A 514,384-nucleotide genomic window follows, 5' to 3' on the forward strand; every position below is an offset into this window, starting at 1 on the left:
CATCATTTCTTTAAAATACTTCTTTTGAGATGTCTTTAATAAAAATGATTGTAATCATAGCTTATGCTCGCATACTACTTTAGTGTTCTCAAAGCATCTACCCCCCACCAGACTGCTGTAAGGATCAGATGAGATAATGTATGTTATGTACTTTGCAAATCTTAAAAGTGCTGAATTGGTATCAATTGTCAGCATTCTTGTGGCCTTCATTACTAAAGCTCAGACACTACCTCCTCTAGGAAGTCTTTCTTGATTCCTACGATGGAAAGCTATCTCCTTCCACCTCTAGTTTGCTATAGCTCCCAATTCCTTTGTTCTTAACACATACTAGCTTGGTGTGGTTGATAGGGTATTGATTGGAGTTGGAGTCAGGAAGATCTGGGTTCTAATTTCATTTATGGTTTGTGTCACCTCTGGCAAGTAGAGGTGCTGTTGTTCCTCACATGTTCTGGAAGAGGACCGATGACATCCTGAGGACGATGGATGTCTTGACTTGCTCATGAGTTGGATTTGAGGGAGGCAAAGCTGTGCAAAGTCTTCAGCCTCACTTTCTACTCCAGAATCATCAGAGTCCAGTGGCAAGACAAGGTTCAAGATGTCTAGTGATGAAATAAGAGAGTGAGGGGATAGGATAAGGGAAGGACTTTTGGGAGGGTATGAAGATTAAAAATGAGGAGGAGGGAAGATAAGGGAGGTATTCTTACAAGGGTGGGTAGATTAAGAAATAGGAGGACAAAGTAGTGGTTAAAAGTAAATTAGACACAGGAGGAGGGATAGGGTAAATAGGTCAAGAAGGATGGGTAGTGAGGAAAATAGGATGGAAGCAGGGAAATATGCAACTAGTAATTATAACTTTGAATATGAATGGGATGAATTTACCCATAAACCAAATAGCAGAATGTATTGAAAATCAAAATCCTACAATATGTTGTTTATAAGAAACGCAATTAAAAATGAGCGATACACACAGTTAAAATAAAGGGCTGGAGTAAAATTTATTATGCTTCAGCTAATGAAAAAAGCAAGGGTAGGAATCATGATCTCATCCAAAGTTAAAGCTAAAATAGATTTAATTAAAGGAGATAAACAGGGAAATTATACTACTGATGGAACCCTAACAAATAAAGCTTCCCCCAGCTCTGATATTCTAACTTCCTTATGGGCCCCGTTGAACAGTAGGCATGTCGTGATTTAACCACACAATCTGGCTTTAACAACATCACAGGTCCCCAGACTCAATATAGCCACTGACCATAGTGAGCCATTGCCCTGAGATCCAATTCACGTATTTGAACAGGTGTGCCCTTGCACTCAACCATGATCACGTCATCCATTTTAGCCCTAGGCAGGACCACCATAGCTAGTTAATCAGAAAGCCGGGTGACCAGGATGTTTGACCATGGAACCATAGAAGGCATCTCTCCCCGTTCCCTAATCCTTTAATAAACCCCTCTTGCCTTTTCAATATTCATAATTTCTATTGTGTAATCAGCATCATTACACTATAAATCTGCCTGGCATACTAAGTGACTGGTTCCTTTTGGAAGTCAGTCTGTTCCAATCATCATTCCAAGAAATTCCCTTGTTGGATTAAAGGTCATCTGACTGAATTCATTTGAAATGACCCCCACAACAAACCATGAAGCCACAACACTATGGGTCACCAATATTACTCAATATCGCTTTAGAAATTCTAGCAAGAGTAATAAAAGAAGAAAAAGAAATTGAAGGAATAAGAATCGGAAAGCAAGTAATAAACTATCTTCTTTTGAAGATGATATGATGATATACTTGGAAAATCCTAAAGATTCAACTAAAAATTAGTTGAAACAATAGTTTTAGCAAAATAGTAGGATGTAAAATAACCCCATGTAAATCATCAGCATTTTTATGTCACCAACAAAACTCTGCAAGAAGAGATAGCAAGAGATACCCCATTCAAAATAACTGTAGACAGTATAAAATATCTGTGAGTATACCTGCCAACACACACCCAGGAACTATGTAAACATAATTATAAAACACTCTTTATACAAATATAGTCAGATTTAAGTAATTGAAGAAATATTCATTGTTCGCGGGTAAGCAAAGTCAATATAATAAAAATGACAATTTTACTTAACTAATCTATTTACTCAATGCCATTCCAATTGAATTACTAAAAAATTATTTACTGAGTTAAAAAATAACAAAATTCATTTGGAAGAACAAAAGCTCAAGAAGTTCAAAGAAACTAATGAAAAAAATGTAAAGGAAGGAGGTTCAGCAGTACTAGACCTCAAACTTTATCATAAGGCAGTAGATATCAAGACTATGTGGCACTGGCTAAGAAATAGAAAGGGAGATCAATGGAACAGAATAGATATACAATACAAGTAGTAAAAGATTGTAGTAATCTTGTGTCTGACAAATATAAAGATTTAAGTTTTGGGGATAAGAATTCATCATTTGGTAAAAATTGTTGGGGAAGATGGAAAGCAGTATGGCAAAAATTGGACATAGACCAATATCTTTAAACCATACGCTAAGATAAGGTCAAAATGGATACTTGACCTACTGACCTAGATATAAAGGTAGATATCACAAGAAAATTAGAAGAATATGAAACATATTACCTCTCACACTCATGGATAGAAGAATAATTTTCAAATAAACAAGAGACAGAGAGCATTGTGAGGTATAAAACAGATAATTTTGATTATATTAAATGAAAAAGTCCTTGTATAAATAAAACCAATGTAGCCAAGATTAGAGAGAAAGCAGAAAATTGGGGGAAAAGTTTTCATAGACAGCCTCTCAGATAAAGATCTTATTACTCAAATACAAAATGAACTTTGTCAAATTTATAAGAATATGAGCCATTCCCCCCAACTGACAAATGGTCAAAGGATATGAACAGGCAGTTTTTTGATGAAGCAATCTAAACAACATTTAGTCATATAAAAAATGCTCTAAATCGTTATTGATTAGAGAAATGTAAATTAAAACAACTTTGAGATATCATCTTAAATCTATCAGACTGGCTAAAATGATGGATGCTCTTCAATTAGGAAATGGCTAAACAGGTTGTGGTACAATTGCAATGGAATACTACTAGGCTGTAAGACATGATGAACTGGTTGATTTTAGAAAAGCATGGAAAGATTTGAACCTATGAAGGATGATGCTATCCACCTCCAGAGGAAGAACTGATAAATAGAAACATATGTAACATTGTTTTACATGTGTGTGTATTTGTGTTTACTTGTAGACTTCTCTAGGGTAAAGAGAGGAGAGGAGAAAAACAAAGTGCACAGCAGAGAACAAAAGAAAATTTAGAAGGAAGCACAGAAAATCTGGATAGTTTTAAAAACAATGTAGTAGTTTTTCCATCATTTTTCCAAAAAAGGAAACAGTGTGAAATGGAAATTCATGATTTTATTTTGAATCATTTCTTTATGTTCTGCTGTGTACATTGAAATGTTCTTTTTTTCCCCTCATTTTTGTATTAGAGTTTAAAATGAATTTTAAAAAAAGAGACTGAAGATGGCCCAATATGCAGTGGGTGACCTTGGTCTTTCTAAATTAAGGTCTTTCCCAGGTCTCAATTTGTCTGAGGCCACACCCTTTAAGTGAAAAAGAGTGAGTTAAGAACTGAGAGTACTGATGGCCCAATTTACCATCAGTCTGGGAGGGGAAGACCCTCAGAGTTTCTGGCAGAACAGAAAACTATTGCTAGTCATCAAAACTAAACAATGAGCTATGGAAGCTTGAGTTGGGGCTATGATTAAAATCATGGTTGTTGTTCTTTACTCTCTAAGAGGACCAAAATGACATCATTATGTTAGAGTCAAGTTACAATGGTTCTGACTGTTGCTGATCACACTAATATGAGTTCTTTCACAGATTGGGCACAAATTGTCCATGTGAACATTTGGGGTGAATTCTCAAAATTTGCTTATCGCACGTTTCTTTTGAGCTACTGCAATTATTTTGCTCATAGAGCACAGCACTTTCTCTGAGGAGGGCACACCATGCTGGGCAGTCCTGTGCCAGTGTCCCCCATGTCAGACAATCAGTTCCGAAGTTCTTAAGAGAGATCTTGAGAGTGTCCTTGTATCGCTTCTTCTGAGCACTATGTGAACACTTTCCCTGAGTGAGTTCTTCATAATACAGTATTTTAGACAAGTGTACGTTAGGCATTTGAACAATATGGCCAGCCCATCATAGTTTCACTCTCTAGGAGACCATTATCATCAATGTACCAAAAGAGGACAAGATTATTATTCTGGGTGATTTTAATGCTAGAGTAGGCTCAGACTATCAGACATGGCAGGGAGTCCTTAGAAAGAGTGGAGTCAGAAACAACAATAGCAAGGACCACTTACTACTGCAGATGTGTGCATCTCATGGCCTTCTCATCACCAACACTGTCTTCTGTTTACCTAAAAGCAATAAAACTTCATGGATGCACCCTCGAAACAAACGTGTTTAATAGACTATGTGGTTGGAAGAAGAGATAGACAAGATGTGAAAGTAAGGAAGGTAATGTGGTGCAGAGTGCTGGACTGATCATAGACTTATCTTCTCTAAAATAATATTCACATTCAACCAAAGGAGCAGCCCCAAGGCAAAATGGCTCTTGGAAGAATTAATGCCAGATTAGAGCACTTCTCTGAGCTGAACAGTTTGTTTCTAATTTGGAGGGAAAGTTGAGCCAACACACGCTTGGCAACAGTGGAACAGAAGAGGACTGGCCAGCTTTCAGAAATTTGGAGTACAGCACTGTTCTTTTGTTCATCTGGGTCAGAACACTCACAAATATCAAAACTGGTTTGACAAAAATGATAGGGAAATTCAGAAGCTGCTAAATGAAAAAACGAGAACTCCACAGAGTTTACCAGCAGGATAGTTCATCCATCTCTAGGAAGGCAGCTTTAATTTAATTTTGATTAAAACCATAGACCATTCAATGAAAACCAGACCTCTGGACCTTCCTTGTGAAAGGGTTGGTGTAGGTGGTCTCTAAGATCCTTTCTGGTTCTAAACCTGTGATTCCCACTTGTTTGTGCCCTCTATGCCTGGAATGCTTTCCTTCATTTCTCTCTCCTGGCTGCCTTAAAGACTCAATTCAAACCCCAATTTCTATTAGGGGTAGGAAAGGGGTAGTCTTTCCAGCCATATTCCCTCCCTCCAATGGCTAATGCCCTTCCCTTTGAGATTATCTTCCACAGTGATTTGTATGGTATCTCCCCAGTCAGAATGTGAGCAACTTGTTTTTGCCTTTCTTTGAATCCATTTTACTTGTCATAGTGTCTGTTACATAGAAAATATTTAATTAATGCATGTTGACTGACTGGCTGTTATCTTATGCTTTCTATTAGATGGTGGGCTACATGAAGGCAGGAAACCTCTTTGCCATGGTCCTTTCTTAAAATTTTATTTTATTTCTAGTACCCAGCATAGTGCTTAAACGGAGTAGTTGCTTAATATTTTCTTTGCTGGATTGAACTGGATACTGAGAAGCAGGTAGTACCCATATTATTGATACATTCTAAGATAGGACAGCTAGGTGGCACAGTGGATAGACTGTAGGGTCCAGAGTCAGGATGACTGATCTTTATGAGTTCAAATCTAGCCTCAGACACTTACTAGCAATGTGATCTTAAGTCACTTAACCCTGTTTGCCTTAGCTTCCTCATGTGTGAAGTGTGTGGGAGAAGGAAATGCCAAACCATTCCAGCATCTTTGCCAAGAAGATCCTAAATGGGGTCACAAAGAGTCAGACATGACTGAAATGACTGAACAATGATGAAGATGTGATAGCTGAGTTGAGAAAGAAGCGATTGGTCATCCTGTTGGAGCAGGGACCAAAACTCAGGTTTTCTGATTACAGGTCCTGTGATTTTTTCACTATACTATATCACCCCTAATCCATAGTCCTATGATATTCCTGTTGCAAATTATGTTGATTCAACACCCTGTAGTTCTCAGCCTTGCTTATCAACCAGTGTTGGCAGAGGCTCAGATGTAGGAGACGCTGAGATTGCAGCTTTTTGTATTACCTGCTCTCTGTCATGTACCCCCACCTGTGTTCTTGTTACCTTGCTACCATGGGAGCTCACATTCTTGGCTGTACTACCTTGAACTGAGATTCAAGAGTCCCACCTCTTTTGCTAAGGTGGATTTATCTGAATTGGTCTTAAAGTTGCCTGTAAAAGTTGTCCCCACTTTGATCAGCCAGTCAACCTCTTAATCCTCTGTCCTGAGTTTTGTCTCATTAATCAGAGTGAAAGCCCAAATGAAGAATTTTCCTTTCAACATTCCCTGTCTTGTTTGTGCCAGTGATGCTGCTGCTATTAGGGTCCAATAATGGAGGACCTGTCTCCTAACTTTCATATAACCAATAACATCCATAATGTAATACACTTTGAATCTCAATGGGGCCAGCCTCCTGAAAGCTCAACACCGATGAGAAAATCCCTCGTTGCAAAAGAACCCCAAGGGAATCAGTGGTGTCAGATGCCAAGAGACTGGAAGAGAAAAGAGTTACAAATGGCTCATTTCTTATGATACTGGCTAGTGAGGGGAAAACAGAGACTCAGTTCTTGAAAAAATATTATTGGAGTATCCCTTACAAAGAAGATGAGGTCTTTGCCTTCGGAGGTGGCAAATACAAGATACAGTCATGAGACTGTGAAACAAACGAACTGAAAAAGGCAGGAAAGAACTCGTTATAACCACATGGATAAAAACCTAATTGCTGAGGGGATGTTGCTGAGGGTTTAGAGAGAGCAGAGCTGGACAAGATTAGTCAGGGAATGCTTTGTGTGGGGAGGGGTGAGGCGATGAGCTTCTCTGCACTCTGATGGCACTTGACTACACTTCTTATCTATTTACAGTCTATTTGTGGCTTAGGTTTTTGTCTTTTTTTGTTTGTTTGATTGTTTTTTGTTTTTGTTTTTGCACTTCATCTCCCTGCTGTAGTTCCCATGAGGGCAGGAACCTCATGGACCATAAGATCATTTATCTCTGTATCCCCCCTGAGGCCCAAGGACATCATACACTAAGTAAATGATTGCTGAAGCATCCAAAGCAGGGGGAGGGGGGGCGAGCTGGGGGACCAGGTTTGTTCAGATAGAACAAAGATTAGTCCTGCTCAGCGAAGAAGAATGGAGGGAGACGAGAATTAAGGTGGGAGTAGGAGGAAGGGTCAAGAGTGGAGGGGATTAACAGTTTCCTTTGGAATTTTCCTGAATATCTGTGAGTTCTTTGTTGAAGTGGTCACCTATATGTAAAGAAAAGGCACTGCTGCTCCCCAATTCAACTCCACCCCCTCATCCCCCACCAGGTGAATCAGACACAGGGTTTTCAGCCACTGTCCTGCTCCACTTCTGCCCTCTTGGTTACCTGATTGCCTGGGCCAGAGAAAAACCATGGTTCTGTTCATGGAAGAACAGTTCAGACATTTTGAGAGGTGAGGATGATAAGAAAATCACAGATCTTGGTCAGGAGTGAATGAAGGAGGACCCATTTCCCATTGATGGACATGTGGGTAGGAGAGTTGGTGACTGGGGTGAAGACAGAATTTCATGGCTCCTTCTGGCCACACTGGAGGGTATGTCCCTGCACCCAGAAGAGGGTGGGAGTGAGGGAAATAAGCCTTTAGATGTGAGCTCTTAGCCCTTTCCTCTCAGCTTTATTTTTTCTATTCTGATTCCTATTCCTTCTGATACAATTTGAGTTGCTGGAAACTTGGAAATGTCCAGATACAGGGTGGCATCTGTCTGGAATGAATTCATGCACTCAAACTTTCTTCCAGTCAAATGACAAGGTAAGTTCCTAGGGAAGAACCTAATGGGAGATGAGACTGATGCTTATATACAAAAAGTACTGTGAAAGGATCTGGGTGGGATTGAGGAGTGGTCATTATGTGCAAGTAGTCTGGGGTGGGACAAGAGCACAGTGAAAGGACTGTCAAGTCTATTTAAGTGATCTAGGTGGGCTGAGGTGGGCTAGTTGCCTCTGGTGGAGGCCTAGTGATCTGGTTTACTGAACTGTATGGGAAAATCCAAGGACTGGGATTTTTCTAGAGACATTCTTTCCCTTTTAGGGGTCCAGCCTCCATAACCCCCATCACTTCCTCCCTTACTCCTTTCTCTCCAATTTCTCTCTCCCTTTTCCCTCTTAGTTCTGTGAGTCTTCTCGTGCTTCCTCTTTCTATCTGCATCTACAAGACCTAGGCACAGTTGAAGGGAAAGAGGATGTTGATCTCTGTGGGGCCAGGGTGGACTCCCTCTGAGAACTTGCTTTGGTCAAGGACACAAAGAAACTGTTTCCATCTCAGAACCTGGTCAGAATATCTTGGCCTTACCCTGGGGGCTGTATGTGGCAAGGAGGTAGAGGAGCATCAGAGGAGCGGAGATCCCACTATGGAGAGATCAACGATATATCTAGGGCTCATCAAGTAGCACACCACCCTGCCAATCCCTTCCCCAATAGAAACTTTTAATTTTTTTTTTAAATGCTATTTAATATCACAAACAGTTGAAAGCTGAACCCTTTTTTCTTCTCCCCCAAGCCTTTCCAAATCCTTAGATGGGGATGGGGCCAACCTGGAAAAACAAATAATTGGATGGAGTTTTTGGGTTCTGGGACTCTATTCATAGTAGATACCTTCTTGATAGATGGGCAACAGAGACAGTGAGGGGGTGGGGAAATGACTGAAGCTGAGGAAGCCAGCCTAGACTATATGCATGTGTTTGTATGTGGGGGTGGGAGAGGAGGAGAAAGATGACCCAATCTGTGCTTTCCCCAAGGGGCTGAGCAGGAGTGGGAATGTATTATAGTGCTGAGTCACCTGGTTCAGCTTGGACCAACTTCTGAATCCTTCCATTGCCCCCTTCCTGCTCCAACACTTCCTCCCAAGGGCTAGTGGGTAGCAGGGACAGGGGCTCTTCCTCCTCTTGCATTTATTTCCTCCCACCTACATACTTCCATCTCACCTATCCATTTCCTATTCCTTAGTCCTTTACCTCACCTGAATGTGGTCTGCAAAGGACTTCTGAGGTCACCTAGGGGCAGCTAGGTGGAGCAATGGTGCTGGAGTCAGGAAGACCTGAGTTCAAATTTGACTCAGACACTTGCGTGACCCTGGACAAGTCACTTAATCCTGATTGCCTAAAAAAATCACCACCACCACCAACAACATAAATCCCCAAACAAACCCCCAAAACAACCAGAGATCACTTAGTCCAATTGTGCACCTCGTCCATGTAGAATTACCCTTTCCAATGTCCTTAAAGGATAGTGATCCACTTTCTGACCATTTCTAAGGCAGCTCTCATGAGACAGACTGGTCCACAGTTAACTCTAAATCAGTTATTAAAAAAAAAAAATTTACTGAACATCCCTTAGGAGCTATTTCCCCATCCCCAGCACACCCCCAGAATTTAACTGGTACTACTCGAAATCTAAAATATATTAAATTGAGTAAGCTGTTGCACTGTTCTTTCTCTCCTTCCCCCTACACCTCCCCTCCCCCCATCTCTACTTGATGCCTGTTCATGAGCAGCCACCCTGGTCATACCCTGAGTACAGCTTCTGATCTCAAATAATGCCCCACCCACACCCTTCCCTACCAGACCTTCCCCTTCCCCTCAACAGATGCAGACAGATAATTACAGCCTTCTTCCCAAAGACTTTTCCTCTGATTTCATCTGTCTTCATAATATCCTCAGCAGGGAAGGCAGAGGATGGGAAGCAGGAGTGGAGAGTTAGGGAAAGGAAGGTTGCATAGAAATCCTGACTTAGCTATGCTCACATGGCCCTAGCTAGAGCATGATAGCCTGGTGTCTGGACCTAGCTAAAGATGAGAGCCTAGGTGGGTGGACTTCTTTCTGGACTAGTGATCCATAGGAAAGATTATTTCTATTATTCCAAAGGACCTCCAGAGAAAGAGGTCCCTTAGACACCCCCAGCTCTTACATATTCATATCTTTAGTTAGAAAACACATCTTGATTTCTAATCTCAACACTTCTTGCTGTAATGGAAGACAACATTCTTTTATTTTGTTCTCTTTGGAGCAGATGGGATAAAGAACAATGAAGAACAGTCCCCACCTACATCAGCTGTTCCAACATATCCTAGAGGTCTTTCCTCCTTATTCCTTGAATCCTTTCCACACAAACCTTGAATTTTGGGGGAATCTCCTTACAGGAATAATTCTTCCACTCATCCTGACTTGGGCAGATTAAAATAGAAGCCAGAGTTGGCAAAGTGCCAGGCTGCTTGGGGTCAGAGGCACCTTGGTGTTAAGACCCAGCGCTTGCTTCTGCTGCAAGATTGCTTATGTGACTGGGCTGGCTTCCCTGCTTTATCCTCTCCCCCCAACCAAGTGTCCCACCCCCAGATTTGGCTTTCATCTCCTCTCAAGTCACTACAATTTCTCTCCAGTTTTCTGTTATACAAGCCCCAGGGCCTGGGCATTGAGCCAGTCCAACAGTTGTGAGGGAGCAGTTTGTGGTAGGATGGGCTCTGATCCTCAAATCTTTCCCACATGGGTTCTGGGAGGGTGAGGGAGCATAGATATCCCTGACTGTTCTCTTCTACCCTCCAATCACCTGTAAGATTTAAAGCTGAAAAGGACTTTGGAGATCATCTAGTCCAATCCCTTCTTTTTCAGAGGGGAAAAATAAGGCAACCAGTAATCAAAAGAGGCAGATTTTGAACCTTGTTTCTCTGACTTCCAATTTCATGTTTTATTCATTAGAACAGAGATAATAAGATGAAGTTAATCACAAAGCAATCAGTACTACAGTGTCTTTTTCTTTTTGTCATTTTTATTTTGTTAAATATTTCCCAATCAGACATACAAAAATTTAACAATCATTTTAAAAAATGTTAAGTTCCAAATCCTCTCTCCCTTACGTTCTCCCTCCAGAAGGCAAGCAATTTGATGTCAATTACACATGTGAAGTCATACAAGACATATTTCCATATTAGTCATTGGAAAACAAAATAAAACAATAAAATTATGCTTCAATCTGCATTCACAATTCATCATTTCTCTAGAGGTGGACAGCATTTTTCATCATTGGACCTTTGGTATTGTCTTAGGTCATTGCCTTGATCAGAATAGCTAATCATTCACAATTGATCATCTTACAATATTGTTGGTACTGCGTATAAGTTTTCCTGGTTTTGTTCATTTCGTTTTGTATCAGTTCGGATCTTCCCAGGTTTTTCTGAAATCATTCTGTCCATTATTTCTTATAGCACAAGAGTATTCCATCACAATCACAGACCACAACTTGTTCAGCCATTTCCCAGTTGATGGGCATCCCCTCAATTTCCAATTCTCTGTCACTAGAAAAAGAGCTGCTATATTTTAGTACAAATAGGCCCTTCCCCCACCCCACCCCCCACCCCCCCCTTTTTGTAAATCTCTCTGAGATACAGACAATAGTGGTAGATGATAGTAGATAATAGTGGTTTTGCTGGGTCAAAGGATATGCAGTTTTATAGCCTTGAGGACATATCTCCAAATTTTTCTCCAGTGATTGGACTAGTTCAAACTTCACCAAACAGTGCATTAGTGTCCCAATTATTTTATCTGCCAGATGTGAGGTGGTACCTCAGAATTATTTTAATTTGCATTTCTCAGATCAGTAGGGATTTAGAGCAGTTTTTCACGTGACTATGGATAGCTTTGATTTCTTCTTCTGAAAGCTGGTAAAGGTCTTTCCTTAATTGGTGTCAGGATCTTTGCCTTCCTCTCCTCTCTTCCTTCACCTTCCTGTGAAAATTGCTAAAGGGTTTTCCTTAATTGATGTTAGGATCTTTGCTTTCCTCTCCTCTGAAACCTTCCTGTGAAACCCAACCAGGAGCCAGTCTGCTCCTCAGAAGGCCTGAGTGTCTGTCTCTAAATGACACCTTCGCTGTTTGTGACGGTCAGTCAGGAGGGTGGAGTTGGGGGAAGAGAACAGGACAGCTAGTGGGGGATATTTTAGGAGTGCTGTTTGAGCCAAGGGAAAGGGTTCTGTTTAGAGTTTCTTCCCCCTCCCCCGCTCCCCCATGCTATGGATAGCTCCTTTTAGCTCAACCTCACATTACAGCAGAGAGTGGACACTTCCTGGAGCTTTGTAAAGGGTTTGGACTGGAGGATGTCTGCCCCTCCTGCTCTTCAGCTCTGTGGTCAGATTAACCTCTCCTTTCCATTCACACCCAAAAACCATCCCCTTTTCTAAGAGGAAGAAAGACAGAAAATGAACAAGGATAGCATGAAGAATGATTGTTCTAAGTGCTTAGCTGCACAAGAAGACTTTATAAAAGCCTGCAAAAATATTGTGCTAGGGGCAGAAAGACCTTTTGAGGAGGGTCTGGCTTTGGGCCACTACCTACTATTGTTTCCAGGAAAAGTCTAGGACTCTCATTTTCTCCTCACCACTTCTACAGGCCTCTGGAGGTCTAAAGGTGCCCCAAGGGTTAATATTGAGGACTGCCTTTTCAGTACCTTGTGAGACATCTCCTGATCCTGAGGGCATCCTAAAGTTTCTTCTCCTTATCTTGGAATACCATAAAACTTCCCCCTTATCTTGGACCACAAAATTCCTTGTCTCCCTCATCCTGGGTCATATTTTCCCTCGTCTCCCCTATCCTGTCCTTATAAAAACAAAATCCAGTCCTTCTGAAAATTGCTAGTCCTTCTTTAATGGCTAGCCCACTGCTTTTGCCTCAATAAAGTTCCCCTTGGTTAGGACAAAATCAAGTGTCTAAGTGAATTCTTTCACATCCGAACTTGCTCTCCCAACCCTGACCTCAAAAGTTAAACTCTAAGGACTGACTGCCAGGCACTTCCACCTATCCTGCTGCACCTTTCTAAGTTTCTTCTCAAATTAGAATGTGAGAGCCCAGAATGTTTGACTTTTCTCTGTATTACCTGTGCTTATCACAGTGCTAGGTACATAGGGAACGGGTAAAACACAGCTTTGCATAACATTGCACTATGACCCTTCTGGCATGGTATAGTGAAAAGAGCAGTAAATATGGAATCAGAAGGCCTGGATTCAAATCCTCCCAGTACTACTTATTGCTTGTATTGTGGCAGACTATGGGTGCTAGGAACCCCAAAATTCAAATGACGCAGGGTCTTGCCTCAAATGAATTTGACCCAAGTCTTCCTTCAGTCAGAGACAGGGTTTATTAGAACACTGGATGGGGTGGAGGAGAGTTTAAGAATCTGCCCTGCTGGCCAGACTCTGAAGGAATCTGAGCATTTGTGCCGCTTGTATGGACAAGTGAGTCAGATTGTAACCGAACACTTTTAATAGAGGTAAGATGGATCTTATATACAGTGGTCAAGCAGCGGGTATAGATGCAATCAAGTGGCCAAGAGCGATCTGGAGGTAACATAATGAAGGGCTGGGCTAGCTTAGAGGTGACAGTTGGAGGTTTGGGTGTGGGGGCACAAAGAGAGGGCATAGAAAGGATTACTGGGAGGACTCGGTGCTAGAGACTTGGCCTCATGGGAAAGTTGAGGGGGAGGGAGAGGTTGCATACCCTGCCAGTATGACCTTGGGCAAGTCAACGGGATCTGTCAGGGTCTTACTTTTCTCTTATGAGAAAACTAAATGAGTAGGTTGTATTAGCCTTTACTGCCCCTTCAGCTCTGAATCTATGATTCTCTGGTCGCCAACATCTGTGAGTTCTGATCTAGTAGCAGCCACCGTATGTGGGGAAGCTGATTATACAGTTGGAACTAATCCCCAGAGGAGAGCAGGCCTAACAAATAAGCCTTCAGCACTAAGCCCTGGATCTAGCGACGTCAGAATACCTTCCAGGAGCTCCAGGCCTGCTCTATTTAGAAATTCTTCCGTTTCCCTATCATTTCTTGCCTCTTTTTTTTTTAAAGTCCTATGACCTGACCCATGAGTCAAGCATCAAAGAATCTCAGAGCTGGAAGTGACTAGCCTCGGCAGCTAGACAGTTAAGACCAGCTTCCTTGGAAAGCCCAGGCAACTCGGTGCTTATCACTGTGGACAATCTTTTAAGTACCGGCTCTTACGGAATGCAGGAATCTCATCTATTCCGACCCAGGGGACGGGCCAATCTTCAGTCCTTTTAAACACTTTCTACGAAGAGGAGGTTGTTATTTTTCCAGAAGGCCAATCCTCTTTCCTTTTTTTTCTGCATCTGTATTGGTAGGGAGATTAGAAGGGGGATTTAGCCAGCAGTTTTCTCTTCCACCAAGGAGAGGGAGATTGTCCTTAAAACACTGACGAAGCTGGAATAACGACTAATGACAGGCTTCACTAACTACCAAAAAGGTCTTACCCCAGAAGCAGGGTGGAGACCAGGTTAGTGGGATTCTAGCTTTTGGCACTGGAATCTACACCTTTCTAATTATCTAAATCCAGAAAGTACAGGTAGGCCAGTGTCTGAATTATGTGCCTGAAAAAACTTTCTCCCTAAAAACTGAACAGCTCCTCCATGAAGTCACTGGTCATAATAACCTGGTTTCTTGAAGTAAAATCAATAACCATCTTACCATAGTAGTAAGTACCTAATATGTGCCAGGCCCAGTGCTAAGGCTGAGGAGACAAAGAAATACAAGGAGCTCAGTCTCTTAGGTGGAAATAAGGTTCAAAGAACTACGTACAAACAAGACAGTTGGAATGGCTTGAAATCCATCTCAAATCAGATGTGTTATTTGTTCATGAGTACATTTAGAACGCATGTGCTTTTAGTAATGAACCCAGAGGTCCCATGAGACCACTTGCTGGGGAGGAACAGACCCCAAGACTCTTATATAGCACACTCCTGCTCCTGCACTAGGCCTGCCTGATGCTCCTAATTGGGAATTTGTAAAATGGGACTACATATCCTCTCAGTTTCCTTTCAACTTCTAACTTTATGATTCTGCCAATTCACAATATTCTTATCCTCCATATTCTGAATGTCACCACTATATTTAGTCCAGCATCTCATTTCTAGACCACTATCGCATTCCATTTCTAGCCTTGACTGTCCCTGAGTCAATATAGCCTGCATCCTCATTCATTCTCTATAGCAGTTCTGATCACCACTCAAAATTCATGGGAGCTAGTTGGCCTGACATCCAAAATTTCCCACAATTGAGTCATACAAGCCAAAATTGACTTTTATTCTCAAACAGTCATAGCTTCTGCTTAGAATGTCCTCTTCAATACCGCCCCCCCCCCCCCCATCCTTAAATCTTTCTGGACCACCTCAGCTCAAGGTGATTATTCCTTCTTTTGAATGATCATACATCTTACCAGTACTGACATTATTTTAACTCTGTATTCTGTCTCTGTATTTAGACTGTAAATGCCTCAAAGGCAGCAGCTGATTTTCTCTATTCAGTAGCTAGCATGGGGCCTTACAAATATTGGGTTTTTAGTGCTTGAGACTGTTACTTCCTATTTTTGACAGAGGTATGAAGGACACTTACAGACTGGTCCCTACCTGGGAAAGAGAATTTGGGATTTATGGGGATGCTATAAAGCAGGGATGTCAAACATCGTACCGCCGCTCCCCTAGATTAAAATACAACTGGGAAATGTTTGACAAATTAAAAATACAATCATAGTTGATGTTAATATGTGGCTTTCTAAGTCACTATGGGGACCTGCTAGGATGCTCATGTTGGTTTTAGTGGCCTCTAGTTCTATTTGAGTTTGACATTATTCTAAAGGATGAAAGCCCAGACATGCCACTGAGGCCAAATTTCCAAGAGCCCAAGAGAGAGTGTTTCTGCCTCCCCTATCAGAAGCAGACTTATGATCAGAAAAATACAGCTGCAGGGGATCAGGTTCACTTTTCCCATTTCATAGATGAGGAAGCCAAGGTCTAGAAGAATTAAGTGATTCCCTCAAAGAAATCCAGTTAATGGCAGAGGAAGGATTCAAACCCACATCCTTTGATTCCACATTCACCACTCTTTTCAATGGCACCTTACTCCATATGGGAATATGCATCCCACGGGATGTGTGTCTCAGCTGTCAGTGAGCCAAGTGATGGGCCAGGAGATGGCCCTGTCACTTTGATTGGCACCAATTACACCTTGACTTCACAAGTTCCTCACATTTGGGGTAGTCACAGAGACACCTAGTGGCAGAAGGAAGTACTGGCCACAAGTGCTCACCATCTTGCATCCCCAAAGCCAACTGCACCCTACTCTTCCTTAGTTTTCAGAGAAATGACAGAATCTTAGTGATGGAAAGGATCTAAGCCTACCTAATCCAACCTCTTCTATTCCCCAAAGCTTTGGCAGCAGTTGCAAGACGGGTAGCAATTACCTAGGCAAGAGCATAAGCCCTGAACTCTTCTGATTTACCTGTCTTGCCCAGGTCCCCACTGCAGACACCAGAACAAATCCTTTACTTTCAATCTTGCAGGGCCAAAAAAGAAAAAAAAAGAATGAGAATCCCAATTAAACTGACCCCATCTGTAATGATTCCATGCCAACCAACTGCTTCCCTGAGCCAGCCCAGGAAGCTGTGGGTCCTCTCAAAAGCATAGAGCTGAAGATTAGCCACCACACACAAGGGTTGTTAGGGCCACAGCTAAAAATCCTTTGGGCATGGAAGTGGCAGTGGTGAAAAGGATAGTGGGGTGGTGAAGGGAAAGAAAGTAATAGGGAGAGCAGTAAGAAAGTCTAAGTAGAGAAGACAGTACCATAGGGGTCAGGGTGGCTACCCTCCTTCCCACCAACCCTGTGCTTGTGCCTACAAGGGCTGGGCACCATGGCAATGAGTCTGGCCTGGGGTGGAAGCCATAGTGGTGATGAGGCCCCATGTGGCTTTACTCTTACAGCTCTTATCAGACTGGATTCCACCTAAGTCCTTTTTTATCTCTTTATTTTTACTTTCCCCCCAAAGGGAATTAAAGGCAAAGAGGTGCTTGGGGAGGCACCTTATACCATATGGAGTAAATTCATTTGTAAAGGTTACTGTCCTAGAAAAATACACATCGCTAATTTGTGGGCTACAACTCAACCATTTCTGAGGACACTGGGGGTGGGGTGGGTGAGGGTGGAGAGGAAGAAGGGAAATTCATGTCAGACTGGCTCATACAGATGTGTGTGTGTGTGTGTGTGTGTATATGGGAAACAAATTAAATACACTTTCAGGGTGGTGGGTCAAAAAAATCCTTGTGTATTTTTCTTAAAAATGAAACCTAAACTGCCTTCTGTCATGTTTACTGTGTGCGTTATGTGTGAGAAGGCAGTCTGAGGGTTTTGTTGTTTCATGCAGTACAGCAAAAATGTGAGGATGATTTTTCTCAACTGATAAGTTTTAGTGAAAAGACTTTGGAGGCTGCTGGGGGTAAAAGGCAGAGGAGGAAGGGTCACTGGAGACAACCAGGAATCCACTTGCTCTTCATATCCAACCAGAACCTAGGGAGTCAGGGGTACAAGGCTGGTGACAAAATGGAATTCTTATCCAAACATGCCTGTTGTCCTATGAAAGTCAGGGTAGTAAGAAGGTCAGTTTGTGGGACATGAATGACCATGCCTTTTGATTCTCCAGAGAAGGAGAAAAATAATCCATCAACACAGAAACCCTTGACTCTTCTGGCCAATGATGTTTCAGGGCTGTCCTGCCAAGAGCTCTGAAAATAGCCCTGCGTCTGTCTGGGGCAGAGGCAGGTGGCGGATGGTTTCTTGTGTGCTAGAATGTCCTCAGGAGGGAATGCCCCAAATCCTTCGATCCAACATCCCTCTGATGACAGCTTTGGTGAGCCCAGTCTGTGCTTCAGTCAGTGTGTGTTGCTCAGGGAGGGGCCAGAGGCCAGGAGGCAGCTCCAGAATAGGAGAAAGGTGCAAGTTGACATCAGTGAGAGCTACAGGACAGTGTGAGGCTGGACTGGCAGAAGCTTAGATGCCGATCGCCTGGAGCACCCTCCTTTCGTTGTCGTTAAGGTGGCCTGAGAACATCACGTAGCAGGGTTGTTGGGCAAACTGGCACAGGAAGTCAGTCAGATAGGCCTGGGTGGGGAAAAAGCAGAGGGGCTATGTAAAGAACAGTCAATGTTGTGAGGGTGGGTCTGCCAGGAGGGCAGTGAGCTGAGAGAAGGGCATGCAGTAGGGCAATGGGAAGGGTGGGTGGCTACTGGGGGCCCTGCTACTGGGGGGAAATAGGCAGGCACTTGGCATGCTCGAGTTCCAAAGGACACCAGCTCACTCAGGGCCCTCCCAGGGAGGTGGCTTTCACATGCAGCCTGTTTCTTATCAGCTTCAAGGAGTTGAATGAACTGGGCTGGGGCAGAGCAGGGATGCTGCAGAGCTGCTATTTTAGGATCTAGGCCAAGTCAGAGCTCTCCTGAGAAGGAGATGGTGGATCTGGTCTCACCAGCCTTGGGGCAGTACTCTGCTCCTAGACAATCTCACCTGTAAATCAACCTGATAGAGGGGGTCCTTCAGGGCATCGGGATCGTCCTCTTCATCGTCTTCATAGTAATCCTCATCTGTCAGACAAGAGCCAAGGTGGGATCAAGAAGAGGGAGGTATGCAGAGACACGTGACCAACAGGACCCAAGAACCCAGGACTCTGCTGGAGCTCGAGATACGGAGTGAATAATGGAGGGATGACTTAGGAACTTGACTTTCACACGCCAATTTCTTCTGGGATAAGCAGGGTTTGGTTAGATGTGGCAAGAGTACAAGGGTTTTCAGGGTTAAACCCCACTCCCCCAACCCCCCATCCTAATTCATGTTGAAAGAAAATGTTTTCTGATCCAAGTCCCTTATTTGCTCCCTTCCTCAGCAGCCTACCGTATTTGTTTGTGGCAAGAATGTCAGACAGGAGTTGCCCAGCTAAGCCTTCATCTTCCTCTTCCTCTTCCTCCTGGTCTTCCCACATATCATTAGAATCATCTGTTTGGAACAGAAAGGCAGATGGGAAATTGTCATCAGTCTAAATCTTGAGCAGGTGGCGCAGAGGAAAATGCCCAGCAGGCCTGGAACTTGGATCCTGAGCCTAGAAACCAGCTCTTGCTAAGCCTGGTAGGATGCTCAATTTTCTAATCCTTTCCCTCATTAGAGGAAAAAGCCAGGCCTGATGCTCCTTCCCCACCGCCACCCAACAGAAGCAAGAGAAAAACATAGGAAAAGATCTTAGGAAGACACAGACAGACACACAGACACAGACACCCCCCACCCCCGAAGGGTCTACTTCTTATCACCCCAAATTTGTTCAAGGATTTAGAAGTGAGATCACAAAAGTGTTTTAATGATTGGGGCAGAGTAAATTTAAGAGTACTTCTTAAAGTTCTCAATTGCCTTCACTATTCAAAGCCCCTGGACTTTAACTTCTTTGATAAACCATGAATCATGGAAAACATGCTGTTGCAATTAATAGTAACATGTGCATAGTGTTCTAAGGTATTCAGGACACTTTACAAATATCTCATCTGAGCCTCATTGTAGTTCTCCTCATTTTTGGATGAGGAGACCAAGGCAAACAGAGGTCAAGTGACTTGCCAGGGTTACAGAGCTAGTAACTGCCTAAGGCCATTTCTAAGCTCCAGGTCCAGTGCAGTGGGCCACCTACGTGCAGTGGCAGGCAAATACAAGCTCGGTATAACTGGATAAGGTTCATCACCTTGACTCCATTCCGCTGGTGTCTGGCGAGAGGCATTTGCTTCCATGACGTTGGAGAGCTCATTGATGATCAGCTTTAAGATCTTGACTAGTAAAGGAATGTTTGTCCAGCGTTCAGGGTCTGAGAAGGAAGAAGAAAGATACAGAAGTGTGATCCTTGTTGGTATTTGAAACAAGTCTAGAAAAAACAGAAGACTGCCATAGTGAGTGCATGTGGGTGGGAGCAGTCCCCTCTTTCCATCTGGAGATATCTGCACGGAGCACTGGTTATCCCATAGCTGCTGCCCATGCCTTCTGTAGTCTTAACACCCACAGTCCAAGAGAACAGCCGAGTACTCACAGTCATCCAGAAGGAGCTGTGGAGGGCACCTCAGCACCGAGCTTAAGGGGAGCTCTAGATACCTCGTTTATTGTCACCCCCAAACAACTATGTAGAGGACTTGGGTTCTGGTTTCTAGGATCCAGATCTGAGAAATACTGAAATCATTCTGACTCTAAGGTCAAAGAGCATGAAAATGATCTTTAGACCTTGGACTTAGAGACTGATGGCTCTGAAGACTTAGGCTGGACACAAGTCAGAATTCTAGCCCAAAGTGAAGACAGACTTCCAAAGCACAAAACAGCTTCAGGAAATGGTGCAGACAGATTCCCAGGTCAAGTACGCTAAAAAGGGTGAGCAGGAAGGCTAGGGATATCACAGAGCAGCCAATGTTATTCATCCTCTTTTACAGAGAAATTATGGCCCCAAAAGGTGAAGAGACTGGCTCAAGATTACACCCTGCATCCTAACTTTCACACACCTACATTAGTAAAGAGGGACCTGCGTTCCAAAGGGGAAGTCTTATTCATTGGGGTTCATCATGATCCACTCACTTTTGGCTGCCTTAGAACGAGTACGGATGCCTTCATCCATGTTGAAGATCTCCTCTCCCTTTACCCTGATGTCCTGCAGGCGCTTGTCATCTGCATTGATGCCGTGCTGCAGCAGCTTGCATAGGGCCACAGAGCTGGGAGGACAGAGGAAAACCCATTTACAGTCACCTAGCCAATAGTTCCACTCCAAGAGACAAGTAGTTTCTATTGATTCTCTTCTGAGTCAATGATATCCTGTACCATGAATTTTAGAAGTATTGACTCCCTTTGTCAGAGCTGAAAATGGGATCTAGATTTCTAGAAGTTGGCTTAATGAGAACCTTTTCTTCTGCAGAGAGGTAGGCAAAGGTAGAGAGTTAAAATGGTTGGAGGTGGAGGTAAAAACAATAAGGAAGAAAATATTTGCTGACTTGGCCAGAGGAAATCTGGCGCCTCCTTGAAAAGCCACCTTAAGACAGTCTCCCTGGCATAACATAAGCCAGGAATTGTCCTGAGGTATCTGAAGATGGCAGCTGTTCAGAAGAATACAGAATAATAGGAAATAAGAGGTGAAATGAGAGAGTACAGGAGTATTGTGATGTATTTAATTGGAATAAAGAGAGTTAGAGTAGGAATGTGGGGGTAGAGTGACATGTTGAGAAAGAGAAGATGAAATATATAAGCAGGGGTCCCACCTGACTTTGCTTTCATATTGTCCATAGAACAAGTGCTGCCGGCTTGTCCACTCAGCCATAACAAACTCTAGGGCAGGTTTACCAGTTGGTCCTGGGAGACTGCACAGAAATTCCAAGAGGGGCTCCAGCTGAGTGTGTACCAGGTGAGCAAAGACCATGATCAGAGACTAAAGAAAACACAGGACAAATACTTGCTTAAGGTCCTCAAAAGCATCAAGGATAATGTCGACTAAGATAAAACAGGTATTTGGTTATATGGACTAAAGGTTCAATCCCTGAGGCATGGAAAAAAGGAGGTGGTATCAATATATTGGGATGGCAGGGGAGGGAGGCAATGGGAAAACTCAAGTCAACACACGAAATCCTATCTCTTCAAACCCAGTGGGTGAATGTCCCATCACTTTTCCACCCTAAGTTTTATCCAGTTGAGGTTCCCCACTGTCCTCTCACCTGCATGACACTGAGTGTTTCTGCCTGTTGCATCTTGCTGAGGATGGCACGAAGGATCTGGTCCAGATTCTCACCCAGCTCCCTCCCTGCCTTGGAAATGAGGGTGGAGACTAGGCGGCCAACAAAGGCAGCAGTGAACTCAGAGGTTCGGGGGTCAAGGAGCTGGCTCACCACTTGCATCACATACCACAGACCATTGTGACCCTGCTCATCATGCCACTGTGCAATTTGCTCCAAGGCCACCGACACGTAGGCCCGAAGGCACTCACCACCATTCTGGGCAGAGGACAAAACACAAGTGAGAAGCTAAGGAAGATGCCTGGGGTTCATGGGGTGCATGAACAGAAATGCCACTCTCTTGAACTTTGCTACCAACTTCATGAAGCATTATTATTTTGAGGCAGATAAGCTCAAATAGGATTTGGTCTATATTAGGGGTGCTATCTGGGGCTGGTTAGTTCAGTAGTTGAGAACATGATCTAAATGTAAACAAGGGTTTTTCCATCTTGAAGTGCTAAAATACATCCAATTCTCTGAAATAACCCTTGGGATCACATGGGATTAAGGGTGGGGATGGGGCAGTGGTAGAAGAGACAGGCAAAGGTGCAAATGGTTCGATGGAAATTCATCATCATTCCTAGAAAAACAATAGAGACCACATGTCCCATTGATGGGTCATATGCCAGAAAAAGCAATAACCAGGGGCTGCTACAGTGTCTGAAACCCTATGGAATTGTGCGTTGTTTTTTCTCATGGCACTTCTGCTCAGTGATTTTTAAGTTAACCAAAGTGCACTAGCCAGAGGGTTAGAGGTTGAGGCAAGAAAAGACTCCAGGCATTTTACTTCCTTCTCTAGAGATCTATCAGCCAGACCTTGCAGATTTTCATTCTAGAGACTTTCCCAAGTGTCCTGAGACACTTCTAGCTGGCAGCAGAAACCCACCATCCTCAAATGATGTAACATCCACAAGTGTTGAGCCCTGGCATCTTCTATTACTGAGCAACTCCCATGACATCAGGACCCCAAAATGGAACCCCTCCAGGATTCTTAGCCCACTACAAGGATGTAGGCCAGGGAAGCTGTTCACCTCCCCCTTTTCCAACCAGTGTTCTGATACCTGCATGGTGGCATTATCGTCTGTGTTTAGGGTACACTGTGCAACAGCAGGGAACGCCTGGCAGATGAGTAACTGGGAGAGAGGAGGCTTTGTATTTCGAACCACTGTGGTCAGAATATCAATGGCTGTCTGAGGAGAAGAAAAGAAAGGCAGTCAAAGCTACTTCTTCTTGGGAGATTCACAGACCGGGGTTCTTTCCAGATGGTAGTGAAGCAGATAGCAGAGTAGGCAGAATAATCCTGCTCTTGCAGAAAAAGCTACATAGAGAGTATGGAGGCTCCCACTCCACATCCAAACAACAAGCACTTTTCTGAACGCTGAGATGGATGAAACAGCCTGGTGGCAAGCTAAGTGACCCCGATACATGGGCAGCTTTATGTGCAATTAAGGGAGGGCACCTCTGTAAGATGAGAGTCTAAAAAAGCTATCAAGTGCTGTTTACTGTCCTCGTGGGGCCTGTGTCCAGGAAGTTGTATTTTCATTCCACGAACATCTCTCAGGTCAGAAAATCTTCTCTTTGTTGACATCTTATAGGTTAGGACAGAAGACTATGGTAAGATTTTCAGATTCTCATGGGTTCCTGTTACTTACCGCACACAGTCCAGCAGGGATCTTGTCAGCAGGTGCCTGCATAATGCTGACCAGAGTTGGGATCAATCTCATCTGCATGGGACCCTGACAAGCCTCTATCTGGGCCAGTTCCTTGAAGATATCCTGAGCCAATGAGGCAACAACGGGATCTGGAGTGAAAAAACCAATATGTCTCCCTAGAGGTCTAGGCCTACCTGTTTCAGTCATGTAATGCCTGTCTCTATCCCCCATGGTACTGGATTCTATTTATCACTATGAGCCCCAATGAGGCCAAAGGAATAACTTAAAAGTATGAGTGCTGTTTCCCAAAACCACACTATAATCTGTTTAGAGTATAGACTAATAGTCATACTAAAATTAAATTCTGCACTTTTCCACAAGGCAACCCTTGCCCCTTTCTTCTTATGAAGTCTAGACCGGATTACTGTGTGTTTGACAGGAAGAATGGCCAAAGCTAGATCTTAAAACTAAATGCTCCACACCAAGTAAGAGAACAAGAAGGTATTAAAAGCTTGAGACATAAGATATTCCCCTAAATGCTTATGTTTGAGGAAGAGACGTACACAATGATGAAGAACAGAAAAACAGCCCAGGTACTATTCCCAGGATAATAAGCAAAGCCTACTGAAAGAAAAGACTTCTATGGAGTTGAATTTCATCTTAAATTGTTTCACCCAGACACAAAGAATATTCTCACAGGTGATATTGCAATCCATTCCTCTAAAACAAATCTGAAGGCTACATTTTAAAAGAAGCTTTTACTGAATTACAAAAATTCATTGATCAGAAAAATGTCAGAGATTTATGTATCTATGTTCTAACAAGGATATTTAACAAACTTCCAATGATGTCACCAGGGTCAAGGTGTAGACATGTGATTAGTCACTAGTAGAGTTAGAATTTGCAGTTTGTTGAATAAATGAATCCCCAAAGCACTAGACTGCTGTTAACCTTTGGCAATGGTTGGAGTCTGCCTTTAGCCCTGGTCTACTAAGCATTTAAAATAAAGGCTTACTTACTGAATTTGTGGAAGGACCCCTAATAGGTCGGATGACAAATTTGGGATACCAAAAAGACTCTTAAAGCTAGGATGATGCACTGAGTTGAAGATAAAATTTTGTAAGGATATATTTAAACTCCTGAACCTGGTTAAATGGTTAAAAAAAAAAAAGCACAGGAGGGTTGGTCCAGTAGAAGTTCATTCAAAAAGACTGAGGAATTTTAGTTGAACACAAGCTCTATGTATTTAGCAGAAGAACGTGGCTGCCAGGAGAGGGCAAAGGAAAAAACAATTCAACACCTACTATGTGCCAGGCACCATGCTGAGCGCTTTGCAAATATTATCTCACTGATCTTTACAACTGCCCTGGGAGGTAGGTGCTGTTATTATCTCCACTTGACAGTTGAGGAAACCAACGCAGACAGGTGAAGTACCTTGCTCAAAGTCACATAGGTTGTAAGCGTCTGAGGCCACATTTGAACTCAAGTCTTCTGGAATGCAGGCCCAGTGCTCTACCTCCTGAGCAACATCACTAACAAATAAAAAAGAAGCTACTGTGATGCCCAGAAGAAAGGCGATTGCCCCAATGACTCTGTGCTGGTTGGGCCGTAACAGGAGTACCGGGGTGAGCTCTGGCCATGAACAAGTGGAAGCCCTTCAGATGATGGAGACCAAAAAGGTGAAGAGACTCCAAAGCCCGTCACATGAGGAAGCTGAAGGAAAGCAGGCATATTTAGCCCAGAGGAGTCTCAAGAGGACGAGAGGAAGAGCTGGCGAGGGTCCTGGACTGATTCTTAAGAGTTTTAGAAGAGACCCAGGACAAGGAGGCAGCTGTGAATCAGGTCCAAGTTGCACACAAATGGGGCCAGTGATCTTGTGAAGGAGGCAGCTCTTCCTCACTCACTGTGTCATTTACACACTAGTGAACCTCTAATGGCTCAGGTTGGCCTCTATGATTCAATCCTGGTACCTGTCCAGCACCATCAGAGTTCCTCAGGCCAGGGACACTGGACAGCTGGTGCAAGGCTTGGCTTTATCATTTTTTGAAATGTTTACTCTGAAGACAGATGGGGTATGGCCCTCACCTCATATAAAATGTACTTATTTATAATGGCTGGTCCTTCAACTCCCAAAGGGATGAAATGAAATCTGCCCTGGAGTTTACTTGTTCCTAACCTTTTCTCCTTTCAAACACATTTGGTACCCCCCCAGTCAACTCATCTTTCTGCCTCCTGTAGGTGTAGGTAGAAACCTACCATTGCTGTATTTTAGAAAAATGGCGATGGTGAATGGACAGATTTTGTTTTCCACACTGGCTGTGAAGTCTGGGTCTACTGTGCATACGATGCACAGTGTCTCCATCACCAAATTGAGGACTTCTGAGCTGAACTGTGCTGCCAGATGAATCAAACCATCCAGAACGCTGGGAAGAAAGGGTCTCAACACGTGGGTGCTCTCTGAGACCTTCAGCTGGTCACAATAACTAAACAGAGAGACAGATGAGTTAGGGTCAACCACAAGCCAATTCAGTGAACACTCCTTACTCCCATGATTCCATCACTCAGAGGAGTAGCTTGTAATCACTAAGACAGCTGTGAACTTGTTTGTGCTTTGTTTTTCTTGTGCATCTCATCTACTATGAAAAACACTGAGGTAAAACTGGGACAAAGAAGCATCCTCTTATTGCTTTAAGCATCTCAGGCTGTGTGGGAGATTCCAAGGGAATGAAAGATGAAGGGAGAAGGATCTTTTAGATTCAACCACCAGAACTGCCTGTTCACCTATCTTGCTAAAAGCAACTAATAGTCCTTTCCTTCTTGATCTTGTCAGTTTTTTCTTAAGATCTTCCAGCACCTATAAGTGGTTCTGTTTCCAGCTAAAACAAATCAAAGGATGCTTTGCTTTGGCACTATTTCCCCAAATCACACCCCTCACTCACAGATTGGAAGTGTTCAGGTCACTCACCCCCAGATGGCTCTGACGGCAGAAATCCGCACTGATGGGGGCTGGGTCTCATGCAAACCACTCACAGTTGCCTGTAGGAACTGTTGGATCAGCTCAGGGGACATGGCAACAGTGAATCGACTTGCAGCCCAGAGAGCCCGGCCCAACAGAAAAGGAGAGACTAAGGGAGAGACAAAGACAAAGCAGTGAGGCCTCTTACTTCCTGCCATGAGCCCAATTTGAAGTCAACTTGAATTGGATTCTATAAGACACATGCAAACTAACTAAAAAAAGAAGAAAGATCTTAGAGATGAAAGAAAAGAAATCTCACCCTGTACAACAAATGACAGAAAGTTCCTTCTCCACACCTTACTTGTTACCATCTACATACTGGCTCATGGCTGTTCTTATTTTACTAATGGACCACCATCTCATGGTTATAATCAAAGTACTGAAGTCAGGCAGCTGATTAGCACTGATTAAGTGCCTGTACTGTGCTTAGTGCTGGGCACATGAAAAGAGCCAAAAGACAGTCTCTGCCCTCAAGGAGCTCACAATCCAATGAAAAGACACACAATGTGGAAAAACTAATTCTGGAAAGGCTCTACTTTTTCAGGGGGAACAGGTAAAACTCTAGTACCCATCTTCTCAGATCCCTCAAAATGTTCAAGTTTGCTTGTTAGACAAAGGCTTTATATAAGGCATAGGTTGATTTGGAAATATGTTTCAAAATGTATATTCATACATCCAATCATACTTTTTGACCATCTACTGCAAGGCTCTGTGCTAGGAACTATGGGAAATACAAATATGTCAGGATACATAAGACATGCATACAAATAACTAGCTCACATATTGTCTTAGATAAATGCCATAACTGGTAGATGGTATTCTCTATGAAACTGATATTAGGGTTTGCCAGAGAAGAGTGAAGAGCAGGGATAGTCTTAATTGGTTGAAGTTACTACAAATACCAGGGAGAAACTGGATTGACGTTCAAAATTAGAATGAAAAGTAACATAGGAACATCTAGGTCTGAATGTTAGTCAAACGTATGGGTTGAAAATGGGATAAAAGAAAATCACCCTACTCCATGAGAGGAAGGGATGAAAACAAAACAGAATGGAAGCAGGGCATATAGCACAGAAAAAGGAATAAAGTACGGCAAAAACAATGAATCATAGAGTGCGACTGAGAATTCATACAAACAGAACAGGGGCTATTTTTATAGGCAAGAAATTTCCAAGGTGAGAACTGAAAATTATATTCACTTGGCTACTTGATTGAGAATAAAAGCTTGAAAAAATGCAGTAGAGGGAGAATGAGCCTGACACGGAATCCCTGGGGGTGTTCTGAATCTAATCAGATGAGGAGCAAAGATGAGGTTGGTAACAAGCAGAATCAAAGTCCATTCAGATGCCAAGGACAACTGGGACCAAAAGAACATTGATGTGGCTACCTCAGGAGAAAATAAGAACAGTTGGGTGGAAATTTGAATGTAGCAACACTATTTTCTTGGCAGATAAAGCCAGAGCAAAATTTTCAGGGCCAATGTTTGGGAGGTCCTGACTCAGGTTCAGAGTGGAAGGATAAGACCTGCTCTAACTACTCCAAAAAAAATGTAAACAAGTTCAGCAGACTGGGCATTATGCTAGAACACACCTGAGAGATTGAGGTCTGCAAGGATGACGCTGGTTAGGAACCCGTGCATGTCGAAGTGGACCCTGCCATTTTTCACGCTGTCCGTAATGATAGACTTCACAGAGCCCAGAGCCAGCATACAAGCTTCATGGATCTTCCACCTGCAAAGGATAATACAGTAGGGCCCATATAGCCAAACAAACATGATCATCTCAAGCTGACCACTAAGAACTGCAGATCTGTCTGGCAAGACAGCCCAAACAGAACTCAACTGGCTAGGGGGTCTTCCTTGTTAGTCTTCACTACCTCTATCTTTACCCAGGACAGGCTTTATATCCAAAATGACTCAAGGAAAAACAATGCAAGCAAGATGTAGATTGGGTTCCTTAAGCCAATGAAGTGAGAGAGTTAAAAGAGTAGCTTAATCCATTGGTCTGGGAAGAGAAGATTTAGAATGGATGACCAAAGACAGCATCTGTCTGACTGGGTACTGGCACCACTAGTTGTGGCTGCTGCCACAGTCCTCACTCAAGACCCAGCCTCTGTCATGTCTTCCTTACCAGTGCTCAGTGCCACTGCTCTGGGTTTGCTCAGCTTCTTGTAAATGCCGAGTGGCAGCAGCAGCTAGGGCCGTTGCACTCTCATTCTGGAAATCAGTGGCCACAGCCTAGGAAGGAGGAATAGGCTCTTAAAAAATCTGCTTGTATACATGAATCCTAGTCTGATGGTTCATTGCATGAGTAAGAATGTTGTCCTCCAGTCTCGAGGTCAGTGATTATCATTGGAAAATGCTATATTACCAAACTCCCGTAAGGATAAGGCCATGTTATTTTATCCTTATTTTCACATATCTTACTTGTTAAGGAGCTGGTCCCTTTAAGCTAAATGGAGTGGAACACCTGCCAATGATGACTGGCTAGAAGGCTCCAGATCAGACCCTGAACTTTTGGAGCCCTGACACTAAACTTCGAACTGAAAACTAAGCTACTTCTTGAGTGTGCTGTGAGATGTCATTCCTCCATAGAAGGTGCCTCAGGAAGGCTACATGATGCTGAGAACAGATGGACCACTTTCACTCTGCCACCCCCATCTCTCCCCCAGCAACAGGCAGTACGTGTTAGCACTACCCCTGTAGCAAGGAGAACTGAGACAAGTGTTTGGATGGCATCACTCAGCTTCCCAAGGGAGCTCCTTCCTCATTAAGTTCACCAACAAATGATTACTACTGTAAATACTTGCAGAAAAATGGATAAAAAAGCCCTGTTTCTGTCACAATAGCCTCTGCTCATTTGAGGCCCTCTTCTTCGACACAGTATTTTCTCATAAGGCTGAAATTCTTTTTCCCTTTTTGATAGCCAAAATGCCAGTTACTGACTAATCAAGATAACTACAATAATGTTGATATAGCATTTATTTCTTCTAATACCTAGCTGCCTCAAACCTACACTAAAAGGAATTATGAAAGAAGTACCTCATAGATTTAGAGCCCAGAGACTTGGAGTTAGAAAAGAGCCTTCGATAAGACTAAAATTCTTAAAGCAGGTCACCTGCCCACAGAGAAACAGCAGCATTCTGGTTTTTACCACTGTAATAAATGCACCTAACAATAGGGCTTCAAGTGGGATCGTGTTAGGAAAGACAAACAGAAGCTCAAAGAGATGACAGTTTCATTAATGGTGGGTGGGCACCCGGTATCCCTTGGATCTTTTACCAGCAACAGGTCTTGGGCTGCAATTCTGACAGTGTAGGAAAAAGTATCATCGTCTTCATCTTCCACAAACTGCTGGGGGTTGGCTGTCCACACTTTAATCTGGAAAAAAGTGTGAAATTTCATTTTCTACTGGGGTGACCTGGATCAAATGCTCCCTCAGCAGTGACTGGAGGAAAAAGGTATGGAAGGGAAAAAAAAAACCACCCATTTTTCCTTATATGAATGCTTTAAGCCTGAAGAGTTTTTTGTTTGATCCCTATCAAAGATGTTTGTCATTCAAAACTACTGCTTTTTGGGAATACACCAGTTTACCAGGAAGGTAAACAGCTACTACCACTTGCTGCTCTTTGACAAATTCCCCTAATGAATCTACTAGTCTGATTTATCAGTTCACTGTAAACAGGTAGGGTGCCACACTCACTGTATACCAACAGGAGATGGGAGAGGTGATTGTTTTATTCTGGCATCATCTTTCTTGCTTGCAATGGTCTTCTAATCAAGATAACAATCTCTTCTTATCATCTGGCTCCTTAGCAAGGACTCTGCTATTAGGCAAATGCACACAGAGAGGATGGCATTTTCTTTCACCTTTGATGAAAATGCTCTCTAAGTCTGAAGAAGCTCACAAAACCGCCTTAGGGCAGCTACACAACATAGGAACTGATGTGTTTTTATTTCTTTAGGACAAATCTAATGCCAACAATTACTTAGGACTTAGCATGATTCTATCCTCCTGGTATGCTCCTATTCCCTAAAATCTGTCTCTCTCTTCTAAACTTGAGACTTCAAATGGACATATTTGGGGTTGTTACCTGCTCCTCAGTTATCTGCATGTACAAAATAATGTAATAAATCAGCTCAGGCAATGCCTTCTTCACAGTGCTTTTGAATTTGCTGTTCTCCAGTAGGGCATGTACAAATTCAAAAATGCTGAAGACAAGATTTTCAAATCCCAGCACTTCGCCTAGAGGAAGGGCACACAAGGAAAGGGATCAATGACCACAAGGCAAAATGACGAACAAAAATCCCAGAAATGTTCAAAAGTAACTTGTTATCTTTGGATATCAATGAAAGCATGTTTGCTGATTTCTATTCTGTTGGGAGTAATGATAACAATAAGTAACATCTATATGACATTTTAGGGTTTACAAAGCATTTTACAAATATGATCTCATTTGACAACAATTCTGGGAGATGCGACTATTATCCTCATTTTAAAAAGGAGGAAACTGATGGGAGAGCTGAAGTGACTTGCCTAGGGTCACACAGCTGGTGTCCAAAGCAGGATTCAAATGCATATCTTCCTGTCTACCAGTTAGGTGCACTTCGCAGTTAGATTAAGTGACCACATCCAAAGGTTAGGGGAGTTGTACTGCAGCAAAACCCACACGCAGGAGCTCCTATTCCCTTTGGACTGAATCAAACTTTTTTCTGGATTGTCTTTTTGTATCTGTTTTTGGTCTAGATACTTCCAACTCACTCACAATTCATTAAGTGGCTATTATGTGCAATGAGTTGGGGATACAAAGATGAAACACAACACTGTCTTTACCCTTAAGAGCTTGCAGTCAGACAGCAGGATACAGGGTACAGACATTTGCGTAAAAGGTACCAAAAGGGCAAAGGAGGGAAATAAATGCTAAGAGAATTGGAGGTTTCAGGGAAGTATCACCTGAGCTGAGCACTGAAGGAAAAGGATTTCAATATTGCAGAGATGTGTTAGGAAAGAATGTGTTAAGAATGGAGGAGGGCCAGCAGGGACAGCAGAACAGCAAATGATAAGATGAGGGGAAGAGTTAGCTCCAGTGTGGCTGTAACAACAACTATAATGACAATGATGATGACAGGAAAAAAAACAAGAGCATTTACGCAGCATCTACTACGGGTCAGGCATGGTGCTAAGCTCTTTACAAACACTGACTCATTTTACCCTCATAGGAACCCTGGGAGCTAGGTGCTATTACTATTCTCATTTTACAGATAAGGAAACTGAAGCAGACAAAGGTGAAGTGACTGATCCAGGGCTATACAGCTAGTAAGATTCTGAGATGACATTTGACTCTAGGTCCAGTGCTCTATCCACTGAGCTCCCCCCATCTATCCCTGCAGAATATTTAAATTAGTGGAGGGGGAAATAAGGATGGAATGCTGATTATGGAGGACTTCAACAGTCTTGCCACATAATGTTGTTTACCTTATAGGTAGTAGGAGGCATGCGAAGCTTTTTGAGCAGACCCGTGGCATGCACTAGGGAGATGGCAGCCTCTATTCTATGAGGGATGTTCTGGAGATCAAGAGAGTAGATAGTCAAGTATTTCCCAGTCCAAGAAAGAGACAGTGAGGGTTTGAAATAGATTGGTGGCATTGTGAATACAGAAGATGAGATGGAGGTGAAACATAGTGCGAATCCAGAACTGACAGGCTTTGACAACTGCTTGGATGTAGGTGTTGAGGGAAGAAAGTCAAGGGTTTTGAAGCCTAGATGAGTGGGAGAAAGGTAATGCTATCAACAGAATAAGGAAGGTCAAGAATGGCAGATTTTCAGGGTTCTGGATGGATGTTTTGGATGTTTTTTCAGGGTTTCAGCTTGAGGTATGAGGGTGACATCTGGGTGTCTATACAGTAGGCAAGGGCAATGTAGGACTAGAACTTGGGGAAGTGACCACACTAGGTACAGAGATTTGGGACTCACAGGCATAGCTCAATCCACACAAGTGAAGACAACTACCAAGAACATATCCTTGTGAGACACCTACACCTTGGTAGGGTGATAAAGATGCTCAAGAGGAAGTTGTCAGAGAAGTGGGAGAAAACCAGGAGAAGCTCAACATACCAAAAAGATGGCCAACCACCAAGAATGTGACAGAAGGGTGAGAAAAGACCCCAACACTGAAGGAGAGTCCCTGATAGAAAGAACATTTGAAATGAGATTCTACTGCACATGTTTCTGTGGGGCCTTGGCCAGGCGGGCTTTCCACTTTTTAGTTCTCCAAATGTGCAAAGACAACACCTTGTCTTAGCTGGAAGAACTCCTACTTCTATTTAGAAAACTTAAATGCCACCTAAGTCTGATCTGAAAATTCTCAAAAGAGAAGTTAACCATGAAGTTCCTTGCTTTTTCTTCCTTGTAATTCCCTTCTCCTATGAGTTGGTATCCTTAAGTAGAGAACATAAACCAATACTCACCATCAGAATCCACAGGATCTTCTACTTCCTCAGTATAATTCACTTCTGTCCTCACATAAGTATGGAACAAAGTTAAGAGGCACAAATTGGGACTTTTAAAGATCTAAGTAGTGGAAAAAAATATATTCTAGGTAGCAGCTTTCTCTTTTTCTCATATAACTGTCTACTAGTACACCTTAAACTCGAAGTGTAACAGACTTCCCAATGCAAGATAAAAACTCATTTCAGAAAGGATAACCACTCCAATGCTCTTGATTTATAAATACAGGTGTAGTTAAGGCACTTCTAGGTTTCCAAAAAAAAAAAAAAAGGATATAAAGCTGCACTTTCAGTCAAGGTGTTCCACACAATTGGCAGGATCTGCTGCATGGAGGAAACCATGTGTTTGGGGAAGTTTTTCACTAAAGCTGTCACTGCCTAAAAATCAAAAAGAAAGACCAAAAATTGGAAAACCATGTGGAATAACTACTTAATTCAGGCTTTCCCCCAAGCCCAAGCTGGATAATTTCTTAAATGTATTGGTGAATTTTTACCTTTAGGACTTCCATCTTAAACCCGCTGTCAGATGTGGGGCCATCTGGCATCTGGAGAGCCTGAACAAAGGCCTCAGTGAACTGCTGAACCACAGGAAAGATCAGCACTTTGGCTGCACCCTGTAAAAGAAGTTAAAACCAATGGACAGAGTCTCTAGACATGTCTTTCTTTTTTTTGGGAGTCTCTTATAGAGGATCAGAGACACACACACACACAGACACACACACAGACACACACACAGACACACAGACACACAGACACACAGACACACACACACACACACACACACACACACACACACACACACACACACACGTCTCTCAGATATCAGTCCCCAACTAGGGGGCCTAACATTTCCACGATTCTAATTTAAAACCTGGACTCCTGGATCAAATCTCCTCATGCCTTCTGACTTCCATCCTCACCCCACGAGTATTCCAAGATCTGATATATCAATTAATCAATCAGTTGCATTTAAGTGATTACTCTGTGCCAGACACTATGATTATTGCTGGGAATACAAAGACCAAATGAAACAGTCCCTGACCTCAGGAAGCTTACATTATTCTACTGAGGGAGACAAGCAGCTATCTGAGTATATAAAGAATATATGTAACATAGAAACTAGGTGACTTTGATGGAGAGGCCATAACCTGGAGAATGAAGAAGCAGGAAATGCCTAGGCAGAAGGTGGGGTCTACTCTGAGCTCTAAAGGAAATCAGGGAGTCAAGGGAGGTAGAGAGAGGGAAGGACTACACTCCAGGACCAGGGACAGCCTGTGCAAAGATACAGAAATGCACATGAGAATAAGAGGGGATCCCAAAGGGACTTCTAAAACACAGGGAGAAGTGCACTCAGGTATTCTTGCTTCAGGCAGATGCCACAAGGAACTCATAACACAATGAAGGGAGGCAAGAAGACAACAGGACAGCAGGCTAGGTGAGTGAAAACTGGATGAAAGTAAAGAAAATTTAACTGGAAGCAAATACAAATTTTGACTAAAATGGAAAACTTTTGATGTTACTGTCATCAAATAAGTTTCAGAAGGATTAGTTAAAAAAACCCATTAACTTTGCAAATGATAAGGGTTTGTGTGACCTTGTCACCCCAAAGTCTCACCCACCTTTTCCAGCTCTTCCATGTTACAGATCATATGAGCACAGGTGGTAAAAATCTCCACAGCACGAGAACGGGTTCGAATACCATAAACCTAAAAGAAAGATTATACACTATAAGCAACCCACAATGAGGTTGTCTATCTTCATGTGTGCATGCATAAATGGTAGTGGAAGCACTATGAATTATTTTGAATATTAAACTCATTTTAGATTCAGGACTAGGTAACCTACAGATATGACAATGATCATACAGAGGAAAAAAAAAGTTCTGGGAGAGAAAAAATAGGAGCATCTTCCCGATGTCCAGATATCTACATCTTATGGTTTAGAATATAGGAAAAGATAACACTGAGAAAGCAATAGTAACTATCCAAATTGGCATTACACATATATCAAGTAGGCATATTTGTGCTGTGGGGAGCACCAAGAAGACACAACTATTATAAAATATCACTATGTTGTCTCAGTGCCTTAAGTCCTGCCATTAAAGATTTATGCTTTTGGGTTTAAAAGGTCATCTTTTTCAATGCAAAGACTCACGGGAAGACTCATACCAATTTTCTATTAAGATATTTCAGTGTGAATTAATTTAATTAGATTGATTTCCTTTTAAGAGCTAGCTGAGATCAAAGCACTAAGAAACTATGAAAATCTCAGCATCCTCTGGGAAAGATGGAGGATGGGATGCCAGGAGTTAGAAATGAGAATGAAGGCAAACTTTCTCTATTTGTTAATTTTGTCTAGGGCAAATCCTGGAAGTTATAGTGAAACTATCATTCAGGTTCAGCTCTGGCAGGTGCCACCCCATTCAGTGGTACTCTATAATAAAATAATTGATCTGTAATTGTGATCTGGAGACTGGCTACTGGCTTAACAGTATCTGGCAATGACTCCACAGCCTCCAATGTCAGCTGTCTTTCTGCTAACCAGAGGAAGGGACTAAGTAGCTTCCATACCTCTGCCATGGTGAAGATCTTATACATCTCTGGGAGAATAACAGGAGCAACAAGCGGCATTTGTGTATCTGTTACTTCCCGGGTAAATTCTAGAATGAAAAGAGTGTTATTGTTGCCCCAACTATTGTCCCCAAAGCCATAAAATACCAGAAAAAACATTGGTGTGGTTTTTGGAAGGGAGAACTAGGGACCAGTGGCTTATTCGAGAGGTAGGGAAGAAGTAGGAGACTGCAGATTCTTTATAAGAAGGGAAAAGATGACAGTGAGGAAGTAAAAGAACACTTCTGTGAGATTAAGAAGAAAAAAAAAATCTTTCCCGTAAATACTACAAAGAAAGCCATAATAGACGTCACAGAAGTCTTTGTTGGAAATATATGGGGCATCACTGCACTTTCTGAGACATATCCTTTACTATCAGAATCTTAATTAATAGTTGCCCCTCTGATAACCAAATCCACTTTTTGATCTCATTTTCTTTTAACATTTCCTCTAGGCAGGATGTTTTGGTCCATTTGGTTCAGTCTATGCTGATTTGCTTGGCCTTGAACTCTACCAAGTCCATTACACTCATAATGGATGACATTTGTATGCCTGGAAGGCAAAAGTTGCTGCTACCTGGAGCAGAAAGGGAATTCTGACATGGGTGTTATTTAAATAAGCCACTGGGGAAAACAGGTCACCTCATCTCCATTAAAAAGAAGAAAAGGCAACCAAAGTACATGAAAATAACACAAAGGACTATGGATTCCACATTATTAAGGGTGGAATCAACGAAAAATGGAGTTTCTAAGACAGGTTTTCTCACTTTACTGGACCTTGATTATCTCCTGTTTCTATTATGTTATCAACAAGAAGGGAAGAGGAAGGAGGGGTGGGGCATTAAGTCACTTGAATGTTTCTCAAATAAGTTGTAGGATTTAGAAATAAAAGGTGGGATTTTCAAAGTTATCCCAGTTTACTAATGCTGGGCAAGTACCAAAGTCCACAGTATTTGTGTCAAAGATGGAGGACAGAGTTTCTTCATTACCTCAGGTAGACCTACGATTTGCACTTCAAGAGTTCAGTACTTATGCTATGATCTCTAAAGGAAGGGACAAATGAAACTGATGTCTTACATAAACAGTATAAGAAGTTACAAAGTTATAGTAGAGCAAAGCACAATCTAGTTTGAGAATATTTTCTGGTTTTATGGAGTGTTTTGCTATCATATTTACTCTTCTACAACTAATTCTGAAAGTTAGTATTTTACTGTACTTTTTACAGAGCCTGAAGCTCAGAAAGATACCTTGCCTAAATCACCTAGACTAACCTGATACAGTAAATCAGTAGGATGGAATATCTGCAACAACCCCATCTTCTAACTTTTTTGGAAATTAAAGCAATTAAGAGTTCCAATTGTCCTCTGGTATAAGCAAATTTCCACTGGTCCTAAAACTCAATTCTTCTATATGTAGAGAAAATTGTTAACTGGCCCCACAGGGTGCATGGGACATTACACAAAGTCTTTTAGAAAATGATAATGTTCAAAGACTCATGATGGAAAATGCTATCAACATCCAGAGAAAGAACTATAGTGTCTGAATGCAGATTGAAGCATATTATTTTCACTTTTTTGGGTTTTGTTTTTTTTTTTTGTGGCTTTTCTTTTTTGTTCTGTTTCTTCTTTCACAACATGAGTAATGTGGAAAAAAGAGAAAATGATAATGTTCTTATTTCCATAGTCTCTTCTTTTCTACATTAGTGCTCCGCTGTGTACATGCATGCCTGAGTCTCTTATATTACTGAAGTACCGTTTCCATGCATTTCCATGCTTGGGGCATGGAAGCTGTTGCATAATAACAGCAGCAATAACTTATACTCCTAGGTCACATTATAATTTACAAAGCATTTTCACATGTATTATCTCACTTATTCCTTAGCCAACCTGCCAAGGAAGTAATGTAAATAGTTTAATCCATATTTTACAGGAAAGGAAACTAAGTATAACAGAGTCAGGAGTTCCAAATGTCACAGCTGCTAAACAGTGGGCCTTCTAACTTCAAGTTCTTTCCATATGACCACACTGGTTAGTTTCACTATTACAACTAGACACAGTGTTCTAAGGCAGTTTTCTCTGGATTGCTGAGAACAAAATGACATTATGGAAGACATCCATATTGAAGATATGGAAGATATTATTCTCAGTTAACAGTAATGGGGGTTCTTCAAACTCACCTGCAGCTCAAGTACACAACTTCCTTTCTCTTCTCTTGGGTTAATGGGGTTGGGAGTAGGCTTGGTGTTGGGAAGCCATGAGGAATTAACGCTGTTCCTTAGTTAGGGAACAGCCTCGCCTGTTGTTGTTATGTTTAAGATACTTAAGTAAAACTGTAGATAGTATTCTGAAAGGGAATCTACGTTAACAGAAAGAACAGATAACCTGAGCTGGGAAAGGCTCAGGGTCTATCAGTTATCTTGATTCTGCAAATGAGAAGGGAGAACCTCAGACAAGAAATAAGAATTCAGGGGCAGCTAGGTGGCTCAGTAGATAGAGCACTGGCCCTACGGTCAGGAGGACCTGAGTTCAAATCTAGTCTCAGATACTTCCTAGTTGTATGACCCTGGGCAAATTACTTAACCCTGACTGCCTCGTTTAAAAAAAAAAAAGAAAGAAAGAAAAAGGAAAAAAAATACTAAATTCAGTATTCAATTCAAAACGGAGATTGAATTTTGAAATAGGTAGGAAATATCTGCTTCTGGATATCAAGGCTCTCACTCACATGAGACATATAGAGTTCAGGGGAAAATGGTAACCATCACTGAGGCCACATGGTCATTAGTGAGACTAGACCTAGATGTTAATTTAGACAAGAGTTTAAAGAGGCTCTGCTCTATGAAAGGTCAGTATAAGTAACTAAATGCCTAGTAGCTAATGGCAAGCAAACCACAGGCAACCAAAACTCAGTTGAACCAATGAGGTCAAGAGTGAGGTTAGCTCTTCCAAGGGCCTACTGTTTGAGAGAGGGGCTAAAGAAACATCTTCTGTGTTGATGCAAGATGGCATGAACTCAGGGGAAAAATTCCTGGGGCCAGATAAGGAAGTTTTTTTCTCTTTCAGCTGATGAAAGTGGGACCCAAGCAGGTGAGGGTACCTCCGGAGGAGATGACCAGTCAGAAGTAAGTCTCTTTTTCTTAGAAACAATACCTGACAAAAGGTTCTAGAAGAAAGGGAAGTCTATCATTCTGAAAGCATGGCATTTTCAGCTGAAAGAACTTGAGAGTTTGTGGAATCTAACTCTTTCTCATATTGATGATAAAATAGAGACTCAGAGGATAAGTCCAAGGTTACACAGTTTAAATCCACCTTGGTTTAACAGTTTGAGCATCTTTCTTAGATGTCTATTGTAGACAGAGTTGAAGTGATAAAAATGGACCAAAGGAAGAGTGATCCCAAAGTTAGGATGAAAAATCTGTATCTGTAAATCTGATTGTTTCTATATATACTTGCCTTGATTTCTCTTACTTTGCTATTAAGAGTTCCTCTGCAAAAATTCCAAACTTATCTTGGTCAAAATAAGGGGAAAAAGGATACTGCTCTATCTCAGTTATGATAGGAAGGGATGAATGTGTCCCTAGTGAGCAGGTACAGCAGCAGCATCAGGAGCCTGATAACCCAGAAAGAGTGGATAGATCTGGGGCAGATACACAGAGGGGATCTTAGAGAAATGGAGTCAGGGTCAACCATGGTTGTTGATCCCTTCCACAGGCCTCTGGGCAAATACTTCTGTCTGATTTTGAAAACGTGAGCAAGTCCTTGCTTAGGCAGAAGCATTTAGTACCTGTCAGCACTCGCATGGCTCCATGAACAGCATTCAGATCTCCGCTCACCAACATCTCCATCAGCAGGTTAAAGAGTTGGGGCCAGGCCTCTGGCCAGTCCCAATGCGCAATGGCTGACACTGCATAGGCCACACTGGAACGGACCTTGCTAATTGATTCCCTCAGCCCATTGGGCAGCAGCTCCCGGATAACAATTTTTGCCTGCAGGAAATACCCTCCCTTTAGACCTAGCCCTATGTGATTTATCCAAGTTATGTTGAGCATATCTTGAACTATAAAGAATGTACTTTATATGTTATATGGCATATAATATGCCTGAGAGAAAGATCTAGATGAGTTTGTCAAACTACTTATTCAGATATTTGATACTTATGTCACAACAATATTCTTCCCAATGAAACAAGCCCTCCCCCAAGTCCCCTGTGGGTCAGTTTTCAGAGCTTTGCAGGGTATAAAAGAATTTTCACACCTTGATCTCTCAAAATAGAAAGTCCCACATACCTCCCCAGGTGGACAAATGTAATAAATCTACTGACCCTTTCTGTGGTTTCAGGAGGCCTGAACTTCTCTGACTGTGCACACCAGTGGGTTTCCACATACTGTTTCAAGATGACTGATGCCAACTGGAAAAGAAACAAGCTAAGTCACTTCACGGGAACAGGGTATGGATAAGATACAAAGGGAGCATACCCTTCTTCTTATTTCATACACATTAACCACCTGTCTATCCAGAACATCTGAAGCACACATTGGATATAAATTTCCCCAGGTGTTAGTACAGACTGCCTTATGGTTTCTCTTTTTCCATGAGAAGGCTCAGTCATTGAGAAAAGGAAAACCACTCTAGGCTTACCTGACGAATAGCTAATGCTCCCTGTGGATCCACAGTCAGCTCTGCTAAGTGAACTCCAAATTCTGAAAAGAAAAAAGTTCATCATTAGTCTAAGAGTATACAAGAAATGACAGGGCAACTTACTGAGTATTAACTGAAATGATGACAAAAAGGATTTTAGTAAATAGTCTAGCCACTCCTTTTTTGGGGAGGGAGGGGGGAGGAAAGTTTGCTACTCAGACACAGTCTTTGGGCTGAGAAAAGCAGGGGGGTGGAAATCACCTTTGAGCGGTGCCAGTAAGTTCTTCTGCCACTGTACACCTAGCCTTACCTCTCCTAAGGTAATCAATATTTCTAACTATAAGATCACCCTAATAAGAATCTAGGATGTGTATATCACCAGAGATCAGATGATTATCCATCAGGAAGAAACTCTGGGCATCCAGCTCTGGTTTAGAACTGAGGGATAAGGTTTAACAAGCTTGGTCATAAAAACAGAAGTGCTATAAGAAATTCAACCACTGTCAGTTCATGTTTGTGCACGGTCCAATGGTGCTATCCCCAAACTCAAACAAAGAATTGGTTCACGTTGGCAAAGAGACAATGATCAAATATTTAATTGTCTGCAGGGCAGAGACAGAGGAGGAAAATCCCAAAAAAGCACCACATTTTCAAGATGATTTACTCAGAACTAAGGGCAGGCAGAGGTCCTTAGTAGAAAGCCTGAGGACTGATTTACTTGCAACTAGGCCCTTGAAATCCCTTGACCAGTTTCTGTCCACATAGCTAAAATGAGTCATTAAGCACAAAAAACAACACTGATTACACTGGCATATGTAGTCAAAATGAACTACGCACTAGAGAAATGTCTATATTGAAAAGATTGTGTCTCTTCTTGTTGTAACATTTGGTATTTAAGTATCTCAAGTAACTAGATTACTACAAAGACTAGCCAGTGCTGAGATCTATGGTTACAAACTGAATGGCTACAATTGCATTCCTATGGTACCAATCATCTCACTCTGGCAGGAAGAAGGCATTTTTCTTTTCTTTTTTTTAAGCAAGAATACCACAAGAGAAAGAAATCTGAGTTGTTAAAGAAGCCAGCCTCCTTTTCCAGTATTTACTAGAAATGAGATCACAAAAAGAAAAAAAATTGGAAGAATTATTCCTGAAGCTTCTGAAATTCATTATATTTCCTAGAGATAATCTGATCAACGTAGTCTACACATTTACATGTCCAGTTGAGGGTTGTCATCTGCATGTCATCCATAAGCAAACTTACCTGAGGAGGATCTCAGGCCAAAAGATCTCAAGACATCTTTGAAAGTTTATCTTTGATAGACATTTGGAAAATGATTTTAATTTTTAATAATTTAATTTTAATAATTTAATCTGCTAAATTTAAATACAATTTAGGAAGAGTCCTCAGGTATCAAATGTTCAAGTCAATTTGAGCAAGAGAATAATGGGACATCTAAGCAACAACTGTGAAATCTGTCCAAAAGAAAAGGTATTTTCAATGACCTCTTCACTATTTTTTATGCTAAATATTGAAATAGAAACTAACTTCATGCATTCATTGATTTAAAAAAAAAATCATTTTGGACTAGGTTTGGTACTAAAATGTGCAGCTAGGTACATCTGTACGTTTCTGTCATGCCTTGATGTGCTCTCTTGCAAAATGAAATGGTTCACGAGATCATTCATCTAGATCTAAGCCATTTTGGCAAGGACCAACTTCACTCAAGTTTTAATGACTCTAGAATTAGCACAATTTCTTGGGACCATTATTGTAAGCATTAGGCTTGTGTTTGAGAAAGTGAGAACTACAGTCAGTATAAAAATATTTGCCCAAAAGAAATTTGAGGACGAAACAAATACATGAACATTTAGGAAAAACAAAACCTTCAGTGGTAAGGAAGGAGGGGAGAGATACAGATGAGCATTGTCAGGAAACTGTACTACTTGAGACTTGTTTGGTTGGAAATGGATCTCCCTGAGCTGAGTGAGGGTCAGGACTGTACTCTCAGTGACACTATTTAGAGGATAACAAGGAGGCCTTGTGGGAAGAAGAGCAAACCATGCGCTTATATCCCATTGCACTGCAACTAAACAGAGGAAAGCAGCACAGGACAGAGGACAGGTGACCGCCATAGATTTTCTGAGTACTTCCTACACCTACCAGTCCAGAAATACTTCTTGAGCTACCTAAGCATATCCAGGGTTTTAATCAAGTCCTTTTTCCCCTTGAATTCAGTTACTACAAAAGGCAGACAAATCAGGCTTTTCGCTCCTCTACCCCTTTCTCCCAAAGGTCAAGTCCAGTTGATTATGGAAATACTTTACCTCAAAAATAGCTGTATCCAGGGGTACAAGAATTATCTTAGGGCTGTAGAAAAGCACCCAGAGTCTTATGTTTGGATTTCAACTTCTGGGAGCCACATTGCTTCCTGTGTCACGAAAAACGAGTCACTAATAGTCAGCAAGAGTTACAACAGTAACAAAAAGCCTGCCATGGAAAATAGTAATAATATATACCTCCAAAACTAAGGCATCCATTAGGTTTTCCTTGTATTTGCTTTAAAATATCAATGGATTTTTAATGAAAGGAAGGCCATTATACACAGGAAACAAGAATGCTAAAAGGGATAATATTAATCTCTATTTTGAATTCTAGGAGAAGAATATTTGGAAAAGACGAAAAAAAATCACTGTTAGCTTTCTAAGACACATAACTAGAAAAGGAGTGGAGGGTGGGAAACAGTACTGACTACATAGAGGCTTCAACACCCCAAGAAAGAATTAAAATGATTTGGAAATCTAAGACAATTAAATGATATAAACTCTTGTCAGATGGGTGAGCAGGAGAGTTGGTCAGTATAAACTAGAGCAAATGTCAATTTTCCCATTACTCTTTCCTTCACCCCACATCATAAATTAACTCTCTCTCCCGCAATAGATTACAACTATCAGACTATCAGTTGGCACTGAATAATAAATGTAAATATATTTAATGGGTCTCTAATCTTAAGGATTTAGGAGTCCCCCCCCCCGCCCCATGCAGACTGTATTACATTCATGCCTGCCCAACTTGTGCTACTCTTGTCCATGTCCCCCAACAAGTCTGCCACACAGGGCTGGTCCAAACAACAGGCTGGAGGCCTCCCTGGCTTTTGGCTGAGGTTGTTCTGGTGCAGCACTCTGGCCACCTATCTATGATCTCTTGTTCCTGCCCTCTGACCACCCCATTGTCTCTTATTACACTGCTCCTCAAAGAGGTTTCTTACATCTGTTCTTCAGAGTTCCTCATTGGCTCAATGTTAAGTCTCTTCTTTGCCCTCTGTGAGACACTCATTTTGAAGTCTCTGGGGACAGTTGTGCTGTACATCTTATGCTGGTACAATGTTAATATTTTAAAAAATGAGCTATTGTTTTTATGGGTAGGTTGGGATCAGTAAGAAAATAAAAATTTTTCTCATGATAATCCTGCCCACACTCCTCCAGTTTATTTTCTTTCTTTGCTGATGGAGAAATTTGATAGGATGGTTATCCAGATGCATGCTGAAATACATCTTCATGTGTTTCAGGGTAATGGGTATTCTTCATTCACTAAGTGTTTCCTATATGGATGGAAAACCCAATCTGAGTGATTACAGATCTCTCCTAGAAGGCCTTGTAAGATTCTGGGGCTTGATGCAATTAGGACCATGTCATCACTAAAAAGGAACAGAGGACCCCATCATTTACTGGGAATCTTCTCTTTGATCTGGATTCTGTGATGAATCTTTTATTTTCTCTGGAAAAACACCTTCAGCAAGCATATGTCTCTCCCTGTTTTAAATCTGTCTTGATGTCTATCAGAGAACTTTCTAAACAAAAATAAGTTATTTCTACTACATCTTCCAAGGTATCTTGAATGATTTTGATATAGGGATGGGAGACACTTTGCTGAAAAAGTGCCTATATGGCAACATTCTATTCTATCAAATCAAATGCTTTTTTGTAATTAACAAACAGTATATACAATGGGATCTTAAATTCTCTACATCTTTCAGTTCATTGTGAAATAGTAAAGATGTCATCCATCATTGAATTATTTCTGAAAGTTTGCTTATTCCCTGATACCAATGACTTCTATAGAAATCACTCCCATAAAGATTTTGTATAGATGGGAAAGCAGGTGTACTGATAGGAAGCTAGTGATAGTTTTTTGGATACCGTTTTTTTGGTGATAGTTTTTTGGATACCGTTTTTTTGGTATTAATTAAAATATACGTTTTTTTTCCCCCTTTCTTTGCTGTTATTATCTTTTTCCTCCAAATACCATATATATCAGTCCTTTAATGCTTTCACAACTGTCACTTCCAGCATGGAGCTCCTCCTCTCTCTCCATCATTTTCATGTAGTCCTCTTTTCATTCTCAGACTGGAATGCTCTGTGATGAATTTGCTTAGCTGGGTACCTTGCTAGGCTTTCTTTAAAATAATTTTGCCTTCTACTCTTTCTCCCTATTTTAAGAGATAATACAGCTCATAATCACTCATCACCCCTCCTTATAAGATTTTGTCAATGAGCTTATATTCTAACCTGGTGTTGCCTTTGGCAGTCATCTCACGCCATCTGGTAAGTAAGTCTGGGCTCTTTTGTTCTCACTGTGGCCATTAATTTACATCCATTAAAATGGACAAAATTGTTATCATCAGGGTTGATGCGATTAATTTCTGTTGTCCATTTCCCATTTTTTAATGTCAATTACTTGTTTAAAAAATTCAGTATTGTTGTTTCATTTGTATGCCATATTTTTTCTAATTAATCTTTCTTCTTTAAAAAAACTAATTATGATCTTAATTCTGATAAGACGATGGGCTGACTGTACAGACAGCTGATTCAAGGATAACTCCCATCTCAATATCAAACCCTTTCCTCTCTGTTAAAATATATTTAGTTTTCAATAATAAAAATGCATAACATATGTATATACATACATATATACATGAAACACCATCTTAAGATTTGCAAAATATTTTACATACATGATATCATTTGATCCTCCCAACGATCTTCTGAGGTAAAGTGTTACAGGTATAATTATGCCCATTTTATAGAGGAGGAAAATAACAGGTAACCTGCACAGGTTCACACAACTTGGAACGTGTCAGGCAGGATATAAACTTAGGTTTTCCTGAGTTTTCAGTGAGTGAACACTCCACCACAAAACTTCTAAAGTAACTGAATGAATCCTAGTAGCTAGTTTTGCAGACACAGGGCTCTAAGGAACAAGTATTTCCTGCAGCATTATGGCCTTGTGTGTTAAAAAAGCAAACTGGAATTTAAAGTCTGATGCCCTGAGTTTGAGTCCTTGGCTTTCCTACTCCAATTCAATTCAACAAACACTTATTAAACACCTATTGTGTTCATGGCATTTTACATCTATGTGCTTGAGATGGTTTATCAATACAATAAGAATAAGCCAGATAACCTCACAGGGTTATCACAAGTAGAATGCTTGGAAATTACAAAGTATTCTCTATTTGCTATCATTATTGTTACAGTTCTCTTTTTGGTGCCTTCTCAGCTCTGCACAACAAAACTTAGGCCTGGAACTTTAAAGCATTAGTTTAAAAACTTCAAATTCTCTTCATGATGAAACCAGGAATAAATCCAACATTTTAAGCTACTTTGCCACGCTATTTTAAAATTGACCAATATATATGTTCCTGCTCACTGGTGACTCCTGTTAAAGAGATAAAATACAACTTACAGGTGCTGACTAAAAAGAGACTGAGATAGTGTTTCCTAAAGGTACTGATACAACTAAAGTTAACTGTAGAAAGCAGTGTACTAGACTGTATTCAACCCAATGGAACTACGTGAAGGCAGGAGAAGGACACCAGTGTCTCTCTTATCCCTGGGCAAGGGAGCCATAGCCAGAACTGGTATACAGGGCTGTCTGGTGTTTTGGCAATAGAAATTACAACGTGGTTTGAACTGTATCAAGTTACTGAATTAAAAGAGAACATTCCCAATTGGGTTGCAATGAATTATCCTTTTAGGGTATATAGACTCCAACAAATTATGAAGGAACTTAATTATTTTGAGTAAATTCTGCCAGGGTGAAACAAGGCTAGCACCAATCTGTTAGTTTTGGTTTTAACGCTGACCCTAAGTTCCATGTACAGGCTTCATCAGCGCACTGACTTACAGTTCTTTCAATACCATTTCTGGTCCCTCTTTTAAAATTGTCCTTTTTCATCTTTCAAACCCTTTGTCTCTTTAACCTCTCTCTAGCCAGTATTGTCATCCACATTCCCACTTCTCTCCTTTCTCCTCTACTTGGCAAACACATTCCATTAAAATGTTTCTTTAGAAGGGAAAGGGCAAAGGAGAGAATGGAAGAGGACAGGGTGGAGGACAAGTTAAGAAATGCATTGGCCTGGAGAGTCTGCCTGTCAGATTCCCAGGACTAGGAAGCACCTCGACAGTCAGGGTTTGGTAGGCTACTGGTGGGGGAAATCGCATGGGGGTTTGGAGAAGGGAAGAAGGGCTGGGGGAGTTCTAAGCAGAGTTCTCGAGTGGCTCCATCTTTCCCACGGGGGCCAGGAAGCAGGGGCACCACAAAACCACAGCTGAAAGGAAAAAGAAAACTCCACCACTGGCCTTTCTCCGAGCGCGGCCGCCTTCCGCTCGGCTCAGTGCCCGCCACATGCCCAGGAGTGCGTCTGGATCCTTGAGGGCTCCCTTCGCAGGAGGACAATGCTTACGCTACACTGCAAGAGAGCCAGAAAAGTGCCCATGAAAACCAGAAAGCAAATGCTCAAGCGGCAGGATCGTCTCTCTAGGCAGCTAGGATGGGGAAATCAGTACTCCATATCTTGGGCACCAAATAAGAGCCAGGAGAAGGGAGGGAGAGCTCTTTCCACCCCCTCCCTAGCCCCCAATATTATAGTGGTAGATATTACAGGGGGAGGAAAGAGAGAATTTACCCTTGTGAAGCACAGGGATGAATGACTGATAGGGAATCAAGAGGGAAATGACCAACAGATCATGAGAAAAATGCTACAACATTTCCGATGGAATAACCAAAAGAAATAAGGGAGAGACGATAAATCTATACAATGAAGGCTATGGTCTTCTGGTCTAGAGGATCAATGACTGTTGTGACAAGAAAGGCTTCCTATTTTTTTCTGTTGGGATGCTAGCCTTGGAGGAAGGATGGAGAAAATTGGAGAAGAATAAATTAAAATCTAAGAGGAATCAGCTGACACAGACCCAAAACAATGGAGATGGTATCTTCCCAACCTTGCCAACAAAGCAGAAGAATCTAGTGGAGAACCTCAGACTTAAGAGTACAGTTAAGAAACCTTGGGAGTTCACAAACTCTCAGTATCCACAGTTATCACGTCATTAAGAGAAATGCAATCATGGTTGTGAAAGTGTTCTGTGTTTTCTGAGAAACTCCTAATTGCCATTAAGCTTTGTTGCTCTTAGGAAAGCTGCCTGTGCCAGAAGTATCTGTTCAGTTACTATGCAGCACAGGGCCTAATGAACTCTTAGGTCAAAGTGAAGAGAATGAGGCTGCCGGCAGGATTTCCTTCTCTGATTCTTTCTGGTAAATAGGCTTTAAGTGAAATACTTAAACTGATCTGGTAGGCCTTCCTAAACTCAAGGAAATAAAGGAACAAAGAAGTATATCTCCCAGCTCTGCAAAACCCTCCCAGGACACCAGACTGATGGAGCAAACTCCCTGAATGTTTTGTGGGTTTTGAGGTAATGTAGGCCACAGCAGCTGTCTTCCATACATGAACCATTTCAGCTTGGAGGACTCTGGAACTAGCCCTACTTTTCCCACTCTAGAAAATTAGGCAACTAATTGTAGGGCAGTAGTTTTCCTGGAAACGTTAGGTGGCAGGCTAAAGGCAAGAATATGCTTTGGGCTTCAACAGTTAGTATTCCCTGAGAAGTGTTTTCACTGAAATTAACCTACAAAGCATGGCACCGAACTAGGTGCTAAGAATACAAAAAGAATGAAAAACAGTCCCCTTCCTCAAGGAGCTCACAGTGGAAGATATAACATGTGCACAAATAAATAACTACACAACAATTTGGAGAGGGAGAGAACATCAATAACTAAAGGGATCAGGAAAAGCTTCCCACAGGAAATGGCACATGAGTTAAATCTTGAAGGGAAAAAAGGGTACGGGAGGCAGCCTGTGCAAAGGAATGGAGGTGGGAAATAGGAGTGCTGAGTTAGGAAAACATTAAGCAGGCCACTATGACTAAAATGGAGAATGAATGATCATAAGTTCATAGATTTAGAGCCAGAAGTAACTTCAGAATTCAACTGCCTCATTTTATCAATGAGTAAACATGCCCAAAGATGCTAAATGACTCAAGTGTCATACTACTAAGATTTTGAATTGGTATTTGAATTCAAGTCTTCCTGCCTCCAAGTCCAATGCCCCTATCTAACATACCACATTGCCTTAGTGAAGTGCTAAAAGGTACAGAAAAGACAGGAACACTTGAAGGGGAGGGAGGGATGAAGTGAAGGAGAACAAGTCCAGAACAATGGGATGAAGTCATCTTGTGAACAGTTTTAAATGCTAAGTGGAGGAGTTTCTATTTTATTCTAGAGGCAGTAAGGAGCCACTGAAGGTTCTTGAGCAAAGTGAGTGACAATAGTTAGACTTTATGTGCTAAGATTATTTTGCCCATTATATGGAGGGTGGATTGTGAGAGGAGACTGAAAGCCAGGAATCAAAGTAGAAGGCTACTGTAATAGTCTAAGGAAGAGGTGATGAGTGCCTGAACAAGGGTGATAGCTCTGAGTGGAAAATAGGGGCAAAAGGATTGAAAATAATCAGAGAGATCTGTTCTGGGTGTTCACTTGACCTAATAAATTTGGGCGAGGGAGAAAAACATCAAAGCAACTGAACTTCAAGGGTAATTTCTAGATTATACCATAAGATCACGAAAGTTCTAAGGAAGATTGTTTTCTAATTTTTCAGGGCAGAAGACAGACACAAAGGGCTTTATGTATCATAATGACAAAAATCACAGCATTCCTAAGCATCTTCAGAGGGAAACTATCAGAGAGAACTGTTTCTTACTTCAGATCTTCAGTTGATTGATAAAAGAAACGGAGGATCTATGAATCATGCTCATCACACTCATGCCCTAAAATATTTGGCTAAATTCTAGTGTTGGGCAGTCAGGTGTTATCTGCTTGCTCAAAAAAGGGCAATGATACAAAGGTAAGAAAGTCTTGGCCTAAGTTGAGCAGATCAATGAATTACAAAACAAGTCTAGAGAGAATATTCTGAGATCTGTCTGGGCTACGTAGCAAAGCAGAACTTCCTCCAATGTTACCAGGGGTTGGGAAAGGAAAGACAGGATCATAAGTCTTAAGAAAGGGCACAGTCCTTCCTAAGAAAGGGCACAGTCCTTCCAACACCACAGTCTTCTTTCCAAGGAAGGGTACAGGAGAAACAATGACAAGAGAAAAATTAACCTTCTTGTTTCTGAATTGGAAGGATAAGTTTCTAAAGGACTTTGGAAAAAACCCCAAACAGAATCAATTTTAACAGCTGTTCCCAAAAGAATACAAGTCACTACCCTAAAGCTCCAGCAACTTATACCACTTTTCCAGGCAATCTGAATATCTAAGTCATTTACTACACTGCCACTAGACACAACAATAATAGGTCACCTCATGTAAGACCATCTCTTCATATAACACTAACTCTTTTTTCATAGCACATCCCTATCAAGTTACATAGACAATAACTTTAGGATTATAACCCACCAGTAGCATTGATCAATTATGAAGTTCTAAAGACATTTGAGTTTTGGTTCCAAGTAGCAGGAAGACAGGAAGTGGAGGCCTAATGCTTTAAAATGAACTTGGTAGCTTACCAGCAATTCTGTTCAAATAAGACCAAAGTATTTTCGCCAAAGATAGGCAGATCAGGCTACAATAGAATTTTTGGGTATTTTAACATAGTAAGCTAAGGTTTCACATTTATGGGGGAAGTTGTCAAACTCATACACAGGTCAATGCAAACAGAAATGTCGTTCATAGAGGGATCTGTTCTGATCCATAGGAACCTGGCCTTAAAATTGATGAACTTCCCTTGCTTTGCAAACACAGGATAGTAAAAACAGGAATTATGACTAGCAGGCATTTTTCCCCCTCCAGATCAATCTACATATGGCTACAACTCATAACCTCCAATCCAACAAATTTTGCAGTCCTCCCTTTGGGCATGACATTTCATGTAAGAATGGCTCTTATCTCTACTGTTAATTTTAATCGTCTTTTAAGCAGCCAGAATCCAAATCACACCACCTTCTCCAATACCACAGAGAGAAATGTCCTACAAAAAAACCAAAACCAAACAACAAAGCAATGGTATTAATGCTTAAAGCACTAGTTTCAAGCGCTAAAACCACAACTTACCATTTTCTATGTCTACTAGCAACAAACTTAAAGGCCTTCTCTTTCTCCTTGATTGATAAAGTCTACCCAGTCATGATATCAAATAGATACCGAACTAAAAAGTGTTTCAGGGAGCCCTCCCACTATAGATTTGGTCCCTAAGAAAAACTCAGGCTGAAACCTATAAAGGGCGCTACTTACCCTGATTACCATTCTAGCATAGGATCCATTATAAAGATTCCACATGTGAATGCCTAACTTCTACCCCATTTACACGTGGTGGTTCTCAGGAGACTGCTGCTAAGAACCTGGAAGGAGACTTTTCTTAGGGTCGGATCATTGGAAAGAATTCAGGGGAATCCTCTGTCCTCGATCTTCTGGAAGAGATGCTACGATAGGTGGGTTTCTCTGTGGAGTTCGGTCGACGTTATGCCTCGCAGTCTCGAGGTTAATTAAAAAAAAAAGACTCAAGAGATTTCCACCCCCTTCTCCTGAGTACTGTTTCAGGCTCGAAATGCTCCTTTGTCAAGCTGGCAAGACAGCCTGAAGCCGGCACAACGGGCAGGCGAGAGGAAAGTAACAGAAAACCTCCAAGGCTCGCCCGGAACCAGGGCTCAGTGCTGCGCCCTCCGGCCTCGGGGGAAGGGAGCCGACCAGGGGCTCCTGGCATCAGACACGAGGCAGCCACGGGCTGCCCGGCTGGACCGGGCATCGGGGCTCCGGCTCCACGAGCACACCCGGGGCGGGGGCAGCTGAACTCACTTCCTCCGCCATCGCTCGTGCCCGCGCTCCGGCTCCCGCGGCCGGCGGACCCCCAGCCCACTTCCGCAGCACGCCCGGGGGTCCCGCACGCCCCGCGCCGCGCCGGGGCCGGGCCCCTCCCGAGGCGGGCGGGCTCCGCCGGCCTCACTCACCCTCCGTCACCTCCAGCACCTTAATCTGCTCCTCGGCGGCCGCCCGCACCTCCTGCACCGGCGACAGGATCCCCGTGAGCGTCTCCACCAGAGCCTCCTTCAAGCCCTGCGCCACCGGCCCCGGCAGCCCGCAGCCCGTGCCCGCCGTCGCCGCCATCTTTCCGCCCGCCCGCCCGCTGCCTGCCTGCCAGCCAGCCAGCCAGCCAGCCCCGCGGCCGCTCCTCCCGCCGCCGGGGCCCGCCACCGGCACGACGGCTCCCGCGCGCGGCCAATCCGCGAAGTCGCACATGCGCATCGTGGCGATGAGCCGGGAAAGGGGCAGTGAGGGCGGGGCCGCAGAGAGGTCCGGCTGCGAGCCCAAGCCTCCCCAGACAGCGCCCCCTGTGGCCAGGAGACAGGTTTTTTTTTGAAAGATCCTTTTTGGTGAGGCTGTGTAATGGGAGAGAACTTGCTCAGATAGACCAATTAAAAAACCTTCCAAAAATTAGAGAGCAGTCCAAATGATAACAAGCGGTCCATCTCTCTCTTCCACCCCACAGCTAAGACATCTGTACAACGCTTGACACAGTGCCCAGCACATAGAAGGAGGCACTTACGTAAATGCTAACTTATTATTAGTATCAGTAGTAATTATTACTATGTGTGTAAAAATGCTAGCTCTTATTCCTATTATCATCAGAAGGTGATACATAAATGCTAGCTAGTTTTGAAGCGGTGACTGAGTGACCACTTTGGGGGAAGGTTGCTGTGAAAATCAAACGAGATAATATTTGGAGAGAATTTAGTAAACTTAAAGAACGATATACATGCTAGTTATCATCATCATAATTAGTATTATTATTATAGATTCTTATTCTGCTATGAGCTTCTGTGAAATCTAGCACACATATCTGATTGCCTGAGCTGAGCAAAATTTCAGCGGTACAACACTGCGTTGGGAGAGACAAAAGAAAGAAGGTTATGGTATGGTTGTAGATGCAGAAGGAGAAGGCAGGATGCTGGGGTCAGGTACCCTGCTATTCTAATCTGCTTCCTCCTCTCCTCACTGAAGAGACAAAGACTGGAGTTGTGTGCCCAGCTCTCAAAGGAATTCAAATGTGAAAGATGAAGAGTCTACAGCTGAATGATCCTGGATTAGCCCAATCTGTAAACTGGGATGTGACTGATCAAGAAAGCCCAAAGGGGTGACCAAAAGCCCAATGATTTTAGGCTTCAATTAACAGTAGTAGTCAACTAAAATTGCTGTTGCATTGGTGAACCAATAACAGATGCTTATTAGATTTAAGTGTTTTAAGGAATTTTTTTATATTAGTGGAATAAGAAAAAAACTATGAGAGCAAATCATAGGATTTAGAACAGGAATAAATCTCAGATTTTGTATAATACATCTCCCTCATTTTACAAATAGGTTAAATGATTGGCCAAAAAGTTACACAGTAGTTGGGTAGAAGAAACAGGATCTGAACGCAGGTCTTTAGTTCCAAATCTATTTCACTGCCTCTAACTTAATCCCATTGAATTGAAATTATGTGAATGAATAGGCTGTTAATTATCTGTTCATCTTTATGAAAGTTATCAGTGAAAATCACCAAGGTATCAGGTTTTGAAAATCCTGGTTAGGTTAGAAAATAATGAGCTAAAAGACTGTCTAAAAGACATCTTAATAAAACAAAAACTACCCTATACAGGACTCTTTAGGATGATGATGATGATGATGATGATGATGATGATGATGATGAGAGCTTTACAGATATTTCCTCTCATAACTACTCTGGAAGGTCGGTGCTTTTGGTATCTCCATTTTACAGATGAGACAACTGAAGCAGAGTGAATCTGAGGCTGGATTTGAACGGGTCTTTCTATCTCCAAGTCCAGTGCTCTCTATCCGTTGTACCACCTAAATGAGAGAGGGTTGCTAACTCTAAATAAATAAGATAAATCATCATATCACAAATAGATTTGCATAAATCCTACTTGGTCCTTTCTGTATGCATGTGGTGGGGGTTCATCTACAAAAGGTCTGGACTTTTTAGTGGACTATGAACTAAATGTGAGTTAATAGAATATAATTATAAATGTTCATGTATATATAATTATATGCAATGCATGTCTATAATATAGCATATTACATATATATAATATACATATGTGTGCATTACATATATTATGTGTATATATTATTATGTGTCATCTCTCCCAAACTTTTCTTTGGAGCCTCCCAAACACTGAGCCAGCTCTGGCAATGTGTGCATCAACCTCATTGTCAATGTGTACATCCCTGGAAAATACACTACCAAGGTAAGTGAACTTATCCACAGGATTCAAAACTTCTCCATTTGTTGTAACCAATGGTTCCATGTATGGATGGTGTGGTAACCATATTAGACTGACTACCAAACTGAAGGTCTCCAGAGCAGTTGTGCTGACATTGTTATATGTCTGTGAAACATGGACAGTCTATCAGCGCCATGCCAGGAAACTGAATTACTTCCACTTGAACTGTCTTAGGAAGATTCTGAAGATCATCTGGCAGGGTAAGGTACCAGACACTGAAGTCCTTGCTCAAGCTGAACTGCCAAGCATTCAAACTCTGCTTCAGAGAGTGCAACTCCTAGGGGCTGGTCACATTGTTAAAATGCAAAATGTATGCTTGCCAAAAAGACTATTTTATGGAGAACTCACATGGGGCAGGCGATCACATGGTGGTCAGAAGAAGCGATACAAGGACATTCTCAAGGTCTCTCTTAAGAACTTTGGATTTCACTGTGCAACGTAGGAGACACTGGCACAGGACCACTCAGCATGGCATGCCCACATCAGAAAGGGTGCTCTGCTCTATGAGCACAAAGTAAACGTAGGATGCACAAATTTGGAGTATCCACCCCAAACATTCACCCAGTCTATCTGTGCTCAACCTGTAGTAGAGCATTCCGAGCTTGTATTGGTCTGATCAGCCATAGTCAAACACGCTGAAATTTCATTTTATCATGATGATGTCATTTTGTTCCTCTTTGAGAACAAAGGACAACAACCAACCAACCATATGTCATATAATATTATATATGTATGTATAGTATATAAGTTGGAAAGGACCTTAGAAGTTTTCTAGACTAGAGATGTGGCAGCCCAAAACACTTCCTGGGGTAGCCTACTCCAGATGAAAATGGAAATATTTTTTTTTATAGTTTTATTTAATTTTAGATTTCGACATTCATTTCCACAAAATTTGAGTTCCAATTTTTCTCCCCATCTCTCCCCTCCCCCACCCCATAATACCTTGCATTTTGATTACCCCTTCCCTCAACATGTCCTCCCTTCTGTCATACCCCATTCTTCCTTTATCCCCATCTTCTCTCTTTTCTTAGAGGGCAAGATAGATTTCTATACCCCATTACCTGTATTTCTTATTTCCCAGTTATATGCAATAACAATTCTCAACATTCATGTCTAATACTTTGTATTCCAACTTCTCTCCCTTCCTCCCTTCCCACCTATCCCCACTGAGAAGACAAGCAATTCAATACAGGCTATATATGCATTGTTTTGCAAAAGACTTCCATAATAATCATGTTGTGTAAGACAAACAATATTTCCCTCCATCCTATCCTGCCCCCCATTTATTCTATTCTCTCATTTGACCTTGTCCCTTCCCAAAAGTGTTTACTTCTAATTACTCCCTTCTCCCATTTGCCCTCCCTTCTATCATCCCCCCACCCCACTTCTCCCCTTCTCCCCTACTTTCCTGTAGTGTAAGCTAGATTTTCATACCAAATTGAGTGAGCATGTTATTCCCTCCTTAAGCCATATGTGAAGAGAGTACGCTTCACTTTTCCCCTCTCACCTCCTCCCTTTTCTCCTCCATTGAAAAAGATTTTTCTTATCTTTTATGAGTGATAATTTGTCCCATTCCATTTCTCTCTTTCTCCTCCCAATATATTCCTCTCTCACCCCTTAATTTTATTTTTTATAGATATCATCCTTTCTGATTCAACTCAACCTGTGCTCTCTGTCTATATGTGTGTGTGTGTATGTAATCTCTCCACCCACGCAAATATTGAGAAAAGTCTCAAGAGTTACAAATATTATCTTTCCATGTAGGAATGTAAACAGTTCAGCTTTAGAAAGTCCTTTATGATTTCTCTTTCCTGTTTACCTTTTCATACTTCTCTTGATTCTTGTGTTTGAAAGTCAAATTTTCTCTTCAGTTCTGATCTTTTCATCAAGAACACTTGAAAATCTTATATACCATTGAATGACCATTTTTTCCCCTGAAGTATTATACTCAGTTTTTCTGGGTAGGTGATTCTTGGCTTCAATCCTAGTTCCTTTGACTTCTGGAATATCCATATTCCAAGCCCTTTGATCCCTTAATGTAGAAGCTGCCAGATCCTGTGTTATCCTGATTGTATTTCCACAATACTTGAATTGTTTCTTCCTAGCTGCTTGCAATATTCTCTCCTTGACCTAGGAACTCTGAAATTTGGCCACAATATTCCTAGGATTTTCTCTTTTTGGGTCTCTTTCAGGAGGTGACCAGTGAATTCTTTTAATATTTACTTTGCCCTCTGGTTCTAGAATATCAGGGCAGTTTTCCTTGATAATTTCATGAAAGATAATGTCTAGGTTTTTTTTTTTTGATCATGGCTTTCAGGTAGTCCCATAGTTTTTATATTGTCTCTCCTGGATCCATTTTCCAGGGCAGTTGTTTTTCCAATGAGATATTTCACATTATCTTCTATTTTTTTCATTCTTTTGGTTTTGTTTTGTTATTTCTTGGTTTATCATCTAGTCATAGCTTCCTTCAGCTCCACGCTCATTTTTAAAGAACTATTTTCTTCAATGAGCTTTTGAACCTCCTTTCCCATTTAGCTAATTCTGTTTTTTAAAGCCTTCTCCTCATTGGCTATTTGGACCTCTTTTCCAATTGAATTAGCCTACTTTTAAAGGTGTTAGTTTCTTCAGCATGTTTTTGGGTCTCCTTTAGCAAGCTGCTGACTCACTTTTCAAGCTCTTCCATGGCCTGAGCCTACTGCATATTCATTTTGAAGGTACTGGATGCAGAAGCCTTGACTTCCTCTGATAGTATGCACTGTTCTTCCTCATCCAAAAGGATGGAAGAAAATACCTGTTCACCAAAAAAGTAACCTTCTATGGTCTTATTTTTTTCCCTTTTTTGGCATTTTCCCAGCCAGTTACTTGACTTCTGAATCCTTTGTCAAGAGGAGGGCCCTAGTGTTCCTCCTCACCCCAGAACTGTGCTCAGGGCTGAGATTCAGATCAGTTGCTCAATTCCCAAAGGGGCTTTAGACCCAGTGCTTCCTAAATGGACGCCCACTGCTGCTACTACCACTGCTGCCGCCTCTGCTACTGCCACTGCAGCCTGGGGCCAGTGCAGGGGGGGACCCTGCTCCCCTCTCGCCCAGTTGGGAATGCCCTCTTACTGACCTTTGAAGCTTTCTTTTGCACTTGTGGGTTGAGGGATCTGAGACCCTTCCTGCTGGGGATTTTGCCCTGGAGGCCTGTTCCCATCCTGTTCCTCCTGGTGCCAGGGCTGGGCTCTGCTCCACTCAGCATCCCGTGTGATAGACCTTTCCTGTAGCCCTTACAGGTTACCTTTGGCTGGAAATCTCTTTCACTCTGTTATTCTGTGGCTTCTGCTGCTCTAGAATTTGTTGAGTCATTTTTTTACAGGTATTTTATGGGCTGTGGGGGAAGAGCTAAAGTCTGTGCATCTTTCTATTCCAGCATCTTGGCTCTGTCCCAGAAATATTTAATAAAATAAATAAAAATTTAATAGGACAAAGATAATATTAATATGTAGTTTTCTAAATCACTTATGTTACCTGCAAAGCTCCTTATGTACAGCTTAGTGGCCCCATATCTATTTGAGTTTAATGCCACTGAGTTAGTCCAATACTTCATCCTAATATAGAGGAAACTAAAAGAAACTGAGACTTGCCCAGGGTCACACAGATGGGATATGGCAAAGCCAAGATTTGTCCTCATATCTTCTCACTCCAAAACCCTTGTTCTTTCCTTTGAACCATGCAGCCTCAAATGTTGATGTTAACTTAGGCAGTATCTAGGAGATGGTGGCCCCACTGCACCTCGACTTGGTCAGACCATGTCTGCAATATTATATTCAGTTCTGGACCCCAGTTTTAGGAAGGAGTGTCTCAAAGAAGGCAACCAGGATGGTGAAAGGCCCCAACATGCGCATGCACAATGTTCAAAGGAACTGAAGATGTTATGTAGAGAAGCCTCAGAGAGGACATAGTAACTATTTTTAAGTATTTGCAAAGTTACCCGATAGAAGAGGGATTAGTTTCCTTCTATTCCTGTTCCAGAGAGCAGTAAATAATGTAGCAAGGTAAAGTTGCAAAGAAGCAAATTTAGGCTTCTGGAAAAATTAGACCTGTCCCAAAGTGGAGTGGGTATCCTTGGGAGGAAATGGGTTGCCCTTCCCTGGGTGTCTTCAAACAAAGGTTGAATGACCATTTGCTAGATGCACTATACAGGGGATTCCTGTTCAGGAGTGATTCCTGAGCTAGCTTCTTAGGTCCCTTCGCCTTTTGATTCCATTGAACACATAATAGAAGCTGCTGAGTAGAAAGTATTCCATTCCTTTGCTTTTCCATTAGGCTGTTAGGGTTTAACTCCCTTGTAGGAGCTTGCTACTAGTGATTCTGTGTATACAAATATCAAAAAATGAGCACATATATCTTGGGGTCTGTGGATATGCCAGGATGGATAAAACTTCTTGTTGGGCAAATAAATCTTTAAACATTAGTGATCCAAGATTGTTGATGGATTTTTCTAATTACTCCCTTCTCTGGTCTTGGGAGATTTACAATAGTAATATTGCCTAATTGGGTTGCTGTCATAGCAGCTGAGTGGAAAGTAGGAATTCTTGGCCCCAAGGTCCAGCACTGTCTATATCTAGGGAGAGATCCGATCTCCTCACCCTGAGTATGTTCTGGATCAGTTTGAGATGAAAATCCACCAAACTGGGAGTATAGGAGAAAATTTATTGAGGCAGATTGCCTCTTTAAACACAGTAGGTCAAGAGAGGTTTGATTTGGAGGTCTGTGGGCTTGGGACAAGAACAAGCAGAGACTCACAAAGAGGCCCATGGCAGAAGAGATGTGTGAACAGAGTTAAAATGCAGGGAAGGGAGGCAAAAGATGAGAAGTGTTGGAGGAATGTGATCTGGTGGCAATAAAGTGTTGGGGGGAATGGGAGGGAAGAGGAAGAGTTTCTCAGAAACTGATTAATGAAGCTAAATGCCTTGGCTAGGTGAAGAGCTTTCATTTTCTTACCCAACAGGCAAGTGAAGCCTGCTGGCAGTTCCGAGGCCATCTTTTAGAAATGTGAGCGCTGAATTGTGTGGCATGGGGGGCTGGGTCCCCTCTGAGTTCTCTTTCAAAAGAATAATCCCTTAACTCCCTGTTTCAATGACCTAGAATTCCTGTTACTGTTTCCCTCCAACCTGCTAAGCATGAATGGGTAGTGTTGCTATGGCAACTTTATAGTAGAAGGGAGAAGACCCTTTTGTCTAACAGAGTATTTAGGGGAATGGATATTTCCCTTCCATGACTGTTCATGGGGAAGTGAACTCGGTTAGGACAGGTCCTTGCTTTTACACATCAGTGTATCTATTTTAGAGGAGAAAAGGAAAGGAAAGCCAGACACTTGTGGATTTGTTGTTGTTTTTTTAAGGCAATCAGGGTTAAGTGACTTGCTCAAGGTCACACAGCTATTAAGTGTCTGAAGCCAGATTTGAAATCAGGTCCTCTTGACACCAGGGCCAGCAGTCTATCCACTGAACCGCCTAGCTGCCCAAGCTTGTGAGTCTTCTTGAGGGAGGTGGACACTATCAGATTCTCAGCCCAGATGCTCTAAGTTTCAAAGGAGGGATCACAGTGGATTCCATGTTCTCATCCCCAAACACAGAAGGGCAGGTGATCATCTTACAAGGACAATAAGAATTATCCATTTGGTCCAGGTATTTTTGGGCAGCTCAGTTCACCTTAGGAAACAATAATAGATCAAGCTAAATGACATCTTTGAATTCTTTCCTGATGACCTAAGAAATAGTTTGAAAGTTGAATAGAGAGAGAGATTAGAGAGATAAGAGAGAGATAGACACCCATTGGACAATACAGGAGATAACTTTATTGAAACTCAAATGGTATCAGACAGATGAATCTAGCTGGGAGGAGACATGCCTGGGGTAGAGGGAGGGCAGCCAGGTGAGGTTCTGGTGGTGATGGCCTCTCCAGCTGACTCTGGCATGGATTTGATTTTTAATCAATTTCTTTCTAAAAACAGGTTGCTATGGGGACAGCCCAGCTCTTTTCATGATTGTTACCGCAACTATATACATCAGTTTGCTTTCCAGGTTCAATGTTGCTTTCTCTACATCAGATATAAAAAGGAAAGTTGAAGGAAAGGAATAAAGGGAGCGCAAATGAGAGAGAAAACACACACAGAGAGACAAACAGATCTGGGGACCTGTTGATCGGGCTTTTGTTCCCAATAAATTAAAAAAAAAAATGTTACAAAAGCTCCCTGGCCCATCCCACTTGCCCTATGCTTGAGGAATACCATGCATTTGGGAAACAGATTCCATCACATAATCAGTGCCGTCGAAAACAGGACAGGGTCTAGTGGGGGGTGGATTTATTAAAAAAAGTTTTTATTTTCTTCTAGAAAAAAGCTAACATTGGGAAATGAGGGGCTACTGCGCAGCAGTAGCCCAAGAGACTGGCTGGGGATTCTGGGAACTCTCATCCAATCCCTCCCTCCCCTAGCCTCAGAGAGGTGGCAGCGAAGTAGAAAGCTCCCAAGGAAGGGAGATGGCCCAAGCGCATGTCACGTGCCTTCTGGGGAGGATAAAGGTGTTTTTAGTGCAATTTGCCAAGTTCACAATTCTTGGAGCTTCAAAGTTTTGTTTTTCCAGACTCTTATAGCACCAGTGCTCAAAACACAGGTGAGTGCCTAATAGAAGCACTAAGACTATCTCTGTCTTGTAGCCAGAAGCTCTCCATTTGGGAAAAAATCTTCTAATTTGAAGCTCAACTCAAGTTCTTTGCTCCTACTTTCCCTCATGATCCCACTAGCTAAAAATGCTAAAAATCTGGGATAAGAAGCTCTTTTTCAGATTTCAAAACAAAACAAAAAGCAACCAATAAATTCTATCAAAATATCTGAGCCATCCTCTTGGCTACCTAGCTTCACATCCTGCTTCTGGAATGAGGAGGATAAAAGATGGAGGGATCCCGACTCTATTCCCCTAGGCTGCTCTGAATGCCTTTTAAAGAAGGCTGACATGGGGAGAAGGGGACCCATTAGGTCAACCAACTGTTCTGGGTGATGAGGTTCTGGCCAAATCCTTCCTCCCATCCACTCTCTGAAACCTGCAAAGGAAAAAGGTACAAGCGAACAGGGGAGATGACTGTGTCATAGAAATGTTAGCCCTGTGGGGTTTGCTAGTCTATAGCAGTAAGACCAGAAAAAGGCTCTGAGTAGGTACAGCAGAGAGGGCCGGGCAAGAGTCAAGGGGTGATTCTGACCTAAGACCCATTTCAGCGATTCAGTGTCAGGGCTATTGTCATTCCTGTCTGGATCACTCATGTTCATCAGGGACAAATACTCTCTTGCTTTGTGGCCTCTTAAAAAAAGAATATGGGGAAAGAACCACATGGGTTAAGTGTGGCTTCAGAACCAGAATCCTGAACCTTCTCACTGCAGGTCCTTAAATCTCTCAATGTAGGATCTGTATAATACTCACAGTTCCCTTTAAAATACTAAAGAGTTGAATCCTGCATCCATGGACCTCTCCCAATCCCATGGAGAGCCTTGGGAACATTCTTCATGGCACATTGGGAAGAAAAACTCATCCAAGATAGCAGAGGGTTATAGGCAAACTCCTCAAGAAAAAACTAAGAACCCATATGTAGAAAACAGGGAAGCTAGGATCTGTCTCCCCAGGCTCAAAGGCAAACTCTTTTGTGGCTTCCCCAATCACTGAAAGCCACCTCACACTTGTGCATTTTTTTCCATTTTCCCCCAGACTGGTGATTGAACAAATTTTATAGTTGTGTCCTTCTTTCCTGGGAGCCACAGACATGCTTGGAAAATACTTGGAAGGCCTGGCACTTAGTGGGAACGCTTTCTGCAAAGGACAGGGGACATGCCCTTACAGGGAGAATTCATTTGGCAGTCTTTCGCTTAATTGGTTTAATGTGCTTCTCTTGACTGTGGATCCAGGGATATCCATGGCTGACCCACTTCTGAATGATTATTCTGGGACCTCTGCCTTCTCATTTCCTACCACTTAATTACCTACCTAAGGCTTGTTACAAGCCTTATGTTGCTTCAAGACAGAATTTGCTAGCTAGAACCCTAGCTATAATGCCTGTGTACTATATCTGACTTTTCTGACCAGGTACCTGTTTCTAACAACTCAAGATCCTCAGAAAGTAAGCATCAACAGGTATGCTTAGTCTCTTTTACTATTCAGCCTAGATGGGATTGAGGATGCCCAGAACTAGGTGGAGAGGAGAAGAATGAGGACTTGTGAAATAACTTGCAAAATCCTACTCAAGTCTCTCATGATACTCCATGTTAAATGTGTAATGGGGACAAGGAAGTTGAGAAAGCCTCTGCCATGCTAGGTACTGCCTATGTTCCTCAGGATTCAATATTCTAGCCTCCTTAGTTCCAGAACTGAGTTCTACTACCTTCCTATAAGGTGAGCAAAATCTCATGGTAGAAATGGATGGAGCTGCTGTGGAAAGAGTTTTTGGAGACTGGTGTCCTGAAGAACCTGTAGAAAATGAAATTTACCCCTTAGGCCACTGAGAAAACACCAACATTCTTCTGGAGGTGAAAGGAGGTCACAATCTTTGGAAACTCATTAACCAAAAGGGGAGAAGTCATAAGAAAATGCTTTCAGTGTCCCTGAGGATACTAGCTTGGGTTGTGGGAATTCTGACAATTTAAGAGTGAACTGTGGCACTGAACATTACTAGAAATTTCACTGTAGTGGTCACCTACAGACAGCAGCTTCCTTTTCCTTGCCAGCCTCTAATTCCATGTGTGGCTCCATGATGGTGGATGTACATGACAAAGATACATGCACACACATTTATACAAGGACAGAGAAATGAGCACCTTAGAGCTGCACAATTTGTGGTTTCTTTGAAAAGTCTCCATGATGAGGTCTCAGAATACAGGAAAGCAGCAAACAGATACATCCCATACTTGCCCCTACTAACCTATAAGTCTTTTGTAGTTTGAGAGCCCAGGCCAAAGAAAGACAGCTGGATCACATCACTTGTTGGTCATCTGCAACCACAGCAGAGGAGATGTTACCTCTCCCAGGACTGTGGTTCTCCCCCAAAGAAGGTGCTAAGAAATCATATAGGTAATTTCATACCCAACTCAAGACTTCCAGAAAAAAGGGAGAGAAAGAGCAGTAACCTTCATAAGACAGTCTGGCATCTTCTGAAGGTGCCTGAGGAACAGAGTTTACCTTTGGGACCCTGTTTTCCTCTCCTGAAGATAGGATCCCTATGGCCTGAGCAGCGGAGTAGGGACATAGCTAGAAGGGATGTTGTGGGTCTGCTCCTATCATGTACTCTTGGGCAGTGAGGGAGACATCAATTTCTCTCTGTCTCAGCAGAGTCTGGGGTGAGCATCCCAGGGGGTTATAGCACCATGAGGAGGCTCAACCTTTTGCAGCTGCCACCACGTCTGAGTTTTCTCTGCAAGATGATTGATCCCTCCCAGTGAGGGGCCCAGATGTGCAACTGTAAACAGGGTCCCAGGCTCCTGAGAGAATTCTGAGGATATCAGATCTCTCCTCTTGTAGGGGAAACACTCTCCCTTAGGTGGGACAGTGGGAGACCTGGGCTGAATGCAGCAGGAGACTGAGAGCAGAGGTGGGGCACAGATCCCAGGAATGGAACAGAGATGGAAAGTCATAGCAAGAGAGACCTTCATGACCCTATCTGCTAGGGAGTCAAAAGAAATCCAGGGCTGTATCCATCATTACCCGGGAGACTGGAATTCCCTTGGGGGATGTCAGGCAGTTGGAATCAGGAAAAAAAAGGGAAGCTTCTCATTTCTTCTTTCTCTCAATTGGCCAGTAACAATCCAGGTCAGAAGGCATTGGCTAGGCAGCACCGGAAGAGAAGGGGCTAAGTGTTCCTTCCACCAGCATTAGGCAACATTAGTTAGCTAGGCCTTGGCTGATGCTGGGCTCCAGGTAGCACTCAGAAGTGACCAGCCAGCCAGAAGTAGGCCCATCTCATATCCCCTTTCCTTCTAAGTCAGGACAACCAGCTCAAGGGCATCCCCCTCTCTGCACAGCAGAGGTCTTTAAGGCAGTGATTTCAGCACCATCCTTGGACAAAGAGCCTCTCCCCATTACAGAATTGCATAAGTTACAGCTGTGTTGGTCTGGTGTCTTCATGAATCAGGAAATAAGCAGTAGCAATAGCAATGAGGGGTCTCAGGACTGGAGGCCCTGGGGGCTGATAGGTGTGACTGTGAATATGGGGTGGGGCAGGGCAGAGGAGCCCCTTGTTAGAGCAGTGAAACATTTGGGTTGAGTGCAGAAGCCTGATGACTAGTTGGAACACCATTAGCTTTCATAGGAGGACAGGCAGCAGGAGAGAGAGGCCCAAGTTAGGATCCCTCCTGACTCACCTGAACTCTTTTACTCCGTAGGAGCCTGAAGGGTAAACACCAAGACCAGACCTAGGCCCATTGTTTAGCAGTGATGTGAGAGCAAAATATTTGTTGAATGGATAAATGTGCAAAGCCCAGAAACTCTGGTTATGCTAGGAAGCTGGAGATTGGGCACTGGTGCTCCTGGAGGCTTTTCAAGATGATAGGAAGTGAATTTGCCTATGCTAGAGAGAGTTTCCCAAGATCCCACAGTCCTTCAGGCTTTGGTCATAGGTCTTCTGACCCCAATATACTATATATCCAATTGGAAGCACCTTTTCTTGCTAACTCTCTAGGATGCAAATAAAGTGATTTTCTTAGCCCAGGTAGTGAAGAGGTACAAACTGGTTCCTCAACCTGTCAGAGCCTCTGGAGCAGCAAAGAATGGGGGCATCTTCAGCAGGGGAGAAAGATCTCCTTAGGTGACAGATGTTCTTTCTCTCCACCCCTCCCCTCCCCCTGTGAATTTTCTGCATTGATTGGATGCTGTGTCTCTACTGATGAACAATTCATTGTCTGATGTCAAGCGAGAGACACCTGGGAGATTTGGCCTTGACCAGGCACCTGAGGACCATTGTTCTTCCAGTTCTTTGGGCCAGGTTTTCTTTAGTCCAGTCCATGGTGAAGAGCAGAGCTGAATATCCAGCTTGATGAGTTTGACTCTTCTCATTGCACTCTAGGGCTAGAACTGAAGCTTCATCTAGAGCTTGTGCTTTCTTGAGAGAAGGAACAGGGTTCTCCAGGTCCCTCAGTTTGTTCTCCGACTTGGTCCTTCTCTACCACTCCAGGCTTCCCCATAAGCTGTGAGGAGACCAGAGCAGGATAGTATGGTAGGAAAGTTTAGCTGGTACCAACGGAACAGCATCCGATCCTCCAGAAGAAAGCCCTCCTTCTAAAATCCACACTGAAGCTTGGAAAGAACCCCAAGCAGCTCTTGGTCTTGGGGGAGGAGGAAAAATAAATAGATAAGTGGGAGAAAAACAAAATAAAAGGCAGGGTTTATTGGCTGTCCTCATGCATATTAAATTAGAAGGTACAAAGACAGAGCTAACAATCCTTCTTCGAGGGCTGGCCTGATGCAGGGGTGTTGTATCTGTGTCTTGGTGGGGCACATTTTGATAGTCATCTTGAGGATGTCCTGTAGGTCACCAAGGGGTTGGGAGTGGACAGCTCTCTCTCTACCTTGACAACCGTTTCCCCTCTCCAGCTTCATCTTTTCCATTTGATTTTTAACCCTCTATCAACAGAATTAAAACCTTTATTAAAAAAAAAAAATTTAAACCACATGCTTCTTTTTTCTAGGCTCCATCCAGGTCTCTGGGGGAGAGCTGTTGGCCATGGCAGTAGGGTTGGGAAGAGGCTGGGAGAGAATCTGGGGAGCTCCTGCTCCCCATGCCCCAGAGCTTCACCTCATAGGGCCATCTCCCATACAACTGTCCATAACTGGCTGGGAACTGCTGCAGGTTTCTCCTGATGCCTTGTCACCTGCCCATAAAACCTAAGAGTTTGTAGTAGAGACAGAAAACCAAGGGGAAAAAACCTCCCAGAATCCCCCTCTCCCCAAAGTCTTGAGAGGAGGCCAGTCTTTGATCCAGAGGAACAAGCTCCCCTCCCCCCACCCCACCAATCCTTGGAAGTCCTCCAAGGTGCAGCACCAGAAAGCCTGCCCCTCCCCTCCCACCAACCCCCTCCAGTTCCCTTTTCCGGGCTGTAGTTGCGTCTTCTGAAAGAAGAGGAGGAAGAGCTAGCAGAGCTGAGGCCGGCTCACTGCTCTCTGGGGCAACAGCGGTGGATAGGTCCTCAAAGGGAGGCCTGGAGGTTGGGGTCCAGGATAGTTTCTCGGTCTGGAGACTCAATATAGTTGGCAGCTTCCTGGAGTTTCAGCAGCATGGCCATCTGAAGGGGGGGGCAACAATGGGCAGTTAAAAGGTGGCAAGCTTTCACAGTCTGGACCTGGGTGGGGCAGGGAAGAAGGTAGAGAACCCTGGTCTTGAACCCAGTGCAGAGGTTTTCCAACATATCTAAGACATGGCAGCATTAGAGATGATTTAGAAGACAAGGGGCATCCCAACAGCTTCCTTACCAGCTGCTTTTCTTCCTTCCATTTCATTTACATATGTAAATACATGATATTTGCATATGTAATATTTACGTGTTTACTGATTGCTTATCATGTTCAAGTCACTAAGTTAGGCCTTTGTGGGGTATAGAAAAATAAGTAAATTTTGGTCCCCTGCCCTCAAGGACTTAAGGATAACTTACATTTCTACAGTAATGTAAGGTTTATAATGGGCTTTCTTGCCAAAAATCTTTTGAAGTAGGCAACCTGGGTATTATTATTATTATTTCTGTTTTACAAACGAAGAAATCAACTTAAAGAGGTTCAATGACTTGGCCAGGGTCACTTAGCTGATGAATACTGGAGCCAGGAAAATAACAGTAACAGCTAACATTTACGTAGGCTTTAAGGCTTGCCAAATACTTTATTTGTATTATCTCATTTTATCCTCACAACTGCCCTTGGAGGTAGCTGCTATTACTATTACCCTCATTTTACAGATGAGGAAACTGAGGTTAAATGACTTGCCCAGGGTCACACAGCTAGTAAGTGTCTGAGGCAAGATTTGAACTCAGATCTTCCTTATCCCAAGTCCCTCACTCTGTATGCACTGTGCCACCTTGATGCCTCTGAACTTAGGTCTCCTGAGTTTAAGGTGCAGTGATTTTCCACCTATACTGTCCTGCCTTCATCTATCTTCTCTTAAAGGAAATATGACATGTACACAAATCACTAGAATACAATGTAGAATGTGAGTGACTGTTTCCCCCTCCTTCCCTATCCCATCACATATGTTCTATTTCCAAAACTGAAGAATATCCTTTTAAGGTGCCTTCACTCAGAGAATCCTATAAAGATTGCTAACCAATTCTTGAATCAAGTCAAGCAACTATCCTTAAGTGCCTACTATGAACAGTGCTGTGACATTTAAAAAACTCCAGAGACATAATTTCTGGGTAATTTTATCATTTCATTAATAATGCCAGCATGTTTACTCATGAAAGGATGGTCATTTGGCTGTTTCTCTCTTAGATCAAAGACAATTATGATGGCAGGCTCACGTTTATATGCCCATTGGAAGAAGGGGGTTCCTGAGGGTGGCAATCAATCGTGATGGGTTAACAATGAAAGAATGAATATTACAGTGAGGGGTTGAAGCTATTCAAATGAACTTTGATCATGTCATTTACTTCTAAGTTACCCCCAATCTTGGGCAATCTGTTCAAAGAACTGAGCCCCACCTAAACTAGAGTAGAGTACAATGGCTTCCCCACTTAGATGGGGTCCAATCTCATGATCAGTGATGTCCTTCAAGAGACTGAACTTTTGAAATCAGGCCTTTAGGAAAGGGGGGGACCTTTGGATCTCCCCAAATCATTGGTTATTAATAATCATTTCTCTCAGTACTGTGCTAACCACTGGTCCAACTTCATTTCTACACATTTTGATAATAACTGCCCCCTTCACTGTAGTTGAGGATGGCCAAGAGTCATCCTGTTACTTTTAGTAACTTACCTACTTAGAAACTACCTCCAAGATTAGTAAAGATGATCACACAAGTGTTCTTTAACAAATTTGTTTTTAACTGGACTTGGAATAAAAGCTAACATATTGAAGATCATTAGGAAGGATTTAGGCTTAATACAGGATGAATCTCCAAATAGAAAAATGAATCAGATAACAAAATGGATGAGGAAGGGAGCCTTGGCTGTCTCTTTCCTTGGTGATGGGGTGACTGGCATAGACTTAGGCACTTAAAATGCCTATTGAATTGAAACGCTCTCCCAAAGGGGATGGACATTCCTTTGTTTCTGCTAGGGCAAACGAACTCCCATCTGCTGTTCAACCTTCAGTTATAGTTCTAGGAGATACACCTAGCTGAAGCAACCTTCAAGACTCAAATTTTTAGGGGATGTATCTGAGTAGCAAAGAGAATTAAATACTTCACACTTCTCTAATCCTAGGACCCACTTGGCTTTGTCAGAGGCTTTAAAAACTCTATCTTTCCAAGAAACATTCAAAGCTTGTCTTCCCTGTGGGTTCTGACATTACCATTCTGCCATCAGCATGTGTATGGATATCTCTTCCTCTCATTCTCCCATTAGTGTGGCCTTTACTCACCAGAGGGTCTGAATCTAGAGAACTTGGGGTACTGTCCTTGACAGTTCTCTCCTCCGGGGGTGAGGCTGTGCTGTGAGGGCCCACACTAGGCGGAGGCAGATGATACAGCTTTGATTGGTCCTGTTGGGCTGAGGGCCAAGGTAAGGTGTCTCGGACCCACTCTACTGGATCTTCCCAAGCTGCTTTCTGTCCATGGACCTGGAGGGAAAGAGGTGAGATCATCAAAACTATTGTTCACACAGATTTGTGGCTTCAAAATCTCTTGCTGGTTCCCATAAGAACCTGAACTCTTTCAGAATCTGAGCCCTGAGACCTTCCTACTCTGTACCTCCCTCCCCCTGTCCCTCCCCAGTCACTTCCTACTCCATAGGCTCTTTTTGCTTCTGCTTTGGGAAGTAGAAAAGAAGCAATGAGCTTTCTAAAGAAATAATAAAATAAACAAATAAATAATTAAATAAATCGAAATTATGGTGATGATGATGGAAACTTGCCACATCATTGAAAGATAGCTGCCTCAAAATAAATTATGTTAATGTATCCCATTTGACTAATAATGTGTACTATTTATAGATTCCTGAAATGCTGGCTATTAGAGCTGGAAAGGACCTTAGAGAGTTTAAATTCAATCCCCTCATTTTACAGAGGATGACACTGAAGCTTAGCAACAGGTTTGTCTTGCTAACTGGCTCATCCAGTGTTATAGTTATCCAACACCAAGCTTTTGGTTAGACCTTAATTTAATCCCTCCGAAATGCTTCCATTTATGTCATTTCATCTTGGAAACAATTCAGTGAGATAGGACAGGAATTGTTATTTCCATTTTGCAGATGAAGAAATTGGCCCAGAGAGGCTAAGAGACTTGACCATTGAATCATGGCAAATTAATGGCTAAACCAGGACTGAAACCCAGATCTACTGGGTCTTTCAGGTCACCTGACTTCTGACCCTCTGTTTTAAAAATTTTTTTTCACTCCCAGAGAGTACTTTAGGTCCAGCTCAGACTCAGGTAGGCTAGAATAGGTGACCTTGGTAAGCACTTGCTTAAAATTTCTGTCTCAGCACCTAGTACAATGCTCTCTAGTAGATGACAAATACTTGTTAAATTGAATTAAATTGAATTGTCAGACAAAAGCAGTAGGGGGAGCAGTTGAGCCATCTGGCTTCATCATTCCCCTTCATCTACGATTTCACAGGAAACTTAAGTTTCACGCTCTGACATTGCAGGAATTTGCTCATCGATCCAGCTGGAGAGGTCTGATCTTGTAGTAGGAGTGGAACCAGTGGGTGAGAGTAGGAGGGGTCTCACCTTGATCCCATCTTTGGCTCCTTCCTGAAGGTAAGGAATGATGGAGTTGTTCCATAGGTCAATGAACCAGGTGCGGAAGTCTTCAATGCCAATTGGACAGGACAAGAAAAAGCATGGGCCTAAGGGAAAAGGAGTTAGATTGTGGTGAGGGTGGCCAAGGACTCTATTTGTTGGCACCCTTTTATTAATTTACTGCCCGCCATGTCAGATCTAGGAAGGCTTGGTCTCCAAATGATTAATGAAAACAGAACTGGGGCAGGAGTAAGTAAAGGGAATTATCTACTAGATGTCATGATGACCAGTACTTTGCATTTTTGAGGTTTAACATACCTTAAAATACCTTAGGTTCCCATACCTCCTTCTTCCCTTTTCACCCCTCTTCCATTCTATAGATGGGAAAACTGAAGGATGGGGACTCATTGAGATGGTAGAAATGACTTGATCATGGCCAGATGTCTAGACGTTTAATGAATATTGGTTAAATAGCAGACTGGTCCTTAACCTGGCCACTAGGCCATGATGACCTGATTAAATCTGGAGATTCCAGGAAGAAAGGAAAGGCTCCTTTATAGAAGGGAGGTAAAAAAAAGAGAGCTGCCCTACCCACCCCAAGAGGGCATATGATTCCCAATACCTATGAGGAAGTCTGAAGTGCTGTGTTTCTCCAGGAAAGTATGGAGATGATACCACAGCTTGGGTACCCAGTCCAGCACTCGAAGAAGCTCTTCCTTGTTAGCATTGATATCGCTGTCTGATTCTACGAGCTTCCTTCTCAGGTAACGCACCAGGAAGCCATTGGCTGGCTCCACGTTGTTGGAAAATGTCAGCATCCTACCACCAGGAAAGGGGAGAACAGATGAAGATGGCACTGGAGGGTCATGGCTAGGACCCATCCATCCATTTTCTCCCCCTGATCACTACCCATTAAAGCCTACTTGGTCTCTTCTCAGATACTAATGGGAGAGTTCAGAAGCATGGCTGAGGCCATGAGCAGTTTGGGCGGTTATCTCATCTAGCTATCTAACAGCCCACACAGAGGGCATCTTTCCATGTGTCCTGTTGATGCCCTCATTCTGCCCACCAGAGACCAGAGACCATGAGACCAGAGACCCACTCAAATATTCAGTTTGACATGCACCTCTGGGGCTGATCTCTCTTGAGGGTAAGTGAACAATTGAAAGGGCACCTTAATCTACTTTTATCTAACTGTTCCTAGACTATGTAACACATTCCAACCAGCTCTCCACTAGGACACCAAGGTTTACTCAGCAGGGAGCATCTAGGTATGTACCTTGCATATGTGTACCTCTCCCCCTTCCACTTCTTGCTCTAAGGACAATCATCAAATCACTGTCATCACAAAAAGGGTGGTGATTGTCATATTGTCATAACAATCTTGAGTGCCCTATGGATCTACTAACAATCTTCTGAACTAAAGAACTCTGTCTGCCGGTCACCACTCCCTTAGATATATCATCTCCCTCTATTAAAATGGGAGCATCTTGAGGAAGGTGTTTGTATCACTTTTATATTTTTATCTCCAGCAACTAACACAGTATCTGGCACAGAAGATGTGCTTAACAAAGGTTTGTGATATATGAAATTCATTTCCAGTTGATCCTCCATCATCACTTTCCAGCAGCAATTCTAAAAGCTCTCTGGATTCCCCAATTCTAACTGCACCCCACTCTATTCTCTTCCAGGACATGTCCTTGCATCCTTGAGCAACATTTAATTCTTCCAACATGAACCCATCTCTGAACCTGAAAAACCCCTTTATGCTTTCACTTCTCTCCCTCTCTCTAACCTCAGAGAATAAGGTGGTCCTCCTCCTAGACAAGTCTAAACTTTCTATTTATATCTTTCATCCAGTTTCTTTCCCATTTCCTCCAAGAACCTTGGATCAATGGCCTCCCATGGATCTTCAATCCCTTCTTCTCTACTGGCTCCTTCTCAGATGCCTATAAATATGCTCAGGTCTTTTTATCTTAAAAATAATTTTTTTTATTCTAACACCTTAAACTATCATCCTATATTTTTACTTCTTTCTGATTTCTCTGGAAAGAGTTGTCTCTCCACTTGCTCTTTCTGTTTTCTCACTCTCTACTCATTTCCCCATCTCTCTGCCTAGAACATACTCCTTCTACATCTGTGCCTATGAAATGCCTTTCTTCCTTTTCTTCCTAACTCAGTGCCAGACTACTTCATAAAACCTTTCCCTTATTCCCCCAGCTAAAATGGTTTCTTTCCTTCCATAGTTTTCCTTTGTGTGCCTTGCCCAGCTCTCTTTCTAATCACAGTCTGCCTTGTGCCATACTTATTCATGTATGTCTTATCTTTTCCCCTCATCTTTTATAATGGACTTGAGGACAGGAACTGTGCTGGTTTTCATTTTTGTATCCCACGCTTAGCACAGTAACTTTCATCAATAGTAGGCTTTTAAAGTTTGTGGAAATGAATTCATTTCACTTAAATAATCCTCTTTTGGTGTTAATATCCTGTTCTCAGACCAGAACTGGTCCAGAATTCAGACAATAGGGCTAACCCTCTAACTCAGGGACTGGGCTAAATCCAACGTGCTTTTTGGAAGGTCTGTGAGCTAAGAATGGCTTTTATGTTTTAAAATAATGTTTTACTGTATTTAAAAATGTAAAAACCACTCTTAGCTTGGGCTGTAAAAAAACAGGTGATGGGATTTGGCCCTCATACCATAATTTGCTTACCCCTGCTCTAACGCATGATTTCTCTTAGTAAGAGGGTTTACTTCTCTTTCATTGGTCTCTTTCACACTGTTGAAGTGGGTATGTTTCTTCATTGCATTTTTTCCAACACCAGGAGTTCTGCTAGTTTCTTTTCTTTTGCTGCCCTGGCCTCTTTGGTTATACCCCTAGACTACAAGTTCTTTGTTGTGGGTAGTAGGCTGGGGGAGACAGAGGGAAGGAAATTGGGAGATGACAAAGGGCACTGAATATGTAGACCCAGGCCCAGAAGTGGAATCCTTACCTGAAGCTCAAGTGCAGACCATGGTTAGGGGTCATCTTCACAGGCTGATTGGTGGTACCTATGATATAGGGGCTGCGACAAAAAGGGGAAGGGGAGGGGAGACAAACAAACATGAATTTGTTTCAGATGTTGCTCCTTGCCATGCCAGTATTATAGAGAGAAAGCTGATGGACATGGAAACCTAGCTTCCCATAAGCACATGTTTGCTCCTGGCCTTGGCTCACCATTTGTGATATTTGCAGGTAAGAGCTCCATTGACTAGTTCACTGAGCGATCCCGCCTCACTCAGATCATCCAGCAGAATCACCAGGGGCACATCCCCGATGCCTGTTTCCCGATCAATCTGGTTAGCTAAGTTGGAGAGGTATAATTGCAGATCCTGGGGGGAAAAGGAGGGAGTTGGTAAGGTCCCAAGAAAGAAAGATAATCTAGATTAATCTAGAACCAAATGTTTTAAAGCCAAAGAGCCTATGATCAGAACCATTTTTGCCTGGCCACACTTTGGGGGTTGATACTTGATAGAACTAGGGTCCTTTTTCCATGATCTAAGTCACCCCTAGTCCTGAGGGCCCGCAGTAGGCCATGTTAGTTGTGAGCTTCTTTAGTGTCTCTGGGTCACTTTGATGAGGATGGAGACTTCCTAAGTAGAAACAGATTCTCTGGCTTCCTAAGTAATGACCTTCAAAGCCTCTAGGGGTGCCAGCATTAATACAATTTCCTGGAGTCCTATGGATGATAGATTTCAAGAATTGGTATGGGACCAGTACTGATGGGAATTGCTATCCCAGCTAGAGATCAAATAAGATAACAAACTCAAAGTGCTTTGCAAAGTCATAAAATGCCCTATAAATGCTAGCTATTATTATAGAAAGCCAGGTTTGAACCAGATCCAAGGGGCTCAGGGAGAACTTGACTGTCTACAGTCAGCTCTCTGTGTTGCTTTAAAGAAAACCTGAGGATAGGGATGATGTTAAAGAAGACAGAGAAGAGGAAGAAGAGGACAGGGGTTGCGGAATCATGGCAGAGGATAGGATTAAAGGAGAACCAAGTGGAAAGGATGGCAAGAGAGTAGAAGAGATAAGGTATAAGGCAGAGGAAGGAAAAATCTCTCAACAGGAAGTTAGAGGGAGGAAGAAGGGGCATGAAAGGAGGGATGGGAAGGAAGGGAAACAGAAGAGGAATGTAGATTACAGTCCAACCTCATCATTTTACAGATGTGGAAATGGAGGCCCAGAAGAGGAGATAAAGAATAAGATAGAGAAGAGGAGAGTAGAAAGAAGGCATAAAGAAAGAGATTAGGGAGAGGAAGGGAGAAGTGTTTAGGAGATGAGAATTTAGGCCAACATTGAATTTGGGATGAGTTTGGCCAACTAAGCCAACACTTATAGGGTGTCCTGGGGTAGGTACCTTGCAAGACTGCTGGTGCATGTTGAAGGTGCTAACGATGCCTTCTGTGACCTCTCGGCCTGAGCGTTCCACCAGGTACTCAGCCAACCGGTTGGTCAGGTAGGTCTTGCCTGTGCCACTGGGCCCCGAGAGAATGAGACGTCGATGCTTGAGAAGGAGGCTTATGTAGTGTTGCATCATGGGCTTAGGGATCAGTGTCTCAAATACCAGGCTGTCGACACACTTCTCCTTTAGACCTGTACCCACCACCCCAGAAAACAGAAGCCTTGGTTAGAACCCTAAAGACTAAAGTGGGCCCAGAAGGGCCTCCGCATTCTTTGTCCAGTAAGTCTCCAGAAAAACTTAAAGAAGGCTCCACAAACCCCGGATAAGAAACCTAGAGGGGCATCATGGGAAACTCCCCTTGCTGTATGTTGAGAGAAGATCTAGGACTCAGGTGTAGGTCCTCTGTAAGGGGTACCAGAAGGAAGTACTAACACTTTGTTAAGCCTCTGCTCCCATTCCGTGCTACCTATCCCCTGGTGAAAGGACTGACCTTTGAGCAAGACAGCGATGCTATTGACACCCCGACGGCATGGTGGCAGCTCTGGGGGTTCAGCATCTAGCACCCGCTTCACGTGGCTGATGCTATAGCCATAGACTGACTCGGTACTCAAGCCCAGTGTAGAAGCTGGGTCCATCTTAGTAATGTAGTCCTATGAAAAGGGTTGAAGACAAAGGTGGATACACCAAAAGACAAAGAAAAGGGAGAATAGGAAGAGATAGAGGAAAGGAGAAAGACAATATTAAAGAGGACTGAGATGGAGGTTACTGTCCCCATTCAAATGCTAACATCTCTCTTGAGTATTCTTAAAACATCTAAGCTCTCAGGTAACCCATCCATATCACAGTTCAAGACTCCATGAGTGAATGATTCACCCAGTGGGAGAAAGTTACTGGTTTCTCTTACCTTGAACACTTGGCATACAGCCTCATCCAGCATCTTCCAGTCAATTTTACCACTGACTTTGCTTGAGCCCAGGAAGAACTCCTGCTGTTTTAAGTCCTGAAAAACCAAAGTAAAGGCCAGTGAATATTCTGTCTGAGGTTCTGGGGTAGCTAGGCAAGAAATATCCCCTACAATAGGAGAAAGCTCTAGTATGGAACCCCTAGAGAGTCCCCACTCAACAAGCATTTATAAAACTCCTACTATGTGCCAGGGGTTTGAAGGATACCAAAAACAGAAATGAAATAGTTCCTGACCTCAATGATCTCGCAGTCTACTAAAGGGAAAGCAGATTCCAGGGTTTGGTTTTGTTTTGGTTTTTTTTAGACATAAACGAGTATTGTTCTGGTTTTCCAATGCCTCTCCCTAACACTGCACTCCCCCTGCCCCATTCCTTCCAATTCCTTACCCCTTTGATGATGTGCTGAGGTGGCATTCGGACTACTACTCGAAGAGTTACTTCTTCCTTTGAGCTACAGGTGCTGATGCCTTCCATGGGAGACAGGTCTAGGAGGTTGATGGGAAAGGTTCAGTGAAAATCCTGGGGACATGCTAACTGCCCGTGATCTTCCACAGCTGTTTTAATGAATCTCCTCATTTTTTCTAGTTACCCCAAAGGAAAAAATTGAGGCACAGAATAGGCGAGTAACCTGGGGTGATCAACTGTCCAGTGTGTCTAATGATTTCTAGTCCTTAAACGCAGTGGATAGAGTTCTGGACTTGGAGCCAGGAAAGCCTGAATTTTAGTCCTTACTAGCTCTGTAAACCTTTGGAACTTTTCTCAGCCTCAGTTTCCTTATCTGTAAGATGCAGACAAAAATAGCACCTACCTAGCAGGATTATTATGAGGCTCAAATAAGGTAATATAAGTACAGGATTTTTCTTTTTGTCATTGTTAGTTTGTTTTTTGCAAACCTTAAAACACTAAAACTTTAGCAAACCCCAGGAAATAAGAAAATGGATTCGAATGGGATTCAGGTGGCCTCTGGGAGAAGCGGGAGAGTAGGGACAGATGATGTGGGCCTCCCTCTCCCCACCCACGAATGCTCTCATCCTCTAGCAGATACCTGTGTCTGTGAGGCTAGGACTGAAGGAATGGGCCAGGGCGAGACCCAGGGAACGACGTGGGGATGAGGCAGCAGATGAACCGGGGGCCTGCCCCGGGGTTGTACCAGATGAGGGACCTGGGGCCACCTTCAGCCGGTCATTCTCTGCCTTTAGAAGGTCCACCTCCAGCTGGGGGGAAAGCAGGCAGTTAAAGAGTGGGCTTAGGGACTTCTGTGGTTCAGCAGGACCCAGTACCCTTCTCCCACCAACTCTCTGCCCCTGTGCTAACCTGCATGTTATGCATAGTCTCCCGGAGCTGATCCAGTTGGTGGGCAGAGTTGAGAGCTTCCAGTCGGATGTCTGTGAGCTTCATCTCCTTCTCCCACAGCTCCGAACGCAGCTCAGACACCTCTTTCTTTTCTGGTTCTTCCTCTTCCTCGTTAGCATGGAACATCCTATTTGGGTGGGGAAAAGCATTGTAATGGATAAATAAACGAGAGACAGACAAGGCTGCCTTCAGTGATACAGATGTTTCTGGGAGGACTAAGATATATAATATGTCTCTAGCACCTCCAGATTCATAAGACAACACTGGTTCTCTATCAATGATGACAGCAGTCCCTACATTACCCCCATACCAGGACAGTTCGAGAGGAATTATTATTGACAATTTCCTAATATTACATTCCCAGAGGCCTACAGTGAAGCATCAATCAAAACAATCAATCAGCAAACATTTAATCAAGTGCCCACTATGTGTCAGATACTGGAGATGTAAAGACAAAAATGAAACAGCTTCTGCTTTCAAAGGAGAGAACGTGTATCCATCAAGTGTCTATAGACACCATATATATAAAACATGTCATATGTACCATAATATATGTGTGTGTATGTATATATACACATACACACACACACACACATATATTATCATTATTGTTGTTAACTGGACCTGTGATCTCAGTGGTGTAGGGAACTCTGGGCTTGGAGTCAGAAGACCTGAGTTCAAATCTAGCATCAGATACTTACTAGCTTATTGACCTTGGCCACATATTTAACCTCTGTTTGGTAGTAACACTTACCTCTCAGGTAAGTTGTGAGGATACAGTGAGGTAATACTGGATATAGTGAAATAAAATTTGTAAAGCCCTTGGCACAGTATGCGCTGCATTAGTGCAAGTAATGATCAATTAGTATTCTTAAGCTTCCTGGGACACAGAGATTTTAAGTGACCTCCCCAGGGTTAAGCAGCCACGTGTAAGATTCGAACTCAGATTTTCCTCATTTAGAGGCCCACACTCTGTTCTTTATGCTACAAGGCCTCCCTACACGAGAGACGTACAAAATAAATACAAAGTATATTTTTTTAGGGGTATGGGATGGCACGAGTAGCTTCATGTAGAGATTTCATGTAGAAGATGGCATATGAGCCTTGAAGGACACTAGGGATTCAGAGATACCATGGTGAGAAGGAAACGCTTCCAGGTATGGGATCCTGGTTCAGGCAGGTAAGGTCACAGAATCCTGGGCTGAGGGAGGAGGCTTACTCGGTGACGTCAATGCCCACAGAGGAGGAGTTAGAGGACTTGATGGATGGTGAGGCTGTCTCAGTAGAGCCGTGCTGCAGTTTGGGTGAAGATGGAGCTGAGGAGTCAGGTGTGGCAATCTCCTCGATGTCAGAGTAAGAAGAGGCTGACTTGGGACCCTTCTTGATGCTAAAGGCTTTGTTGAAGGAACTACGCAGCTGCAAGAGAACAGAGCCAAGAGTGGAGCAAAGTAGGGGGTTGTGTATCAGGACCCTGTCTTAGACAGGCAGGCACAGGCACTGGACCCAGCTAAGGCTGGTTTGGAAACGCTGAAAAGGGGAGAGCTGAAGGTACAGATGCTTTGCCTGATGGTAGGATACCAGCCAGGTGGATTAAGTCTTTTCTTTATAAGACCCCTTTTTGCAACAGGGGGTAAGAGTAGAAGAATCTAGGAATTGGGGCAGGGATAGAAGAGGGAATCTTTGGGTCTTTTGTGTGTGTGTGTGGGGGGGGGGGGGACTTAGCTTGGGTTCAGGCCTTTTTTCTCATGTTCAGGCAAACAGTACCTCAGAGGGTAGCCTTGTAGGTATTCTCTAAAGCTTAGAAGGCAGTCAGAGCACAGTCACAGCGGGGGTCATGGATGCTGGCTGGAGCCTTGCTGCAGTGTGGGTGCCTCAAATCTATTTCTCCCAGCAGAACACCTACTAATGTTTAGACTGGGGGTTCTTAACCATTTTTTTTTGTCATGATGCCTTTGGTAATCTGGGGAAGTCTATTCTTAGAATAATGCTTTTAAATGCATAAAGTAAAATATATAGGATTAAAAAAGAAACCGATTATGTTAAGATACAGTTATGGAAATCTTAAAAAACAAACAAACCAAGTTCATGGATCCTAAGTTAAGAACCCCTGGTCTGGGACCTGGCATTATTGGGCCTCAGGAATCAATCTCTAACTAGGGCTCACCTGTCTAATACCCAGCAACCAGGATAGACTGTAAACATGAGCCCGCTCAGGCTCCTCAGGAGTGGCCTCAAGTGTGTCTCAGGTCTTCTTGTTCCCACCTGGTCACACATGAACCAACCAGCCAGACTTCGGTGCTTTCCAGTGAGTCAACTCTTAACTTCCCTCCCTTTTCCCTTCTTGAGAAAGTCCTCATTGAAATGGAACTTAAAAATGCGAGCTAAAAACGCAAACCAGGGAGCTATCCCATGTAGGCTCTGGTCATGCAGCATGCACACCCATGTGAATGCACACACACACCCAGGAACACAGACTTGGGATGGTGGCAGGAGGGGGTAGGAATGGTGCCAAATATTGCAAGGGATAGAGGTGAACCAGGGCTTTAGGATGGCAGGGGGAAGGAAGGAGAAAGTATTGGGGTTTTCTAGATATTGGAGACTTCCATTTCCAGGTAGTTGGGGGAGGGGATCTCTCTTAAGACATAGGAAGCTGCCTGGTGACACCCTCCAGCTGGTGGGTAGCTGGTGACCTTACGAATAATATATAAGCTCAAGTAGTTGGAGGCAGGGCATGGTCCAGTAATAGTGGGGACATGTATGTGTCTATTAAAGTAGGTAATGAGGTATGGTGAGTGTGTACACATGTGGGAATAAGGGAGTATGCGTATTTGTGTTTGTACATGTGTGAATTGTGTGTGTGTGAATTTTAGAACTAAAAGGGGTCTGAAAGTTGTCTTAATTCATCCTCCTCATTTAATAGATCAAGAAGCTCAGGCTCAGCGGGCATTACGAGTCAAGAGAGAGCTGGGATTAGGAACCTGGGCTATCTGATTAGTGTCACTTCCATTCCATTACTGCAGCACTGGGGAGCTGCATGTGTGCACATGCAAGATATGAGGCCTTATGTATGTAGTTGCCCAGCAAGTATTAACTCCAATTCTGTAGGATTCTAAGGACGTCCTGTTAGGATACACCTGAACCAGCATCAGCATCATCGTTGCTAGGGTCACAACCCCTCTGATCTGTTGGGAGCCCATTAAACCCGGTCTTCTCTGGCCACCCTAAGATCCCTTTTGGCTGTTTTTAAGGGCAAGCAAATAGATTACCAAAGTTCAAAGATCAGTGCTTGCACATTGTAGGAATTCAATAAATACTTGTTGAATGGGGACTGAACCAAACGTCTTCAGCTCTTCAACTAGCAAGGCAAAGTGCCAATGAGCATGGGATAGGTACCCATTAGCCTAAATATTCTAATGGTTGCCTAGCTAGTCTCCTCCTTTTCCAGTCTTCCCTTACCAATCCCTTCAACATTTTGGACAATGTGACTAGATTGATTTTAAAACACTACTTTGATAACATCACTTTTATGGTCAAAAATGTTTATTGTCTGTCGGACCTGGTCCAAACTCCTGGTCCCTTCAAGGCATTCTACAATTGTGTTCCTTTTTACTTATTCAAAGTTATCTCCCCTTAGTTCCCAACACCAAGTTCATGCTTCTTGTCACATCTTAGCTCCTCCTGCCTGGAATGTCCTCATCCCTACTCTAAGCCTATATGAATTCTAACCATTCTTTGTGGTCCAACTCCAAAGCCTTCCCAAGCTGCTTTAGCTCACATCCCATACCTCCATTTGTCATGGCATTTATCATTTCCACCACTTATTTTGGCACTCAATTATCTGCTTTCTAGTATCTGTTATTGGCTTCATTGTATAGTTATAGGTCTTGTCTTTTCAACAAGACTATAAGTTCTTTGAGGGAAAGGGCCCTGTCCTTCACTTCTTTTGTATCTTTCACAGCAATTGGTACCATGCAGAGTCCATGCCATGTCCTTAACAAATGTCTGTTTAATTGAACTGATAGAATGCAGATAGACCAGGACCATCATAGGGACATTATGATGCCTACTGTGGGAAACAATGTCCCTCCCTGGCTGTGAACCTCATACCACCACCACTTGCAGCCTTGCCTGCCTACCCAAGACTAGATTTGAATCAACATGATCAATATGAGTCTGGAATAATTAGAGGGATCCTCAGATACCAGGACCTTGAATCTGCCCTAGGCTGACCACTCCAATTTCCAAGATGGTTGTAGATATTCCCTGGGATCTCAGGAATCCTCAGATGGAGAATATTCACTACTTCTTTTGTCTTATTTTAGAATAACACCCTTTGGGCAAGACCAGAACTGGATTAGCTTCTAAAGCCTGGGGTTATAGTAACATTTATTCGGTAAGCATCATCCACACTGGGCTTTTAGTTTCATGTGACTAGAGATGGAACTGAGTAACCCCTGTGAAAGACCATTCTCTGAAGTGTTAGAGTTCTATTTGGCTACAGGTCAGCTTGTTAGGGGTGTGTGTGACTTGGAAGAGAATTGTAATGAGATGGGGCAGAATGAATGATTCAGGGCAGTGTGTAACTTTCTTTCCCATTAGTTCTCCAACCAGACCACCTCCTCTATGCTTATTTGGAGTAGCTATGGATGGACCATGCAGCAAGGTGGGTTAAAAATAATGATGTGAGTGTGATGGTTAGTTTCATCAGTGGACATGTGGTGCAGGGTAAATGAATTGCCCTGGAAATGGGGAAGTCATGGCAAAGGGAAAGGTGGAAGGGGGAAGGGGTGGAGTCTTACCTCATAGACCTGGAAAAAAATAGGGGTTTGAGGTCAGCATTTGAGAGGGAAAAAAAGCAATACTTAATCACTCATTTCATCCAGCTGGGGTCTTCCCTGAGCTGGAGGGCATATGGGTTGTTGGGGGTGGGAAGTTCTAAGCCCTGAATCAGGCTTGCCGAAGGGTTGGGAGGGATGTGATATTTCCAGTGGGGAGGGGTGTTCCTCTCTTTGCCACAAAGCATTAAGAGGAGCCAAGATTGCTCTAAAAGCTCCCTGGGGAGTTTGTGAAAGACCTTCCAGAGGCTAATCAGACCTGTCCAAAAAGATGAATGCAGAGGTGTTCTTTAGGCTAAAAGTTCTAGAAAATCTTCCTCTGGTCTGGAATGGGGAGAGGAGGGGAGCCATCTGTAAAAACTCTCTTCCTCAAAGCATTCTAGAAATGTTCCTCCAGAAGCAAGCTACAGAAGTCTACAGAAAATGAGCAATTGTCCCCCTCCTCTATAGACCCCTCTCCCACCATAGTTCTGATGGGGATGGGGGTTGATCTAAGGTCTTCTTCTGGATATTTCCTCAGCCTTCCTCCACCTGAGCCTCATGAGGCTCGGAGAGTCCCAGAGGGACAAGGGTGGGGGTGGAGGTGTTCAGATAGTTTAGGGAAAAGGAGAAGTTAGTTGACCTTGCTCTTAGGTCTGGGCAAGAATGGGTGATGGGACAAGTACTCAGCCTGGAGAGAGTGCTGCCCCAGTGAAGTTTGAACAGGGTCCTGTATGGTCCCCTCGTCCCCCTCCCTCACTTACCCAACTCTTTTTTTTTTTCTTCTTTGCATCAGCATCCTTGCTGCTACCTATGCTGGAGTGGCTGGTGATGCTGTTGAGGCTAGAAATACTGTCTGAAGAGTTCTGTCTCTTGATCCGAAGCTCTGCAAGTCCAGGGAGAATGTGAAGACAGAGAAAACTTAGAGACAAAGCCCACCTTCAGAAGGACCCAACGATGATCATATCTCAGAGAAAAAAAGATAGCCATTCTTTGACTCTCTAATGATCAGAGATGGAGCTCTGGCCTTTCTACCTGACTTTGTAGGTCATAGGGAAAATAAATAAGATGAGTTTTTGAAGCCGGTAACACTTCGTGTGTTTTCATATATCCTACAGGGTGTGGCAAAAGTTTCAAAAGAGAATTCCATTGAAGTCACTCTTAATTAAAAGGCAAAAATAATATGTTTGCCAAACAAACTTTCCAGGAACATTGCCCTGGGCATTATAAACTTTGTGGACGTTGATGGAGAAAAAGGTTGCAAAAAAATTGAAAAAATGAAAAAATAAAATCCATGAGGGCAAGACCTGGATCTTTGGCAAAAAACACCCAGTCTAGGGCAGACTCTCATTCAAAATCATTTGATGATGACAATGATAACTTTATGTAACAGACATGAAATGAGGAATACCATATTTGTTTGCATGTTGTCTTCCCAATTAGATTGTAAGGTCCTTGAAGCCAGGGACTGTTTTGCCTCTTTTTATATTTCTATCACATAGCACTGTGTGCCTGGCACATAGTAGGTGCTTAATAAAATGTTTACTGATTGACTGAATAAATCATCCTGTGATGTTGGCAGATCCTTTAGTTTCTCTAGGCTTTAGTTTACTTATCAGTAAAAACGGTGGCATTAGTACTTGCCCCTAACACAGGGTTGTGAGGTTTAAATAATTTAACATATATGAAATCCCTTTACATTAAGTTAGAAAGCACTATACAAAAGGCAAGGTATCATTTTTATAGCCCTCTGATAGATGTTTCAGTTCTTGAACTGGAGGGGGTGCAATGGGGTGGGTGGATGGGAGAGATCCTTAGCTCAAGGTCAAATTAGCAGGGATCTGTTAACTCTACAAATTCTCTCACTCAAGATGGCAAGCCCTCTTACACTTTTACTACTGATTATCAGATTATAAATCACCAAGACAGCAGGCTAACCTAGCAGTCTCAGTTTACCTTTCACTTATGGTTACTACACCATATTGGAGAGTGACTAGGAGGAAAGTAGGGACAGCCTCCCTTGGCAGTTTTGGATAGGGCCTGGCAGCTGGTTGGAGCATTCCCCCTCTCTTTGTACCCCCTCTATCTGTTTCCCAGAACCTCACCCTTGGGTGTGACATCTGTGCCATTAAGAGCTCCTTGGATGACAGCCTGAGCCTCAGAGTTCTTTTTCTTCAGGAAATCTATGGTCTCTCGCAAATCCAGCAGTTCTGTGTCCTAGGGAAAAATCAGGGTGGCATCATTATTTAGAGGTCTGGAGAATCCTATCTTGTTGGTTGAGGTGAGAAGTGGGCAGTCATCATATTTGCTTGATGGTGCTGGGCAGAAAATCCAGCAAAGTTCTCAGAGAGATAGTAGCATCCCTAATAGAAAGTTCCAGCACCTGAAGGAGATGGGAAAAAAGGTCAGCCTTTGCAGAGTGGTCTTAATCTGTCTCTGCCTTGTTCCACCATCAGGTTTTTCAAACTGGCTCCTTCCATTTCCCAACTTTCTCACCTTCTCCTCTGCTGTCTCAGCTAGGTGCCGAAGACGGGATGTCATGTTCACCAGGCTTTGTTCAAAGGCAGCCACCAGGTTAGCCTAAAACAAAGACATGTTTCTAAATGGCTTAAGATTTGGGAGTAGAGGTGGAGTAGGGGAGAATGCCATAAAACTAGCTCTGGGACTCTTCAATATCAACAAATGCCTTTAAAAATTCATCCTCACCAAATACATTTTCCTAATGTATTTGTGGACCCCTTAAACTAGGCTCTAGGGAAAGGATTCTTAATCTTTTTTTGTTTACACGGACCCGTTTGTCAGTCTAGTGAAGCCTATGGAACCCTTCTCAGAATATTATTAAATGCATGAAATTAAATACATGCGATTGTAGAGGAAACCAAAGGTTAGTGAAAATGATGTAATGTTTTTTCTTCTCCAAGTTTATGGAGCTTCTATCTATGCGTTCCTGTTTAGAACCCCAGATTTCTAGGCGTTTGATGTAATAATATGTATACTCCATCTCTGCTCTCCTGAGAAGGATCTTTCTCATGCTTCCTTGATTCTTGCTTACCCCCAATTTTTGGGTCTTTCACTTAGGGAAATAAGGGTCAAGGCCTCTTCTCCCAAGGTTTGGGAGAGAGATTGCCATTAGGAATCTGATCTAAGGGACATTACATAGTTTGACCACTAGGTGTCGGGTGTATTCTGTGAAGAGGGCTTGGAGAAGGTTTTGGATGAGCCAAGTAGCCCTGAGTAACGCTGATCCCTACATGGCCTGGCCGTAAGCCTGTGCCCTGGCTGGCTGGCAGAAGGATTCGTGGATGTGGGTGGGGACATGACACTGAGGGACAGGACCAGGGAGAAATGAGGGCAGGAGAAAGAATGAAGAATGTAGGATGGCAGACCAAACTGGGGACTTTAGGCAAGTAATAGTGAACTACCTCTAGAGGGAAATCCTCAAGATCAGACACTATGTCAGGTGACTTATAGCCAATGGCCCAAGCCCTCAATCTAGCCTTTGCCCATTCTCCTGCCCCCTAGCACCTACCCTCTTCTCATTTGTGCCTAAATACCGACAGATCTTCCTGTCTCCAATCCGGTTCCTTTCCCATTATCATTATAAATTTGCCACCGGGACTAGGATTCCCAAGTGGAGAGATGTCTTCTGTGACTCTGAGTTGTCTGTTTTCTTCCACCACCTGGAAAACTGCCATCATCCTGACCTCATCACCTGCTGTTCCCTTTTTCTTCTTTTAATGTGTCCTCTGACTCTCCTTTGTAAACAGACCACCTGTCTGCTTCCTCAGAGGATTTCCTGCCCATTACAGACAATTGCCTTTCTTTCTGCCTCCTTCATTATCCCAGTCTCTTTCTGGGTAAAGGACCTCTCTTCATCTCAGCAGGGCTTCTCTCCCAACTGCTTTCCTGTCTCTTTGGCTTCTAGGATCTTCCTACCCCCACAACCAAAGTTGTAAAATGACCTCAGAGTTGAGTAGCCATGCTGAGTGGACTGTGCTGGCATCTGACAAGGGTGTAGTAGTTTAGATTGCCTCTCTGTTTCTAGAGTATGCTCAAAGTTTCAGCAACCTAGGAGTTGTGTGGAAAATGACAAAGCCAGGGTGAGAGCCCAGGGACGCAAAGGAAGCAATAAAAGAAAACCTGACGAAGGCCCTGGAGTCATTTCTGCAGCTAGGGAGAAAGCTTCACACTTCTACAAGATCTTCCTCTTAGAGGCAGAACATGCAACTTTGGGGTATGAGGGTTTGTTCTCTTAGGCAAAGGGAACTTCCTGTTCTAAGAGAATTCTTCTCCAAATTCCTTTTCTTGGCCCTGTCCCAGTCCTGAGAACACGATGGTTTGCAGACTGTAGTGCAAATTAATCAGAAATAATAATGTTTATTGCCTTGCTGGCGCCTGCCTCTGCCTGCCTCTCTGCCTCTCTCTCTCTCTTTCTCTCTCTCTCTCTCTCTCTCTTCCTAGACAAGAATTTCCCAGGGTCTGTGGGATATGACCCAGGCCCCAACCCTGATGGGTAAGACTTGGCGGGGAATGGGGATGAAGAGGTGAACCATGGCCAGCTATGTTTCAATTCTGATGGTTCCTCAAGGTTGGGAAAGAGTGCATGAGGTGAACATTCAACATAGCTGGTGTCACTTTTAAAAAATACCACCTGATTGGGGTTTAGGGAAAAGAGTATCATCTGTATGGTGTGGTCCCCTCTGATTTTACTGGGGACATGGACAAGCTTAGTTTTGAGTGTGGGAGTTGTTGTTCTTGGTTCAAATATGGCTTCCCAGGCCCAGCAGCTGGGTCTCCCAGAGGGGAAGGAGAGAGAGAAACCGGAGCCACTGCGGAAATTGCAGACACGGTTACTTTTGTTTGAACACTTGGATGGTTCTTGCAGATCGGCTCAGCTGTTGTTTACAATTTTTGGGGAAAATAGCTGTCCCACCCTCCCCATTCACAGTAGGGCTGTTATGTTTTGTTTACTCTTTTGGAGGAAGGGCAGCGAGGAGATACTCCCACAGCCTTGTTGGATGGGGTGGCTTCTTCCCATTATACAGAAAAAGAAGTCAAGGCCTGTAGAAAGGAAATGACTCATCCTAAACCTATCAGTGAGGGCAGGTAGACAGTAGAAACCAGGAGTTCTGGCTTCCCATCCTGAAGCTCGCATCATTCTGGCTAGTTGTTTGTGGAGACTAACAGGAAATGGCAATTCTACATGAAGGAGTTGGGTTTCTGTGTGGTGATGTGGTCAGCAAAGAGAATATTGATGACCCAGATCTGGGCTGCCTCCTTCTGCCAGGATAAAAACATCACATGCCCTAGAGCAGTGGGAGTGACCCATTTCAAGGGTCTTATAAACTCTTTCTCAGGACCATGATAACCCAAGGTAAATGGCATGATTACTTCAATCTTGGCACAGATTTTATGATAAATCTCACTCCCCCTCCCCCTTTTAGGATCTCAAAGCTGTTTGCAAGCATGATTTTATCTAACCTTATAAGATATATACTAGGTAAGACAAAATGGGAGAAAGCACAAGAATGGGTCTTCCCATTTTATAGATGGGAATACTGAGGCTTAATGAGGTCACAGGGATTGACCCAAGAAGTCAGATTAGAGCACTGAGGGCAGCCCAGGTCACTGACACTGTACCACCTCCTCTCCTTCCCAGCTAAGGGTAACGTGATAAACATTGTTTGCCTCTCTTCTTCCCCCTCCAACAAAACACTTACATTTGCAGACAGCTGAGATGTCAGTGTGGCCACTTTCTCCTGTGATGATTCCAGCTCCCTTCGCAGTTTCCGGATTTGCTATAAGAAAGTGGGGAAACACAAAGCATGGGTGGGTGGGGGAAAGTGAAAGGTCTGGTAGGGAAGCGGGGTGTGGTGGTGTTAAGAAGCAGAGAAAGTGGCTTTGGACCCTACCTCAGATTGCATCCTCTCCTCAGCCTGAAGAAGGGAGCACAGAAGTGGAGAGAGGGAGAGAAAGAAAGGAAGCAGTTACAATGGAGGCGGCAGGGTCATCAGTGGCAGGGTAGACTTGAAGCATGACAGAGGTGGGGAGGAACTGTTAATGCCCCTGCCTTTCCCAAACCCCCCAACTAGACTGAAACCAGGTCTGATTTCCCGAGAGGCCACGCTACTCTTATTTCATCAGTCTGCAGAAGGGCTGAGAAAATGGCACTGGCTCACTTGGAGGAAGGCGCGGGGTGGGAAGAAGGCCAGATTCAGAACCTACATTCTGAGCTCGTCCCTGTTGCTTACTACATTGCAGATGCTTAAACCTTCTAAGGCCTCAGTTTCCTCAATTGTAAATCGAGGATTGCCAACAAAGCTACTTTGTATTACTAAATCTTTGTGTAATGACTGGCACAAAGCATTGAATAAATGCTTTTTTATTAATGATTTATAATATGGCATTCTTTTCCTTCTGTCCCCTACGTCCTAAGCACAGGCCCTCTCCCATCTGTCTTATCTGGTCAGTAGAAAACTCTCTACCTTGTTGGTCTCTCAGGAAGGAAGAGGATTTCAGGGAAGAACTCAGAATCTCGAAAGTCCTGAATTCCCTGTGCTCAGTGCACAGGCAACATGCCATGAATGTTATTGACTACTGAACCTAGGAGTCCTGGAAGGCCATTCTACCTCATTCTTTTCTTTTTATCACAATATAGGCTAGACCCTCTAAGAGATTCTCCCTCTTTTACAGAAGGGGAAACTGAGACACCAAGGGTGCCCAGGGTGGCAGAAACAAGAAAAGGATCCATGAATTCTGATCCATGATTGATTGCTATGAGTCTTAAGCCTTCTTCCCCATCCAGAAACCCATGTGGCAAGATACACGAAGAGAAAGCACTTCTCTCCTCCTCCTCTGTCACCTCTAAATTAGGGGCTTCTGGGAAGGGACAGAATAGAATGCAGGGTTGGGGGATGCAGAAGGACAACTCAACGCTCTTACTGAAGAGTAGGTCGAGGAGGCACTGGAAGCCAATGACAGCACAGAGCCATGAACTGAAAGAGAAACAGAATGCAAAGAATTAATGGGTGCTTCCAGGGGAAAGGAGCTTGGACTCTGGATGGCGGCGAGTCAACAGAGAGGGAGCAGGGCAGGGGACACGACTGGAATCACAACTGTTCAAAAGCTGGTCCCTGATCTCTGCTGAGGAGACAAGGTCCTGTGAAGAGACAACCTCTCTTTCCAAAATCCACCCTTGTTCAGCCAGGTCCAAGAGGCACTTGGCTGCAAGGGAGAGAGGGAGAGGAGGATTTCATGGGAAGGCACGAGTCTTCCCTATCTGAAAAGCTGTGGAGCTGCAGAGAAGGGTGAGTTTCTTATCAGAGCTGGTCAGAGGCAATCCTGTAGTCTGGTCTGTCCCCTCTCCCCCACTTCTGAGGGGCTTCCATAGAATCCTGGGGATTAGCCAGATGAAAGAATCTTGTGGAGAACATTCACTCTGATCCATACAGGGGAAAGAAAAAGCTCCTATTGCAAGAACCAAAGGAAAATCTCTAAGGAATATCTCTTGGAATGGAAATCCTAGAAAGGAATAATAAAGGGAGAGCCAGATCCCCCAGGAATTCTTTTGACCTTTCAGGCTCTGACACTCACAAATAAGACCATACACCCCTCTCGAAATCTAAGCCCAGCAGCATTAGTGTGAGAGGGACAAATTGGTGTCTCATTCTAGCTAAGGTAAGCTCCTGCCATGTTACTTTATAGTTGGTCTGTTTTCTGGGAGATCATTGGAAAAGGCCTTGTGTTGGTCCCACTTATCTCTTCCATGCTTCATTTCCCTCCCCCTTCCCCAATGGCTGATGCTCAGTCCCAATGTCCAGTGCTTAGAAATGATGTCCTGAGGTCTCTGGGGCCACCAGGGCTTTTCAAGGGGAGAGATCTAAATGGCCCCAACTTGATGTCTTTGGGATTGTGTATTTGGTGGTGGTGGTGGTGGAGGAGGACAGGAGGAAGAGGAGGAGAAGGAGGAGAAAATAGTCGGGGTGGAGGTGGTGGTGGAAGTGGTGGGTGAGAGAAATTCCCAGCTGGGCTGGAATGAGCGTGAACCGCGATGCATGAAGTCTCACCGTCGTCCGTGGGGTCTCGGAAGGATCCTGACCGAATCATCCCCTTGGGTCTCTCGGCCAGGGACAGGGTGCTTCCCATTTGGGAGGTGCTGTATAGCTCGAAGGCCGCCTCGTGGGTGGGGATGCTGTTGGAGCGGGTGATTCTTGGCGTAGTGGCTGCAGTGGGACTCACTGGAAGGATAGAGGGAAGGGAGGGGGAGGGCAGGGAGAAGAGGCAGGGTCATGAGCACTCCAATCCCTTGGGGGAAGGAGCAGCAGGTGTGTGGGAGACATCTGGCAAGAAGGGCCTGGGACAAGGGGAGGGAGAGGGCAAATGGGCCAGTGGGAATGTGCGTGCAGTTGGGAGTTTGGGACCGTGAGGCTGGGTCTCAGTGGAATAGGACTGCAATCTGGAGAGAAGGAGCAAAGATGGTTGCTGATTCTAAGGACCCCCACCCTGGCCCCTTTCACTCTTTTAGAGAAAGCCAGGCTAGGGAATCTGGCAGCTGTTATAGGAGTACCCCCTAGCAACATGGATTAATCCATGAAAATGGGAGTGGTGCCATTACTTTGATAGCTGGAAACATAACTAACAGCCTGGGAGGATCTAAGACCCCACTACCAGAAGTACAAAGACCAAGAAAGGGATTTGAATTACAGGGAAGGCTAGAGAAGGTGCGTGGAGCTGTGGGATGCAAGGGTTTAGTATTATCAAAGGGAGCAAAGTCTCCTCCTCAAATTGGGAACATTGTGGAATTGTGTTTCTCTACTACTGGGGTCAGCATCAGGGTTGCAAGAAATATGACCCTCCCTACCCAGAGTTCCCCTGGCCTGCAAGTAGATGATCAATCAGATTGGGTCAGTAGATTAAACGTATTGGTCAAAGCCTAATTCATATCTGGTGTGCAATCAGGCTCTGTCTAGAGTCATGATGATTGGAGAAATCCATCCCTCTATCCTCAACTTCTCATTCTCTCTTAGCCAAGTCTTATCAATTCCACAACATCTCTCACATCTTCCCTTCTCCCCACCCTAATCATTTCTCCCCCAGTCCAAGCAATAGTTTCCTAAGCATATTCCTTACCTCAGACCTCTCCCCTCTTCAATCCACTTTCCATATAGCTGCCAAAAGCGATTTTCCTAAAGCACACATCTGACTAAGTCCTCTACTCAATAGACCCCAATTACCTCTAGGTCAAATACAAACTTCTTTATTTGGCATTTAAAACTCTTCACAACCTGGCTCTAGTGTATCTTTTCAGCCTTATTGTTACACCAATCCCTTTCACACACGCTCTATAGTCCAATCAGACTGGCCTTCCTATTGTTCCTCACCCATGACACTACCTCCCATCTCTATGTCTTTGCAAAGGCTGTCTCCCATGTCTGGAAGGCCCTCACTCCTCCCTTCTGCCTTTCAGAATCCCTAGTTTCCTTCAAACACTCTGCTCAAGCTCCATCTTCTCCATGAGGTCTTTCCTGATGCCTCCCATGGCTTGCACCTTGCCCTTCCCCCCATGATATTGGATTTATTATCTATATATGCATCCATTGTCTCCCCAGATCCAACGTCACCTGGAGAAGAGGAACTGTTTCATTTTTGTCTTTGTATTTGGTACATTGCTTGGTATATAATATAATAGGTGCTTGCTAAATGATTGATGTCTAATTGAAAGATCTCTTCAGATGAAGGTTTTTCACCCTTCTTCTCTCATTCTTTGCAACCCTTTCCCCCTGGTCCTGTTTAACATGAGTACCTAAGCTTGAACTATAAATCTATTTCCTCTTGTGTGGTCCTCTGTGGTGATATGGAACAGCCGGGCCCTATCCTTTGCATAATAACCCTTATTGATCTGAAGATTGATACTTAACCACTTTCCCCTCTCAGCATTCCAGTCTTTTTTTGTGCTGCACTGTGCTGACCTCCAATTTCACACAGTTTCACTAGTGGTAGATTCTTAGTGCCACGGGGAAGTGCCATGTTACAGAGGGGAGGTGCCATGTTACAGAGCCTCGAACCCTTCGCTTGCACCTTGACTTCCTCACCAGTGGAACAGGTAATGGTTTCCAGAGAGACACCACATACAGCCCTGACAGTCTGGCCCCATGTCCTATCACACTGACAGTCTTGTTGAGCCCGGTCTTGTGGTGGTGCCCAGCTGTTTTTCCTTCCCTTCTTCCCCTACAGAAAACAAAGTCCTATCCTGGCTTCCCCTCCTCAGGGCTCTAAGGCAAGAAAAGATTGGGTGGGACTAAGGGCAGAACAAGTTCCAGGCAGCACAATGCCTGAGGGTAGGGTGGCCTTCATCCAGAGGCAGCAGCTGGTAAGGCAGGAGGAACTGGGTGTGGTGTTTTTTTGGTGCTAGGGGGCAGATCCTATCCTTTAAACTCAAAACCTTTTCTTCACTCTGCCTTCCTTTCTCCTTACCTTCATGAGGACTTCACTGCCCTACTTCTGGCCAGGCTTGGTAGGACAAAGAGATTGGGGCACTTGTTTCTTGGTTGTGATGCCGGCAGGGACAAAGGAGAAAACTCTCTTTTGTTGCTTAGTACCCCCAGCATGGTGCAGATTCCAGCACTCTCACTGTATTTGTTTTTGTCACTCAGTGCCCCCAGCATGATGGTGGTCCCAGGCAAGACTCAGAATACCAAGAGTCAATCGGGCTGCTTTCTAATTTAGGAGTCAAAAGCAATTTGCCAATATCCATTGGTTTGTGTTTGGGATAGAGAAACAGAAGTACCATAAGACACCTACTACTGTCATCCCTAATGCATAATTCAGTGAAATGAATCAGAGGTGGAAAACCAAGAGGCCAGCTTTCCTGACCTAAAGGATGGCCCCTTTCTTCTATGCAACAGTAAATTGACCAAGAAAGAAAGAAAGAAAGCAAGCAAAGCAAAGCAAAGCACTGACCTATGTTGGTGAGCTGGCCCTTTCCACTCAAAGACATGGAGAGGGCAGGTGGTGAAGGCAGATCTGATTGGTCATCTGACTCTGGCAGCCCCCCAATGGTATGGGAATGCCGCCGCTCCTTGGTCTCCTCCTGGGACTGCAGTTGGTACCTGTAGGAAGCAGCCAGGGTGTAACTGGTGCCAGGGCTTTGGATGAGACCGGGAGATGGGAGGTCTGAGCTGATTTGGCTTGGGACAGTGAGTACAAGGGTGATCACGGATCAAAGATTTAGAGCCAGAAAGGCACTCAGAGGCCATCTAGTTCCAACCCTCTTGTGCTATAGATGAGTTGGTTGGTATCTGGGGTAAGATTTAAATCTTGACCTTCCTGACTCCAAGTCTAGTTCTCCATCCCCTACAGCAGGGCATAGATGTAGACCCAGAATCTCCATCGGGCTGCACCAACAACTAGTATTTATATGATACTTAAGGTTTGTTAGGTGCTTTCCAAGTGGTAACTCATTTGATCTCACAACAACCCTGCGAGGGAGGTGCTCCTATTATCCCTATTTTACAGATGAGGAAGCTAAGAGATTATTCATTCACTCAACCAGCAAGTACCAGGCCAAGGACTTGAACTCGTCTTATGATTCTAAGACCTATTCACTATATATCACACTGTAGCCACATGGCTGCGTGTGGAAAGTACCGTTTGATTAGTGATCATAGAAACAGTATCGCTCATTTCTAAGTAGCCAGGAACACTTCGCTAGGGGCCACATATTAGGTTCTGCAGCTAAATGGCACAGTAGATAGAATGTTGGGCCTGGAGTCAGGAAGACCTGAGTTTAGGTCTAGCTTTAGAAACTTACTTGCTGTGTTACCTCAGGCAAGCCACTTTACCTGTTTGCCTCAGTTTTCTCAACTGCAAAGTGGAGACAATAAAAGCACCTACTTCCTAGTGTGGTTGTGAGGATCAAATGATTTATTTGCAAAATACATGGTGCCTAGTATAGATGGGGAACCTGCCACGCCTCAAGGTCACATGTGGCCCTCTAGGTCCTCAAGTGCAGCCTTTTGACTGAATCTAAGTTTTACAGAACAAATCTCTTCAATAAAAAGATTTGTTCTGTGAAGTCTGGATTCAGTCAAAGGGCCACATTTGAGGACCTAGAGGGCCACATGTGGCCTGGAGGCGCCGCAGGTTCCCCACCACTGGCCTTGTACATAGCAGGCACTTAACATCTATCTTCTCTCTTCCTTCCATTTTCCTTTCTTCCCTTTCTCTCTCTCCCTTTTTCCTTCCCTGCCTCCCTCCCTTCCTTCTTTCCTCGTTCCCTCTCTCTCCCTCCTTTACTTTCTCCTTCCCTTCCTTCTTTGTTTCCTCATAACAACCAATGAGGTTGGTTAGTAGAAGTGTTATTATTCCCATTTTGTGGTACAGGAAACTGAGGCTCATTTTTCTCATTTCTAGGTCCAGTATCTTTCCCCCTAAACCATGCTGCCTCAGACCAGATAACTCTGGCTATAACCACTGGCTCACCAGAAGGCCCACCATGGATTTGGCCAAGTACGATGCCCTTTTGAGGCCATCTGAATTTACCAGACAGTTGAACATTTTCCTGAGGTATGGGGTGAAAGAGATACAATTCATCCAGAGAAAAATCTGATGGTCTGGATGAAAGGGGCATGTTTATTGTCTCAATTCGGCTTAATCAACGCTTATTAGTCACCTACTATGTGCAAATCACTGTTTCTCCTGCAGAAACATGTTTTTCCTCTTACCAAGAAGGAATAACTCATATAGAGCTGACTCATAAATCATGTAGGCCAGGCGGGTCACTAAACTAGCAAATGGGGGTGGGTGAATCGAAGGAACTGTCAGGAAAGAAGGAAAAGGGGCTAAAGAAGAAGAAAGGAAAAATATGTATCTTGGGTTACCTGAGTCCCTTCTTGGGAAGTGTGTTCCGATCTCGCTGATTACTATAGGAATGAAAGAGGAGAAAGTCAACTGTATTCAAATCAGTTCCACTTCATGCAACAAACATTCATTTAGCACTTACTATGTGCATAACACTAGGCTAGATGCTCAGGGAGACTCAAATATAAGATGCTGCAATCTAAGAGGGAGAAGACATGTGCATGGATGATATATGACTAGAAAGGATGCAAAGTGTTACTTGTGTTAACTCAGAAGATAGCATCTGTGACTACTGGACTGAAAGATTCACTGGAGGTAATTTGGCAAGGCTCTGGAGGCTTGCTTATAGAGCATCCAGCTTTGATAGAACAAGGAACTACTTTATTTCCATAAACAGAAAGAGAAGAGAAAAGGCCCCAGAGAATGCCATGGATGATTTCCCAGAAGCTCTTTTTTACTCTTGGGAAGGCTAAACACTTTACCAGGATTAGGAAGCAAGGCTCAGGTTAGGAGAACTTCTTTGGAAACTAGGACAATAAAGAGAGTGGGGGATGGGTAGGTGGGTAAGGGGTAGGTAGGGGATAGTGACAGGGAGAAGGATCAGTCAGCTATATCAATTTGGCAGGTAGGAGAAAGGGGCTAGGGCCAGGAAGACAGTTCCCCTTGCCATTTTCTTACCTTTCCAATTGCCCAGCTCTTGGGCTCCCACTCCAGGTCAGCTCCCCTGCTTCTTCCTCTGAGGGTGCAGCAGGGGGTACAGGTGTGGTGGGGGCAGGGGTACTACTGGGGAAGGCACTGGGCAGGCTCATTGGCATCTGGAGCGACTCCATACTCCTGTGCAAGCCAGAGAGCTTGGGGTACATGCGGGGTTCCTTGGGGACATTGAAGCCACTCATAAGCTCCAGGCCCTGAGAGAAGCTGGCTGAGTTAATATTGAGGATGGGTGCTGGGCTGGGAGTGAAGCAAGTGGGAAGGGGACCACCCGCTGCTGAGCCTGTGGGATGCAGATCTGGGATCTTGGGGGCGTGGACTTCACTGGAGGATGGTAGGTCCAGACTGTTGGAATTGACCTTGTCCAAGTTGGCCAAAGAGGGAGGTTTAACAAAACTCTTGGATGTGGCCCTGAGGGAAATTGAGTTAAGAAAAATAATTTAGTAAAGGTCCTTTCCCTTTGGGCAGACCCTATACTGAGTGCTGCTGTGAAATACTGGAAGGAGACCTAGACCCTGATAGTTAAAGGAAAAAAAACAGCATATTCACAGAGGAAGAAATAAACTCTTTTATAAAGAAACCTGGACATTAATATAGCACAAGTCATGTATTATGGGGAACAGAGTGCTGTAAGAAAATGCTGAACTTAATACCAGGATAACTGGGTTTGATTCCTGGCTTTAACCCTAGACAAGTCACTTAATCTCTCCATGCCTCTACTTTCTCATCTGTAAATAGGGTTAATGATATTTGACTAAATTATAAAGAACAAGCTTGGTCCCAAAGATGAGAGATGAGAAGATAATTTCCCCTGTTCCTTTTCAGAGGCTGGGGTCCATGGGTATGGAGGACTGAATTTAACATTAGCTGGTTTTTTTTAATCTCTTGATTGGTTTTTAATGATTTACTCCCTTTCTTTTTTTCTTTCTTTTAAAACCAACCAGACAACCAATTAATTTCTTCATTGTGAAAGGATGGTTCTCTGGGGGAGGGTGGGGTAGAAATTGAGGAGAAAATCAAAGTAATAAAAAAATAAAATAAAAAAACAAAAAAAATAAAAATCAAATTATTTAAAAATAAAAATAATAACACTTGAGCTAACTCTCATAGAGTTGTTGTGAGAAAAGAGCTTTGTAAAAGACCTTTAGGTACATCTATGCAAATGTGCTATCACAGGGCTAAAAGGAGGAGAGCCGAGGAATGCCAGTACCTGAGTGGGGTTGGCGGCAGCTCTGCCATCTTGGTGGCTGGTGGCTGGCTTCCTTGATTCTTAGGGGTGCTCTCTGGTGAGCCGATACTCTTCAAAGAAACATTGTCTGGGTCCAAGGCCACTGCCTTGGCCTTGGCTTTCTCCTTTTCCCTGTCTGTTTGGTTGACAGGGGCTGGAGTAGTCCGACCCCCAGCAACCTTGGAAGGCTCCTTCAGCCTTGAAGTTGACAGGCTGCCTTGCTTGGTGCTAAGGAGACTAGGATCGATGCTGCTGCTCACAGGACGGGGTCCGCCCCTGCCAGTAACACTCATGGAGCTGGACTTGGCTGGTCGAGGCAGACTTCTATACTGGATGTTGGTGCGGGCCCCTGGAGCCATGAATCCAGGCTCCGTGCTGTTGGAGGCATCCAGGCTGGTCTTACGTCCATTCACTGGCTTGACAGGGATGCCCGATGACTTCTGGATCTTACTTAGGGTGGCGGAGCCACCTGCCTGCATGACAGTAGCCGTGCCTGTGGCTGGGGGAGGCTTCTTGTAGCCAAAGGAGCCTGAGGTGGGGGGTCGGGCAATACCTGAGGGGGGCTTCTTGGCATCTGCAAGGCGGTCCCGGCCAGCATCTGAGGAGGAGCGCTGCAGCCCCGTATTCTTCACGGAGAGTTTGCCTTTGTCCGAGGCCTTCCCTTCAGGCTTGCCTGTGAGAGAGTAGGGAGGAGGTCAGGTCTAGGGAATGAGAAACTAACTACCTTTCTTGAAACTCCTTACTGTCCCTTTGTGCAGGTCTAATGGACTGCAGTCAAATTGCTACAGATCTAGAATTTGGGGAACCCAGTCAAATTTGAACAGACATCAGATACGCTCAGGAAGCCTCAGCCAAAGGAGGAAAATTCCAGAAATCTCCTAGGAGCACCTAGGGGATTGTTCTGGAAAGACTTGAAGTGTCTAGGTACCCTGCTTTCATAGCAGGAGCATCTCTAGTGGCTAGGATGGATGGGGTTTCATACATCAGGGCCAAGAAGGGGCTAAACCCAATAAGAATTCTGGAAAAGCAAAATAAAAAAACAAAAAAACTACAAGGGGATTCTTATACGTGAAGAAAACAACTGGCAACCACTGACCTGAGGGAGATATTGATAAAGGCTAAGAGATATTCATAGGGCTGGCTGGGAACATTTACAGACAATAAAAAACTGTCTTGATTGAGCTGTTTGATTTATGATTTATCTCTTTGAAGTTCTCTAGGATAGAAAACAAGTGCCTTAGGGATAATCCTCTCCTTGTACATCAGCATCTCTAGGATTGTATGGACGTTGTCCCAGAGTCAAAGAGGAGTGAAGCAATTCTGGAAGAAACCACTGGGAAGCTTATGGAAGCATCCCATGGGTTGGTGTCAGGAGCAGAAGTAAAGAAGATTCCAAGCTGGAGTAGCCCTGTTTTGCACCGCCCCCTCCCCACCCCATTCCCCAGGCTTACCTGCTACTTTGAGGGCGCTCTGGGCTGTATGAGTGATGGGTGAGGTGACGGCCACTGGGGGAGTCTTGCCCTTCTTCAGGGAACCTGGGGTTCCCAGGCTGATGGGCTTCTTTAGCTCTCCACCCTTGGAAGTCTCATCGCAGCTCTCCGGCCGTTCTCGCCTCCACTTGGAGGTTCCAGGCTCCATCTTAAGGCTGCCACTGTCGTATTCTAGTTTCTTTGGACCCTTTTCCTCTGACTCACTGAACCAACTTAGCCCACTTTCCACCAGTGAGCGCTTTTCTGAGTCTGTGCGTAACTGGGGAGGGGAAGAGAGGTGGAGAGACTTAGGCCTTGCCTGAACTACTTGCCAGATTTACAGGTGAAGGGATGATTATAATCAATCAGCAAACATTTGTTAAGGATTTCATATTTGCCAGTTACTATACTAAGAACTAAGAATACAAAGAAAAGGCAAAAATAGCCTTTGCCCTAAAGTAGCTTATGATCTAATGGGAGAGCCAATATGCCTGATAAATACACATATATATCGGTATGGAAATATCTATGTATATATACATATATGTACAGGGTGTCCCCAAGAAGAGCTTTAAAATTATGCCAGGACTTTCAGAACATACTATCTCTATCTATTAATATACCTATAGATCTACATATCTATATCTATCTGTATGTGTGCATATGTGTATATATCACAGATTTGTTAGACTATAAGTTCATTTATGGCAAAGACCATTTTTACTTTTCCAAAAGTCCAGTATCTATTTACTGATATATCTATCAGGACCATGTGTGTGGCTTGTCCTTTGTTCTCGAAGAGGATCATGACATCAGAGAGATGCTCATTGATTGGACAACAGTTGGTCCCTGACCTGTCCAAGCACCATTTAATGGTTTTTTTTTGGGTCCTCCTGGTTCAGAGTGAATGTAAATGGTAACTGTTTCTCTTCTGGACAGCAACCTTGAGGGTCTTCCCCTCCCAGTTTGATCTATCTGGAATACCCTATGTGTACACATACATATCCATGCAGAATAAATGAAAGGTAACCAGAAGGGAGAAGATGCTAGTGCTGGAGGGTGAGAGGGTGAGGCTGAGAAAGGTCTCTTGCAGAAAATGCCCTTTGATTTGAGTACTGACTGAAGCCAGGGATTTTAGGAAGTGGAGGAGAGGAGGGAAGGCATTCCAGGCATGTGGGATGGCCAGGGCAAAGGCCAGAGGGAAGAGATAGAATGTTGTGTAGGAGGAGCAGCCAGGAGGTCAGTAAAGCTGGATTGTAGAGTGAGAGGAGGGGAGTAATGTGTAATAACACTGGAAAGACAGGACAGGGCCAGGTTATGCAAGGCTTTAACTCTGGAAGTGTCAGGGAATCAATAGTAGAAGGATGACATGTTACAAACTATGCTATGGGAAGTGGCTTTGCAACTGCATAGAAGGGTTTGGAATGAGAAGAGACAGAAGCAGGGAGATCAATGAAGAGGCCATAGGATTGGTCCCGGGGAGAGGTGATTAGCACCTGAACCAGGGTGGTGGCTGTGTGAGACGAGACAAGGGGATGAATACATGAGATAATACAAGAGATACTATGGAGATAGAAACAAGATTTTGCAACTAATTATATATAGAGAGTGAGGGGGGAGGAAGAGTCAAAGATGACAAGAAGGCTTCAAATTTGGGTAACTGGGAAGATGGTGGCTCCCCTGAAAGTGGGAGGAAACCGCTCAGAAAAGGGGTGGGTTTGGGCAGAAATCTGGTGAGTTCTGTTGTGGACATGTTTGAAATACTTGTGGAACACAAGAGTTAAATGAAGAGAGGTCTTGGCTGCCTCTTTCCCCACTCTAGTCCTCACTGTGTTTTTCACATTTTGTGTTTTTCACCCCTAAATTAATGGAACTCCTGAACTGCAGAGGTGGGGAGGAGATACAACTTCTAACTCTAGACACGTTGGATGGTTCAGGGGAAGGTTTAGTCAATGTGGTTGCCCTGACTCACTAAGGAATGTGGTTCAGGGCACAAGGAAATGGGTCAGTATGTATATGTCCTTGGAAGGCCTGGGTTGAGAAGATTGCCCACTTGGTCTCTTAGAGTCTCCTGTACTGTGGGTCAGAGTCACTCTGGCCTGCCATTTTTCAGACTCACTTACCACTACAGTTGAGTTCCTTCGAGAAGCAGTAGGCGTGGTGGGGAGGGAGTTGAGTGAGGAGCTGGCATTGAATTCTTCAGAACTAAGGTTGTCGGAGGCATCACTGAGGCCACTGCTGATGCTGCTGCTCTCATCCCAGCTGTAAGGCAAGAGAGAAAGGCCAGGAAGTTAAGACAGAAGCAGAGCACTAGAGGAATGGCTTGTTCTTAGAGGAAAGATTTACTGTAAAGCATCATCTGGAGGGAGAGAGCTACAGGGGTAGTCTAACCACCAATGACTGAGAGTAAAGTTTTGATCTGTTTATAATTCAGGGTTTTCCTGTAAAAAGCCCATTTCTCAGAGTGTAGCCAAGAATCTATACCTAGCTCTGGGTTGCTACAACTGACCACCAACTGATGTAATTTCCAGGGGAGGATTTCCAAGATGTCATTTTATAAGGTTAGTGTTCACCCAAACTGAAGTTGGCTGACTCTTCCTGGGTGCAAGGGAAGCCCCTCAATCTAATGGCTCAAATTAATCACTTCAGATACCAAGGCCCTTCTAGACATTATAGTCATTTCCTGTCGTCTTCACCCTATCATCCCCAGATCCAATCTCCCCTGCCCTCCCCAAAACCAAACCAAACTTTATACTATGCCCTGGGGACTTTGGGATTGAATAGGAGAGATTTCGCCACAACTTGTCTGGAACTTGCCAGGCTTCCCCAGTCACTCCCTAGACATTTCTGTGTGCTTCCCCCACCCCTTCCAGCTCCATTCTTACGTATGATCTTCCGCCATTAGAATGTACTCTCCTTGAAGGTGGGTAGATTCATGCTTTTTGACATTATTCTTCACACGTTGCCTAGTACATTTTAAGTACTTAAATTATCTATCTCTATTTGTATAAGGCCAGGGCCACATAATAGAAAACAAAAATTCAATGAACACTATGACAAGGTAAGATGTTTAGAGTTTTAAGTATAAGTAGTGGGCAATTATTCTCTTTCATATTTTTTTTCCTTTCTTTGTCCCCCAGTTTTCAGTAATTGGTTCCAAGATTAAACCTTTTTACTTCAGATTAACAGTTCTCCTTTCAACTGTCTTTCTTCCTTTAAGTCAACCTCTGCCTGCCTCAGTTTCTTCAACTGTAATTGGAGGTCATAATAACACACCTCCCAGGGTTGTTCTGAGGATCGAATGAGAAAATATTTGTAAAGACAATGCCTGGCACATAGTAGGTTCTTAATAAATGCTTATTCTCTCTACTACCACCCCTCATTTAGATTTTTTAATCAGCCTGATCACTATTGACAATAACTCATATTAGTACAATGCTCTAAAGTTTACCAATAGCATTCATTGCAATGAACTTGTGAAGTAGGTTGAGAAGATATTATCCCATTTTAGAGATAAGAAAACTGATAATGAGAGGTTCCCTTGTATGAGGTCACACAGCTAATAAAGTATGTTGCCTATTTGTATTTATAGGGATAGTCCCCTTCTGCTAATCCTAAGCAGAAGGACCATGTATTTAGAATGTGAACCACAGAAAACACTGCAGTCATAGAAATTAATCTCCTTATCTCTCCTCTGCAAATGGAGCTAACCTCTAACTTTCTGGGGGTAAGGAGGGGAGTGGGATAGGGGTGACAAAATAACCCATCTCCAAAACAGAAAGGTACATTATTTTTTTAAAGATACATTTTTGGAGTTATTAGAAGCTATATTTAAGTTTCATATAAATCATGCAACTTCTCTCGGTTTACCGTTCCCCCCATTTATCTTTTTTCTTCCCATTCCTCTTCATCTTTCTTCTTCCTCTCCCCTCAGTCCTCCAGATATGTTTTGCTTCTTGTTATGCTTTCCAATAGCAAATGATTGAAGCTGGACTTTCCACTGGACTCCCTCCTGACCTACTTCCCGCATTGCTTCCTTACCTCTCCCCCCTGCCCTATTTCCAGTCTTTAGTCATATTAAGAAAGGTCTTGCAGGGGTCACTTGATATCTCTAGACAGTCTTTATGCTCTGCTATCGTTCAAGGTTAAATGAATCAGACTCGTGGTATGGCTGAGAAGTTAACTGCTGGGGGCACATGAAGGCCAGAGAGAGGTAGGGGCTGAGAATGTACGGCATCATTTAACTTCTTGGCCAATTGCTTGGAATAACAGGCCTAGGCTGTCAAAGAGAGGCTGCTGTTATATATCTTATGTGTGTGTGAATCCATATATAATTATAAAGAGACCCTGCTTCATGTACTAATAATCTTATTTTATCTCCATGTATAGTGTTAAGACCATTAAACTTGGAGCCAATTCAATCCAACATTAAGTGTCTATTCATGCCAGGCTCTGGAGGAATAAAACCAAAAATGAGACAGAACTTCTCTAAGGAGTTTATTTTCCACTCAGGGGGAGACAGCATGTACACAGAATACCAACATAAAATATGTACAAAAGTAATATTGGGGAAAGGAGGAAATACCCTCAACTGGGAGGAATCAGGAAAGACCTCACATGAAAGCCCTGAAAGAAAATAGGAATTCCCAAAGGTAACGGTGAGGGCAGAGACCATTCCAGGAATAATTCAAAGGCATGGAGGTAGGAGATGAAATGTCATATATAAAAAATAGCAGGTAATAGTAGTTTGCTTGGGACATAGAGCTAGTGAAGGGAAATGATATGCAGGCTAGGTCTGGAAAGGTAGGCTTGAGTTAGATCCTGAAGGGCTCTAAACGTTAAATATCTAAATGTCCTAGGAGAACCAGGGAGCTACTGAAGTTTCTAGAGCAGGGATAAGGAGTAGCATGGTCAGATCTGGGCTTAGGAATATTACTCTGACAGCTGTGGGGAAGATGGAGTGGAGAGAGGAGAGACTGGAGTCAGAGAAGCCAATTAGGGAGCTATTGCAATAGTCCAGCCTAAAGGAGGTCCAAATTGCAACAATTCTACTTTAAAAATGATTGTCTTTTTTGGGGGGAAATTCATTTCTGGCTTAACATGTCATGTGGTCAGAAACTTCCACCTTCTGTCTAATCTAAAGAGTTCTCTTTATGTACCAATTTTATACCAATTTTCTCTTGTTCCATCCTCAGGAAAGCTGAAGGAAGGCTTCTTGAAAATCTTCCAGTATTCTCTCATTTCTAAGATGTTAATTTGTTCTAGGTCTCTCACCTCTTCTCATGTTTTTAAGTCTCTCAGTTCAGCCACCGTCTCTTGTTCTTAGACTTGACTCAAAAACCTTAGAATGTCAGAGCTGGAGAAGTCTGAGAGACCACAGGGCCCAAACAGACTTTCATCTGCTATTTTACAGGAAATTAGGCATGACTTGGCTAAGGTAATATGGTAACAGAACTGGAACTAGAACTTAGAACCTAGGGCTTTTCCCATCTTAGGACTTTCTAGGTCAGTGCTCTTTCCACATGATTCTACATGGTGCTCCCATTCAGTGGCATGGGACCTAAAGCTGAATACAAAACTTCAATAAGGCTATGCTATGTGCATGTATGTATGTATATGTAGTCATCTATCTATCTATCTGGAGAGAGAAGTGTAAGGAAGGGGGGAGAGAAGGGGAAAGGAGGTGGTGGGGAGGAGAGAGATCTGTTAAGGTTCTTCTGTGGGCCCTTAAGCATAGGGGCAGCAGCACTAGTGTATCTCAGCTTTTGTGAGTACTCAGGAGGTTAGAAATGTGTTTTTGTGAATTAGCTAGTGTCTGGCAAATTTTTCTTTTTTGATTTATTTTGAGTTTCATATCATGGAATAATAATCAGACACGCAAGTCATTGGAGGGGTTGGCCCAGATTTCAGCTGGTCTCATTTTAACTCAGTTGCTGGGAATAAGAGAGTGGGTGGTTTGGACATTTGGCTTGGATGCTCTGTAGTGATTTATCCAAACACTGAGAGAGAGGAGAGAGAGAGTGAAAGTGCAAAAGAAGGCATGAGGAATGGAGTGTGCTTGATTCATGTTATTTATACTTTGTCACTATGAAATATAATTATGAGGCTGCTATGACTGACCTTTCTTCTGAGCTCATATCAAAGATTAAATCTTATACTTATCCCCATCCAGGATATTACTCTCCCCATTTTACAGAATAAGGAGATTGAGGGGACCTGGGGAGGAAGCAAGATTGTTTCAATGATCCCATTATGTGTCCCAGAGCAAGAGTTGATCCTTGGCCACCAAACACAAATGAAATATATAACATCCTCTTAGGCCAAAGACAAAGAGTGCCTATGATACTGAGTCTTCCATCTGAATCTAATTATTAGAAATTAAGGCCTCAGCAGAGGGAAAGACCTTAGAACAAGCTTTTGGAGAGGGACTGTGGAAGTCTCAAGAGCACCAATGCCAGAGAACTCTTGCTTTGCTTTGCCTTCATAGTAGCCTAGGGCTGGGGCTGGGGGACCATGTTTGATAGGGGAGAATATGGACTTTCCTGGACCAGATTTACCTTTCTCCCAGGCTAGTTAGGGCCAAAACTAAAGTAGTATTCATTGGGGAAGTTTTGGAAATTGGAGGTGTCCTCAGAAGAATTTTTGAGGGTACTCAAAAAATCACTAGGCGGGAAGCATTTGGTTATCATTTAAAAGCCAAGCTGGGGTCATTTATAGATTTTACCACCAGAAAAACCCCCCTAGAAGACTCCTGACAGATCTGCCCAGAGGAGAATGTTCAAAAATAGGAATTCTCTCTGCTCTTTGAATTCCATGTTCAAACTGGGTGGAGCCTGAGGGATATGTTGATTCTCAGTGACAAATCCATCTCTGCTGTCTTTCTGGGTCCCTGCTCACACTTCTCTTTTCTTTAGTTGCTCAGGTTGTCCTTGTGGCTCAGATAAGGTCCATATTCCAAGGTCTAATTCAGCCATAGCCTGTAGATCCCCTCTCCAACTGGTTACTGCATCCTCATCTAGCAAGCTTCGGCATAGGAGAGGTAGTACAGAAGGCTAGTTTTCTGCCTCCTGGATTATCCCAGAAAACACAGGGTTAAACATGGCCAACCATGTGGAAAGTTAATCTCCAGGCCTATCAATCAGTTCCTTTCTTAGGATCAGCAGAGAAGGGAAGATCAGGGATAAAAGAGTGGGTGCCTGGGGAAAAGGGGGGTGGAGTTTGAGAAGCAGCAATGCTCTCCTTGCCCAGAGCCCATGGGGATGGATGGGCACCACATGGTTCCCTTAGGGACAAGGGGGTGAGGGAATAGGGTACTGAGTCAATTCCATAGTGGTATTAGGGTCAACATTCCCTTACAGGTCACCGACTGTGTAGGTTAGTGAAGTGCCTGAGGGGACTCTGGGCAATCTCTTGAGGACATAATAGAAGTGGGAGGGAGGGAGTGGATCAATCTAATTAAACACACACTCTTACAGCAAAGTCCTCTGGAGCAGTAGCAAAATGTATTAGACAAGCAGAGTATGCAAATGCCTTCTTAGACTGCGGGAAGGGCCTCAGTACTAGGCTCCCTTGAGAACTAGCCAGGAGGTATAGGAGATAAAAGTGTGGGAATCGGGAAGGTCTCAGTTTGAATCCTCCTTCAGACACTTACCAGTAAATCACTTAATATCTCTCAGTCTCAGTTTCCTCATCTGTAACATGGGGATAATAATAGCACCTAGCCCACAGGGCTTGTGAGGACCAACTGAGGTGATATTTGCAAACCACAAAGCACTATATACAATGTAGCCATTGGCCTTTTTATTAAAAATAATAGAGCTCTTTCCAGAGGGTGCCAAGAAAGCCAACGGTAAGACCTGACACCTGGAGCTGGGATGACCAATATCCTGCACAGACTCTAAGAAGCGAATGCTTAATCAGTGAGCTGAAGGAAGTGCTGTATCAGCCTTTCTAGGAAACTGAGGCAAAGGGACAACAGAAATGAAGTGACTTGTCCAGGGTCACACAGGTAGTTAAGTGTCTGTGGCCATATCTGAATTAATTGTACTGCTTTTAAAAAAAAATGTTAAGGATTGGGAACCCAGTCTCTGAGACATTTCAGGTTTCCAGTTATCTCCAGGTGTGTGATAAAATTCTTAGAATGGAATTAATTTTTATTCAGTTTTGTTTCAAAATGAAACCTATATGTCAATATTTTTTTGTGGGGGAGACTCTTAGTGGATTGTAGGATCATAGATTTGGAGCTAGAAGAGAACTCAGAAGCTTCTAGTCCAACTCTTTATTTTACAGATGAGGAATCTGAGCAGAGAGGGGTGAAGTGGCTTGTCTAAGGTTACATAATGAGTCAGTCAGTCAGCTAGCATTTATTAAGCAACTACTACGTGCCAGACACCGCTAAGGGCTGGAGAAACAGAGAAAGGTAGAGCAGCTCTCTTTGTGGTGGCAAAGAACTGGAAATGGAGGGCATGCCCATCAACCAGGGAGTGGCTGGACAAGTTGTGGTGTGTGATTGTGATGGAATACTACTGTGCTGTAAGAAATGACAAGCAGGATGATTTTAGAAAAATGTGGAAAGATTTGCATGAAATAACAAAGAGTGGCATGAGCAGAACCAAGAGAATGTTGTATACAGTAACAGCAATATTGTTCAAAGAATAACTGTGAATGACTAAGTTATTCTGAGTATTACAAATACTCAAATCAACCACAAAGGACCTTTGAAGGGAGATGCTATCCACCTCCATCTCCAGAGAATGAAATGATAAATAGAAGTATGTTTAGTAAGACTTAACATCCATCCATCCATCCATCCATCCATCCATCCATCCATCCATCCATCCATCCATCCATCTATCTTTATCAAATGGTGACTTTCTCTAGTGGGGAGGGAAGAAAATATTTTGGAACTTAAAATGTAACAAAAATAAATAAATAATCAGATTAAAAAATAAAAAAAGGAAACAAATAAAGGCAGTCCCTGTTATTAAGGAGCTCATGAAAACAACTACATGCAAACAAGATACATACAGGAGAAACTGAGAATAGTCTCCAAGGCACTAAGCTGAAGGACTCGGAAAGGCTTCTTTCTCACAGAAAGTAGGACTTCAGAAGAAACTTGAAGGAAGAAAGGGGACCTGAGGCAGAGATGAAGAGGAAGAGTTCCCTCTTCTGAGAGGCAACAACTGGAGAAAATGCCCAGAGCTGAGAGAGGGTTGTATTGGAGGATGAGCAAAGGAAGCCACTGGATTATCAGCATACATAGAGGGAAGTAAGGTATAAGAATCCTGGAAAGGGAGGAAGGGGTTAGTCTTTGAAAGCCAAAGATAGGATTATATTTTTGATCCTGGAGGTGATAGGAGTCACTGGAGTTGAATGAATGGGGAAGGTGGAGGAGTTACATGTTCAGACTTCAGCTTTAGGAAGATCATTTTAATAGTATCAGGTCTGAATCCACATCCTTTGAGTAAACCCAGCACTCTAGCCACCACACCACGCCGGCAGCATGTGTAGGTCACAAAACAATCAAAGCAAAAATAATAGTCTGTTGAAACTACAGCTTTTCCAATTACTTGGAAATGGATTTCCCAGATGACAAAGGGATTCTATCTGTCAGTGGCTAATTATGGTCCTTAGCATAGCACTAGGCAAAAACAGGTAGATAATATAATCATAAAATATAAGAGTTGGCAGGAAACTTAGATATCATGTGGTCCCAACACCTTCATTTCATAGATGAAGAAACTGAGGCCCAAAGAGGTTCAATAGTCCTAGGGCTTGAAATCTGGCTCAGACATTTAGTTCTATGGCCCCAGAACATCATTCAGCTGCTCTCAGGGTCAGTTTCCTCATCTGTAAAATGGGGATAATAATAGCACCTATATTACATAGCTGTGATGACAACAAACTGATGTAAATGTGTGAAGTGCTTTGCAAACCTTGAAGTGCTACATAAATTGTCCATTACTACTATTATTATTAATAAGAGTCAGTGTGGCATAGTGTACATAGAAAGGCAGTGGACAGAATACCAGGTCTAGAGTCTGGAAGAACTGAGCTCAAATCTCACCTCAGACACTTACTAGCAGCATGACCTTAGGCAAGTCACTTAACCCCTGTTTGCCTCACTTTCCTCAACTGTAAAATGAGGATAATAATAGCACCTACCTTCCAGGATTATTTTGTGAGAATAAAAACAAGATATCTGTAAGTGCTCTGTAAACCTTAAAGCCCTATGCAACTGCTAATTATTATTAGAGGACCATTCTTGAAGCCAGGAAGACCTGAGTCCAAATCCTACCTCAAGCACACATAAAGTGTGTGACCCTGGGCAAGCCTGTTAGCTTCCCAGTCCTCCAGGCAACTCACTATGATCTTAAATTGTAGAGATGGTGGTGATCTGCACTGGGAGAGGGAATTTCCTCATTTGGGAGTTCTCTACATATTAGTGAAATCACAGGTCCAGTTCCCATCTCTATAATTATTATAAGTAATAGGGTAGCAAAGGGGGCCTGTCAAGGCTATTAATAATGTCATAACATTATATAGATTTGGCCACAATAATAACTTTGCTTTTTCTACTGGTCTTCCTTACCATCAGGTTCTACACAAAAATCTTTGTCTTTTCTCTTGAACTCCTGTTTAAAACTGCCTAAGGTAGTGGAAAGAGACCAGGGCAAACAGCTTTTGGCAGATGAATGAGTTAACAAGTATTTCCTGAGCACCCACCAGGTGCTGACGTAAAAGAGAAGTTTAAAGGCACCAACATGGATAAGGTCAATCAAAGGAAGCCAGGAGGGAGAGAAGCTGAAGACATACATTGCTATTTAAGAATAAGCTCTGCTCACTTTGAACAGGATTTAGGGAGCTTTCTACACCCTGGGAGACAGGAGGGCTAAGTACTGACAAGATGAGATCCACTTCATCAGCACATGAAGCAGAGCCAAGAAGTCTAGAGAGATCCTAGTGTGTCTACAACTGCTTATGAGACCAAGGCAAGTTCTGTTTTCTAGGCTGTTCAGGGAGAGTAAAAAAAATAATTAGAAGCCAAAAAGAGCATAAGAACTGAACTGACAACTAATAATACCATAAAGAATAAGGAAAATGAGGATTATTTCACACCTATTTACATCATACCTGCATCATACACATAACCTAAAGTGAGGGGAAACTGAGGAGGAATCTAATAAAAGTCTGTATGTAGGAGGTATGGTACCCATGTGTACACATCTCTCCTTTGACGTTACCTGATCAGGTAATGTTTCCCAATATTACTTGAACAACGTTGTTTCTTACTGCCATCCTTAATATATGTTAGCCAAGTTCCTCTGTAATATCTCTAAACTCTTCTATATAATTATGACTGTCTGATGTTTATTAATGATGATAGGCCAGCCTGTAGCCACTTGTCTGTCCTTTGAGGATGAGTAGCAGTCTGAATCCTCAAATAATCCTTGATCACTATGCTGGGCATGGGACAAGAAGAGCTTCTAACACTTTGTTACCCCTGCTGGACTCATCCTGTCCCCTTCCCCTTCTTTCCACCTTCCCAGGTGCCCTTTGATTAACTGAAAGGCTCTTTAGAGTTCTTGAGCCATTGCAACCCTTCTTGTGCTGAGATTCTGAGAAGAGCAAAGGCCTCTCTCCTGCCCTGTTCCCTACTTCCCCAGCTCTGATCCATCTTCGCAGAAGCACTCTGGAGTACCCTGTCTCCTCTTTGGGATGAAAAGAGGGACTGTGAGGTGGCCAGCTCAGTTAAACACTACTCTGTTTGTGGGTGAAAACACACTAAAGCGCATGGGGCAAGGAACACTCCTTCCTACTGGGAAAAGACCCAACACCAACAAAGCTCTTGGCTCTTGGCTAGACTTCTTCCCTGTGTCCCAGGGAAAGCCACCCCAAAATGTCCAAGGGAGCCTGGATTCAGGTGAGATAATCAGAGGGCAAGGGCCAGGCCTGAAAAAGTGCGCAGTGCTTCTCCAACAGTTTGAATTGAATTAAGTCATTACTTCTCTACTCTCAAAGAGAACACACCCAAGTTGAACACACAACCTAAGCTTCCTCCATCATCTGCTTTAAGGGGTGCATGTCAGGGGTGAGCTGTCTTTGCCTGCCAGTCTTGCTTTCTGCTCTGATCCTAATGGAGATGCCAGACCAGGGACAGATCTAACATCTACATTTGGAAAGTCAAGCTATAGAAAGTGTGCTCTTGTTGCTGATTTCCTATTGGATTCCCTTTCCCCTCCTTCTGGGGCTACGGGCTAGGATGATAAATTTCCTCTTCTCAGAAACTAGGTATACCTGTATCCCCTTCTTTACCAGCCTACAAAGAGAGGACCTATCTGTGCCAACCAAGCCAGAGACAGTCTCCATGACAACAGGAGCCTCTCTGTCCAGACAGAACACACAGCTTTGGGATCTGAATCCCCAAGGCGGTCATGAAAAGGAATCAGAGACAGACTTGGAAGGTTACTCAGACCCCATGGCGTCATCGACAATGGGATCTGTGTTCTAGTGAGCATATCTAACCCACATGGGACAAAGGCAAGAAAGGTCTTCTCTCAATGCTTGGACTTCTGGCCTTGTCTCACTTGCTGGGACTGATGAGTGATGGATCAGGTGAGAAAGTAAGGAGGGCTGTGATGCCAGGGTAACCTGGCAGTATGCCCTTTAATCCTGGGAGACAAGACATCCTTACTTCAGCACCACTTTCCCTCAATTATAAGATTATGAATTTAGTGATGGAAGAGACCTCAGCAGGCATGTCATTCAGCCCTCTCATTTTACAGATGAGGTTACCTGAGAGGTTAAGTGGGTTACCTAACATCACCTAGGCAGTACGTATCACAGGCAGGATTAAAATCCAGTAGTGCTTCTGCCATCTGCCTTTAACCAGGTTGTTCCCAACCGTACCTGTAATGTTGGGCAGGTCTGAATTGGGGTAGTCCCAGGGATCCAGTTTGGTCTGGGATTTTAGAACCTGATCCATCCCAAAGAAGAATTAATCCTAGAAAAGGTCTCAAAACTAAGTTAACCTCTTGGGGAAGGGCTCCCTCTTGAATGAGAATGCTTTAACCTCAAAGTCCCAATAGAGACAAACCTGTACGTACTCTTGGGGGTTGCCCTAGTCCATGTCCAGAATATCTCTGAGACCCCACCAGTCCCTAGGGATGAAAGAGTAGAAAGCATTTTCTTTCTATAGCGTTCTCTTATTTTTGACATAAGCGTTAGGAACTAGCATGTCTATGCCTCTGACCACTCACTGATCCAGTGGCTCTTTGAGTAACAATAGTGGTGAAGTGAAAGAACCGCACCCAGAGAAGATGAGGAAGGCATTCAAGCTGGCACTGGCAGATCTATGATACTTTGTTCATTCCTGGCTGTCTCCTACCCATGCCATTCCTGAGGTCTACCATGGGGGAGGAACACACTTACTGAGTACCTATTTTCTGTGTAGTAAAGAACTGGACAGGTCAATGAATCAATCCATTAGTCAAGGTTCTACCAGAAAATCTAAGACTATCACTTAGTTCTGGTTGCTTAAGGAGTTTATAGTTTATGTTAAGATGGGAATAAGAAAAAATATGCAAATAACTTGTAATACAAGGTAAGATGTATCCTCTGTGAGTTCTAAAATGTCATGGGGGTTCAAAGGAACGGCTTTAGCTACAAACAAAGTGATTGTACCCAGAGAAGGGAATTCTTGGTCCTTGAAATGTCAACTCTGAGAAAATGGAGTTCATTAGCTGCTACAGTAGTTACACTTGGTTCCTGGCCAGGAAAAGCTGTGGTTTGCATTTTAAACTCTAGCCGACTTTTCTCTTTGATGGCACTAAGCATGGTCATATTAGGGGTGCATGCACTGAATTATTAGCCACTCACTTTACAGTAAGCTCTCAAAAAGGGCACCTGGATGATTAAGTGGCTAAGTGATAGGGAAGAGTATTTAAGTGACTTAAGGAGAGAACTCGGAGTGGAGGACATGATCCTTGGCCTTTAGAATGAACCAAAGTCATGTACAGATACTGCCATTATACTTTTGAGTACTGGATAAAGTAATGGCATAAAGTGACAAATAAAGGAGATGGGATGGTATATTGAATTTGAAGAGTGGGAGAAATTTGGGTTTGATTCCCATTTCTGACATTTACTCTTTGGGTAACCTTGCGCAAGTAAACCTCTTTGAATTTTCTTTTTGCCATCTATGCAAAGGTGAGTAACGCCTACAGTGCTTACCTCCAGATTATTCTGGAGATCAATAAAGTGCTTTGAAAACTTTGAAGTACCATATAAATGTCACTGATGGCTCCTACAGCCAGTAGTCTCCTCTGCTCCCCACCCCCCAGCTGGCCTCAGCACACTCTAGAGCAAGGGGGAGTGGAGAGTCAACTGTCTGCCTCATTACATGTCTGTGGTTTGGCCCAGTTCATAGCAAGCTGGCCTGATCTGGTCAACAAAGCCAACAGTTGGGAAGAGAGATGAACTGTTCAGAGCTGGGATTTGGAGGGAGGGCAGGGTAAGGAAGAAGCCAATTTGAAATTTTGGGGTGATTAGTTTGCCAAGACTTAATCCAGGGGAATGATCATGCAACAAAAAGAGACTCAGAAGGATGACCCAAGTTCCCTCAGTGAGGCAAGACAGACTCACAGAAAGTTTATCTGACACCTTTTGGTATATCAGCAACAGACTCTTCTTTGTACCATTTTCAGAAATGTGGTTAAACAGTGTCAGCAACTTGCTAAAGACACATCTGCTTCTCAAAGGCACCAATTTGAGTTCCAGAAATGCTGAGGGCATGGCATATGATAACTGGATAACAGGCTTCAGACCCCAAACCCAGAGTTCGGTTCTCAGGCTTGCTAGTTCTGTCACATCAGGCACCTTGCTTTCTTACCATTTTCCTTAATTTCCCTTGTCTGGGAAACAAAAACAAGTCACCTTTGAAATCAAGAGAAGGTCAGTTCTTTCTGTGCCTGCTTCTACGTTTGAGACAGTAATTCTTAGCCCTGATAGGGAAGGATTTAGAAACTAGGGCTAACAGTTATGAAATTGTTTCTCTAAAGGAAGGCCCAGAAAAAAGTGAAATCCCCCAAAATCCAGTGTTTGTGATGCTTAGAGTGTTGTATTTTAATTTTTCTGTTTATTTCTGAGGTTAAAGCATTCATTCACAGGACTTTAGGGTATCTGGTCCAGTCCTTGCCCATTTCCTGTGTCCCTTCTCCAATATCTCCTATCAATGGTTGGTCATTGCTACTTCTCTTTCATAAGTCTGACCAGAATTCCCATCCTGCTCATTCTCCTGGTCAGTACAAAAAAAGAGTTGATGCCAAGAGCAGTGGGCAGGGTAATGCCCATCAAGTACGTGGGATGATACTCTGGAATAAGACGAGAGAAATGAATGTTATCTCTTCAATATTTGAAGTTAGGTAGGAAAAGGTGGTGGGAAAACTGTCATCTACCTGACTCCAATCTGAATCCTTTTTGGCCATAGCTGGCAATCTGAATGATCTTAACATTTCACTCTCTTCTCTTCTAAAGACTGGGACTCTGTGGTGAAGGCAGACGCCTGGGCCCATACGTACTCAGGCTACTTTCTATGGTTCGGGTAGATTATGATGCAACTAGGCTGAAACCTCAGGTTTCTTCATTTACATTAATACACAATATTTGAAGTGGGTCAGTTGCCATCCTGCCAATGGGTTTGCTTCATTTGGGGAAACTGGTAGGATGTAACATGATAGGATGATGGGAATTCATTCATTCATTCATAACATATATTCCCTGATGATCACAGGAAAGCTTCAGAGCTCCTCTTCCCTCCCCATTAAAAACAGGGGCATGGGCACATTTACAGTAGTCGGAAGGCACAGATTTAAATTCCAATTCTGCTCATTACAATCTGTGACATTAACAAATTTTAGTGCCACCTTTAAATCTCTTGGACTTGGTTTTCTCATCTATAAAACAAGGGGCTGGGGTTCGGTTACCTCCAAGGTCCCTGTGGGTGCCACTCCTGATGCTTTGAGGCTGGCACCTAGCCAGTTCCTCTTACTGAGGGGCTTCATTCTCATCTGAATGCCATCACTAGCCACATCATTCATACAGGGCCAGAAGCCAGGACTGCCTAGATTCACCAGTTTCAGGCTTTGAAGTAATCTTTCAGAAATATTTGTACTACCTGGGTGAATATAAGAACAAGGCTTGAAGGATAAAGTGAAGAAAATCCAGGAATCAAACAGACAAAGGGAAGGGGATTATTCCCAAGAGGCAGTGATGTATTGATGTGGCTGCAAAATGAACCCCAGAGAGATTTCCTTCTTCTGTGATGAAATTCAGTTCTATTGGTGCTCCGCTGATGGCATGATGGCCCGACTGCTCAGTGCTGTGAGCAGCATGCATAGCACTCTGTGGAGCAGAATGGAGGCAATTGGATTAGGGGTTACATAAGGGGAATTGGTTTAACTTAATGGGGACTTGAGGTGGGGAGAAAAGGTGATTGCAAAGATGGGTAGAGGCAGATACGAGTTTTCGAGATGTGGGTTAAAGCTTTGCCATGTCAGCTGGCAGGGGCCTGAGAAAAGAATAAAAGAGCCAAAAGTTGAGCTGCTTAACGCCAGTCTCCTTAATTAGGACCAACTGTGTGTGAGGAATGCTGACTCGGCTGACCATGGTTTGTTTGAGTTTTCTCTAGTTTCAGAGAGTTCCCCTCCCACCCTGAGTCTTCCCTCTAAAGGTCCCTCCTCTCGGCTTCTTTCACAGGAACAAGAAGAAAAAACAGGACATCCTTCCCTCCTCTCGTTTTCAAAAGCTCCCAATACAAGCAATTCAATGCCCATTCAACAAGAAAACATAATGGGGATCCTTCTTGCTAGAAAGGAACGACAAATCTTCAGAGGCTCAACCTAATCCACCATCAAAAGGAGAAAGGGCTCTAGAATTCCTGAGTTATGATGTCAGATGCATTATTCTTTATAATTGAAACTGAGTTAATTCTCCTTTCCTGGTCTCAGTTTCCCAATCTGTAGAAAAAAAAAATAAACTAACTTCCTAAAAACTGTGTTTTAGGTTTCATTTAGGTTCACTTGGGTTTCCACATTTGATAGATAAAAAAGGTAAATTAGAGAATCTCTAGGATAATTTCAGCATGAAATATTACTCGGCACAACATTAGTTGGAAAATGCTTATTAATCAATCAGCAAGCCTTTTATTAAGCACCCACTAAGTACTTAATAAGGCACTGGGCTACAAATAAAAGAAATGAAACAATCCCTGCTCTCAAGGGGCTTCCATCCTGTCAGTCACTACACAGAGCAGCAGCCCGTTTATGTGCCAAGCTTTTCCATACAGGAGGCCTGAAGAGTCAGCAGTACAATGAGAGATCCATTGATTCTCTTTTGAGTTACCACTCTCCTTACTGGTGCTTTCCAGAGTGGGAAGGATAAGTTATTTGACCTAGAATCTGGGGAGGTCTTTGCCAGTCCTATTCCTGATGCTTCTCAACCCATTCTGTCCAGAGTCCCAGCATCTTCTTCAGTAGATGGTGTTGCAATCCCCAAAATGCCTCACAGATGGCTATATGTTGGTGCCATTTTTCTTAAAGGAGCCTGTGGTCATTGCAAATACTCCATCAGAAGGGCAAAGAGGTGTGTCTGGTTGAGTGCTCAGACCCAAAAGAATCTCTTGGAAAGTAGAAAGGAAAAGGAACAATGCCTTGGCTGACTGTAACCCTGGTGAAAAGAAAGAAAGACCTCCAAAATCAAAATGGCCCTTTAGCTTAAGCTTTTATATCCCTGCTTTGACCTTTCTGAACTGACCTGATCAGTTTAACTGTCAAAACAAGATTTTTTTTTCTACGCAGCAGTCCTGCAAGCTCAGATCTATCTCAGGGAAAAAGGAAAAGAAACTTTAAGGCACTACTCCTTTATGGCCCACCTCAGAAGCCATCTCCTCCATGAATACAATAATAGGTAGCATGTATATATCACTTTAAGATCTGAAAAGCACTAAGGATATCTTCTCATTTTACAGATGAGGAAATAGCCTGAGAAGAGTTTAAGAACTTGCCCAGGATCTCACAATTGGTAAGTATCCGAGGCTTGTTTTGAACTCAGTTCTCTTTCTGCCTTTAGATCCAGGGGTCTATCCCAACTGCCTTATCTGGTTGTCTTGACACACTGCCTTTCCCCTCTTCTCCCTTGTTCCCTTCATAGGAAAGTGATCTTTATCTCATCATATCACAATACTTTGCCTGGATTTTTCTGAAAAATCATAATGATTTGTATATTTAGTTTCTCCCCACCAGAAACCGTTCTGGTCAAGAAGCCTTAGTCCTTCTGTAGGCAGGCTGAAGGACAAAAAGATATGAAAGTGTATACCAATGAACAGAAGTCCTTCTGAGATAGGACATAGTGCATAGGACTATGCAATAGGGCATAGAGTGCTGGCTTCAGAGCCAGGAATCAGTGCACCAACAGGAAGCATTTAACAAACTCTATATGCTAAGCACTGTGCTAAACACTTACCTCTGACATACCGGGGAAATCACTTAACTTATTAGTGCCTCAGGTAACTTTCTAAGAGTATAATAAAATGATAAAATAATAACAGCAATAATAATAGTGAATACATACACACACACATATATAGTGCTTTAACGTATCAGTGTCTCAGGTAACTCTAAGGGTATGATAAAGTAACAATACTAATAGCTAGCATTCATATAGTGCTTTCTGCTAAACACTTCCCAGTTATTATTCCATTTGATCCTCACAAGAACCCTGGGAGGTAGGTGCTATTATTATCCCCATTTTACAGATGAGGAAACTGAGGCAAACAGACTTGCCTAGGCTCACACTGTTAGCAAGTGTCTGAGGCCAGATTTAAACTCAGTTCTGACCGACTCTAGGCAGAACAATTCCAGTGTGCATTGGTAAAGGCAGATTCCTCACTCGGAACTCATTACATTCATGAAACCACAGTTGGGCCAAAACAGCTAGGTGGAACAGGGGAAAGAATGCTGGAGCTGGAGTCAGGAAGACCTTAGTTCAAATCTAGCCTCAGAAATTTACTGGCTTGGGTGACTCTGAACTGCCTCAGTCTTCTTATTTGTAAAATGAAGATAATAGAGTTTAACTTCTAGGGTTTTGTGAAGATCAAGTGAGATATTTTAAAAGTGCTTTGCCAACCTTAAAATATCATATAAATACCAGTTATTTATAATTATTATACTTACTACTAACTTACTCCTAACAAGTTGGATTCTCTTTTCCCACATCAAAAAGCAGCCAGTCATGAACAAGTGAGTTTGACTCTTCCCCTTTTACGGATAGAGAAAACGGGGCACAAGAATTAACAGCAGGGTAGATACAGTCAAAATATGAGGCTAAGGATCTAATATGTTCAAAACACTCAACCCAGAAATGCTGAGCTGGCAATAAACACCTCTAGGCTGTCAATTTCTCCCCCTTTGCAGAATAAAGTCCTATTATTACATATCAAGTGGCCCTTTCTAACACGCCACTTCCCCTATTGTCTTGGCTTTGTTTGTATATTAAATTTAATCTTCCGTCATTATCTTATTCCCCATTTTGCTCTAATCAAGAAAGCCTATTTTCATCTTCTGCTGCTGCATTTGTCAATGCTACCGTTTTTTATGACTGTGGCAAAACCCATCTCTTCAGGAAGCTGGCTCTGAACTACAGGGGACGGCGGCCCCACCCAAACATCTTGTCCTAATGTCATCCACATTAGGTCTACTGAGTGAAAAGAAAATCAATAAAACTAGTAAAACAAAACAGAAACAACCCAAGTTGAAAACCAACCCAAGGGAAAAAAAAAGTAATGTTTAGTGTATTAAACAAGCTAGTGACAGCTAACTGGCTTGGGGACAGAATATGCCTTGTAAAACCCCTGAGACTTAGACACTGAGGAAAATCTATATTAGTACATTAGTGTGTGTGAGTGTGTGTGAGCGTGTGTGTGTGTGTGTATGTATGTGTGTGTGTGTGTGTGTGTGTGTGTGTTCACATAGCTGGCATGCTGCCTGGGAAGAATATTTAACTATTAATTCATTGTTATTGTTTAGTCATGTCCAGCTCTTTGTGACTCTGTGGATCATACTGTCCACAGGGTTACTCAGCAAACATAATGGAGTAGTTTGCCATTTCCTTCACCAGATCATTGTACAGATGAAGGAACTGAGGCAAACAGGGTTTTAAGTGACTTGCCCAAGGTCACACAGCTAGTGTGTGTCTGAGGCTGGATTTGAACTCAGGTCTTCCAGACTCCAGGCCAGGTACCCTATCCACTGAGTCACCCAGTTGCCTCCTCATTAATTCATTATAGCTGCTCAATACTGAAGTATTTGTTTCTAGTGTTAAATAAATAAAAGCCAAAGTGACTTCATTTCAAAATATGCTCACATTTCCACAAATTTAAAGCCTAAGTTTTAGAAATTCTTGCACATTGCCCAACACCACTGGGAGACCCCTTCCCAACTTGGACGTGGGGCATCTTGCTTGGGCCTGGGTTAACACCACAGAGATGGTACAAGCCCATGGTTGGAGTGGGTTGTAAATTATTTTCTTCCCTGGTCAAAGTAAAGAACACTAATGGTCAGATTGGGGCTGAAGCGGTCCCATTGCAGTGGGTTGGATGGACAAGGCTGAAAGTGTTCAGGGCTGATTTATTTGGGTAAGAATCTTTCCCACCTAGAATGGGATTGACACAAACTTCGAAGCTGGTGGGAGGGCTTCAATGTCTGCTCCTCTTACTATCTAAACAGAGAGAGGACAGCTCAGGGCCTGGTATGGCTAATAGACTGTAAACTCCTTGGGAGTTGTGCCTTATTCATCTTTGTGTCTCCTACTGTGCCTTGAATATACACTAAGAACTTAACTATCTACTACCAGCACTACAGAGTACTGGCAGAAATAGAGTATGTGCATTAGAGATATATAATTGTATGTGTTTTTTAATATGGCAGCTTATGGGTATATGCTGGCAGCAAATAGGACTTGAAGGTCCAGGTAGGAAATTTTTTGTTTTTACTGACCTAGCTTTGGTGGGTGGCTAATCCAAGCCTTTAGCCCTAAGCTATGGTAGAGTGGTTGAGGAAATACAGATTTGATTTCAGCTTCCTGGAGTCCTCATAGGCTTCTCTGGGCTAAGCAACTTTGGTCAGGACTTCATAACACTTTTTGTGCCATGGACCCCTTTGATAGTCAGCTGACACTTATGGATCCCTTCTAAGAGTAATGTTTTTAAACAGGCACCTGAGTGGTATCATGGATAGAGTGTGGGAGTCAAGAAGACCTGAGTTTAAATTAACCTTGTTCACTAGCTGTGTGACTCTGAACAAGTCACCACTGTTTATCTCAATTTCCCCAGTCCATAAAATGGAGATAATAATAGGACCTACTTTCTAGGGCCATTGTGAGAATAAGATGAGATAATGAATATAAAATGCTTCACAAACCTTAAAGCATTAAAAAAATGCTAGTTATTATTAAATTATTTAAAGGCATAAAATAAAATACATAGGACTACAAAAGAAACCGATTATACCGAAATATAGTTATCAATTTTTTTTCAAGTTCACAGACCCCAGGTTAAGAATCTCTGCCTTAACTAGTGTAAGTAGGACTCAAAGATACTTTCTTTGCATTGCTATCACTCAAAACACAAGACACAAAATGAATGTTTTGAAAAATGCTAGGGGTAATGAAAGTCATCATTCTAGGCTAGGTAGGTGTGGAAGAATTACTGGCTACAGCATTATGTTGGTCTCATAATTAATAGAAATCTGAAGCATGCTGAGAAGATGGAAGAAACAGCAGACGAGAAATCATCTTATTGCACAGTGGCCCTTCTTTCTCTCAGGAATTCATACCGCCACCTGCCCTGACCCCTGTGGTTCCCTTGGGAGAACTATGGAAACAAGGGATGAAGTACGTATCTTACTGGCCCAAGTCAATCACAGGGCAACATAACTTTGTGTGACATATTTATCTTCCACTATTTTCCTTCCTTTAAACAGGAGGAAAATAAATAGTCATACCAGTTGGAGACTGGTAAATAAGGCAGGAGGTGGACAAGGCTTTTTCTACCAGGGATCACGTAAATTGTCTTCTTGTAACTCTGTCAGTGCTGAACTTCGGTCTGGTCTTACTGAAGCCCTCAAAAGCTCAGTTCAGAGAATCCATAAAGTTTTAGCTTTAGATCCCATGGTTACATCCCTTGCTTTCATTTCTGAACTTCAGTAATTCACTTCTGATTCTTTCCAGCACTGTTCACATTCAAGGCTAAAGACAGATACCTCTAGCAGACAGCCAGTCAACCAGCCAGCGATGGATGAAGCCACCTCTATCGTTTCCCTTCCTTCTTGTGTAGGATATATAGTGGAAAGGTCAATGAACTGGTAAACTGGAGGTCTGGGTTTGAATTCTGGCTCTGCCACTGACATTGGTTAGTCACTTTTTGTGGATCTGAATTTTCCCCATCTGTGAAATGGGGACAATTTCCCTGTCCTGTTGTGAGGCTCAAATGAAATAATGTAACTCACTCTGTAACGGTAAAACTTTGTAAAAATTGGAGTGATTATTATATAAAATTGGAAGCTGGATTTCTGAAGACTAAAACTGTTATAGGAAACAGTCTCATCCAATTTGTAGCTAATCAGCACCCAATCATTATTTCAACAGTAATATTTGTGGGAAGGCAGGAGAACTTAAGGACACCATTCTTTAGTTCATATTTCTCTGTCTATGTGGATTCAACTGTAAAGATTTCCACTGTAGCAAGCAATCCATGTGACAGTCTGAGAATGTTTTATGGAAAGTTGGTGTTCACTCAATCAGGCAAGGCTGGGATCTGACCCAACATTAGCTATTACTTCTACCCACCCAGTCAAGCATAACCAACATAACAATCCCTTTATTGCTGGTCAAACGTGTTGAGATATCCTGAGTTTAACCAAGGATAAGGCTTCAGTTTGACTGAAAAGACTCATTTTCTAGATTGATATTCAGATCAACCTATAAGACCCTAGATGGCAAACACCCCAGATCTTTGCTCATTCACATGACCTGGGTTCAAGTCCTGGTTCTGATGGGCAAGTATACTACACAAAATCCATTGTGAATGATGATTCTTTTCTATAGGAAGAAGAACAGATAAGATCAGAGGTGTCAAATTCTCCCTCCCAAGAGTGAGCAAGAACCAGATAAAAATAGAATTGGGAAATATTTAACAAAATATGTAACATACAATAGAACACAAATAATGTTAATATGTGGATTTCTACGTCAATATACTGTCCACAGAAATCCTTACTTATGGTTTGGTGGCTCAGTTTCTATTTGAGGTTGACATCACTAATAGATCGTCTTTCCTGTCTTCTATCTGTAATACAGATATGTATGTAATATGTAATACCTATTTCTAATTTTTTTCCCCTTGTACTTTACATAGTACATGACGGTTGCTTAATTAACATCAAAACAAACCAGAACATCACCTAGAGAGCAGAGATCTCCTCTAGGACTAAATATATTGCCAGGATTCAAAGAACAATCTGTAATTACTCTTGGGCAGTAAAGCAGGCACTTTTCATATGCTCTCCTTTGTAAAGGGAGAGAACATAAGCCTTTGTCAGGTATGTACCATGCATTCTTTTCTCAGGAGAGGTAATAGATTTCTGCAGATTCATCTATGCTCTTTCACCTTCTCTGGTGTGTGAATGGGAGGTATTCTAATACAGCTAACTGGAGATAGGAGCAGTCATGGAAGAATGCAGCTAGATGACATATTTTACTGGCATTTGGACCACGTTATTGCTATAGGGGAAGATGAAGCCTTTTTTATAAAAAATGTGTTTTACTGGAAGTCTGGGGTTCATGGTAGATATCTGGGGATTTCTTGAACAAAAGAGTGTTCAAAGAGGACAAGTTAAATTTGGGTTTGCTCCTTTCCCTTAAGGATACCAACCCCAGTGCTGCACTAGAGTTTGGAATCATGGAGTATGAACAGGTCTCATAAAGTCCCAAAACCAATATAAACATGACCTGAAAGAAGGAATGTCTTTAACTTCTAGGAAAAAACTTAAGTTTAAAGGAGCATTTTAGCAATACTGTATCACTTAATTGTAACCATCTTGTTTTTGCTAGTGAGTTCCCTAAACTCCCAGAGTGTATGTGGGTGGGTGTCCCGGATAACTTTAAATATTAGATTCTGATCCTCTGCATACTATGGAGTAAAATGGTGGAAAGCTCCCCTAAGTATTAGCTAATTAGGGTTTACAACACACAAAAACTTGGGAGTCCTGGTTTGTTCCTAAATCTCCTTGATACCACTTGGTTTTCCCTCTAGGAAAAATCAGCTGAGCTCCCGGTTTGATTTCTAGGGCATGAGAAATAAAGACTCAGATGGCTTTTTTTTTTTTGGAGGGGAGTAAGATGGAGGAGTACTTCTTATGCAAACAAACTCTCAAGACTTTATTTTTTAAAGGGCAAGCCATCCCTTGGAGAAGAAGATGCAGACCCCACAGGACATCAACTCTGAGGAAGATGGGGCAACCCACTTTTTTGTCTTGCAGACTTAATAGGACATCTTCCCTTCCAGTTTCCTCCCTGGTCCACTTAGACTTGGAGCCCTTAGCACTAGGACAACATTGGTCAAACAGGGGGTCCAAGTCAAGGACATGCTGGAGGTTCCGCTGATAGGGCCACCCAGCTCCCAGGGACACAGCCCTCATCCCCAGCAGCTTTCAAAATCTGGACTAGCCAATGCTTCCTCCGGTTCCACCAAGTCGCCACCACTAGCCTCCATGAGGCTACCTCCTCTTCCATTCAACTGTCAATTCTGCTCCGCATCCAATCAGAGGCAGCCCCGCCCCCAGGCCCTTCTTCTCTTATTCGTCAAACTCTGGGTCCAGCTCCCAATTGGTGCTCTGGTTGGGGAGAAGCCTGACCCGCCCCCTCGAGGAAGGGGCCCGGCAGCCAGTAGGTCTGGACAGTGCTGCCGCCCCGGAGGAGGAGGGGGGTGTGGGAAGTGCAAGACCTGGGGGGCACACTGGGGAAAACTGGCCGCTGCTACAACAAGCAGTCAGCGATGGAGCAGAACCCCAGCTCAGGCCACCCCCATGACAAGAGTGACCCGGTGTCCCCCAGAAACCGATCATCCAATCAATCCAGCTTCTCTCCTTCCCGCACAGCAGCCCCACACAGGTCGACCAGCATCGGGAGGAGAGACATCGCTTCCCTCCCTCCTGTCCATATGGACACAGTGGCCACCGTCGAGGATGAACGAGAATTCATCAGGGCCTCCCAGATCAGGGGCAGATTCCAGAGGAGGAGTTCCATCCCAGCCGAAGTCTTTGGTCCCAGAGAAGAGGAAGAAGCCACAGTGGTATGGGCCATCTACCCCAAGGCAGAAGAGCAAATCAAGAAACTGAAGGAAGCCTGTAAAGATCTGCTCCCCTTCCGAGGTCTGGAGGACGAGCTGCAGCTACAGATTTTCAGTGCCATGTTTGAGAAGAAAGTCATCCCCCAAGAGACTGTGGCGGAACAGGGAGAAGACGGGGACCACTTCTTCGTCATCGAACAAGGGATATTTGACATCATCGTGCAAAAGAACCATCAGCAGAGTCGCATTGGCCAGTATAAAAACAGCGGTACTTTCGGAGAGCTAGCTTTGATGTACTCCTATCCCAGACCTGCTACTATTGTTGCCGTCACAGAAGGAAGCCTCTGGGGCCTGGATCGAGTGACTTTCCGAACGATCACTGTGACGTTCCAGTTGGAGAAGAAAAAGAGGCTGCAAATGCTCATTGCCTCTGTACCCTTTTTCAAGTCCCTGGAGGCCACAGAGTCAGTGAAAATCCTCGATGTGGCAGAGGAGAAGACTTATCAGCCTGGAGAATGCATTTTCCTAAAGGGTGAAATCGCAGACAAGTTTTACATAGTGGAATCGGGTGAAGTCAAAATTGTGCCTGAAAAGTCCTCTGGGAAGGAGGTGGGAATTGTGAGGCATCATAAAGAAGATTATTTTGGAGAAACAGCTCTCATCAGCAACAAACCTAGAACAACTTCAGCGTATGCAGAAGGAGAAGTCAAATGCATAGTTATGGATGTGCAGGCACTGGAGAGACTTCTTGGGCCTTATATGGACATTTTGAAGAGAGATATGTCACATTTCGAGGAGTTAATAAAACTTCTTGGTCCCAAAATTGACACAAAAGTCTGAAGTGTCTAGGGGCACAGGCATTTTAATATACTGAATATCTTCCTTTGCCAATACCACAAACTAGAAAGAAATGGACATGAAAGAACATAGGACAGAAGTCCTTTGTCTTTTTTTCCCTCAGAATCATTTGCTTATACCTGGGTTGCCATTGCTTCCTGTGAGTACAATAAAGCACAGGACTCCTAAGTTGCCCCAAAGCTAATATTCTGATGTGTTTTGGTGTATTTTTTTCTCCCTCATTTTTAAAAATCACTTGATATATCTTCGGCAGTTTTGAATCTTGGCAAATGCCCACATTGTAACAAGTTTTTTTAGGCACCTCATCCCCACTCACCAAGCCTGCTTCCATCCAGCACATAGACTGAGGTTCCTTTGAGTGATTTTCACCTTCTAGAGGCCCCCTGGTATAGGAATTGAGGACACACATTTCTCAGAGAGCAAATCTGGCTTTGGTCCATTGGGAGTTGGCTTAACCCATTCAATTCTCAGGCCTCTGATTTAATATATTAACATATTATATATTATGTTTGTATTATGTATATGTGTTATGTACGTTTTATATACATGTTATATTTGTATTATAGGTATATGTATTATAACTATGTATGCATTATATGTATAATTATGTATGTATTATATATATTATATTTGCATTATAGTTAATACATTCAGCCTAGAAAGGTCAGTTATTACATTTCAGGCTCAACACAGAAAATATTCCTGTGCTTCTATACAGTCTATTACTATGAATATCAGTTATTACTAATGATGCAAAATAACTCCCCTACACTAAATACTGCAATAAATAAAGCTACAGGTATAGCTCACTCCCTACCCCCAAAGAAATAACAGAAATTTCCATCTTGAGTACTATTTTTTTACATGAAAAATATAATTTTCTGAGATAAGTAGTTTTCCCATTCTCCTTTCATTTTACTCAATCAACAAGCACTTATTAAAAGTGCCAGGCACTGTACTAAGTGCTGGGGGTTCAAAGAAAGACAAAAATAGTCCCTGCCATAGAGAAACTCACAGTTTTAATCAGAGGTAGAAAACAACAGTAAATAAAAGGCACATCCTGATATTGCTGAAAAGAATCATCTCTTGCAAAATGCTAGATGCTGATATTCCAAACAATTTTTATTTCATTTTCCCCTATTATTATGAACTCATCTCTTCTCAAATGTAGTAATAGCCTAATTGGTCTTCCTGAAGTACTTCTCCTGCCATTCTAATCCATTCTCTACTCTGCTGCCAAAATAATTTTCCTAAGGCATAAGTCGGACCAAGTCCCACCCTTCCTCCACTCAATAAACTTGAGTGGCTCCCTATTATCTCCAGGATCAAGCACAAATCCTTAGGGATTTAAAACTCCTCATAATTTGCCCCTTTCCTGCTTTTATAGTCTTAAGACTTTACTTTCCTCCAATCACTCTACAATCTTTCCATACTAGCCTACGAGTTGTTATTATTCTCCAACAGGGCCAATGATATCACCAGGGTAATGTCTTGACTTGTGGGTGAATTGGATTTAAGTGAGGTAGAGCTGCATATAGTCATCAGCCTCACTATCTCCTCCAGAGTCATCAGAGACCAGCAAGACAAGAAGCAAGCTCTCACTTTGTGGCCTTTGTCCCCTATGCCTGGAATTTCTCTTACTCTCTCTCCTCACCCCCCACCCCCTCTCCTCTCCTCTCCCTTCTCTCTGCCCCCTCCTCTCCTCCCCTCCCCTCCCCTCTCCTTCCCTTCCCTCCCATCTCCTTCCTTCCCCTCCCCCTTCCTCTCCTCTCCCCTTCTCTTTTCTCTCTTCTCTTTACCACACTTGGTGCCCCTTCTTTGTTTTCCTGGCTTCCTTTAAGGCAGCTGAACTTCTGCAGGCCTATCCTACTACTCCACCTAACTGCTGATACCTTCTGTATACTGTATGGCTATGTTTTTTCCCCCAGTAGAATGTAAGCTCCTGAGGACAGGCACATAACACTTTAATTAATAAATGCTTTTTTGACCGAATGAACTTTTATTAGCTATTTAAAGACCATCATTAGGGAAGCTGGTGGCACAGTGGATTGAATGCCTGGTCTGGAGTCAGAAGGACTCCTCTTCTTAAGTTCAAATCTGACCTCACTCTCACTAGCTGTACGACCCTGGGCAAGTGACTTAATGCTGTTTGCATCAGCTGTTCATCTAGAAAATGGGCTGGAAGAAGGAAATGGCAAACCATTCCAAGATGCCAAGAAAACCCAAATGGGGTCATGAAGAATCTGGTGAGACTGAATATAAGACTGAAAAGACCATTGTTACTTCAGGATTATACTGTATGAACTGAAACTTATCTCTCATCCTCTTTTGCCCACAACAACATTTTGTTTAGAATCACACCTATTATATATTCCTTAAAAGTTTATTGTAATTCTAACTCTTTGAAGTCTTATTTTGTGGGTGGAATATACATGTTGGATGAAATAAATTGAACTCATGTCTTTGTAATTTTCAAAGCTAGTAAAAGTTAAGTTCAGTGGGACAGGATAATTTTGCATCCTGTGGTATGTATCAAATGGAATTTATGCTCTAAATGTAATCATTTGAAACAAGCTAGCAGAGAAAGAACGTAAAGGCCTAGAGGCAGCTGGCAGCATGTCATTGATCTCAGTTTAAAGTGGCTGCCTCAACATTTAGAGACTGTAGGGTTGCATTTCCTACTTCATTTGTAGGTCATCCACCAATGGGTGGTAATATATAGCCAACTATAATATACCAGCTACTAAATATATATACACATATGTGTATATACCAACAATGACAAGCCAATATACTTATACACACACATACACACACACACTAAGTATATGTTACTCCAGTGATGATATACAGCCAATTACAGGACCAGTATTCAAGGACAGCCCCTCATCTCCTAAAAAGTCTATTCTTAAAAACATAAAAGAAAGTCATAGTTTTTGGAATCACCAGTTAAAACTCTGAGATGTTTTGAGTACAGTGAAGTAGTGAATGTGGGTAGAGTCCATATTAGATTCACATAGTGAATTCATTCTAATACTGCAAAAAAAACTTTTTAAAGGTGCAATTTGAAGAACTGGCTTATGTTCTTGGTATCTTTGGAAGTATTCCATTACTGGAAAATTTCTTTTTTAGTTAAAATAAACCTTGCAGATCACTATCCTTTCAAAATACATATGTTAATAGACTACTTTTCTTCATCAAGAATTAACTTAAGGAATCCCCTTTACACACCTCAACTGGTTTTTTGATTATTCACAGTAATGGGGAACATAGCAAGAATAGTCACTGAAATCATAGATAATCAGGAAAAAATCAGTTTCAAGTCTCTCAGCTGCTACTAGAACTGCTTAACATGTCTCCAAACTGACTGGAGTGAAAAGCGCTCTTAGGTGTTTCTACCACCTTTTGCTCATAGATTCAACCAACAATGTCTGGAAATTGTGGAGGCCTTTGCTCAATGCCCAAACTTATTGTACCAATTGTGGACTGGATACTGAGGAAGGGATTCTTGAAGAAAACAGCCTTAAAAGAAACTGCGTAAGGCAGGTCCAGCTGCTATCATCGGGCAGACTGCAGGGGGAACGTTTATTTGACCATGCTGCATATAATTAGAGGCTTTAAGGTCTGTCAAAGCCGCGCTTGTATAAATTTCACTTTATTATATGATGTGCAGTAAGAGTGACTCATTTTGGAATCTAAATAGGTCTACCTCTGTACTTCTGTAACATTATTATCTTTAAAAATACTGACATGCTTATTCAGCGTATGTTCAGAAGCAACAATACCTTGTTTCAGAAATACTTCAACCAGGTAAGAGCTGTTTATCCACATGTCGAGGAAGTCCCTGACAAATGTTTCATGAAGTTTAAAAAGCAATTCCCTGTTGAATAGATCTTGGTTTCTTTAAAAGGTTTCTTTTTCTGCCTCAGTAAAGTTAAATCAAAAGTAGTTCCCCCTCACCTGATTGTTGAGATGCTTTTAATAAAAGTTTTGGTTTTTTTTTTAAAGCATTCATCTTGGGAGATGGAGAGAGTAAGCAAAGGAAACATCAGCCCAAGGGGTATGTTTTAAAGAAAACAGCAGGAAGTAAAAAAAAAAAAAACAACCCTAGGGCTAGACAAAGGTTCTTTCAACTAACTTCCTCTGTTTTTATGATACTAATGAGGACTTAATTCTGGCTAAGGAATTTGAAGCTCAGTAACTTAGCTGTATTTTGAAAAGCTTTTCTTGGAACTTTATCCCACCTGGAGTCCCTGGATTCCTCCTGTTGACTTCTCTTTTCAGGGGAATGATCCAATAAGAGATCATTCATCTCTCATACAGTTAGCTGGTCAAGACCCTTGCTTATTTCTGCTGAAGTATGGGGTGACTTTTGCTTGAGTTCCCAAGTATCTGAGAAAGTCACACGAGGGGAACTCATTAGCTCTGCCTTCTGTTGAAACAGCAAAGTCCCTTCTCCAGCCAAAAAACAAGCAGTATTTCGCACAACCTCCAATGTGTTTCTATCAAGACCTCCCATGGAAAGTTCTCATAGATCTTAGATATACTAAGTAGCTGGAAAAGGACAGCATGGAAGAATAATTTGCTCTGAAGTGCTTGTGTTCTCAAATTCTTCTTTTTGACCTTTCATGACAAGAGGTCCTTCACAGCCTCGAAGACTTGTCACTTTGGTGGGATATACTTCCTCCACTACGAAAGCATGAGCTGGTTTGAGAAGAAATATTGCTCTTTTGGAGGGAGCCCTGGAGGAGTGCTATGGAGACAAAGAATCACCCCCAACCTTTTTCCCCTTCAGAAAAATCTAAAAGATGTGATTAAATATAACTGTTCGATAACCCCAGACAGCCTTCAAACATAAAGGCACCAAGTTTTGCCTCACACAGTACTATAGAATTTAATTAAATGGGAGAGGGGGAGGTTTCTCCAATTACCCAATTATAGGTTGGAATTTAATATAGCACAATTGCTTCTACTTTTTTCATTTCTGAAATATGCTAAATCGTTCCTACAGGGCTCATCACATTTCAACAGTTACCGACTGTGGACTGAAGAGTTCTCTGTCTCTTACTCCCATGTGAACCATTTTTTCTTTAAATATTTATGTTATCAGCATATACCCCTCAAATAGGCCGTTTTCCTTAGAGAGATATATCAATGCTATTCATTTGGGGAGATGGTCAGGAAAGATGAAGGGAAGTCTCATTGATCGGGGGAAGAAAGGGGAGGGATAACTTCTTAATTCCAGACACATAGACCAATGTCTTCCCTTGTGAATGCACACCATAGTCTGAAGCGATGCTCTAATACTGAGTCTTTATTTTGATAAAATCCATATATATATATATACACGTATATATATATATATATATACGTGTATATATATATACGTATATATATATATACACACATATATACGTATACACACATACAAATATATACACACATGCAATACATTCTTTCCTAATGTAAAGATTTCCGATAACAGCATAAAACTACCAGTTAATAATAGGGCCCACCATGTAAATTACAGTGGTTTCCAAAAATAAAGCTTCATGGAGGAAAAATTTGCAAGTTACCACTGTGAGGTATACACACTGAGAGAACAGCTCCATCACACCACGGAAATCTGGATGTTCTCTCATAACTGGCACACTTTTATTCAGAATAGTTGGAAATAATTTTCCATATAAACCAAACCATGGCTTCTCCACACCTCGCCATTCTGTCTCCTTCTCCTCAACCAACCTTACAATTAGACACCCCAGGGCCTGTTCCTAAGTTTCTCCTCGCATTTCCAGGGAGCAAGGAGCCATGAAGGGAGTAAAAGAGATGACTTGTCACCCTCTCAGCCCTCTGCCTCAGTGATGTCAAGTGGTGGCCAAGGCCACATGACATCTAGAATGTGTCTTGCTTATGGAATTCACTTCTAAACAATCAGCCCACAAATGCTCAGATCCTGGGGGGCCTTAGTGCAAGGTTAGTTATTAAAGATCCCGGATCAAACTCTCCTGACGGGTCCACCAGATGCATGAATTCTGAAGAACTTTTTTTTTTTTCTGTGATTGGTTGTGCTCCGGTACAAAGGCAGGATCCTAGCTGAGGCGACCAGGAGCCACTGAAAAAATTTGTACCTGCCAATCTCTGTCTTAGTTGATATCAACAGTATAAGTATGTACAAAGAACTCTCATGACATTAAGAAATTCCATGGAATAAAGAAGAAATTCCTTGGGGTTTTGTCCTGATCTAGTTCTCTTGGGTTAAAATGGCTTTGTCATATCACCATCTTCTATCAGAAGATGATGCAAGTTCAGGCCTAGGCTATTCAGACTTGTCTGGGGTATTTCCTCCATCTAGTCCATGGATACAGCAAGGACCAGTCTTCTGGCAGGCCTTGTAATTCTACGGATCCCTTGCTTCCATCCTTCCCTCAGAATGGAACAGTTTCTTATCTGAAGTCAGAGTTCATGGATCAGTTAATGGATTGCTCATGGTTAAAACATCTTTCTTTAAGGCTCTGAACGCTTTCACTTAAGAGAACCAGAAAGCTGAATACCTCATTGTGTATGTGGGTCAAAGGTCAGCATGAGAAAGAAAATTAGTGAGGAAAGCCAACTAATAATTGACTGCGAAAGCTTTGTTTTAATGGGTACCTATTCGGAAGCCACCAGTAGAGAATGTTATTTCCCAGAGAAATATACTATCCACAGGTACACAGGCAAGGTCTAAAGCATTATAGTTGTGCGGTTCCAGCTATCACATTGTTCACTTAATGACGAAGTAGGAAGGAGGCCATAGCAGTGAATACAAAATAGCATTTAAAAAACCCTTACCTATACAAATGCCACACTTGTGCCTTTAATAGTCAATCAATAAAAACATTTGCAATGGTCTGCAAATAACAATCCCTGACCATCTTTGTTCCTGGTCTTCGCACTCAACACTATGAGATCACACTGTCATATTCATGTGGCTCCTAGGTAATACACCCTCTATTCCATTCACGCTGCATTTTTTTCCCTCTTACCACTCTCAGGTGTCTCAACCCATTTCCACCTTATGAACTGGGAAAAACTGAGATTCAGAACAACTGAATAAATTGTTTTTAGTCGTAAAGAAAAACGGTTGAGTCTGCACTGGGCTTTTTTGCTTTGCTCTTTATCTAAAAAGCAAAAACCAATTTCATCGGCTGGTTATATATGAAAGACAGGCACGTGCTTACTCGGAGTTCATTTAAAATAGAAGTCTCTGTGGCTACTTTTATTCCTCTCTTTCTTACTATAGTAGTTACTACCAGTAGTTACTACCAGACTTCCACCTCCCCAGGTTCAAAGGTAGCTGACTCTTAGGGTATGAGATAGATGGAGTTTTTATTATTGGAAGACCTATATCTAAAATTACGACTTTGAGAACACAGGAAATGACTAGATAAGGAATTTACTTTGAATATTATCATGCTTTTCTTGCATGAACTCCAGTGAAAGTCTTTTTTTAAGACTTTACAATTAGTCTGAAGCTTCCCACAAATTACTTCTTAGGGAACTTGAAAGAAAGAAAGAAAACATTTAAAATGGCAAGAATCCCAAGTTAATCAAAATTGAAATAGCATCATTCCTGAGGAAGTTGCCTGGAGGCAATAGGAAAAACAGATAGCTTTCTCTAATTGTCTCTTCTGATTGGAGGAAGGCAGACACTTCAGAGCTCAGGAAAAGGTTCTCTGTGATCCCCCCAAAGAGGCTCCCAGCAAAAGGTTCCTCCTGAGACTTCAAAAGGCCACAGCTCCCATGAAGCATCACTGACACAAACCTCTTGGGACATGAGCTTCCTATCAAGCTTGGGTAAATAGGGAAATTCAGCAATTATCACTCCAAAGGAGTTGAGAAATGAGTGGGCATGTTGTTTCACTCTGGGTAGCCAAAATTAAAACTGTTTGGTTTTACTTGCGGGGTGGGGTGGTGTTGATCACAGTTGCAAAAAAGATGCATAGAGCCCTTGGGATTGATGAGACCTTGAGGTATTGTATATTTAGTTCTTCTTACTGCATGCATGCAAAAATATTCATCTTCTTGGCTAGCTACTTTTAAAGACTGCTAGAGAAGGAATTTCTTTTATTCTTTCCATAGTCTCTCATCTCCTGTGTTTGAAAAAATCCATGGTATCAATTCAAGGAGCATGTATTCAGCACTTACTATATGCCCACAGTGTAGGGGAAAAAGAATGAGGTATACCTTAGAGTGAAGTATCTAATTTCAGGTCTAGCCTCTGCCACATTCTGGTTGGGTGACCCTGGGCAAATTATTTAACTTCTCAGTAACCCAGACAGTTCTCTAAGGTTGTAAACTGTACAATGGAAAAGGCAATGGCTTTGGACTCAGAGGATCTGGGTTCAAGTCTTGGTTTCTTACACTTACTACTTGAGTGACCTTGGGCAAGTTATTAACCTCTCGGGACCTCATTTTCCTCATCTACAAATTGAAGGAGCAAGAAACCAACAGAATCCAGATTCATTATACCCAAATGACTTTGCTGAGGTCATTGAGGTTAAGTGACTTGCCCCGGGTCACATATGTAAGTGTCAAGTCACATTCGAACTCAGGTTCTTCTGACTCCAGGACCAGTGCTCCATGCCACCTAGCTGCCCCTAGGGTATTTTTCTTATCAGGAATTTCCTACAATGGTGAAACCACAGGTTCTGAGTCCCTTTGCCCAGTTCTTTTCCACCTCTCCCCCATAAAAAGGTGTGCTAGATACTTTGCCAGGCTCTAGAAATACAAAAAGAGTCTGTTTTTGCCCTCAAGGAAGTTATATTCTACTGGAAATTCTCATATCAGGAAATTTTTCTGTCTAAAACTAAGATACGTTGTCAGAATCAAAAGGTAACAATTCTACCAGTGTCCCTCTCTTCCACTGAAAAGCCCCTCTATTTATGCCTCTCCAGAAACTCTTGTCCTTTTCACTAACATATCTTTTCCTGCATGGAGTAACCCTGCATACGCCTTCCAGCCCAGAGTGGTATTACTCAATCCTGAAGTCATTCTACCCTTGCATTTCTTCAGAGTCCAGATTCAGGCCCAAGCAGGGAATTGCTTATTCCCTAGGGCTCTGCCCTGGGCCTGAAACTCTCTTCACTGCCCCACCTCCCTCACAGACTCACATATAAACACACACACACACACACACACACACACACACACACACACACACACACACACACTTCTCCAGAGTTAGTCCTCTCTCCTGTAGAACTGTTTATCTCATAAGCAAACACCCCAGTAATGACAATGACAGATTTTATCTCTTAGAAGGCCAGAGTGCCTACATAACAAAAAGATATAAGTAATAATAACAGTAACAGCGAACATTTATATATCACCTACTGTGTGCCAATCACTGCGCTAAGCATTTTACAAATATCTCATTTTATCCACACAACAGCCCTGTGAGGTGGGTGCTCTTATTATTCCCATTTTATAGATGAGGAAGCTGAGGTAGAGAGAGGTTAAGTGACTTGTCCAAGCCAGTCAACAAATATTTAATAAGTACCTACTATAAGGAAGGTACCATGCTAAGCACCAGGGGTACAAAAAGAAGCAAAAGACTGTCCCGACCCTCAAGGGACTCACAATCAAATGGGAGAGACATCAATCCAACAAATATGTACAAGAAAGCTATGTACAGGATACATAGGGAAAAAATAAGAGAAGGCAGGCATCAGAAATAAGAGGAGTTGTGAAAGATGGGATTTTAATTGGTACTAAAAGGAAGCCCATAGGTAGAGTTAAGAAGAGACAGCATTTCAGGGACTGCTCAGAGTTGAGAGATGGAATATCTTTGTTTGTAGAACTGAAAGGAGGTTACATAGCCAGTAAGTATCTGAGGCTAGATTTGAACTCAGATCTTTTTGACTCTACTGTGCCACCAAGCTCCCTCTGCAGTATGCTTAGTGAGAGCAATATGATGTTCAAATCCATGGCCTCAAAAGGTGAGCGGGGAGTAGCTCACAGACACATCATGGAAGTACTAGATTATCTGAAGATGGTGGAGCCTTCATTATGAGTTGAAGATGATGGAGGGGGAAGACAGAGCAGTCATATTTGTGTTGCTGACTCTTGGAAACTTTTCATCCTTCCCAATGCCTCCTGATTCTCTGATTTCTGTGTTAGCTGCTAAAGAGAAGTTGGGGTGAGAGCATGATTCCAAGAGATGCATGTTGACTTTGAACTCTAGAATTTAACTTACTTGCCCAGTATTATTTCACTCATGTTCACATAGCCCAGGAGGCTAGTGTGGGGCAAAGGTCTTTAGTTCCATCTTATAGAATGGACAATTGATGAGACTGAGTGACTCAACTTGCCTGAGTGGATTGCTGCACAAAAAACCACAATCTAGTCCAACTTTCATTTTGATTCTTTTGGCTAGTACAGTATTTTCTAAGGACCTTTGGAACTTTCGAATTTGTGATGGGAGAATTGACGGGACGGTACTTTGGAAATTTCTAGAATCAGTTTCTCACCTAGCATAGAAGCTCTGGAACCAGGCCCTCATGAGTAAGCAACTGTTTCCCTGTCCTGTGATAGGTTCATCATATGTTTTTCAGACCGGGAATACCCAGTTATCTCTTTTATTCCCTGGATTCCTGAGGCCATGGATGTTAGGGTGTGGCAGAAGACCATACACTCCCTGTGAAGTCATTTGGGTGTAATGAATCTGGATTGTATTTCCTTTTTTGAACTGGCCAGTCCTGTGGGATTGTAGCTCTTCCAGAGACTCCTAGGATGAAAACCCTTTCCACAGGGATGTCTGTGTAAAATAATAATCTTGATTCTTATAAACTGGCCTCATTACTTTATAGCCACATGTTACAGTAAAAACCCTCTTTTTATTATTTTTAAAATATTTTTGAGGAAATAATTCAAATAAAAAGAATACTAGTTGAGATTATTAATACATTCACTAGAATATTGATTACCATACATTAATAAAAAGAGTAAAATATTATAAGTATTGAGAAAAATGATTTTTGTACTTCCCTCATCTAGGCAACCAGAGGGTTTTTTTAAGGGTAATATTATCACAGCTTCCCCTGCAGCGTTTCTTCTTTGGTTGATGACCAAGCTATCTTTAAACTTGTTAAGTACTAACACTTTCTATAAGGTCTCAGATTCTAAGCTCTTGTAAGCAACATGTATAAAAACTATCATCCATATACAATAAAGATATTTATCAAGAATTTGGTAGAGCCTGTGTGCCATGAAAATGGTCACCCTATCACTTCAGCCTTGCCATTGAGATATCTTCCAAAGCATCCAGGGCTTAGAAAGTCATTCATCCAAAAGTTCTTCAAGTTCTCCCTCTTCCTTATTTCAAGAATCCATGGAATCTTCCCTCTCCCCCCTCCCCAAACAAAAAAGCTTAGTAAAAGAGAACTTCTCACCTCCATTTGACCTAAATGTGAAAACTCCCAACTTTTCTATCTTTGTATATTGTTGTTTATTTGTTTTGTATGTATCCTATTAAATTAATCACCTAACCACTGTCTGCCTCAGTTTCTTCAACTGTAAAATGCAGATAATAATAGCACCTACCTCCCAAGGTGATTGTGGGGATCAAATGAAATAATACTTGTAAAGCACTTAGCACAGTGTCTGGCACATAGTAGGCACTTAACAAATGCTTATTCCCTTCTCTTTTCCTCCAAGGAGATTATAAGCTCCTTGAGGTAGGGATAATTTAATTTTTGAAACTGATTTTTGTATTCCTTGGGCTTTAGTAAGTGCCTAATAAGCGATTGTTGGTTGATTGTCTACCACTCCATTAACTCCATTAACATATTTTGGTCTGGACATAGTTTTATATGTTTATAATCTACTTAGTATTAGAATTTATTCCCTGGTCATTCATTGCATATCATGACCTATAAGCAAGGATTTCTAGTTTTGTAAATTTTTAAATAAAAGTTAGGTACTCATGGCATTTGAGAATAGCTTTTACAAATCTTGATATAGTAGAGAACTCTATTAAATAACTTTTGTGAAGCAGATCTCGATTTATTACAGGTCATCACTTCTGCCCTACAATATCCCCCTTAGAGCTCTTCAGATTAGATGAAATCAAGTTACCTTAAACATAACCACTGCATAAAGTGAAGGAGTAGTAAACACCTGCCAGTCAATAAGTTTCTACTACAATTAGCCTAACGTTAGACTAGGCACTGTATTACTCTCCCATTCCCCACCAAAAAAAAAGTGTAAGACATAATCCCTTGCAGTACTTGAGAGTCAGCAAACCTGCAGATCTACTTTCACTTAATCTCTGGGAGACCTGTTTTCCTCACCTGTACAATACTATCTACCTTACAAATTTTCTTGGGGCTACTGAGAATCAGATGAAAATATGTGTGAAATTTCTTTGAAAATTATAACACTGTGTACATGTATACATATGCATTATTATGAAAACTGAAACACAAGTTTTGTTTTCCATCACTGTTGTTATATAGGGACTCCATCCCCTTACTTCCTTGCTGGCAGCCTGATTCCTGCCAGTATTAATCTACATGAATTCTTCTGGCTGCTGCTTTCTTCACCCCACTCCCCTTCCTCAGATATTGGCTCCTTCCAAATATCTTGGGATCAAGTCATTGACTCAGTTTGCCTAAGTGGGTAATATAGCCTTTGAACAAAAGCTAAGTTAAATCACAGGGGACTCCATCATTCCCTTGGATAATTGCCTCCATGCTCTCTCTGAGGCCAATCATCAAAACCATAGGGTCTGAGATGGATGACACTGTGGGTGTCTGAGCTGTTCAAAACAGCTACCCTACAATCATGCATTCTACATAGTGGCTTGAATGTTCTTAGCTGTTTCTAATGCATGGACAAGAAATCCAATGGGAAAAATGATTCCTTGATGTGAGATAGCCTTGTTAATAACTTTATGCTGTAACAAATGACCCCGACTTGGGTGTCCATCGACCACATGGCTGTAGTCCTTAAACCTCAGTGCAGATCATTAGGATCACTGTTAGGTGATCACTATTAGGATCTAATACACAAAGATGTACTAGATCTTTAATAGTCACATGTTACAGTAAAAACCCTCAAGATCTAGGTTTTCTGATCTAGTTCAGTTGCTTAGGACAGTTAATAATAAGCTAGAGGAGCTTCAGATTTAGAGTGAGGGAAAAAACCCCACCTAACTTAAAGGTCACCTAAACTAACTTTCTCATTTTAACAGAAGAAAACTGAGGTACAAAGAGGTTGGAGGATTTGATCAAGACACACAGGTAGTAACTACTATGTTCTAACAAAGTGAGGAAACACACAACCTGCCCCAGTGCCAAGATAGCCTCCAAGGGATTCCCAAGTGAAGGGGCAGAGTCTCTAAAGGAAGGGGTTAAAACAATACTAGTCTGCTTGTGGTATGTGTGCCTAGTCTCGTAAAACTCTCACTAATGAGAAGCAGCTTATTGGCTTTACACCCCTGGTGGAAGTTCATCCTCATCCTCTCATTTGAGGCTAAGCCTTTGCCAAGTTATCAGCCCTCTGCCCCAGAGAGCCAGCTGTGGGTTAAGTGTATTCACCACTGTGAATTCTGTTCCTAGATTCCTCAGGGTAGGAAGCTAGGGCACACTTACCAGGAGCCCAGACTACAGACTTCTCTGTCCTAGGTGAAGGGGGAGGTGGAGGCAGGAGGAAGGCTGTGATGTGTCTTAGGATCTGAGATTTTGGGCCAGAAGAGAGCCTTTTATAGAAGAGGAAACAAGGCCCAGAGGAGTTGAGTGACTTACCCAAAGTCACATAGGTAATAAATGACAGAGGAGATTTTGAACCTTTGCTGACTTCAAATCAAGTGGTCTTTCTATGTTACTAAGCTGCTTGTCAGAATGGTGTTTAATGATGGCTTGGTATCATGCTCTTGAGAGGAAAATAATTGGCAAGGGAATCCATCTACCCCGGACCAAATAAGGCTTTACATTAACCCCTCACTGCTCTAGAGTACCCAGAAGCTGCTTTCTTCCAGCATGATGTAGAGGGCTGATTAAGTTATATACCACACTCCTTCCCTCAATCCCACCCAGGAATCTCATCTGAAGAAAGTCGTACATCTTCCCAGTCTTGCTCCTTGGGCCCTCTAGAGAACGTGGATCTGGTGTGTTGGCTAGGAAAGAGCCTAAAGAATGAGTACTAAAAAAAATGAAAATTTGTAAAGATTCCCTTTCATTTGGTCATGACCAGCAACCATATGGGACAAGAGCTATTACTAACCTTGTTTTTACAGATGAGGAAATTGAAGCTGGAGAGAGAGTTTAAATGACTTGACTAGGGTCACAAAACTAAGAAGTGTCTGAGGCAGGTCTTCCTGACTCCAAGTCTAGGACCACTGGGCCAACTAGCTGCCAGCATGCCTTGCTTTTACCCCTTTTGGCCAAAGCTAAATCCTTCTGGGGAAGAATGAGGCAGGAGAGAGGGTCTAGATTAATCCCTGCAGTAAGAAATGAGCCCCATACCAGGGAAGGTCTCTAACTGTGCAATTAGGTTTACAGTTCCTCTGGCATGTCCTAAGGCCAGGATCACAAATGTTAACCTGTCCTATGTTAACTGTAGCCTAAGCACTCTGACCTTCTAGTTCAGGTGAGAATGCCAGAATTTGCAGACTGTTTTTATTTTCTTACCAATTTTCTCCCTAATCCTCCAGCATCATTTATTTGATTTGGGAACCTGATACTCAAGGGGGCACATGAACCACAATCCCACCCCAGTAGGCAGTAGTAGCCTATGCCAGTGTAATATAACCTGTGCCCTTCCCTAGGCAGGGCAGATGGATCCCCACCCTCACCAGGTTAAGCCCTCTTTCTTTCTGTTAAGGAGCCAGGAGTTCTTACCTCTCACTTTAATCCTGGGGAGAAAATATTATACTCTCCATACAAAGCCCAGGCTTGTCTGGGGGTGGATCAGTAACAGATTTGATGGTGCTCTTGGGGTTTGTGTGTGGGGAAGATGTCCAAATGAGAGTGGTGAAAGATGGTACAGGTTCAGAAGAGTTGGTGGAGGGTTGATAGAAAAGGTTTTAGTGGCCTGTGGGTAAGATGTTAATTAGGATTGGGGGAAGACACTATGGGAAAAGAGTATAGAAGGGTATAGTGGGGATTCTTAGCTTCATTCAGGGGATGAGAAAGACATGAGTCAACTACTAAGTCTTGGTTTTCCTTGGTACAAGTTATCACCGGACAAGTCCTGGATGGATTTGGGGTTGGTTTTGGGGTAGGGTGTGCTATGTGTGAATTTCCCTCAGTACTTTCCTCCTTTTTTCACAGGACTCAGTGTCAAGAAATATGGGCCTTCTGAGTCCCCTTAAATAGGAATCCCCAGTGATTTTCCCAAATTGAACAATTCTGTTTGGCAAATCCCTCATTCCATTGCCCCACTAATACCACCCTCTCCATCCTCTACCCCCCGCCCCCAACTCTCTCAACCAATCACCAGAATGGCAGAATGATTCAAAATTCTTTTCTTATCATACCAGCCTACATGACCCTGAGTAAGAGACAAAGCCCCTGGGACTTCACAGTTAGGAACAACAACCTTGTGGGCATAGACAACCAACCTGGGAATTCCAGCACTCCAAATACCCTTCAGGATAGAGGTGGATCTCCAAGGAATTGTAGCTGGAAGATGGAATTTCTATGTTCTGACCGTTTTTTTATCCTTCCAACCTTGCATATTCCTTTTCTCTAACCTCATCGTCTTTGTGTGCAAAGCTTGCCGTCAATTGATTCTTAATGAGAAGCAACCACTGCTACTTCCACAAAAAACCTGGGGAAGAAGGGGAAGCTGCTTTTGCTAGAGGGTGCTGACAAGGTCCCCCAGAGAGTGAGAGGAAAGCTGAGGTGGGGAGGGCTCCTCAGTTTAGTTGCAGAGGCAGCGGCAGCAGCAGCAGCACCCATGAGCCCTTTCTGCAGTGCTACCGTCAATTTACAACCTGTCTATTTTTCTAATAAGCTAGATCAGATGGTAGGCTAAGCAGGGGTATGTGTGGGGTTGGGAAGAGGGGAGAAAGGAGGGCACAAAACAATGCAAGTAAAAGAATCAGCCTCTTTCCCCAGGCCACTGGGATTTCCGGACTCTCCCTCTGAATTCCAGGTTCCAAACCATTTTCAGGCTTCCCGGGCTGAAAGGTACTTTTGCTGCTTTTCCATTTTCATTCGTTTTTAACTTCTCTTTTATGAAGCAGCTGCAGTCCCTCCCACCTTCTCTCATCAGATTTCTCCATATAGATTTCTAATGGCACATGAGACCAGTTCTTTCCCTATCCCAGCTCTAGCTCCCACAGTCTGTGTATAGATTCTCCGTGTTGCCCCTTCCTCCTCAGGGCAGATTCCCTTTTGAGGACTCCAGCATCTACCACTTGTTCATAAATTCAAATGCACAGCAGGTCCTCTGCCAGGTTCTACCTTTCACTCAACCATTTCCTTCTCCCTCTAGATGCGGACCCCAGAGCTAACCCAGGAGCAGAGGAAGCAATACCCCTGCAGGGTGCTTTTCATTCCTTCCACCATCCCATACCCTCAATGTGCAGTGACTTTAGCCTCATGGTAGGACTGGTCAGTGCTCCTCCTGCCCGTTTTCCTAAGCTCAGCCTCTCTCATTCAGAGTGCACACATTTCCACAAAGATCTAAGTTCATTCAAGTTTCGCTATTGTTTCCACTTTGCCCCAGTTTCCCGGGGGGGGGGGGGGGGAGGTTAGGGGGAGAGGGCCCCAGGAGTGGGAGAGAAATTGAAATGCTAGATCCCATCCTCAACCCCAACACCCCCTGTCCATCAGCCCCCATCCAAATCCCTCCCCTCAAATGGCTAGGAAAGCAACAGCATGGGGGGTGGGAGGACGGAAAGCTTCCAATAGCTCTGACTAAGAGAAAGGGAGGGCTGCCAAGAGACCCTCCTTCTTGCAGACCCCACACCCATCACCCAAAGCATGCTAAGACAGTCTAGAAAGAGCAGCTCCGAGGCAGGCTCTCCAGCTTTCAAGGCTCCAGGTTTTCAGAATTCACACCACTTTGCCACTGGGGCATGTTTGGAAATGGGGGTGGGGGATGAGGTAAAAGGTGCTCTTACCTGTTGGGGAAATGCACCGTCTTGATCGGCCTCCCTGACCTGGGCACAGGCATGTGGAGCATTTTCCCACTGGCTAGCTAGCTCTCCACCGGGTAGTTGCCTCTCGCCCCCAGGGTTAACTCCAGCCCACCTTCCCCTGCAGCCTCCTGAGACAACCAGAAAAAGCATCAGCAGTGGCCCATTCGGAGGGAGAGAAACCGAACCTTCCTGCTGTCCCTCTTTCTCTCTCCTCTCTCTCTCTCTCTGTCTCTCTCTGTCTGTCTCTCTCCCTCTCTCTCCTCGCCTCTTCACCACTCCTGCTCAGTACTTAAAGCTTCAGCTGTACTTAAAGCTACAGAGCCTCATTTCCCTGACAGTGACTTCTGTCCCAGGCACAGGCGAGTGCAGGCCGAGAGCTGGCTCTTTAACACCCAGAGCAGGTAGACAAAGAGCTACAGCCGCATCTTCTATTCAGAGCCATTCTCTGGATAGGGTGGTGCTGATCAAGGCTGGAGGTTCTGACCTCTACCTGGATCCTGAGAGATTTAACCCCTGCTGTGCCAGGAAGCGTGTATGACCTTGTGTTTTCCCAGCCATACCTTGTGGGGGGGTGGAGCTGGGGGCTGGGGAGGGACAGAATTTCTAACTTTCCTGGTTTTGCCCCTGATGTACCAGGGAGAACCTGGGTTGAATTTCTCCCCATGCTCTGTGCTAAAGTTTCTTCTTGTGCAGAAGGCAGGGGGTCAGCTCCTTCCTAGCCTTCTTTATTCTCACGAAGTGAGATGGGACCAGTAAATCTTTTGATTTTGAAGAATTTGAGAGAGTCTTTAGAAACTCTAATCACCTAGCCCTAGCTAACTGGACTGGTTTAGGAAATATCTTGTGTAACAGGAGGTAGATGGGTAGTGCAGAGGATAGAATGCCAGCCTTTTCCTGAGTTCAAATCTGGTCTCAGACACTTACTAGCTAGCTATGTGACCCTGGGCAAGTCACTTAACTCTGTTTGCCTCAGTTTCCTCATCTGTAAAATAAGCCAGAGAAGGAAATGGCAAACCACTCCAGTATCTTTGCCAAGAAAACCCCAAATGGGATCATGGCTTCAGTCAGACACAACTGAAACTACTGAACAACAAAAAAGTGGGACATAGGAAGGAAGGAAAGAGGAGGACCTGGTCAGGGAAAAGGCAGCAAGAACTAGACTGGTCATAGAACTTGAGGAACAGGGGTGTGGGTGGATATGGGAAAGGTTGGGGTAGGTCATGGAGGGTAACAATAGCTAACTATTATGGGTGGGTTTGCAAAGCAGTTTAAACATATTATTTTACTAAAGTCTTAAAACAACTAAAGACATTGTTTTACCAAAATGGAAACTGAAGATGGAGTAGGGATGTGTGTGTGGGTGTATCAAGTGATTAGCCCACATTTACAGAAGTAGTAGGTGCCAGAGTCAAGATCTGAACCAAGTGATTTGTCCCAGGTCACACACAAATGTATGTGTTCATCCTTCATTGCTGAAGAAGACCATGGCATCAGACAAATAATGATATGACTTGCACTTGACTTTGTTTTGAGTGAGGGAGGGCTGTGCAGGTCACCAGCCTCACTTCTCCTCCAGAGCCATCTGAATCCAGTGACCTGATATTCATCAGGATTACTGGAGATGACCCAGGATGAGGCAGTTGGGGTTAAGTGACTTGCCCAAGGTCACACAGCTAGTGAGTGTCAAGTGTCTGAGGTGAAATTTGAACTCAGGTCCTCCTGACTCCTGCACTGGTGCACCACTTAGCTGCCCTCACACACAACTGTATAAGCCCATAGAGGGGGATTTGAACTAAGGTCTTCTGACTTCAGAGCCCATATTCTACATGCTGTGCTGCCGCCCCTATTCAGGGGTGAGCCCACTCAGCTCATGGGACTCAGTTTTTTCAGGTGGAGGAATCACATGAGCCTCTTGGAATCCATACGGAGATGTGGACAGTGCTTTCTGGTCTTAACCAGTCATCTGATCCTTAACATTTATCTGGTCTCTTAGGTAGCAAGGTGGTATAGAGGATCTATCTGGTCCCAAACACTTACTAGCTGTGTGAGCCTCAGCAAGTCATTTAACTTCCGTTTGTCTCAGTTTTTTTAACTATAAGAAGAGGATAATGATGCCACCTACCAATCAGGGTGGTTGGGAGGATCAAATGAGATAAAATTAGTAAGCCCTTCATGCAGTCCCTGATACATGTGGTGCTACATAAATACTTATTCCCTTTCCCTTCCTACCCCTCTGACCACTATGGTTCTGCTTCTTTAGCATAATGAAACCTAGCATTAGGGATGGAAAAACCCACCAGTGTGGAACTCCCATCTAGGTTTCCCTGGGCAGAGTCTTTTGCTTTTCTAGTTAAATTCAACTATTCAAATGCCCATGGGGAAGTCTGGATAGATGTGCTTTGAAATCAAGGGAAAAGAAGGGTCTGGGGAGTGGTGGTTCTAGCTTCCTTTCTCAAAAGTCAGGATGTCATTCAGTCAGACCTACCTAACTGGAACCCCTGGCTTCCTTGGTGTATCCGAGTAGAAACTTTATCTCCTAAACTCTGTCCTGATATTTGGAAGGTTAAAGCAAGATATTTCTCTGAGTTCTCTCATCTGTAAAATGAGAGACTAGGACCTGAGTATCTCTAAAGGCCCTTTGGCTCTATATAATGCTATATAATTATTACATCTTGAGAGTACCCGTTCTAAGTGCACTTAGTAAAGTGTGAGGTGGCGAGGAAAATATGTTTGATTTGGGGTTAGGAGATGTGGATTCAAATTCCAGCTCTGATACTACTGGTTGTATGGACATGGGCAAATCACTTAACCTCTGAGTGCTAGCTCTGTCTTCTCCTTGGGAGGAACGTGTGGTTTGGCAGGAAGAGCACGGATCATGGAGTCAGTGGACCTAGGTTCAAGTCCTCATTTTCATTACTTACTGGCTGCATGACCTTGGACGAGTCATTTAGCCTCTCTGGGCCTTAGTTTCCTCATCTGTAAAATTCGAGGGTTGGATGAGATGACCTTGGAGGCCCCTGAGAGCTCTTGATCTATCTATGATCATTCTGGATCATTCTGGCTCTTATTTGAAAATGGGGCTAAATATCCTTGTACCCCATAGGGTTGTTGCAAAGAAAACACGTTGTAAACCATAAAGCATGATGTAAATTGAAGTTAATAGTAATGTTGCTGTCTTTAGTACTCGTGATGCTATTGTGGGTAGGATGCACAGAGGTTTGTAGAGTCCTGAATGAGGAGGAGTCAGGAGAACCAGCACCTGGGCTTGAAGAGGTGTGGGGGATATTCTCTGGGGAGTCTAAGTCTGCATCTTGCTTTTCTCATTCAGGGACTTCTAGGGGTGGGATTAGCTGTATGTCTGGGTTAGCTGGTGAAACGGTGTTACATTGGCCCACCATGAGGGATTTTCTTTGGGCTCAGACAAAGTGGGGCGATTCTGCAAAGTGGGACGGCTAGCAACATTTTCCTCTAGATTGAGCTTATAACTCCCTATTCCATTTCCTCATCTGTGACTTTCTGGACTGGGGATTCTTAATCTGCGAGCAATGAATGTGTTTGAAAAATATTTTGATAACTGTATTTCAATCTAATTGGTTTCCTTTATAATCCTATGTATTGTATTTCATGCATTTAAAAACACTGCTGAGAAGGGGTGCATAGACTTCACCAGATCGCCCAAGGGGCTAAGAGCCTGTTCTAGACAAGGCCTCTATTACAGCAGATCTGAGGCTAGTGTGAGGACCCCATTCTAAAAAGGTGAAGACAAATCCACATGTGCCTTGTTTGCCATCCAAGTCCTTGCTAATTTTGCTATTGTTTTTTAGAACACATTGGCTCTGAAGGGCTTTGTGGATGTTTTCATGTACGCTTGCACAGGGTCTGGGGTAGGGGGGAGTGAAGTGAAAAGTTTTCTGTCCATTAGGCAACTGCTTCATGCAGGTGGATAGAGGCTGAGCCATGCGTTCCCTCACAACCATGCCTTTGTCATTCCTTGTTTGTCCCACTTAGCTCTATCCTCCTACCTCCTCCCCACTTCCACAAGTCTGTTCTATCCTCCTACTTCCTCCCCACTTCTGCAAGTCTGCTCTATGGCTTCATCTTGCTTCACAATGGTGGATGACGGAGAGAGGGGTGTTAAAACAGTCAATGTCCCCAGGTCACCTACTGAATCCCTTGGGCTCCTGTCAGAGAACCTCTGATCTCTCAGCCCCTTCCCCTACAGCAGCAGGTCCTATAGAATCCTGTGTGCCTGCCATCTGGTTTCTGAATCTGAGACTTGCCTTGCTCCATGTGAGCCCCCCACTCACCAAGACTGAGAAGGAGGGCTTTGGGCAGAAGCTCCTCAGCTCCTTTTCATTTCTCTATGGGAAGGAATGGAGGCAGTGGGGCAACAGGGAGCAGGCAGGGCCCTCTCATGGAACCCAGTCAGTGGTTTTTCTCCACTTTGGGCTGACCCAGCCTGACACTTCAGAGACAGGGGGCTTTCCCGGGAAAGGAGAAGAGCCTGGAGAGGGCTTCTACTTAAGTGAACAGCATGTAAATTAGCACCTGTCATTTGAGGCAGTTGGTAACTGGCCTGCAGCATTGGAGAGACTGCTCTTTTGAGACCTTTCTGTCCAGATAGGCAAACCACAGCCTCTCCTGTGATTGGTGGTCTGCTCCTGTATGGGAAGTGGTCCTAACCTTTCCTGGAATGAGGGGAGGAGGATGGGGAATGATAGAAGTTGGCTCCAAGGTGGCAGTGGGAGGGTATACGTGTGTGGGACATACAGGGAGGGCTGTGTAGTGAGAAAGGATCTCCCAAGGTCTTCACTGTAGTAACCCCAGAAATCATGGTCAGGGTTGGGAAGGGCTCTCATGTTGTTCTATGCTAGCTGCCTAGAGTTAGGGACAGCTGAGGCCCACATGGTAGAGTGGGGAGCCACCTGCAGAGAGGGAGGCGGGTGAGGAGTCCTTCTAGAAGGCAGCGCAGCCAAAGAGAGGGAGCAGAAGAAAAAGAAAGAGGAGAAAGGCCCGTCTATCTCAAAGAGTTGCCCTCTGTCCTCCTGTAAAGTGTTTTGTCCAGAGAGCCTCTGGCAGAAAATGATCTCATTCGGCTTCTGTGCCAGCCTCCTCAGAGGGCCTTCTTTACTGAGGGGGAAACCAAGGAATGGGAGGGGAAAGGAGCTGGACAAAATCTACTGCTCTTAATCCTGAGGTTCTCTGACTGAACCTTTGCTATTACTCTTTTCATTCTTAGCTAGGATCTCTGAGGTCCTGCAGAACATAAATATTGCCCCACCAGCTCAGAGCTATCAGGGGTGGTGGGGGGTAGTGGTGGGGGTGGTGGTGGCAGGGTTGGGGTTCTCCCATCCCTGTGTTTTTCTCTTACAGAGACACCAAAGTACACTTCATGGAAGGATATAGTTGCGAGCACTAATATGAAACCTAGAACTTATAAGGAGACTTTATGGATTGCAAAACATTTTACATACATTATTTTATCTGAACTTTGAGGTAGGTTCTATTATTACTCTAATTTACAGATAAGGAAACTGAGGCCCAGGGAGGTTAAGTGACTTGCCCAGGGTCATAAAACTAGTATCTGAGGCAGGATTTGAACTCAGTCCTGTCTTCAAGTTCCCATGTTCTATTCTCTGTACCACCTCATTCCCTAGGTAGCAATGTATTATAGCAGTATGTCATATTGAACTTGGGGTTTGTAAAACATTGGGTTCAGATCCCACATCTGACACTTACTAGTGACATGACAATGAGCAAGCCATGTAACAATGTCTCTGAACTTTAGGCAGCTCCTTAAGACACCCCTCCTCCTCCCCTCTATCCAAGTTATGGGTGATTTGCATCTGCATTGGTAGAGGAGAGTCCCACCTCTGACACAGCTGTCCTCCCTAAACTCAGCTTGAAAAGCTGATAGGGTTAGAGGTAGGTAGATCAGGGACAGGCAGAAGGAGGAAATCTCCTTCTTCTATGCAGTGCACACTACCAGCCCAGACAGGAAGTCTGGAGGCCGAGATTCTATCCTTATCAGAATGGATTCAGATATTGGTCAAAATAATATGATTTAGAGCTAGAAAGATTTAGAGTTTATTTGGTCCTATTCCCTCATTTAATAGATGAGAAAATGGAGGCTCAGAGAGGGTACAGAATTTTTCAAGGTCACATAGGTTATGAATTGCAGAGTCAGGTCTTCTGATTTCGAAATCAGTGCTTTTTACATGAAATTACACTTCCTATTATTTCTACAGGTTTTGATTTCCAAATCCTATACTTTCTGGTGAAATTTGGAAATAGGACCCTCAGCAACTAGGGTCCCAAGGCAGGTATCTATATGCTTCTTCTTCCTTGGATGTCTCCTCATTTCTCCTCCTTTCTTGTTAATTAGGAGATGATTTAATTATTTTCATGTCTAGTTCAAACGGCAGAATTTGTACCACTGTATAGGATCATAGGTACCCAGGAAAAGGGATCCTTCCCCTCAGTGCCCATGCTTGAGAGCTGGGCCCTGAGCTCTTCTCTCTCCCCCACCCCCCACCCTCTGCCAGATTAGGAACAGGCAGCATTTTGGCAAGCCCAGGACAAAGAGCAATTAAAACCCTAACAGCAAGGTAATATACCCTGTGCTGGGCTTTAGAGGCCTGGCATTTTGAAGCAGAGAGAGGACTGATTACACAGAGAAATAATTAAACCAGAATGGTAGGGCAGTGGGAGCGACAGGGATGAGGGAAGAGGAACCACAGTGATTTAACCCTTTCCAGGATGCAGTTGGATGGGGTGGGGGTTAGGGTATTCCCTGAAAATTCTGATTCTGGCCATGGCCTTGGATTCCAAAGTTCTCACAATCTTCATTTGCAACTCTGACAGAATTACTGATAAGGATGATGATGATGATGATGATGATGATGATGATGATGATGATGATGATATCTTTAGTTGACTCCCTGATGTTTCACAGAATCCTTGAGCATGACCCCCAAGATCTCCTTCTCTTCCATCTGATGGAGCTCAGGATGCTCCTCTTTCCCATCCTGGAAGACACCTCCCACCTTCTACTTCCTACCACCCCCCAATTGGTATCAGAACTGACATCCTCTAATATTGGGGGGGAGCAAGCCCCATTCCTGTCCACTTACTTACCCCAAGTGGGAGTTAGATGCTCACTCACTTCTGAACATGAAGGGCGAGGGGAGGAGGACAGCACTGACTCCAGGACCAGCATGCCAAAAAACCTTTGAGTCCCTATGACTAGTCAGGACGGACTCATCCCAGCTGCTATGTCTCCAGCTCAGCAAGGGAACCAGCCAGAGGGGTGGGCTGACCCTAGCTGTATTACTATTCCATAAATATTTACACAACCTCCGAGAATCTCCTGCTTTTTCTCACTCTCCCCACAGCTGGAAGACATAGCATGTAGAACAGTCTCGCTATATACCAGGCCTCCCCTCTACCTAGCCAGCAGGACTCTGTATTTCCATCCATTGAAAGGATTTGACTTGGCCAGTAAGGATCCTATTCTATCCTCCCACCCTAAGAATTCAAATGGAGCCTTGATGTGGGATGTGGGGGCAGGCTCATTCCTGGGAGGTGGGAAGAGGTGATGGGAGAGGGGCTGTAGCTCTCTGTGGGATGAGGATCAGTCAGAGCCTGACAGTTCATCTGAGCCACAGACAGGATGTGCTGAGGTCCACAGCTGGCTGCAGCAGTCAGAATAAGTGTATGTCTGTTCATATGCATGTACATGTATGGGAGAGCAACTCCTCCAGCTCAGGAGATTCCTGAAGTTGAGGATTAGTTATTTCAGAATAGTCCACCCTCCCACTAGTACTAGTCTCTTCACCCACCAGCCACCCAATGGGTCCCCGAGCTCTGGGAGAGATCAAAAGCCAGAGACAAGAAGGCTGACTGTGGTGAGCAGGGGAAACACAAAGAAAACACAGTAATGTTGACTGACCACCAACCACTCAGAAATTCCCCATCCTGAAGAATAACCTGCTGAGAGCTAGAAAAGGGGCCGACATCTCAGCCAAAGGTCTCTAGACCAAGGAGGTGTCTGATTTTAGAGCTCTAGATAAATTCAGACTAGGAAACCCCAGGAAAGGATCCTATTCACCTATGTGTAGAATGGCCCAGCACAAGGTTAAACTACTCCACGGGTGCAATTTGGACATGTTGAAGACCCTAAACTCTTCAGGATAGGAGTAGGGGAGGCTAGAGAGACAAGGGGGATTTTTAAACTTGATCTCCTTTTCCCCTTTTTATGATTCCAGAAGGATAAAACCACACCTCAGAAAACTCTTACCCAATAGATCTGCCCCAGCTGACCCCAAGTTTGGTTTTGTGTATGTGTGGGCATGTGTTTGTGCAGGATAATTTCATTCCTAAATTGTTCCATGTCATCATATCTTTGGGTGCTTGTGACAGAGGCCAGGAACATCTCAAGAGAGAAAATTTGAGATAGGGGGAAAGTGACCAGCAAGAAAAGAGTGCCAGGAAAGGGACTGTCAGGAAATGAAAGTGGGAATTAGGTAGGGGAGAACACCTCTTTCTCCTAGGCTAAGTATTACAGAATTTCAGCATTTCTCAATATAAGAGCTCCGGAGAGTGGGCAGAGAGAAAGAACCTTTTCAGTATCAGCCAAAGGGTGAAAGGATGGAAGGATGGGTTTGTGTGGCTTCCCCAGCTCTGGGTCCAGTCCCATGAGCTAGAGCTGACTACTTTTCTCTGTATGTATCTTTCAAGTGTCTAACTGCTGCTCCAATACATAGTTTCTCTGTGTATCTGGGTGCCCCATACCGTATCTCTCTGTATGTTTCTTTGCCCTGCTGTGTGTCTATCTTATGCCCACACAGCCTCTTTGTATCTGCTCTTGCCTTCTCACACACACTTTCTGTGTGAATCCCTCACACAGTGTCTATTTATCTCTCATCCATAGCCTTTTGTGTGTGCATCACAAATGCGCACTCTGTGTTTATCTGTCACACATCCCCCTGTGTCTGCCTCTTCACATTCTCTCTATGTATCTGTCTCACATATGCAGTTGGCACGGACTTGTCTCTAAGGCACCTAATTTCTCTGGGTCCGACACCCCCTTTTCTCTCACCTCCTTCCCTTGATATCTGCCTGTTTTTCCAACCACAAGCTCTCTGTCTGCTCATTTCTACCCCATCCTCATCCCCAGTGACACACCAAAACAATTATTTCATATGGCTTCTCTCTACGGTGACCCACATTCTTTGCATGCACTCAATTAGTGAGCCCCCTGACCTGTCTGCTGGACTCTTTACTGCTCACACTGAATAGCTTTTTGCTGCCCATTCAGGGACACTCAATAGCCCAGGGGGCAAAGGCTGGCCCCACATGGACATCTCAGGAACAGCTCTACCTTTGAGAGAGCATTCAAACAAGGTCTGCATTCACCAAGGTTAAGCTGTGCTCTCTGTCCTCAGCTCAGAGCATCTGGCTGTAGTCCCTTTCCTTAGACTTCACAGAGCATGACCCCATCCTAAAGGCTGAACCTTAGATTAGAAGACTCACTTAGGAGCATCTCAGGGTGTCCCGGATGATGCCTTAAGTCAGTCATCCCTGGTTTAGTGGGTGCTGGGAAGGGAAGGATCCAGAGGATAAAGAAGACATGGTCTTTGCCCTCAGAAAACAAGATCAGCAAAGAAAGGCAAGATAAGAAAGAAGACTCAAGAACACTTACACAGAAACATGCAAAGTACAAATTTGTATAATATGAACTGCATGTGAAAGTTATAATAACAGTTAATTTCTACTAGTACTTTAATATTTGCAAAACACTTTCCTCACAACTTTGAGGTAGGGTTATTGACCCATTCTGCCAATGAGCACAATGAAGGTTAGAAACGTTAAGTGACTAGCCCAACCTTACTGTGGTGGCACTGAATAAGGTACCAGTAAGAATTAGGGTAGGTTAATTTAGGGAAATATTTTTGGAAGAAGTGAGTTTTAAGCTGGATTTTGAGAAACAAGAGAGGTATGATTTGAAAGAATCAGGAAAGCGGTCCCACATAGGAATATCAAGTTACTGAGTTAATAATAGCTCCTATTAACATACGGTGCTTTCAGTCCCTTGAAGCTGTTATAACAAGTATGGTTAAACCCATTTTACAGATCAAGAAACTGAAGTTCACAAAAATAAATGATTTGCCCATAGTCATATAGCTAGTGATGGGGTCAAGATTTGAACCTTTGTCCTCTGAATCCAAATAGAATGTTCTTTCCTCTAGGAAAATGCCATCTACTATGTGTCCTGGAGGACCCTGACAAGCTCTTCAATTCCAGGGTTCCAACAACTTGACTTTTCCAGTCTTTTTCTCTTCTCCATTAGCTCATCACAAAGCATAGTAGAGGGAAAGGAAAAAGAGAAAAAAGACAAGAAGGAGCAAAGAAGTCAGGGGGCAAGTAGGTAGCTGGCACACGAAAGATTGTCTTCCTTTCCCACCCCCATGCCCTGCAAGTAACAATGAAAACTTGAGTAGCTAGCTTGTGGGTTACTAGGACACACTAGCAAGGAGGGCCTCTCTTTAGCCTGCATCAGTTGTCATGGCAACTGGACAGCAGATGCCCGCCTCTCTGAAGTACCTGGTTTCCCCCTCCCCTTCCCTTGTTGGACTTTCGCAGATACTGTACTCTATGTTAACCCTGCACAGGCTGTGTGGGTACCTCATTGTCATACCTGGTGGAAGAGGCATTCTGAGTCTTCCTCCCCAAGCCAGGCCACGCTGTCCTTTGTCCCCCCCTTAGACACAAAAGATAACAGCAACCAGAGTCCTCTCCATTGATTAGAGCATGGTAATAACCAGGCCAAGGTCAACAGTTTGACCTACTACACAGCCCCATTGGCTTTACTATCACACAGCCATAGGCTACACTCTTAATAACCATCTCACACACTGTGTCATTTGTCATAAAAGAGACTGGTGGGAGACAGTTTAAGGGCTGATGTCCATTACCACTATGGAATAAACAATTCAATGCACACATTCTACCGAGGCAGCAGTAGGCAGAAGCATAATCACACCCAAAGGATGGCATGGTTTTCCCTTACAAAGTACATAATCATTCAGTCTAATGTCACATTAAACCCCTTCACAAACTCGACGTTTCTGTCATATTGAGCCACTCACTTCCCCAAACTCACCCAGTACATTCTTGTTTCCATGCCTTTACTGTCTTGCTACCCTCCTGCTGCAAAAATCTCCATCGTCTTTCTAGGCCTTGGTTCAAATGCACCCCATCCACAAAGGCTTCTCTGATCATTCCCAATTTGAAATAATCCTCCTTTGACCTCATCTGACATTTTGCACCTTGGTTACTTACTTCTGATCTATTGTGCATGATAATCATTTACGTCTCTTACTAGATTACAAGGTCCTTGAAGGTAAGAATATAGCTTTACTCATCTTTTTATTCCTCAATGGCCTCAGCACGGTGACTAGTACAAGGAAGATGCTTGAAGTGTTTGTAGAATGATTGATCTAATTATGGGGAATTGTTGAGAGTCAGTCTTCCTTTTGAGCGTGACTCTAGTTAGGAAGTTTTTTCTTTATTCAGCTGAAATTTGCCTATTGGCAGCTCCCAGTGATTTCTTACTGCTTTTCTCCAGGGCCATGCCTGTAACAAGTCCAATATCCCTTTTAAATGAAAGCCCTTTGGATATTGAAGAGTGCTATCACCTTCCTCAAGAGGTAGCAAGGTGGTGCAGTGGATAGAGTGCCAAGTCTGGAGTCAGGAACACTCAGCTTTATGAGTTCAAATCTGGTCTCAGACACTTAGTCATTCTGGGCAAGTCATTTAACCCCATTTGCCTCAGTTGGAGTCGGAATTGGCAAACTATGACAGTATCTTTGTCAGCAAAACCCCAAATAAGGTCATGAAGAGTTGGATGTGACGGAACAACAATAAAATCACTTCCCTCTAAGTCTCCTTCCCCTTCCCCCAACATACATTCTCAGCCTTCAGAGGCATGGTTTCTAGGCTCTCCACCATCCTAGTCACCCTCCTTTGGACTTGATTTTGTTAACCTCATTCCTAAAATGTGGTTCCCAGAACAGGACACTGACCCAGATGTGGGCTGACCAGAGAACCTCTCTTACTCTGGATATTAGGATTCTATTAACTCTACCCAATACTGCATTCATTTTTGGTTGCTACATTAATCAATCAATCAATCCAAAACCATGTGTTACTATGTTATAAACACTGTATAAATGTTGGAGAGAAAAATAGAGATTAAAAACAGCTCCTTCCCTTAAATAGCTCATATTCTAATAAGGGAAGAAAATATGTAAATAACTAGGATAGATAAGACATTTCCATTTCTTATTAGGGATTATTTATGTCTGTATATAATATATGTATTATGTACAAACATAAATGCATGTGTGGGTATACAATATTATGGAGAGAGACAGAGATAGGGACAGAAATAGATGATGAGAAAGAGAGCAAAAGACAGAGAAAGAGAGATAAAGAGAGCAAAAGAGACAGAGAAAGAAAGAAATAGAGAGATGGAGGGAGAGAGAAAGAGAGCAAAGGAGAAAGAGAGAGAAAGGGGAGAAAAAAAAGAGAGAGAGAAAGACAGGATGGGAGGTAATTTCAGAGGGGAAGTCACTAGTAACTCAGGGAAAGGCCTATTGAAGTAAATGGGATTTGAAATGAGATTTGAAGGAATTCAGGGAATATACAAGGTGAGGAGGGAGAGCATTGCAAACATGGGGAGCGTCAGTATAAGTGCATGGACTGGGGGGTGGAATGTCATTATTAGGAAGACCAAGTGGGCCAGAGTCCCTGTATTACATGACATGTGGAGGTCAGTAAAGTGTAAGAAGACTGGAAAAGTGGGAAGGAGCCATGTTATGAAGAGCTTTAAATACCAAAAAAAATTTTGATCCTGGAGGTAATAGTGAGCAACTGGAAAATTTTTTTTTTTTTTAGTAGGGGAATGACATGTTTAGACCTATGCTTTAGGAAAATCATTTTGGTGACTGAGAGGAGGCTGAATTACAGTGGGGAGAGACTTGGGCAGGGAGACTAATTAGTAGGCTATTGTAAAAGCCCAGGTAAGAGGCAGCTGTGAGACAGAACTAGGGCATTCTTTTAAATCCTCAGTTGTTTTTTTTCACATAAATTGATTTCTAGTCCCATTCTGACCCATCCTCTGCTTGTGGAATTGATTAAAAAAAAAAAAACCTCAAATGTAAATCTTAATACTGCTTCTTATCAAAATTTTATAAGAGGCAATGTTTAGAGGAAAGGGATTTGGATTTGGAGTGTTGGATTTAGAGGTTCAAGGGAAAGGGATTTCAATTTGGAGGTTCTTGATTCAGGTTCTAGCTCTGTCTGACCTTGGGTAAGTCACTTAACTTGTCTAGACCTCAGTTTCTTCACCAGTGAAATGAGGGGCCTGCACTCTGAGGTCCCATTTAGCCCTAATCTGTAATCCTTGGATGTTGTTAGCTTTAGCCTATTTTGCCACCTGGGGAGATCTTGTGGGCTACTGATTCTGGTGGTCATTCATTTTGATCTGTATTCCTATCCATTGCGTGCCATCTGCAGTTTGATAAGCTTGGTATTTCAGCTTGTTGTTAATTACTGACAGTAGAACAGAGATGATAAGAAAGCTCTGTGGAGCTCCACTGGAGGCATCCCTCTCGCTGGGTACAATCCAGCAACCAGATAACCAGGCAACCAATGCTGCACCCACCTAACCATGTTATCACCCAGTCTATATTTCTCCATCCTGTCCAAAAAGATAATGGGATAGGATCACAGAATCACAAACTGAGAGTTCAATGCCATCTAGTCCAACCCTTTCATCTTACAGAGGAAAAAATTTAGCCTTGGAGGGTTAAACCTAATACTAGGTAATAGCTGGGTGTCATAGGGAGCACTGGACCTAGAGTCAGGAAAAACTGAGTTCAAATCCTCCCTCAGGCACTTTCAAGCTGTGTGACCCTAGACAAGTTAGTATTAGTGGTAGAGGAAAGAAGGAAATAAAGGAATAAGCATTTATTAAGCACTTTTTGTTGTTCAGTTGTGTCTGCCTCTGTGACCTCATTTGGGGTTTTCTGACAGAAATGCGGACATGGTTTGCCATTTCCTTCTCCAGCTTATTTTATAGATGAGGAAATGAAGGCAAACAAGGTGAAGTGACTTGCCCAGGGTCACACAGCAAGTATGTATCTGAGGTCAGATTTGAACTCAGTGAGATGAGTCTTCCACACTCCAGGCCCAACACTCTGTGCACTGTGACATATAGCTCGCTCTTTTATTAAGCACCTACAATGTATCAAGTATTGTGCTAAGTGCTTTGTAAATATTGTTCATTTGACAACACAGTAGCCTTAGGAGGGAGATGCTATTACTGTATCCATTTTTACAGCTGAGGAAACAGAGGTAGTCACTTGCACAGTTAGTAAGTGTCAGAGACTGGATTTGAATTTGAGTCATTCTGCCTCAAGGCTCAGCACTCTATCCACTGGACCACCTAGACTCAGTATGACTAGAACTCATATCCCCTAACTCCTAATCCTGTGCTCTTTTCACTAGTCTACCAAGAAATTCTTTAACATGCCTACAATACTGGAAGAAGCTTGCCGATCCTCTGCAATGGCTATTAGTACCCATAGGAGCACAAAGGGAGTCATCTGCTCCTAGATACACGCTAGACATAGGCATGTCATGTATCTCTTGCTATGGACACTGTGTAGCCTAGAAGGCATAGAACTAGACAACAAGTCTTTTAGTCAGGAAGCCCGGGGTTTAAATCCTACCTCTGATATTGACTAGAGGCGTGACTCTAGGCAAGTCATTTCAACTTCCTCTTTAGTAAAATGGGGATTAAAGGCAGCTAGGTGATGTAGTGCCTCAAGTCAAGAAGATCTGAGTTCAAATCTGACCTCAGACACTTACTAGCTGTGTGAACCTGGGCAAGTCACGTCACCCTGTTTGCCTCAGTTTCCTCACCTGTAAAATGAGCTGGAGAAGGAAATGGCAAATCACTCCATTGTTTTTGCCAAGAAAAACCCAAATGGGGTCAGGAAGAATAGATATGACTGAACAACAACAGCCACAAAACGGAGATAATAATAAAATCCTACCTCAAAAGGTGGCTGTGAGCATCAAATGAGATAAAATTCTAAAAAGCATGGTATAAGTGCTATTCTTATTCTTATTATTTTCCTCTGTCCTCCCTTAGATTGTAATCAGTGGCATTTTTGCCACTGATGCCACAGTGCCAATCAATTGGCAATTTTTCTCTCCAAGCTTGAATGGGGGCAGGGTGGATCCTTATTGCCCTGTCCCAGACACTTTGGTTCAGTGGGCACATGCCAGTCTTGGCACACCTAGCATGAGTCAGCTGCCTGCTGGGCTAGAGCCTAGGGCTTTATCAGGATGGTGAGACTAAAGGAGAAGAGATGAGGGATAGAGCTGCTCCCTTCTCCATACTGTTCAGCCTCCCTTTTGTTCGGATTCATACTAAAGGTAATTCTCTCCTCTTCTTCCTCAGACTCCAGGGTCCTCCCTAGTGGGGGACCATTAAGTTCACCTAAGCAGGTTCCTGTACCCTGAGGTAGTTGGGTCTGGTGTGTATTTTACTAGGGACCTACATTCCCATGGGGAGTTGTCTACCCAGGGAGGGGGTAAATGGTCCTGGGCCAGTCCAGAGTTTGAGACTTTGTCAGGAAGGTTGGAGATGTCTCTTTAAACCCTGGGTTTAAGGATTTCTGGAGCAAAAAGCAGGTTCCGGAGAAGCCTCAGAGGGCAGAGGCTTATGGGCTTACTTTGCTTACATTTCCTGTCATGACACTTTAAAGTCAAGGAGGAAACTAATCCCATCTGTGTCCTGAGGTCCAAAATCAGTTCCAGAGGTGGGGGAAGGGGAGAAGGGAGGGAATAAAGGTGAAGGAAGGAGGAAAGAGGGGAAGGAAAGGAGAACTAGCTTGTCATGTTTGGAGTAGGGATTTTCGGGCAACAGGAGTAGGAAGACTAGACTGTACACACACACACACACACACACACACACACACACACACACACACACACACACACACACACATGAGAAACAAATTAGAAATAAATAAGTCCTGGCAGATAACAGATGGAAAAAAAATCTTTTGACCCAGAGCCCTTTCAAAATTGAACTTACTTGTTTCATTTAAAAGTGTTGAAGCCCTCTGTCCACATGCTCTAGGAAACTATTTTTCTAACCCTTCATGGGCTTATTGATAGAGTTGGAAAGGATCTAAGAGAGAGTCATCATGATCTAATTTTACAGATAAGGAAACTGAGGACCCAAAATGGTAAGTGACTTGCTCAAGGCTGCACAGCAAATGAGAACACAAGTATGATTTGAGCACAGGTCAGGGCAATTCAACTCTATATTGCTGCCTTCTTGGGATTCCAGCCTTGTTGCCATACCAAAGGCTCTCAAAACACGTCAGAGCAGCATATGAAGTGCCTGATCTGCTTTTTTTTTACATAAGTGACATGAGATTATACCGATACCTTTTAGGATCAAAGGACTGTTAGTTGGAAGGGGCCTTAGTGATTATCACGCCTAATCCCCTATTTTTACTGTTTTTATAGATCAACTATAGCCAATATATCATGGTTCCTCCCCCCCCCCCCCATGATTCTGGATAACAAGGGCTGGGATGGGGAGAGGGGGAAATGAGGAATGGAAAAGCAGGTGACTGGGAGAGTTTCCTTATCTCTGTTGATTAGATAAAATCCCAGTGTCTGCTATTTTTAGAAAACAGATATCTCTTCCATAAGTGGTAGAAATTCCTTGGGTTGTCACCTTGGACTGTCAACAGTTTATTCTCACTTATCTGTGTGAATAGAGGGATGGGCATGATACACTAGAGTAGACCACATCTGAAATATTGTGGTCAGGTCAAGGCACCATGTTTTCAAAAGCACTTGACAAACTAGAGCGGAGGTGGGGTGGGGGTGGGGGGACCTGTGGCTTCAAGGCCACATGCGTCCTCGAGGCTGTAGGCTCTACACCCCCGAACTAGAGTATCCCAGAAAGGGGTAATGAGGATGAAGAGAGGTCCAGAGTCTATTTTCTATGAAGAACTATTGAAGCAGCTGAGAATGCTCACCATGGAAAAGAGAAGGCTAAGGAAGGTAGAGTGAGTGAGACATGGGCTAGACAGCCCTCAGCTGTCTTGGAGAGAAAGTGGTCAAGTATAAAACTTCACAAATGACTATGATGTTACCTCCACACAGAGCTTTTCAGTTTAGATTAACTCATTTCTATGAAGTAGGCAGAGTATGTATTATTGTTCTCATTGAACAGATGAGAACACTCATGCTCTCAGAGATTAACTGACTTCATTTAATAAATATTAATTAAGCCTTATTTTGTGCAAGGTGCTATGACGTGTACTGGGGTTACAAAGACAAAACCCACATAGAGAGGCAGCTTGGAATGGGGTTGGATTTGGAGTCTGGGAAATGCCATGTTTAAATCCTGCCACGGACACTTACTGGCAAATAACTTGGGCAAACAACTTGACCACTCTGGGCCTCAGTTTCCTCATTCATAAAATGAGGTAGTAGGAATTGATGACCCACCTCTAAGGTTCCTTCTCACTCTGAACCTCTGATGGAAACATAAGTTAATTTGAGGAAGAAGAAATCAAAGCTGTCACACGTAGAAGGACAAAGAAGACTGGGATAAAGGGTCAGCAACGAAGTTGAGTCTTGCCAGAAGCTAGGGAAACTCACTGGGCTAGACTTCTCTGGAAGAGAGGGATTCCTCTCTCCTGGGGTCTGCCAGTAGAGCTCTAATGACCATTGGTTAGGAATATCTTTGCGGGGATTCATGTTTCTGTACCGAATGAGTCCACTTCTAAATCTGAAATTGTAAGGATGAGTAAGGAAATAATGGGAAGGAAGAGTAAGAAGAGTCTCAGGAAGGCTCACATCTGGAATAAGTTGAGTTTTGTGAAAAATGCTAAGGATAAAAAAAGGAGCTGTTGAAATGAAAAGAAAGAGGAACAGGAAAGACAGAAAGTTAAACCTGCTCTGCTGTAAGAAGGCACACAGGTGGTGAGTGAGTCAACAAGCATTTAGTTATTAAGCACCTACTATGTGCCAGGCACTATTCAAAGCACTGTAATGAGTGGAGCTCTGGACTTACAGTCAAGATTCTGGTACCAGAATCCTATCTCAGATAGTAACCGTGTGACCCTGGGAAGTCATGTAACCTCTCTCAGCCTCAGTTTCCTTTTCTGTAAAATGAGAGGTTTGGGCCCGTTGGACTCTAAGGTGCCTTCCACCTTTAAATCTATGATCCTATGATCTTTATATAAAGAAGGGTTGAATAATCATGGAGTAGAAGTCCTGAGAGTTCAGGATATGGCAAGAGAATGGAGTGCTACTTTGAATGTCCTATCACGCATAAGGTAGCATTATTAATCTTTGAGGAACTGGTGGTGAACCAAAAAGATGCTCTGAGACTGAAGATTAGCAAATGTACCACTTTTTCAAAAAATAGGAAAAAAGTATATTCTGGGAACTGGGTTCCCAGAACTCCCAGTCCTGGGAGTATAAAGTCAACCTCCAGTAAAATTCTAGAATGGATGATTAAACAGATGGCTTGTAAGCACTTAAAAAGGAAGTGATGAGCACTGAGAACTACTATGGGTACACTAGGAATAATATATGCCATTGCTGTTGTTCAGTCATTTCTGACTCTTGGTGACCCCATTTAGGGTTTTCTTGGCAGAGATAATGGAATTGTTTGCCACTTCCTCCTCCAGCTCATTTTATAGATGAGGAAACTGAGGCAAACAGGGTGAAGTAACTTGCTCAGGGTCACACATCTAGTGAGTGTCTGAGGCTGGATTTGACTTAGGAAGATGAGTTTTCTTGACTCCAAGCCCAGCTTTCTAGGAGCTACTGCACCACCTAATACATGCCATACTAATTTCTTTTTCTTTTATTAAAAATAAGATTACTATTGTCAAAAGCACTTACTTGTTCCTTGGAGCTGCACTACATTGAGAAGGAAGGGGAGAAGGGCATGGTCAATACACCCTTCTTGAATGAGCAGCTGTTGCCTTATGGAAAGCATCGAGCTAGCTAAAGAATCATTTTGACAGAAATTCAAGCTTGTAACTCATTCTTCAGAACCTTATCCCCCCCCAGTGAAGGGATTATAGATTTAGAGCAAGAAACGACCTAAAGGGCTATTCAGTCCAACCCTCAGATGAGAAAACAGAGGCTCAAGGAGGAGAAATAAGTTGCTGAAGGTCATATGTCAGTAAGCTGCTCAGTCTGGAGCTAAAGTCAGATCTCCAGACTCCAAATCCAGCTGCTTTTCCCACTGTCCCAAGTTGATTGTTTCCTCCAGAAATCAATTCATGTTCTAGTTTTGGGATTACACTTTATTGGTATGCCTCAAAAGTTGCTTGCCTTCCTCAGTGGGGTCTCCCTCCCTCTACTCTGGACTCCATCTTTGGTTGTCACTTAACACCTTGCTTGGCTCTGATCACCCCTGATCTGAAAAAGGCTGCTCAAACCTACCTAGACTATTCTGCTTTTATCCCTTATGCAGAACGATTTCTGGTTTGCTAGATCTCCCTATAGTCAAATTGCTCTGGCCTCCCCCTAGCCTGACCCTTCCACATTTGTACCAATTTCAATTCTTCCTGTTCTTAATAATTAATTAATTAGGACCTAGCCTTGCCTGAGCCTTCTGGACTCGGCTGAGCTCACACACATGCCTGGGCCTGGCTGCTACCTTGATGTGGGACAAAATAACTAGGCTGATAGATAGATAGGGAAACTGCCTCAGGCAGAGTGTGGCTAGATTAAATTTCAGCAAGGTATTTGATATTGTTGTTCTTGTGAATAAAATGGAGAAATAGAGGCTGATTTTGAGAGAGGAGTTAGGTAACGTACTACTTTGTTCTTCCTACTAGCCCACACTGCCTCCTTTATACCTCATCCTGCCTTTCCCTGCCCCTGTGCATTCTCACACACAATCCCCCATCTCTAGAACAGATTTCCCTCTCCACATGTCAACTCATCAAAATCCTTCTCCTTCAATGCCCAGTTCAGGTGTGCCCTAAAGCCTTCCCTGTTTAATTCCAAATAGGAGTGGCCAGACCTAGAAAATACTGTTAAGATGTTGATGTCATATTGGGGAGAGGTCTACACTATTATGCCCCAGGGTTCAAATCATCTTCTTCTTCAAATATATGTGTGTGTATACACATACACACACACATAATTGACATATAAAGCCATAGACTGTCAGTTTAGAAACTCTGAAGATGGCAAAGAGCTTGGATTAACATCAAATATGTTGAGAGGGAGAGGAAGAGAGAGAGGGAGAGGGAGAGGGAGAGAAAGAGAAAGAGAGAGAGAATGAGAAAATCAAGTTTGTAACAAAGATCTCAAGAAACTAAACGAAATGAAATGTAACTTAAAAAAATCAGATACAAATTGGGGAGACAAGACAACAGGATTTCAAATTTAAAAAAAGAGAAAGACAGGGATTTTAGTTTTATTACAAGTTGAGCACAAGCTAACAATCCTGGCAGATTTCAAAAAGGTCATGTAATATTAGTGAAAGCACCTTACCCTGACCCACAACAGAGTAACACAACTGGTTTTGCCTTTCTTGTGACTGTTTGCCCTCCATGATATTCAAAGGAATTTGCTTTTCTTGAGATCAGATTAACAGCCTAGCAAGGGACTTGGGAACATAAAGGATGAATGGATGAATGAAAGAGTATTTATTAAGCATTTACTATGTGCTAAGTGCTGCACAGAGGGCACCAGCCTAAGAATGTTTGCTGTACTAGAATCATATGGTGAACCTGATGGCATTTCTACTTAATTCAACAGACATTTATTATATGCCTTTTATGTTCAAGCTAATAGGCTCTGGTTGCTGGTGTTAACAAACACCATGGAGGCCCTGCCCACAAAGATCTTACAATCTCCTGGGTAGGGGACATTAGACAAGTACTTAACAATAACCAAAGCTGCAAAAAAATATGAGAGGTCAAAAGAATGACATGAGAAATTTAAGGGGGGAAGCATTGCTTCTAGTGGTGAGGGTGTGATCACACAGGGAAGGCTTTAGGACATGCCTGGGCTGGGCATTGAAGGAGAAGGATTTTGATGGGTTGAGATGCGGAGAGGGAAATCTGTTCTAGGTATGGGGGATTGCGTGGGAAAATGCATAGGGGTCGAGGAAAGCAGGATGAATGCAAGGGAGGCAGTGTGGGCTAGTAGGAAGAATACTCCCACCCCTGATATCTACCAGTCTGACTCTGGACAAGGCAAATTAAGGCCCTCTCTGACCCTTTGTAAAATGAGAAGGCTGTGAATCAGATGGCCTCTGAGAATCTTCCAGGCTTATCTGTGATGCCAAGTTTTAAGTAGTTTAGTTTGTTTGGAAGATAGTGTGTCTATTGGGAACAGTGTAAAATAAGGCTGGAAAGGTAAGTTAGAGCTAGGCTGTAGAGGGCTCTGAGTTTCTATTTTATTGAGCAGACAAGGGGAACCATCCTCTTCCTCTTCCCCAGTCAGAGGAGAGGTCTTTGAGGTGGAATGCCTCAGAATCAACTTGATTTTTCACAGCTTACCTGGTACATATCCACTCACTTCATTCTGCTAGGGAAGTGAGAATCCAAAGCATGGTTTCATGTCTCGCTGAGAAAAGACTATTTTCAGTGCCCATAAAAGGAAGCTAAGTTGCTGCTTTGGTCCTACAGAGGCAGCGAAGTCACTGACATGGGTCAGAGTATTTCTAATGGTAAAGGCTTTTCTGAAATGATGACAACTTAAAAGATTGGTTTTTAAGCAAACATGGCATATTCCCTGCAAAATTCACTGGAGACACAGATGTATCCTACTTTTCCAAAAGCAGAGCAAGAAGGAAAGATGGAAATCTAAAACTTTAAACAACTCATAAATTGAGGAGCAATTATTCATATTTCTTAAAAAAATCCTTATGGTTACAAAGGGATCATCAGTGTGAACTCTGGGTTTCCTGTGCATGGATTACTTGGTTTGAGAAGCCAGGAATGGAAAAAGTTAAAACTAAAGACCCAGTCAGAATAAAGACAAAACAGCCCCCAAATCGTATAAATAACTGGGAAAAGTGGAAGCAATTTACAAAATCCTGGTTTTTGCTTCTCTTTCAATACACCCCCCCCTCCCCAAACCAGGAATGTGTCTACTTTATAAAGACACAGGGATTTTTGTTATACTCCCAGGAGAAATACAGCACACGTGGCTATAGCTTCATGTAATTTCTATTAGTTTGGTCTTTGTGCTTAGGTCCTTTAATTACTAGGCCTGATTTTTGCACATAAGTGTTCACCTACACATGTGCATGCACTGTCCCTTCCATCAGATTGGAAGCTTTCTGAAGACAGAGATTGTCACTCCCATCAAATAGGGAGCTAGCTCCCTGGAGAAACAGCTTTTTCCCCCATTAGACTAGGAGCTCTCTGAGGTCATGGACTATGCCTTCCTCATCACACAGAGAATAGCCTGAGGGCAGAGACTGTGTTCCTTGTCCAGAAGGCTGCCTATTCTCTCCTCCCATCTCCCATTGGTCCCATACAGGGCGGGGTATACAGAAGGAGCTCAGCTCCTGACCCCACTGATCTGAGGATGTGAGGTCAGGCCAGTCCCAGAGTCAACAGGCAGTAAACAACCCTATACATGAGTCAGTTGTTTTTCTCCAAAGCTGCCTAATTGGCTGGACCTTCCCTGGTCCAGATCCCTCCAAATTTGTCCCAGAAGGCTGAGGAAGAGAGTAGGTTGCTTGAGTGGGGATAAATCCAGGAGTGAAACTTTGGGTACTCCTGAATGCTTCAGGAAGAAAAGTTACTTTTTCTGCTAGGAGTCATTGAGACTAAGTTTCTGGTTATAGCCTTTGATCAGATCAGGGAAGGAGGTCTCATGGCTGGCTTTATTCTCTTTCTCCTTGGGACTAATGACCAATAGCTACCACTTACATAATCCTTTGAGGTTTATGAAACACTTTATACATAGTCTCCCTTGAGCCTTAGAACAACCCTGTAAAGTTGGTGTAATTATTAACTCCATTTTAGAGGAGGAAGTTAACAGAGAGGTTAAGTGATTTGTTCAGTCACTCACTTGGGAAGAGGTGTCTGCAGCAGGATTTGAACTCAGGTCTTTCTGACTCCAACTCCTGTGTTCTACCCACTATGCCACCTCTAATCTCACCAAATCTCTGAGGAGGGGACAAGGTGATAGTTTGGAGACCTGCTGGATAAAGGTTTGAATCTACTGTTAGAGCCCAATCTGTGTTTTAGGATCTCCTGGCTTGGAGAACGGGAGCAGTTAGCTAGAACACTGTGTTCCCCTCTTTCATTTCTGTCCCTCCCCTTTTCTCCTCCCTAAACTGCCATCTGGGTCTGAGTCATTTTTCCATGGTTCAGCCCTGACAGATTTGGGATAGGGAAATGTACAAATGATCAGGGATCACTATGTGCCAAAGGGCAGAAGGTGGGGCTCATGGTGTTGGAGGAGAAGGGACCAGTAGTTTAAAGGAAAAAGGGCTGAAAATTGGGAGGGAAGGAATAAGAGGGAAGACTATTTAAGCATTAAAATCTAAGGCTTAGAGCTTGAATTAGTACTAGGGCTATGCCCTACAAAAGAATATGGGAGGAGAATATTGGATAACACCCTATCACCTTTGCTAAGCCCTCATCACCAGGCTGACCCTACTTGTACAGTTAGGTGGATCAGTGGATAGAGCACTGGAGCTGGATTTAGGATCACCTGAGTTCAAATTTGGACTCCAGCACCTATTTGCTGTGTGATCCTGGGCAAGTCACTTAACCTCTGTCTCAATATCTTCATTTATAAAATGGTGACAATGATAGTGTCCAAGTTTACAGAGCTGTTGTAAGTATCGAATGAAGTAACATTTGTAAAGCATTTAGTATGGTGCCAGGCACACAGTAGGTGCTTAATAAATGCTTATTTCTTTTCTTTCTTCCCCCACCCTACTCCAGGGTCAAATGCAGAAGTCACTGGGTGAAGGTCCCTGGGACCTTTGGATTCTCCTAGTGCTAAAGACCTGTAGGGAACTATATGACTTGGGGAGTCTTATTGCAGCAGGATGGCTGGCATCATAGGATCAGGGTTCTAAGTCAGAGCAGCAAGGTCGGGGGACTGGTGGCCTGCATGAGCGGAAGCTCCTCTTCTCATAATAAACTCTTATTCCTTTGCAAAACAGGAAGGAGGGGAGAATAGTATTTGCACTATATACCTCAGGACTGTGGGAAGGAAAGTGATTTACAAATCACAAGTAAAACTCTATACAAATGTGAGTTTAATGTAATATGCCTTCTAGCATTCAGAGGCCAACTGAAGTTTCAGAGAACAGCATGATCAGGAAGGACTCTGGGTATGTGGGTTCCTAGAAAAGGACTGCTCAGTTTCTCAAGTGACCACAAATATCCTTGCAGTTCATAGGTCACCCTCAGGAAGCATTTAGTCTAACCCATCCATCTGGCAGATAAGAAAACCAAGGTCCAGAGTGGTGACAACTATTTCACACAGATAGTTAGGGCACTGAACTTATTCTAGTCTTAGCTCTGACACTTTTAGCTCCGTGTGAAATGATCTTCTGATTGGAGACATTATAATGTCTTTGGGAGTCGCCAATCAGAGACTGCATGGTTTTTTGGTTAAATTGTAAGCAGAAGCAGGGCCCTGAACATCACAGATGCTCAACAAATATGTTTGGTGAATGAAAATGGATGAATGAGTAAATAGTGTGGAGACAAAGAGTAATTTTTTACCTCATTTGTAAAGAGTGTGAAATTTAAAAAAATCTTATTCTGCTATTACTAGGAGAGAAATTCAAGTTGACTGAAGTGACTAGCCCTAACTGCCCATTGTGACCAAGCACAGTATAGAATTGGTGACAACTTCCTGAGTTTCTTGGGCAAACCATCAGAAAACATTCCCATGGAGAAAAGTGTGTGTTTTCCTTCAATTGGAGAGTCATCAGTGTCTCTGACTTTCTTCTAATTCTGTTTCTTTCTTTTTCATTATTTCAACATGTTTAAAATTCTGTTTATCACTAAGACACTGGGATATGGGAACAGACAATTACGTCTATGCCAATAAATAATAGGAAATGATGAAGGACTTACTACAAGGAATATTTACTTCAATTATTCAAGGATTTGTGATTGCACTGATATAGGAAACTTCCTTCACCAGCCCTGGTCACCACTGGTCCATAACTCAGGTCTACTAGTTATTTGAGAATTTCTGTGGCCAAAAAATTCATTACCCTGGTGGTGAATTTATTAGAATTATAATAGCATATTATTTGAATGCTGGATGTCTTATGCAAGCATGCGCTCTTGAAGGGTTTGCCAGGAAAGTGCAAAGCCTAGAAGGTCCTACCCCATATACTCCAAGTGTGGGTCTGATCATTAGAAGGAATATCGGATAAAAAAAATTCTAGAATCTTTGGCTTGTAGAGGACACATAGAATTCATCGTTTTCTCTCCTGCCTCAAAGAAAGACTCAAGTGAATTTTTCCTGTTCAGAAAGGAAGCTCTCTTAGCTTTAAAGATACAAGGAAAGAGACTGTATTTTCTATTAGGGATCCATTCTCACAGCTGCACAAGGGTATGTAGAATAGAGGGGAGAAGATAACTAAATGATAGAAAAGACTTTTGAGAGTCCCTTGGACAGCAAGCGGATCAAATCAGTCAATACTTAAATTAATTCAGAGTATTCACTGGAAGGTCAAATACTAAAGCTGAAGCTTAAATACTTTGGCCACATAATGAGAACATAGGACTTATTGGAAAAGACCTTGATGTTGAGAAAGATTAAAGGCAAAAGGAAAAGGGGATGGCAGAGGATAAGAAGGTAGTGTTATGGAAACAAGGAACACAAGTTTGGACAGACTTTGGGAAATAGTGGAGGACAGAAGGGCCTGGTGAGCTGTGGTCCATGGGGTCACAAAGAGTTGGACACAATTGAAAGACTGACCAACAAGTCAAGTTAACTTCATCTTATCCAGATTCCCTTTTTGCTTTCATTTACAGATTTCTTGATCACCTTCTCCTCAATCCACTCAATACCTGGCTTCAGGTATTTGCACTCCGATCCCTGTTCCCCTTCAGTTCCCTGGTTCCTAGTTCTTCAATATGTTTAACTCCTATGACCCCTGTCATGAATCCATCTCAACAATACTTAGATCTTATATATCCCAACTCTCAAATTAATTTGCCCTAAGCGTAAGAATGACTAGGAGAGGACAGGAAGCAGTAAGGAGAAAAGATTTAGGTGTCTCTGTGGAAGAAAGGAGAGATGAGGAGCCTTTTAAAAGCTGGGAAGGGAGCAGTACCAAAATAGGAAGTCTAGGTAGCAACCTATCAGAGAATAAGCTATAATGGGGATAGAGGATGGAGCTGTGATAGCATTGATAGAAGGAACTCCCTGTACTAATCTAGGTTGGTACCCTCTCTGCAACTTAAAAAGCTATTCATCATCACTGACTGACTAGCTCCACAAGGTCCAGTTCCTGCCTTCCTTACCCCATTGAGACCATACCAATCATACACAGGGAGAAGAAGCTACATATACAAATAACATCCTCCTTCTCCCCTTCCCATTTTATGGATGTCTCCAATTACCTTTCTTTCCAGCAAATACATAGCCCAGAACTTGGTGGAGAGGTTCCACAGGGCTCTAAATAACCACAGCAAGGTGGAGGGCCAAATCCCCATTCCTGTTAAAGTGTAAAGAATCTAACAACAAAGATGGTCCCCTGTTTTCCCTTCTAAGTCATGCTCTTGAAAGGGCCATAGCCTTACCCTGTGGTGATGTCGTCATCCTCTGTCATGGTCTTGCCCATGAGGTCACTGTCACTCATATAGCCAGATTTGAGGTCAACCTCATCAGAATCCAAAGACTCAACTAGCTCAAGGCGGGAGATGTGGCTGAGTTTGCTGGGACTTCGCATAGGCATAGTGTGAGAGTAGTGGGCTCGCTCGCCATGCATGTACCAGGCTGGAGGGCCCTCGGAGCGGCAGCTCCCACCCACTGAAGGTGCATCACCCGCCTGCAGGCGGGGGCTGGATTGTCCGTAGCGCCAAGAGAGTGGGGAAGAGCGGTTGGAGAGGCTGGACACACTGCGGGGGTTGGCATCATCGCTGTCATAGCAGGTCATCTCCAGGGAGCTATGGAGCAAGAATAAGGCGAGCTCTTAAGAATCAAAGAATTTCAGAGCTGGAAGAGATGTCTTTTAGTAGATCACAGAATTAGTAATAATAATAATAGCTAATATTTATATAGCCCTATGTGCCAGGCACTGTGCTAAGTGCTTTACAATGACTATCTCATTTGATTCTCACAACAACCCTAAGAGGTCGGTGCTAGAATTAGCCCCATTTTACAGAAGAGGAAACTAAGGCTCAGGTCACACAGCTAGTAAGTGTCTGAGGCTAGATTTGAACTCAAGTCTTCCTGACCCCAGGTCCAATGTTCTATCCACTGTGCCTATCTAGATTATAGACCTAGAGATGGAAAGAACTTTTAGTCAATTCATTCTTTATTTTACAGATGAAGAGAAGTTAAGTGACATGTCTAGGGTCACACAGAGCAACCCGGGTCTTCTGATTCCACAACACTCTTTCCTTTGTGCCATATTCCAACTCCTTCATTTTGCAGAGGAGGAAACTGAGACCTGGGGAGGATAAGGGATTTGTCCAAGGTCACACAGAGATAATTGTTTATGGCAGCACCAAGCCTAGAATCCAGGTACCCCATGCCCAGTCCCCAACTCTTCTCACTGTATCTTACTGCCTCCCAGCACTGTGTCATGACCAGTAGCTGCCCCTCTTCTCTGCCACCTTACCATCCTCTTCTCCCACCTGCCATGCCCTCTTATCTCCTGTCTACCCATCTCAAAGTGACCCATTGTCATGTTTCGAGTGCCATTCTCCAAGTGTGCAACTGACATTGGTCTTTCCTCCTCTGGGGCCACTGCCAGAAGAGTCAATACTGTTTGGCCACTTGGGTGCTATTCTACTTAGCCCTTTGTCATATACCACTTACAGTGCTCTTCAGTTATTATATATGTGACAAACTTGTCTCCTTAAGGATTAGAAACTCTGAGTGCAAGACTTTGTCTTACACTCCTGTTGTCTCCATCAACCTGGCAGCCGACAAGTGTTTATCAAGCACTTATCATGTGCCAGCTATAGGGCAGAGTATTGGCCATACCCAGTCATAAAGGAAATAGGCCCTGTCCTCAGAGAGATGATATTCTACTGAGGGAGGGAAACAACATGTACTCACTTACGTAGATACATAATAAATACAAGGCAATTGTGGGGAGGAGGCACTAGTAGCTGAGGAGATCAGGAAAGGCCTAATGATAGAACGCAGTGTTTGAGCTGGGCTTTGAAAGAAACTTGGGATTCTAAGAGCACCTAGATGGTGTAGTGGATAGAGTGCTGGGCCTGGAATCAAAAAGACTCATCTTCCTGGGTTCAAATCTGGCCTCAGACACTTCCTAGCTATGTCACCCTGGGCAAGTCACGTCACCCTGTTTGCCTCAGTTTCCTCATCTCCTAAAATGAGCTGGAGTAGGAAATGGCAAGCTACTTCAGTATCTTTGCTAAGAAACCCCATAAGGGGCCACAAAGAGTCAGAAACAACTGAAAAATGACTCAACAACCACCAAAGAGATTCTAAGATGCGGCTGTGAGGAAAGGAGCACATTCTGGATATGGGGGAATAACCTGTGTAAAAGCACAGAGATAAAATGTCAGAACACCTGGATTTTACCTTTGATTATTTGTGCTAAACCTCCCCAGATCTGAAATGAGGGGGTTAGACCAGATGGCCTCCAAGATTCCTTTCAGTCTTAGTTCTATGATCCTGTGATTCTATATTGTCTGTGAGGAGCTTAGTACAATGCTGGGCTCCCAGAGTGTACTCAATAAAGACCTAGCCAACTGAATTATGGAGACGTGACATGGGTGGCATGGCTGAATTTCTCTACCCAGCAGTTCATATTGTTCTTCACCAACTACTGAAACCCTGGTGTTAGGATGAAAAGATAACCCTGGAAGGCTCTGAAAGTCCAGAAGAATTGGGGCTGAGTCTCTTATATCAGTTTGCATCATAATAGAACTCTATGGTCAGACAGGGTATTGGATACCGAGAGTTTCCTGAGTTATTCTTTTCTTGTCCTGATCGTGTCCGACAAGCTGATGCTGACCAAGCCTCTTCCGAAATTACTTTCCTCTCTTTATTCTCCAGACATAATAAAGTCTGGGAAAACTGCTGAAAGTGAGGGCCCCAATGTCCTAGGGAGAACCATCTTTTGACTTAGGAAGAGTCTTTATTGCAGAAGTCACTGGACTTTATGAGGACATACCCCACCCCCAATTCCACACTAGCCTCCAGTTCCTGTCGCAGAGTAGGGGGGTGGAGAATAGGCTTGGCACAAGATGGGATGGAAAGTTTCACTTCCCCATGGCCAGTCTTCCTCAGCTCCAGGCAATTGTCTCCCCTTTCCCTTCCCCAAACAAGACCTTTCCCCTCCTTCCCCCAATGCAGTCTCAGATAGAAACATCACTGCTGGTAGAAATAGTAGAAGCGGAACTGGACCTTAATGGATGCAAAGGTTTCTGAAAAGGAATTGAATCTACATCAAACCTGTAAATCTTGAACCTCCTGCTCCCCATGACCTAGCCTTGGAGCACACTGTGGTCTGGTGGAAAAAGACCTTTGGTGGGACACAGAAAGACAACACTTAAGACCTCGGGCAAGTTGGGCCAATTCACTCCCCTCCCAAGTTATCTCTTTAATAACCTAGGGATACTTAAATCTACTTGCTAACCCCTTATGTTGGAATTGAAATGGGCTAGTTGGCTGGATATGCTTTGAAAAGTGAAAGGGTTACAGAAATCCAGGAAGACTAGGGATGCACCAGGGATTCACTGCTACAATGAACCCCCTCTATCAATGCAGGTTGGTGCCTTCTCTTTAACTTACAATCTTAGAGAGTTACTTAGAGCATTGAGAAGTTAAGTGACTAGTTCAGGGTCTTATAACTATATGTGTCAAAGGCAGGTCTTGAACTCAGGTTTTCCTGGCTCTGAGGTTAACTCTTTCCCTCATACCACTTTGCTTCTCTGTCATGTGATATATAATAATTATAAAAGTAAAAATATCTGATCAAAATGTTGGGGTGGAAACCAGCTTGGGGACACAGTGAAGGGAAGAAGAAGTTTTGGACTGATTACATTTCTTTAAAAACCAGAGATCTAGAACTTTCCCCCAGAGGGGACAGTCCTCTAGCTCTCCATGTGGGTTTTAGAGCGATTCTCCTGAACATTGCCCCATTCCCGAAGACAATAAACAGCCATAGCCTTGGTCACAGCTGTCCCACATCTGGCAAGTTAGAGTCAGTCCAGTCAAGGAAATGGAGGCTGCTCTGCTCCTCTAGGGATGAGTCATTTTGGGTGTGACCCCTTCATCAGCTAAGCTCTTTCTGTTTGCCCTGGGATGAAACTGGCTGGTGATCCAGGGCCTGAGGGACTGTCCCAGCTCTTTCCCAAGCTTGATAGGTGTGGAGACTAATTGGGGTCTCTAGGAGACAAGAGGATAGACTCTGCTCTGAATTGGACCAATCTAATGGGTACTAGGGTTGCTAGTGTTATGTTTAGTGACCTAGACTCCACTGCCCAGTTGGGTTTTCCAGGCTTGCTTGGTACTCCTATGTGTACTAGTGGGATCAGGAGGAACATACCAGAGAGGCCTGAATTCTGATTAGGGGGAGGCCCACAGGGCCCTCTTGTGCATCCCCATCAGCAATTTTCTTTCCTTCTCAGATTGATTTCTCCATCATTTCCCTTCCTTTAAAAAAGCTGAAGGTTTGGCTTGGCACAGGCACAGTCACTCACCCAGGAGGGAAGACTTGGAAAACATGCTCAAGGATCCATCTTCTAACTTCATTTTTTTTCAATTAATAAAAATTTATTTTCTCTTCTACCCCACCCCAGTGGAAAAGAAGAAAAAAGGAAAGAAAAACAAAACCTCTGAACCAAATATATAGTCAAGCAAAACAAAGGTCCATATTGGGATCTCCAAAACTTATGTCTCACTGCATCTTGTGTCCATCACCTCCCTGTCAGGAGATGGGTAGCATACTTCACCATCTGATCTCAATGACTCAACAGAAAACATTGAAAAAAGACTCTCAGGTTTGAGGATGGGATTTAAGCATCTGGGCTGAGGTTTGGAATTAGGACTCAGTGCTTAGGTCTGAGGGCTAAGTGATGGAATGCCTCAAATTGGGGGGTGAGGTGACGTAAATTTCTTAGGATGTGTAGACTAAATACTTAGTGCTTGGAGGATTGTAATATAGTCCTACCATAGGTTTGGAAGCATGGGTTTAAAGAAATATCCTCCTCATCACTGCCATCTCCTCAGCTTTTCCAACTTTGCTCTCAGTTTTCCATCCCCAGGAGATAGGGGAGGAACTCACTTCTAATTCAACTGAGGGTGTGACTTGTCCCTCACCCAGCTTTCTCCCTCACACCCCACAATTTCCCAATCCTGGCTGCCTCCTATACTCATTACCCCTAGAGCCCAGTCTGGCCCCCACTGCCCCCCACAGAGCTGACAGCATGAGCTCATCTGGGCAGCCAGCAGAGTCAGGGAAGGGAAACATTGAGTCAGGGCAGAGACTGTGGCCAGCAGGCTGCTGGGGGAGAGGTACTGAGGGAAGAAGAGGTCTCTGGGCTCAGCCAGGGGCTTGGAGTTCCTCTGCATTTGGGGTGGGGGATGGAGTGGGCAGGCACAAGCAGGAAATGATGCCAGTGTGAAGCTGTGCTAAGGAGAGCAAGAAGACCCTCCCTGATGTCCACTGGTAGTGCTGGTCCAAGAGCTGAATACAGGAGGATGGTGAAGGACATGTTAGCTAGAAGGGCAGGGCCTTAGTGAGGGAGCTAAAGGTGAAAGGGCATCTGACCACTTGGAGGCAAGGAGAAACAGCAACGGGACCATCTGGGGCACCAATGAGTGGGACATATACCTGTACCTGGGAGAGAGTTGGAGAGACATGGAGGAGGAGGCAGATGTGGAAGAGAACAAGGGAAATCCCCACAACCCAAAGCTTACCTGTGAGTTACTTGGGAACCTCTCAGGCTAGACATAGTCTCCTCCAGGTTCTGTCGAAGGTCCAAAACATTTTGAACTGTCCTCTTTCTCTGGGACTCTGGGTCTGCAGAGGGTGAGAGGGAAGAGACGGGATGAGTCTGGAGATTGACCACAGGGGACACCTCAGTTATGGGCAGCCCTCCGCCCAGTAGGACAACAGCTAGTATAAGCAAGGCAGGATGGGATGCCAGTGGGATGCCAGATCAATGGGGAAAATCTGCAGGTGAAAGTGGAGATGCCTCCCCTCAGACCTGGGATATGTGTATGTGTGTGTGTGTATATGTGTGTGTGTGTGTGTGTGTGTGTGTGTGTGTGTGTGTGTGTGTGTGTGTGTGTAAAAAGATCTTCTGTCCCTCAGAGCTCCCATCCCTCCCCCATATTCATAGTGAGAGCACCTGGTTGTTGTTCTCAGGGGCAATTTTTCCTACAAACAAGGACCCCTGCCAACATTTGTGGCAATTAAAATTAACCTCACCAACTATCCCTCCCTCCATCTCTGAGTCTCAGATAGTCTGATGGGGGCACATTCTGGAGCCTCAGCTGGCTGGAAGGGAGAAGCCAGTCCCGATGGGGGACCTGGGAGGGAGATCAGATGGGGTTCTTCCATCTGCTAATTAGGATTTGAAAAAGTTTCTGACTAACCTGATAGCACCACAGCAGAACCCAGCAGGTCTGATAGCCCTAGCTTCCCTTAGGGGATGGCAGTAGTGTTGGTTTAGAAGGGCCAGGAGGTAATTCAGGAATTGAGAGGGTGCCTGTGGAATGGGTGCTGGGACCAAGGGTATTGGACCAAGGCCAGGGACAATCAGCATAATATTTTTTTGGGAGGTGCCCTTGATGATGCTGAAATACAGATTTGACTACTGCCGAATTCTTTGGCAAGAAAAGCCTACCTTAGGTCATCTAATCTACCTTTTTATCTCTAGGTTGGGTGACATCCGTGACCTAGCTGGACTCTAGAAGGAGGAAAACCTTTTGTGACAAACAAGTCAGCAGATCCTTCCTCTCTTTGGTTTTATAGTGTGACAAAAGCAGTAGCCCAAGAGAGGAGATTTGACAGCTCAAAAGGATTTTACCTAAGGATCTCAAAGCACTTAGTGGAAGCAAATTTATGATGTCTCCCTGGAATCTAGGAGGTCAATGCTTTCATGAATGGCTTCAAAGAGAAGAATTCAGGAGGTCTGATATGCCAGGAAATCTCCCCCTACCTTCTTCCCTTATTTCTCCTTCCCTCCTCTCAGCCCACCACACACTCAGCTGGAGTGTTGGGTTATTTCAGCTGGAAAAGGGAAAACTTTGGAATCCTTTTGAGGGTTAGTTTTTTACCCCCCTTTGCCAAGACTGAAACCTGGGATCTGGCAAGAGACTGTTTCAACTGTCTCGCCAGCTGAAGGGCGGGCTGGGTGGGGATGGGCAGGGAGCCAGGTCCTGGCAGCAACCACTCCCTCTCCCAAGGTCTCCAGGGCACCTTTCCTACAATTCATCTCCACACCCAAACCTGCTCCACCTTCCTTTCTTCCACTTAGGCTAGTACCTTAATATTCTCTCAGTCTTACTTTACTGATCTATAAAATAATGGGCTGAAATACATGATCTCTAAGTTACGTTTTGCATTAAATCCCATTATCTTATATATTTCTTCATCAACCAGCATTAGATATCCCAGATAAAAATCTTCAGATCACCCAGCTTGTAAGCAAGAAAAAATATGAGACAATAATGGAATCCTTTGCCAACTGCCTGAGGTCCTCACGTTCTAGTACGATTGTTATCGGGGCATTTGGTTGTGCGGTACATGCCAATGACGCAATGGGTCCAAGACCATGGTCACTGTGCCACAGAAATGTCTTTAAAGGCTGTAGACGGTTAGGAAGTGGGGAAGTGGGGGGGGATGATAAGTGTGTTTGGGAAGGGGGTAGGTTTGTCAGGTCCTACCGGGTAAGAGTCAGGTCAGGAAGAGAAGGGTTTTTAATAATACAGCAAACAAACCATATTTGTACTGACTTTGATTACATTATACCAGAGTCTCCAATCAATATTTCCCAGGTGGGAAGAAAAGGTCAGATTTGACAGGAAGAGGTCAGAGAGTTCAGAGATGGGCCTGTGCAAATATCTCAGCACCATTTTTGGCATTTATCAAAGCACCTGAAGTCATCCTCAGCCCTTTTGGTCTCTTTTCATGACTCCCAATTGTCAGTGTGGAGCTTGCAGGGCAGGATGGAGGAAGGAAGCCCTTTGATCTAAGAAAGGTAGAGGATCTAAGAAAGGAGAGGAAGCTTGTGTGAGTTGTTCAGTATACAGACCCAGGGATCTTTAGTCTTAGAATACAAATGACCCACAAAGAAAGCTATTCAGTCCCAGATGACTCCAATTCAATAACAGAACCCTGGGATCCCACTCAGAATTTCTCTCTTCTGTTGAAGATAGCATCCCACCTCCCCCAAAGAATCCCAAATTGACAGCAGAGAGGATATGACTATTTTATTTGTTAGGAAGATATCATAAAGGAAGGAAAGGGGAGAAAATTAACCTTCACCCTTTAACTGGATAAACTTAAGGAAGGTTACTTGGAACTATCTCTGAGCTCCAGGGTTTAGTAAGACCCCATGCCTTGCACACATTAATTAGGTGCTTAAATTTTTTGATGAATTGAATTTGGACCTTGAAGTCAATCTCTCTGCCTTTGTTTGCTCATCTGTAAAACGAAAGGAAGAAGGCTAAATGATCTTACATTCTTTTCAGTCCTAAATCTGTGATCCTAACCTTCAGCTTGAGAGACATGGGATAGAAGGTGTTCTTGGAGTCAGGAAAACCTGGAGATTGAATTTGTCATTGATATGTCTTAGCTTTGTGAACCTGGGGCAAGCCAGTTAACTTTTCGGGTCTTCAGGTTATTCTCCAAGATTCTAAGTTACATTAGTATGGGGGGGCAGAGGAAGAAGAAGAGATTTTCCACAATGAGGGTTCCTAACACTGATACAATTACAGGTCCAGATTGTTCTGGAATCTGCCAGATTTGTTCTACCCCACTCCAACCCCATTCCCAAACAAAACAAAACAAAACAAAACAACAACGTTAACTTTAGAGCTGTCCTCAGAGGTCCAGCAGTGATATCTCCAAAGAAATAAGAGAATATAATGTGAAGAAGGGTCCTTCTCTATCTCCTCAAGAATTTCCCACTTGTTTTTCCTGATTCTCACCCAGGAACTTAATTCCTTAATACACTTTATTTTAGCACCTGGGATGATGCCCACCCTCTTCCCTCATCTAATTCTATCAGTATTAGGAAGTGCTGCTTTCAAACTGTCACACAGATATAGATTCTGAGCAAAGAGACTCCAGGTGAGGAAAGCCTTTCACTCTAGGATCTGGTCTCTCCTCCCAGGACATGGCCATAGTTGAGAGATGCTGAAATCTGGGACTTCTGCAGACCTATTTTTGGTGGGCCTCCCAGAAGCGACATCTGGTGGTCAGGTTGGAGACGACAATCAGTCTTTCACCTGGAGAGAAAGTTGGATTTGGTCCATGGGAACTCTTGGACAAGAGCTTTGCTCCTGGAGGATGATGGGGAGGGGTCATTGTGGGTGGTTAAGAAGATTCAGGTTATATTCCTGAGAATACAGCATGGAAATAACCCTTTGTTCTGCCTCACCTGACCATCAGACCTGCTGAGGTCTATGGGAAGGAAGGAAGGAAGGAAGCTCAGTTTGGAAGAGCTGGGGTGGACCTGTCCTCCCCCTTCATTCTGGGGCACCCAAAATGGTTTTAGGGTTGGGGCTGGAGGAGTACACAACTTCCCTCTGTTGATTAAGTCCTCTCAGAACTCAGCACAACCATGGGAGGTGAGGCTGGAGGCAGGCCTGGCCCAACAAAGGGTGTGTAAAACAATTTTCCTTTCTAGACAGCTCCAAGGGGCTTTGACTGAGGTCTGTAAGAGGCCTTCCCATAGCTCCCTCCATTTTCCCTAGCTGCTGCTGGAGGCTTCTCCCTGCACAGATGGAGCAACAGCTTTGGGGAACTGGAGGGGTGGGTGTGCTAATTCAGGGTCTCTAAGGCATAAAAGGCTCCCCCAACCTACATGTCACCATGGCAACTCACCCTAGCTTCATGTAAACAACTGCACATACCCAGCATGCAACAGGGCATCTGCATTGTAGGGTGGTGGTTCCATTTACGTACCGATGATTCCTAAACCAGCACTGGGTAAATTTCTGTTTGACCCACAGTCCTTAGAATGATGACACGTATACATGTTTTCCCTTTCGCACACACATGCACATGTGTGTGTAGAATATACAAGAATAAATTTGAAGCACATAATTGCAATTATAGATACTGCTGGACTTGGGACATATGTACTGGTAAATGTTAAAACACATACACAGCCACTGTCTGCCTATGAAGGCTGTTCCCACAAAGGGGAAAGTGCCTGAGTATATTATATATATATATATATAACCCACCTATCAAGTGGTCAAGGGGAGGGGAGACAGTCAAAGGATAAGAGATGAAGATAGTGATACCAAGGGAGGCAAGATGATTTAGACTGCCAGATGTAGCAGAAGAGAAGGCTGAAGAGGGGATTCTATAATACTTAGACCTTATAAGTTAGTAGCAGAGGCTGAATCTGTGCTCATAGAATCATAGGAGTTGAGAGTCAAAAACCAACCTCAGCAGTCACCTAGTCCAACCCATATCTGAAAAAGAATCCCCACTATATACCCAAGAAGCAATCATTCAGCCTCTACTCAAAGACCTCCATGAAAGGGAAACACTCACTTCTTGAAGGTTAGTGAACTTTTGTTGACATCATGCCTGATTTGGCCTCTCTGTGACTTTCCTCCATTGCTCTTGCTTTGGTCTTCTGGGACCAAACATAACACACTGAATGCCTCCTGCACATGACAGCTCTTCGGTTTCTTGAAGACATTCCTCATACCCACCTTGAGTCCTCTTTTCTCCAGGTTAAACATTCTCATTCCCCTTAATTGGTCATTACTGGAGCCAATAGAGATTCCTACTGAAGTTAAGGTGTTTGAATGTTGCCTTCTTTTCCCACACCTGTCTACTGCCATACTCCTTCCACCCTCAAATCCAAGAGACTGTATTGGTCTACTGTTTCAGCATAAACCTAACCAAGCTTCTGTTTTGGCCCTTCCTAAATTGCTTAGCCTTCACCTGCCCAGAAAATTGCTGTGATGGGACAAGGTCTTGAGACTGTAGGGGAGCCTGGCATGTGATTTTCAGAAGGCAGATATCTGGAGTTTAGAGATGCAGAGAGGAAGGGAGTCAGCCCTATGATGGGGTCCCTGGGATTTGCCTCCTTGTTTCTTGCATTTCTCCTGTTTGTGACCTGTAGGAAGCATTGGAACTGGAGGGGTGCATGTGAGAATCCTCTTGAAGAGATCTTCCCTTACACAAGTTACTGATGCTTGGTCTGGACCAGGGGCACTGCTGGCTGGAGACAGGAGGGGTGGATGAGACAGCTGCTGAAAATCTCCTGGTTACTCACACCTCTGGCCTTGATCACAAAAACCCAAACCAACTTAATCTCCTAACTCTCCATTCCCTTCACTGAGTTCCTCTCAGCCATGGGAAACTTTGGGCCTCAGGCCACTGAGGATAATTTCTCTAAAATCTAGTTAAGTAAGGAATGGGGAACAACTAATGAGAATGATATCACCCAATGGCAGATTTATGATGGTGTTGGAAGAAGGTGGTAGGCAAGGAGATCCATCACTCAACACCTATACTTCCTCAAATAGTAATTAGCCAGCAAATAAGTAAATTGCAAGAACAGCCTGTTGAAATTTTAATCACCCCACATTGCATATTTCAAAACTCTTATGAGAAGTTTAGCCCAGGGCCAAAGCCAGAATAATTCATGTCCAAATTCTAAGATAGTTTTAGGTATTAACATAGCAACAGAAGGGGAGCAGTGGTAGGGACTTAAGTAAGACATTAGACAGGAAGAAAAGCAACTTATTATAGAGGATTTAATTCTCCAAGAGGACCACGACCTCAGGAAGGTGATGGCTTGACTTGCAAGTGAATTGGATTAAAGCGAGGGAGGACTGTGCAAAGTCACCAGCATCACTCCCTCTTCCAGAGCCATGAAGGTTGAATGGCAAGACATGTCAGGACAGCTAGAGATGGCCCCAGATGCAGTGGGAGACCTTGACCTTTTTAAGCTAAGGTCTTTCCCAGGTCCTATCTGTCTGAGGCAATGCCCATTCAGTGATTAAAATTATGTAAGAATTGAGGCGAAAGATGGTTTAGTTGGCTTTCACAAAAGAATCAATCTGGGAGGGGAAGACAGAGGGATTTAATAGAAATTATCCAGTCACCCTCCTTGTTCCTTACATCAGATGGCTCAAATCTCATCTTCTGCAAGAGGCCTTTTCTGGTTCCACCCACTGCTAGTGCCTTCCCTCTGAGATGATCTCAGATTCACACCATATCATGAAAGCTAGGTACATAGCTGTTTGTAGGTTGTTTCCACCACTGGAATGTGAGTTCTTTGATGGCAGAACCAGAATTTTGCTTTTCTTCATATCTCTAGTGCTTAGTACACTGCATAATGTGTGAATGTTAGGAAATAACCTGTAATAAGTAAGAAAGCCCTTAAAAGATCTTTGTTGACTGAATGACACACAATTAGTGACCAGGCCAGAATGAGAGCCTGGGCCTGTATTCTCCAAGTACATTTGAAATGTAGGAGTGTAGACTTAGAGCTGGAAAGGACCTGGGAAATCATTTAGTCCCCTTATTTTAAAGAAGAACTTGGGCTCGGAGTGGTTAAGGAACTTGACCAGTGTTACACGGAAAAATGGCAGAGTTGAGATTAGAATCCAGATCCTCTGATTCACAATTCAGAACTTTCCCCACAGTACCATGTTACTAAAGAAAGTAACAGTCTACCCCTCTCCATGTAAATCTACCAGAGCATGAAAATTAGCTGCCAGTCTTAGGAAAGTATTTCTGGAGCAAACCTATTGGAAATCAGGGCTTGAAGCAGGAAGGCATACAGGGAATAAACAAACAGACCCAATCAAGGGCACAACCCTTCTACTGGTCTAATCAATGTTAATGTTGGGTAGTGAGTGGCACAGGAGCCAGACCTTCCTTGTGTTCCCAAATCTGGCAGATTGTGGAAATTCAGTAAATACTGGACAGATTCCATTCTAAGAAATACCACCTCAGAAGTCAATCAATCAATCAACCAACTAAGCAAGCAAGCAATTAGCGAGAATTTGTTAAGTGCCTACTATATAAGCCACAGTCCTGGGTGGTAGAGAGAGATTCAGACAAAAGAACGAAACAATCCCTGCCTTCTAGACACTTACATTTTATGGAGGTGAGAGAGACCAGCATACATACAAATAAAGGATATACAAAAATAAGTACAAGGTAATTTTGCGGGAGGTCTTAGGCAGAAGCAGTCTTTGGAGTTGATCTCTGAAGAAAGCCAGAGGTTCTTAGTGATAGATGTAAGAAGGGAGTACATTCCAGGCACAGGGGCAGCCTGTGGATGGGAGATGGAATGTTGTGTATGGAGAAAGGCAAGAAGTCCAGTTTGGCTGAACCTGAGAGTGTGTGAAGGGGGGTAACGGATAATCAGACAGGGAAGGTGGGCTAGAGCCGGGTTGGAAAAGGTTTCAAAGGCCAAACAGAGGACAGATTTCTGATGCTAAGCCAATGGCCTGCTCATTTCAAGCACTATTCAAAATAACAACATTCCATTACACCATCATTAAAACAACAACACAAAACCTGTCACTAGGGCTTTGTTTTAAGGATATTTGAATTGTATTTGCAAATCATGATGGTGATATTTCAATTAAAAAAAAGGGTATTTCTTTTTCAGATCCTATTTGAATCTTTGCTCTAATCTGGAAGATAAAACCCCGAAATGAGGCTATTTGTCTTCTAAACTCTGTTTATTTGGTCTTTAAACAAGCCAGAAAAGCATGACAAGTCTCCGTCTGAAGCCTCCCAGACACTTGTTAGCTGTGTGACCCTGGACTTGTCATTTAACTTCTATCTACCACAATTTCCTCAATGGTAAAATGAAGGTAGCAATAGCACCTACCTCCCAGGATTCTTGTGAGGATCAAAGGAGATATTTGTAAAGTGCTTAGCACACTACCTTGCACATAGTAGGTGCTTACTAAGTCTGTCTTTCCTTCCCAGGTATACTTCAGTTCACTTTTTAGCTGTTATAAATTCCAAGCTTTGGCTCATTAGAGGTAAGGGAAATGTAATTTGATTAAATTCAGTAAATATTTATTAAGCACCTACTATGTGCAAAGCAGTGTGTTAGCCTCTGATGCTTTAAACATAAAGATGGGGGTCAATCTCCACCACAGTTAATCACAGAATGCTCTGCCTATGTTGAATCAATTAGTCAATGAAAAGTAAACCAGATGTGAATTAGTCCTTAGTCTATCTGAAAGTATCAGAGGGATTTTCGGTCCTTGGATAAAGAGAAAAGACATCCCATAGGAAGTATCTTATGATGGGTTCAAGAAGATAAATCATGTCTCTTGAGCTACACATAAAAACAACAAGTTAGTTCAGAGCTAGCCAGTCAAGTGGGAAAAGAGCCCAAATTGGGAACTTACGACACTAGGCCCCCTGAGAGGAAATCTCTTTGTGTGGAGAAGATCCTGCCTACTGCTTTCTCTTTCCCACTCACCATTGACCATGTTACTAAAGAGAAGAGACTAGTAGGAGACAATGCCTCTAGCTGGGAGCAGAGACGTGCGAAGGGCAAACAGAAGATCTCCCAAGAAAATTCCACTGAGCATCTAGAGACAGAATTGAACAGGTCAGGATCTTATGAACTTCATAAAGTCAGAAAATGTAGATTTCTCACTGATGTTGGAAGCAGAGCCATTGAAACAACAGTGACTGATTGCATTGTCTGCATCGAAAGCACAAGGATACACCAAGGACCAAGCAGACACACTAAGAAAAGGAAGCTTCAGGACTCTACCAGGGCACTGACCCTTAGGGCCCAGCAGGGAGCTACACACATGGGAATTCCCTACACATGCCTCACTGCCACTTTACTATAAGCTTGAGCCCATTCTCTCTAGGGAATCTTGTGGTTGCAAGGGAAGAGTTGATCCTTGCTACACAAACTTAGTAAATCCCCTTCCTAAAGGTTAATCAAGTCTGGCTGATAATCAGTAGGAAGCACACCAGTGGGGACTTGTAAACAATAGTACTGGAAACCCCCAATCCTACAAAGCTACCCTTAAGACCCTGAGGGAAATAATAGTCAACCAATCCCCAGGGGCCAGACTGTGCTTTTGAGTATCCAGATGGAGAAGTGACCCTAGAGAGGCTGCAATACAAAGTCAAAGCAAAAAACCCCAGACTTTGCCAGACTCAAGATTACTTGTGGACTCTACTATGTGAACTTCTGGGGCCTGGGGCCATAGTGTGTGAGCTCAGATCTTTTCTACTTGCAGCATGGGAGCACTGGTACGTCAGAAACACAACTAACTCTTGGCATAGGAATCGATGTGATACTCATGTTAGAGGGGTGCATTTGTCTTAATTCCCCCCACTACCAGTATCCTTCTCAAACTCTACTACAACCTGAAGTGCCTTTGGAATAATGGAACGATACGAACTTTAGCAGACAGGAAACCTCTTTCAAAAGAGCATGCGGGGGACTACTCTTCACTCTATTACTAATCTTGTAGCCTCATTTATTCCCACATCTAAGTCACAATATTTTTTGAGTCAGTTGTCAGGGAACCTCCATAGCAGAAGCAGGTTGAGTGTTTTCTCTCTTGTGGTAAGGGAATCAATTCTGACAGTGTCATGAAATGCTCCTGTTTCCAGAAGAGTTGGCTGGGTTATCAAGTCATCTCCAGGGAAATCCCTAGAACCTGGGAACTAGCAACTGGGCTGAAGCAGGGGCCAGACTGGCTGACAAAGCAGTGTATAGTGAAAAGACTGCTAAACTGGGAACCAAAGGGCCTGGGTTCAAGTCTCTGCTCTTTTATTCACTTACTGCCTATGTGACCTCAGGGGGTTCACAGAATCTTTCTCCTCAGTTTTTGCAGCTATAAAATGATATGGGTTGGAATATATGATTTCTAAGAGGCTTTCCAGGCAGCTACGTGGTGAAGTAGGCAGAGTGCAAGCCTTGGAGTTGGAAGACCTGAATTCAACTCTAGCCTTAGACACTTACTAGCCAGGTGATCATGGGCAAATCATTTAATCCCATTTGCCTCAGTTTCCTCATCTGTAAAATGAGCAGGAGAAGGAAATGGAAAGCTACTCCATTATCTTTGCCAAGAAAACCCCAAAAGGGGCCACAAAGAGTTGGACAAAACTAATCTATAGACTAGACAACAACATGATGTTTTCCAGATCCTGTGTGTGCTAGGAAATGGCAGGCAACATGGTAGAAAGAGCGCTGGATCTGAAATCAGAGGACCTGGGTTCAAATTCCACCTCTGGAGAACACCACCTATGACTTTGGGTAAGTCACTTAATTTCCCTAGACCTTAGTTTTCTTATGTGTAAAATGTGGAAGATGGATCAGCTGGCTTCTGATATTCTTTCTAATTCTAAATATATAATTCTATACTTGGTGTTACGTAGGTAGAAAAACCAGTGCTGGGCTGGCATGAATATGGCAGGCAGGGATGAAGAGAGAGTGGTGAGAACCCCAGTTCTGGGATGCCAGGATTGGAAATCTGGAGGGTTTTATGTCTTGTTTGAGAAGGTCTGGATCAGGGGAGCACAGGTATAGTATCTCCTCCGAAGCCCTAAACAAGGGAGCATGTGGAAGAGAAATTAGGGTGGAAATCATATGGTGTGTTGGTAAGGATGCTAAATTGAGTCAAAGTGCCCCAGCTTTGCCATTGATGAGCTGATTGAGTTTGATAAAGTTTCTTTTCCTCTCTGAGGCCTCAATTTCCTCATCTGCAGAATAAAGGGTTTAGATTAGATGACCCCTAAGGTCTCTTCCAGCTGTAACACTCTGTTCTGTGATTGACCATGAGCCACATGAGTCTCCTCATGCCCCATCTTCTGACCACTCAGCAGCATAATAAAGGATGATCTTCTTAAAGCAGGGCCTCAGATGCCAGGCTATGGGCAGAGGATCCATGGCATTCATGGATCTTCCTCCTTTAACTTGAGAAGCTCAAACATTCCAAGTTCCATTTAGTTTTTGGAATGCTCTGTCCCCTGGGAGAATGAGTCAATTACCTCAACATCAGCCTGACGACTAGGTGTGGACTTTTTTCACAGAGGATGGTACCCATGCTCTTTTCCTCCCTCACCCAGCCCAGATGAACGATGATGATGATGGTGATGATAATGATGATGATGATGATGATGATGATGATGATGATGATGATGATGATGATGATGGTGATAATGTGTATGTATTTCTGTCAGGGGTGGGGAACAGGACCCAAAAACCTAAAAGTATTTATTAGGGGATCCTATCCCCCATCCCATGTCCTTCTTCAAGAATTTCAGGGACTTGATGACAAGAAGCTGCCACCAGATGGGGCTGCTGGCCATCTTCTGGGCTGCTGCAGTGCTGGCTCCCCACCCCGCACAGCACTGCAGTGAAGAGTGAATGAGCTCTATGGAGTAGCAGGGACTCCGGCAGCAGCCCCAAGGGCGGATTTCTTTCTGAATTCTGCTCAACCACTCCCAGGTCCTACCTGTTCTGCTTCCTAATCCTCAGGATCCCAACCCCAAAACTGTTCAAATTGCCACTGGTTTCCCCTGGTCACTATCAGATCAACATAGAGAATCACTGGATTTACAGACATAGGGGATGTTCCAAGACCATCTGGTCCAATCCACTCAATTTTACAGACAGAGAAACTGAGGCTGACGAAGTTTAAGTGACTTTTCCTAGGTCACAGAGATAGTAATTTTTAGAGGCAAGATCATAATGTTTATTATCATTAATAATATGGAATTTAGATGGCACTTTGAGGTTTGCAATTGGTTCTGATTCTTACAACTCGGAGATGGGACTATTTTTTTCCTCATTTTACGGATGAGGAAATTAAGACAGAGGTCAGGTGATTTGCCCAGGGTCACACAGCTGATCCAGACTGAGGCTAGATCTGAATCCAGGTCTTTCTGACTTCAAGTCCAGCTCTCTAACCACTGAACCACCTATCTGCCTCTACTGACAGCTTGGAGGGACTGTGTACTTTTCACCCTCCCTCCTTTTATACAAACTCATTTTATGGAAACTGAGGCCCAGATAGGCAAATCAATTTGACCAAGATCATGCAATGAGGCAAGTAGCAAAATCAGGCATTAAAGCCAGGTCTTGTCATTCTTTAATTAATATCATTCACTCTGCCCCCCCCCCCCTCCTGTGAAGATAGCATGTGCTGAGGGGTGGGAGGAAATCTGAGATTTTTTGGAGGAGAGGTCTACAGGGAACTCTGTTTTCTGGTTCAGCCTCCCTGGCAATATTTCCTGCCTGCTCTGAAGAACTCTTCCAGGTTTTTTCATAGGATCTAAAATGTAGAGCTGGAAGGTCATCAAGTCCTTATTTTATGGATGAGGAAACTGAGGCACAAAGAGGTTAAGTGATTTGCCCAGGTTCACACAGTGACTGAGGTGGGATTAAAACCCAAGTCCTGACTCTAAATTACTAAATCCAACTGAGATTTGAACCCAGTTCCTATAACTTCAGGACTAGTAATACTTTTTCTGTTGTATCCTGCTTTTTCTGTCTTTTCTCCTTTCTGTCTCTCTTTTCCTTGGCTGAAGAAAGACTTTTTTGTTCCACCTGACTGGCTCAGAGTCAGTGCCAAGGTTTCTGGAAGACTCGGGATTTCCTCCCTGCCCCATCCCCACCTTCATCCCTCACCAGTTAAAGTGAGAAAATGTTTCTAGAGCTTTCTCCCAGATGTCTAGACTTATCTCCTCTGCACCGATCCCAAAGCAGAAATCAGGAAGCTGGCCCTCTCAGCAGATCAGAATCCCTCCTGCCCCCCACCCCCCTAGACCACAATGCAGCCCCCTCAGAGGAGAAAGTGGCAGCTGTTTCCCAGTCTCATGGCCAGAGTACCCTGCAGTGAGGTCAGGACAGGAAGCCACATCCTCTGGGCCAGCAGCAGCTGTGTGCCGGGTGGGGGAGGAGGCCAGGACGGTGGTGCACACAGAACAACATCCTCCTCATGTTCTAACCTGACCCCAATCTGCTCTATCCTTCACTCCAAACAGGCTCCCACCCTGCCTAGCACCTCAGCCCCTGCCTTCTTGGAGGAAACTCAGTGTTGTTGCTAAAGGCTGGGCTGCCTTCCTGAGAAGAAAGTGGAGGGTGGGAAGTACACGGGCTTTGAATGGGATGTTTTCAGTCATCCTTATTAACAATTTCTTCTAGTCTCCAAACACTTGGGTTTTTTCAGGAGTGGCCAATACTGAGCTAGCGAATGAATGAAGCATGAGGACTCCCACTTCCCCTAAGATCCTATTCCTATTTGGAAGAGAAGATGTCCAGACTTACTATATGCTTCAGCTGATCTGAGAAGAGGTATGGCACAGAGAATCCTGCCTATGTCACTCACTACCTGTATGACCATGTGACCCAACTGCATATCACTCTCCTCATCTGCAAAATGAAAGGGTTGGACTAAGTGGCTTCTAAGGTTTCTTTGGTGCGGGGGAGAGCTAGATGATGAAGTGGATAAAACTCTGGGCTTGGAGTCAGGAATACCTGAGTTCAATTCTGGGCTTAGATACTTATTAACTGTATGACCCTGGGCAAGTCACCTAACCCCATTTGCCTCAGTTTCCCCATCTGTAAAATAAGCTGGAGAAGGAAATGCCAAATCACTCCATCATCTTTGCCAAGAAAATTCCAAAGAGGGTCACAAAGAGTCTGACCCAACTGAAAAACAACAACACAGTTCCTTCTAGCTCTAAATCAACAATCCTCTGATTCTCTGTATGTCACCATGATGTGTGGATGAGTCTGGAGGGTGGGAGTCTGGAGGGTGGGAAGGTACCCTCTCCCCTAATGATGGAGCTCTGGTATCCTCTAACACTTAGGAGCTGGTTGAGAACTGATGTGGTCCCTTAATCCATAAGCAGGAGACCAAGTTGGGGAGGAGTTCTTTTGTAATGAGCCAGGCTGGTCATCAGACCAATGGATACACCGTCCATCATTGAAGGTTGTGCTGTATTGGTGGAACCATTAAGAATAAAGGCTTACTTCTGAACCATGGTGAGATACAGCTATGGATGATAACTCATAGGCAGGGACAGATTAGAAGACTTATAAGAAGATGGCTCGGCTACAACAGCAGTACTGAAACAGAGGGTGTAGTTCATTTATCAGTCCATAAACTTTTATCAAGTGTCTACTATGTGCTAGGTACTGTGCTTAGAGTCCAGTCCAGTCAGTAAACATTGATGAAAGCACCACTGTGTGCCAAGCACTGTGTGCTGGGAATACAAAGAAAGACAAGACAATCCCTGACCTCAAGGAGCTCATATATAGTGGAGGAGATACCTATGTAAATAACTATATATGAGCAAGCTAAATACAGGATAAATAGGAACTAATAAAGAGAGGGAACACACTAGAGTTGAGAGAGATTGGGAAAGACTTCCGGTGGAGGCTGGGATTTAAGCTGGGACTTGCAGCAAATAAGAGATTATGGCAGACATGGAGTAAAGGTCTGGTTTTGGGAAATTTGGACTGACCCAATCAGCTGATCCAGCCCTGGCCTGGCTAATGAAGATGGTGGCTGCATTATGTCTACGGAGGATGGATGTGGGAGAGGTTGAGAGAGTCACAGAATGCCAGTGATATGAGGGAACCTTAAAGACGTTAATCTAGTACCCTGGGAAAAATCAACCTTATCCACTCCCACCACTCTCAGCTCTGGAGGAGGCCAACTGCATCATATCCTCTACCTCCCTTGAAGTACTATTTTGTTATATGGCAGCAGCCTGGGTCAGAGTGAGGATTTAGGGTGTAAGAACCTAGATTAATTGAGTCTTCTCTTTCTCTGAGCTTAACAGACTCAAATTCTCAGACTTGGAGGGGGTCCAAGCTAACTCATCTCCTACTCCCTCTCAGAACAGGGTTCCTGTAGAAGGCTACTCCCAGTCTTGGGGACTCTGTTAGAGTTTTTCCAAGCCTAATGAGTCTCCTTTCTTGGGAAGGCCCCATGTTATCTTACCAAATGAACCCTGAGATTTACTGGAAGATGTTTTCCATTAGCGATACTGCCCAGATGCCCTGCTCTGACAGGTTGACGTAGTAGGATCAGGGAGGAGTTGCTATGGCAACGGTGTAGACAGCAGAGGGAACCATCTGCAGCCTGAGGTGAGGGGTAGACAGGAGGAGTAGGGACTGTTACTTTGGGGTAAGGCCTCTTTTCAGGTGTTGATGTGCATTTGGAAATGTTCCTGAGGGGATTTCTTGATTACATTTCCTGGAGGGTGTATGTGTATAATAATCATAATTTTTTATACTTATACAGAGCTTTTGCAACTATTATGACTATTTTACAAAAGAGGAAATCAAGGTCTATTTTATTCCCTGAAATCCAGTTTATAAATGGAGAAACTCAAGAGTAAGTGATTTGCCAGGATTACACAGTGAATTAATAATAGTGCCAGGAAGAGAATTTAGATTCACTTCCATGACATTTTTGGAGCAGCTAGATGGTGAATTAGATAGAGTGCTTGGCCTAGAATCAGAAAGACCTAAGTTCAAATCCAGCCTCATATACTTACTAGCTGTGTGACTCTAAACAAGTCATGTCACCCTGTTTGCCTTGGTTTCCTCACCTGTAAAATGAGCTGGAGAAGGAAATGGCAAACCTCTCCAATATCTCTGCAAAGAAAACCCCAAATGGAGTCACAGGAGAGTCAGACAGGATTGAACAAGAGCAACCATGACATATTCCCACAGGGCTGACGGGAAGGCTTGGGTCATTTTTCTATATCTACATTTGCTTCTCTGAGAGCTTATGGTTCCCCTGACAGAGTGTAAGCTTCTTGAGGTCAGGGACTGTATTTCACTTTCACCTTTGTATCACCAATACCTAGCACAGAGAAGGTACTTCTTAAAGCTTGTCAAAGAATTCTCAATTGTCGATTTCTTCAGACCTGGCTTCTCCACCACCCTGCGTTCATGTTTGCTCAAGGATCCCACTAGCCCTGCCCCACTCTTCTCTCCACAGATATGGTCATTGACAAGAGGATGCCTGGGGTCACACTCCCAGGGGTGGATGTGGCTCTGACCAGAGCAGAGCTGCTCTGACCTAGATAAAGGGAAAGACTCAGGTATTCAGTGAGGCTCCTACCTACACACCAACACTACTATCTGCAAATCCTCTCCCTCCAAGGGTGGTATTGTGAGAAGACTCTTGGATTTATAATCAGAGGTCCTGGGTGCAAATCCCAGCTCTTCTCCCTTGGGGTTGTATGACCTTGGGAAAGTTCCTTCTCCATTCTGACCTTTGGTTTTCTTCATTTATAAAATAGAAGGTTTTTAGACAGTTTTGTACCTTTATTCCCACAGATGGTGAACCCCCTCCCCCCAAACCCTCAGCCTTTTCTCACTGACTCATGTCTGCTACTCACTTTTTGTTGTTTAGTTTTTTCAGTTGTGTCTGACTCTTCCTGACGCCATTTTGGGGTTTTCTTGGCAGAGACTAGAGTGGTTTGCTATTTCCTTCTCCAGCTCATTTTACAGATGAGGAAACTAAGGCCAACGGGGTTAAATGACTTGTCTAGGGTGACCTAGCTAGTAAGTGTCTGAATCCAGATTTGGATTCAGGAAGATGAATCTTCATGATTCCAAGCTCATTCCCTACCTCAAGATTTCTTCTACATGGCTGACAGGGATTTTCCTAAAGCACAAATCTGATCACCTCATTCTGCTACTCAATAAACTTTAGTGGCTCCCTATTACCTTTAGAAACAAATAAATAGAAACTCATATATTTGGCACTTACAGCTCTTCACAACCTGGCTCCTTCCCACCTTGCCTAGCGAGGCAGTGATGGGGATAGTACACTTGGCTTGGAGTCAGGAAAGACCTGAATTCAAATCAGGCCTCAGAGGCCTATTAGCTCTGTGACCCTAGTCACTTAACCTCCATTTGCCTCAGTTTCCTCACCTGTAAAATGGGGATGATAATAGCACCTACCTCCCAAGGCTGTTGTAAGGATCAAATGAAATAATAATTGCATAGTACTTAGTACAGCGCCTGGCACATAGTGGGAGCTCTTTGCCCAGTTTCTTACCTATTACTTCCCTCCTTGGACTCTGCAGTCTAGTCATGTTGGCCTCCTTGTTGTTCCTCAAAGGACAATTAATCTCTTCTCTCTGGGCCTCTGCATCCCCTGTCCCTCATACCTCACTTATGCCTCTCAGAAGCCTCTTCTTCCTTGCAGACTCGGCTCAGACTCCCTGTCTGCAGAAGGACTTTCTGGGTCCCTTCCTCCCCAGGATGCCTCTTCTATTCCATTTTGCACAGACCCCTATTTCTCCCCCGCCTTTGCATAGAAGCTCCTTGAGGTGAGGGATTCTGCTTGGGTATACTTGGTGCTGACCTTTAAAGCCCCTTCTGGCTCTAAATCTGATAATCCGATGATCTCAGTGCTCAGTGGCTTTGGGTTTCAACCTGCAGGCCCTTTTCAAAATAGACACGGTCAATTGTATCAGCAGTGGCCACATGGGGGAAACTGCATTCATCAGGGGCAAGGTCCTGAACTGAGCCCTTGAGGGGTGTATGAGTTCCTGCCCTTGGAGAACTACCTGTGAGATCAGTCAGACAGGTTGGAATATGTTCATCTGGGTGGCACAGTGGATAGAGGGTATGGCCTGGAGGCAGCAGGATCTGAGTTCAAATTTGGACTCAGACACTTATTAGCTGTGTGACCCTGGGCAAGTCATGTCACCCTGTTTGCCTCAGTTTCCTCATCTGTAAAAGGAACTGGAGAAGGAAGTGGCAAACCAGTCCAGTATCTTTGCCAAGAAAACCCCAAATGGGGTCACGAAGAGTTGGACATGATTGAAATGACTGAACAACAGCATCACCAAGTTGGCTAAGGGGGAGAACTGGGCCAGGGTTTCCGCTGAGAGGTGGGGGAACAGTGACAGAAGAGATTCCACAGAATGGGTGGTGGTTGGTGGTGGTGGGGAACGTAAATCAGAGAAGGCCTTCTAGAGTAGAAGAAGGCCTATGAGCTACAGCATAAAAGAAGGGAGGGGAGAGATGGAATGAGTAAGAGGAGGAAAGTTGTTTCCTAGGAATAAAGAAGACAGTTTGATTTATTTTTAACATTCCTCTTCTTTTTTTAAAATTTTGAGTTCCAAGTTCTCTCTTCAGAGAAGGTAATCTGGAGCTATTGGAGTCTGCTGAATGGGAGCGGGGTGAAGGGAAGGGAATGAGCACTTATTAAGCACCTACTATATGCCAGGTACTTTACTAAGTGCTATACGATAATTATTTCATTTGAACCTCACAAGAGCCTTGGGAAGGCGGTGTTATTATGATCCCCATTTGACACTTGGGGAAACCAAGGCAATCAGAGGTTAAGGGGCTTGCCCAGAGTTACCCAGCTGGTAAGTGTCTGAGGCTGGATCTGAATTCAGCTTTTCTTGGCTCCTTCCACTGTATCACCTAGTTGCCCTGCAGCAGGGGTGGGGAACCTTCAGCCTCAAGGCCATACATAGCTCTCTAGGTCCTCAAGTGCAGCCCTTTGATTGAATCCAAACTTCATGGAACAAATCCCCTCAATAAAAGGGTCTGTTCTGTAAAACTCGGACTGCATCAAAAGGCTGCACCCGAGGACCTGGAAGGCCACATATGGTATTGAAGCCACAGGATCCCCACCCGTGCTTTAGAGGAATAACATGGTTAGACTTGGGCTTTAGGAAGATCAATTTGACAATTGAGTGGGGGATGGATTGGAGTGGGGAGAGACTTGAGGCAGGGAGGCCTTCTTACAATAGTCCAGTCATGAAGTGACAAGGGCTCATGCTGGTATTGGTGGCAGTGTCAGAAGACAGAAGAAGAGGGCGTATATAAGAGATCTTATGGAGGTTAAATGAGCAAGCCTTGGTGATGGACTGGATGTATGTGGGGAGGTGAGAGATAAGAGGGAGGGATGGTTTGGGGGGGGTTTTATAAAGTCATAGAGAATCACAGATCTGGAGCAGAAGGGACCTTAGAGCCCATCTGGTCTGACTACTTCATCCTACAGATCTAGAAACGTCAAATGATTTGCCCAAGGTCATACAAGTAATAAGTAGCAGACCTGGGATTGGAATCCACTTTCTCTGTCTTCAAATCCAGCATATTTTCCACTATAGCACTTAGTAGTTCTCAACCACAGAATATATTTGCTAGAAGGAACACTACAGACCATGTAGTCCCCTGTCCCCCCATGCTGCCCCCACTTTTGTTTTACAGGGAAGGAAACTGAGGCCCAGAAATGTGGTTACCTTCCCAAACCCACCAAGTGAGTTACTGACAGAGCCAGGACAGGAGGTAAGTTTAGGTTGTGGTAAATATTCATTGTGAGGAGAGTCCTTGAACCATGACGGTGGCAGTGACCAGCAGGACTAACTCAGAAGGGAATAAGTGTGTCCTTATTGCTGCTCTGCCCCCCCACCCTTCCTGCTCTGCCCCAGGCTTATTACTAAGAATTTCCCAGATCTTTTATCTTCCATCAGCCTGTAACCCATCTTCTGGGGCATCAAAGGGCATCTGTCAACTTGGTTGGGCCACAACCACCCCCAACGGGCCCCCTACTCCTACGAAGCCTTCCACGTCACTGACCCCTGCGACCTACTGCTGCCCATCTCCACAGCCCTTGTCACAACCCATCTGTCTTCCTTCCTTTTGCTCTGCCTCCAAGAAGGCTCTGCTGTTTTTGTTTGGGGCCCAGGCCTCAGGAAAGGAGCAGAGACTAAGGCAAGAACACAGGTAAAACCATATGAAAGCAAACTGGCTCTTAGCTTTAAAGAAAAAAAATTCCAACTTAGAACACTGCAAAATAATGGAATGGTCAACGATAATGAGTTTGGAGAAGACTAGGCGATGACCATTGACCCTGGAATTCTGAAAAATCAAGGAGTGATTATAGCAAGGGGGATTTAGGCCAGACACAAGGAGCACTTCTAACACCTAGAACCTCATTCTCTAGAGATGCCTGGTATTCCTATTAGCTAGTTGCGTGACCTTAGGTAAGTCATTTCATCCCAGTTTTCTCTTCTGTAAAATGAGAAGGCTGGACTTGGCAATCTCTAGGGTCCTTTCTGGCTGAATTGATGATCCTGCAATTCCATGATTCATCTCCCACACGTCTGGAATAGTGTAAGATGCAGAATTTCCCAGGAGCAGGGAAATAGAGGAGATAAACTTGGAAAGCCCAAATAGCCTATAAGCTTTCAAAACCAAGGGTGCCAGCAAGTGTAGTCCTTTGTATGCCTTCCCTCTGCTCATTACCTCCAGTTTATTCTGGCTCTATCTTGTTTGCATGTTGTCTCCTACCAATGTTAGATTGTGAGGTCCTTGAGAGCAGAGGCTATCTTCCCATTTCCATTTCTATATTCCTAGTGTATAGAACAGCTTAGCCTAGCACACACAGTAGGTGCTTAATAATTGCTTGTGGCTGACTGACTGGCAGTTGCTTTTCCTTTGAACATCCTCTCCTGACCTCCCCCCTCCTCCCTCTGATTCCACTCTTTCCGCCCCTGCCCCTGCCTTATCCAGGCTCTGGTGATCATAAAACTGCCGGACTCTGATGAACCTTCCTAGAGTGTCTGGCAGGCAGGTCACCCTGCCTGCCAAGTCCAAAGACCGTGCTCAGCTGCCTAATGAGATCATTCAGAATTTGCCTTGTCTATCCAATTTAGGCTTTGCTGCAATAGCCTGGGAAACAGTGGAAGCCAAAGCAGCTTTAAACTGTCTCCTTTTCCGAGAGCTTCCTCTCCCTCCCTTTCACTAGGTCACACATGTGGAGACACAAGGATCCGGTTCCCCACTCCTATTGTCCTTGCCTCTTTCTGGAGAGAAGTTCAAGTGAGTCTCTACTGTATTACCCTTCCAACGTGACAAGCTGGCCTGGAAGCTAAAGCCTGAGCTGGGGAGATGCCTGGTCACTTAGAGCATGGGGCTCTGCCTTCCTGGACCATGGTGTCCTTCCCCCTTTAGAAGGGGTCTGAGAATGTGTTGGGGTAAGAGTAGGGTGGAGAGAGAGAGAGAGGAGTTTTGAACCACTATATTGGGGAAATGCCATTCAAGACTCCCTGGGTCTTCTCCAGTCTTTCTTTGATCTTGGGTCAGACTAGCCCAGGGGTATCTGACCAAATGATTATTGGGCCTCTCCAGTCTCAGATCTTTCAGGTATCAACTGCCTCACTTCCTATGTTTGTCTCTTCATTGGATGTGTGTGTGTGTGTGTGTGTGTGTGTGTGTGTGTGTGTGTGTGTGGTGGAGGAGGAGGGAGGGCTCAGAGGTAGGGAATGGTTGGGGACATAATTGGGACAATGTGTCCAAACATTCTCTACAAGGTATGCTGCTCCCACTCCCTGACTGTGTGTTACTGTCCACTAGAGGCTTTGGGTCTTCCATAAAACATAAGACTTGGCTTATCGCAGAATAAAAAGAGGGGAATTTTTTTCAATATTAAAATATGTGCATTTATAAAAGTCACGTGAAAATGGCTCTTGTTTTACCTTGGTACATGTTACACCACAGAGAGCTGCCTACCTTACCTACTTGTAGTTCTAGATTTGGGTTGGAGAGTATATATATATACATATACACACACATACACACATATACACACATATACACATCTACATATATAGATCACATGTATATATATAATCATGTAATATATACACATATACATATATGGAGAAAGAGAGAGACAGAGAGAGAGATTGAGAGAGAAAATAATTTCTTGTTCTTTTAATATCCTGGTTCCTGGAAGTCCAGCTGTATGTCCAGGCATCATGAAACTTTGATCAGCCTATTCCAAGAAAGGCAGAATCCTTCAGAAGGACTGAATTGAGAATGTGGGCAAGATTGAACTACATGTGTGACCTTTGGCAAATGAAGTCCTCTGGGCTTCAGTTTCCTCATATGTAAAATGGGGGAGTTGGACCAGACTATTTTTAAGATCCCTTTTAGGTCTAACATTTTATGAGCACTTCTGTAAGTAGAAAAGCTCCTGCTACATTGGGGAAGCTGTATTACGGACATTTCTTCAAGCTCTCAAATCCTGTGATCTTAGGATTCCAGTGGGGAAGAAACTCCTGTGACCTGAGCCCCTGGGCATGCTCCCCAGAGTTCAGCTGGTTTCTAGCCAGTCCATTGGGGGTTGGGAAGTTTGACCCACTTTGGGTCCCAATGGGAGAACAGAAACCTGTAAGATGGCAGGTCAGTTCAATTGCCACATGGTCACTAACATATGATCTGGGGAGCTGCCTCACCCTTCTCCCAACTCAAACCAGCTGTCCACTGGGACACACAGACAACTGAGGCCCACACCCTCTGCTGGCGCCACCAAGGTTCTCAGAATTGGAGGCACTGGCTCCAGGGAGAAAGTGTTTCCCTGACCCAGTCAGGATTGGGATGAAGACTAAATGCTTTGGACAAAGCCTGATGGGGAGAGATTGCCTAACTTTACTCAACTTCAAAGCCACATCAGCACCCAGGGCTGGCTCATCCATCTGGGTGTTGAAGCCCCACAGCAATCCCTCCCACTCCTACCAGCCCCTGTCTTTATGCAGCCAAATGTGGTCGGGCCTCTTGGAAGAACCCACAGTGGTTTCTTCCCACTGGAGCCCTTTGAAAAGAATGGAGATGGAAGGGGGGAAGGGAAAAAACCCCACTTCATGTGCTAAATAAAGACAGATTCAGCTCTGACCTCGAAGCAATGAACAGTGTCAGGAAGAAAAGGGGAACTCCAGGCTGGAGCCAGACTCCTCTATAGATCTGTCTTTTGGAAGGAGATGTTCCAGGATATTAGGGGCCCAAGAGAATGTGTGTGTGGGGGAAGTTGACACAGCAGGATCTGAACTCTGGCTGCCCCCCACTTTTGGCAAAGGGGGATGAGTAAGGTGTGGGTGAGGGAGCACCTGGTACTGTGAACTGGATTAATAACAGGTGTGGGTCTAGGGCAACAAAACCACAGAAGACCTTTCTGATGAGGAGGCATTATTTGGCATATGATTTCTCTTGTAAAAATGAAACTTTGGGGCCTGTCAAAAACTGGTACTGAGGGAACTGCCTCTTTGGACCATCTATACTCCATGCCTGGAATGCAGTCCTTCCCCAGCCCCACTTCTTAGAATTCCTAGCTTCCTTCAAAGCTCAGCTCAAGTATCCCCTCTTCCATGAGGCCTTTTCCGATCCCATGAGCTCCCTCTGATATTACTTTACATAGAACTACTTATGTGGATGGATACTTTCTTTTTTTGGATAGAATATAAGCTCTTTGAGGGAAGGGTCTGCTACTTTTTGTCTTTGGATCTCCACTGACTAAGTGCAGCATCTAGCACATGATAGGCATTGATGGAACGCTTTCTGGTTGATTGATTCTGTTAGCTTTCCTTTGTGTGTACTCTGGTGCCCTATTCCAGAGTTGTGAAGATTTCTTTGGAGGGCACTCAGTGAAGACAATGGGCTCAGAGAGGGCATCACAGTGGGGGCAGTGCTTGCCTTTCTAGGTCTCCATATGGATATGTTCAACAGCAAATGTTTACTGAGTAGTGAATGATACGGTTCCTCCTCCCTTCAGAGAGCTTGCTTGTGTAATAGGGAGAGGATGGGATTTGGAATCTGAGAGGAATGATGGATAAATGGAAAGAGCAATGAATGGTAAGTCAGCGGATCTGGGTTCAAATTCTCCCCCTGATGTATCACCTGTGTGAACACAGGCAAGTCATTTCACTTCACTATACAGTTTCCTTATCTGAAAAATGGGAGAGTTGGGACTAGATGACCTCTAAAGTCACTTCTAGCTCTAGACTCATTATCCAATGAATCTGGGTTCAAATTCTAGCTTGGCTACTTATTGTCTAAATGCCCTTGGACAAGTCATTTCCCTTTTGTTGACCAATAGGTAAGTTTCCTCAACTATAAAATGAGGACATTGGGCTCTCTGTGAAGTCTCATGGAGATCTAGATTCTACAATACCATCTCATTTAAAAGGAAGACCCTGTATACAACTAACAAGACAAGGCAGCCTGTTCTAGGTGCCAAGTGAGTGGGAAGGGAAGTTCAGAGAGGGCTAGGGTGGTCAGGGAAGCCTTTGCAGAGGTGGTCCCTGAAATGGATTTTAAAGGATCAGTAGGACTCAGATAAGGAATGGGTTTCCAGGCAAGGCAAATACAACCTGTTCTTGAATTTTCACATTAACACAGGGGATAAGGTAGCATCAAGGCAGTAGATAGTATCGAACTCTTTATACACCACTGGAGAATGCCATCACTTTGTATGCACACACATAGACTGGCACATATACAGAGACAATGAATCCTAGATTTTCAGGGTGGAAAAGGATTTTAGTGGCCATCTAGTTCAACCCAAAGGAGCATCCACTATACCATGCGACAAGAGGGTTGTCCAGCCTCTGCTTGAATACACCCAGTGAGGGGGAACCTGCTACTTCCCAAGGCAGCTCATTACACTGCTGAATAGTTCTAATTATTAGGAAATCTTTTCTTGACATGAAGCTTAATTTGATCTTTTCCAACTTTGACCCATTTCCCTGATTCTGCCCTTTGGGACAGAATGAGTCTAGTTCCTCCTTCACTGCATGGTGTTTTGAATACCTGAATAACCACCCTCGTACCCTCTCTTGGGTCTCTCATTGTATTTTCACAGGCTGCCTCTATTCCTGGCATGTTCTCCCTTCTTATCTCCATTTCTTGGCTTCTCTGGATTCTTACAACTCTTAGCTAAGGTTGTACCTCCTACAAGAAGCTGTCCTAATCCTCCTTAATGCTAGTGCCTTTCCTGTAGCATCACCTCCCAGTCATCCTGCACATATCTTGTTTTTACACAGTTGTTTGCATGTTGTTTCTCTGATCCAACCATTAGCTCTTTCACAGAAGAGACTGTTTATAACTTTCTTTGCTGCTCTGGCTTTAGTCTAGTGCTTGGAACATAGTAAGGTGGTGTAGAATAGGGTACCTGATCTATAGTCAGGAAGACTCATTTTCCTGAGTTAAAATCTGGCCTCAGACACTCGTCAGCTAGGTGACCCTGGGCAAGTCACTTAATCCTGCTTGCCTCAGTTTTCTCATCTGTAAAATGAGCTGGAGAAGGAAATGGCAAACCACTCCAGTATCTTTGACAAGAAAACCTTAAAAGGGGTCATGAAGAACCGGACATGATTAAAAAACAACTAAACAAAAAAACCAAGAGTGTTTAATAAATACTTGACACCTTTTAATGGATCCTCATATGACCTGGACTCGCAGCACTTCCTTATTCTGTCTGCCTTCCTCTGGATCCTTTCCAGCTTATCAACATCCTTCCCAAGTTGTGGTAACCAGAAATGAACACAATACTCCACATTGCGTCTGACTGGGACTGGGCAGATTACGATGGGCCTGTTGCCTCCTTATTTCTGGAAGCTCATTCCTCCCTTTATGCCTTCCGAATTAGCTGTTTTGGCTGCCACATTACGCTGCTGACCCACATTGGGCTTTCAGGCCACACTCACATATCTATCCTCTTTCTGGCTCAGACTTCAACAGCTAGGCAGGGAAGGGCAAGGAAGCTCAGGTCAAGAAGACAAATTCATTCCTAGAGACCAGAGAGTTGATTGTAACCTAATATGGTTGCTGAACTAGAAGCACGTTTGGGTGGTCCTGCATCCACACCTTTGGCAGCTGATGAAGTCACCACTCTCCACTCCTCTTGGGTTACTGATTCTTACTTAGGTCTGTCCAGCATGTCTCGTCCTTTGTATCTCAGTAAGTGTGAGCCTTCTCTACGCTAGCCGTTTCTCCACCTTACTGGAGGATTTCTCTGTTGCTGTTTCCCACTTAGGGATCATGAAGACTTTGGCTAAGAAGCCTGATTATGACAGAAGCGATGCCCATGCTACCTGGAACTCCCTATTCAGAGACCATACTCAGAGCGGGGATTGGCTCTCAGTACGTCTCCTGGAATGGAAGCAAGTACAGTTATTTGTTATTGAAAGCCTATTTTCTATTAAAAAAAAAGGGAGGGGTTGGATTAGGCAACCCTTGAGGTCCCCTTCAACTCTAACATTCCATATATCTATATTTTATAGACTTTAAAAGTGAAATGAAGTGATCTACTCAAGATCATTCAGATTCTGCACTTAGTCCTAAGTAGCACCTTTTAGAAAGGACATTAATAAGCTGAGGAGCATCCAGAAAATGGGCAACCAAGATGACGAGAAGATGTTGGAGATACTAGAGAGAAGATTTCTGGTCAAGCACAGGCTGAACTCTGAGGTCCCCTGAAACTTGGATATTCTGTGATTAATGTCCTTTAACCTTATCTCATTCTTCAGTTCTACTTGCTGACTTCTGGAAACAGGACCCTTTCTCCTGCCTGGAATCCCTGATGTTGTATCCGCAGTCTGCAAATGCAGACAGAGGCTCCAGCAGCTGGTGACTCCTGACCTTTTCCTCCCCAGGGGAAAAGGAAGACTCATCTATCTTTTATAAGCAAAAGAGCTTTGCAGAATAAGATGGAGTCCCTTTGGGAGTTGAAACATGGGTGTGCTATGGGAGGTAGGCTCCCCAAGCAGTTTTCCTTGGGACTTTAGCTAGACTTCTGGATGCCTAGCTTCTGACTCCTAGCCTCAGTCTGTACCAGTTCCTTATATGAGGCCAGGGACTTGACTTGGTTCTGGGGATTTCTGAGGCCTAGATACCACTTCCCATACCAGTTCGCACTGCCATTCTAAGGTGGTTGCCTCCTCCCTGACCCCTCCCCCCAGTTTTCTGCCTTTGTTATCCAGGCTTTCCGCCTTCTTTCTCTCTGGCTCCCTCTACTCTCTGCAAACTCCCTTCCTAGCTACAGCAGCACCTGTCTGAATTGGTGGGGTTGTCATGGAAACAGTGGGCCAGAGGCTTTGAGGACAAGGGTGAGCAGACTGAGACTGTGACCAAATTGGGGTGTGTGAGTGTGTGTGATTCTGTGTAATCTGTGTGTGTTTGTGAGTCTCTGTGTGTAAAGGAGGGATGGTGAGTTCTGATAAACATCAAGTCTGGGGACAGGAAGACGGTCTACATTATTTAAGGTGGGTCCAGCCAGCTTATAATGAGCATACATCACATAGGCATCTGTGGCCTAGGGAAGGTGCACAATGTCACCTTCATAGGATTATAAGATCACAGATTTAAGGCCAGAAGGAACTTTAGAGCCATCAAGGCTAATCCCTCATTTTAAAGCTGGGGAAACTGAGGCACAAAGGGGGTAATCCATTTGCCCAGGATCACACAGAGAGCACATGTCTGGGGCTGGATATGATCTTGGGTCTTCCTGACTACAAGCTAAGTGCTCTATCCACTTTCCCATACTATCTCTTGCTTAAAAATCTTTGATGCCTACCCTCCTCCATCAAAATCTGGTACTGAAGGCTTTCCAAAGGGTGCCCCTACCTCCCTTTCCAGACTGATCTCTAGCTCTTAGCTTACACTGACTATTCCCAGTAGCCAGTCTTTGCTATAGTCTGAACATGCTTTGTGCTTTTCTGGTTGGTGCCTTTGTTTTTACCATCCTTCCTCACCCATTAATATCTCCCACCTGAAATTCTCTCCTCACTCCTCTCTACTCATCAAGGCCCAACTTCAATTCCATCTGCTGTAGGCCACGGTGATCAATCCCTCCTCTGAACTCCCATACACTTGGCAACTCTATTGCTTATCTGGCAATATATGTCTGAATATATGTGTTGTTTTGTGATTCAATGGGTCTGCATGTACTAGCTGCCCAGACTGTAAGGTCCATGACAGCAGCGGCCTTGACTTATTCTGTGCTTCCTTCCCAGTACTGAGCACATAGTAGTCAATGAATTCTAGGCAAGAGGGAACAGTCAGTACAAAGAGAGAAAGGTGGGAGATGGAGAGGCAGTTGTGAGGAACAGTAAAGAGACCAGGTTGTAAGGGATAGTAAAGAGACTGCACAATATATGAAAGGGATTAATGTGAAAGTAAAGCTAGGAAAGTAAGTTGGAGGCAGCTATAAAGGACTTTAAATGCCCCAAAGACCATGCTGTGGGTGCCTAATCAATGCTCAAGCCTTGATGATCCTAGGAGAATCCACCATTGTGCACACAGATGCATGTGTGCCTATGTCTTTGGCCCTGGCGTCTCCACTAAAGTTCTCTCCTGCTATACACAAATCAGGGAGAAACTGCTCCCTCAACACCATAAACGTTTTTAAATGGAGACCAGGAACCTCTTCTAAAGACTTCCCTCCATTTTCCAGGACATTATAGGCTCCTATTATATCGGAGTAACAATTTTCCCTAGACAGTGACACATATATATATACATATATATATATATTACTGGTCACACAACACTTTAAAACACAATGAGAATGCTACAATAAAAGTCACTGTCCCAGGCTCATAAAGTGGCTGCTATCTTTGGTCTCTACCCCATCCCTTCCCAGTTCCAGCGATAGTTCCCTGACCATCTTTCCTCTTGAAAGGGTCCCCGTAATCTTGCCAGCCTCTGACAGTTATGGTTTCAATATATGTGGAAGAGGAGAGGCCTGTCCCACAGATACCGCTCCGTTTCTGGCTGCATCACTTTGAGAAATATAATCTGGGACCAGGTGATGGGAGAGGAGTTGACGATCACACGATCAACAAATATTTAGCACCAAGGCTTATAGGGCACTATAGGTATACAGAAAGATGAGACATCACCCTTGCCAGACAAGAGTTTCAACACTAGCTGGGGGTGATGACATACATATAATATGGGAGAGGTCTTATGGGATACTAGATAAATCACTGGACCTGGAATCAAGAAGAAAAGTCTGACTTTGAATCCTTCCTCAGATGCAGAGACCCTGGGTAAAATCATTTAACCTTTCTCAGACTATTTCCTCATCTGTAAAATGGGGATAATAATGGCACATACCTCATAAAGGCTGCTGTGAGGATCAAATGAACCCAGGAATGATACCTGACATTTTTCTCCAGTGAATTTCAACTGATTAGATTCTGCCCAATCTGTTAGATCAGTGGTTCTAAAATGATGGTCCCTGAGACCCTTTCAGGATATCTGAGAAGTCAAAATTATTTTTGTAATAATACTAATTTTTAATGTGGTTAATATTGATGGCTATAACTCACATAAACCAAAGCTCTTTGGGGTCCTCACTAAGTTTTAAGAGGGGTCCCGAGACCAAAAAGTTTGATCTGCTGATCTAGACCCAAACAACTGCTTGAAGACCATTTCTGGCTGCCCCTAGATAAGAATGGTTTTTCCATTTTGAAATCAAGTTTTATTCTATTTAAAAATGGAAAAATCATTTCTGGCTCGAAGGCCACATAAAGACAGGTGGGCTGAATTTGACCCTCAGGCTATAGTTTGTGGCCCTGATTGAAGCCCTGATTCAGCCAGGGCTTCTTACATTTATTCCACCTATGACCCCTTCAGGGCTTCAGTTTAAGCCTATCTAAGTCTCTTTGGATCCTGACTGTTGTCCACTGAGTCGGCAATCTCTCCAAAATCTACATCATCAGCAAAGTCTTGGAAGAGAAGGTTCGATCCCTGGGGCCCTCTGCTAGAGGGCCCTTCTGCCCCTTCTGCCAAACTAACCCTGAGTCACTAAAGCACACTATTAGTCCCATCATCCAACCAATTCCAAATCCACCTAACTGTATTATTGTGTAGTCCACATCTCTCCATCTTTTCCACAAGCTAAGTATGAGACACTTTAAGTGTATTAAGTAATACATATATATATAATTTTAATAATATATAATTGTAAAAATAATATATAATAATTGCATATGCATTATAATTATACTATATAGGTCTATATATAATTATATATTATAATGATATATGTATAATATATAGTAATATATATATGTAATACATAGTAACATATAAGTGTATGATATATAACTATTGATATTGATTATCTGTGGTTCCTTTAAGCATAATGTAGTTTCCCTGCTTATCTTTTTCAATCATGTCTATCTTTATTGTTGCCTTATCAGTCAGTGAGTCAATCAACAAGCATTTATGTTTATTATTAGCTTTGCTAAAATCTAGAAAAATGATGTCTCTAGAATTCCTTTGGTCTGCTTCCAGTTTAAGGAAATGAGGTGAGCCTGGCATGATTTGTTCTTGATGATACTCAGTCTGAGAGGGCCCAGGTTCTGTGGGAGTCTGCAGAGTCTGCAGCCCAAGAGCACCACAGAAATGTCCTCTCTTCATTTGCAGAAGAGGCTGATCATCTACCTATATGACCTTGGGCAAGTTACTTGGCCTCTCTGGGCTTTAATATCTTCATCTGTAAGATAAGTGAGTTGGACCAGATGACCTCCAAGGTCCTTTACATCTCTAAATCAATGATTCTGTCAGTTTTCCCTAGATAAGGCCACCATACAAAGTATCTAGGGATTCAAGTCTGAATCCCTCTCCTTTCTTCATTCTTTCCCCCCAAACCACTTTATGCCTCATATCCATACACACACACAGACACAGACACAGACACAGACACAGACACACACAGACACACACACAAACTCTCCTCTGTGGAAGAGGAATGGGGTCTTTAAGATCCTCAAGAGCTCATATCTAGGGAAGGAGGCATTAGCCTACCTCCCATCAGCCCCAAGGGGCTCTCTTTTTTCTCCCACTCCTCAGTTTAACCATGGGGTCAGGTTCCATTGGTTGACATACTTGAATCTTACATCTGTTTGCCACTTTCCCTTTGGGGAGGACTATTCCCTTTTCCTCAACTCAGAGATTTAATAGTCAGCAGCTCCTCTCACTGGGCTTCAGAAAAATTAAAAGTAGCCTTTCACCTCCGAAAGGCTAAGGCAACTCTGTCTTTGAAGGCCAATTATACATGCCTGATTCAAAGGAAGCAATTCCTTTCAGAGTGGGTGTAGGGAACAAGTCCTGCTCAGAAATCTTTAGGAAATCCTTGACCAGTGTCACTGACTACATAGTGTGAATCTCCCCATCCTCTTTTACAGCTGGGTAAACTGAGTTGGCAAATCCAGTCTCTCCTCTGAGCAATCTCCTTCTATTATGTAGATGGCACTCACCCAAGCAAGATACAATTTTCACCTTTCTTGTCAGGGAAAGGGAAGAGAGATAAGAGGACATTTGACTCCACACTCTCAAACTGAGATGCTAATGAAACCTTTGCTTCCAAAGATGATTATCGGACAGAATAATTCATCGCTTGAAATTAATTGGACTAATTATGTTGGCTCTCAGGATTCCTTGAATAATTATTTTCAATCAGGGGCAGGTGTCAACGATAACTGTGATATCTGGGCTGCTTTCCCCTAAGTGAAACCCCTAAAGAAAAGAAAGGGATTTCTTGTTTTCAAAAATAACCAAAATGTACATTTTAGGAATGCCTCCAGCTCTGATTACGGACATGGAGCCTCAGCTTCTGGGAAATATTCTACTGCATTAATGCATTTTTCCAGATCTGTCTACCTCCCATTTCCTCCCTTTCTCCAAGTAGTCTTCCAAAATCACATTTTCTCAGAATCCTCTCTTGTTTCAATGAAGAAGGAAGGGAGTAGGGAGAGGTTATTTAACCAGCTTAAAGGTCATTTCATCCCTGCAGTTCAGACTCATTGCTTCTCTCCTACACCACCAATATTGGCTCCTAAGAGGTCTTCTTCCCTTTCATCTCTTCCTCACTTTGCTCCAGCCTGCATGCTGTTAAAGCGTATTTTTGACTCTAGTATCCCATTGTTCAAAGACTCTCAATGACTTCTCAGTGTTCGCAACTGGCGTCCAAGGCCAATTATGACGGCACTAATTTACGTTTCTCGCCTCATTTTCCACTATGCTTCCTCAGATACTCTAAACTCAAGCCACAGTGAACCACTTCTGTTCCTCATGTTCATGTTCCCTTATCTTTGTTCATACCATTCCTTCCACCTAGAACTCCTTCTCCATTAAATCCCATCTCTTTCAGCTAAAATCCAACCCCTTTCAAGGGTCAGCTCCTGCTTCTTCCCCAAGATCCCTTCTTGCTTTGAGTTCTCATAATCCTCAAAGCTGCTTATGTATGTACTTATTGTATTCCAATCAATATTCTGTTTAATACTATGTATTTTACTTCTCTGACATAAATGATTTTAGGCTCATTGAGGGTAGAAGGTAGCGAGATGATACAGTGGATAGAATTCTGGGCTTGTAGTCAGGAAGACCTGAGTTCAAATTTGGTCTCAGACACTTACTAGCTGTGTGACCCTGGGCTAGTCACTTCTGTTTGCCTCAGTTTTTTCAACTGTAAAATGAGGATAATAGCACGTACTTCAATGGGTAGTTGAAGATCAAGTGAGACAATATTTGTAAGCACCTTGGCACAAAGTAGGAACTATGTCAGTGCTAGCTTTTGTTATTATTTTATTCATTTTTTGCATTTTCAGCATGTAGGCCAGACCCTTGCATGCGTGAGTGCACACACACATATTTGTTAACTTTGCTGGTTTTTTTTGGGGAAAAAACTTTTTAAGACCTAGAAACTCAAAAAAGAGACAAGGAGAGGAAGAAAGTCAAGGCAGTTAGGGTAAATATTCAGTGCCAAAGACTCTTTGTTCATTCATTTCATGCATGTTACTCTATTAAATGGAAAAATATTAAGGGCAGTAACAAAGTGCCATCACACTCCTTGGAAGAGAGGAGCTTTCTCCCCAAATATTCAAAACTGAATCAGAAGATCTGTGAATTTGGAGAATGTTCTCTAGCTTAATCAGACTGATTTCCCAACACCTAGGACCAAAGGGGTTCCAGGGAAGGAGCAAGGGAATTATCTTGTAGTATGGTACACTTTGGGAAGCCTCATCTAGGGTTTCTGAATAATTTGGTAACAGTATGAAGGAAGGCACTGTGTTCCTTCTGTGGAGATTAAGGGAACAGATGATAGAAGAGGACCAGGCAGGATCAAAGACTTGCAGATTATAGATAGATAGATAGCTGCAGATTTTGAAGAAACCTTAGGTCATCCCATTTTATAGAAGAGAAACTGGGGTCTAGACAACTTAAGCAATTTACTCAGCATCACAAAGGTGGCAACAGTGCTCAAATTTGAATCCAGAACCTGTGACTCCAAATTCAGTTACATTTTCAGTACAATACAAAAAAAAATAATGCAGTATGTGTTATTTTTTGTATTGTACTGTACTAGAAACTCCTTGACAGTATAAAAGGAAAGTTGGGCAGACTTGGGCACAGAAAAGAAGGTCTAGTTCATTTATTCATTCATCAGTTTTGACTAGGTCCTTCCCTCTTACAGTCAGGACAGTTCAGACTTTAATTCTATTAGGTCTTTATAGAGCCAAGCATTCATTTATTCATTCTATATTTTTTTTTAAAGTTTATTATCAAGAAACTAGAGTTGGGCATTGAGGAGGTTATGAGAATGAATGCAGAATACTTCCTTTCCTCAAAGAATGTAAACTCTATCAGAGGAGATAAGGCAAATATCTAAATAAAAGGAACAGTGAGAAAATGCATGAGAAAGGTATGAAGCCTTAGGAGAGTTTGGAGGAGGGAGAGAGCCCTTTGTGGCAAGGGGAATGGATCAGGAAAGGGCTCGTGGAAGAGGTGACCTTTTGTCAGGGTCTTAAGGAATGAGCAGGACTTCAGTAGGGGGAGATGGCATTCTGGATGAATAAAAACTCAGGTGAATGAGTGTGGGACGTATTCTGGAAAATCAAGTGACCTGAATTGTGAGGTATGGGAAGGAATCAGAGAAAGATAAAGCTGGAAAGGGGGAGCTGGAGTCAGATTGCTCTCAGTCTATAGCCTTGAATGCTGAATCCAAAGACTGAAGTCACAAGAAGTTGTGAGCCAGGGAGTCATGGTGGTCAGAGCCATGATTTGGGAAGATTAATCTTCACAGCAGTGTGGAGAGTAGATCAGAGGAACAGGAGGTGGAGAGATGATTAGGAAATTGACAACAACCCTGGCAAGAAGTAATGAGAAGCTGAACTAGGTTGGTGACCATGGGAATAGAAAGAAAGGGGAGACATGTGAGGGACATCTTGGGGATAGAAATGATAGGACCTGGTAAATGATTGGCTCTATTAGATGAAGATGAAGGTCAATGAGGTGGTACAGTAGAAAGAGTGTTGGGCTTGGAGTCAGGAAGACCTGAGTTCAAATCCAGCCTCAGACACTTACTATGTGACCTTGTCACTTTACCCTGGTTGTCTCAGTTTTCTCATTTGTAAAATGAGCTGGAGAAGGAAATGGCAAACACTCCAGCATCTCTGCCAGGGATCATGAAGAGTTGAACATGACTGAAACGACTGAACAACACCATGAAGAAGGAAGAGTTACAGATGACTGAGGCTCTCAGCCTCAATGACCAGAAGGGCGACAGTCTTTAACAGGACTAGAAAGCTAGGAGGAGGAGCAAGTTTTATGGAAATTAAAAAAAAAGCCTTGAAGAATTAAAAAGAAAAAGAGGGAAAAAACTTATCACAACTGAAACATAAATTGAATCAAACAGTTTATTCCATCCCTATAGTCTCCCAACCTTGCAAAGCAAGGAGAGAAAGAGGGGTGGGATGGGGGAAGAAACTGAGTAACTTTTAAATGGAAAAGAGTACTAGGTTTGGTATCAGAGGGCCTGGGTTCAAATTCTGCCTCTAACACTCACCTGGTTGATACTCTTTGCCAGAAGGGCTCTCTCCCTCTTCTGAACTCTAAGACTTTTTATACCTTTCTTCTGCCTTTTCTCCCTTTACTTTTATTTAGGTTATTTGTTTAAATTATGTAGACTTAGATAAGGACTTTTACCTTTCTGGGCCTCAGTTTCCTCATCTGAAGGCTAGGTAGTTGGTGGCTCCTATGATCCATCCCAGGGCTAAATCTATGATTCTATGACCTCTGTTATTTTATAAGTCTTTGACTCTCTTTGATTTCAAGCACGTGAACACCAACATAAGCCATACCCTTGAAGTTACTCCTTTGCTCTGAATCAGCACACCGCATTCATTATCACAATATCTCCTGAAGGAAGCAGAAAGGCAGGTTCCTGGGGCCGAGGAGAGTCAGGCACAGTCCAGAGAGGCACTGAGACTTTAGGCCTCCACTAAGAGCAGTGAAGGTAACGGAATTCAGCCAATCTGACCTCACACAGGAAGTATTGGATATGTGGTGAGCCCGAGACAGGAGGCGATGAGCAGGAACACCCAAACAGTTGTAATTGAGACCTCAGCTTGGATTACCTCTCCTTCCCTGAATAACTGTGCTGGGGTAGAAGAGAAAGATGGATTTCCCCTACAAGCAGAGGGAAAAGAGAGATTCCCGATTGTCCTAAAACCCAAACAAACCTCAAGTACGTTGTTGTTTCTTTAAAGAAACTCACACTTCTATAACACTTTACAATCTGCCGAGTGCTTAATATACACACCTCATGTGCGTTTCAGAACAACCCTGTGAAGTAAATGCTATAGCTGTTAATCTCATTTTATACAGGAAGAACTATGGCTTAGTGTCTAAGTTAAGTGTCCAGGGTCACACAGCTAACATCAGAGGTGGGCTCTGAACAAAGGTTCCCCTGACTCCAGTCCATCACACTGTGGGGAAGCAGCTTGCTAGGCCTACAGTTAGGAAGACCTGAGCTCAAATCTGTCCTTAGACACTCACTGCGTACTAGTGGCAAGTCATTTCACTTTTGTTTGTCTGACTTCTGTTGTAAAATGGAAATCATAATAGAACTTACCTGGCAGGGTTGTTGTTGCGTTTCTTGAAAGAGATATTTGTAAAAAAGCTTAGCACAGAGCCTGGCACATAGTAGGTGCTGTATAAATATTTACTCCCTTCTCCATCCATACATATCACACACACACACACACACACACACACATACACATACATATCACGGTGCTTGTAAGTGAGTACAACAGATACTTTAAACTGTATGAACAGGGCAAGCAAATCAATCAAGAAGCATTTATCAAATGCCTACTGTGTGCTAGGTGCTAGGAACACAAAGACAAAATGAAACAGCTCTCATCCTAAAGGAGCTTATGCACTATAAGGAAATAGGAGATGACCAGCTCCAAGGTCCTCCTGAGCTCTCCCCATCTCACCTCTTTCCATTCCTGCTACTTCTTTCATTTATCCACACAAAGAGCCTAGTGACCAAAGCTGTAGGGTTCTGAATGCCTATTCACTTCTCTAGGGTCTCAGTTTCGTCTTCTACAAAATGAGGCTGGACTAGGAGATCACTTAGGTAGGTCCTTTTCAGTTCTAACATTCCATAATTATGTGATTCTGTTTGGCCAATGATAGTATGTATGAATGTGTGTGTATGTATATATACATATATCCACACACATATATGTGTGATAAATGATTAATTGGACCCCTATTTTATTCCAATACATATTAATCAGTTTGGTATGATTCCATAGGGGAAGGAGGCATATCATCATGTGGAAGATCTGAGGTCCACTTCATGAGAGGGGGCTATGGACCCTTTAATAAAGTGCCATTGGCTCAGAGCTCTGCCTCAATGTTTTTTTCTTGCAGATTGGGCAATTTCCAACCCCATATATTTGTATGTACATATATGTATGTGTATATACACACATTTATACATTACAATATTACATAAATATATTACTATAGATTATATATTATCAGATATATTACATATATATGTAAATGTATGAAGGGAGAGGATGTTGCGCTACAAAGAAAACATTCAAGAAATCAGAAACATGAGGAGGAACTCAGAAGACTGTTTACAGAACCTGAGTCTTAACCTGGCTAAGGAGCTGGTATGATGGGATTCCTGGGCTTCCAGGATCAGATATTTAGTGGGCAGGATCAGATATTTAGGGCTGGAAGTGACTTTAAATGTCATCTAGTCCAATTTCCTCATTTTGTAGAGGAGACTGAGGTCCCCCAAAATTCAATGACTTGCCCAATGTCACCTAGGCAATAAGTAGAACTGGGATTTGAACCTGGTCCCCTGACTCCAAATCCAGTGGGCTTTCTACCGTATCATGGTAGGAGAGCTTGGTCAGGTCAGCTTCCCAGCCTATACATGCCCCAGCTTCTCTAGATAAACACTGAACCTGACTGGCAGTCAGAAGGCCTGAGTTCCAGTGCTCACTCAACTGCTAAGTATCATGGCTATCTGACTTCTTTCTGCGTCTTAGCTCCCTCATCTGTAAAATGAAATTGTTGGGCTAACTGCTCCCTAAGGTCTGTCCAACGCTGACATTTGATGATTTTTAAATTTTGTGTACAAAAGACATATAGATGGTGAGGTTTATTTTTGCTTTTGAAGCTCCCAATAAAGCTCTTTTTCCACCTCTATTTGTCTCTCCTTGGCAGTAAGGTGGCGACTGGTTTAAGAAGCCACAGCTGGCTCTAATTAACCTTAACCATGCCCTCCACCCTGTCAAGGCTTTGGAGTGGTCCATGAGGCTAATTCCATAGTTTGGATTTCCCAGACCAGGGTTGGGGGAGTGAAGGGATGGCTACCCCATTGGTGGCTTCATTTGGGCCACTCGTTTTCATGAACACTTACACCCCTTTCACTTTTCGATCCAACCCTTCATCAGCCTAGTCTCACCCCCTCCCCTTACCCCCCCCTTCTATTCCTCTTTCTCTCCTGCAGCCTTCTGGGCTTCCCTTGACCTTTGTCTCCACTTCTGCTCCCCCTCCTCAGGCAGCCTGTGCCCCAGCTGGAAGCAGATGGAAGGGAGGGGCTGCTAGTCCCCACAGGGATTCCAAAGGCGCCCCCTCCCACCCCCTTAACTCTTTTCTGCCTGATCTATCTTTGATGGGTATGGGTGGCATGTGGGGCAGGGAGGGGTAAAGAGAGTGATGGGTATGACCTTGGGTTTAGGCTTGGGTCTGAGCTATCAATATGGACAAAAGGGAAGCTGTGGAGGGCACTGCTACAATTAATGAAGCGATTAATGAGGTAACTAAAGTTACCCTTTCCAAGGGAGGCTGGATGATACTGGAAATAGTGAAGCAAATTCTTCTATCACAGTTTGATTGCAGGGCTTCTTTCTTCTCAAGAGATCAGAGTTGGGGGGCGGGCTTTCACAAACAACGTTTTTGGCAAGAAGGAGCTAAGAAATATGTGCTCAGGTGGCCCGAGGGTGGGTGGGTGGGTGGTGAGGAGGCAGCATGATATGGTAGGAAGCATCGTGGGATATAGGGAGAAAAAGCAACCGGCTGAGAATCAAGAGATCCTGGCTCCTGCTTCAGTTCTGCCTTTAACATGCTGTGGTATGCACAGTGGGGCAAGTCCCTTCACTCCTTTGGGCCTCAGTTTACTCCCTTGCAAGAGGAGGATGTATCTTCCTTGCCAACCTCATAGGGATGTTGTAAGGATAGAATAAAGGGATGGCTATGAATGTGCTTTGAAAAGGTTTGAAAGGTTGGAATATACATACAAGATACTGTCATCTTATTTCAGCATGAAAACCCTTTTGGGGAAACTGGAATCCAAGCAGGGTGGTACAGTGGAAAAAGTGATGGACTTGGAGTCCATCCCAACTCTGTGGCCTACTTACCTGTGTGATCTTGGGGAAATTATATGACATCTCTGCATCCTGAGTTTGTCATCTGTAAAATGGAGGGGCTGGACTAAATAACCTTGAAGGATCCTTTTTAGCGCTAATTGATGATCCTTTTTACCCTTGGGGTCATGCTGGAGATTTTAAGATCGTGAGCTCACTTCTTGCCCATGAGAGAAAGAGAGCTTTTCAGGAGGTGAGTGATTTAGGATATAGGGTCCCTGATACTTTATCATTACCCTCCCTTGTAATGGACAGCTTCCCCTTCAGCTGAGAGACCCTTTTGTATCTCAGACGCTTTTTTTGTACTCAGGCTGCTTTGTTTCCATTGCAATGGTTCGAGGAAGTCTACAGATGGGGGGGGGGAAGAGAAAGAAAGAGAAAGAGAGAGATGGAGAGAGAAGGGGAGAGAGAGAGAGAGAGAGAGAGAGAGAGAGAGAGAGAGAGAGAGAGAGCGCGCTCTGAAGCTAGTGCTGGACTTCAGCCTGGGAAGCTTTTCTCGGCAGCCTCCTCAGCATTTCTCGGGCAGCTGCTCCAAAATCATGGGAAGAGAGACAGAGAAAGAAAGAGAGGAAGAAAGAGAGTGCCTCTGAGCCCTGAAACCTGAGCCCCTAGCCCACTCCCCACCCCCAGCTTAAGTGAGAGCAGATTTCGGGAGACAGGCGAACTTTCTCAGGCTATGGTTTCCTCTTAAGTGCAAGGGGAGCTGGGCCAGCTGAGGGCTCCTGGGGGCTGGCATTTGGACTGTCTCTGGAGACATCCCTGGGCAAGCTGTCTCTCTTATTCTCCCCAGGCTAGAGGAGGCCCCAGGATGTCTCAGAGGAAGCCAAAGCTCAGGCCAGATAGAATCTCATTTGCCCCTCAGCCAGGCGCCTGACCACAGAGCTTGGGGGGCTGAGAATCCTCCTTCAATGAACTGAGAGACAGAGATGTGATTCAGGAATATGTGGCTCTAGTTGAGAGGGACCACCAGGCACTGGCCATAAGAACATCTCCTAAGGGAATCCCCCATCCTTTTCTCTCTCCTCCAGGAAGCCCGATTTCTTCTTTCATACCAGTCTACTCTGTCAGTAGGTGTTAGAGCTGGGAGGGGCTTGAGAGAGCATCTAACCCAATGCCCTTATCTTATAGGAAGCCAAAGCTTACAAAGTGATTTGTCTAAGGTCACAGCTAGTGAGTGGAAGAGGCCAGACAAGAGGAAGGGGGAAAGGAATGAACATATATATAGCACCTACTATGTGCCAGGTACCACGCTAAGTGCTTCATATGTATTATCTCATTTGATCTTCACAGCAACCCTAGAAGACAGGTGCTGCTATTGTATCCCTATTTTATAGTTGAAGCAACTGGGGCTAATACGGGTTAAGGGACTAGCCTAGGGTCACCCAACTAGTGTCTGAGGTGGGATTTGAACTCAGGGCTTTCTGATTCCAGACCTGGTACTCTCAGTGCTGCTTCCAGGGATCCAGACAGAATTAGAACCCATTATTTCCCTTCATTATGCCCACAGTGGCTAGTTAGCATATGCATAGCAAACCATTTCATTGTCCTTAGCAGGACTGGCTGTACCTGCAGGTGGAACAGACCAGTATGATTTGATGAGGTCCAATAAAGTGTAAATTTAAGAAAACTGGAAAGATGGAGGTGGGGGGGGGACAGATTATGAAGGTCTTTGAACAGCAAACAGAGGATTTCCTATTTGCTCCTGGAAGTGATACGGAGCCCTTGGAGTGGGAAGGTGACATGGTTAGACTCTTTCTTTTTGAAGATCACTCTGACAGCTGAGGCAGGATGGACTGGTGTGGAGAGAGACTTGTGGCAGGCTAACTAAGCAGCAGGCCACTGCAATACCCCAGACTTGAGGAAATGAGGGCCAGCACCAGGGGCTGGAAATGTCAGAGGAAAGAAGAGAAAGTATTTGAGAGATAGTACAAAAACAAAATTGACAGGCCTTGGCCACAGATTGGCTATAGGGTGAGGTAAGATAGCATGAGGAGTCAAGAATGGTGCCTAGGTTGTAAGCCTGGGTGTCTGGAAGGACAGTGGTACCTCACTATCCCAGAGAAGTTAGGAAGAAGGAGAGGGGTATTGAGAATGAAAGGAAAGCTACAGAAAGAATATAATTTTATTCAGAGGAGATATAAACCTTAAAGCATAGATTTTGAGACACATGCCAGCCATGCTGGAGAACCTTCCCTCTTAGAGACATCCCAGAACATGAGGGGTGGGTCCCAGGGGTATACTCTCATTTCAGAAGGGACTCTTAAGGGTGGGTGGGGTTGGGGAGAACAGAATGGTATTAGAAAAAGACATTACAGATGGTATCTCCCCTTCTCTCCCCTCCCCCTCCTACTTTTGGGTTTTGACTTGTTGCTATGACAACTAGAGTCCCTGGCATCCCACTGGTTACCATGGTGACTTCACCTGACTTTCAGTTCACATTTGAGGAGGGTCCTTACTCCTTGCTATCCAAATGGGACTGATGGGAGAAGGAAACCAGAGAAAGAGAGGTTACAGCCCCTGGAACATCACTAGATCCTTTGTGTATTTTGTAGAGGACCTTCTTGAGCTGATCAGGAGACACAAGAGCTCGGATTGCCTCCCTTTGATTCTCACACCTGCCCCTGAGGCTATGCTCTGTGCCTAGAGTCTAGGCACTTCCCTGGCCTGGATCACCCTTCCACCAGCCTGGCAGATACCAGGCCTCGTTTCCTTATATCCCCTCTCCCACAGCAATAAACATGGTACAGGGCTTTGTACTCTGGGGGCTCTGAACTAACAGGGAGGAGACTAGGGGTTGGGGGGCAGAACTTAACTAGGATGCTCCTATATCTTTCCTCCGTCTAAATAGGATGCAAGGCTAATCTTTTTCAGGAATACCTGACTTAACCCAGCTGTCTTCAAACATTCAATTCCCCTTTTCTCACCATATATACAGGGTGTCCCAAAAGTCTTGGTGCAGCTTAAAGCTATATAACCAGTTAACACTGTATGCACTTGTTCTTCCTTATATTATGTTTCCTATATCTTATCTTACTTGTGTGTGTCCTTTCTTCTCATCTGACTTGGAGCTCCTGGAGGATGAGGACTCCTCCTTCTGTATTTCTTACGGTACTTTGTCTAGGCCCATCCTGTGTCTCTATTACATTCTGCCTTGAATTATAGTTATTTGTGTACTCGAAGCAGAAGGCAATGGAGAGAGTACTAGACTTGGGTTCAAATCTTTGCCTACCCTTACCTATCCCAGCTGTATGAATACAGGAAAACAAACTATAGGTTTGGCAAATCATTTAACCTCAATTTATTTATCTGTAAAATGGAGATAACACCACCTGCAGCACTAGCCTATGAGGCTACAGTGTTTTGCTTTTGTTTAATCATTTTGGGGTCATGTCTGACTCTTTGTGACCCCTTCTGGGGTTTTGTCAGCAAAGATACTGGAGGGGTTTGCCATTTCCTTCTCCAGCTCATTTTACAAATGAGGAAACTGAGGAAAACAGGGTGAAGTGACTTGCCCAGGGTCACACAGCTAGTAAGTGTCTAAGACTGGATTTGAACTCAGGATGATAAGTCTTCCTGACTCTAGGCTCAGTACTCTATCCACCGCATCACCTAGCTGCCCCCATGGGGCTGCTGTGAGGCTCAAATGAGATAATTTTTTAATATTTATATCTATAAAATATATGATAAGGACCCCTACATATGTATGTGTGAACACATGCATAAATGTACACATGTATCTATATGTGTGTACATATATATATGTATGTGTGTATATACGCCTGTATTAATACTACGTGACATTTATGTAGCCCCTTCAGGTTTTCACTGCCACTTTTGATTTTCATATCCCCACTGTGGGACTGAGTTTGTTGAATTTCACTGAATTATAGCTCTTCTCCCATAGACAAGATGGGGATAGGGCAGGATAGACACAGGGAATGGGGGCAAAGCCAATGATAGGTTGTTTCTCGCTGTTCTTCAGGCTTCCCCAGTGGGTAACAGTAGAGATCTAGTTCTGAAATGTGGCCAAATTACAACTATATAGGGATTGATTATCTAGGCCCTTTAGCTTCCTTCTCAAGCCTGCCACCTCCTCTGCATATCCCTTAGCCAGAAGACCAGGGTAGGAAATGAAAGGCCATAGTGCTCTCTGACCACTATTCACAGTGCCCTCTTTTCTCTGTCTTACAAAGGCTTGTAAAAGGGGCAGGGACCAGAGCCCTTTTAGTCAGTTTTGTCCAGATAGATTTCAACTCAGACCCATTTACAAGTGGATAATGATGATGGCCAAGCTCATATTGACCTTATTAGCTGCTAAACCTGGGAAGGGTCAAAGTGAAACACACAGAAGTCATGATCTTTTACTCCTGGGGAATTTTGGTTAAACTGACCATCAAAAGGAGCTTTGAAGGGGGAAGAAGGCAGCAAAAAGCCTGAGGGCTGTGTGTGTAAGGTTGGAAGAACAGTTCCTCTTCTAGTGTTGGGGATGGGCATGGGAAGTGGAGGATGGAGCAGAGCTTCTGGGATGAAGGTTGGTTTTTGAGCCCGAGCTGGGGCAGTCACCTCCTTTCCTACTATACTTGAAGGAATTATTGCTCAGCTTCCTAGTTTTGGAATCAGCCTCCTGCTCCCAGCTTAGAGTCTAGGGCTCTAAGCCAATGACCAGATTTATTTTATCATAGGAACCCACTTGACTGAGGGATACACTTTAAGCTTTTATCAGTCACTTTCAGCTCAGGGTGAGTAAGTTTCAACTCCTTTGCCAAGCCTGGCTTTTGACAGAGGGAAGAAAGTATGGGCACTGGGTGCCTGAAGTGTGAGAGTCAGTCAGTCGTCAAGCATTTATTATTACTACTGCCAGGCACTAGGCTAAGCCCAGATTGTACAAAGAAAGGTAAAAAACACAGCACCTGCCCTCAAGGAACTCACATTCTGATTGGGAAGGCAACATGCAAACAACTATGAAGGTACAAGATAACACACACTTTAAATAGGAGCTAATCTCAGAGGGAAGGGAGTGCATGGGTGGGAAGGGAGAGGGTGGTTGCTAGAAGAAGTAGGAGGCCAGGGGTGCCAAGACCGACTTCACTTCATTCACAATTTTGTAGCATGCTGGGGCTGGTCCTGTTGCTTCTTGAGGACTAGATAACCCCTCGCTCCTAAAGTCCAAACAAGATTCTACCCTAAGACAGCTTTCTTTCCCTCGCCAGAGACAAATAGCTTTTTCATCATGGCTGGTGCCAGGGCTCTTGGGAGAGAGACATTCAGACAAAGGCCCCTTTGTGTGTCTGGTCGGCTGAGTGACCAGCTGGGGAGTTCTCTGCAGAGATAAGCATTGCCAACCAAGATCATGGAAACTTTGGCTATTGTCCTGTTCTGGATTCCCACTGCCCAGCCCTCAAACAGCTGTCTCATTCCTGTCTTCTACACTCTACCACAGCAGTCTTATTCTATTTCCCCTTTGATCCAATCAGCCCCCTCCCGCGCCCCAACTCAGCTTTTGTTTGAGGGAGAGGGCAATTTGAAGGGAAGGGATTCAATAATCTTGATCCAATCTCAGATCAGCCTAGGGAATGGAAGAGAGTGAGTAAAAGGGAAGGGGAGGTAAGGGAAGAGGGAAATCAGAGATGAATAATTATAGGCTACTCTGTAGCATCCATTTTACATGCCCACATTCCTGTGACTCAGCTAGATGCTAAGTTCCTTGAGGGCAGAGATCAGTTTCAATTCAATAAATATTGATTAAAGTAGAATCAAAGCCATTGGCAGAACTGAAGGAAGCAATGCTGCCAAGTTCCCATCCACAAAACTGCAAAACTGGTGCAAAAATACACCAGACTGAATCCCAATGAGGAAATCCAGAATAAAAGGTCACAGTGAGTCCTTTGTTGGGCCCAGATCAGTAGAGGGAGATAGACAGAGAAATCTGTTGACTAGGGATGAGATTAGGGCAAGGAACACATAGGCACCAAGTGTATTCTAGAGCCCAAGAAGAAAATCCCAAACCTATACTGGGGCACCCTTAGACCCATATTGGGATATTGCAGTGGGGGAGAGGTGCCAACTAGCAGTTTTGTAGCACACTATCCAATTCTGCGTCACAGATTCAGGACAACCTAGGATGGGGACCTGCTCAGAGGGAGGCCCTGGGTGTTTGGACCAGAAAGGTGGAAGTTCTCAGAAGGCAGAGGCAGAAGCAGTTTGCATAAAACTTTAGAAGCAGAAGGGAATCTTGGTCCCAGCATCTATTCCAGCCTACAGAGGAATTAGCAGGGTCAGAATCCTAGACTGATAGTTCTGGCAGTCTGAACCTGCAGAACTCCCTGCCTGGATGATAGGGGCTGACTCCAGCACCATTTTCTTGCTGCTCTGACTGAAACCCAAGCTGGTAATTTACAGAGATCAGACCTTAGAGGCAGCATCAGATTTTGTCTTCGATAAGACCATTTTAGGAACATTTTGGTAGATAGATGATACCGTGGATAGAGTACTGAGCCTGGAGTCAGGAAGAACTGAGTTTGAATAAGGATCCATATAATTACTAGCTATGTAATCCTGGATAAGTCTCTTAACTTCTGTTTGCCTCAGTTTCCCTCACTATAAAATGGGGATAATTATAGCACCTACCTCCCAGAGTTGCTGTGAGGTTTAAATGAGATAATATTTGTAAAGACAATATTTATACACAGTGCTTGATACACAGTAAGCACTATATAAATACTATTATTACCTACTATTACTATTCTCTGAAAGCCTGAGAGATCACAGCCTGTCCCTGAGATCCTAGAATAACTCAACATTCAATACTCCAAGAAAGCAGCAACTAGACTAGCCCACACCTTCCCTCCAGTGTGGCAGAACTCAGCGCTCCCATCAAATTTGAAATCATGGGGTAGATTGGAAGAGCAGACAAACCAAAAAAGAGCCCTGCTATGGTGGCAGGGACAGGGAAACCCAGAAGAAAAGAATGGCCCCCAAATATCCAAAACACAGATTGGGCATACACTCAGCTATAAGTCCTGGAAGAGATGAAGCAAGAGTTAAAAAAAAAAGAGTTAAAAAAGAGTTTTTAAAATAAATTGAGAGTGCTTGAAGAATAAGATTAGATGAGCAATAAGACGATGGAGGAAAGAATTGGAAATGGAATAATAGCTTGGTGTATGGATTGAAAAATTTTGCCCGAGAAACAAACTCCCTGAAAGTTAGAATGGACACAATAGAAACCAATGATTCCATGAGACAGCAAGGCATGTTAAAACAAAATAAAAGGCTGAAAAAATAGAAAGTACACACACACAAATTCTGATATTCAAGATTCCCTCTCAATTCCATATTGCGTAGAGAATCATGGAATTTCAGAGCCGGAAAGAATCTTATAGATCAAGTGAAATCCTTTCACTTTATATATGAGGAAACTCATAGCCAGAAAAGGAAAGTGACTTGCCCGAGGTCACATGGCTAACTAGAAGCAAAGCTAGGACTTGGGCCCCTTGGGCCTCCCAATACGGTGCTCTTTCCACAGCCCCAGATCATTTTATACAGAAAAGAGACGAGGACAAAAACAAATGAGTGAGAACCATAGCAAGAAAACGTAGAAGAAACACAAATAGGAAATTCCCAAGAATAAAGGTGACAAAAGACTAGAAAATGCTACCAAACCTTTGCTATGTGATTTTTTTCTATCATATATTTCCACCACTTCCCCTCAGACCCTGGTGGAGATAGCCTAGGATCTGAAGTCTAAGAGTCTCAGGAATTGTAGTGCTTCTCAGACTGCTGGTCTTATATCTAGCCTGGTCCCTACAGTCATCATGAAGGAATATATCCCTTGTGGAGAAGGGATCCTCCATCCTTGCTAGCCTCAACAATAGCCACTGTCCAACTCTCCGTAATACGGCAATAAGTCCAATATCCCCCAGAATAATGGTGACACTCAGACCACCAACCCTACTACCAACTTGGTTCCACAGTCATCCTGCAGGAGAACAACTATTATGGACATGTGACCTGTCAACTAACTGCGTTTGCAGGTGATTAAGGCTCTAACTCCTCAGGAACAGCTACTAAAGACCGGGAAAAGAAAGTTCTTGACACTAACATCTTAGAGTGTCAAATGATTCCATATAATAAATAGATCAACAATGGTTTTACTAATTATAACATTAAAGAATATGTGTTGCCATCTGATTTGCCAGATATCTAAAGGATAACAGGACCTTTTGAACTGACTTGCAACTGAAACCTTCTATATGAGTTCTCTCCTCCATCAAGATGTGAGCTCTTCGAGAGCAGGGACTATACATCATTTAGCCCAGAGCTTTGTACATTGTAATTAATAAATCTATCTTCCTTCCTTCTTTCCTTCCTCCCTTCCTATCTCTCTCTCCCTTCCTTCCCCTTCTTTTCCTTCTTTCTTTCTTTCTTTCTTTTTCTTTCTTCCTTCCTTCCTTCCTTCCTTCCTTCCTTCCTTCCTTCCTTCCTTCCTTCCTTTCTTTCTCTCTTTCTTTCTCTCTCTGCTTTCTTTCTTTTTCTTTCTCTTCCTTCCTTCCTTCCACCTCTCTGCAAGAGCTAAGATGTATTCTTTGTTCTCTGCTGTCAAAGTATTTCAATGACACCCATTTATGCATTGGGGGAGGGGGAATGGAAGAGGTTGATAGGGAATTTACCACCAGAAGAATGAGTTGTTATGGTTTTTTTTGTTGTGAATATCACCACACACTCAAATCCCACCCCCTTTTTCTCCTCAGCCTCTGCCAAGGAGACCCCAAGCAAGTAGCTTTCCTACACCTTCCTTCTCCATCATCTGTAGGCAGGTCTGCTGGTGGGCTGGGACTTGGATGAGCTATAATTCCTAGGGCCAAGTCTCTTCTTTACAACTTTCATTACTGCTTCTAGGGTCTCAGGACACCCCAGAGTTTTGACTGTCCCAGGAAAACTCTGGGCTTGAGGAGGAATCTGGAACACCAGGGGAAAGGACCCAAGGAGGGAACCTAGGGATTGGAAAACAGGCACCTGGGACAGTGGGAATTGACATGGCCACCGCCCACAGCAGACTTCAGCTCCCGGCCAAGCCTTATAAATTCCCCATTAACAGGCATCACATTTCACCCTAAAAACTTCACCCAGATGACAAGGCGGTCAGAGCGAAGCCTAATTTCCTGTGTGGACAGTTTGATTTTCCATCTGAGTAAGAAGCCTGTTAAAGCCATCAGGGGTGAGAAGTTAGGATTGGGGCTAAAATTGCAAAGCACCCCACCCCCACTTGCCTCTCTAAGCTGTCTCCGAGGGGCCCAAACCACCTCTGAAAACATGATCTCATTCCTCTTCCTCCTGGGTTCCCCAAGACACCTCCCTATTTATCTAGAGAGGGAAACTGAGGCTCAAGGGGTAGAACAGAAGTGAGAACAATAACAGATCTCTTACTCTCTGGGAAACAAAGGAAAAAAGGAAGCAGGTGAACCAGGGCTTGAGTTCTAATTTTGTTTTTCAGATGAGACCAGGTCTGGACCTTGAGCTAGGGAAACTTCTCTGAGTCAAAGAGGACCTTAAGAGGGGGAAGAATAAATGACTCCTGAGACTGGCCTGAGTATGGGAAAGTTAGGGGATTTTGCTCAGATTGATTTGTCCCGTACAAACCAGGTTTATACCATCTGGGATTCCCAAGGAAAAGAACATTTTAGTTCAAGGGAACTGAGGAACCTGGTAAAAAAGCTGAACCATGCTCATGGCACAGGAAGCCTTCTGAAGCCAGAATTTCTCCTGTCCCTGGTTCTGCCTCTGCTCCTGCTGAGAGATTTAATGTCTGTGTGTGGAAGGGTGGAGCTATGGAGTGGCTCTTAAAGGCATATTTTATGAGGATTAATAACCACAGACAGAGATGTGTTTGTTATTTGACACTAAAACCTCAACAGAGTTTTAAAAAATTCATAAGGTGCTACACAGAGGCAGTCATTGACCAAAGCACTGTTGAGATAGCCCACCTGTTGTCATGCTTCAGGGCAGTCACTGACCAAGGCACTACTGAGATAGCCCATCTTTGTTATGTCTCAGGGCAACCAATGACCAAGGTAATACTGAGATAGCCCACTTGTTGTAATGTCATAGAACCTATAGGATCTCAGAAAGGAAGGCAAACTCAGAAGCTATTTGATCCAATCTCTGCCTGAACAGGAATCTTCTCCATAACATCCCAACAAACTAATCATCCAGTTTTTGCTTGAAGATGTCAAATGGGAAACCAATATTTATCTCCTGACCAATAGATAACACATTCTTTTTCTGGGAAAGTCTAATTAGTAGGATTTTTTTTTCCTTTACATTATACTGAAATCTGCCTCTAATCTTCCTCTTCTTCTTCCTACTTCTTGTCCACTAGAGATTCCCCGAGAAGAGAATACATCTCTAGGAGAAGAAATTTCCATTCCCCTCTCTTCTTTCCCTTACAATTTCACTTCTAATTATATGACTGAAGGAGTTATGGACAGGGGGCCAGAATAATGGGACTCTGCACTAGGCCCAGTTGTGGTTAGAAGGTCTACCCTGGTAGCTTTTACACTGAGTATTTAGAATGGATCAAGTTTGTCTAGGTCTTTTATGGTCACATAACTAAAAATTTTTGTGTGTATGTATGTACCTTTTGGTGCAGTGTCTCTTTTATCTTTATGATTATATGTTTTCCTTATAATGTACCCCTTGAGTCATAGAACCTGGGTTCAAACCTCACCTTTGATGCTTGTTCCCTGAGTTACCTTGTACAAATTACCCCACCTTCTTCAATTTCCTCAACTGTAAAATGGTTGGGGGGGAGGTTGGATTAGCTGCCATTTGAGATTCCTTCTAGGTCTAGACCTAGGATCTACAGTGATCCTAGAAGTTCTCTCCTGAGGAAAGAACATGGTGGTTACTTCCTTTGGATGGTTGGGAGCTCCATAATCCCACCATAGACTCAAATGTTTCTTGACTTGATAAGAGGGAGCCTAGGATTATAATATGAATAATGAACTGAAAACTGAGACACATTTTCTCTTTAGAGCAGAGACCACAGCTGGATGCTCTATGGCTCTAGGGAAAATTATAATGAAGCCTTAGGTTAGGGATATTGTGACTACCTAACATGGATTAAGACACTTTTAAGTTATGCAGCCTGGTTGGGTAGGATTCATTTACACAACCCTTTAATTCGAAGGGCTCTTTTCAACAGAATGCAAGCTCCTTTTAGGCAGAGACCATTTCATTTATGTCTTTGTATCTCCTACAACCATCACATACTGGGTACATAGTAGACACAATTTAATTGACTGATTTCTTGATCTAGGAAAAGCACTTTTGTGGCTTGAATTGTGTGTGTTAGAGGGCCAAGAATGGTGGAGCACCCAGATGTAGTAGTAGTGAATATTTCTGGGCAGTTGGGGCCATGATCATGGGCAGAATATGTAGCTTTAGTTCGCTCTACTACATGGAATAACAATAGCCAGCATTTAACATAGCATTTAAGATTTATAAAGTGCTTAATTATGTTATCATATTTGATCCTTGCAATAACCCTGTGTGGTAAGGGTTATTAGTATCTCTATTTTTATAGATGAGGAAACTGAGCCTGGGAGAGGTTAAGTGACTTGTCTAGGGTCTGTATCAGTAAGCACCCCAACATACACAGGGGAGTCTGCTGCCACAGGTTCTTAGATCTGCATTCATAAAAGGTAAGGCAACTTTTGAGGGGTTAACATTCACTTTAATCAAGCACATGTATCAATCCTTTAAGCAAGCACATATATCATTCACCTAGTTCAGGGGAGTCAGCACCCTGAACTTCAAAGAAAATACAGAGAAATCAAAGGTCAACAGACAAGGCTCCCTCTGCCTGAATTCAACAGACAGGTCCAACTGTCTGACCACAGTTACCACAGAGGGAAGCATGATGTCTGGGTTGTCAAAGCCAGGGGGCTCCTTAGTGGCTTCCTAGAGTCCTCATCTGGCCAAATAAACACTTCCAGTCAGTAGATAATGCTGGGTCAACAGTCCTAAATAGCACTTTTTTTAAAGCCAAAGGGTCTGGTAGCAGTTTGCTATGCTGGGATCAAATCACAAACATGTTATTAAACTCACTGTTTGACCTTGAGCAAGTCATTTCACCTCTGAGTCTCAATTTTGTCACCTGGACAATGAGAAGCATGAATTAGTTGATCTCTAAAGCCTCTTCTACCTTCTACAATTCTGATTCTGTAAGTGTGCCCCAGGGAACTGGAAGAAAGCCATCTTACGCTTAGGAGGAGGACAGTGGCCAAGGCTCCCATGGATCAGAAGCTGGGCTTCCTCTCCTTGGAGGAGGGACTAAAGGCTCCTCTTGTTCCTGGCTCCATTTTATATTATTCAGAGAAATCCTAAAAAGTGACATGCCCAGGGGTGGCTGCTTGCTGGCTTTGAAACAGAGCCCAGATTTACTAATGTACTATCAATTTATCACAGACTCCTCGAAGCCTCCAATCCTCGAAACCCCATGCCAAGAGGGTATTATAAAGGTAAGGAATTCAGTCCCCTGTCTCAAAAGGAAGGAAGCCCCTTCTACTCTAGGGCTCATCACAGGTTGTGTCAAGTGCCATGCTGTGGATTTTCCCACTGTGTTAGTGAGCAATCATTTTTAAGGTGGTCAGGAAAAGAGATGACACATACCTATTTCACTCTCATTTCTGGGTTTCGAATCAGCATGTTCTTTTGGGTCCTTCTTGCTGAAACAATTTCCTCTTGGTTTCTCCTTAATGGGTGTGGAGAACAATGGCCCAGAAACCTCTTCAACCTGGAAGCTCATGCTACTCCTGGATTACACACACTGGAATTCCCCTCTGTCACACTCCCTCTGATTGACTGGTTCCTTCAGAACTTCTATTTTAGAGGTTCAAGCTAGTCATGTCTTCATTCCTCTCCAGGTTGCACTCCTGACTCTCCAAGACTTCTTCTACAACAGGTGTACTTGGGGTAACTGCCTCTCTTTCCCCTCCTCCCAGCTGTCCTCCCCCCATTAGAAGGTAAGCTCCTTGAGAGGAGGCTTGTCAGATGTTTGTTGACTTGACAGCTACATCTCCAGTTGCCTCCTGCTGACGCTGTATACTCAGAATGGAATTCTCCCTCAGCCTTCTCTTCTACATTTATTTCTACCAGATTTTAGAGGCCAGATTTATATCCCTACACGATATACACTGTCAGATCTGACTGCTGAGTCAGATGGTTTTGCTTAACTCTATTTGTATTACACCTTATTATAAGGAAGGGCTCAGTGCTTGGGGGTGGGGCACAAAGGGAAACCAATAAAAACATACCCTTCCCCTCCCTCCACTCCAGTTCACATTTCTAATCATGTGATATAGTGACAATACTCCATTTAAAGACATAGGTGTGAATCCTTGCTTGGACTGATTACTACCTATGCCTCAGTAAGCTCATCTGGCAAATGAGGGGTTGGACTAGATCAGGGTTCTTAACCTCTTTTGTATCATACGTATGGTTTTGCATTTTGGACCTCTTCTCAAAAAAAAAATTTTTAAATTCATAAAGTACACAGAATCACAAAGAAAATTGGTTATACTGAAATGTGAATATCAAAATATTAAAAGAATCCAAATTCATAGATCCCCAGGTTAAGAACTCCTGGATTAGATCTAGATTACTAAAGTCCCTTCCAGCATTAAATCTATGAGGCTGTTTTGTCCAGACAGGGAACATGAGGGAGGCAGGGGCTGGGAATGGGTGAACCTAGCCTGGGGACATGTCAGCCTCTACAGATAATGGACAAAGTAGATAGTCTCCAGTCATGTAACGGAAAATGGTTAGATTTCTAAGCAGGCATATATCTCCATATCGTCATCCCTTCCTCTCCCATAAGTTAGCATAATCATTTGTCCACTACATTAGGAAGTCCTTGAGCTAATCAGACAAAATGGATCTGAGAGTTAGCACATCAGCTTCTAAATCCACTCCTCAAGGTCTCTGAGAGTGGGTGCCCATTAAGAAGCTGTGGAACAAGGGCTGATAGGGACCTTAGAGACCCTCTTGTGTAGCACACTCATATTATAAAAGAAGAAACAGAGACCCAGGGAGAGGAAGTGATTTAACCAAGGTGACACAAGAAGACAGCGTACAGTAGATACTGCTATAGAATTTAGGTGTCTTCAGGTGCTTTGGAATAAACACTGTACTGGCAAGTCTCTTCAGGAATCCAATGTAGCAGATCACTAGAAGACTACAAATATAGTCTATTGTAGAAAATGGTGAGCTTAGCGTCCCATTGCTCAGGCTGAGCATTCCTATCTATAGGTTCCATAGGCTCAGATCCTTGTAGCACTTTACAATTCCCTTGTAAGGTAGACAAATGCAAATTTTTATTATTCCCATTTTACAGATGAGAAAATTGAGGCCCAGAGAGGTAGAACAATTTGCCAAACATCAAGTAGCTTAAGAATCCAAGTCACAGAATCTGGCAGTTGATTCAGTTTTTCTAGTCTAAACTGTATGTACCTAAATTGGGAATCCTTTCTACAGTATTCTTGATTAGGCAGCCATTTATCCCCATCTCAAAGACCTTATAAATAGAAAACCAATTACCTTTTGAGTTGGCCCACTCCGTTTTTGGGTAACTTTCATTGGGAAGAGATTTTTTTCCTTACATGGAGCCTAAATCTACCTTTCTGTCCTTTTTACTGATTGCTTCTAGTTCTTCTCTTTGGGGCCCCAGAAGAATTTCTATCTGCTGCATGATTGCCTTTAGAATACTTGAAGAAGTAATGAATTGTACCCTGTGTAAATCTTCTCTCCTCCAGGCTAACTTCCTTCAGTGGTTCCTTCACCTGTTCTCATAAGGTCATCAGCTCAAAGTCCTTCAACATTCCAGACTCAGATCTTCTACATCTTCTCTAGTATCATCAAAGTTCTTTCTGAAATGTGGTACCCAAAACAACACTCCAGGTGTGTCTGACAAAGACAGGGTACAGTGAAACTATCACCAGTCTATCTACTCCCTCCTTTTTCTAAATATTTTTTGGAAGGTGATCTAGAACTGTGATTTCATTGGCATAGGGAATTCCTTGTGAAGAAACTTCCTCTACCAATGGAAATCAGCATCTGTACTGTAACTCTGGTCTTCAGAGAAGCTGTTTCTATTAATATGACCTAAATTAAATTCATTTTGAGGGGCTGCCATATCATACCACTGACTCCTACTGAACTTATGGTTCATTAAAACACTCAGGTTACATGACTGATTATCTTGCTATGTTTCCTTCATTTTGTGTTTGCACATTTGATAGGTTGAGCACAAATGTTGATTTGAACTCAAGAGGATTCACGGTTGTCTGAATTCCAAGTCCAGTGCTCTTTCCACCATTGATTCTATACCTCCTCATTTCTCTCCAACCCTCCATTCTAATCATAGATTACATTCCCTAACTTCACAGAAATATGTTTTGGACTGTAAAGATAAGCCATAGCAGTGATGTCCTCTGAAGATAGGGATAACTGAGAATTAATCATGAGATTGACAAAAACCAGCTCCATTGTAAACCAACTCTTGCCAATCTGCTGGGGATGTGGAAATAGGGTGGCAGGACAGAGGTGACTAGTGCCCTTCCTCATAAGGGAGGCAGGGTCCTTAGCATCAGCATAGGACTGTTTTGCCCTCTCCTTCCTGGCAAATATTCTGCAGTAGGAAGAGCTCCAAACTGGGCATCAGCAAGACCTGGGCTCAAATTTCCCCTCTGACACACATTAGCTATATGAATAGGCAAGTTTCAACCTCTTTGATTCTCAGTTTCCTCATCTCTAAAATGGGGTTAATACCTATACTATTTACCTTACAGGGCTTTCCAATGAGTTAATATATGGAAAGTACTGTGATGGTATATCTGGTGAACCATAGACTCTTAAAGGTGGACAGGAGCTTGAAGACCTTTTGGTTTACTAACCTCATTTAATAGAAGAGGCCTAGAAAAGATAAGAAGATATCAGACTATGTACCCAAGCTAGCAGAGAAAAAGACTTGTCGGCTTTCCCAGTAGAGGACCACAGCTATTGCATCCTTCTTCACTAGAGAAAGGAGGCGGGGACAAGTTTTTAAAAGATGATTTTGCAGATGCTTCATTCTGGAACTGGGGGCTGTTTGGGTCCCTTCCATCTTCCCGTGTCCTCAGAGCGAGTGTCTGATTGCTAAAGCCAGCATCTGGACCTATACTAATGAGCTCCAAACACTGAACAGTGTTGGAGGCATGATGGAGAGTACAGGGAGTTGGAGGAGAACGAGGTGTACTGAGGCAAAATCTGCTGGTGCTCCACGGAAAACTGCAAGAAACAGAAAGAGCCAAATGGGGACAACCTAGAGACAGCTGTGAGAGAGGTGGGGAACACTGAAGAGCACCTCAACTGAGAGCTTTTTTATGAACTGGGTCAACTCACTTGGGTACAACAGGAGTTAAGAAGGAGGGGAGGAAGGGGGAAGAAACTAAGGGTTAAGAATTTTGGCAAAGAAAGGAAGGAGCATATAAAAAGATGAAGATTTTGATCAGCTTGATGGCATGCAAATTATATGCAAAACAGCATGCAAATTGACTTATTTTGTCTGAGTCTATGACTTAGACTATTCTGAGGAGTGAAGTTGAAGGTGCCAAACAACTGAAGACAAATTTCTAGCACATTTCTAACCAGGTCCTGTGGTCCTGAAGGGGATATTGAGATTAGAGACCATTCTCTTGTGGTGAAGGTTGGGATGGGCTCCCAACACCACAGTGGGATACACTGTGGCAGAGATTGCTAGAATGGGTGACAAGGATTGGCAGGCAGAATAACTTAATGGGGAAGGATTTTACTGAAGAGAGCAGGCTAAAGGGAAACTAAGAGCCAGGTTAAAAAAGATTGGACTTCCCCTGAAGACAGGGACTGATTTTCCATTGTCAGACTTACTCTAGAGGGCAAGAAATTGGCATTATCCTTCTCCCACACTGGTATCTTCTGTCAAGGATTTCTCAGTGTAAGGGGGAAACCCATAGTCCCTTCCTAAGAGATCTCCAACCTTGTCCGCCCTTTCACTGTGCCTTCAAAAACTCTGGCAGAGGCCCCTTTTCTCTGGGCATGACACACTGGCCCAGGAGGAGCAGTAAGTATACTTCTCACTTTCCACTTCCAGATTCTTTCTCTGTTTCAATTACTGAGCAAATTCTTCCACTATGAGGTTTTCTCCATCCAGTGTTATCTCCTCAGTAGATACTATGGTCCTCAGGTCATTTTCACTGTGGAAATTCAGATCCTGGCTCAAAGTGTCTCCATTCCAATTCCTGCCATGATAGTAAGAGGCTTTAATAAACATGACATTCCCTCAAACACTCAGGCCTCCCAGGTCTTCATCACCTCCTGGCTGGAATACTGCACTAAGCTCTGCTGCCAAAGTGATGTTTCTAAAGCAATGGTCTGATCATGTCCCTCAACTGCTCCAGAATTTGCAGGGGCTCCCTATTACCTCTAACTCCTCTGTTTGGCATTTAAAGCCCTTCACAATCTGGGTCTGACCTACCTTTCCAGGCTTGATGAAAAAAATCACTTAATCTCTCAGTCACCCATGAACCTCTCTAAGACTATAACTTGTAAAGGTGCTGATGTGCAATGGTAGAGGGAGCATCCTCACCTGGAATTCCTAAACCAATAAAATCACAGGTCCAGTCCCTACTTCCTTATATCTATATGTGCTATTTTCCCCAATAGATTGAAAGCTTCCAGGGGGTAGGCACTATTTCCTCTATTTCCTTTGTCCTTGTATCCCATAACATCTAGCACAGTACCTGGCATATATTTTTTCCCCACATTAGACTGTAAGCCCCTTGTGGGCAGGGATTGTCTTTTGCCTCTTTTTGTATTCCCAGCATTGAATACAATGTCTGGCACATAATAAGTACTAATAAATATTTACAGATTGATATTAGGTGCTTAGTAAAGCCTTGTTGAATGATTTATGCCTCTTTCATATCCCATTCTCTCATGCAGCCCAAGATCCTACACACAGTTGTTATTCAGGTCAGGGAGGTGACAATCAACAGTGGTATGACCTTTGAAATTCAAGGCTATGGCCTAATTAGGTCTAGACTTGTACTTTGAGGTTTAGAAGAGGCAACTGCAATAGGAAACCACATTTTTCCTTATAGATTGATTAGGGCACTGAGTGGTTAAGTGACTTTTCCCTGGTTTTGGAATGCCTCTTTGGGTAGATGAGGAGTAATCCATTTCCTGCACAGGGCCAGCCAGCTTCATGCCTTGTGCTTGGCTCTTCCCTCATAGGCTGGGCCCCTGATCTATTGTGGCAAATTAACTCTGATTCTGGCTTTGATGACGGAGGCACAAGCTTCCTTTTCCCAGCCCTCTAGACTGGTGGGCAATGCCCTTTTTAGGACAGATCTTGCCCACCTGTTCCACTGTGAGAGAGAAGAGAAGCAGCCAGGATTTATTGGTCCTTTCCTTATACCCAGATGGTTTCCCAGCTGCCTGATATAACAGGCCTCTTATCATTCCTCAGCATAGTGAGCTCCACCCTAGAAGGTTATTGGCTAAAGATGAGAGCACAACAGAAGGCAGGGGAACTGGTAGAAAGTTTGAAGAGTCAATACAGGTCCTGCCATAAGGTGTACTGGAATGGGGGTGGCCTGGCCCATTTATTACCAAAAGGATAAACTGAGGGCCTCTAGAATAGGAGTCAAATCTAAGGTATTTGCCTCGGTTTCTCTCCTGTAAAATGGGGACACATTGGAGAAGGAAATAGCAAACCATTCCAATGTCTTTGCCAAGAAAACTCCATGGGGTCACATACAATTGGATGTGACTGAACAAAGACAACAAAAGTGTTGGTACCAGCACTCAGGAACTGAACAGGTCCCAGAGACCCCTTGGTATAGCTCCCTGTGCTGCCAAACTTGAGTGCTTATAAATAGATGCTGCATGAACAGTCAATCAATCAACCGACATTTACGAAGAACCTACTACGTTCCAGGGCCTGGGGTAGGCACTGAGTACACAAAGACAAACATGAAATGGTCCTTACCCTCAATGGGCTTATAATCTATCTATAGGAGGAGACCATGTGGCTTCTACAGTCGCTTCTAGCTCTAGATCTATGAGCCTGTAAGCTTATACAAAGTATAAACAAACATACACAAACCATACACAATACAAGGTTGTTGTCATCTTCCCTGACACGGCTGGTATAAGGGGATCTCAAACTGGAAGAAGGTTAGACAAGCATTTGGGGTGACTTCCCTGAACAGCAGCACCCCATGTTAACACTCAGAGGCAGCAGGACAGAGTAGAAAGAGCCCTGGACAGTCAGTACACCTGACTTCAGTTCTCAGTTCTAGTGCTTGTCATGAGACTGTAACCAAGCCAAAGTCCTCTTTCTGGGCTTTGCTGTTGCTGCTGCTGTTCAGTCATTTCAGGCTCTTTGTGACCCCATTTGGGGTTTTCTTGGCAAAGATATTACAGTGGTTTGCCATTTCTTTCTCCAGGTCCTTTTACAGATGAGGAAATGGAGGCAAACAGGGTTAAGTGACTTGACCAGGGTCATAAGCCTAGTAAGTATCTGTGGGCTTTATTTTTCTTATTTGTAAAATTCTGGGTTTGAATTAGATGATTTCTAATGGCCCTTCCAATTCAGCTAGGCTGAGTCTACAGTCTTAGTACTATACTTAGGTCCCATGAGACTCCCGAGGCCCGATGGTAACAGACATCATGGCAACAAATGCAGCCCCAGGGAATATCAAAGGGCTGGTTCTAGGCACTGAGGGGATCCTGGACACTCTCATTTCCCTTGGGTCCTCATGCCACACTCTTTCTCCCTTTGTTCCCCATAAGAGAACCTGGTCCATACTCTCTTAGTCTGCTCCATCCACACTTTTTTCTTAGCCTTCCCTTGACTGGAGCCAAATGCCTTTGATGCCCTCTCCCTTCCCCCTCTGCCAGATGCCAAAACATTTTTCTTGCTTACATTAAAGACTGCTCTAAATTGAAGCTTGAAGGGACCTTTAGTGACCGTTTAATGATAGCTCTATTTAGATAGAGCTTGAAAGTTTGTAAAACACTTTGCAATCATTACTTGATCCTTCTAACAACCTTAGAAGAGAGGTAGTATTATCTTCCATGTTAACAGATGAGGAAACTGAGGCTGAAAAATATTAAGTGATTATTGTTTGTCTTCTCAGTGAGTAGGGGAAATGTGGGAGGGAAAGACAATCTGGAACTCAAAGTTTAAAAAGAAAAGAATGTAAAAAATAAATAATATGTAAAAAAAAAAAAAAGGAAAGAAAGGTTAAGTGATTGTCCGGAATCACACAGCTAATAAGTGTCTGAGCTAAGATTTGAACTCAGATCTTTGTCCATTGTTCTTAACCACCGGATCACATAGTTGCCTAGCTCCAACCTTCTCTTTTACAGACAGGAACTCATAGTGGGGAAGTGACTTGCCCAGGGTTACAGAGTTAAGAGAAAAAAAGGTAGAGTCAAAATTTAAGCCTGAGGTTTCTGATTTCTGGTGCTCAGTCTACTATGCCACTGTCCCTCACACCAATCCTTCCTGGATTGGTCAGACCAGAGGCAGCAGCTTCTCCTCACCATGAGTGAGAGGGGCATCCATGACTACTCTCTCAGGTCTTTGGTTCTAGGTCTCCTTAGGCCTTTGGATCTTCACGGGATCTAAATTCTTATCCATTTACCCATGTCTCAGTTGAATGTTTCTCTCCTGTTTTCTCTAGGTCTGTCCCCTATTGCCTGTGCCTGTGTGTCTCTCATTGACAGTGAGAGCTACAGGAGAAGTGATGAGGCCTGGGCAATTATCTCTGTGTGGTGCCAAGCACATTGCCATTTGCACTTCTATCACCTGGGAATGACAAAGGCTTTCATTTCGATCATCTCAGGAAACACTTCCGAGAGACCTTTCCTACCCCCTCTGCTTAATTGCAGAGTCAATGGCAAGGATCAGTCCCCCCTCTTTTGGGTAGCCCCTTCCCTATACATGGCCTGCTCATATAACTTCTCCCTCTGGCCTCAGAGATGCTACAGACACACGCTGCTGGATCAGTTTCAATCCCAATCCCAATCTCAATTCAATTACATGAACAAAACCAGGTGCTTCTGTGCCAGGGGGTGTTGGGGTTACAAACAGTGAATTAAAAATCTTGCTTTCAACCTTCTTAGAGTTAACAATCCAACACTATTCAGCCTTATGTGATGCATTAACTAGACCACTGGATTAAGAGTAAAGATCTGAGTTAAATCTTACCTCAGACACTTACTTTGTGATTCTGGGAAAGTCACTTGACCTCTCTGTGCTTCAGTTTTCTCATCTGTAAAATGGGGATAATAATAGCACCTAACTTGCAGGGCTGTTGTGAGAATCCAGTGGAATAATATCTGTAGAGTACTTGACAAACCTTAAAGTGCTGGCCTTAATATATTAATACATTTCCTGATCCATTTGATGTTCCATACAAACAAGACTTTTCTCAGGCCTAGTCTTCACTTTTATTTTTTGTCCATGCCAATCCCTATGACTGGATTGCCCCTTTCCTCCTCTTTTCATCATTCTTTGAAGTCCAATTTATAAGCCACTTCCCCCATGAAGCCTTTACTGAACCTCCCTATTTGTAACAACCTATTCTCTCCGAGCTTGGTGCTTCCTTAGCACTGTATGTGAGGTGGTACAGTGGATAGAGTGCCTGGCCTGGAATCAGGAAGACTCATCTTCCCAAGTTCAAATCTGGCCTCAGACACTTACTGTGTGCCCCTGGACAAGTCACTTCACCCTGTTTGCCTCAGTTTCCTCATCTATAAAATGAGCTGGAGAAGGAAACAGCAAACCCTTCTAGCATCTTTGCCAAGAAAACCCCAAATGGGGTCACGAAGAGTCAGCAGCTACTGGACTACAACAATGCTGGGTGTATTTTGCATTCCTTTACTTAACGTGCATTATGTACATGCAATCTTCCCCATTAGAACATACGCTCCTTGAGGGCAAGGCTTTCTTTGCATATCTGTTGCTTGGTGCCTTGACCAGCACACAGAAAGAGCTTGTCAAATACTTAATGCATTTAAATGTACATGTGTGCTATCAGCTTACTAGATGATAAGGCCAAGAAGGTAAGGATTATTTCATTTCTGTCTTTATATTCCCAGGGTCTAATAACTTGCCCTGCCCATGATAAGTGCTTACTGAATATTTACTGAACTTAATTCTTGAGTGATACAAGACAGAATGTGATCCAGGCAAAGGGCTAGTTTGGACAAAATCACTTCATTTGTCTATTTTCACATCTGTCAAGAGAGGGGCTTCTGATTCTCAGTCCAGAGTTGTTTCTTTATTGGATGATGCTGCTTTTTAGGGCTGGACTTTCCAAGAGGGCAAAGGAGGTCAACAGCCCACAGGCCTGGATAATAACTGATAAACTGAATTTTTTTAGGAATGGGACCATAGCAGACAGAACCTCCAGAAAATCTCTGTGGGCTTCCATGTCAGGGAACTTAGCCCATCCCAACTTTGTTACTTGTTTGTTACTTTGTTACTTGTGTATGTGGCCACTTTACCTCTCCGAGCCTTAATTTCCTCATCTGTAAAATGGGGACAATAACTCTTGAACCACTTACTTCACAGGGTTGTTATGAACATCAAAGAAGGCGATGGATGTAACGTGCTTTGAAAACCACAAAGCTTCATAAAAATGCTATTGTTATTTCATAGCTTATTTGAGCTACTATTATATCAGATTCTTAAATCTGTCCAGCCCCGTCTTCATAAACACAAACACATGTAGTTCAACACAAAGAGACCCAGACACATACATGCAAACCACAGGCATGCAAACCAAAGGCAGACCCATGTATATGAGCTCAAATTCCTCAGGGCAATCAGAGAGGGCCTTTGTGTATACACTGCAGAACCACACTTGCCTTTTGGGACTCACCTTTTAGCCGCCTCCACCTGTCACATGGCTAATGCCTTGCATGATCTACCCAGGATGCTTCACTTCCATGACATCCTCAGACCTCCTTATCTTGATCTGACCACAGATGACCCGAACCCATGGCAATGCTCGGTTTTTACAGCAATGCCCCCATGCTTTGACCAGTGTCATTCCATTGGGGGTGCCATCTAAAGAAGTACCTCTGTTCTCCACACTAGTCTACTACCTCCAGCTCTTTGGATGCTACAACTGTGAGGAGCAGTGAGGGATGCCTGGCTGCCTCCCTCTTCCCCTCCCTGGTAACCATCAGAAAACGCTGCCAAGAGCCCTGCAACTCCAGTGGCCCTGAAATGTATCATTGAGATGTTTAAAATAGATTCCAGGGTGACAGGAATTAAGCTGGAGTTGCTGGCATCCCCTGGCAGTTTCCCTGAGGTTTGGCTGGAGGAAAAGTGGGCTGTCAGGCTAGCTGTATGCCAGTGGGCCCAGCCCCAGAGGCCTGGGGCTTGCTAGAGCCAGGGCTGAGCCCAGAGCAGAACAAGCGGGAATGTAGAACAGCACCCTACAAGCTTGTGTAGATGTTCCAGAGCCTGGACACTCTCCGTTTTCTTTCCTCTCCCATTAGTTCTACCCACAATTTCCTACAGTCTTCCACCTGTATTCCCCAACCTCCCAAAAGACTAGGATGCCCATCCTGGGCAAGTCATCTCACCTTCTGAGGATCAGTTTCCTCACCTGGGAAATGAAGGGGGTTGCCTAGATGGCTATGGTTTCATAGCCCAACCCCCTCATTTTCCAGATTAAGAAACTGAGGCCCAATGAGATAAAAGACTTACCTAAGGTCATATTAGAATTTGAACCCAGATCCTCTGAATTCAGAGGCAGGGCTTGTTTCTTTGCATCATGGTGCTCCTCCCTTATAAACTGCTTTCAGAGAAGCCATCTATGCACATTTAAAGTCTCCAGCTCCGGGACTGGTGCTGCTGCTTCTTTCTGCTCAGCCAACTTAAACACTCCTTTCTTCCCACACCCCCCCATAGCCCATTGATACCTAGAGATCATTTCTCTAACTGCAGCAGTCACATCCTTAGCATACAGCCCTGCCCCAACTCATCCATATTAGTAGAAACTAGACCCCCAGCAGGGAGATACAAACATCGCTCTAGGCATTTTCCCAGCATGAACCTCCATTCCTGCTGCTCCACAGTGAAGTCCAGGTCCTGCTTGGATGAATGAGCTAAAAGAGAACTTAGGGGTCCCTGGTCTTCTCCCTTTTGGCAGGAGGCCCCAGCCCCAGAAGCAGCTGCACTAGGGAGGTGGGGGTGGGGCTGGCTCCACTTTCTAGGGTCAGCCTCATACTTCAGCTGGGGGCTCCAACCTTAGCCAGCCCACAAGGCCTGTCCCTGGCCCCCTGGTCCTTCCTGTGCAGGAGAGGGAAGCCTATAGGCTCAGGACATCAAACACGCCTGGGTAATGCAAACAGGGTGTTGGTGGTGGTGGTGGGGGAGGTCAGCCAGAGCAAATGAGAAACATGTGGCATCTATTTCCCCTTCCCTTGCTCTTTCCCTCCCTCAGTTCCTCTCTCTCTCTCAAGCTCATTCATGGTCTGGAGGCACAAGGATAGGCCTGGGAAGGAGATGAGGAGGAGGCTCACTTGTGCTGGGCTGAGCATCCTTGGCAGGCACTGCACTACTCTGTATGTTGGTGGGAGATGAGCTGCTCTGGGGACAAGCTGGGACAGACAGAGGTCCACAAGGTGGATGGCTCTTCTTTTCACCAGGGTTACTAGGAATTAGAAATTGTCATTACTTCTTCCAGGACTGTTGCTAGATTCTCCAGTGATGGATCAAGATCTTCAGGTGGGCAACTGATGGGCTTCTTTTCAAAGGAAAACATAAAGGAAGAAATAATGGGGTCCTTAAAAGAGAGGCATTGAGGTTCAGGGAAAAGAGAAGGCATGGGTTCTGATCACAAACCTACTACCTATGTGACATTTGGCAAATCAGTTAATCTCTCGGACTCTCAGTTAACATATCTATAAAATGGGGGTGGGGTGGGGTTGGACTAGGTCATCTCTGAAGTCCCTTCCTGCTCATAAGAGTTCTCTTGATATGTTTTAAGGATTGTTATCTTTGTTTTCTGTGGCTTCAGGGAGCAGAACTGGAACTGGTAGGTGGGATTTGCAATGAAACAGATTTTAACACAATATAATGAAGAATTTTCTAACAATTAAAGCTGTCCTCTAATGGAATGGGGAGTCATTTGGTAGGGATGATGGAACTGGCAGGTAGAGGGTGGGGTGAGAGTGGGGCAGGATTTTTGTATAGGAGATGGTCCAGGTGAATATGATTCTAGGAAACTCCAAGGACAAGCAGGAGGTGTGTGTGTGTGTGCGTGTGTGTGTGTGTATACATGCCTCTCCCTCTTCAGTTACAGCTAGGAGAGTACTGCAGTACGCTGCGGTGGTAGGGGAATCAGGGAAGCCAGTCCAAGTAGCAGTCCCGACCCTTACAGCCAGGCCCAGATTAGAAAAGATTTAGGCTTATTTTCAGTCTCATTCTATTCCTTTAACTCCCCCCACCTCAAGAAATCATTATATCCTGAGGCCAGTAGAATGGGTGTGTGTGTGGGAGGGTCAATTTCTGTTTGAGGCTTTGGGAAATAAATATAAGTATTTGGCACCCAAGGAATTCCACGTGAGCTGGATAGGAGTGGTTGTGGTGGGGGGATTTACTGCAGGAGTTCTCTTTTCTTTGAATGCCAGGCTGGCATGGAGCCCAGATCCATGCTGCTAGGGCCCAAAATAGCAAATATGGGAGGTGGGCAAGTATGTCCCTGTTGCCCTCCCCCACTCAGGGTTGAAGCACCAAAGAGGATGGAGAATAATTTCTTCAAGACTGGTAACCACAGCCCTACCCTAAACTGGAGTAAGTAGTCAGGTGGGCCCTGGACATAATGGCTAGCAACTCAATTTGATCACCTCTTTTGCCCAGTTTTAGAACCCAGAGTTTAAAAATTGGGCCAATGGTATAATGTCAAGGACTCGTGAAGGGCATTTCCCAGGGCCTGTTTACACTGCAGAGGAAATGCCCTACCTCTCCCTACTCTTTTCCCCCTTACCACCTTCCTCAACACCCTTCCCTCATCTACACAAAACTTGGTGAAACACAGAAGTTTTATGTATTTCTGCCTCTCCTCTCTACCTTCTCCTAGGAGAAAGGATAATCTCATGGCCTGCTTATTCATTCATTCAAAAAAGATCATTAAGTACCTACCATGTACATATACATGCTAAGTCCAATGCTCAGATACTCATGGTACAACGGAAAGAATACTGGATTTAGAATCAAAAGCCCTGGGATCTAATCTGGGCTCTGCTACTTATTACCTGTGTGATCATGGGCAGATTACTTAACCTCTCTGGGGCTGTTTCCCTTCCAATTCTAAATTCTATGATCTTATGAATTTCTCTCCAAATAATATCTAAACCATAGCAGGATTACAGAACTAGATTAGCCTGGAGGTAGACCAATCTCTCCCTACAGCTTCTCTAGGCACGATATTGGCCAAAGGGATGAATCAGATAAAGGACATCCTGCCCACTGTCATCCTGAGCTATGTTGAATGCAGGGCTTTTGAGAAGACATAAGTTATAGAGAGCTAATAAAAGGATCATGAGGAACGTATTCCTCAACATTCACCCCAAGGTAGGTGCTAAAATAGTGTTGATTTCCTTTTAAAAATGATTCTTTGGAGTAGCTTCATAAGTGCTTCATGCTTTGGAAACCTTCAAGGGCTATCACAATGTAAGTTGTTATTACTGTGCCACCACCGCACCTCTCCACACCTCATCCATTAGCTACTGGGTCCTAGAGAAACAGATTTATTCAAGGTCACACAGCAAGTCTAAAGACAGAGTTTCAGCAATTCCTGTCCAAGGTTCCATGTAGTACTCCAACTCACCAGACAAATCAAAGGTGGCCTCACTTACAAGAATGACAGAGATAGAACTAAATTCGTCCAGGACTCTTGGGTCTGAGGGTCATCATCTGTCAAATCAGGTTGTACAAATTACTTATTTTCTTCCTAGGGCTGAGAGGCCAGGCAGAGTGGCCCAGTGGAAAGAATGCTGGATTTGGAATTAGGAAGAGCTGGGATCTAATCCTGGCTTTGCGCCTTGTGTATCCTTGGACAAGTCACAGGTCACAAGACTTGCCTAGAGCACTGAGGTGGTAAATGACTTGCTCAGGGTCACATACTATGTCCATTTGAAACAGTACTTGAGCCATGGCATCCTGAATCTGAGGCCAGCTCTCTATCCACTAGGCCACACTGTTGGTTGGTTAAAAGTCATCAATAAGCATTTATTAAGCACCTATTACGTGCCAGTTACTTCGGTAAGCACTGGAGATACAAAGAAAGACAAAACAACCCCTCTCTCCACAAAAAAATCCAATAACACCCGAATTAAAAGAAAAAAAAACAAAAAAAACCTAATCCCTGTTTTCAAGCTTAGAAACACAAAAATTAACCTTTCTGAAGTTCTTTCTCCTTTCATTGACCCAAGATATCTCAAAGTAAATTTTCCTTGGTATGCAAAATGAAAATGACTTTTTAAAGACCTTAGAAATGATCTTCAAACCCAGAGAGATATGGCCACATTATTCAATGAATGGATTTTGACCTGGGTGCCTGACTACAAAGATGTTGCCATGGCAACCCTAAACCCACAAGGTCCTTCTTGTTAGGGAATGGTTCTGGATGTTCAACTTCCTGGATGTCCACACTTGGAACTTGAGTCACCCTCAGCTTTCCCATTTGCTCAGTATGCCTAGAGGTGGAATGTGTAGTGAGGTATAAGGAACTGAACTTGCTTTGGCTCTAAACATTAAGGTAGGAAAAACATTATGTCACACTATCAATATCATTAATATTTAACCATCATTTATTAATAGTCAATATATGTCTCCACTTTCTTTTCCGTAGAATTTGGGGTACTTTTCAGGCCTTTGTTCCCGCTCTATGAAGGGAGGAAAGAGAGAGAGAGAGAGAGAGAGAGAGAGAGAGAGAGAGAGAGAGAGAGAGAGAGAGAGAGAGAGAGAGAGAATGGGAGGGGCTTTTCCTAATTTGCAGATAACTAAGCTAGGTCACACAGTATGTTGGCATAGGGGATTTTGTCTTTTGCCTTGTCTTAGACCAGGCCTCAGTGCTCCCATCTCTTTCCTGGAACCATGAAACCTCATGAATCAAAAAAATTGTTGGGGTGGGGTAGTTTCTGTGGCCCCTCACTCTATTTCCCAACTTCAAATTTCCCAGGATTTTTCCCAGTGCTGGATTGCTAACAATTTGGCTGATTTCAAGGTGACTGAGGGAGTAATCCTTTACGCATCTGGGCCCCAGCTGATTCCTGGGAAGAGAGTGATCAGATTTCAGCCCCACTTTTCCCTTTCATTCCAGAAAGCCTCTCACTTGGTGCCTGCTGTCCTAGTAACCCACTCCAGACCTTATTACTTGGCTGCTGTCAGGTTCTTGGCCTGAGAACTCAACCTTGGCTTTTTAGGAGGAGAGAAATAATAACCAACTTCATAAGCGCTGGACCCTGGACCCTGAACTTCTCACCGTAGCCTCAATAGGCTCTTCTGTAGGGCTTCTTCTTCGACTCCTATATTACCTTTATGGGATACAGGCTGGTCCCTAATTGCAGCCTGCAGTCTCTCCTTTTCTTCCTCCTTCTACAATAGAGGACGTGAAGCACTGCTTCTGGGACACTGGCTTCCCATACCCGCAAACTCCTTGCTCTTATCTCAGCTTCAGAGCCTGCCATTACCCTGCAGTTACTCCTTAGCATCCTAATAGAATATTCTCTTATTCTGACTGGGAACAATAAATGATTACTTTTCTCCTCTTCACTCATTCATTTATTAATTCATTCACTCATTCATTCATTCCTTACTATGTGCTAGGTGCTGTCCATGCAAAGACAAGAGTGATGTACTCCCTACGGTCAAGGAACTCACAAGGGAGAAAACATGTATATGAGTAAATAAATACAAAACGTAATCAAAGTAATTTGGGGGTGGGTGACTACTAGCAAATGGGAAAATCAGAAATGACCTCTAGTAAATGGTAGTACACCTACGCTGAGCCTAGGACAAAGTTAGGATGAGCCAGAGTTCTGCTCCCCAGGAGGGGCACTTTCCTGTTAACAAATTCAGCACCTCCCCCACCCCTGCCCTAGGGGGTTGGAGGTCGGGGTGGGGAGCTGACAGTTGCTTGGGTAAATCTAAGCTTCTCTGCCCCAACTACCTTTGTTTTTGTAGGTTCCATTCTCATGCCTTCCAAAATCTAGTCTGCAAAGAATTCTAGAGCAGGAGGCAGATCTGGGCTCTCTTGGTTCTGCTGGGTGATCTTGGGCATCACTTAACCCCCTAGCTCTCAGTTTTGAAAAAGGAGAACAAAGAATATATTCCTTCCCTCACAGGGCTATTGTGAGAAATATATGAGATGATGCATTTAGTTATGCTCTGATAACCTAAAAGGGCTATCCAGATGTACAGGTGTGCATCTCCTCTTTCTCCTCCCTCTTATTTCTAGGTACCTTTCCAAGCTTAATCCATTTTTGAATGGTATTACCAGTTGCTTTCCCCCATCACAGAAATTGAATGTGCTTCAGTTCTGGCAGTGGGAGATGGGGGATATCCTGGAGACCTGTCCTCTTGGTCAATTATTTTTTGGGGGGAGAATACAGATTTGAGGCCAGATCTGTTGAGTCATCACATTAGCCAGTAATAAGGGGTAGGTGGGGGAGGGCTAGCTCATCTCACCAGTCATCTAGTAGTTCTCAGCAATGCCTGCTGTAGCTCCATCCCTTACTTTCTCTTGGCACCTGCAGATGTGCCAATACCATACCTAAAAGGGCAGGAAACCACTCCCCCTTGCCACTGTTCTGCAGATACCTCTGCCCAGTGCCTTCTCTGAATCTGTATGATTAGGACTCAGGCCATTAGCCAATTAGTCCTTGTCTTTCTCTAACATGAGCATTGTGAGCAGCAGGTGGAAAGGTCACTAAAAGGAACAGGGTGGCTCGTGTCCATCTCTAATACTCCCCTTATTCTTAGATAGTCTCTTCTTGTTCAAAAGTCACATGAGGAGATGCCCAGAAGTCACTGAATTCATCCCTCTTGTCTCTGGGCAGGTGATTCCCTGACTTAGCCGGCAAGTGGATTACCTTAAGGAGCTGCAAGGGAGTGGGGTGAAATCCAAATTCCCCCTTCTCCAGGCAGAATCCCCTCCCTATTCCTGCTCCTTCCCTGTCACTCAGATAGCAACCCATGCTTAGTCCTTCCCCTTTACGCAGAAGTATGGGCACACCCCCTCCCTTCCCCGCCAGTCCCCCACCCTCGGGAAATCAGCACCCAGTACCAAGATAAGTCTCTTTGCAATGAAGTAAGACCTGACCTCCAAGAATGTCTTGCTGTTCCTTCTAAAGTACCCTCTCTCATGCCCAGGCCTCACTCACCCTTTCTCCATATGGGGTGCTTTGCCATACACACCTGACCCCCAAGTTCTATCCCTGACTCCCATTCCGCAAGAATTATCTCCCCCCCTCCCCAAGCAAAGTGTTTTAGGTTTTTAAAAATTGACACTTTGGGCTCCGAGAACAATAGAGCCTATCTCTTCTTTCTTTGCCAAAGAAAGCATTGTTCTAAGCCATCAGGGGCTGTGTCCACACTCCCTCCTTCGTGCCTGCTTCCTTGTTTTCTTTAAAGGCCAAACTCCTGGGCAAAGGAGGAAAAAGCTCCATTGAAAATCTTGGCCCCTTCACCAACCTTAAAGAAAATAGGACTAGGAATGAGAGGTGGAGAATTAAGTCCACATCAGCAGAGCTTATCACTTGGAGTCGGAGCCCAACTCCCAGTGACATGGAAATTACACTAGCTTACACTAGATGCCTGCAGGAGGAAGTAGGGAATCTCCCCCACCCCTTCCAAAACACAGCCACTCCCTGTCTCACCTCTCCAGATTCCTCTTTCCCTTAGGCTCCCACTGTTCTCTTCCTCTAAGCCCCAAATCTCACTTCTCAGGGAAGTCGGAGTTCCTCTGGGTCAGGCTCCAGTCCCATTAACACAGATGGGGAGGGGTGTCATGTCAACATTGCACATCGGGCACCAGAAGCCCCCCTATACCCACCCCTGATGGAGCACCCCTACCAAACCTACCTTGGGATACCCTTGGGGATTGTAGGGGGCTGCAGCCTCCCTCATTCCCCAAAACTTCGAGATACAACTCTCCAACTCGGCAAAGGGAACGGTAAGGCAGTAGGGGTTGGGAGAGAGGGAGACAAGGCACTCACCCAACATTTGGCTGAAAAGCAGCTGCTCCAGGTCCCCCAGCACAGTCACTACAAGCTCGGGATCTACCTTGAGGAAGGCTCGCTCCTCCTGGCCCTTGCCAGCGGGTGCTGGTGGTGTCCCCTTCTGCCCCTTGGCCTTGCTGGACAGAAGCTCGTCATCGGACTTGCTGTCATCGCTGACACCCGCCTCAGGGGCCTTGCTGAGGGGCTTCACCTCAGCGTAGGGACCCCGGGGGATTCGACTCGGCTTGCCCAGGCCCGGGGCCAGCGGGGCCAACGGGGGCTTGGCTACCCCACCGGAGGTCATCTTGGCCTGAAACAGTGAATGTTCCGATTTGGAGAGCGTCTTGGACATGAGGGGCGCCTCCCGGCCCTTGGGCCCCCCCTTGCCGAAGCCCTTGGGAGTCTTGGCCATGTCGTCGCTCCACTGGGGCTCATAGAGCTGCATCTTCTTCTCCGAGTCCGTCAGGAAAGAGAGGTTGGTGAGGGACTTCTGCTTGCGGAGGTTGGAAGCCGGCGGCGGCGGAGGCCGGCTGTCCACGCTGCCAGACTTGAAGACCTTCAGCTCTCCGGCGCTGGCCTTTGCCACCCCGCTGCCGGGAGGCTTGGCCCGCTTGGGCATCATGCTCTTGCCCTCGCCTGCCTTCTTGCCAAAGCCTCTGAGTTCTTCCGAGCCCTCGCCGCCGCTCAGTTCCACATCGGGTTGCAGGCTCTTGAGGGAGGTGCCCAGCATCCTGCCCGCCAGGAACGCATTGAAGATTCGGGCGTCTGGAATCACGAAGGGAGAAGAGGAGGAGGAATGGAAGGAGAAGGAATAAGAAGAGAAAGGGGGAGAAGAGAGAGGAGGGAGGGAAAGAACCAAGGGGCGCCGAGGAGGAGGAGAGAAAAGAAGAAAAAGGAAAGGAGGAAGGGGGAATGTGGAGGAAGAGGAGGCGAAGGGAGGAAAGAAAAAACGGGGTGAAAGGAGAGAGAGAGCAGAAAAGAAGGCGGGAGAAAGAGAGAAAGGGTGGGGAAGAGAAAGGGAGAAACAAAAATAAAAATAAATCAAAAGATGGATGGAAGAGATGCCCAGCCCTTCGGGCACTCCGAATTGCTGCCGCAGCAGACAGGCGCACGGCGAGGACTGGGCTTTTGAAGCCTGGCCGCGACCGAGGCTGGCTCTCCCAGAGGCTGCTGTTCCGTGCGCTCCCTCACACCCGGGGCCAGCGCCCTCCCTCTGCTCGCCTCTGCTGCCGCGGGGAGAGATGCTCAGGGCTCAGCGCTGAGGAAGAGGGGAGGGGATTTAAAAAAAAAAAGACGAAAGGGAGGGAGGTAAGAGTGAGCGCGAGAGGGCGAGCGAGCTAGCTAGCAAGAGAGAAATCTATTTCTGGCCCGGGGAGGGGGAGGTGTCTGGGAGCTGGGAGCCCGAGGGGCGGGGTAGGAGCGGGGAGGTGGTCGATAAGGGATCGGAACATTTTTTCTCACCGTTCAGCAGCCGAGAGACAGAAGCGGGCACTGGAAGGCCGGCCGAGGCTATGTCCTGCAGCTGCAGGGCACGCAGCCTCCCCCAGCCCCGTATTTTGGCTGAGTCTGTCTGCAGGAGGCAGGGAGATTGGGGGAGGGCGTCTAGGGGGCAAGGAGGGGGCGGTGAAAAATGGGATCTGGGTTCTGGTAGGTTGGGGAGAATCCAGGGGCAATAGGGTGAGAGAGGGGGGTTTATAACCAGGAAGATGGTTTTCCCCATCTGCTGGCCTTCCTCCCTCCAGACCCCTGCAGAGGATTCCTCTAAAAGCCACAAAGGGGTTTGGGTCAGTTCTGGGCATTGTTGCCACGTGCCCTCACTCTCATTCCCAGGCTAACTGCTATACCTAGGCTTTCTTACTGGGTGTGTCTTGTCTGGAAAGTCACCTCCACAGGGAAGGGGAGAAGGGTGGTTAGGAGAGAGAGCCCAAGTGTAGTTCAGTCTAGTGACTGCTTCACCCCAAGGAGTCAGCTGAACTGGGTAGTGGTGGGAGGTGAGAACAGGTGGATGGCGGAGAACCCAATGTCCAGACAAGGAAATTAGATTGGGAGGGGTGTGTGTTAAGATCTAGGGGGTCTTCAGGGAAGCAGCATCCAAGAGAGCACTGGTTCTGGAGCCAAAGGTTCTCAGTTTTAGTCAGGCTCTGGATGCCTCTTATGTGATCCTCAGCAATTCACTTGCCTTTTCTAGGTCTCAGTTTCTTGATTTGTAAAATGGGAATCATCATACTTGCCCTGCTGATCTCACAGGGTTGTTGTAAGGAAGGTAAGCTATTCTTATAAGGTGAGGAAGAACCAGGACTTTGTGCCCAACTTATGTTCAGGTCACAGATGTGAACCAGTCTGGATTTTGGCGGCCGTGTGGGAAGGTGGTTCAAGAGGAGATGAAGAGGAACAAGTGGCCAGCAAGAGTGTACCCTGTGTCCACAAGGGAGGCAGGTTAAAGAAACACATCAAGAGACTCAATTTCATTTCCCCTCCTCCCACACATGGCTCTGAGATGAGTGAATACCAGGGCTCTAGAGAGAATTGGGGTTGGAGAGGTAGAGGTGGTAAGAGATGATTCATTGCTTTGCCAACAGTGGTTGTAAAGTCTGTTCTTTTCTTGTTAGTCATTCAGTAAACATTTATTATGTGCCTACTATGTGCCAGCCACAGCGCTATGCTCTGGGTCCTCAGACACTACTCTCTAAGGTCACGAAGTCTGAAAAAATTACTTAACCTTTTTGGGCCTCAGTTAATTCATCTATAAAATGAGAAACCTAGATGACCTCTAAAGCCCTTTCTGGTTCTAAATATGGGATTCTCTGCATCATCTGAGCTAAAAGAGATCTCAGTTGTTATTTGGTTCCATATGTACCCCGAAAGGGAATCCTTTCAACACCTTCCAACCTCCACTTGAACATTCTCTAGTGATGGGGAGCTCACTCTTCATCAAGGAAGGCTGTTCCCCCTTTGTACAAGGGTTAGGAAGGCTTTATTTACATATAGCTGAAATCTGTCTCTGTAATTCCCACCTATCATGCCTTCTGGATCCAAGCAGAAAGGCTCTAATTTTTTTTTTATCAAAAAATTAAATATTTAGTTAGAAGATTATTTTCAAGAATGGGTTTCTTTTGGTCCTGCCAGAAGCAGAAGGGAAGGGCAAGGGTGAGTCAGAGGTTACTGATAGCTTGGAGCACAAGCAAGTAATAAAATCAGGAAGACTTCTTGGAAGAAATAGCTTTCAGTTACAACGCAATGGAGAAGAGCTATAGGACATGGCAGGCAGAAGAAGGTGGTAGCTTATTCTACCTTCCATGTAAAAACACAACAGACAATAGATCGGGCCTAGAGAGGGCAGATGGGACAAAAGATACTGAAAGCAGAGTAGAACAGAAAAGGGGTTGGCTGGGATTTGGCAAGAGATGAGCTCAAGGAGGGAGGGCCTGGTTTAGTTCTGTGTTTGTCATGTGTTAAGGCAGCACAGGACAGAGTGCCAAGCTCATGGCTCAGAGGCACAAAGATCTGCAGTTGGGAGGGACCTTTGAGGTTGTTTTCAATGCCCTTGTTTTACAGAGGAGTGAACTGAAGCTCAGAGATAGTCACTTGCCCAAAACTATAGTCCTAGTCTGTCTGTCTGTCTGTTAATAAACATTTATTACTCATCTGCTATGTGCTAAGGATACAAAAAGAGGCAAAAAAGAATCTCTGCCTTCAAAGAGCTCACCATCATATGGGGGAGATATCAAGCAAATAGAGATGCACAAACAAGCTGGATACAGGATAACAGGAAAAAAATTAAGACAGAAAGCACTAGAATTAAGAGGGGCTAGGAAAGGCTTCCTATAGAGGATGAGATTTTAATTGGGACTTCAAGGAAATCAGCAGGCAGAGATGAAGAGGGAGAGTATTCCAGGCTTGGAGGAGAGTCAGGGAAAATTCCCAGAGCCTAGTGATGGGGTGTCTTGTTTATAGAATAGCAAGGAAGCCAGTATCCCTGGATTGAAGAGTATGTGGTGGAGAGTAAGGAGGTAGAAGGGGGCTAGGTTACGAAACATCACACAAAGGATTCTGCATTTGATCCTGAAGGCAATAGGGAACCACTGGAGTTTATTGTATTGGGGGTGTGTGTGACATGGTTAGACCTGCCGTTTAGGAAAATCATGTTGGTGGCTGAATGGAGGATGGAATGGAGTGAGGAGAGACTTGAGGCAGGCAGACCCACTGGCAGTTCTGTTGTTGTTCTTCTGTCATGTGCGACTCTTGGTGACTCCGTGTGGGGTTTTCTTGGCAAAGATACTGGAGTAGTTTGCTATTTCCATTTCATTTTACAGATGAGGAAACTGAGGTACACAGGGTTAAGTGACTTGTCCAGGATCACACAGCTAATGAGTGTCTGAAGCTGGATTTCTACTCAGGAAGATGAGTCTTTCTGACCCCAGACTCTGCACTCTATCCACCGCTCCACCTAGCTGCCAGGGCCTGCACCAGGGTGGTGGCTGAGTCAGAGGAAAGAAGGGGGAGTATTTGGGAGATACCGACAAGGTAAAATTAACAGACCTTGGCAACAGATTGGATATGAGGGGTAAGAGATAGTGAGGCATTGACAAATGTACCTAGGTTTCGAGACTGAGGGAATGGGAAGATGGTGTTACCTTCTAAGTAGTGAAAGTAGGAGGTTGAGAGGGTTTAGGGGAAAAGTTAATCAATTTGGTTTTGGACATGTTGAGTCAAAAATGTCTACTGTAAATCCAGGTGATGTGAGATTAGAGATCAACAAGAGAGATTAGGGCAGGGTGGGTAGATTTGAAAATTGTCAGTAATGGTAATGGTAATTATTATATCCATGAGAGCTGATGAGATCATCAAGTGAAGGAATACAGAGAGAGAAGAGAAGAGGGCCTAGGACAGAACCCTGTGGGACATGTATAATTATATCATGTGATCTGGATGAGGATTTGTCAAAGGAGACTAAGGGATGGTCCCATAATTAGATGTAGAATTGGGATTTGAACTCAGGTCTTCTGACTCCAAATACTCTTCAAAAACTCTTCCTTTCCCACTGTTTCATGATGCTGCATGGATGTGGGGGGTTAGGAAGAAGTAAGATTTCCAGTTTATTGAATGGGCTTAGCAGATGGCTGGGACTTCCTAAAATTTGACCCTAGAGAAGGCCAGACCAAGGGACCAGATTCCATGTGGGAACTTGCCTCTCTCTAAGATGGTGTTTTCACACATGAACAAGACTTCAGAACTCAAGACATTGAATATGTGCTCGTCATCTTGAATACTATCCCAAGTATTAACCATGAAAATGAGTGAACAGGGGAGGGCTAATAAGGAAACAGAAAACTGTGCAGTGCCTAGATGTTACTCAAATTTTCCCACTTGGCCCCACAAACAGTAAGTACAGAAAGCAAAACTACAAGGAAGAGGAAAGAGGATCAGAGAGGGATGGTGTAGTACTGCTGATCCAGCAAGGAAGGGTCAGGTCTTGGGGACTGACTGTTGAAAAGGAGAGGAGAGGGAGGAGTCAAAGACAAAGTCTCACTTTCTTCATCTGTATAAAACAGGGAGGATGATACTTCATAGGGTTATTGTGAGGTAAAGTCATATAAATGTAAATATTATTTCATTTTTGTGAACCTGATCTTAAATTAGTAAAACTATTTCCATTACACCTTCTACCTTGAGTGACACAAAGCTGTGAGGAAAACTCAGGTGTGTTGAGATCAGCTCCTACCCAATTGTTAAATTTTCATGGTGAGCATTTATATGTCAAAAATTGTCAAATGCTACAGATTGGGGCCTGGATTATGGTTCTGTTGATTGTCTAGATTTAATAAAGTGATGGAGAAAATTTTAATAAGGTATATTAAGCTTTAAAGTATGGCATGCGTACATTTTTATTTCAGAGAGTTGATTGTTAAACATTCACCAGTACAACATTGGTAAAGGGCATCATTTATAGAATCTGAATGTTAAACATTGGAAAAGGGCATCATAGAATAACAGAATCTAAGTGTTAGACATGGAAGGGATTTGAGGAATCATTTAATCTAACCACCTCATTTTACAGATGAGGAAACCAAGGCTCAGAAAGGCTGACTGAATAAGATCGCATGTTTGAGAATGGCAAACTCCATATGAAAACTCAAATTTCTTTTCTTCCGGGTTTTTGGTTTCTGTGGTCAGACCACAGCTGAGGCATTCTGTTCAATTCTGGGCACCATATTTATGAAGGGTAGTGATGAACTGGAGAGCATCTATTCTAGAAGATGATTACTAGGATGATGACTGGTCTTGAGGTCATGCCATGGGCTGATTGAAGGGATCAGGGATGTTTAGCTTGGAGAAAAGAAGACTTAGAAGACATGATGGCTATCTTCAAGTATTTATAGAAAGAACATGAGGGAGGGGTTACCCTTACACTGTGTGGCCCTGGAGGACAGAGCTAGGAGCAAGGAGTGGAAGTTATGAAGAGACAATTTTAAGTTTATCGTAATGAAATGCAGCTGGTAAAAAATAGCATGGGCTACCTCTGGAGTTGGTGGATCTCTCCTCCACCCCCATGTCAGAGGTCTTCCAACAAAGGCTGGATGATCATTTCTCACCAGTGGGCAAGAAGAGATTCTTGTTCAGGTGTGTGTTGGATTTGATGACCTCTGAGGTTTCTGCTGATTTGAGGTTCTGTGATACTGAGACTGATCTAGAAGGACTTCTCTGAGGTGGGCAATCCCAGGAGAGAGTAAGGAAGTAAGGGGGACACAGCGCTTCAGGGCCACAGACATTTTGGGCTTGCAGTCTTAGGGTTCCTCTCTTTTACAGTGTCCCTCTTCACCTTATAGACAACTAGGAGTTAAATCTCAACCTATCAAAAGTCTTCATGATGGTAGAACCTGACAAAGAACATTTCATTTACTCCTCAGCTTCCATACAAAACTACACCTCAGCTCAGCCAGGTAGGGTTGCCTCCTATTTTGAAATTTTTATAAGCAATAAGGATTAGAGGTTTTCCTTGGTCATATTTTAGAATTAACCAAGGTTATGGAAGTTCTTGCTGTAGTCTAACCTAAATCTCTTCAATCCCTTTCTTACTGAGATCACAGAGGAGATGGAGAGAAAAGTTAATCACTTTCTGAGACTGTTTCTCTCTTCTGTGTTTACTTTTGTCCTTCATTTTTGGAGTCATGTTTATGGTCTAGGCCAGGGATGGGAAACTTGCAGCCTCAAGGCCACATGTGGCTTTCTAGGCCCTTGAGTGTGGTCTTTTGACTGAGTCCAAGTTTTATAGAACAGATCCTATTATTAAAGGGATTTGTTCTGCGAAGTTTGGATTCAGTCAAAAGGTTGCACTTGAGGACCTAGAGGGTCACATGTGGCCTTGAGACCGCAGGTTCCCCAACCCTCTCTAAGCCAAGGGGGTCGACGGGAGTGTCATCTCTCCTTTGGACTATAACATCCTCTCTCTTGACTCATTGCCGTCAGACTGGCCCCTTTCTCCAGTGAGTCCTCGGCTCAGCTACTAAATTTCTCCCCAGTTGTCCTCCCTGCCTTGCCCCAGTCAGCTCTTTTCTTTGGCTATGCAGTCCCTGTGAAGGAACAGTGTGTCCTTTTGAACTTGTGGGGGTGTTAGAGGGATGTAGTGTAGTGTGTGTGCAGGGTGAAGGGTCCACTCATACTTAGGAGATCACAAAATGGAAACAGTGAACATGACGATTTCCTGGATTGTGAAAGCTGGGAATGGGGATAGGGTGGATGTTTGACTGGATTCCCAATCTTTGTTTTGCAACCCCTCTCAAGGAAAGGAAACAGTCTCCAAAATGTTGGCTACCCCAGCAGACTGAGTTGGCTCATTAGCTCCTTGCTGATCAGTTCCCCATTGGTGTTGGGCATGCTAGGACATTGGGGTGACTTGGACACACCAGACAGGATTCCTGCCCCCACAGAATTTGTGGTCTAGTGGGGCACACAAGACACATGTATATACATGTAGACACATGCATGTATATATACACACCATGCATGCACACGCAGTTATGATCATACGTGTGCCATGCATATGCCCAAAGGGACATAAATGATGGAAGTTATGTAAACAGTTCACTGACATGTATGAAGTGAAAAGAACTTGGGGACCCAAATCACCACACTGCATTGTCTCACTGCCCCAAGGACCCTGCCTTACTCCTTTTCTCTCATTCTCTTCACTCAATCACTTCCCAACACCAGGATCATTTCTGATCTAGAGGGTATCAGCTAACAAGCACATCTCAAAATAGACATTGTCTGTCATTTCTGAAACAGTCATTTACTTGCTAAGAACCATTGTGGTATTAGAAAGCACTGGATTGGAATCAGATGACCACGGTTCAAATCCTAGCTCTGCCCCTTAGCATCTGGGTGACCTTGGGCAAGTTACTCATTTGTGAAATGTAGAGGTCAGCCTTGATGACCTCTTAGCTCCCTTCCAGGTAAAACTATGATTCTGTGACCTTGAACAAGTCACTGAATTTCTCTGGCTTCTTCTTTACAGTCAGGAAGTTAGCCAGCCGAGAAGATTCCTGGGGCCTCTCCTGTTCTACAATCCTGATAACTCTGTATAATCTGAATATTCTAATGATGCCACTGAGGCCTAGAACATTGCATCTATAACATTTGACACTGAGGAACATCTTCTCCTGGATTCTATTTCCTCTCTATATTTTCATGACCCTGCTCCCTCCTGATTCATCTGCTGACTGTCTGACCCTCCCCTTTCCTTGGTCTTCATCCATGCTTTGTTAACTGTGGGAACCCTTTCCCTGGAAGACTCTGTCCTGGGCCCTCTTCTCTTTTCATTCTATACTGTCTCGTTTGGCAATCTTGATAATACCCATGGGTTAAATGACCATCTCTGTGCAGATGAGTCCCCCCTAAATCTATACCCCCAGTCCTAGTCTCGCTCTCCTGAGCTATGATCCTGTGTGACTAACTGCCTTGTAGACAAGCACTGTGCTAAGCGCTTCATAATGATTATTCCATTTGATCTTCACAACAACTCTGGGAGGTAGCTGCTATTATTGCCCTCATTTTACAGATGAGCAAACAGAAATTAAGTGACTCGACTGGTAAAAGTCTGAAGTCAGATTTGAACTCAGATTCTCCTGACTCCAGGCCTGGGGGGGTATTCTATAACCACTGCACCACTTAACTGAATGTCTAGTAGGCATCTCAAACTCAACGCCTCTAAAATAGGACTCATGATCTTTCCCGTTAAACCTTTACCTTTTCCAAACTTTATTATTACTGTTAGTTACTGAATTGAAGGGCATTCCCACCTTCCTGACTCCCCGGGCTCAGAACCTCAGCCTCATCTTTCCGTTCTCCCTCTTGTTCACACAACAGACTCATTTGTTGTCAAGTCTTGTCATCTCTACCTTCACCTCATCTCTCTTATCCATATCTCTTTTCCCTACTGAGACAGCCACTAATCTAGTTCAGCCTAGATTCAGACTACCCTTTGTCTGGACTCTTGAAATAATCTTGCCTCCAGTATCTCCCTACTCCCTGCCAAAGTGATTTTCCTGAAGCACAGGTCTGCCCATGTCATCTCCCTACATACACTTTTCAATCCAACCTAACTCAACTGTTTGCCATTCCTTGTACACCATACTCCTTATCCCACCTCCTCCCTTTAGCCTCGGCTCTCTTCCACACTTGGAAAGCTCTCTCCTTACTTCTGGCTTCCTTTAAATCTTAGCTCATATCCCACCTTCTACAAGATCCATCCAGCTGCTAATGCCTTCCCCTCTGAGATTCTCTCCCATCTTCTCTGGATATAACTTGTATATACCTAATCATTTATATGTAGTCCCCTCCATTAGAATGTGAGCTGCTTGAAGGCAGGGATAATTTTTGTGGGTTTTTGTTTTGTTTTGTTTTCCCATCACTTAGGAGAGTAGCTGGCACACAGTAATTGTTTAATAAATGTTTATTGAATGTGTGGGAGGAGTAGCCAGGGACATATTACTATGTCTTCATGATTGACTGGGGATGGTTGGGGATGGGATGACTTGGAATTTTGAAGTTATCAATGGACTAAAAAGGCAAAGAGCATGCTGGGGGAAATCAAGGCATCCCAGGGATTCCTTATTATTGGGAAAGGAAATGGCATCCCAGGAACGAGCAGGGAGCATGGGGAGGGGGGATCAGAGAGGAAAACAGAAACAAAGTGGCTTTGTAATAAGGGCAGGGGAAACCAGCCAGACTTGGGCCTATTTGTGAAGCTTGAGAAGCTTCCAGTTAGGTCCTGGACAGATAATGCTGTTAGCGCTCTGATTGTCTTCATACCTCCTGCACAGTTTGGGAATTTACTCTTTTCCTGTGTAAATAAACCCTTTCTAGATGAGGTCTCTGTTTCGGGGAAGGGGATATGGAGAAATGGGGTTAGAGGAGAGGGAGGCTGTGGGGACAGGAAGCATCTGGAATGGAGTTTAGGGGTACAGGACCGGGGAGCAGAGGCTTAAAACTGAGAGGCATTTGGCCTCTCTGCCTTGGTTTTCTCATCTAGAGAATCACAGCTTATTGGAGTTGAAAGAGACCATGAAACCTTTTTTGCAGATGAGGAAATTCAGACCCAGAGAGGTAAGTTCCATGGCTTGCCTGAGATCACACAGTGATGTATGAGCAGAACCCAGATGTCCTGCTTACTACTCCTGGGGCCCTTTCCACTCTGGGGATGATCATATCTGCCCTACTCACAGAGCTGTTATGAAGACCAACTGTGACAATGAATTGAAAATGTTTTAAAAATATTAAAGTACTATAGAAATGCTATTATTACTAAGCTGTAAAATTGTATAAATGATAATGATTAAGATTGGTCAGAGCTTTAATTCAGTAGTGGGAATCACTGGTCATGTTCTGCTCTTAGTCATGATCCGTTGTCTCCTTGGGAAGCCATGGACTGGGCAGGTTACTGTGGCCACCACAATGTGCTTTCCCTGACCCCCCTTTCATTTTCCTTTCATGACTTCTTTTGGATCAAACTCAAGGTCCTCTTTCTTGAAGGTGGTCAGCAGAATGCCCTTGAGGCTGGGTGCTGCAATGGAAATAGCAGTAGATTCTGAGGACAGAGAACCTGGCTATGGATATTAGATCTGCCACATACTATCGGGGAGAAGCTGTGAAAGTCACTTAATCTCCCTGACTCAGTTTCTTCATCTGTAAAATGAGGGTGTCGGACTAGATGAGCTCTAAAGTTGCTTCAGCTCCAAATTACACAGCATTACCCTTTTCCTCTCTTGTCTTCCTTTCTCCTCCTCTCTCTTCTCTTCCCCTTCTCCTCCTTTATCCTCTCCTTTCTTCTCTTCTCCTTTCTTCCTCCCCTCCTTCCTTCTTCTCTCCTTTCCTCCCCTCTCCTTTCATCCCATCTCCTTTCCTCTCTTATCCTTTCCTTCTCTCCTTCCTTCCCCACTCCTTACCTATCCTCTTCTCACCTTCCTTTCCCCTCTTCTCTTCTCCTCCCTTTCCTTCCCCATCCCCTTTCCTCTCTTCTCTCTTCTCCCTCTCTACTCCCTCCTCTCTATGACCTTCTCCCTCTAACTTTTCCTCTTCATCCTGCTAAGTCTTCTCCCAAGTTATGCCCTATTCCCAGGTCTTTCCCCTTCCTTCATTTTAACAACTCCTCAAATCCAAATTCCTCTAAAAAATTCTCCTGAACAAATTAAGACAGGTCACCACCTTCCACTCTGCCTTACCCTTAGACTTGTTCCTTATACAATGAAGACACCTGCCTACTGAGATATGCCTTGAATGTCCATTTTACTTATTTGTTCAATGCAGATTCATTTGCGTGTTCTTTGTGTCTCTGCTGGCACTAGCCAGAAATTCTGGAAGGACCCCAACAGTCTCACAGTGCTGCTCCTTTAAATATTCATCTCTGCATCTTGGAACTTTCAGACACTCCCTAAAGCGACCTCTCCCTTCTCTGGCTCTTTTTATATTCCTTTCACATCCCCTGAGTATCCCACCATCCTCCACTGCAGTGGGAGCTCTTGCTGCCGTGGCAACAGCCATCCCAGCATCAGTCAATAAAACCTGCTAGGGGTTGTGTGCAGAAAGCTTCCTAGAGCTATTACCCAAAAGAGAGGGACCGATCCCCTTACATCACATACCCTCCTGTACCCCTCCCATCTCTGGGCCCTCCCACTGCACACTCCTCTCTGCAGACCCAGCAGGACAGAAGGGGTTCATTGAAGAAAGATTCTGCAGCCATGGGGCAGACCATCTAATGGGGAGGGGGGATGCAGTGGAGGATGGCCACGTAGGTGATGTCAGTGACCATTATCTGAGGTAGCCAGATAATGCCTGGTTTTTCAGGAGGGAGGGGAAAGGGACTGGCCCCTTTGGGGTTTAGAAGCCCAACCCTCTCCTCCAAATAATGGCACTGTCACCCCACTCTCCTCCCACCCGGGGCATTGGCAGCTTCTGGAGAGGGACACTGGGAAGAGGGATTGTATCATGGGGAAATTGAAAACTCAATTAGCAATTAGAGGCTGAGGGGGAGTCTGGGCTCTCACTTTTCTCCTCTTATAGTCAAGAAACAGGGATGCAATGTGATTCATAGTCCTGAGCCCGTGACCTGGCAGTGACCATAGAGGTTTTCTAGTCCAGTCCCTTCATTTTATAGGTAAGGAAGCCGAGGGGTAAGTGGCCCATCCAAGGCTGCAAGACATGTTTGTACCAGAGCAACATAAGATTTTTAAGCTGGCAGGGATGTTAGAAGTTACCTAGTTAATATCTTCCTTTTCACAGAAGAAAAAACTGAGGCCTGCAGAGATACAGTGATTTGCTCAAGGTCTCACACATAGGAAGCAGCAGAGAAGACTCTGAATCAGACCCTAGTGACCTGTAGGGTGGGGGAAATCTCTGATTGTTCTGATGGGGTCTGGAAATGGGGTGGGAGTTGGAGGGGAGAGAGGAGGCTGGAACTAAGTGACCTTTCCCTCCCTGCTGATCTCGAGGGGTAAGAATGATAATAACTCATTTCTGTGAAATTGCACAGTTTATAAACTTCAGTAAAATGGAGAGAATAATATTTATACTACCTACTTCACAGGGTCATGGCGATGGATGTACTCTGAAGATCTTGTGGTGCTCTGCAAAGGTAAGCTGATATTATACTTACAAAGCACTTTTTTCCTCATAGCCACCCATTTTCAGTACCATTTTTCATGTGAGGGAACAAATTCAGAGATGCAAAGTGACAGGCAAGGTCAGAGAGCTAGCTAGTAGTGAGAGAGCCTAGTCTTGGACCTCTAGGCTGGTGTGCAGGGGTGTGTGGGTATTCTATGTCTGGAACGTGGTCCCTTCCCCCTCACCTTCTTTCAAAGCCCAGTTCACACAGCACATCCTCCACAAGGCCTTTCCTAATCCCCTCAGCCAGTAGTGCCTCCCTTTCCCCACTACCTTATATTGATCACCTGTATGAGAGAGCTGGCCTTGGAGCTGGGTTCAAGTCCCACTTCTGATACGTACAGGTTGTGTGACCTTGGACAAGTCACTTAACCAACCTCTCAAAGCTCTGTCTTCGAGACAAAACTGTCTAAGACTATAAGTTACTGACCTGCCTTGGTAGAGAGAGGTTCACCACCTGAGAATTCCAAATGCTGAGGAGATCTCAGATCTAGTCTCTATCTCTTTATTTTGTACGCATTTAGATGTGTGTGTGTGTGTGTGTGTGTATGTGTGTGTGTGTATGGTCTCTTCAAACAGAATGTCAGTTCTTGAAGAGCAGCCAATGTTTTATTTTTGTTTCAAATACTGAACCTAACACAGTGCCTGGCACACAGTAGGCACTTTAAAAAGCCTGTTAGTCGATTGACTCTGTGGCTAGAGTGCTGGACCTGAGTGTGAATTCTCTCTCAGACACTAGCAGTATAACTTCAGGCAAATGATTTTTCCTCTCTTAGTCTCAAATGAGGTAATACACATTGAAGCACTGTGTAAACCCTAAAGCACTATTTCAGCACCAGCTCTCTCCCCTCTTGCTACCTAATACCTCACCCCGCTTCAGTTTCCACAAGTTTATTAATAATAGTAGTTATAAAGAGAAACATTTTACAAATATTATTATCTCATTTTATCCTCACAATAATGCTATGAGAGAGATTCTGTTATTAGCCCCATTTCACAGATAAGGAAATTGAGGCAAAAAGGTAAGTGACTTACCTAGGGTCATACAGCTAGTAAACATTTGAGGACAGCTTTGAACTCAAGTCTTCATGACTCCTGGCTAAGCCCTCTTACTCACTGCACCACCTAGTTCTCTCCCTCTCCCGCCATTCCTTTCCCCTGTCTCCCTCCCCCTCTCCTTTCTCCTCTCCTCTCCTCTCCTCTTCTCTCCTCTCCTCTGCTCTGCTCTCTTTACTGTCACCAAGCCAAGGCCAGGCCAAACCATGTCCTTTCCCACTTTCAAAATTAAGTTCAGAATTTACCTCCTCCCAAAAGCTTTCCCTAATTCTATCCAGCATCATTTCAGCATCTGCAGATACAATTCATGAAACCCACATTTGGGTTTCTGTTTTCTGTGCCTGGGTTTGTGTGCTAAGCCTAGCAGATTGATGGGTTTCTGCTCCCCAAAAGCAGAGATCCTCTGTCCCTCAGTAGAATAGGAGCTCCCTGAGAGCAGAGGGTTTGGTCCCTTAACAGACTTGGTCCTGAGGTCAGGGTAAAGATCCCCTCCTGGTCAAAGAAGACACTAAAAAAACAAACAAACAAACAAACCAAAAAAATCCCGAATGGGTAGGTTTCTGCATTGGGCCCATAGTTTATTTGCACCTCTTTTCTCCTGCCAAGATAGGAAAGGAAGATAAAAATCATAGGATTTGGAGCCAGAAACGACCTTACACTGCTGCTGTCTTGTTAAGGTTCCTTCCTCCCTCCTTCAGCCTTTCCTCCACTTCCTCTCTGGTCCCAAGGGAACTGCTTGTGGGGAAAGAGCATACAAATTCCCCAGGCTGTTGGGATGTTGGTAGCGCCCTGAGCAAGAGCTTGTCAAGGGGATGAGACATCCTTCTGTCACTGTGCTTCTCTTGTGCCAGGGAGGGGGTGTTTGGCAACGGCAGAGATGGGAGTTGGTAGATTGTAGCCCTCACACAGGCTTCCTCCTAGGAGGGACAAGCATGAGTCCTTTGCCTCCATGTATGTACCCTGACAATGACACATGCATGCAGAGTCACAAAGTGTGGGGCCAGGGAATCCAGATCAATCAGGTGGCACTCACTTATGCGTTACTATGTCTGTGAGGTACTGTTCCAAGGCCTGGGGATGGAGAGAAAGGCTCAAGCACATTCCCTGTCTTCAAGGAGCTCACCTTCTAAGATGTGTGCACAACTTGCCGAAGGCAGTGAGAGAAGGCTGGGTATAGGAAGGGGCCCAGGTACTAAAGGACTTTCAAAGCCCCACAGATCATGTGAAATTTGATCCAGGATCACCTACTACAACTTTTTCCTTTTACAGAAGAGGAAACCAAGTCCTAGATGGGGGATTGACTCATCCAAGGTCATGCAGATAGCATGTGACTGAGCCGATGTTCAAACTCAGGTCTTCCAACTCCAGATTCAATGTTCTATTCATTACCTTGCATTGTATAGAAGCTCTCAGACTTTTTTGAGACCTCAAGAGAACCTTGTCATATAGGAATGCTTCTTTGGTTGATGCAAAGCTATAGCTGTGTGATCCTGGGCAAGTCACTTAACCCTGCTGGCCTCAGTTTCCTCATCTGTAAAATGAGCTGGAGAAGGAAATGGCAAACCCCTCCACTATTTCTGCCAGGGAAACCCCCAAAAGAGTTGGACACCACTGATATGGCCAAACAAGTGTAGGTTTTCGTCACTTACCTGCTGATATATTTATTACGCCCCCCTCCACTCCATCGCCTTGTCCAGAGGCAGCTGGTGGAATCAGGAAGACCTGAGTTCCAATCTGGCTTCAGCTGTAGGATCCTAGGCATGTCATTTAACCTCTTTTTACCTCAGTTTCCACAACTGTAACATGGGAAGAATAACAGTCCCTACCTAGGAGGGCTGTTGTGATGATCAAATGAGATATCTGTAGAAAAGTGTTTAGCTACAGCCTGGAACATAGCAGGCATTATATAAATGCTCTTTCCCTTCCCTTGTCCCTCCCTCCCCATTTTGGCCTATCGCTGTCTGCTAGCTTGGAAACTCCCTGAAGTCAAGAACTGTAGCCTAGTAGTCACTAGGACTTCTGGACCTGATAAGTATTGATTGGCTGACCAACAGATTGTAAATCCAGGAAAACCAGGGACCAAGGGAGGTGAGGGGTTTCCTTATATTCTGAGCCTGGGTTAGGCCACTGAGACACTCAGGCTTGGGCTCTGGCTGGAATCTCACTGGGAAGCCTGGAGTTCCAACTGGATCTCAACCATAATCCCACCTTGAAATTCCTCTTTTCTTCCAAAAAAGCTCCTAATTGTTTTGTTTTGTTTTTTTTAAAGGTTAAACGTATCATGCTTTATTTTAACAATGAAACATCCAAGTTTACAATTGCATGAACACCCATAAATTTCAATTACTCTTTTTCTGTTTTGCTTATTTTCAGGGAGTATACTTCGTGGTTTTATGTTTATCTTTGTCAAAACAAAATTTATTAGTAAATTGGGCAAGACAATAAAAATGTCATTCAAGGTATCATTTAAGATTTTTTAGACCTGACCAGGCTAAATAAGCTAGGGGTCCTTCAGGTCTGAACCAGGGAAAATTACCAAGCCATGAGGTGTTTCAGGACCAGTGACACAGGTTTCTTGCCTGGCCTGTCTCCCGGAAAAGCTCCTAATTGTTGACACATATTAATCACCACGTAGAACCCTGGGCAGGAGGGCCCTGACAAGGGCCCACAGTGGGGTCAGGAGCAGAACCTCCATCTCCCAAGTGGAAATAAACTGCCTACTCTCCAGGCATACTATCCCTCCTTTAGGACTGGCTGGGAAAGAAGAGGGAGTCCGTCTCTCCTGGGCTTCCCTTTTTCTGTGTTGTTGGATTTCTAGAGGGAACAGGTGGTGGTTGCTTCCCTTCCAGAGCTCTTTCTCACAGAGTAGGTGGATTCCAAGAGGAGGTCAACCCCCATGAGGGGCAGGGGATACAGGGCAGCAGTAGACAGCAGGGTGTTGCTAAGCCCCAGGCTAGAGGAAAGCTAGGAGGAAACATATTGGTCTGATCCAGGCCAGGGCTGCTGGAGGAGCGTAGCTATGCTCTTTCAACTACACTACCCTACTTTCTCCTCCTACCTGGAATGCCCTCCTTTTCTACCATGAGATCTTCATCTCTTCTTGTGGTTACATGTAGCTGCAGTGGATAAAACATTGGGCTTGCAGTCAAGAAGACTTGAGTTTAAATCTTGCCCCAGACACTTGTTATGTGGTCATTTCCATCGTGACCCCATTTGGAGTGTTCTTGGCAAAGATACTGGAGTGGTTTGCTATTTCCTTCTCCAGCTCATTTGACAGATGAGGAAAGTGAGGCCAACAGGGTTAAAGTGACTTACCCAGGGTCACATAGATAGTGAGTGTCTGAAGTCGGATTTGAACTCCAGGCCTGAGACTCTATCCACTTCACCACCTACCTAGCTCAGACCTTTATTAGCTGTGGAACTCTGGTAGAGTGGCTTAACCCCTCTCAGCCTCTGTTTCCTCATCTGTAAAAAAGACTAAAATGGCCGACTGAATAGATTTGTCCTGAGGATCAAATGGAATAGTATATGTAAAGCACTTTTCACACCTTAAAGGAATTATTGTTATTAGTGTTGTGTTGTTAAACCTGCCCTACTTCATCCCAAAGTGGATTGTTTCAGCCTTGTCTCTTCTTGGACTATTGTAATAACCTCCTAATGAGTCTCCTTGCCTAGAAGTCAAGCCTTCCCCAATCTATCCTCCATGTAGTGGCCAAAGTGATTTCCAATCTTTCTGTCAAACTCTGAACCACTGTGTGTGTATATGTGTGTGTGTGTGTGTGTGTGTGTGTGTGTGTGTGTGTGTGTGAGATCTAGGCATCTACATATTATTTTCCCTGAGAGAATAGAGGTCCGGTCAGTGCAGGGACTTTCATTTTTGTCTGTATCTCGCTCATTGAGCACAGTTCCTGGCTCACAGCAGATATCTGATAATTGCTTGTTGACCAATTCATTGACCTCTCTTTTCCCAGAAAGGCTTCAGGTGACTGTTTAGCTGACCATCTTCCCATACTTCCCCACCCCCCCTCACTTTCAGAGGAAAATTGCTTTGAGATCTGCAAAGAGTTTCTCTCTCCTTTCTCATCTGGGAAAAAGATCAGTACCTCCTTTCGCTGCAAGATTACTCTTGTCTTAAAAGCCACAAGATCCACATTTCCTGGTCCCCGGGGAAGGGGCTTATTAAAGTCAGAGCCCCTCATGGCTAATACCATTGCCATGGCTGAGCCAATTTGCCAGACTACACAGATATCCACTGAGGGATTTGTTTTTTTAATTATTGTTTTTCTATTAATTGTTCCCTGCTTGTGGGATCTGGTAGCAAGAGGGACAGGTGACTTAAAAATTTTGTTATTTCAAGAATAAAATCATAATTTTTTTTAACTGGTTGAAGAAAAAAATAAAAGCAACGGTCCCTTTTGCTCAAGGCCAACAATGCAGAAGCATGGATGGGAAGGGAGAGAGGAAAAAAAAGCGCACAGCAGGGAACAAAAGATAATTTAGAAGGAAGAACAGAAAAGTAGGGTAGCTTTGAAAGCGATGTGTAGTATTTATTACATAATTTTTCAAAAAAGTAAACAGAAAATAGAAATTCATGATTTTATATTAAATCCTCTTTTTATATTATGCTGTGTACATGGAAATATTCTTTTTTTGGGTCTGTGTGTATTTACATTCAAAATAAATTTTTAAAAGCATAAATAATAAACAAAAAAGTGGCATGGAATATTAAAGTTGAAAGAGACCTTAAAGATAATTGACCCTAACACCTTCATTTTACAAGGGAGGGAAACTGAGGACTAGTGAAGGGTGGTAATTGTCTCGAGGTCATTCCCCCTCCTCTCCATACAGATTTCCCCTCTTTCTGACCACTTACTTTCTGCACCCAATATGTTAGTACTCAGTTACAGACTGGCTTGTTTTTTCTCTAATATATCTGAGACATCTTTCCCCAGCTATACTACTACAATGCTTTGTTTGCCTCAGTTTCCTCAATTGTAAAATGGTGATAATAATTGCACCTGCCTTCCAGAGTTGTTGTTCAGTTGTGTCTGACTCTACTTGACCCCATGGACTTTATCCATAGGGTTTTCTTGGCAAAGATACTGGAGTGGTTTGCCATTTCTGTTGCCAGCATGTTTCCATTTTTTAAAGAGGAGGAACAGAGGCAAACAGGGTTAAGTGACTTGCTCAGAGTCCCACAGCTAGTAAGTATCTGAGGTCGGATTTGAACTGAGATCTTCCTGATTCCAGGTCCAGTATTCTATGATGAAATCATATTTGTAAAGTGGTAAGCACAAGACCTTGTACTTAATACATGCTTGCTTCCTTCCCAGCTGTGACCTTAGACAAGCTAATTCACTTTCCTGGGTTTCAGGAAGAAGTTGGATTAGATGATCCCAAAGGCTCTTCCCATGACATTTTAGGATCCAAAAAGAGTCTGGATCTAAGAGTCAGTGAGAGGAGGGTCTTTTGGGAAAGGGCTCTGTGGGTTGTGATTCATTATGATACTATCCCTGTCTCACTGACTAATTCCCAGCTATCTAGAAGCATTTTACTCCCCCCCAAAATAACCTTTCCCTGACTGTGCCTAAGGCCAGGTTTGGCAGAATCCCTCTAGTTGGTTTTAGGTCAGCCTGGCAGAGGGCTCTGTGAGGGAGGGTGGTAGGACTTCAGGAGAATAGCCTGGCAGTGACTCAGAAAAGGCCCAGTCTCTGTACACAATCCTTTGCCTCATTTGGCTCCAATCTTACTTTCTGAACATTTTGGACTTTATTCTCCTTCACAGATTCTAAGGTTTGGGCAAACCGGCTGCCTTGCTGCTCCAACACACCCAAGACATTCCACTTTCTGTGCTTTCACACTGGTTGTCCTTCCTCATCTCTGCTTTGTAGAATCCCTAACTTCATTCCAGGGTCAGCTCAGCTAACACTGAGGACCAGAGGTGGAAGTGACCTCAGAGGCCATGTAGTCAACCTGCCCCCCTTTTTGTTTTTTTTCCAGATGAGGAATCTGAGACACAGAAAAGTTAAATGACCATAAAAAAACAGAAGTAGCAAGTGACATTGCCCAGTTTGGAACTCGGTCAGGTCCTTGTGCCTTGCTGTACCTGAGGCCTATCTTTACCCCCTCAGATGCTAGTGCTCTCCCCTTGGAAAATAACTTTGTATTTATCTGTGTTCATGCTGTCTTTCTCTGTTTGTTTGTCTCCACAGCACCGCCCCCCCCCCCCCCCCATTTAAACTCCTTGAGGGTATGCTTCTTTTTCCTCTTTTTAAAAAAATCTTCAGTGCTTAGAAGTGAATAAATGAATGAAAAACATTTTTGAGAAGCTAACTATGTATTAGTATGATGCTGCATCATGGAGATACAAATACTGAAAAGTGAGACAGTTACTGTCTTCATAAGGCTTATATTTGAATGGAGGAAGACAACATATATAGGGGAATGTTGGCCTGGGAAGGGATTTTTGGTCTGGGGAGTCACAGGGATGATGAATGAAGCCATAGGGCATTTGACTAAATAACTATTCCCAGCTGGAGTTGGCAACTCCTGCAGCAGCAGGGCAGATGGCAAGATGCCCCAGAGGACAGCTGGATGGAATACAAAACACGGCCTGGTGTGAGGTTGGCAAAATAGGATGGGTTAGGTGAGTTGGCTCTCACTCACCAATCAGTGTCCGGCATATTGGAAGTCTATTAAAATGATTGCTGAATGAATAGTCCTGGTGACTCTAGGGAGACGGTCGATTCTTCCCATGGGGTGCTACTGCTCACTGTTAGGTGAATATGAGATTCCAGACTCAAGACAGGATCCCCTGAGGATCCCTCCAAAGCCTCTCATCACCAAGCCTGCCAATCAACCACGTAACAAAACCATTCAAGTCTGAGGGTCGGGCCTCCCAGAATCTCTTCACTAACAAATCATTCTACCTAGGAGAAATGGCTTAGCCGTCCTGGGCTTCAGTTTCACACTTCATATTCACAGCTTTTTGTAGTTACAGAAGGAAAAGGAGCAAGGAGGTAAACACCTAATTGGACATTCCCTCTAAAACTGTCCTCATTGAAAATCAGATCTCTTTGCTCCTCAGGCGAATAAACAGCCCCTGGGGTAAAAAGCCCAGATGTTTTCCACATGTGCCTGCCACATGTTGTCATGGTAACTGTCCCATACACACCAGCTGGGGTGTCTGCCTCATACCAGGCCAGTGATGGGCTTTACACAGCCTTGGTGGATACCATAGGGCTCAGACCAGGACCAACCCTGCTCAGTTGCCATGGAAACCAGCAGGGGGGAGTTGGGATTGGCAATGAGGAGACTGGAGTACATACTCATTTAGAGGATTTGGTGTGTGTGTGTGTGTGTGTGTGTGTGTGTGTGTGTGTGTGTGTGTGTGTGTGTGTGGTGTTATGTATATCCATGTAACTATATAAGATCATGGGAACTGGGTTTTGAACCCAGGGCCAAAGTCTAAGACCCCCCTCTATATAGAGACCACAGGGAAGAGTTCCCTGCCTGGACATGTCGTTTCTACCTCTGACCAGGTTTTCCAGTTCAAATTATTCCACTAGGACCAAAATTCTTGTATTTTAGGCTACTCACTAAATCATAGGAGGGGATGAACTTTTGAAGCCATCTTATCTATCCCCCTGGCTCAGGGGAAAATAGGCCTAGGTGATCCAACTCCTGGTATCCCCAATACAGGTAATACACTTAAACCAGTAAGCCAAGCCATGGTTTGTCAAGAGGGATAAAAACCAACAAGATCCCAGCTTTGGGTCCTCACATGAAAGAGGAGTGACAGTGACCTCAAAAGAAAGCCTGGGCATAGCAGTGAAAAGAGCTTGAGATTTGGAATCAAAGGACCTGGTTCTGCTATTTACTAGCTGTGGGACTTTAGACAGACCTCTCCGGGTTTCTGTTTTCTCATATGTAAAATGAGAAATTTGGATGAATTTATCTAAAAGGTCCTTTCTGGCTCTAAATCCTATGATTTTTATTTTTTTTTCCTATTCTAGAAGAGGACCAAATGCAAAAACCTGCCCTTCTTTGCCACTCATGAGAAAAATTCCCATTTCCTGTCAGGATTCATCGTCTCTGTCGGCCCCTTCTGCAGCTTATCAGCAGTTTTTGCTAGGTTTTTAAGTGTTAAGTATTGAAGTGAATGGAAGAATGTTATAGATTCATATTTTAATGAATTTTAATAGGATAATCATTGACAATTACTTGGGAAAGAAAAAAAGGCTCTGTAAATGCTAGAGATATTAACTGAAGTGATAGGAGTGTTGATGCTGTGATGAGAACTTTGGCTTCTCATGGAAACCCAGACTTCTCAGATGGGGAGGGATACTATGAGGTCATCTGGTACGAGCCCCTGCCCCCAGGCATTCTAATGTCTTACTCATCTCAGTGAGAAGTGTATATTCTTTGTAATGGATGGCATCTTTCCACCATCACTCTGCCACTCATTCAGTGTTAAAGAGACTGAGGGTCAGGAAATTTCTCCTTCTACCTGACCCCAGTCCTTTGTTCTGCCCTCTTATACATTCTGGAGTGAAGATGGAGAGAGCAGCTGGTCAACCTTTCTTATAATAACACTTCAGAGGTGTGAAGATTAAGCCCACCCTGCCTTCTTTCCCCACCCAACTTGTCCATCTGGGATGAATAACCCCATTCCCATTAACATTTCTTGTGACCGATTCTTTCATTACTTTTAGTCAGTGTGGAAAACTCGGTGCTCTGGCAGCTCCCGAGCCAGGAGGGTGCTGTGAGGGCATATATGCAGGGAAAAGAGATTTCAGAAGCTGCCACTTAAAGGAACAGGTTGTCTATTCAGACTGGGTGTAATTCTTGTACTTAATTTCCACCACCATTGTGTCTGTGTCTTCTCCATTCTTCAAATTGGCTCTCTCTGGGATAGGCTATGTAAGTCCTGCTGGGCAGTCCTATTACAAGGGATGTTTCTCAATGGGCGATTCTAATCCTCTTATTACAGGGTGGGTCTGACCCTCTCCTCCAGTCAGTCTAGATTTGCCTTGAAGAGATGGATGTGATGAATATCAGCAGCCCTTGGGAAGAGGACTTGGGGATGTGGCGACATCAATATCAAGCATATTCTGGGTCATCAGTGATAACAACTTGCCCATAAACCATTACAGTCATTTGTACAACACCATATAAGCTTGTCAACATCTTTCTAAAAGAGCCCCTTTGTGGCCAATGAGGACATCCCACCTCCCATCATCATCACTCCCAACCTTTTCACTTGACATTCCTTCATGCCTGGAATATTCTCCCTCCTCACTTCCATCTCCTGGTTTCTCTGACTTCCTTCCAGACAAAGTGATACATCTACAAGAAGCCTTTCCTGGTTCTCTCTACCCTCTTCCCTTTAAGTTTATGTCCACTTTACCATGTCCATATGTAGTGGTTTGCATTTGGTCTCCCCCATTAGAATGGAGGAGGTATTATGTTGAGCAGGCATTGTATTTCTGCCTTTCTTTGTATCCCCTGTGCTTAACATGGTGCCTGGCACACAGTAAGAGCTTAATAAATGCCTGTTGACTATTGACTGACTGCCTTTTCAGGGTGTCTTTTCCATGTTTCTTTGTTCTTAGTCTAGGTGATTTATTCCCAGACCATAATTGGAATGGAAGAAAAATTAAAAATAGTATATATATTTTATTGCTTCTGAGGAGGGAAGGAGACCCAGATGAGGAGGTATCCTGATAAGCTGACTAGGCTAAGTGATGCCAAGAAATTCAGGTGAAATTTTTGAAGGTAGAATTTCCAAGGACTGACACTATCCTGCTTGAGTTTCGCTGAGGAATGGGTGAGAGATAGAAGTTTAGTCAACAGCTCAGGTTCTTCCCTTCTCATTCTGAAAGATCAGACTACCCCAGGGAATACTGTGCAAATGCCCCGCAGTTATGTAGGTGGGTGGGGATACAGTATGACTTTGAAAAGATTCTTTGCGAACCATCCCTATTTCCCACATTCCCAGTCATCTGACTTTTCTCAAAGGACTGGAAGGCAGCGATGCCTATTACCACCTCTGAGAGAGTTGACTGAAGAGTCAGAATTTCCCAGAATGAATCCATGACAATTTTTCTTAGGGTAGAGAGTTGAGGCTGTAAGTATTGGAAGAGTTGGCTTATGCCAGGCAACTCTGCCATACATATGTGCCGAACTCTTACTGGAGGTGGGACTGATAGGAGAAATCAATCTGGCAAGAGTAGCCCAAAGACTTTGGGGAATGTTTTGATCTTTGTTTTTTTTTAGGTGGATGAGGGTCATTTGAGGCTAAAGTAGAAAGTGGTCAGAGGATAGACATAAGGGAAAGAACATTAGATACAGCATCAGAGGACCTGGGTTCAAATTCTAGCCCTGCTATTTACCATAAGATTTGGGTAAGCTTTTTGGCCTCTTTGGCTCTGAGTTCCTCATCTAAAAGATGAAAGGTTAGATTATCTCTAATATTCTCTCCAGATCAAAAAACTATGACCCAATGACATTGCTATTACAGTTTTTTTTTGGGGGGGGGAGGGAGACAGTTTTGATTTATTGATGTTGCTTTGTGAGAACAAATTTATAGCTCAGTGAAGCAGCTTCTGAAGGGAATATCAAATGGTTAAAAGGATACTAACTAGCTTTGATGTCAGATGGCAGCAAGAATGTAGGGTGAAGGCAAGCACCAGGCTGTTTGTGTATAAACTGAAGATCAGGTACCTGGCTCTGAGCTCAGGGCTCCATGGAAGGCTTGGGGACCTTCCCTTGGGGCCACAGATGGGGGAACTCTGCTGAGGCCAAAGGCTGGTAACCCAGGAGATAAGGCAGACTGCTCATCCCCATGTACATACAGCCTTTGTTTTCCAGGGAGCTAAGAATGGATGGCAGCACCAGCATCTTAATCTTTAACTGAGTAGCCCCTGGGGCAGGAAATACAAATGTGTTGGAACAAGAGCACATCACTTTGTTCCAGAATGACCTGGCTTGCCCTCTCTCAGTTCTTACCTTGATCCCAGTGTCTCATCCACTATCTCTTTCCTCGTCCCTCACCTCCCACCTTGAGTTATTTCCAAGAAGACAGCACACAGGTTTTCTTATTCTCCAACCCCGGAAGAGGGGAAAGAAAGAGATCCTCATCCTGATGCTAAGTGGATGTTGTAGAAATTCTCAGGCAGACAGCAGCTACAGACCTTCTGTTTGATTTGGTTCAGTAATGTCAGGAAGTAAACATAATCTGGCCTCTTAGGATTTCTTATTGAAATAAGACACCACCCAAAATGTTGGCATGAGGTTGATTCCCTGTCCTGGGATAGCTAGGGGCAAGTAGATGACTTGAAAAGGTTCAGGTAGCTCAGCTTCATCTAAAAACCTTCATCTTCTCCATAGCTGCTGCTTCTAAAAATCAAGAAGCAGCTGGGGCAACACATTCTAGAGCTGTTCAATGTCAACTTCATCCAGGTCTTCAGCCTGGGCCTGTCTTATCGCTCGGACTGCAGCTTCTTGGACAAAGATCTTCAGCATCTCCACCATGAGCTGCAGAGCATCTGCACTAACTTTGCATCTGTCATCCTTAAAGTGTAAGAACAGCAACTTGTTTATCAACTCCTTCCTAAAGTTAGGACTGTCTTCCTCCATCTCAGCTGCAGAGGCCCCCATTGCTATTATAGTTGTGAATGAGTGTTATTAGGTATCTTTGGAAAGGGAAGGGAAGGCAAAACACTTATATTCAGTGCAACACATCTGTGATTACAACTATGGGCGAAACTGAGGTTGGCAGATCTCTTGAGCTTGGGAATAAAGAACTTCAGTGGGCTGCGTTGTTGAGGTATCCTTGATAAGTCTGAAATCAATATAGTGAGTGTCCAAGGTTAGGGGTGAGGTAGGTGATAGACACTAAGGTTGCCTAAGTAGAGGCAAAATGGCCCAGTTAGAATCAGAGCACCCATAATAGTAGCTGGACTAGGCCCATGAGTAGCTCCTGTACTCACAACCTGGGGAAGATGAGGAGACCCAGTCTTTAAAAAAAAAAAAAAGATGGTGGAGAGATACCACACAACTGGAAAAGGAAAAATGTCCTGATTGTCAAAAAGAGTGGGGCAAAAGGGCCTTTAAATTATAGGATAGTGTCTTTGACTTAGATTCCTGACAAAATTCTAGAACCTATTAGTAAATGGATGATTAATGAACCTCTAGGAAAGGAAATGGTGCTTAGAAAGAGCCTGCCTGGCTTCATTAGGAACAGATCATGCCAGACTAATCTTATTTCCCTTTTTGACAGGATTACTAGATTGGGAGATCAGAGGAAAGTTTACCTGCATCTCAGCAAATCATTCAATAAAGTCATTCCCTTCTTATGGAATAATTGGAGATGTGGGCTTGATAATGTTACGGTTAAATGGTTTTGGAACTGGCTGAATGGTCTAACCCAAAGAATAATAGTAATTAATGGGTTAATGGCAACTTGGAAGGAGGTCTCCAGAGGAGTGTCCTAGGGAATCTGTGCTTGGCATTTCTGTCAATGACTTGGATAAAGGCATAGCTTTCATGCTTATTAAATTCACAGATGGCACAAAGCTGGGAGGGTTAGCTAACATAGCAGATGACAAGAGTAAGGGTTGAAAAAGATCTCAACAGGCTAGAACATTGGTCCAAATCTAATAAGATGGAATTTAATGGGATTAAAGACTTTAGTATTACATTTGGTTTTTTAAAAAAATCCAACTTTATGACTATAATATGGGGTATGTCTTGTTGTTTAAGTTGTATATGATACCTTGTGACCCCATTTGGGGTTTTCTTAGCAGAGATACTGGAGTGGTTTGCTAATTCTGTCTTCAGCTCATTTTACAAATGAGGAAACTGAGGCAAAAAAGGTTAAATGACTTGCCCAGCTTGCTGCACAGCTAGTAAGTGTCTAAGGCTTGATTTGAACTGACTTCAGGCCTGCTACTTTATCCACTGCAACTTCTAGCTGCCCTAAATATGCCTAGACAGCTTGAAAAAAGATACAAAGATCCGGCAAGGGGGAAGGGGTGGAAGTGGATAGGGGAGAGTACTACAAACTCAATATAAGTCAACAATCTTATATTGTAGTCAAGAAAGTTAATACAACTTAAGCTGCATTAAAAGAGGCATCATAGTGTTCAGGAGTTAGGAGGTAATAGTCCTATTACACTCTGCCTTGGTCATACCATATCTTGTTGTAAACCTCCTTTCTTTTGTCTTTTGAAATATTATATTCCAATATTTCCTCTATTTTGAGGAGTGGCAGCACAGTCTAATGTGATCCTGTCTGTAGTTCCTTTGCACTTAGATCTCACTTTGGCTGCTTTTCTTTGACTGGAAATTCTGTATTTTGGCTCTGCTATTCCTGGGTGTTTTCAATTTGAGGTTTCTTTAAGAAGGTGATTAGCGAATTCTTTTTTATTCTCACTTTTTCCTCTGCTTCTAATTAGTCTGGGTAATTTTCTTTCATAATTTATTGAAATGGTTTTTTTGTTTGTTCATGGTTTTCATTGAGTTTGGTGATTCTTAAGTTACTTCTCCTCAATCTATATCCCAGCTTAATTGTTTTAAATCATAAATACCTTACATGTTCTAATTTTTTTCAGTCTTTTCACTTTGTTCTAACATTTCTTGTTGTCTCATGGAAAAGCTGAGTTGTGGTTTTCCCTTTCCAGTTTTCAGGGAGTCCCCTTCTTGGGTAAGGGTTTCTACCTTTTCTCCCCCTAAGGTATTTAGTAGATATTAGAAACTGTTCTTCCTCTTCTTCCTGGCAAGAGTTTTCATTTAATTTCTTATGCCTTTTAAAAAATTCCTTGCTTCATTCCCTCTAAGCACTATTAACGTCCTTTGTGGCACAGCCAACTTTTTTCTCTGAGGTGCTACTTGTACTTATTGTGGAGTTACCTTACCTTCAGGATTTCTCTTAACCCACAGTATTTTTTCATTGCATTACTGTCTTCCGTTCATTTTTGTCTCTACCCTTGGTTCCCTGAATGGGGCTTTGTACCAGGGTCAAGCTCTTGGATGGGGTGGGAAGGCTCTGTTTGGTCCTGAACCTTCAGTTTAGGGGACATCTGTGTTCAGTTATGAAAGCTACATTTTAGGGAGATTACTGATATTATTGATAATTATTATTGATATTATTATAAGTGATGAAGTTAGACTGAGATGAAGGTGGTGATGGTTCTTGGGATCATACCATTTGATGACCAGGAATGTTTAGTCTGGAGAAGAGCTGATTTAGGGAGGGGCACATGACAACTGTCCGCATATATTTGAAGAGCTGTTATATGGAATAAGAATTTCTCTCTTTATTCCTGACCTCAGAAGACAGGGTTGGGAAGAAGGGTTGGAATTTACAAAGAGGTGAATTTTGGATTGATGTAAAAAAAAAACCTTCCTAACAATGAGAGATATCTAAAAAGGAAATGGTCTGTCTTGGGAAGTAGTGGTTTCTACCTCATTCATTGGAGGTCTTCAGGCAAAGGCTTAATGGCCATTTATTTGTTGGGTTGATAAAGAGGGGAATATTTTTTAGGTATGAATTCAATTAGATGTCCTTTGAGGTTATTTCCAACTTTAAGATTCTGTGTTTTTCTTGGGGTTCATCTTTCCTGAGGGCTCAGTAGGAGACTAGCAGGTTATCTAATTATTTACGGAAGATTCAATTATAAACCAACTGCCTGAATTGGGAAATTGACACTGGAGAGAGATTCACTGACTTCCAAATGGAAGAATCTCCAGAAGACTGGAGCTCTGTTTTGGAATCCATAGGGGAGTCCTCTCTTCCAGGCTCTACTGTTTTCCTATTGGCCAGAACACTTTGGCTTCTGTCATACTTGGAGCCAAATCAAATTACAGAGGAAATAAATTTTCTGCAAGGCAAAGCTCCTTCCTGTCTTTGATCAAAGCATGATGGGACAAGGAATCACACTTTCTCTTCCTTCCTCCCACCCCTAGATACACATGCCACAAAGGGATACAGAAGGCTTATTGAAGAGACAGGATTCAATGACCTCCAGCAGGATACCCTAAATGAGCTCACTTCCCCACTTGCTTCCAACTCACCCACCCGACTCTTCTGCTCATCTCAGTCAAAGATGCTGATGATCCTTCCCTACATCAGTTCTTCACCTTACACCAGGACCATCCTTTCCCTTCCTTGCCTTCTCACCAAGTTGCTTTCCATTGCACAGTCAAAAAGGTCCAGAAAGTCCATCTCCTCCATGAAGCCTCTACTTTGCTCAAGAAGGAGGAAACTCATATCTGATCTATCCACGCTGACATCCAAAGGTACCTGACACTCCTTTCCCCTGCAACTCAAATCATTCTCACAGCCTAACAGATGTAAGCTAAGTGAATAGTTAACATTATCTGTTTAGGTACGTGTTCAGTATTCATCATTTAGCTGTCTTTATGTCCTCTCTGCAGGTGAGACTGTGACAGTCCTTTTGTCTTAGACTGGAAGTCCCATGTGGGCAGGGGTTATACCAGTGTAGGCCTCTAGGTACACTGCCTTACTCAAAGCCATGCAGATTAAAAAAAAAATCTGTTTTGTTATCACCTTTCTGCTTTTGGCTCCCAACCTTAATATTCTTCTCAACCCATCTACTTGCTCCACTCACAAACGTTGGCTAGATTAATCTTCTTTATGCAGATATCTGATTATCTTGCTCTTTTGTTAGAAAATCTTTGATAAGTCCCCATTGCTTACAAAATAAAGGGCAAATACATTGGCCTGGCATTCAGGGCCTTCCACAAACTGGTTCTAATCTAACTTCCTAGTCTTAGTGCATATAAACTCTGGGTCCTTCCTTATATAGTATACTTAGATACTTAATGATCTGGTTGAACTGAACCATTGCCATCCTCTGAATAAGTACCACATTCTCTGGCAATTGACCACGCCATAATCTATACTCAGTATGTCTTCCCTGTATTCCTATTTCTGTATTTTGAAATCATAGAGGTTGAGATCAAACACTCCTTCCTTCATGAAGCCTTCCAAGATTCCCCTCAACCAGAAAGAATTGTCTCCTCTTCCAAATTCATGTAGTACTTTGTGCTCTATTTTCTATCATAATTATTTGTGTATCTGTCTTTTCTTCCCTACCTTTCTTAGCCCTTCCCCACATGGCCACACGCCGATGGCCACGCTGGGAAGTTAACTCTTAGCTCACTGTGTTTTCCTTCTGTTTTCCAAACAGTGGAAAAAACATTTAGATGGGAGTCAGAAGACCTGGGTTCTAGTCCAGTCTGTGCCACAAGGTAAGGTCACATCTGACATGTCCCCACACTGCATGGTAGGGTTATTCTTTTTTCATTTTTATAACACTTTTGTTGCCTTTCCTCTGCATTGTAATTGAACAATAAATGTTTGTTGAATAAATGAATGAATGATTATGATGAGGGTGGTGATGATTACACAATATATGTTTAACCTAAGGGAAATTTCAGTGAAGATTTTGGTTTGCAAGTCTAGCTCTCTGTCTTGCTGTCCAGCAGAGAGCCATAGATTTATGCTACTTAACAGCTGGAAAGAACTCCTGAGATCAAGTAATTCTTATGCACAGATTTGATTATGTAACTTCTCTCCTTAGAAACCTTTAATGACTCCCCATTTCCTGCCATTTTACAGATAAGGAAACTGAAGTTTAGAAGGTCGTGACATAGTAAGGTTCTCTCACTAGAGAATCAACTGAGTCCTCCACTCTCCCAGCCAGATTAAAATATAATTAGGAGATATTCAGCAAAATAAATAAAAATCCAACAAAACATAGATAATATTACATTTTAAGACTGAGTTGCTGTGTGGCAGTAGGAATCCTTACATACCAGTGAGTAGCCTTTCCCCCATTTCTAGTTGATTCTGACATCATAGCCCTGTATCAGGCTGATTGGTGGCAGGACAAGAAATCAAGTGGTCTCAGGGGCCAAGAAAGTCAGAGGCCCTTTTTGTAGACTTGGAGACTGGAAATCAGAGAAGTTTAGAAGAGAGTAAAAGACAAAAGTCCTCGAATCATGAGGAAGTTGCTGAATCAATGGGAACCTGCCATGACCATCAAAGCCTGGGACCCAGGGCTTTGAACTTTACATTCTTCTCTCTCTGGTTGTGGGTCCAGGCTCATTTTGGGTTTTCCCTCACAAGGGATTCTTTTCCCAAATGCCCATCCCTGGGGCACCAAAGAAATGACTTCGGCATGACATGGTTGGAATGGTAAACAGGCAATAAAGAATAACGAGAATTAACCAAAACAACTCCCAGCCTGAGGCCAAGACTCAGCACTGGCACCTCTGTGTCTAAATATATATAAAACCACGGGTGAGGGCCAGAGCTTGCAGCTGACTCTGGCTTCTTCCCCTGTGACACATGTTATGACAAGAAAAGATCCCTTCATTATGTGTCCACTGAGCTCTTGTTTTCAAATATACCACGAAGGAGAAGTAATTAAGGAATACCTATAAACCTTTCTTAGCCCTTCTCCACATGGCCACACGCCGATGGCCACACTGGGAAGTTAACTCTTAGCTCACTGTGTTTTCCTTCTGTTTTCCAAACAGTGGAAAAAACATTTAGATGGGAGTCAGAAGACCTGGGTTCTAGTCCAGTCTGTGCCACAAGGTAAGGTCACATCTGACATTAACCTTGACCTCTCTCTTGCCTCATTTGTGAAAAAACAAAGAAGGCAGACTGGGATCTCTAAGCTTCCTTCTAGTTCTAAAATGTAGGGGTTTCTCAATGTGTCCACAGCTTGGGGCTGATGGCTGCTGCACTCACTTTCCTGATAATGGTCAGTAAGTACAACTAGCTTCAGGAGCCCTAATTAACAATGTAGCATCATGATACCCAGGTAGTAAGTGGCATGTCCCAGAGGCAGATCCTTCCAGATGGAGGGCAAAAGTGTGCCTGCGGGTGTGGACTCATATTCGTTCAATGGGCTGAGAGTAGAAATAACAGCTCACCAATCAACTCCCACTCCCTCTGATAACACTTTTCAGGAGACCCAAACTCCCAGAAGTCCGTCTCCTGTTAGCTCTTTCTTTCAGCAGAGCCTCCTGGGAGTTTGACAGGGCCTTAAGGGAGCGCTTGTCCAAAGTCCTAGGATAGGTCCCTGTTCTCAGAGGAGGGGAATAAAGACCCCATAGCTTACTTTTCAGTACAGTAGATCACAGTATTTAGAGTTGAAAAAACCCTTAGAGAACACTTAATCTAATAAATCCCCTTGTTTTGCATATGAGGAAACTGAGTCCTAGAGAGGTTAAGTATATTATCCACAGTCAAGTAACTGAGAAATTACAAAGCTGAGATTCAAGCCCAAATCCTCCATATACCTTTGAGGCAGTTGGTGGTACCATGGATAGAATGGTGGGTCTGGGGTCAGAAAAGTTGAATCCAAATCTGGCCTCTGATAATTCCTAGCTGGGGAATTAACTTCATCTCTGTTTACCTCACTTTCTTCAACTATAAAATGGTGATGCGGATAGCAACTACATCTCAGGGTGGTTGTAAAGATCAAAAGAGATAATATTTACAAAGCACTTAGCCCAGGACCTGGCACATAGTAGGTCCCACATAAATGCCGATTGTCTGCCACTTACTACCTGCTACTGCTGGCAGTTACAATTATTTACATATATTAACTCATTTCATAATGGTTACCATCGTTGTTTTACAGTTTAAGACTGATTCTACTAGGTACATAGTACCCTCCTCAGGGGGAGTCTGACTACAATGGCCAGGAGCTAACATAGGCAGTAAGGCTGGTGGAGAGCCTATAGAAAGGTGTCAGAGAGAGACTCTTCTTTTTCTAGCAGGTAAGACAAGGAACAAAGCTTTCAGAAGATGTTTTGCGTCCCGTGAATGCTTTTATTTTGGAGGAAGGTGGAATTCATTGCATTAACATATATCTTAGTTTGTAAGCTCCAGAAAGTAAATGATTCCCTATTTTGTGGGCAAATTGAAAAGGGAGTGGCAGTATGTAGTGAGCTCATACTTGTATGTTTAGCAGTGCTAGGCTCTACAAGACATACAGATAGAATGATACCATCTGAAATCTTCTGTTTCCCTTTCCATAAAGTGAAGAAAATTACCCCAGTATCTCCTGCATTACTTAGTTTTATAATCTTAGAAATGGAAGGACCCATAACTTGCCTTCCTGACTAACAGATGAATTGCTTTCTTCAATGTCCCTCCCAAGGATCATTCTGCCTCTAGCTTGAATGATGTGGGATGGGGACTTCACTACTTCACAAGGCAGTCCATTCCAGTGGTCTAGTTCTAATGGTTAAGAAGTTTATTCTTTGGGGAAACTAGGAGACATAGAGTACCCGCCCTGGAGTCTGCAGAACCTGAATTCAAATCCGGCTTCAGACATTAGCTGTGTGACCCTGGGCAAGTCACTTAACCCTGACTGCCTTTAAAAAAAATGCAAGAAGTTTATTCTTTTAATTTGAAATTGGTTTCCCTATAATATCTTCAATTTACTCTGACTTTCTTGGTATTAGTCTGCAGTGGAAAGAATACTGAATTTGGAGTCCAGATCTGCAGGTTCAAATCCTGGCTCTGCTACTTCTACCAGTATTACATTGAAAAGTAACATGACTTCTTTGGGCCTGACCCTTGCTGTCCCTTCTGGCTCTAAATCAATGATCCTATGAAGACTATGAGGCATTTGGTGGTACAGTAGATAAGGCACCGGAGTTCAAATTTAGCCTTAGTTGTGTGATCTTGGGCAAGTAATTTAAATCTCTCTAATTCAGTTTCCTCATCTGTTGTTGTTTTCTTGATTAGTTATGTCTGACTCTTTATGACCCCATTTGGGATTTTCTTGACAGAAATACTGCAGGGATTTGCCATTTCCTTCTCCAGCTCATTTTACAGATGAAGAAACTGAGACCAACAGGATTAAGTGACTTCTCTAGGGTCATCCAGCTAGTAAATGTCTGAGGCTGGATTTGAACTCAGGTCCTCTTGACTCCAGGACTGGGACTCTACTTTGTCATCTAGCTGCCTCCCCATCTGTAAAGTGGGGATAGTAATAGTATCTACCTCCTAGGATCGTTGCGGGAATCAAACGATATTACTGTTTTGTAAACCTTACAGTATTATGTAAATACTATTATTGTTCTTGTTTTTATTTATTATTACTAAGAATCTTAGAAAAATATTTCTTTGGCATGACAGCTCTTCAGAATGCCTCCCTCAAGTCCATGTCTTCGTGTTGAGTACCCTTCTAGAATGTCATACCACCTGGTGGGGAGAGGGGAGAAGAAAGGGGATAGCTTCTAGAGGCAGGGATTCCTAGGATCAGGGGGCATCCTAGGGGATGTCATTGGAGTGTGATGTTCATATAATAAGGCTCATCACCCACAACCTAGGTTATATGTCTGTAAGCCCAGGGGAAGAATGGCCTCTGCCATAGATCACTGGGGGGCCCAAGGGACCCCATGGAGTACCCCAAGTTGGGGGAGTCAGGCAAGTGAATAAAGACCTTAACAACTGTCTTAGAACAAAAAAGGGGCACACTTTATGCTTAAAGGGCATAAAATAATCAAAAAGGGCATAAAATTCAAGAATTCTAGCTTTCCTTCTCCTAAAGTCCAATCTCTAGGCAGTTTTCTGGTGTCCTGAGCAAACAGAACAACTCAACCTGCAAATGGTCAGTTAGCTTATTGACAATCTTGCCTCCTGACTAGTCAAAGGATTTCAGCCATGCCTTGAAAAGAAGACACAACCAGGGAGGACATGACTGAAGCTTTTCTAAGAATAAATGACTTTTCATCAACTCGACAAATAATGATCATTAACTCTCATTGATTCGATGGAGATGATCGAGCTTCAAACAATGTGGCAGACACATAAGGAAGCTATTATGCAAATGTAAAAATAGAGTCGTGCATACTTTCCTGGTTACACCACTCTAATTTCTGATGGCTTTTTAGTGTGAAGTCAAATTTGGTTTCTGTCTGTCTCCCCCTCACTATCCCACCCCCCATATTGGTGCCTTCATTCTCCAGCATGTGAGTCGTACTGTAGGAGGAGAAGGATTGCTTTTTTTTAACATTTATTTTTTGGGGGCTGCTTTTCATGCAAAGTGGGTGCTCCTCTTATACCTGAAGCATTATCATGCCAGGGTATACACCCACCCACCAGATGGCTTATAGGGACCCAGAGGGCCTAGAAAGTTTGGTAGAGAAGCCAAGAGAGGGTGAGAAAAAGAAAGGTCAACCCTGATACTAGCCAGGGTGGAGAAGGTAAGAAAATGAGTCTTGGGATAACAGGAATATGATGTCAGGGTGACACTCAACAGCTGGGGTTTGTTTTCTGTCTCCAGGGACTTGACGAATCAGAGCAGTAGGCTGGGTTTCAGGCTCATCCCTTCCTACCCTAACCCCCTGTAACCTTGAGGTTTGCACAAATTGTCCACTTTTTTGAAACAAGCCCCATTTATGCCAGGCTACTAGCATAGGAAGCTAGCTTCATGCATAGTACAATTACATTTCAACATCAGTGCTAGGTTATTATTTGTTCTAGGGTCCAGTGACAGGGTATTGATCACTGTGCTTTGGGCTTCTAGACAGGATCCCAGTGTTACAAGATGTGAGATACATTGATTTGGACAATTGACGTTATATGGAGAGGGGAGAGAGATGACTCACTTCCTACTCTGAGCGCTCTCAGTCTGATGAGAGAGACATAGTCCTTGATTACCTGATAATAAGGCAGCTAGGTGGTCCAGTGGATAGAGTGCTGGGCCTGGAGTCAGAAAGACCTGAGTTTAAATCTGGACTCAGATACTAGGTGCGAAGTCCTGGGTAAGTATTTAACTTCGGTTTACTTCAGTTTCCCCAACTGTAAAACGGGGATAATGAGCACCTACCTCCCGGGGTTGTTGTGAGGATCCAATGAGGTAATCCTTGTAAAGCACTTAGCACAGTGCCTGGCACAAAGTACGTGCTATATAAATGTTAGCTATTATTATTAATTATTATTAATAAACATTTGCCATATTGGTTTAAGGAAGGCTCCCCCTGGCAAAACACTGGTCTTGGTCTACAAGTCTGAGTTTATAAAGGAGGGTTTCCTAACTTTTTGTGTTTGTCCTGACCCCTTTGTCTGGTGAAGCCTAGGGAATCTCTTCTCAGAAGAATGTTTTAAATGCATAAAATAAAATGCATTAGATTGGAAAGAAAGCCAATTATATTGAAATAAAGATACGTTTTTTCCCAATCCTAGTTCAAGGGCACTCTGAAATCTGTCTCAGGCTAAGAACCCCTGTTAAAAAGTCTTGAGCCCCCAAGCTCAAGTCATTGATTGAAATCTCACTCTTTGAAAGCAGGGCTTTCTTTTGAGTGATTCTGCACCCACTCAGGAAACCTAAAGGTTTCTGTTTCTTAGTGCTTCCCTTTATCCAAGAGATGTGAACCTACCCAAGCTAGGGAAGTTGTCTTCAGATCCATCAGAAGGACTGGGATAGTCTTCAAAGGCACATCCATCTTGGGGTAGGGGGTCAGTGTCTTGATCTCCTTGTATCCTGAAGGATGAAAAGGGGATGGTCATTTGTGGAAAGTGCTTTGAAGCCCATTTATGATCAGATCTGGCCTGAAAGGTAAACCCCTTCCTTCCAAGGAGATACCAGTCTTGCCTTCTGGCCTTGCCAAGAATGGATCTTTTACTCCATCTTTGCCACTTATCCTTGTCATGCACATGCTTCTCTAAATATACATTTAGACATGTCCCAAGGGGACCACATAACCTTCTGGACAGGCCCAGTTAGGGGCAAGTGTGTGGCTCCATGGGCTTTGGGGCCAACCCACCACATCTCCTGACTCAGAGCTGTAACTAGGCCACAGACAAAAATTTAGAGGGTTCTTCAGTACCTGCAATTCTTCAGCAAAGTAACAACTAAGTTTAGCACCCAGTTAGCAAGAATTTTTTGGGGACCAGACTTGTGATATCATTCTTTTAGGAGACTCCCTATACCTGGGCAGATTGGCATCTGCTTAACAATTTATAGCCTTACACCGTTGGATCAGGGTCACTGAGAGTCACTTACTACTAGGTCATACAGCCAGCATGTCAGAAATGGGATTTGAACCCTGTTTTTCCAGCCTTGGAGAACTGCTCTCTATAAGCAAGAATCATTACTTAGAGTGTCTTCCCCAACAACCTTCCCCTCTCCCTCAGGTCACATCTCAGGTGAACATCTCTCCGATCATGTTAGGATTAACACGACCTTGCCTCAGACTCACAAACTGATAGTTATGGTTCTGCCTGCTGTTGGAGCTCAGAATATTACATTCCTTTTCTCAGCAATGCGCACGGTCTGCTGAGTAGAAGTGGGTGCTTGTCTCCCCCAACCCCTTAATCCAACTTTGGTTTTTCTTCTCCTCTGTCGAAGTCAGGAAGTCAAATTACTTGACTATGGTCACACAGCTAGTAAGTCTAGGAATCAGGGTGTCTTTGTCAAACCACCCAGTGTACAATTATCCCTGCCCCTAGGAAAGCCCCTTCCTTGAGTGAGATCAGTAACTCTTAGATGGGGCTGTAGAGGCCAATGTGACCAGGACACTAGAGATTAAGCCAAGATAGGTTCAGCCTTGGGGCAGGAGGGCTCACAGAGAAGCCATTTCTGGGCTGGGTCAGCTGTGGCAGCTAGAGGCAAGGTTGTGGTCCTGAAACACAATGCCAACTGGGCAAGCAGGCCCCAGGAACAAAGGGGCAATGGGTTTTTTTTTATATAGGTAATTACCCTGGGCGCTCAGAGTTACCCACTTGCCCGCCCACTGTCTCCAGCTAAATGGAGCCTTTGGCAGCTGGGCAAATGAGTGAGGGTGGGGGTGGTCAAAAGGGGCTGACTGGCTTATTCTGGAGAAGGGAGGGGAAAGTGAACTGAGGAACAAGCTTTTTAGTAGTGTTTCTGGCTCTTTTTCTCTCTTTTTTCTTTTTTTTCCCCGTTTCTAGCCTTCATGTTTTTTTTCATAACTTCATCAATGCATTTGTTGCTTAAATCATTCAAGTGCCATTGAATAATCAGGGATACAGGGTCTGAATCACGGTGTTGGGTCTGAGGGAGAGATGGGAGAAGGGAGCATTCCCAGAAACGACTCAGTACCTGCCCTCAGGGAGCTCCCAGTCTGATGGAGCCCCAGTTCAGAGACAGTTACATTTTTGTTTTTGTATCCTTGGCAACAAGCACAATGCCTGGTATTCAATAGGTGATTAAGAAGTGCTTGATAACGGATTGCTTGCTGTCCTTGGAAGTCCCAGTTTGAGGGAGTTAGGGCAGGGGAGAGATAGGGCACTTGTGCATTTACAAGCTTGAACACACACATATAATGATATAAATAGATACATAAACAAATCATAGATTCATGGTATGTCCATGTTTCTATATACCATGTAGCTACATCTCTTCATCTGAACTACATATATACCATGTATCATAGTTAAAAGGGAAAACAAAAAGAAAACATGGATTTCAAACAATGTGCAGAGGGAAAGGTTATAACTGGAGCTGTGTGGAATTAAACATGGAGGACTTCTTGAAAAAGATGAGTCGGGAGTGGGATTTTTGCAGAAAGAAAGTCATTCTAGGCCAGGGAAATGGCTACTGTAAATTTTTGGCTGTGAGAGAGGGTTAAAGGACTCCGACTGGATTTGGCCAGATGGAGTACAGAGTCCAAGTAAGGGAGGGGGTACTGGGAGATGAGGGGAGCAGCAGACGGGGGGTGTGTGTTTGTCTGCTGCTCCCCAGTCTGTTCTTCCCCTCTGCCCCCCTCTTTCATGCTTCTCTCATCCAGGAAACCATGACAAATAAAATGGGTAGGCTAGATATCTCTATTTCCTGAAGTTTCAAGGGTCAAGTTATAATGTCTCCTGGTAAGGTCTAGGTTCTAGTTGCTCATTCCAGGTGGGAAGCATTTAGCTGCCATCAGGGCCCCAGAAAAGTCATAGGAGAACAAGTCAGAAATAAGGTGATGAGAAAACAAACACACACGCACACACACACACTCACACACACACACACACAGAGTTTCATGCGCTATTAAATAAAATTCCATATAAAGGTCCAAACAAAAAGAAAATGGTGTACAATGTACTATGTACTTATGCACACATGACCACAGTGGTCCAGGAGATATCAGAGAAGAATCATAGGGGGAAATGGGTGCTTGGAAATAGAAAAATACCCAGTGATAACAATAGAGAAGTTGTTGTGGGTCCAGGAGGGGCAGAGAGGGGCTGGGGATGAGGTATAGAAGAAAGCTAGGTGAGGGCAGGGACTGGGTGGTGCAGGGGAAAGAGATTTTGATTTGAACAAAACTGTGGGTTAAAACCATCATTCTGCTACTGACTCCCTGTGTGACTGAGCAAGTGACAAAGCCCTGTCTAGGCTCTCGGTTCCTCATCTGTAAAATGAGGGGCTTAGATTAGATGACCACTAAAGTGACTTCCAGCTCTAAATCTAGGATTCTATGATACCCTCCCCACCCTACAGGAAATGAAACCACAAGGGGAATGAGGTGGTACCATCAGTTTGGAGAACTGATTTGGAGAGAAAATGAGCTCTGATCTCTGCCACGGAGACTGAGCAGGCACACTGGGAAAGGAGGCTTGGGGAGAATGATGGAATCCAGAACCTCTCTTTTCCCAGAAGCCTCACAGCTTAGGATCATACCTGATTACCTGGGATAGGGTATGATCCTAGCCTGATCATGGGCAGGGGGGCGGGAGGAAATAACCTCTCCTTTATCCTTCAGCAAGCACTTTGCTGATGGCTAAATTGGTGATAGGAATGTGATCAAGGGGCCAGGTTTCCATGAGAGTGGGATGTCTGGTGCTTCCAGGGAGCAGATGGCACCTCTTTGGGAATGGGCCTGGGGAAGGCAGACCATCCTGGGGCCCATGCCAGGTCTGCCTGTGTCAGCAGCTCCAGGCCTCAAAACTGAGGCCACATTCTGCCCCATCTGCCAGCGGTCTCTTGAGCCTAAGAGGTCCACAGCAGAGCCCTAACCCTAATCCTCAGTCCTGGCTTTGGGTTTGACTCCAACACTAGCAATCTCCAACACCAGGGCTTGAAATAAAAGGGGAAAAATTCGCAACATTATATGCATCCAATTGACACACAGACTCAGCTGTCACCATGGAGACCAATGAGAATGGTAGAAGTTGCAGCTCTCCAGTTGAAGGGGCTTCAGGATAATAGCTAGCTTTCTTAGGGCTTAAGGTTTACAAAGTGCTTTACACATGCTGGCTTATTTGATCCTGACAACAACCTGATGAAGTTATTATTCCCATTTTGCAGATGAGGAAATTGAGGCAGAGAGAGGTTAAGTGATTTGCTCAGCTGTGAAATTTCCAAGGCAGGACACAAGTTTGAGACTTCTGGAGTCTAAGTCCAGTATTTTATTCACTATAGCCACTAGCTGCTGCCTTAATACCAGAAAGAATTCAAGGGCGGGACTGGCCAGAGCCTGCAGACACAGATAAGAACGAGGGCAGAAAATTGAAGTGATCTTTTTCTAGCTCAAACACCTGCTATTCGCCTGGTACTGAACCTCACAGCTGCACCTTGCCATGGCTTCTAGTTCAGACTTTGCTTCCAATTTCATTTTTTTTACCAGTCATGTCTGACTATTCTTGGCAGAGATATTAGAGTGGTTTGCCATTCCCTTCTCTGGCTAATTTTGCAGATGAGGCAAACACTGAGGCAAACGAGATTAAGTGACTCACTCAGGGTCACACAGATAGTAAATGTTGGAGGCCAGATTTGAACTAAGATCTTCCTGACTCCAGGCCAAGCACTCTATCCAGTGCACCACCTAGCTGCCCTTTGCTTCCACTTTAGACTTGGCCTTTTCATTCCAAGACTTCTTTTTCTGCTTCCTGCTCTTGGCATGTAATGTTCCTGACCTATTCTGCCCTACTCTGTGACTGCAGGGGGCTGACGCCAGGACCATTGACCCAGCAGGTTCCATAGAGTGAACTAAGCCTCTACACAGTGCATGAATGCCTACTGCAGAGTGGGCAGAGATCTCAGAACGTTCTGGTGAAGATCATGGGGGAAGGAATTGTAACAAGCCACAGCCATGGCTGGGAATGAAAGGGTTCACTTGAAAGCAGCACCACTTAAAACAAACCAAGACTGGGAGCCAGGGTAGCCCTGATGTCATGGAAAGAGTGTCATACTTGGGGTCAGGAAGGCAAATGTCTTCCTTCACACACTTCCTAGCTGTGTGATCTTGGGGGAAAGGGCTGGACAATGACTTCAGAGGAGACTTCTATAAGTCTATGGGCTTATGAATGGGCTGAGGGCACTTAATAGTACCCAAAGGAAGGTTGGGAGGACCACGAAGGACAAGGGGAAGTGGTGGGAAGGGAGCTTTGACATTTAGGAATTAAGCATGTGGCACCAGGAAGCTGGTGGGCATTGAGGTAGAAAGTTCTCTTTTCCTAAACATATTGGTCTAAGGAGTGTGTGTGTGTGTGTGTGTGTGTGTGTGTGTGTGTGTGTGTGTGTGTGTGTGTGTGTGAGAGAGAGAGAGAGAGAGAGAGAGAGAGAAAGAGAGAGAGAGAGAGAGAGAGAGAGAGAGAGAGAGAGAGAGAGAGAGAGAGAGAGAGAGAGAGATTTTTTCAAGTATGGTCAATCTCGCCCAGTAGCTTCCCCTAAATTCCCATGGCTTTCCTCTCTACCCTCACCATCTTCCAAAGCACCTATGGGCTCTATGCCACGCTGCACAGCTTGACCCATGCTTCAGACCTGCCCCCTCACCGGAACTTCTTGGCTGCAAATCCTCCCAAACTAGAGAAGATTCAATCGGTACCATGGACCCTACTCAGTTGTAGGCCCTGACACACCCTGCCATAGTCAAAACAAGCCTTGTTTGTATAGAAGTCACTCAATGAATAGTTGTTGAATGGGTAAATGAATGCATGAATGAATCAGTGTTCTGCTCTGCTAAGTGCTTTAAAATGCAGAGGAGGAAAGACTCTAGACCCTGTAAGATGTTTCAGTATAAATCAGGTTCTAAAACCCAGGAAGACTGAAGGACAGGAGACTAATGTTGAATGAAATAAGTTATTGCAAAGTAACACAAAAGCGCGCTACAAAATGCATGAATTTTGGCTGAAGACTAGGGTTAGATCTGTCAGAGAAGCTTTTTCCTGAATTGCAAAGATCCATCATAGAGAACTGATGCTCTGTACATACACTTAAAAATTTTAGGACTCTAAGATCAGAGTTATAGATGGAAGGGACCTTAGCACCTAGTCCTGAGGTGTCAAACATGCAGCCAGCAGGCTGCAAGACTCCCAAAGGGCAGGCCAAAACAGATTAAAAGGAAACTGCCAAATATTTAACATCTTTAATAAAAGTATAATAGAACATAAGTATTTTTAATCTGTGGTTTTCTTAGTCAATAAGTGGCCTTCAGATTGATTTAGAGAAATGCAAATCAAAATAACTCTGAGGCACCACATCGCACCTATCAGACTAGCTAATATGACAAAAAAGGAAAATAATAAATGTTGGAGAAGATGTGGGAAAATTGGAACACTAATGCATTGGTGGTGGAGTTGTGAACCGATTCAGCCCTTCTGGAGAGCACTTTGAAACAATGCACAAAGGTCTCTAAAACTGTGCATACCCTTTGATCCAGCAATACTTTTTCTAGGTCTGTATCTCAGAGAGATCATGAAAACAGGAAAAGGACCCACATGTACAAAAACATTTATAGCAGCTCTTTTTGTAGTGGTCAAGACTAGGAAAATGGAGGGATACCCATCAATTAGGGAATGGCTGAGCAAGTTGTGGTATGTGGACGGAATGGAATACTATTGTTCCATAAAAAATGATGAGCAGGTAGATTTCAGAAAAACCTGGAAAGACTTACATGACCTGATACTGAGTGAAGTGAGCAGAACCAAGGATACATTGTATACAGTAACAGCAACATTGTACGATGACTAATTTTGATAGACTTATCTCTGCTTAGCAATGCAAGGATCTAAGACAATTCCAAGTAATTCATGATGGAAAATGCTGTCCATATTCAGAAAAAGAACGATAGAGTCTAAACATAGGTCAAAGCATACTATTTGCTCTCTCCCTCTCTCTTTTTTTGTGTTTCTTCTTTCTCGTGGTTTCTCCCATTGGCTCTAATTTTCTTTACAACATAACAAATGTAAAAATATGTTTAATATGAATATATACAAAGAGCCTGTATCAGATTGCATGCTGTCTTGGGGTGGTAGGGAGGGGAGGAATGGGAAGAAAATTTGAAACTTAAAATATTATGGAAGTAAATGGTGGAAACGAAAAACAAAAATATAAATTTATATATACACACACATATATGTATATATGTATACATACATACATACATACATGTCTATATCTATCTATGTGTGTGTGTATGTGGCCCTCAGGTATCCTTACATATGGTTTAGAGGCCCTTGTTTCTATTTGAGTTTGATATCACTATTCTAGTCCAACACTCTCATTTTAAAGATGAGGAAACAGGCCTGAAAAGATGAAGCAATTTGCCTAAAGTCACTCATTAGGCCAGAAATTCCACTCACATCCTTGTGTCCTCTTTGATTTCCTACTCACATTTATCCCATATATCTAATTTTAGTCAGTAAACATTTGTTAAGTGTTGACTACGGGCCAGACACAGTGCTAAACACTGGGAAAAATCATATTTCTACCTTTACAACATCTTTCATACACATCCTCTTCTCTCCATCCTAGGATGAGTCTTTATCACCTCTCACCTGAACTATTGCAATGGTCTTCTAACTGGCCTCCCTGTCTCAAGTCTGTCCTCATTTCAATCCATTTTCCACCTCCATGTCAAAATGAAGGTGAAGGTCTACCCATGTCATCCCCTCCCCAAACCAGTAAACTTCAGTGGCTCTAGGATGAAATACAAATTCCTCAGTTTGGTATTAAAGTCCTTCATAACTTGGTCCCCAGTCTCTCCAATCTTCTTATACTCTACTATATACCCTACTCTCCTCCATGAATTCTACAGTCCAGCTATCCTGGCCTACTTGTTTCTACACACACACACACACACACACACACACACACACACACACACACACACACACACACACACTCCATCCCCTGACTTCATGTTTTTGTATTATTACTCCAATATGTTTAGAATGCTCTCTCTCTTTAACTCTTATTTCTTGGTTAACCTGGCTTCTTTTAAGATTCAACTCAAATCCTCTTTCCCTCCAAAATTACCCTCCATCTATTCTGTATGTATGTATGTATGTGTATATATATACACATATATACACACATACACACACACATATATATACACACATATACATATACACAATACATATACCTATGTGTATATATATATATATATATATATATATATATATTTTTATATATAGTAACTAACATTTTGTCTCCCCCCCATTGGTACATGAGCTCCTTGAGGGCACAGAACAGCATTTTTTGGTCTTTCTTCATATCTCCAGCTTAGCACAGTACTTGGCACATAGCAAGCATTTCCTAAATGGATGCTGACTGGTTGACTAGATTAAGCAGTGACTGATAGATAACCACTGAACTTTAGAGACTTATTTTGTACCCAATTCTTCGTATCTCTTTAAATATTGCTCTAAATTGTCCATCACTTTTACAATAATTACCATCTTGGTCCGAATGAGGGCCTCTTAAACAAAGGTCACCCTCCTAACATGAAATTTCTTTGAAATCTTTAAATAAATATACTGCACCAAGACTTTTGGGACACTGTGTGCATATATACATGTATCTATATATAATCAATGTATCTATCTATATATATACACATATGTACACACATAAAGGTATATATACACATGACACTGAAAAATAACACTGATTATATAGTCCACACTGAGGATGTATATAAGCCAGGTTGGAGAGAAAAGTGTTACCCAGGCTCACTATTCATCCTAAGAATGAAAAACTAGTTAATATTTACACTGCTATGTTCTAGTTGAATTGTGGGGTAATAATTGGTGTTCTATAGTCTGTCTAGGGAAAGCATGGAAGCCTAGCCATTTTCCTCCTTCAGCTGCAACTCAAGGCAGCCTTCACGGGGTGGCAGCCCACCTGAATTGCAGGTCTGACCCCTAAAGAAGAGGTGAGGGTGATGACATGAATCAGATAGTGTAGACAAGACTTATTCCCTTGCTACTACTTTTGCTCAACACACTTTCACTCTGTTTCATCAGCTCCTTGGACTGAACTTACCCCTGATTACAGGAAAAAAAACTATTTTAGGCATTTCCATATGTCTTCTTTGGGATCTCTAGTTGGGGAATTCCAATAGGAATCAGGGCAGTGACTTCCAAGCTTTTCAAACCCCACACTCTTATGTGTCCTACCTAGCTTCATTCTTTCTGCATCCTTGAAACCCTTGGTCCCTTATCTACATGACACTGGCCTGGCATCAATAAAACCTAGAACTTCTTTATTGTCTGGGTTGGGCCCCCATCACCAACCTCTTCCCTTTCTTCTCTCTCCACTTACCTGTACTGGAAGGGAGCCACTGTGGCAGTGACTGGATGATTCTGTTGGGAGGCTGAGGAAAAACTGATGGTCCCCAGGCCAGGGGAGGAGCCTTTGCTATGCACTGGACTAATGAGTGAGGAAGATGTCCTTGAAGGTATCTCATTCTGGCATTCATCCTCAGGCCCAAGGGGTCTGGAGATACCAGAACCTTTAAAATTTACTTCTTGGTCTTTCCCCTGGCAACTCAAAGGTTTCCTGCTCTCAGAAGCCCCTAGTGCCAGAGTGTCTCTGTGGGGGCTGATCCGAGAGGGACTCCTACTCTGGGTTTGGGAAGCCCTGATTCCTTCCGATGTCCTCTTCTTCTTGCCCCCAATGACTTGGGTCTCCTCTGTCCTCCTAGGTCCAGGCCTGGAACTGGAAAGTGCTTTGGGAGTTACCCTGGGACTGCTCCATGGAGAACTCAAACTCTGGCTTGAGTGTCCTTCATAGCCCTCTGCTGCCTCAGGCCTCTCATGTCCTGGGAAGGAGGACTCCTTGAGTCCCCCTGAAGGCTTGGCAGAGCCTCTTCCTCTGGGAGTTTTGGGTGAGGAACTGCTGGGGCTACCTACTGCCTTCCCTAATCTTGGGGAGGCTGCCCTCTGGGGGCTGGGCACTAGGCTGTGTTGGCGTGGGCGCAATTGAGGTGATGCTGCTAGGGTGTGGATCTTGGTCTGGGAAGTGGCACGGGGCACAGGGATAGAGGAGGCATAATGGGGGCGGCTGGCCGAATTCAGGTTGGCTGTTCCATTCATGTTCAACAAAGTTGGGGCTCGAGGTTACAGTTCTGTAAAAAAGAAGAGAAGAAATTAGATTTTAGTTCCCCTCAATCAGTCCATCATGGTCACCCTTTAATAAATTGGTATCTTGGACTCTACTGAGGGACTCAAACCAAGATGATTTGGTTTGAAAGATCTTGTCATGTTTTTGAGAGAATTTCTCTGGCCCTTCATCTTCTTCAGCAGATGTTGGCACACAAACCATAGTTATCTTTATGGTGGTCTTCTGGCTGATGTTCATAATGGCATAACGGCCTGTGGGGGTGAACAATCTAGTTAAACCCCATTGGCCTAAATGGATGCAGAGAGGACAGGTTTGTACTTGAATAGGAATGAAACAAGACATCAGATCCCTCCTTCTCAGGGACGGGGGCCTAAAACCATTCTGCATTTCAGTGGTCTTGCCCAAAAAATTCTTGGGGGCAAAACTGTCTCACTACATCTTTTGTCCCTATGACATGAGGTGTGAGTCATCCTACTTTCCAATAGACCTGTTTCCAACAACTATAGGAGAAGATAAATGTTACTGCTTCCTTTTTCCTCCAGTGGAGAAATGTCACAAACCATTCTACTTCCTCCCCATGACCCCTTCAAGTACTGATCCCCGAATTATTGACATCAGTGAGGCAGGCTAGCTGATTTTTCATACTATAGCCTGTCTGTCTTATATTAGAGAGGGAAGCATGCTAGCTCGAATCTCACTCTCCATCCTAAATTTTGCCAATAACTACTTGCGTGAAGCCATAATCTCAGGGTCTTGGTTTCTCCATGTGTAAAAAATCTATCTCTAAAGTCCACCCCCAGTTCTAACATTTTATGATTCTTTAATTCCATACATGATTTCACTGAATCTTGGAGTTGAAAGTGGCCCCAGAGGTCATCTGGCCTAATTCCTACCAGAAGCATGGATGTCTGTACATTCCTGGCAAGTAGTCATCTGGCTTCTGCTTAAACACCTCCAGCAAAAGGGAGTAAACTCACTACCTTGACAGGCACACCATTGAATTTATGGATCATTCTAAATGTTTAAAAGTTTTTCCTTAGAAAGATCTAAAGTTTAACTCCCTACAACTCCTATTCATTGTTCCTATATTCTGCCCTGTGGGGCTAAAAGGAGTAAGTCTACTCCCTCTTCCTTGAGACAAATTCTTCAAGTATCCTGTATTCCCTAAACTGTTGATTCTCCAAGCAAAAGTTTCCTAGTTCCTTTAATGGAGCCTCATAGAGTTTCTAGAAATTAAGCCCTTTCTTTGTTCGAGGCTGTTCAGGTCTAAGGATACAAAAACAAAGAATGACCCAACTCCAGTCCTATGACCATCCTTGTTTCCCTTCCCCAGCTTCTCAATATCCTTCCTATAATTTAATGAAAAAACTGGACATCATATTTAAGATGTGGTTGACTGTGGCAGTAGAGTGGGACTATTATTCCCCTCATTCAGGGCTCTATGCATCTGTTAAGATCTTATTAGCTCATTTTGGCCACATGTCATTCTGTTGTCTCATACTAAATCCATTAAAAGCCTTGGGTATTTTTCAATGAACTGCTGCCCAGTTCATTAAAAAAAAGATAACAATCCCATATATGATAGGCCAAATGAGTGGCACAGACCACTCACTGGGCACAGTGCTAGAGGGTCACTGAAGTCACTGAAACAGCCAGACAACAGATCAAAAATGTCTTGGCTGAGAAAACTGCTGTCCTAACACCTACTGAGCTGGGAAAACTGATAATACCCAAACTTCCTGGCACTGGAGGTCATGGGACAGAGTTAGATTCCCCAGAAAAGTAGAGTCCCTTTTACCCTCTAGGAGTTTGGCCCTATAGACTTCCTTCTCCTAAGTACACTTATCAAAATGGGAAAACTCATGGCATATTAAACCTAAAGATGATGGAATTACTTTTCTGAACAGGACTCATATAGGTGACAGAAAAAGAGCTGAATGGGTCAGAGGACTGAGGGGTGCCAGATGTGGGGAACAGCGGGACAATAAGTTGGAAAGAAATTTAATTTACAACACTGCCCTTCTGCCCTTTGATAACATTCCCTTTCTGGGAATCTTGCACTGATATGTCTGCCCCAGAGCAGCTGGGAAGGCACTATTCCCCTGGTTATGTCAGCATATAATCACTCTAGATCAGAGGACGTAGGCCAGATTCCCTTCCCAGGGTCCTCTCTCAAGAGAACAATCACATGTCACACATGTTATATGACCTTGGATAAATTACTTGGATTCTCTAGTCCTTAAATACAGAATGACTCCCTGCCAAGGAATTCCAAAGTCCTTCACTGAGGTGGTATAGGAATGAGCTGTCCCCTGAATAATAAGATGACTTTACCCAATTCAGAGGATGTATATCCTGAATTGTTTTTCTAGTAGTAGGGATGGAGTTTCTTCACAAAGTCCTATTTTGATGCTTTATTTTTCTGGGAAGGAGATCCATGGATCAAAAGTGGGGCCACAAGAAGGAGATAAAAATAAGAATATAACCTCTGAGTGATTCCAGCATGATACAAAGTCTTTGAACATATAATCTTTGTGACAGACTGAATCTGTTACAAATAGAGAGGAGGATCACGAAGGAGCCTGACCACTAGGAAAGAAGAAAGGAAACAAGCATTTAGAATGTACTACATGCCAGGAGTCATGATAAATGCTTTACAAATATTATTTAATTTGATCCTCACAGCAACCCTAGGAGGTAGGTGCTATCATCATTCCCATTTTACGGATGAGGAAATGGAGGCAGACAGAGGTTGCCCAGAATCACAGAACTGGTAACTGTTGAGATGCTGGATTTGAACTCAGTTTTTTCTGGCTCCGGGTCTAGCACTTTAGTTAGTTAATCATTAGTTGATGAATTCTTTGCCCATGTTTACCCATGAAACAAAGAAAATTTTAAATGACTCTCAATTCTGTGAAGTCCCTTTCTACTTCTATAGTATTGATTGTGGGGTGGCAGAAAAGGCAAAAGAGGGTTCTAGGAATTACACAGTAGTTAGCTCATGCATAAACTTTAATTGCAAGTACTCCAAAGATGGGACATTTGCCAATGACCAAAGAATGGATCTCCCACTGTAACAAGTGAACCCCATTAATGCTGATATCCTCTCAACAAAAGAAACCATAAGCCAAAAGGAAGTGGTTACTAAATAGGATCACAACTCATAAATCGTCTCTGGAAAGTCAAACAAAGAAGTGGGTAGAAGTGATTTACTCTTTGCCCCAAAAGCATCAAGAGAAGTAATTTAGAGGGCACCCAAATGGGGTCATGAAGGTTTGGACACAATTGAAACAAGTCAACAGCAACAGCAGCAGCAACATCATCTTAACAGAAAGGAATTGACTGGTTACAGATCTAGGTGTGACATCAGGATCAGCTATCTTTTTATCAATTAGAGCAAAGGTCAAAATCAGCTTCAAGTTAGAAGAACAGATAACGATGAGAAGACATTGTGAATGACCCGACCTACTCAAAAGAGGTAATGATGGTGAAAAATGAGAATTTGCAAAAAGCAAATTGATTAGCACCACATCCTGCAAACATTTAACCAGTTTCAAACAGTCACCAGAATATGAACGTCAAAGGAACCTAGAAACTGTCTTAGTCTACAAACACTTGATCTCTTAGCTAAGTAGAGAGACATAACAGGCAAGGCCAACACCAGTTTATAAGGCATACCCATTTGTAAAACACTATGGAGATTGATGGAAATAAAGAGACCATCTCCACCTTCAAAGAGTTTACACTCTAAAGAGGAAGATGGCACATTTCAGTCCTCAAAGTACCATACAAGAAACTTGGAATGGTACTTAAGAAGATGAAATCAGGAAAAGCTGTTGGACCAACCTGAAGAAGTCTATGATCAAGGCAAGCCAGGCTTGAATGTATTAAGGAATTATTTTACAAGGTCAAACAGGGAGAAGATATGAAAAAAGATAGTATTATAGATGCCAAACAAAAAAATCCATTGATTAATATGCCCATTTTTATTAAAAACTTTATGTGAATGATCAATATACAGATTAAGGAAATTCTGAACAAAAAATGTTAATGGAACAAGCAGCCTTTCCCAAATAATCTTTTAAATAGAAGACTATATAATATTTGCATTTATCTAGTGTGGACATCAAAATGCGATCTGAAGACCTTTTCTCTTACAGTAAGATCATATTGATCATCTGATTATTAATGTCAAACAAGAAACAAAATGGGAAGGTATATGCTTACCAAAGGTGATGACAGTGACATGGAGAATGTTCTCCACAAAGCTCAAATGGAAGAGGGACTCCCTTATAGAGGATATGATTATCCAGGTGATCCTGTTTGTAGATGATTTTTGCTAACTGAATCAAACTTCTGAATATTATGGGCCTTCCTAATGAGATTCATAATTACTTAGAGAGAAGCATAATAAAACATACAAGAAAAACTTAAATGAAAGAAAAATATCTATTCCCTAGACTACAACATGCAGTTAGATAACAAATTCTTTGAGTTATTTTATCAGTACATAAATACAGGGACTGCAGATGGGCCACAAATAGGGACTAGAATTGAACAGAAGGAAATTGGGATGGATTGGATTTGGGGCACTGCAACATGCTTATCCCAAGCTGCTCTTCAGCCCAAAACCTGTCTTTAAAAAACCCCCACAATAATAATAGTAATATATAGAGTTTAAGGTTTGCAAGATGCTTTTCAAATATTACCTCATTTTATCTTTATGACAACCCCAGGAAGTGAGTGCTATTATTATTCCCATTTTACAGATGACAAAATTGAGGCAGATAATTTAAATGACTTGCCCAAAGCCACACAGTTAAAAAATGTCTGAGATTGGATTTGAACCAGTCTTCCTGACTACAGGTCCAACACTATCTACTGGGCCACCTAGCTTTTTAGCTTTTCTCAGTGATGCTAATGATAGCAGATTTTGGAACATTGCAAGCCCTCGAAGAATCATGGTTGTAGGTAATCCAGAGGTTAATATAAAGAATGCAAGAAAGGCACAAGGTGATGTAACGTATTTCCAAAGATGACCTAAGAACAGTGACTCAGTGGATGGATACCATCAAAAAAATTTGCGATCAGGAAAGGCAAAGGTCTGGTTGTTTGGGAAAGTAAGAGATGGATAAGCAAGACTGAAGCATTGACTGGTACCTATGAATTGTAAAAAAAAACAAAAAAAAAAACCATGTTGAGTGGACTTCTGGGGAGGATCTAAGGAAAACATGGATAAGAATGTCAAGGGATGAGAAGTCATGGAAGGTTGTGAGTTGTATCAGTGGACGGAATGCTCCAGTTGATGAGCTCATAGATTTAAGGAAGTACATTGAAATAAAGAGATAGAATTGGTTTGTGGCACCCTCACTCTCTCACTACCTCTTGGTAAATTCATAGCATTTTGGGGGGAGAGATCCATATCTGTCTCCACTGACGAAACTGGCTTCTCTGATTTTGATCAGCAATATGTCTGCAACGTAGTCTGAGGGTTACCTGGGTAGACTGAAGTATTAAAGGATTTGCCCATGGTTACATGGAAATTAGAGTCAGAGGACTTAGGGCCTCAATTTCTTCACCTGTAAAATCAGGAGAGTGGTTCCTTCCAGCTATAAATATGTCAGAGATAAAACTGGAGTCCAGGTCTTCCTCACTCCCAGATCAGCTTTCCATGTTATGCCACATTGTTTCTTGCTCACATATGTTGGAGATAATAACAACTTACATTTCCAAAGAGTTTGTCTTATATATAGCACATTTTCTCATAATAAAGTTGGCTTCAAATGAGAAGAAAAGCTAAAAATAAGGAGAAGATTTTGGAACAATTGCAACAGTTATAAAATGACCTATTCAGAACTGATGCTGAAAAGTAATAACATGCTTTGTATTGGGAAACTTACTGAAATAAAGTGACTTACACAGGGTTACAGATGCTAAGTGCTGGAGCCAGAAGTTGAACCCAGATCTCTTGATCCCAAGTCTAATGCTCTAAGAACAGTGACCAAAGCCTGTCAGTTGTCTATTACAGGAATTTAAGTACTTTACTTTTCAGTGAACCATTGGGTACTAAAGATATCATGATAATAGCATAAGATGGATGTTCTCACTCAACTAAGCCCCCAAACTACCTGTGTGACCTTGGGCAAGTCACTTAACCTAAGGTTAAGTCACTTAGCCTCAGTTCAGTCATTTGTAAAATGAGAGAATTGGATGAGATAACTTCAGAGATCTCTCTCAGCTCTAAAAAGTATGATGCCATGAACTCCAAATCTATCCACATTTGTCTTCTTGTACCAGGAAGGCTAAGGCCTTTAATCTGATGACCTAACGTCACAAGCCCCCTTCCACCTCTGCTCCCCAATCCCTTCTACCCCCATATCAAGGAGTTATAAAGACTGGGTTCCCTTAGCTTTTCCCTATGGTGAAGACAGTGAACTACACCTTAAAAACAGCCAACAATACCCTGAAACCATATCATGGGCTTGTTTACAACTTAAATGAATGAAGTCAGAGACATGCTAGGGATAACTTGTAGTCAGATTTTCAGTGGGAGCATTTACATGTCAGAAATCAGCAAATGCTACAAATCTGGGCTTGATCTATTGTTTTGTTGATTTCTAGACTTAAGAGAGTGACAGAAAATATGTTAATAATGGCAGATTCAATTTAAAAATGCCTCACGTGTACATTTTCCCCCTCCAGAGGTAATTATTAGATCTTTGCTAGCACACCCTTGGATGAAGCCCACCCTTCTGTTTGCTTACTGCTAGGGCTTGACTTACCTGAGCGGTTAGTTCCCGTGCCTCCCAGCTCCCAGTTCTGTCTCCAGGAGGGCTGGACTCTCCTGCCCTGATTTCTGAATTCTGCCCTTCTAGCTTTTCAGCCCCATCCTCTCTTCAGCCCCAGCAGTAGTGAAGTCAAAGCAAGGAGACTGCTCCAGCTCTACCTTGCTCATGCATCAAACGCAGTTGTCATTTTAACCCAGTCATCATTTTTCAATAGCTCAATAGGAAAAGGATTTAAAAAAAACCCCACATAAATGCTCAAACCATTATTGAGGTCATGATATCCCCACCCTTTCCTTCTTTCCCTGCTGCTGAATTCCTGCCTTCTCTCCCCTGCCCCCTTTCTAACAGCTTGGGTCTCAATTTGGGAGATCCTTAGATATAGGGGTACGGAAACTTAGCTCTTAAGCTAGTGGCACTGCCAGTAATGGGGGGGAACCTGGGTCACAGAGTGGGAAGGGAAGGTTCCCCAGCTAAGGCCAGTCCATTTCAGATGAGAAGGTGGGGAACACTGTTTGATAAAGAGAGTAGTTTCTTCCATAACTGCCTTGGTTCCTCTTACAGGGGGTCTTAACTTGGGGTCTGGGAATTTAGTTTAAAAAAACTGTTTTGATCATTGCATTTCAATAATGTTGGTTTCCTCTGTAATACTTGGGGTTTTATTTTAGGGACTTGATAACATTATTCTGAGAAGGGGTCGATATACTTAACCAGACTTCTCCCAAGGTGCTCGATACAGAAAAGGGGAAGACCCTCCTTCTCTAAGACCTCCAATTATGTCCACTTCTAGGATTTCATTTGTTTGTATAAATTATGGGTGACTCTGGATGATTCCAGAGCATCAAAGGGACAGACGACTAGTCCTAGACGTTGGGGTGGTGGGGGACAACTGGAAGTAGAAGGAAAGAGAACAAATCTTCTTCTAGGATGGTTCTGGGGATCATTATTCTCTTTCTCCCTGCATCCCTTCCTGGCTCTTACTCCAGACAGGTTCTCTACTGCTAAGGGGCATCTCTCTGCATGAGAAATGTAGGTCAGCACAGAGGCTGGTGAGAGAGCAAGCTAGAATAAGGGGCTCAGGCTAATCCAGCTTGGGAGCTGATTTAATCTTCAGAGAGCCCGGCAGGGTGGCAGGGATGGCAAAGAGAAGTGGGAGAATGAAAAGGACTGAATGAGAAATCCCAGGGCTAAGTCTGGGACTCCTTAATCCTCACCAGGCCCAGGATAGGATGCATTTTGATGGTTACAAAGTCTAGAGAAGGAGCTTCTTCTTTAATTTATTTATTTTTTGTTTGTTACTTTTAAGACTGGGTCTCCCTATCTTTCTTCAGCTGCAAAGGCTCACAGGTTGCTGATGGGCTTTTCGTCCTGGGCTGGTTTGCCCCTCCTTTGGCAATCTGGTGGCTGCCTGCTTCTGGGCATATTGATAGAAGACTTGCTGCTGAAATCTGGATTCCTGAACTCAATTGATCTACCAGCTTCAGCCTCCTTGGTAGCAGGAATTAAAGGTATGCACCACCATGCCAAGCTGGAGGGCACTTTTCTAAATGGACTGGCCCTTATGGCAGGTCCATTGACGTCTGGTAGTTTGGAAGTGGATGGCTATCTCTGGAGTCATATCTATATACGGACATCAATTCCTTTAATAGCAAGGGGTTTGTTTACTTCTTGCCCAGTAATGGGCCTCAGTTTCTCTTTCTGCAAAAAGGCAAGACTCTCCGTCTGTCTGTCTCTCTTTCCTCATGTCCTGCATTTCATGGCTGCATGAGTTAATGTAAACAAAGTGCTCAGAGCTCCTGATGATGAAATATATTAGTTGCAATGATTCCATCTCCTTGCTCTCAGAAGTAGGAGAGTGTGTCTGAGATAGATGCAAGATTATCTACCTTTTAAGCAGGGCTTCAGATGAGACTGAGTGCTTGACAATTAAGTATTTATCAACTTTTGTGTTTCATCCCTACCTTCTCCTTCCTCTCTCATCTCTCCCTACCATCAACCCTCCAACTAAGTCTAGGAAGCTCAAGGTTGCTCAGATGGCTGGTTAGAGCTGGCACTGAAACCAACCCTCCCTCCCTCCCAGTTCTAGATAACTCCACTAAGTTCCCTGTTCTCCTTCTCCCTCTGGGCTGCCTTATATGAGTTATAGTCTAAATATCGACCATCTAAAGTGACTTCAGTAAACAATTTCAGGATATGATTCTACAGTTTGCCTGAGCTTAAAAAACCCCCAATATCTATCAATAAAATTGATTGCCATTGCTGTCCCACCCCCATTTAGTTTCTATAATTCCTTTTTTACAAAAGAACTGCTTTATGAAATAATTTGCTGTGGGGATCTCCAAATAGTGACTTCCCTACCACACACTTTCAAAAAACCAAACAATGTAATTTGTGAAAATGTACTTTACACACTACTTCTCAGGATCCAATAGTGTAGTAGGAGGAGCACTGGACTTAGAATCAGAAGACCTGAGTTCTATTTCCTACTTTGTCATTTATTAGCTGAAGACCTTGAACAAGTCATTTCCTTTACATAAGCATCAGTGTCCTCATCTGTCAAGTAGGACAATCCTTGCTCCACTGACTTCATGGGGCTGTTGTGAGAAGTGGGCTTTGCAAATGATATCACATTAGTTAATGCAAACTGTTATATCTTGTTACCATTATAGCTACTGTGACCTACTGATGTAATTATCTAATGTGAAAAGTGAAGTATATTGGAGATAGGAGACTCAGAGATGGGCTGGTGGCATTCTCCTAGAGTAGGAAAAGGGGGACAAGAGGTTCAAGCAGATACTAGATCATTCCTTGTTGCATATATTGTAGAAGGTATTCCTGTTTTAGGAATGGGTTGGATTAGATGGCCTAGTAGAAGGTAAGCTCCCTGAAGGCAGGAACTGTCTCAATTTTGTATTTGTTTGCCTAGTGCCTAGGTCAGTGCCTGGAATGCGTTAAGTTCTTAATAAATGCTTGAAGATCTCTGAAGTCTCTTCTAAAACTAAGATTTTTATGGGTCTATGAAAAAAAGGGCATTCTGGGTGCTCAATGAAAGTGGTAGGACTGATGTTTGACTTTCCTTCCCCATGAAACTTCCTTAGTTTTCCAATCTCAGTCCTTCAATACAGACAAATTATTAGTGATATTTTATTAGAACAAGTTTTTATTACAGCAACAATAAAACGGTTCTTTTCTAGGGTTCATCCAGACCAGAGTGGAAGAAGTGGATGAGCACACAGGAATAAATCATGGTGGTGATCAACCCAATTCAGAGTCTCCTAGGAACTCCAGGTAAAACAGGGGAGGCTGTAGATCATCTCTATCCTCAACTAGCTCAAGTACTGTCAAGAAGAGAGGCAAAAAGTGGGACAGCCAGGCAGTCAACACTCTCGACAAAAGATGAGAAATCTGTTAGGTTTTTTCCCCCATCAGAAAAACAAAAGTTGCTCTAAGTATCATAAGACTTTGAGCTGGAAGTAACTACCTCAAGCAATCAGCAACCCTTATATTTTAGAAATGGTGAAAGTGTTTCAGAAATTTAATGAAAGACTCTGAGGAGGTAACTTGCTAGTGATTCATATAGCTAGTAAGCAGCAGAGTTAGGATTTAAACAAAATTCAGTAATGCCCACCAAAATTCCCACCAGAATTATGTATATCAAGTAATTATATAGACAACATTCTCAAAATAACATTCCAATTGATGTTCATTTAGCTAAGTGAGTATAAAAGTGGTACTGAGGGTCATGAAGGAACTTCAGGATTCTGATTTCCCATCTCTGATGGGGAAGGTATCCTAAGCAGGGAGAATGGCTCAGGAGAGGAAAAGTCATGGTGTAGGGGGTAGGAATGAGAAGCCAGCTAGAGTGGAGGGACTAAGTGGGAGAAATGAGGATAGTTTGATGTGGAGGGACCTGACTAAGTTTGTAGAGTTAGAATGAAAACCTTGGTGTCTATGCTTCTAAGTTTAGATTTCTTTCAGGAGACAGGACAGATTTTGAGCAGGAGAAGGAAAGGAACAAAATGACCTCTGTTTCCTCATAAGTTCTCAGTACTGTAGCAAATAGATGGGCTGGGCTGGGAGTTGCTAACAAGGTTGTTATAAAGTAGCTAGGTATGAGGTGACAAGGTGTTGACAAATTAAAATCAAGACAACTGTCATAGTCGTTGGGTACTTATTACCTGTTCCTATCCCTCCCTTTCTACCCCTGTGCCCCATTTACCCAATTCCTCTGTCCTACTGATGGTGCTTATCCCTGCTGGCTCCTGGACATTTCTCATTCTGTAGCAAGAGCCCCACACTTGGTACCCCAACTCCCACTCCCTTTATGCAGAAAATTATACCAATCCAACCTATATCTGCCCAGAAATTCCCTCTATAGCATCCCCAACAAGTCATCATTTAGTCTATTTGAAAAATTCCAGTGATAAGAATCTCACTAGCTTCTGAAACAGTCTATTCCACTTCTAAGAAGTTATGCAACTTTTCCTTTCATTGAACCCTAATCTGCTTCTTTTTGACTTCTATCCAGTATCTCTAGTTCTTCTCTCTTGGGTGAAGTAGAATGGTCTGAGGCTTTTCCTACATAATAGTTTTCAAGATAGTTTAATATAGCTATCTCCCTCATCCCATAAGTCTTCTCTCCTCTCCAGTGCCTCTTAAATTGTGGGTCATGACCAGTTTCCTCTCCTCAATTCCCAAAATATCTCCCTTTTCTCACTTGGAGATAGAATGAATATTAGAATCATAGGATGTTAAATCTGAAAAGGATTTTAAAGATAATAAAACCTAACTTCTTCATTTCCCAGATTAGGAAACTGAGGCACAAAAAAGGATTGTGCCTTATCCTTGGGTTACAGTGGGAACAACTGGAAACTATTGGCAGCATGCCCTCCAAGTGCAGGAGCCAGGAGGTATTTTCAGTTCTATAAATATTTAACTGACTCTTTGAAGGTGATAAGAAAGCCTGAAAGCCAAGGTCCCTTCTTTCTGCTCAAAGCGGGTGGGGGGTGGGAAGGAGTGAAGGCCAGTGTTTTACGTAGTTAGTTTATTTTAGAATTTAAAGGACAATACTTAGTTGCAGATTTCATGGGATAAAGATCAGCTGAAATGTAGGATGCAGGTTCTTACTCTCTGCCTTTGAGAGTGCCCTTCCAGGCAAGGAGGGAGGCGTCCCAGCTGTGGTGCTGATAGGACAGCTCCTTGGGTATGTAGTTAAAGAACCATAGTAGGTATCTACCCAAACACCATAGGATCGTAAGAGTAACATCTGATCTCAAAGGGTGGGATTTGAGAGATAATTTAGTACAATCTCCCTTATTTTACAGATAGGGAAATTGAGGGTCAGAGAAGGGAAATGCCTTGTTCAAGGCCACATGGCTAGTAAAAGTGTGAATGAATTTGGAATCAGAAGACAAATTTAGAAACCAGTTCTACTGCTTGCTGGCTGTGTGGCTGTAGGCAACCGACTTAATCCCCCTATACTTCTGTTTTCTTGTCTCAAGGACTAAATACACACTTTCCAAAGCTCTATATTCCTATAAAAACACAGCAGAACCAGGATTCAAACCCAGGTTCTCTGAGTCCAGAGCCAGCATCTGCTCTACTGCACCACAGTGCATTTTAGTAACAGTGTCCACATCCTGTGTGGTTAAGATGGTGACACAGTAGTTTGGGAGGTGGGCAATCTGAGTACCTGCTAGACTCCACTACTGGCTACTTGGCCTTGGCCTAATCACATAACTTCTATGCATCTCTTCCCTCCCCCATCCCCCTATCCCCACCGTGGAAATGGGAAGACATGCTTGGCCATTTAGGAAAGGGGTGGGGATAAATGATGAGAAAGGCTTTTGAGCTCTTTGGAATGCAAGCATTAAGACACTTTTAAAGAATAAGAGACAGCAGAGCCCCACCTACTCTGCCTTGGTCAATAACCTAACAAACAGAGCTCTCCAGACCTCAAAACAGGCTGCTTTGGGTTCCATCACTGGTGCTTTACAAACAGAGTTTGGTTATCTTCTTGTTTTTATTTTAGTTAAGTCTTTTACAGTCATGTCTGACTCTTTTTGACTTCATTTGGGATTTTCTTGGCAAAGATACTAGATGCTATTTCCTTCTCCAATTCATTTTACAGATGAGGAAACTGAGGTAAATAGGGTAAAGTAACTTGCCCAGGGTTACACATCTAGGAAGTGTCTGAGGCCAGATTTGAACTCAGAAAGATAAGTCTTCCTGACTCTAGGTCTAGGACTCTTTCCACTGCATCACCTAGCTGCCCCTTCTTCCATATGACCACCCCTCAAGTGCCTGAGGTCTTCAAGGAGAGGTTGGATGGCTTTGCCAGGGATGTTACAGAGAAGATTCCTTTTCTGAGAGGGGTTGAACTAGGTAATCTTTGAGGTCCCATGTGACTCTGAGATTCTGTGCCTATGTTGTGAGCACCTAGTATACTCCAAGGAGACAGCTCTTCAGGAAGATGATACTGGTCGGTTTCTCACAGAGCTCCCAGGAGATGCCCCACACTTGTCTTTTGTTAGCCATTCTGGTGTCTTCCAGGCCTTAGCTCAGTCTAAAATTCTGTTTTTGGTATGTAATGAAATGGAAGGTGGGGGAAGATAGCAGGCAGTTGTTTCTGAAATAAAGATTTTTTTAAGACTATGGAATACATTATGGGAGAAGAGTGCTTTCCTTGGGAAACCACCTAAATAGAAAAATACCTTTCTTTGAGAGAACGGTTTGAATGTCATCCTCTCTGGGACTAGGGGATGGGAAAGAGCTTTAGTTACAGCATGAAAATTCTGTGTCTCCAGAACAACCTCCTCCCAAGACCTCTAACTCTTCTTGCCGGAAATCCCCTGTTATGGTTGCTGTCAGGCAGCTAGGAGGCATAATGGATAATGTGCTGGGCCTGCAGTCAGGGAGCCTTCAGACATTTACTAGCTGTGTGACCCTGGGCAAGTCACTTAACCCTGTTTGCTTCAGTTTCCTCATCTGTAAAATGAGCTAGAGAAGGAAATGGCAAATCACTCCAGTATCTTTGCCAAGAAAACCCCAAATGGGGTCACAATGAGCTGGATGTGACTGAAATGACTTAATGACAAGGAAACAGCTACTGCTGCCTCAGCACACTACAGACAAATCACCCCCTTACACACACACACACACACACACACACACACACACACACACACACACACACAGAGCTATTTCTGGGGATGAGATTGGGATTTGGCTTTCATCACCAACATTCTGGCATGGAAAACATGATTCTGTAAAGTGAGGTTTACATTGAGGTGGTTCCAGAATGTTTCTGTATCCCTCCTCCTTGGTCCTCCTGCCCTTCCTCCAATGCTCACATTTAGCTCAGTTCTCTTTCAGTCAGTTCCTGTTTACATCCCCATGTCCTCTCCCATTGGGCCATTCAGTCACCCAGAAAGAAGGATTTCTTGTGTTTGTCAATATGCTATCCCTGGAATACCGACCTTTATCACAGAGAAAGAGAAACTGAGATCCACTGAAGCATAGTCCAAGGACTACTCTTATGCCTCATTTTCTTTACTGAAAGACATCTTTTTCCTTTATTATTTGGAAGCCTCCAAGATTCCCTTACATACTCTTATAGGTTTCTTTATCTTTGTCACCAACTCCCATTCCTACCCCATCCTAGTAGCATCTTCTGGTCCATGTAACACTTAGAGATTTTCAATGCGAAAAAAATCAAAAGGACCTTAGAGAACATTTAGTTTAGACCAGCTTATTTTCCAAAGAAGGTAACTGAAGCTTAGACTCATGGGACTTGCCCAAGGTCATACTGGAAGATAAGTGGAAGAGAAGAGATTTGAACCTACGCCTGTTAGACTGTTGGTAAGTACATTTTTCATTCCACTCCACCATAGTTGCCTGTGAGAACCCAGCCTCTCTTTGATCTTCATTTCCCTTGGGCTTTGAGATCTGCTATTTGACCAAGAGGGAGAAGAGCTTTGGGCTTTCTTCCCATATAGACAGAGGATGACCCGGAGTATTGTAATGTTCAGGTAGTTATTGGAGGATAGCGTTTGAGAAAAGTTGATCTACATTATCTAAGTTTCCTATGTCCATTCCAGATGTTTCTTGAGTTCTCAGCTTTCCCTTTCTCCCTTCTCTTCACTCCAGGGGCCCAGCTGCTGATGGTTGAGTTTTGCCTAATCTATTGGCAAGGAAATTGGTCCTGCCAGCTGTTGTCCATGGAAAGACAGAGCTGGGACATGCAGAGCAGCCATTGATTCTACTTCTGGAGCAGGGCATTGGCAAGAAATAGCAACAGATGGGATCTGCCTGCTAGGCCTGTAGGGGGGAGGGTGTGGAGAAAGGTTTTGATTTTTCCATAGTCTTTTTAACTGAATCTGAGCTCTCAGTGGGAATCATGCAAAAAAAAAAAATTCCTGGGTCTCAAACTTTCTTAGCCAGGCTTCCCCAGTATTAGGACTTTCACAATCTCCCTCAACTTGTCCTTTATGCTTTCTCTCCTTCTTTTCTTACCCTTGCAAATAAAAATACCTTCTTAAAATTTGTAGTTATTACCAACACTAAACAGTTGTTTGAGGATAAGGAAAAAACACTCAGTTTCTTCTTAGAATTTTTACAGATAATGAGATATAGACCTGGAATGCCCGTAGGTAGCACCTGGACCAGAGGTGTCAAACATACAGTCCATATAGGCCCACAACACTCCAAGTGTAGTGGAACCAGATTAAATGCAGGTAAATATTTAACAAAATAAAAAAAATACAGATCAGATAAATAGCATTACATTTTAAAACTAAGTCAATATGTGGCCCTCAGGGATCTTTGTGTATGGATTGGTGGTCCCTGTTTTTAATCTGTGTTTGACACCAATGACCTGGGTCATCGCTATAATTTAACAGTTGAGGAAATGAAGGCCTCAAAAGATCACCATGGTTACCCATATTCCTGAAGGGAGAAAATAGAGTCAAGATTGTAACCCATGTCCCCTGAATAAATGTAGTTCCCTCTTTACTACATCATGTTACCTCCCTCTAAAATGTCAGAAAAGAAGAATGGGTGGAAGAGTGAGTTGCCTTGGAGGAGAGTGGGTGATTTCTGTAGTTTGACCTGGGCAATCCAATACCTTCTAAAAACATTGGCCCATAATCCAGAAATCCATAATCCAGAAATAAAGGTCCTTTTGATAAATATTTGCTGGATTGGTTACTACTTTAATATTCTATGGGTTCATAGATCTGAGAGGGACTTTAGAGGACCTCTAGTCCAACCCTCTCATTTTACAGAGACCCAGGGAAGATTAAATCATTGGTCCATGGTTACAAGGGTCACAAGTAGCAGAGGAGGAATTTGAACTTAGGTCTTAGGACTCCAAGTCCAAGTTTTACTCCTCACACTACTTCCATCCACACATTGCCCTTAGTTCTTGGCAGAATAATTGGATTCCCATGTCCATGGGAACAGAAGGAGCAAGGAAGGAATGGTTCTGAATTGTAGGAGGGGATTGTCATTCAGGTCTCTAGTCTGGCTTAAACTAGAGGCCTGTCATGGACTAGAAGAGTCTGTTAGATGTCATTTTGACCATCACTTGCCTCTAGGGAAGATAGGGAGCACAGGGTAGAGAAAGGAGAAGGGATGTTCTATCTGTGAGAGAAAACTTCATGGAAATGTTGGGCAGTGCAATCAGTGGGAAAGACAATGACCTGGGAGAAAGGAGGCCATGGTTTAGTTAGTTCTGTCACTACTTATTTGACCTTCGCTTTTTCTGGGCCTCAGTTTTCTTTGTTTTTAATCTACAAAGTAAAGGGACTGGGCCATAGGATCTCTAAAGGTCCCTTCTAACTCAATACTCCAGGATTCTACTATTTTCAGCACATTTCTTGAAGTCTCACACCACTCCCTCCTTCAAAATGGGAAGTTTTTCCTTATGTTTAACCACAGTCTTCTCTGCCAGGAATCAAGGTCATTTCCTCTTTTGGGGGGCATGAGGAGGATATTTTCAGCTCAGTCTCTGGATTCAGGAAATGAATGCTGAGCCCTAGGAAGGGCTCCCAGAGCAGCCCAGCTGAGGAATTCTGCTGTGACAGCAGTTTGGAGTTTTTAGCTGATTTGATCCATACAAATGGCCATGGCCCATCAGTATCTGTTGGTTCCTTTTCAATTAGCTAAGAAGGGAAGTGATTTAGTGCTAATGAAAATCAATGCTTTAAAACTGTCCCGCAAATCACAGGGGGCTGGAGGCCACAGCTATAAATACCTCCCTATTCTAGGGAAGGAAAGCTGAGCATGTGAAGCCACGTGCTCAGCACACAGCTTTCCTCCTCTAGGAATAGGAGTTTGTGCCAGGGGAAGAAATGCACTTTCTCCCTCTCTCTTCTTCTGTCTCAGATACAAAATACCCTCCCAATCCAGAACAACAACAACCAAAAACAATCTTCTGCTCCAGAACAATTCCATCTCTGCTCTAGAGTATCTCTCGTTCCAGGGGGGAAAAGTTGTTCTTTTCTCTCAGATGTCCCATGGACTAGTCCCATGGACTTCAATAAACTTCCCACTCCAGAATGCATCCCCTGCTAATGCATCACTTTCGATTTTAAATTATTCCTACCCCTAAAAACTTTTAACTTCTAACTTCAGAAAATTACTTCTCTGTTCTAGAATACTTTCTCCAATCTATACTTTCCCCTCTCTTCCAAAGCACTTTCCCTTTTCCCACCACAAAACCCTTAAAATGTACATTTCTCTAAAATTCAGATATATACTTTATTTAAAGCAGTGATCTTTAACCTTTTACGTCATGGATCTTCTTGGCAGTCAGGTGAAGTCTTTGGACTCCTCTGAATAATGTTTTTAAATGCATAAAGCAAAACACATTGGGTTATAAGGGAAACCAATTACTTTGAAAATTTACAGATATCTTAAAATCTATTATTGGACTTCAGGTTAAGCACCCCTGATCTGGACACAAACCTCCCCTGGGTGGGAGGAAATTATAATGGCTACACCTCCAGCCAGTTACCAGAGAAAGTGAGACTAGCCTATGCCATATTTAAGCTCCTTTCTTCCCTTACCCCCAACTTGCTCCACACTCCCCAGTTGGCTGAGATCTGGTTTCCCAAAGTAACACTTAGACTCCAGCTGGAGTTTCAATCCTTGACCCTCAGGAATTAGGGGAGCAGCAGGGCTTGTTTAGAGCTGTGAGGAGGGGGAAACAGAAGAGTAGGCTGGAGAAACCAGACCCTGTGTAGCCCTCAGGGCAACTGGCCAGATGGCTGACTCCCTTGCCCTGCTCTGCCTGCCTGTCAGCTCCCCCTTTCTCACACTCACTTAATTATTGTGTTTTTTTTTTCACAAATGGAAAGACCCCAAAGTCCTCCATTGATGGCTTTTGCAGCCGAATGGAGACAACTTCACTTAGCATGTCCTGGACCCTCAGCCTCTATGAAAACCTCCCAGGCCTAGTCTCTTGGCAGCAATGGAAAAAGAATGTGTTTGCGGAGGGGGGTGGATCGGAATATAACAAGTGGCATCTCCATTCTTATATAGCTCTGTTGGTGGTGGAGTCAGAGTGGAAGGAAGGGTGATGATACTTAAGAAGGTCTTCTTATCCAAAGTTTTCTGTACACTCATCCTCCTTTACCTCCATGTCATTCTCAAGACCTCAATTCTAGGAGAGCCGCAGGTCATGGGATTTGTCATCCTGATTCTCAGTCCATCAACTGGAATTATTGTATGACAGGCTTGTTGCTAGAGCTCTTTAATTTGTATAATACTTTATACAAAGTATCATATATATAACAGAACACTTTTATATACATCATATAATTTGATCCTCACAGTATTTGGTGAGTCAGGGTAGGTACGGTCACCCCCTTTTTTAAGAGAGATCACAGAATCATAGCATTTGAGTTGGAAAGGATTTGATAGCCACCTTATTCAACCTAAATAAGAACCAGCCCTAGAACACCTCAGAAAAGCGGTCATTAAATCTTCTAGAAGACCTTCCATGAAGGCAGAAACTCACTGCCTTTCAAGGTAACCCATTTTCCTCTTGGATAACTGTTAATTATTAAGAAAATTTTCCTTTCATCAAATCTAAATTTGCCTCTTTGTAATTTCTGCCGAGAGCTGTGAGTTCTGTCCTCTGGGGCCAAATGGCACAAATTTTCAATAATTGAAACTTTTCAAAACCTGAAGATAGTTAATATGTCTAGTCCTCAGGTCTTTTCTTTCCCAGTTCCTTCAGATGATCCTCATACGTCATTGACTCAAGACCCTTTACCATAATGGTTAACCTTTTTTTAGACTCTCTCCAGCTTATCAGCAGCCTTCCTAAAATATTGTATCCCAAACCAAAGTTATGCTTAACCTGAGGCCAAATGATTTGTTCAAGTTGATAGTCACGTGTGAAGAAGCTGTGAACTGGGGATTACGTTCGAGTTCTGTGTGATATGGGTGAATCATCTTAACCCTTCTATATTTCTTGGTGAAAAAGATGAGATTTAAAAACAAAGAAAGAAACAACCCCTCCTACTTCAGATGGAGTCTCCACTAAAACCACTTTCTCAAAGGTTAATAAAAACCAGATTCTAGTCACTAAATCTGATAACCTTTTTTTCAGCCTTCATTGGCCTTGAACTCTCTATGGCTTTTGATGCTGTTGGCCAACCCTCTTTCCTGGACACTTTCTACTTCCTTAGCTCTAAAGACTTTCCTGGGTCTCCTTTGGGTTTCCAACCATTTGTTCTCTCACTTGAACTTTCACCAGACTCCAGCTCCTTTTTCTCCCTGCCATGTTACCATCCTAAGAAACCTCCACGTTGGGGGCCCTCTCACTGGTGACTCCCTCCCTGGGACTGCCATTTTAGTAAAGGAAGGAAACAAGCGTTTATTAAGCACTGAGTATGCACCAGGCACTCTGCTAAGTACTTTACAAACATTATGTTATTTTATCCTTACAATAACCCTGGGTAGCAGGTGTAATTATCATCTCTCCTTTACAGGTGAGGAAACAGAGGCAAACAGAGGTCAAGTGACTTCTCCAGGGACACACAATTAGTTAAGTTTCTGAGACTGGGTTTGAATGCAAGTCTTCCTGACTCTAGGCTCAGCACTCTATCTACTGTGCAACCTCCTTCCTCTTAGGAAAAACCCCAGACATGCTTTACCTCATTCTCACCTGGACTCTCTCTAGATTCCACCTTCTCCCTACCTATCACACTGCCTTCCCCTCCTCTGTCCCTGCTCACAACGGCACTTTATGTGTTGTTCTCCTCTATTATCTAGCTTGCTTGTATTTGTATCTTCAGCACTTAGCATAGAACCTGGTACATAGAAAACTCTAAATAAATGGTAAATGTATGTATGTATGTATGTATATACGTACGCATCTGTCTATCTATCTCTCCTTCAGTAGTTCCTTGTTGTCTTCCTAACTCTTTAAGTCCAGCATTTAACACAGTTCCTGGTACAATAATCACTTAACAAATGCCCGTTGACTGACGTACCGATTGACTGATCTCCAAGGGTCTCTTCTTGACCATCTTTTCAATACCCTTTCAACCTTCTTCAGTACCACGACTTCAATTCCAAACCAACACAACAATCACTTATTAAGTGTATAGAGCTACTTTTATGCAGATGACATCCAAATGGTTCTGAACACTAGACCCATATCTCCCCTAGATGCCCTATGAGCACTTCAAAACCAGCATGTCCAAGACTGAGTTTCTTAGTTCTCTATCTCTTTTTTTTTCAGGACTGTAAGAACTTTCCAGTATGAGGACCCCTCAAATTTATTTTCTTTTAATTGTATTTTTCAATGAATAAAAAACATTTCCAATGAAAAAAATTTCTTTCCCTTCTACTCCCAGTCCCACTGAAAAAGAAACAAAAACATAACCCTTGTTACAAACAGGCAGAGGCAAGAAAAACAAATAACCACATTGGTCATGTCCAAAAAATCTATGTCTTAATCTGCACCACGAGTTCATCACCTCTTTATCATGAGGAAGTGGGGGGGTCATTTCTCCTTCTGACCTCAATATTTCTGTTAGCAGCGTCGCCATTCACTCAGTCTCCCATGTTTGGAACTTTCATGTTATCTTTGACTTTATCCCCTCTCTCTCTTCATTTTGTTTTTGAGTCATTTTTCAGTCAAATCCAATTCCTCATGACTCCTTTCTGGAGTTTTCTTGGCAAAAATACTGGAGTGGTTTGCTATTTCCCTTTTCCCCTCAGATTTTGTTACTAAGCCATGTAAATTCTTCTTCTGTAATATCTTTTGCATTCATTCTTTCCTTCTTCAACACCCCAACTTTATTTCCCACTGCTGCTACAAGCATAAGCCACTTCAAGCATGATAATGATCACTTGCCTATATTACTACAAACAGGCGTTCTTGTCTCTACTCTCTCTGCCCTCCTGCCCATACTTTATACCACTGCTGGTATATACAAATATACCAGCTGCATATACAAATTTGGTCACATCACTCCCATCTTCAAATATTTTTAATGTCTCTCTATTGTCTAGTCATAAGGTTCCCAAACTTATTTGGCCTGCTGCCCCTTTTCAAAAAAATTACTCAGCACCCCCCTGGAAATCTACTTTCTTTAGCCCTTTAACAGTTCTTTTTGAAATTTATATCATTTCAAAAACATAAAATACTTTTTAAAATGATGAATCTTAAATTTAATAATTTATTGTAAATTTGTGTTTTTTCCTATATTGAAATTTTGATGATGCAATATTGTATCATGTAACTGTATAGTATTGTATTGTAAATAAGACCTTACATGCACACATTCCTGCTGATGCATGCTGGATTTCCAGACAAAGTGCAGCATGCTCACCTGTCAACACTGTCTTGTTAAGACCTATCAGCAAACTGGACTACTCATTGGTTATAACTTGCATTTTGTGTCTTTATGTGGGAAAATAATGTAATCACTATGACTTTTACTCTGTTACACAACAGATGAAACATGTACAAACAGTATTTCAAAATTTTTTTAACTTGTCTACTTTCCTTATGCTTCCACCTCCCCCTTATTTTTATTCAGTGCCCCCCCAGTTGCACCCGAGGCTCTACCATCCCCTGGATCATTCCAAGTGTCCCCCCCCAGGAGGTGGTATCACTTACTTTGGGAATCTTCACTCTAGTTCAAATTCCTTTGCCTGGCATTCAAAGCCTTCTACAAGATTATGACACTATATTCCTAGATTTGTCTTATCTTATTCTATTACTTGTAGTTTCTGTATTGGTTTATCCTTTGTCCTCTAAACATACCTTGCCGTGTCCTTTGTCTTTATTCGCATTGGTCCTTATGCCTGACCTATCCTCCTTCCCTTTCTTGCCTGTCATATTCCCAGTTAGGTCTTATTGCCCAACTTAATTACACCTTCATGAGGCCTTCTCCAGGCGCACTGCTCCCTCTACCCCCCTTCTTCCCAGAGGTGGGGACTAGAGATGCGAAATATTGCAGAGTGTCAGACTTTTCCCCAAAGTTAGCTTTGTTGGACTATTTATATCCTCTTTTTTGGTCTTTATAAAGGATGATCTTCTGAAAGAGGGAAGGAAGAGGGATACATTGGGAAATCTGTTATAAACACAAGAGATATCAATATAATTTTAATTTTACAAAAGGCTTCTCAGATGCCCAATTAGTAACAGAATTTACCTTCCTATTTCACATGCATTTAACTCTAATTAATTCACATTTATTTTCTATTTTAGTTATGTGTGTCATTGCTTGATTAGAATATAAGCTCCTTGAGGGCAGGGATTGAGCCTTATTGAATCTGTCTTCATCTTTATCAGACTTCAGTAACGCACAGTTGACATAAAATGTTTGTTGAATGAATAAGTGAATTTATACCTTTGGAATACATTTATCATTCATTATTGAATATTATTTATTATCAGTCACATTTGTGCCTTTTCCCCTTAATGAATACTTATGGAATTGAATTGTATTTGAAAAGGATCTGAATTCCCAGAAGAATGGGGTGGTGTGCCATGGAAAGAGCTAACTCTGGGAGTTTTTCCTTTTCTATCTGGCTTCAATCCCAGAGTTGAGGAGAAGAAGTAGCCTCTGTGGATTTCAAGGCCAGGCTCCATCATTCAACTGACACTGCCCTTTTTCCTTCAAGGGCCAAGATAAAACAGTGTACCCATCTTCCAACACTGCCAACTTAGAAATGCCAAGTCAGGAGATTTTTCTCCTCCTTTCAATAGGGCTATCACATTACCATGGGGATCACACACAGAGGGAGACACTAGGCCCTGGCAGCTATTCCAATGAAAACCCTCACCCACCACAATGCCTAGAGGCTCTGGGGAGAGGAGGGCCTTTCCCCTCCTCCCCCACACAGAGCACCTCTTTGATGTCATCATGTGCTCCCTAGTTCATTTTTCCTGCCAGGCAGAGAGAGAGAGAGAGAGAGAGAGAAAGAGAGAGAGAGAGAGAGAAGAATGTACTTTTAATCTGGGCACCAAAGCCTATCCCTTAAGAGACTCTTTTCTTTACTCCTCTATCCTCAGCTCCCCCAGCCCTTTCTCTTTCCTACTGTGTCCCTCAGATCCATGGTTCACTTCTATGCATCTGCTGGTATAGGTCATCTGGGAAGAGTTCAGCCCTACCCCATTACAGAACCAGAGACTCTCTAACCCTCTTCGAGGGCACCTAATTTAACCTAAACTCATGATGGATTCTGCCTGTATCCTTGCCAATAGTTATAGAGCCTCTCTCTGAAAATAGCCAGTCATGAGGAACTCACTATTTCCCAAGTCAGCCCATTCTGGGTTGGAATAAAAACCTTTAAAAAAGGTTTTTCTTACATGCGATTGAAATCTGACTTTCTGCAACTTCTGTTTTCTAGAGATAGGCAGAAGGCTAATCTAGCAGGTTGATAGTAGCTTAACCTCTATTTGCCTCAGTTTCTTCAACTGCAAAATGAGGATAATAGCAGTGCCTACCTTGAAGGGTTGTTGTGTGGATTAAATGAAGTAATATTTGTAAGGTACTTAGCACAGAATCTGGCACATAATAGCTTCATTCCCCTCCCTTCTGGCTTCAGTTTCCACATCTGTAAAATGGGGATAATAATATCATCTACCTCTCACTTTTATTGTGTCCAATGATATGATGTTTGTAAAGGCCTCTTTAAGCATTAAAGCACTATTACTATTATTAATTATTATTACTATTATTAATCTCAATCTCTGTTCCACATGTTGTTGTTCAGTTGTTTCAGTTGTGCCTGACTCTTCATTACCCCACTTGGAAATTCCTAGGCAAAGACACTGGAGTGGTTCACCATTTCCTTCTCTAGTTCATTTTACAGATGAGGAAACTGAGGCAAACAGGGTTAAGTGACTTACCCAAGGTCACACAGCTAGTAAGCATCTGAGGCTAGATTGTGTCTCAGGTCTTCCTGATTCCAGGATCAGCACTCTATCCACTGCACCATCTAGCTGCCCTCTCTTTTTTCAGATACTTACAGATAGCTATAATCAATCCCTATCCCCATGACTTCCCTTCTTTAGGTTAAACATCCCCAGTTTCTTTAACTAATCCATTTAAATGAGATGTACTTTGGAAATATTAAAGCACTATCTGTCTGTGTAAATATTCCAGCTCTTAATTGTTCTGTTTGTTTCATTTTATTACACTATCTGATGTATAGTATACATCTATACTACCTGGTAGAAGCAGCTATACTTACTAGCTATTTAACCCTGAGCAAGTCACTTAACCTCTGTTTGCCTTAATCCACTAGAGAAAGAAATGGCAAAGTACTCCAGTATCTTTGCCAAGAAAACCCAATGGACAACCTTGGCATGCTATGGTCTACGGGGTCATGAAGAGTCAGACAGGACTGAACAACAATGTGATCTGGTCCAAGGTCATGAGACAGTAGCCATTAGCTGGAAGGCTGACCTTGGGAAGTCGCTTTGACACTTTCAACTTTAGATCCCTCATCTTTACAATGAAAGGGTTGGACCAAGTGATTTCTAACATCCTTGGATTCTACAGTTCTACTGTTCAGCCTATCTGGAAACACACCGCAAGGATTCAGGAGCTGGGGGAATGTTTGTGCACTCTACTTGTCACCTAAATGTAAATGAACACTTCTGGTAAACTCATCCGTTCCTGCTGTTAGACCAACTCTCCCTGTTTACAATTCACACAGTATGGATGCATGGGGAGCAGAGTGATTCAACAGCCAAGAAACACTGTTTTCTCTTCCCAGTGAATACACTCCCTGTATCTGCTGCCTGTTTCTATAAACCTGCACTAAAGAGAAGGTGCCAGCCTGTACCTTGGCAGAGTGTATTTCTTTACCTGGGGAGTTTCCTATATCAGGAAAACCACTGGTCACTCTCCCTATCCCTGGTTAGTCTTCGGAAGGAATTTTCTGTCTAGTCAGGTATGAAAAAACACCAGGGCTCTTTTTTTCTGTTATTTGAAAGATGTAGTCTCTTTTCTGCCCAATGATTTGGGTAAGGGTCCTTCCTAGAAACACAAGGACAGAGGAACTATGCCTTAATCAGAGTGTGCCTGCTGAGTCTTCTGCTCCAATGCAGAAATACCATGTAAGCAGCCCCTTTGCAGAAAGGCCCATGCAAGGGAACATTGCCTGGTGCCAGCAGCGTAGGAGAGTGGAAAGTCCACATATTTGGTGTCCAAAGACCAGACACTTCTAGCTAGAGGATCATAGCCAAGTCATCTCAAATGGTTGCCTGTTTCTTCCATGGAAAAAATGGGGATAATAATATTTGTACCTCCTATTCCACTGGGTTGTTGTGAGCAAAGTGTTTTGGAAACCTCAAAGAGCCATATAAATGAGTTATTATCATCAGGCCCCAACTCCATCTCCTGGACTGCCATCTCCTGAGAGTATTTAGTCCAGTTAAGGAAGTGTTGAGCAGCTCATGCCTTTCCCATCCCTATGGCCACCTCCCTGCTTCCCCTCTGCATTTCTATCAGGCCCCAGGACAGATTATTCTAGTTGCCACATGAAGTTGCCTGATAAACAGCTGCTCAGCTTTGGCCCTGGCAGAACCCCAAGGGCTCCGCCCAACGCAGCCTATAGGGTTGATGGCCTCCCTGTGTTCTACTGGCAGCACTAAGCCAACATTTATTTAGTGACTACTATGTACAGAGCAGTGTTCTGGTCCCTATGTGAGATGCAATGATTTTTTGAGGGCTTTTTGTCCTCAAGGGCTTATGGTCTGACTAAGGAGGTAAGACATACATACAAACATTTAAAATATGATAAATACAACACAGGATTTTAAATTTAGAGCTGGAAAATTTTTTTTTACAGCGCATTGGGAGTCTGACTCATTCATTTTGCAGATGAGGAACATGAGGCAAAGATATCCATCACATAACTAATGTCAGAGGAAAAGGTTTGAACAAAGGTTTGATTCCAAATCCAGCGACCTATCCATTAGGCCAAGCTGCCTTTCCATAAGAACAGTATAAAGCAGCAGGGGGTTCAGATGAAGGAGAGATCACTACCAGGAGTTGGGGGGGGGCGGGGCAGGGAAGCCTTAATGGAGGAGGTTGTATTTGAACTGAGCATGGAAAGACAGGTTGAATTTCAACAGGCCAGATTTAGAGAATGAGAACATTCCAGGCATATGGAATGGTATGAGGGAGGGCACAGAGAAGGAACAAAGCATCCCAAGGCGGAGTGTTGAGGTCACACTTTAATTCAATATATTTTCATTCCTTTCCTTGACCTCTAAAAGGCTGAAAAAAACCCTCAAAACCTTTTCTTCCTCAAACTACAGAGTTTGGATCTGGAGTGAGCAAGAGATTAATTAATTAATGTCAATGAGCATGATGAGCAGATTTGGGAAGTCAAAGGTCTTGGATTCAAATCTCATTCCTGCTACTGTGTGTGAGCTTGGGCAATTTATTTAAGATCTTTTTTGACCTCAGTTTCTTCCTCTGTAAGCTGCAGGGGATTAGGCTAGATGATCTCTAAGTTCGCTTTTGGATCTAAATTTATCATTTATGAAGCTTCAGTCATCCAGTCTTTCTTGGCAGAGTTGTCTTAGATAGTCTGTTGATTGTAAATACTCTAGGGTGTGTATTAAGGAGAACAGAGTTCAGGGCTCTCAGGTATTGAGACCATTGAGTGCCTTTCAGACTATTAGGACCATAACAATCATAGTAGTGTATAGCAGTAGTTACATGGAATCAGATAGTGACTTAAGATATTAAAAATGAAGCCCTGGTATAAGCATGAATTTTCTTGGGGAAACTGGAAAAAGAACTCACTCTTAGAGGTTACAAAGTACTTTTACAATCTCCTTACAATAATTCCATAAGAAATGTAGAATAGGGATTATTATCTCCATTTTCCAGATGCTGAAAGTGAGACTTAGAATGATCGCCATATATCTAATCTGTTTCTTTCACCTGCAATGGAGTTGATGCCATTGTGTATAAAATCTTGGCCCTGAAAACCATAGAGGTATGGGGTAGCTGACCCCTTCAAAAGTCACCGAGTCAGATAAGACATTTTGGGGGGGACATCGCCCAGATGGAAATTTGTTCTGTTTGATGAGACATTTTTGTAACAGGGAATTTGTTTGTCTTTTGCTCTCAATTGGGGTGAGAGGTTGGGTTGGGTGGGGAGAGAAAATGAATTTTTGCTGATTGGAAAAAAAACAAAATATAATTTTTTTTTACAATGTTCCTGAATCAAATATTCTTAGGCATTTTATCCAAATCTCTCTTTTCCCTTTTCAGTACTCTACCTTGTAATGAAGTTTATTTACTAACGTCATATATCCTCTCTTTAGATAGTAAGCTTCTTGAGGATAGGGCCTATAATTTTTCATCAATGTATTTCATGTTTCCCAGTGCCTGGCATAGTGCCTGACAGGTAGAAGGCATTGATAATACATCTGCTAAATTGTACTCAGAGAAAGCTTTAAAACCCTGTATCTCATCACCCCACTACATGTCATCACCTAACTTATTTTTTTCCTATTGGAAATACATGTTGTCATGGAGATCCTAACACAATGGGGCAGGTAGGGAGCCTGTTGCTTAGCAACAGGATGTTGCATGCCCAGGATTGGATGCCTAAGTCCAAAAGAGCAGAAAAGATACAGAGAGAAGGTGTGAGTACAGAGGATCACCCTGTGGGTATGTGAGGGTATGAGGTGGCTGCAGGAGAAACAGGGCCAGGGAAAAAGGAAAGAGAGGAAGGTAGAGGAGAGGCCACAGCCTCCTCAAGGTTTCTCAAGGGAAGAGGCACCACTGGCTAGTGTTCTGATATGAGAACACAGAATGGATGCAATGACCTCTGGTGCCTTCTTCCAGCCCCAGCACTGTGTTAGTCTATAGAGTCTAATGACATTGGAGAAGAAGGAAAAATTAAAAGGAGAAGCATGGAAGTTCAATGAAGTTACCGTTAATTCCCAAGACTGAATTATTATGCAAAAATATCTTGGCTAAAAGCCAAGTCCAAGGCACTATGTTCTAATCCTACTTCTGCCACTAGTCAGTCAGTCAATAACCATTTATTAAGGGCTTACTTAGTAATGAGTATAAGGAAAAAGAGAGTCCTTGTACTCCAGGAGCTAAAGTTGTAATTGGAGAGGTCAGTACAAAAAAGGGAGCTGAAAGGAGTGGGTGGGAAGCATGGAGACAAAATTCAGAGAATCAGAAAGAGGACAAGGGGAGGAAAAGAAAGATGGCTGGCCTGAGTCCTTCCACAAATGGAAGGTGCAGGAAGAACTCACCAATGGGAGCAGTGGGTCACAGAACAGGCTTGGGCATGCTACACTCTCCAGCTCTCTGGATCATAGTTTTCTCATCTATAAAGAGATGGGACTGGACTAGATGGGGAATGAAGTCCCTTCTGGCTCTTATACTCTGAGAACAGCTGATTCCAGAACAACAGGAAACTTTCCCTATGGAAAGGCTTCAATCTTTGGTTTGGGGAAAACAGAAGTGAGTCAAAGAGAGGGCTTTCTCATATACTGATTACTATTGTGTAGTACAGGACTTCAAGACTGGACTCTGTATTTATAGATCATGGTCATGGTGTGAGGAGCTACTCTGTGACTACATATGGCTATGTTCATTAGTCATGAGGTGATTTATCCAAGGTACAAATATAGGGGCAATTTTGTGCCTATTATGGCCCAGGAGCTATTCTAGGAACTGGGCAGATAGACAGACAGCTAGACAAATGTAAAGCAGTAGACTATAGAGAGCTATTTATGTAAGTACAAAAGGACTGCTGGAGAAATTACAATAAAGAACTGTAAATCATAATAAAAATAATACTATACAGGGCATATAATAATAATGATTATGAAAATAACAAGGCATATAGGGACAACATAACAAAACAGTTCCTGTCCTCAGAGCACTTGCATTAGAGGGTAACATGTGCACATACATATAAGTAAAATCAAAATATCTACAAAATACAAAGTGATTTCAGTGATGGAGGTTTGTAACAACTGAAGATGCCAACACAGGGTGTAGTGCTTGGGCTGAGACTGGAACAAATGTAGGGATACTAAAGTAAGGAAGAGTTAGTTCATTCCAGGCACGGACAAAGAATATATGATGTGAATGGGGGGAAAAAGTTCAGTCAATTTTTCTGGAATGTAGATATATGAATGTAGTACATGAAGGACTATAACATACAAAAAGCCTAGAAAGATGAGCTGGAGCTAAATTGTATGGAGCTTTAAATGCCAAACAGAATTTGTTTCTTGAGAAGGGAGTGATATGATTAGACTTGTGCTTTAGGAATATCAATCTGAACCAAAACCTAAGTCATCTGAGGCAGATGGGGGTGGTTTAGGCAAATAAGAGTGCTTCCTCGTCTCTTGGGGGGAGGGGTGTCCGTAGACTACTGTCCGCGTAGAGAATTATTCTTTATAATATTTATTATATTTTTATAGCCTAAAATCTGCTGCAATCTAACTCTATTCCCTTAGAACAATGGGTCCTCAGGGGCGTCAGAAGGCTTGATTTCTCAAAGAGATCCTTTCCTGGGTTGGACAGCCCTTGTGTTTCTCCTCTCTGCCAAGACACATTCTGCCCCAGCTTCATAATTCTACTTCAGATGCTCCCAGGAAGTATTCCCAAACTGACGCAGTAGATATACAATAAAAGTAGATTGGTCTTTGAGTCAGGGCACACTTGGGTTTGAGTTTAGGGTCTGATACTTAGGAGAATGGGAAAGTGTCAGCTTCTCTGAGACTTAGTTTTTGCATCTGTAAAAAGGTAATGACTCTACCATAAATACTGTAATAGAGGTACAACACATTTTTCTATGGGGTTGTTGTGAGGAAGGCACTATGTAAACATGAATGGTTATTATTCACCTTCTTTAGTGAATAATTTAGTCTAATTTAGTCTAATTTCTCTAATAGTCCTTTAGCGCTTACATAAATAGCATTGTATAGTTTCCTGGTTTACATTTGTCTGTCTGTCTCTCTCCTTTTTTCCATGTCTTTGTCCATGTTGGGGAGGGGATGATTCCAATACTTCCATGAGACTAAGAGTCTCCCCAGGAACAGGGACTATATTTCCCTTATCAGACTGGGAGCATCCTAAGAAGAGGCACCCTGTCTTCTCCTCCCTCTGAATTTATTCTCAGTGTCCATGACCAGGTCTGTCCTTCAGGGATCTGTGGTATTTTACTGATTGCAAATCATCTTCTAGGGTGATGCCAGGGTTAGAGAGAAGGGGGATGAAGAGCAGTGACTCACTCAGACATTATTAGAATCAGCTATCTCAACATCTACGATGTTTCCCGAACTCTCATTCTCAACCCTCGAAATTCCAGTGTGGTTTTTAAAACTGTCTCTGCTAATAATTGCAGCAAGATCTGAGAAATGCCATTAACTTGTCTGTTTGGCCTAAGCCCAATTTCCTTGTGTGGATGATCCTGGGACATGAATGTGGAATTGGGGCACAGAATGGAGTGAGGGTAGCGTGATGGATGAGTGGATTGTCCTTAGGATTTCTGGATGGATACAACTCTTAGCTCAGCTCATCCAATTGTATGTCCCTGAAGCAGTTTCTTGTTTTCATGAAAAGGGAAGATCTTGCCTTTTCACTCATGAAAGGCCAAAGGGACTGACACTATATTATTTACTGCAGAAATAAGAACTAAAAGGGACCTATACACCAATTTCAATAATATACAAGGCCACAGTATCATAGGATTTAGAGCTGGTAAGGACCATAGAGACCATTTTATCCAAACTCTCATTTTAAAGGGAAAGGAACTCAGATCTAGTGAAATTAAGACACATACTCAATACCATCTAAGTCTTAAGTAACTTAGGGAGAAGTATGATGCATTTAAAGAGTACTGGCTCCGGAGTCAAAAAAGCTGGATTAACATCCCATCTCTCGCACTTAACTACTTGTATACTTGGGCAAATTCTCAATTTCTTCATCTGTAAAATGAAGGGGTTGGACTAGATGGCTTCTGAGATTTCTTCTAACTCCAGATCTATCAAACAGGATTTGAATCCAGTTCTCTGGTTCCAAGCTCAGGATTCTACTCATATGCCACCTTGTGATTACCAGCTACTTTCCATCTTAACTGGGCAGGAAACGTAAAGGAAAAGGATTTAAAAATGCAATGAGAATGATTTAAGTCAGAGGGTAATACGATTGATTGCCTTGTCAGTGAAAAGGTTGGGGGTGGGAGGGAGAGAGGCTTATTCAAATCTGTTACATGTTGCTTGGAAGAATGTGGACTCTCTGTCCCCAGAGATCTATAAGAGAGACAGAAATCATGTTACACAGCGTAAGAAGTGCTTGGGAGGAAATGTACACATTGGTTATAATTAGAGGCCAATGGCCAAACACATAGTCATTAGGATCAGAAGGGGATCTGGAGAGCTTTAAGTAGTTTCGAGTTTGAGGTTTAATGTTCATGAGGTCCTGTTTATAAAAAAATTGCTCAAAGTGTCTCCTCCTTTCTAAAATGGAAGAGATTGGACTAGATCACAAGTTATTAATCTGGGGTTCTTGAACTTTATTTAAAAATGTTTTGATAACCATTTCAATAGAATTGATGTTCTTTGTAATGCATTTTATTTTATGCATCAAAAACCATTGTTCTGAGAAGATGCCCCTTCTCAGACTACCTAAGGGGTCCCTGACACAAGAGAGGGTAAGATTTCCTAGACTAGAAGATCTTGAAGTCTGGTTCTGGCATTCTATGAGTCAACACGAGTCTGAACATGCAGTCATTGGTGGTTTGCCACAGCGGCTTTGTAAGCTAAGAGTGAGTCTCACTAATGTCTATATTGCTAAGTTCAGTCCATATGACAATGACAATGACAAAGATATTGTATAGGCAGTTGTATTAATGAAATGATCAATGAATTTGGGGGTCAGAAGACTTGGGTTCTGATCCTTTCCCACTTCTGTGATCTTTGGATAAAACATTTAATCTATCTGAGTCAAGGTTTGCTCATTTGTAAAAACAAAAATGGATTAGATGATGTCTTAGGTTGCTTCCTCCCTTTTAGCTCTCAAGCCTGAGATTCTTTGAACTATCCATTGGAATGCTGCCTAGAGGCAGGAGGATTGCCAAAATGAGCCTTTTAGGCTCCATGTATACCCACAATCAGATGTTTCTGTTTTGGACTCTGTGGCTTATTGTCGGAAAGGTCTGTGACTTTAGGGACAGAAAGTGAACCCATTGATAGTTCAAATCTTCCTCTCAAGCTCATGACACTTGGTAATAAACAGCGGGGGAGTGAAGCCGAGATGAGGCTATATCTCAGCAGAATTGTTTCCAAATAGAGTGTCTTGTTTTTTTTCCCTCAAACTCTCCCTAGAGACACCCCTGCCGCTTAAAAGCCACTAAATAGCTCTCCTTGTTTATGGCACATTCTCCTGTCTCCCCACCCCCATGTTCTCTCTCTGGTCTCTTTTATAGCAGTTACGTGTGTGGTGCGGAGTAAGAAAAAAAGCAGGGACTGTGAGTCACTCCTTTCTTGTTCTGAGGCCTCAGTTTCACAGAAAGGGAGTGTCAGGAAAGAGCTGTGATGAGGAACTTCTCAGACCCAAGGGTCAAAGTGGACCACAAGCCCTAAGTGCTATTTTGTAGTACACCATGAAGAGGCCAGGAGAAATTCACCTGAGTCTACTCAGCATGGGGGCAAGCCCTCATCATCAGACTCGAGATTTATTAGTTTTGTGCTTCACAGTTTACAAGGATTCTGAGAGCTGAGTGACAATCCCTGAGACATGAGTAATGAGGCAAAGGTCAGAGGAAGCAGAGCTCTCAGGAAAGGCTAATGGAATTGAGGTGACTTTGCCTATGGAAAGATAGCCATTAGCTCTTCCCTGGAAGAGGCTAGAACATAGAGTGTCTGCAGAGGGAGAGAGATGGTGTGTTTGGGGGACAGGCAGGAGGAAGAGGCATGCTTTATGTTCCCTTGAAAAAGGATAAAGTAGGGACCTGGATAAGGCAAAACTAGGACTGAATGACCACAGCTTAGTCATAGGGCACAAAGATTTAGAAGGGGCTGAGAATATTTATGTTTCTTTAGAAGGCAAAAACAATTGAGTTTAGCACTTAGTTAGCAAATTATAATTAGCTCTACAGGTTAAAGCCCAGGAGAGCTTCACTCTGACCTGGTCCCACCCTGCTCTCCTGGTTCCTAGCCTCCTTAACAGCTGCCTCTGGAAATCCAGGTTCCTTCTCTCCATAAGGTCTTGGTCTCTTATGGTCTGAGGTCTTTTCCTTGAATTTTCCTTCCTTCTCTTATTTCAACTACTCTTTGTTCTGGACACATTTTATGGTGCTTGCCCAGAGGGCAAGAATCATTAGTTCTGATGGGAATACTGAGCTCTGGACCTCTTGCTTTTGATAACTTCTAGGCACTTTGTCTCACCAAATGCCAGAGCTATAGAAACTCTTTGTTCAGGCATAGAATTGGGATAGATGGCACTTGAGGTCTTTGCCAGCTCTGAGATTCTGTATCATTTTATAGATTTCCTCCCTTTACCTTGTGATGAAAAAATACTAGCAAAAAATTAATTTTGCTTTAAGAGTGGGAAAAGGAAAGGTGAGGAGAATGGACAGGGAAAGGGGCATCTTGATGGAAGCTCTGTATTGGAATACTGTACAGGATCCAAGGGCTACAGGTCTGTTTGTAGAAGATTTGATTAGATCATAGTGTAAGAGAGGAAGTGCAAGGCAGGAAATGGGAGGGAATTCAAGGGGATGAATCTGGAATCCAATTTTGTGATTGGACTTATAAGACCTCAGGGATGGAGCCTGAGATAAAAGGACACTTTTGTGGCAGTGGGTAGATATTATCTGTATTATCACTCTGTTTAAAGTACTTGGTAGACTGTAAAACTGTAATATGGGACTCTACAAAGAAGCAGGGCCTTGCACAGTGTCTTGCATATATTAAACTTCTAACAAAGGTTTTTTAAATTGAATTGGGAAGGGAAGTAGCTGTATAATGTTGGGCAAGTCATCTGATTGTCCAAAGCCTACCACTTCCTGCTATGAAAGGGAGCCAATAATACCAGTAGTACCTACCTCAAAGGGTGGTTACACAGTTGAAATGAGAGTGTAAATACAAAAGGAGCAGATGACAAAAGGGAAGGAAGATGGAGCTATGAAATGTGGGCCAACAAATATACCATCATTAATTAGTCCCTGAATCTGTTTATTGCATAGATTTTCCCAATGGGTAAAGGGCTGAAATACTCTAAGATGGTGAGCAAAAGCTCTATGGGAGATTCAAGAGGATTAGCTAGGTCTGAAACCAGAAAAAGAAGCCAGCCAGCTTGGAGTTCTGGCCAGGGAGAGTCTTTGTGACCATGACCGTGCATGAAATTGTCTCTGGGGAACATGTAAGTTGATCATGTGGAGAGGCCAGGCCTGGGCTCTAGCTGGAACAGAATGTGTATCATTAACATAGCTTTACCTAATGGTAGCTAGAGCCAGACTCAGTGAAAGGGTAGCGAGCACTAAGGATTGATACAAGCTAAGCAAAGATTAGAAACCAGGGTCAGTATATCTCTGGAAGCTGTGCCAGCCAACCTATGGCTAGGTTGCAGATAACTTTAGATTGCTGTGCTCTTTAAGTTCATCAATTATGTATTTTGTTTGCACAGATCCAAAGACCATTAAAGCTGGAAGGGACCTTAGATATCATTTTATCTGATCCCCTTATCTTACTGATGAGGTTTTAATGTTTTCTTACTTATCTAGTAACATTCCTTCTAAAAACCTAATGCTTGTCTTAGTTAGATTAGGGAAAAATAGTTTTTTCTCCATTTCTTCCTAAATTTCCTACAGAATCAGAGGTTGAAAATTAACATTTATGCTTAGAGAGAAGGGGCCAGAACAGCTGTTGCCATCTTTTATTTCAGCAGTCTCCAAGGTGCCCCCAGAAAAGTGAGAGGGAAGTTATATTTAGCTGCAGGGCTGATTATTCTGGTTCCTTCCTAAACCTATAGATTCTATGAGAACCCAAGGGCTGGTAGCAGAAGTTGCAGGAGAATAGTGTTCAATGACTGATTTTGATAGATGTAGCTCTTCACAGGACCTAAAACAATTCCAAAGGACTCATGATGGAAAATGCCATCCACATCCAGAGAAAGAACGATGGAGTCGGAATGCAGAGTGAAGCAGACTATTTTGTCATGTTTTGTTTTTCTTTCTTCTCTGCAACATGACTAATGTGAAAATATGTTTAATAGGAACGTATGTGGAGAACCTATATTGGATTGCATGCTATCTTGCAGAGGGAGGGGGAAAAAATTTAGAACTTTTGGAAGTAATTATTGAAAACTAAAATAAAGAAACTAATAATAAAAAAAAGAAGTTGCAGGAGAGGGACCAGACAAATCTGCAAAATAAGAAAGAGTGAAGGTCTGAGGGTGAACATGTCAAGGAGTCTGATCTGAGGTTCCACTGTGAGGGCTCTTCTTCTTTCTGCAACATTTCTTGGCAGAGATATCTTGGAGGTTACATCAGTAGGGGAGAATGTGGGGCAAGCAGGTGACACAGATTCCAGTGGGTATAGAAAGTTTGTGATGTGGCTATAGAAGAGGGCTTGGTCCTGTGTTATATCATCAGTCACATCCCATAAAGTCCACCTGGATGGCCATGAGAGGGGGAAGAAGGAAATGAGCCAAAGTTTGCAAGGAAGCAGAAACACAAATCTTCCTAGCCAAACAGGAAGCAGGGCAGAGTTTCTGAACCCTCATTTCCTGCAGAGTGGGAGAGAGGAAGTTAGCGAATATAGTGATGAGACCAGATGTATTATTTCAATCTCTTACTTCTAGAACTGTGTAGCAAAATCTTGACAAAACCCCAGAAAGGAAAAGAATCAGAGAAGTTGGGTATAGCTAGGAGCCTGGCTTTATTGGATCTTTTCCTTTGGCTTAACCAGAAGTCCCTGGAGATATGTTAAAATGTTATGTGATAGTTTGTGGTTTGTGTAGTGAGGCTACACTGATAGATGGAAGAAGCATTGAGTGTCACAGTCAAGCCCTCAGTGAGACAGATAGATCCAACCTGCAGGTCCAGGGTCAGGAGGGAGGGTGAAGATGAGGTGTTAGAAAAGAGTAGCAACTTGTAAAAAGGGGGAGGAAGAATGGGGAGGGCTTGGGAGACAATGAAGAGCAATTGGAAATATTTCTGGTTTTTATAGAAGTATCCCGAGGAGAGGCTGGGTCTCTTGGGAAAGAGGGTGGATTAGTAGATGGCACCAGAAAAGTTCAAGAGCATCTACAGGAGGTGAGGTTCTTTTTGGCAAAATGGTTTAATGGAAAGAGCCTAGACCTGAGACTAGGGTGGTTACTTGTATCAGTACTGATACTAACTCCCTGGGTGACATGGACAGATCATTCCTTTTCTCTGAGGTGCTCTTCTGTCCTCTTCCACTAGGGAAGGGCTTCTTAAACTTTTCCCACTCATGACCTCTTTGGCACTGGGGAGTCTCCAGCCTCACATCACTTAGGAGCATCCTCCTAGTCTTTATACTTGCCTCCACCCTGAAATACTCATACACATTTCAGGTAAGAGGTAGCCCAAGCATCTGGAGTGAATTGATCTGTAGTTACAAGTGAACTCAACACAAGACATTCCAGAACAATGTTTGGATTCAGAAGACTTGAATTAAAATTCCTGTCCTTGTAGGTCCTTTCCAAATAGAAATAGTGGATCATAGGATTTAAAGCAGGAAGCAACCTGAGAGATTATCTAATCCAATTCCCTTCATTTTACCAAAGAAGAAATGTGACCAAAGAGACTAAGTGACTTTTTCAAGTCACATAGGAAGTAAGGACTGGAAGCAAAATTTGATTGGATCAAGGTCCTCTGACACCATTTGGGATATGTCCTAGGACAGTGCTTGTACATGGCAAATACTATCTTTGCAGCATTGTATTAAGAACCCCTCTTACTAAGCTCCTCTGCTAAGTTCCACACTTGTCATTGGTAGTGTGGTATAGTGGGGGACAGTTAATAAAAAAAGAGGGTTGAAAAAGGGAGAGGAGAGAATCCAGATGGAGAAGAAAATATAATTTTACATAATTCCTTCTGTTGGGGGAGCTTACAGTCTGGTGAGGAAGGTGGGACATTCATTTATCCATTCAACACACATTTATTGCACACCTACAGTACAGATATCCTGAATTAGACTTCTACTAGACATCCTGAATTCAACATATCCCAAAATGAACTCATTATCATAGAGGGCAACACCATTCTCTCAGTCTCTCACAACCTAGGTGGTATCTTCAACTTCTTGCTATCTTTCAACCCCCATATCCAATCTGTTGCCAATGCCTGTTGATTTTACTTTTGTAACATCTCTCAAATATTCCCCCTTTTCTTCTCTAACATTCTGAACACCACCCTGGCACAAGCCCTCATCTACTCATGCCTGCACTATTGCAATAGACTGCTGGTTTGCCTCAAGTCTCTCTCCACTCCAATCCATCCTCCATTTAACTACCAAAGTGATTTTCCTAAAGCTCAGGTCTGGCCATGCCACCCCTCTACTCAATAAACTCCAGTGACTCTATTATTTTCAGGATCAAATACAAAATCTTCTGTTTGGCACTGAACACTCTTCATAACCTAGCCCCCTCCTACCTTGCCAGTCTTCTAATACCTCACTCTGCATCACATACTCTTGAGTCCAATGAAACTGGCCTCCTAACTTTTCCTTGAATGATACACTTCAACTCAGTTCTGGGCATTTTCTCTTGCTGTCCCCCTGTCTAAAATGCTCTCTTGTTCATCTCTGCCTCCTGACTTACCTGGCTTCCTTCAAATCTCAAATAAAATCCCATCTTATATGAGAAGATTTTTGCCAACCTCTCATAATTTTAATGTCTTCCTCCTTTTAATAATTTCCTATTCATCCTGTATCTAATTTGTTTGTACATATTTGCTCATCTCCTCCGTTAGATGGTGAGCTCCTTGAGGGCAGGGTCTGTCTTTTGCCTCTTTTTCTATCCCTAGTACCTGGCACATAGTTGATACTTAGTGACTGTGGAGTGACTTGCTATAGATCAGTGTGGTACACAATGCAGGAGACATCAAGTTTAAGACAAAGACATCAGATGCAGGTACAGATAAACAGGGGTACAGTGATGCTAGAAGAGAAATAGTCCTAGATTTGGAGTAGAAGTTGGATCAAGTCTCATCTTTGTCACTTACTAGCCATGTGGCATGTGCTTTGAATGTCTGCATGTCTCCCCCCATTAGATTGTAAGGTCCTTGAGGGCAGGGACTGTCTTTTACCTCTTTTTGTATCCCTAGTACTTAGCACAGTGCCTGGTACACAGTATATGCTTAATAAATATTTATTGAATGAATGAATGATGATGGATATGGAAGTCTTGCACTATCTATTTGAGAACTATTGTAAAGATTGAATAAGTTAATATAGATAAAGCTCATTGTATAAAGCATTAAGCACTATACAAATGTTAGCTATCATTAATAACAAGTAACTAATAAAAGACTATAGAAGAAATTTGATGGGAAGGAATAAATAATGGAAAGCTACCAGAAGGAAGTAAGCATTAAGCATTGTTTAAAAATTGGGGTAGAATATAACCAGGTAAAGAATAAAAATAACATCTAACATTTACATGATACTTGAATGTTTTTGGGCAGCTAGACGGCACAATGCATAGGGCGGCAGACCTGTAATCAAGAAGACTCATCTTTGTGAGTTCAAATCTGGCCTCAGATACTAGCTGTATGACACTGGGCAAGTCACTTAACCCTGCTTGCCTCAGTTTCCTCATCTGTAAAGTGAACTGGAGAAGGAAATAGCAAACCATTCCAGAATCTTTGCCAAGACAACCCCAAATTGGGCAGCTGTGTGGCATAGTAGATAAGAACACCAGCCCTGGAGTCAGAACGACCTGAGTTCAAATCCTGCCTCAGGCACTTGGCACTTATTAGCTGTGACTAGCTGTGTGATGCTGGGTAAGTCACTTAACCCTGACTGCCTCACTAAAAAAAGAAAAAGGAAAACCCCCAATGGGATCATGAAGAGTCAGACATGACTAAAAAAGATAACAACCAAAACAGAATAAAAGTTTGCCAAGAATTTTACGTATATTTTTTGGGGGTGTAAGCTCAGTTTCATGTGGACAGTCTCAGGCAGGTAAAAGGAGGACTTCTAAACCTCAGAGTTCTCATGAGGCCCCCCAGGGAACAGCTGGGAATTGAGGAGTGAGACTCAGGCTATCTCGTGCATTTCCGCCTCTTCCCGGTGGGAAACTTGCTGGGGAGAGCATCCCACCCTTGAGATTAATCCATGGTCTGAGCACACCTGTTGTTGTCTAGCTAAAGGCTGAGAGCAGGCACGGTATTCAGGTGCAAACTATGTGGCGGGAGAGCTTAAGTAGGGTCAGGAAAGCCTGAAGGCGCTCTTCAAGCAGAGGGGCCCTTAGAGGGCAGAAGGTCCCTCCCCTCTCCCACTCCCATTCTCTTGCTGTACGATCCTTGCCTCCTTAGGAGGAGGATTCCTCTCTCCTGAGGAAGAATTCACCCTGCACATGTAACCAAGACCCTGAATAAAGCCTAACCCTTGTTCGACTCTGGAAAGTCTCTTCTCTCATACGTTTACCTGGTTTGGCCGCCGAAGACCAGGAAAGGTAAGACTTGGGTTGCCCATCGGCCTCTAGGCTGAACATATATTATCTCATTTGATTTTCACAACAATCTTTTTAGATAGGTGATATTATTTATCCCCATTTTCTAGCTGAGGATCAGACAAGTAAAGTGACATATGGCTAGGAAGCATCTCAGGCAATATTCTAATCCAGTTCTCCCTATCTCCAAGCATAAATCTGCTCACTATACCACAATGTTTCTTAGAGTTGATGGGATTTCAGACAGGTGTCTGCATAGAGCATTGCATGACCTCAAGATAGAATAAGAAATATCATTTGTCTATATTGCCCTAGCCTTACCCTACATTCAAGGTTTTGGGTAGGGTAGGTATGACCCTAGTGGTCACAATGCAAGACTGGCATTTAATTCAACTGAAGCTAATCCAGCATTAGCAACTCACAGCTATAATGTGAGCTGCTGCTCCAGTCCCATTCATCTCCTCTCCTAACCCAGAACAAAAAAAAAAAAAAATCAGCAACAGCTCAGTCTGCAAATTCCAGAAAATTCCTCCCCATTGTCCCTATTCCTGGACATACAAGGGCAGCTGGTGGACAGGTCTTATCATCATGAAGGAGGAAGTCTTTCTCATTGGTAGAGAAGAGTACTCCATATCTAGAGCTGGGATGGGAAATATGATCCACTAAGGAGTCCCTGTCATAAGGAGAGAAATAGCTGGGGGTGAGGTAGAGAATGGGGGCTTTGAGTATGGCCATTAGGAGATAGGGTGGTATGTGAGAAAGTGATCCAGAATGATTGCAGGAAGAAATCTTTTAGGATGTATGTGTGTGTGGAACTTAGTAAAATATGTTTATTGGAGGAAGTTCATTTTAGTGACAGAAGGTTGGGGAGAGTGAGCAACAGAGTATTAAGATTCAACCCTACTGCTACTTCTCAAGAGTAGGGACTATATGTACTTTATACTTATATCTCTTACAGTGCTGGGAATATAATAGACAACTGGTAAATATGTAATCAGATTTAAAGTTGGAGAGGGCCTTGTAGATAACTTAATCTAAACACTTATTTTAAAGTTGAAGAAATTGGGGCCCAAGGGGATTCAAAGGATTTACACAGTAAATAGTGGGGTTGGGATTGAAATCCATGTCCTTTGACTCTGAATCCAGTTTTCTTTTCTCTATATCATGCTCTTTGTGGTTCATTGACTTAAAGGTAAACCACTGGACTATTCAGGACTATGGAAGGACAATGAGCACAGCAGTGTATAAAAGGACAACATTGAGAGGCAAAAACACACTGGTCAAATAAAGCAGCTAGTGTTAGTAGCACATAAACAACATTAAAGGATATGTCTTCTTTGTTAACAATTAACAAACTGTCTTTGGGGGAATATTCTTTGTAGTAGGGGTGGTATGGGCTAAGTGGTTGATGATTGGTGACTTGGAAATATTTGTGGTAGCAAAACAAAATATAGCAAAACTTTTTTTGCCCCAAGAGTGACCAGAAACAGACATAGAGCTAGGATTGAGGATTATTGAATCTGATGCCCTCAGTCTCATGCCAGGGGAAGCAGATCCTTGAACCAACCTATGCCACTATAGGATTATCTCTGAATCCCAGCTTCCCAGATTTGGGTTACACTCAATTCCCTTGAATTCAATTGAAAGTCTCCTTTCTTTAGACTTATTGTAAGTCAAACATGTATTTTACTGTTTCTTTCTCCTGCTGGTTATGTGGTCAATGATAAAGATGATGGGTGGGGGTGGGTGGGGGGGCTGATGAGGGAAATTTAAGAGGTGTAGGTGAGAAGGGCTGCGTAAATTCCAGACATGAAGTCAGTGCAAAGTCAAGGGGAGAGGAGAAGGAGTATCTCTCAGAGAGATGACATGGTAAGGGGGAAAGACAGAGCTTTCCTAACAATCTCCAGAGAAGAAGGAAGACCTGAAGCACCACCTTTTCGTAATCCAGGATTAATACTCTAAATCTTTAGGCACTCCCCACCCCCTGTCTAATTCCCTAATTCCTATTATGGGATGGGAAATAGAGTAAAGAAGAGAGCTAAGAGCCGACTTTTGGGCTTTCCCCTGAGGCTGACCTTCAGGGCTGCGATCCCTGTAGGTTTCAGCACCTTCCTCTGCTGGACAGCTCCCCAGCACCAGCTACTGCTGCCTGTCCAGCAACCCTCTAGGGTCCTAGGTGGTGTGCTTAAGCAATTGATTTCTTCCCGCAGTTCCTGACCCCAAATTTTGTGTAGACAAATTCAGCAAATGGGTAAACTATAGTTGCTCTCATCTCCTCTGCCCCTAAACCCAACAAAGATCACCTGTATAAGACAGGAGAGACTTCCTTTCTAAACTCCTTCTGCCAGAGGTAATGTGATCTTTATTCCCCCCATCCCAACCCTGCCCCACCCTGCCCAGAACCCAGAGTTTCAATTTGGAAAGAAATAACCTTAGCTTACAGTAAGAGTTCTGTCTCCCCTCTTACCTTTCTGGACCAGGATTCCTGTGATGAGTTCTGTTAGCTCCCTGGATCTCTGGGCTCTTAGGGCTCTTGTCTCTAAGCTATGTGTACTCTTATAAATTAGTCTGACCACAGACCTTGGCCAAGTGCTGACTTCTATTCCCTCCCCTCCCCCCCCATTCCCGCTCCAGCCCAGGCAGGCTTGTTCAGACCAAGGGAGCTTTTTAACAAGCTTTCAGATCCCAGCAGCTGCCACCTCTTCTCCTCTCTCTTTCCCCTCCTCCAGGGGTCAATTCAAGGGCCAACCCCTGAGATATCCAGGGAAAGTCTGGAAGCTCTAACTGGGACAGGAATTTTTTTAAACTGACCTCCAAGAGGTGCAGAGCTATCTGTTAGGGCATGCTGCTGCTGGAGGAGAGGGCAATATCATGGATACCAAACCAGAGTAGATAATTCAGAGCCTCTGATGGGGAAGAATTCCTTCTATCACCCTCCTATTCCACACACAGACAGAGATATACAGACACCCTTTTCCCAGAAGTTGGACTCCTAGGTTTATGTTGACTATTAGCAATGTTTTGCGGCTTGATGTCCTGAATATTGCTTCTCCATTAGACTGAAGGATAGTTCCAAATTCATTGACCTTTAGGGCTTGGAATCATAGCTCCATCACCTGCTTTTAAAACAACATTTGCTTATCATCAGCCTCATTACCCTGAGCTCACCCCTATTATATCCATGGTGGAAAAGTAGGGTAGAAGCTTCAGGGAAAAGAATCGAACCTAAACCTGAGACTCATATGGACCCTTAGGGAAGAAACTTCTGTGAGGTTATTCTGAAAGAGGTCAGAAGCAAAAATCCAGTGTTCCTGCCCAGTGTGGTGTCCTTTCCACCAACCGTCTGTCTCAGCCCAACTATTCAGTGACTGCATTGAATTAAGGGTTTCTCATATCCAGAGCCAAGTATTGGGCATAGAATGGGAGTGGAGGTATAGATCCAGAAAGAAGAGCTCCTAGCCTGATTGGAGAGAAACAATATCTGTCCTCAGGGATCTGATAAAGACATAACCCTTGTCCAAAGTGAGTTCCAGGAGAGATATAGACCTTGCTCCAAGAGAGCACCCAGTTGGTGTGAGGTTAAGTGTGTGAATTCAGAACCTTGCAAAGTGACTTGTACATAGTAGGTACCTTATTAATGTTTGGCGAATGAATAATGGTATGAAAGACTACTATGCAGATGGGGCACATAAAAGAACAAAGATATACAGAGGAAAGGAGGATCTGAGTTGACTGAGGTCAGGAAAAGGAGAGTGACGCTGGGATAAATTATTGGATCAGGGCCCAGGTTCTGCAATCCATTGACTCATCTGTTGATTCCAGCTGTCTTATTGTAGATTCAGGGCCTGCCTGACTTGGGGGGAGGAGAAGGTGAATGGGGCCAAAAAAAGCAGGGGGAAGTGTCCCTGAACCTTTGGTTCCCAGGCTTTGGAGGGAGAGCAGATATCTGAATTTATAGGCTTGGATTAGTCTCTCTCATAGAAGAGGAAGTTCTCCCTGGCTTGAGAGAGGAGTCAGGTCTGGGGACCTGGGGTAGCCCCCAGTTGATGACAGGCTCATGGGGCTGATGGATGGACAGTCTGTGCTGTTGGAGATGGCTTAGGGTCTGGGAAAGGCATCAGGCAGCCAGAGAGATTGTGTTTCGAAAAGATACTGCTGCTGCTGCTGAGCAGCAATATTTGGAGTCTGGGCTCCTGATTTTCAGTTAATCAACAAGTATTTATTAAGCACTCACTTTGTGTCAGGCCTGGGGTTACCAGCAAGGCAAAAAACAATGTCCCAGTCCTCAAGGAGATCAAAAACTGATGGGAGAGATATGTAAATAACTACATACATAGAGGACATACACAGAAATGGAAGGTAATCTCAAAGGAGAAAGGAGGGGACTCAGAGAATTATCATCCTGGTATTTTTGTTGTGATTATTCAGTCATGTCTGACATTCCATGACTCATTTGGGGTTTTCCTGGCAAAGATACTGGAGTGGTTGCCATTTCCTTCTCCAGCTCATTTTATAGGTGAGGAACTGAGGCAAAAAGGGATAAATGACTTGCCCAGGATCACACAGCTTCTAAATATCTGAGGCTGGATTTGAACTTAGGTCTTCCTGATTCCAGGTCTGGTGCTCTAGCTACTGTACCATCTATCTGACCACTTCTTAGTATTTTACAATAGGCAACAGTTAACTAGGATTAAGCTGGAGAATGAAATACACAAGGAATGCCTCCTCCCTCCCCCCAAATAAAGCAGTATCATTATTTCATTGTAAAATATCTTGGCATTTTACAATATTACAAATATAAGTGGCTTGACTTAGCTACTACTGGACCACTGGGAGGCTCTGCAGTTTCAGAGGGATTAAACTCTTAGCTCCCTTTGAACTGGAATGTGTTCCTAGCTGGCATATCCTCTTGGCCAGTACACCTTCCGTAGAATCTGCAGACCTCTTACCCCTGTGTGCCTGGGCCACCCTAGGCTGGTAAAATGATTCACTGGGACTTTTTCTTAGCTTTCCCAATGAAAATTCAGGCTGAGTGCATTCTCTAGACCTGTCAAGGAGGGGTGTGTGTGTGTGTGTGTGTGTGTGTGTGTGTGTGTGTGTGTGTGTGTGTTAGACTCTAATACTTCCTCTAACTTCTATAACTTACTCCATGCCAAGACCTAAAATCCTACTCCCTTCTGAATCCAATTTTACTTGTCTCTCAGACACATTCTCTTTCAAGCAAAGGGCCTAGCTGATTTTAAGGATGAATTAAAAGCTGTTAATTACAGATTAAAGAACACTGAAAGGTTGTCAAGTATTTTAAAGCAGCTGGAGGTGTTGGCAAAAGTTCTTTCTACAGTAGGTGAGCTTTGAGCTGAGTCTTGAAAAAAGCCTGGGAAACTAAGAGGTGGAGGTGAGAGGCCGGACCACTCAGGCATGGGGGACAGCCAGTGCAAAGACAGTGACAGGGGAAATTGAGCATCCCTTTTCAAAGATCTGCAAGTAGGCCAGTATAAGCTGGACATTACAATGCATGAAAAAGAGAAAGACATAAGAACACTGAAAAGATCAGAAGAAGCCTGGCTGTTAAGAGCTTTTTTAAAGAGTTTATTTAATTTGCTTTTAACTTTATATAAAAATTTTGAGTTCCAAACTCTCTCCCTCCATCCCCTCTCCTACCCATTGAAAAGGCAAGCAATGTGACACCCATTATACATTATTAAGAGCTTCAAATGCCAAATGAAGCACTTTATATTTGATTGTGTGGTTGAGGGGAGTTGTTGATATGGTCAGATCTATGCTTTAGCTAAATCACCTTGGCAGCTGACTGAAGGATAGATTGGAATAGGGAGAGAGAGACTTGAACTTGAGGCAGGGATTCCAATATAAGGTGTCCACTGTGGTAGGTAAGGTGAGAAGTGGTGAGAGCCCAAATAAAGATTGTGACTATATGAACAGAAAGAAGGGAACACAGTTGAGATCTATTGTGAGTGTAGAAATCTTAAGATTTGACAACAGATTAGATATGTGAGTTAAATTGGAGTGAGGAATTGAAGATGCACCCAAGTTGCTGGCTTGGATGACTGGGAAGATGATGGTACCCTTGACAGTAATAGGAAGTTTTGAAGGGGCAAGGGCTTGGATAGAAAGAAGATGAGCTTTGTTTTGGCCTTGTTGAGTTTGAGGTGTCTCCTGGACATCCAATCCCTGATATCCAAGAGACAAGAAGGTGTTGGATATAGATCTGGGAGTCAACAACATGGAGATCGAGCCCATGCAGCTGATAAGATCACCAAGTGAGATTGCTAGTAAAGAGGGAGAAGAGAAGAAGGGACACATTCTTGGATGGGATATAAATGAAGACCAAGGAGCAATCTGACAGATAGGTATACAATTAGGAAAGAGCAGTGTCATGAAAACTTAGAGAGAAAACAGTATCCAGGAGAAGGTGGTCAGTGATGCCACATGCTGTGGAGAGGTCAAGGAGGACCAGGATGGATAAAAGGCCATTAGATTCAGCAATCCCTTGCTTTTCCATAAACTTCAGTCTTCTAAACGGGACATTGCTACTCATACTTTTACAGTGGTCAGCAATCTCTTTAACCCTGGGTGCATGAGCAGGGGTGGCAAAGGTCATAGGAGCTACTGGCAGACTCACAGCATGGTTTAGAGATGAGAGAAGTGGAAAGAAAGTAGATAGGAAGGGAGCAGGGAAGAAGGAAGAGAAAGTGATTGGGAGAGAAAGAAGGAAAGCGAAAAGAAAGTGGAGTATGTGGTGGACTGAGGTAGAGAGCCAGTAACAATTGACCTAAGTGTCTCTCACTAAATATGAATTGTTTCTACTTTTGCTTGTGCACCCAGAACTTAGCATAGTGCCTACATGTGTAGTATGTACTTAATAAAGGATTTCTTATTAATTGATTGGCACTATGCCATAGGAGGACAGGAATGCAGAAATCAGTGTTTGAATCTGAACTCTCCCACTTATTAGGTGTCTTACCTTGGGCAAGCCATTTGACTTCTCTGGGGCTCAGTTTCTTTATCTGTAAAATGGGGGCAATAATAGCTAATATTTATATGATGCTTTAAGGTTGGCAAAGCACTTAGCATATGTTATCTGACTTGATTCTGACAACAATCTTGTGAAAGAGGCACTATTATTATCAACCCCATTTAACAGATGAGGAAACTGAGACTTAGAACAAGTCATTTGTCCAGTGTCCTCACAGAGCTAGGACACATCTGACTCAGGATTTGATTTCAGGTCCAAATAAAGCACTCTATCCACTGCTCCATCCAGCCTCACTGGGTTGTTGTGAGAAAAGTGACTTGTAAATAATGAAGTGCTACATAAATGTGAACCACACATTATTATTCCTCTTTTAGTGGGAAAAGCTTTAAACCATGAAGAAGGAGACCTGGGTCTTCACTGCAGTTCTATTGCCTAACTTCAAGTCATCTCATGCACAGGACCCATTGTAAAAACCTGCCTGTCATGAAGGACTGCTCCTGCCCTTTACAGCAGACCTCCGAGGCCCCTTCTTCCATGAATTCCTCAGCTCATCAACCAAATCACTGACTAAACTCCTCTAACAGACTTGTGTAATTATTTGGCATGACATAATAGCCATGGTCCTGGATGGGGTTTCATTCCTGGTTCCACAATTATCTAGCTTCATGACTTTGAGCAAGTCATGCTCCCTTCTGATCTAGGTCTCAGTTTCTTTGTCTACAAAATCATAAGAGCTTGCATTTATATAGTGCCTTGAGATTTGCAAAACATTTTACATATATTATCTCATTTGCTCCTTACAACAGTCCTGGGAAGTAAAAGCTGATATTATCCCCATTTTACATAAAAAATCTGAGGTTCATGGAGGTTAAATGACTTGTCACAGGACCCATATCTTCATTATTATAGCATTCTGTCCACGGCATCATGTAGCTGCTCTAATGAGATGGCTAAACTAGAATCTAGGGCATTTAACTTTGTGTCATGGACCCCCTGGGCAGTCTGTTGAAGTTTGTGGACCTCTTCTCAAAGTAATGTTTTTTTAAAAACAAAATAAAATACATAGAATTACAAAAGAAACCAATTATATTAAAATGTTAAAAAAAATTCCAAGGTCAAAGATCCCCTGAAATCTATTCATGGATCCTAAGTTTAGAATCTCTACATAAATTTGGAACCATGCCCAAAAGGGTATGCAGAAAACTGCATACCCTTTCATCTAGCAATATGACTACTAGTCTGTATCCCAAAGAGATTTTTTTTAAAAGGGGAAAGAAGTTATTTGTACAAAAATATTTATAGTAGCTCTTTTTGTGGTGGCTAAGAATTGGAAATTGAGGGAATGCCCATCAATTGGGGAATGGCAGAACAAGTTGTGATATATGATTGTAATGGGATATTACTATGATATAAGAAATGACAAGCAGGATGATCTTAGAAAAACCTGGAAAGATTCACATGAACTGATACAGAGTGAAGTGAGCAAAACCAGGAGAACACTGTACCCAGTAACAGCAACATTGTATGATGAAACTACTGTGAACGGCTTAGCTATTTCAGCAATATCATGATCCGAGACAATTCCAAAGGACTCGTTATGAAAAGTGTTATCTACCTCCAGAGGAAGAAATGGTGGAGTCTGAATGCAGATTGAAGCATTCTATTCTTCTCTTCTTCCTTTCTTTCTTTGTTCTTTGTTTCTCTCTCTTGTTTCTCTCTCCTTCCTTCCTTCCTTCTATTCCTTTTTTTGAGTTTTCTTCCATGAAATATATTTTACATGATTGCACATGTATAATCTAGATCAAACTGCTTACCTATTCAGGGAGGGAGGAAGGGGAAGGAGAAAGGAATATAATTTAGAATAGGAAGCTTAAAAAACCAACAAATGTTAAAAATTGTTTTTATGTGTAACTGGGAAAAATGTCTGTTCTTTACCTTTCAAGACTTTAGTCCCTGGCTCAGTCCTGCAAAGATTTCATAAAAACTTTTGTGAAGGAAAAACCAGGGGACATTTGCAGTAATGCAGAGGAGATATGAATTCTGTTCCAGGAGAGATGCTCTGTTAGAATATTCAGAGTTGAAGCCAGAATGTGACAGCCAAGCAGAGAGTCAGCTAGTAAGGGGAATTTCCATGGATCTCAAGCTGCTTCCCCTGTTCTTCCACAAAGATACATGTACAGAGATCCTCTTCTACCTTTCAGCTTTCTACGAGGATGGGTTAGTTCCCAAAGTTCATTGAGAACCCACCCTGGATCTATTGGGGGCTCTTCTAAGGAAGAAAGAAGGGATAGGGCTTTTGAAAGAAGAAAGGGAGCCAAAGTCACTGACTCGATGTGCCTCCATAAGGCAGAGCTAGGACATGGGCTAGACTTGACCCCAAACAAATAGCTTTGCCAATGGAAGAGATTTTTAACAGGAAGAGAAATGCAACCCCTAGGGTTTACACCTGAGGGTTGTGCTATCATCCTCTTAACAAAACAGCCAGATCTGATGGTCTGATGGGGGAGGGGGGAGGAGAGAGAGAGAGAGAGAGAGAGAGAGAGAGAGAGAGAGAGAGAGAGAGAGAGAGAGAGAGAGATTTGCATATTTTGCATATCATTAGCATGTTTTATACAGAGATTTCTACCCCACAGTCATCCCTCTTTGTTTGGGGCTTCTTGGGCCTGGATAGGTTGCTGGTCCTTTCTGAACAAATAACTAGTTGGTCTCTACTTAAGGAGATCATAAGTGGAGTCTTAGCTGTGAACCATAATGGAGTCTGTAAAAATAGCCTTTTCAGGAACAGAAAGACCTTTTGACATTCATACAAACAGGACTCTGTCAAAAAGGGTCTTTTTGGATAAATGCCTTCTTGTTCTTTGGTTCAATCTGTCACAATTTGTGCAACTCTTTTCTTCGTATGACATCAGAAGCAGCCTCCTTTGTCTTTCTCCCCTTACAGGCACCCCAGGGACTAAGTTAATATGATCCGAGCAGTGACTTCCCTAGGATTGCCTGAATGAGAAATCCAGGATTGGAAACCTGGTACCGTACATTAATGTGTCTGGGGTGTCTTAAGAACTTTGGTTCTGCATGGTAGCAGGGAGATGGGCAAGAAGAGGCTCCCTGAAGGCAGCAAGGGGTATTTTTTAGCTGTTTCTATATCCTCAGAGCCTAGCACAGAGCCTCGCACATTGGTAGTTGATTAATAAATGTTCACTTGATTGAATTAGATTTTGAATGTCACTTCTGACCCAAAGGGTCTGGTTTTTGTTTTTATGCTTGTTTGGTTGTTTTTTTTTTTAAGAATTTCTTGGTTTAAAAAAATAGGCTTCTGCCTCTTACCACTCACTCCTGACCTGAGGCATCTGGAGTTCGGGCTGCTTGGCAAAGAACCAAGAGCTTCTTTGTCCATATCTGGACCAAGTCTCTCACAGAAAACCTTATCCTGGGTGACTAAGAAACCAAAAAGTAGGCTGAGCCCAGGGTCCAATAACCAGAGATACCCTGAAATTAACCAAGCATCTCAGCCTGCCTGCCTGTGTATGTATGTGTGTGTGTGTGTGTGTGTGTGTGTGTGTGTGTGTGTGTGTGTGTGTGTGTGTGTGAGAGAGAGAGAGAGAGAGAGAGAGAGAGAGAGAGAGATATTGAACCCTGGGGGCAGCTTCCTGTGGCCTTTGGAGGATGTTGTAAAAGGCAGGGGTCCTGCCTGCTTCCTGGGATATCAGTGGGAGATCTGTTAGGATGGCTCTCATCACAACAGCAGAAAGCAATGTGGTCCCAAAACCAAACATCCTGCCTCCTGATATCGCTTTGACAGTCTCCCACTAGACTGCCCCAGAGCCAGTTGACCAACTGCCTGAATGACCCCACCCTATGCCCCTGTTTACCCTGTTAGCAATAACAAAATGAATAACTGAAAATGATACACACGGTATTTTTTTTGGAGAGCCTCCAAACACATTTCAGTGAATATCCCAATAACACATTAAGACCAGAGAGAGGAGGGTTCATTCAGCTCTTAGGAATCCAGAAACATGGAAGCTCAGATGAGTAAGTAACATATGAAGTCCCTTAGAGAATCAGTCATAGGCTTTGAATTCGAACCCAGGAGTCTTCACTCCCTTAATCAGAAATCGTTTCTTGTTTTCTGTTTGTTTGTTTTACAGGTGATCCTGATTTTTGAGAAATCATTTAAATGGGATGCATCTATAGGACACAGCAGATTTTTCTAATTGTTGCTTTACTGACAAGCACATTTGCTATATCTGAGACCAGTGAAATTGATAAGAGCCTTCAAAATCACCCGAATCACGGGCAGGGGCATTAGGTGCAGCAGAAAGAACAATGAATTTGGAGTCAGAGTAGCTGGGTCAGAATCCTGTGATCTTGAGCACCTTGACCATGACCTTGGACTTTTCCTTCTCTGGGCCTCATTGGAGAGAATCTTTAAGGTCTTTTCCAGCTCTGAACGCTGTGCCACTGCTCTTCTCATTCAGTTATTACTACCAATAATAGTACAGAGTTGGGGATCAAGGTGTGGCAGGGAAAGAGCTTTGGAACAGGAGCCCCAAGACCTGTGTTCTACTGACAGGTTCTTCAGTGATTAGTTGTGAGACCTTGGGCAAAATTAGCTGTGAGACCCTCTCCAGGCCTCAATTTCCTCCTCTAGAAAATGAAGGTGTTGGAACGGATCGTCTCTAAGGTATCCTCCACCACTAACATGATTGTTTTGTGAAATTGTAAAGTGGAGATCACAATCCCTGTCCTGCCTGCCTTGAAGGATTGCTTTGACGCGTCAGTGATGGGACGTTTTACAAACTGTCAAGGGCTGTACAAAAAGGACCTTTATTATTAGCCCAGGGAAGACAAGTTGCCTTTCAAACATTCTCATTCATTTCTACAACCACCCTGGGAGTAAAGTTACCAAAGTGAAAGCTAAACATGAAAAACTAAAAGCTGTAACAATATATTGGTAAGAATGACAGCAAACTTCCTCCTCCCCTGATGCCCCTAATAAGATCAAATACTCCCTTTGTGTGATGGATAGAGAATGCTGTGCTTAGAGTCAGGAAGACTTGAGTACAAATCCAGCCTCAGACACTCTCTGGTTGGGTGACCCTGGACAAGTCATTTATTTTTTGTCTGTCTTTGTCCCCCTGTCCTCTTTCATTGTCCAAACTCTCAAGGACCGAGTTGATGGAAGAGAGGATTAACATTCTCCTCATTCTGGATATTGCTACTCCACCCAACTAGTTCAGGCTTGGGGGGTAGGAGGGTAGGGGGGGTGGGGGAGGGGTGGCAGGCATAGATTCTTTGTCTAGATTGCTCCAGGCTGGGGGTGGTCAAGGATTGGGATAATCTCTGGCCTCAGTCCCCCGTTGAAGAAAGCTCACTTTTCTTTGTAAAGTCCACCTTTCATTAAGTGTTGACCAATCAGAGTTGACTGTCACCTTCAGGAACACCCAGTCTCCCAAGGGCATATAAGCCATGAGCCTGCTACCATGAGGGTCTTTGGCATTGGATAGTGTCACTGACCTTATTAGTAACTGATATTATTAATAAAATTACCCAGAAATTATGTTTCTCAAACTTTTAAAATGCCACATATCCCAGTGCCTGGCACATAGTAGGTACTATATAAATGCTAGCCATTATTACTACCATTTTTGGCTGGTCGGTAGACAGGTAGGCCAGGAGATTACATGATTTGTTGAAGGCCACCTAGTGGTCCTTTGACAGAACTAGGCTTCAGAACCTTTGTGTCCCTCCTTCCACTCCATAGTATTTCTCATTAGAGAACACAGTCTCATTTCCATTCCACAAATGTTTATTAAAAGCCCACTTTGTGCAAGGTACTGTGCTAAATACTAGGAAGAGATATTAAGATGAAAAAAACAAAAAAAACTACAAATCCCTACTTTTAAGGAGTTTACAAATCTAATGGAGGTGGGGTGGGTGTATACACAAATAATTAATATCCAAATGACATCCAGGTGGCACAGTGGAAAAAGTTCCGGGTCTGGACACAGGAAGACTTGAGCTCAAATCCAGCTTCAGACGTTTACAACCTGTGCGACCCTGGGTAAGTGACTTAATTTCTGTTTGCTTCAGTTTCCTCAACTGTAAAATGGAGATTATGATGAGACCTACCTCCCAGGGTTTGTGAGGATCCAATGAGATAACTGTAAACATTTAGCACTGTGCCTGATACATAGTAACATATAAATGTTAACTATTATTAATAACAACAGCTAGCATTTGTATAGAAGTTTACAAATGTTATCTGACTCTTCTCACAACAACTCTAGGAGGTAAGTGCCATTATGATCTCATTTTATGGATGAGGAAACTGAGTCAGACAGAGGTTAAAGGACTTGCCTAGGGTCATACAGCTAATGTATGCAGTCACATTTGAATTTAGGTCTTCTGCGTCCATTCCCAGTCACTTCGATGACTCCTACATTGATGAACTATCAGAGGCTTTCTCTGCCCTTTGCAAGCTTACAGACGAGAACCAGAAAATTCAACCAAGAAGGATCCTAAGGACTCACAAGGGTAATAGAAAGAATAGTGGATGGAAAGCCAGAAGATTGGGATGTCTATGGTCCATTAGAAAGAATACAATGGCTCTGGGGTCTGAGGATTTGTGCTCCCATCCTGTGTGTCACAGTTAGGACCCATGTGACCTTGGGAGGTCACATCACTTCCTTATATGTGTAATGAGAGGGTGAGAATGTAATGGCTTCTGAGGTCCCTTCCAGTCATAAACCAATGCAAATGTGAAATTCAGGCAAAATGCTTTAAGCACATCTTAAAAAGGAGTGAACACTTTCATGGGGGTGAGGGGTAGGAAGAGTGTGTCCAGTCCTCTTGAGGAGGCCCCTGAAAGGTAGATATGGAAACGGAGGGAGGAGGGGAAGGAAGGAAAGGATATGAGTCCCTTCCAGGTGTTTGAATGCCAGCCATCCAAATGCACAGGAGAGTGATTTTCCTTTGAGCCCCTGCCTCAGAAAGTCCAAGGGCTCCCCGCATGGAAAGAGTTAATGCCAACATCCTACTGGCCTCCACAGGTGACCTCTTGAAAAAAGGCCCTTCAGCAGGGTCTTTGAGATAATGAGAGCAAGAGAGATAATGAACTTTCTGTTTTAATTGTAGATGGGAAACAGAGCAGGCTTGTTGAAGAGCTCAATTAGCACAGCTGGGCACAGTGACCTGCCTGCCCTTACTCTTATCCTACTGCCTGCATCCTCCCCCCCAGCAAAATGATGGAAGCCACTATGCCAGTTCCCCGGGTGAGCCTGGCACAGGGAGGGCCAGCACTGGGAGCTCTCAGGAGCAGGAAGAACAGGAAATTCAAATGAGCCAGTGACAGAGGTTGAAGGCCATACAATGAGAAGGGAGGTTGGATAAAGCCCCCGTGACTAGCCTCTCTCACAGACAGCCCTGAAGAGAATGGGATGTCCTGTAAGGAGTGAGCCAGAGCCTCTTCCAAGAAACGAGGGCTCTGGGTACAACTTTCAGGGCTGGTACATTGGAAAAGGACTCATCCCAGTCTGCCCCAAAGTGGTCCAACAAAGGTAGCCTTGGGGGCCGTGAAGCTCTCCCACCACCCTTTATAGTAAGAAACCATTCAATTGTAGATTTCTGATCTTGTACCTCTGACCTTGTTCTCTCTTTGATGGGACAGAGCCCTACGGCAAGCCCTTTCCCAGTGCTTCAGTGCTAGGTGGGTTCAAAGTCTAGGAATCATCAGGATAGCTTGAAAAGAGGATCCTAGGACTTATAGCTGGAAGGGACCTTAGAAATCATCTAATCTAACGCCTTCATTTTCCAAATGAGCAAACTGAAGCCAAGCGAAGTCCATAGATTCACAGATCTAAAGGAGGAAGTTGACAGATTTTAGGAGTTTCTATAAACCTGGAGGGGGAAAAAACCCATTTTAATTTTAACATAACTGGTTACCTTTGTAATCTTATGCATTTCATTTTATGCATTTAAAAACATTATTCAAGAAGAAGTCCATAGGTTTCACCAGACTGGAAAGAAAAGAAGGAAGGAAGGAAAAAAGAGAGTGAAGGAATGTTTATTAAGCACAAGTGTGGCCCTTTAACTGAACCCTCTTGGTCCTCAAGTACAGGACTATCCTGCACTTGAGGGACTAGAGGGCCACATGTGGCCTCAAGGCCACAGGTTCCCCACCCCTCCTCTATGGAAGCTATTGGTTTAATTTATTAGTTGTATGACCTTGACTTTTCTGAGTCTCAGTTTCCTCATCTGTAAAATGGAGATAACAATACTGGCACCACACCTCCCTCCCAGGGTTACAGTGAGGAAAGTAATTCCTTGGCCTTAAGTTGTGCTATAAATGTGATCTATTATTATTCACGACCATGTGAGGAGATGAAACCAAGCCAGGGCTTGACCAGATGTTTGGAACAGAAAGGAATACAGCGTCTTCAGACAGTCCCTGACTGGAAAGCATTCCAAATAGAAAGGAACGTGGGTGGCAAAGATGGGATCCTGATGTGAGAGTAGGCTATGGAGGCCGAAGCTTACCCACCCATTATGAAGCAAGTCCCCATAACCAGAAGTTCCCAGGGATGAATGGGGTCAAAGAGCAACTAGGATGCCCCCTCTTTATCTTCCTCCCAGGAAGCCCTAGCAAACCATGGCAGGGACCAATTGAGGCAAGTGGAGGGCAAGAGAAGAAATATGAGTAGCCTAGGACTCAGCTGTGAAAAATGTTCCTTCAGGGTGAGTGACCCTAGCTTGGACTGGTTGAACTTTGTCCACTAGAGGGAAATGACTGAACTAGTGGGTCCCTGACCTCAAAAAGGTGGGGGGAGGGGCACCTATGGCTTTGTCTATTACACTGAACTTTCATAGGCCCTGAAAACTAAGAAGAAATTAGAGACACACCCAACTAGGGGCCATGGTGTAATCCCCCTTCCATCACCCCTGGCCTCTGGATAAGGTCTTATGGGTGAGCTTCTGGGTTCCACACATAGTAAGCCCTAATAAATGTTTGTTGACTTGAATTGATCTGAATTCACTCAGCAGTAGAGATAAACAGCTAAGGAAACTTTTCTCCCCTGCCCCCTGCTCTGGGTTGGGATGTGGTTAGGAAGACCTTAGGGCAGGGATGCTGCTGCCTTCTTTTTGGGGAATGCAGTGATTACAGAAGAGGAAAGTGAATACTTCCAGTCATCCTTATTTCCAGTATTCTAAGGAGTTTGTTTCATGGGAGAAGACTGGATTGCATTCTGAAAACTGCAGCACTTTCATTCATTCATTCACAAGAATTTATTCCCTACCTATTATGTGCCAGGTAATGGGTAAAGACAAAACCAAAACCTGCTCCTGTCCCCCAGAAATTTACATTTGGGGGGTTGGGGAGGATATAACAATTACATGGACACATAACTATAGTAGAAGCTGAAAAGAGAGAAAGCACTAACAACCAGGGGAATCACAGAAGGCTTCTTGTAGGAGGTAGCACCTACCTGAGCTTTGAAGGAAGTCAAGGGTCCTAGGGTCCTAGGACAACTAGGTAATGCAGGGGATAGAATGCTGGGCCTGAAGTTAGGAAGACTCATCTTCCTGAATTCAAATCAAGCCTCCCCTGGGCAAGTCACTTAACCCTGTGTTCCTCATTTTCCTCATCTGTAAAATGAGCTGGAGAAGGAAATGGCAAACCACTCCCATATCTTTGCCAAGAAAACCCCAAATGGATTGTGAAGAGTTGGACACGACTGAAACAACTGAACAACAATGGTACCAAAAGACTGAAAGGAAGGGGCAGTGCCTTCTGGGAATGGGGCACAGCTGATATAAAGGCACAGAGGAAGGGGACAAAATACCAAATCTGAGGAAGAAGGAGGCATAACATGAATGAGGGAACAGGCACAGAGGTGTTGTAATTTACTGATGGTCACACAGCTGCTAAATATCAGAAGATGAATTTGCACCCAGATCTTCCTGACTCCAAGTGAGTAGGGCAGTTCTATCTACTACACTATGCTGCCTGCAGACTGGCTATCAGTTTGCCCCTTGGAGAGTCCAGTCCTGGCTTACATCTCTAGAGAAATCCTCTAGAACCATGGTGGGGGTGTGTGTGTGTGCTCTAGGACAAGGGTTCTTAACCTTTCTGTGTCACGGACCCCTTCTCAGGTATATAGGATTACAAAAGAAAACAATTATATTGAAGTACAGTTAAAAAAAATGCAAACAAATCAAGCAATACTACTACCAGATCAGTATCTCAAAGGGATAAAAACAAAAAGGAAAAGGAACTGTGTACAAAAATATTTATAGCAGCTCTCTTTGTGGTGGAAAAGAACTGGAAATTGAGGGGCTGCCCATCAATTGGGGAATGGCTGAGCAGGTTGAGGTCTATGATTGTGAGGGAATACTATTGTGCTATAAAGAATGATGAGCAGGATGCTCTCAGAAAACTATGGAAAGACACATGAACTGGTGCAAAGTGAAACGAGCAGAACCAGGGGAACATTACTGTACCTAGTAACAGCAATATTATATGATGGTCTACTACAAATTACTTAGCTATTTGCAGCAATACAATGATCTAAGACATGCTGTACAGTTTATAATAAAAGGTATTGCCCATCTCTAGAGAAAGAATTGGTAGAGCATGAGATCAAAGATACTTTTTCTTTATTTTTCTTGGGCTTTTTGGTCTGCATTTTCTTTCACAGGATGACTTAATATGTAAATGTTTTTTGCATGACTACACATGTATAACTAATGCCAAACTGCTTGTCTTCTCAATGAGGAGGGGAGGGAGGGAGAGAATTTGGAACTCAAAATTTGAAAAAAAATTAAAATCGTTTTTACATGTAATTGAGAAAAATATTAAATAAGTTTTTTTAAATAAAAAAAATGCAAACAAGTTCATGGACTGCCAAATTAAGAATCATTTCCTTCACTGAGGATAACCTGGCCATATTAACCAGACATTCTTACTGTGCGCTGCCTTATTTCTAGAACCCAGATTCAATAGTGGGCTGATCATAGACTGGACTCCAAGGTTTAAGTCAGGCTCCTGGCCACTACAAACCTGTTTTATATCTGCACTGACAGAAGAGGAAAGGGAATACTTCCAGTCATTATCATCCTTAGTTCCAGTATTCTAAAGAGTTCTCATTCACAGCCAAGGACCAGTTGCCTCCTGGGAATTAATGTTTCTCAGAAAGTCAACAGAAGCTTGGTGACCTCTGACCAACCACCTAAGATGTCTCAGATTCCCATGGCTAAATTGTTTCTAGGCATTACTGTGGTTACCTTCAGGGCTCTCACATCTGGAGACAACCACAGAAGAGGCATCCTAGCTGAGTGAATGAAGAAGATAATTCAAGTCTATGTAATTAATAAAGGTCATTATAGAGGTGTCATGGAGAAGGAAATGGCAGCTCTAGGAGAAGGAGCTTTTGAAGAATTGAATACAAGTCTCTCTCAAGTCAAAAGTCCCCTCTTCAGAGGTCTGCTCACCTTCTTCCTTCTTTTCCTCTCTCCTTTCTTCTTTTTCCTTTCTACCCTCCTTCCTTCCTTCTTCCCTCCCTTCCTCATCCATTTCTTCCTTCCTCCCTTCCATCCGCCCTTCCTTTCTTATTCCCTCCATCCCTTCTTTCCTTCCTCCCTTCCTATTTCCTTTTTTTAACCTTCCTTCCATCTTTTCCTCATTTCCTCTTTCTTTCCTTCCTTCCCTCCCTCCAAATTTCATTATCATCTGGATTCAGTCAAAGGTCTTCACTTGAGGACCTAGAGGGCCACACATGGCCTCAAGGTTGCAGGTTCCTGACCTGTGCTTTAGATTCTAAACTTTAGAATATAAACTTGTTTGTAAAATCTTACAGAGGAAGCTGGCAGAAGATTATGGGCAGTGTGACCTCAAAAAAAAACAAAAGCAACCAAACAAACAACAGTGAGAAGCAGTAGAAAAAAGAACAAGTACAAAGAGGGCTTGAGGAAAGACCCAACTAAGTTATATCATCCTCAGTGCAAGGATGAAAACTGACAGATGGAAAATAGAAAAGACCAATAAAGATTTTTATAACAAAATATTTTCAGCACCAAGGACAGGGAGTCACTGTTTAGATGGGTTGTTAAGAGCAGGTGTGAATTCCCTATTTTTGTGAGGGCATCATTATCCTTCCAGTCACTCAGGTTCTCAAGCTTAGAGTTATTCTTGATTTTTCCCTCTCCCTCATCCCATGTTTCTAATAAACTGTCAAGTCTTATTGATTCTACCTTTCTCTCATCTGTCTCCTTCTTGCTAGTCCCACAGCTGCCATTCTGCTTTGGGCCCTCATCACCTCTTCCTTGACTATTGCAATAGCCTCCTAATTGCTTTTCCTGCCTCCAGTGTCTCCCCTCTCCAATCCATCCTCTGAATAGCTGCCGAACTGATATCCACAAAATACAGATCTGACCATGTCACTCCCTGAGGGGGAGAAAATACAAACTTCTCTGTTTGGCATTTAAAGACTTTTGCCATCCACCTCGGTCTACCTTTCCATGTTTATTACTCATCACTCTAGTCCCTCTACATTCCAGTCATGTGGGCCTTCTCTGTGTTCCCCATACACCAGTGCCATCTCTTATCTCCATAACTGTGTGCAGACCATCCCCCGTGTTTGGAATGCACTCTCTCCTCACCTGTGTTTTGTATAATGCTTAGCTTCCTTTAAGGCTCAGCTTAAGGGCCACAGACTACACGAAGTCTATACAAATTCCTCTCCCCCACCAGCTGCCAGTGCCTTCCCCTGTGAAATTATTTTGTAAATACATAGATTCTTTTCATTTTGTTCTACCCACCCCTATGGAAAGTAAAGTTCTCAGTGTCAGGGACTTCTTTATCCTTGTCTTGGGATCCTCAGAGTCTAGTACATAGCAGGTGTTTAGTAAATTCTTATTCAATGAATGAATAAAATGGCACTGAAGAAATCAAAGATGGGGACAGTAGCTGGACTTGACCAAATAAGTACAGAGGAGCTCTGAGCTGGTGGCAATATTATCTGTCTTTAGCCTCCTTTGAAGTACATGCCTAGTAGTGGTAAGGGGTGGATATATTCAGTGACTTCTATTTGTTGTTATTGTCATTTTTCCATCATATCCTACTCTCCATGACTTCATTTGGGGTTTCCTTCTCAAAGATACTGGAGAGGTTTGCCATTTTCTTTTCCAGGTCACTTTACAAATGATGAAACTGAGGCAGACAAGGCTAAGTGACTTTCCCAGGTTGCACAGCTACCAAGTGTCGGAGACCAGATTTGAACTCAGGAAAAAGTGTCTTCCTGATTCCAGTTATGGCACTCTATTCACCTAGCTGCCCCTTTGGCTGAAATACAGCACAGTATCAGAGATTTTTCTTCCTCCAGAAGAAGATAATGGATTTTGCCTTGAATTTTCTGTCCTTAATATCCACTTTGCTGCCACAAAACCGATAGGGTTATTTTCTAATACTTATATCAGATTTCTGTGCTAGTTGTAGTGCTAGCTACATTCTTGTAAATAACTCTCAGTGTTACATCAAACATTAAAATGGGCACACTGAGCTTGGATGGAATAACCATCCTCAGAACACCAAATTTTTGTATCCCAAACACTGAATTTAAGAGGACCATTGTCAATATGGAAAACAAGAAAATGGACCTCAAGACCCAAGGTATCCATATACTCTTAAATTCACTGGCTATGTGACATTTTACAAATGTAATTTTTTCCTTCTCCCATTATGACCAAGTAATACAAGTCTGAACTGAACTTGGGATTTTCCTTGGACAACCTTGGTGATGTTTATTCCAGAAGCATCTTCATCTTTGCCTGACTGAACTCTCTGACTCCAAACTAAGTGCTTTCCTCACTCCACAATGCCTTAACTTCTATAGGACTCAGTTCCCCTTCTATCAAATGAGGGAGTTGGACTCCATGATCTTTTACAGGTCTGAAGTTCTGTGATTCTTGACAGGAAAGACAGACTACATGTGTTTCTGTTGCTCAATGGTGAGTACAATCTGCCACAGCTACATTTCTCACATGGAATTGGTCCCTGACTTCAAGGAGCTGACATTCTAAAAGGGGACATAACTCACATAGAGGAGTGGTGGCAAGGGAAGTTTGTTTTGGTCTCAGGGATGGTGAGGGGAACAACATTTAACTGACATACCCTCTCCAGAATCAATGGTGGTATCGATTAGAGCTTCCTGAAGAAAAAATAGAATGGGTGACGATGGGCTAGGGCTAGGGAACATGACTGGGGCTATAGCAGGAGAAGACATGGACTGATGTCAACTGAAGTTAACAGAACCAGGAAAACAACGTATATAATAACTTGCATAATGTAGATGGAAAGAACAATGAAACAATGGAACCTGGATGCTGTGAAATGACGGTGACCAAACTGGAACCCAAGGATGATATAAGGAGGTCCTCCCTTTGCAGGTGTGGGGGATTGTAGGTGTGGACACTGCATATATGTCAGATATTTTCAATGCTTAGTTCAGCTTAGTTTAGCTGAACTCTTTCTCCTTCTTATTTTTATGTAGTCAATATCCCACTTTCATTCTCCCCTGGAGAAAGTTCTCCAGAGGGTGGGCTCTTTCTCCCCGTTAGGGTTCTAAGGAGTTGGAAGTATCTCTAATATTATTGGCTAGACCCCCTTATTCCAGAGTGGTCCCCTATACCATTTATTGCCCCAGTGATGAGCACCTCAGTATCATTTAACCAGTTAACATCAATTAGCTTTTACAAAAGGATATTTGCTGAGAAGACATATTGGTCAGAAATATAAACACATCACCCTCCAAACCAGGGTCTATTCCACCTCATTCCCCAAGAAGAGTGGGCTCCAGCTTAAAGATATTTCCAGGAAGCATTGGCCCCAGCATTTCTACTTTCTAGCCACTGGAAAAGTTGCTCCTCTATGAATGATTCTATGTCTAAAGACCCAAGAAGGGAGCCTCCTTTGAGCTCTTCCAACACTCTACTAGAACTCTAAGAATGACAGAATATCAAGAGACTGGTAAGAGTATTAGACCAGGTAACTTGGATTCAAGCCTTGACTTTGTGACTTCTTCATGGTGAATTGTGTATGGGATCATTTAATTTCTCTGAGCCTCAGTTCCCTCACCTGTAAAATGGGAATAATAAAACTTATACCACCTACCTCTAAAGGCTGTGTTGAGAAAAGCACAATACAAATGTGAGCTGATACTGTTAAGGCACTTGTGATAGGCTGTCTCACATTGTCTATGAACTATTTTCCCAAAGTGCCTATAAGGGATCGTATCTTCCTGGAATAGTAAGGACTCAATAAGTATTGATTGATAGCCAGTGGCTAGACTGGAAGAAAAACCTCAGTTTTCAGCATTATTTAGGTTGGTTTCATGGGAAAGACATTGGATTAGGAATCAGAAGCCCATCGGTTCACTTCCTAAATCTACCTCTATAGCTTCTTGAGTTCAGGCAAATCAAATCCTGTTAATCTAATCCTTGGTTTTCTCACCCATAAAATGAGTGTTGGGCTAGACAATCTTTAAGGTCCCTTCCAGTTCTAAATCTCTATGGGTCTATGAAACCACAATTGGGTGCTGTCTGTTGAGTGCACCCTCACTAATCAGAGAGCTCCATTCTCTTAAAAACAATGGTCACCTATTTCACCTATTCTACAGGGCTCTAGCAGGGCCCCTGCATGCCCACCTGCCACATTCTTCACTTTGATGAAGATGGCAGATTCAGGACAGAATCCCCTTTCTCTCCCCTTCCCACCTCTGGGGAATCACAGGATATAAAGCTGGAAGAGACCTCAGAGACCAGCTAGTACAGACTCTTTTAGTTCTTTTTCTATTATGTCACCCTTCTAACTCATTAGACTAAGAAGGGTAGGGACAGCAGAGGTCAGGGTAGAAAGGATGGGGAGCTTCCAAGAAGCTCAGCAGATGTGGGGCGTCGTTGTCTTGGCAACGGGCATCCTGGGTCAGTGTCAGAGCAAAGGCAACTGCTGGGGCAATCATGAAGAACGGGAGATGTAATTAAGCCTGATGTTCAGGCAAAGGAGTTCTAGGACACTCACAAGGACACAATTCTGTTGAGGATGAGGTATCAATGATAGGACTTCCTGGTGGGAACAATGGCTTCCAGGAGAATCAGACTGTGTTTCTGTAAAGAGACCCAAACACAGGGTGGGATGAATCCATTTGGGCACTGACAGGCAGTGGGGTGTCACCTGAATTTGGAGGGGTGGAGTAGGAAAGAGGAATAGAGACTGCTATCTGCCATCCTTTACCTAAAATATGCCCCTATGTCAAGACGTCCTTGACATAGTCTGGGCAAAAATTCAGCATGCCAGGAATCTAGAAAAAATTTTCTGGGGCTGGAGACAAGGCTATTTGCTTTAAACAGCAAACAAGTGGACATTGCCTTCACAGGTCGTTGGGCACTTTGGCCTCTAAGCATGTCAAACCCTTAACAAAGGTTACCAACAAGCCCTATAAGCCTTACCCTCAAATGCTGGTATCACGGACAACTACCCAGCTAGATAGATGAAGGCTATTAGATCCTAAATGAAGAAATAGACTATTCCCTCTGAGAAGCATAATCCTGAATGCTCAATAGAAAGAGAACAGTGTTGGATATGTGGATTCCATTCCATTGAAGAAACATGTATTAAGAAGCTTCTATGTGCAATCATTATATTAGTTCCCTTGGATCCCATAATGTAAAATGACATCACCTCTGCCCTCAAAGAGCTCACAACCTAGTAGGAGAATAATAATAGTAATGATGATGATGGTGTAGTAGTAGTAGTAGCAGCAGCAGCAGTAGTAGTAATAATGATAATTCACTGTTCCTTAGGATTTTAAAGTTTACAAAGTGCTTTACCTACAACAACCCCTAGCGTAGATAATACAAGCATTATTATCCATATTTTACAGATGATGCTCAGCAAGGTCAGTTCAATTAAACAAACAGGCATTGAAAGTCTACACTTTCTGCAAAGCACTGGACTTGCTTATGGTCACACAGCTACGACAGTCCTCTTTGGGCAGAAGAACATTAGAAACCATTTGGGAGAACAAAATGTAACACACGAATATTAGTGGAATGTTTCTGCGCTAGAGGAAAGTCTAAATATGAAGAATTCAGAGAAATCTGGGAGGGCCTCTATGAAATGATAGAGTGAAGAAGGAAGAACCACAACAAGGTGGTAGAGCAGAAAAGATACTGCCTCCGGAGTCAAAGAACCTGCATTCAAATCTTGCCCTGACACTACCTCTGTGGCACTGGGCAAGTCACTAATGCTTCTAAGCTTTGGCTCCTCATCTAGAAAATAAGGAAGCTAGACTAGATCTCTTCCAGCTTTAAACACATGACCCTTTAGTTTGTGAATATACACAATGGCTACAATAATGGTACATGCAAGAATATTAATAAAGCAGTTAACCTCTCACGGATGATAAGGGGTAATCTCAATGATGGAGAACTGATAAGGAAACACCACTTTCTCCTTTCAAGTGACAGGTAGGGACTACCACTGTGACATATGCTGTACACTGTCAGACCTCAATAATGGGCTATCATGTGGAAAGCTTTGCTTACATGGTTTTCTTTGTTACCAGGAAGGTTTCAGTGGTAGTAGTAGTGGAGAATGGTTAAAGAAAAATAACCATGGGGAAAGAAGAAAAAGGCAACAATAAAATTTGTTTTAAAAAAACTTGTTGAAAACAGATGGATAGAAGGAGGGAGAATGCATTTTTTTAGGTATGAAAGAAACAAATAAAGGAAAAATGAGGGGAGGAAAAGGGGGAGCAAATAACAAGTCTATTTTGTGCAAGACATTGAACAAATGAAGCAAATGAAGGAAAGTAATGGAAAACAAGGCTGGAGACATAGGTTGCAGCCAGATTATTTTGGCGTTCTTGGATATAGGTTTTGTTTGCCTAGGACCTCTCAGTTCTTTCACTTGGTAGAAAGGTGTTTCTCTACACATGGAACAGGAGCCCCTGGCATAGACTTCATTTAGGTCAGTGGATCTTGCCTGGGGAAGGAAGCAACCTGTTTCATTCCACCTGTTCTCATTTCATTGTTTTCTTTCCTTCTTTTTCTTTTTCAGGTCAGTCTAACCAGGACATCTCAGGAAGTTGGTCACACAATGCTGAAAGAGAACTTACTGACTGCCTCCCCCTCCCCCCCCAAACACTGAGTTGGCTTTCTCAGCCAGAGGCACCTTTAAGCACAGGTAAGTGTAGATATGAGTTCAAATTCAGCCTCAGATACTTAGTGGCTGTGTGACACTGGGCAAGTCACTTAAACCTCTATCTGCTTCAGTTTACTCATCTGTAAAATGGGCATAATAAGAGTACCTACCTCCCAGAGTTCTTAAGGGATAAAATGAAATATTTGTAAAGTGGTTTGCAAACTTAAAAATGCTATATAAACCCTAGTAATTAAGAAGGAAAGAGAAATGAAGTAAAAGGGAAAGGTACCAAGAATTTCCAAATATAATAATACACAACCCTTTTTGTGCTAAGACATGTCACATTGACATGATCTTTTCCTTCCCAGGCAACAACATGCCCAACCTTATGTGGGACCATGGGGAAAGATTTGGATTGGAGCTAGAGAGCCTGGGTTCAAATTACAGCTCTGCCCTTTCCACCTGTTTGGACCCTGGCAAATCACTTAACCTACTGGAGCCTCAGTTTCCTCATTTGTAAATAATGAACACCATTCTATTCAATCCCACAGGTGCTGGGAATATGCAGAGAACCATGAAGTAACCTCTCTCCTCAAAAAACATATTCTTTTTTTAAAATTTTTTAAATTATTATTATTTTTTAATTTATTTAACTTTTAACATTCATTTTCACAAAATTTTGGGTTCCAAATTTTCTCCCCATTTGTCCCCTCCCCCCACCCCCAAACACCAAGTATTCTAATTGCCCCTATCACCAATCTGCCCTCTCTTCTGTCATCCCTCCCTTCCCTTGTCCCCATCTTCTCTTTTGTCCTGTAGGGCCAGATAACTTTCTATACCCCATTACCTGTATTTCTTATTTCCTAGTAGCAAGAACAGAACTAGCCAGTTGTTCCTAAATCTTTGAGTTCCAACTTCTCTTCATCCTTCCCTCCCCACCCATTCCCTTTGGAAGGCAAGCAATTCAATATAGACCATATCTATGTAGTTTTGCAAATGACTTCCATAATAGTCGTGTTGTGCAAGACTAACTATATTTCCCTCCTTCTTATCCTGCCCCCCATTGCTTCTATTCTCTCTTTGGATCCTGTCCCTCCCCAAGAGTGTTGACTTCAAATTGCTCCCTCTTCCCTCTGCCCTCCCTTCCATCATCCCCCCCTCCCTGCTTATCTCCTTCTCCCCCACTTTCCTGTATTGTAAGATAGGTTTTCATACCAAAATGAGTGTGCATTTTATTCCTTCCTTTAGTGGAATGTGATGAGAGTAAACTTCATGTTTTTCTCTCACCTCCCCTCTTTTTCCCTCCACTAAAAAGTCTTTTGCTTGCCTCTTTTATGGGAGATAATTTGCCCCATTCCATTTCTCCCTTTCTCCTCCCAATATATTTCTCTCTTACTGCTTAATTTTATTTTTTTAAGATATGATCCCATCCTATTCAATTCACTCTGTGCTCTGTGTGTGTGTGTGTGTGTGTGTGTGTGTGTGTGTGTAATCCCACCCACTACCCAGATACTGGAAAGTTTCAAGAGTTACAAATATTGTCTTTCCATGTAGGAATGTAAATAGTTCAATTTTAGTAAGTCCCTTATGATTTCTCTTTGCTGTTTACCTTTTCATGCTTCTCTTCATTCTTGTGTTTGAAAGTCAGATTTTCTTTTCAGCTCTGGTCTTTTCATCAAGAATGCTTGAAAGTCCTCTATTTCACTAAAAGACCATTTTTTCCCCTGAAGTATTATACTCAGTTTTGCCGGGTAGGTGATTCTTTGTTATACTCCTAGTTCCTTTGACTTCTGGAATATCATATTCCACGCCCTTCAATCCCTTAATGTAGAGGCTGCTAGATCTTGTGTTATCCTGATTGTATTTCCACAATACTTGAATTGTTTCTTTCTAGCTGCTTGCAATATTTTCTCCTTGACCAGGGAACTCTGGAATTTGGCCACAATGTTCCTAGGAGTTTCTCTTTTTGGATCTCTTTCAGGAGGTGATCAGTGGATTCCTTGAATACTTATTTTGCCCTCTGGTTCTAGAATATCAGGGCAGTTTTCCTTGATAATTTCATGAAAGATGATGTCTGGGCTCTTTTTTTGATCATGGCTTTCAGGTAGGCCCATAATTTTTAAATTGTCTCTCCTGGATCTATTTTCCAAGTCAGTTGTTTTTCCAATGAGATACTTCAATGGATATATCCAATGAGATATTGTCTTCCATTTTTCATTCTTTTGGTTTTGTTTTGTGATTTCTTGGTTTCTCATAAAGTCATTAGCCTCCATCTGCTCCATTCTAATTTTTAAAGAACTATTTTCTTCAGTGAGATTTTGGACCTCCTTTTCCATTTGGCTAATTCTGCTTTTGAAAGCATTCTTCTCCTCATTTGCTTTTTGGACCTCTTTTGCCAATTGAGTTAGCCTATTTTTCAAGGTATTATTTTCTTCAGCATTTTTTGGGGTCTCCTTTAGCAAGGTGTTGACCTGCTTTTCATGCTTTTCTTGCATCTCTCTCATTTCTCTTCCCAGTTTTTCCTCCACCTCTCTAACTTGATTTTTAAAATCCTTTTTGAGCTCTTCCATGGTCTGAGCCCACTGGATATTTATTTTGGATATTTGGGATATAGAAGCCTTGATTTCTATGTCTTTCCCTGATGGTAAGCATTGTTCTTCCTCATCAGAAAGGAAGGGAGGAGATATCTGTTCACCAAGAAAGTAATCTTCTATGGTCTTATTTTTTCCCCCCTTTTCTGGGCATTTTCCCAGCCAGTGACTTGACTTCTGAATATCCTCTCCACACCCACCCCGCCTCCAGATCAGCCCAGCCAGGACTTGGGGTCTGAGATTCAAATGCTGCTTCCCAGCCTCAGGGCTTTGGGTGGGGGCAGGGCTGCTATTCAGTGTGAGATTAAGTTCAGGTGCTCGGGTGGGGGCAGGGCTGCCTCACGGGGCTCAGTTCCCTCAGGGGGTTTACTTGGAGACCTTCAACAATGGATCCGAGCTCCTGCCTGCTTTGGGAGCCCTTGTCTGCTGCCGCCTCCGCTGCTGCCTCCCAAGCAGGCCTGAGTTATGGAGACATCCTGCTCCCCTCTCGGGGAGCCAAGAAGACCCTCTCACTAACCTTTGGCACCTGTCGGTGGAGGGACCTGCGCAGCTGCTGGAGATTCTGTCCCTGAAGCCTGCTCGGATCTGCTCCTCTTGGTGCCGCGTGGCCAAGGAGGGCTGGGCTCTGCTCTGGGTCCGGGGCACGGAGCACGACCGACCTTTGGTGGCAGTTTTTCAGGTCTCTCTGGAACAGAAATCTCCTCCGCTCCATTGTTCTGTGGCTTCTGCTGCTCCCGAATTTGTTGGGAGTTCTTCTTTACAGGTATTTTATGAGCTGTGGGTTCGGAGCTAGCATATGTATATCTTTCTACTCTGCCATCTTGGCTTCTCCAAAAAACTTATATTCTGTTGGGGGTGGGAAACATAGCTAGAGGAGTAAACACAACAAACACAGCAAATCCAAAGTAATTTCAGGCCTGCTGATGAGCCCAAACCAATATAAGGGTCAGAAAAGCCCTCATGCATGAACAGAACCTTGAAGGAAGCCAGAATTCTAAGAAGAGGTGAGCAGCGGGAGCATTCGAAGCAGGGGAGACTAAGGGGGTGAGGAGGGAGAGCATTCCAAGCACAGGAGACCAAGAAAGAGGAAGAGGTGAGGGGGAGAGCATTGCAGGTGGGTGGGACAGCCTGTAGAAAGGTTCAAAGAAGGGAGATATCACATAAGTCAGTTTGTCCAGAATTTAGAGTGTGGGAGAGGAAGTAATATGAAATCATTCTGGAAAGAAAGATTTAGGTGATCTCTAAGATTCCTCATAGCTCCAAATCTGTGGCTTAGTCCATTTTAATCCATCCCTCTTGTTCTTTCCTGCTACTTCTAAATCACTGCTCCCACACCATCTTACACAGTACGTCACCTTTCCAAAATATAGAAATCTCAGCTTGTCTTATGAGTGCCACCACAACCAACTGCTATTTAAAGACACAGCTCTGAGAATCACTACAGATGTCACAGGATAGGAAAGGGGGAGGGATGGAAGGTTAGAGATGAAGGAGGCCATTTCATCAAATCATATACCCCATGCCAGAGGTCCCCAAACTTTCCCAGAAACATCCTGGAATGAAGAACTCTTAGCCCAGCATTGGATTTGTGAGGTAGTGAGTCTCCTGAGACTGTGACCATCTATCTACTCAGAGGCTAGATGACCCCTTGTCAAGGATATTGAAGGCAGGCTTCCTGTATTAGGTGAGAGGCTGAACTAGATGACTTCAAATGATAAGATTCTTTGAGTTCACTCTTTCTGTCTAGACCCCTGTGAGTGTGTGTGCTGGTAATCTGCTTGGGGGAGGGGAGATTGTACCCACAATACACTTTTAAATTTAATCTGCAGGATTGGCATTATCTCTATCATTTTCCTACGTCTAGCAATCCATGAAACAACAAATCAAGCCTTGATTCATAGCATTTCAAAAGTTAAAAATCATTTATTAAGTGCTTCCTACGTGCTAGACACTGTGCTAAATACTGAGGACACAAATATGGAAAAACAAAGATAGTTGCTGGCCTCAAAGAGTTTACAGTCTAATGAGGGGAAGACCATGCACATAAGGAAGCTGAAATACCTTTGGCTGGGGGGGAGGAGGGTAAAGGGGGTGGTGAAGAAGCCAAAACAACCCAAAGTGAATGATAAAGAAGATGCCTGAAGAAAGTCAGTCCTGTTCCCTCTCCTTAAATGGAGGAGTTTATGCTCCACCCTCCAATAGGGGCAGAGGGTACTGATGAACTGATTGTACCCTGCCAGATGACAAGATTTCTCAGAGATGAGTTACTGGGGCCATAGTGGAGAGTCTAAGAAAGTCCAAAATGAGTGCAGTCAAGTGGGAAATAAGATGTCTGAGTGTTTGTTGATTTCCAAGGTGGAAATGATCACACTAAAAATTTAAAGATCAGTCCACATGGTTGGAGCTAAACTGGACCTTTCATCTTCTGCTTTTGGGTTGGGCACAAGCAGTCCTCCAGGTGTAGAATCTTGTCCTTACAGAAATAAAGCAGAGGCAGGTCCTTATCTTCCTGATCAGGACCTAGGCAGGTGTGCCTCGAACAGAACGGATGCTTAACTGGATGAAGGTGGTGTTTCTTGGGAAGTCAAATGGTAACATTCAGGTGTGACAGCACTGGAAGAGTTAATGCTGGGCTTGGGAAGTCCTGCAGCTGCTGTGCATTTGGGAAAGGAGGCAGCCAGCCCGTCTCCTGCTGGAACAAAGCCAGTGAATGCTCTGGCTCTCCCTCTCTGTCCAGGGGAGCTGCCTGTCACACAGCTCAGCACTGCCCCCTGGTGCCACAATGCTTCAGGGAAAGGGAACATAAAAGATGGGTCCCTCCCTTTTCCCTCCCTTCTCTGCTGGATGCTTGGCCCCCTGTTTGCTCAGCGCGCATCACACCTCCTAGATGTGTTGGAACCAGGCGGAAACATGCTTCTCCCTTGGGTGCCCCTGCTAACAGGAAATGGATGGGAGGACCGGGGAGCAGAGAAGACCTCACCCACAGCAGCTGTCCTGGCTCCCTGCCCACAAACCCCAGCCATTCTGCCTGACTTTGGTCACCAGGGATTTTCATTCAAGCCCAGGGCCCTCAGGACACCCCAGACACATGAGTATGGTCACTCTGTCCCAATGTGGCTGGACTTGAAGAAACAAACATGCATTCTGGTGTTGTGACTGAGACACTTCAAGGTCACACAAACCTGCCCAGGATTAACAGAAATGTTTACCATGGACAATCTGCCAGGCAGACATAAGTTTACATGGGGGTGGGGGGTGGGAATGATGTGGCTTGCTTCATAGATGCAGATGCTATGGAGTCACAGAAGCACATTGCAAAAAGTTCCCTTGACCTTTCTGCCCCAACCTCTCCAGTGACCTCCAACTCAAATCTCCAACTGCCTTTCAGATATCTTGAACTGGGTGTGCAACAGACATCTTAAATTCAACACATCCAAAATGGAACTCATTCTCTTCCCCAGCTAAACCCTCTTGGCTTCTTACCTTCCCTATTTCTGTTGAGAACAACACCATCCTTCCCGTCTCTCAAGCTCAAGACTTATCATCCTCAACTCTTCACTAACTCCCTTCCTAGTCAACCTGCTGCTAAGGCCTAGTGATTTCACCTCTGCAACGTGTCAAATGGATCCCCTTCTCACCTCTGACATGCCACCACTCTGGTGCAGGTCCCCATCACCTCAAGTCTGGAATACTGCAACAGCTGCTGATGGGTCTGCCTGTTTCGAGGCTCTCTCTGCTCCAGCTCATTCTCCATTCAGCTGCTAAATCTCAGGTATGACCACATCAGCTCTTCCCCCACTCCATAAACTCCAAGGGCTCCCTATTGCCTCCAGGATCAAATACAATACCTTCTGTCTGGCCTTCACAGCCTAACCTAGTTCATAAACGAGCCCCCTCTCACGTATCCAATCTTCTTCTACCTTACTCCTTGAGGTGGACTCTTCACACCAGTGACACTGGTCTCCTGGCTGTTCCACAAACAACACACTCCAACTCTGAGTTCTGGGCCTTTTTTTTGACTGTCGTTGGTGCCAGGAACACTGTCCTGCCTCATCTCTGTTATGGCCTTCTCTGGCTTCCTTTAAATCTCAACTAAAATCCCATCTTCTACCAGGCACCTTTCCCAACTTCTCTTAATTCTAAGGATTTCGCTCTCGTATTCACCTCCTATTTATCTTGTATACAGCTGGTTCACATATTTGTTTATCATCTCCTCCATTAGATTATAAGCTCGTCCTTAGCAGGGACTTTTATCTCTTTTTGTATCCCCAGTGCTTAGCATGGCTCCTGGCATATATTTGGGGCTTAATAAATACTGACTGATTAATTGACCTTGCGTGTCCAGACAATACATTGAAGGATGCTTCAATCATGTAGACACACACATATGAATAATAACTCATTTTCTGTAGGCTTTAAGATTTACAAAGCACTTTCCTCATAAACAATCCTGTGAAGTAAGGAGTGTCAATATGATGATGCCATTTTAAAGATAAGGAAACTGAGGCCTCAGAGAGGAAGTGACTTGCCTATGAATAACCACCCAAGAAAACAGGTTAGCAGAAAGTGGATTCTCTGTGCATAAGTTAACCTGATGCCTCTCGGCATCATGGAAAACAGTCAACGTGTGTCTGATGTTAACATCTCAGGGATACTCTTGAGGATGCTGCCAATAGGAAATATGAAGAAAAACATCTGGATGTGCCTTAATCCCCCCACACTGCATATTCCCTGGGCCTGTTCTCCAGCTTCCGCTGTTTCAGAGATCCATCCACCTGGCTGCTCACTCATACATCCAGCAGTAAAAAGTGTTTGCCTTCAGTCAGAGATGATCAGAAACCTAATCAGAAGGGCTAGATGGAGAGAGGACAGGATTCTTTCTGTGGCAGCTCCCATTTCTTTCTCTTGGCTCCCCTAAATGCTTTTACCTCTTTTAAAATGACATGTTTTCTTTTAAAAAGAAAGAGCACTGATCCAAGGGCCAACTGGAAAAAAGACCTGGATTCAGGTTTCACGTCCACTATTTTACAAGTGTTTCCTCATTTGAAAAATAGTGATATTTTAACATTATTATTAATAATTATCATTTTATTTATTCTAATTAATTATATTTTTAATTATTTAAGTTGATTAAATTATCATTTTAAAATTTTATTTTATTAATTAATAATAACCATAGCTACCTCCCCCTCCCCAGGGCTGCTGTGAGGATAAAACAAGACTATAGGCATAAAACAAACTTTCTAAATTCTAAAGTTCTACACAAATATAAGGAATTCCTTTTGTTCCTTTTTAATACAGTAACTGTTTATTGAATGTATATCCTGAATGTCTGATCTGTTGCCTTCCACTGTAAACTGGAGGGTAGGGTGGGGTGGCGCGGCAGGGAGAGCTGCTATTGGACTCACTTGGCAGAGTGGGATCCTTGAGAAAAGTAGACAAGGATGAAAATCATCATGGTGTGTGACTGATTAGCGCAGCTGGACAATGACGCAGTGCTTCATAAGGTCAAGGTTTCAAGTCTGATTCACATCTGGGCCCACTGGTTCTTCTCTGTCCCTAGTCTAGAACTAATATCTCAACCAAAAAAAGAAAAAAATGAGGTCAGCAGGGGACCAGGGCACGAGAGAGCACGGATGGTCGGCACAATTCCATTAGTCCTACTTGACAAGCAATTTAAAGGCCATCATACATAAAGGGAAATGCACAGAGGCTGGTTACCCCAACTCAGTAAACTAACATTAGGCAGATCTGAAGATCAGTGTTGAGTTACAGAACAGATATCAAGTGAGAAGTCAGGAGATCTGGCCATGTGACCTTCAGCCAATCGCTTCCACTGACTGGGCTTCAGTTTCCACATCTGTAACAATACCAGCCCATCCATACGTACCTTTGATGCTTGAAGGTTTACAGAGCTCATTCTGTACCATGAAATTATGAGGTAGGATCCTAGATAGATTTAGAAGGGACCTTAGATGTTGATCAGCCTGCTCTTTTTGCAAATGAGGAAACTGAGGCCCAAAAAGTTGAAATACCGTGCCTGTGATCACACAGAGGCAAGATTTTGACCCAGCACTCTTTCTAGTGTACCATGCTACCTCCCATAGTGCAAGGATTATTATCGTTACTTTTCAGATCAGGAAACTGAGACCCAAGAGAGGTTAAGTGACTTGTCCTCAGTCAGTAAATGATAAAGCCAGGGTCATATTTATTGTTGACCAGGACTGTTGAAATCACCTAGTCCAACCCTCTTTGGAATGTCATTTTTAGTTTTCTTCACACAACATCCTGTGTATTTGAAACAAGTCAAGTCAAGCCAATAAGCTTTTATTAAGTGTTCTAGGCACTGTGCTAAGTTTCCTCAAGGAACTCCTCATATTCAAATGGGGGAAAAGGGAGAGGGGAGGGGAAGGAAAGAAAGGGAAGGTTCCCATGGTAGAGAAAAAAGTACAGAAAGTCAGGAGGGTTACCAGGAGTGAACAGGACTGACCTGGACCCTTCCTTAAAATGGAAGTTCTGAGAGGAGATGATCAATCAGAAGAAAAGGCTGCAGGGGCAGAGGGATGTGACTAAGGTATAAACTCTACGCTCTAGAGGAAAGGGCTGGCTACGGAGTCAGTGGAATTGGGTTCAAATCTCTCCTCTGCCACTTGCTACCTGGATAACTTTAGGGAAGTCATTTGACCTCTCTAAACCTCAATTTCCTTATCTGTAAAATGAAGAGGTTGAATTAGACCACCTCATAGGTTTCTGTCAACTCTAAATCTATAATCCTATGACTATGGTCTCTAAAACCCATAACAACTCTACCAACTCCCTAGTAGAGGAGTGAGGATGGTAGGCTGGGTTCAATTTTACCTCTATATCCAGCTGTCTTGGGCAAATCACTGAACAGAATACAGTAGGTAGTGAGCAAACACTCATCTAATTGGATTGTCATTCCCCACCCCCCAAAGTGGGGCTGAGTTGGCTCACTGAGAAATCTCCATATGAATGGAGAAAGTCTGAGCCATGCCAACAGCTGACGCCCAGCTCCCTTATCAGGGTGAGACGTGAGCAAGATGTGAAGGGGAGATGTTTGCCCTGGTCTATCTGTGCGTGACTCTCAGGAGGTGATCCTTTTACTTCCTCTGTGACATGTCTATCTCTACAGATCAGGGCCCCTCTGGCTGAACCACCCACACCTGTAGGCCTGCTGACAACTTGATCAGAAAAACAGATAAACCCCTGAACCAACATGAGCCTAGTAGTCCAAACAGAGTGGGAGTGTTGGTTGGTCAGCTTTTCCCCTGTGACTGATGGATTTCCCATGTCTTATCAAGCAGGAAGGGGAAAGGGTGTGGGGAGGGTGTGATATGATTTCCAACCATCTGTCCATGTCATCCAGTTCAAGATCCTAATCAAAGTGAACAGAAATGGACTCATCCCTTTCAGTCCTACTAGTGACTGGAGGCATGATACTATTCTCTGACCCAGATCCCAAAGACTCATAATGATCACTGACATTTAAATATCAAGAATCACAGAATTCAAGAATTTCAGAGAAGGAAAAGAACTGAGCAACCTCATTTAACACTTGTTGAAAAACAAACGTGCACCCGAGCACACAAGACAAGAGATCGCTTAGCTTTTGCCCAATGTCCTCTGCTGTGGTGAGAACCCATGACCTTCTCAGATAGCTCCAGTGGTAAGGGAGTTTCTCCTGATATCAAGCCTCAGTTTACCTCTTTGCAGCTTTTGCTTATTGTTTTTAATTCTGTCCTCTGCAGAAAAAGAGAATGAATCCAATCCCTCCTCCCCATGACAGCCCCATCTTCCTGGAGCCATTCTTTCTCCAACCTAAACGTTCTCATTTCCTTCAAATGTCAAATGACATAGGCTCGAGGTTCTTTACTCCCATGGTTGCTTTTGGGCGCTTGTCAGTTTACCAACATCCTTCATAAAATAAGACACCCAGAAACGGATGCACTGTCTCAGATAGGGCATGACCAGCAGAGAGGACCCATCACCTCCTTAGGAGTGGAAGCTATGCTTTACACACATTTTCTCATCTGAGCTGCACTACAGCCTTATGAGGTAAGTATTACAGGCATTATTTCGCCTTTTATAGATTGGGAAATTGGGACTCAGAGAGGTTAAGTGACTTGTCTGTAGTTAGATAGCTTTGTTGTTCAGATGTTTCTGACTCTTCTTGGAAAAGATTCTGATGCATTTCCCTTTCCAGCTCATTTTATAAATGAAGAACTGAGGTCATCAAGGTTGAGTGACTTGCCCAGAGTCACACAGCTAGTAAGTGTCTGAGACCAGAACTGAACTGAGTCTTCCTCACTTCAGGCCTGGCCTTCTATTCCCTGCCTCACCTTGCTGCCCAGTCATACAGCTAGTGAAGTATCAGAGAAGGGGATTTTAATGGCCAAGTACAGAACTCTATTCACCATCCCAAGCTCCCTCTCATGTTATGTTGAGGCAGCTTGGCATGACTTCAGAGATGTAAGTCTGGAGAAAATTAATAAAGAGAGGTGGGATGGAAGGAGGAGAGAAAAGAGAATTGTCAGTGTATTCAAAAGTTATTCAGGTTATCTTCAAAGTTAAAAGGAGAAAGGGGCTAGGGATGAGGATGGAGCAGGAGGTGAGGCAGGGAAGGAAGTTGCTTTTGGGGGGCAGTAAATAAGCCTTGATCATAGAACCAGAGAATAAACAAGCTGCCAGCGATGAACAGAAGGGGCTTTAGGCTCAGAGGAGGGAATTCTGCACATCAAAGTGATTTACAGTCATCACACTGAAGATCCCAGAGGGGCTCCTGCCAACTGAGGTCAGAGGCCGCCTGTTTATAGTATCTCTGGAAACAGCCACTGAACCCAATCTAGCTAGAAAGCTAAGGCACTGTTACAGAGAATCCCAGATGAAATCAACAACTTTATCCAGCTTCGGAGCTTAAGCGAATGTTTTTCCACTACTTCAACACCACCCACCCCCATCAAAATTTACATCCTTCTAGAAACCCTCCATAATGAACTCCAATCAGAGCTATTCACCCCAGGAGTATGCCCCCTTCCAATACTTGAGTCATGCTCCCCCCACATACGACATTGTTCATTTCTGTTGCTTTCATGGTGCTCCGGAGAAAAAAAGACCAAAGAGGTGGGAAGTGTGAGGAATGATCATCTTTACAGGTTTGAAATGTTTTCACATAGCAAATAGATTAGAATTTTCCCTAATGCCAGAGGGGAAATCTTAGACCACTAAGGGTGGGAGTCTTAGGGAAGGCCATTTGAGCTCAGTTTGAGGATCTAAATTTGAGGATTTAGAGCTATCCAGAAGAGAAATAGGTAGTGAATTCCACATTACTGAGAGAATTTAATTAGGAGCAGTGTGATAACCTGATAGGGATTCTGTAGAGCAGATTCTTGCAGAGGATGGGAGGCTGGATTAAAGGGCCTCCTGACATCAAGATTTTATGACTATGTATTTTGTGTGTGTGTGTGTGTGTGTGTGTGTGTGTGTGTGTGTGTGTGTGTGTGTGTGTGTGTGTGTGTGTGTGTAATCTTGCCAACCATACTGGACGCTCTCTGAAGATAGGACTCTGTCTTCTTATTCCTCTGAATGACCTTTGTACTCCATGACCTTTCAGTTCCCTTCCAACTCTGGGATCCTGTATTCCCTAGCCAGTCACAGGATTTAGAGGTGATGGCGACCTGAGAGGTTACAAAATCCAATTCCCCATCCCTTTCCAATCAATCAACCAATCGATCAACAAACATTTAGTAAGCCCTATAATGTTAGGTGTTGAGAAAACAAAGGACAAAATAAAATGGTCCCTGCCCTCAGGGAGCTTATATTTTACTGCAGGAGGCAAGATATATATACAAAAATATGTAGAAAATACATACAAAATAAAGACAAAGCAATTTGGGCAAGGGGAGGATTCAAGCAGAAGGTGGCGTCTGGGCTGAGTTTGAAAGGAAATAAGGGATTCTAAGAGGCAGAGGTGAGAAGGGATTACAGATCAAGCATGGGGGAAGGGGAAGGGGTGGAAAAGAGATAACTAGTGCAAAGGAATTAGTTATTAGCACCAAAGGAATAGTTGGAGTAAATGGGATAACCAGACAAGTGAGAGTCATCAGCAAGGACTTTGGAAATAGGAGACTTTAATAAAGTAAAGTTTTGATGAGGGGGGTGAGACATAAGTAGAGAATATGGGGGGTAGCTAGATGGTAGCTAGAGTGCTAGACTTGGAGTCAGGAAGACCTAAGTTTGAATCCTTCCTCAGACACTCAGTAGCTAGGTGAGTCTGGGCAAGTGACTTAATTTCTCAGCCTCAGTTTCCTTATCTGTAAAATGGGGATAATAATAGTGCCTACTTCACAGGGTTGTTATAAAGATCAGATAAGATAAAGTATTTTGCAAACCATAAAATTCTACATAAATGCTAGTTACTGTTGTTGCTGCTGCTACTACCACTACTATCACCATTCCTCCTCCTCCTCCTCCTCCTCCTCCTCCTCCTCCTCCTCCTTTTCCTCTTCCTCTTCCTCCTCCTCATATTCTGCATAAGAGTGTCCTCCACACAGGCACTAAAATGAAACAGCAAGTTTGCTTGGCTGGAATATGACTTGCAAAGCCACAAGAATTGAGAACAATTATAGGGGAAGGGGAGTGGGACAGAGTGGAGTAAGGGAGGATAATGGTATCCTGGGATAAGAAGTCTGGATTTGATCCCGTAGGTAGAGAGCCACGGGGCAAAGGAGAGCCAAGAGTGTGAAAGCCAGCAATCCTCCGAACGCTGACAGGCTAAGGGGGTGACCGAGTCTATTCACCAGCCAAGTTTCAAGTTAGTTTTATGAAGAAAAACTAAGAGAGAGGTGCCAAAGGACATTTCGGTTGGAGGGTGTTTAATTCAGTTCAAAATGGGTAAAACAGTGATCAGAACGAGTAGGGGAATGCAGTGGTTTTATGGGCTGTATGCTCCCAAGGCCACCAGTTTGAATCCACCTCATAGCATGTTCTTAGGACTGACCCCAAAGGCTAGTGCCTCAGTTTCTCCAATTTTGCAGAGTGTATAAGAGAGTATGTTAACCTTTTTTTCCTCATCTGGCCTCAGGGGTCTCCGCTAATAAAAATGATTGTAAAACCTTTTGCGCATAGCAAACTCTACTGGACACAACAGAAGCAATTCTTTCCCACAGAGGGGGATTCAGTTCCTTCTGGAATCCACTCTGGGCCTATCTGCCCTCCAAAGAAGGAGCCCTTTTGTTCCCTTGTGGTGTCTCTGAAAGCCGCTCCACTGGGACAAGTCATTGCCCGGGCCCCATGCCCATAGGTTGGCAACCATCACAGCTCCAGACAAGGGAAACTTTGTGTTTCTCTGAAGCCTTGTGTTCCAGCCTCTCAGCCTTGAGGAGGGGTCAGTTCTCTGATGATGAAGGAACGAAGGCACAGAGAGGGAGCAGTAATGCTACAGAGGCCACATGGACGGCTTAGGAAGAATACAGAACAAAATCTAGGTGCTGACCTCCTGTTTGGTGTGGAAATGAGAACACACCTTTCTGACCCAATATGAGCTGATATCTGGGGCTCGAATCCTCTACCATTTGGTCTTGGATCAGCCTGCTACTTTTTTCAGTCAATGAACATTTACTAACAACCTACTTTGTGCCAGGCACTATGTTTTAGTGCTGGGCAAAAGATTCCTCCAAAATCAGACCCTTCCTTAGGATCATATGTGTGGAACTAGAAAGGAGATGTGAGGCTGTCTAAATCAACCTCCCCTTTACTGATGAGGCTCAGGGAATTTAAATGCCCTGCTCACAGTCACAGAGACAGTAAGCACCAGAGTCCAGATCTAAACTCAGGTCCTCAGATTCACATCAGAATTCTTTTCACCACACGATGTTGCTTACCTTCTTTCTGGGCCATGAGAAAGGGTTAACTAAAATTACCCAATAAGGGTATAACTGACCAGAAGAGAAGATAGGTTGGCCATGTAGTGAGAGGAAGAGACACAAGGGATGGATATCCTGAATCCTGCACTGGCTACCACAAAATGTTATAAGAAAAAAGCTGCCAGCATGTTGGCTGGAGCTTCCATGGGAGATTTATGCGAGGACATGGACAGAAGCCTTCTAATAAGAGAAAGCATGGATAGGCTGCAATCTCTACTGGTGAAGAAAACTCCCACATCCATTAAGTCACATATCCATTGAAGTATGGAAGCATCACATGTGGTTTGATAAGAATTGTCCTCGAAACAACTCCATGAACCCAGGAGTGCTAGCAAGTATCATTATCCTAATTTTATATAGGAATGAGGACTATACCTGTGATTTTGCCAGTGTAGGGGACTCCCAGATAAGGAAATTCCCTCCATCAATGAACGTAGAAATTTCTTCTTGAAATTTAGAGTCATAGTGGGTTACCTAGAACACTGACAGGTTAAGTTAAGTAACTTGCCCACTATCATACAGTCACTATTGTCAGAGGTGAAACTTGAACCCAGGTCTTCTTGAGTCAAAAGCCAACTCTCTCTCTACTATCCCATGCTGCCTCTTGTCCTCTTACAGATGGGGAAACAGATCCATTGAGAGGTTAAGTAATTTGCAAGTGGTCCAATGGTTAGAAAGTTATCAGAAATAGGATTTGAACCCAGGTTTCCTTATTCCATTGCTTGCAACTCTACCATTTTATGATGGCCAAATATGATCCTAGAAAATTATGTGGAGAAGCTTCACTAAAATGCAGAGACCTCCCAGACAGGGCTGAGGTAAGGACAAGGGCAGTGTGCCTGGTCAGCTGTGCCAACTAAGCTAATCTTTGGTGAACTTTTTATTGCCGGGATAAGAAATGTGAATTCAGTAAAGTTCCTCCCTGCTTCTCCTTTTGATCCACCCCCCCATATTGGCCAGCCACACACTTTTCTTTGGGTGTGGGAAATGCCACTCATATAAATCTAAAGCACCAGAAAGTCAGTTACCATCCCCTCAGCCGTCCACATTAGTCCTATACTTTCTGCATTCAACTGGACAAATTTCTCACTGATTCTAATGAATCTCTCATGTTGGTAACTTTGTCAACAGCCTAACTGTTGCCTTTTAATTCAATTCAACAAGTATCCGCTGAGTGTTTAATATTTGTGAGGTGCCAAGGATATAAAACCAAAGGTGAAATAGCCCCTCCCTAAGGAAGCCTATGCTCTAAGATCACAATTACACACTTTGTAAATATTTGTAAGTATTTTGTCTGAGTTCTTTCTCCTACCAGTTAAGAGCCCATCTCCCCAAGGTCAGTGAGTGGTCTTCTTTTTCTTTCTTAACTATACAAACACAGAGTCTCAGAATTGGAAGGGATCTCAGAGGCCATTCAGTCTATTCCAAAGCTGACCAAAAGTCCTTTCTAGAACAAAATAATAGCATTTAGCACCTGGAAGTTTGCAAAGAACTTTACACGTGTCATCTCATTTGATCTTCTCAACAGCCCTGTTGTTAAGTTGAGGTACATGCCTTATATACTTACTGACTGTGTGATGGGCACTAACCTTTGTCTCTCAGTTTCTCCAACAATAAAATATCAAATGAGATAATATTTTTAAAGCGCCTGCCACATAATAGGCACTTAATAAAGGCTTGTTCTCTCCCTCTTCTACCATTATCCTCGTTTTACAGATGAGGAAACTGAGACTGAGAGAAGTTAAATGACTTGCCCAGGGTTTTACGACTGATAAGTTGTAAGTGTCTGAGACAGGGTTTAAACCCGGATCTTCCTGACTGCTACTCCAACAACCTCCCCACTGCACCACCTATTTGCCACATCAATGGCTTATGGTCGGTCATCTGGCTTCCACTTGAAAATCTCCAGTATGAGGGGACCCACTGCTTTGTGGAGCTGATTATTCCATTTGGGGAAGTTTCTCCTAACAATGAGCTAATATCTGCCCCTTTTCAACTTCCACCCTTGTTCTGCCCTCTGGGGCCAAGCAGAGCAAAGTTAGTCCTTCTAAATGGCCACCTTTTAAAATGCTTGAAGATTGTCATTATTTCCCTTCAAGTTCTCCAGTCCTTATGCAGTTCGGTTGGAGGGTTCAATCAGTGTCTACTTGACTCATGTCTAAAGACCTGCTCCTAGAGCCTCCATGGGAACATCTTTATGGGTACAGTGCATGGAGTATTGGACTTGGAGTCAGGAAGACCTGTTTTTAAATCTAGCTTTCAACATGTACTATCTGCATGACCCTGGACAAGTCATATCATCTCCTTCTGCCTTAGTTTTCTCAGTTATAAAATGGAGATAATACTAGCATATACCTCCCAGGGATGTTGTGAGGATCAAATTAGATAATATATGTAATGCACACTGTAAACTTTAAAGCACTCCATCAATGCTATTATTATTATTATAAATTAATAGTACATTTGGGCAGGTAACCAACTTCCTACATGATTCTTTAGGCTCTTTCCCAGAGAAATCTCCTGGCTTTCAAAAAGCAATTTCTACAAAGGAGTACTTGCCAGGATCCTTTCAACTCCTTCTTGCTGAAATGTGGCTCCACCTGGGAGTAGGTGTGTTCAACCATGGAGCCCACCCAGGACTTGCCCATCTCACCAGTACTACATCCTCAGGTTCCCCAACTACTGCCTCTTTGTGAATCTGGCTGAATAACCTCAAATGGAAACTGAAGCATTCCAGGGTCCTTCCCCAAGGCAGCCAAAGCAGCATCTGCTCTCCAGATTTCGCCATTTCAGAAGCACCTTCTGCTGATGAGGACCCTGTGCCAATGGGCGAGGGCTTCATTTGAACTTGGAAAGCTGCCTCCTGAGTCTGTGCAATCTATAGGAAAGCCTGCCACAAAGTTTTTCTTGGATTACCTACAAGTATTCTAATGATACTCATGTCTTTTTCATGCATCTAATTTATCAGAACCCAGAATCTCTTGTTGATCATTGATGATTACTGTCTGATGGGAGAGCCAGAAGTTCATAGATTCAGATATAATCATCTAGTCATCTAGTCCAAGACCCTCATTTCACAGAGGAGGAAACTGAGGCCCAGAGAAATTGAATGATCCCGAATCTCCTGATGTGATTGTTGAGACATAGTCCCTGACCTCAGGGAGCTCTGAGTTTGGTGGAGGAGTCAGAGCCCTGCTTTGGGACAGCTCCTTTGGGAGCTGTGAAATGAGAGAAACATATATGCATATACCTTGTGACCTTAGGCAAATCATTTCCCTTTCTCTGAGCCTTAGTTTCCTCCTCTGTAAAATGAGAGGATAGCACTAGATGACCTTGGAGATTCCCTCCACCTGTAAGTCCTATGATCCCATCACTTAACACAACAGCTAGATAGGGAAACATATATCTATATCAAGGAAGCTCTTAAAGTAACTGAATCAATAGCAAAGCGGTGTTCTCCCTCCCTCCCTCCCTCCCTCTCTCTCTCTTCCTCTCTCTCTGTGTTAGCTCTGCTTCCTCTTTTACTCATGTTCATGTCCTTTTCCATCCCCAAAGGCACCTATGCCTTCCAGTTCACCAAGATGCTGTCCTTGCTACATTTGAGAAGAAACCAAGAGATATAACAGAGGAAATGTTGGACTTCATGTCAGAATTATCTGGGTTAGAATCATCTCTCAGGTTCTTGTTAGCCATTTTATTTAACTTTCCTGAGCCTCACTCTCCACATCTGTAAAATGGAGATAATAATAAAATCTACCTTACAAAGTTGTGTGGATCCAATGAAGTATTGTGTGGAAAGAGTTTTGCCAACCTTAAAGCGAACGAATGAATGGCTTAATGAATGAGAAGCATTTAAATGCTTCCTATGAGCTTGGTTTTAGGCTACAAATATAGCTGTGAACTGTGACAATTATTCAAAATTCATTTTTTAGGGTATTGACTCTGATACAAAATGACTCCTGGTCCCAAAAGTATGGGAAACTTCGGAGTTCTATTCTTAAAAAGTAACCTCCAAAAATCCTTATGGAAAAAGGTCACTATCTTTAAATTTTTTCTCTTTTTCCAAGTGTGAACCTCTACAAGGCAGGGGCTGTGTCTTGTCTGTTCTGCTCTGAACATCTTGGGTGCTCATTCACAGCAAAGCAGACAAGTCCCAGGGTTTCACTAAGAGACTGGAAACATGGATGCTGACAGTCCTCTCTTCAGCCCCATCTCCTCAAATCACTTAGAGGGCACACTCTCCAGGGCTTTGGGAAAGAATAAACACATTGAATAAACGGGCAGGGATGTGGTAAAGATCAACGCTAGAGAAATGCTGAGAAAGTTCATCATTTCCACTACCTGCTGAGTGGCAGGACAGGTCCGAGGCCAGACCCAAATGGCAGCCGGACGTTTTTTAAGGTCTACTAGGCTTTTTTATTTAAAGTTTTGAGCTCCAAATTCTATCCCTTCCTTCCTTCCTCACCTTCCCCCTCCCTGAGGTGGTAAGCAATCAGATCTAGGTTATACATGTGCAGTTACATGAGATATTTCTATATTTAGACAATAAAATGAAAGGAAGGGAAAAATAGCATGCTTCAGTTTGTATTCACTCAATATCAGTTCTTTCTCTGGAGCCAGATAATATGCTTCATCATTAGTCCTTTGGGATTGTCTTAGATGATTGCAGTGATGAGAATAGCTAAGTTATTCACAGTTCTTCATGGAATAATATTGCTGTTTTTGTATATAAAGTGCTCCTGGTTCTGTTCACTTCGCTATGCATCAGCTGATGTACGTCTTTCCAGGTTTTTCTGAAATCATTCTGCTTGTTGTTTCTTATAGCAGAGTAATATTTCATTACAATCATATACCACAACTTGTTCAGTCATTCCCCAAATGATAGGCATCCCTTCGATTTCCAATTCTTAGTCACCACAAAAAGAGCTGCTATAAATATTTTTGTACAAACAGGTCCTTTTTCATTTTTTGGATGTCTAGGAGACATAGACCTAGCCGTGGTGTTGGTGGATCAAATGGTATGCACAGTTTTATAGCCCTTTGAACATAGTTTCACATGACTCTCCAGAATGTTTGGATTAGTTCAAGGCTCCACAATAGTGCATTAGTGTCTCAGTTTTTTTACATCCCCTCCAACAACCAACATTTTCCTTTTTTGTCATATAACCTACTCTGACAGGTGTGAGGTGGTACTTCAGACATGTTTAATTTACATTTCTCTGGTCAATAGTGATTTAGAGCATTTTTTCATGAGTATCGATAGCTTTGATTTCTTTGTCTGAATGCTGTCTGTTCATATTCTTTGACCACTTATCAATTGGGGAATGACTTATATTTTTATAAATTTGCCTTAGTTATCTCTGTATTGATCAGAAATACTTGATGCAAATCTCCACTGCCACCCCAGTTTCTGCTTTCCTCGTAAGTTTGGTTGCAATTGGTTTTGTTTGTGCAAAAACTTTTTAATTGTACCTGTTTTACATTTTGTAATGCTCTGTATCTTCCTAAATTCTTCTCTTATCCATAAATCTGACAGATAAACTATTCCATAGTGTATAATTTGCGTATGTGTAAATCATGTACCCATATTGATTTTCTATTGGTATATTGTATGAGATGTTGGTCTATATCTATGCCATGCTGTTTTCCAGTTTTCCCAGCAGTTTTTGTCAAATACTGAGTTTTTGTTCCAAAAAGTTGGATCTATAACTTTACCACATACTAGATTACTACGGTCACTTATTATAATACAATTTGTACCTAATCTATTCCACTGACCCACCACTCTATTTCTTAGCTAGTATCAGATTGTTTTGATAATTACCCCTTTATAATTCAATTGGAGATTTGGAACAGCTAGACTACCTTCTTTTGCATTTTTTTCATTGATTCCTTTGATATCCTTGGGCTTTTGTTTTTCCAGATGAATTTTTTTTTTCCTAGGGCATCCTGACATTTCCAGCTGCCTGTCAGGGGCACCTGGGAGTCTGGAGAATTTCTGTCTCTGCTCTTAAATGAGACATAGCAGTTGGGCAATCTCCACTGGCTCCTCCTTACAGGGAAGGAGCTCAGAATAAAGACAAGGGAAAGAAGGAAATGCTTTCGAGTTAAGTCACTGAGATCTGAGTGCCCTTCTGAGGGAGCCAATCTGGCCTCAAAAGGACTCTGGGTGAGAAATAATAATTCACACTAGCCCTGTGAGGTAGGCAGGGCAAATATTATCATCCTCCTTTTCTAGATGACTAAACTGAGGCTGAGAAAAGTTAAGTGACTTGCCTGCATAGGCAAAAGTTCTTTGTCCCGGTCATATGTTCAATAAAAGCAGAGGTCGGATTTTAACCTGGGTTTCCTGACTCCTAATCTATCATTCTTTCCACCTGAGGCCACACATATGAGTGATTGCTACAGAAAGTGGGCCCTAAGGTATCACTGAGGGTAGAGTAATATTCCCAAATTCCCATGATGCCAGCCCTCTGAGAAGAACCTCAAAGACTCAGACTATGGCTGATCCTCCTTCTCCTCTACTCTCAAAGGTACTAAATTGTACAGGTTATAAACCTGTGCTGGGCATGCACTTGGCTCACCTATGGAGAAGCCCCATCTTAGCCACTACACATTGTATAAGCAAAAGCTGTCAAACAAAGACTTGGGGGCAGCCCATATCTTTCTATAACTGAACATGTTATTTATGAGAGGTGAAGACAAGGTGATTTTGGACTATAGAGAGGAAAACAGAGTCCCTGGCTACTGTATCCATGATGTAGGTATGAAATTAAAAGAAAGAAACTAGATTGGTGTAACCATAAGTATTGTGGCTCGTCTGGGGCTTTATCTTAGGGTATGGAAATTTACAGGGTGTTGTTCAATCCTTCAGCAGGATAGAAACAACCTAGCTTGGAAACTAGTTAGTAGGCAAATTAATTAAAATAGGAAACTACAAGATGGCACACACTTCTTTTCCTTGGAAGCCACACCCCAGCTGGTCTGAGATCTGGCCTCACAATATTCAATGAGTAGTGAATAGCAATGACCCCAGGTCTCTGCCATGGCTATAGACTGAGGATTTCTAGTGAAAAGTCATAGAGAAGAAATGGAGGTCAAGAGAATACACGACTTTTTCAAGACCCAGAGTAAGGGTTGTAGGGGAGAGCCCAGGGTTCTGGCTTGATCTCACTTCTCTGTCCCTTATACACATTGCTTAGATCCACAGCTCCACAGATCATTTTCAAACCCTCCCATTCTATGAACTGGGTTGGGCTTCCTTCTGCTGATAACAGACAACAGGTGCAGCTGAGATTCTTTCAGATCAAGAGGTGTTCTGAAGCTCTTGCTGATTTGGGACTAGAAGAGCCTGGGGACCAGGGCTGGATTCTATGAGACAATGTCTCCCTCTGCTGGTGTATGGAGGCACATGTAGGAGAAATTCAGGCAAGGAAAGCTCTCAGTTCTGCTACTTTAAGATCCCCCCCATGGCTAACAGCTGCAATAGGTCTTTGGAAACATCTTGCCTCCATTTTACAGATGAGGACAATTGGGCCTGGATTGGTGAAGCCTGATATCACACAGGTGTTAAGCAGGATTTAGACCCCTGGTCTTCTGACCCCAGAATCAATGTCCTCCCCCCTACCCCCCCCCCCCCCCCCCATGGTAGAACATTGCTTCTTCTTTACTAGCTTGGATGCTTTGAAATCCTTTATTAAGCTCTGGTTTGGGGATGGCCTCATACCCTGAAGAAAAGGGGGTACTCAGATACGGCCCTTGTTCTCTCACTCCCCTCAGTTTAGCCTTTATATAAAAGGTTTTGTCTGTTGGTAACTGAGTCCTTGTTTGTAGGTCTTTGTGTCTGGGCTCAACATGGCACGTCAGAAGAGGGACCACCCAGACAGGGACCACTGGTTTGCAACCTCTCAGGTCACAGTGACAGCATCAATATTTAATTTGTAATATAGTGATGTTTATCTCTCCCCTATGTCTACATCATAGTACATTGGTACTTAGCCAATCCCACCTTATAGATAAGTCAAGCCAAGTCAACAGACATTTATTAAGCACCTATTATGCGTAAGGAATTGTGCTGAGCCCTGGAAATATAAACACAATCAAAAAGAAAGACAGTGCTTGCCCTCAGTGGATAGAGTGTTGAGCCCACAGTCAGGAAGACCTGAGTTCAAATCCTACCTCAGATACTTACTAGCTGTGTGACCCTGGGCCAGTCACTTAACAGCTGTTTGCCTCAGTTTCCTCAACTGTAAAATGGGAAAAACTAGAAGACTCCCCTCCCAGAGCAGTTTCGAAGATCAAATGAGACATTTGTAAAGCATTTAGCACCATGACTGGCACATAGTAGTTGCTTAATAATTACCTTTCTCCTTCCCTCCCTTCTCTTCCTTCCTTCCTTCCTTCCTTCCTTCCTTCCTTCCTTCCTTCCTTTCAAGGGGGGAGGGAAGACAATACATATGAGAGAATTGAAAAGGGGGTGGAGAAAGAGATGAAGGTACCTGGCAAAGTGTGCATTGTAGAGAAGGTCTGGGAAGCCAGAAGTAAAGCCTGGAGAGGAATAAAGACACGGTTGTGCCTCCTTCTTAAGAGGGAGTTTCTGGGAGGAACCAACCAATCAGAAGGAGAGACTGCAGGAGTGTGGAGCACTTCAAACATGGGAAATCGAGGGTTAGAAAGGACTTCCAAGGTAAAGAGGTATCGGGGGGATCATAGAGAAAGTCCAGGAGAGTAAAGAGAGCAGCCTGGAGCAGATATAGACGTGCCTAGATGTCTGTTCGTAGGATTATGCCCTGTCTTCCTAACTAGGACTACAAGAGTGCTGAGGACAAGAACTATGTATATTTTATAGGATCATATACTTAAAGTTGGAAGGATTGAAACACTTCCCACTCCCCACAGTATCATTGGGCAGCTTAATTGTTTGTTTTAAAAATTATTTCCTCTATGTGCATGTCTCCAATTAAACTGGGAGTTCTCTGAGGGCAAGATCTAAATTTTCTGTTCTCTCTTCCCAAATTATCTCATAAGTGGCTCTTCCAATTATACAATTTCTGTGTTTTCCTCTCTGTGGTTTTGTTCCAATACTCTTATCCTCCACTGAGGGCTAAGGAGTTCTACCCAGCCAGCCTTCCTATCAACTATCATCTCTCCCAGAATGCTCCTGTTTATATCCTGGATCACCACTGATTTCCTTTAACAATACCACAAGTAAGGGGGATGAAGCCTCACCAGAATTACATGAGGTCTCAACTCCTGCTTGACTCAGTTCAAGTAGCTATGGATTTTTATCAACTTTATCCATCTGCAAACTGTGGAGAGAAACATATTTGATCATGCTACAGGGTGAATGGAAACTTGTAGAGAATGATGGAAACTCAGAGGCTATGACTGACTGTACTGGAGGTAGCAGACTATTTCCTACCCTCAGTTTTTCCTGGGAAAGGGGTCTCCTTCATCCCAGTGAGACAAGACAAGCAGCATAACATGGCAGGCAGAGACCTGGTCTCAATATGTGTGTCCAAGTATAATATGTATGTATGTATGTGTGTGTATATAATATATATGTATATATACACATAAAATATTGGGAGATGAGTGTGGTATCAATAAAATAAAAAGTAGCAGTAAAAATCAGATAATTTTGTTTCATTTTTGTTGTTCAGTCATGTCCAACTCTCCGTGGTCCTATAGACCACAGCAAGCTCGGCTCTTCTATCCTGTACTATCTCCCCAAGTCTGTCCAAGCTCATGCTCATTGCTTCTATGGCACTATCTGTTTCATTCTCTGCCATCCACTGGTCCTTTTGTCTTTAATCATTACTTATTTATTTCTAATAAAATTTTGTGATGGTTTCTTTTATTATTTATTTATAATTCTAGAGCTTGTGTCTTTAACAAATTTCTGCAGGCACTCTATACATGTGTGTTGCATTGAATGAAAGATAAAGGAGAACTGATCCACTTTGTTGTCAACCAGGGGAAGAGGGGAGAGGACAGAGAGGATGAGGTTGCTCTATGGACCCCATTCTGGTACAGGAATTGAGACAAAGAGCCGGGGAGAAGGAAAATGATTTGGTGTTTCCATTTACCTCCTGCCCCAAATTTTTAATACTTTCGTCCTATCTTTGTCTCAGATCCCCACTGGGGACCCCTCTACAAGCTGCTGCCCTCCTAAGTCAATCTTAAACTAACTCCCCCTCCCAGACAGAGCCATATGGAGCCCCCAGAAGTTGGCACAGAAGTGCTCCTCAGAGCCCTCCAAGCTGTGGTCCTCCTCCCTCCGTACACCCGGGATCCCATCTGGCTTCCAGATCTGCTCCTGCCTGCTGGCTTCCTTTACGGAAACACCTTTTTCCTGCCTCATTGGTTTGTGGTGTTTCCTGCACAGGAAGAGAACTCTTTGATTCGGAGGGGTTATTTATAACCAGCCTCCTTCTAGGCCTCACTGATTGGAAGGGCTTCAGGGTTCAGGCCCTTTCTCTGGGACGTAGGCATAAAGTCAAGAGATCAGGGAACAATGAATGGGGTCAGCGATGCCTGAGATTTCATTATCTAGCCTCCAAAACAGACTCCTCCTGACTTCCCTTTTTTTTGTTAATGGTACCAGCATTCTCGCAATTGTCTGAGACACCAGAATTACCTTTGCCTTTCCTATCTTCTTTCACCTTCGATATACAATCAGCTACCAAGGCTTGTTGGTTCTTAGTCACTGATCTGGGAGTCTCAGGTCCTCACTTTAAATCCCACCTCTGCCACTTAGGAACTGAACTGCATGACTTTGGACAAGGCATTTCACCTCCATGGGCCTCAGTTTCTTCAGCTGTAAATGATCAAGTTGGGCTGGATGGCCTCTAAGGTCTCTTTGGGCTATCTATCTCTAATTGTCTCAGAAATGTCCCTACAGTCTTTTCTTCCTTTCCTCTGCCATTCCCTAGCTCAGACCCTGATCACCTCACATTTACGTCATTGTAGTAGACTCCGGATTGCTCTCCCTGCCCTCCTTGCCTTCAGCCTCTCTTCCTCCAACGCATCTTTTATACCAGTGTGTGTGTGTGTGTGTGTGTGTGTGTGTGTGTGTGTGTGTGTGTGTGTGCTTTATCTAGATGGTATTTCACTGGCATAGGGAATTCCCTGATGAGGAAATTCCCTTTCCCAGTGCAGATCTGCGCCCGTTCTGCAAACTCTAGTCTTAAGAGAGCTGCCAGGGGGCACTGAGAGGTAAAAAAACCTGTCCAGGTTCACCAAGACAGCATCAGTCATAAATGAGATTAACCAGTGGAAAATTCCACTTTCGTGATGTTACTCCCCTTGCTCAAAAAACACTGATGGCCCTCTACCACGATTACAAAATGAACTCCAAATGTATTGATTTAGCATTTGTGGTCCTCCTCAATCTGGTCCATTTTATCTCCCATCAGCTCTCCTACCTGACCCCTTTTATCCAGTCAAGCCCACTTACTCACCACCTCTCAGACGTTCCTTGTGATTTCTTGCCTCCCTGCCTTTGCTCACAAACCATATCTTCTAACTCCAACGCCTCCTTCCCTTGCACCTTGTTGTTAACCTTCCTCTAAGGCCTAGCCTTCCAACCTACCTCCCAGTAGTGGAGGTGATCTATTGGTAACCCCAGACCACAGCATTGCCCTCCCTTTTTGGAGTTCAAAAGCATTTGAAAGCCAATTTGATGAAATTCACTAAGCATTTGTCAAGCCCTTACTTTTACAAGGCAGTGTACCTGACATGGGGCATATGATTGATGAGAAAATGGCATATTTCCTGCCCTCAGGGAACTTCCAATCCAAAACAGGGAATAGAGCATGAACACAAATAAAAACAATAAGGTATTGGGGCAAAAATGAAAGTAGGGCAGGGTCTGAAGTCTGAAGACCCAGGACAGAGTATGGCCTATGACATAAAGCCTCTGGCTTTATGATTGTGGGCAAGTCACGTAAGTGAATGAGACTCACAAAGTGATTCTTAATGTGTGCTTCTGTAAAGTGCAGATAATGATATTTATATTACCTACACCACAAAGTTGTTAGGTAAGTGCTTTGTAGAACTGAAAAAGCAACGTCCAATGTTCACCAAAATATTTTACAGCAACACTTTTGTGTAGGAGTAAAGAACTAGAAGCAAAGTTGATATCCATTGATCTGGTAATGGCTAAACAAAATGGGGTACATGGCTGTATTGGTTTTATTGCTGGTCTGGAACAATAATAATGATAATAATGAAAGCTGGTATTTATATTGCAGCGAGGTGGCACAGTGGATAGAACACTGGCCTGGAGTCAGGAAGACCTGAGATACAATCTGGTTTCAGACACAGAGTAGCGGTGTGACCCTGGGCAAGTCACTTAATCCTTTTTGCCTCGGTTTCCTCATCTGTAAAATGAGCTGAAGAAGGAAATGACAAACTACTTCAGTATCTTTGCCAAGAAAACCCCAAATGGGGTCACAGAGAGTCAGACTTGACTGAAATGCAATCAAGCAACAGCAACAGCAACACAAAGCATTTATGTGGTGCTTATGTTATCTTGTTTGATTCTCACAAGAACTCTGGGAGGTAGGTTCTACAATTATCTGCATCTTACAGATGAGGAGACTGAGGCAAAGAGAGGTTAAATGACCTTCCCAAGGTCACACAGCTAGTGAGTGTCTGGGGTAGGAGCAGAACTCAGGTCTTCCTGATTATAACACCTAGCTGCCTTTTTAAGAAATAATGAATATGATACAGAGAAGCATATAGAAGACTTGCATGAACTGATACAAAGTAAAGCAAGCTGATGCAGGAAAACAATATATGACAACAATGTAAGCAGAAACAACAACAACCAAACAAGTGAAATTGAATGCTGGAATTCTCTTTCTCCTCATCTTTGCCTCAAGATAGAATCCCTGTCCTCCATTAAGGATGTGCCACCATTAAGGATGTGCCATCCCCTATCAAACTACCTCCCATTTACTCTATACTTACCTTGTGTGTATCCTTTTACGTATATGTTGCTGCTTCTTGAGGTCAGAGATTATTTTTACTTTTCCTTGTAGTGCCTAGCATATAATTAGTACTTAATAAATGCTGATTGATCACTATGAAATTATAATGACCATGCTTGGCTTCTAAAGAAGAGAAATGAAGTCACCTCCTTCCCTTCTTTACAGAGGTGGGGGACTATGGGTGTGGTACATTTCATACAGTGTTGCACTTGGTTGATGTCTTAATTCGTTTTGTTAGACTGTTTTTTGTTTCTCTTTGTTATTGTGAGTTGTTAGCAATATGTCACAGGAGCAAAAGATAAATCCTAGAAAGTTCGAGGAAGGGAAGAACACTTTCAGCTTGGCAGGCAGGGGCTGGGTGGGATCAAAAACCAAGGAAAGCTTTATGGAGGAGGAAGCACCTGAGCTGGGTCTTGAAAAACAAAGAGTTCAACAGGTAGAGATGAGGAGGAAGTGAATTCCAGATATGCAGGTGCTGGGGGGGGGGGGGGGGGGGGCGGCGCAGCCTGTGCTAAAGCTGGACACAAGACAATATAGGACAAGACTGGGAGGAAGCTGGTAGCCTAGTTTGGCTGGAATGTATAAGTGAAAAAACAGCTAGAGGGGTATACGAATCTAAGTTTTACTGGGTTTCAAATGCCAGGAAGAAGAATTTGTATTTTATCCTAAAGATAATAGGCAGCTATTGAGGGTCTTTCAGTGAGTGACATTGTCACAGTTCAGGAAAAATATTTTAATAACTCTGCATATGGAAGATGGATTGGAGAATGGATAGACTGGAAGAAGGGAGATGAGTTAAGGTGCTATTTCAATAGTTCATACAGATAATGAAGACCTGAGCTGGGAAGAATGGAAAGTAGGGAGCAGATTTGAGAGATATCATAGAAGCAGAATGGATAAGACATGACAAGTAATTGGACCGGGGAGGTGAGGGAAAGGGCAGCTAAGCAGCACAGTGGACTTGGAATTAGGAAGACTCTTATCCATCAGTTCAAATCTGGTCTCAGAGCCCAGTCACTGAGCTGCCACCAACTAGGCAGCCTCCCCCTCGCTTCCCCGCCGCTTCCCCCACTACCTCCTCCACTACCCCCCACCCTTCTCCCTCCATCGCCTTCTGAAGGCCATTTCCACGGAGAAAGGGGAATCGTGTCGTATGTTCGCTATCTAGAACCTCGACTCTTTCGACCCCTTTATTGATGCAAGTAAGGGTGATGACCTGCTTCCTGCTGGGACTGAGGATTACATCCATATAAGAATTCAACAGAGAAATGGCAGGAAGACCCCTGTCCAAGGGGTCGCTGATGATTACGATAAAAAGAAACTAGTGAAGGCATTCAAGAAGAAATTTGCCTGCAGTGGTACGGTAATTGGGCATCCAGCAAATGGAGAAGTAATTCAGCTCCAAGGGGACCAGCGCAAGACATATGCCAAGTCCTCATGGAGACCGGACTGGCGAAGGACGACCCGCTGAAGGCTCCTGAGCTTTAAGTGCTTGTGGCTCACTGAAGCTTAAGTGAGGATTTCCTTGCAACGAGTAGAAAAATTCCCTTCTGTCCCTTGTCACAAGTTTAAAAACCTCACAGCTTGTATAACGTAACCATTTGGGGTCCGCTGTTTAACTTGGACTAGCATAACTCATTTATGTAATAAAAGGAAAAGAGCCAAAAGAAAAAAAATCTGGTCTCAGGGACTTATTAGCTGTGTGACCCCAGGTAAGTCACTTAACCCTGTTTGCCTCAGTTTCTCATCTGTAAAATGAGCTGGAGAAGAAAATGACAAATCACTGTAGTATCCTTGCCAAGAAAACTCCAACTGGGCTCATGAAAGGGTCAGATGTGACTGAAATGATTCAACAACAAAAAAGGTGAGGAAAGGGAAGAATTCAAGATGATTCTGTGATTATAGTTTTTGGTAACTGGGAAGATCATGCGGAAACAGAAAGTCGCAAGAATAGGAAAGAATTAAAGGGGATAGTATTAACTCATTTTTAAATATGTCAAGTTTGAGGGTGCTAGTGGGGAATCAGGTGGAAATAGCCATCAGGCTGGTGGAGATGCTGTCCTCAGCTCAGGAAAGAGCACTGGGCTGGATATACAGATTTCATCTATTTTATATTGTGTGTGTGTGTATGTGTGTATATGTAGATGTATCTCTGCATTAATACATATATATTATATATAAATTGTCTATTAAATTATAATATTTCATCTAAGACCTGAAGATCAAAGCTAGTCTGCCAAACACTCTTTGAATGGCTTTCACATTTTAAAAAGCTTTATGTACTTCAAAATATAAGAAACCATTCTGATCCTGTGAAGCTGTACTAAAACGGGGTCAGGTGGGAGGCTGATTTGGCTCTTGGGCTGTAGTCTGCCAACCCCTGGTACATGTATGAAGGTGATATTTTAAGCCCTGGGAGTGGATGAGATTATCTAGGAAGAGGGTATAGGAGAAAGTCTTAGGAGACATACATACTCAACGATGTGAGAGGAATGGAAGAACCAAAGGAGAACAAGAACGATGAGTCAAGCAGGCAGGACAATAACTACGAAACAGCAGTGTTGCAGGTACCACATCAAGACAGACTGTCCAGGAAAAAGAGGGTAAAAAGAATGCTACTGAGCGATTGTGAAGGATGAATATTAAGACCATGGAATTTGGTCTTTCCCCAGAAAGGGCCTTAGTGATCACCCAGCTCAGCGTAGAGGTGATGTGTGGGTACATTCCCAGGCTTGGGGGTGGGAATGGGGAGCAGCATACAAAGGCATGAAAGAAGGCAAACAGTCTGAGTTTGGCAAGCTTTGCCTGGAATATACAGAACATTAAGGAAGGAGTATGAAATCAGTCTATAAAGGTGAGCTGGAGTCAAATCACAAAGGGCTTTAAATGCCAACTGAATAACTTGTATTTTCTTAGAAGCAATAGGATGCTGATGAAGAAGGTTCTTTGGCCAGGGATTGACACAGTCAGATAGAAACTTCCTAAAGCATATTTTCACAGCCAAGTAGAGCATCAGTTGGAAAGATGAGAATCTAATAGTCAAGAATCTGAGTAGGTTACTGAAATAGCGCTGGTGAGACATGATGGGGGCTTGAAATAGGGTGATGGTGGAGTGAATGGAGAAAAGGGGGGTTGGCGTGTGAAACACTGAGGATGTAGCATCAATTAGACTTGGCAAATAGTTGAATATGATGGGTTGGGGTAAAGGAAATGGAAGACTCAAGGATGACTCTGAGGTGTTGAATTTGGATCTTCCAGTTATTTTCCCTGTGAAATTGTATCAGTCATACAATAAACATTTATTAAGCACCTCCTATGTGCTAAGCGCTGGGATAATAGAAGGAAAAAAATGGTCTGTCCTTTAGGAACTCATACTCTAATGGGGGAGATAGCATGTAAATAACTGGACACAAATGATAAAAATGAGGTAGAAGAAAAGTCATCTCAGAGGGAAGGCATTAGTAATTGGGGTACTGGGAAAGGTCTGTGGGAGGTGGGATTTTAGATGAATGTTAGAGGAAGTTAGGGAGGCTAGGAGGTAGAGCCCCTGAACTTTTCTGAGCCTCAGTTTTCTCCTCTGAAAAAATGAGGGAGTCAAACTACATGAATTTGAAAGTCCCTTCCAGTCTAATAGCCCATGATCTCATTTTGAAGAGGAGAAAACAGGGCCAGAGGAATGAAGTGATTTTCCTGACAGGACACAGGTACTTTGTGTCCAAACCAGGACTGGAACTCAGGTTTCCATCGTCTGTAATTCTCACTCCCCAAGCAATCCTAAAACCAAAATCCAAAAATCTTAGGGATATTACTTTGTGTTACAAACTAGTGCCATTATTTGAATTTTCGCGTGCTTAGATCTCATCTCCCCAAACAGATCCTAAGCTCCTCAAGGATAAGGACAGTGCCATATGCTTTTGCCTCCTCCATAACCTTGTTCAGTAAATGTTCTGTTGACTCATTTAGTCAACAATCAATGGTGAGGCAGGATAGGGGAAAAAGTTTGAAGGGAACTTTCCCATTGATTTTCTCCATTTTATTCCCACAGTAATCCCAGGAGGAAGATGATTGTAGTTAAGAAAACTACTAAGTTCTGAGAGGTCATAAGTGACTTGATCAAGGTCACATGACTAAGTTCATGGTGGAACCAGGACCAACCACACACAATTTTAAAGTTGGAAGGCTCTCAGTGGCCATCTGGCCCAATCTATAGTTGAAAGGAAATCCTCACAAGGACACACCCAACAAATGTCCATCAGGGCTCTGCTTAAAAATCTCTACTGAGGAAGGAGACATGCTATCTCCCCAGGCAGCCTATTGTACTAGAGGTAGCTACAATCTTTAGGAAGCTTTTCCTGACCTCAAGCCTAAATTTGCCTCCTGGTGTCTTCCACTCATTGTTCCTGGTTCTACCCTGTGGGGCCAAACAGAACAAGCCTAATGCCTGTTCCACAGGATAGCCCTTCAAATACTGTCATTGAACACAGCTATCATGTTTCCTCTGAGTATTTTTATTCTTGCTAAATACCCTTAGTTCCTTCAACTGATTCTTAAATGGCACACATCCAAGACCCTTCAATATTCTTCCACTGGACATACTCCAACTTGCCAACGTCCTTTCTAAGATGTAGTGCCCAGAACTGAACACAGGCTATGTGTGGTCTGATCAGAGCAAACAGAGTACAGCAGAGCTATCATCTCCTTGTTCCTGGAAGATGTGTGTCTCTTCATGAAAAAGCTTCTATGGGCTGCCATATCACATGCTGACTCATATCAAGCTTGTATTCCACTAACCCCCATGAGATCTTTTTCAGGCAAACTGCTATCCAACAATGTCTCACCACACCTTGTACTTATGAAGTGGATGTTTTGGTCCCAGGTGTAAGACTTTACATTTATCCCTATTAAATTCCATTTTATGGGCAGCTAGGTGCCACAATGAATAGAGCTTTGGAGCCAGGAAGATCTGAATTCAAATGAGGCCTCAGACACTTATAACTGTGTGACCTAGCAAGGTACTTAACCCCGAATGCCTCCAAATAAGTCCATCCCATTTTATTAGTTTCATTCAGCCCCGTGTTCTAGTTTGTTAAGGTCTTTTTTTTTTTTTTTAGCCTCTCCCAGATTTGTGTCATTTACATATTTGATGAGTCTATCATCTAGGGCTTTATGATAGTGGTGCTGATGTCACTGATAAAAATAGTAAGTAGTACAGAGCTAAGCGTGGGGCCCTGGGCCACTCTCCTGGAGAAGTCTTTCCAAGCTGACACTGAACCATTAACTACTCTTTGAGTCTGGCCATTTAACCAACTCCCAGGGCCCAAGGTCTCCCAGTGCATCCTGAGCCATCTCCAGTCATCCTGAGGAATATCTCGTCACTGGATTCAGATGGCTCTGGAGGAGAAGTAAGGTTGGTGAACTGCACAGCCCTCCCTTGCTCAAAACAAAGTCAAGTGCAAGTCATGTCATCATTTCTCTGATGGCATGGTCTTCTTCAGCAACGGAGGATGAACATGAGATCTTCTAACTGTACCTAGCCCACAGCTATCTTTTCCACAAGAACAGCACATGAGGCTTTAGCAAATGCTTTGTATTCATCTAGGTAAATCATATCTATAGCATTCCTCTTATCTACTAATTCAGTAATTCTGTGAAAAAGGAAAACAAGTTTAGTCTGGTACGACCTGTTCTTGATGAAAGCACATGGTCTCCTTGTGATTGCTGCTTCCTTTTCTAGATGTTCATGGCCCACCTTTTTAACAAATTTTCCCAGGAACTGAAGGTGAGCTCATTGACCTATAGTTTACAGACTCCATTCACTTCCTATTTGTGGAAATCAGGATAATATCTACTCTGCTCTGGTCCTGATATTCACCTGCTCCCCACAGTCTTTTAAATTTCATTGACAGTTCTTAAGCAATCATACCTGCCAACTCATTCAGTGTCTTGGATGTAATTCTTTTGAGTCTGATGCCTTGAATTTATTGAAAACAGCTAGGTCTCCTGTTACCATTTCCTTATTATCTTGTATACCCAACACCTATGGATATATTTTTTGTTTGTTTGCTCATCCTTTCTATTCCATTCAATCGACTAGCACTTATCAAGTACCTGTTTATATGCCAGGCATTGTGCTAAGTGTAGAGGATACAAAGAAAGGCAAAAAACAATCCCTGACCTCAAGGAGCTCACAGTTTAAAAGGGGAGACAATACACACATATGTATATATAAAATACATCATATATGTATTATAAATTACACATAAGTTAATATATTATACATTCTATAATAAATATAACAGATATTATATATTAAAAAACTGGGAAGTGTCAGAAGGAAGGTGCTAAGATTATGGAGGATAGGGAAGAAGGTAGGATTTTTGCTGAGACTTGAAAAAAACAAGAAAGCCTGGAGGTAGAGATGAGTAGTGAAAGCATTCTAGGCATGGGACACAGCAAAAATGCTCAAAGTTGGGAGATGCAATGTTGTGTGTAAAAAAAAAAGGCCAGGAAGTCAGTGTCACTGGAATGTATAATATTTGGAGGAGGAGTAAAGTGTAAGAAGACTGGAAAGGTAGGAAGGAAGGAACCTGTTATAAAGGACTTTCAAGTTAAACAGTGGATTTTATATTTGATCCTGGGGCAAAAGGGTGTCACTGGAGTTTGCTGAATGGGGGACGGGGTTGGCCACATGATCAGCTTGAGGTTTTAAAATCTGTTTGACAGCTGGGTGGAGAATGAATTGGAGGAGGGAGAGAGCTGAGGCAGGCAGATCCACCAGCAAGTTTTTGCAATGGTCCAGGTATGAAGCGATGAGAGCCTGGATCAGGGGGGTGGCAGTATCAGAGAAGGGGGAGGTCCAAATGTCATTCTCCTTGACAGAGAAATCCAAAGAAAAATAAGAAACAGGCAGCTCTGCTTTCTCTCTCTTGTCAATTCCCTCTCTGTCATCAATTTTTATTGTCCCTTTGACCCCAAGCCACCATCCTATTCTTTCTTTGATTCTCTTTCTCCCAACATAGTAAACCCCTCCCCCCCTTAAACTTCCTATGAGTTTCAGCATTCCTGATACCATTCTTAGAGGCTTATAGGAACATTTTACATTTTTATATTCATTTACTGTAAACTTCTCTTGGTTCCATGGTCCGTATATATCTTTTTTTAAGTCTAAATTGATTAATAATTTCTCTGTGCACATTCATATCAATCCTTCAGACAGTTTTTGTATTCCTCTTCTTTTGGAATAATTTACATGTTGGAATAATTTCTGACATAATTCAGAATTTTATTCTTGACAGTTTCTCAAGCCCCTTGCCCCTCTATCTAATTTTAGTCCATGGGCAGCTACCCATCCTTCCTCTGAACTTTTGGACATCTGCAGTCCCCAAATTGAGGATGCATGTCAAACTAGCTTTCCTTTCCATCAAACTCTAGAAAGGAGTTTCCTTTTTGCTTCCCACAATTTTCCTGTCACTTCCATCCCATCAACAGCTCCTCCTTGTTAGTGAGAATCAGATCCATAACTGAATTTCCTCATGTTGGTTCCTCCACTTTTTGAAGGATCAAATTATCATTACGGCATGTCAAGAAGTTCTTAGTTGCTCTGTTTTAGAAGAGCAGCTAATCATGGTCTCACCCCAAATCCAGATCTCCTTCCACTCCTCCATGTCGGCTGGTGGCATAGTTCACACTAGCACCTTTCCCTATGCCCTTCTCTTGATTCCTTAGTTCTCCAGGCTCTGATTGACTGTCTTCACCAGACTTTGTCTCCAGCACCAATCCTACGTATTTGGTACGAAATGCTGCTGTGAAAACCCTCTGACCCTGCTACTAGCCTGCTTCTGTTGGACCACAGACCTGATCTTCAATCATGGTTTCAAAGACCTTCACCAAGATAACCTGGATGACCTCAGCTAAATCACCTTTTCCTATTTCATGGGTCTCCATTTGGAAGAGACCTCACAAATCATCTAGTTCAATCTGAATCTGAAAAAGGAAGTCTTTTCATGATAAGTGGCCATCCAGTCTCCATTTGAAAAGGGAAGTTGTCACTCCTTGAGCCTCACCTCACTTTGGGATACCTTTAATTAGATTTTTTCATTATATTGAGCAAATAATCTGTCTCTTTACAATTTCTACCCCACAGCCCTAGTTCTGTCCCAAGAGGCAAAGGAAAACAAATCTAACATCTTTTTCATTTAAAAATTAAATATGTTAAGAGAATTATTATTCTCCCCCCCAAATTTTCTCTTCTCCAAGCTAAATATCCTCAATTCCTTCAAATCATCTTCATATGGCATAGTTTCCCATCATTTTCCCTATCCTAATCGTTCTCCCCTGGATATACTCAATTTTGTCAATATCCTTCTGAAATATACAGCTCAGAGTGGAACACAATACTCCAGACCTGATCTGACTAATGCAGAGCATAATGAGATTAGCTCCTCTCGTATTCCACAAGCTTCTTTTAGTCTGGTCCTATGATTTCATTTGTGTAGGGCACTCCTGGTGTGGATACTCCTTCCATTGATACAGATCAGCAACTTATCTACTATAGTTTTAGGAGTTGCACTGAGAGGAAAAGTGACTTGCCTGTTCATAGAGTCAGTGAAAGTTAGAGGAAAGACTTGAACCCATGCCTAACTGACTCTACCACATCCTCAGTCCAGTCTATCTGTGGCATCAAACTCACATCAAAGTAGCATATTGACAGAAAATCACAAATGAATCTTAGTATTTTTTACTTATTTTGTTAAACCTTCTCCAACCATGTTTTAATCTAGTTTGGACCTCACCCTGGAGTCTGGCAGCTACTAGTTTGACACCACTGTCCAACTCCTTGCTGCCTCAATTTCTAAGAACCTATTCAAGTAGCCAAACTCTAACCCTGATTCTAACTCTGTGTATTTTTTTGCCTCTGAATCATACTGTTGACTCATATTAAACTCACTAAAAGCCCTGTATCCTTTTCACATCAAACAATGAATCCCTAAGTGTTTATTAAGCACTTACCAAATGCCAGGAATTGGCTGGGCTAAGATCTGGGCATACAAAAACAAAAATGAAGCAATGACTACCAAAAGGAGCTTGTGTTCTGTTAAGAAAGATAGCATGTACACATATGAGAACATGTAAAATAGAAGGGAATGAATTGTAGAGGGGAAAGACACTACTAGCTAAAAAGGCAGCTAGGTGGTGCCATGGATAGAGAACTAGTTTTGGGGTCAGAAAGACCTGAGTTCAAATCCAGCCTCAGACACTTACCAGCTGTGTGACCCTGGACAAGTCACTTAACCCTGTCTGCATCAATTTCTTCAAGTGTAAAATGAGCTGGAGAAGGAAATGGCAAACCACTTCAGAATCTCTGCCAAGAAACACACTTCCCCCCCCAAAAAAGTATCAGATATAACTGCAACAACTGAACAACAACAAAAGGCACTAGCAGTGAAGGGGCAGAGTGGTACTGGAGTAGCACTCTGAAGGAAACCAGGGATTCTAAGAGATAGAGTTGAGGAGGGGGTGCATTCCAGGCATGGAGTACAGTCATTGCAAAGACATGGAGATGGGAGATGGAGAGTCATTGTGAAGTGCAAGGAACAGCAAGGAGACCAGTTTGGCCAGAAGTATGGGAAGAAGAATAATGTAAAGAAAGATTGGGCAGGTTGAGAAGGGCTTGAAAAAGACAAAGGAATTCCTTTTTTGATCATTCTGTACATGACAAATGATTTTTTTTTACCCTAAGTGAACTCACTCTTCCCTCTAGTAATTTCAGGTAAATGTGCTCAACACTGCTTTGGAGGATTCTCTCACTCCCACCTCCCAGCTTTCCTGTAAGCTGCACCATACACCTGGCAGCCCTCAGTCACTCAAAACAAAGTCAAGTGCAAGTCATGTCATTATTTCTCTGATGGCATGGTCTTCTTCGGCAACAAAGGATGAACACACACACACACACACACACACACACACATGCACAGACACTCACAGACACACAGACACAGACACAGACACACAGACACACAGACACACAGACACACACACACACACACACACACACACACACACACGCACACACACCTGGAATATTGTTTCCAGGCTGCTTTTCCTATTATTTCAGATGCTCCTTTAATCTTTCCCTTACTGCTTCCCAGACTGATTGGAAAGAAGGGAGCTCAACCTTCTCCAAGGAGATAATACATGCAAACTGCCTTGCAAACGTTAAGGCACAATACAAGGTGTCCCAAAAGTTTTAGCGCACTTTAAGCTTGTCTAATATTTAATAAGCTTAAAATGTACTAAGACTTTTGGAACATGCCGTATTCATTACGCTATATTAGCTATAGTTATTAGCTATAATATTAGCTATAGTTATCATTATTCCACCCAAATGTGAAACGCTAACAAATCTCCCACTTTTCCAGTGCAATTCCCCTTTTCTTATACCACTATTATTCTAAATATCCTACAAGGAGCTTATATTTTTATCTCTGCTGCTTAGCTCAGTGCCTAGCAAATTGTGAGTGCTTAATGATGTTTTGTTCACTTATTTATTCATTCATATACTATCCAAATGGTTAACCTTGTTTACTTAAACCTCCATTCCCTGCTCATTATTCAGCTATTTATAAGTATGTTTCATGTCTATTCATATTAGTGTTATCTGTTATAAACATTAAGTCCATACCAGGAAGGGCTTACTGTTAGCATAATTTACTCGGCATGAATTGAGAAGTTCATATTGTGTATTAATCAGTTAATAAACATTTAATTCCTACTGGGTGCAGGGTGCTAGGGGTAGAAATACATAAATGAAATAACGCCCACTTCCAAGGAGCTCACAGAAATCCATGTCCATGTCTTGATTCCCCAGTAGGGCATATACTTCAGGAGAACAGGAATTCTGGGTTATCTAAACCTTGCCATCCAGTGGTCATCCAAACACCATTTGACAGGGGAAGTTATCACCTCAGTTCTTATCATGAGTCTCTGCACACTTGGCACTTAATATATCTCTACTGTATTGTGTCATAAAGGCTATTGGACGATGATGACAATGATCATTCACTGCCAAGTTTTCCCTTGAAGAATACAATACAAATGACTTATCTCAATTCACCATGGCCTAAGATGAGTGCCCTGGAATCCTGCCCCATTTCTTTGAACACAGATACCTTTTCCATCACCTCTCAACAGAGCTATAACTAGGAATTTCTTCAAAGGGGGCAATAGAGCCGAGGAAAATACAACCATGTTGTTAGATGTGAAGAGGGGGATATCTGATCTCTTCTGCAGAGGTGAGAGGCAGGGCAGGCTCTGGGAAAAGGCTGCCATCCCAGGGTCCTGCCCTTACATCATACCGATTCCTGCAAGTTAGAGGGCCAATGTGCTTTCCTTTTGGGAGGAAGGACTACACCTGAAGTTGCCCCTGGGATGACTGTGACATACATTGGTCTAGGGTATGAAACTAGACCTAAGGATAGTAATGGCCCTGGGGAGAAAGCTCAGCCAGATGTGAGCAGATGGGGCAAAGCATCATTTGTCCAATACTACTTCTTCTTCTGCCTTTAGATATGAAAGTCGAACATCAGAAATAAAAACTCTGTCCCTCCCATCCTGATCACAAGGTGAAGTCAGTATCTTGTACTCATCTCAGGATTACTCTCTTGAGCTGGCCACCCAGGGATGCAAAAGGACCTGCTGGGCCAGCTCAGTTTGTGTCTGAGAACAAGTTTCAGTTCTGCAGGGGAACCAGTGGCCTTTTCTCCAAATATTCCAGCTGCCCATTGCTGCAGGGGGTTGGAGGAAGCATGGTGGAGGAGAAAGAGAACAAGGCTGGGTCAGGGGACCTGGATTTCACTGTGGGGCCTTGGGTGGACTACAGAGAATTTAGGGATCTTACAGACCATCTCACCATTTATAGATGAGGAAACTGACACCAAGATAGAGGAAGTGACTTGCCCAAAGTAACTTGGCAGTAAATGGCAGAGGCGTTTCAACCCACGTCGTCTGCCCCAAATCTTGGGACAACTGCACATAGCTTCTCACTTAACTTTTATGTTTCCTCTTCTCTAGAATGAGGCAGTTGATAGAAGACCTTTAAGGTCCCTTTTAATTCTTACAATCCATGATGTTAAATGGCAATAGTTACATGGGAAAAGGGTGCTGTGGCCTACAAGATGAAGCAGTGAAGTTTAGGAAATAAGTTGTCTAAGGGTTCCTAACACTACTAGCAGGCAGCTCTGTATAAACTGCTGGACTTGAGTCAGGAAGACTCAACATCAAATCCTGTCTCAGATACACACACTGCCTGTGTGACTGTGGACAAGTCATTCAACCTCTCTCTGCCTCAGTTTCCTCATCTTTTAAATGGTGATAATGACAGTACCCACCTCACAGGGCAGTTGTGAGGATCAAATGAGATAGCATATGTAAAGTGCTGGCAAATTTTCAAGAGCTATCTAAATAAATGCCACCTATTATTACAACCCAGGAGGGCTAATGCTTTACCACACAATATGGTTGCTCAGTGTAATCAGAAGAGCTAAGTTTGAATCCTGACTGTCACTTAATACTAGATGAGATGATTTGAGAGATCCCTACAATCAGTTGAATGGATCTCTAACAAGTTCAGCCAAGGAACTCAGGATCTGGTGACCCTGAGAATAAGAAAGCTGAGAAGATTCCCAGGACGTCCTGGAAGTTTTCTCTAACCCCTTGGAGTCTCACAGATTCTGACGGACAACCTTTAATACATATTAATTATATTCAGGGCCTGGTTAGATTGCAATCTTGTTGGTAGCAGATGCTTTTTTCACTTTTCTCTTTCTATCTCCGGTGCCTAGCGTAGCGCCTTAGGCAAAATAGATACTAAATGCTTGCTGATGGATTGAATTGGAGAGAGGCACTCAGAGGAAATGGATTAGGGTACTTCCTGTTCCCTCCATGCAGCCTGTTTAGGGAAAAGGGATTTGGATTTAATTTTAATATTTTATTTAATTTTTATTTTTTGGATTTAAAAATAAAAATGTTTAATTTTAATTGAATTTTAATTCAATTTTTATGACCATCACTCCCAGTCAATGTGAGAGCTGCCTCCAGGCACATTAAAACTGAGGTATTTTAAACAGAACTCTAAGTAGGGGCCAAAGATTCTGGGCATCTGTGATGCAGGGTGGCAGTCATGCAGGGTAGCAGTCATGCAGGGTGCCAGGGAAAGTATGGCACTGCTCAGGCCTCTCTCTGAGCTGTGCAAAGAGACATTAGAGAAGGGGGTGGCAGCTCAGGGCTGACACCCAGCAAGGGGCCTTTCTTGTTCATAATCTGTCAGTCTTATGTTTGCCCCCCAAGCCTGAGGCGTGCACTCTCTGGAGCTTCTCTTGGGCTGGGCCCTCGTCCCATGGTCCATTACCATGGAGACATCTCCAGTTTGTACTGTACTTAGCTCCATAGGTTTCTCTTCCATCATTTCAGATCTCTTACTTTCCCACATCCTCTCTCCCTACCACCCATCCCATCCCTTTCCCCTCAGTCACATCGGTGGATTTTCCTGCTTCATCCAGTACTATTTATAATGCCCTAGAAACACAGGCCAGGAAGGACAATGGATTGGATGTGCTAAACAAAGCCCCAGCCTTTCTCCCCACCCCCTCCTGCCCCCAGAGGCTTGTAGTCTGGTAGCCTGAGTGGCCTAGGGTGTGACCAGACATTTCAGAGCAGACACTGCCTCTGCTCATCTTTCCCCAAGGAGAGTACATTTTCCCATCTTGGTTTGCTGCTGCATGGACCCTCTCCCTTGGGGCCCTTGGGTTAGGTACATTGCTGCTCAGGAAGTGCCCCTCATTAGATGCCAACATGATTAGTCTGTTCTAGAGGCCAGTGTGCAGATGGCTGAGCAGCTGACTTCTCTTGGGTACGTACAGCCCAGTGTGACTCTCCCACTCTTTTGCCAACTCTGAAGGGGTCCCTCCGCCTGTCCCGAGAAGGACTATGGTAATCACACTGTCAAGAAGAAATGGATATCTAATCGAGAGTGAGCCAGCTTTGAGAGAAGGCGACGTGGGGCACAATTGTGCTTAGCAAGGTCCTGAGGCAAACAGGAAGATTTAGGATGATGAAGACCAAGTACAGGTGGGAAACAGCCCCCCACGTTCTTGACTCATCCTCAGTCTAAAGCAGATTCCTAGGCAGCAGAAAGCCTCAGTTAATCAAATGACAAATACTCTTTGATTTCTGCTATTCTGCTAGTATTACTACTATTATATTTCTTTTTTTCTTTTCTTATAAGTATAATTTATTAGTCTAAATACCACAACTTTAATAGTTTCTATCCAATTACTCTACTCCTGCTTCTTGCAACCTGAACTCTACTATAACTCAGAACACACAGAAGATAGTGATATCTAAAATACAAAAGACACTCAGAATAATGTCCACAATACCTGCAACAGCATGAGGGAAAAAAAGTTTTCAGTCAAGTACTTAGTTACACACTATGTCTTATAAGAAATTACTTATTAATATATTATGTAGTTTGAAACACATAAAACAATATTCTTTTAAAACACAACTCACACTTTTTTGTTTTCAAGTAGCAGTTGTAAAACAAAAGCCATTTAGACTTCAGAAACTAAGAGTTACTACTTCTTAAGTCTATATGCTTAAAACGTAAATTTTTGTTTATGAAAAGGAGTCCAAATAATATGCAAATTTTAAAATCTTAAGACAATTTTTGAACTGGATCTTATGACAAAATTATAAAGAAAATGAGAAAGAAATTAAATGATTCCATCGCATTATGCATGAGAAAATGTTTCCTTGTTGGCATTTGGGACATCCTAAAGTTTAGAAAACTGTAACTGAGGAAAATCTGAATTAGCACTTCTAAGGAGAGGTGCTTTTTTGGTTGTTTACCACAATGAAATTATTTTTTCATGTTAATCAGCCATTTTGAAAAAAACAAGATGAAAAAGTTTAGGCAATAACTGCCCATTCTGTGCTTGGTTATTGTGTAAAAAAGCATAAATCTTCTCACAAAGACCTTAGTAAGGAACATAAAATGGCATTGTGCTAATAACATCACCACTCTCAGTTACAATATCATCGTAGATCCGTTTTCTATTACAGTGGTGCTCTGGTCCACATTTGTTGGAGTTACACTTGGGACATGGAAAGAAGCAACCCAGGCAGTTCTTCTCCAGGCAGTCACATAGGTCTGCATCATTACAAATCAGCTGACCATTCTTGTTATATTTCTTCATCACTTTGTTCCCAGAAAAATACTCATTCATCTTTGACATATGGGTCTTATTTTTCTTCTCTCTGGTTTCAGGATTGAAGTCTGCAACCTGAGGTCCTGCAATTTGAAATGCTAAGGATTTTAATTGTCACTCTATTTGTTACAGTTGCTTCTATCCAATTTGAGAAGCTCTCTCAGGACAACTTGGGCTTGCATGTTCTTGAGTGGAACTGCTTTTTTCATTATCAAGTTCAGATGATTCACTCATTTCTGAATACTTTAAGTCTGATTCAAAAGAATCTGTATGTAGAAGAGAAAAAGGCTGCAATCCCTACAGATGCCTACAGAGCTGACAAGTCACACCAACTACAGCCAATCTTATTTCTACTGTACTATTAGGCAGAGAGCCTAAGGAAAGGAGTTCTTATCCTTCTTTGGGTCACAGCCCCCTTGGGCAGTCAGGTGAGGTCTATGAATCCCTTCTCAGAGGAAAGTTTTAAAATGCATAAAATAAAATATATAGAATTCAAAGAGAGCCAATTATGCTGAAATACAGCTATCAAAATATTCAATATTTTAAAAGCCCAATTCACAGACCTCAGGTTTAGAGCCTCTGTTACAAGGATCAGTAGTGGGAATAAATAGAACATGTCAATCGGGAGATTGGAAGACCAGTCTTGATATTAGAAAGAATGAAGTTCAAGTCCTGCCTTTGAGATTTATCCTAGAGGCGGCCAGGTGACCCAGTGGATGAGTGTTAAACCTGGAGCCAGAAAGACCTGAGTTCAAATGTGAACTTCGATACTTATTAACTGTGTGACCTTGGGCAAGTCACTTAGTCTCTTTCTCCCTCAACTTCCTCATCTGTAAAATGGGGATAACAATAGTACCCACCTCTACCTCTCCCGGTTTCTGTGAGGATAAAATGAGATAGTTGTAAAACACTTTGCACACCTTACAGGACTATATAAATGCTAGCAATTATTATTTTTTACCTGTATGGTCATTTCACCTCATCTGTAAAATGAAAGGATTAGTCCTAATGGCTTTGATTTAAGCTTCCAGCTTTAATCTATGATCCTATGATCCTGACATTTCTCAGCAAATCTGAATTACCCTCAAGTGTCCTTTCTGGACTGTCTCTTTTCGGCCTTTCTAAGAGATCTTCCTTCTCTGTATCAGCTCAGCCCTGCCACCAAAACCTAGACAGGCCTTTGTCTGGATTGGAAAATGAGTATGGATATAAGACTGCCCCAATCTCTCTCTGCCCTCCCCCTCCTCTTTATTCTTTCGTCTCTCTGAAGGTCCCTAGAGTGGCCTCTCTGGTTGCTGAAGGGAAGTAGGGAGGTGACTCAGAGCTCAATGTGGTATTAACCAATCCATTATTGAGATTTTGTGCTGAAAAAATAGGGAAGTTGAGCATAAATGGGTGGCTGTGAAAACCATGGGGCTCCAAGGAGGGTCTACGTGTAGGGAGGCAGACTCTTGATGAAGGTAGGACAAATGAACAGAGAAGAGGTCCTGGCACATCGTAAAATGAATGGCCTTAAAAATTAGATCTGTTAGCGGCTATCAATGGAGCAGTATTTATCAAGCTCTTCCTTGTACCACTCACTGGAGATAAATGACAAAAAAAAAAAAAAAAAAGGAAGTCTCTGCTCAGGAGGAGCTTACATTCTATCAGAGGAGACAAATGGACACATCTAAGCATAATAAATACAAGGTTATTTTAGAGGGAGGCATTATCACTTCTGGGGATCAGGAAGCACTGCTTGTAGGAGAGAGTTCAGCTCTGAATGAAGGAAGGGAATCCTAAAACTCCGATGTCAAGTGGCAGTGAATTTCAGGCACGGGGCCAGCCAATGCAAAGGCATGGTGGTGGGAGATGAATCACTGCATGAGAGGCATACATGACTTGGAGTCAGTTTGGTGGGACAAAAGTCACATGATAGGGAGTGATGCATGATAAGCCTGGAAAGATAGCCAGGCCAGCAAGCTCAAGTACATGAAATAACCCAAACGGGCCTCAGATAGATTGCCTTGCCACTTAAGAGTAACTTCATTGTATAAAAAATTAATAGCAGTCACAAAATAAATACTCTTGCAAATTAAAATAAAATTTAAAATAAAAATTCTTGAAATGCTTCCATCTGAAAGAAACATCAAAGTAAAAGGTAAAAAGGTAAAAAATTATAAGCACCCCCAAATAATTTCTGTGTTTTCATGTCATAGGTAGGATCTTTTTGGGTTGCAGCTCTGGGGGGTCTTTAATAATACTGTCTTGGGGCCTACAGGCAAAGCTGGTCCCTTTTTGGTGTAAATGCACCCTGAAGAGGGAATGGGGAAGTCGGTGCTTCCGCCTGCTCTCTGGCAGCAGGGGGAGCAGCAGCCCAGACCCCATTAGCTTGAGAGCTGGCTGTTTATGCCCTCCTGGTCTCCCTGAGCCTTTCCTCTCCCCTGGGACAGCTAAGTGTTTTGTGGAGATTACGCAGGTCTCTAGTCCCTCCCAGCTTGGGGGAGGGGGGGTGGAGAGAGAGAGAGAGAAAGAGGGAGACAGAGAGAGAGACACACAGAGAGAGAGAGAGAGAGAGAGAGAGAGAGAGAGAGAGAGAGACAGAGAGAGAGACAGAGAGACAGAGAGACAGAGAGAGACAGAGAGACACAGAGAGACACAGAGAGACAGAGACAGAGAGAGAGACAAAGAAAGACACACACACACACACACACACACACACACATACACACACACACAGAAACAGAGAGAGGGGGACAGAGAGAGAGCCCGAGAGAGCGCTATGCAGACACATGCTTACTAAGGCTGAGTAAATCCAGAAAAGGGAATAGGGGGATGTGGGGGAAGGGGAAGAGGCCTGACAGTAGGTTCTAACACACAGCTGGAGGAGGCTGCTAAGGGGAGGAGAGAGAAGCCATTCCTTCATTTCCAGGATTGTGGAAAGAGTAGGGAAAGTGGAGGATCAGGACAGATGAGAGATGAGGCAGGCATCTGCCAAAGGTTTGGGGCCTTCCGTTGGCCTCAACAGAGGTGACCCGGATCAGCTGCCTTGCCTTTTTTATAGAAGAGACAGAAAGGGAATAGTTGGTATCTTGGCCCAACTCTTTCAATACAGATTCTCCTCCTTGCATGTCCATTCTGGACTACTGTCATTATAATAAACTGGGAAAAAAAGGAACAGTTAATGCAGAACAACAGAGAACAAAACCATTTGTCACTAGAACACGGACATAGCCCTGACATGGTAGGTACAAGTGACCTTGGAGCCAGGAAGACCTGAGTTCAAATCTTGCCTCTGACTCATAATGGATGTGTGACCCTGAGCAAGTTACTTAAATTTTTTAAATTTAATTTTAATTTATGGAATAAAACAAGCATTTCCATAACATAGAACAATAGAAAAAGATGACTGCACATGAAACTGCCAATCCATTATGTACAACTTGCTATGTCTTATAACTATAAAATAAAGGAATCATGTAAATTTTTTTCTTTTCCTTTTTTTCTTCCCTACCCCCTCTCCACCTTAGAGATGGCTACCATCCAGAGATTCCCAAACTTATTTGACTTACCACCTTCTTTAAAAAAATTACCCAGTCCCTCTGAAATTGACTTTCTTTAACCCTTTAATAAGGTTTTTTCTAGAAATCTGCATCACTTGAGGCTACTACTACCACCACCCCCATCGTTCCAGCAACCCACCAGGAGGTAGCATCACCTACTTTTGGAACCTATGCATTAGACACAAATATGAATGTGATACACACACATGCACACATATAAACACTGTACATATACTTCTATTTGTTAGTTTTTTCTCTGGATGCAGATAGCATCTTCCTTCATATATCCTTTGTAGTTACACTGGGTATTTATAAATAGAATGACTCGGTCACTCAAAGTTGTTCTTAAAACAATATTGCTGATACTGTATACAATGATATCTTGTTTCTGCTCATTTCATTTTTCATTATTCCATGCAAGTCTATCCATGTTTTTCTAAGATTCCTGAGCTCATCATTTCTTATAGCACAGTAATAGTCCAAGTTACTTAATCTTTCAGTTCTCTAGGCAACTCTCTAAGATGATAAGTTGCTGAAGAGGTACCTACCCGTGGTAGCAGAGGATATTCCTCATCTGGGAGTTCCCTATATCAATAAAATCATAGGTCTAGGGCCTATCTCTACTAGAATATAGAGAAGCGCACTCAGCTGTCTGTGCCCTGCCCCATTGCCCCTGCCTCTCTAGATCCCCTTGTTGTTGTCACTTGTGTCCCTAACTCATTCCCTATGCACCTGCCAAAATATTTTTCCAAAGCACAAGTCAGATGGTTGCTTCCCTTATCTAGAAATGTTAGTTGATACTTAATTGTTTCTAGGACAAATTCTTCATCCTGGCATTTAAAGCCTGTCATTGTACAGTCTACCTCTCCAGATGTATGTCATGTTATTCCCTCTGTGAACTCCACTTGCTGGTCCCTGAGGCAGTCCATCTCTCACATCTGGGTCTTTGCATCATGCTGAGTGTGTTTCCTTATGTGTCATGGCTTCCTCACCTTCCACTCTTAGGATATTTAGCTTGCCTCAATGCTCATCTCAAGTGCCACATCCTACAAGGTACCTGATCCTCCTCAATTACTAGTGTTTTTTCCCGAACATCATACTGTTCGGGGGCCATCTCCAGTCATCCTGATTTCTATCTGGCCACTGGACCCAGATGGCTTTGCAGGAGAAAGTGAAGCTGGTGACTTTGCACAGCCCTTTCTCATTTAATTCCAATTCACTTGCAAGTCATGGCACCACCTCCCTGATGTCATGGTCCTCTTCGAGAATGAAGGGCAAACAACAACATTATATTATTATACAGGGTGTCCCAAAAGTCTTAGTGCTTTAAAAGCACTAAGACCTTGGGGACTTTTACTTATATATGTAAACTTTACATATCTATGTAAGTTACTTGAGGACAGGGGCTGGATTTTGTTTTTTCAATTTGTCTTTGTATCCCCAGAGCCTAGTACAATGCCCTGCATATAGCATGCTCTTAATATATGTCTTCTGAATTGAAATCAATTATGCACTGTTGGTTAGTGGCCCCATCTGGTTAGATTGAAATGAGACGACAAGTTTCCTAAATCTGATCATCTATAAAGTGAGGATGATAATCCCCACTGTACCTCCCTCATAGGGTTGTTACGAGTGAGGGCCAAATAGGATACTGCACATAAAGGCATTTTGCAAACTGAAAATGCTTGGTAACCTATGACAATATTTTTTAAACCTTAAAGCAACATATAAATGCTAGCTGGCTGTTGTATTATTGGCATCATCACCATCGTTATTATGAATCTAGTTCTCATCTTTTTTTGGCAGAATTAAAATTTAAAATCATTGGAATTAATGACAGCAAAGATAATTTCCCACTGTTTTCTAGCCATCAATTGCTTACTCCTTAAATGTGCAGTGGATGATAATACTACTAGCTAACATTTCTATAGTGTTTACTGTGTGCCAAGCACTGTGCTAAGTGCTTTACCATATAGTCTCATTTGATCTTTATAACTACTGGGAGGTAGGTGCTATTATGATCCCCATTTTACAGATGAGGACACTGAGGCAAATAGGGGTTAAGGGACTTGTCCAGGGTCACAAGCTAATAAGTGTCTGAGGTTGGATCTGAACTCAGGTCTTCCTGTCTCCAGGCCCAGCATTCTATCCATGGTACCACCTAGTTGCCCACTGTTTACCTAGCTACAGAGTATCAGACTGAGTCATCAGACTAGGCAGAGACAGTGAGAGGTGTCTGGTTAATAATGGTCCCCAGTGAAAAATCAGTGAAACAACTGAACTTCCTCTTCCAATCTTGCTGCTTCTTAGCTCTGACAACCAGAAACCTGCTACCTGGTATCCCTGGGTTTCAAACCTGCTGGATTTTCCTGGGTTGGGATAAGTTATGCTGGAGATTGGGACTCATGTACACCGGAATGAGAATTCTACCTTGGATGCTGACTTCCCTAGGGAGTGGGGTCAGGGGAGTGCCTTGAGTAAGTCCCATTAACCCTCTCAATGGTCTGAGTTTTTCAGCTACAAACAGCCTTAATGAAAGAAGCTTTGGAAGGCTGGGCCTCAATACATAGTCTCAGAGCCTTTTGAAGTGGAAACATCTTGTTATTAGTGGGCTTGTGCCAGGCCAGATGCATTTAATACCTTTAAATTTTCCTCTATAGGACTGCATCTCCTATTAAAATGAGACTAAGTGAATTTGGAAGAATGCACGTGTGACCTGAATAGGGCACACACAAAGTCAGGGAGTAGTACTCACTGGCCTATTGGAGTGGCTCAGGGCTCAGTCATCCTGCTTCTTTTCACATCTCAGGAAACACAGGAAACAGGGTGTCAAAGTCCCTGCCTCCTCAAAGGAAGCTGGAATGTCCCAGCTAGGCCTGAGTCAGCCTTCTTGGTAGGTCAAGGGAACAGATTTCACTTGGGAGATTGGTTCCTGTGATAATCTTCATTTTAGTATGTATTTACTGTTGCTTTATACATATATGTGTGTGTATGTATGATATATGTATATGAATGTCTGTATCTATACAGAAATCTGCATACGCACTAGAATAAAGAAAAGAAAATGTTTTTAATTATTGTTCTATGATGAGTATAGCTAAAAAACAAGGCCTGAAAAGATGGTACTTTTGCCAAGTGCTGCTCCACTTGTGAGCTCTCTGTGTTCCTTCTATCCAGAGGCACCAGGGGTGAATGGTTTAGCTTCTCTGGAAAGATGGCAGATCTTGTTCCTTGCTGGGGTTTGCTCCTCCCTTGGTTAGTAACATTTGCTCCTAGGTAACATCTGCAGAGATTTCTACATGAGCAGCACTAGGGACATAACTAAGTACCAACTCTCATTGCTTATCCATTCATCACCATTCTGCTTCAGAGAGGACTTTAAAGGGGAATCTTCATACCAGACAAAGAAGAGAAAATATATATATATATATAATATGTGCGTATGTATATAGATAGAGAGAGAGACAGAGAGATAGTTACAGAAAGAGAGAAAAGAGAGAGACATGCACAGAGGGACAAGAGGGAAAGACAGAGAGAAGGAGAAAGGAGAGGGAGGGAGGGAGAGACAGAGAGACAGAGGGAGAGGGAAAGGGAGAGAGACAGAGAGAAAATATGAGACTTTTTCAGACAGACAGGAGACCCTCTCAGGCTAGGGTGTTCCTTTCCTTCTGAGTCAGAGCTGAAAAGGGACCCCAGAGGCTTCCTCCAGAGGATGTGGGCTTGCTGGTTTGGGAGTGGGGGAGGATTAGACAAGAAAAGGAAAAACAATACTTTAGTTTCCCTCAGAAGCTCCCCCAGGAGGCTACACTCCCTGCCTGAGAAACCCAGAACCCAGATAATGCCAAAATGTTTGAAGCTGGCCAGGCTCCAAATGCTTGTCCTTCTCAAACTGAAGAGTTTGCTTCAGGCCAGGTTTCACAAAATAAAATAAAAGGCAAAACTATATGGTTCACTATCAGCTCTTGGGGTTAAACTTTGGAGTTGAGGCACTGAGGGCTCAAGGAGGCTGAGTATGACAATGTTTTTTGAGCTAGAAAGGACCTCAGAGACCATCTACTCTAACCTCATCATTTTACAGATGAAGAAATTCAAGTCTAGAAAGGGGAAATCACTTATCTAAGGTCTTACAGTAAGTTAATGAACACATTAATAAATAGTGAGTTTCTCTCTACTCCAAGCACCTCCCCACTTCAACTGGTGATAGGAGTTTTCCCCATTGTAATTTTGTGTAAGGAAAACAAAGATGTAAAATATGCAAATAGCCCCCTTTGAGTTACTCAGAGAATAAGTAATGGCACAGAAACTGGGAGACATAGAAAAGAGAGCTTTGGATTTAACATCAGAAATATGTGGGTTCATCTCTGGCCTGACACTGCTAGTTTCATGACCCTAGGCAAATCACTTAGTCTCTCAAAGCCTCAGTTTCCTCACTTATAAAACTGGGATAATAATAGCACCTAACTCCCAAGGTTGTTATGACAAGTAAGTTTGCCCTAAAGCACCATGTCAAAATGAGGTAGTAACATCTAAATAGAGAACCCTTGAACAACCAGATTTCCCCTTAGAAACCAATTCTGGAAACAAATAGAACTGCAAGACACATCTTTTTGGGAGGTGGTAGTGGTACAGTTCTGCTGTGACAGCTTCCTTGTGCCTTCCTACCCAGACCAAACTCCCAAAACAGAAGTGACCAAAAATATAAACTTTCTAACCCAAACCAAGGCACTTGAAAGATATAGTTTAAAAAGCCTTTAATAATGTCTACCTAGGTCCTTGGACAAAAGGAAATCAATTACCCTGAGATAGATCCCCAACTTGTGGGGAGTCAGCTCCCTAACTCTGATACAAACATCCCTTGTGTGATGTGCTAGTTTCTACCACAAGTGAAATCTGGAGGTGAGATCCTTGGTGCTGGATAATCTCAAGACACCAGACCAAAGAAGAGAACACCAGTAAGGTTCTTGTTTGTACAGAAGTCTTGTATAAGTCTTTCTCAGCACTAAGTTCCAATGAGCCAATGGCAACAGGAAGCAAGATAAACAATATATTATCAGCAAGGAGATGGAGCTGATTCCCGTATCCCTAGGACGCCAGCCAGCTGAGCCCAGTGAATGTCCTAGCAAAGTCTGCTTTCCCCACCAGCTGATGATCTTGTACTCAGCTCTGGGGAACAAGGTTCCCTCTTTGCTGGATAAACTGACTCATCATCTCCCCCCAACCCTCCAGGTTCTTGCCTTCTTCATTTGCTCTGTGTGGGGCTTAGCTGGCTTTTTTTTTTTGGCCACCCTTCCCTTCCATCCCAGAATTTAGGTCTCTAGAATGACCCTCTAATAAACTCCACTTCCCAAAAGTTCCCTTTACTCCCAGACAGTAGACACTTGGGGGGTGGGGTAGAAGGGGGCTAGTACCAGAGAGAAAAGCAGCACAGTAAAGATTAGAAACCATTACAGAGAAGTTGGGGGATCAGGGATGTGTCCTGGCCCAACACCCTACCAAGTCACCTGCCTATCCCCTCTGCCACAACTAGTTAGCAACTGCTCAGAAAGAATTCAGTGCCATTAGGTGCTTCAAGGATAGGAGTTATAGATGAGGAAAAAAGAGTGTGGGAAATACAGTACTTTATATTTTGTGTCTAACCTCAGAGAAACTCAAAATTCTTATATAAGTATCAAATGGGGCCGAAAGATAAGTCTGAAAGTTGACTGTTATGGTAAGTGCCAATATAGACTATATATAGTGAGTTTGCTGTCAGGCTTATATCTATAGCTCTCTATGTTATGTTAACTGACTTTGTCTCTATCTGTCTCTTTATGTCTCTCTGGGTGTCTCTGCCTCTCTGTCTCTGCCTCCCTGTCTCGGTCTCTCTCTCGCTCTCTGTTTCTCTGTCTCTCTCCTTCTGTTTCTCTGTCTCTGCCTCCCTGTCTCGGTCTCTCTCTCTCTCTCTCTCTCTCTCTCTCTCTCTCTCTCTCTCTCTCTCTCTGTTTCTCTGTCTCTCTCCCTCTGTTTCTCTGTCTCTGCCTCCCTGTCTCGGTCTCTCTCTCTCTCTCTCTCTCTCTCTCTGTTTCGCTGTCTCTCTCCTTCTGTTTCTCTGTCTCTGCCTCCCTGTCTCGGTCTCTCTCTCTCTCTCTCTCTCTCTCTCTCTCTCTGTTTCTCTGTCTCTCTCTCTCTGTTTCTCTGTCTCTCTCTCTCTGTTTCTCTGTCTCTGCCTCCCTGTCTCGGTTTCTCTCTCTCTCTTTCTGTTTCTCTGTCTCTCTCCCTCTGTTTCTCTGTCTCTCTCCCTCTGTCTCTCTCCCTCTGTCTCTCTCCCTCTGTTTCTCTGTCTCTCTCCCTCTGTTTCTCTGTCTCTGCCTCCCTGTCTCGGTCTCTGTCTCCCTCCATCCCCTTCCTTGTCTCACTCACCACTCTGCAAGTCTCTTCTCTCTGCCAGCCCCTGCCCAAGGCTGGACATTGCCCACCAGCCTCAGCTGGAACCCCAAGTGTCAGACCTCTGATTCTTCCATCAGCCACCAGCCCCAACAAACCCGTGGTGACTCAGACGCCGGGACCTTCCGAGCTCATCGAGTCAGCCAAACGGCAGAGAAGCCACTCACCGTTCGGGTCCGTCCTCCGGGTCCGTCCTCGGGGTCCGCTTATGCATGCCAGTGGGAGATGCCCATCTCCCAGACGCAGATCTCGTTCTCTCCCAGAGGTGCCCCACGATGTCCCCTCGCGCCTCACAAAGTTTGTTCAGGGGCTCCCCCTGGCCGCCAGAGCCGGCCCCCTAAGCCCAAGTGCGGCTGGCGGCGCCTGCCTGCGTCCTCGTCCTCGCTCTCCTCCTCTTCCTCCTCTTCCTCTCCCAGCCCTCTCACAGAGCCAGCCAGAGGCTGAGCCTCCACAATGGGTACGGCAGCATCCTGAACAAAGTGCGGTCCCCCGGGATCCCCCGGCGAGGAGGTGGAGCCATGTGACCCGCTGCCCCTGAGGCACACGCCAGTCCTTTATGCTGCTGGCTTAGGGGAGGGGTGGGTGTGCCAGGCCACTGCTGGGATGGGAGGAGATAGGGGGATGGAGGGAGGGAGGGAGAGTGGAAGGGAGGGAGCAAGGGGACTTTTCTGCTTTGGTTCCCCCCCCCCCCCCAGCCCCGTGCCAGTTTAACCCGCAGAGGGGCGGAGGCATGGGTCCCTTCCAGACTTTGTCATTGGAAAGCTATTCCCAGTAACCTTTTCTTGCCTTCTCCACGCCCCTCCCCATACCCCTCCCCCCTGCCCCAGCTCCCCATCTCTCCTCTCTCCCATAAGTAGAAAGAACAAGTCTTCGGTGTTGTGGCTCAGGTTCCTTCCTGGCCAGACCAGAAAACCTTTACACAAATGAGGTTTTCCTTGGCTCATTGATTCTTCCTCCCCTCTTAGTGCCCCCTTTCCTTATATCACCAGGTCCTCTCTCCTCCCCCCCTCCCCCCAATTCCTACCCCTTGTGTGATTTTTTTTTTTGTTTCCTAGGACAAAAAGTCCTAGGATGCTTCTTGCTCCCTTGCTGACCCTTCATAGGATCTTAGATCTAGAGAAGCCATATGGTATGACTTAGACATTTGACAGCTTAGGAAACTGAGGCCCAGGGAGGTTAAAAGATTTGCCCAAGGTCATACAGGTAATGTCAGGGGTGGGATTTGAAACTTCCTCTTCTTCCTCCTTCTTCAACAAAAAATCTGAACTATTTTCAGGTGACTGAACTTAGTTATCATGATGCTTTCTCATCTTTTCAGGAGAATGAACTATTGAACTGAGACCTGGTCAGTCAGTCAGCTAGTACTTATTAAGCAGCTACTACGTGCCAGACAGTGGTCTGTTTGTCATGCTGCTGCCTTACCTTTAAGCAGAATAGAGGGGACAGCATTGGATTGGACGTTGAGACCTAGGTCCTGGTGTTGGCTCTGTCTCAAACAACTGTGAGCCTATTTCTTCATGTGAGGTGCTTGGGTTCTTCCAATTCCAAAATGACTCCATAAGTCATCAGAGCCAGAGGTGGAAGTGACTTTACAGATCAATCAATTTAGCCCCCTGAATAAGGAGAATGGCATGTTATTTGCCCAAGGTCACCCAAGGCAGTAAGTAGCTGGGCTGAGATGTACACTGAGGTCTTCCAACTCTAAGGTCATGTCTGCTATGCCTTGACAGTCCTATCTTGTCCTGTTCCCCTCAATGGTTTTAGAAATGGGAGAAGGGAAAGATGAAAGGTAAGGGGAACGGAGGAGAAGGAATGAATAAGGGGGAAAGGCTGGAAAACAGAATCAAAGAGCCTTTGAGTTCCTTAGTACCTTAGAGATTGTTTGATTCAAACTCCTACTTGAAGCAGCAGTCCCCTTAATAACTGGCTATTTAGCTTCTGCATGAAGAAGGCATGAAAAAAAGGTAGAAAAGAAGGTAGCCCTTTCCACTGGACATCTCTGTATAGAGCTTTGAGTTCCACAGGAGAAAGGTGTAGGAAAAACCCAGGCATTAGCAGGGTTCACAAACCTGGCCATTGGGGATAGAGAATGCCAGAGCTCGAGAGCTAGACTTTAAGGGTTCTTTGCACATTTGCATGTGTGTATTAGGGGATGAGTTGGGGAGAATGCTAGGGAAAAAAAAAAGCACTAGGCTTGGAATGAGGAAGATCTGAATTCAAATCTAGCTTCAGACACTTATTACTTATGTGAATTAACCTCTGTTTACCTCATCTGTAAAATGGGGATAATAATAGCCCCTACCTCCCAGGTTGGTGGTAGGGATCAAATGAGAAAATAATTATAAAAACCCTTATTGCCTTGCCTGGCATATATTAAATGATATACAAGCACATTATTATGGTTGCTATGGCTATTATGATGATAATTATTATCATATCCTCTGTGAGTTCTTCCAGCACTGTCTAGGCCAGGTCCTCTTTGAGGACAAAGTACTAACAGCAAGGCCAGATTGAGAGTCTGGAACAGAGCCAGAATGAAAAGCCTGGAGTCCTCACTGCTAATCCCAACCAAGTCACTTGTCCTGTTGGGGAGATGAAAAGATTTCCCAATAAGAGCATGGTGCTAGAGATGCTAGTTTAGTGGTAGCATGGGCAAAGCAAATTGTTCTTTAAAAACAATTTTCACTTAAGAGAAACATTATTTCGTGCTTTGTATAGAGGGGCAAGAAAGAGAAAAGTATAGCGGAGAAGAGTCCCTTATCTTATGACCATTGCGCCAAAACAAAATGGTCTTAGGTTTCTGACTCAGTGGATAGAGAAGGGCCTGGAGGCAGGAGTTTAAATCCGGCCTCAGACACTTATTGGGTATGTGACCCTGGGCAAGTCACTTAATCTGCCTTTGCTCCAGTTTCTTCAACTGCAAATGAGGATAATGATAGGACCTATTTCTCAAGATTTGTGAGGATCAAATGAAATGATATTTGTAAAACTCTTCCACAGCACCTGGCACATAGTAGGTGCTTATGTTAACTATCTTCTTTTTCATAAGTTTCTTTGTCAAACCTATGTTCACTTTCAAATTCGTTGTCCTCTTTGATACAGTTTGACAATCATAATAGTCCCACATAATGCTTTTCATATAACACAGGTAGTTTAATGACAGAACAAGAAAATGATAAATGCTGGAGAGGATGTGGGAAAGTTGGAACACTAATTCATTGTTGGTGGAGCTGCGAGCGCATCCAACCATTCTGGAGAGCAATTTGGAACTATGCCCAAAGGGCTACAAAAATGTGCATACCCTTTGACCCAGCAATATCGCTACTAGGACTATATCCCCAAGAGATCATAAAAATGGGAAAGGGTCCCACATGTACAAAAATATTTATAGCAGCACTCTATGTAGTTGCCAAAAACTGGAAGTCAAGGGGATGTCCATCAATTGGGGAATGGCTGAATAAATTATGGTATATGAATGTAATGGAGTACTATTGTGCCATAAGAAATGATGAACAAGAAGACTTCAGAGAGGCCTGGAAGGACTTATATGACCTGATGCTGAGTGAAAGGAGCAGAACCAGGAGAACTTTATGCACAGCAACAACCACAGTGTGTGAGAGTTTTTTCTGGTAGACTTAGATTTTTGTAATAACACAAGAACTTCTTACCAAAAAAAAAAAAAAAAATCCCAATGGAGGATCTCAAGGCAAAATGCCTGCCACACTCAGAGAGAGAAATATGGAAGTCACTCACATATTGTAGCAGATCATGTTTGTGTATGGGTATGTGTTTGTGTATCATGTTCTGATTTGTTATACGATTTCTTTCATTTATCTTAGTCTGACTACATAGCATGACTATAGTGAAAATATACTCAATAGGAAAGTATATGTAGAATCTATACAGAATTGTATGCAGTAGTGGGGAGGGAGGGGGGGAGTGGGGGGTAGGTGGGGGGGATAAAATCACAATTGTATGGCAGTGATTGTTAAACATTACAAAAGAAAAAAAAAAGAAAAAAAAAAGAAAAAAAAACACAGGTAGTTTAAATATTACCATCATTTTACAGATGAAGAAACTATAGTTTAGATTGTTTAAGTGATTTGTGTATGTGAAAGAGCTTAAGGTTCAAACCTAGAACTCCAGCTTCCATTATTCTTGGAGAAGATTACTGCTGCATGGGCAAAGAGCAAGAGGTTCAGATAATGTTACCTGATTGAGATCCATTCCTTCCGAGCCACAACTTATTTTGACAAGCTGTGCAGGGGCTCTCTAAGAATAGCTTGGAGTCAAATCATAAAAACAAATATATCACAGATAACTCGATTGGCCAAAGAGGACATAGATAATAGGATTATAGTCAGGGGTGCTCAGTATTAAGCCTGGATATACCATTGATAAAGATTGGGTATAAATCCCCCTCCCACTATATGCCTCAGTTTCCCCTTTTGTAAGCCTGGGATCATAATCTTTAACCTATAATAAAAGCTCATATTTACGTAGCACTTCAGTATTTTCTAAGAACTCTAGCAGACTCTGAGTACAAATGAGCATTTCTATCAGGCATCAGAGAAATTAAGCATTCCTTCTAGCTAGACTGTGGTAAAGTTCTCCATCCTTCAAGAGGATCACTGTCTTCCACCATTTGAACACGACCAATCACTTCTATCCCTTCTGACTCCATTCCTCATCATGCTCTGGGTACACCAATCATGAACCGTTGTCAGTAAACAAATAAGAATAAAAACATTTAAGAGCAATTGGTTAGATGAGTAACTATGGTTGGTAGGAGAAAAAAATAGGTGAGTGAATGGGTGGGGAGAAAAGGTAAAGATAATAAAAATATTATTATTATTAATAGCTAGCATTTGTATCACTACTCAGCAGCTACTATATGCTTTATGCAGACACTGTGCTAAGTACTTGACAAATGTTACTACATTTGTTCCTCACAAAACCTTGGAAAGTAGGTGTTATTATTATCCCCATTTTATCAGTGAGGAAACTGAGGCAGGCAGGGGTTAAGTGACTTGCCTGAAGATCATACAACTAGTGAGTGTCTGAGGCTGGATCTGAACTCAGATCTTCCTAACTCAGGTCCAAAGATCTATCCCCTATGCCACAGTGGAAAAAAATCCCTGGGCTGGGAGTTAGTGGAATGTGGGTTTTAGCCCTGGATCTCCCAATAACTCACAATGTGACCTTGGCTAGTTGTTGTTCAGTCATTTCAGTTATGTCCAACTCTTTGTGACCCCATTCAGGGTTTTCTTGGCAGAGATACTGAAGTAATTTGCTATTTCCTTCTCCAGATCATTTTACAGATGAGGAAACTGAGGCAAATAGGGTTAAGTGACTTGCCCAGCTACTAAGTGTCTGAGGTAGATTTGAACTCAGGTAGATGAATCTTCTTGACTTCAGACCCAGTGCTCCATTCACTGTACCACCTAGCTGTCCATGACCTTGGCTAGGTTACTTCATCTCTCTAGACCTCACTTTGAGAAGGGTTGACTACATAAGGTGTTAAGTGTACTTTTCACTCTAAGTTCCTGTGTTCCTAGGGTGTACAGGTAGATAGCTGAGCGAGCAGGAGAAAAGAGAGGTGACTAGCAAAGTGACCCCAATATCTTACCGACTCATTTACTGATTCTTGAACATAGTGAGAAAAAGTTTATTTTGTTTCAGGCTGAACTTGTCTTGGAAACAGGGACCCAGGAACAAGAGATGACCCTTTGCCTAAATTACTGCAGGGTAAGTGGGTGGGTTCTTTTGTGATTTTTCTTCTCTCTCTCTCTCTCTTTCTTTCTTTCTTTCTTTCTTTCTTTCTTTCTTTCTTTCTTTCTTTCTTTCTTTCTTTCTTTCTTTCTTTCTTTCTTTCTTTCTTTCTTTCCCTTCCTTCCTTCCTTCCTTCCTTCCTTCCTTCCTTCCTTCCTTCCTTCCTTCCTTCCTTCCTTCCTTCCTTCCTTCCTTTTTTTAGCTTAAGCACAGCAGAGATGACTCAGTGGTTTTGAATGAGGCAAATGGGCTTTCTTTAAATATGAAAATCAATAAGTGATGAACTCAGGGCCTTGGCTGAGTATAGTTGCTAAGGTAGGAGGAGGGCATGGTGGGAAAGGACCTTGATGAGGTTATCCTTTGCCTGGCAGAGAGAATTGAGCAGTGAATAATGGAAAGAGTTACAGCAGAGTACAGAACGACATGACCCACTGGTGCCATGACAGGAGTCCCAGCAGTGAGAAGCAAGGCTCATCTTCCCTCCAAGGCCCCCAGCTCAGTGCCTTGTCATTGACCCTCGGAGTAGGAATTTCTTTCCTTCTTCCCCCATCTCCAATCTCTAACCACGCTCTTCTCCTTTCAAACACTATTATTGCTTTAGGGTAGCAGAGAATTAACATGAAGCTCAGTGTCAGTTTTGCAAACAGACTTTCACAAATCCATCTATTTGCCAAGTTGCCACCCCACAGAGCTCTCCCATCTTCCTTCTGCTCTTAAACCATGGCAACCTAGGACTGAGAATTAAATTTCTATAGCTGGAAAAACTAGAGTGGGGAATTATTTCAGTTTTGCTGAAAAGTTTTTGGTCCCCAAGTCTAATTTCTTTGGAGACTTGTCCTGATTTCTTACAAACTCTGCCTCTCTAATTTGGCTTCCTGATCTGGGTGCTATGAAGTGGTTTGAGAGTTTGAACATATCTTGGGCCTTATTTCCAGAGCTATTACGGACTTGCTATGTGACCTAGAGAGTCTATTTTCCCCCTCTGTCCTTCCTGTACGCCTTTCATTTGTATAATCATATAGATCTGATTCACAGGATATCCGTGGCAGTGTGTAAAACAAGATTCACTGGTGACATTGGACAAAGCATTAATGACCTTTATAAAATTAATTTCACTTTGTACTTCTGGGACTTCTGACAACTTTTCTCATTTTCCATTGCACAGTTCTAGTCCTGTTTCTCATCAAAAAAGGAAGATTTCATTCGCACTTGAGACCTGAAAACTAATTTCACCTGCATTAGGTTTCTAAGAGTTGCCTAGTAACCCATGACCCTGCTTAGTTCATTAGCATCAGCAGTTATGGAGATGGGGAGATTCCTCCTCCTTATTTGTGTTGGAATATCCTCTTCTTTCTCACCCAGTTCCCAGCACACCCTCCATTCCTGGATCATAGCTCAGATTGGTGATATATTTCAGTCCTGCTTTAAGAGAGATGTACTTCCTTGAGTTTTTTAGTTAACAGGAAAAATAACGTGGGGAAAAGCTGGCCTAGTAACTAGAACAAGAGAATCACTGCCTTTATCAGCAGGATGTTGCTCTTTTCTCAATTACCAGGAAGGAGGATACACAGCAAATGTAAATGATTCTTTTCCCCAAAGATGCCCTCTTACAATACCTGGTTGCCTTCAAAGCTCAGGTACTAGGCCCCTTCCTCCCTCACACAATCATTTAATATTTAGTGTGTGTGTATGTGTGTGTGTTGTATGCATGTATATGGAGAAAGAGACCTGTATATCTATATATAGATATATTTTTGTATTATACAAACACACACGCTCACATAATATATGCTTTATGTGTATTGGGATGTTTGAATGTTGTCTATAAGCTCACTGAGCTCAAGCACTTTCATTTCTGTATCCCTAGCACCTAGTACAGTGTCTGACACATGGTAGGCATTTAATAAAAGTTTGTTATTAGATCTATGGGGCCCTTAAGATTTTCAAAGTACTTTCTGGACAACAACCCTGTGAAGCAGGTGGAATAAATATTCCTATCTCCATTTTATAGCTCAGGAAACTGAGAACCTGAGTAATTAAGTGACTTTCTCCATGTTCAGACAGCAAGTGGCTGAATTGGGATTGGAACCCATATCTTCTAACACCAAGTTCAGTGCTCTGCCCATGATGTCATGTTTGCTCTTCTCCATCTCACACTTTCTCTGAATTTTCTAAATATTTTCCCCTCGGTAAAATGAGGCTAATAATATTTGTGCTATTTTATCTTCTAGATTCATTTGGAAGGAAGTGATTGGCAAACCTAAAACACTATATACAGGGTGTTCTTTTAATGATGAGAGAAAGAAAGAAAAGAAGAAAAAAGCAAGGAAGGGAGAAAGAAAAGAAGGGAAGGAAAGAGGGAAAAAAGAAAAAGAAGGGAAGGAAGAAACCATATCTCTTTAAGAATCTTGTGGTAGACAGTTTCTAGGAGAAAAGAAGAGGGTTCTGCTTGCTCTTGGGATTCCACAGGCCCTTTCACCCAAGGCATATAAGGGCAGTATTGTCCTGGGTGCTCCCAGCATGCACTCACGTGCCTCTAGAGCAATGGCGACCAGCAAGCGTGGGCCATATGGAATATCATTGCACTTTAGCTGGAATGCAAGTCATTTTAACCACAGGACAGAAAACGCAACTGGGTGTTCGAATTGGGGAGGGTTTGGGGGAAAAGGTCCAGGGTGGAGGCCAAGGCCATGGATGTCAAAGAGCCATGAGACCAAATTATAAGTGGTTAATGGCATCAGACCTATCTATCAAGACTCTATTGAGCCCACAGGGTTGTGGGAGGTACAGAGTAAAGAACCATCCTGGTCTCTATCTCTAAAATAGATAGGGGAGATGGGACAAATTAATAAATGGAGATTGATCAGGGAACTCAGCCAATCTACCGTGGACACATTGTAATGCATGGAGACCCCACCTCAACCATGTATCATAGAGATAGATAGAAATGACAGATTGATAGAGATAACATAGATAAATAGATTGATAGATGACATGATAGAGATAGATGATAGCTAGACATAGCTAGATGTTAGATATAGCATTTATGAAATGGTTACTGTGTGCCAGGCATTGTGCTAGTACTGGAGAGATGAATATAAGGAGATAATATAGTCTCCACCCTAAAGAAGTTTATGTTCTAATAGTTGAAGACAAAGCATGGAGAGGAATCAGAGAGCTGGGGGATGATGGTGGTGTGAAGACAGCACAGCCTGGAGCCTCATGAACTGGCAGTTCAGTTCAGGACACGGCCATCAAGCAGGACTGAGGGCAGAGGCACCTTGAGATGGGCAAAACTGCAGATCAGTGTTAAGGGAGACAACTTCCTCCTTGTAAGACCTGACAGTTCCATGTAACTCCTTGCAGTTGCAAAGGGAAAAGTCCATGCCTTTTTCTTCTCTATATTGTAGCTCACTTTTCTACTTGAGCTTTCAGCTCCTGGATGAAGGGTGGGGAACCTGTGGCCTCAGTAGCCCTCTAGGTCCTCAAGGGCAGTCCTTTGACTGAATCCAAGCTTCACAAAACAAATTCCTCAAAGAGCTACCCTTGAGAACCTAGTGGGCCACATGTGGCCTTGAGACCACTGGTTCCCTACCCCTGTCCTGGACAATGCACTTCATCTCTTTCTTTCCAAGAGACTGTCGCTGCCCAGGCATACCCCATTATCCCCCTAGAAGGCTAAGTTCTGGAAGCTTCTAACTTGAGACTAGTGCTGACTAGGGTTGTTCTGGTGTTTCTGTAGAAGCCTGGATTCTGGGAGTCTCTCTCCAAGAATCAAATACTGCCTAAGTACTCCCATTTATGTATCTAGAAGGAGAGGTCCTGGAACCTGAATTTGGGAATTTTTAAGGAAGCAGTGCCCAAAGTGGCACTGCCCAGAACTTCCCCTCTCTAACTAGAACACCATGTCCCTAAACTCTCCAGGGAAATCTAACCACTTGGTCACATGGCTGTCCTTTCCACAGCTGCCATTTTTCCATTTGAGAGCTTAAGAATACAATAGCCACAAAATTCTACTGAGGGGGAAAAGGTGGTTCAAAAATTGTGCTGATGTGAGTACATTGAGCAGAGGAAACTGGGAAAGACTTGCTGGCTGTAAATAACCTTAAAGGGAGAGTTGTGGAAAGCTGAACAGAAGGAAAGGGGTTGTTCGAGGTGTCTGCTCCAGGCATAAGGGTTTATTTGGGGAAAATTTGGAGGAAAATACTACTAGAGTGGATTAAAGTAAATTAAGAGAATATTATTTACCTACTGTATGTTTAATACTATTCCAAGACTAGAAGAGATAAAACATTTGGGTAAGAATGTCCCTGCCCTTATGATGAAATGAAAAAGCATTTTAAAGCACTTTTACTATATGTACAAATTATTGAGCTAAGTGCTGAAAATACAAATAGTGAGGCAAGACAGTCCATGCTTTCAAGGATCTCATAATAGAGGATAAGATAAATATAGATAATTATATTCTACAATAATAAAAGGGAAGTATGTAACAAAGTGCTATGTAATGTCTCTGTACACTTAGCTGCCATATTTGATCAGCAAAGTGATGGGAAATCATTGGAGGGATGTGAATAATCAAGTGAAGTAGGTGCCATGATAGGTATGAAATTCATTTTAATTGAGAGAGGAGAGAGGGGGAGAGGGAGAGAGAGAGGGAGAGAGAGGGAAAGAGAAAGAGAAGGAGAAGGAGGGAGGGGGGGGGAGAGCAAGAGCGAGCGAGTGCAGGCTGGAGGTTAGTAAGCCCCCATATGAAGTGGCCAAGGCCTCAATGAGAACATGGTCTTGATATAAGCTTCATTTAGGAAGCTGTTCATTAATTGGAAATAGTTACTATTAATTGTAGTTATAAAAAGTCATTCTTCTGAGTAATTGTTTCTCCCATTTCCCCTACAGCCATTGGAAACATCCTACTATAAAAGGAAAAGCAATGGCCATTCAGCTGGGAAAACCAGGTTCAAATCCTAGCTGTGTGATCTTGGGTAAGTCACTTAATAACACTCACATTTATATAACAGCCCACAGCATCTTGCATCTAACCCCCTCTCTCATTTGGACAGCTACTGTTCTAGTTCAGGCCCCAAACATCCTTATCATATCTCAGCTGGACTATTGCAATTGCCTAACTGGCTCTTCTCCTTCAAATCTCTCCTTCCCAATCCAGCCTTCATATTAGCTGTTAAGATGACATTCTTAAAGCGCAGGTTTAACCATGTCATTATCCTGTTTCATCACCTCCAGAAGTTCCCTATTACCTCTAGGATCAAAAATGAACTCTTGTCTTTGGCACTTAAGGCCTTACAACCTTGTTACAGCCTAGACTTGTTATACATATATTTTTGTGGTTCAGTTTCATTTTTTAAGTTATGTTCAACTCTTCATGACCCCTTTTTGGGGTTTTCTTGGTAAAGATACTGGAGTGGTTTGCCATTTCCTTCTCCAGCTCATTTTGCAGATGATTAAAGTGGGGCAAACAGAGTGAAGTGACTGGCTTGGGGTCCCATAGCTAGTAAGTCTCTGAGGCTGGATTAGAACTTGGGTCTTCTTCACTTCAGGCCTGGTGCTTTGTCCTCTGTACCTCCTAGCATCCTTTCATTATACATAATGTACCTTCAGATACTATAATGTTCAGTAAAAGTGACTTCTTATTGTTTTGCACATATGATACTCCATTTATCATCTCCGTACCTTTGAATAAGGTGTTCCCTTCTCCTGGAAAGTACTACCCTTCCCCGCCCCCCCATTTCCCTAGTTCCCTCTCTTCAAATTCCTTAGTTGCCTCCAAAACTCAGATGCTAGAGCCCTTCCATGCCCCAAGTCACTATGTATTTATTTTGCACATATATTGAAATATGTCCATATTGTCTGTAAGGTTCTCGAGATCAAAACTCTCATTTTTTGTATCACCAGAACCTAGCACATTTTATAGACTTCGAAACTGAGACCTGAAGCAGTTAGGTGACTTGCATGTTCAGACAGCTAGTAAGTGTCTGAATGAGGACTGGAACTCAGGTTTTCTGATTTTTTCCTCTCTCTAAAATAGGGTTAATAATATTTGTACCATTTTATCTTCCAGGTTCATTTTGAGCAAAGTGTTTGGAAAACCTAAAGGCACTATCCATAATTATTTCCCTATCTACACACAGATATGTGTATAGATATTATTATTATTATAGATATTATTATTAGTATAGATATTATCATTATTATTATTCTGCGGAAGGGCAGAGGAAAGCCAAGATTTTCTTATCTTTCTGAAGGGGAAACTGAAATAGCTAAGAAGGAAGGAGAGCAAGAAAGACAGACAAAGAAAAAAGAAAGAAAAAAAGGAGTGGGAGAAAAGGGGAAGGAGGACCTATCAGGCAGCCAAGTCAGACTAGACCCAAGACTCATTTTGTGTTTGGGCCAAGAAGCCATTTACAATCAGCTTTGCATTTCAAGTTTCGTATCGCAAGATGCTTAGGAATTGTGGGGTGTAGGGGAGGGAAAGAGGTTGGAGTTGGGGGAGGTGGAATTTACAGTATGTTAATTTCATTTCAAATCATCCAAGTTTCTCGCTGAGGGGGAACTGCCATTCAAAACCTGGACACAAGATAGGCTTTGCTGACTCTCCTCAAGTGGGTGCTTAAGTCTCCAGTTCTTGTTGCAGCTGTAGCCTTCTCTCAAGCTGTACAGATGTTTTTAACAGCAGCTATAACCCAAGGGCTACACCTGTTGCCCAGATCAGCTGCTGTAACCCAACTCCTGGGAAAACAAGTCAGGTGCCCAAGCTTTGGCAAGAGTCCCTTCTTACCAGGGGCAGGTGGAAAGACTAGGCAGCTGCTTCTCCCTGCCAGTCACACTAGTTCTTAGCTGCTGTGGAGGTGGCCTGGGGGGCCGGAGGTTTGAACCACAGGCTTAGGATCTTTGCTTAGTCCTTCTGGTCTCATCTCTGACTCTGCTTGCTCCCACAGCTCAGGGTTCCCTTTCTTCGCCTTGCAAATCGAGGCTGTATACCTCTTTAGCATCAGAGTTGAAGGTGATAGCAAGCCATACTTGGAGTCATAGAGAGCTGTAATCAAATTCTGCTTCAGACACTTAGTTGCTATGTGACCCTAGCCTTGGTTTCCTCAACTATGAAGGGGGGAGTAGTAATAACACTTTCCTCGAAGGGTTATTGTGAGGATCAAACGAGATGATATATTGTAGAGGGCAGAAGGTCAGAGAAGATGTGCCTCTGTCCTTTCTTGCCTTGTCTTGTTGAAGTTCTTTGGAGATGGAGACCAGGCCTCCCTGGAGAAAGACAGATCCCAGCCAACTGTCAGCTCTCAGTGACTGTCTGTCTGACATTGTTGACAAAGTGCAACAGGGCTTTGCAAATCTTGAAATGCTAAATAAATGTGAGCTTTTATTATCTGGAAATATCTGCTCTGTTTTTAAATAAGATTTCTCATGGTGGGGCTGGAAGAACAGAGTGAATGGGGATCCCCCAGTTCCTCTGTTGTCCTCTGTCCCTTTAAGTTTTAAAGACATGCAGGCCAGATCTAGAGAGATGAGTAGTTCAGTACAGGGCTGGCTGGAGGCGAGAGAGGGCTGGGAAGGGGGCCAAGGATGAGGATGGGTCTGGGAATGAGCACAGGCCTGGGAGCAGGTCATGGGTGTTCTGGATTGTTGGCTGCTATGGCTTGGACTCTAGCTGCCATGCTGAGAATTCCATCTAACTGAGCATGTGTGAGAAGTACAAAAATCAGGAAAAGAGTCCATCCTTGGTCAACATAAAGGAGAAGAGGAAAATAAAAACCTCCGCCTTCGTGCCTTACTCTTTATTTAGTGACTCTCTTGGGTATCTAGGTAGCATAGTAAACTTGGAGTTAGGAAGACTATAATTCATATCTCACCACTGTCCTACTTAGCTCTGTGACCCTGGGCAACTCACTTAACCTCTCTCAGTTTCTTCATCTGTAAAATGGGCATAATAATAGAACCCTACCTCCCAGGGCTGTCATGAGGATCAAATAAGATAACATAAATGAAGTGCTTTGCAAACCTTAAAGCACTATTTAAATGTTAGTTATCACTGGATAATCGGAGAAGGCTGCCAGCTTCCTAGACCGGAAACTTTTCTTATCCAGAGAGACCTGATCTCTGTCCACAAGGAGCTGTAATGAGATAAAATAATGGCATGAATTTTCTGACACTCAGCCACACACAATGCACCCAACATGGGCCAACAAACATAAAAACAATGATAGAAAACCAGATGGGTATGTTGGCATAGATGATGTTTAGACTACAAACACTGGACTCATCAATATTAGTCATGAACAGCCCCTCCCCTCAGCTAGGCCACCTCCCTGCCTAGTGGAAGGAATTCTGAAGCAGTGTTGGGACGGAGCCTGAGTTTTCAAATGAAGGGACTCCCCTTTCCTCCCCCTTCTTCCCCACCCCCCATCCCGTCCTACTGTGGCCGATGCTAGGACAAATGGTCACATATAAAGCAGTGAGACCAGATGTGATATGTTGCTGACCCCTGCTGGAGGAACTCACATGTGGGAAAGCCCTAGGGAGAATGGGGTATTGGAAAAAAACATGCAATCTGTCTGGGAAGGGTGGGAAGAGAGGCCTTTGCTCAAATTCTCATCATCTGGAGCTTCTTTGATGAGACCAGTGAGAAATTAGAATAAAACCCAGACTGAGCTTCTGGGAGGAGTGAGACAGTATTAATGTGGCCCTTCAATCTTTGTGGCCTGGAAAATACCCTGATGCCAAGTCCCTGAAACCTAAATCAGGAAACCATTAGCAGGGCTTTATCAGCCAATCTCAACTATTTTGAAGTGGGGAGAGCTGATGTCCAAGAGAGTAAAATATTATTTAGTTGTGGTAGAATTGTCTCAGTGTGCAGACCCTTTGGAAACTAAACATACTTTGTGACTGCTGCTGTCCTAGGAACTGAAATCAATATGAAGCAACTGGCTTTGCTGTTTTTCTTTCCACCAGCCTAGCCAGTGTTAATCACTACTTACTCCATACCGGGAGACTCTCTCCAGGAGAGCTGACATTTTGGAGGGCATATTTCTAAGTGTAAAAAGCTTTACATCCTGAGTGAAAGTGGAGCTATATTCCACAGACTGTTTTCTAAACTAACAATAATATTAACAGTATTAACGAATATTTATACAGTATTTCTAAAGTTTGAAAAGCACTTAACATATATTCTTTCTCAACCCCGAAACAACTTTGTGATGTATGTACCACCAGAGTCCTAATTAGAGGGAGTGCCTGAGACTTTGGCAGTGCCCTAGTGGGTCTTGAAACTTAGAGGACACAAACATTTAAATAATGATTGCACAACTTTTGAATTTGTTATTTAACTTCTAGGGGCTGTTGCTAGCCACTCTGCTGATCCCATTCACATAAAAACCAAACACTGGGCAGCTCCAAATTTGCACTGGTGCTATATGTTCCAGAGGGAATTCTAGGAAACAGCAAGCTCTCTATGGTTCCTAGATAACTGGTGACTTATTTCATGGATGGGAAAACTCACACAAGGCAAGCACTCACACGGAGGTCTGAAGAAGGAATACAAGGGCGCTGTCAAAGTCTCTATTGTGAGACATGGGAGATGCTGGCAAAGGACCATCCAACATGGCACACCTCCATCAAAGAAGGTGCTGTTCTAAGAGCAAAGCAGAATGGAAGTTGCTCAAAAGAAACAGAAGATGTGCAAATTTACAGACATCTCCACTCCAAATGTTCATATGAACCATTTGTGCCTGACCTGTGGTAGAGCCTTCTGAGATCATATTGGTCCACTCAATCACAAATGGACACATTCTACATTGATCCTGACACAGTGATGTCATTTTAGTCCTCTTTGAGTATGTAGGACATAGCCCAGGGATAGGCAAACTGTGGCCCAAAGGTCTTGCCAGTCAGTGTGGCCTAAGCTAAGAATAATTTTTAGCTTTTTTCAATACAATAAAACTTTATTAAAGATGTTAAAACTATTCTTAGCTCTCAGGCCATAAGAAAACAGGTAGCTGGCAGGATGTGGCCTTGGCTGTGGTTTGCCAGTCTCTCTATCCCAGTCTGGATAGCAGTTGCTTTTTATTAGTCTAAGGGATGTGATCAGTGCAGATCTATCCAATCAGACTTGCTTTTGAGACCACATCATACAATGAAAATTCCTCCATTCCCTATGCCCTAGTGAGTAAGGCATAATAGTCAGTCACACAGAGGAAGATAATCATGTTACTGTATATAGTTCTTATTCATAGACACAGAATCAGCAGAAAGTATTAACAATCACAATATATTGAAACGTGATCATGTAACTACATCCACAGCTTCTCTCAGCCTCTGGCAGCCCATAACCCAGGAGTTTTAGGAAAGACATAGTTCAATTATTTAACCTCTCTGCCCACTTCCTCCCCTCCTCAGAATACTACCCCCTCAAAAAAAAAACCCCAAAGGGAAAACAAAGGAATTTGTGCAAATAGAATACAACTCCTCCTAAATGCTGTTCTACTCACAACCTCCAGGAGGGTCACAGTCATATCAGTTGAGGGAATCAGGAACTAGGGACCCCTCTGTGGGGTCTGGGGTCTCAGGAAAAACCCCACTGTTTTTCTCCACCCAAGTCACAGCTTCAGCCTTTTCTGTCTCATCACTTGCCTCATGAATGAGTGCCTGCCTCTCTGCTCATCTCCCCAGCAACGTCCTTCCAAAGGTCATACAGAGGTGGTGGCTCAGTTGGAGTGGTACTTCTCTATCCCCTTTTTCTTGACTCCCACCTCCCTTCATCTTGACTCCTATGTATGAACTGAAAATGATGTGATTTCCCTCACTGTCTCCTTTGCTCTGATGAGCCTACTTGTTTCTTCTTCCTCCCCCGCTCCGTAGTCATGACAAGAGGAAGGGGTGGAATGAGGGCAATACAGTTACTTTTTTTTGACAGTACCTTCACTTTTTTTTCAGCAATGTAAAAATTGTTTAGCTAGTATAATTAAACAAAGAACCTACCAAATAGGACCTTTCCTTTCTCCCTAGAAGCCACATAGCTGATGAGATCCTTCCCAGTCTACCCTTTTCCCCCAGGTATCTGTATCCTCAACAATGGCCCCTAGATGGTTTCTGTCTCCCAGCACTAGAAGGTGATCCAACATCATCCCATAAAGCTAGTGATGGCATCTCCTACATTGCTGTTCATTTGAGGGTATTTCCCACAGGCATGGCAACTTCTAGTTACAGCACTAGATTCTATAGGGACTTGTCTAGTCTTGATCTTAAGAAATGTATACAGGATATATATGTACATATGTATGTATATAGCTACAGAGAAACATATCCAAACTTAATTGTAGCCTTCTGGGGGAAGGATAAAAAAAGAACAAAGTAAAAAAATTATACAACAAAGAACAAAAGAAAACTTACAAAGAAGCAAAGAAAAGATGGATAGTTCTCATCCCAAGCAAGGTATATTATTTATCATACAGACTTTCTTGAAATGAAAATTTATTCTTACATATTTTGAATCCTCTCTTATGTTCTGCTATGCATATGACATGCTTGTTTTTCTTACTTACTTTGTATTTAAGTTTATGATATACTTTTGTTTCTTTTCTCTGTTTGTATTCTGGCCTTTGAGTCTAAAATTAAAAAAAGGGAAATGTATACAGGGACTTGGACTATAAGTCTAGTAGTGGAATCTCTACATCAAATGGTATGGACATTTTAGTCACTTTATTTGCATAATACCAAATTACTTTTCTTTTAAAACAAAAAGCTCCATTTATTCAAGTTGGAAGCAAAACGTAAATCAGAGAATTTATACATAGGAGAATATATAGCAGATAATACAGAGTGAAAAATCTCTCCCACTGGGAGTAAGGTAACTCAACTTAACCCAGATAGCTCCCGATCTCACCCAAGGGAAATTCCCTGAAGTCTCTAGTATGTCAAGCTAGGTATAGGGACATGATGGGGACTGCTAGCTCCTCCCATGTCAGCTTCTTCCTAGTGTTTAATTCTCCTTGAAGCAACCTGAAGTGGGATTGGCATTATCCATCTTCCTCTCAAAGCTAGAAGTGACTACAGATCCCAAAGAGAATTAAGAGACTGTAGAAGGCAAACCTCTTCTACATCCTGACAATTCCATCTTACCCCTCAGGCAGCTTTAGAGCATTGATCTCCACCAATGAGAAGAGAGTCCTATAGCAATGGTTTTGGGACTCAGGTTATATTTTTCCTCTGGGTGGAAACTTTGTAGTCCCTTGCAAAGATCAGCCAGGACACATTTTAAACCTGTCACTATACAGCATAAACAAAGGCACCAACATTTTAAAACAAGGGTGATTATCCTGGCAGCCTAGGTAGCCAACCTATGCTACCAGTGAAACTGAAATAAAACAAATGCATAGGAACAGTTCATTCAGTGGACATGATACTACACAGAACATCACCTGGGAGGATCCTACAGTGACAACATACCTAATTAGATACAAAATATAACATGTGTGCATTTCAAAATCTCATGCATATCCACAGTGTACAGCAATCAATCCAAAACAATGCTAACAAGCAAAGCTAGCTAGCTACAACAGTAATAATGTGCAAATTAATGAAAAGATATTGCTAGAGTATTATGGTTGTACTAACTCACTGCTCCAGCAGCAACACACTATTGTGTCTATCTTCCCTCAATCCCTCCAACATAAACTCTTCTTACATTTTGTCATCTTGGTCAATTTGTTGGGTGTGAGGTGAAACATCAGGGTTGATTTGCATTTCTTAGTAGTGATTTGGAATAGTTTTTCATATGATTGTTAATAGTTTGCAATTCTTTTGAGAAATGTTTGTTCATATACTTATCAGCTAGGTGTTAGTATGGAGACAGCATTGGACTCAGAGTAAAGAGGTACTGAGTTCAAATACTTAGTTGTGTGATCCAAGGCAAATCACTTAACCACTCTGTGCCTCAGTTTCCTCATCTGTAAAATGGGGAACAATAACACCTGTCCTTTAGGATTGTTGTGAGGATAAAATGTAAAACTTAATGTGCCATATAAATATTCCTCCTCTTTCTTCTCTATTGGGGAATAGCTGTTTGTTATATGTATATATGTGTGCAGACATGTCTTAGTTTTCTATGTATCTTGTATACCAAACTTTAATCTGAGAAATCTGATAGAAAGATTCTCAGATCTCCTCACATTTGTCCACTTTTTTTCTTACCCTGAGTGGATTAATTGTTTGTACAGAAGTTGTTTAATTTCGTATAAACAAATTATGCTCCTGGGTAAGTTGCAACATCATTTTGAGATTAATCTTTCAGAGTTTGAAGAAAAGGGAATTCAATATTTTGAACATACAAGTGATAAGCTCATTAAAAGTCCCAAATTGTTTTCTATGGCTTCAAACTGGAGATGAAAAAGCCATTGAAGTATCTTATAGAGTAAATTATCCAGACTGCATTGGCTGGAGAACAACACACAATAGCTGAGAGTAATATAATCTTGTACCCTGGAGGCTGCTGAATGTCTATTGGATGAAAAGTCAGGCAAAGGCATAAGGTCAGTACCACTTTCCAACCACAGAGTAACTTGTTGAATTAAAGATTTAGCTGCTAACATGAAGAATGGCTTTCTTTCTCATCTTTGTCTCAGAAATGGATGAATCTACAGACTTGGCTGCAATTTTGCTTATATTCATCCTTATGAACACCAACTAATTATCAAAACAGACCTTCCTCCATGTGAATGCACAGCAACAGACATAGAAGTGTTAAATACCTTTTTGGAGTGTCATCGTATGTTCTCAGACTCAACAGCTGTGTTGATATTTGCATTCATGGTGCAAAAACAATGGTGGTAAAACTGTGGGCACGGTGGCACACATCAAGGCAGTGGCACTAAACTGTTTTAGTTGTCATTGTGTTCTTCACCACCAGGCACTTACCTTTCAACATAAAATCCAGTTTCATTTAAAAATACCCTTGATGAAGATTTGCTTTGTTTAACTGTACTTTTTGGAACAAAAGTAGAGTCTATTGTGAGGGGTGGAGGAGTCTTTGGGAAGCAAGAGTGAAATAAAGAGCATCAGAGAAAAAAGAATACTCTTGATGAAGAGTTAAAAATTATTCATTTTAATCTCAATCTCAATCTGAGTATGCCAACTACATCTTTTTAACGTTCAATGTGATTAGATGGGAAATATGCATAGCATGCTACATAAATGCAGGAATTGCAAACTGAATTATCTGCTTTTTTTCTAGAATTCTTTTTGGTTTCTATTTATTTTATTTTTAATTTATGAAATAAAATAAGCATTTCCATAATAATGGACAATAAAAAGATGATTGCATATGAAACTGCAAATCTACATTATGTACAATATGTACATCGTGCTATTCCTTACAAATACAAATATGACAAAATACAAATAAGTATAATACCTTACAAATATGCAACAAAATTATCATGTAAATTTTTTTTTCCTCCTCTTTTATTCCCCTTCCTTCTCCCCTCCTGCCCTTAGAGATGGCTATCATTAGACACAAATAGGTATATATATGTATATATATATATATATATGCAAAATTATACTATATATACTTTTATTTATCAGTTCCTTGTCTGGATGCATCTTTCTTCATATGTCCTTTATAGTTAATTTGGGTATTTATAATAGACAAATTATTCACTCAAAGTTGTTCTTACTTTCATGGAATATCATTTTTACCTGAAAGAATGAATGACAAACTATGATTATTCAGATTTGGGTACTTGAAAGAACAACTGAAAAAACTACAGTTATTCAGATTTGGTATTTGGCAGATGCTTTCTCAAAAATGAATGATGTGATAGACTTACCTCAATGAAAACAATTGACAATATTTGTTGACAATTATAAGATTTGAGCTTTTGAGCAAAAATTAGAATTTTGGAAAACTTGGTTCTGCTTCTGTGAGCTTGACAGCTCCTTCCCCTCCTCCTTCTCTTTCTCCCTCTCCTCCTTCTCCTCCTTCTCTTTAGCTTGACAGCTTCTGATGGGATCAATGGAGATATTAACAAATGTGAATTTTTTTATATTGCATAATAAAATGTATCAACATTTGGAAGATCTTCATGACTCAGTGAACCAATATTTTACAAAAGACCAATGCATGATGTTACAAAATCATGCGTGGATAAAAGATCCATTCAAAGTGCAAGATAAGCCAATGAATTTTAATGTAACAGTGTATGAAAGGTTTATTGACACAGTCTCAGATATGCTATAACTAAACTTTAAGAAATTACTATTTGTTTAGTTTTGAGTTAGTATAAAGGAATATCCACAGTCTGAAAAGTATATTAAAATACTCCTCCTTTTGCAATTATGTATCTGTGTTAAGGATGCATTTTCTTCATACACTTCAGTTGAAACAATTTATCCCAAGAGGTTGAAAGCAGAAGCAGACATACGAATTCAACTCTTTTCTATTAGGTCAGAGATTTACAAAAATATATAAAACAAGGCTATACTTCTCCTGAACTATATTTTTTGTTTTGGAATATAGTTATTTTTCATAAAAATGTTACATTTAGATAAAGAGTTTATTATTGTTATATAAAATGAATTCATGAATAAAATGTTTAATTTATCACTTCTAATTTCTAATACAGTACACATTAGTAGATGCAACCCACATAAACAAAAATTCTTTAGGACTTATCAATAGATATAGTCTATATAGTCCACATAAATAATATTTTTTAGGATTGCAAAGGGGTCCTGAGATGTAAAAGTCTGAGAACCTCCGGACTAGACAAACTATGGTTGTGAATGTGATGGGATATTATTATACTGTAAGGAATGAATGATGAATGCAGAGAAACCTGGACAGACTTACATAAACTGATGCAGAAGAAAGTAAGCAGAGCTAAGAGCACCATATACACACTGAACACAACAATGTAAATGGAAGGAACAAATACCACAAAATAATCACTTCCTCGGAGGTCACTGGATATGGAATGTTGTATATATTTTAGACGTGTGTGTGTGTGTATGTGTGTGTGTGTGTGTGTGTATTGATCAATTTTGCTGCTTGTTTTTTCTCTTATTTTCCTTTTACAACACTGTTCTTTGTTAGGTGATACCAGCCCCAAGACTGAGGCTGCATTGAGCTGAATGGTTCTCATAGGAGGATCTCTATTGACACTATTTTGCCAGACTGAAGTAGAGCTTTAATTGGGAAGCTTTACTTTAAATACACTGTAATAAGAAGTTACAATTTCCATTAATAGAAAGAGAATCATTTTCTCACAGATGCCTTTTAATGCAATATCCTGAGCTTTATTTTTATAGATGGATGTAACTTGTGTGTCAGACCCTGACCTCTGACATGAAGGACTAAATTCAATAATAGAGGTCTTTCTTTAATAATAATCTCAATGTTTCTAGCTCTTACCCAGACTCTTCCCTGACATTTCAGAAATAGACTCATGTCTCTTAAAGGGCTTTGAACTCTCCTTCAGGCACTGAGGCTAACAAAGGCATTAAAGAAAAAAGATTTTATTTAAGGAATAGCTAAACAGAAAGGACTCCTATCCATGCTCTCAGAAAAGAAATTTTGGAGAGCGCTTGCCAGTGAACTGTCTTCTCTCCTCAGATGATTGGCTCCTAGTTCCCCCAGCAATCACCATATATTAAGTGAAGCCCCAATCCTGTAAATGGATTTAGAGGCCCTGCTCCAGGGCAGACTCAGTATTTTTAATCTAGGCACAAGGACAGTGAGTGTTTTCGTTTCTCCACTTCATCTCCTTCCTTCTGTGGACAACATGGCTATGGTGGTTTGCAGCAGGTCCTTTATTCCTATCTACAATTGTTCACAGTTCCTTATATTTTTGGAGTCCTAATCTGATACTGGGATAGTATCATAATAGTATCATAATTTGAGTATCACAGTAAATAAGATGCTGGACTTGGAATGAGGAAAACTGAGTTCAGATTCTGCTTTAGGATACTTATTAGCTGTGTGAACCTTAGCAAATCCCTTAATTGCTCCCACTCTCAGTTTACTCATCTTTAAAATGATAGTCTTCCTACTATCAGAGGTCTATCTTGACTCATATACTGTCAGTGAAGATATCTAAGAATATAGGCCCCAACAAGTAAAATCAGTAATTTTTGACAAACTTCTCAAATGTAACTGGAATCAGACCCTGAACTCTGCTGGGATGGACTATGTGCTATCTTTGAGCTCCTTCTCCATTAATAGCTTGAATGGCTCATGCCTACATCAGAATTAGGCTCCTGTCTCTTCAGGTGGTGCTGAAGTACCCTACAATCACTTAGGCCAAAAAAGGCCTTAACCATAGAAGAGGATGCAATAAACATAGAAGAGATTTTCATCTGTATCCTTAGCCAAGCAGCTAGAGAGAACTTCCTAGGAAACTCCCTTTACAAAGGTTGTGCTTTCAGTCTCCGCAAATTCCCTGTAACACTTATTGCCATTTTGACCTCCCAGTGGTTTTGAAGGCCCCACTACAGGAACACACTCAGTGTCTGCAGTGAAGGTTAGATCCAACACTTCTTTCTTATTACTTGTCTACTTTCCCTTTGGGGCAGTGAAATTCTAGCAGTGTGTAGTGGTTTTCTCCAGTTTACATCCAGGCTTCCCTTCTGTAACTCCCTCTTTCTTGCATGTTCCATTGTCATCTGGTTCCAAGGTTCTCTTCTCTCTCATGACCACCAGTCTCAAAGCTCTGGGTTCCCTCCAGCTCATGCTTCAACTCCTATTGGTGAATACCACTACAAGTAAAAACTGTACTCTTGAAAATCACAGAAATCTAAGCTTGGGGACAACCCAGAGGTTGTAAAGAACATTTTAAAAATAGGGACGTGAAATCAAATGTTTAATTTAGTTGGGGTTTTTTGCCTGTATGTTTCAACTTAGATGACTAATCACAATGAAAGCAGTTTCAGTTCTATAAAGACTTACAGTTTACAAAATGCTTCTTTAAAAATACATTTATTACTGCCTTTTGTCTTTATGTCATCATTTCAACACTTTTCCAACCTGACACTCTTTTGCAATGAAGAAAAAAGATTAAGAAAAACATGAGATGCAGTGACCTCATTGGAAAATGTATCCAGTATTCTATACTAAGCAATCTTTTTTTGTTGTGAGGAGGAGCAATGTTACATCATCTACTTCTTAAGAACATCACTGGCTTTTTATTTACCTAGAGTTTTTTTTACTTCCTTTTAACTATTAAAAATCTTTTTACATGTTATACACATTGTATATATTGTTCTTTTGGTTCTTTTTTGCTTCATGTCAATTCATGTATACCTTCTCATGTTTTTCTGAATTCTGAATTAGGTTTGTCACGACAGTTTCCTAGTCATCCAAACTGATGGGTATCCACTTGGCTTCCAGTTTTTTACTGAGAGATGCTGTGAACGTTCTGGTAGACATCTGACTTGTGTTTTAGTCTTTGACTTCTCAATCAATAAAAAACATTTACTAAATACCTACTAAGTGCAGTCATCGTGCTAAGTTTTGGGGATACAAAAAGAGGTGAAAGACACTCTTTGCCTGCAAGGAGCTCACAATCTAAGGGGAGAGACAACAAATACGTACAAACAAACGATGTATTAGAAAAATAGGAAATAATTAAAGGAGAAAAAGAGTAGTGTAAAAGAAGATCAGGAAAGGCTTTCTGTAGAAAATGGGATTTTAGTTGGGACCTAAAAGAAGCCAATAGGCAGAGATGAGGAAGGAGAGAATTCGAGGCTTGTGGGAGAGCCAGAGAAAATATTTGCAGTGGAGAGATGGATTGTTTTGTTCATGGAATAGAAAAGAGCTCAGTGGTAGGGAGTAAGGTGTAACAAGAATGGAAAGGTAGGAGAGGATGCTAGGTAATGAAAGGCTTTGAATGCCCAATAAGTAGCTCATTTTGTATTTCATCCTAGAGATTGTAGCAAGTCACTGAAATTTGTTGAATGAGTGGTGTGTGTGTGTGTGTGTGTGTGTGTGTGTGTATGTGTGACTTTTTGTGATCTGCAAGACTGATACAACATCATCCAATTCATTGATAAAAATGTTAAATGCAATTGGGTTGAAGGTAGAGGCCTAAGATAATCCGTTAGAGACCTCTCTCATGATGACTGATCAATAAAATCTTTGACAGATTGTTACAAATCAACCTATGATAATATCTAAACATGGAAGGAACCTCAGAAATCATTTAATTCAACTTCTTTATTTTGCAGATGAGAATATTGAAGACCATGTTTTGTAGGTTGACTAAAGTGACAGTAACTGTTGAAAGTGGGAATTCAATCCAGATCTTTTGATTCGAGAACTTGTGCTCTTTCTACTCTACTCTGCTCTCTTTTTGTTCTGACAGTTGCCTTATATCCATTTCTTCGAAGATATCAAAAGATATTTCATCAAATGCTTTGCTGGAATCAAGGTGTATTGCGTCTATAACATTCCTCTTATCAGTCAGTTTAATAACTGTTAGAGAATAAGTGAGCTTTGGCATAATCCATTCTTAGGCTTCTAGTGACCTGTTTCTCTTCAAGGACTCTTAAGCTACACATTTCAGAATTTTGACCAGAGCAGATGACGAATTCACATTGTCCTGAGAAGCCAATCTTCTCCTTTCAGAAAATTGGAACATCTTCCATTCTCTACCATAGGTTAAAGAGTTCTTTTAGTAGTTTGGGATATAATTAGTCTGAGCCAGGTAACAAGGCTCATTTATTAAAAAAAAAAATTATTATTACTACAAATACAAAAATAACCCACAAAACAAAAATTGAATCTCCAAAAGAACCCTCTTGATTTACTTACTTATTTATTTATTTTTAGTTTTCAACACTCACTTTTATAAGATTTTGAGTTCCAAATTTCCCCCCTCCTTTCCCTTTCTCCTCCCCAAGATGGCATGCGATCTGATGTAGGCTATACATGTATGATCATATTAAACATATTTCCACATTAGTCATGTTGTGAAAATAGAATCAGAACAAAAGGGAAAAACCATAAGAAAGAAAAAACAAAAAACAACAAAAGGAAGAAAAAATAATATACTTTGTTCTGCATTCAGACTCCATAGTTCTTTCTCTGGATGTGGACAGCATTTTCCATCATGAGTCTTTTGGATTTTCTTAGATCATTGCATTGCTGAGAAGAGCTGAAGTCTGCCTGCTCATCATTTCTTATGGAACAATAGTATTCTATTACATTCATATACCACAACTTGTTCTGTCATTCCCTAATTGACAGGCTTCCCCTCAATTTCTAATTCTTTTCCACCACAAAAAGAGCTGCTAGAAATATTTTTGTACATATGGGTCCTTTTCCCTTTTTTATGATCTCCCTGGGATATAGAGCTAGTAGTGGCATTGCAGTAGTGGCATATCAAAGGACATGTATAGTTTTATAGCCTTTTGGGCTTAGTTCCAAATTGTTCCCCAGAATGGCTGGATCAGTTCGGAACTTCACCAACAATGCATTAGTGTTCCCACATCTCCAACATTTATCATTTTCCTGTTTTGTCATGTTAGTTAATCTGATAGGTATGATGTGGTACCTCAGACTAGTTTTAATTTGCATATCTCTATTCAGTAGTGATTTAGAGCATTATTTCACGTGACTATAGACAGCTTTAATTTCTTCCTCTGAAGAATATGCCTGTCCATATCCTTTGACCATTTATCAATTGGGGAAATTACTTGCATTCTTATAGATGTGACTAAGAAGAACCCCTCTGATTTAAAGGATTTGTTTTAATAAGGTGGCAAAGGGGAGAAAACTCATATTATTGTACTTTATATGTTTAAAAATTTTATTAATGTCTTTTTTATACAAATATTATTTTATGATTTATTCTCTCCCTCATTGAAGCCCCTTTTTTAATAAAGGAGAACAGTTCTGTAAAACTGACAGAAACAAAACCAGACCTCATAGGCAACATTCCACACTTCTGGTAGACATAGTTGCTTTCATTAATATAGACTTTAATATTTGTAAAGTTGTTAACATATGCAATTAGGAGTGTACAGAGCTAACCTTTCTGTTTCTGGCTAGAAGTCACATAAATGTGTAGGGCTTGAAACTTCAAATTGATAGAATAGACCTTTTATTGGCTGCAGAACAGGAAGAGTTCATGACTCAGTGGATATTTACAAGGAGTGACCCCACCCTCAGTATGTTCTTCCCTTCTGGCTCTGGATCAATCAAGCTGTTTCTTGAGGGATGGGGGAGGGGTCAACTTGCCCTGTCCTTTACTCTGCCTACCATGGGGCCTCAAGCACATGGCAGATAAATTACACACTATCTGCTGGACCATGAGTTTGTGCTACCTCTTGTTTGTTGTTTCCTGGTTTTAAGCGAATGAATATCAAATCCAAGATGTCCATGTTTGGACTTAGATGGACATGTTAGGGAGGGGGGAGGAGGGAAAATTTAGAACTCAAAATCGTGTAAAAGGGAGTACTGAAAACTAAAAATAAGTAAAAATCAGGGGTTTCTTTTGGAGATTTAGCCCACATTTGATTCAATTGTAAATGTTGCATTAGTAGTAATAATAATGTGTTTTGTTTTGTTTTTGTTTTTGTTTTTTTTTTAATAAATGAGCCTAAGTTACCTGGCTCAGACTAATTATATCCCAGGGTACTAAAAGAACTTGCAGAAGGACTCTCTGAACTCACCTTGTGAGTTCAGGAGGTACAAAAGTACAGGATCCTTTCGGACAGAGTTGACTGGAGGCAAGGGGAGGAGTCACCAGCAGCTACCACAGTTTTCTTAAAGAACATAACTGCTAACAAAGATGGTACCAAATCTTTCCTAGTTTGCCAGAAGACATGCATCAGGACTTGTCTGGGCAGTTAATAACAAAGATACAACACAGAATGCCTAAGCAATAGACTTAGAAACGTCTATATGTTCTAATGAAATTTAAACATCAGCTTCCCATAAGAGCATAACAGTAGTTATAAGTGAAGTTACTAAATCCAGTTCTGTTAATGCATGCGGTGAGTCTTTGGAGCCCTTTAGAATTTTTATGGGTGTGTGGGAAATAAAAACCTCTTCCATACTTGTTTTACATTGTACCCTGAGTACCTTTTTGTGCTCTCCCCCCCACCTCCCTATGAATAATCATTTAAGGTTTGATCAATTTTGCCCAGGAAACTAGGATGGGACATGTAATAAACCAACAAGTGTAAAGATGGAGCCTGATCCCTCTCGTGAGAGGCCAAGCTTCTGAGGGCTGAACTCGATCAGGATCTCTTACTTGGGTCCAGAGAGGGGGTTTGGATACTGTGGCCCAGGCCCTCATGGCCCAGTGGCTATGTATAATGTTAGACATATTACCTCACATTTTTGCAGATGAGGAAACTGAAGATCAGAGAAGATAAGGGATTTATCAGAGGCACAAACCTAGTGAGTATCTGAGGCAGGATTCCAACTCCTGTTCTTTTGACTCCCAAGTCGAGCATTTTATCCACTGTGATGATTAGCTGTCTCCGCTGGGAGGCTGGAGTACTTTTTTAAATTATCTATTGACCTGGACCAAGATTAGTAATTGCAATTGATCTGAGCTAAGCTGCATTTTGGTTTCTTTTTGGTTCACATAATTATAGTTATTAAAATTAATATTTTAGCATAAGAAGTGCAAAACCTTATCAAAGTGACAGACTTTTTAAAAATGAAAAGATCAAACAGAAGTTAATGGCTCCATAAGACAACAAGGAACATCAAAATCAAAAGATTGTTGAAAATAGGCAAAAATGTAAAGTATCTCATAAAAAAAAAGCAATTGACCTGGAAAACCATGCTCAAAAAAAAAAAAGAGGCTGGATATTATATTTAAAACATCTTGAAAGAAAATTGCTCACGCATACTAGAAGACAAAGTGAAAAGAGTCCATCAATCACTTTCTCAAAGAAACTCCAAAATGATAACTCTTAAGAGGTATGCAAGAATCAAGCGTCTTACCAAGAAGTCTGGGAAACCACTGGTGAGTCAGGAAGGGCTTTTTTTTTTTTTTTAAACATTGTTGCAAGAGTCGGCCCCTCACAAGAAGAGCGCACCGTTGAGACAAACCTACAGCTTTTTATTCCCGATTCCCGATTCTTATTTCCCTTTTCTGTTTCCCCATTGGCTGGATATCGCAGGGTTTACAGCCTATCCAGAATGCCAAAACTCCCCACGTGATTCTTCGTCCCCGTTACATCTCCCGTTACTCTACTCCCCCTTATTTTCTTTATAATTTCCAGCTGCTTTGTAAGCACTTGCATCTTGCTTAGTAACTCGGAATTAGGGTTCACTTCATTGTCTTCATCTAGTAGGCAACAGCCTACAGCTGTCAATAGGTCTAGATAAAGACTGCCATTCCCTTCCACTTGCCAAACTATGATAACAGGACCAATTAATTACCAATCAGGTGACGTACACAGAAAATCATTCATCTCATCACCATTGGCATACCGATCACATCTAAGAAAACCCATAAGCAATCCAAGCAATGTGCCAAGGTTTTATGCAGAAGCAACAACCTCCTTTCTCCCCACAGGTAGAGGTGAGGAGGGAGAACATTCTTGACACGGGGGACAGTCATGTGGAAGAGAATTACATATAAGAAGATTGGAGAGATAGGAAGGAGCCATGTTGTGAAGACCTTTAAAAACCAAACAAAGAATTATTACACTTGATTCTGGAGGTGGCAGAAATCTATTGGAGTTAATTTTTTTTTTTTTTAATTAGGAATGACATGACAAGACCTGTGTGTTGGGAAGATCACTTTGGCATTTTAGTGGAGGATGGATTGGAGAGGGGCAAAAACTGAGGCAGGATGACTAACCAAAGGGTCGTTGGAAGAGTTCAGGAATGTGGGTCTTCCTGGCCTATCAGGGTGATGGCTGTGTGAGTGGAGAGGAGACAGGGGAAAAATGTTGTGAATGTAGAAATGACCAGAGTTGACCACATAACCTCCCATTTCCCTCCTCAATTTCTATTTTAGTCCCAGAATAGCCTTCCCCTTTCCCAGTGTCTTCACATGTCATTTGTTTTCTCTTAGCTTCCTCCACTGCTTAGAGTTAGCTGTTTCTCAAAGCTGTTTCTCAGGTTAAGTAGATCTGAATCTAACATTGAGGTGTAGCTTGAATGAAGGTTTGGTCTCCTCCTCGCCCCAAAAGATGATGTTGTTGATGCTGTTGCTGCAAATAAGAATAATAGCATTTATACTGTACCTTATGATTTGTAAGAACTATATATATGTGTGTGTGTGTGTGTGTATGCATATGTATATATATTATTTTATCTGCACAACAACTCTGGGAGGTACAATTATTATCCTATTTTATAGATGAAAAAAATGAGGCAAACAAAAGTTAAGTGACTTGCCCAGGGTCACATAGCTAGTAAGTATCTGAGGCCAGATCTGAACTCAAGTCTTCCTGACGTTCACCATGCCACTTAGTTGTCTCTATACTAAGATGTAGAATGTGAAACACTGACCTGGCCTGTTTGCTAAATTAAACCTTGTTGTCTCTGAATCAGAGGCTTATACCTGATCCTAATCCAAGTCACTTCTTGAACCAGATACAGGTTCAAAATCCAGCCCTACTATCTGCTCACCATGTGGCCTTGAGCAAATCATTTAATATTTCTGAGACTCAGTTTCCTCTTATAATAAACGGGGTTGATGATCCTTGTACCAACTACTTCACAAGGTCATGAGGATCAAATGAGAATATGTATGTGAATCTACTTTGTAACCACAAAACACTACATAAATGATAGCTGTTCTTATTAATATTCAATTTCAATTCAATAAGCATTTGTTGAGTGCCTATTATGTGTAAGGCAATGTGCTAGGCTTTAAGAAGGAGACAAATATTACTGAGACTCAGTTTCTTCCCTTGAGGAGATTGCCTTGGGAGAAGCTAGCTTGGTGGATAACTTGACAATCCAGTTCTTTCTCTTAATGAACTCTCTCTCTTCACATAGGATGTTCCTGTTATTAGAGTGCCCTCCTGAGAAGGTGTATCTTTATGGTGACCATTGTGGTGGGTCCTGAGGATTGGAAGTTGAAAACTAGAAGGAGAGAGCAAGCTAACCAGAACATGTCTGCCATAGTTAAAATGACATCTGTAAAGTACATGTTCTCGCCCCAACTACTTCCTTCATTCTCTAACTATGTTAGAAGCTTTCCTCACAGTAAAGAAGAGCTCCAAGAAAAGTATCATTGGAACAAAGCAAGGGATTATGAAATGGGCCTATGGAGATGTGATCTTCCAGGGGAGAGAAATGAATCCTCTATGCAGAAGAAGCACCAAAAATCCCAGCTGGGAAAAGTTAGCCCCATACCTGCTATGGGTGTCTCCACCTATGAACCGATGCATCTTTAATCAATAGTGAAAAAATATGAAGGCCAAAAAGTAGAAGAAACTTCTGACTGGACCAAAAGTGGTTCTTTATTATTACTGAGAATCTAGTCCAGCATTCTGCCCAATGCATGAATATCTACAATACACTACTGGTGTGACCTTGGGCAAAGTACTTAAAAATTCCCTGGGTCTCATTTCCCTCATCTATAAGACGTGTGTGTGTGTGTGTGTGTGTGTGTGTGTGTGTGTGTGTGTGTGTGTTGGACTGCATGGTCCTCTGATGGCCTTTCTACATATCCTGTGATCTTCCCAATCCCAGTTCTTACTCCTCTTTGGAAAGGATGGGAAGAGGGGATTCACCAACAAACCACCAGAGGGAGCAATTTACTTTTTCATTTCTTGGTAATGAGAACATAATGTTAGTCACTGACAGCATAACTCTTATAATCTTTGAATCAGAAACATTAGATCCAGAAGGAAATTTTGAGGACCTGGAGGACCAATCTGCTGGGCAGAGGACCAATCTGCTCATTCTATACACGATGAGACTGAGGCCCAGAGGTGGGATGGGGTGGAGTGACCTTCTTTAAGATCACATGGCCAGCCAGTATCAGATTTGAGACTTTTACATTTATAATCTTTCCACTGAAATCTGAGAGTTGATAGGGTAATCCATTGGTCATCCAGTCTTTCTCCCCATTTCCAGATTCAGCTGCATGAAAACCATACTGAGTGATGAGCATACCATTTTTGAAGACTTCCTAAACTTTTTAAAGGCTCTAGATAAAGGTTAGTGAGAAGAAACCAGAAAGCAGAATCAAGGTCACATGCTCACAAAGGTTAATAAATTATGTGGGATCATAGGTTAAACTCAGACTTTCCTGCCATCAGAAAATTTGCCTACTCTTCTATCAACTTCTGATCCAGAATTGTCTTCTGCTTCTAGGTTTTTCTTTTTGTGTCTCAAAGGGGAGAAGTAGTGGCCCTCAGACCTTTCTCTCTTGCTGAAGGATATCACCTTCTGTAAGTGGATGAATCATTCATCCATAGACATAAATGTGGGAGAGAAAGATAGTTTGTCTGGTTGGACGTAGATCATTCTTTTTACAGAATCAATGGAAAAAGATTGCCCCCAACAGCATGATGGGCTGACCCCAAATGTCTACACATGTACTAGTTCTCCCAGGAGCAGGTCCAAAGTGTTATTTATTTAGTGATGCCATTTTAGGTTGTCTGGACACATATCAAATCTGTTACAATAGTCATGGACCCTTGGATTTGCATGATCAATCTGGTATATCTAATCTCTCCCTTGTCAAGTGGGGGACCTTTCATCTGTGTTCTTCTCTTCCAGCTTGGGAAGGGGAGGTTCAAGTCTTAATTCAAAGAGGATTTGACTGACCATCCACTTTCCAACTCCCATCTGTATCTTGAAGGGTAATTATGAACAAGTTAGTTCGTTGGTTGTTGTCCTTCATCTCCAAAGAGGACCAAAATGACATCACCATTCTAAAGTGAAATTTCAGCATGTCTGACTGTGTCTGATCAGACTAATATGAACTTGGAATGCTCTACACAGGTTGGGCACAGATAGTCCATGTGAATATTTGGGGTGGATATCCAAATTTTATGCATCCTGCGTTTACTTTGTGCTGTCTCAAACAGGAACAAATTACTAGCCTCCTAGTCACCTTTCCAAATGGGTGATGGGCCAGACGATAATAGGATCACCAAAAACATTGGGATCTATTGAACTCAGGTGCAGAGAGTTGAAAAGATGTCTGTAGATGTAAAGAAGCAGAAATAAATGACTACCAAAAAAGGAATTTGGTTGTGAAAAGAAAGCAAAACTATGAAATTAGAACTGAGCTGTCAAGGTTCCCGTTCTCCAAAAGACATTGAGTAGCTACTGTGTCTCTTTCACCTTCTCTATAACTGTGCTTTATGAAAGTGGAAGCTGGGGAAGAGAAAAGAGGGCTTAGGTCTGAAGTGATCTGGTTGGGAGGCTGGATTGTAGAGTATGTAGAAGGAAGTAACGTGTAAGGAGACTGGAAAGGTAAGAAGGGTGTGAAGACCTATGAAGCGCTTTCCCCCAAAAGCAAAGAGAAAGAGCAATAATGAGAAAAAGATACGGCACAGTTCAGATGACTCAGTTTTTGTTAGTTGCCTTACTTTGTTACAAGAGACTGCTCACAGAGTAGAAGCAATCTGTACATTTTGCAATGTAAAAATAGAACATGTCAACAAATTTTTTAAAAAAGTAAATGTATATTTGACAAGGGTTAAAACTCAATATGTACAAACAGAATTCATTATCTCTTCCCCTAAACCCTCCTTCTCTCCTTGCCTCCTTTCCCTGTTACTGTACAGGGTAATACCATCCTCCCAGTCCCTCAGGCTCACAACCCAAGAGTTACCTTGGACTCTTCTTTATTTCTCGCCCCTCCCCTATATCCGAGCTGTCATGGAGGCCTGTCACTTTTACTCTTGGAATATCTCTTGAATATGCCCCTGCTTTTCTCCTCTGATACTTCCACCACTGTAGAGAAGTCTCTCATCATTTCCAACCTTGATGACTACAACTGCCTGCTGCTGGGACTGCCTGCCTTGAGTCTCTTTCCATACCAATCCATCCTTCATTCAGTCACTAAAGTGGTGTTCCTAAAGCATGTCATCCCCCTACTCAATAAACTCCAGCGGCTCCTTATGCCTCCACGATCAAATACAGAATGCTCTGTTTGACATTCAAAGCCCTTTTGTAACCTAGCTCACTCCTGCTTTACCAGTTTTCTTATACCTTACTCTGTGATATCCTTCAACCTGGTGAGACTGGCCTCTTGACTGTCTCCCCATGCCTGGAATGTTCTCCCTGCTCTGCTCTGATTACTGACCTTTCTGTCTCAAACTAAAATCCCATCTGCTACTGGAAGTCTTCCGTAACCCCTTTTAATTCCAGCCCTCTATTATTTATTTTCTGTTTATTCCAAATACATGTATTTGCATAAGGTGTCCTCCATTAGATCATAAGTCCCTTGAGAGCAAGGACTGTTTTTTGCCTCTCTTGATACTCCCAGGGCTTAGCACAATGCCTTCCTTGTTGACTGGACTTGACTCTGGAAGTTTCCTCCTATGCTGCAGATCAAAATCTAGTGAAAATGGATGATATCACAGGTCCATCTGAACGCTTGAGAGTATGTATGTGAGTTTTTGCTGGTTTATATATATAGACTGCCTCAAGTATGAGAGGCACCATTTTATAGATTATTGACAGGTTAAGTGACTTGATTTAAATAGGATTTGACTTGACAAATAGGATCCAGCCCAACTCCTCCCAGTAGATGGCACTCTATCCTTGCCCTTGTTTTCTCAACTTCACACCACTGATACCTATCTCGACGTTAGCTAATCCCAGGGCTAGAGGGGCTTTAGAACACCATGGGGGGAAAGAACATGGTTGGGTGAATGGGAGAGCTTTAAGATTAGGGGTAGGGGACTTCACCAGAAGTGTAGAGAACTAGGGGTAACAAAAATGGGGGACACACAAGAGCTGGGGGTGACTGAACTAGAGGATTCTGAACATGCCCTTCCTTCTACAATAGGCATGAATAGTCCTTAAGTAGCAAGCATTGGTGAGGGGCAGGAGAAAAAGCAGAGGGTTTGGAGTCAAAGGACCTGAGTTCAAATCTGCTTTTTAGTATCTGTGTGGCCTTGGGCATGTTAACCTTTTTGAGTCTCCATATTCCCTCTTCTGGAGAATGGATTAGGCGAGGTAACTTCTAAGGTCCTTTCCAGCTCTAAGATCCCTTACAAATCTCTAAGCCCCTGTGTTCATTCCTCCTGCCTAGAAAACTTTAAGCCAAGACAGCTAAAGCCTTCTGATGTTCCTTTCCTAGCACTGCCTGGTCATGGTAGCGCAAATGAAGATTTCCCATCCAGATCAACCCATTTTGCCTTTTCCCCTTACTTTCGCCATACTGGAAACTGACTGTTTGTGACTGCCAGCACATGTTCTGAGAAAGGCCTTTTATCTTTAAAGGCTAACGTAGAAAGGAAGTGGTCATAAAAAGTCATCTGGATCACCTGAAAAAGAGGATGTGGTCATTTGAAAAGCTCTCTTGCTTGTTTCAAAATAACTGTGCAAAACACAGCTTCAAAGCTAAAGCCCAGACAGTTCCTGAGTCTCTTCTCTTACTCCTGGAAAAGTCTTAATAATCAATCCCTAATGATACCCTGAGACCAGATTACCTTGCTAGGAACTTCATTTCTATTTCTTATGTTTCTACCTCAGTTTCCTCCTATCCTTTGTCACCAGACTTTTGTTCTTTAAAAAAATTTCTATATTGTCTTTTCCAAGATTAATTAGCCCTTCTACCATTTGTCTGCCAGACTCCTTCTCCTTCTTCTCCTCTTTCTTCTTCTCCTTCTTCGTCTTCTTCTTCTCCTCCTCCTCTTCTTCCTCTCCTCCTCCTCCTCCTCCTTCTTCTTCATCTTCCAAAGTTCTCAAGGATATGAACATTTTTCTCTGATTCCCTCAAGAGCTCCCAGGAATCTATCTATAGAAATACTAATTTAATTAAATGAAATCTCATTTGGGAAATCAGAGATCTAGGGTTGAATGGGACCTCAGAAGTTATTTGATCCATGCCCCAGAGTGGCACAGTGACTGACACATAGTATTTAATAAATATTTATTGATTGATTTTGTAGACATGGGCAGGTTAGTGATTTGGCCAAGATCACACAGGTAGTCAATATAGGAAAGGGGATTTAAATCCAGGTCCTTGGACTTCAGGAGATAGTTAGGGTGGCTCAATGTATAGAGGGGTAGGCCTGGAATCAGGAAGACCCAAGTTCAAATTCTGTCTCAGACTTTTACTACCTGTGTAACCCTGGGCAAGTCACTTAACCTCCCTTTGCTTTAATCTACTGGAGAAGGAAATGACAAACTACTCCAGTGTCTTTACCAAGAAAACCCCATGGACAATAGGGTTTATGAGGGCGTGAAGAGTCAGTCACAACTGAACCTTGGACTACAGAGGAAGTGCTCTTTTCACTGCTTCCCACTGCCTTCATTTTCTGCCATTTATTTACCATAAAAGTCTAGAAAAAGATATTGGGCTCTCTGACCTCAGTTTTCACATGTGTAAAAGAGGGAAGTGTATTCCCAGGATACATAACTGATTCTTGGTTCTTTGACTCTGGAATTCTTTTTTCCCATTTCCTCAGAGCAATGACACAAATGACATGATAATAACTATCCTCTTGTATAATTCTTTATCCTTTGTAGATTTATACATATAGCCGGGGTATACAAGTAAATATTTAACCACTGGCTCTCTGAAATAAGGCGATGGATCAGTGGAACAGATTAGGTGCACAATACACTGTAGTAAATGACTATGATAATCTAGTGTTTGATAAACCCAAAGGTTCCAGGTTTGGGGGCAAGAACTCACTTTTTGACAAAAATTGCTGGAAAAACTGGAAAGCAGTTTGGGAAAAGCTAGCCATAGATCAACATCTTATATCCTATGGTCAAAATGAGTACATGATTTAGACATAAAAGGTAATTTTGTAAGCAAACTAGGGAACATGGAAATTTTAGCTGTCAGAGTTATGGGTGAGGAAGAGTTTATGACCAGACAGAGAGGATAATTTTGGTTCCATGAAATTAAAAAGATTTAAACAAAACCAATGTTAGAAGGAAAACAGGAAACTGGGAAAGAATTTTTATAACAAGTTTCTCTAATAAAGGTCTCATTTCTCAAATATTTAGGGTACTGAGCCAAATTATAAGAATACAAGCCAATTTTCATTGATAAATGATCAAAGGATATGATTGGGCAGTTTTCAGAAGAAGAAATCAAAGCTATCTAAAGTCATACTAAAAAATGCTTTAAATTATTATTGATTAAAGAAATGTAAAATAAAACAACTCTGTGCCATCACTTCACATCTATCAAATTGACTAGCATGACAAAAAAGAAAAATGACAAATGCTGGTAAGGATGTGGAAAAGCAGGGACACTAATGCACTGTTGGTGGAACTGTGAATTGGTCCAACAATTCTCAACAACAATTTAGAACCACCCGCAAAGGGCTACAAAACTGCATGTTGACCCAGTAATACTAGATCAATATCCCAAATAAATCAAAGAAAAAGGAAGAGGACTCATATGTACAAAAATATTTATAGCAGCTCTTTTTGTGGTGGCAAAGAATTGAGAAGTGAGAGGCTGCCCATCATTTGGGGAATGGCTAAACAAGTTCTGGTGATGGAATATTATTATGCTATGGGGCAGCTAGGTGGCTCAGTGGATAGAGCGCCAGTTCTGAAATCAGGACAACTCAACTTCCTGAGTTCAAATCTGGCCTTAGACACACACTAGCTGTGTGACCCTGGGCAGGAAAGTTACTTGATCCTGTTTGATTCAGTTCCTCACCTGTAAAAGCAGCTGGAGAAGGAAATAACAAATCATTCCAATATTTCTGTCAAGAAAACCTCAGATGGGGCCACAGAGAGAAGGACATAACTGAAACAACAACAACAAAACTATTGTGCTATAAGAAATGATGAATAAGGTAGTTTCAGAAAAACCCGAGAAGACCTCTATGAACTGATGCAGAGTGAAGTGAGCAGAATTGAAAGATTGTTATAAACACTATCAGCAATATTGTAACAATGATCATCTGTGAAAGACTTAACTCTCTGATCGAAACAATGATGAAAGACAATTCCGAAGGACTGATAATGAAAAATGCTCTGCAGAGAGGGAAGTAATGAATGTTGAGTGCAAATTGTAGTATAATCTTTTCACTTTCTTTTCTTTCTTTTTTTAAAAGCATGGCTAATATGGAAATATGTTTTGCATGATGTCACATGTAAAATTGATATTATATTGCTTGCCTTCTCAATGGGTGGGGGAGCTGAGGGAGGGAGAGAACTGGGACTCAAATTCTTTTAAATGTTAAAAATAAATTAATAATAATAATAATTTGAAAAACAACTGGTTCTCTGAAAAAAACTATGCATAACACAATTTAATATTCAATCTGTACTATTAACATTTTCTCTATCACTGTCTTAAATCTAGGCAATCAGCAAAATAACAAGTCAAGTTCTGATTTGTAGTATTTCCTTATTTCCACAATGTAATAAATGTTCATACTGAAAATTTAAGAAATGGTTTTCCTGAGCCAATATGAGCCTTCTCTAGCACAACCCTGCATGCCATTTTTTGCAGGAGGCCTTTGCTGGTCCTCTATTTCCCCCACCTAGTGCCTTCTCTTTAAGGTTATTTTCCATTTACACGATATTTATCTTACACATATACAGTTCTTTGCATATTGTCTCCACAGACGATGGATTGTCATCTTCTTAGAAGCAGGGATCACATTTTTGCCTTTCTTTGGATCTCCAGTGTTAAGCATACAGCTTCAGGGCCTGAAAAATATTTGTAGGCTGACTCACTGACTTCAGTTCATCTTAATCCTTACAACACCTTTTAAGAGTTTGCTTTTCTTAAGGACCACTACCTGGTAGGCAGAGTTCTTCATTGCTACTGTGGCCTTACGTTAGGGGACTTTAATAGATATCTTGATGTTCCCTCAAATTCCTGGACCTCCTACTCTCCAAACCCCTTTCAAGCCCCATGTCTTATATCTTTAATCCACTTCAGCCATGTTCAGGTTTGCTCATAAAGTCGATCTCACTGTAATCCACAAATGTTCCACTTTCATAATCAAGAAAAGGGGGAAAGGTGTTACAGTAGGGAAAAAAGTACAGATTATAGAGTCAGAGAACCTGTATTCAAATACTGCAACTAAATGCTACATGGCTAGAGTGTTGGACTTGGAGTCAAAATCCTGGGTTCAAATCCTGCATCAGGCAATGGGATCCTGGGTAAGTCACTTAACCTTTCAAGGCCTTGGTTTCCTTGTGTGTAAAGGGGGGATAATAATAGCCCTTACCTCACAGAGTTATGCAGATCCAATGAGATAATATTTGTAAAGTAGTTTACAAACTTTAAAGTGCAATAGAAATAATATTATTCTCTCTGATACTTACTACCTTTGTGACAAAAGCAAGTCACTTAACCTTCCTGGGCCTCAGTTTCCTTATCTGTAAGATGAGAAGGTTTGACTAGATAGCTTCTGAAGGCCCTTCTAGATTATATCTTTCATCCAATAAACACTAAAATTTCTCCTACCATAACCACCTCCCATTCCACCCCCTTCTACATCTCTGTCTTCCTCTTCTTAGACATTTTTCATCTTTAATTTAACCTCTAGTCTCTTGACATTTTCTAAGTCTATCTTCCCTGTCTAAACTATCTTCTCAATTTTGACCCTAGCACCCTGAGGTTGAGGTGAGAATGGCGCTGTGGGATACTTGAGGAAAGATGAGATGATTTGGAACAGGAGAGGGGGAGAGTAAATTAATTAGGGAGGAGCAGCATGATTCCAAAATGACTATGAAGATGATTCTCAGAGTTAAATATTCAGTCCTAGTATCTCTGGAGCTCCAGGCATCCATCACCTGGTGGGCATCATGTAGTGGACATTTGTCATTATATGTTCCTTTGGCATTTTAATGTCAACATGTCCAGAAGAGAACTTATTATCCATATCCACCTTTCTTCCTAATTTTTCTCTTTCTGTTGAAGGCATCTTTCTAGTCACCAAGGTTTGAAACAAGGGAGTCATCATTAATTGTTCACTCTCCCTCATCTACTCACTTACCAAATCTTGTCTATTCTATCTCTAAAATCTCTCTTGAACTTATTTCCATTGAATTTATCCTAGGCTGTGGATCAACCTATAAAAATAATTCAAGTCAAATTGTGAAGGACTTTGAATTTTATCCTATAGAAAATAGGAAGCCACTATATCAGTTTGAGCTAAGGAGTGACATGGTCAAATCTTGTACATGGATAAATGGACACAGAGAAATAATGGATAAGACGTGGCAAGTAACTGTTGGGGATGTGGGGCACAAGGAAGAGTTAAGAGTCGATGATGTCTTCACAGTTACAAATCTGGGGGACTGGAAGGATGGTGATGCCTTTAACAGAAATAGGAAAGTTAGGAAGAGGGGCTGTTATTTAGAGAACGATAAGTCCAGTTTCAAACGTGTTGACTTTGAGATGCCTGAAGTACATCCACTGGGAAATGCCCCATAACAATTAGTGAAAGGAGGCTTTCACTTCACAAAGAAAGGCAAAAGACAGTCCCTAATCTTCTCAAGCAGTTTACAGTCTATACTACTGTTACTCCTGGACCCTGGATAAAGTTCTCCTTATCAAGAAATCTGAAACAATCAGAACAATTGAATGCCCTGGGTAAAGAAGGCACTTCAAGGAATGGTCCCCACAATGGATCCTGATTATGATAGGATCCAGATCCAGTAGAGAGCTCAGAAACCAACTGGCCCATATCTCTCATTTTATAATGGAGGAGACTCTGGGGCTGGATATTTACCTCCGGGAATCATCTTCATAGTCATCTAGGAAACCCAAAGACTGGAATACAGAAGAGGGTCATTTGGAATGAATTCACGGACTCAAGTATTCTTTAAGTCAAACTGGCAAAAGTTTACTGATATGCTATACAGTGGGGAAAAGTTCTTAGGGAACTTGAGATGTAAAAGGAGCACAGTTAAAGTTTATATATGATATTCTATAGTAGAATACATGCCAAATATGCTAACTAGGTGATTCAGGGTAGGGTTAGGGAGTGGTTAGTTCTTAAAGGAACATGTACTTAGTATCTAATGTGAAGGCACTTTATCCAGAGTTCACCAGGAAAAAGCCCAAAGTGGGGCTACATGGAGGTGTGGTTTTAGGTCTACAACATCACTAAGTCAACTAGTAGACAAGGCTGACTGATAAAGTCCAGTCTGCCACCCATCAGTGTCTTGTTAGACAAGATAGATGTAAGGAATATACATGAGTCTAAAGTCTAGGATACACATAATGAGGAGTCCAGGCTGCATATAACGAAGTAAGGAGTTGGTATAGACAGTCCAGTGGGAACTGAATATCTTTGCAAGCCAGAACAAAGTCAGTTCAAACTAATAATTCCTACAGGTGCAGTTTGTTATTACACCAGGGAGAGAGAGAAGTATTTTGCTGGGGTCCACTTATGAGTGATTGCTAGGCATAGTGTCCTTGGGCTGGGGAGAAACTGGCCAGGTATAGTGTTTTGTGATCTTGGAACTGGGGTCCAGGCACAGGCACCCCATCAGTCCCAAAGCCCTGAACACTACTAGCAAATTCTCCTCTAAAAGTTACCTTCTATCTACTTCTGTATATCTCATTACTACGTGTTCATATACCAGCTTTACCATTAGAAGATAAGCTTCTTGAGGAAGTGACTTTTCACTTTTTCTTTGTACCCCCTAATGTTTCCTTGACAAACAACTTGCCACATATTAATTACTTAATAAATGCTTGTTGATTGACTCCAGTGACAAGGAACTCCTTGTATATCATTGGTGGGTCTGCTTGTCCAGGAGTGGTGGGTGTGTCATTGTCTGGTTGTAGTTAATGGCCTAGAATAATAATGTAATCAATCTATACTGGGTACCAGGAACATTCTCTCCTATAGCCCAGTCCTGCTCCTTTGTAGACACAGTCTGATCTCTAATGTCCCTTACCCATCTACATCTATGTTCTTATGTGGGGATTTCTCACTCATGGCCCTTTGGAAACAACTCTGTCCTCATTCTCTCTCTTTCTCTGGAAGAAACAAACTGCATTATCCTTCACTTGGTGGTGGGGAACTCTAGTGGCTAATTTGCGGGCCTTTAAAAAATGATGCCTGCTGTTTGTAGCTGGTAATAGGGAGCCAGTGTGTGTGTGTGTGTGTGTGTGTGTGTGTGTGTGTGTGTGTGTGTGTGTGTGTGTGTGTGTGTGTGTAGCAGAATGGAAAGACCCTGGCTATGGAGTCAGATGACCAAGATTCAAATGCTGTCTCTGAGCTTGGGCAAGTTGCTTAACTTACGTAGGCCTCAGTCTCCTCCATTATAAAATGAGAGATATGGGCCAGTTGGTTTCTGAGCTCTCTACTGGATCTGGATCCTATCATAATCAGGATCCATTGTGGGGACCATTCCTTGAAGTGCCTTCTTTACCCAGGGCATTCAATTGTTCTGATTGTTTCAGATTTCTTGATAAGGAGAACTTTATCCAGGGTCCAGGAGTAACAGTAGTATAGACTGTAAACTGCTTGAGAAGATTAGGGACTGTCTTTTGCCTTTCTTTGTATTTCCAGGCTTAGTGTGTGCCTGGCACATAGTGAATATTTACTGAATGCTTATTGACTAAGCTTAAAACAAATAAAAATTTTGGGAAGGCCCATCCCTACCACTAGATACCACTAGATAGTGGTCTCTTTCAAGGAGAGGAGAGGTCTTAGGACAGGGTTGGGAACCTGCAGCCTCAAGTCACTTCTAGGTCCTCAAGTGAAGTCCTTTGACTTTTTAAACTTTTAAGGGCCCCACTTGAGGTTCTAGAGGGCCACATGTGGCTTTGAGGCCACAGGTTCTCCACCCCTGTCTTAGGATGTTTTTATAGCATTTTAGGTCAGCTTGGTGGCACATTGGATAAACCACTGGGTCTGGAGTCAGGAAGACATGAGTTCAAATTTAACCTCAGATATTTAATAGCTAGCTGTTTGACCTGGGAAAGTCATTTGACCCTGTTTGCCTCAGTTTTCTCATCTGTAAAATGAGATGGAGAAGGAAATGTCATACCACTCCAGTGTCTTTGCTGAGAAAACCCTAAATGGGGTCATGAAGAGTCAGACATGACAGAAGTGGCTGAACAGTAAATAGTACGTTAACATTTTCAAAGTACTCTCCTCACAACCACTCTGTGATATAGGTTGTACAAGCATTATTGTCTCCAATTAATAGAAGAGGACACAGATTTGGTAAAGCTAAGTAGTTTATCCCAAATCCACAGGTAATATTGGGATTCAAATCCAGATCTCCAGGCTGTAATGGTGCATTGTTTTAGAGAGCCCTTTGAGATCATCCGGTTCAACTTATTTTTAAAAATGAGGATACTGAGGTCCAGAGAGGTTAAATTATTTATGCAAGGTCGTCCAGCAAATAAATAGAAGAGTTTCCTCCAAGTTCAGAGCTCTTCCTTCAAGGGTTCAAGTAGAGGGATTCTCTTTGCCAAAGAGTAGGGGTGACCTCTTTCCATGTGACTATTCTGAATGAGTAATAATACTGAGAAGTCTGCTGTCATATCATAGTAGCAAAGTGGCATATCAAGCTCCCATTTCAAGAGGGCCTCAGTCTTCTCAGTAAACCAAGAAATTAAGTCTTCTGCACTGAGTGTAGAGCAGGGGTACTATTGCAGGTAGAAAGAGGGAGGACATGGTTCACCCCAGATAACATGGGAAACAAGAGGAAGAATTTTTACATTTATAGTGTTTCTCCTCAATTTGAATTTTGTACTATTTAGGAAGGTGCATGCTCTGGTGAGAGTCTTTACATTTGTAAAAATCTTCTTTTTTCCTTTCTCAAACCTTTCTCCACTAGAATTGAATGTGTGGGAGGGGGAAGGAGGGGAGAAAATAATGGGGACTATGTTTCTGCATGCTGCTACCATAGAGAAGTACCATGACACAGTAGAAAGAACTTGGGCTTTGAAGTTAGGAAGATCTGTTCTCAAATCCTGCCTCTTTTTCCCATCTAGGCAGGGTCTGGACCCGTGGTCCTAAGGGGGTGCTACTGACAGGGCACATTCTGGCTCTTTGCCACCAGCTGCTCTGCTTGGTTTCAGTTCCTCCATCATCATCATCATCATCATCATCATTATCATCATCATACCCCCTCTCTCCCCAGGTTACTTGAGCACTGGGAAACTCATTACCATGGTGATTGCTTCAGCTTTGGTAGTCACACTTCATCAGTAATCCTCACTTGCTCCTGCCCCTCTGATTGGAGTCCTGGAGGGTAGATCAAAAAACTCCTGAAGTTTCACTTTATAGAGGGCTCAGAATCCCAGGCTTCTCTTCTGTTTCTACTAGACGCTCTGCTTGGTTTTGACTCCCACCTCCACCATCACCATCACCATCACTGTCACCACCACCACCACCACCACCACCATCACCATCATCGCCATTAATCCCTCTCCCTTTCAGCTTCCTTTTGTATTTGCCTTCCCCCATTAGATTGTAAACTCCTCGAGGACAAAGACTGTCTTTTTTATTTGCATCCCCAGCACTTAGCACAGTGCCTGGCACATTAGTAGCTGCTTAGCTACCTCCCTCTAAGTGAGTACCTGAACAGGCCAGCCTGAAAAGGCCAAGGTCTCCTGGGCCATCTCTAGTCATCATGATGAATATCTGGTTACCGGACCCAGATGGCTCAGGAGGAGAAAGTGAGGTTGGTGACCTTGTACAGCCGTCCCTCACTCAAAACAAAGTCAAATGCAAGTCATGCCATCATTTCTCTGATGTCATGGTCTTCTTTGAAAATGAAGGATGAACACAACAAGTAACTGCTTAATAAATACTTATTGTATTCTGTTATATTGTACTGTGTGATCCTGGGCAACCCCTTAGCAGAGAAGAGGCCAGTCTGCATTGGTGTACTATACCCCCTATAAAAGGATTTGTTTCATGAAGTTTGGATTCAAAGGGCTGCACTTGAGGACCTAGAAGGCCATCTGCAGCCTCCAGGCTGCAAATTCCCCATGCCTAGAGGAGTTCCCTCACCCAGGAGGTTCTTATATCTATGAAATTACAGCTTTATTCCCTATCCTGTTACTGGATCAAATACAAATCCAAGCTGGCAAAAAGCCTGCATAACCCAGGAGAATGCTTTACGAACTAAAAATTAGGACCCACGGGGGTCAAAGGAAAATGTCAATTCCTTGTAGAAATGGGAAATGCAGGACTTAGAGCAGCTCCTGGGTGGGTGGAAGAAAATTTAGGTTTACAGAAAGGCAGCAAGCTAGATTACTCGACCTCCTCCACCCCGCCACAGTTTGCTTGCCTCCTCTCTACTTTCGACATCTACTGTTCTGAGAGGAGTGGGCTCTTTAATCTGGGGGATGAGGATGAGCCTTTGGGTACAACAATGGGCTTGGTTTTGACTCCCACCTTCACCATCACCATCACCATCATTGTCACCACCACCACTACCACCATCACCACCATCATGGCCATTAATCCCTCTCCCTTTCAGTTTGAGCCTCTTTCATTTTTTAAACTAGTTTTGTGATGTCTTTAGTTTTTACATTACATTCGTTTCGGAATGTCACTCCCCTATCCATTTCTCTTATAACAATGCTTAAAAACAAGCAAAAAACAGTTCAGCAGAAACCAACACTTTGACCATCTTAGCGTATGCAACATCTCACATCCCTAGGCGCCCACCTCTCCCAAGAAAGAAATCAGATAAAGCCAGTGGATGTCTTAACGTGGGTTTCCACTTTCCACCTGTATAGAAAGAAACCTCGAGACGACCCCGCCTGTTGAAGATGGTGCCCTGTCCTGTCATCTAAGCGTCAACAGCACCCACTTAGAGCAGCAGTCCAGGCGCCGGATGGAAGGTAGAGCTCCCAGTCCTCTGCCACCTTGGGGCCTCCTTGGCGGCTTGAGCTGCCCCGGGGTCCTTTGGCGCCCCCGAGAACGTGTTCAGGAAGCATGACATCAGCGCCCGGCTGGTGCTGTGTGCAAAGCTTTCTGATGGTTGGTGTTGCTCCGGGACACGCCTTCTCGGGAGGAGAACAAAAACAAAGCGGAGGGGCCCGAGCGGGACCCAACGGGCCACTGCGGAGAGCTCCTTCAGCCTGCCCGCCCTTGGAGTCAGCCACCGTGGTCAGGTGAGTGAGCGGCTCCTGCCCTCCTGCTCTGTCCCAAAGCTGCAGCAGCCGGGCTTCCGGCCAGAGCTGTGCCCTCCCTCCGCCCGAACTCGTGCAGTGGGCAGTGGGCACTTCCTCCCATCCCCACCCATCCTACCCTCACCAGCCTGGCTGGCACCCGCAGCGTGTCGCTCAGGCGGCCTGGCCCTCCTTCCCTTGCTGGCGCTGGCTCCCGCGCTGGCTCCCGCGGCGGCGGGGAGGAAATTTTCCTGGGGGTTTCTCGAGGTCTCGGAGCTGAGCAGGAAGCGAAAGGGCAGAAAGGGGCAACGAGACAGACGTTAGGAGAGAAGTTCTGGCCATCTGGTGTCGCCGCGCCCAGGTGGGGCGCACTGTCGGGGCTGCATTAGCTCTCTGGCTCGCTTTCTCTCTCCTGAAGGGTCCTTAGCCCCTCTCGCCTCCCCAGCAGCCCCTGCCCTGAAGGGATTTTCCTCCTTCCTTCCTTATCCTTCCTTTCATCTCCTTTCCGTTGAGGCTGAGGACATACTGAGTGACAGCAGTGACTACAAAGCTGCTTCTTTGTTGTACCGACCCTCGTGTCAGGAAGGGAAATATGGGCATCCATGGCATTCCATTCAACCAACATGTTAAGCACCTCATGTACCAGGCACTGCACTATCCCCTGCTCCTCACTCCTCTAGTTTCCTGTCTTGTTAGGGTCCAGAAGTAAAGAACTGTGTGGCTGGGGGAGGGAGAGAGAGAGGCCATTGGAGAGGACTCAAGACTTCACATCTAGACTGGAACCCTCCTTCCCTGGTGGCCTCAAGGCCTTTCACACAGTGATGTTAACTGTCAGTATGCTGAAGTAGGGTTTTTTAGTTCTCTGAAAGTACTCTAAGCAGGAAAGCTGAACACTTTCCAGTTGCCTTCTATGTGCTTCTAAGATCTGCCTTTCCTGTTCTTATGCTTAAAGACCCAAGTCATATATTTAAGACCTGATTCTTGGAGTTGGCTGCTGAGGAGAAATTCCAGAGGTCTGAAAACTCACATAATTGTGTGCTCTCCTGGGGTCCCTGGCAGCCAGGGACCCTAGTTTTGGCTTTTCTTGACATGAAGACATTTCATAGAGGCAGAGAAAGATACAGCAGGAAGGGCCAGAGAACTGTCTAATCCAAACCCTGGGTTCCCGCTTTTTCCTGCTTTTTTTTTTTTTTTAGTTTGACTCAGGATCTGCATCTTAGGCGGTAGGGCTACAATATACTTCCTTAACTTCCTCCTCTAAAATGCTGGGTTCTGCCTTTGCCTACTTGAGTTCCTCCATTTTAGGCCAGAGAAGAACTGATATGCCTAAAAGACCCTTTGCCTGTTTTGGGGAGTTAAATGGAGCAGACCACCCTGGTTGGGGCTTAGTGTGTGACACAGCTGAAATGAGAAAGGTGTTGGGGGAAAGTAACAGAAGAATTTGAGTTGTCTTGTCATTCTTTCAGAACCTGCCCCTACCAGTCCCAGAGTGACAGCATAATACTAAGGAAAACTCCCAGAAGCTTAATACTATTCAATAAAAAATTAGAATTAAGAATGAAACCACATATAATGCCAACAAGTTTACAATTTATCATATATTTATTTATATATGAACTATAATAAAATAACAAGAACATCCTAACAATTTTAAACTTCCCTCCAGGGTATCAGGACATTAAGGTAGATCTTACTAAACTATTTTATTGTCTTTTATTTTATTTTTTAATTCTCCCCATCAAACAGTGAAAGATATACTGGATAGAATGCTTGACTTGGAGTCTGGAAGTAATGGGTTCAAATCCCATCTCTACCACTTATTCTTGGTGTGACATGGGGCAAATCCCCTAACCTGTCTGGTCCTCAGTTTCTCATCTTTAAAATGAGGGAGCTGGACTAAATGGCCATTAGAGCCTTCTAGAACTAAACCTATGCTCTCCTTGGTTCTGTCAAGGAAAACTCCTTCCCCTATCAAGGAAACTCTGTGTTGATGGGATTTCTTGATTAATTTTCTCATCAGCTCTGAAGTTAGGAAGAGAGCTTCTCCCACATAGAATGGAGAAGAGGAAAAGCCCCTTGGTTCTCTTGGTTTCTTGGATAGCTGAGAAACCCTGCTTTCTTTGGATTGTAATCCCATTTTCCTGCACTGACCCCCAGCCCCACTGGATCAACCTCTTTCCAGATCACTAAGCTAGCTCTCTGACATGTGGTTTTAGAGGAAGGTACCAACTTGGCCGAACTCCTTCACACATCCATCTAGCACATCAACTTGCTTGGGGGTTACTTGTAACTTGTGAGTTACCCCAGAGACCCTCTTTCTCTCTATCTTAACCTCCCTCTGTAGATATCCTGAGTTAAAGCTATATGTAGTAGGTCAAAGAGAAACGGAAATTCATTAAGGAGTGTTACATAGGGTGATCAAGGGGAGGGACCAGACTTTCTAACCTTTATGAAGCATTAGAAAGGGTGGGGGAGGTGGAGTGGCAGGCCAGCTGGACACAGAGGGCTGCATTTTCATTAAGGAAGTATGGCATTTCAGTGCTGGGAGGAAACTTTGAGAAATGAGGGATAAATTGAAGGAGAAGACAAAGAGTCAGAGACACAGAGAGATATAGAGATACAGAGACAGAAAAATATACAGAGACATAGAGAGAATGAGACAGAAGAAAGTAAGGAGAGAGAACAACCCCATTACTTTTCCCTCATTTAAATCTAACTTCTTTAATCTGACTTTTTCCTGGCTATGCTGAATCTTTTCTTAGTTTTAAATGTCTTTTAATTCTGGCAGGGAGAAACAACTCACGATTAGGTTTTAGAAATCTGGGGTTCTTAACTGACCTGTGCCACTGGCTGGTAACTGAGTGGTATTTAATTCATCATGTTTCTCTACTCTATTGAAACTATATTGAATGACTACTTGTTAATTTCCCTTAGACTAGTAACAGTGTGGAAAGTAGAGGACAAACAGGTAGAAAAACTACTAGCACAATTTTATGTGGTACTCTGGGAAGGAAAGGCAGATTTGGAAAGATTTTGTTGGCTGCTGGCGTTTAAACTTGTGGTAACAAAACCAGTCTTACAGAGAGTTTGGGAGAGGAATGAGATCCAAGGGGAAAATGGTATAATCAAGAGGAGGCAAACCTAATGGGTTTTCTCAGTCTGATCTGTGCTCCCTGTGTGTGTGTCTCACAGGGACCAAGGTAGAAATGGGCATAAAGTAGCCTAGGTGGGGTTCAAGCAAAGTTGTCCTTGGGCTGCTTTTGACTGCTTCTCCACATTTCTCTCAGTGACTAGGCCTGCCTTGAACAGAGCATGTAATACCAAAGTAATCATGGCTAGAGAAATTAGAGTTGCAAGACAATAGCCAGCATTTGTATTATGTTTTAGATTTTTAAAGAATTTTGTAATTGTCTATAGACATTTTGAAGAAAGGATGAATTTTCACATTTTAAAGAAGTAAAGCAACATATCAGATTCCACGGAGCACCACAATGAGAGGCAGGTTAGAGTTCATAGTTTTCCAATTTTCTGTCAAGGCCATATCTGTAGAGAGGAGAGGGTCCGTCCCTGGGATCCTTATGGATATGGTAACACTAGATTTAAGGGGGGTGGGTCTGTAGGGAAAAGAACGAGTCTAGGGAAGTGAATGTCTTGAAAGAACAAGGATTAAAGAGAGACCTTTTAGGATAAGAGAGAGATGGAAGTGTTACGTGAGGGTGGAGAGGGAGAATGAGCATTACTAACAAGTTCCTGTGTCACCGTCTAGAGGGGTAAGCCCCTTGTATCCTGTCGGCTGCCTCCAGTCGTCAGGAATTTATATGATAATGATGTGGCTGGAATACATCGCTCCCTAGGAATTTGTCTGACGTAGGCTATTAACCATTCCCATGTATGGTAAAGTGTGTAAATAGTGAGGCTTCTGGTATTTTCAAGCTTGGGTTCAGTGGCTTCCCCTGGGCCAGAGGAAGTGTCTGGGCTCTTGCATAATCACATATTGGGGGGAATGAACTGGAGTTCAGCTACTAGGACCCAGGATCTGCCCTCAGAAATATCAAATACTTCCTTTACTGGTATCCTTATTTGGGGGTGAGGGAGGAGAAAAAGAATCAGTGGATAAAAAATAAAATAAAACCTTATACTCTCTCTTTCCCTATTACCTTTGTCTTTGAGAAGCTGTGTGACAGAATGGAAACTACACTGGCCCTGGAATCAGAGGACCTGATTCAGATCTTCCTGCTGCCACTTACTTTGGAATTGACTTAATTTCCCTAAGTTTCCTGACCTATAAGATGAGGGGCAGGTGATACTTCTGGTTCTAGAGCAGTCATATCTGTGGTTCTGGCTCTGATATTTTCTATGACTCAGTTTCTATGCCTAGTGTTCTATAGAAGATAGTACAGGGAGAAACAGAGGATATGCAGGAAATTTACCAAGACTTTTAGGCTTTCCCCTGTCCTTGATTAGAGGGAGCTCATGTTTTGGTAGCCAGACAGATAAAGAAGTAAAAATGAATATATAAAAATGAAAAGAACACAAAGTAGGGTCTCAGGACATGTGACAGGGAGGAATGGGGTGACATCAGTCAAGGAAAGCTTCCCAGAGGAGGTGAGCTTGGAGCACAGTTACCATGACAGGGAGGGTCATGGCTTAGGTGAGGGTATTGGAGATCTGAGGAGAGGAGTGAACAATGGTTAAGAGTCTTTTGCTGTTAGAGTTGAAGGGGAACAATGTTAGAGAACAGGGGAGTTTAGATCTAGAATTGGAAAGGATTTTTGTGATTGTGTAGTTTTTTTTTTTATTTTCTAGATAAGGAAAATGTGTCCTAAAGAGATAAAATGACTTTACTTGACTTTCCGTCAGAGCAAATTAGGACTGATTCTTGGTTTATTCTACTTCTCACTGCACCCTCACTGCTATTGGTCATGTGCTCCCAAATTTGCCATATGGTGCCACTCAACCAAGGTCCCATCATAGCAACCAGGTCCCTTCAAGAGGTCTGAGAAGCTTAGCTTCTGAGGCCAGCTCCTTATCATCCTCGGAATGATCTGTTTCCTCCTGCCAACCCTGTTCACTCCTAGAAGTGACTTCCGTGCTTGGGAAAGGCCATTCAGATGTCCTTTCCAGGACATTAACCCCGAGCCCTAACAGATAGAGTACCTCCTGCTCTTTCTCTTTTGTCAGCTCTCTGCAAATGGAGGATTAGGCAGTCTTAAGTTGCAGAACTCCAATAACTGAAAGCTCTTGTGTGTACCTGGCCAGATACCAAACAGCCCAGGTAAAAATGTCAGCAGCTTATTTCCTAACTAGGCAAACACTGGACAGGTCTCCACCAAGCTGAGTGGGTGGGGACTCAGAGGGCGTGTTTTGAATGCTGCACTTTTTCCATGCTTGAGCTGGGTTGTGTCTGGGCTGAGAGAAACAAGATATAAGGGAGTGGGCTGTGTATTGTTTCCTTTGGAAAAATGAATTAGTGGGATGAGGGGGGAAAAAAAGAAACAGTTGCCTATCCTGCCTTACTTTGGGCATCGATGGAGAGGTAATGTGTTAATTAAACCAGATAATGTCTGTGGATCATCAATGATTTGCATATCTATAGTGGTTTGTGTGAATGCTAGGATCTAACCTTTACGTAACACTTTAAGGTTTGCAAAGCACTTTGCATGTATGTCATTTGATGGTCACAATAACCCCAGGAAGTGCGAGCTATTATTATCCCTATTTTACAGATGAGGAAACTGAGCAGAGAGAGATGGTTCAGGTGTTCCTGACTCCCAGGCTAGCACTCTGCCTAATTGCCTCGAAGCTCTTCTTTATAAAAGTCGTTGTTGTTGCTGTAGCGTTTGTTGTCAAAGAGGACCAATGACATCATGAGGATGAGTCTTGACTTGCTCATGAATTGGATTTAAGTGAGGCAGAGCTGCTCAGAGTTGTCAGCCTCATTCTCTGCTCCACAGTCATTAAAATCCATTGGCAAGACAAAAGTCACTATGACTGGTGATGGCCCAGGATGCAGTGGGTGGCCTTGACCTTTCTAAATTAAGGTCTTTCCTTAACTGGCAATTGAGGGGATGCCCATCAATTGGGGAATGGCTGAACAAGTTGTGGTATATGAGTGTAATGGAATACATTCCATTGTGGTATAAGAAATGACGAACAAGAGGACTTCAGAAAAACCTGGAAAGACTTATATGAACTGATGCTGAGTAAATGAGCAGAACCAGGAGAACATTATACACAGTAACAGCCGCAGTGTTTGAGGACTGCATCTGATAAACTTAGCCCTTCACAGCAATGCAAGGACCTAAAGCATTTCCAAAGGATTCATGATGCAAAATGCCATCCACATCCAGAGAAAGAACTGTGGAGTCAGAATGCAGAATGAAGCAGACTGTTTTTTTTTTTTTTGTTATGTTTTGGTTTGGTTTGTTTTCTCTCATGGTTTCTTCCATTCGTTCTAATTCTTTTATGCAACATGACTCATGTGAAAATGTATTTAATAAGAATGGATGCATAGAACCCATGTAAGATTGCATGCCATCTCTGGGAAGGAAGGGGGAGGAGGGGTAGACAATTTAAAACTCATGGAAGTGATTGTTGAAAACTGAAAACAGATAAATTAATTATAAAAAAATGTTTTGAGGAAGGAGGTATAAGCATTATTATTCCCATTTTACAGATGAAGAAACTGAGATACACAGGTTTATCAATTTTTTTCTTCAGTTACTTAACACATATTCTAATAGATATCCCAGAACTCGTAGTCAAACACACTCTCCATAGGATCAGAGATTTATAAACAGACCTTAGATTCTCCTTCATTTTACAGTTGAAGAAACTGAGGCTAAGAAGTGAAGAACTTAGCAGAGTTAAGATTCCAACTGAGGTCCTTTGACTCTAGACCAAGTACTATTCTCACTATACTACAATGAAGTAGATTACATCGTTTTGATTTAATTTTTCTGAAACATTAGCCCTTCTGGCCCTGAAAAAAAAACCCATCTCAAGCCCTATTTAAAAATGGGATTAAGGAGGAACTAGGTAGCGAAACTGCTGTCGTCTCAGATCCCTCTACAAAAGTATCTCATGTAACAGGATGATTGTAATCAAATGACCGAATTAGCTAAGTGGAATTAGGAGCTTATCAGAAGGCTCCAGCCCCAGATTACATGTCATTTAAAGTGAACAGATAATAGGCTATCTCTAGCAGTCCGGGAGGCAATTTCTACCTTGCTCAAAAGGTTGTGTTTTAAGAACTGATTTGTTGGAGTTGGGCTCCAAATACATTTACTGTGTACCTACCCTGTGAGGGGCATTTTTGAATTAGGTGTGGCTTTCCATCTGTGCACAGGAGGATCTACACATAGCATCTAGCAGAATACTAATTCAGAGTAATGATTATTATCCAGGACATTGTGCAGGATAGATGGTTATATAGACCCACTGAAAGGTAAATCCCTATTTTTTACAAAACTTTTGAGCCAAAAATATATCTCTCTTTGTATATAAAGAGGCAAGATGGTTTAATGGAAAGAATCAATCAACAAGTATTTAGTGCCTGCTGTGTGGCAGGTACTGTGTTAGAGATGGCAAAAGCAAAAACAAAAGCAGTCCCTGCTCAGATGAGCTAAAATTCTAATGGGGAGACAACACAAATGCACAGGTAAGATAAAAGTATAAATGGGAAGCAGTCTCAGAGGAAAAGTGCTTGTAAACAGGAGGCCTTGAGTGGAATTCTAGCCCTGTACATTTTAAGGTGTGTAGCCTTGGGCATAGCACAACCTTTCTGAACTTCAGTTTCCTCATCTATACTTGCATAACTGAAATTAAAGGGTAATTGGAAGAGTCAAGTTAGAGAATGTGTAAGGTGTGCATTGGGCAGGTAGGTGGTGCAGTGGGAGAGCACTGGACCTGGAGTCAGGAAGATCTGAGTTCATATCCTGCTTCAGACCCTAGCTAGCTATGTGACCCTGGGTAAGTCACTTAACTCCTATTTGTCTCAGTTCCTCATTTGTAAGATGGGGACACACTGGAGAAGGACATGGCCAAACCACTTGAGTATCTTTGCCAAGAAAACTCCATAGATAAAAGTCCATGGGGTTATATGGAACAGAAGATGCCTCAAGAACAAGGTGTATATTACAGAAGGGAACTGAGGCCCGGAGAGTGAGGCCAGCCAGTCCCATCCTCATCAGCATGATTGATATGGAGAATTCAGCAGACTTTCAAGAAGAAAGTATCTAGGATGCTGCATGCATTTCTGGTCTTGTGCTTGGGAGGGAGGCTTAAGGGGACCCCACTGGTGATGAAGAGGAGTGCAGTTTTTGTGAGGGTTCAGGGGTGAGTCTCCCAGGAAAGTACTTGCCCTTTTCAGAACCTCCTACGGGCTCCTCTCAAGAAGCATGAAAAGGAGGCACCCCTCCCACCTCCTGGTGACATAGAGCCTCAGAGAAACAGGTCTCCTTTTAAGGCAATCCAGGATTCCAGATGTCAAGGACTTGGCCAGAAAGAAGGGGGTTGGGCAGAAACTAGGAGTTGGAGAGAGAAATGAACTGGAAACTCAATCTTTCCCCCACAGAGAGAAAGAAAGAACAGCTAAGTCTCGTTTCAGTGGAGGCCCTCTCCTAATGTGAATCTGGCAAGGCATACCCCTAGGAAATGTCCTTACCTGGATTAAACCAAATGTTACCAAAGCCCACGTGTGCCTCCAAAAACCTCCCTGCACCTTCTGCCTCCCTAGCTCTGAGCTCCTTCATTAATTACTTTTAAGTCAGTCAGTTCCTGAACTCAGAGGAAAAGCCCCACAAGGTGATTCATGGAATCTGCTGAGGCCAGGCTAAAATCTGATTTTATCTGTTATATGAGAATACACCAGGAAGAAGTCTCTGGGGGCAGATTTTTTCTCTGACTGGTCTTCTGATTTCTGTCTTTTCTTCTGTTGTTCCTGATTCCTTGGAAACTTGTCTGGAAGTTTGCCTGTGGCTTAAAGCCAGGAGAAACAAGGTCTAGCTCAGCAGTGGAATATAGTGGGTCTCCCCCACAGGGCAAAGAGTTTTTGTATTTCAAAACAAAACTTCACTTGAAAGCTGGCTTAGGGCAGGGTGAGATTCATTCCTGACAAGCATAATATCTTGTTGGGGTCCAGAACCATAACTTGCCCTTCAGGAGCAGAGAGGTATCAGAAGAACTGGACTTGAATCCCTGTTCCAATATGTATTAGGTGCATGACAGAGTAAATCTCCACCTCTCTGATCTTCAGGATCCCAATGTGTGAAATGGGGGCAATAATAGTTGTTCTGACTAAACCTCTCAGAGTTTACAGAGTCCCAAAGTGCTACACAGATATGCACTCTGAGGGCAGCATCACACCAAACAAAGAAGACCTCAGGACTCAAAAGATTCTCCAGGAATTGGGAGTGAAGGAAATGTTATTAGAGATTAGAGTAAGGAATAGGAATTGGTGACAAAGAGCAGAGGTGAGAGTCCCCTGGATTATTTGGAAGCAGATTATATACTATATATATATATATATATATATATATGCATATGATTTTAATATATTTTATGTATTTAAAATATATGTTTTATATATATTATATACTAGCATAGCAAGAAGTGGCAGGATCATAGAAACACATGTAGGGAACTTGCAGGGAGTTTAGAGGTCAACTAGTTCAAATACTCACATTTCTCAAATGGGGAAACTGAGTCCCAGAGACTTACCTGTTCAAGCTCACACAGGGGGTCAGTGGCAGAGCTGATATTTTAACTGCAGGCCCATGATTCCAAATTAAGGTTTTTCCCATTCTACCATAAGAGAGAGTCTGGGGAAAGGTAAGGCTTGAGCATGTAAAGAATGTGGTGTTTGGACATGGTATATGTAAACCAAACATGTTCCAAGATGTTAGAGACAGTATGGTACAGAGGAAAGCACTCTGGAGCACTGAATATCAGACCAATAGGTTCTGTGTTTGGATCCTGCTTCCTCTTTGGTCTTGGGCAAGTTACATCCTCTTGGGCCTCAGTTGCCTTATCTATAAAATAAAGGCATTGGAATAGATGGCCTCCAAGCTGCAACTCAGTACTTGTGATCCTATGGTACATGCTGGTACTATTCCCTCTGCCTTGGAAAAGAAAGGTGATAGTCTTTTTTGGCTATTTTATCCCTCTCTTACTTGGCTCCAGATACTTCCAGATGCCATTAAATTGTCCTCTTTCTAACCAATGGTGTTTGTGACAAGAAGAGAGACCTCAGGAAGCCAACTCCCATTAGAAGCTTTCTTCCCTACTTCTGCCCAAATACAGCCCCTCCACACCTTTGACACCTCTTAAGAAATAGAACAAGTCTTTCCAGTTGTTCACTTCAGTTGTTCTAGCATACTCACTCCAATTTCTCATTTATCAATAGGCAAATATTTATCCAATTTATCCAATATTTATCCAATGCCTGTGAATGCCTAGCTTGGTTCTAGGTATTGATGGCAAGTGGGTAGGATGAGAGGGAGGGAGAAGGAAAGATTCAACGTATAAGAAAAAGTTCTTACCTTATGTTTTCAGTTTCTGTGTGTTTCGCCTCCTTGATCAAACTGAGAACTAGCCCTGAGTTTTCTCCTGCATCTTCTCTCAGAGTCCAGCACGGGACTTTTCACTATGGGTGCTTTTTGTGTCACCCGGTAGAACTAAGAGGAGCAGAAATGTTGGGCCATTGAAGTTTGGGAAGCCTTTACCAGAGCCATTGGGCCTTCTCTTATGCTGAAATAATATATTTAGGGTGCTTTATGAACCAAGTGTTATGTGTCAACTGCTATCATCATCATCATCACCATCATCGTTATTTTAGAGAGGCAGCATGACAGCCTAGAAGTTGAGCTTGTGACACATAGTGACCCTCTAGCCCTGGGCAAGTCAATTAATTAGCTTCTCAGTTCTCTAATCTCTAAGACTATAAATTGCTGAGAGAATTTCCTCATCTGGAATTTCCCTTTGCCAATGAAATAACAGGTCTAATTCTTACCCAGTTAATGATAACAATAATGATGGTGATGATCTGCTCCTGTGATTTTACTGGTTTGGGGACATCTTGAATGGACAGTCCCATTACTTATGTAGAAGAGAAATTCATCAATAACTTAGAGCCTTAGAGATACTGAGAGATTAAGTGATTTATGCAGGATCACACATATAGGTTCAGAAATAGGTTCTGAATTCAGGTCTTCCTGACCCAAATGCTGATCTTCTGTCCACTATAACAGGCTGCTTTGTATCATCATCTTCATCATCTTCATCCTCATCATACTGAACCTTGACTAAAGTCAATTCTGATGCTTCACTATGGAACTGGGTTGACTCTGAATTCTGTAAAGTTGCCAGTAGAACACAGGCTCTGTCAGGTACTGCCAAACTGGAAATACTTAAAGTATTAACTGGTGATGTCTGTCATCTGAAGACCAGCATAGCTGAGAGAGAGAGAGAGACAGAGAGAGAGAAAGACAGAGACAGAGACAGAGAGACAGACAGACACAGAGAGACAGAAAGGCAGAGACAGAGAGATAGAGAAGAGAAAGAGACAGAGACAGAAGTAAAGAGGCACAGAGAGAGGGAGTCTCTCAAGGATTGTTTTCCTAAATAGATGAGAGACATATTCCCTCAAAGGAGATGAAGAAGAAATTACCCTGACCCACAGTGACAAGAGGATGATACAGGATCTGAAGTTGTAGAGAACCTTAGAGATGGTCTAGTATGGCCCTCCCCTTTCCATAGATAAGGAAAAGGAAGCCATGAGTGTAGACATAACTTGTCCGGGATCACATGAGTGATGAGCAGTAGAGCCAGGATTCATACCCAGGTCCTCTAACTCCAGATCCAGAGTTCTCTCCATAACACTGTTGACCTTTCCTTCTAAAAGGTTACTGTGTCTGCCCTGTGCACCAATCACTTGGCAGCGTTTGGACGCCATTTCTGGATAATTGAGTTTTTGTGACAATCATCTTCAAGTGTTATTTACATCTAGTACCATCTGACTTTTCACATATTTGTGTTTTGTCTTTTCATCTGTAAGATGAGCCCCGGGAAGGCAGGAACTAAATTGTACCTCTTTGAGTTACCTCTGCAGTACCTAGCCTGGTTGTGATGGAAAGAGCACTGGATTCAGGGTCAGACGAGCTGGGTTCAAGTCTAGGCTCTGATATTTACTTCCTGTGTGACCATGACAAGTGATTTAACTTTTCTGGACCTCAGTTTCCTCATTTGTAAAATGAAGGGCTTGAACTAGATGATCTGAAAGGTGTTTCAGACTCTAAAATTATGAGAGGAGGCACTGAATAACCATTTGTTGACTCATTTTGGATAGAAACCTTCATAGGATAGCAGGGTTAAGGGAGGGTAAGCTTGAGGCGGATGAAGGCCAGAGATGGGGGAGAGAATGCCTGTCCATGGACAGCTGTCATCTTGAGGCATGTAGGTGTCAGAGTTAGGTCTAGTTGTGCCTTAGTAGCTGTCTCATTGTTCCTTGGCCTTCAATATTTTCTCTGTGTCTACATGGCTTTCTCATGCCTGTTTCTGTATTTCTCTCTCAGGATGCCGAACTGGGGAGGAGGCAAGAAATGTGGCGTGTGCCAAAAGTCGGTTTACTTTGCTGAAGAGGTTCAGTGTGAAGGCAACAGCTTCCACAAGTCATGCTTCCTGTGCAGTGAGTATGGTGCCCCCGTGGCCCTGCCATTTCTATGGGGAGCTGGGACCCAGGGCCTGCTAGCACTGGCCTGACCTGTCAACACTCTAGAGAACCCACCCTAGGGGATGTAAACAGCCTGAGATTTGGCTGATACAGCAACTGGGGAGGGTGATGTTGTAAGAAACTCTTTGTTCTCCCAAGAAGCTGTTTTTCTAGGCAATGAACTGGCCAGAGAGTTGGTGGGGGTGGCATGATGTCTAGGGGACGAGAAGGGAACACATAGGGACTTTGTAAACAAAACTTTTCTATTTTGGATTTTTGTCCTTTCATCCCAGTCATGATCCAGACATTCAGGAGACAGACCCTTGGGCCCCAAAGAATCACTGGCTTTGGAACCAAAGTTTGTCTTGTTATAAGACAGTGAAGGCCAGAGACTGGTGGCTCTAGAGAGTAGAAGGGGACCAAATCTGGGGTTAGATCTCTATCCCTGTTCCTCATGGAAACTCTCAACCACATGCTCCCTTCATTGCTTCTACTCTAAGGCCCAGCTGCGGTTCTTATTCACATTCAGAGTAAGAAGAGGAAGGAGCTCAGAGCTGCTAGCTCTTATCAGGTCCCAACCATCCCAAAGCAGGATTCATCCTTTTAGCAGACCTGGAATGAGTGGGAAAGGGGGCAGAGAGATCTGCCTGGCTTGTATGACTGACATGAGTCTTACTGAATGACTAAATGGTAAAGGGGACCTAGGTACCCTGCCTTCTTAAGCCTGCTTATGGTTTGATCATTGGAGTTGTCATTCCTAAGGTCAAGTTGGTAGCAAATGAGGACAGGAAATGAGGAAGTATTTGCTGAGCACCCAGGAAATATCCTGAAACCTCTGTTATTCCTATCAGCTCTCTACCCTAAGAAGGTTAAAGCCAATGACTAGGAATTGTCCACACCATCTGGAAGGGTCTCTTCTAGCAGCTGGCAAAATCTCCATGGCCTGAGTATCCAAAGGGGGCTTTTTCTTTATCCTTGACCTTCTCTGAAGAGACAGATGAACACAGAGACAGAGAGAAAGAGAAACACATAGAGAGACAGAGAAATGGAGAGAGACAAAGAGATGAAGAGAAAGAGGAGAAAGAGAGAGAAAAATGGAGAGACAGAGACATACAGGCAAACACAGACAAAGACAGAGAGACAGAGATAGAGAAATGGAGAGAGAGCTGGAGAGATGGAGAGAGAGACAGAGAGAGACAGAAACACCCAGAGAGACAGACAGACTGACAGAAATAGAGACAGGGATGATAAGAACTTTGGAATACTTTTCCCAGGTCACTAAATGATTATATTCTTACCAAGTCAATAAATAGTTGAATTTAACCAGTCAGTCAACTGGTTTATTTATTAAGCACTTACTATGTGCTGAGCACTGGGGATACAATGAAAGGCAAAGACACTCATCATCAGGGGTGCTCACATTTTAATGAGAGTCAACATGTAAGTTAAGTCAGTAAGCCTTTATTAAGCACCTACTATGTGAACCTACTAGATGCTGTGCTAAGCACAGTGCAAGTAACTATGCACATATAAAGTGCATATATCTTTGCAGAATAGATGGAATGTAATCTTAGAGGGAAGGAGCTGGGGTGGGGTGAGACCAGGAAGAGGTTCCAGTAGAAAATGGGATTTGATTTGGGTCTTGATGGAAGCTGTGGAAGACAAGAGGTAGGGGTCAGGAAGGAGAGCGATGGAGGCATCAGGGATGGCTGAGGAAAAGGAATGGGGTATTGGGATATGGTGTGTGAGGAAGAGCAGAAAGACCTGTGTTTCTGGATTATAGAGTATTTAGAAGGGAATAAAGTGTGAGACTGGAAATGTAGGACAGGGCCAGGCTGTTAAGCCCTTTAAATGCCAAACAGAAGGTTTTATATTTGATTCTAGAGGCAATAAAGAGCCACTGGACTGAGCTGAGTGAGAGGGGAGAGTTGCTATGGTCAGACCTGTGGGGTAGGAAAATCATTTTGGCAGCTGAGCCAAGGATTGACTGGAGTGCAGAGAGACCGGAGGCAGGGAAACCAACCAAGCCTATTGTATTAGTTCAGCTTTTAGCGAATGAGGTCCTCAGCAGGGAGGTGGTTGTACGCTAGGAGAGAAGGGGACATAAATAAGAAATGCTGTAAAGTCAGAAATGACAAGAATCAGCAATAGATTGGGGCAGTTGGTAGTGTAATGGATAGAATGCTGGGCCTGGAGTCAGGAAAACTCATCTTCCTGAGTTCAAATCCAGCCTCAGACATGTACTAGCTGTGTGACCCTGGGTAAGTCATTTCCAGTCCATTAGAATGTATATTACACTCTTTAAAAATAAAAATTATATCTACATTGATAAAATGTCAAAGTTTGGAATTCCCCATATGAATGAAAAAAAAAGTTCAGGCCTTCTCCCCAAATACCCCATTTCCCATAAAAACACCCCAAACTTCCCAGTCCATCTCAGAGATTCTGGGAATTGAGATTATGTCTGTGTTACATTAGTTGAAGTAGAGATTGGCTAACTGTGTAATTCATTTGAACCAGGTAGAAAAGGAGATTAGTGGATGGCAGGCCAGTTGGAGTAGTATGTAAGCTTGAATTATCCAGTTTAACTAAGATCAAATCAGCTCATGTCCACTGACCTTCCTCTTCCCTTATCACCCAGCAGATTATCCTGAAACCATACCCAAACATAGCTAGTAAGGGTCACTGCTGACTTCCTCTCAGTTGACAGCTGGAAGGGATACGTTTGGTCACCATGGACTGAATGGACTCCAGTGAGGCCTTGTTGGCCATTGGCCTACCATGGAGGGCTCAGAAGCAGCAGCATCTTGTTATCAGCAGCTTTCTGCCAGAGCTTCCACTTTGGAAATTTTGAGTTGTTTACATTTCCAGAGCGAGTGGGAGCTGGCTTGGCAAGCTGATGCAGTGGAGGGTCCTGGCTTCTGGGGAGGAGAGGCTTCCAAAAGAATGTTGTTTAATCTCTGACCTAAACAGGGCTGTCTGTGGTGTCAGCTTCCTTGTAGTCTGAATGATTTTGTTTTGAGTTGGGGTTATGTGAGGTAACAAATGGAGGTAGCTCAGGAATGCAGGACAATGGTGCAGATAGACAAGGGCAGGACCTGGGGCCAGGTTACCAGCAGAGAGCATGACTCTGCATTTCCAGAATCATGACATGACCAGAAGCCAAAGCTGGAAAGTGCATAAGAGGACCACACACACACACACACACACACACACACACACACACACACACACACACACACACAGAGATAGACAGGGAGAGAAAGACAGAGAGAGAGAGAGATGCCAAAGGGACAGAATGTATTCAAGGATGACAGCTTGTTCTTCTGGGGAGCGTTGGCATGCTAGTTGTATATTTTTGTCCTCAAACTGGTTCTTGAACATCAATCAATCACAAGCACTTACTATAAGCATCAATAATGTTCTAGGCAGCTAAGAGGTAGCTTGGCATTCAGAACAAGAAAATCCTGCCTCTGGCATATATTGGCTGTGTGACCCTGGGTCACTTCAAAATGGTGAGACAGTCCTTACCTTCCCCTACTGAGGAAGACAGCATGTTCTCAGATAAGCACATTCTACATATATGTAAAAGAAATATATGGTCATCGGTCCTGGGGCACTATAATTGAGGGAATTAGGAAAGACATCATGTAGGAGGTACTATTGGAACTGACCTTAAAGGAAGCCATGAATTCTAAGAGAGGAGGGATGAGGAAGGAAAGCATGCCAGGTATCAGGAACAGACTGTACAAAGGTACTGAGGCAAGAGATGAATGACCTGTTTGGGGAATAGTTAATGGGCTAGATGAACTAGGCCAGTGGAGCAATGAGAGAGGCTAGTTGTAGATTATTCTTTGGTTCCTTTGATCTGGGTAGGAAGCCACATTGACTGTCTGGCCTACCAGATGTCTCTTTTGCTCTGAAGTATCCCGTTGGATTTGCCATGTTGTTCACCAGGTTCATTTCACATTCACCTCCATTCTCTGTCTACTGGAAATTTGGCAGCCCTCTGGATACCCTGGACTTGGAAAAGCACCTTTGCCTGATGTGTCCAGATAATTCAGACAATGGTGTTTTTCAGCCTGAATCATTGGACTGTTCCCTTATTTCTTCTGTGTTTCTTTTTTTTTAAATGTTATGTTGGCAAGACCTTATCATTAGAGATCTTCAAGCACAGGCTAGGTAGGGATGTTATAGAGATCATTCCTGCTCAGGAAAGGATTGTACCTGATGGACTCTGAAGTATCTTCTAATTCTGAAGTTCTGTGATACATCACTTATAAACCTACATCAGAGTCTGGCTTGAAGTTTCAGGCAGATGAAAGAAGTTTGTGATCAAGAAGCTGCTTGTTAGTCTGATGGCAACTCTCAACTTGAATTCAAGGAGACCAATAAGATAGAAGGACTTTTTTCCTCCTGGAAGAATAGAAGGGTTTGTCAGGATTTTGGGCAGAGTTCCTGGTACTACTGTGCCAAATCTTGAACCAGCCCTAAAAGAAGTACCCATCTCACTGTCCCTAAGACCTTGAGATTGTTTTGATCTGACATTTTGAGTCCTTCGTTGTAGATCCTCCTGATATAGGTGCCAGTATTATCACATTGGACACAAGATAGGCAAGGGAGAGACAGGACATGCCAGACAAAGCAGGGACGAATCACACTTGGAACCAGTAGATGGACAGAGAGATAGGAGGCATACAGGACATTCCAGCAGGCATGAGAAGAGGCACCTTGATGGGTAAGCATGTGTCCAGACCAGTGCTAATCATGTCCAGAGCCTCTCCAGTACTTTTGTAGGAAGGGTTGATATAGATAAGGTAGCAGTGGTTGATAAACAATCTGACCTCTGTGACCCAGGTTCCCTACTTTATGAGCATGTGTTTATCCTGAGCAGAAAGGGAGTATATAGCACCTCTTGGGATAGAGTAGTATTTGGCAGTAAACCCTAGAAATTAAAATCCAGTCTGTCCTAACCTTGATTAATGGGAGTAGACACTCGTAGGTTGACAGTGTGAATGAATGAATGAACATTTATTCACTACTACAGTAGATGAATACATATTTATTCACCTGGTATTTGAATCCCCATTGGCTGCTGCTTATTGTTCTGTCATTTCTCGCTCTTTGTGACTCCATTTAGGGTTTTCCTGGCAAAGATACTGGAATGGTTTGCCATTTTTTTCAGGTCATTTTTTTTTTTTTAGGTGAGGAACTGAGGCAAATAGGGTTAAGTGACTTGCCCAGAGTCACACAACTAGTAAGTATCTGAGGCTGGATCTGAACTCAGGTCTTCCTGACTACAGGCCTGGCTCTCTATTCACTTCATCACCTAGATGCTCCAAATGGGCTTCAAATTGACTTAGAAAACCACAAATTAGCAGTATCTATGTTTTATTGTATTGTTATTTATTCTGTTACATATTTCCCAATTATATTTTATTCTGGTTTGGTCTGTACTGTGGGGTACCTGCTGTTTGGTGCCTCTGGACCCCACAGGTTATTAAAATGCAATATCCACTAAGAAGAGTAGAGAAATGTCTCAGAAACTTAAAAAAAACCCCAGACCTGTGGTTTTATTGGTCTAGAGAATTCCCACTGAGGAAATTCCCTCTACCAGTGTAGAATGACACCTGCTCTGTCTGCCATTTACAATTCTAGAGTTGCCCGGGGACACTGAGAAGTTGCTCAGATCACTGGGAGAGGAGGTGCATGAGCTCAAAGGCCTCTGAAGTCTTGGTCTGCTCTGGATCTAAGATGACCCAGCCAGTATATGTCAGTGACAGGACTTGAACCCAGATCTTTTGGAGTCCAGGGCCAGCAATCTGTCCACTACACCAAGCTGCCTCTGTAAAATGTTATTACTTCTCTTTTGTTTAAAAAATAATCTGTATACAAGTTGGAGTGACATTAATAGGGAGGGAGCTTCATTAGAATAAATGGTTAATTAAATCTCATACACAGTGAGGTATTAAAGTTAGCTGCTCCAGCTGCTGGCTGGGCAATAGAACCTTCCAAGAGTGTTTACAGTGTAGAATTCCTACATACCTTTGGGCAAGAGCCCCATGTTTGAGATGTGAATGATTAAAATCACTGAATCATGGGACTCTAGCACGAAATTTTTCCTCCTGTGCCTTATTCTGGTGTAGAAGTGACCTTAAAGGCAGCTAGATGGCTCAACGGATTGAGTGCTGGACCTGTAGTCAGGAAGAGCTTAGTTCAAATCTGACCTCAGACACTCACCAGCTGTGTGACCCTGGGCAAATCACTTAATCTCTGACTTGATCCACTGGAAAGAGATGGCAAACCACTCCAGCACCTTTGCCAAGAAAACTTACATGAGGTCACAAAGAGTCAGACATAACTAAACAACAACAACAAAAAAGTGTCCCTGAGTTCCTTGAAGGTTATGTCTCTGGACTAAAAGCTCTGGCAGGTTGTACCAAGCTGGACAGTATAGGCCTTTCAATAGACTCTATCCATTGTCTGAAGACCAGTCTAGTCTTATGCAGAGAGGATCATTGGTGGTAGGTTGGCCATTGGAGGATGACTTTGGGAGGGACCATAAAAATCTCATAAATGTTATCTCCAAAGGGTTATGGTCTGGTATAGGTAGAGAGACTACCCATACCATTGAAACTAAAGATGCTAAAAGTACTGAAGAGACTAATCCTGGAACTGGGGAAATCCTTCTAGTTAAGACTTCCCTTCATTCAATTTTAGACTGAGTTGTGAGAAGGCAAAGGCTCTACCTGCTTAACTTGGCATGGAGGCAGTGTGCCAGCCATACCTTGGTAGGTCACTGATAGTAGACAGTGATGTTCAGTAGTTGTCTTTCCACACATTTACTGTTCCTCACCTAGTTCTAGATCAAGAGCTCCAACATGAAGACAGCATGATGGGTGGGAGGAAACTTCAGAGCCACCATCATGTGATGATCACAAACTGAGATATTCTGGGGCCAGTAATGGACTGGGTCCCAGATTATCACTGTCCTCCTCAGATAACCTTCAGAAAGCACATGGGCATCGTATAAGACACCATATACAGAAAGACTCAATAGCTTCTAACTTCTTTGGAATTTAAGCCTACAATATTCATGGGCTTACTCCTATCTTCAGCCAAATTGGAGAAAAGCAAATGGAGAAGTATGTTTGATTGTATTTGACCCAAATCCTCAGGGCAGGGAGTTTAGAGAATTTGGCTAATATCTCATGTGATTTCCTCCTCTTTTTGCTCTTCCCTCTTCTTTTTCCATGGACTTTCTCACCAAGGACTAATCACTGTCTATATATGTGGGTCACACAGATAATGGAACGAGAATTTTATACGCCAAACACAAATAAGCATTTATGACTTATACACAAATCTAAGGTATATTTTAACAGTTTGTAAGGGCAAAGGAACTTTTAATAGAGGAATGACTAAAGTGATGCTGAAAGTTATAGAATTGAGAAAAAAACATGTATAAATAATAATAGCCTTAAATTGAAAAATAATACTTTGACTATGTGATTCTTCGTGATGTTACTTGTATAGAAATATATATGTATATATTTGTACATATGTACACACATATCTTTTGAAGTATTGAAAGGAAAATAGTACATTATATTCCTTAACATATCACTTTTTTGTAAGTGTTCAATAATATTCATTTATTTTTCTATGTTTTGTTTTGTAGCCTTAAGAAGTGTTTCAAAAGTGTCTGAATATATAAAATAATAGTAAATGACCTTCATGGTGTGGTGCTGCATTGTACATACACCTTGTAGATATTAAATTTTGTCTCAAAAAAGGGAGAGTATTGAGCAGGGAGTCGGAATTGCATTACGGTCTTGGTTCTGCTGGAAAATTGCTTTGGAATCTTGCAGAATCCTAACTTCCATTTACATAATAATATAAGGGTTTACAAAGTGCTTTTGTCAAAGCAGTCCTGTGAGGTGGGTGGTATCAATATCATCGCCATCTTATAGATGGGGAAACTGAGACTCCAAAGGGTTAATGCCCTGCCCAACATCTTAGTTTCTTTCCTATCCGTAAAATGAAGGAATTTGACCAGATGTTAGTTTAGGTCTCTTCTACATCTAACATTTTAAATTAGGTACCCCCTTATTCTTTTCACCTCATCCTCATTGGCACATTTCTTACCTTATCTCTGGTCTCTGAGTTCCAAGTTCCATCTGGGCCTCACAGGAAGAAAAGGATAGTTTTGGCCAAATCTCTAGACTTCTCATCCCTAGATGGGAATGTTGGAGCCTTTGGCCTTTTGTCCTCTCTCCCTCCTTCCTAACCACAGGGAGCTCCTCTTGGGAGGCCAGGCCATTTGAGAAAAGGCTGGAAAGTTCCTTATTTAGTCTTGCCTCTGTGCTGGATTAGGGTGGGGATTGGGAGGGAGGGGTCTGGCCAGGAGGACCTATATTTAGGCAAAAATCTCCAACCTGAAGATTCATGGGAAGGAGGGTGAAGGAGAAGTTAGTCAAGGGCCCTTTAAGGAAAGACAACTGCTACTTGTGCCAAAAATTAAAAAAAAAAAATAGGGAGCCAAGGGTACAGGCTGCTTCAAGAGAGGGAGAAGAGGGGCATAATTCTTTCCTGTGTTATCACTCAACAAGGGCACATTTGGGGAAATAGCCAGGTTCAGTGTGCCAAGTTCTTTAGGATGTTTTGGTGGAGTTAAATTAGATTTGAGCCTAAAGTTAAATTAAATTAAAGTTAAAATTAAATTAGATTAGAGCCTAAAGAAATTGGCTGAGTCAATTGGAGCAGCTGATAGAGAAAGGACCAGATCTTAGTGAGGTCATTTCATCTAGAGAAGATGGAACTGAAAGGCCAAGGGGATGTTTTTGCTGTTCTAAAAGAGAGAAAGAAAAAGAGGTGATGCCAACAAACTCCTGCCTGATCCCATCATCAAAGCTTTGATAGTTGGGAAGTTATCCCAATTCAATTTAAACATTTATTAAACACTCACTGTATACAAAGCACTATGCTAGATGTTGGAAATACAAAGCTGGACAAATGTTGTTCTCAAGTAGCTTACGATATCACAGTGGTTAAGGAACCTGAGTTCTTTCCATTGTGCATTGAGTGCTAAGAGTGGAAGCTGCTGGAAAGTCTGACTTACCAGGCACTGAATAAACACAAAGAGCCCTTCCCCCACTCCTCAATATGTTTAGAGGCTGATGCCCATTTCTTAGCTCTGAATCCACAGATCTTACTCTCCCTGGCTGTTTTTGAGAAGTGTGTGTGTGTGTGTGTGTGTGTGTGTGTGTGTGTGTGTGTGTGTGTGTGTGTGTGTGTGTGTGTGTAGGGAGTCTCCAGCCCCTTTTCTTTCACTCAGGACCCAGTGACCAAGACAGCTGCTGTGCCCAGGTATTAGCAGTGAGAAGGAAAGAGGCTGATGGAAAAAGCTGAAGCTGTGCTTGTCATTATGTGTGATTTTTTTTCCTGATCCTTTCCCATGAAGGAGAGGACTTGGGAGAAGGATTCTCCAACATCTGATAGCCCCAAGACTGGCTGCATCTGTCTGGCACTCCACTGGGGAGCAGAATGTTCCTAGGTCCAAGCCCTCTATTGTTTGTGTGCTAGATCATTGCAGATTCCTTTACCTTTCAGTTTCAAGAGGTACATATATCCTCAGGGCATCATGCCTATAAAAATGCTTAAATAGGAAGTGCTTAATACATGCTTTATCTGGAGATCTTCAGCAATTATCCATTTACATGCTGTGGTTAGTTTTCCTTACCATGATTTTCTGCCCCCTGCCCTACTTTGTCTTTTCCCTATTCTCCTGATGGGGTGCTTGGGGGCTTGTGCTTGGATCCCAATTCCAAGATCACATTTCTCCCTAGCTTCAAAACATTTTCCCTGGCAATTTTCTCCCCAGTCCAAGGACACTATGCCTAGTAATAACTCATGAGTGGGCCATAGTAAAATAAACCATTTTTCCCCATCACAAGAACAAGATGACCTCTGAAGGAATTCTCTTGTAAAAACAGGACTATCATATAACCACAGAATTATTGTGTATTAATTCTCAAAGTTATTGTATACAATCCAGAGGTCAAGCTATAGATGTCAACTCTCAAAGCTATCTTGCTACAGACATAGCAGATCAAGGATACACTTCTTAGAAATCTCTTCCCATGATTTCCAGTATTGAATGATGCCTGTGACCAAGGTTGTAAATTATCACCTAATTAGCTTATCTGCCAGATATTTCACTACTTTTTCTATGTAAACTTTAGCATTGTTCCTGGTAAGTTGTAAGTTTTTTAAGGAATGCAAGTTCCTTAAGGAGCTCTGCCCACCATATTGGTGTCACAATAAACCTTTGCCACCTTGACTTTAAGAATGTTTGCGCCCATGAATTCATTCCAGACTGTACTACAATCCTTGAGCGGTCCCTGAACCCCATAAACCACATCACTCTGACCTGTGGGGAAAGCACTGGCCTAGGAGGCAAGTCATTTTCTCTTTCCAAGCCTCATTTCCTACTCTGTAAACTGAGGGGCACTGGTCCCTTTTATCAGTGAATTTCTGTGATTCTAAGACTATAACCTACTCTAGATCCAGAACCTATGATTTTTGTATGCAGAGCATGAAACCTTGTACCAAGGATGATTGGTGCTAAATGTTCCTAGAATCAATATTTTGAGGTAAGACACTTGGACACCCATTTCTGGAGAAGTCATCATGCTAGAGGGATGGGGTGGTGGGACTAAAATGAGGTGGAATTCACTAGGAGTACCTCAAAAAGTAAGACAGGAATCTGGCAATATGATAGTTTCCTATTTTGATTCTTTTTTGATAACTAGCTGTCATTTTTTATATTGCTAAAGGATTGAAAGAGCTTTTAGTGTCTTCTGAATTTGGTGCCCTGGGCCAAAGCCCTAGTTGCCCTGCCTCAATTAGGGTCCCACTCATTCTTCTATTTCTTTCTCCCCAGTGGTTTGCAAGAAGAACCTGGATAGTACCACCGTGGCTGTTCATGGTGAAGAAATTTACTGCAAGTCCTGCTATGGCAAAAAATATGGTCCGAAGGGCTATGGCTATGGGCAGGGAGCTGGAACACTGAGCACTGACAAGGGGGAGTCTCTGGGCATCAAGCATGAGGAGTGAGTACAGAATTCCATCTTTTTCACAATTACAGGATGAAGAGGGTGTGGTTAGTTATTTGTATGAAGATAATCAGGAGGTCTTAGTGGACCACAAGCTCTATATGAGTCATGGCAACCAAACAAAAGGTAATACTCTCCTACGTTGTGTTTAGAGAACCACTGGGAACATTTCTAGAGAGAGGATGGTCCCATCTACCTCATGACCCTAGTTGGATCACACATGAAATCTGATCCTTAATTCAGGGCATCACATTTTAGGAAGGATGTTGGTAATTAGTTGGAGAACATCCAGAGAAAGGCCATCAGAATGGTGAAAGGCCTCAAGCCTCTACCATATAAGGATAAGCTAAAGGAGCTGATGATGTTTATTTTGGAGAAGTAAAGACTTAGAAAAGACATGATAGACATTTTTAAAGCATATGAAGGGCTATTACATGGAAGAATTAGTTTTGCCCCACTTTATGCCAGAGGACAGAAGTAGGAGTAATGGTACAAATTGCAGAGAAATTTCTGTACAATATATGAAAAAACTTCTAACAATAAAAACAATCCCAAAGTTGAATGGGCTTACTCTGGAAAGAGGGATTTCCCCATCACTGGACTTGCTCAGGAGAGGCAGGATAGCTGCTCGTTGGAGATGTGGTGGTGGGGGGAGAGTGGGAGGCATTGCTGCTTCAATATAGAGCGTAACTTAGTAATGACCCAACTTAATAACATCTAGCATTGAGACAGCCCTCAACAGTTTGAAAAGTTCTTGACGTATATTGTTCTACTAGATTCTTGCAACAACTCTGAAAGGTAGGGAGTATTATTCCACACCATTTTAAAGGTGGGGAAACTGAGTCTGAGAGAGACATGTCTGAAGCTACAAAGCTAGTACCTTCTTTCACAGCATGACCAATATGGAACTGTTTGGCATGATTGCATAGGTGTAACTACATCAAATTGTTTATCTTCTCAGGGAAGGGGAAAGTTAGGAAGGGGGAAAGAGAATTTGCATCTCAACATTTGTAAAAAAGAATTTAATTTTTTTTTTTTACTTTGGAGGCAACTGTAGGTTAAGTGACTTGCCCAGGGTCACATAGCTAGTAGGAGTTTGAGACTGGATTTGAATGGAGGTCTTCCTGACTCCAGGGCCAGTGCTCTATCCACTGTGCCACCTAAAAATTGTTTTTATGTATAATTGGAAAAAATATTATTTAATAACAAAACAAAATCACATAGCTCCTAAGTATCTGAGGTAATATTTGAACTCAAGTAATGATTCTGTGAAAGCTAGTTAGCTATGGGGCAATGGGGCATGGCCATCACTTGTAGCAGGACTGTATTTCTGAACCCCTTGAAGAACCTTGGTTAGTTATGTAGAATCATAGAACTGTAGAACATTAGAGATGAAAAGGACTCTAGGGATCCTCTACAGTCCAACACTCTCATTTTACAGGTCAGGAAACTGAGACCTATTGTACTAAAAGAGTTAATGCTTGGTCTTAAGAATCCTGGTCTCCTGACTCCAGGTTTGGTGATTTTTCTAGTAGACAGCTCTGGCATAGTGGAAAAATTCCTAGTCTTTGATCTACACCCCTACTCTAGACATTGAGGGTATTTGGGGATGTTTTTAGTGAAAACTGGAAAGCTCAGAGAAAATGCTTGCTACTTTTTTCTTTTTTAAGTTCCCACCACTTTAATCTTTCATCATGGATATAACAGCCATACTTCCAACAGGGACAACTATTCCTTTGCCCAGGTGCTGTCCAAAGAAACTTCCGCTTCCCAGGTGGTTAAAGCAGGGTTAGTGTTAAAGAGACAGGATGACCTCTGACCTGCTGCTTGTTGATTGATGCCTGTCCTTGGACAGTTCTGGCTGGCTTCCTAGTCCCATTGGCATGAATACTAAGTCACCAGGGCAACTGCTCAGTTTTCCCATGGGGAGTGATTTGCATTTAGATGTCTCATGACACAGGGGTTAGAACAGAAGCATTGTTGGGGAGGGTAATGGTGCAGGGCAGTGGATTGTTTGGCAAATAAGAAATGAAAATGATGAGGTTTTGAATCTAGGTGAATGGAGAAGCAGTGTGTTGTAGCAAAAAGAGTACTGTCCTGGGAGTCCAGAAACCTGCGTGCTTGTCCCAGCTCTGTCATTGACTAGCTATGTGACCTTAACTACGATGGTTATCTTCTCAGCACCTCAATTTCCACCTCTGTAAAATGGAAGCATTGGTCTAGATGATCATATGGATCTTTTTATTTTTAATTTCAATTTTATTTTTGAGTTTGCATTCTCTTTCTCCACACCACAGAGAAAGCAAGGAAAACAAAACCCGTGATAGTCAAACAAAACAGATTCCCATACTGTCCATGTCCAAAAAGAAACCCCAAACAAAACCAAAAGACAACCTCCAGTCCATCCTTTGAGTCCATCACTTCTTTCTCTGGAGGTAGATACGTCCTTCATCACAAGTCCTTGGTAATTGTGGTTTGTCATTGTGTTTATCAGAGTTATTAAGTCCTTTGAAGTTGTCCGTCTTTAAAATATGTTGTTATTGTGTAAATTGTTCTCCTGTTCTGATCACTTCACTTTGCATCAGTTCATACAAATCTTTTCAGGTTTCTCTGAAACCTTCTATGGGGCTTTCTAGCTCTAGTATTCTGTGAATCAAAGGCAGAGAGAATGGTTTCCATTCCTGGACTCAGGTAAAAGAAGGGAGGAAATGTTTGTTCAAATCATTTGGGCATTCACATCAGCTGCAGTACTCAACTAAGTACCTAATGACCTAACCTAACTCACTTGCTCATGGAGTGTCAGTTTCTTCATGCGTGAATGGGGTTAATAATAATTCACTTGTTTTAACAAGGTGGTTGCAAGCACTTTATAGATATTTAAGGTGTCACATAAATGTGAAATTATTGTTCTCATCCTTGCCACCTCCAGGGCCCCTGGTCACAGGCCTACCACCAACCCTAATGCGTCCAAGTTTGCCCAGAAGATTGGAGGGTCTGACAGCTGTCCCCGGTGTGGACAGGCAGTCTATGCTGCTGAAAAAGTGATTGGAGCTGGGAAGGTAAGCTGCCAGCCTGGCATGGCCAGGCAACATGTGTGGGGAGGTAAAGAGATTGTTTCGGCATAAGTTCCAGACAAGGCGGCTTAGCCAGATGTATGCCTCCCTTCCTGAGCTGGGGTCCACAACCTCCTTAAGGACAACTCCAAACTCCTACAGTTCAGGTTTAACGCTTTGCCTCCTGGACCCCGTGTCACTACAAATCACTTGTTGCTACTGTTTTCCAAGAAGCACAAAACACTTATTACTATATTTTATTACCATAGACGGGCTTTTAAAAAATGTCTCTACACTGTCCATAGTTGCACAGACTTAGGCTTTCTCGAGGCATATGAACAAAAACATACTGATAGAAAATCCTAGAGCTGGAGATGGGGACCATTGAGGTCACCTAATTCAACACCCTGAGGCCCAGAGAAGTCATCCCAGCTCTAGCCTTAGACAAATCACTTAATGGTCTTGGGACTCCCATTCCTAGTCCGGAAAATGAAGGGGCTGGAAGAGATGGTGCCAAGGTTTATTTCAGCTCTAAATCTATAATCCTATGAAGTTAGTATGTCCAGGGTCATATGGCTATAGAGGCAAGGTCTGAAGCAGACCTAGATTTCCAGGCTATGGTTTCTTATCCATCACTCTACATCATGAATACAGGCAGAAGGCAGTTGATATAAATGTCAAAACATGTAGTTGTGATCTTTAGGGTTTGAGTTGAGACTGAATTAGTAAAGTGGGTAGAGTTAGCCAAGGAACATTTATTAAGTAAGTGCCTGCTGTGTGCCAGGCACTGTGTTGGATGCTGTTGTTACAAAGATAAAAATAAAACAGTCCCTGTCCTCGACTGGGGGAGATGATGATGACAAGGGGGTGGTAAGCAAAGGGAACAGACTTTTATTAAGCTCCCACTGTGTGCCAGGCGCTGTATTTAGCACTTTGATCCTCACCATAACCTGAGAGGCAAATGCTATTATGACTCTCATTTTACAGTTGAGGAAACTGAGGCAGACAGAGGATAAGTGACTAGTATGTCAGTTATCTAATAAGTAAGTCACATAGCTAATAAGTATCTGAACTCAGGTTTTCCTGATTCCAGACCCAGAGCTCTTTCTACTGTGCTCCCTAGTTGTCTCAAGAAACTTACATTCTATTGGAGGAAAGACATGTATGTCAATTATTATATACAAAATAAGTCAGACAGTCACTTGATAAACATGTATTAAGTACCTACTATGTGCCAGGGCTAAGCATTGAGGATACAGAAAGAGACAGAAACTGGTCTCTGACCTCAAGGAGCTCACAAACAAGCCAACAAAGACATACAACCTAGTTAGAGAGAGGAAAAATAGGAAATGATTAAGAGAGGGATGATGCTGGAATAAGATAAGGCTGGAAAAGGCTTCCTGTAGATGATGGGAAAAGCAAAGTAATGGGGGGAGGGGAAGCAGTAGGAGCTGGGAAGGTCCTTGTGGGCGGTGGTGTTTCATGTTTAGAGAGAATGAGAAAAATCATTACCTCTTTTTTGGGGGGGGCTAGTGAGGGTAGTCTAGAGAAACAGGCATTTTTAGGAGATGTATAAATGTATACATGGGGAGATCTTGGTTGAATAGACAGTAAGAAGGCATCAGAGTCAGTGGTAATGCGGGATTTGACCCATTTGCATCCTGGGAGATATGAGATAAGAGTTTCTACTCTGGCTAAGTAATCTGAGGTGAGAACAGAATTTGGGATTCCCTAATTTTAGCGCTGTAAGTGGCCACCCTGCCGCTCCCCCAAGGACATCTAAGGAAGAGCAAACTTGGTGGGCTCAGATATCCAGAAAACCAGAGACTGACTAGACCCCTTTACTTTTTCTGGAGTTCTTTGTAGCTGAGATGAGCAGCTCCCATTCTAACCCCATCCTATTGGCATCATTGTTTCCCTCTTTTTCCCCAAACTCATCAGCCTCTCGTTGCCCTGGAAAGGTACCAGTCTGTCCCATCTGGACTGCCTTGTTTTGGTTTCCTCTTTATCTCTGAGAGCTGAGTATCAGCAACTCAGCCCATTAAATGATTTCTGATGAGATTCAGCTGCTGAGAACTTGGCTATTTTGGTGAGGGTCCAAGCCAAATTTCAAAAACCTCATTCTTGCCTTTTTCCATAAAGAGGCTCATAGCCGTTCATGTTCACTTGCCATAAAGTCTAGATGGGAAGTACTGATGACCATCGATGGTCCCATGGTGGTCCCACATCTCTAGGGAAACATTGCCCTTCTTTCCTCTTATCGATAAAAGCCCTTTGAACAATCTTCTTTCATATAATCTTTCTTGTAGTGATGAGCTTTAAATGAATGAAGAAGCTGGAAGAAACTTTCCTTAAAATCCCCAGGGTCTGGTTAATTCAGGGGGATCCTAAATACATGATCTTGATGGGGCTAGTCTGGACTATTCAGATTTGGGAAGAATATAGAAATCTTGCTTGAACAGCCGTGTTGGAAACATAGATTTCTTCTGAAGCTGGCAATTCCAGACCAAACTGGCTTCACTGAATTGAATTTAATGAACTTTGTAACGAATTTAGGTGGACCATCCAGAGAAAGAACTGATGGAATTTGAATATAGATTGAAGCATACTATTTTTACTTTATTTGTGTGTGGTTTTTTTGTTGTTTCTTCTTTCACAACATGACTAATATGGAAACATATTTTACATGATTGCACATATAGAACATATATCAAATTGCTTACTGTCTTAGGGAGGGGGAGGGGAGGGAGGGAGAAAATTTGGAACTCAAAATTTTGTATAAAAAATGAATGTTAAAAATTATATAATTTACATGTAATTGGAAAAATTAAAATACTATTAAAAAAGAATTTAGGTGGACTCCAATGCTGGGACTAAGCTTCTGTTTTTCTACATCTTGTTTTGAGTTTCACTGTCTGCTCTGGATACTTCTTTGCCTTCTCCCTTCCCCCACCTCAGGGATGAAAGACCACCCCCTTGCTGTCTTCACTGAGCAGGAGCAGGGGGAAGCCAGAAAGAAAAACTGAGGTATGAATCAGTGAAGTAGTAAGATCCAAGACAGTCAACAAGGTTGAGAAAAATGGAAATGGAAAATGGAAGCAATTCAGATCAACAGAACTTGATGTTTTAAAATCCATACAGATCAGGATCTGAATCTTTGTTTTGTCACTCCCTGAATGATCTTGTTTAAATTATACTTTCTGGGTTACATTTTCCCCAACCATAAAATAGGGGAGATTTGTATCTGTGCTGTTTTATAACACTTTGGGGTTTACAAAGCACTTTCCCCCAACAACTCTGTGAGGCAGGCACTGGGAATATTATTATTATTGAGCACCCCTATTTTACAGATAAGAAAATAGAGACCTAGGGGGTAAGTGACTTCCTTGGGATTAAAAAATCTGATTAAAATTCAGGTCTTCTGACTACAGGTCCAATTGTACTCTGTCTACTTTTGTAAAAAGAGCTATTAGATGAGAAATCACCCTAAAAGTAAAAGAGTTGTAGCTATTTGAAGAGGTAATTAAAATGGAGATCTCCTGATATCTAGATTTATGGTTAAAAAACTACCACGTTACCTCCAGGATCAAATATGAAATCCTCTGTCTGGCTTTCAAAGCCCTTCATGATCTGACCTCTTCCTGCCCCTCCAGTCTTCTTACATCTTAATCCCCTCAATATACTCTGGATCCAGTGACAATGAATGGCCCATTTGTTTTTCCTCAAACACCACACTCCATCAAGAGATGAACATTTTCACTGGCTGCTCCCCATGCTTGGAATGTTTTCTCTCCTCATCTCTGTCTCCTGGTTTCCCTGGCTTCCTTCTGCAAGAAGCCTCTCCTATTCCCCCCTTAATTCTAGTACTTTCCCTCTGAGATTATCTCTCATTTCTCCTGTTTGAACAAAATTGTTTACCTGTTGTCTCCTCCATTAGTGTGAGCTCCTTGAGAGTATGGACTGACTGTCTTTCTTTGTATCCTCAGCACTTAGCAGTGGACTCAGCACATAGTAGGTCCTTAATAAATGCTAGTTGTCTGACTGACTATCCACATTTGAGTGCAGCTAGTTATGTTAATAACTGAGTTGTCTCCCATATACATTCACCATCTCTGATTCTCTCTCTCTCTCTCTCTCTCTCTCTCTCTCTCTCTCTCTCTCTCTCTCTCTCCCTCTCTCCCTCTCCCTCTCCCTCTCTCCCTCTCTCTCTCTCTCTCTGTCTCTGTCTCTGTCTCTGTCTCCCCCACCTTTCCTCCTCTCCCCCTGCTCCCAACCTGGAATATGAAACACACCTTTCTTAGTTCCATTGGCAGTGTGTAGACCTATTAGTGTCTTGAAGTTCACTTAGCATAGTCACTCCTAAGGCCTGGGATGGGAGGATTCACCACAGAACTTCTCACAATTGTGCCTTTTCTCTTCTCTTCCTTTCTCAGTCCTGGCACAAGAGTTGCTTCCGATGTGCCAAGTGTGGCAAAGGCCTGGAGTCCACTACCTTGGCAGACAAGGATGGAGAAATTTACTGCAAAGGTGAGTAGACAGGTGATGATGGGGCTGCTGGATATGACTTTAGGCCCACCCATGTGACAGATAAGCCAATATTCCATGCCAGAAACATCACATTTTAGGGCAGGAAAGTATTTGAGAAATCATCTAGTCTCATCTTCCACAAATTAAGACTTTGGGTTATGGAATATACTTGACTGAATCATAAATTCTACTCCAGGATGTTTAAGTGTATAGAATACCCTTGAGTAAAAAGGGAGTCAGGGAAACTTTGGAGCAAAATAGAGAAAATTAAAGCCAATTTTCATGTAAGAAATTTGCTGCATGAATATATGAAAAAGCTTTTATTAAGTATTTACTCTGTGTCAGACATAATGTTAGGTGCTGAAGATACAAAAAAAAAATGAGACAGTCTTTGCCCTTGAGAAGTTCAGTTCTATTGGAGGAGATAACACATATCAGGTAATAGTGGCCCCGTAAGGTAGATTTGGTCTGGGGAATCACAGAATACAGTGGATGAACACGCCCTTCCCAAATGCAAAAGTCTGATTTGATAACTATACATAGAGTAATAAGTAGAATTGGGGGTGGGGTGGGGTTGGAGGACAGTATGAGCATGGTATTAGGGCAGATGGTTAGATGGCCTGGGTAGACAATTGGATGGAATGGAATGAATAGTATGGTCTGGGATTGATGATATATAACTGGCTAAGCAAGTCTATACTCAATCAAGACAGCTCAGTCTCAGGGGAGAAATTACAAAGGTGGGGAGGGGGGACAGTAGGTTCACTTTCCCAGGGACTGGAAGAACAGATTTTGAGGGTCTAGTCTAGTGTACAGGGTACAGATCTGAATTGGGAGAAGTGGGGCAGCTACAGCATCAGGGTAGTTGACAAGATAATTTAATATTTAACATTTTAGAGTGCTCTTTGTTAGGCATCTATGTTTTCCCAAGCCCAGCACAGAGTAGGTGCTTAATAAACGGAGATTGATGATTGATGCATAGTGAATTTAAGTATTGGACTTGGAGACAAAAAGAACTGAATTCTATTCTTGTGATGTATAACCTTAGAAAGTCATTTAGTCTCTCCCATTTAGCCTCAGTTTCCTCATCTGTAGAATGGGGATAATAATAGCACCTACCTCTTAGGGCTGAGATAACACATGTCCAGTGCTTTGCTTGAAAGCGCTTTGTAAAAGAGAGTTTGGTATTATCACAGAGCTCTTTCAAACACAGTTTAGGAAAACCCAAACCTAATCCAAACATTTTACACATGAGGAAAGTAAGACATAGAAAGAGAAGATAGTTTTCCCAAAGTCACCCAGCTAGATAGTAGTAGAGTTGGAATGGGAGCCTCAGGGAAGACAGTGGGTTGTTGGGACAGAAAGGATAGTAATCTTGGTACCCTGAGCCTGCTACCACCCATCTGGTCTTCACGACAAATAGGAATCTAACCATTTGCTTCCTTTCCAGGGTGCTATGCCAAAAACTTTGGGCCTAAAGGATTCGGCTTTGGTCAGGGAGCTGGGGCCTTGGTCCATTCCGAGTGAAGCGGTCGATGGTGTTCCCATTTCCCCTGCTCACCTCTGGTGCCTCACCAATGCCAGCCCCAGCCCTTGTCTATGTAGACCAGGCTAGATATGGGAGCTACATGCTTTTTTTTTTCTATCTCCTTATTTTCCACCCCTCCCTCACTCTCTTCTGTCACTTCTTACCAGGCTTTGTAACCACAAGTTTTGGCTTTGTGTTGAGTGAGTTTCTGCCTGGGACACTGGGCTCCACCTTCTCACCCACTCTTCCCAGCTGACACAATTTCCAGTGTGAACATTCTAAAAGGCTACTAGTATTAACACTTTTACAGGGAGCAATCTTGCACCCTCTCCCCTCACTCTACCCGACTGACTGAGTTCATTGGCCAAGGAACAAGAAGCAGTCTCATGAATCCCAGAGAACTGTGCCAGCCAGGGGAGAGTGTGAGAAGGAAAGACAAAGGGAGGGAAAGGGACAAAAAAGAGACCTGAAACATCTTCCTCGGGTTTGGCATGTGTATGCAGGGAGAGGGAGAAGGAGAGAGGCGTAAGGAGAAGGGCCACTCAGATTTGCTGTATTCCCCGATGAGTTCAGACAAGGGCATGGTGGATGTTTCCACAGGACAGAACCCCACAGTGAGCTGTTTCTACCAAGTGTTGAGTACCTCTGCTCGCCTGGGCATACTTAAATGCTATTTGCAAACATTCAAATGGTGTGTTTGGCCTTGGGGACCAACACTGAGTTGAATGGTCAGTGCTGTTTGCTTGAGGCCTACGGATGTTGTCCACAGTCTGTACTGCACCCAGGTCACTCCTGTTAGAAGGTGCAGGGAACAGCCCCTGCCAGTCACAGACCTAGAGCATCAGGATGAAGTCCAGATCTCTCCTCCCCCATCCTGAGCTCCCTCAAAGACAGGGTCATTTTTGGAATCCCTCAGGGGTCTGTGTCACTGCTTTGATGGCATAGGAAGTTCTGGACCAAACTAGACTCCTGAACATCAGTCAGTGACCCAAACTTCAGGGAACTCAAAGCCAACTCTTATCCTGGGGAATCTTGAGGCTATAAATTTTGGTGGCCAGCCCAGAGACCCTAATCCTTCTCCAATTTCTCCCAAGGGATGCTTCAATCTAGTCTCCACTCTGTAGAATTTCTCAACATTTGTAAGGGCAAGATTTCCAGGTAACTTAGAGATTCTCGTTGGGTATCTTCCTCCCCATCCCATCTCCAGATCATCCTCCACTGATCTCTTTCCAGGCTCTCCCTGTTGGGCTCATATTCTCCCCCTACCACTATCCTTCCTTGCATCCCTCCATCCCTTCTCTCTCTGGGTCTCTTCCTTGCCCATGCCATCCCTATCACTGCTAGATCCTGAGGGGAAGGAACAGAAGAAGCAGTACCTAGGGAGGTGTCAGGCAGGGTCATGGCCAGAGGAAAGGGAGGTCTTGGAAGGACCCCCATGACTATGAGAGAACCATCAGGCTAGGACAGATTTATTCTGAGGGATACATCTACAATACCTGTTGCTGGGAAGGGCAAAGTATTTAAGCTAATTTCTTGTGTAGTCAATAAAGCTGTTAAAAAAGAATCCTGGTATCCAGAGTCCTGAGAAGATGGCAACACAATCAGTCCCCTGGGACCTGAAGGAAACTTGGATGGGGTCATGAAAAGGTACCTGAGGGGCCAGGAAGAATATTAAACTTTGCTGACTCCTTTGTATCAGGAATTCTGGAAATCACCAAGTTAAAGGTAGCTTAGCAAGATGATAAGGGACTCAAGACTCCTCCAAGTGAGAGCTTGATGAAGAAAATAGTGGTGTTTGTCAGGGGGAGATGGTGCACAAGGCGATAGCAGTCTTCAAGGGTTATTGTGCATCACCCTTATTCAGGCCCATGTTATACTAGGTGACTCCTGTCATCCCTTCCAGCTCAGTCCTTGGCTTTTGGATCTTCCATTCAAAACCTAATCACCACTTAAAGTAACCCATCCCTCTCTCCCAGACTTAGAGATAACCAACTGGGAACTACTGGTGTTTGGACATTTGAGCCGTGATCTCAGCTATAAGGTTGGCGAGCTAGACCTGTAGGCTGGTTCCAGAAATTTCTGACCTGGGAAGCCCCATAGTGAAAGCAAAACCCAACTAAAGACATCACCAAGTCAAAACCAGAAAGCATGGTTTGGGGAGGGGTAGGCTGGAGACCTGAGTATTCTGCCGTTCAGGAATTTCAGTTCTTAATTTCTGTAAAATGTTGATCACAGGCAGCAAGGAAGCTCCCACAGTCAGATAACCCCCTGCCTGGGCCTGCCTGAGGCTATCTTTACTCCTCTGTGACACAGGTCCACGTCCCCCCAACTGTCTCCACTGCTGCTGCCTACTCTTTTAGCTTGGCCTCCAGCACACTCTGAATCCCTCCTATTCTCTGGACACGGGGTCAAGAGAAGTCCTTGACCTTCCCCTTGTTTAATCAAAGCAGAATTTGTGGATTTTCTCTTCCCCAATTGCCACTAGGCAAAAGAGCTTTACTAATATCTAAGGGGAAAAGGTCAAACATTGTACTGGTTTGAACACAGAACACACCTGTTTTCCAAATCTCGATTGTATAAACCCTGAATGTGGAAAGGCAAAGAAAAATGACAATATAAAGAGAGAGATGATGGTTAAAAATAAATAAATAAAACATCTTTGTTTGAATCAAAAGAATAGGTTTAGCTCCTTGTCTTTACTTTGAGGAACTGTTCTCTTGTTAGAGTGAGGGAAATCATTGTAAAATACTAGTGATTTTTTTAAGTATCAATAAAAAATTTAAAAATGGAAAGAAATGGGAAAACAAATTTCCTACAAACATGCTTCCATAATCTTAAAAATATTCTTTGTCAGTATCTACATATTTATTTTTACTTTAAAAGAGATTTCATTGTAGGAGTGCGATTTATTTTTAGACCAGTGAAAGGTGAAAGGAAGCCGTGTAGTCCAGTGGTAAGAACACTGGACTTTGGAATTAGAGGATCTAAGTAAGAATCTTGGCTCTGCCACTGATTCACTTGTGTGACCTTGGGCAAATCACATCACTTTTCTCTGCCTCAGTTTCCTCATCTGTAAAATAAAGGGGTTTATATATATATATATATATATATAATATATATATATATATATATATAAACAGAGAGAGAGAGAGAGAGAGAGAGAGAGAGAGAGAGAGAGAGAGAGAGAGAGAGAGACTAGATGGTCTCTGCAGTCTCTTCCAGCTCTAAATTTGTGATCCTAACATCCTGCAATAGGCCTTTGGGAGCAAAGCCTTGAGGAATTCCAGAAAATGAGAGCCTTCTCCTAATACAGTCCTAATTTAACCATATTTACTATCATACCACTCTCAACTGAATCCCAGACCTATCCTGAGGTTGATTCTTTAAGGGATCTACAAAGCAAAAATCCACTTAGGGAACAGGATGCAGGAAGTAGTCACAACCTGGAACTTGTAACCTTAGGGAATATGCCTTGCTTCTGACCTTACTTCTCTCAAAGCCATCTTGAATAATGAATGTATCTAAGAATGAATCCTAAGAGCATTGACTATGTAGAAGAGAATGATAAGGATGAGACAACATGCCAAAATTTGGGGGACAAAGTTAACCTAGGAAAAAATGTACTCTTGGCAATATATTCCAACAAAATAAATAGAGGATTAATGAACCATCCATGAAAATTTAAAAATCAACAAATAATCCCCAGAATATCTCAAATGAAAATTTCTGAAAAATAGAGGGAAAAAAGATGCAGTGGATAAAAACATCAAAAGACTGATAAAGTAAAAGGTGACTAAAAAAATTAGACTGAACAAGTCTGTAATCCCTACTGCTTGGGAGGCTACGGCTGGTAATTCCTTTGAGGGCTAGGGTTCTGGGCTGCATTGGGGTAAAACTGATCTGATGTCTGAACTGAGGCTGGCATCCATATGGTGAGCCTTCTGGGACCAGGGAGTCACCATACTGCCTAAGGAGAGGTGAGTGGGGCCCACGTGGGACCAGGAGCAGTTTAAAACTTTCATGCCCATCAGCCTTGAAATCAAGCTATGAGTGATGACTGTACTTCCAGCTAGGGTGAGACAGGGAAGCAAGAAGGAAAAAGAAAGATAGAAAGGAAGAGAAAAAGAAAGATTAAACTACAAAGAGAAAGTAAAGAAAGAAAGGAAGAAAAAAGTAAGAATGAAATATGGATCTGGAACTAACCCACAATCATTACTGTAACAATAGCTAGCATTTCCAGAGTGTGTGAAGGTTTGCGATGTGCTTTTTAAAACCTCCTTTTATCTTCACAACAACTCTCAGGCGTTGGTCTTGTCCACTATTCCTATTTTACAGATTAAGAAACTGAGACAGGCAAGGGTTTAATAACTTGCCCAGAGTCACATAGCTAGTAAGTGTCTGAAGCAGAACTTGTTTTTTCTCCAGAGCTCTATCTGCTGAGTCTGGCTCATACCATTTCTATCTGTATTTCTTTTTATACTATCTGGCTGCCTCATACCATTTCTTATTCATAATAATAACTCAGAAAGAAACAAAGAGCCACCAAATGAGTGTCTCTTTGTCTCTTCATTTGCATGAAATTAATTTCAGGACCAAATGAATAGAGCTGGAGCTTCCTGTGGCCCTAAAAATTGATTCCATCTGCTCCTCTATATGTTGTTGTACAATTTGTGGCCCCATTTGGTGTTTTCCTGGCAAAGATACCGGAGTGGGTTGCCATTTCCTTCCTCCAGATGAGGAAACTGAGGTAAACAGTTAAGTGACTTGCCCAGGGTCACACAGCTATTAAATGTCTAAATCCAAATTTGAACTCAGGTCTCCTGACTCCAGGGCTGGTGCTCTATGCACTATGGCACCAACTAGCTGCCCTTTCCCTCTATAGGTAGAACTCAGAAATTAGTAGATTTAGAATGGGGTGGGACCTTAGAAGTTATTCAGTGTAACCCTCTCAGTTTATAGATGAAAGTCTCAGTGACCTGCCCAATGTCACATAGGAAAGAAATGGCAAGGTCAGGATTTGAATCTAGTTCCTCACTAAATCCAATGCCCTTTCCATGGTCAGCAGAAGTAGAGGCAGGCTGAGGGAGGTTTTTCACACTGGACTCCAATCTTGACTTTGCCACTTCTTTCCTGTGTGACATTGGGCAAGTCCCTGAAACACTCATCTATGAAATGACATGGATGCATTGAATGACCTTTTGTACTGAATGTAGTTTAGTGGATAGAACGCTGGACCTGTAGTCACTTGTGTAGTGTAGTCATCACTTCAACACTCCTTTCAAACACTGGCTGCATGACCTTAGGCACATCATTTCCTCATCTATAAAATGGGAACAATAATGGGGCCCACCTCAGATGGCTGTGATGGACAAGACACAATCCTCCACCCTACAGAATGTTATAGTCCAGTTATGGAGACAAAACACAAACACAAGAAGCATAATTTATAATAACAAGGCAGGATAAGCTTAATGCCACAGGAAGGGCATACATCACAAGCATTTGAGACAGTCTAATCAGACAGGGTGCCTTCTTGAAAGGAAGGAGAAAGTGGTTGTCACATGGAACTATGTGGAATGGATGATGAAAAACAATAATTGAGCACCAGAGGAATTCTACTAATGCCCCTTTAAGCCTTAGCTAATTTACTTGTGATTGGTACATTCTGAGGGGCTGGGGGGTGGGGGGGTGGGATTCTCTACCCGCTCCAAATTACTGTGTTTGCCAAGGGACACAGCCCCATTCGTCCTCCTTGGTATATGAGAGTGTAACCCCAATGTTCAGGAGCTGCTCAGGTCAGTTTCCATTCTGGCAGAATTGGCCACAGTCCTTGGGTTGTGGCATGGCCCATATCAGTACAAAAGGGATGTGGTCTGCTGTCACTGGCTGGCACATGCTGACTCTGTATCCTTTGTTTGAACATTAATAAATTATAACTTGGAGCATGAGCTGAGCTTCTCTTGTTTAGAACCCAATGACATGTTACAATGCCAGAGCAATTCAGGCAGGAGAGACCATTGTGGGTGGCTCTCAGCTCTCAAAAGCAGAGGCCATGCCTCATGTCTTTTTAGATTTCTTATAGGGCCTAGAACAGTGTCCTAAATATAGTAGGTGTTCAGCAAGTGTTTGTTGAAGGAATAAATGATCATTTGTATTTACTAATGGCTTAAAATTCATGAATCATTTTTCTTTCAACAGTCTTATAAATATTACATGTATATAAAGTGACAAAATGTCTAGGGTGCTAGAAACAGCATTAGGAAACATGAATTCAAGTCCAGTCTCAGACGCTTGTTAGCAGTGTGACCTTGGGCAAGTTACATGAGGATTCTCCATGGAGAATGGTAACAGTACCATTCGATTGTAAGCAATTTGAAGGCAGGGACTGGTTTTGGTTTCTTTATGTATTCCCAGAACGTAGCACAGTGCTCAGCACAGAGCAGGTGTTTAATTAATAAATAAAAAGTAGATGTTTAACATTAATAAACATTTATTGATTACTTGATTCCCCCTCACAAAGGGTTATTGTGAGGATCAAATGAAGTATCTGCAAAGTGTTTTGCAAACTTTAAAGTGCTATGTAAATTGTAGCCATTATTATTTTTATTATTAATAATAATGTTACCATTTTATAGATGAAGAAACTGAGGTGCAGAGAGAGTAAATGATCTGGCTAGACAGCCTGCCAGCGTCCTGAGAGTTAGGAGCCAGGATGGGAATCCCCATCTCTCTTGATTCTAAGTAAATTAATCTTTTTACTACACTATAGGAAGGAAGGAAGGAAGGAAGGAAGGAAGAAAGGAAGGAAGGAAGGAAGGAAGGAAGGAAGGAAGGAAGGAAGGAAGGAAGGAAGGAAGGATCAGAAAAATCTCAGAGGAGGAAAGATCTTACATATTACAAGAGGTTCCGAGGAAGAGGAAAGCATTGTAGGTGAAAGGAACGCTAACAAAAGCTTGGCATGGTTATCCCAATGATTCCTCACAAAGACCAGGTTGGATATCTTCCACGATGCTCAGGGGTCTCAGGTGATGAGGAACATCTGGGGCCAGCTGGGGACATTGGGCAGCGTGGTGGACTCAGAGGAGTCCCGCGGGACTTGGATGCTGGAGGCAGGCCGCCATCTGCTGGGTGCTTTCACCTCCCCGCCGCAGCCTAAGTTGATTTTTTGCAGCTGATCATTCTCCTAGTCAATCCCATCACTGTCTAAACCTAGCAGAATTCTTTCCGCTGGAGAGCTAGTTAGAGAAGTGTCTGGTGTCCTAGAGTTCTCAAAGTAGGAAGGACTCAGAGAACATCTCTCGCTACCTCCCTTCATTTTTACAGAGGAGGAAACTGAGGCTGAGAGAGGTTTTAGCGAGTTTCCCCAAGTCACAAGTTAGTAAGTGATAGGGAGGGGCGGTTTGTTCAGGAGGCAGCCGCAATATCCCCGATCAACAGCAGATGGTGCTAGGGAGTCACAGTGAAGCCTGCTCTTCTTGTCCATAGTCCTTTACTTACTACTCAGGCAATAGTCGATAAACGTTAAGTGACTATTACATGCCAAGCACTGTGCTGAGCACTGGATTAATGATGTTTCACATATGATATCTCTCTGGATCTTCTACTGCCTGATGCTCAGACCAGCCCAAGGTTAGGCTAGACCCAAACCTCGATTTTTGATTTGGGGACAGGGTATGGTCCCAACCTGGGTAAAACTATTAAGTGTGATTTGCTGGCCTCTCACCTCTTCAGCGTCTTGGGGTCCTATTTCCCATCCTGCAGTCCTTTCCTAGCACCTTTCCCCTGAAACTGCTCCCTACTTTGCAATCTGTCCCCATCACATGCAAACCCATCCTACATACAGGTTTCTTGAAGACCTCAAAGCCTTCCTCCCCCAAAGATCAGTCACTTTAATGGACTGACCTTAGGCACTGTGGCTCTGACTGGAATCTGATGAGAAATTGACCCTTCTCTTCTTATTGGGAGGAATTCTTCGCCCTTATTACTGCACATATAGAAGGTTAAAAAAAAAATTAAACAAAAACCAAAACCTCAAGGAAATGAGAGGTCTTCCATACCAGAGGCAGGCATTTAGTGAGAAAGTTAAAGATTTTAAAAGAGTAAATGCCTGTATCAGTCTGAGGATGGCTGGCAGAGACCATTACTAGAGCTGAGCACTGGTCTTGGAGTCAGAGGAGACAGATTTGGGCAGCCTCAGTTTCTTTGTCTATAATATAGAGAGTTAGACCAAATAATTCCTTCCAGTACTAAGTCGTGTGTTCCTATGATTTTGGCTATTTCAGCGATCCCTTTCAGCAAGGCCATAACAAGTATTTTCCCTCTGGGACAAGAGTCAGGGAAGGTGCCCTCAGTGTAAAAGAGCAGATACTCTGGGATACCAGCTCACAGTGGAAGGAAAGAAGGGCATTCACCTGTGGGGATCCTCTTGTAGCTATCAATCCAATTCAGCTAGCCTTTGTCACATGCTAGTAAAACATTGTGCTAGATATAAAGATATACAGACAAAATGAAACCAGTCCCTGCCTTTAAGGAACCAACATGGGGTTCTATCTAAGTAGATAAGTATAAGTTAATTATAAGAAGGACAGAGCACTAATAACTAGGTCACAGGGGTAGGAAACCTGCAGCCTGGAGGCCACATGTGGTCTTCTAGTTCTTTGGGTATGGCCTTTCAACTGAGTCCAAGTTTTACAGAACAAATCTTTTTTATTAAGGGGATTTGTTCTGTGAAGTTTGAATTCAGTCAAAGGGCTGTACTTGAGGGCCACATATGGGCTCGAGGCTGCAGGTTCCCCACCCCTGAGGATATCAAGAAATGCTAGCTGTAGGAAGTAGAACCTGAACTGAACTTTGAAGGAAGCTAAGGATTCCAAGAGCTGAAAGATGTGAGAAGGAAATGCATTCAGGAATGAGGCACAGCCTATGCAAAGGCATGGAGGAGGGGAAGGTTCCACAAAAGAGCTGACATTGGAGGTGAGCCTTGAAGGAAGGTAAGGTTTCTAAGAGGCAGAGATGAAGCATAAATCTGTTCCAACCTTGGAGAACATTTTTGTGCAGAAACACTGAGATGGGCATAGAACATAGGCTCTAGGGCTTTAGGTGACAAGTTGAGGAGTTTGTATTTTATCCTGGAGGTAACAGGATCTGGATGTACTGGTCTTCAAAGAGATAATAATGGAATTCATGTGAATTGATGAGATGTGAGAGAGAGAGGAGAGAAAAGAGAGAGGGGGAGAGAGAAAGAGAAGAGAGAGAAGGGAAAGGAGAGAGGAGAGAGAAGAGAAAGAGGACAGAGGGAAAAAGAGGAGAAGAAAAAGAGAGAGAGAGAAAGAGAGAGAGAGAGAGAGAGAGAGAGAGAGAGAGAAGAGGACCCAGGACAGATGGGTGATGGGTGGGACACCATGAACTGATACCGTCAAGGAGTCAGATAGGTAGGAAAACCAGGAGAAAGCAGTGTCATGAACCTGAGGAAGGAGAGATTATTGAAGCAGAGGGAGTGGCCAATAATGCCAAGAGAGGTCCAGAAAGGTGAGTTCTGAGAAAAGGCTATTGGATTTAGCAATTAAGAGATTCTTGGTAACCTTGGAGAGAGAGAAGGGAATGGGTGGAGAGGAAGTAGAGGCATGGGGCATCATCAGCTTTGTCTAGGAGGCTGGTTGTTAAAAGGAGAGCATCTATAGAAAGACAGCTTCCTATTTAAACTAATTATTCTTGCTAACTGGGTGCTAGTTAGGCCAAGAGAAGTCACTTTGGTTTGTTTGGAGTCAGGGGGATAGCAAGTGGGTCTGGTGGGTGGGGCAGGGGCAGCCCCAGCAACCTTATCTACCCCCTCACCTCTCCCCTCCACCATCATTATCCCTGTCCCAAAGCAGCCACAAGCCCCCAAACCCATCCTTCCCTCTTACCACAGATGGTGGATGAGGCCTGGCCTTGTGGAGGGGGTGGCAAAGGGCTGGGTCCTTCCTTTGAGGAGAGAAGGTAGTAGGATCGGCTACCTGATAAACAGATACACACCTGATCTTGCCACTCGTGTGCCTGTGTGTGTGTGTGTGTGTGTGTGTGTATGTGTGTTAGATGGGGAGGGGCGGCAGTCCCTCCCCCAACCATGTCCATAGGCAAAGGTTCCTGCCTACTTCCCTGGCTTTTGAGGAGTCCCAACTCTGAACCCTCTAGAGGGTGAAGCGGTAGCTCAAGGCAGTTCTGCTTCTCTACCCACTCCCACCTATAGGGTGCCTCTTTCTGCTTAGCCGGGAGTATCTCTGCTATGAAAGTCTTCTAATACTATGCCTTTAATCCAGTCCAAGAACACTTTGGGCCAGAATTATAGGATCATAAGATCATACATAGAGAGCCGAAATACAGCCCAGAGGACCTCATTTTTATGGATGAGTAAACACATGATCAGGGACAACTAGGTGGCACAGTGGCTACAGAGCTGCGCCTGGAGTCAGGAAGACCTGAAATTAAATCTGATCCAAGACACTTACTGGCTCTGAGACTCTGGACATGTCACTTAACCTCTGTTTGCCTAACCCACTGGAGAAGGAAATGGCAAACCACTCCAGTATCCTTAACAAGAAAACCCCCTGGACAGTAGGACCCATGGGGTCACAAAGAACTGGACACAACTGACTGATTGAACTACAAACATAGTATTAGGGAAGTTTTTGGTGACTAAGTCAAGGTCACACAGGAAGTAGGCCTCAGAAGCCTGACTGGAATCTAATTTTTCTGATTCTCAGGTCAGAGCTTTCTCTGTCCCATGCTGTTTTTCAAGGTGACAGTTGAATTGAATCCTCATTTTCCAGATAGATCATTAAGACTGGAGTCAGGAATGCTTGAGATCAAATCAGAAGTACTTACTAACTGTGTGATCTTAGGCAAGTCACTTAATAGCTGTTTGCCTCAGTTTCCCCAAATGTAAAATGGAATAATAGTAGCACTGACCTCCCAGGGATAATATTTGTAAAGTATTTAACTCAGTGCCTGGCACAGAGTAGACATTCTATTAATGCCATTGCTGCTGGTTTCATTGCTCTGCTCCACCTCTGTCCCATACCCAGCTATATCCAGGTGCCCCAGCTTGTTCTCAGAGGAAGTTCGAAGACTGGATGCTACTTATTATTCCCAACCACATTCTGCTCCTCAGATAACTGGTGCAGAGCCTCGCCAGCCCCACTTTGGCTAGAGACCTGCCCTTCATTTCAAATCCTCTTCCGTAAGGACTTCTACTTTTGAGGCCCCCTGGTTCTCAGAGAGTTCAAGTACAGATCATAACCCAGAGCACGGGTAAAGGAGCCACCGTTAACCAAAACGGTAGAATAGATCTTAACCAGCAGCTATGGGATATATTTTAGGCAAACTAACTGGGACAAAGAGGAATGTATCAGGTGTCAGGGTATGCCTTTTGGGGACCTGGGAGTCCTCCAGGATGGGTGAAGGAACTTATTGCAGGATCAGTGCAAGATGACCTGAAATGCAACCAGGAAATGCCTTCTTCCAAGGGGAGGAGATAGACAGAGAAAAGACTCAGAAGCAGTTACAGGAAAGACGTGAGAATCCAGGCAGAATATTGGCTTTGGGGCCAACCTGAGTCTCCTCCAGGCTTAGGAGTCTAAAAGTTCCTTTGAGTATCCAACTCAAATAGGGTAGAGACAGGGAAAAGAAAGGGTGGCTGGATGCCCTGCAAGCTGTGCCAGACTGGACAAGGAGACTCAGGCCATGACTTTGCCATTCTACTCATGTTTCTTGTATTTCAACATCTTTTGTTTTTCCTTTAATTTCCCAATAAAGTTCCTTTGGGAAAGTTTGAACCTCATCTTACTCAAATTAAGGGAAGAGAGATGTTTGTCTACATCTAAGCCAAGACAGTGAAAGGGTGCATGGTGGCGCTGGCTGGCATTCCCTGGACCAAGGCTAAAGGAGCTGAACGAGGTAAGTGAGAACTCAGCACAGGACTCTGAGACTTCATCAAGATCAAAGAAAGAAAGAGGTAAATGCCCAGAGGTACAAAAACCCTCGTAGTAGCCCTTTTCATAGTAACCCCAAACTGGAAACTAAAAGTGCTGCCCATCAACTGGGGAATGGCTGAATAAAATTTGGCATAGGAATGGAATGGAAGACTATTGTGCTATATGAAATGACAAAACGGACCATTTCAGAGGAAAGTAGGAGGATCTTTATGAAGTCAGGCAAAGTAAAGTGAACAGAACCAGGAGATCAATTTACACAATGCAACATTATAAAGAAAAACAGCTTTGAAAGGCTTTAGAACTCTGATTAGTGCAATGACAGCTCATCATTCCAGAGGACTGAAGGAGAAACACACCACCCATCACATATGAGAAAGATGATGGACAGAAAATGCAGAGTGACACTTGCATTTTGGGACATAGCCAATATGGACATTTGTTTTGCTGGACTATGCATATTTATTATGAGGGTTTACTCTTTCTTCCCTCCTTCCAACACCCAATGGGCACAGAATTTTAGTAATCTCATGAATATATATATATGTATGTATGTATGTATGTATGTATACACACATAGCACAGAGACTTTTTTATTCTTTTTTTTAGTTCCAAATTCTCTCACTCCCCCTCCTCCTCTCCAGCCCATGGAGAAGGCAAGAAAAACAAAACCCATTACAAATATGTATAGTCATGCAAAGCAAATTTCTGCATTAGTCATGTTTTAAAAAAAAGAAGAAAGAAAAAACAAAGGAGAAAGGCTCCAATTTGTACTCTGAGTCCATCAGCTCTCTCTCTGGAGGTGGATGGCATGTTTCATCATGAGTCCTTTGGAATTGTGGTGGATCATTGTGTTGATCAGTTACTAAGTCTTTCACAGTTGAGAATCTTTACAATGTTGTTGTTACTGTGTAGATTTTTCTTTTGCTTCTGCTCATTTCACTTTGTATCAGTTCGTAGAAGTCTTACTAGGTTTTTCTGAAACCATTCATTTCATAATTTCTTATAGCACAATAATATTCCATCACATTCATATACTATAACTTGTTCAGCCATTTCCCAACTGATTGGAATCCCCTCAGTTTTCAATTCTTGCCAGCACAAAAAGACTGCTATAAATATACTTTTTCTTTTCTAACATATGATTCAATTAGGGACAGGGACAGTGGGAAAACAATGGAAAATCATTGTAAAAATAAATAAATGAATGAATGAAGATTTTTAAAAGAACATTCAAGTGAGGTAGCAAGGAAACATACAGTGATGGTTTCTACTCTCTTTTCTCCCCACCCCTATATTTCCTTGCACACCTTCTCACACAGGATGCCACCTCCTTTCCTCCTCTGCCTGCTCAAACAGCTGGCCATAGTTGTGATGGCTGGTAACCAGACCCAACCTTTTTAATTTCCTCCTCCTTCTTCCTTTCCTCCACTTTTTTGTCCTCAAATGCATTCTCCTTGTATCCAACTAAGGGGAGAAAAACAGAAGGTCAAAGAATCTGCCCCAGGTCACCAAATAAAAGTGAAGAAGACCCAAAGAAGTTCAAGATGGAGATGTGTGTGTGTGTGGAGAATCATAAGGTCATAAATTTAGAGCTAGAATAGAATTTAGAGGTCATTGAACCCAACCCAGCCACCCCATCCCCCCTTTTACAGATGAGGAATTTGAGACCCAGAAATTTTCCTAGAGTCATACAGTCAGTATCTGAGGGAGTATTTAAACCCAGGTCTTCCTGGCCCCAAGTTCAATGCTCTATCAACGGCACCACTATTGCCTTTTGGAAAAGTGTATAGGGTTGGAGGGAGTTAATTCTCAGGTGCTCAGGTAAAGGGGTGAGTGGAGTTCCCTCTCTGATTAATCCTAAACACAAAAACTTTGTTGGTAAGTAAACAGTGTCCCATTACCCAAAAGTATATCATGGCAGGAAAGGTCCAGATTCTCAACAATGAGCCCTATGAGTCCCTTTCCTCATTTCCACACAGCTGGGTCCTTGCCTCTCAACTTTCCTCTAGATGGTTTGAGGAAGCTGGTCTGGACAGTGCAATACTCTTTCTTCAGAAAGAGCCATGAAGATCTGATGCCCAAGGCCTCATTGAGAAAGAATCCTTAGGGGTTAGGTACAGATCTGGACTGACATTTGAACAGTTTTCTCATAGAGGGATTATATCCATTTTTCTCCTTTGTATGCTATAGAAAGATATAGTGGACAAAGAGTCCTTTACTCCACAGCAGCCAATGCCAGCTGAGAATTCGGGGCCTTCTCATGGCTGGATGATCAGTGCCCCATGTCTCTAGTGCTCCAGGGTGAAGGAATGAAATGTAGGAAGGCACAAATGGGCACAAATACTGGCATATTGAGGTTACTGAGATTTTCTTCATCTATATGTCTCACCATATCAGGGTAAGAAATCCACATTTTATTATATTACAGTTCCCACTGGATACCCCTATCGAGGACAGGTGTCCCCCACCCCTTGAATTGTTAGAGTAGAGCCCTTAGAGGTCATTGAATTTAAACTTTGTAAAAATCCTTAAACTAGACCCTTGTGGCCATCCAGTGAAACCTATGGACCGTTTCTCAAAATAATGTTTTTAAATGCATAAACTATAAAGGTAAATATAAAATATAAAAATGTATAACATCTTAGGATTTCCAAAGAAATCAATTATCTAGCAATACCAGTGGGCAAAAAATATTCTTTTAAAAGTTGCTGGTCTTCAGATTAAGAACCCCTGCTTTAAACTCATCTGGCAACATGGGGCACTGGGAAGAAGAGTGCTTTATTGGAGTCAGAAGTGGACTTGAATCCCAGTTTGTTTAATCTAAGATTCAGTTTCCTCTTCTGTAAACTGAGGAAGCTGGATTAGTTGATCTCTACTGAGCCTTTCAGCTCTGGGTTCTAAACTATCCTCAAATGATAGAAAGGTGAAAGACCATGCTTTTAGATCCTTTTGGGGTCCTTGACCCCTGGCCAAGGGACATGGGGGAATTGGGGTCATTTGAGGGCACCCTGCCTTAGCTACCTTTGCCCCTGAATCTCTGGCACCCAGGTGCCAGGATACCATGGGAAACCCCACAAGCCCTAACCAGACCCACAAAGCAGGCCCCAGTTCCTTCAAGTCCAGGCCCAGCCTGTCATCAAGGGGTGGGGGGAGCCACGCTCTCCTGGTGCTAGACGAAAGGGATCTCTGGTGACTCAGGAAAGTTATTGGTTTGGAAAGTGATTAAAGAGCATTGAGTGGGAGGGGATTTCCACCGAGAGAGCCAGGCCCTAGAGCAAGTCTGGGCGGGTTAGGGCTCAGCCAGGGGAGTCTGGTGCAATTACACCTATAAACCCAGACCTTTAGAGAACCCAAAACTTTGATTCCCTTTTTTTTCTTTGCAGGAGCAGAGATCCGAGGAAATCCCAAAGCCACCCCAGCCCTAACAAAGGCCGGAGCATCAAAGAGGAGCTGAAGGTGGGCAGGGCAAGGGAAGACTTGGGAGAGGCCCAACTCCTCAAATGCCTTTTGGCTTATCCTGTCTCTCAACCTACTCTTAGTTGAACTGGGTCCTGGAGCATCAATGAGCAGGGAGAGACCTTTAGGCAGTTTAGGGCAATTCAAGATGTCTCTGGCCTTTTAGGATATGGGGGAGTGGGTTGGGAACTAACAAGTCCATTTCCCATCCCATTTGGGTAAGAAGGAGTCAGTTACCTGGCCTGTCTGACTCAAAGCTGGTGAGACATATCAAGAGGTGGGAATGAGGGGATCATTGAAATACAGGTTAGCTGGGGGTTGTTTGTCAAGAGACTCCTGCTGTGGGAATGGGAGTCACCAGGTTTAAATGTAATTAACTCACATTTATGGTGCTTTAAGGGTTACAAAACACTTTCCTCATAAGACTCTATGAGGTAGATAGTGCAAATTTTATTACTCCCATTTTCCAGATGAAGAAACAGACTTGAAGTGACTTGCCTAAGGTCACACAGCTAATAAGTGCTAGAATATCCAGGTCCTTTAGATTAAATACAGGTTTAATGCTTTCTGCTACATGTTATAAATCTCCTTCCAGATGATATCACTTGGGACTAGGACCCCTCTAAAGACTAAGAAAAGCCTACAGTTTCTCCCAAGGTTTTCAATCATAGCTTGGGTGATCACTTTTCAAGGATTTTGTAGATGAGACTCTTGTCCAGGTAGGAGTGAGATTTCTTTCAGGGATGAGATTCTGTGCTTCTCAAATCTCATATTCAAAGGGAAGCCCTTCTTAGGTGTGTGCCTGTTGAGGAAAGGTGGCATTTTTCTATGCTGGTTGCCAATTAGTTCATCTAAACCATTCCCCCCTAAATGCTTTAAACATTGATTGGTGGAGGGCTGAACAGCCCCAGGAAGCCAAATTCTCCCAGAAGGGAGGGTGAGACCTACACTGTGATAATTCCCCTCCAGGCAGTGGAGGGAATAACCCATGCCTGAGCTCTTGGATCAGGGCTGGGGAACCTGCAACCTCAAGGCCATACATATTTAGCCTTCTAAGTCCTCCGGTGCAGTCTTTTGACTGAGTCCAAGTTTTACAGAACAAATTCTTTTATTAAGTTCTGTGACGTCAAAGGGCCACACTTGAGGACCTAAAGGGTCACATGTGGCCTTGAGGTTGCAGGTTCCCCACCCCTGTCCTGCATATTCTGCCCACCTACCTGGCTTCCCTGGGGGTGTATCTCTGTACTCGATAAAAGGACCATTCCCCCCACCCCCACCCCGTAGATTCTGTGTTACTTGCCCTCCATGGATGGCCTAGGAAGGGCCTGAAGCCAAGTGGTGAAAATCAGCACCTATGATTCTCCTTTGGGGATTTCTGAATTATCCTCATGAACAGGTTGCCTCTGCCTTGGTCTCTCTGCTCTGGTTTGTTCCTGAAGCATCTATCCCCAAGCCCACCCTTGTCTTTACCTTCAGACTCTCCTACCTTCCAACCTCTAAGAAGCCAGAGAGAATGTTGGGGCTCATTTTTTTTTTTTATTCTCTCTGGTTTAAGCTATAGCTGTTTCAGTTCCACCAGATCCTGAACCATTTGAGAGGGTAGTGGGGGTAGGAGTTGGAGAAATTCTCTTCTAGACCAGAGAGCAAAGCCCAGACCTGAGTCTGTTCTGGTGGATCAGATCAACTTTCTGTTTTGGGTGGGCAGTGCAAGTAGGCCAGCTCTGGGCAGAGGCCAAGAGACATTCTGTCCAACATCAAGTCAACAAGTCAAGTAAACAAGTGTTTGCTGAGCATCTGTTGTGTGCCTGGTACTGTGCCAGGCAACATTCCCTGAGATGGTCAACTGGCACATCCCTGTTACTAGGAGGTATCCAGAAGGTCTGATCAAGGAGGAAAAAAAGAGCAGCAGTTACTGTCAAGATTCACCACTCCAGAACTCATAGACCTCTGGGCCCTCCAGTGACCTAAATGTGACTCCTGGGACCAGAGTCCCCACTGGACAATATTGACAGGGGAGCTGATCATTCCAGAAAGAGATCCAGGGTGAGCTAATCTCCCCTATCAAAGGATCATGAGATCAGAGGTCAGAATCCTGGGTTTCAAACACCCTGAGTCTACTCCTGATCTCCTAAGTTACTAGTGCCTTCCCTGAAATTATTTTGCATTTACTCATATGAGTCTATGTCATGTCACCTAATGGAATACAACCTCCTTGAGGACTTTTATCTTAGCACAGGGCCTGGCTACAGTAGTCCCTTAATAAATGCTTGTAGAACTAATGAAATAAGTCGTGGCTAGAACTGGCTTCTGTTCCCACTTCTGAGTTTCTTTGCCATCCCATCTCCCCATCTTGTTCCTTTTCCTTTCTTAGCCCTGGATCATCTTTCCTTTGGCCCTTTCTTACTACCCCAGGCCAGGACACACATATAGAGCAGTGGTTGAGAAAGAAACATGGGATTCTGTCTGTTCGAAGTGGGGGACAGCATCCAGGACTAGGACAATTTAAACACATGACTCTAGAAGGTTAGAGCTGGAAGAGAGCTTTGATTCAGAAGAACAAGGGCCTTCTGAGGGCAGATGACATTGGATTTCTGTCTTTGTATCTCTAGCACCTATGTGCCTAGCACCTAGTCTGTACCTAATAAACCCATTTGGTTGTTTATTAGAGTTCATCTCATTCAGTGCCCCCCCCTTTACAGATGAGGAAACTGAGGCTCAAAGAGTCACTCTGACTTCTTCCAAGGTCACAGTTATTGACTAAACTGGGGTTGGAACCCAGGTCTCCAGAATCAAGCTAGTGCCCACTTCCTCCTTTCAAGATGTCCTGTAGGTATAGTGACTGAACCAGCTGCTGACCTATTTGAGGAAGAAAGATCTCAGCCTGCCCTGGAGGGCCTCAGTGCCATCTGTCAAGTGGGGAGGGTGAAGTATCTGGAATGGATGGACAGCCAGGATGAGGAAGCATCCAAGACTTTCCTGTCTCCTCCTGCTTTGACAGGACACAGACGTTGCCTGCAGAAGGGCTCCCCCATCTTAGTCACCTCTCACCAGCAGCCACCAGCTCAGACCAGTCGTTCTAGGGAAGGAACTGTAGAATTTCTAGATGAGGAGCCTCACATGGCAAGAGCAAACATTTAGAGCTGGAAAGAACCTCAGAGATCATCTTGTCCAATTTCTTCCTTTTACAGATGAGGAAACTGAGTCCAGAGAAGTTAAAGTGTTTATCTAAAATCACACAGATAGCAATTGGCAGAGCTAACCTAAGTCCTTTGGCTCCAAATCCAAACACCCTTTACACTATTCCATCTTTGCAAGTTGCTAAGAAGGGAAAAACAGGGTCCTCAAGAGTTCTGCACAGAGAAAAAAGAGTCTCTCACCTCTTTCCCTTCCAGCCAAGGGCCAGCTCAGAGTACTGTGAGTGACACTGTTAGGTTCTGGGACACAGAAGACAGAATCACGAGGTGCTCACACTAGGAATCCTCATTATAAACATTATTATATATTATTAATCATGTAATAATCTATTATTAACATGTGTTGAACAGGCCCTTTAACAAATCAATGCCTGGGGAGGTGATATTACTTGGGATCAGCAAAGAGGTGGTAACACAGAACAGACCCCATTCAGTTCCCATTCCCAGGCTCCCTCTCAAAATGGTCTTCCTTCCCTCCAGGGATGAGAGATAGGATATAGGAATAAGGCCTTCATTTTCTTTCTCTGCATCTTACTCTCTCCATCCAGGAGGCAATCCATATCTCTCTCACAATCCATCCCCAAGAGGGCACCCGCAAAATCCCACCCTCTCTGAGCCTACAAGAGCAGGGTAGAGACTGTCAGCTCCCAGGGTCTGAGATGAGAGATTCTCGGATAGATTTTTGTTCAGAACTGAAAGTAGCTGAGTGCACAAGGTATCCTCTGGGCAATGCAGCCCACCCACCAGCTTCCTCCCTCACCTAGTCAGGGAGGGAGAATTCCCTCTCCCTGGCCCAACTGCTAAGCTAGGGAGCCACAGCTGTTTCAGATCCTGGCTTGTGCCTTACTGTCCCTTACCTCTACCCCGAACCCCAAAGCCTCCCCTGGCCCCTTGAGTTCAAATGTATTCTCTTCAGTCTGGCATGGGAAAATCTGGGGAGACTGAGGGGGGAGGAAGGAAAAAGGACTTGGGCCCCACATACGTGCTCTGAAAATGTGAGGCTCACCCTGACCTTTCCTGTCGTACTGGAGCTGAAGGGAGCTGGCCAAACTGGCGGAAGGTGAATGAAGAAACTTTTCTTTGTGTGAGGGTGCATGTGCAAGCATTTTACATACCGGAAAGCACCAGAGCCTGACAGGGCCCTCCAAGCCCGTACTCCCCATCCGTAGCCCTCTCCGCAGCCATGGCACCCCCCTTCCCTCCCCTCCCCGGCAGGCCCACCCCCAATAGCACAGTCCAACGCCGTGAGCCACATGGCCGGACCGGGTGAGAGGAGGGGGAGGGAAGTGGGGAGGGGGGATAGCGCTCAAGAAGTTGCAGAAGAGATTGAATAAGACTTGGGCTGCTGGGACAGGAGGTTCCCCCTCTCATTCCTCATTTCTCCTTCTCCCCTCCCTTCCTCTCTCCTCCTCTCCCTCTCCCATCCCCTCCCCCCCACCTCCTGATCAGCTTCCCCGGCCTGCCAGTTTGTGAATGAGTCCCAGCTGCCGCCCCGCCCCCCGAGGCTGTGTCTGGGCCAGGGCCTGGCCCGCGGAGGGGCGGGACCGAGCCGGCCAGGAATGCACCGAGGGGCTGGGCCGGAGGAGAGGAGAGGAACATGTAAGGACACATCCTCCGAGCTGCGGCTCAGCGCCCAGACCGAGCCCACTGGGAGGGAGAAGACCGGGGGTGCCATAGACTGCAGGCCGGGCCGGGAGCGAGCGGGGGCAGCGGGGCCGCAGAACGCGGGGCCCTGTAGGTGCTGGGGGACTGTCAGGCGGGGCAGCTAGGGAAGAGAGGGGCGTCGTCGGAGAGGGTGCAAAAACTGAGCACACAGCAGATCAGGGGCAGATCCTGCGTAGCGGGGCACAGGGCACTGCCCGGCGGAGCACAGAGCGGGGGCCGGGGTCCAGGGCAATCAGCTGGGGGTACAAGGAGTAGTGTACCCGCTGTCGGTTAGGCCAGTTTCAGGCTGCTCTGGGAAGTGCCAGAGGGGCTCTCGGGGAGCCTGTCCCAAGGGGCACGACCAGAGTCTGAGCACTGGGAGGCAGACGGGCTCAGAGCCCAGATGACGACCGCGGCAGCGAAGGTGCTGAAGGAGGGGGTGCTGGAGAAGCGCAGCGGGGGGCTGCTGCAGCTTTGGAAACGGAAGCGCTGCGTGCTGACCGAGCGGGGGCTGCAGCTCTTCGAGGTCAAAGGCACGGGCGGGCGGCCCAAGGAGCTCAGCTTCGATCGAATCAAGGCAGTGGAGTGCGTGGAGAGCACGGAGCGGCACATCTACTTCACCCTGGTGACCGAGGACGGCGGGGAGATCGACTTTCGTTGCCCCCTCGAGGACCCCGGCTGGAACGCACAGATCACCCTGGGGCTGGTCAAGTTCAAGAACCAACAGGCCATCCAGACTGTTCGAGCCCGGCAGAGTCTTGGGCCAGGGACCCTGGTGTCCTAGGCCCAGCCCCCTCATCATATTCCACCTCGATCCTGCTGTCCTTTCTGTCCAGGGAACCATATCAGGTTAGTGACCTGGCTCTGTGGGGTTGGAGAGCCCAGTGAACTCCTGTCCGCTGAACCGCCACGAAGCTGGCAGCAGACTTAGAAGTCCCAGCCAGGTCCAGGGTCGCGGCTCCGACAGGAGAGTGAGGGGAACAACGAATCCAGTGACGAGGGACCCAGCAATTCATCCCTAAACTCCTTCCTTGTTGGCAAATAGCCAAAGGGCAGGGGGGCCAAGTTGAGAGAGGGACCGCTACTTTTTGGCTGAGGGCGCAGGTTAGAAAGAAGGGGGTTATAAAAGAGAGGAGCCCAGGGTGACCTGGCAAACAACCTCCCACTTGCTCCAGGCATTGAGGCTGCTTTGGCCCACGTGGAAGGCCCAGTCAGGTAACCACCATCTCTAGTCCGTGAAGAGGATTGAAAATCTCATGAGTTGATGTAGTGTGTGTAGAATTTCCCTGCCTGTCTAGCCCATCATGTTAGTCTGGGGCAGGAGTTTCTGTTTCTCCCACCTCTCATCAGGTACCCTTGCCTGACCTTTCCCCCAGACTACCATAATCAGCCTCAACCTTCAAAAGAAAAGGATGGAAGGAAGAGACTTCAGAGCAGGGTTTCTCAGTAATTTGGCCATCCTAAAATGGGAATCTGAGGATAGCGGGGAATTTGAGGAGGAATTTGAGGAGGGCTGATTGGAATGGGATTGACTGAGACCCCTGTGTCTTGGGATCATAGAACGCAGGCAGGATTGGAATCATGGTTAAAGTCATAAACTGGAAGGGACCTTTGGGGTCATCTAGTCCAACACCCTTATTTTATAGATGGAGAAAGTGGGACCCAGAAAGGGATTTTCTTTTTGTCACACAGCTAGTTAGTGAATTCCCCCTCCTCCAGATTTATAGATATATGGGGTACAGTGAGGGTTCTCTTTTCCTCTATACATTGTGGCCTTAGATTTGGTCTACTAGGAGAGGAAGGGACAGGAAAGAAGAGATCTAGGCTGAGGGGACAGGATATCAGGATCCCGCAGCTTTAGCTTCCAAGGCAGGTTTCCTCTTCCTCCACCTCTCAATCTCCAGTGATAAAGAAAGAGGTGGGGGTAGGGGGTGGGGCAGAAGGATGGAGTTCAGAAATGAAACTTAGATGCTACAGAATTAAATCCTTTACCTTAAAATCCCAGCCATTATAGGCAAAGAAACCTTTCATCTCAGATGCTGTCTACCCCAGAGAGAGAGAGGGCATTTGGATGCCCTACATCCTACCAGGCACTGGCCAGTCTTTTCCTTCTCTTTTCACTGCCAAGGGAGAGACTGGCAGGATCAAAGTGACCAAAGGGGCCTTGAGCTAGTGCTCTTCACATAGGTAGAGGAGTCTGAGAGGGGTAAGATGGTGTGAACCAACAATGTGATGGTTTCATAAAGTGGGGAGAAGTATCTTGTAGTCATGGGCAGCTTCTCCCTCAGGGTCCCCAGACTCAGAACAGGAAATCAGGTAGGGTCCTGAGAGCTAAGGGGCATTTCTTTTTCCCAGGGTCCCCCAAAGAACAGGGAGAGACAGGGAACTCCCTGGGAGGCCTGAGGTAGGGCAAAGGGTGAGGAGAACGATTGTACAAATTGTCCTGCTCAGAGTAAATAAGGCCAGCATGTGGGCATGGGGTCTAGAGGAGCAGAGACTGGACATGATAGTACAGCAAAAGGACAGAGAGAAACACCAGGTCTACAGGGCAACACCATGATTCATTCTTCATGACATTTCATATTCCCAAGGAAGCAATGACCCATTGAAGGAGGAAGGGCAGACAGAGCAAGCTTAGGGGAAACTAACCCATCTGGTAGGAGGGGGTGTCAGGGATAGAACCCAGGAGACTTGAATCCCAGCCCAATGCCCTCTGCCCCAGATACCATCCATCTTGGGGGTGGGGTAGGGAATGAGGGAGGCACAAGACTTCAGGGTAGAGGAGGAGGAGGAGGCAGCATGATGTGGTAGAAAGACTTCTAGGCTAGGAGTCAGAAGACCATGATTCCAATCAGCCTTCTTCCATGAAGACATAGAGTGAGCCTGAGCAAATCCTTTCCCTTCTTTGGATCTGTTTGTCTGCAAAATGAAGGGGTTGGACTAAATAATCTCTAGGATCTCTTTCAGTTCTAATGAAACTAGGCATTAATCCCCTTTAGTCTTTCTTCAGGGAGAACCCTATGCTTTCCCTTCGCTGAAAAATTTCATATCTAAGTCTCAGATCCTCCTAGTTCCTCCTCTCTTTAATAAGGAGAGGGCTGGAGGTGGAGTTAGCTTTGAGCGTCTGAAAAAAATCTCTCTAATGCAACTCAAACCCCATGATGACTGGTTGTCTTAACCAATATTAATGATGGCCCTGGCCCCTCAGAGGCAACTTCTTCTCCTTGCTAGGTTCTCCCTCTGTCCCCACAAGCCTTTCTGTGTCAGGCTCTCTTTCCACCTGGCTATTGCCCTCTGCTTACTGGTAATGACCATGTGTTGTTGCTTAGCCCTAACCATTGTTCTCCCTCTTTAGCTTCCCAGCCCTTTCTGAAACCGGGGAGCCTGTCCCTGCTGGTCAGGATGAACGAAGTGGACTCCTAAATGGGCAGGAGCAGAAGGAAATAGTGTCCATGGGCTTTACTTCTCCTGGGGAGGAGAGTGGAATGTCAGGAAGGACTGAGAATGAAGATACTGCCCCTGGAGGCCCCAGAAATGTCACTGCCTTCAAAAGAGACACAGACGGCTCTGAATTGTCTGTCTTAAATTTGCTCCTTCTCCTGGGTAGCAGGAGGCCAGAAAGACTACTGAAGGCCTCTCACTACTCTCAGAAGAATTTTCCTCATGTGCAATCCCATTCTCTTGACCCAAGAGACTGTCATCAGTCACAATCTGGGCCACAGTGCTCACCCAGTGAAGAAGAGGATGTTCCCTCAACCATGGGCTGGGTACTTCTAGGATCATATGAAAGAGACAGGTGGGACCAGCCTTAGCCTAGTGTGCCTTCAAGAGGAGCCATGGTGACTGTCTCTGAACTCCTGCATTTGGGGAGCAACCCCAAGGGAATGGAACAGATGGGGCTTAGTTCCCAGTCTTTGGGACTTGTTGCTGCTTAGGTCCTCTTGGGGGACCCTCCTTCTAGGCCCCTTCTCTGTACTCCCATGACCTCATACCTGTTCCCTCCCCAGCTGTGGTGTTAGGGTTCAGGGGCCTTGCCATTACCATTTCATGCCAGTCACAGAATGAAGATGTCCCTGACAAAGGGTAGTGACAACATTGCTGACTTGAGTGAATTTCTTTGTCCGCCGAACCCACAGTAGAGTCCAGTTTTTTTTCCCCTGGCCCTAACTCAGATTCCTCTGGTTTTCAAGTTTGGTTGTGGAGGTGGGTATTAAAACTAGGAATACTCGAGAGAATTTCCATTTGGTGGAAACTGGAAGAGCAGAGGCAAGGATGGGCCGTCCCAAACCCCACTTCTACCCTGCCTTCCGGTGACCACCACAAGTTATCACTAATCCCTTAAAAGTCCCCCATCCTACAGAAATTCCACTTGGTGGACTGGAATCCTAGGAATTTGCTCAGCTTCCTAGATGGAGATTATCTGACCTCCCTTCCTTTATACTCTGCTTTGGGATTCATTTATAGGCTGGTTGAAAACTAACTAGGGAATAGGCACCGGATGAGAACTATTTATTCTCTCTATGCACTCTATGATTTCTGCACTAAGGCTAAGGAGAAAGAGATGCCCTGGACCATGCAGGAGGCAGCTGACAAGTACAGACCCCTATAAATTGGGTACCCACTTCCTTCCACATCTTTTCACTGTTCCCCCACATCCCCCACTTCATCTCCCCCCAAACAAAACACAAAGATTGGCCAACACACTTCTCATCCGGAGTGTCCTGTGTAGAGTAGCAAGACTGGGTGGCCTAGGACTCTTTGCTCCTGGCACAAATCCCAAAGTAACTTTAGGACCCCTCCCACTAGCCTTCAGGCAATCAAGGCCCTCTTCAACCCATCAGTCAACCAACACACATTTACTAAGTACGATTATGTTAAACCTTTGTGATACAAATACAAAAGTGAGATAATCCTTAAACTCAAGGAAATTACTAGTAAATGCTCACTGGCTTCCTAAGATTTCCCTTTGTGCTGTGCTCCCATCTTTTCATAGCTCACTGAAGCCACCATCTTCCATTAATATTGAACTGTCATCTGTTCCATTCCCCATTGCCCAATGGGCATTCTCTTTTCCAAGGTAATAGCTAATTTGACTTTTCAAAAAATCCGCATTACTGGGTACGTGTGACAAAGGGCTGTCCTTCCTCTTTCCTTCCTAAGTAGCATTAACAGGAATGTTTTATAGAAAATCCCCTTTCCTGTAAGGTCTAATTCAAAGTAATGAAACTGGGGGTTTCAGGCCAGGACTTTGTGGAATCTGTCATATCATACCAAATTAGGAACTTCTCCCTCAATCCCAGGTGAAGACCTGAATTTAGGGGAGGCATGGGGAAGGAGGATAGTCATAACCATTACCAGCAGGGAACAGTGTTCAGCAAAGACCTGAATAAACAAGGGTTTTGAAGGAATAGTCCTTTGCATTCCACAGCCTGCGGAAAATAGGAGGAGCAGAGTAGATGTAGGTAGCTGAATCTGACTTCCACTTCTCCCTCAGTGCCTAAGGTCTGGAGGAATTCTCCATGCCCTGCCATCCCTAACGTTCAGAGCACTGTGCCACTCTCCCACTTATGGGTAAGAGCCCCCTTTTCCCAGAACACTCTGAGAAAGAATGCATCTTTATCAAAGGTCACATAGCCAGAGAAGAGGGCCCAGAGCACTGTCACTTCCCAGCCATGCAATGACTTTAGGGCTACTTGATCCTGATCTGGGAGAGAACAATCTTTCTTCCAGTGCTGAGAATGTTTTAATGGCTCCCCAATGTTGTTGTATTCCTAAGCAAGAACGGAAAGTCCCTCAAACTTTAGGATTCCTTGGATTAGACAGAAAATGGGTTGGGAACTCTGTGTGGGGTGATAGGGTGGGAAGGGGGGGACAGAAACTGGGCCTTGGCTATGCCACGGCTTATACATGAGATGGAAAAAGTTTGCTCATTTGGCTCTAAGAACACTGCTGCTGGGAAGGAGGAGCTGCCTCTTTCTCTGCGGCCAGGCACATGAGTCATCTTTGGGTAAACTGGGACAGAACAAGTCCCTGGTGAGCAACTAAGAATCTCATGGACTGTGCAGGCAAAAGGGCTGAGAGCCTGGGGGTGGGGAAATTGGGTGTGGAGGGCATTGAGGGGGAGGAGAGATAGCTCACCTTGGGATCAGAGGGGGAAGGCAGGGTATTTAGGAAGGTGAGGCTGTTTTCCTATTCAATTAAAAAAAATATCAAGTTCCTACTGGGATCTGTGCTATGGTGTGCGTATCCAAAGCTTGGTAAAGGAAAGTTTTCTGCTTCCAGTCAACTAGGAGAGAGATAAGACAAGACTACTAATTAGGAAACGGGCATTTGTACAGTGCTGTAAGGTTTACAAAGCTCTATACAGACATCAACTTATTTGATTTTCACAACTACGCTAGGAGGGAGATGCTATTGTCCTCATTTTACAGTCGAGGAGCCTGAGGATTAAGTGACTTGCCTGGGGTCACATAGCTAGTAAGTGTCTGATTGGATTTGAATTCGTGTCTTCCTGATTCCAGGTCTAGTGTTCTACCCACTGAGCCACCTAGCTGCTACCAGTATGAGGTCCAAGGCATACTGTTTTTGCACCAGACTTGGGATTTTGCCTTTGTAGGGAATTCCTAGGGAAGAACTTTCTCTACAACACAGATCAGCACCTACTCTGCAAATTCTAAATCTTGGAGAGTTGTCTGATGCATTGAGAGGTGAATTGCCCAGGGTCACACAAGCAGAAGCCAGAACTTAGGTCTACCTGACTCTGAGGCCAGTTCTGTATCCACCAAGTCACATTGCATCTCACAAGGTATATTCATTATCTTTACTTGTATACATGCTGTATTCCCCTAACAGAATGTAAGTTTCTTAGAGGCAGGGTTCGTTTCTTTGTCTTTACGTAGGATTTCAACAGTAGAGAAGATGATGATTGGCATTTGGGCTGAATTTAAAGTTTGAAAAGCATTTTACATCAATTATCTCATTAGGGACTCAGAGCAGGCTGTGAGATAGATTCAGAGCTGAAAGGGAACTTAGAAGACATCCAGTCTGACTTATTTTACAGATGAGGAAACTGAAGTCCGAACAGGTTTGAACCTAGATGCTCCTGCCTCCAAATTCTAAAAGGAGGGTATACCAGGGTGAGTGAACTACATGATCAAAGGCAAAGAGACTGGGAAAATATTCTTGGTACAATCAGTTAGTAGTAACTGGAGTCCCATTTGACTAGAGTTTAGGACAGCGGTGGGGAACCTGCAGCCTCAAGGCCACATGTGCCTTCTAGGTCCTCAAGTGAAGCTCTTTGAATCCAAACTTCATAGAACAAATCCCCTTAAATAAAAGGACTTTTTCTGTGAAGTTTGGATTCTGTCAAAGAGTGAACTTGAGGACCTAGAGGGCCACATGTGGCCTCAAGTTTGCAGGTTCCCTACCCCTGGTCTAAGATATGTATAGGGAGGTAGTAGAAAGGTAGTAGGGTGGGCAGATGCAAATTGGGATCAGATTTTAGA

The 514,384-nt window shown here is 43.1% G+C and overlaps 4 protein-coding genes, 2 long non-coding RNA genes and 4 pseudogenes across 16 annotated transcripts; 5 read left to right on the forward strand and 5 right to left on the reverse strand.

Annotated features, from left to right (window-relative positions):
- Nucleotides 1-16,843: 16,843 nt before the first annotated feature.
- Nucleotides 16,844-51,702, reverse strand: IPO9 (importin 9). 3 transcript variants are annotated; one of them, XM_072648214.1, is made up of 24 exons: nt 51,408-51,702; nt 40,074-40,135; nt 39,757-39,843; nt 39,220-39,421; nt 35,402-35,490; nt 34,451-34,537; nt 33,326-33,445; nt 33,109-33,209; nt 32,793-32,851; nt 30,419-30,570; nt 29,607-29,705; nt 28,456-28,562; nt 27,917-28,056; nt 26,276-26,435; nt 25,567-25,793; nt 23,311-23,459; nt 22,720-22,848; nt 21,602-21,877; nt 21,152-21,318; nt 20,478-20,611; nt 19,606-19,725; nt 18,777-18,878; nt 18,393-18,469; nt 16,844-17,990 (listed from the first exon to the last, which is right to left on the reverse strand). In XM_072648214.1, the coding sequence occupies exons 1-24, from the start codon at nt 51,700-51,702 to the stop codon at nt 17,880-17,882; spliced, it is 3,252 nt and encodes a 1,083-aa protein (XP_072504315.1). In that variant the 3' UTR covers nt 16,844-17,879. The 3 variants fall into 3 exon arrangements, with proteins under 3 accessions (XP_072504315.1, XP_072504317.1, XP_072504316.1); XM_072648216.1 differs by lacking the exon at nt 51,408-51,702 and adding an exon at nt 46,713-46,796; XM_072648215.1 differs by lacking the exons at nt 16,844-17,990; nt 18,393-18,469 and adding an exon at nt 18,480-18,626 and having other exon boundaries at nt 51,408-51,597.
- A 13,424-nt stretch (nt 51,703-65,126) lies between these two features.
- Nucleotides 65,127-408,169, reverse strand: NAV1 (neuron navigator 1). Of its 7 annotated transcripts, none has more exons than XM_072648217.1 (32): nt 407,861-408,169; nt 288,986-289,790; nt 279,867-279,970; nt 243,210-243,977; nt 173,075-173,177; nt 167,752-168,117; nt 99,605-99,743; nt 97,464-97,761; nt 95,995-96,685; nt 94,752-95,195; nt 94,094-94,135; nt 92,175-92,323; nt 89,282-89,452; nt 88,158-88,210; nt 87,128-87,151; nt 86,936-87,013; nt 83,712-83,795; nt 83,321-83,432; nt 81,980-82,101; nt 77,621-77,817; nt 76,363-76,528; nt 76,094-76,262; nt 75,436-75,533; nt 74,991-75,086; nt 74,577-74,736; nt 74,042-74,277; nt 72,859-73,013; nt 72,635-72,706; nt 70,266-70,462; nt 69,632-69,750; nt 68,326-68,523; nt 65,127-66,041 (listed from the first exon to the last, which is right to left on the reverse strand). In XM_072648217.1, the coding sequence occupies exons 2-32, from the start codon at nt 289,756-289,758 to the stop codon at nt 65,946-65,948; spliced, it is 6,480 nt and encodes a 2,159-aa protein (XP_072504318.1). In that variant the 5' UTR covers nt 289,759-289,790; nt 407,861-408,169; the 3' UTR covers nt 65,127-65,945. The 7 variants fall into 7 exon arrangements, with proteins under 7 accessions (XP_072504318.1, XP_072504319.1, XP_072504321.1 ...); XM_072648218.1 differs by lacking the exon at nt 407,861-408,169 and adding an exon at nt 338,354-338,552; XM_072648220.1 differs by lacking the exon at nt 89,282-89,452.
- LOC140529506 (uncharacterized) lies at nt 109,872-120,065 on the forward strand. The gene is made up of 3 exons (XR_011975573.1): nt 109,872-110,096; nt 115,507-115,559; nt 119,763-120,065. It is a non-coding gene; the product is annotated as an uncharacterized lncRNA (long non-coding RNA).
- LOC140529505 (cAMP-dependent protein kinase type II-alpha regulatory subunit pseudogene) lies at nt 122,063-123,922 on the forward strand (annotated as a pseudogene). The gene has a single exon (XR_011975572.1). The product of XR_011975572.1 is annotated as a cAMP-dependent protein kinase type II-alpha regulatory subunit pseudogene (transcript).
- Nucleotides 268,732-269,182, reverse strand: LOC140529509 (centromere protein X-like; annotated as a pseudogene).
- On the forward strand, nt 383,616-383,950 carry LOC140523151 (eukaryotic translation initiation factor 1 pseudogene; annotated as a pseudogene).
- Nucleotides 397,404-398,050, reverse strand: LOC140529508 (ARL14 effector protein-like pseudogene; annotated as a pseudogene).
- A 37,678-nt stretch (nt 408,170-445,847) lies between the features above and the next one.
- On the reverse strand, nt 445,848-453,510 carry LOC140529515 (uncharacterized). 2 transcript variants are annotated; one of them, XR_011975576.1, is made up of 3 exons: nt 453,379-453,510; nt 451,724-451,799; nt 445,848-446,280 (listed from the first exon to the last, which is right to left on the reverse strand). It is a non-coding gene; the product is annotated as an uncharacterized lncRNA (long non-coding RNA). The 2 variants fall into 2 exon arrangements; XR_011975575.1 differs by lacking the exon at nt 453,379-453,510 and adding an exon at nt 453,234-453,362.
- Nucleotides 453,504-488,177, forward strand: CSRP1 (cysteine and glycine rich protein 1). The gene is made up of 6 exons (XM_072648224.1): nt 453,504-453,682; nt 466,252-466,364; nt 477,334-477,502; nt 480,435-480,564; nt 484,992-485,085; nt 486,536-488,177. The coding sequence occupies exons 1-6, from the start codon at nt 453,504-453,506 to the stop codon at nt 486,610-486,612; spliced, it is 762 nt and encodes a 253-aa protein (XP_072504325.1). The 3' UTR covers nt 486,613-488,177.
- A 4,916-nt stretch (nt 488,178-493,093) lies between these two features.
- Nucleotides 493,094-510,974, forward strand: PHLDA3 (pleckstrin homology like domain family A member 3). Its single transcript, XM_072648226.1, has 3 exons — nt 493,094-498,547; nt 501,969-507,728; nt 510,235-510,974. Exon 2 carries the CDS (start codon nt 507,283-507,285, stop codon nt 507,661-507,663), a length of 381 nt encoding a protein of 126 aa, XP_072504327.1. The 5' UTR covers nt 493,094-498,547; nt 501,969-507,282; the 3' UTR covers nt 507,664-507,728; nt 510,235-510,974.
- Nucleotides 510,975-514,384: the final 3,410 nt, after the last annotated feature.

The sequence above is a fragment of the Notamacropus eugenii genome, chromosome 2 (assembly GCF_028372415.1).
Source record: "Notamacropus eugenii isolate mMacEug1 chromosome 2, mMacEug1.pri_v2, whole genome shotgun sequence".
In the NCBI taxonomy this organism is placed as follows: Eukaryota; Metazoa; Chordata; class Mammalia; order Diprotodontia; family Macropodidae; genus Notamacropus; species Notamacropus eugenii.

Bases quoted from the DNA above. Each gene is read 5' to 3' on its own strand.
- PHLDA3 (XM_072648226.1), top strand. From the start codon at position 507,283: ATGACGACCGCGGCAGCGAAGGTGCTGAAGGAGGGGGTGCTGGAGAAG.
- NAV1 (XM_072648217.1), bottom strand. From the start codon at position 289,758: ATGAATGGAACAGCCAACCTGAATTCGGCCAGCCGCCCCCATTATGCC. The intron at 87,152-88,157 runs GTAAGAGCGTTG...TCCCTTCTTCAG, and splicing joins CCTCCTCGACCTACTCTTCA to GCTGAGGAGAGGATGCAATC. The intron at 87,014-87,127 runs GTAGGGTCCAAA...ACTTTCTTATAG, and splicing joins AGGAGAGGATGCAATCTGAG to CAAATCCGGAAACTGCGAAG.
- IPO9 (XM_072648214.1), bottom strand. From the start codon at position 51,702: ATGCGCATGTGCGACTTCGCGGATTGGCCGCGCGCGGGAGCCGTCGTG. The intron at 25,794-26,275 runs GTGAGTGACCTG...CTCTCTGTTTAG, and splicing joins GCCGTCAGAGCCATCTGGGG to TTATTGTGACCAGCTGAAGG. The intron at 21,878-22,719 runs GTATCAGAACAC...TCCTCTGCCCAG, and splicing joins ACGATAATGCCACCATGCAG to AATGGTGGTGAGTGCCTTCG.
- CSRP1 (XM_072648224.1), top strand. From the start codon at position 453,504: ATGACATCAGCGCCCGGCTGGTGCTGTGTGCAAAGCTTTCTGATGGTT. The intron at 453,683-466,251 runs GTGAGTGAGCGG...TTTCTCTCTCAG, and splicing joins GAGTCAGCCACCGTGGTCAG to GATGCCGAACTGGGGAGGAG. The intron at 477,503-480,434 runs GTGAGTACAGAA...TGCCACCTCCAG, and splicing joins CTGGGCATCAAGCATGAGGA to GGCCCCTGGTCACAGGCCTA.